The following is a 475,748-nucleotide window of genomic DNA, read 5'->3' on the forward strand; positions in this document are numbered from 1 at the left end:
ACTGAACAACCAAGCTAAGGAGTCCCCATACAACGTTACTTCCAATTCGTTCCTTCCAAAACGATAAAGTAACCATGTATGGTCAAACAACTTTTGTCAGTAGAAAAAGGCGCAAAATTCAAATTTTCTATGGGACAATTACCTTTTTTTTTTTACGTTGGGGAAATGCGTTTACGCATGCCACCTGTTTTTTAATTTTGTCGTTTTTTTTCTACTGATGGAACGGAAATGGCTTGACAGTGATATTTTATAAAAGGCCCCAGCGTATCACCTTCATGTGGTCGAAGTGCTGCCCCCTAACGGAGCGACCTGATGGAGCGTTCCGGAGAAACTCCGATCCACGAATGGCGCTTCAGAATCGTGGATCGCTGATCCATAAGTATTTGGATTATTAGATCCATTAGACAGTCCCTGCTATAGGAATAATTTAAACTGTAATGCTTAACACATTCATTACCACTAAGTGCTACGGGTTACGTTCGTAGCGCGTAGCCACGGTTTCGCCGTATATAGCGCGTAGTCGCTACGAACAGTGTACCCCGACAGTCGGGTGTGGGAACAGATTATTTAACGTCCATTTCATTTTAAAACCCAAACAAAATAACTACGTCATAATATTAAGATGTAATTATATGTTAAACTTTAAATGCATAGTGTAATATAAGGGTTAACCTTTAGTTAATATTATAGAGCCAACATATTTTTTGATGATGTTTTTTTAAACTCCGAGTTTTCGGTGCACTGATTAAATTCATTAGGTATGTACAGTCGACGTCCAAAATATGTTTACACTTTTGGACCTTACTCCTTTGTAATAAGTCGAAAAATGTAAACAAATATTTGACGTCGACTGTACTAAGGCATTTTTACCACAAAGCTGCAAGTTATGCTTTATTAGCAATTTATTTTGAATGTAATTAATGCTTGTTTACAGTATAGTATTTATTGATTCCATTACAATCTATTACGACGCGTATTAATTATGAATATTCATTGTTATATGTTAAATTAAGTATATGTCGCTCTAGTTCAATGTAAACAACACAAACATACATTCGCTCGCAGATACCATACATTTACGTGATTTAAGAAGTCAGGCAAGGCACTATCGGTACCTAAATCCATACTAAACTGGCAAACCGAAATCCACTTTCGGACCTAAGGTATAAGGTTTATTTTGGAATTGACATTTTAAAGAGTTGGCGTGTTAGGTTAGGGGGGGTATGGACATCGGATGATGGTAGCATGAGGTAGGGTAGGAGGAAACGGGGTCATTCGAAGCATGACTTTTTGGATGATTTTGGGTGGGGGGGGGAGGTCAAAAATAGATGACGTAATTTATGGACAGCCCCGTTACAATGGAGATCTGTCCACAACGTGTCACTTTTTCGTGCATGCTACCGGTGTTCATCGATGTATAAGACGTTATCACGTCAAAAGCTTTAATTTGTATATTATTATACTTGTATGATAATGTAATGTACTGATGATTATTGTACCAGTAATAAACTGATAGTGCCTAACGACCTGATCACGAAAATTAATACACGATTTTTGTTTAAACCTATAAATTAACAATAAACGAATGTTCGACATGGAATTTATTAATAATAATAATAGCTGGATGTATGTTAGCAATTTTAAACAGTTTTTACAAGAGAACTGTAGCTATTGTTGATGAAAAAATACATTAAGTGTAAGCGTAGTCGCGTCTTCCACTTTCAAACTGGAGTTCGCAATAAATGTTTGCAAATAATATTTTGTTTTATTTGCTAACCTTTTAGGAACCCTCAAGTCACCAGCCACCACCACCAGCCTATAGCGAGTAGGATTTTTAAAATGGGCTTTTATAGAATCCTGTAAAATGACAACCCACTACTTTTTCTGCTGTCAGGATTGGTTGGCCACGTGGAGGGAGAATAACGGTGATGACAACGCATGACGTAACAAATAGAAGCAAAGGTAGTAATAATAATAATAAGCAAGGTGTATTTTTTATTGTTTTGTAAGTGTTTTTATATTTTACTTTTATATTCATATTATAAATGACCTAGCCTAAGAAGAAAGATAAATAAAGAATATAATAAGCTAGGTATTATAACAAAAATATTTATAATAACACTTGACAATATACATCTGTAATTGGAATAAAATTAATTTAATTAGTAACTATAACAGAGTTAGGTACCATTATTATTGCATTTATAAAATTCATTCAAACTTAAAACAATTGATATGGTTTTCAAGAATAAGCAATTTCCACCATTTTTGCAACATCACAAATTTTCTCCCTTGGCTTGCCTACTTTCTTGCCCTGCTCTATCTCATATTGATCAATTCTGTTCCAGCCTTCCCAGTCAACTATTTCATTCCGTAACATTCTTTTCAGTTCATCAAATCCACCCCTCGCTCTGCTCTTCTTTAACTGGCTAATATCTTCACACATTGTGTTAGCAACTTGAAATGCGTTGCCCATGGTGTGAAGTATTACGCCTACAGGCCCGGTTCCAAGCCAACCGGCAACATACATCTTAGCCAACCGAGGATGGGCATCCAAAATCCTCCCTTTATCATTATTCACCATTCCTTGAGGAAGCAACTCTAAACCCTCATCTACACTCACACTCCTATATCCAATACTTCTTAAAGCTAACCCACAGTCTAGTAACTCCTTCTCATTAGTAGAAACACACCTAAGCTCTTCAACATTTGTTGATTTTCCATACAATCTATTTTCAAACAATTCCATCCCCTTTAATACGTTATCTTTATCACTTATAAATTTATTAGGGCTTCGTAAAAATATTGGATATAGTCTCTTACTATTTGTGTCTTCTTTCTTTAATTTATTTTCCTCTAAAGATTTTAACATAAGCTCTGTTAGCCGTTTACGCGGCCGAGGAAGACTGGCTACCACATCTGCAACTCCTACAAAGTCACTCTCTCTCCAAATTGTGCTACAATCCTTCATCTTCAGCTGCTCTCGTAATTCTTTAATCGTAAAAGCTACTTGCAAAGGACCCCTACGTCCGATCAAATATACATTTCTAATCTTAGATTCAGCTAAAGCATCAAGTGCATGTTGTGTTATGTCTGTTTTCTTTAACTCGTCTATTGGTGACAGCAGTATTCTAGCTACATCTAATGCAACATTTCCTTGTCCTAGGATAGCAGCAGTGTCATTTGATAAGTCTATTTGCAAGTCCCTATCGCTGGGAAGACCATTGTACCATCCGACAAAATTTCTTGCTGCAATCACATTAACAGCATCCTCATTCTGAATACCCAACACCTTATCTTCTTCAGCACCATAAGTCAATAGAACAGCGTCATAATTTTGCCTTAATTGGGGCAATGTCACATCTTTACCTACTGTAATGTTTCCATAAAAATTCACGTTCTGCTGCTGGGCGACCTTTGTGAACTGGTTAATGACGTTTTTGACCTCTGGATGATCAGGGGCGACTCCATACCTTATCAGTCCGAAGGGCACAGGCAATTTTTCGATGATATCTACGTGGACGTCTGCGAGCTTCTTGGTCAGACGCATAGCCGCGTAGAAACCGGCGGGGCCCGCACCTACAATGCAAACTTGAGGCACTCTCGTACCCGAGGACATCAACCTTGTAAACATTCTTAATTTATTACTCATTTTTAAGCAAGAAATACTAAATTTTCAGTCAAATTTCACGTATTTTCGATTGTGACGAAATCGTCCTACTTTCTAAAAGCAACGCCAAACAGATTTAGAATATAAAATCTTCTTGATTTAGCTTGGCTTCCTCGAATTCAGAATTAATTGTAATATATTAATACCAAATTGTTTTTTAACATTTTTACTTATACGAATTTCTATTTGACTTTGTAAATAAACAACCTAACTTTTTTGACGTTTTGATTTTTGCCTTGCCAGACCAATGAAAGTGAACCAGCGTAAAGCGCCCTCCAGACTATGCGCGTGAATCGCGGGCGAAGCCGCGAACGCAAGTGTGGCGTCGATTTCGCAGATTGTTCACGCCTTCGCGCCTTGTTCTCCGTTTTTTGTCGGTATTTCGGCCCGCGTCAAAGGAGACGCGAAGCGCGAACTTGTAAGACTCCACATTACACAATATTTTGGCTCCTCTGAGGCAAGATAAATATGAATTAAATTATGATTATATTATATTAAGCAGCTATATTTTACGGTTTCACAAGAAAACAAAATGGAAAAACAGCTAAATCACGTATGATGCCATAGATAACTAACAGTTAAACTCGATCAGCTGATGCTTTTCCGCCATCTTGCCGCAAACCAAACTGCGAAATCGCCGTGAAGTGTGCGAGTGTGGAGTCATACGTCAACTTTGTGATATGTTCGCTCCGCGACGTCGCGGCGCGATTCACGCACATAGTCTTAGGGGGCTTAAAAGCCATATAACACACTACCGCACCGCTCCGTGACCTGCGCCGCGCCGTGGCCGCAGCCGCACCAAAATGAGTATAATATATAGGACACGCCGCACCCATAAGTGAGAGCGAGAAAGAGACATGATGAGTGCGACGCACCATTAGGGTTGCCAACTTTTTTTTGGTGGAATATAGTATTTTCCAGAATAAGGCATCAAAAATATAGAACATTTCGAAAATATATAGTACTTTTAGATAAAGTACTAAACATGGGTGTAATTTACGTTCAATCGAAAATATAGTATTTTAGTGTACTATATATTTTTCCAAAAATATATAGTACAGAGAGCCAAAATATAGTACAATACTATATAATATAGTATGGTTGGCAACCCTACGCACCATGGCCTTGGTGCGGTGCGGTAGTGTGGAAGTCCGTATCACGACGTAGGTTTCGTATTTTCTTATCTTGAGCAATTCGTCAGATTATGTATGACTCTTGACCTTATTGCTTAATACTTAATCATTTTTATTAAATAAAATTTTCAAATTAAACAAACAACATGCAATGCAGTGGTATGTATGCATGGTTGTTTGTCAAGACGATTTTCTCCATTGTATAACGAAAATTACTCCTAGGTATATTAATTATATTTATACATATAAGGGGTCATCCATTAATTATGTAACACGTTTAGGGTTGGGAGGGGGTCAAGAAAATGTGACATGTTGTGACAAAGGGGAGGGGGGAGTCACAAACATTGTGACGTCATTTTAACATCATCACTATTCATCAGTAACCGAAAATTAATTTTTATTTTTTTATTCGCTGTACATTTAAATAATAAGGTTTTGAAGTAGGTAATTTTCGTTCCTATTTGGTTTTGTGTTATAAAATTACTAATATTTCTTTTAGCAAAAATATTTTTTTATAAAAAAAATATGCCGAGTTAGTATTGCCGATTTCGTTGAAAACAAAATTGCCTAAAATGTGACGTCACAGTCACACCAGGTGGGGAGGGATTTGAAATTCATGTGACGTAATTAATGGATGATCCCTAAGGCATATCGGCGTTACACAACGGAATAAAATAAATTATAGACGAAATGGCATTAATTATATCTAATTTATCTAAAATAAAAAAAATAGTTAAATTTACCTTGAGGAACTATGCCTATACTTTTGCGTTTGCAAAATAATGCTTACCTATTTTAAGAACCTAGTCTAAACTCAAGAGACAAAAACATGATACTGTTGGTACCTACCTAATTATAATTTGGAAATAACTTATATGTACATGTTTATTTTCACATTAAAGTTCCAAATAAGTAAAGTAAAATATCTCCTTTCAGTATTTGCTACACTATAACTCAGCCTAGCAACAAATACACAAAAAACAAATTAGCTGTGTACATTTTTATAACTTTTATAATATCACTCGAGGTCAACATTGACCTTGGCAAGACCCTTCTCATAAAAGTGGTTATTGACGTTATAGTCAAGCCCCCGGTCGCTAAACCGGCTCATTTACCTTATTTCCATACGGATAAACCCACTATAAAGCCATTTTATAACCTACACCACTGCTATCAGTACGCGTAAACAGTTGCATCCATATAGCAGAGCAGACAGCAGAGTTGAAATACTATAAATCTAAAATGGAAGGAAACACAGACACTCCTAATGATTTCCCCATAGAAAATCTACCATACGGAGTCTTTACCGGCCCTCTGAATGTAAGTTTATTTTGTATAAAGAATGTGACCTTTCGTATTGTTTTATTTTGACTTTCTATAGCACGACTAAATTCGAAAGTCCATAGATGCTGGTGAATTGAACGTTTGGCATTAACTTTTTTATTTGGTAGGTTTTTTAATTAAATATTGTATGGTTGCAGGAAACTGTGAAACATATTGGTGTTGCATATGGAAACATTGTTATAGATTTAAATCACATCGCTAAATTCTTTGACGGGCCGCTTCTAAAGGATCAACAACATGTTTTTAAGGTAAAGTAATTTGTATATATGTTAATAAGTTGTTTACCGGCATCTGCCAATTGCGTAATGAATTGAAATGATATCTCGTATGTTAATGACATTGCTAAACGTTTATCTTTTATTTTAATCCCAAGTAGGTACTTACGTACCTACTGTGTTCTCATTCTCATCTTATAATAAAGATAATAATAATATAATTTTTAGGGTTGATAACGCACATGTGACACCCCTAAAATTGCAGGTATCCATAGGTCATAGGTAGACGATATACACTTACCATTTGGCGGGCCGTATGCTTGTTCGCCACCGTCAGGTTTTAAAAAAACTTCTTTGTATTACGGTGGTGGAACGTAAGTGTATCTACCGGTCTAGGGGGCGTCCATTAATTACGTGAGGGCTTCAGGGGAGGGGAGGGGGTCAAGCCGGATCTCACTAAATCTCCAGTTGGGGGTAACATGGGGTTTTAAAAAATCCCCAAAAACTCCTCACATAATTAATGAATCTCCCCCTACTTGATGGCAAATGCCATTGACTGAACCTGAAAAATAACACATCCGTTATTTTTCAGGATATTTTCTGGTATGAGGGACAGAGAAAGTTATATGTTGTTTAACTGCCCTCCTAGCAGCAAGATAGCAGAAAGTGTCCGCGGCGAAAGGATACATGTAATAAGCCCTTTTGTCTCTTGTCGTTATAGGGGTGTCACATGCGCATTGCCGATTCTTAGTCGGAATATTGGAACGTGTGATGTACGTACCTACGTGATGCATATATCTCACAATCCTTGTGGGTGTATATTTATCTTTTTTTTAATCCTAGTGAAATTGTTTTAATTCCTATTAGTTAATCATAATGCGTACTTAATAATTTCAGCAAGAGAGCCTCAACGCTTTCATGGGCCTTACCAGAGCACACTGGGTGGAAGCGAGGGAAACTATCCAGAGACTTATCAGGACTAATGAGTTATTTACAGCTTCTCACGACAAACGGTACGTAGTCACCAAAAAAATATTGGCTGTTTCATACATTTTGGCTGGTCCATTTTCTATGGGAGGGTAAATTTTTTATCGTGATTTCGGGGTTGATCCCATAGTAAAAGTTGCTAAGTATAATCCCAAAACGGCCAAAACCTCCCTCTGGCAACGAGAATGCAGTTATTTTTTAGCCACCGTATATAGACCATCGATACACCGTAGACACCGTAGATAGTTCTTACGATAAACTATATATTTCGGAAACGGCTCTAACAGTTTCGATGAAATTTGCTATATGGGGGGTTTTCGGGGCGATCAATCGATCTGGCTAGGTCTTATCTCTGGAAAAACGCGCATTTTTGAGTGTTTATATGTGTGTTGGCGACCGGTCTGGCCTAGTGGGTAGTGACCCTGCCTGCGAATCCGATGGTCCTGGGTTCGAATCCCAGTAAGGGCATTTATTTGTATGATGATACAGATATTTGTCCCTGAGTCATGGGTGTTTTCTATGTATTTAAGTATTTGTATATTATATATATCGTTGTCTGAGTACCCACAACACAAGCCTTCTTGAGCTTACTGTGGGACTTAGTCAATCTGTGTAAGAATGTCCTATAATATTTATTTATTTATATGTTTTCCGAGCAAAGCTCGGTCTCCCAGGTATTGCTTTGTATTCAATAAAAATTAAATTAATGACAAAAACCTATTATTAAACTTCCTTATCATAGGTAAACAATCTTGACATGTCTTTTAATTGAAAAACACTTTTTAAAAATAAGTCACGGCAAATATGTAACAATTATGAATCTAATATGATCATTTATATTCTTCCGCTTTCAAAAGTAACAGTTATTGATTTTTAAAAAGCGTTTTTCAATTAAAAATAAATGATTGCAATAAATGATAAATGGTGCAATAAATGATTGATTGAAAAGACTTTTCAAGATCGCTTACCTTCTTTCTAATGCTAAAAATGTATTTTTACTACAATTGTTTACTATAATTGTTTACAGGCCCACCGTTCAGATGAGGTTCGTTAAGATGCACGTACCCGTGGATATTGGGGACTACACCGACTTCTATTCTTCCATCCACCACGCGACCAACGTGGGCATCATGTTCCGCAGCAAGGAGAACGCGCTTATGCCCAACTGGTATATATATACTACAACTGTGCTCTAGCTTTAGACCTCGCAAAGCCTTATGTCAAGTAGCCTAAAAAAAGAAAAAATAAACCAAGCCTAAAAAAAGAAAAAGTAAACCAAAAACATTCATGTAAATTATCGAACCTGCTTCAAAATTTCACGAGAAGCGGTTGAGAAAGCAGCTGGACAGCTGACATACGAAGACATTTTGGCCCAAGCTGAAACGGAGACGCTTCGCGCTCGCTAGGTTAATGATGCGTAATGCTGAATTGCAGGTTGCAATAATGTGGCAGAATGAGACGACTGGTTGAAGCCTAAAATCAAACGAAAACTGGCTCCAAGAACACTTCAACATACTAAACTCCTAGTTGTAATATTAATAAGTAACTATTAGTAGGTTGAGGTTAGACGGGAAAGGTTTTCGTCCATCGGCCGAAGCATTAGCTACGTGCAACTTTTCATCATTACCCCTCGTGAAAAACCCATTCAATCTTACACTTAGTAATTTAGTTTTCTACTACGACAACTACAACTATGTACTTTTGTATTTTCAGGAAATATCTTCCGGTGGGTTATCACGGACGGGCAAGCTCCATCGTTGTTTCAGGAACACCTATAACTAGGCCTTATGGACAAACATTGCCTGTTGAAGGTAAGCAAATGTAACCTATCTTTTCACAATATTGTGAAATACCTAATTTACGGTCAATATGGAGAAGACCGGCACATAAAATTTATTTTAGAGAATACCGTCACAGTTATAGGGCAAATACACTCGTATTTATATACCCACGTACATCGCTCAAACACAGTCAGAAAGAAAGAACTTCACTCCATCTGGTCTACCGACCTTCTTTAAGTTGAGTAGGTAAGTATGTGTTCCAACGCAAGAGTTAAAAGCGACGAAAGCACTTGTAGACAGTCTGCCCCTTGCCATATTAACCTTAAGCCTCCTCATCCATCCTTGTATGAGAAGCTTCGATTCGATAAGAAAGAAACATGCACACGGGATTGTTATGACATTTAGGGTTCTTGCTAAATTGGAAATTCTATAGCGTAAGTATAGTACCTAAACTAGGACCCTAAATGGAGCAACAATCGCGCAGCGTGATGGTATAATATAATACAATTGAAGGGTTTTTGGATTTACCTAACAGGAGCCGCTCCGCACTTCGGTCCGTGTCGTCTCATGGACTTCGAGCTGGAGATGGGGTGCTTCGTCGGCGGTCCGCCCACCGCCTTGGGTCAGCGCGTTACTGCTCAGGAAGCTGAGGACAGGATCTTCGGATTCGTGCTGATGAATGACTGGAGTGGTAATGATTTTGCTTTTGCTCTTCTTCTTCCTTGCTCCATCCCACTTTAAGTGGGGTCGGCTCTCCTAATTACTATGCGCCATGAGAGTCTGTAGAGGGTTGACGGTTAAATCATTTTTCTGTAACATCAACTCTAGTGCCTATTCGATTAGTGATTCCTTTATATTAGATATTTTCGTAATGCTGAAATTGTACAACCATATTAAACCCTTCATGGCTTAATGATTAAAGCCCTTGACAGTATGTAGATAGAATCTTGCATTTCATGTACGGACCTTGACTATGCCTGATTTAAAAAAATCAACAAGACGCGTGTAATTTGACAAAAGTAAAGGGCACGTCGTTAATGCCGAGTTTTTTAGGAAGATTTGTCAACATTTTTAGTTGACTGCCACATTTCTTTAACCAAAACCTTTTTTTGCAGCACGTGACATCCAAAAATGGGAGTACGTGCCTCTAGGGCCTTTCACGTCGAAGAACCTCGGCACCTCCATATCGCCGTGGATAGTCACGGTGGATGCGCTCCGACCTTTCATCTGCGATAACTTCCCGCAGGACCCAGAGCCCTTCCCGTATCTCAAGCATAATGATAACTTCAACTTTGATATCAAGCTTGAAGTGGATTTGAAGCGTAAGTGTTTAAAAATCACACATATCCTCGTATAGACAGTGAATTACTTAAGCTATTCATTGAAAGTTTTTTATGCAGCTGATGTAAACGGAACAGAAATAGGCGTCTTGTATGACTGATCTACACTAGTTATTTCTAAAGCGATGGCAGTTGCTTACGTAAAAATTAACTAGCGCCTGTATCATATCTTGGAATTAAGTTCCCTGAGTCATCGGGCTATTTAATTGTGTGAACGACATTCACAGGTTTAAAATATTTTCCTACCATAAGGGGTTATTATATTACATCTATCCTTATTTTTTGTATTTTAAGAATTATTAAGGATACTTTCGATCAGTTGAAGACAGGAAAAGGCATCAGGCTGTCCCGCTTAGCAGCCAGAAACAGAAAGTGTCCGGCGAAAGTATAAATATAAAAACTCCTATTACAACGTAATAATAACCATTTATAATAATAATTGATATTTTCAGCGGAGGACTCCTCGGCTTACACAACGATTTGCCGATCCAACTTCAAGTATATGTACTGGACGGTAAAGCAGCAGTTAGCACAGCAGACCATCACTGGCTGCAACTTGAAGCCCGGAGACTTGCTCGGCTCTGGAACCATCAGTGGGGAAGTAAGTATATTTGGGTATAATATAAAGAAAATAGGAAAAGAAGTATCAGTTTGGTTTATTTACTATGTATTATAAGTTATTGATTGTAAGAGTTGACAGCTAAATACATGGCCCTGTACTGTGTGTTTTGTTACTGGATTGTCTAACATCAACGTTTTGATCACCAGAGTTACCGCATAATGTACACTATAGGTACTTACATTTACGCTTTGATGTACACATAATGATAGCTGTACAGCGCCATCCACATCAGCTGTCAAATTAGATTCACGAATTTGTCGTAGACTACCATTTTAAACAATCAATGAATATTATTTGATATGTTTTCTATCATATTATGTATGGGGCTATTCATAAATTACAGTCATTTCAAATAGGGGGGGAGGGTCTGGACATCGGATGATGGTAGCATGACGTAGGAGGAAACGGGGTCATTCGAAGCATGATTTTTGGATGAGTTTAGGGAGGGAGGGGGTCAAAAATAGATGACGTAATTTATGAACAGCCCCTATGTATGTAGTATCATATTAATATTATGTATCATTTGTTTCTATCATACGTGTGTAGGTATTTATGTATGGGCCACTAGTTGCCTGAAATAAAGATTTTCATTCCATTTCATATGCCTTTGTTGATTAATGTACTACAACTTGTATGGCTGGTGTTATGGTGGGAATTTAAATTAATTATAATCATTTTCCAGACTCCAGACTCTTACGGAAGCATGTTAGAGCTCTCCTGGAAGGGCACCAAGCCGCTCCGCTTGCTGAACGGGCAGGAGCGCAAATTCCTTCAAGACGGCGACACGGTCGTACTTCGCGGGTATTGCGACAACGGAGAGCTACGCATCGGCTTTGGCAGCTGTGAGGGAAAACTGCTGCCTGCTGTGCCTTTTACCCAATAAAACTACCTCATACTTGCCTATATGCTTTACTTCGTTTGGGGCCAATGTTTGGATCATCAGTTGATTTTTGTTTTTATTCTCTTTTTGAATATTGTGCCATTTTAGGAGAACACACATTCTATTCGTATTCGTCATGGACATATATATTACTTCGTAAGGACGCGGCTAACGAGCACTAAAAAGGGGGCCGCTACATGGGTGTGATATTTGCATTTATCACACCCCGGCGCTCAGTCGTGTGGCGAATTGCGCAGTAGAAAGTTGTCACGCAGCATAACACAAAAATGCCTTATTGCGTTGTAAAAGGGTGCAAAAACCATTATAGGAAGTATAAGAAAAAAAATGGGATCTCATATCATCGGTAAGTAATTTCCAATTAGGTTTATTTATTGCTTAAAACCAATTTTAAACGATAATTTTATTTCATTCTCACGAGCAACTGATGTTCGCTCGTACGTCATAGCGCTAATGCATTAACCTTGTAAGGACGTCATTTCTCTTTGGAAGTTATTATGAAGTAGAAATGCATACTGCGTGATTTGTATAGGTAAATCTACTTAAATATGATTAGTTGATTACCTACCGGATATAATTACCGAAATTAAAGTACCTATTGTCTGTCTTACAGAGTTTGTTCCCGTTTCTTTTACATAATTATTAAAAACATTCGAAATAACAAGATCAAGTATTTGTTATTGTTTTATTCGTTGACTTAGGTACCTAGTATATTGATTCTTGTCAGGTATAAGTTTTTAATTAACTGTAGGTAAAACTCAAAAAAAATTAACAGGTGAGCGCTAGAAACAAAGCGCGCATTTTCAAACACCGATTAATTCACATCGCTGTATTTAATACTTTCCATTACCTACTTATATTTTTGCATCATATTTGTGGACAGGTGGCACGCTCTCGTTTCGGAGGCCAAGATTCTCTTTGGATCACTGAGCCAAAATAGTTAGTTTGTATTGCTGTTTCCTTCTTTTTTACTCTACCTGTTTTGCAAGCAAGAAACTAACAGAAATAGTTGTTCGCCGCATTTTACTCGCGAAAGCTCGGGAGGTACTTATCGAACTGTACTGCTGTAGCTAGTAGCTCGGCCAAATTGTCGACCTTGACAGAGCCAGCTTACACAGGACGGCACACCGTACTGCGCGAATGTTTAAAATATTGCATTGCCGCCTGAGACGATAATGACATCACGAAATAACGTAGAAGAACGGAAACTTATAAGGATAAGTTCGCCCATTTTAATACAATAAATATGTTAACTAAAGCATTTATTACGAGAATCATAAGTAATACATAGGCAAAGGGTTAGGTTAAGATAAGACATATGTAGGTAGGGTAGAAAAGGGGTTTCAGTCGATGTGTGGAAGGGCGGCACCGTCGTCGAACCCAAGCCACCTGGCGGGGGACTTAAACCGGTGGCGTGTGCCTCGGATGCACATGGTGGTGGCACGTATAACGGCGTTACTGATCCTGCATCTCAGCCAGCCCAGTACAGTACTTAGAGATCGGTTCCAACGTTGAGATATGGTTTCTGCCATATGTTTTATAACGGAGGACATTTGGGGTGCATAGACGCTGTCAACAGATGTTACAAGTGGTGTGAAAGTTGCATGTCGCATTTCACAGGCCGTGGAATATTTTCTCTGTTTTTCGTCTTCAGCTGATTTTAGTACAGATAATATGTCACGGGTCTTGAGAGGTAAGAAGGAGCGTCAGTGTCGACGACACGGATATCAAACAACGCCAACAAATAATTTTGATTAACCATAAACTTAATCGACGCTCTTCTGATATAAACCGCGAATAAACTTAACAAGCCTTGTACGCCCGTACAAAGTTATCGCGAGAGTCGAGCTCACGTAGTTGTACGCAGTGTGTAACAGATGGCGCTTTTTTGCTGACATGAAGATCGCAACGGGCAATTCGTATGCATGCGCTCATCCATAGTTTATATCTATGGTATTCGTACTATATTTAGTATGTAAGTACTTAAAAAAATAGGAACATAATTATTTACACACATAATTTAAACATGTTTAATCACAGTTTTATACATTTAGCAGTTTATATATTCTTTAATTTAGTGTACCTGTAATATAATCGTTTATATCGTTTTGTATGTTATTAATAAAAGTTACGCAAAATTTTAGACTTTTATTTTATATTGGTAAACACATGGAAAACAAGTTTGAATTTATACTGAACTAAATTCGGTAAAAGATTTGATAATGAGTTTTTAAATTTAACATAAGATTGTTAAGCCTCCTCCACACTCGTGCGCGATTCACGCGCATAGTCTGGAGGGGGCTATATACTTGTTATGAGTATTAAGAAGTCTTTTCATTTATTCCCATTTCCGTTACTCGGATGACAGTTAATTTTATTATGCATTTAAGTCTTAAGTATACATTTTCGTTACACAATGGAACGTGTGAAATGTACTTTTAGTCCAAATTATTACTTCTTTGCAAGTTTGTTCACATTTAAAACAATTATAGTTTTCTGATTTAATTCAGTTGAATTATAACAGAGAAATTACTCTCACATACCTAAAAAAATAAACAACTTTTATCATTTCTGAACGTGCTCCTTCTAGTTTCATCGGTTTGACATTTGTGACTTGTGACTAGGGTTACCAGATGACAGGAATTTTCCTGCCATGTCAGGAATTTTTGGCCTCTTGTCACGAATGGGGACGGAACACGAAAATGTCAGGAATTTTTTGAATTTACTTAAATTAATCCAAAAACATTGTAAAAAAAAAAAATGACATCCTCTCAACTTATCAATAACTTCGTAATTATTAATTATAACGACTTATAACGGCTAGACCCCCCCCCCCCCCCCCCCTCGTCGTCGTCAAAAATACCAATGTCAGGAAAAATATTCGGAAATCAGGAATTTTGACAGGAATTTCTAAATTTGTATCTGGTAACCCGACTTGTGACTGACATTGTCAATTCAATTTCTGAGTGTTTTGTTTTAATTATTTATAAATAAAAACAAATTGTTGTTACCTGCAGGGCTTCATTTGTTTCCGCAATAATGGTAGCTTACTGTTGTGTTAAAGGTTGTAGTAATAACAGCAGCAACAAGAAAAAAGACCCCAATGATGTGACATCGTTTCACGCGTAAATATTAATTAACAGCTTATTTTCCTTTTTTAGGGTTCCGTACCCAAAGGGTAAAAACGGGACCCTATTGTCCGTATGTCTGTCCGTCTGTCTGTCTGTCTGTCACCAGGTTGTATCTCATGAATCGTGATAGCTAGGCAGTTGAAATTTTCACAGATGATGTATTTCTGTTGCCGCTATAACGACAATACTAAAAACAGAATAAAATAAATATTTAATGGGGCTTCCATAAAACAAACGTCATTTTTTTGCCGTTTTTTGCGTAATGGTATGGAACCCTTCGTGCGCGAGTCCGACTCACACTTGGCCGGTTTTTTTTATAAAACTTTTTCCCAATTTTACACCATTATTTGTGCTGAAGTTTATAATGTTAAGTAAGATAGTCTATGCAAAGTACTAAAAAGTAAAAGGCATATATAAAACCTTGGATTTGCTTAAAACTCATTGTATGCATTATAATCCAGTAAATTTGTCGAATTTTGTAACCTGGCTCTTTTGCGTCAAATCCGGTAGTTCTGATTTTTTGCAGACTTGTTTATGATGTTAGCCCAATGAATAATCCAAGTTTGTGACTTCGAGCGCCGAACGCAACTTTGTCAAAAATCGAATAAATCGCAATTTTTTTAGATTTGGGCGATTATAACCCTAAAGTACTAGTTAGGGTTCCGTACCCAAAGGGTAAAACGGGACCCTATTATTAAGACTTCGCTGTCCGTCCGTCCGTCCGTCCGTCCGTCCGTCTGTCACCAGGCTGTATCTCACGAACCGTGATAGCTAGACAGTTTAAATTTTCACAGATGATGTGTTTCTGTTGCCGCTATAACAACAAATACTAAAAACAGAATAAAATAAAGATTTAAATGGGGCTCCCATACAACAAACGTGATTTTTGACCAAAGTTAAGCAACGTCGGGAGGGGTCAGTACTTGGATGGGTGACCGTTTTCTTTTTGCTTTTTTTTGTTTTTTTATGGTACGGAACCCTTCGTGCGCGAGTCCGACTCGCACTTGCCCGGTTTTTTTTGGTAGTAACTTCCTAGGGCGTTTTTAAAGTAGACTAAATTTGCTACAATAAGACACTAGAATTGTCTCTGTACATCTAATATTTTCGGGGTTAGAATCGCCCAAATCTAAAAAAAATTGCGGTTTATTCGATTTTTGAAAAAGTTGCGTTCGGCGCTCGAGGTCACAAACTTGGATTATTCATTGGGCCAACATCATAAACAAGCCTGCAAAAAATCAGAACTACCGGATTTGACGCAAACGCAAAATGTATAATTTTACTGTATTATTACATGATGAAAATGGTCCTATATGGCAAACTTTTAAATTGATAATTTAAATATTTTAAATTGACAAAAATATGGACAACCTTTTTTTATAAACCATTAATTTACTTATCAACCAGTTATTCCTATAATACAACTTTCAGCTTCCCATCGAATACAGGACTCAAACAAAAGTGGCTGAAAGCCATTGGGAGGCCAGACTGGGCTCCACCGGCCTATGCCCGCATTTGCAGCGGACACTTCAGCTATGAGCAGATAAACCATGATGGACGGAGGATACGGATAAAGGATGATGCAGTGCCTGTAAAAGATTTACCTGTAAGTTGGTGTCATAAATAATATCGTAAAAACACTACAAATTGCTATCATCTACAACTCTTCTATTTAAATCCTATGTACTTTTTAGGGTTCCATACCCAAAGGGTAAAAACGGGACCCTATTACTAAGACTTCACTGTCCCTCTGTCTGTCACCAGCTGAAATTCTCACAGACGGTGTATTTCTATTGCCGCTACAACAACAAATACTAAAAAGTACGGAACTCTTGGTTGGCGAGTCTGACTCGCACTTGTCCCGTTTTTTTACATAATTTTGCAAATAAGTATGTTAATTGTAGTACAGTCAGCGTCGATAGTAGCGGGTGAAACATTGCACCATAAATATAAATAGTGATAAATCTCTATACATAGAGACATATCTACTTTTGTTAAGTTGTTACAGATACTTTTCATCGTAGCTTGATCTGTTGACTTTGCTGACGTACAATTTTATGAACATATTTATTAGTGTACATTAACTGTGCTCTCTAATTTGGAACCTAAATTTATACCCATATTAAAACTTCTTAAAAACTTTGTTTTATAATATATACTGTTTACTTTTCACATTCTAGTGTAATTTATTAACGAAAAAAAATAGTTTTATCAAACCATGTTGCATTAAAAATTTGTATAAATAAAAATAAAAAAATTGTATGCATAGGCCAACTCCAACTTTGAGGCGTCAGAAGTGGAAGTCTGCAGGTTTTGTCTGGCCACTGAGGTGCGCCTGCACAGCCTTCAGGATGGAGTGCACCGGTTATACTTGGAGTCCTTAGTAGGGTATAATGTAAGTATTGTATATATATGCTTAAGACAAATGAATACTTTTCAAAATTACTCACCATTACCACAGAATAAATAATAGTACTAGGTGCAGAAGACTCACTCTCTAACAAAACGCGTCTGTTACGATCAGCACAGATATGGCAGGTAGGTGGCGACAGCGCCACGCGCGGCTTATGGCTTACCCCAAAATTGGTGTGGAATGGATGTACTTTTAGCTACCTGTAGCAAAGCGACGAAATCGCGGAGTGAGCCACGCCTGCCATTACATAGGTGTTTGTTTATATTCAAGTCACATACTTTATAGGTACTTACAGACATAGATTAGTATATGTTATTAACTGTATACAGATACTGTACTATACTGCTTACAGATATCTTGAAATTGAATGGCGTCCCATTTTGTTTTGAGTTACTGATGGAATAAATCAGATTGTCGTGAAACTAAGGCACTGACTATGTTTTTATAATTAAATGGATAAAATAATTACCTAATTATTGATTCAAATAAAGTCTTATCAATGTGGTAAATGTTTTCAGGTAAACTACAATATAGAAGGCCTTCCACAATTTATTTGCTATGAGTGCGCAGCTCACCTGAAGAAATGCTACAATTTATTGGAAAAGAGCCTGACTGTACAAGCTACTTTACTTGATATTTTTGCACAATATGGAAGGGTAAACTGTTTTTCTCATACATAATCATTGATGTAATATTAGGATCGCTTTTTTAGGGTTTCGTACCCAAAGGGTAAAACGGGACCCTATTACTAAGACTCCGCTGTCCGTCCGTCCGTCCGTCTGTCACCAGGCTGTATCTCACGAACTATGATAGCTAGACAGTTGTAATTTTCACAGATGATGTATTTCTGTTGCCGCTATAACAACAAATACTAAAAAGTATGGAACCCTCGGTGGGCGAGTCCGACTAGCACTTGTCCAGTTTTTTAATTTGTCTGTATAGTTAACATCTGGATTAAGCTTTGATTGGTCTAGAATTTAATTGATTCCGTTGTGTAACGAAAAATATTAATTCATTTATGTGAAGGTGTCTTCGTTACACAAATGATTCAACTAAATTCTGGATGAATTAAATTCCATAACTATGTCCTTTTATAAATCCTATTTTATATTGACAGTTAATATAATATTTCAGATCACAATAAACCTTATTAACGAAAAGAATCGCAAGGAGCTAAATTTATCATCGTCATTAAGCGTACAAGTAATTAAAACAATTTATGAATTCAAACACAGCAATGATTTAGAAAACCATGAAAGTCACATTGAAAGTAAACTTGTAACAGATGACAATTACTTAAGCATACCTAAATTAGAAGTTACAGATTTGATGATAAATCCTGAAGGTATTAAAGATAGTGAAAATGCTGAAACTCTGAATGAGGATGTCATTGAAGACAGAAACTTGGAAGATGATAGTAGGTCAGATCCTTTGGAGGATGCATTCAGTAATTCTGCTGACTTGGGTTTAGATGACGAAGTTAAATCTGAACCAGAAAACGTAACACCGAATAAAGTAAGTTTTTTGAAACTTTATTACGCGTAAGTTTAAGTACTTATATAATACATGATTATTTCAGAAACTATAAGAACTTAAATTCGTCCACAATTTAATTGACTCCGGTGTCCCTTTTAATTGTATAACGTATTTTCGTTACACGAATGAATCAATTAAGTTTGGCTAGCAGATTTAGATCTCGGGAAATTGAGAGGTTAAGGGTTAACTGAGATGTTAGAATATCTATGTAGTGCTGAAGATCCATAAATAAACAATAAGCAAGTCAAGCAAAGCCAGTCAGATGTTGTGGTTTATTCATTAATTTTTATTTATTTATCGTCTTAGGTTAGGTATTTTTATAATATGAATATAAAAGTAAAATATAAAAACACTTACAAAACAATAAAAATACATATAAACACATTATAAAAAACCTAACCTAGGGTGCCGCCAGCAGCGGGGCAAGGCCCAAGCTACCGGTGGTCAGGGCTGCAGAGAGAGGAACCGACGTACTATCCGCGCCGTGTCCAAGATCACCGCCTTCTGCATCTGTCCCTTGATCCAACCACCTAGCGAGAGTCTCTCGAGATGTTGGTCGAGACTCTTCGCTATTAAACCGTTCACTGAAACGACTATCGGGACAATGATCGTCGAATCAACATCCCACATGGCGGTTATCTCGTGAGCCAAGTCTAGGTACTTACTGGACTTGTCCTTCTCGGCCTTCATTAATTAATTATTAACAGGTACCCAAAGAAGAGACACGACGGGCACGAGTGAAATACACTGTCAAAGCAAGTTTTCTTGCAGGGCTGACGCCAGACGAACGGAAAATGCTGCTGTATTTTGATATTCGTTTTTTGAATGTAAGTAACTAGATAAAAAAATACATATTTCAGTATTTTTTAAATATATTATTGTGTATAAGTAAGCAGGGCTAACCATAAACCACTATACTGTTTATCTATTTGCCTCTCACTCCAATTGAAATTGCGATAGAGAGGGAAATAGACTATTTTCAAATTCGATATCCACGGTAACGCTCTTAGTACTTACATTAAATTTATTGAGCGTTACGGGAGAAAGAGCAGTATAGTTTGTGGTTCCTGTGTGTATGTACTGGCAAGGTCATTTGCTCAAGAATTTTGATGGCTACTGTAGAGTTAGACTAAGAAAAGTCTGCAGTGATTTTGATAGCGGACGCAGTGTAAATGTTATTTTAAACGTCAAACTTCTATGAAATTTTGACGTATAAACCGTATAAATAACACTTTCACTGCGTTATCTATTTTGTACCATCTCACCCTAACAAATCTTGTGTAGGTAATTCTATCGATATATTGCTTCTTTGTAGTTAGAACAACAAATAGAAGAATGGAGCAAATCAAAAGAGAACAAGGAATTTAGTGGAGAATCGTTTCAATGTAACATATGCTCGAAAGTGTTTGCATATCACAATAGCTATAAACAGCACACACAGAGCCATGACCCCGTAAGTAAATATAAAACATTTAATTTTATTTAAAATACAAGGGAATATTTAATGTAAGTACCGCCGCCATAGGCAAGATTCAATTTCCTTGCTAGGGTATTTGACTGTATTTAAAATATTAAATAAATTATTTCACACCATGTATGAAATAAAGCACCAGATAATATTAGAAAAACATGCATACCAGTTATTTTTAAACACAAGTTATATTAAATAAATCGGATAGAAATATATAAAGTAGGTGAGTTGACCGTGGCGTCATTGTGTAATCTATCTATCTATCTATCTATATATATAAATGCAAGTGTCCTGACTGACTGACTGATTCATCAACGCAGAGCCGAAACTACAAAAGATAGAAAGTTGAAATTTGCACACTAGATTAAATTTATAAAGTGTACAAGAGATAAGAAGCGATTTTGAGAAATTCAACCCCTAAGGGGGTTAAAAAGGGGATGAAAGTTTGTATGGGGTTCAATTTTTATTTTAAGCTAGGAATTTGAAACTTCGTAAGAAGATATATTATTAAAATACAAGAAAACTAATTTCAGCGTTTTTGAAAATTCATCCCCTAAGGTGGTGAAAAAGGGGTTGAAAGTTTGTATGGATATCAAATTTTTTTTCAAACTCGGTACTTGAATCTTTGTGTTTGGGGATATTATTAAAAGACAGGAAAAGTAATTTCAGCGTTTTGTAAAATTCATTCCCTAACAGGGTTAAAAAGGGGTTGAAAGTTCGAATCCATTACAAATGCTTTGAAACTTCTTAGAAAGGCGTAATAGCTGATTAGAAAAAAAAGTAATTGCAACGTTTTTGGAAATTCAACCCCTAAGGGGGTTAACAAGGGGATGAAAGTTCGTCTTGGGGTGCAAATTTTATTTTAAGCTAGGAACTTGAAACTTTGCAAAAAGGTTTTAAATTAAAATACAAGAAAACTAATTTCAGCGTTTTTGAAAATTCATCCCCTAAGGTGGTGAAAAAGGGGTTGAAAGTTTGTATGGATATCAAAAATTTTTTCGACAGCGGGACTTGAATCTTGGTATTTGGGGATATTATTAAAAGACAGGAAAAGTGATTTCGGTGTTTTGTAAAATTCATACATACTAACAGGGTTAAAAAGGGGTTGAAAGTTTGAATCCACTACAAATGCTTTGAAACTTCTTAGAAAGGCGTAATAGCTGATTACAAAAAAAAGTAATTGCAACGTTTTTGAAAATTCTACCCCTAAGGGGGTTAATAAGGGGATGAAAGTTCGTCTTGGGGTGCAAATTTGATTTTAAGCTAGGAACTTGAAACTTTGCAAAAAGGTATTAAATTAAATTACAAGAGAACTCATTTCAGCGTTTTCGAAGATTCATCCCCTAACGTGGTGCAAAAGGAGTTGAAAGTTTGTATGAATATCAAACATTTTTTTATTCAAGCTTTCAAGCTAGGAACTTTAAACTTGGTAAAAGGGCATTAACATTATATTAAAAGTTTGTATTATAAAGTTTGCATTGATGAAAATTATAGGTACTTAAGATGTAAAATGTTGAAGATAAGTGTCCACGCGGACGAAGTCGCGGGCAACAGCTAGTGTTTCATATATAGGCACGGTGTTTCTGTCTTTTGTATTTTATTGTGATTTTATCTGGTCATTTGTGTAATGAATATTTGATATTCAATCTATGTTCAATGGTTACAGATTTTGTCGATTAAATTCACCTAAATAACAAAATATTGTAATGTTAAATAAATAACTAAGTACTGTTCATATTGACAGAGCCGAGGGAGCGCCGAGTGCCCCGTATGCAAGGTCCGTTTCAAGAACGAGGTGTTAGCGCGCTCGCACGCTCATCGCGCTCATGCTAAGAAGTTCTACTGCAAATTATGTTCGAAGGCGTACAACAATGTGTAAGTGTATTAACAATTTATGTTTCGATTTAAACAGAGAATTAAGGAACAAAATCAATTCAAGGAGACATCGAAGTAACTTTTAATTTGGACTTTGAAATTTTTCGTACACTTCTGACAATTATATATTTATGTTAACGGTATAGCCGTAAGATCAAAAAGCGCTAAAAGAAAGAGTAAAAGGCTCACAAAAGTGTAAAGGCTCCGTCTCACGGGCGCGTTTTGCGGGCGGCGCGGGAATGTGCGCCTCCTTTACATGTAAAACACTTACACCGCGCTCCCGCTCCACCCGGAAAACGCGCCCGCGGGACGGAACCTTAAATCACCCACATTTAGAACCGGAGTCCGTATTCGATATCGAGTATATGAACCACTTTTTAATTCAGCGGCGTAGCGAAGAAGCATCACTTGTGGCACTCGGGCTACACATACAAATGTAGCCATTCACAATGTTCGTTCTCCACCTTGCACGCGGCCGCGCTGGGCGCGCACCGGCGCGCGCGCCACCCCGCCGCGCCCGCCTGCGCGCGCTGCGGCCGCGCCTTCGCCAGCGCACAAGGGCTGCGGCTGCATGCGAACACCGTCCATCGAGATAGAGTGGATCCTGTAAGTATACCTCTCTCAGCGTATCTGTCTCTTCTAACTTCTGTCACAGGGCGGACCCGCCATACATCAAAAATCATTTGCGTTTATATGTGTGCTCGGCACATATGTGTGGGTAAGTCGCTTTACTGAGAGGACGCCAGAAGTCCGCCAGATTCATGTCACGGGGCGAGGTAATGCGAGTCGGGGCGGGGCGGTGCGTGGCCGTTCCGTATGATAATATTATTACTTATTCTGTGCTTCTGTGCGTGCGACTACACGTGTGTTTGTGTGTACGTAATTTTTACGTAATCTACCGTTTTATCATCGAGATCACATCTCACACTACTTCTTTAATATCCCTATTATTCACAGATGAGCTTATTGTTCCAGGAGTCGGTAAATAATCCAAAATATAGATGTCATCAATGCGAACTCGACTTCGAGTCGGAAGGGGCGCAGCGAGTCCATATACTAACGTCCAAGCAACACAAGAAGAAAACTAGTCTATGGTAAGAGCTGTAATTCATTCACTATTCAATTGATTCTATAGAGATGTTTCCTCTACTTAAAATAAATAATTTCACACCGTGCACGAAATAAAGCACCAGATAATTATTAGAAAATCATAGACATCAGTTACTTTTAAACACAATTTCTATTTACTAACTTGGATTGAAATATAAAAAGTACGTGAGTTGACCGTGACGTCACTATATTCGTTTTCATATTAATTCCATATTAACAAATCGTTTTGACAGTTCTAAAAAAGAAGCTGATTTGACTAGTAGGAATGTTGCCTATGTACAACGGGAGTTAAATATTTAACTCAATTACTAATTAACTATTTACTTAATTGATTCCATTATGTAACGAAACTTATAAGTAGTCATACATTCGATATTTATTTTTACTATTTATTTATTAGGTACTTATAAAGTTACTTATAAATCCGATGACTCGTATTCGAAACATAAAATAACCCGTTAAACTGTAGAGGAATCATCATCATCATCATCATCATCTCAGCCATAAGACGTCCACTGCTGAACATAGGCCTCCCCCTTGGACCTCCATTCGTACCGGTTGGAAGCGACCCGCATCCAGCCCAGCGTCTTCCGGCGGCCTTAACAAGGTCGTCCGTCCATCTTGTGGGTGGACGTCCTACACTGCGTTTGCTAGTCCGTGGTGGTGTTGATGAATAAAGGCTCAATAAAAGATATCTTTAATAGGAAATACGAATTCATCATAAAATGTATTTTGTTTCGTGTTATTTTAGTGACACAACACCGCAACAACAGAGCCTCAAAACCACTTGCAATAAATGCGGCATAGAGTATCCGACGCTCAAGGCGCTAATAGAGCACAGAAGAGCGGAACACAGAAGGACCAAGAAGAAAACCAGCTGGAGTCTGCCTGGAGACTCTTACCCGACGAAGTGTGATCATGTGAGTACGACTTGAAAAAGTATTTAGGTAGGTGAAGTCACAAGGTTTTTTTTTTATTATTTCCATTGATTAGTTGCATAAAAATCATACTACTTAGTCGTAAAATCGTAATAGTCGTAGCAATTAAATTACTTGGCATTAGGCTTGCATGTTCGTTAGATTAAAAAAAAATAAGGAAGGACAATGTAATTCATTTGTGTAACGTAAATAATACATATAAAATGTATGAGTTTTCGTTGAATTGAATTCACCGTACTCAGTACCTTACCTAGGTAAATAAGAGGTTTTAATACCAAGTTCGGCCTGGCCAGCCACATAAGGGCTCACGCTAGACAACGTCCATGATGTTTATTTAGCGTCGCCGTCATCGAAAACTATGAGGAGTACTATATATACAGGGTGTCCTATAAGTGACACGTCACAGTGACACCGGAGGTAGACCGTTTTTTGACGTTATTTGCTCATTACTTTTCTAGTATTTTTTTTTCACGACAGGTGGTCAAAGTCGAAATTGATGTTTCGCTGTGAATTTAATTCAAGATCATACCAGTATTTTTTTGTATTTTACATTGTTTATCGATAAAATACCTATTCTGTTATCTTAATTAACTATTTATGATGCCGTACACAAAAAAAAACTAACTTCGAGACCTTTCCGAGTGCACACTGGCACTAACAATGTTAAAAACGGTCAAAATTTATGAAAAACCTTAATTTGGCAATAACTTAAAAACCGTGCCACTTTTACTGAGGTCATGTTTAGTTGGTTTGGGTCCTCTTGGCCTGGTCTACCTCCAGTGTCACTGTGACGTGTCACTTATGGGACACCCTGTATATATAAAAGCTACTTATTCGTATTAACTCGATTGCTATGAGACGGCCCAAAAGAAGTTCAATAAAAGAGTGGCCCTCGGATTTTTTTTCAGAATACTTAATTTGTTTTTTTTTGCAGTGCGAGACTGTTGTGTCCAATCGTGGCGAACATTGGCGTCATGTGCGCATAACGCACCCGGCGCTGCGCGCCACATACCGGCCCGTAGTGACTGCTGTCTGCGATACTTGCGGGAAAGGCTTCCAGGTAAATAATTAAAATATATATATGCATATATATATATATTGACAAAAACAAGTTACAGGTAGGTGTTGAAGTCCCTGACTTCTGAGCTAGGTAAAGACCTGTGTTACAGAAGTCAGTGTCCTCTCCCAGACAATAGAAACTGTATGAAGAATATCAAATCTTTTTGGATTTCACGGCCCTATAAATCCCGGTCTTTTGATAGGCTTGCGTGGGGATATAGATCCAACACGTAGAGGCCCCTTGGAGAGCTTTAATGTCATGTAGAACGCCTGCTGGAACCCGTTCACAGGCGCAACAATAGACACCCATGAACCGGTCGCAGCAGGCATTGGGACTATTGTAGAAAAAGTGAACAGTATTCCGGTCTATGGATTGATGTTTGGGTGGACAATGAGACTGGGCTATTGTAAAAGAGGTCCGGACACCTGCCATAACAATGTTAACACCGTCATCGAGGCAGGCGGTGACTCGCCGCTGACTAGATGGGCCCCTGAAACTGCCGTCGCGAAGACGACCAGGAGCAACATCGGTGTGAGCGGCTCAGGGGTGTCGAGAGGTGTGCGCCGCTTTCTACCCAGTGACTGTTAACAGCCACTGTGCCAACTCGCGTCTTATCATATAGCTCTAGCGACTCCTCTCTGGATGGCCAGTGAAGGCAAGCCAGAGCTGAGAGTCCTGCGGGTCCCCTTGGGGTCCACTCCGACCGACGAAGACACGCCGGAGACGGAGACCCTGACCGACTCTCGGGAGCACTCGGGTCCGTGGGGTCGTTACTCCCCAACAGCTCGCCACAAGCTGCCCTGCGGGCATTTATAAATCTTATTATTAACTACTACATTTCCCATTTTGTTTTTGTTTTTAATTTTATATTTAAAGAAATTAATTATATTTATTTATAGGGCTTGTTTTGATACCAGAAAACAATGCCAAAAAGTTTCGGTATCCATATTATAGGACAATTTTACAAAGATCGATCGAACATTTGTAAACGGTTGACTAGTCATAGATCTCATGACTGGTGAGGATAACTGACAGAACGAGATAGTCTTAATATGTATCTTTCAGTACGAGTAGTAGCGAAAGCGCTATTATTGTTTCTAAACCACCATAAATTTAGTATGGACTATGGTAGGCAACAAATAAATTAGACCAATCATAGTGTTGCATTGCGTTTATTTTGTCCCTTGCGGAGGCACGCGTATACCACTTCTATAGGATGCTACCTTCTATGACTATAGAGTATAATTATTGTGCTATCTTTTGACAGAACTCTACAAAACTGGCGCTACACGTGCTCCGCCACGGCGCGCCGTCCGTGCCATGCCCGCGCTGTCCGCGAGTATTGTACGACAAGCACGCGCTGGCGCGCCACGCCGCGGCGCACGCGCCGACGCGGCCGCACCGCTGCAAGCGCTGCCCGAGGGCCTTTAAACAGAAAGCGAACCTTGATAGGCACGAGAGGGTACGTACTTTAGCATGTTCAGCCTGAAATCTGTATTTGGATAAATAAATAAAAAAATACTCGAGACGTAGTGTTATAACAATGATTGGTCATATGCCATATAATCATGAAATTATGTGGCTAACTTCTGTTACATAATAGAGTCAATAGAATAAATTACGAGTAATCACTCCAAAATGTAGATATTATTATATCTTTAATTTGTTTACAATTTAATTGATTCAATTGTGTAACGAAACTGAAATTACATATCATGAATTATTAAATTGACTACCTAACTTTTGTTACACAATGGAATCGATAAAATTTTGTGCTGGTCAAAGCTAAGTACATGTTTTTTTAAATGCTTATAATATCTGCCTAATTTTAAGAAAACTGCATTGTTTTTTTTTCATCAGTAGGTAGATATACTACAGCTTGACAAAAAAAAGAGTAGAAATTAAAAAGTGGCAACACTGCAGTGTCGTCCCGTTTTCTTATATATTATAAATCGGTTTGAAAGGGACGAAACTACAGTGTTGCCACTTTTTAATTTCTACTCTTTTGCCAAGCTGTAGATTCACTGACTTTTCTTTTTACAGGTGCACACTGGAGTAACTCCATACGAGTGCTCCATGTGCGGCAAGAAGTTCAAGTATTCGACCAGCATGAACTTGCACGTCCGGACCGTGCACTACAAGTTGCCGCATCCGCCGAGGAAGAAGAAGAATAAAGAGAGTGATATTCATTATCAGAAATAAAACATAAGTAATAGATCTCTTTGTTTTATTACTCTTAATAATTTTAAAGAATCATTCATAGAAATAAAAAAATAGCATACTTTTTCTGTGGTGTCACCCATCACATTAAAAATTAATAGAGAGTATCATCACCAAGGCCTATTGACTTCCTAGGAATGACGTGACCCTTCATAATTGTACATGTGTGCTCCGTTTCTAGAGCTGTATTGCCAGTAATTACCATAAAAATATTTTACTACAGCAACATTGCTAGAACTGGCTTAGTCTATACGATTTCTAGGAACAAATCCAATTATTTTATCAAATATATTTTGATTTGTATTTTATGAAGTAGTCAAAGTCATATGTAAATTATTATTTATTTTTTGAAATATGTAAATTATTATCTATTTCAGTTTGTCTTTGTCTATGTTCATAAAATCTATGAAGGGTAGACGTGCCTCTACCCTCCTTGATAAAATTTAAAAAAAATCTTTGTCAATAGGCCTCTTTGATAGGCCTTGATTTGAGTCTGGCCGGTAAGAACATAGACAAGACAAAAGTCTGTAATGTCAATGCTGTCATTTAAGTCATTTAACGCCAAAAATATAAATTTTCATATAAAACGATTTATTCACTTGAAATATATTTATTTACCTATTAATTTAAAAATAAAAACTATTCATATGTACGAGCAACATATCTAAATGTGTCTTCGCACAGACTTAGTTAAATTTAAACCGTTGTCGCTCTTTCTTCCTTGCTGTATTATGTATCCGGCAATGGCGACTTCATCAACAATTCTTATCCGGATTATGAAAAGCCCTAATGTGTGTGTGGAAACCGTTGTAAACCAGAAACAGCGATAATTTCAAGGTAAGAAATTGATATATTTTTTAAATAAAAATGAGCGTACTAATTACCAAATTCAAATAATCTTACTATCCCCGTAAGTCCCGCGGACGCTATATCGCGTCCGAAATTATAATCTAAATTCATCATAGATATAAAACCTCTCATTGTTTACGAGTAAGCTGGTAAATTTAGACCTTAGGAATTAGCGACGTTAGTAATTAGGAAGTTAGATTATATTGTTTAATTTGTGACTATTTTGTTTTAGAAAGTGAATCACGGCTTGAGCGTGTGATAATATATAATCCTGGCCCGTCATATGATTTCTTGGAAAAAGCTCAAAGGGCACGTATCTGCTGCATATACAGACTAGTTTTCCGGTGACCAAGAACGCTGCGTGGAGCTGTGGAGCAGAAATGTCCGATAACCGGATAGATGTAATAACAACTTGTAACCATTTGCCATATCAATGTATGTATTCATATGTATTGCTCCTAACATATATACACTAATCCTAATAGGAATGAAAATATTTATATCTTAATAATACGTAACTTTTTGTAACCTTTTATATTTGACGAATTTTTAAATATAGTACCTAATCATTATCTTATAACGTGTTTCTTTATTTATTTGTGATATGCTAATTTAAGAGCCCAACAACGTGCACACTAGCACCACTGCTAAAATAAATAATCGTGATTATTTAAGTTAAATTTAAATTTTACAGGTATTTAAAAAAGTGGCCGCTACTGACTGTATTGTGTATTTAAGTACCTTTTGAATACATCAAGCTAGTTTTTATGTTGCTGGATTCGTCAATCTATGAGCTGAAAACAAAAACGGCCGCTTTAGTTTTGAACGGGTAGGTTGACGAATCCAGTAACATAAAAATTAGTTTAATGTATTCAGCAGTGGCGCTAGTGTGCACGTTGATGGGCTCTTAAAAACCTGACCCCAACAAAAAATAAAATAATACAAAAAGAAATTCCCTCTCCGGGATTCGAACCCAGGACCATTAGCTTCCTGAACTGGATTACTGCCAATACCCGCTAGGGGCGCTAGGCTAAACGGGTTGTCAATTCTAATTACAATGGTATCCTACCGAGCGCTAGTAGTATAAACGAACTTTTGAAGGGGACATTTTTTTGTATGGAGTTATCGTTCTTCTCCTAGTGAGTATTATATTCTTTGATCATCACAGTCTATAAAACAATAGTATCGTCGCTGGTGTTGTGGAGTGCGAGATTTCTATTATTTATTCTGTGGTTACGTTCCCGCGCGCGAGTCTATACTTGAAGTTGCGCTTGATGAGCCCGCTCCACACTCGTGCGGAGCGGGCTTATAGAGACGTGCGCGAGAACGCAACTCGTGCTAGACCACTAGTAAAAATAAAAATATCAAAATCGAATTTAAATTTGTAATCGATAGTTCAAAGTTCAAACAATCGCAAGCGTTTTTAAATTAAACTCAAACAGTTTTCGTTATTTTGCACATGGTAATACTGTTACCTTGACTTTTTAAAAACGTGAATTGTCACTTCGCTAAACACCATTTTCGTGCATTTTCCTGTTTTTCTGTAGAATCTTTTTTTTAAGTTTATCTCGAGAAATATTTGATATAGAATTAGTTACTAGCAGTCCCTGTTACCAGAGTTTAAAACAGTGTGTTAAATATAATATAGGTAGAACATTTTATTTAGTGCACGCGGATTCACGCACCAGTCGTCACAATGGAAAATCTCAATGAAAGCAATAATAAAAATGTGTCGTTAAGTTTAATAGCCGAATACGGCACCTCGGATTCCGACTCGGACGATACAGAGACTCGGTCTAATAATACGAACGATTCAGATGCCGCAGAACTAAGTGAAATGGTGTTGAAGAATAATATTATAAATGCTTGCGCTCATGGTCCGTTGTCGCGGCCAACAGCACGCGAGGAGGTAGAGAAGTCCAGGCACATGATCATAGACAGTTCGGAGAGTGGTGTAGTGGAGTATGAAGTGACTGAATACCGTGAGGACAGTGATTCAGATTCGGACTCGTCTAGTGATTCTAGCGACAGTGATGTTGATTCAGTGAAGGATATCCTTGAAGAGTTGTCGAGCAGGTAGGTTTTAATAAGTGATAATTACGCAGTACCTAATTGGTATTCTGTTTAATCAGTTTTTTTAAGTGTAGTTTTAATGAGAAGATAATAGTATGTAAACATAAATAATCTAGAGTTTATTGGTCAATATTCATAACCTATTAAAAATGCAAGGTTTTAAAGATATGCAAGACTTGTTAGACCAAAGGTCATGGGTATTCTAGGGTTAAGTCATGGTGAAGCATGAGAATGCTTTTAATATATTGTAGCTATTAACCAAACCAAAAAGTGACCTTGACTTAATGTTTACCATGAGTTTTAAGGCATATATACAATTTTCTTAAATTTTTAGCACAAAAATATTTAGTTGTTGCTGGATATGAGATCTTTCTGGTATGTTAAAGATTACAATATCTGCATTTCGCAATAACATGTGTAACTTATTGAAGGAGAATTAAAAGTTTGATATATATGTGTTAATCCTATGCACAGCAGTGAATCTTGTGGGTACTTAATCTAAAGTGATTTATATCATGTCCTCCACAAATCAACAGGATAATAGGGTATTGTTGAATGTTGCAATTGATGTAACATGTCAGTTTTTGTCATAACATCCGCTCAATCTCAGCCTTAGCCCATTTACTTTGGGGTTTTGCAAACATAACTCTCACTATCTATGTCAGTTTGTTTTAGTATCAAAGTATGTAAAACAATTAACTATCTTTCTAGAAAAACTATCTTTAACAATGATAATTCCATTGAGATGTGTTTGCATTGGTTTGTTTTTAACTTCTACTTAAAAACTTATTACGATCAAATTATTTATAATATTAAAATTAAGATTAATAGCAAGTTATGTATACAAAATGTCTTTATGTGTCAGGGAAATCCCATTTTAATTGAATGGTTGACAGTGTAATTAATTAAAACACCGGGAAAATAGGCAAGGTGGTGGTAACTGGAATATTGTGCAACAATTACGGAATCATGGTGTTGCAAAAAGTTGTGTAACTATTAAATTGTATCAAAATCTATGGGCACAATACAAATTAGGTATTATTTCGATTTCTTTTTTCATCACAGAAGAAACAGTAATTTGTTGTATTATACTTGAATTTTTTACTTGTACCAGTGATGAGACAGAAACGCCTCGTGCGGAGAAAGCAGAGCCTCCACGTGTGCAGGGCGAGCTCGGGTTGGACGACCTACCGCCCATCGAAGATCTGGCCATCAGCCTGCCGGCACAGGAGATGACCAAGATCGGCACCATAGCCAGCATTGTAGATAGATTAGGTAAGTTTTAATATTAAAACTTCCGTAAGACACAGCATACAAAATGTATTAAAACAGGTATTTGAAATTTGAAGTCATAGATGGAGATGGCTCAGGATGTTTTGTCTGTGTCCGTCAACGCGTGTTCCCGTTGAAGCTCCTCGTTATGGAGCGATACATGTCGAGCAATCTTCTACTTAAGATTAGGTAGGTGAGTTACTCATTCAGACTGAAACTTTCCTCTCTATCTCCATTATGCAAGTGCAATAGTAATGGAGATAACGATATTTCGATGTTCGCTGTTACGCATTTTGTCCATTGCCTGTCGGCTCTAGACAGTAGCATAGGGTGGTATAGTCAGACCGTAAAAAGTCTGCAGCGATTTTGATAGCCCACGCAGTACAAGCGTCATTTTATACGTCAAACTTCTATGAAATTATCACGTATACATAACACTTACACTGCGTGGGCTATCAAATACGCTGCAGACTTTGTTTGATGCAACTATATTCCATCCATCTGTCCAATATCTTTGTCCAATGTGTCTTTATTGAGAGAAATATATCTCATTAAAGACACAATGAGAGAGTGAGACGCACTGTCATTGGACAAAGAAATTGGACAGGTGGAATACCATCCGTAGATAGGCGTGGGCGAAACGGCCCCTCGCTCACGGCCTCGCACTTATGGGGCGCGCGAGAGCCAACCCTTGCTTAGTCAACTACCCTTAAGTCTGCGCCATGTCTGTCTGTCTGTTACACGGCTCCCACGATTCGGTCTGTACGGCGTGAGCCAGGAAAGACCACGAGTAGGTGGTGGGAAATGTTTGACGACCGGTCTGGCCTAGTGGGTAGTGACCCTGCCTGCGAAGCCGATGGTCCTGGGTTCGAATCCCAGTAAGGGCATTTATTTGTATGATGATACAGATATTTGTTCCTGAGTCATGGGTGTTTTCTATGTATTTAAGTATGTATTTGTATATTATATATATCGTTGTCTGAGTACCCACAACACAAGCCTTCTTGAGCTTACTGTGGGACTTAGTCAATCTGTGTAAGAATGTCCTAAAATATTTATTTATTTATTTATTTATTTAAATGTCTGTCTGTCTGTCCGTCCGAGGCTTAGCTCCGTGATAGCACAGAATAAAAAATAGTACTAGGTACAGAAGACTCACTCTCTAACAAAACGCGTCTGTCACGATCAGCACAGATAAGGCCGCTAGGTGGCGACAGGGCCATGCGCGGCTTATGGCAAACCCCAAAATTGGGGTCGAAGGGATGTACTTTTTGCAACCTGTAGCAAAGCGACGAAATCGCGGAGTGAGCCACGACTTAGTGCTAGCTACCTTAGGAATACCCATTGAAATAAAGGTCTCCCTGATGTGACTTTAATCCATTGTCACCCGTTTGATTTTCTCGGAATCTCGGAGCGCCCCAGATTTGACGACCTTGAATTGAATAAGCGTGTCGCTGGTCGTCCAAATTGACGCACAACACAAGCACTTATCGCCTCATCATTTATACAAATATGAAATGAGGACGCGACCAACTGATATATTGGACAATTCATATAGAAATAGAAATAATTTTATTCGTGAGCACAAACACAAAATAAAAACTAATATCTATTTCAGGGGAGCACAATAGGGGATTTTTGTACATAGAATGTGTCCAGAAAGGGTATCGGGTATTTGTTTTAGCGCCATATTCGAAACGGGGCGACGAAAGGGACTCGAGCGTGTCAGATTAAGATACGAGTGATATCCTGTTATCCCATGGAGTCTAGCTTAGGTACTTTAAGCCGCCTATGTTGATCCGTTGGTTGGTGGGGTGTAAAAAAAATCGTTAAATGGATTGTGGATTTGGTCCTAGTACTGAAGTTAATGCTATAATTGTGCTATTACTTAATCTAATAACTATTTGGGCGCATTTTCTTAAGAGCGCTATTACATTTCGGCGTTGAGCGAGTTTAGGTATTTTACGCGCTGCGGCAGGCCGTGCGAGCTCAGTATGCCAATCCCTTCTACCATCTGAATCTTCCTTCTACAATCTGAAAATCGGGTTTAGAAATTGTACCTAACCGTCAGATTAAGGAAATGCGTACTTGCGTAGTTGTCAGATTGTTCTTGCACAAATGGGCCCTTAGAGATGTGTTTGTTTGTTCAGTTATAGTGCGGGCGTTTCCTGAGACCCCTGCGGTGGACCTGGACAGCGTTCTGTTCCTGGATAACGGCGCCAAGGCGCTCGGCAAAGTCTTCGACGTCTTCGGCCCGGTGAGTGCACTTCTCTCGCGATTCTGGCACTCCCGCCACACTGCGATCGGTCTGGCCTAGTGGGTAGTGACCCTGCCTGCGAAGCCGATGGTCCTGGGTTCGAATCCCAGTAAGGGCATTTATTTGTGTGATGAACACTAATACTGCCCTGCTAAGCCGAAAAGCGCTATCTCAAAAACAAATGATTTTGAAAATGGAATTCTCAGTTATAGAAACTAAAGTATAAATTAGCAATGGATTTTCTTTTGAGATAGCGCCACTCGGCTTAGCAGGGCAGAATATTTGTTCCTAAGTCATGGGTGTTTTCTATGTATATAAGTATGTATTTATCTATATAAGTATGTATATCGTCGCCTAGCACCCATAGTACAAGCTTTGCTTAGTTTGGGGCTAGGTTGATCTGTGTAAGCTGTCCACCAATATTTATTTATATTATTTACTACCAACTAAGATTACCCCACTGCGGGGAGCGAGAGGCAAATTAATCATTTTCCCTTTCTTTAAATATATGGGGCTTTCCATCAGAAAAGGGTTCTTATCTTAGCAACTTCTGCTGCTGACTGTAAGTGCTTATGGACCTTTCCATCAGGGTTTTTAATTTTTTATGCACATGGAGCAGAAGGACCTTTTTCTGATGGAAAAGTTCATATGGACATGAATCATATCATAAGGGCTCTTCTGTGATAAAAAACCAAAATGATTTGAAGGATTTTATTAATATTTTTATCTTTTAATGTAATGTATTTATTTCTGTAAGTTTATACGATACGCTCGTGGATAACCGCCGTTTAATTTATTTATGGAGCAAACAGTTTTAGCATGCGATGTCTGCCTCTGCCCGTGACCTTGGCACAGAAGGCCTTTTATTGACTTGTTTGTATTTTCCTTTGGAATTATGTTGGAACAGGCGAGGGAGGCGGGCTATTGAAAAAATATATGAAGGTCAAAAAGATTATACGCAATGTAATTTTATGATCGGTTGTATGAGCGTATTGAGCAAAGATTTAACCCTTTACCAGGCTAACATTTCAAAAATGGCAATAGAACGTCAGTCTTACTCATTGAAAATAGAACACATGTTTGAAGTGCCGTATGTGGGAAATATATATCCCTTAGCCTGGTAAAGGGTTAATAAACTAGTTTCGGCATTTGGGTAACAAGTAAGTACAGAAGTACCTTGATTGAGTACCATATGGAAATATGTGCATGTGGGTATGTAATGTCGGAGGTATTTCACTCAAAACTGTTATTATATTGATGTTATATAATACTGTTAGAAAGACACCACAATTTCATGCCACTAAAATTACCCAGTTGAGTACACCAAATCACAGCTAAATATAAATTACGTCATCCCTTTTTTGTCGATTTTTGACCCCCCCCCCCCCCCCCTCCTAAAATCATCCAAAAATCATGCTTCGGATGACACAGTTTCCTCCTACGTCATGCTACCATCATCCGATGTCCAGACCCCCTTCCCCCAATTTGAAATGACGTAATTTATGAATAGCCCCTAACGTCATTTGGACTAGGAATAGGACAAGAGAAACAAATTGAATTTTCAAATTGCTCCCTGGGCAACATGTTTCATTCGGACGCGTTCGGCTCACGATTGCTCTGAACAGATATTACAGGTATTTACGATTTAAGGTTGGTATTCCACCTGTCCAATGTCATCCCGTCTCACTCTCTCACTAAGCAAAATGTGAGAAACAAAAATGCTGGAGAATCAGTCGACCAAGAATACAGATTAGGTAGCCAAGGCGATACTCGGAAATCAGCGAATGTGACTGACCTTGTTTTTGTCGTTTTGGGATATCCTCCCAGATACAGGCTGCCCTTGGATACGCTAGTTTAGCGCGTTAAGGTACCATTCGGATGCAGACTGCACCAGCTTTACTGCAGCAGTAGTGATGCGCGATATTATTGCCGACTGCATTACTGCGCAAATGTCAAAAATCAGCAAAATCGATTTTGATATTAGGCAACGAAATTTTATAATTTGCGGGTAATTATAATTAAATAAATAACGATATAATACCTGTTGAACTCAGGCCTTCGATGTTTTAAATTTTACCGGTTAATCTTGTTCCGCAAAATCAAAAGACGAACCAATTTGGCATAAAATGGTATCTATAGTACGTCCAGTTCAACCACAAAATTTAACCGATTAGGATACTTTACGAGTATGATGAATGAATGAAAACTTTTATTTTAGACCCTGCATATATAAATACTAGTGATGTACCGACTATTGATTTGGCCGACTAGCCGACTAATCGGCGCTCGAATGGCCGATTAGTCGGCCGACTAGTCGGCTAGTCGGCCATATCATTAGTTTCGTATAAGTTCAGGTGAAAAACAATAGTTTTGCTCTTTTGGTTGCACTATTCATATATTAGCTTGGCTAAAAGGTGTTCTCTATAGGTTCAAAGACCTATCACAAGAATCCTCGTTCAATTTCTGTCTTTCTTTTATTTATTTTGCGATCCTGATGAGCAGACCGTCACTACACGGTACAACTTGTAGGAGGTATTTCCAAGCGTCAGCGTCTTTACGAGCAACGTGCCCTGTTTATAAGTCTCTAAATTTTGCAATAACATTAATAGTTCCCCATGGCTCCACCATTCAAAGAAAACAAAAACTGAATTATAATAAAATCCTTTAAGTATAGAACTTAGCCATGAAATTACACGAGAATCAGTTGAGATCGACCTGTAGAGGAAAACACCAGCCCACCACCATACGATAACGATCAAACGGTCAATTATATGAACAAAAGTTTTCACACCCTGTATAGGTATTTTGGTAAAATAGACATAAAACGTATGGTAAATATTAACTGTTGGTTTCTTTTTTTCTGTTTTTCTTTCACTAATAAAGTGCCGACTAATCGGCCATTTTTGCCGACTAGTCGCCGACTAATCGCCGACTACAAATGTGGCCGGATAGTCGGCTTTCCCGACTAGTCGGTACATCCCTAATAAATACCTTAAAACTAGCATATATATTCATCATTATAATTAAGAGCATGGCTCTTGTCGGTGGAGTATCCGCCAGTTTTCGCGGTCCTCGGCCAGGTACTTTATGTATATTATAAAAATATATTTTAAAACTAAACACTACAAATCACATGGTGCCCTAGCGCCCTAGGGGTGCAATCGCCAAACCCGTTTAGTTAGTAATTACCGATTTTTGTCACTTTAACTAATTTTTCGTACCTAATGGTGCACTAGCGGCGCATTCGTCAAATCCTTTTAATTACCGACTTTTGTTACTGTAACTAAATCTTTATTTCGTTTTACAGGTAACCGAACCCCACTACTGCGTGCGCTTCAACTCGCAAGAGCACGTGCGCGAGCGCGGCGTGCAGGCCGGCGCGGACGTGTTCATCGCACCGGCCAGCCAGCACACCAGCTATGTGTTCCTCACGGAGCTCATGAAGTGAGTATACCTAAGCACAGACTAAATAATATTGCTACGTAACAGAGTGGCGGCCGTAGAATATCATCCATTAATTACGTCACACGAATTTCTAGATTTTTTGACCCCTCCCCCCTCCTTGTCACACTTGGTCACATTTTGCAAATCCCTCCCCACCTGGTGTGATGTCACATTTTAGGCTTTGTTTTCAACGAAATCGGCAATACTAACTCGGCATTATTTTTTTAATAAAAAAATATTTTTGGTTAAGGGAATATCAGTAATTTTATAACACAAAACCAATTAGGAACGAAAATTACCTACTTCAAAAACCTCATTATTTAAATACACCTACATAGCGGATGGCGCTGGAGCTAATATACGGCGTTGCATGAACAAGAGATTTCCTTTGGCAGGATTGGTCCTTAGGACCCAGGGATGGATTCAAGAAGTGGAGCCACCGAGATTTTTGATGTAAATTTTTAGCTCTCAACTTGGTCTTGATATCTGTATCATTTAAGCTACTAGGTCAAGTTTGGTATCGTTTCCGTATAAATCGGGGGTGCCGAATTCATTTCTGATATCATAATGACACCATTCCGAAGTAAAAACACATAAAATATGAAAAAAAATACTTTTTTTTAAATTCCTCTTCACGCTTAAACTGCTGAACCAATTTACTCATAGTTAAAATTTGGTACAGAGATAGTTTGAGTCCCAGGAAATAACATAGCATACTTTTAATCTCAATAATCATCCCTTAAGGGTGTGAAAAGGGAGGAGGAAATTTGTATGGGGATTCAAAAACCGCTGAACCGTTTTAGATAAAATTTGGTATAGAGATCGTTTGAGTCCCAGGGAAGACATAGGATTGACTTAGAACCTAAACTTAAAGAATTATTAACCTCAAACGTCGCAGACGCTTAAACCCCCCCCCCCCCCTCATCTGCATCAAAAATCTGGGTGGCTCCACTTCTTAAATCCATCCTTGGGTCCTAAGGACCAATCCTGCTAAAGGAAATCTCTTGTTCATGCAACGCCGTGGTTGACCTTTTTTTGCTCTGAGCAAACTCAACTAACAGCGAATAAAAAAATATAAATTAATTTTCGAAGTTAAAATGACGTCACAATGTTTGTGACTCCCCCCTCTCCCATGTCACATTTTCTTGACCCCCTCCCACACCCTAAACGTGTGACGTAATGAATGGATGACCCCTAAGGTAGTGTATACATATTTTTGTCATTTTGTCCATATCGATATTTTTAGACGTGACTGTACTGCATCGTAGCAGTAAGTCGAGTAAAAACTAGTGCCTACGTCAATTCTTGTTGCCACGCGGACCCCAGGCTCCCATGAGCCGTGGGAAAAATGCCGGGACAACGCGAAGATGATGAATGCAGCTGATCGGTACTTCTGACCTTTGTGAAAGAAATAGACGGCCTCTTCGTGTACTATCTCGAATTACAGATTCAGTATGAATATTAATACAATTGTTTATTTCTCAGAGTAAAAGGCTCGGACGCGTCCTGGCTAAACGACGTGGAGCCGCCGCCGCACCAAGTCGAGTATTCCGACGACGAAGAGGAGAGGAGAGCCAAGAAGGCCGGCAAGGAACTGAGACAGAAGCCCGAGGACTCTGATGGCGAGACGTCTAAGCGCAAACCCAGGTATACATTGTCATATTTATTAACCTTTTGGACTCCAATGACCGATATATCCGCACCGTAGGTCCAACGCCAAAGACTCGAGTAGATGGCGTTAATATTAATATCTAACAAGTTAATACATATCAATGAAAGAATAAGGCTCAAAGTCAAACGGCGTTCATGTTAATCTTCTTTCGAAAGATGGCAGTAAATGAACTGTAGTTAATTTACCACGACGGTAACTCTCTACTTCAAATTCTCTTTGATATAGCTAATCGCCGTTTCGGAAATCCAAAAATATTATTTCTCATGCCGATCCGTCTTTTCAGGAACCAAAGACCTTCAGAATCTAGCAGCCGCTTCGGCAGCGGCCCGTCCCGCGGCCGCAACCCCTTCAGCGCCGCGCGCCGCCCCGCGCCCCCCCGCGCGCGCCCCGCCGCCCGCGCGCCCCCCGCCGACTTCCTCCCCCCCTTCGCGCCGCCATTCCCGCCCCCCTTTAACCCCGCCACCCCGCCCCCGTTCATGCCTACCGCCTTCCAGTTTGGGGGCTCGCCCCGGATGCCCCCCATGCCCCCGATGCTGCCGCCGTTCCGCCACGCGGTGCCGATATTCGGAGCCAACTTCTGCGGGAGTCAGCCGCAGTGGATGAACGGTCCCCCACCCCCTCCGGGTACTTAAACGCATGTTACGTATCTTATATTATAATAATTAGTATAGTTGTACTTCTAAAACAAAGTGTGGTTATCCAAAAAATCTATATTTATATGAAATAAATATACTGTGGTAAGGAAGTTTGATTTTTATTTGTTGTCCTTCATTTTAAACTGAAAAGAGTAGTCGGCGATAGAAGTATTTATACATAGCTAATTTCATCCACAAATACTTCGGTTGCTGTATGTACATACGGGATTATGGCGATGCACATTAATACAAATCTGTCAAACGTAATATTTTTTTAGAAGACTAACAATAGATACGGATCTAAATATTATATTACAACTAATAATATATAAAAGTGATTTATACGACAACGGTTTCACTCACTTGAATTTTTAGTCGCTATTGGCGACATGTTTCGGGCCCGTCGGGGGTCCTTCCTCAGGCTCGAGTGCTCGCGGCGGCTGCAACTCGTGCACTGATCGCGCCGCTCGCCTCGTCGCTCGTTGCGCGCGCGCTGACAGAGCGGGGGCGGGGGGCGCGGTGCACTCCGCAGCCGGAGTTGTCAGGTCAAGGTCTGGTAGGGCGGCTGCATCGACTGGCATCAAGCACACTGCACTCACTATGTCCACGCGATCGTCACAACGCACATCCCTAATACCAGGAATTATAGGCTTCCATGCAGGTGGCAACATCCAGCCTCCGTCTCGATTGAAATTAGGTCGGCGTCCAATTTCAATCGCCTCGCGAATCTTACGCGGCACAAAACATTTCTCCCGTACTAGTAATCTCGCTCTATCGAATCGAATGAAATGGGACGCGCCTGTATCGTACGCGTGCTCTGCCACCGCTGAATTCCTGGTATCCATGTTCTTTACGCTGCGTATGTGTTCCGACAACCTCGTGGAGACATTCCTTCCAGTCTCACCCACGTACGCCCTACCACAGTCACAAGGTATCTCGTATACCCCCGGGTTCCCCAGCGGGTCCTTGTCCTTTGGAGAGCGCAGCATCTGTCTGACCTTGGTATGGGGACGGAAGATTGTCCTAATGCTAAACCTCCGGCGTAATAGGCGTCCAATTCTATCCGTTACCCCCTTAATGAAAGGCAAGAAGACAGGTGCTCTGTCGACCGTTTGTGCTCGCCGTGATGTACCCATACTTGCCGCTCGCTGACTCTGTCTCCAATTGTACCCATTCCTTTCTAATACTTGCCTTACATGCTGCAGCTCACCTTGCACGTACTGCGGGTCACAGAGCCGTAAAGCCCTATTGATGAGCGCGCGTGGAACGGAAGACAAGTGTGCGGGGTGATGGTGTGAGTCAGCTTGCAGGTACCGATCAGTGTGTGTAGACTTACGATACACTTTATGAGTCAACCGGCCATGCTCGTCCCGCTGCACCAAGACATCCAGAAAAGGGAGTGCCCCATTGCACTCCTTCTCAATGGTGAACTTAATCTTGGCATGCCGCTCGTTTAGGTGGACGAGTAACGGGTCCAGATCGTTGTGTGATACAACAGCAAACACGTCGTCCACATATCGCCACCACAGTCTGGGTTTATGCGGGCAGCTCTCCAAAGCTCTCTGCTCAAACTCCTCCATAAAAATATTGGCCACCACTGGTGCTATAGGAGAACCCATTGCCACCCCTTCTATTTGCAGATAGTGTTCACCCCGCCACACAAAATATCCACTAGTGAGACAAAACTCGATTAATCCCTTGTACTCGGTAAGTGGGCCGCCGCGGCTGGCCATCCGTCTTATAATCTCTATCGTTTCCATTACCGGCACATTCGTGAACAAGGAGGCTACATCGAAACTCACCATCAACTCATCCTCCTTCAACGTAACGTCATCAAGTAGCTGCACAAAATGTGTAGAGTCTCGTACGAAACTGGACGTGTTACCCGTTAGAGGTTGCAAGAGGCCCGATAAGAAGCGGGACGCCTTGTACGTGGGTGAATCTATCTGACTCACAATGGGTCTCAGGGGCCAGTCACTTTTATGAATTTTGGGTAGCCCATAAATCTTTGGGGTGGTGGGGTTTAATTGACGCAGCGTTCTAGACTGATCCTTGGCCGATATCGCTCCAAGTAACCTGTTGAGCCTCGATGTTACGCGTGCTGTAGGGTTATACGATACTTTCTTATAAGTGTTTGGATCTCCTACTAGCTGCGTAACCTTCTCCTCGTAGACCGCTGTGTCTACGACTACAGTCGCATTCCCCTTATCCGCCGGCAACACCAGAATATCCTCATTCTTCCGCAGTAATGAGAGTGCTTGTCTTTCTTGCTTACTGATGTTAGGCTTTGGTAGCTTACTGTATCGCAACAGCGAAGAGACATCCTGTCGGAGGCACTCAGCTTCTCTGTTCGGCACTCTGTTGCGTATGATCGCGTCCTCTATGCTGGTGACGATGCTCTCAACAGGAAGGGATGACGGAGTCAAAGCGAAATTTAGGCCTTTCGATAACACATTAAACATGTCGCCCGTTAATGATTGTTGCGACAGATTAACCACACTCCTGTTACTAGCCTCATTTGGCTGTGTTTCGGGCAGTGATTTGCTCTGGTTTTTTATCAGGCGCTGGAATTTACTCCGGTGTGTGTTTATTGTTTTCGCTTTGACGTACTCTGCCCTGCTGAATGTCATGGCGTCAATGTTCTCCCATATATCTGCACGTAAACACTGAGACAGGCCGATATGTAAACCGATCAGCTCTTTGTTTACAATCGATATATTACGACGATAATCCCGGACTACCCTCACCATTAATTTATAATTCGTTGTTTTGAAGAACGCTTCGTAATCCCGAATACACTTCACAACTTGAATACGCGCAAATTTCGGTATAACACCTTGATCCCGGCACTGTATCACATATTGTAAACCACACTCGAGTTTGTTACGCTTTATTCTTAAAGCCGCGAACCGTTTCACTCGCGTTTGCCAGACGGGCCCGAAACATGTCGCCAATAGCGACTAAAAATTCAAGTGAGTGTAACCGTTGTCGTATAAACAATTTAAAATATGTCTCACGAAAGTTTAATATCGAAAAGTGATTTAATTAAAACACCACTTAATTTTGTAATTTCTTTATTAAATATTTCATTGTTAGAAAGTAACTAACGATTGAATTTCATAATTGTTAAAATAATAAAAAGAGGTTCATATAATAAAGATTAAATCTAAAAAATACTGCTCATGGACTATGCAGAACCAAACAAAATATTATGTCCGCTGCCCGTTACGACGAACCAACTATGGTCACTAAACAAAATAATTTTGCACTCACATGATCACAACGTAAAATGTAAACATTTCACATACAGGAATATAATCATTCAACGTATAACTAAATAGCTTCGCCCAGTAGATTAGGAGCTAACAAAATAAAACTATCCGTGAATGTCTGGACGGGTGATATGAGGTCTCTACTAGATGGTCTATTGTGAAGCCAATGTACAGTCAAGGAATTTAAATTCCGACCCATTTTGTACTTTGTCACAGTGACAACCGTATGAGGTCTCTAGCGGCTTTCATATTGATTGTCACTGTGACAAAGTACGAAATGGGTCGGAATTTAAATTCCTTGACTGTACACCGAGCTACAAAAAGTACTTATACTTATGAAAATTGTGAATATATTCCATTCATAAAGTGGGTAAGCACTTTTGCAGCTCACTGTAGAGTCGCCATTCGACATATCGGAGGGGCCACGGTGCTCACAACTATCTGAACACGCCTCTATTGTCAAGGCGTTAGAGTGCGTGTTTAGATATTCTTGAGCACCTCGCCCGCTCCGATATATCTGATGGCGACTGTACATACAGTCAGCATCAAATGGATAGCCTTAGCGACTAAACTACAACATACTTTTATTACCATAAAAATGTGTTGCGATATTTTTTTGGCACTATCTATATGATGCTGAGTGTGTTCAAATATCTTCAACGGAGAAGCCATACAATAGTGTCTAAAAGGCGAGTTATGCGTTTATGTGAATTATATTCACATTTGTATACTTACTTGTTTTTAGTGTTACAAAATGAAAGTTATTATTATCGCTCAATAACGATCGATGTATCGAACAACATCCATCGCACTATGATAGATCGATTAATTTTGTATTTTTCGATTAAATTTGAGGTGGTCCTCGCATCAATTGGGGGTAAATTTATCATCAAGTAGAGACCTCAACCGTTATATAATTTTGCCATCGTAAATAAACTTTAACATGATTTCACTTGTGATTCGATTACTACACTAAACATTTAAAAATATTAGTAACTAAACACGAACTTACTAATGAATAATTTACACACATTCCAATAAAGAAGTTGTATGCGAGAAATGAATGGGGCTCAAACGTATACATAATGTACCTATTCATTAGCAAGCTTTCTCATAAGTATAAGTTTCAAGTCGTACATAAATCAACGTAAAAAATAATCATACGTTAGCAACTAAACGATATTGAGATAAAAAAAGTCACATTGGCACAAAATAGAGATACGGTTGTTGACCTTAACCTGCCAGATATCATACAACATAACTACCTAAAGGCCAGAAGACACCGGCTGCGTGCGCACACGTCACGCAAGCGGTGTGTCGTCTCTCATAAGGATCTGTACATTACAACGCGCACGTGCACGTCTACGCGCACGTGCACGTCTACGCACACGCACTCGGTGTGCACAGGCCTTTTAATCAAAACATTCGATAAAGCTGCTATTCGTTTGTATCTCTATTTGCCAGTGCTCGCAAACATTGAATACACGCGGTATAAATGCGTCAATGCGATTTCACAACTAGCTTCAGCGAAGCTCGCCGTCTGTGATACAAAACTTATCTGACAATTGTCATGACAATATCATTGAAACGTAATTTAATGATTTCAACATTTAAGAAATTGACAGGTATTGAATGACATTTATTTATTGAGTCACTGATAGTGATAGCAAATTGTCAGTGTCATGTGACAATTGTCAGGTTAGTGTGTTAGAAGCTTAGGCATTCTAGACCTAAATGTATGTAAATGACACATTGTCATGACATTTTCGTTCAAGGTCAAGCTAACACAGCGGCCGTTCAACACTTAAAACTTAACGACAACACAAATTGCCAATAAGGCCATTATTAATAGCTATTACGAATTTCAGACGTCAGTACACTATGGCATGGGATACGTTACATTTGCGGATGACAATAAATTAAAAGTTACCTTAGGTTTATTATAAAAATACAGATTCCTATATTAAATGATCTCGATAAGTTTAGCTTGCCGTCTGAGACTCACGTTAAATGCCTCTTGAAGGCCAATAAATGATTTCAGTAAATCAGTCAACTGTAAAAGCGAAAACTAACTTTAATAGAAAACATCAGAGCAGTCTTCCGTAAACTTAATGCATCGGCGAGCGATCCTAAACAATTCGACATATCACTAATTGTAAATTAGGTACTAAAATTACGATAATTTGATCGATTATAAAAATTAGGACTTAAAACTAAAACATAATTGATTTCAAATAAATTTACTCATCTACTCTAGTCGAGGGTTATAATTTTGTTTCGATTACATGTTAGGAACTATTCTACTGTACAGTTATGAAAATAATGATCGAGAATCCAAAGTAGTGAGTTATTAATACTTTTAAGACATCGACATTTAATGCGAACACGTTGACAGATATAAAGCGTACTTACGATTCCACAGTCCGCATAAGTAAGGTACTACGGTACGATTTGTTCTATCCAAAATAAAAGTCGCCATCACTGTTTGACAGTAGGCGCTAGCTGTCATGTCGGTCATTACACTATATTGCGTTATGTATCATTATATAAGACTACGATACGTTACTCATTGCTTTTACAGGCAAAACGATTAAAGAAATATATGTTATTACAATATCCATACAATAATGTTCTGGGGTACAATTTGACTTGACCAAGGCGATTTGGGTAACAAATTACTAATTTTGAATGAATTCTAAAAGTAGCGATATAGTTGCCATGTCACCAAATACTATTTCAAATCAAATAGGGCCCCAGTTTAGACTTAACATGGTATCACTTGTTCGTGTGGTGTTGTTGAGTTAATATTTAGAATAAGTTTTATCTAAGACACTACTGCTACAGTACTAGTATTCACAGAGCTTGTTATAGCATATGGAAGGCAGACGCCGTAGTCTTAATCAAATAAGAGAGATACTAGAAACGCTAATGTGGAATAACTATAGTTAATCCACTTTTAAAGTCCCAAGAAATATTGGGAAAGAATAACATATACTTAACCACGTGACTACCTCTTCGGTAAGGATGATTAGACCATAATAATCTGTAGTTAAATATTATGTAAGTTGATTGGAATTTTTGAATGAAATGGTACTAATTCTACCACAATAAATGGTAATATAGCCTTTCGGTACTGACACACATGGAAGAATCATCGAAAAGAAAACATCCAAGGCAACATTAGTGCACATCTTGTATATAAACATTGGGTATATACTTATATAACATATGTAGTAAATACGCTGCCTCTATGTAGATATTCGCAAAATATTCTGTACATAACTTTGCTTGTGTACAATGTTCTACATGAGTAATCATTAGCCATGTATAGGTACTTATATATAATTTAATTATTGCGGTGGGTATATAACACTGTTAAGATTCTAAAGTGACATGGATCGAGGTAGACCTACTTTTCTATTGCTTACTTCCTGAACGCTGGTTTTCAAATGTGAACCTTACGCATAATGAAGTAAGGTTGTTTTTACGTTGAGTTCAATAAGTAAACAGTCTATTATTAAATTTCTATCTTAATACTTATGAATTTTAAGAACACTTCATCAGAGCCGGTTTGTATTGTGATGTGAATACCGTTTTTAATTTAGAAAAATAATGCATTTATTATATAAACTCATTATTCTACAACTAATCCTAAAACTATGTGTCCCATGTACTTTTAACAGCTAAGTACTAACCCAGAGTCATACAACTTCCTTTATATGTTAATTTCCAATTCATTACACGCCTTTAAAATAAGTAAATAATCAGGCTTTTTTCGGAAACTAAATTGTCAAGTGACACTAAAAATTCACACTAATGAAGACAGTGTCAGATGACTATTGTCAACGACACTAATAATTCACACTAATGAAGACAGTGTCAGATGACTATTGTCAAAGACACTGTCAGATTACTATTGTCATGTTAGTGTAACACGAATCTGACTGATGCGCTTTAATATATAGAAATAGATACCGTAACGTCAAGTCACAAATATTTAAACACCTTTTCACCTTAATACAACGGATTACGGAGAAAAAATGTGTACATATTTGAGCCAGACTGTACAATTATAAATTTGTCTGCAAGTTAAAGCGACAAGTACGTTTTTAGTAGTAAGTTGTATGACCCAGGGCCCGAGGCACCATCATAATCGTCATGTAGAACATTGCTAGTTTGTGACTTGTTCACGAATACGGCCGATCCCAACTGAGTATCACGGTTAATCATGTAAAGCTTACAACTGTTCATCATTTCAGCAAAATAAATTATTTCACCACTAATCTAAATGCAGATTACGACAGTCATTTTTCTTTTTTTTTTATCGTCATTGCGGCGGCATCAGAGGAATTAAGTCGTACATATTGTGATGTGGGAAGACTTGCAGACGAAAATTCTATGTAAAATGGCGTTCAAAGAAGTAGACAAAAATGTAAACAAGCTATTTTCATACATAATTAATTATTTTTGAACAATCATTCTCCTGCTTAGGTATATGGACGTTGGGTTTTTATTCAGGCATTGTCATTTTATATTGTTCTTGATTTCTGAAGTTATTGTATTTAAATCAGTTTGACATCGATTATTATAACATTAACAGTTGATTATTTTCACATACCTACAGTTATAACTTATAATACATTATAAGTTAGTAACCTACCTGTTACGGTACGCATTTTTAATATAAAATCGTTTCTGTAAATTTGAGGTTATATGTCAAACAGTAATGTAATGTTTACATTTCGTCCATATCTTTGGAGCATCACTTTAATCACACTAGCCGAGTATGGCGTCCCTCTCTTACTAGCTGTAAAAGAAAGAGCGAGGCTACTGTGACGCCACCGCAATAAGCCGCTCATAACAGCTGAATAGTAAGCGTACAGTGTAACAGAGAAGGGTAATAATGACTGCTCATACACAAAGTTTCGAAATAACTAGACAGTATCACTTTTGTAAGTCTCAATCTGATAATATAGAAGCCCCGTAGTCATTTTTGCCATTTTCAACTTTCTTTTATTCCATTATATTTCAAAATTCCACGAAATTTTGTTCTTTAAAAAGGACGTGGGGACTTAGGAGGTTGAAGCAATTTTATAATGCTGCGCGTCAGATTTAGACAACGAAGAAGTCAGAGATAGAACATTACAGAATTGAACCCTTTAAACTGACGCCATCTACAATATTCTTTAAAGATTGCTTTGTGTCATGATTAGCAGTCAATATTTATCCTTCTCCGCTAAAAGCAACAAGAACAGGTATTCTGTACCTATTTTCATCGCTTAATTATTCGCACTTAAGTGTTATTCTCTACCGGTCTTATAGTGCAGTCCCCCACCGTAGTTATCGGAGTGATCGTTACCGAGCTGGGGGTCGAAGCCGGAACGATAGTGGAGTTATCCTGCACCTGTTCCAGCTTGTCTTCTTTGTTGTTCGGCTCGTCATTATTAGGCGGGAGTTTCACTATCTGGCAGTCGCCGACGGTCATGATTTGCGTTTCAACGCCGACCGCCGGCACGTTTTCTTCTGGCTCCACTCTTGAAGTTTCTTCTTCGTCCGAGGATGAGTCTGACACGTCTATAGTGCGGTCATGGGAGGTTTCACTGACCGCGCTCTGATCCTGGTCCACGTTGCGGTCAGGGTCGACGCTGGTGACTCCGTAACCGTAGGCGGCGAGGGCCGGGTTGTACATCATTTCGGTCAGATACGAGAAGTCTCCGAAGGGCAGGTTGGTAGCGTTGTAGTTCTCGTTGGGGCGGCCGTCTGGAATAAAGTTGCGTTTGAGATTTGTGTCGGGTTCGAGTTATACTGCATTGCCTATCTACTTTAGACACAATTACAGAACTAGAGGCGTCATGGAGGATCGGTCAGACATAGACAGCAAAGAAATGGTAATCAAATTATTAACAAACTTTAACCTTGAAACTTGATGTCGTTTATTTAAACCAAAAAATGAGGGATGAAATTTTCACATTTAAGCCGGTGCCTATAATTTGTGAAAATTTCAGCCATCATTTTTCATTCCCGGTGAAACACCATACAAAAAAACAGGTGCCATAGACAACATTCCGGTGTTTAATTTCTGACAATTTCAGCCCGTGTGGGGTGCGCTTTGCGTCTCACTCTCTCATTAAGCAAAATATGAGGCGCAATACGCATTGGACAAAGAAATTGGATAGGTGGAATACCACCCTAAGACCGAATATCAAAACCACAAACTTGAAAATTGACGTTGATTTTGGTCTATTTTACGCATTTTACTATTATTTTGTCTATGATTGACTGATGCACCCGTTATAACAGTGGATCATTAGTACTGCAATTGCGCTTTCATAGTTAGTATCACATAGCGAAGCGGATATATGTTAAGGCTAATACTTACCGTTATGCAGGCGTTTTATAATTTGGAAAAGTGTTAATAATATACCGTTTATATTTTCGTTAGAAATACCGATTAGTACCTCATTACCCCAGGGAGCTATTATAAAGAATGTCGTCACTAAAATATAATCTAATAGATAGTTATAGCCGCCTAAGGCCCAAGGTCCTACCTATAGTACTCATTAAGTTCGATGAAATTTAAATCATATTCAATTGGAACAGAGTTGCATTTAATTTGTTTAGTTAAATTTACAAACAAAACCAACATCAACTTTTATTGCCTACACTAAAGGTTCAAATTTCCATGGCAAATTCTGGATTTTTCATTTGTATTAGTCGCACATTGAGTAGTGTTAGCCGCGACAATATCTCGGGCGCGAGAAACTGTCTCAGCGCTCTCGTATTAAGCCTAAAGTATCGTCGAAGCAGTTTCATTAGGCCACACAGAACGAGCCGCCTCGCGAGGAAATTGCCGCGCGAAGCAGCTCAGTCGTGCCTCGCCCGAGGCATTGCGGGAGCGAGTGCGTTTGCTTCGTCCGAGGCACGTCTATTTACACGGACCGAGCTATTAGGGCGTGTTCTAGGAGTTGTGTATGTCACTCAGTGTAATTGCTACCTTTCTTGCAAACTTTTTTACCAAACCAATACGAAGTGATCTCACACACATTTTAACAGTCAATTTGTAATTTAAGGGAGAACAGCAGACCTCGAACCACGTTCTACGTGTTGCTTCCCTGTTACACTTACGTACGAATTTACAAGTGCGACACAGAGGCAACACGTCGAACGTTGTTCGCGGTAGGCCCCCAGGCATCTTTGCAGTAGTCGTACCCTAACTAACTCACGCAAGAGTAGAGTTGATATTTAAAAATTTGTTTAAACTTCAGTTTCGTTTGTTTTAAACTTCTGCTTTTAAATATCAACTCTATTCTAAACACCATTAGAATTATATTCGATTAACGACATCTTTATTAACAGCTTAATATACAGGCAAGCTCGTGTTAGACAGGCCATGCTAAAACGTGTGAATACTAACAAATCTTATTCAAGTCCATTGCTATGTTGTACTGCATCGGTAAGTCGGTACCTAGGGAAGGGATATATGCTGATTAACTTTGCACACCATGTGGGGATAATTTGGAAAATGTTTGTGTCTTAAAACAGCCAAATGTTGTTTATCTCCGGCAAGAAGAATCCGTCCCTCTCTTATAAACTTAGAATAGCGAGACAAATGCTTTGGGATCGGCAACTTCGACAAGAAGTCATTAGGTAATTATTTATGCAATTTGCAGAGTTAACTGCCAAAATGCTTGAGACTGGTTATTTAGGAAGGTTCATAATAAAATCACAGTCAATCATATTTTGTTTTGTAATTTAAATTATGAATCTTTCTAAACAATTATTTTTGTTTAGGACTTTAGGAAGTGTAGCTGATAATTGAATAATACAATTAAAATATGAGTATAAAAGCTGGTACTTTAATACCTTTGGCACACACATTGCGTTTATCTATCGGCGAGAAAAACGATAGGAAGGAGACAGACTCCCACATGAGTCTATTGCATTTGATTATCTGTTCTATGACAAACGAAGAGTCAAATTGGTATCGCGAATAATGATTTTAAATGACGATGAAGTGGTGATATACCGGGTGTGGCCTGCAATATGAGCAAAAAATTAAACTTTAGGCTTTACTTCTCATACTGACCAACATTTGTTCAGCTACTTTTAAAAATAACTTGTGGTTTGATTTTTAATACACTTTAAAGTTTATTCCAAGACGCAATGTATTGCGAATTTTGTTATGTTTAAGGCGTGACAAGCAACGTCAATCAAAATGATATGGCGTGGCGATGGCGTCCATTGAAAATAATATTTATTTTGTATGAAAAATAGGGAGTCTAAATACTTCATAATTTTTTAAAGTTGTTGAACAAAAGTGTCACCGTTTGAGGAGTCCAATCTATGTTTTCATTATTTGCTCATGTTACAGGCCACACCCGGTATAAACATGACAAAATCACATTTAAACTTCGAGCAAAGGTTATACGTTTTATTGCAATAATTTAGAACTTTGGAGTTATTTGTTTTGAAGCCTATTTGGTGACCGAGACATATTATTATGTAAATAGCTAATAGTACATTGTGCAACATGGGGCGTAAGTTGAATATTGCAAACGAGAGTAAGTTAAATCGTGACGCCTTGCCGGAGCGATTTATAGACTCGAGTTTGCAATATTATTACGCTCCGAGTTACACACAATGTTTTTCATCACACATGCGATACAAAAATTAAGTATAAAGACAAAAAACTGTTAATTATGGCACTAGAAACTTCATAACTCCCTAGGGAGAACGCTTTTTCTATAACTCCCGCGAAACCCACGTGCAATTCCACATTTACTGAGCGAGTGTGATGAAAATTTTAAGAAAATTGCGTTTATTTATTTTTGTAATTAGTGCCCTTAATTACCATTACTTTGTCTCACAGGTTTTTACTCGCCAACAGATAAGGTCATAAAATACATTTAAAATAAGGGACGCTAACCAAAATGCTTATATAAATATGCTATACCAAACATAAATCATTATAATCTATGAACCAACAATGGAAATAGTGTGAAGCGAAACAAAAGCATAATGCAAAGGCAAAAAAAAACGAACACATGCCTTTTACACACACACACACGTGGGAAATGATGTGAATTATAATAGACTTAGTCATCGAGTAAAAAAAGCAATGATTCACCGCTCTTCAGATTTCTGGCGTCAGTACTTTTTGTGTATTTGATCTTTTGTTTAATCGTGACGATAGTTTGTCTAATTTATTGAAACAGATTCGTCACGAGAATTTTACGTAGTTTAAGCGGTATCCTATATATGCCTAAGTGTATTTAATTTTTAACTAAATAATTCAATGTATCAATGACTGAAAGGATTTTAATGTTTGTGACAATGTTACCTACACCCCATACAACCATTTCCAGTCGCCGTTACGACGCAGTGTAGACACATCTTGTGTCGACACCGTCTGTTTCGGTCACAATTCCAGTCGCAGAGTCGTCGCCGTGTCGACACAGTTACCAGAAATGGGGAAGGGTCGACACATGACACAAAGTGACATAAAGTGTGGTCGCCGTGTGCACACATTGTTACTAGTTTGCGACTACTTTATGCCAAAATCATTCGTTCATTCGTTCATTTTGTTCCTGTCAAATGGAAGCTGTCAGATGGAAAAATAGTTAAATAAAAATAAGTGACATTAATACGCCATCTCTAAAACGGATTACAAGACGTAATTATATATTGTTTGCATTTATATTACAATAGGACTTAAATTATTATGGGGAATTAAACTGCTCGAGTGATTTGATAAACTAAGTGTAATATAATCAACGCGCCACCACATTGTTTTAGTTTAGCCGGAAATGAAATTGTTTACTTCTCAGTGCTTGTGTTCATAAATATATTATTTGATGCATTTTTAGTACTTCGATGCGTATACTATACTTAAATAACAGAAATAACACTTTACATACTACGAAACTTGTTAATTATGATGTATAAATATGGTTTAAGGCTGAGAAATATTGCAGTCACAAAGTAGTCGCAAATGTTTCGACTTTGTGTCGACTCTGTGTAGACACATGACACGCGCTGTCAAAAGTAATAACAAAGTTACTGGATTTGCAAAATGGCTCCTTGTGTTCATTTGTTTTCAGATATTCTCAAAGTGTAAAAATGACGTGGTCAGAGATGGGACTTAATAGATTAACTGTTTATTCGACTAATTAATGGAATAAAAAAAGTTAATCTCTCAAATTTTAATCACGATTAGTTTAGTTGACCTAACATAGATTGAAATTGAATTAATCTGAACATTAATCGAATAAATTATCGATTAAATCTCGGTTGGAAGTTGACAGGGGGCCATTTTTGTATGTAAAAATAATAGAAATGTCATATTGTCATTAATTCATATTATAATTAACCTAACCTAAGAAGAAAAATAAATAAAGAAATAGAAATGTATTGCATGCAGATGGTAGCCAAACACTTTGCCATAAAAGTCGAGATGGGTGTCGATTTATAGGTTTTAGGGAGTGCCGATTTCGAAAATGATGACCATTTTGGATTCCAAGATGGCGGCCATGCACTATGTCATAAAAGTCGTCATGGATGTCGTTTTATAGGTTTTAGGGGGCCCCGATTTAGAAAATGATGATCATTTTGAAATCCAAAATGGCGGCCATGCACTATGTTATAAAAGTCGTCATGGGTGTCGTTTTATAGGTTTTGGGGGGCGCAGATTTAGAAAATGATGACCATTTTGGATTCCAAAATGGTGGCCATGCACTATGTCATAAAAGTCGTCATGGGTGTCGTTTTATAGGTTTTAGGGGGCGCAGATTTCGAAAACGATGACCATTTTGGATTCCAAGATGGCGGCCATGCACTATGTTATAAAAGTCGTCATGAATGTCGTTTTATAGGTTTTAGGGGGCCCCGCTTTCGAAAATGATGACCATTTTGGAATCCAGAATGGCGGCCATGCACTATGTCATGAAAGTCGTCATGGGTGTCGTTTTATAGGTTTTAGGGGGCCCCGATTTAGAAAATGATGACCATTTTGAAATCCAAAATGGCGGCCATGCACTGTCATAAAAGTTGTCATGGGTGTCGTTTTATAGGTTTTGGGGGGCGCAGATTTAGAAAATGATGACCTTTTTGGATTCCAAAATGGTGGCCATGCACTATGTCATAAAAGTCGTCATGGGTGTCGTTTTATAGGTTTTAGGGGGCGCAGATTTCGAAAACGATGACCATTTTGGATTTCAAGATGGCGGCCATGCACTATGTCATAAAAGTCGTCATGGATGTCGTTTTACAGGTTTTAGGGGACGCAGATTTCGAAAATGATGGCCATTTTGGAATCCAAATGGCGGCCATGCACTATGTCATAAAAGTTGTCATGGGTGTCGTTTTATAGGTTTTAGGGGGCCCTGATTTCGAAAATGATGACCATTTTGGAATCCAAAATGGCGGCCATGCACTATGTCATAAAAGTTGTCATGGGTGTCGTTTTATAGGTTTTAGGGGGCCCTGATTGCGAAAATGATGACCCTTTTGGAATACAAAATGGCGGCCATGCAGTATGTCATTAAAGTCGTCATGGCTGTCGTTTTATAGGTTTTAGGGAGCGCAGATTTCGAAAATAATAACTATTTTGGAATCCAAGATGGCGGCCATGCACTATGTTAAAAGTCGACATGGATGTCGTTTTGTTGGTCATGGTCATCATTTTCGAAATCTGCTCTTCCTAACATCTATGACGGCTTATATGACAAAGTGCACGGCAGACATCTTGGAATCCAAAATGGTCATCATTTTCGAATTCTGCACTCCCTAAAACCTATAAAACGATATCCATGACGACTTTTATGACAAAGTGCACGGCACACATCTTGGATTCCAAACTGGTCATCATTTTCGAAATCGGCACTTCCTAAAACCTATAAAACGATATTCATGACGACTTTTATGACAAAATACGTAGCTACCATCTTGGATTATAAAATGATCATCGTTTTCGAATTCTGCACTCCCTAAAACCTATAAATCGACATCCGTGACGACGCAAGTTATCTTTATTTTCAGATCTAACAAATTGCTGCAGAATACAAAGGACAAAAAAAGAAGCGAGGAGGTAATGAAACAAGCAAAAATACAAATGATTCCTCGACGCAATGGGATGCTTCTTAAATTGTGTCCAGATTTTTTTGTCATAAAAGTTTTTATTTTTCACGTATTACTCTCACAAGTTCCGTGACATTTCGACCTTGTAATTTTTTAAGTAAATGTTTTTGTTTATCTGTGAGGATCTCACTAGAATAATATAAGCAAGGTATGTTTATATTTGATGATTGAAATAGTAACGCAAAAAAATATATTATATTTGTGTCTTATATTCCTGCCGAAGACTTTTATTTTTCCTTTTCCTTCTACACAAGTTTGGTCAAGTAATAAGAATTTAGGGCTCTCAATTTTATTTTGACTTCTACAACAGTAAAGCTACGAGGCCATGTTTGGTATCGTTTTCGTATAAATTCGCAGTACCAAATTTAGTTATGGTATCACATTCACACCATTCCAAAGTAAAAACATATAAACTTACTTTCTTTTAAACTCATCTTCACGCTTTAACTGCTGAACAGTTTTAATTTAAATTTAGTACACATATATTTTGAGTTCCGAGACAGGACATAATAAGTTATCTCAAAAATCATCCTTCAAAGGTGTGAAATGAGGTGTAGGGGGGAATTCAGAATTGACTTCTTGAAGTTAATACTGTTTAAGTTTAGGTTTGAAGTCATGTTTTTTTTATCATTTTTAACTAAATCAAAGATGTAGACCATCCCAAATTTAATATAAATCGGTTCAGCGGTTATTGATTTCCCGTACAAATTTCCACGCCACTTTTCACACCTTCAAAAGATGATTTTGGTTATAAGATCTATCCTATGTCCTGTTCCGGGACGCAAACTATTTCTATACCAAATTTCAACGAAATCGGTTCAGCGGTTAAGCGTCAAGTAAACTTGTAACAAATTAAACTAACTTTCATTTTGTATAAGTGGCATGTCGCTAAGATGCATAGTTTCCGAGATATAATCGAAAAACAGGAAAATGGGAACTTCAAAGCCCCCTCTCTTCCCCCCGCTCAAGGGCTACGGCCGGGGACTTTTGATATGTTCACCTCCTAACTTGTCCAAACCAAGTTACAGAGTCAAAAATTGTGTTCCGAGCATTTCCCTCTACAACTTTTTTGAGCATTCGTTGGCTGACCTAAGTAGCTTATTGCATTTCTTTAAAAACTTTTCTGTAATAGGTTGACGGGTGTTGGGTGTTTATATGGTTTTGGTCGATTATTATCATTTGCATCGCCCATGATGACTTACTAGAATTACTTACGAGCACACGAGACACTAATAGTAGTTTGACAAACCTTGGTTTTCAAGAGGTATTTTATATTGACATTTGCTGTCACAAATTTGCTGTCAGATTTAGTCGCAAACCGCACGCAAAGTGCACACAAATGTGTCGACACCTTGTTACGGAAAAGTGTACACACGGCGACGACACTTTGTTTCGAAACAATTCTAGACACATTGTGTGGACTCTGTTACGACACATCTGACATTTAGTTACCACTTTGATGATTCTGCGACTGGAATGGTTATATGGGACTTAAACCACTGGGATAAAAATAATTGAAAAATAAAACAAAACATAACCAAAAAATAAACATTTTCTTTGTAAAGAATCAAATACAGCTAAGTAATCACAATGACGACAAATTTCCATGTTAACAAAAAAAAACAACTAAATTCTTCTTAGACTTACATCAAGGAATAAAAATATCAACATTATTACTTATACACATAATTAACACTATTATCAATATTATCATCTTAGAAATCTACATAATTTTAATCAGTCTGTTAAAACTTAATTTGGTCTTAATTTTTTTTTAAGTTAGCGGTGACACAGGCCTACGTCTTCACTGCAATCAAATCAAATCAGAGAGTGAGTTATTTTGTCGTGACGTCATCCGCAGGCATTTCATATCAACAACATAGCCGGTTATCGTTTTTGCAATTTGAAAAGAAGCCGATTCGACCTGTCAGCTACATTTTTTAGATTTAAATGCATAAGACGAAAGTGGACGATGTCACGTGACCGCTTCTGCATACAATTGTAATCCCCATTTTGCTTTCTGAATATTATAGAAAATATTTTTACTCATTTGTTGTTTATTGACCACAACTATGCAAACCGCGAGGGGTATAATAGCTATGGGAAATATACAGTAAGTTGTATAAACATATTTTCTATAATATCCAGGGAGGTAAATGGGGTCTTTTAATAAATGAAAATGTTACTTAAGGCCACTTGCACCATCCTACCAACCGGGGGTCAATCAGTTAAACCTGGAGTTATCATGGTTACCAGTACAATTTGACACTGGGTTAACGGTTTAACCGGTCAAGCCCGGGTTAGTAGGATGGTGCAAATGGCGCTTAAGAGGATAGCGGTCGTTCACTAACCTCTTAAGTAACATGCACCTGCTTATAGGCGTTGTTTATTTTTAGATTCAGGCGCAAGTTCCCTATCCGCATAATATAAGCTTCGACAGTGACGTAAGCTTGTGTTTAAGTGGGGATCCTATCTCGTCGCATAATAATTGATTGTCATAATGTAATGTTACGCATAAAACTTTTTTCGCATATTTTTTCTCCAGCTGAAACAGAAAGTATTTTCGAAAATATTTTGCATAGGTTGTGTAGAATAGGGTAGCTAGGTTAGGTTAGGTTAGGTTTGTGTTATAATTCTTCAGCAATATTAATATTTTCAGTACAATAACAATTATGCGAAATGAGTTTTATGCGTAACATTACATTAGGACAATCAATTATTATGCGACCCAATATTGACCCGTTTGAGTGGTGTTCTAGCAGGAGAGGCACTTACCGGTGCGCGCGGGCAGCAGGTAGTTCTTGGGCGGGCGGCCGCGCTTGCGCTTCAGCAGCAGCTGCTGGCCCGACGGCAGCGCCGACATGCTCAGGTTGCTCAGGTTGTGCGCGTTGCCCATCACCGTGCCGCCCGTCAGCACGCAGCCCTCCAGGTCTGTGCGACATTCAATTAGGGTTAACAATATCATAATCATCTTTCTAGACTTCAGTCGCCCACTGCTTATTCCAAGAGACAGGTAACAATTTAATTGTAGTTTAACAATGTAAATAGAAACGTCTGTACAATGCAAAATGCCTCGCGAGGAAATTGCCGTGCGAGGCAACCATGTGTGCGTAATTGTATCGTTCTTAAGAAAAAAAACCGGGCAAGTGCGAGTCGGACTCGCGCACGAAGGGTTCCGTACCATAATGCAAAAAAAAAACAAAAAAAAGCAAAAAGAAAACGGGTCACCCATCCAACTACTGACCACTCCCGACGTTGCTTAACTTTGGTCAAAAATCACGTTTGTTGTATGGGAGCCCCATTTAAATCTTTATTTTATTCTGTTTTTAGTATTTGTTGTTATAGCGGCAACAGAAATACATCATCTGTGAAAATTACAACTGTCTAGCTATCACGGTTCGTGAGATACAGCCTGGTGACAGACAGACGGACAGACGGACAGCGAAGTCTTAGTAATAGGGTCCCGTTTTACCCTTTGGGTACGGAACCCTAAAAAGCACATTTTCATAGATGGAGCTGCATTGCGCCGCTTTTTTGCAAAACGGTTTGCAAAACCAAATGATTTATAATGAGAGATGGTTGTTATAAATAAACAGAATGAAGAAAATTACGATACGAAGCATATCGGTCTGTGTAAACTTGCCTCGCTCAAGCCTTTAGCGTGAGCGTTTGACTACTCAATCGAGCACGATACAGATCGAAAAAAAAATTGGGAAAATTTGCTCGTTTTGAATGAATTTACCTAATGAGTAATATTCAATAATCTAAACTAAAATACTGTAATTGCGTGACGACTACTACATTTCTGCAGGGCGCGTAATTTGAAATTGGGCCGCCGGGCCAATAAGTTTCAGCGCCCTAAAGTCAAGGAAGAAAAACAAATGCCATGGCCCAGTTGGCCCTAGGGTAAATCTAAATATAGGTACGCCCTTGCATTTCTGTCATCAAACAGTATAAAAGTAAAACTAACCGAGCGAAGTCTTGGGCGGGCGGCCGCGCTTCTTCTTGATCTTGGGCGTGAGCGGGAGCGGCGTCTTGCGCGGGCGGCCGCGGCCCCGGCGCGGCGGCTCCAGCAGGTCGCCGGCCGCCAGCTCGTGCTTCACCGGCTCCAGCGTGCTGGGGGAACTGACACATTATATTCTAGCGGTAGCGGTTGCGGACCATTATATATTACTAACAGTTTTAATCGACTTCATTTCATAGAGGGAGGAGGTTCTGTATTCGGTTGTGGCAATTTTTTTTATGTACGTTCACCGATTACTCCGACATCCGTAGTCCGATTTGAGTAATTCTTTTTTTGTTTGAAACGAGCTATGTCCAAGTTGGTCCCATATTAATTCATTTCAAACATACCAGTTGGTAACGCATAGACTTAAAAAAAGGATAATAATTTATAACATTCTTTTTCTCCAATATGCTCGGAAATGTTCACCTTACTGTAGCAAAAATACTACGGGAAGTTCTTCGTTAATGTCAAACTCTAATTAAAAAACATCAAACTATCGCTGTCCTGTTCTAGCGGACGGGAAGTAAAAAAACACTACAGTAATAACTTATTACTGTAGTGTTTTTTACTTTTTAATAATAAAAAACGCAAACGGCCAATTATTATTGCCGCGAGCCGCTTCTACACGACCCGATCAGCTATCATTTCACGTGTATGATCGTGCGAATACTGCTTAATAAAATCAAAGATTATTTTTATATTTTTTTTTAAATCTCATCCGTGTTCATAAAGCTTATATAGTTTGTCAAAGGACTTTCTCATTTCAAACATAGACAAAGAGAATCATACTATATTTGTCTTACATTAGTACTAGCACCCAAAAGAAAAGGATCGGTATAGTTTTCCTGGTTCTCACTGACTGAAAAGTTGGTTTGACCAACTATATTGCACAATTATATTGAATGAACGAATACTGAATGGCAGAATAAGTTTGTAACTTTAACTTTTAAAAATCAATTAAAGAGGGAAATTGTTTTTGACATTTTGGATGTGAAGGTTTGATTTGAGTGATGCTTGATGGTTAAATAATAATTATTTTAGCTTATTTCCTCGCATGTTTGGAGAAAAGCACTATATATGCCTCGGCAGGAATAGCAATTCGTGGATTCGTCTTCTTTGTCGGACTCCGCTTCGCGTCGTCCGACAAAATCGAAACTCATCCACGAATTGCCCTTTCCCGGCCTCTGCAATAATGTACTATTTGAAGTCGGTTTTCTTTTTTTTTGTAAAAAGTTTCTATTTTAGTAGCTAATATTTTAATATTTTTTTTTATATTATGATACGATGTTTTATGGAACATTTTTACACAAATTGACTTTTTACACTGTAAGCTCAAAAAGGCTTGTGTTACAGGCTTACAGTGATTCTTCACTACCCACTACGCCAGACCGGTAGTAAAAACATTAATAATTATATTCAGAATTCGATATTATCAAATAGGTAAATTCAATTAGATAATTATCACTGGTATAAGGAATTAAATGCAGTTTTTGGACTTGTATAATATTATCTTGAAAATTAACATTAACGTTTAGCTAATACATTCGGACTCATCAGTTATAATTTCTGAACCATTTCCATTTATTCCTCTCTTAAAAAAAAATTCTGGAGTATTGTATGTATGTATTATTTACCTGTTGAGCACGACGGGGTTGGTGGTAGCCCTGGGCGGCAGCATGACGTCGCCGCTGGGCGTGAACACGAGATGTCCGGACTCCCGGTGTGTGGTGCGCACCATGCCGGACATCACTTCAGAGTTGTTTTCACATTAGTTCCTGGAGTATTGTATGTATTATTTACCTGTTGAGTACGACGGGGTTGGTGGTAGCCCTGGGCGGCAGCATGACGTCGCCGCTGGGCGTGAACACGAGATGTCCGGACTCCCGGTGTGTGGTGCGCACCATGCCGGACATCACTTCAGAGTTGTTTTCACATTAGTTCCTGGAGTATTGTATGTATTATTTACCTGTTGAGTACGACGGGGTTGGTGGTAGCCCTGGGCGGCAGCATGACGTCGCCGCTGGGCGTGAACACGAGATGTCCGGACTCCCGGTGTGTGGTGCGCACCATGCCGGACATCACTTCAGAGTTGTTTTCACATTAGTTCCTGGAGTATTGTATGTATTTACCTGTTGAGTACGACGGGGTTGGTGGCAGCCCTGGGTGGCAGCATGACGTCGCCGCTGGGCGTGAACACGAGATGTCCGGACTCCCGGTGTGTGGTGCGCACCATGCCGGACATCACTTCAGAGTTGTTTCACATTAGTTCCTGGAGTATTGTATGTATTTACCTGTTGAGTACGACGGGGTTGGTGGTAGCCCTGGGTGGCAGCATGACGTCGCCGCTGGGCGTGAACACGAGATGCCCGGACTCCCGGTGTGTGGTGCGCACCATGCCGGACATCACTTCAAAGTTGTTTTCACATTAGTTCCTGGAGTATTGTATGTATTTACCTGTTGAGTACGACGGGGTTGGTGGCAGCCCTGGGTGGCAGCATGACGTCGCCGCTGGGCGTGAACACGAGATGTCCGGACTCCCGGTGTGTGGTGCGCACCATGCCGGACATCACTTCAGAGTTGTTTTCACATTAGTTCCTGGAGTATTGTATGTATTTACCTGTTGAGTACGACGGGGTTGGTGGTAGCCCTGGGCGGCAGCATGACGTCGCCGCTGGGCGTGAACACGAGATGTCCGGACTCCCGGTGTGTGGTGCGCACCATGCCGGACATCACTTCAGAGTTGTTTTCACATTAGTTCCTGGAGTATTGTATGTATTATTTACCTGTTGAGTACGACGGGGTTGGTGGTAGCCCTGGGCGGCAGCATGACGTCGCCGCTGGGCGTGAACACGAGATGTCCGGACTCCCGGTGTGTGGTGCGCACCATGCCGGACATCACTTCAGAGTTGTTTTCACATTAGTTCCTGGAGTATTGTATGTATTATTTACCTGTTGAGTACGACGGGGTTGGTGGTAGCCCTGGGCGGCAGCATGACGTCGCCGCTGGGCGTGAACACGAGATGTCCGGACTCCCGGTGTGTGGTGCGCACCATGCCGGACATCACTTCAGAGTTGTTTTCGCGTTTGGTCGTGGTGGATTCGTTGGCCATGTCGACGGTTGGGTCTTCCTGGAATGGGAAATGTGGGTATAAGTGTCAAGTTATTCATTAAATCTGACGTTTTATCTGTGTCATCGGTCACTACATTTAGTGCAACCCAGTTGAAACGTCGGATAAGGTCAAAATTATGAAATTTTATCGCGGTAGACCCGTTCCGCCGCTTATACCTTTAAACAGGCAATAATTCTTGTATGTATATTTATATATTTCGGGAATCCCGGAAACGGCTCTAACGATTTCGATGAGATTTGCTATATTGGGGTTTCCGGGGGCGAAAAATCGATCTAGCTAGGTCTTATCTCTGGGAAAACGCGGATTTTTGAGTTATTATATGTTTTCAGAGCAAAGCGGTCTCTATAACTAAATAAGTAGGATGATCGCCATGTATAGTGTGTACGGTACCCGCTCGCAGATCTTGGTGTGTACGCGCAGCTTGTCGGAGCGCGCGAACGAGCGGCCGCAGCCGCCGCACGTGAAGGGCCGCTCGCCTGTGTGTGTCAGCCGGTGTCGGGAGAGGTGGGATGACCGCTGGAATCTGTAAGGAAATAATAATGATACGGTTGTCCAACAAGTCTTACCGCCACTGGCGCGACTCCATAAGCTTGGTGTATGAACTCACAGCAGGGGTGCGAAACTCCTCCCTTCGGGCAAACGCGGCTCCGTTCGGCCCAGCTTTGCTCCGAGCAATTATTAGGGTTGACACAACTTGACGTCCCTTTGCGTGCACGACCACAGATAAGATATTAGCTTGAATTTTAACAACCCTAAATAGCCGAAAGGGATAGTGCCAAACATTAGAAAGGGACAGCATGATTCGACCCTGAACCGCTGTCAAACTTCGGTTTTGTAGGAAGTTTCCTTTCTGGACCAGTGGCGGTACTTCCATACAATCCCAAAAGCCGGGCTTGCCTTAGTTGCCTTACCGAAATTACGTAGGGATAAGATCAATATAGATTATTTTAAAACCGCGCGCCAAAAGAACCCGCATTATTAAATTCAAGCCACAGCGCTCCGACCGCGGCGTGTGTTGCGAATTTTTGCCGTGGCGCCTCATCCGCGCGAAAGAAATCAGTCGCAGGTTATGCTCGCTATCCTGCTCGCACTCATCGGCTTGCAACCGGGCTTGCTTTTTCGTCCCGCTCTTAAGCGCTCCAGCCTACAAACCGCCATATAATGAATGTAACTATTTGTTGGTATATATAGCACTTTTATACGGCGATTTAAGCCAGGCTTTTGGTGTGAAGTTAGCTGCATAAGTTTGCACGAGCGCGATTTCATGCGCGTTGACTTCAAGTGTATTATTATTTAGTCAAAACAAAAGTTGAATTAGTGAAAGTGGATTAGTTCGTTTGTTGTGGCGTTTATAATTGTTTAATTCGTTAACAATGGATGAAGTTGTTCCTTGTGACGGTATGAAATGCGTCCACTCAACGAGGGCAAGGTAAAGTCGTTAAATTAATTTCGTGGATAAATTCTGTCTAGTAACAGTATACCGTATGCCCTTAGCGGGCTATGATTAGCTCGCCTCGATACGCTAGCAGAATGCATTTGAGACCGAAGAGTGAAGATTGGACAGTTATTACGAAAACATATCTTTCGGCTTGCCTTACTCCAAAACTCTGGGCACGCCACTGTTCTGGACGGAAGTACTATTATTTATTCTGTGGTCACACGGGTTTCAACAAGATAGTAGACATGCTAGATGTGCAGAATAAACATAGCATGGATTCTATTTTTATATGAATAAGAACTGTTACCTGAGATCACAAACGTCGCAGACATGAGGGCGGCGCCCTTCCTCGCATTCGTTGGCATTTGAGTCGGACATGGAACCGCTTGAATCAGTTTCTTCGTCGTCATCCATATTCTTGGCTTTCTCTGGAAAATAAACATACAAATTATTTGTACGTTCGTGTTAGGGGATTCAAAAAGCCTACTAGTACCTACTGCCCCACGACAAATAACAGCCATTGGGAATATTATTAGAATTTGTACACAATGAGGCGGGTCCACACATAACGAGCCGCCTCGCGAGGAAACTGCTGCGCGATGCAGCTCGGTCTGTGTAGACATGCCTCGGCCGCATTGCCTCGGGCGAGTCACGTGTCCACCGACCGGGCTTCGCGCGGCAATTTCCTCGCGAAGCGGCTCGTTCTGTGTGGACACTATTTCAGTTATGAGTGTTCCAATGGCCATTAAAGATATTGACTACGACACAGAATAAAAAATATATAGGAGTGTTGTGGGTACTCAGACAACGAACTATATAATATACTTAAATATTTAGAAAACAATCATAACTCAGGACCAAATATCTGTGTCATCACACAAATAACTGCCCTTACCGGGATTCGAACCCAGGACCATCGGCTTCATGGCAGGGTCACTACCCACTAGTCCAGACCGGTCCTCAAAAACCCCACATCACCGTCAGAATACTCACCATCAGAATCGTCATGCTCGTTGTTGGTGGGCTTCTGCAGAGCGGATAGCTGCACTACCTTGATGCCGCCCGGCTTCGGATCGTCCTGGTTGGAGGCTGCCCCTGTTGACAATAATACATGTTTAGTACTTTTATCTTAGGACTTATCTTATGGCCTCTCTCTCACTCGTGACTTTTATAGAATATGTCACACCGATAGAACTGCCGCACCACGTAAAAGCCATAGCCACAATTGCCGTTCGCCTAAAATAAAAAGATTCTCTAGAGCAGCGGTCGGCAACAGGCGGCCCGCGAACCTCTCACTTGCGGCCCGCGATCCCCCTAGGCTATTTTGTACGTAATATTGACAAACGACAATGTCTCATATGTCGTCTCATAAAGTCACAAAAATATGAACAAAGTTCAATTTCGTTAACTACTATGTGGCCCTTGGCTGCTAAAAGGTTGCCAACCGCTGCTCTAGAGGATTTGTCGTAAACCCTCAACCTAGGGATCCCTGAATAGGGATAGCTGGTGTGAATAGGGAAAATACTTACACCCCTGTTGACGGTATACAGTTAATAGGTACATAACCTAACCCTGATGTATTTGAACTTTTATGGTTCTTGTATTCGGGGCGCGAGAGCTGACTTATATACTGCCGTCTCTTTTTAGCTATATGAAGGGTTTTAATAACAAACCATGTCATTTGACAATATCGCGATAAACGAGGGTAGTTTCTCGCCCCCCCCTGCCGCCACCGGCGCAGTTATCGGGTGTGGAGGGTTGCGGCCTGCAGTCTGCGCCGGTCCGTCACCGTAAACGCAAGCTCCTGATGAGACTCCTCGGTACGGAGTGAAACATGTCGAGCGTTTTTCGACTTAAAATACGTGAGTGACCCCATTTTTAATATTATTAATATGAAGGGTTGTTGATGTTTTGACAGCTGGGAGCCGAGGCATGTGCGAGTCCTTCGTGATAAACGAGAGTTTTAGCAGATAAAATTATATTTAAACGAACATAAAGATTGATAAAAGTAAACATAAACAACATTTGTCACCGGCTCGACTAATTGTAAACATTCTCATGATTGAGTAACATATGTAAAGTAAACATAAGACTAATTATTTACATTTACCGCAAATGCGTCGAGACAAATAGAGTTTTTATATAAGTCTTCTGGCTTTTACAGTCGCCATCAGATATATCGGAGCGGCCAAGGTGTTCACAATATCTGAACACGCACTCTAACGTCCTGACAATAGAGGCGTGTTCAGATATTTGTGAGCGCCATAGCTGCTCCGATGTATCTGATGGCGACTATACATATGAAATTGGTTATTGATATTAAAGTTACTAAATACATATGTATTTATATTCATCCAAAAATGAAATACTTGTGTACATTTTAACCTGAGTAAAAAATGGACTATAAAGGTTCCGTCACACAGGCGCGTTTTCCGGGAGTTTTAGGCTTTTATATGTAAACGCGCCGCCCGCAAAACGCGCCTGTGTGACGGAGCCTTAAAGCTAATTATATTCAAGTGGTTTGAGCAAAAAGATATCTTTACATTGAATATTTTTTACTACAGGTAAAACTGAAATTAAAAAAAAAAAACTTGTTTTAAACGTGAATACGCAAACTCGATTAGCGACGTGTGAAATATGTACCATGTTTTGTCACAATTGTGTTATATCAAGATACCTTTTTTATAGATTGAAACTATAACTGGATAGTTTCCTATGAATTAGTCCCAAAAGCGCCTATCGGCCTTATGCTAATGTAGCTAAGTAAAGATTTTCTTAAAAATCTTGAATATAAAATCCAGGATATAATTACCATCAAAATGCCACCAGCCTTTTGAAATGCCAATAGGCAAACAATACCTCCAACTATACATCTCACCGCGGAGTTTCATAAAAGCAAATACTAGGATTAAACTCTTACGTAAAACAATACATTTCCTCACGCAACCATCAATTTGAGCAACAATGGCGTCGAGACAATATCATTTAGCGTAATTCCCTCCCATAGACTAGGAATCCTCCAGACCGAGTTTAGAGCAATTATTTCATGCCGATGATGCCAAAAATGCGAGGGTGCGCGGGACGAGGCGAAATCCCGTACCGTGATTGGTCCGTTCAAAGACACGGACGTCACACAAAGTCACTTTCGACTCGAACATGGAGTAAATTTACCGTATGCGTGGCAGAGGGGGTAGCGCGACTATGCCCAGTCTGGAGGATGTTTTGTCTGTGTTCCCTCCCGAGAAGACAATCATCCACATTGTACTTAGGCTTGTTTATTTTAAACTCCATTTACATTCATATTTATTATTTTAACTGTGAATAATTGTGCAAACATATGAATATGAGGAACTTTTTGTTTGTAGTTCGAAACTTTGCGAAAACAGTGAGTAAATAACGCAGTAAAATATGAGTTTAAAGTATCTACTGTACTCTGTAATACACATAAACTTTAATACCTTGACAATAGAGTTGACGAGCTCTTGACTTTTCGACTAGATATGTTTCGGTAAATCTGGTCTTGAGTTGGTAAAAAATAACTGATTTGCAAGACCGAAGTGATCCCATAAGTGTTCCGTGAACAAAGTTTTGTACGGAACACTAATATTCTTCAAAGTAAGAAAACGAGGTAGGTAACTATAAATGTTATATCAAGGAACGGTATATTTCAATGAAGAAACTTGCATCTTGGAGTGGTTATGTGTAATTCCTCATGCATAATTGTAATAAATCGCTTGTGAGTGGTTATTAAATGAGACACAATTGATTTTGCCTGAATGCCATTTGTTTACAAAACGAAGAAAAATATTTTACGAGTATCACAGTACAGCAATCAATTTATAATCGAAGAATTGTTTTATTTGTGTAAGAAAAGGATAGGCCTGCCACTTTAGTCTGTATCTTTAGGTATTTAAAAAAGAGTTAACAAAATCTACCCTCAAATGGCTTCTTAAGCCAGGTGAGGGTAGATGAAGACATTACATGATCAAATAATGTAAGTTAAAGTCAGGTTAGGTCGCCCAGTGACATATCCAGGTAGTTTTGTATTTGGTTGGTTAATCAATAAATGTTATAACTACCCGAAAATGTACAAATTATTTGTTTAGTATTCAACCTTAATACTGCTATGTACGTCAGTATAGTGTTACTAGGTAATTACAGAAACTTCTGGTCCTTCGAGCCGGATTGCTTTGTGGATTACACGTCTGTTTACTTTTATTTAAGTACCTAAAGATACAGAGTATTAATACAGTCATTATATGTTTTCAGACAAATAAATTAATATAGTTTTCAAACCTGTGTGACGTGATACGTCTAGGTGTACTGTTTAAAATGCACCACTCTCCCCCCCCCCCCCCTCCACCTGACGCTCGACCCCCCCCCACCTTGAAATGTGTCCCCGTTGGTAGTTTTTTGGCATTCTCACGAAAACTATAATAGATATCAAAAAAGTGTCAAGGACAGAATTAATCCTCATTAAATTTAGAACAAAAATGGTCTTATGTGTTTTATTATAAGTTGGACGGTATTCAAGCTATAAGTACTTGTATAACCTTAAAATAACAAAATAACCATACTAGTATGACGAAATGCAGAATATCTTCAAAACGGCTAGACCGATTTTAATAAAATATACCTAAAAAATCACCGCAGTGAAGCCAGCTATCAAACAAAAGAAACTACATCAAAATCGGTTCATCCGTTTCGGCGTTACGAAGTCACAGGTAAACACAGAAATACAAATTTTTTTCAACTGCACCCAATAATTTTGTAAACCGATTAATTTTGATCAATTATTTTAATGGGATCATGTCCCTTGAAGTTTTAGCTTTACGAAAAGTTAAAAAACATGGAAAACGGCCCAGTATTTTTCAAATTATCGGCATTTTCCCGATTTGTGAGTGGTTTCGTGTTATCACGCGCACGAGTTGCCCTTGACCCCTATAAAACGGGGGGTAGGGGAGGGGTTGTTATCAGTCACTTATCAGAAGTTGACCGGTACCCATATCCGCATATTTTCCCGTAAAGAAGACCTGTGAAAAATGGAAACCACTGAAGCTGAAGTCCGCCAAGTCGTCCAGCTCAGCTCCTGCAAGAGGGGCATAGTCAACGTTCAGTAGCTGCCACGCTGAATTTAAGTCAATCTACAGTTTGCAGAGTTAACTAGAGGTTCCAACGGACTGGATCCTTTACTTCAAGACCAAGAAGCGGCCGCAAAAAGTGTACATCAGAGAGGGACGACCGCTTCATTGTCACAACATCTCTCCGAGATCGACACCTGACAAGCGTTGCCATCCAGCAGCGTCTGCGTGAGATACGAGGAGTGGCTGCCAGTGAGTGGACAATAAGAAGAAGACTTAAGAAAGCGAACTTGACACCCAGGAGGCCTGCAACGGGGCCCAGATTGCTGGCGCGACACCGTACAGCCCGAAGAGAGTTTGCAGAAAATCATATGGACTGGACCATTGAGCAATGGACCCCAGTTCTCTTCTCGGACGTGTGCAGAATATGCTTGAATGGATGTGACCGAAGAGGAAGAGTCTACAGAAGGCCAGAAGAACGGTTCGCCCAATGTTGCTTCTCCGAAAGGGTCGCGCCACGGCCCCCACCAGGCACGAAAACCAGCTCTGTTCGCGCGTCGTAGGAAACGTCGTCCCAGAACATCACGGATCCACCGCCATAGGCGAAAATGTACAAATTATTTGTTTAGTATTCAACCTTAATACTAGTGATTGCAATCCGGATTATTCGAAGTTCAAAAATCCGGATTTCGGAGCGTTTAAAAATCCGTTTTAAAATCCGGATTTTGAAAAGAAAAAACCGGTTTTTCGGATTTTTTCCCACCAGTACTAATTTGCTCAAAATCAATGCTAATGCGAAATAAAAAGCGGTGCACATGAAGCGGTAACGCGGGAGAGCTATTGCCAGCCGGGCATTGCGCGTCGCGCACTCGTTCGCACCTGTATGCTTGCCCCGCGTCCGCCGCCCCTGCCGCCCGCTACCCGCCAAGTCACCGTCATCTGCACCATGGCCGCGACATCGACTCCGACTTCTCCTCTTTCCTCGGTGGCTTCCACGAGTGCAATGACAACTGTTAATGGTAAACTACAGAAACAAGACCAACGAGAGCTAAGTTTTAAAGAGCAATTAAATCAGCAGCTGTCTTTGCTCGACCAAAATAATACAGGAGTTGCCCAGATTGCCTCACCAGATGCCCCGGATTAGCTACTCTAATCCACATAGAGCACGAAGGCGATTCCATTGCAAAGAGGCGTAAGGCAGGGAGACGTTATCTCTCCGAAACTGTTTACTGCCGTAATGGAAGACGCCTTCAAGCTCCTGGAATGGCAAGGACTTGGCATCAACATCAACGGCGAATACATCACTCACGTTCGGTTTGCCGACGATATAGTAGTGATGGCAAAGTCGATGGAGGAACTCAGCATGATGCTCGATGACCTCAACCGAGTTTCACAACGGGTGGGCTTGAAAATGAACATGGACAAGACGAAACTTATGTCAAATGCCAATGTTATGCCCATCCCACTTTCTGTTGGGAACTCGGTACTCGAAGTTGTTGACTCGTACATCTACCTAGGACAAGTAGTCCAATTAGGTAGGTCCAACTTCGAGAAGGAGGTCAACCGCCGAATCCAATTCGGTTGGGCAGCGTTCGGGAAATTATGCAATGTCTTTTCGTCCGACATACCTCAGTGCCTCAAGAGGAAAGTCTTTAATCAATGTGTGTTACCAGTGATGACTTACGGCTCCGAAACGTGGTCTTTCACTATCAGCCTCATCTCAAAATTCAAAGTCGCTCAACGAGCTATGGAGAGGGCTATGCTCGGAGTTTCTCTGCGTGATCGAATCAGAAATGAGGAGATCCGTAGACGAACTAAAGTCACCGACATAGACTACCGGACAAGCTGAAGTAGCAATGGGCAGGCCACATTGCGCGCAGAGAAGATGGCCGATGGGGTCGAAAAGTGCTCGAGTCGAGACCACGGACGGACTAGCAAGCGGAGCGTAGGACGTCCACCCACAAGATGGACGGACGACCTTGTTAAGGCCGCCGGAAGACGCTGGATGCGGGTCGCTTACAACCGGTACGAATGGAGGGCCAAGGGCCTATGTTCAGCAGTGGACATCTTATGGTTGAGATGATGATGATGAATCCACATAGAAATGGCCGTCCACGAGGGCGGAGGAAAAATCGGTAGCATTTTATCCTCCGTATACAACCAGCTATTATCAATACCACCAACAAGTGTGGAATCGGAAAGAGAATGTCGGCAGCAGGAGTGTTCTGTAACCGTATGAGGACGAGGTTAAGTGACGAATCTCTTGATGCGATGATGTTTCTTTATTGGCGTAGCAGTGTACGCATTCTGTTTTTGTTATTTTTAATAAAAACAACTTAATTTGATTGTTTGTTTCACTTTGCTTTTATGCCAAATATTCCTTTCTTAAAATCCGGATTGAATCCGAACTTCGGATTTCGGTCAAACCAAAATCCGAAAATCCGGATTTGAAAAAATGTCACGGATTTGCAATCGCTACTTAATACTGCTATGTACGTCAGTATAGTGTTACTAGGTAATTACAGAAACTTCTGGTCCTTCGAGCCGGATTGCTTTGTGGATTACACGTCTGTTTACTTTTATTTAAGTACCTAAAGATACAGAGTATTAATACAGTCATTATATGTTTTCAGACAAATAAATTAATATAGTTTTCAAACCTGTGTGACGTGATACGTCTAGGTGTACTGTTTAAAATGCACCACTCTCCCCCCCCCCCCTCCACCTGACGCTCGACCCCCCCCCACCTTGAAATGTGTCCCCGTTGGTAGTTTTTTGGCATTCTCACGAAAACTATAATAGATATCAAAAAAGTGTCAAGGACAGAATTAATCCTCATTAAATTTAGAACAAAAATGGTCTTATGTGTTTTATTATAAGTTGGACGGTATTCAAGCTATAAGTACTTGTATAACCTTAAAATAACAAAATAACCATACTAGTATGACGAAATGCAGAATATCTTCAAAACGGCTAGACCGATTTTAATAAAATATACCTAAAAAATCACCGCAGTGAAGCCAGCTATCAAACAAAAGAAACTACATCAAAATCGGTTCATCCGTTTCGGCGTTACGAAGTCACAGGTAAACACAGAAATACAAATTTTTTTCAACTGCACCCAATAATTTTGTAAACCGATTAATTTTGATCAATTATTTTAATGGGATCATGTCCCTTGAAGTTTTAGCTTTACGAAAAGTTAAAAAACATGGAAAACGGCCCAGTATTTTTCAAATTATCGGCATTTTCCCGATTTGTGAGTGGTTTCGTGTTATCACGCGCACGAGTTGCCCTTGACCCCTATAAAACGGGGGGTAGGGGAGGGGTTGTTATCAGTCACTTATCAGAAGTTGACCGGTACCCATATCCGCATATTTTCCCGTAAAGAAGACCTGTGAAAAATGGAAACCACTGAAGCTGAAGTCCGCCAAGTCGTCCAGCTCAGCTCCTGCAAGAGGGGCATAGCCAACGTTCAGTAGCTGCCACGCTGAATTTAAGTCAATCTACAGTTTGCAGAGTTAACTAGAGGTTCCAACGGACTAGATCCTTTACTTCAAGACCAAGAAGCGGCCGCAAAAAGTGTACATCAGAGAGGGACGACCGCTTCATTGTCACAACATCTCTCCGAGATCGACACCTGACAAGCGTTGCCATCCAGCAGCGTCTGCGTGAGATACGAGGAGTGGCTGCCAGTGAGTGGACAATAAGAAGAAGACTTAAGAAAGCGAACTTGACACCCAGGAGGCCTGCAACGGGGCCCAGATTGCTGGCGCGACACCGTACAGCCCGAAGAGAGTTTGCAGAAAATCATATGGACTGGACCATTGAGCAATGGACCCCAGTTCTCTTCTCGGACGTGTGCAGAATATGCTTGAATGGATGTGACCGAAGAGGAAGAGTCTACAGAAGGCCAGAAGAACGGTTCGCCCAATGTTGCTTCTCCGAAAGGGTCGCGCCACGGCCCCCACCAGGCACGAAAACCAGCTCTGTTCGCGCGTCGTAGGAAACGTCGTCCCAGAACATCACGGATCCACCGCCATAGGCGACCCTTTCGGAGAAGCAACATTGGGCGAACCGTTCTTCTGGCCTTCTGTAGACTCTTCCTCTTCGGTCACATCCATTCAAGCATATTCTGCACACGTCCGAGAAGAGAACTGGGGTCCATTGCTCAATGGTCCAGTCCATATGATTTTATGCAAACTCTCTTCGGGCTGTACGGTGTCGCGCCAGCAATCTGGGCCCCGTTGCAGGCCTCCTGGGTGTCAAGTTCACTTTCTTAAGTCTTCTTCTTATTGTCCACTCACTGGCAGCCACTCCTCGTATCTCACGCAGACGCTGCTGGATGGCAACGCTTGTCAGGTGTCGATCTCGGAGAGATGTTGTGACAATGAAGCGGTCGTCCCTCTCTGATGTACACTTTTTGCGGCCGCTTCTTGGTCTTGAAGTAAAGGATCCAGTCCGTTGGAACCTCTGGTAAACTCTGCAAACTGTAGATTGACTTAAATTCAACGTGGCAGCTACTGAACGTTGGCTACGCCCCTCTTGCAGGAGCTGAGCTGGACAACTTGGCGGACTTCAGCTTCAGTGGTTTCCATTTTTCACAGGTCTTCTTTACGGGAAAATATGCGGATATGGGTACCGGTCAACTTCTGATAAGTGCCTGATAACAACCCCTCCCCTACCCCCCGTTTTATAGGGGTCAAGGGCAACTTGTGCGCGTGATAACACGAAACCACTCACAAATCGGGAAAATGCCGATAATTTGAAAAATACTGGGCCGTTTTCCATGTTTTTTAACTTTTCGTAAAGCTAAAACTTCAAGGGACATGATCCCATTAAAATAATTGATCAAAATTAATCGGTTTACAAAATTATTGGGTGCAGTTGAAAAAAAAATGTATTTCTGTGTTTACCTGTGACTTCGTAACGCCGAAACGGATGAACCGATTTTGATGTAGTTTCTTTTGTTTGATAGCTGGCTTCACTGCGGTGATTTTTTAGGTATATTTTATTAAAATCGGTCTAGCCGTTTTGAAGATATTCTGCATTTCGTCATACTAGTATGGTTATTTTGTTATTTTAAGGTTATACAAGTACTTATAGCTTGAATACCGTCCAACTTATAATAAAACACATAAGACCATTTTTGTTCTAAATTTAATGAGGATTAATTCTGTCCTTGACACTTTTTTGATATCTATTATAGTTTTCGTGAGAATGCCAAAAAACTACCAACGGGGACACATTTCAAGGTGGGGGGGGGGGGTCGAGCGTCAGGTGGAGGGGGGGGGGAGAGTGGTGCATTTTAAACAGTACACCTAGACGTATCACGTCACACAGGTTTGAAAACTATATTAATTTGTTTCATTTTCCCATACATTGATTACATAGAATAACTCAATTATATAGCATATGCAACAAAACATACCCGTTCTGTTCCCGGAAGTTAAGGATACGCGTAGCTTAATTTATGGCTGTGAATTATTTCGGTCATCGCCTCAGACGTAGTTTATTAAAATTGTACTAAAATCGCGTAAGCAGTTTATTACTTCAACTAACCGCTAAATGGCGTGATTACGTAAATTTTCTCGATAGAAAATCTATTCGAATATACCACAAAACAGCCTGAGCGTACCTCACCTTATTATTTAATAAACGGGAGTTTATAATCTCAATACTATGTAGTAAAAAAAACCGGGGAAGTGCGAGTCGGACTCGCGCACGAAGGGTTCCGTACCATAAAGCAAAAAAAAAACGGAAAAAAATGCAAAAAGAAAACGGTCACCCATCCAAGTACTGACCACTCCCGACGTTGCTTAACTTTGGTCAAAAATCACGTTTGTTGTATGGGAGCCCCATTTAATTCTTTATTTTATTCAGATTTTAGTATTTGTTGTTATAGCGGCAACAGAAATACATCATCTGTGAAAATTTCAACTGTCTAGCTATCACGGTTCGTGAGATACAGCCTGGTGACAGACGGACGGACGGACAGCGAAGTCTTAGTAATAGGGTCCCGTTTTACCCTTTGGGTACGGAACCCTAAAAATACATTAAATAATGGAACGTTTAAGTACAAAATCGTTGATTATTGGAAATTGCTACCGGCAATGTTTTACCTTTTCTCGGTTTAAAAATAGATTGACCTTTAAATCGCTTCGATCTCCGCCAATAATAGATTAAATTGATTAGAAACGTACTGCTTTAACGAAGTACTTAGGTTTAAATATATTTTTCCACTTCGTTTAGGTAATAACAAAAAGTTATTGACTACGACGGTAGAATTTAGAATCTAAGAATCCCACCAAAAACATTTTCATGTAAAATGTTGCCAAGACGTAACCATAAGACACTGTAAAAAGTTATCAGATCTCTTGTAGACTGACATCTGCTTCTAACTCTACAAGTCCCAACTTCACAAACTCTACACCCTAGTCAAAATATGCGGCTGGCAAGTTGCGCTAAACTGTGTCATTTTTTGTGTGGTATATGATGACTATCAGACGGTTCGTTAATAAAAAAAAAGTTTCCAAAAGCTTATGAAAGTTAAAAAAAAAAAGTTCACAAGAAATAGAAGTTTCCCATGAGAACCCAGTGACCCCAACTACTCTGTTGCAAACCACACAGAAGAATATACTTATGGTATAATGATATATGTAAATATTACAAAGAATAAGAAAAGTGATTATATTTATCCGCAGGTATCCAATTTTTACTAAGCCTTGAGACCCTCATAAATATGCATGAGAATCATAAAAACTTTAAAATATATTTTTATTCCAATAAAATATATTTCAACGGTTTTATTGCCGACGGGCCACTTAAAGTCCGTTAATTTATTTTTGTTTCTAAATTATTTTAAAAATTTTAATGCCACTGTTATGTGCAAAATGGCAGAACGAAAGTTAATGCTCTTAAATTACATATAAATTTTTAAATTTAAAAATAATCGCCTTAAGAGTTACAAGAATGCATTAATTCTCATTTTATCGATGTGATAAGTAGGTAATTATTTTAGCTGGTTTTACCTTGAGAATTATTTTCCTCGAATTGAATAACATCAAAAAAATCGATATGTTAAAAAATGTCCATGTTGTTTATTCGTACGTTTAACATACGTCAAAAGCAAATATTTAAAGTAAATTATTTAATCTTTAGTCGAGTCGACGTGTATTCAACGAATTTTTGGATGCGCTAATGTTGAATACTTTGGAATTATTATATTAACAGGTCTTTGCTCTTGTAAAAAATAAGTGTTTTTTTTGGCATAAAAAACTACTTAAAAAAAATGTTGTGGGAAATATGTAAGACATAACTTTATCCTAAATTTGAGGAGGCAAATGCGTATAGATAACTAACTTGTCATCACACGGCGACAGGATGAAATACCATTTGGTACAACTCACTCGGCGAATTAATCTTGTTAAGGCGTCTTGAGGTTGACGTTCACAGAGCCGCATCGCGCGCAATCCGCAGTGCCGATCAGTGGACGCACTTTTGTAACTTTCTACACAAAGAATACTAAAATCCGTTGCGTCGAACGTGCGATGCGTCCGATGCAGCCCTGTGGACGTCTACCTTTAAACTAAATGTGTACTTACATGTAGCAATCAGAGTATAAAACAAAACAAAGAACGTTTGACACAACTCACCCGGCGAATTAACCTTGTTAGGGCGTTCGTCAGTCTTGTCGTCTTGGAAGCGGACGGTCATCTTCTTCTTGGCGCGTAGCTTGTCGTCGTCGGGCGACAGGATGGAGGTGCGCTTCTTGGGCCTGTCGTCGTCCTGCTTGTCGGGGGTGGACGTCGCGGCGGCTGGGGAGAGACGGGTCGTTAGAACAGATAATGCAAAAAACATTCGTAAGCCAATAGTCAAAACACAGAGCTCTATAATCATTATTATATTAACTACATCACCTATTTTCCACAAGTAAAATTTTAATTTACAAATAATTCTGATTTCGAGATACTCCTATTTTTTTTTCAATATAGTAGTAGAAAAGTTGTTATGGACTGTCAATTGATATTTAATGTTATGCTTATTTTAAGACTTGGCCAGTTAAATATAAACCAGACTACTGGTGTCGAGTGATTGATAAAGTTACGTTGTAAGTTGTAACATTAAACCAAATCACTTCCGCGAAATATGCAAGTAGCTTCTGCGATATACCAAGGCGTCTTTAGAAGTTTAGTACTCTATTCAGCTAAGGAACTGGACAGAACACTTCTTACGTACGATCACATAAGAAGTGACAGCATTTCCGTCTTCACAATCTAGATGGTTGGCAGTCCTCAACTCTGCGTCTTTCTAGAAACTTCGTGCGTCGCACAGCTAAACTGTGGAATGAACTGTCGCCTGCGGTATTTTCAGACTGATACGACCAAACCTTGAAAAGAGCTGTATGCTGGCCACATCTCCCTCGCCCCTGGGCACAAGCCGAGCCTCTTCTATTTCTCTAACAGCCGCGTATGCATTCGACTAGGGTTGCCACTCACCGTGATCCAGCTCGGTCTATATGCTGGCAACAACCCTCTCGTTGCCCTTCCCATCTCTAGCAGCGGTGGCGAGTATGTTGTTGACCGCCGTATGCATACCAGGGTTGTCAACGCGGCGGCGGCGCCGGATCTCTTGCGAGCGCATCATGGATTGTTGATACATGTGGTTTGACGTGTATACAGACATGTTGCCACTTACCATGCTCCAGCTCGGTCTGTATGCTGGCCACAACCCTCTCGTTGCCCCTGGTCGCATGTCTCGCCTCCTCCATCTCTCTAGCAGCTGCGGCGAGTATGTTGTTGACCGCCGTATGCGTACCAGGGTTGTCGTCGCGGCGGCGGCGCCGGGTCTCTTCTGAACGCATCATGGATTGTTGATACATGAAGTTTGACGTGTATACAGACATGTTGCCACTTACCATGCTCCAGCTCGGTCTGTATGCTGGCCACAACCCTCTCGTTGCCCCTGGTCGCATGTCTCGCCTCCTCCATCTCTCTAGCAGCTGCGGCGAGTATGTTGTTGACCGCCGTATGCGTACCAGGGTTGTCGTCGCGGCGGCGGCGCCGGATCTCTTCGGAACGCATCATGGATTGTTGGTACATGTGGATCTGGAGAAGAAAGAAACTGTTAGTTATGAATATATTATGGAGCCTGATGGGAAGCGATCACCGTGGCCCATGGGTATCGGAGGAGCCACTTATGTGTTGCTGATAGTGAGAACCCTGAATACCCGCTTCTTGAAGAACCACAAGTCGTAGCGCAAAGGAAAACACCATCGATATAAGAAGGGGAATAAATTTGAGTGATATAAAAATGCAAAAATGTGATAATTACATTTTTTTTGGACATGAAAGCTGTTTTAACACATTAAACTCTCGCGTTTTGTACACATATTTAATTACACAAACGTCGAAAAGATGTTATTTATACGTAACAATGTGTCCTTAGCATCCACAAGCGGTAAATGAAAAAGGTTTTATGCAAGTTTCATTTAGATAAATCACAAAACATTTTTTATGAGAATAACGTATTATTTAAATGAGTAATTCACACCTATCTTGAAAGAGACATGAATGGACTGTCAATAAAACTAACATTAAACATTGCAAACAGCAATAAACCCACCCTTAATTCCCATAATTGCATTTATTTACGTTGTTTATGGCGAACTAACACGAAAATCAATTAATTACATACACTGAGGTACCTACATTGTAATAAAACCGGATTCTAAGAATTATAGGAATACTTATTGTAAAAAAAATATATATATATATATATATATATATACAAGCGGTCATATGAGGGTATTGGTTCTCGCGTTATAATAACAGGAAAAAGCGTCCTCCGTCTCTTTCTATGAAGCGGTGTTAAATAGAGACGTTGGCACTATCATGATTTACAGTGAGATATAGTGCTATAATAAATGTCAAACAAAACTATGAATAAACTCCATCTAAGCTAAGTTTGCACCGACTTGAAAAGAAGAACCTGAGGGAGTGTCCTTAGGGGTTATCCATTAATTATGTCACTCCCCTCCTCCTTGTCACACTTGGTCACATTTGGCAAACCCCACCCCCTTTGGTGTGACGTCACATTTTTTTTACGAAATCGGCAAATGGAGTTAGGTAGGTACTTATTATTAATAATTTAGCAAAACATTTTTGACAAAAGAAATATTCGTAATTTTATAACGCAAAACTGATTGGGATTGAAAATTAAACGAATACCGATGACCAATAAACGTCATATTTTCATAGAAATTACAATTAGACATTAATTATGGCAAAGTGTGGTGTCATTAGTTTACTAATGCCATACAAATGCATACAAAGTTAGCTTGGTTCGACGCTATTTTTAATTAAAGATATAGGAGTGAAAAAAAAGTGTTCCGTGAACAAAGTTACGTAGAAACGTAGTCGGAGTTTTTTTCGTCGTTTTTTTTTACCAATTTCGGGTTTTCAATGTTTTTCTCTTGTTGGCAATATTTTCTTATCATTCGTCCATTTCCAGCAAGCGACATTAGTCTTACGTGCGTGGTAATGCGCATCATTCTAGGTTAACCAGTACATTTACAATTTCCAGGGGCTTCCCCTACTCTCATCCATATTCAACCTCAGGTAAGCTTACTCATCCATATTTCATCTCGCGTAGGTTTAAATTACCTTTCTTTCGCGGAGGTTTTGACGATACAAAAAATACGATAATGTGGAAGAGTTAGTACCCCTAGTGTAATTTTCATTCGATAACGTGGCGTGAGGTACGCGTTTGCGTTAAATCTCATTTTGTATGGGAGTTTGAGTTTCCAAAACGTCCCGCTTGGCGCGCTGTTCAAAATCCCATACAAAATGAGTCTTATTTGGGTTCGATGGAACTTATTTAGTTGTAATAAGGTTAGCAAATTGGCGGTTAACCGTATGAACTATGGAGCACCCTATATAAGGTAATATGATAAATTATATGACCGAGAAACGTTAACGTACTTCAGGGTAATATTTCGTCTAATTTAGTCTAGTCTAGACTTCTAGACGCATAAAATAGAGTTGCGACCGAGTGAGTAACAAAGTAAATCGTAAGTAAAGATCCTATTTTAGAAAATAGATTACACGACTAAATAATATGTTGTCGAATTTCCATTCCATAAATCACGGATCTTAGTTTACTACTTTAAATACTCACATCAAAAATATTACTTACATGAATTTAGTTAAGTACCTATACAAGTATACACTATTCGTTTATTATAAGTAGGTATATTACATTCAATATGCAATTTAAATGCAAGGACTAAATGCAGCAAATTGAAATAAAGGACGGGCCTCGCCAACTGGCTGGTTCATATCGATCGAGTCGATTCAGTTTAACGACTCATAAAAACACTTTCAAATTACAGAGTACGATTTTAATGTGACGTAATTGCAAACATTAAAAACGTGATATTGCTTAAATAAAGGTATCAAAGAAAAATATACTTATCTCTAGTACTAGCAGCCGCTGGTATAGTATGCGGTTATAGATTTGTTTAGCGATGTAAGCGAAAAGCGATCCTATTGAAAAGGTGTAACTTCTCTTGTGGCTCAGCGTACTTGTTATTAATATTTTTAAATTTTAAATATCTGAACGTGGACTTATCTAAATAACATATTTATCTTGAATTTTACAATTTGTTTTTAATACCGCGATAATAAACTGTGTGCCTACTTTATAAATGTTTGAATAACAAATATGTTAAATCAAATGTTTTTTTTTTAGAATAAAATTTGCAAATTAGAATAAAACATCGATTAACTTATAAAAAAATACACTTAAAAAAAAATCATCATTGTTCTTTGACGTTTTCAAATGTCTGTTGCCTTCATCATAAAAAGGAGAGGCTTTGCTTCATAAAATGCGCAATAAATATCGATTTTAATATTACTTCGAGCAGTTATCTACGTCACATATTAATATTCCAAGTAAAAATAAGGATATTTTAAACATTTTACATTTATTTAATATTTATATTTATTGACAGATGTCACCTGTCAAAAGACCCCCAACAATAAACATGTTTTTCTGTCAGGCGGATCTATTGAATTCGAGAATAATTTTAAATTGCCATTACTTTGGGGCGCCAGTTTTACTAAAGAACCGCCTCTTAAGACGAAACATAATGCAAATGTGTCGCTTAACTTCAAACTCGGGTAAATTCCATTAAAATCCATTCGACCCTCTCAGCAAATATCTACCCTATTACAATTACCTTTTCTTAATACCAAAATCGCATAATCTGACAGATGGATTAACCCGAGTTTGAAGTTAAGCGACTCAAAAGATACGTATACAACTATACATATATAAAATAAAAACCAGAACCAGCAAATTAAAAAACCTATTACACCATACAAAGGACAACTATAATTATTAAGTGTTAATGATTGGAGCATGAACAAATTTCAGTGTTAATTACATTGGTTAATATTTAAACCCTATACTTATTGAATAAAGTTTTTATACTATTATTCAAGTAGTTTGTAGAGAAACTGAAATCTTGTGTTTATTTTTTTTAATAGAATTTTTTTATGCTTAAAAAATAGCTTCAAGTCGATTTTTTCCGAAATCCAAAAAGAAGTAAGTACCTAAATTTTTTACACCTAATTGCTAATAAATGACAATTTGACGTCTTATTTTCTGACATCTTGCGTGTGTTCGTGATATATTTGCCTAAAAATATCCGCGAATACCTAACTAATTATACCCATATGGTCAAAACAAAATTTGTTTAAAAAGTACCTACTCACAAGATTTAAATGAAACAAAAAAAAACAGCCTTGCCTTCTAATTAGATTTAACCGTCCTCGACAGCATTAGCAAAGGTTTTTTAACACGTAAATTGCCGCAAATAAATGTAATAAAAAATCGATCTTAAAAACGACACGTCATTTGTCTATGGAAAAAAATGTTTGAGTTCATTATGCGTGACGTCATTAGGCGCTAGTTCATAAGTAGGTATATAACTAAGCAGCATGATTGGGCTATTTGTTTTAAAATGTGTGGGCAGCTTGCGAGGTTGCAATACAGAAGACTTTCGAGGCATTAAAGTGCACAATAGGCGCGAGAGATATCGAATTTGAGAAATTAATACTATTTTGACGTAGGTATGAAAAGTAACTCGCGTACCTGAACCGTTTATAAACAATAGAATACAATATACAGTGAAACCTGGATAAGTGAGATCTCAAGGGACGAGCAAATTTGTCTCGCTTAAAGAGGTTTTCCACTTACCCAGGCTCCCAGTTAGCCAGGTACAGATAAATTTCTGTCTCATTTACAGTGGGTTCCATTAATAGAGGTGAGAATAGAGTATATTTCAGTTATAGAGGTGGTTAATAAGGTATTTAGTAATTATCTTTAAAAATAAATAAGGTAAAATAATCCTAGACCCTAAATATTTTTTAAGTCTGTTTAAATATTTATTTGAATTTATTTTGAATGATTCTCCAAAGGATAGATATTACAAAATTAAATTAAATTTGATATGGACTTCATTGCGTATTAGAAATTTAATAAATGAAATTTTCTTTTTTCGTGTTACTTATCAAAATTTTAGCTTTAGTTTCGGTAGTTTTAGCTCCTTACATAAATTAACTAAATCAAAGTTTAAAGTTGTTTAGACACAATTAGGCAAATGCGAAATTTGTGGATAGACTAAGAGTTAGTAAGAATACGGAAATTGTTCAATGAAGTCCAAGTTAGAGAGGTCAGAGATTGACGTTATCTCAGATACAGAAGTCAATTCCCTATAAAATTCTAAAAAACAATTAGGAAAATGTAATCTTATAAATATAGTCTCAGTAAAAGAGGTAAAATACACTCTCTGTCTCAATTATAGAGGCAAATGTGACTATAAAATCACAACAACGAATCCCAGTTATAGAGGTTCGTTTTATCTCAGTAACAGAGGTAATTCAGTGCTAAAGTGTCGGGACCGCACCGTGAGTCCCAGCTATAGAGGTTTCTCACTTATCCAGGTCCCACTATATATATATATATATATATATATATATATATATATATAAACACGCACTTATTAGTCGATAAATCTAGTCAGTAAGTGAATAGGTACGGTATGGCACGCAAATTCATTGAGTATGACAAGATAACTATGGGGTTGAAATACTTTCACAGGCGCGAAACATGCAAAAAACGCAATCAAATTAATTGCTTAAATTAGTTGCTATAATTATTTAAGTTCTTGTTTTTTTTTTATAATTTCTAGTGAATGTAGAAGTATATATATTTCAGGACATAGGTACTTTTAATTTCCTATAATTATATGCAAATTAGTGACGTGTACGATATGTGTCGTCTAAGAAGTAGGTGCAAATGTTCAGTTCTAAGTTCAAATGTCGAAGGTATAAATAATTGCACCGGTTCTTTCACCTTTCACTTGTTTAATTGTCTAGAACCTCCGGCCAGATACATTGTTTGACTCGCAATCAGACTTCAACAAAGAAGGTTCTAAATTTGATTGTTTTGTTTTTTACATAACAATATATCCGTCAATTGTTAAAAAAAAGAATAGAGCGCGCGTTTTTACAGGTAATGACGTAACTAATTTGCAAATATATTATTTAAACATATTATTATTCCTTATAATAAAAATAAATACATTATTTGCTAAAGTTTTCGTATGACCCACGCCTGACCTGCTCTTATGTGATGACAGGCGAAGGCATTGAAGGCAGAATATGTGCATATTTATGTAGAAGTTGCACATAATACTTTATCAATTTTGGGACCTACTAATTATGTATATCTTTATCAAATACGAGGGTTGCACTGAAAATGTCGGGAATAGAGAAAACTGTCGCATCTAGACAGTCAATCTTTATTTTAATGCATACTTAAACTCAAACTGACCACGCATATAAATTTTCTTTTGAAAGTAATCATTCTGTAATGCACACGGCTCATAATCCCAAAGTCCTTTTTGTATTTGGTTTGGTTTGGTTTTGTATGAAATTCGTGGAGTAGCCAACGGAATTGAAGTTTTTTTTACATATATATGTATATAAAAGATTTTTTTACTGTTGTCATATGAATATTTAGGAATGTCGAAATCTGCCGACATGCAACTTTTTTGGCAGTCTTTTTAATTAACAGCACAAATGCGATTTTAATTTTTGACGTCGCTTTGGAATGACATGCTTCTTTAAGATCACCCATGGGATAAAATGAAAGTGACTTTCATATTTAATTTTAACTGCAAACGAGCGTACGATGAACTCTAGTTCATAAAAAAATAAGAGAAGCCCTTTGTAACTTTTATTTGTTCGCTGAGGGCATATTGAAAACCGTTTAAAAATATGATCCGAAAAATCACTTGGTCAAAAATTCAAATAATGTTCGACATACAATTTTCAAATTGCCAGTAATTCTTAAATACAAATGACAACCAAATGGAATATACCTTAAAAGTTTTATAAAGAGTTACATTTTTATAAATTATATGCCTCTTTCTATTATGTTATTTCTAAGTGTCCCATTCCCGAATATTTCAGTGCGACCCTCGTAAAATCATTTTAAAGTTTTGCGAAGACACCATTCATGTCACAGCTTCACTTTATGATTTACTATCGCGGTATATACCTACGCCACATTCGTTTGTCGTAAGAAAGAGATGCAACGCATGAAACACGAATATTTGGGCAAATAGTTAAGAGCCACGTGTGTTGCGGCATTAAATCACTTAACCTACGCGTTGTGCCTGGCTTATGCCAGTAACAATATAGTTATTCAGTCAATCAATAGATCAACTCAACGCCATTGTGCAATATATTAGTCACACCTACTAGTAGACCCCACCTTAGCGCTGTACGTGTATGCTCAAAATTTATATATGACGTTTTATCTATCTACTGCGATAGTAATTAATTATTGTTCATGACATAAATAATAAATATAGAATATATTGAGTAATAGACAATATTTCAAATATATTTTTTTAGCCAACCTATGCTGCATAACCACAATCATCACCAGCTAGGTTGCAAAAATAAAATAAAAAATCTTTTTCACTCGATCATATTCGAAAAATGCCTGTATCGCTGCGCGTAAATGCTGTGGTTTTTGCTTCATAATATCTTCATATCCAATGCTATTTTTTAAACTATTTTTTTTAAGTAAGTCGGTCTTTAAGTTCTTTACAGTCTTTTCATATTTAATGTAATTTTTTTCTCAGCTTGTTTGATCCGGCTTAAAATACCAATATATTTATTAAAATAAACATTTATTCATATTTGATTTTATGCAATCCAATAAGTATAAGATCGCAAGCGAAGTTTATTCGCGACACAAGGCCATTCATAATTAATTTAAAAGTTTGCCCTTTTAATGGAGACCTTTACGATAAGGCAATTTTAAATAAAACAGGTACGGGTTGATAAATATTCATATTTAACATTTTATCTCTATACCTACTTATTTTATAAGTGATGCAAAACGTTATGTACTTATCTAATTTACATGTACGTACTTGTAAATAGCACCTGAGGACTTGACTATGTTACATAAAACTATTACAGTGGAACCTCGACGGAAATAACACAAAAAAAAACATGTTGACTAGCTTTGGTTTTATCGAACGTATCGCATCAACTTTTTTTTATAATTTCTTGTCAGAATTATGGACATTTCAGTACTACATATTACAATAATTTTGAGTAACAGCGTTTATATATACTTAATATAAAATTCGATAAATTAAGGTGGTAAATCGATAAATCTATATATCGTCAAATATATCTGTCAAATTATTTCTTTCAATTTTCCAGGTAAAAATATATTTGATTAACGAGTAGGTAGTCAATTAAGGAATTAAGAAGCACATCAAATCCTGATTCCATCCCACGTATTAATGTTAACTAGTTACTGTAGAATTTTTCGTTTCCATTTTCAGTGTTAAACAGCTTAGTACAAATTGGACGGCAGTCATCTATTTTTAACCTCGAAGCACGGGGCGTGTTTGTAATAACATAAACCCCAGGCCCATTTTACGCATTATTTTAAAGAAACGGAACGTAAACGCGTATCTATTTTATTTATATCATCGTAAAAAATATGGCTATAACTGCGCGAGTACTGCAATCGGTATAATGCATAAAAATTATAAAATTGTCGCGTTTGTAACACTTTATAATTTAAACAATTGGAATAAATTATTCGAGTTAGTGTCATTTTCAGCTTTAAGCTTTTTCATACACACTAAAAAGATGTGGTTTAATATATACAAAATTATAAAATATGTGTTTTTGTTTTACTTAATTTGAATAGAATATAATTATTACATAGAATAGATTATTCGAGTTGAGTAAATTTAAACGAAAAATGTTTTCAATGCAGACTTATAAGATGTGGTTCATATACATTAAACTAAAAAATGTAGATGTTGTGTTTGCCTTATTTACTTTTAATTAAAGGAAATAGGTTTAAAATATAATAATTACATATATGAAGTAGGTACATTTATGTACAATTTTAAAAGCTTCCTCAAATGATTCAACGCCTGACAAAAATTTAAACAAACATGTAATTCTGGCGTGACTAATCAATTTCTTCATCAAAGAATTGAAAGAATACATGATAAACCGAAGTAAGTACTAAGTAATAATAAAGTAGGGACATTACCCTTTCCTTATAGACTCATGGCCCCATAATAGGCATCGTTACTCTGTAAAATCTCACTCTATTCAAAGTATACCTACCTACAAACTATGACGCGCGTACCATCAGATAATATCGCTATTTATTTATGTATTAGGTTGATACCTACCACGTTACGTGCATGTAAAGGGTTTTTTCTGTTGAATTTATCCTTATTTTATTATACCTGCAATCTTTTTATCAAGTTCTTAAACTAGGTATTCAGTTATACACGTGATTTAAAAGTGACCACAGTTTTTTAGTATAATTTATTTTTCTGTTGTCCAGTCAAGAATACTAATACTTAAGTACGATTTAAGGTAAACACGATTGTAAATTTAAAAAAAAGTTCCACAGTTAAGGGTCCGTAAAACCGGCTCTGACGAATAACAATTTTAAAATGACAAACTACCTATAACAATAAAATAATGCATTTACACTTGCTTGAACAAAACTTAATCACTTTTACTTGATAGGTTTTTTTTTTGTGACGCCACTTTACTATTCTTAAAACAGGTTATAGTTATAACATTCCAACGGGGATGCCGACAGATCATAATTATTATGATTACTTATTACCTAGGACATAGAAAAAGAAAAAAGATTTTTACGAAATATCATGTTTGGTTTTCAAGATGAAATATGCTATTAGGTCCATAATATTTCAAAATGTCAGATAATATTTTAATGAAAACTAAAGTCATGTAACTAATTAACAAAATTGTAATTTTACTTTTACTGCACTGCTATAATTATATGCAAATTTTAATTAACCTCACCTAATTGCTTTGATGTAATTATTGAAATAGTTATTATCTTATTTTAATTAAAACATACAATTATCTGAGATAGAAAAAGTGTATACAATAGAATGTTACACGTTTCAAATGGGTGCTCTACTTTATTTTTACATTAGTGTGTTTTTATTCATTTATTAACTTGGTCATTTTTAGTTCTTGGTAAAAAATATAGTCTTTTTTACCTTAGTTTTTTAATATATTGCGTTTTAAAATTCACTAAGTCTGTATATACTTATTGTATATACAATAAAAAAACATATTAATATTATTTAAGCTTATTCAATGCAAAAATTTAATTAAATAAAATGAAACCCTCAGAAATATTATTACTAGGCTAATAAAGATTAAACAACACTGACTAAATTAATAAATAATAAACCAACCTGTAAGATATAAAGTAGAAACATAAAGATAATAAAAATATTTATTATAGGAAGTTTTTTTTTAAGTTAGGCTTATTTAACATGGTAATTGCATTACATATTATTAAAATACTTGTTCATGGGTTAGAATTAGAACAAGCAGGGCCCAGTTTTATAAAGTTACAAGTTACAAGTTTACAGGCGTTTACTGGCAACACTTGCTCCGTTTTTTACAATTTGCGTTTTATAAAAGTACTGTGTTACAATTTTACAGGTTACAGGTACAAGTGCCTGTAGCTCAACCATAGACGAAAATACGGGAGTTTTATAGTTTTAAACTCATAATCGAACAGGCGTTTTATAAAAAAATTGTAAATTACAAGTGTAGATTGGTACACTTGTAACAAAAACTTACATACGTCTTGAGTCCTGTAACAGCATAACAGTAGTTACTTGTAGACTAGTTTTCTGAGAGATTTTAAACTTTACTCTTTATTGTTAAGCACCAACGCCAACGATTGTGCCAGGGCATGCATACTTTTCCATGCACTGACCTTATCAGTTTTTGTTAATGTATCTGAAATATATAGTAAATAGGAAATAAAGTGACAATATGTTTGATATTGATTTTATTGACGATTCGTTTTATGTTATCTACTAGGAAATGGAAAGGGATTATTGCCGATATTTGTCGTTGATTTATTAGCATTCGTCTCTTTATATAAGTATAGTGCATTCACATTATGGTAAAGTGTACTATTCATAATTTTCGATACACACCGTATTTATCTTTGAGCCGCTACCGAAACGATACATTTTAATGTAAGAATGTGAAAGAGTACCTACTTATTTACATGTTATTTACTTATTACGTAAATATTTCATTAAATCTAACTTAATCTGAATCTGAAAACGGCCCAAAAAGTATATCCTTGGCATGGAACGCCGCTCTCAACCACTCGATTTTTCCTTCATTTCTGGCCATTTTTCCAGTAATTAATATTTTACAGCAAACAAAAACACATAATTTAGTAGAGAACCGAGTATCTATGACACACGTTTTTTTTAAAATAGTGATGTCCTTCACACCTGTAGATTTCACATGTAATCGAGATTGACCGTGGTTCTTTACAACTGTAATTATTTATGTGTATTTATAAAACACCTGTAGCCGTTCACAGTGCATTACAGGTGCCTGTAGCCTGTACTCTTGTAACCTGTAACTTGTAACTTTATAAAACTGGGCCCTGATATTACTACATACAATAATTATTAACTAAATATGACCTTCAAGTTGGTCATACTTTGTTTTAAGATTGTCTGCTTTAATAAATAGGTAGGTAGGTAAAAAAATATTGCAAAGTTTATCAAGGCTAAGGTTAAAGAAACATTTTAGTTTTATTAATTAAAGGTTATAAATTTGATTTTTTAAAAGCTTGATATATGTACAATAAATTTAAATGACTACAATCAGCAATTAATTCAGAATTGTATATCCCCACCTACCTACATTTCACATGAAGGCTATAATTATTCATAAAATATCAATGTCAATAAGGACATCACCATATTTAATAAGTCACTTAGAATTATGAAACATTTATAAAAATGAAATAATAAGTACCCTGCCTTTATTTTAGTAAATTAATTCAACTAAATAGGAGGCATAATTGGCTTAACTTAAATTGGTGATTTCTATCAACTTTTTCAGTCATGATACGCAAAATAAAGATCTTACCTGCTTAAGCCGTTCAACATCAGTGCGGGCCTGGGCGAACGCCTGTGGCTGTGGCTGAGGCACTTGAGTCTGTGAGTATGTCGGGTACTCCAAGTTCACATTCAACAGCTGCGCAGCATTGTCCCGAGCCTCGTATGCCAGCCCTCTGATCTCCAACTCGGAGGCTGTGTGCATGAGGGACTGCAGATCCAATTCTTGGACATCCACCGATCCTTTGTACATAAACTCCACGAGCAGGTTGATCTCCGAGAACGGAATTCCTTTGAGGATAACAATCGGGTGCTGACATGGATTGTCCCTAGAGAAAAATAACATTGTTACAATTTTGTTCTCTTCGTGGAGATTTTTTAAGACTAATTTTTTAATAAGGAAAATATGACAATAAAATGAATCATTAAAACAAACTTGTTTTTCTTGTATGACTACCCAAATTAAATATTATCTCGAAATTTATCACAAAATTACTTTGTAAAAATAATTATTTTATTGCTTATCATAAGATAAGTCACATTTACATTCATGTAGATATTCAAACATTTATGTAACTAAAATCTTCAACACATAATTCTAAAAATAAATATGATGTAAAAATAAGTGACTAAAACATCTTGAAAGATTAGAATGAGTTCACAAAATTATATTTAATTGGCGTGCTAGTGGCAAAACAGAGCTACTGTCTGTAAAAAATAATGATGTCATTGTGAGCAAATGAAACAGATTAAATTCTGAAATGAACATGGCATTTTTCGTTTGTAATTATAAATATGGAATATTAAAAGTGTTGTTACCTGAAGATTTGTTCAAAGTAAGGACTGCAGGCGGATAGAACGAGCTTGTGGGCCTTGAGCGTGCCATCCCGGCAGGACAGGGTCACGTCGGCCAGCGCCGACGACGAGTAGATGGTAGTGAAGAGCTGGCTCAGGTTTTGCAGGTGGTTGTTCCACTTGAGGTGGAACGTCTTGTCGCTCACCAGCCCCTGCATCTGGACACCACAAACACTCCAATCACGACACCGATAAATCACCACACCGCACGATTTTCCTACCGGAGTATGATGAATAAATCGACAGTAAACCGACTCTGCTGCGACCGCTACATAAAATTATAATTATTACAACTTATTTTTAGAACGATGCCCGTAAAAAACACTATACGTACGCGGTATGACAGTGTAATATATTGTAGGTACGCGCCGCCGAGGGAATTTATAGCTATATAAAATATCTTTTATATTTTATTCAACATGTACGGAATTTTTGACACAAATCAACACGTTACCGGTGTCTTACCTCGAATTCACACTTCCGACTTCCCGATTTTTCACAAATAACACCGACACATTTCACAAAATTAAATAAAATTATGTTACACAGAAAGCCGTGTCGTAAAATAACAGAGTGGGGCACGCCGTGGCCCCCTCCTTGCCCCGGCCCCCTCGCACACAATCAATATACGGAATATGAGAGCGCGGCGCGCCCCCTCGCCCCCCGCATGCTTTATTATACCGTAATTAATATACACAACTTTAATTTTGTAGACTACACGCACACATTCTAAGATGAATTATTATTATACTTTGATCTTGTAATAAAATTTAGTTTCTGAATACAAGTACATATTCGTTGTAGTGATTTGAAAAAAGTTTAATTAAAAAAAAACACTTTGTATTGGCTTGAGTAATTACAGTAGAAGTGCATTAATGCACCGAATGTTATTTATTAAGTACACATTTAAATGAAATATGTAGACATTATTTTAAGATAAAATAACATTTTACTATTTTTACTCGTTTGTGTACATTTCAACCCAACTTGGGCCCCTTCCTTAAATTACATCGTTAGTGGGAAGTATGTGTGTAAAAAAAGTACTTCAATCTCTTTTCACAGCGCGCACACATATAAAGACCTGAGAATAGGCCGATTGTTATTCTTCTTTTTATTAGATTCCATACATTCGTTTATATTATAGATCCATTCGAGTGAGCAATGTTTTATTACTGTATAAGATGTATAAGTATGTAGTCGGTCTGGAGTTATATTATATTATTTATATCTCTCGAGTTGAAAGAGAAGGGCGCATGAGCGGTTGCATGAATATTAAATTATTTATGTTACAAATATACCTACGTAGCTATTTGCCTCGATGTTTGTAGATGTGGGGGTGAAGAATTTTAAAGGTGCTAAGTGATGATGCACTTTGGGCATACAATCTACCATCTACCTACCTGCTGTGTAAAATAGTGTGAAAAAACCAAAAAGTTTATTAAGAATTATTTTATATTAAATAGTCGTTTAAAAGTACATATTAAGTCAAAATCAGTTCAAACTCAAAGGAAAATATCATCAGTTTTCGTTTTCTAACATACTTAACATCAAAAACTAGCGGTTCTTGGTATATTAATAATACTAGGTACGTAACGATACAATGTATTAAGATACCCCACACATCGACATGAAGAAAAAGGAAGCACACAACAAAGTAAACTACACACATACACGTAATGGTAATTACACGAATAGGGCATTTTGCTTGTACTAACTACAATGTATGTACTTTTTGTAATTCCTTCGTTCGGGAGTAGCCTTTCTTTATAAGTCTGGCGTCTTTTACTATTTCTGTTGTATTTGAAGATTCTGAAGTGATTTTTAAAATTAAAAAAATAATTTATATAAACATTATTGGACTTGTCTTTGATGAATAATACTGTTCATGACGAAATACTACATGCAAAAGTAAAGTTTTAGCGCTAATTGATATCAACGGTTGACATTTAATTATGTAGCTAAAATTTTAAAACTGTCACATAATTTTAAATGTCTATCGGTATCGGTATCGGTATTCAAAAATCGCAAAAAATCTATCGATTATTACCATAGACAAGGTACCTGTCATTATTCGTTCGATTCGTTCACTTGCCTCATCTGACAGGTTGTCAATTGTCATATTTCGCTTCGTTTGTCTTGTCTTGTCTGTGGTTAGTTTCAACTCGTTCATCGGCGAAGGTGGACGGTTAGCTCAGTCATTTCTTGTTTTAAACACGATTTCAAATAAATTTGTGCATACGAATCGAAAAACAGCTCGCATTAACGTGTGATACAGGAATCTCGGATTTGAATATATAATAAATTATTAATAGTTGAAATAGTAATAGTAAGCGTTTTTCTAGTCGATATGGAAAGATCTTCGAATTTGCTGGTTTCCAGCCCAAATGTGAAGTATACGGATGATTATATTTTCGCTGATTATGATTATGAAGAAACTCTGGTCACGAAGAAGGGCGACGATCTGGTGGTAAGTGTTTTTCCTGGTTTCGCCGGTTCAGCCGGGTGTATTGATCGGGATATTTTCCTAGTGCGATGTTAATAGATGAATGTCCTTGGCCGTGGAATGCGTGGTTAGTCTGTATTTATGACCGGTGATAGGCACCATACATATTATGCACGAGTTATAGTACATATAGAAGTCAATTAACTTGCATGATTTAATTCTAGTGTTTAATATTTAGATCTTGTCTGTCTACATATTCATATTTCTCAGGTAGAGGTAAGAATTATCAGTTACGTCCATTAACTAGTTAGAATATAATAGATTAAACCTTCAGAATATTTTGTAGTATTTACACCAAACCGAATATATTAATGTGCATTAGTGTGTAGTTTTTACACTCTCTACATACATTTTCTTGTTTTTTAACAGGCAAAACCATTTAAAACTTCACTATGTCTCCGCACTGGCCGCAAGGTGGGCAAACTGGGCATCATGCTGGTGGGATGGGGCGGCAACAACGGGTCCACATTCACCGCAGCCGTGTTGGCCAATAGACATCAGCTGTCTTGGAACACGAAGAATGGAACTATGCAGTCTAATTGGTAAGGCTTTGTTGATATCTAATAAGAATAAAATTTGATGTAACTGATAAAATATATACAGGGTGGGTAAAAACAACTGCATTCCCGTTGCTAGAGAGGTTTTGGGATTATACTAAGCAACTTTTAATATGGGACCAACCCCAAAATCGCGAAAACAATTTGGCAGTTTCATACATTTTGGCTGGTCCATTTTCTATAGGAGGGTAATTTTTTTTTCGCAATTTCGCGGTTGGTCCCATAGTTAAAGTTGCTCAGTATAATCTCAAAACTTCCCTGGCAATGGAAATGCACTTATTTTTTAGCCACCGTGTATATGCTGAGTGTTGATTTTATTTAAGTTTTTTTTTATAAAATAAGGACCACTATCTATTTAATTGGTTTATTTGTACCGATTCCTTTAAGGTTGGGATCCATCACTCAGGCATCCACAGTCAGACTGGGCATGGATGAGAAGGGTCATGATGTATATGTGCCCATGTCACATTTGTTACCCATGGTACATCCTGATGACTTGGGTGAGTTTTTGGGAACACTTTATTTTATTATTATTAATAACACATTGTTATAATTCAGTATACATAGTCAGTATTCTGAATATACGAATACATTGAAGTGATTGAAGTACAAGTCACTTCCTAAGATAAAGATAGACTTTTGCACACCCACTTTGGCAGTAGAAAAAGTAGCAAATTTATAAAATGTTGATTTCACCGCCCATACAAAATAATTATATAATTATAGCCTTTTTCAACAAGGTGGGTGTGTCTGAGTAGTTCTTGGAAATACCAAAGCACAGTGGCGTTCAAAAGTGCATGGATAGATGTCGACCGTAATGCCTTAATATTACGGTTGAAACATGTCCATGTACTTTTGAACGCCAGTGTACCTAACGCTTATCTGCGTTCATTAGTTTAAGCCATTTTAGAATAGGTACTTGTTTTTACTTCCTGTTCGAAGTTTCCTGGTGATGAACGTAAAATCAAACTCGCTGCACGCGGGTACATAGTGTGCTCTCTGTCACACCTACTCGTCGTACTCTTTGCACTCTGCATTTTGAATAGATGTCTGGTATACGGGTCCGTGTTTCGGTCAGTATACGAATGATACAATACAGTACTCTTTATTGAACACCTCACAATCACATACACGTAGTTTACAATAAATGTACAACAACATAAACAAAGACAATAGAGGTAACAACAGGCGGTCTTATCGCTTAAGACCGATCTCTTCCAGACAACCTTTGGGTATCGGAGACAAAAGAAATAAAAGAATTAGAATATACGGTAGGTGGCGCAAAGAAAAAATATGAAAAGTCGAATTGAATAAGTATAACCAAACAACACAAAACATTAATATAAGATAAACATACTTAAATACGTATAACCATAAACATACAGAGACATACATACATACATTAAAAGTATAATGATCGTACGAATGTGAATGTCCTCTTATTGTTTTAGCGCTCGACGGTTGGGACATCAGCCCCCTGAACCTGGCTGAGTCTATGGTGCGAGCCAAGGTCATAGACTACGATCTGCAGCAGAAGCTGAGGAAAGAAATGGCTGCCATGAAGCCGCGGCCCGCGATATACGACCCGGACTTCATTGCGGCTAACCAGGTAAATCCACAGATTACACACGCTCAGGCCGAGGATTGGACACAAGCGGCGCGCGGCTAGGGTTGCCATATGGAAAAATTAAATGTCCGGGCAAAAATCCTGACATCACCCTAAAAATCCGGACATTTCTTATAACAGAGATTTGGCGTAGCTTGAACGACGCCCCGGCGGCGCGCTTGCGCTGTGCGGTGTACTGAGCGGCTACCGCGAAAACCGAAATTCGCCGATCTTTCTTTCTCTTTTACTCCAATGAAGGCGTAATTAGAGTGACAGAGAAAAATCCCCGCAATTTGCGAACTTCGATTTTCGCGGTTATAGCCCTGTAGCGTGGATCTACCTTTCCCTTTCCCTCCGCCCAATCCCGTAGCCCCCTCCCCGCGCGCACACGACCCGCGCCCGCGCCGCATCGCATTCGTTACGCAGTATATCACGTAAACACTAAACATTTTTTTTTATAAGGTCATTCCTAAAAATCCGAACACTTGCCAAGTCCGGCTGCAATCCGGACAAAAGGTCAAAAATCCGGACATGTGCGGACAAATCCGGACGTATGGCAACCCTACGCGAACCGCGTTCGATGTGTTTCCTCTCTGTCACACTTACGTATTTGGTCTAACTCTAACTCTCTAACTCTTGGTACTTGGTCTTGGGTTGGTTAGTATTTGTTGCCAGATTTAACAAAAAAAGTAATCGATAAGTTCGATCAAAACTAATTTTCATATTTTTCACCTTTTGTGCAATTTTTTTTTACAAATTGTTAATGGTGCGTTTTAGACCTCTATGTTCCTTATTTTTCTCTAGCGAGATTTTTCATAAATTGCTTTTGTGTGGTCTTCGTAAACGCTTTCATACTACATGGTCTGTGCGAGGCATTCTATGGGTTATTCGCAGACGGTCTAGAACGCAAAATGACTAGTGTAATATTTTGCCTATATCACTTTTAGTCTACATCGCGAACGGTCCAGAACGCAAAATGCCTACATCATTTTCGTCGTTTTATCTTTACGTTATAGAGATGTTGCCGGCTCCTATTCTGTGCTGTACCATTTGAAGATAACTAACGAACCTAACCTACCCTAGTGATATAAAAAATTGGTCATGTTGCGTTCTAGACCGTTCGCGATGTAGACTAAAAGGAATATAGGCAAAATATTACACTAGTCATTTTGCGTTGTAGACCGTCCGCGACTATACCCATTCTATGGTTTGTTATGATATTAAAAATCATACATTTTATTAACCATTGTTCTATTGTGGAATTGCTGTCGCACGTTGAAACCGATAGTCATGTTATGTCTAATGATTATTCAATCAATCAATCAAAGCATTTATTTTCAGGCTACTAAGGCCCATATAGATACATACCTTACAAACTAACATATATATACAATAATAAAAATCTTAAATACTAAAAAATCATTTTCGTGACGCAGTTATTGAGTGAAACAAACTTTGTTAGACGTAGGTACATATATTGTAATTTGAGCCACTCCTCTTTTAATTGGATTAGAGCATAATACATAATCCTATTAGCGGTACCCTAATTTATGTCGTTGTTGTTTATTATTTACGTAGAAAAAAATGTTTAAAAAAGAGTAATTTGAGTTTTTACTCTTAGGGCTGATTTAGACGGCGCGCGAACTCGCATGCGATTTTAGTTACATTGTGACTGTTGGTTGCGTCCAATTTAACCGACCCAAAATTGCGTCCAATTTAAGGCCAAAAGGCGCCATGCATGCCCCGAGGCGGCGCGCTGCGTGGCGCGGCGTAAACCGAATTCAGTGGCCAGTTTAAGGCTTGGCCACACACAGAGCGCGACGCAGCGCCGCGTTCGCGCCGCGTCCACGCCGCGCGACCGCGGCACATGCTAACAGGTTACCGACGTCAAACAGACTGCGTCCCGCCGGTATCACGCCCCGCTTCTGTCGCGCCCCGCGCCGCGCGGCCCCTTGCGTCCGCGCGGCGCGTGCGCAGCGCTGCGCCGAGCGAACGCGGCGGCCCGCCGCGTCGCGCAAGGTCACATCAGTAGGATCGGACGTTAGGCAGCGAGCGGTGCGCCGCGTTCCCGCGCCGCGTTCACGCGCGCCATGAGGGCGTGTTGTGAGCGTGAGGCCGGCGCGATCGGCGCGCGCCCTGTTTGACCAGGCATCGCGTCGGCATCACGCGGCGCGGACGCGGCGCTGCGTCGCGCTCTGTGTGTGGCCAAGCCTTTAGGGTGGCTGTGGGGCGGCAAATCTTTATAATTTATAAGTCTAGCAGGCGTATTATAGATGGCCTTATCTGCGTGATAAAATGACATTTTGTTAACACCATGCGGTTATAAATATATACATACAAATATGAACGCTGAAAACAATACACTTTTTTTTTTGGCCAGTCGTGTAAAAAGAGACAATGCACTGACATTGTCACGCTGTCATACATGTAGACAAATACGACCATCATATCCCTACTGGGTACTAAATTTTAAAATTTCAGTAGTTTACTGGTTTTATGACTCTCAGGGCCCAATTCGGATTTTGAAATAGACATCTATTAGACATTTTTTAGACATCACCAAGATACGATAACGATATGTTTAAGATCTAACCTGACAAATTTGACATTTGCGCGATTCTGGAGATAGGTACCTCTTGAACGATTTCCACAGGATATGACTTAGAGATCCAATTCACATCTAATACATATCTTACTCTATCTAACGTAAAAGTGACATTGGTTGCCCGAATTGCGCTGCAAAAGAGAACTAGTTGATATCTAAACTATAACGTATCTAGAATGGATCTGGTACGTGTCGCCTTTTGAAGTTCGAATACGGCAGTCATTCAACAGATTTCATGTAATATTGTAATCACCGTTGCTATGTAACCTTAAAAGTCAACACTGTGTTTACACGCTGCCACCACGTGACGCGAAAGACGTGTACTAAAGTTTACAAATTCAGCTACATTCAACACTTGCAATGAATGCGATCTCGAATCTTCCGTAGTTGTTAGTTTATTAAACAGGTGTCTTGTTTCGGCGTCTGGTTACTGAGGTGATTGTGATTTCTCGTTCATTTCCTGCTTTATTGATGATATTGATGTTCGACGTAAGCCTCTCTGTCGCACTTGTAAATTCGTACGTAAGTGTGACAGGGTGGCAATACCTCGACCGTCGTTCGAGGTAGGCCCTCAAGACAAACGACAGTTGAGATTTCCCAGTTGTAATTTATTTTTATTGTACTAGACTAGATACTATAGGTAGATGATATTCTTAAGTGCTGCCTAAATTGATGTTATTTATCAACCCGTTTTTCAGCGCATTAGGGTTTGTACAATGGAGGACAGAGATATATTTACACTTTTGCACCTTACTCCTTTGTAATAAGGCGAAAAATGTAAACTAATCTTTGACGTCGACTGTACTTTAAAAATCCTTTCTTAGTCAGCTCTACATAATATGAAAAATATATTCTATGTAACTGTTTTATATATTTAGAAGATACCTAATGTCACATAATATCATCATCATTATCTAAATCAAATCGTCACAAATTCCTCGTGAATTTGTGTTAAAATCTAAGCTTTGAAACACTTCATAGGACCTACTATTAAATATTTTTCATTCAGGCGGACCGCGCGACCCACCTCATCCGCGGCACGAAATATGAGCAGTACCTCCAAATCCGCGCTGATATCAAGGACTTCAAGGATCGCCAGAAGCTGGATAAGGTCATCGTGCTGTGGACCGCCAACACCGAGAGGTGAGTCGAGTTCCAGAAGACAATCCCAAGTACTTAGTTACCTTAAGGAGGGAGGGGGAGTAAAAACGACCAGTACCTCCCAATGCGCGCCGATTTTAAGGACTCCAAGGATCGCCAGTGAGTGGCTAGCAGACAGGAGGCTTAATATCTCGGCTTTTTCCAATAGATTTATCGGAACTTATTTAGTTACATTGCTATTCGATAAAATATCGTGAGCAAGAATTATTCCTAAATCCGCTTTATGCTAACATGGGTTCTGTTGCCTAAACCTTGTACCTACAAAGAGGAGGCCCGTGCCCAGAAAATAATTACGATTATGATTTAAATAGCCCATTTTGACAGTTTTTAGCTGTACTTTATAATGGCTATTTATAGCCACCAACGCGAGACGAAAATCACTTTTCTCATTCCCATAGAGACATTATCATATTTGGCAAAGAAACAAGTCTGTCGCACAAGCGTTCTTATACCGCCTATGACGTAGTACCCACGTCTCGCATCACGCCATACTCATAACAATGCATACTATAAAGTATTATTATTCACATTACTATACCTATACATAAGATGTTTTAGAATTACACGCTAAGGGATGACGTGTATATGATACTTAGAACTTGCCTGGCAATAAACTGTGTTTGCGTTGCCTGGTACTAATATTCATGCATTACGCGGAAAATTACGTAGTTACCTGCAATAATATGTTACACTTCAAAAGCCGCAAAAATATGTGGCACGCTCTTATGGCTGTACGAATAAGATCGTGTCAGATATTTTTGCGGCCTTCATTGTGTAACATATTATTGTTGGTGACTGTACTATTATTATAAAAATCATTGTCAGTTTTCAATAAGTCAATATATTACCTACAAATACTTAAGTATGTACTACTAAACAAATAAATATGTAGTATATTTCTATCTGTAGCCTTAGGATGTGATATTGTTATACAATAATTATTGTTGTATCTTAATACAAATGAGTTTTAAAATTACGTTTTTTTTGTCATAAGCTTGTTTTCATTATTAGGGCTAACTATTCTTAAGAAATGTATGTAAGAAGGATTAGAACTTGTAAGACGCAGAAGAGTCTTTTTCTAATAAAAAGATTCAAGAGGCATCCGCTTTTATTTGTTTCGAGATTTAAGCTAGTCTGAAAATATTTCGATAGAGATAAAATCATCAAAAAGACTAAATGGGGCTACCTATGCCATTAAAATTGTGCGATTTTTACTATTTAAATCAGTTAAAAGGAACGCAATGTCAAAAAACTGCTGTGTTCGTAATTCTGTAGGTATCGACGACATGTTGCACGTGCGAAAAGTAATAATAGCCTATTCGGGCGTTAACCTCCGATGAAAAAACCAGACCACCTATCTATACACGCGTCAACTTAAATAGTAAGCCCTATTTCTATTTAAATAAGGTATATTTTACAGTGCGTTTAGTGTAGTAAGGTTAGACGTGATGCGTAAATTGTCTCAGAAATGTAAGAGCTTAAGTGACAACAATTTATTATTATAACATGACATTTTTACGCGAAGTATGGCGTATTGTTAAAAAATCGTGCTCTCCATGCATTGATGAAACGGACCGTTAAACTTCTTAGATTTTGATAAAGATTGCTTGTCGGAAATTGACTTTTAAGTGCTCTTGATTTGGTATATTTTTGAAAATCACGATTTAATTTGGCATAAAGTAAAATAATTATGAGGAATTGTTAAAGCTTATCTTATCAGGTAATGCATCGTGTTAGTGCAAACGGTGGTAGATTATCTGTTTGAATGACTAATGTAAACGTTTTTATGTTCCGTAATCCGTATTATGCGGTAACTCTGGCTGTCAAAAGTTGACCGTACCACAAAACAGGGTACAGCGCCTTAACGCATTCACTGCCAGGGGGCGTGGCCTAGGAACAAACTTGTATGACGGTGAACGCACACGTGCGTCGGGGGCTGTGAATGTGATATACTACAAACAAATAACTAGTATAAATACGGTAAATCTTCATTAACCTTGGCGCACATGTGGCCTCTGATAAAAGCTAGGTTAATTTTGGTTAGGTCGACTGTTCAATATTGACACTATTGTGTTCCAAAGACGCCATTCAAAAATATTAGAAGGATGATAAGTTTTATTTACAAGATCGTTTAATTAAAACCATATTGGAATCGAAATCGTTTAATGGATATCACATAGCAGGTATACGTGTTCTTAAATATAAGCTGTTCATGTGACGCCCTGTAAGGCCCACTTGCACCAATTTACTAACCCGGGGTTAACCGGTTAAAACTAGAGTTACCATGTACAATTACAATGTTGAGTACAATTTGACACTAGGTTAACGGTTTAACCGCTTAACCCCGGGTTAGTGAGATGGGCCTAAGGGCACAGCAACATAGTTCCACATACTAATCTATCCTAAGACTGTACATATTTATTTACATATATTTTGTATCAAGCAGAAACGTCTGCGAATGATCCTATAAAATTTATTCTAAGCATATGCACCAAGACATGCACATGGTAAAGGCAGGCTTTACCGTGACGCTCAGGCGCTCAATAACATAGCATTAAGATAATTGCCTGCATTCGCTGGCACAGCCAATTTAATGAACGCCGCTTCGAAAATTGTAGCTCGGGCTGGTGGTTTAAATGGATAATGGAATTAATGAACGAATAATAAGCTTACGGTTCCTTTGTTTAGACAGGGACAAAGTGATTTTTAGAGAGAGATGAGATGATAATGTTCATATCCATCGTATGAGATCAGTGCCCTGTTTATCAAAAGCTTGGAACTTGTAACAAGTGGAAGTCCCTTTCTAACAAAAGCTGTCAAAAAGGGATTCCACTACAAGTACTAATGTAAGTAAGTTGTAATGGGTATTACAAGTTACAAGCTTTTGGTAAACAAGGCACTGATATAATTATTTTACTAGCGACCCGCTCCGCCTTCGCACGGGTTAACAAATGGTCGGGTGACAAGCATAAGTCACTAAGTACTATCAAAAAATTAAAGTAACAATGCACTTTATTACACTTGTAACACGGTTTATTGTCCAATAATTTCAATGGTGTTAGTTAGTGACTTTTGCTTGTCACCCGACGAAGTTATACACCTAAACTTTGAGAGACTAGTAGAGGCCATTGAACAGTTTCAACCATTTTCTTGTTTTGCCAGGTTCTGTGAGGTGAAGCCGGGAGTGCACGACACGTCGGACAATATCGAGAAAGCTCTGCGCAACAACGAGCCTGAAATCTCACCATCCACCATCTTCGCACTCGCTGCCATCGACGAAGGGGTTAGTTTTTATCCAGAGTAGTCAATTCAATTCAAATCATATGACTTGTGTGTATATGGCAACAATGAAGCCTATAAAATATGCCGTCAGTTTCTATTGCCAGGTAAGACTTCTTTGAAATTACCTCATTTTTTTGGCCAGCAGCTAGGGTTGCCAGATGGTCGGGATTTGGCGGGATTCTCCCGATTTTTAGCATGTGTTCCCGATTCCCGACAAAGTGTAAACTGTCCCGAAAAACAGCTTCACGTTATAAAACAATAATTTCAAGTTCCGAACTGTCGTCGAGCAAGCGAGCTGACGTAGTGCCAATAATGTAAAATATCGCTGTTTTTAATACAATTACTTTAATTCGAATGTTTTTTTCCCGACTAAAGTCCCAAAATCCCGAAAAATTGATATTGTTTCCCGATAATAGCGCCTTTCGATCTGGCAACCCTACCAGCAGCGTTTACCCTTTATACAAGATGTCTTTGACAAAGTTAAAAAATACATGACGGTGTCTTTTAATATAGCTAAATGCCTAAAATGACTATTTTGTACTTTCGAGCGCATAACCAACAAACGAAGCGATAGTTGAATATTTTCCTGTTATTTTCAGTGTTGCTACATCAACGGCTCCCCGCAAAACACACTAGTTGATGGCGTCGTGGAACGCGCGGAGAAAAATGGAGTGTTCGTGGCTGGAGACGACTTCAAGTCCGGACAGACCAAGCTCAAGTCCGTGCTCGTCGACTTCCTAGTGTCCGCCGGTCAGTAACAATGCTTACTTGTAGAGGAACGGAGTGTTCGTGGCCGGTGACGATTTCAAGTCCGGACAGACCAAGCTCAAGTCCGTGCTCGTCGACTTCCTAGTGTCCGCCGGTCAGTAACCATGCTTACTAGTTGAGGAACGGAGTGTTCGTGGCCGGTGACGATTTCAAGTCCGGACAGACCTAGCTCAAGTCCGTACTGGTCGACTTCCTAGTGTCCGCCGGTCAGTAACCATGCTTACTTGTTGAGGAACGGAGTGTTCGTGGCCGGTGACGATTTCAAGTCCGGACAGACCAAGCTCAAGTCCGTGCTCGTCGACTTCCTAGTGTCTGCCGGTCAGTAACAATGCTTACTTGTAGAGGAACGGAGTGTTCGTGGCCGGTGACGATTTCAAGTCCGGACAGACCAAGCTCAAGTCCGTGCTCGTCGACTTCCTAGTGTCCGCCGGTCAGTAACAATGCTTACTTGTAGAGGAACGGAGTGTTCGTGGCCGGTGACGATTTCAAGTCCGGACAGACTAAGCTCAAGTCCGTGCTGGTTGACTTCCTAGTGTCCGCCGGTCAGTAACCATGCTTACTTGTTGAGGAACGGAGTGTTCGTGGTTGTGACGACTTCAAGTCCGGACAGACCAAGCTGTAGTCCGCGCTCGTCGACTTCCTAGTGTCCGCCGGTCAGTAACCATGCTTACTTGTAGAGGAACGGAGTGTTTGTGGCCGGTGACGATTTCAAGTCCGGGTTTTCAGAGGTCGGCAATGTGGCTTCTTTGATGTTACTTATCTCTATCGGCGACACACACACAACGCAGACACGCTTTTTAAAAATGTTATCGCCTGTACATAATTTAACTAGGTATGTTATTGCAATAACATTATTGATTGATCGATTGACAATTACCGCTTCAATTTTTTGACGATGGTTTATTACATAAAAAAAAAAATTTAGGACACGTCTCCAAATTCATACGTAAACTTTAACTTCCAGGTCTAAAACCGGTATCAATCGTAAGCTACAACCACCTCGGCAACAACGACGGCAAGAACCTCTCCTCGGCCAAGCAGTTCCGCTCCAAAGAGATCTCCAAGTCTAACGTGGTTGATGACATGGTGGAGAGCAACAGCATGATGTACAAACCGGGGGAGAAACCCGACCATGTGGTGGTCATCAAATATGTACCATATGTCGGTAAGTGACGTGTATACCTAGAACTTTGTGTAGCAAAAACAAAGGATTAACAAAATTAAACATCGATAAGCAACTCAAGTCAAAGATACATACAAAATGTCTAATAAATGGTTGGTGTCGGAGAAACAACCTCTCCTCGGCCAAGCAGTTCCGCTCCAAAGAGATCTCCAAGTCCAACGTGGTCGATGACATGGTCGAGAGCAACAGCATGATGTACAAGCCGGGGGAGAAACCCGACCATGTGGTGGTCATCAAATATGTACCGTATGTGGGTAAGTGACGTGTATACCTAAAATATTTCTAGCAAAAACAAAGGATTAACAAAATTAAAAAAAAAAAAAAAAAAAAACATCAACATTTATTCAGCAAATAGGCCACAAGGGCACTTTTACACGTCAACATTGAATTTACATAAAAGCAAAAATAATAACATCAACAATTTTATAAAATAAAACTAACAATTCAATCTAACGTATTACAATTACTAAGAGATGTATATGGTCTCTTAATGTCGAATTACATACAAAATACAGATAAAAAAACACACACAAAAAAAATCTATAATATTTAGAGGTGTAAATGTCTCTAGGTGTCAGAACTATAAGATTATATAGTTTATCAAGTTATCCTTAGAGATGTATAAGGTCTCCAAGAGTCAATATCCTGTATAATTAATACATTCATTAAAAGAAAAGAAACATACGAGAACAGAATGAGGCGTCTCACTGTAATTAATTAATAAAAGTTACTAAGTATAATAGCTCGTGTTAGCTTAACAGACCAGTCTCCACAAACAGCACCCGTTCACGAGTATGACGCGTATCTCAGCCATCGCCTCCCTCAACCTTCATTCGGGAAAGTGGCGATAAACATCGATAAGCAACTCAAGTCAAAGATACATACAAAATGTCTAATAAATGGTTGGTGTTGGAGAAACAACCTCTCCTCGGCCAAGCAGTTCCGCTTCAAAGAAATCTCCAAGTCTAACGTGGTTGATGACATGGTGGAGAGCAACAGCATGATGTACAAACCGGGGGAGAAACCCGACCATGTGGTGGTCATCAAATATGTACCGTATGTTGGTAAGTGACATGTATAACTAGAACTTTTTCTAGCAAAAACAAAGGATTAACAAAATAAAACATCGACAAACACAATCGATAAGCAACTAAAAACAAAATGTCTAATAAAAAATGGTTGGTGTCGGAGAAACAACCTCTTAACGGCCAAGCAGTTCCGCTCCAAAGAGATATCCAAGTCTAACGTGGTTGATGATATGGTGGAGAGCAACAGCATGATGTACAAACCGGGGGAGAAACCCGATCATGTGGTGGTCATCAAATATGTACCGTATGTTGGTAAGTGACATGTGTAACTAGAACTTTTTCTAGCAAAAACAAAGGATTAACAAAATAAAACATCGACAAACACAATCGATAAGCAACTCCAAACAAAATGTCTAAAAAATGTTTGGGGTCGGAGAAACAACCTCTCCTCGGCCAAGCAGTTCCGCTCTAAAGAGATCTCCAAGTCTAAAGTTGTCGATGACATGGTCGAGAGCAACAGTATGTACAAGCCGGGGGAGACGCCCGACCATGTGGTGGTCATCAAATATGTACCTTACGTCGGTAAGTCCACTTATGGCTACGGAGAATTTCAATAAAAAGTAAAGGAAGTTTCCAAAATCTTATATATATAATATAATATTTTTTTACAAGGGGACAGTTTGTGAATGGAACCAAAAGCGAAAGAAAATTATGACCCACTTTCATTGCTATTGAGTACCTACATTTATATATTTTTCACTGCCATTATCTTCCTACAGGCGATTCAAAACGCGCGATGGACGAGTACACCTCCGAGATCCTCCTTCACGGCACCAACACCATCGTGGTGCACAACACGTGCGAGGACTCGCTCCTGGCCGTGCCGCTTATCCTGGACTTGGCGCTGCTGGCCGAGCTGTTCTCCAGGCTGTCTCTGCGCAGGCAGGGGACTGAAGGTGAGCCACACGTGACCAGTACACCTCCGAGATCCTTCTCCACGGCACCAACACCATCGTGGTGCACAACACGTGCGAGGACTCGCTCCTGGCCGTGCCGCTTATCCTGGACTTGGCGCTGTTGGCCGAGCTGTTCTCCAGGCTGTCTCTGCGCAGGCAGGGGACTGAAGGTGAGCCACACGTGACCAGTACACCTCCGAGATCCTTCTCCACGGCACCAACACCATCGTGGTGCACAACACGTGCGAGGACTCGCTCCTGGCCGTGCCGCTTATCCTGGACTTGGCGCTGTTGGCCGAGCTGTTCTCCAGGCTGTCTCTGCGCAGGCAGGGGACTGAAGGTGAGCCACACGTGACCAGTACACCTCCGAGATCCTTCTCCACGGCACCAACACCATCGTGGTGCACAACACGTGCGAGGACTCGCTGCTGGCCGTGCCGCTTATCCTGGACTTGGCGCTGCTGGCCGAGCTGTTCTCCAGGCTGTCTCTGCGCAGGCAGGGGACTGAAGGTGAGCCACACGTGACCAGTACACCTCCGAGATCCTTCTCCACGGCACCAACACCATCGTGGTGCACAACACGTGCGAGGACTCGCTCCTGGCCGTGCCGTTTATCCTGGACTTGGCGCTGCTGGCCGAGCTGTTCTCCAGGCTGTCTCTGCGCAGGCAGGGGACTGAAGGTGAGCCACACGTGACCAGTACACCTCCGAGATCCTTCTCCACGGCACCAACACCATCGTGGTGCACAACACGTGCGAGGACTCGCTCCTGGCCGTGCCGTTTATCCTGGACTTGGCGCTGCTGGCCGAGCTGTTCTCCAGGCTGTCTCTGCGCAGGCAGGGGACTGAAGGTGAGCCACACGTGACCAGTACACCTCCGAGATCCTTCTCCACGGCACCAACACCATCGTGGTGCACAACACGTGCGAGGACTCGCTCCTGGCCGTGCCGCTTATCCTGGACTTGGCGCTGTTGGCCGAGCTGTTCTCCAGGCTGTCTCTGCGCAGGCAGGGGACTGAAGGTGAGCCACACGTGACCAGTACACCTCCGAGATCCTTCTCCACGGCACCAACACCATCGTGGTGCACAACACGTGCGAGGACTCGCTCCTGGCCGTGCCGCTTATCCTGGACTTGGCGCTGCTGGCCGAGCTGTTCTCCAGGCTGTCTGTGCGCAGGCAGGGGACTGAAGGTGAGCCACACGTGACCAGTACACCTCCGGGATCCTTCTCCACGGCACCAACACCATCGTGGTGCACAATACGTGCGAGGACTCGCTCCTGGCCGTGCCGCTTATCCTGGACTTGGCGCTGCTGGCCGAGCTGTTCTCCAGGCTGTCTCTGCGCAGGCAGGGGACTGAAGGTACACCTCGGAGATTCTCCTCTAAGGCACTCAGACCATTTAACTTTTCGTATGCGTGAACGCGGATTCGTTTACGAGAAAACTTATGAAAGAAATACTCGCGGTGCGCGAGAGGTTAAGTTACATAACCTTACACTTAAAGTCCTAATTATAAACAATATAAGGTGGCGTTTACTACGTTACGTTACTCGTTACGAATCCTAGAGGGCTTCGTTACTTTTAGGGTGCCGTACACAAAGGGTAAAAACAGATCCTATTACTAAGACTCCACTGTCCGTCCGTCTGTCTGTTACCAGGCTGTATCTCATGAACCGTGAAAGCTAGACAATTGAAATTTTCACAGATTATATATTTCTGTTGTCGCTATAACAACAAATACTAAAAAGTACTCGCTGTTTTCTTATGTATGGCATCTATTTCAATTTTGAGAGAATGTTGTACTATCCCCAGAATGGAGCGGTCTCCACTGCGTGCTGTCCTCCCTCTCGTACCTGCTGAAGGCGCCGGCGGTGCCGGCGGGCGCGCCGGTGGTGAACGCGCTGTTCAAGCAGCGCGCCGCGCTAGAGAACATCCTGCGCGCCGCGCTCGGCCTGCCGCCGCTGCACCAGCTGCAGCTCGAGCACAAGGTAACAGGACTAGTTAGCATATAGCCGGTGGTGAACGCGCTGTTCAAGCAGCGCGCCGCGCTAGAGAACATCCTGCGCGCCGCGCTCGGCCTGCCGCCGCTGCACCAGCTGCAGCTCGAGCACAAGGTAACAGGACTAGTTAGCATATAGCCGGTGGTGAACGCGCTGTTCAAGCAGCGCGCCGCGCTAGAGAACATCCTGCGCGCCGCGCTCGGCCTGCCGCCGCTGCACCAGCTGCAGCTCGAGCACAAGGTAACAGGACTAGTTAGCATATAGCCGGTGGTGAACGCGCTGTTCAAGCAGCGCGCCGCGCTAGAGAACATCCTGCGCGCCGCGCTCGGCCTGCCGCCGCTGCACCAGCTGCAGCTCGAGCACAAGGTAACAGGACTAGTTAGCATATAGCCGGTGGTGAACGCGCTGTTCAAGCAGCGCGCCGCGCTAGAGAACATCCTGCGCGCCGCGCTCGGCCTGCCGCCGCTGCACCAGCTGCAGCTCGAGCACAAGGTAACAGGACTAGTTAGCATATAGCCGGTGGTGAACGCGCTGTTCAAGCAGCGCGCCGCGCTAGAGAACATCCTGCGCGCCGCGCTCGGCCTGCCGCCGCTGCACCAGCTGCAGCTCGAGCACAAGGTAACAGGACTAGTTAGCATATAGCCGGTGGTGAACGCGCTGTTCAAGCAGCGCGCCGCGCTAGAGAACATCCTGCGCGCCGCGCTCGGCCTGCCGCCGCTGCACCAGCTGCAGCTCGAGCACAAGGTAACAGGACTAGTTAGCATATAGCCGGTGGTGAACGCGCTGTTCAAGCAGCGCGCCGCGCTAGAGAACATCCTGCGCGCCGCGCTCGGCCTGCCGCCGCTGCACCAGCTGCAGCTCGAGCACAAGGTAACAGGACTAGTTAGCATATAGCCGGTGGTGAACGCGCTGTTCAAGCAGCGCGCCGCGCTAGAGAACATCCTGCGCGCCGCGCTCGGCCTGCCGCCGCTGCACCAGCTGCAGCTCGAGCACAAGGTAACAGGACTAGTTAGCATATAGCCGGTGGTGAACGCGCTGTTCAAGCAGCGCGCCGCGCTAGAGAACATCCTGCGCGCCGCGCTCGGCCTGCCGCCGCTGCACCAGCTGCAGCTCGAGCACAAGGTAACAGGACTAGTTAGCATATAGCCGGTGGTGAACGCGCTGTTCAAGCAGCGCGCCGCGCTAGAGAACATCCTGCGCGCCGCGCTCGGCCTGCCGCCGCTGCACCAGCTGCAGCTCGAGCACAAGGTAACAGGACTAGTTAGCATATAGCCGGTGGTGAACGCGCTGTTCAAGCAGCGCGCCGCGCTAGAGAACATCCTGCGCGCCGCGCTCGGCCTGCCGCCGCTGCACCAGCTGCAGCTCGAGCACAAGGTAACAGGACTAGTTAGCATATAGCCGGTGGTGAACGCGCTGTTCAAGCAGCGCGCCGCGCTAGAGAACATCCTGCGCGCCGCGCTCGGCCTGCCGCCGCTGCACCAGCTGCAGCTCGAGCACAAGGTAACAGGACTAGTTAGCATATAGCCGGTGGTGAACGCGCTGTTCAAGCAGCGCGCCGCGCTAGAGAACATCCTGCGCGCCGCGCTCGGCCTGCCGCCGCTGCACCAGCTGCAGCTCGAGCACAAGGTAACAGGACTAGTTAGCATATAGCCGGTGGTGAACGCGCTGTTCAAGCAGCGCGCCGCGCTAGAGAACATCCTGCGCGCCGCGCTCGGCCTGCCGCCGCTGCACCAGCTGCAGCTCGAGCACAAGGTAACAGGACTAGTTAGCATATAGCCGGTGGTGAACGCGCTGTTCAAGCAGCGCGCCGCGCTAGAGAACATCCTGCGCGCCGCGCTCGGCCTGCCGCCGCTGCACCAGCTGCAGCTCGAGCACAAGGTAACAGGACTAGTTAGCATATAGCCGGTGGTGAACGCGCTGTTCAAGCAGCGCGCCGCGCTAGAGAACATCCTGCGCGCCGCGCTCGGCCTGCCGCCGCTGCACCAGCTGCAGCTCGAGCACAAGGTAACAGGACTAGTTAGCATATAGCCGGTGGTGAACGCGCTGTTCAAGCAGCGCGCCGCGCTAGAGAACATCCTGCGCGCCGCGCTCGGCCTGCCGCCGCTGCACCAGCTGCAGCTCGAGCACAAGGTAACAGGACTAGTTAGCATATAGCCGGTGGTGAACGCGCTGTTCAAGCAGCGCGCCGCGCTAGAGAACATCCTGCGCGCCGCGCTCGGCCTGCCGCCGCTGCACCAGCTGCAGCTCGAGCACAAGGTAACAGGACTAGTTAGCATATAGCCGGTGGTGAACGCGCTGTTCAAGCAGCGCGCCGCGCTAGAGAACATCCTGCGCGCCGCGCTCGGCCTGCCGCCGCTGCACCAGCTGCAGCTCGAGCACAAGGTAACAGGACTAGTTAGCATATAGCCGGTGGTGAACGCGCTGTTCAAGCAGCGCGCCGCGCTAGAGAACATCCTGCGCGCCGCGCTCGGCCTGCCGCCGCTGCACCAGCTGCAGCTCGAGCACAAGGTAACAGGACTAGTTAGCATATAGCCGGTGGTGAACGCGCTGTTCAAGCAGCGCGCCGCGCTAGAGAACATCCTGCGCGCCGCGCTCGGCCTGCCGCCGCTGCACCAGCTGCAGCTCGAGCACAAGGTAACAGGACTAGTTAGCATATAGCCGGTGGTGAACGCGCTGTTCAAGCAGCGCGCCGCGCTAGAGAACATCCTGCGCGCCGCGCTCGGCCTGCCGCCGCTGCACCAGCTGCAGCTCGAGCACAAGGTAACAGGACTAGTTAGCATATAGCCGGTGGTGAACGCGCTGTTCAAGCAGCGCGCCGCGCTAGAGAACATCCTGCGCGCCGCGCTCGGCCTGCCGCCGCTGCACCAGCTGCAGCTCGAGCACAAGGTAACAGGACTAGTTAGCATATAGCCGGTGGTGAACGCGCTGTTCAAGCAGCGCGCCGCGCTAGAGAACATCCTGCGCGCCGCGCTCGGCCTGCCGCCGCTGCACCAGCTGCAGCTCGAGCACAAGGTAACAGGACTAGTTAGCATATAGCCGGTGGTGAACGCGCTGTTCAAGCAGCGCGCCGCGCTAGAGAACATCCTGCGCGCCGCGCTCGGCCTGCCGCCGCTGCACCAGCTGCAGCTCGAGCACAAGGTAACAGGACTAGTTAGCATATAGCCGGTGGTGAACGCGCTGTTCAAGCAGCGCGCCGCGCTAGAGAACATCCTGCGCGCCGCGCTCGGCCTGCCGCCGCTGCACCAGCTGCAGCTCGAGCACAAGGTAACAGGACTAGTTAGCATATAGCCGGTGGTGAACGCGCTGTTCAAGCAGCGCGCCGCGCTAGAGAACATCCTGCGCGCCGCGCTCGGCCTGCCGCCGCTGCACCAGCTGCAGCTCGAGCACAAGGTAACAGGACTAGTTAGCATATAGCCGGTGGTGAACGCGCTGTTCAAGCAGCGCGCCGCGCTAGAGAACATCCTGCGCGCCGCGCTCGGCCTGCCGCCGCTGCACCAGCTGCAGCTCGAGCACAAGGTAACAGGACTAGTTAGCATATAGCCGGTGGTGAACGCGCTGTTCAAGCAGCGCGCCGCGCTAGAGAACATCCTGCGCGCCGCGCTCGGCCTGCCGCCGCTGCACCAGCTGCAGCTCGAGCACAAGGTAACAGGACTAGTTAGCATATAGCCGGTGGTGAACGCGCTGTTCAAGCAGCGCGCCGCGCTAGAGAACATCCTGCGCGCCGCGCTCGGCCTGCCGCCGCTGCACCAGCTGCAGCTCGAGCACAAGGTAACAGGACTAGTTAGCATATAGCCGGTGGTGAACGCGCTGTTCAAGCAGCGCGCCGCGCTAGAGAACATCCTGCGCGCCGCGCTCGGCCTGCCGCCGCTGCACCAGCTGCAGCTCGAGCACAAGGTAACAGGACTAGTTAGCATATAGCCGGTGGTGAACGCGCTGTTCAAGCAGCGCGCCGCGCTAGAGAACATCCTGCGCGCCGCGCTCGGCCTGCCGCCGCTGCACCAGCTGCAGCTCGAGCACAAGGTAACAGGACTAGTTAGCATATAGCCGGTGGTGAACGCGCTGTTCAAGCAGCGCGCCGCGCTAGAGAACATCCTGCGCGCCGCGCTCGGCCTGCCGCCGCTGCACCAGCTGCAGCTCGAGCACAAGGTAACAGGACTAGTTAGCATATAGCCGGTGGTGAACGCGCTGTTCAAGCAGCGCGCCGCGCTAGAGAACATCCTGCGCGCCGCGCTCGGCCTGCCGCCGCTGCACCAGCTGCAGCTCGAGCACAAGGTAACAGGACTAGTTAGCATATAGCCGGTGGTGAACGCGCTGTTCAAGCAGCGCGCCGCGCTAGAGAACATCCTGCGCGCCGCGCTCGGCCTGCCGCCGCTGCACCAGCTGCAGCTCGAGCACAAGGTAACAGGACTAGTTAGCATATAGCCGGTGGTGAACGCGCTGTTCAAGCAGCGCGCCGCGCTAGAGAACATCCTGCGCGCCGCGCTCGGCCTGCCGCCGCTGCACCAGCTGCAGCTCGAGCACAAGGTAACAGGACTAGTTAGCATATAGCCGGTGGTGAACGCGCTGTTCAAGCAGCGCGCCGCGCTAGAGAACATCCTGCGCGCCGCGCTCGGCCTGCCGCCGCTGCACCAGCTGCAGCTCGAGCACAAGGTAACAGGACTAGTTAGCATATAGCCGGTGGTGAACGCGCTGTTCAAGCAGCGCGCCGCGCTAGAGAACATCCTGCGCGCCGCGCTCGGCCTGCCGCCGCTGCACCAGCTGCAGCTCGAGCACAAGGTAACAGGACTAGTTAGCATATAGCCGGTGGTGAACGCGCTGTTCAAGCAGCGCGCCGCGCTAGAGAACATCCTGCGCGCCGCGCTCGGCCTGCCGCCGCTGCACCAGCTGCAGCTCGAGCACAAGGTAACAGGACTAGTTAGCATATAGCCGGTGGTGAACGCGCTGTTCAAGCAGCGCGCCGCGCTAGAGAACATCCTGCGCGCCGCGCTCGGCCTGCCGCCGCTGCACCAGCTGCAGCTCGAGCACAAGGTAACAGGACTAGTTAGCATATAGCCGGTGGTGAACGCGCTGTTCAAGCAGCGCGCCGCGCTAGAGAACATCCTGCGCGCCGCGCTCGGCCTGCCGCCGCTGCACCAGCTGCAGCTCGAGCACAAGGTAACAGGACTAGTTAGCATATAGCCGGTGGTGAACGCGCTGTTCAAGCAGCGCGCCGCGCTAGAGAACATCCTGCGCGCCGCGCTCGGCCTGCCGCCGCTGCACCAGCTGCAGCTCGAGCACAAGGTAACAGGACTAGTTAGCATATAGCCGGTGGTGAACGCGCTGTTCAAGCAGCGCGCCGCGCTAGAGAACATCCTGCGCGCCGCGCTCGGCCTGCCGCCGCTGCACCAGCTGCAGCTCGAGCACAAGGTAACAGGACTAGTTAGCATATAGCCGGTGGTGAACGCGCTGTTCAAGCAGCGCGCCGCGCTAGAGAACATCCTGCGCGCCGCGCTCGGCCTGCCGCCGCTGCACCAGCTGCAGCTCGAGCACAAGGTAACAGGACTAGTTAGCATATAGCCGGTGGTGAACGCGCTGTTCAAGCAGCGCGCCGCGCTAGAGAACATCCTGCGCGCCGCGCTCGGCCTGCCGCCGCTGCACCAGCTGCAGCTCGAGCACAAGGTAACAGGACTAGTTAGCATATAGCCGGTGGTGAACGCGCTGTTCAAGCAGCGCGCCGCGCTAGAGAACATCCTGCGCGCCGCGCTCGGCCTGCCGCCGCTGCACCAGCTGCAGCTCGAGCACAAGGTAACAGGACTAGTTAGCATATAGCCGGTGGTGAACGCGCTGTTCAAGCAGCGCGCCGCGCTAGAGAACATCCTGCGCGCCGCGCTCGGCCTGCCGCCGCTGCACCAGCTGCAGCTCGAGCACAAGGTAACAGGACTAGTTAGCATATAGCCGGTGGTGAACGCGCTGTTCAAGCAGCGCGCCGCGCTAGAGAACATCCTGCGCGCCGCGCTCGGCCTGCCGCCGCTGCACCAGCTGCAGCTCGAGCACAAGGTAACAGGACTAGTTAGCATATAGCCGGTGGTGAACGCGCTGTTCAAGCAGCGCGCCGCGCTAGAGAACATCCTGCGCGCCGCGCTCGGCCTGCCGCCGCTGCACCAGCTGCAGCTCGAGCACAAGGTAACAGGACTAGTTAGCATATAGCCGGTGGTGAACGCGCTGTTCAAGCAGCGCGCCGCGCTAGAGAACATCCTGCGCGCCGCGCTCGGCCTGCCGCCGCTGCACCAGCTGCAGCTCGAGCACAAGGTAACAGGACTAGTTAGCATATAGCCGGTGGTGAACGCGCTGTTCAAGCAGCGCGCCGCGCTAGAGAACATCCTGCGCGCCGCGCTCGGCCTGCCGCCGCTGCACCAGCTGCAGCTCGAGCACAAGGTAACAGGACTAGTTAGCATATAGCCGGTGGTGAACGCGCTGTTCAAGCAGCGCGCCGCGCTAGAGAACATCCTGCGCGCCGCGCTCGGCCTGCCGCCGCTGCACCAGCTGCAGCTCGAGCACAAGGTAACAGGACTAGTTAGCATATAGCCGGTGGTGAACGCGCTGTTCAAGCAGCGCGCCGCGCTAGAGAACATCCTGCGCGCCGCGCTCGGCCTGCCGCCGCTGCACCAGCTGCAGCTCGAGCACAAGGTAACCTGACTAAACTGCAAAACGTAATTCTCCTGAACAGGCAACATTGTCTTAATTTTTTTGGTCTTGAATTACGTTTTGCAGTATAGTCCCGCTTCGCACGGGTTACACAAAACCTTAACAAATCATACACCTAAACCTTCCCCAAGAATCACCCTATTGATAGGTGAAAACCGTATGAAAATCCGTTCATTAGTTTATCTCTAACATACATACGAACCGACCTAAGAGGATATAACCAAATGTCTGTCTGTCTTCTTCTTCGCGTTATCCCGGCAATTTGCCACGGCTCATGGGAGCCTGGGGTGCGCTTCCCTTGACAACTAATCCTATGATATCCAAATGTCTGTCTGTAATTTTTGGTATAATAGTCTGCCGATTTTTGCGAGGAGGGGCACGTCAAATGGGGTCATCCATTAATTACGTCACACGAATTTCTAGGTTTTTTGACCCCTCCCCCCTCCTTGTCACACTTGGTCACATTTGGCAAACCCCTCCCCCCCTAGTGTGACGTCACATTTTTTCTACGAAATCGCCAAATCGAATTAAGTAAGTACCTAAGTATTATTAATATTTTTTCAAAATATTTTTGACGATATAAATATTAGTAATTTTATAACCCAAAACTGCTTAGGAAAGAAAATTCAACAAAAAAAAACGATTATCGTTTTAAAAACTTGTTATTTAAATGTATTGCGATTAAAATAATTTAAATAAATTTTCGGTTACTGATGAAGTTAAAGTGACGTCACAAAGTTTGTGTCTCCCCCCTCCCCCATGTCACAATATGTCACATTTTCTTGACCCCCTCCCTTCCCCTAAACGTGTGATGTAATTAATGGATGACCCCAATGTATACGTAACGTAAAAATAGCCATGTTAGATAAACGTCAGTCCCTACAAAGTGTATAACCATCGGCCGCCTATTTTCGACAGAGGGGAACGCCTGTTAGGTTCCGTTAGGTTATATTCTCTAAGGCACAGACAGACGCGGCGGGGAACTTTGTTTTATAAGTGATATGCCATTTTTATAGCAACACTATCTTAGAGCCAAATATAAACTTCTCAGTTTATATAAACGTGATAACCGACCATAAACTGAGCACTTCAGACGTCATTATATCACCCAACAATAATTGTTATTCCAGGTCCCATTCCTGATGTCGGACCTCCGTAGCGGCCGCATGTTCGCGGGCGGGGCGCCCCCTTCGAAAAAACAGAAAGTCGCCCACACGAATGGCGATAAGTAAATAGATAAAAAAATCTTATTACCCCTGTAAGCAAATAGGCTTAAACAATATTTCTATCGCCCCTAAAGTTATGGACGAGTTGGACGACGAAGAACCTTTCGTCTGTCTAAGCACTGATCAGTGCGCACGAATTGAAATCCTTTGTATACAATAGGTTTAAATTCTTTCGCACTGATCAGTGCTTATACATACGAAGGGTTAAGAGTCCGCAGTCAGCTCAGTTCTCCATACAAACGTAGTTACGCTCTCATTTTAAAACGACAAGTTAGATTGCTTTGAAACTCTGTACTTACAATAAGATAAGGTATATCGAGTTCTGTAATTTAGTTTATGTAACTTCAGATACCATAGTTAAAAAATATAGCGAATTTAAGTTTTTAATACAAAACTTGTTACTGCTTTATTTCGTTTGTTTTATAAACTGGAGCTATATAAACTAATCACAAGACTAGTTCATATAGCTAGTAGATTGTATGTGCAAAGTTTAATTACAATACAACACATAATTTTAAAATGAGAACAAAACTCCGTTTTTATGGGAAGGTGAAATTCGGCCGAGTTTGCTGGGGACCCATAACTAATTTATTTTAGGCTTTTTCTACAGTGTACCCATTTATATTCAACTTTAGAGGGAGCTATAATACATGCAATATATAATAATAGGCCATTTTTAGTCGTCCATTTCCTGGGGTTTGAATAGGTGAAAGCGTGACGGATGCACGGCGTTCCATGTCGAAAGAAAGAAAGAAATATTGTTTGAGTTTTAAAACTGCTTAGTTCAGAGCAAAGAGAATTGATTGTAATAGACAGAAGTCTAAGAAAAAAGGTGCCCCTTATTTTGACATCCAAAACAGATGGCGCTGTACTGCGCTATATGTTTTGCGGTCACAGAATTGTCAAACGTCATCTTTTGTCAATCAGACAGCAAAAGGAAAACCGAGGAAAAGGTGGATGGACTGTGTGAGAGATGATATGAAACTAACGCAAGTGAATGATGAAATGACGGGCGACACAGAGGTGTGGAAGAGAAAGAAATGCTGCGCCGACCCCAAGTGAATGGGACAAGGGCAAGAGAATGATGATGAGACCGCAAAATGTATGGAGCTGTACAGCGCCATCTCGTTTACCAGTCGAATTCGAAGCACGAAATTTTCTTAGATTTTACGCATCTTCAATCGGTATACATTTGATCAGAGTAATTGTAATCTGTAGAGCACAAATATAGCTTTGTGTCGGATCACCTAATTGTCTTAACATATCGCCGACTCGATATTACAAATATTACAAAGTTCTATGTTACATTTTCAAGATGGTTGAAATTCGACTTAATGTCAGTATAACAATGTTCAAATTTCAGTTCGATAAAAGTGAAACATAGAACCCTGTAATATTGGGCCAGCGAGATCTAGATTCAAACTGCCAGATTTTTAAGAATAACTATTATAATCTTTTTTTATTTTCATTACAATCCTGCAGGAAATAGTCATAGGGGTAAATGTAATGTGGTTTTACTGATTTTTATTCTAAAATTCTGCTTTTCCTTAGTGAATTATAAAGTTTTGTGGAAAAGTTTTGTCTCTAAGTTAATCTCGTTGTGTCCTAGAACTCACTAGTTATTTTAAATGTTGGTACTTACTCCACAGCTTATTAGCGGCGAATTAAATTATATAATGTTTAGAATTGTTCTTGTTGTACTTTATCTATTTATTTATTTGAAGGTTGTGGTAATTCTTCGAAACTATACAGTTGTTGACAGGCGTGTATTTGTTATCAATGTACTTTGAAGTTATTGTATTTAATTCTCGCAACTGTAAAAATTTATTTATTTGTTTTCACCTCTTTGTTTCTGAATTTATTTACACCTTTCATTAATATAAACGACCAAATCTCATCAATGTCTTGTGAAGAGCCTGTGTTGTGTCTTGAGAGAATATAGGTAATGGTACTTTTGATGAATTTATCTAAATCGAGTGTCAATATTATAGGTAGTTATTTACGATTTTGACGAGTATAGTAAGTAATCAAACTAAACGTTGTTAATTAACTTCAAAAACATAATTTTTTAGTTTTTTTGTCTTTAGCTGTATGACCGTGTCGGTTATGTATGTACATGAACATTCATTTTCACAAGTTCATCTCAGTATCATTCCATGATAATTATACTTTTTGCGTTTTTAAAGATTGTATAAGTGAGGCTTCTATTGCATTAGTTTTATGATTATTGTGAAACGAAATCTCTCTATTGGTTATTATAATTTATTTGTACTCCATTTTGGATGCATTATTATAGTACTTAAAAATAGAAAAGACCAGTATATTACGCATTTATAGTCAAAGTATTTCTTTTTCAACATTATTTTTAGTTATTAGTAGTTCAATTATTAATCTCAGTATTTGGTAAGACTTACAGTATTATCATCAATTGCAATATTATTTTTCATTTTTATAGCAGAGTGATATGAAAATTAAGAACGAATTAGTTGGTTGTAAAGGCTTCTACAGACCTTGCAACAAATGACATGCGATTTCAGTTGATTGCTGGCTAATTGACATGCGGTTATCGGTGACATTTGGAAAGACCTTAAAGGGCTTAGCAGACTTCTAGAAGTTTATTCTAATGAAATTTAATAAATACTCGGGCTAAATGAGAAATAATATTTTAGTTTCCTACATTTGTGATGTCCATGGCTGTTAAGTTAATCATGCGTAGTTTAACTGTGTTAATACATATTTACACTAATTTAGTAGCGCGTTTTTAAAAATGCTGAAGAATATAGGTACCTACTTATTGCTTTTTCTACTACTGGTATTAGATAATACTATCATAGTATTACCGCAGTCTATACAGACGTTCGACGAGGATCGAGGGGCGTTCACGCGCACCCGAGCTGCATACATCGCTGTCAGCGCATTGTTAGTAGCTCGGTACACGTCAAAGGCCGTCGGACAACTGTTACTTTTTACACTGTGGTATTACTATGTGTTTTTGTAAGTGAGATATAGTTAGCGTCTAGCGTCTCGTCGCGGACCACTATACCTTTTGTAATGTTTTGGACACGTCACGTTAATGTATTTTTTTAGATTAAATATGTTGTTTGTCGTATTTGTTCACTAAAATTCATGGAACTCATTTCAAAATATTGCACGTTTCACTTGCGTATGAAAGTTCATCATAGCCATACGTGTATCATCTTGTTGGAAAATATCTTGACGTCAAAATTAACTTTCAGCGTTAACCTTTTCCAGGCCTCAACAAACTACAAGGATTTCCCAAAAATTTCAAATATATAGTCAGACCGTAAAAAGTCTGCAGCGATTTTGATAGCCCACGCAGTTTAAGTGTCACTTTAAACGTCAAACTTCTATGAAATTATGACGTATAAATAACACTCACGCTGCGTGGGCTATCAAATCCGCTGCAGACTTTTATTGGTGCGACTTTATTAAAATTAATGCAGCTTTGATGATTCTTTTAATGACAAGTCACTTTTCCCGAAAGTCCAATCGAATATGAACCTTATATCAAACTCCTAAAGATGAAATTGTATTGGCGCGTATGTGGTTGTTAGGTGCACTATGCCTGGAAAAGGGGTAACTTAAGGATGGCTCACTCTAGAACGGCTGGTGACGTGAAGGTTTTTTATAAAACTGAAGTGTCGGACGCCTCGGCCCGGACCCGGTCCGTTTTAACGCGAGTAATCCTTTATAGTCATAAGAGAATTAAAGCCAAGGCTAGGCTTGAAAATGTATTTTATAGAGGGTAACCACTCGTATGCTTTATGCAACTGTAGTTGCAAGCTGTCACCCTTATTTTCACATAGAGGTCACTGAAAAATATCAATCATGTGAGTGGAATAATAGAGCTTATCCTTTATCGACCTGTTCTGCGATGTCTACGTGTTATTATTATCATATATAATAAATTTATTTTGTGATTGGACATTGGGTTTTATTTAATTTGAATATTAATGAATGGTTTTTTAATCACAACCTGATTAAATAAAGAGAGTTAACCATTGACTTATATATTACTTCGTAAAGACGGGCCATTACGGGCACCAGGCCAAGCATGCAGTCCAACGCAACTAGTTGTAACCAATCGCGTTGGGGGTCATCCATTAATTACATCACACGTTTAGGGGGAGGGAGGGGGTCAAGAAAATGTGACATATTGTGACATGGGGGAGGGGGGAGACACAAACTTTGTGACGTCACTTTAACTTCATCAGTAACCGAAAATTTATTTAAATTATTTTATTCGCTATACATTTAAATAACAAGTTTTTAAAACGATAATCGTTTTTATTCGTTTAATTTTCTTTCCTAAGCAGTTTTGGGTTTTAAAATTACTAATATTTATATCATCAAAAATATTTTGCTAAAATATTAATAATACTTAGGTACTTAATTCGATTTGGCCATTTCGTAGAAAAAATGTGACGTCACACTAGGGGGGAGGGGTTTGCCAAATGTGACCAAGTGTGACAAGGAGGGGGGGAGGGGTCAAAAAACCTAGGAAATTCGTGTGACGTAATTAATGGATGACCCCTTTTAGCATTTCACAGAGGCATACCAAACGAGAGTGTTCGGTCGGAATATATGAAGGGGGCCTATCTTTACTTATGAAATTGATATATATGCGAACTATAAGAACAGTTTATTGCACATTTGTTGAGGATGGATAAAGGTTTATGTCCCGATTTCAGATAAATCGTTATATCCGTTGAAATAACAAGTCACGAGTCAGATTAATCTTTCTTTATTTTCAATTAAGCACAGAATAGTACAGTAACCCAAGTTAGGTATCCAGTCTAAGTCGTCAGAGACTCGTCACTCGCCCGGTGTTCGTACACGATCCAATATGTAAACCATACTACATAAAGCTCCATACATCGGATGTATCAACGTACAACCAAAGAGAATAGAGTGTATAGAGGCGGATTGTCAAAGTAAATTATGTAGCCACAGTAAATTTTCTGCCATCCTTCGATAGAAAATTAAAAGTGTTAGAACGCCATTTGACTTTGATCCTTATTCTTTCACAGATATATTCGTCTGTCGAAAGATGGCAGTAAATGTATTGTAGTTACATAATTTACCATTGACAGTAAGTCTCTATTTCAAATTCTCTTTGATACAACTAAAACTTAAAACTAAGATACATAATTTGTTCTAAACGGCGACTTTAACATATCAATAAAGTGAACAATTCCTTTTATAATTAACAGTGATTTAAATGTCATTTGTCATGCGGTTAGTATAATACAGGAATATTTAGTTTAGATACATTTCAAACTTAATTGATTAAAGGAATATACAACAAAGTTCTAATAAGGTACAGACAGATGTAGTGCAATTATTTTCCATCGTATTTTCACGGAAACATACGAACGTGTCTTGCTATTTCAGTCAGTCTCGGTACAAAAAGTACTGAGGTTGACTGAAGTAGCATGACACATACGAAAATACGAATATTTCCGAGAAAATACGATGGAAAACAATTATGCACTACATCTGTATACAATAATCTCAACATTTTATTAGAACCTATTAAACCGTATAAAAAGACAATTGGAAACTTGTTCCATGCGTGTCACCATGTCGCACAAACAAATATAAAGTCAGACATTGGAATGTTAACTAATTACGCTTAATATAGAGTTAATAGTACCAAAATACAGCTTAATAATAATTAAATACTTAAAATAATACAAAACCCCGCGCGGGTTCGACAACGCAAAGCGCCCGCCACGCAACACATGGTAAAATGTAAATAATCCAAACCGGTAAATTACCGGTTATTAAAATTAACCGGTTAATAATCATAGGCTTGAATACCCTAGTAAAATATGAAAAGCAACGAATAAATGTACCTACCAATAAGCGAACACGCGTAAAATATGGCCGACACTTGTCAGCCAACATCAAGCGACTTAGCGCAGGACAGTCTAACAGCTGTTTAAATTACACTTCTAATAACGGAATTGTACCACATTCATGCAGCTTGATATATATTTTTATAATAATCAAAGAAATGAAACTTCAGTTATAAAATCCATTTATACCAACGATAACATAGAAGTTTAACATTCGGGGCGGCAGTGGCAACACTTAGAAGAAATGGAATGCAGACAAAATATAATTTACTCTACATTTAAAAGGTACCTTATCATTACACCGAAAAATATTTGGCTCATTTTATAAGTTAATATTTCCTCCGAAACTGTATAGCGATATATTTTTGCTAACCATTTTGATTGATTCACGATAGAAATCAAGTAATATCTGTTCTTGTAGGTTATGCCATATGTTTCTTGGTGTAACACTTGAGTTTAGTTAGGGGTTAGTTAAAATATGTTATGAGACCGGCATTCTAAACAGTTTTTAGTTAGTCGCCGAGCCAAGAGCGTGATCACTAGAATATCGGTGCAAAATGTCTAATAGATACTACGTTATTTAGAATAGTCCGTGGACACCGGCATACGCCCCAATAATTACCATATAAGTAACCATATCATTATATAATAAGTCTTTCCTTCTACTTTAACAATAATTTGTTATAATATTTTTATAACCGATTGTATTTTTTAATATTTTTATTTTGTCAATGTACACGAGTTTGTATCAGTGCTCAATATTTATAATTACATATATAATATTATATAAAATTCGTTGGCTACCTAAACGAGTGGTGTTAGCTATGAACGACAACGGGAGCTACGGTAGGGAATGGATACATTAATTTACAATATAATAGGAATAAAGCGTGACTTATGTACACTCTACTACTGGTATCGATTACAGTCCTTACACTCATATAGACAAGGTTTACATTCGATTGTTCTCTGAGAGGTGTTACCGATATAAGGATTTCTATACAGTTCTAACACAGTACACGCCACGCGAGACTCCTCGCAAAGAATCGTAGCAAGACTCTAGCTTAAACTAGACTTCTAGGGAAAACACTAATATTGGAGAAGGGCTAAAATACGCGCCTGCATTTAAAGGGCGATATTTTTATCTAAGTACTTTTAATTCCTTACGTGCCATTCATTGAGCATTATCACCTGTCCCCATATAGATATATAACTACAATATATTATTGCTCAATAAACATATATATATAGATGGTAGACACCGCGATGTAGCTCGGTGTTCGCGAAGAGACATTAGAATAGTTTCAAAAATATTTATAGTTATACGTTTTGTATACATAGAGATAATTTTATGTACATAAGAAGCGTTTTTCAGCCCGAAGTGGCTTCGGGCTTAATTCGAAGTGATCTAAGATTTATTATAATATAATAGGAAAACTGTGTGACGCCATCCGCTGCTACCTGAATGCTGAAGGGTTACCTATACGGTTACAGACGTAGACTTCGAGCACCAACCACCAGAACAGTGTCCGTGTCAACTTCCATCAATTCCTTTCGAAGAGAAGAAGAATACATTCAGATCTGTTTACTACGTTTAATATTTACATATATACAGTTAGCTCCAAAAATTAGACACATTTTAGATTATTTAGACAGATTTATACTTATTATTGTTTTTGGAGCTAAGTGCTTATGTAAACACATTCTATTTATGCTCTTCAGTACACGGAATCGCATTAACATATTTTACATTCTGAGGTAACCAAATAATAGTGAACACAAGTAATATCTAATCTAAAGCTTTACATTTTTATATAATTTTAGATAAATTCAGAAATCGTTTAAGTTATATATTTTTCACTTCAGTCTGTAACAGTGGTTTAAACATTAGACTTGAAGAAACGTAGCTTATCATGTTTTACAATTGACCTTACATTCGAACCGTATCATATAACAAGGCAAGCCTTTGTCCGCTACACGTTCCCCTATTCTTCAAAATACATAGAAATTAGAAAGTCGATTCGAAGTTTTAACTTGGCCTTGCAAGCAAAGCAAGCAAGGCCTTGGCCACACTTTAATGTGACTATTGTATAATTTTTGTTTGGTATAACAATTGTCACTTTAGTTAGTACTAAATATTCATACATAAATTTTAATTTTCACTTGTTATTCAACAATGATTTACGTCAAAATTCACTTTCCATCGAGGCTTGCAACCGGTTAAAATAATTTTGTTGCATAATTTTAAGTACAAAACAATCACTTTTTGCAAATGCAAATTGCCAGGATTTTGAAGTCGGATAAACTCTGCATAGCATTTGCAAGACTAAACTGGGGTAAATGTCATCAGTCATTTCTGTGCAATGCGATACAAAGTTATTTTAGTAGACAGACTCTAATACAAATTACAAACTTTAAATAAAATAAATACTACAACGAAAACTCCAAACCGGTTAATCGGTATATGTAACCGGTTAGTCGCGGCGGATTCACTTGAGCGGCATACCGAACATATGCTGCAGGAATGAAAAGATACAACCAAAACCGGTTAATTGGTATGTGTAACCGGTTACGCTTGTAGTCATGGCGGAGTCAGTTGAGCGGCAGACAGAACATACGCTGCAGCAATGGAAAGCTACAACGAAAACTCGAAACCGGTTAATTGGTATGTGTAACCGGTTGTGGTTGTGACCGGTTAGTCGTGGCGCAGTCAGTTGAGCGGCATACCGAACATATGCTGCAGCAATTAAAAGCTACAACCAAAACTCGAAACCGGTTAATTGGTACGTGTAACCGGTTGTGGTTGTGACCGGTTAGTCGTGGCGGGGTCAGTTGAGCGGCAGACAGAACATGTGCTGCAGCAGCGTGGGCTTGCGCGGCGGGAGCGACGAGCACACCGAGTCGTAGTCCGACGACGACGACTCGCCGTAACCGAACGCCTGACAACAATCAATAATGTATTTATATAATGCAATAAAATGAAAAAAATATATCGATTATAGGATAAAAAAAAATCAGAACATTTGTCAACGTCATCGTCTATCAAACATTGAACACCTTGGCACCTTGTATTCTCTATGGGATCACAGCTGGCGCCGTAACGTAAATCAGTTCGTTGATTGGTAGGAAAACTGTCATTTTATGACGCTAGGCGGTGCGGTGTGTTTCCGTGGTGGCCTCTACCGTAAAATCGCAAATATATTTTCCCCGTAAACCCTTCCCCTCCTCGAGCGACATGAGGAGCGGTTCACGTACTCGAAGCCTCGAACTCTGGCCGATGTGTTGTGAGCCTTATCTCTGCAGTGTAAGGTGGTATTTACCATGGCGGGGTCGTGGTAGGGGTGCGGCAGGCAAGCGTGGTGTCACACGCAGTCCTCGAGGGACATGAGGAGCGGGTTCACGTATTCGAAGCCTCGAACTCTGGTCAATGTGTTGTGAGCCTTATCTCTACAGTGTAAGGTTGTATTTACCATGGCGGGGTCGTGGTAGGGGTGCAGCAGGCAAGCGTGGTGTCACACGCAGTCCTCGAGGGACATGAGGAGCGGGTTCACGTATTCGAAGCCTCGAACTCTGGTCAATGTGTTGTGAGCCTTATCTCTACGGCGTAAGGTGGTATTTACCATGGCGGGGTCGTGGTAGGGGTGCGGCAGGCAAGCGTGGTGTCACACGCAGTCCTCGAGGGACATGAGGAGCGGGTTCACGTATTCGAAGCCTCGAACTCTGGTCAATGTGTTGTGAGCCTTATCTCTACAGTGTAAGGTTGTATTTACCATGGCGGGGTCGTGGTAGGGGTGCAGCAGGCAAGCGTGGTGTCACACGCAGTCCTCGAGGGACATGAGGAGCGGGTTCACCTACTCGAAGCCTCGAACTCTGGTCGATGTGTTGTGAGCCTTATCTCTACGGCGTAAGGTGGTATTTACCATGGCGGGGTCGTGGTAGGGGTGCAGCAGGCAAGCGTGGTGTCACACGCAGTCCTCGAGCGACATGAGGAGCGGGTTCACGTACTCGAAGCCCTCGAACTCGGACTGGTCGATGTCTGCGATCACGTTGCTGTGAATATAACAATTTTTTACGTTAGTCAATTACATTTGTACAATAATAATATAGAATATCGTAAGAAAACTGACCATAATTCTAGAATCGTCCCAGTGACGTAATGTACTGGCAGACTGTAATGTACGTACGTAAATAAGTAGAAGTTTTATTTTTCCCTTTTTTTCCTCACAAGTGTCATGAAAAACATGATGTGCCACAGGCGGTAACTCGTGTTAATTAAGCCCTCGCTTTCGGCTTCGGGCTTCAATTCACACTCGTTTGTAAATTCTTGTTGTTTGCCGCCCTTAATACACAATAAAATACACCTTAATGCACAATAGAAGTATCACTATAGTCTACTCGTGTATTCCTAGTCTAATCGTGTATTCCTATAGTGTACTCGTGCATTCCTATTTTCTACTCCTGTATTCCTATAGTCTACTCGTGTATTCCTATAGTCTACTCGTGTATTCCTAGTCTAATCGTGTATTGCTATAGTGTACTCGTGCATTCCTATTTTCTACTCCTGTATTCCTATAGTCTACTCGTGTATTCCTATAGTCTACTCGTGTATTCCTAGTCTACTCGTGTATTCCTATAGTCTACTCGTGTATTCTTATAGTCTACTCGTGTATTCCTATTGTCTACTCGTGTATTCCAATACTCTACTCGTGTACACCTCGCAGATGTAGTACTCACTCGTTGTCGGGCGTGAGATGCACGGGCTCGTCGGTGAACTCGGGCGGGAAGTTGGCGAGGTCGCGCTCGCCCTCCAGCCGCGGCTTGAACGGCGGCACCACCTGCTTCTGCTCCAGCTGAAACACAAACATTATCATATTAGATACAAATCTCCCCCCCCCCTCTCTCTCTCTCTCTCTCTCTCTCTCTCCCTCTGTCTCTTAGGATATTTTGTATGGGCCGTCAAAAACTTAATAACTGAATATGCTTAATATAACATGCCTTCGTCAAAAGTATAAAGAATTATCTTTTTTATGGTTTAGACTTCAATACTTCTGGCAAAAGCTGTCGTGAGGCGGGGTAAAAATCTCTGATTATTTGACGAATAATATAATAGGTTGAATCCTCAATCGAGAGAAACTACTATTTTTTTATCTATGTGATTGGGCAGCTGACGTTCACGAGGTTTCATTATAAATCTCCTTCTATTACTAAAATTCACTTAACGAATCATAGCCCCGTGTGAACTTGGCACATAAAATCTGATGTTGTCTTGCGGTCCACATGCGTCATATATCCACGGACAGACCACTTGACCAGATGTACTTTTAATAATATTACTTACCACAAATAGTATGGCGTCACGGTAGACCTCGTCGGAGATGGCGGGACGAGATTGACAAATTTGACAGAGACTGGTGGGAGACTTCCAAGAAATAATAAGAGGGAGGCCTTTGCCCGACATTATAAAAATATAACTTACCATTTCCCACTCGATGCTCTTGAAGAAGGGATGCTGTACGATATCCATGAAGCCGCTCTCGCCGCAGCCGAGCCGCTCCGCGGGGCTCTTGTTGAGGAACCCCTTCAGCACCGACGCGGCCTTCACGGACAGCGAGCGGGGGATACGGATCGTCTTCTCTAGGATCACCTGGAACATGTTAAGTAAAACTGAAGTTATATTGTGTTATGTATCTATGATTCCTTTTGCAACCCGACTAGTTTAAACTATGGTAAGGATTACCAGGGTAGGTTGAGTAATAAGATATTCTTAATGCAGCCTCCATCCGCAGTGGGAAACCGCGTATCTGACTATGCCAGACAGTCTGCCAACAGGGCGAGATGGTGGGAGATCGTGCGAAGAGCTGTGTCCGCCTCTACTACCGATGCAGACGCCTCAACCTGACCACGACCGCTCTATCAAAAGAGATACGACAGAGAAGATTGCAGCCTCGAATCTCTACGTGTTATCCTGTGACTCCCATCTTCCAAGTGGACATGGACATCCCAATGCGAGGGTAGGTTGAACGACTAAATAAGAAGGATTGATTAGTCGACTTGACAATCCTTATTTAATCTCCCTTCCCAAATGAACCAATTTGTTAAATACAGACTTACTAACATTTCGTAAGTCATCTTGACAGCATGACTGTCATGACGCTGTCCTCAATTGACATGAATACAGTCCAATCGTAAGGTCTGTGTATTTTTGAGATGTGCATCACACTGTAGATCGTCTGTGGGGGTATGAGCACCAAGCTAAGGATCCCCTCTACTATTATTGAGAGTACGTCTGCTGCCAGGAATCCGCAAGTAACCCTCAACAGTGATGTCACCTTAGAAGAGTCCTCAGTGTTCTTGTCGGGGTTGCCCGCAGCCTGGGCGATGTCGAAGGGACTCCTTCCAGCTAACATCTCGTAGGTGAGGACCCCTAGAGCCATCAGGATCAGGTCAACAGTCTCACCTGGAAGAGGTAGTCCTCAGTGTTCTGGTCGGGGTTGTCCGCAGCCTGGGCGATGTCGAAGGGACTCCTTCCAGCTAACATCTCGTAGGTGAGGACCCCTAGAGCCATCAGGATCAGGTCAACAGTCTCACCTGGAAGAGGTAGTCCTCAGTGTTCTGGTCGGGGTTGTCCGCAGCCTGGGCGATGTCGAAGGGACTCCTTCCAGCTAACATCTCGTAGGTGAGGACCCCTAGAGCCATCAGGATCAGGTCAACAGTCTCACCTGGAAGAGGTAGTCCTCAGTGTTCTGGTCGGGGTTGTCCGCAGCCTGGGCGATGTCGAAGGGACTCCTTCCAGCTAACATCTCGTAGGTGAGGACCCCTAGAGCCATCAAGATCAGGTCAACAGTCTCACCTGGAAGAGGTAGTCCTCAGTGTTCTGGTCGAGGTTGTCCGCAGCCTGGGCGATGTCGAAGGGACTCCTTCCAGCTAACATCTCGTAGGTGAGGACCCCTAGAGCCATCAGGATCAGGTCAACAGTCTCACCTAGAAGAGGTAGTCCTCAGTGTTCTGGTCGGGGTTGTCCGCAGCCTGGGCGATGTCGAAGGGACTCCTTCCAGCTAACATCTTGTAGGTGAGGACCCCTAGAGCCATCAGGATCAGGTCAACAGTCTCACCTGGAAGAGGTAGTCCTCAGTGTTCTGGTCGGGGTTATCCGCAGCCTGGGCGATGTCGAAGGGTCTCCTTCCAGCTAACATCTCGTAGGTGAGGACCCCTAGAGCCACCAGTGTCAACAGTCTCACCTGGAAGAGGTAGTCCTCAGTATTCTGGTCGGGGTTATCCGCAGCCTGGGCGATGTCGAAGGGACTCCTTCCAGCTAACATCTCGTAGGCGTGGACCCCTAGAGCCCACCAGGGTCAACAGTCTCACCTGGAAGAGGTAGTCCTCAGTGTTCTGGTCGGGGTTATCCGCAGCCTGGGCGATGTCGAAGGGACTCCTTCCAGCAAACATCTCGTAGGCGAAGACCGCTAAAGCCACCAGTGTCAACAGTCTTACCTGGAAGAGGTAGTCCTCAGTGTTCTGGTCGGGGTTGTCCGCAGCTTGGGCGATGTCGAAGGGACTCCTTCCAGCTAACATCTCGTAGGTGAGGACCCCTAGGGCCCACCAGTCGACGCTGAAGCCGTACTCCTCCCCGCGCAGGATCTCCGGCGCGATGTAGTTGGGCGTCCCGCAGAACGTGGACGTCGTGTCGCCGGGGCGGACGCCCTCCTGGAATTTTATATAAACGGTTAAAAAAAGGCTACACTAATTGCTTTGGTATTTAGGGCGAGGTTGGGTTTGTTAAGTATCACCAACCCAGTCGCTTTTAAATGATGGAAAGGGACCTAGGTCAGATAGCACTCGCTTATGTCAAAAATATTGCATCAAGTTGCTATAGCGAATCTATCAACGAGGGAAATTTAACCAGAAAACAGTCAACAAAATTCAGAGATTAAGATTTCATGTACATTTCTCAAAGACTTTGCAATGTCAGCTCGACCGAGGTGAGATGCAGGACTTCAGGATGTTTCTAGTGATAGATTAAAATATATATGTATACAGGGATTTACATTTCTATGGGATAGCAAATTTTTTCTTCGCGATTACGGCATTGGTCCCATGTCCCATAGTAAAAGTTGTGACATTATGACCTATAAAGTCACTACGCAGAGTATGAACGTGTGTTAAAATTTCACCCTGTATAATAAATACTAAAATAATAATAAATATTATAGGACATTTTTACACAAATTGACTAAGCCCCACGGTAAGTTCAAGGAGGCTCGTGTTGTGGGTACTCAGACAACGATATATATATAATATATAAATACTTAAATACATAGAAAACAACCATCGGCTTCATAGGCAGGGTCACTACCCACTAGGTCAGATTGGTCGTCAAAATGTATAATAAAGTCAGACCTTGCACATGCCGTAGTCGGTGAGCTTGATGTGTCCCTCGTGGTCCAGCAGCACGTTGTCCAGCTTGAGGTCGCGGTAGATGACGCCGCGCTCGTGCAGGAAGTGCAGCGCGAGGGAGATCTCCGCCGCGTAGAACCGCGCGTGCTCCTCGGGCAGCCGCCGCTGCCGCTGCATGTGGAACCTGGAATAACATCATTTTATTTGAAAATCATGTGCTAATATACCTATACAAAAGTTTCATAGCCTCAGTTTAACAGTGAAGTGACCCGAAAGTCAGCACTGATCTTCCGGCGAGACCAATGTTCAACATCTTCATAAAAGACCTGCCCGACCAACTTTTGCACTCCACCCCGTTTTTGTATGTACAGTCAGCAGCAGATATACCTGAGCGGGCAAGGTGTCCAAGAAAACATATACACTTCAATCGTCACAAAAATAAGGACATCTAAGTTGTCATTTTAGCGTAGGCTTTCAGTTCGTCACATATATCTTAACTTCTGAGTTTTTCTTTAACACATACACCCTTATTTAATCACAATGACAATAACGGTTAGAATGTCAGTGGTAACTAAGCACTCAAATTCAAGCTGCTGTCATTAATACCTACACGCACTGCCAATCACGTACGTCAGCAGCTAGGGTGCCACCAGTTGCTAAGCAGTTGTTATTTCAATGGTAACTAAGCATCAACATTTTATCTGTTTAAATAAATACTGTAGCAGCTACGAATTGACACCTCCTTTCTTAAAAAAATATTTTATCGTCAAGTGTCAAACTTAGACAATAAATAAGTAGGTCATACGAGAATGATCGGTTTTTTATTTTAACTGTCATAGGCGGCCGTTCTTCCAAATCGTAGAGCATATTATATGTTAATATATTTATTTAGCCCGCTTATTGTACTAAAATATACTATATAGTACTAAAATACGATGCTCCGCATCGATCAAAGAACGAAGGAGAAAATATAGAATTGTAACTTAAACGTTCACTGTCCCAGTCTGACATTTAAACCTTATGGCTTTGTAATAGAGGCTAGCTGTGGCCCCACGTGAGGAGCACGGGCAGGCATATCCAACTATGACTCCTCTCTTTATTTTGTTGGTTGGACTCATGATCCGCAAGAACGGTGCCTCCTCTTCTATAGATGTACCTATGCGATAAAACCATCACTGCCATGCATATACCTACGTAATATGCTAACTGTTGACCATAGGAATGACGAATTTTGTTTTTACAACTTAGCAGACAGGATAGAGTATACGGAGTTATATACGGTATGTATCGGATCGAGGGGCCGGGGGGGGAGACCCATTGATGTTTGGGTATGCTGAGCAGCTTTTGCTATGGGACAACCCTGAAACCCCGGAAAAAAAATTATTCTCCCATAGAAAATTTCAACATCAGACCAGCAAAATGTATGAAACTTCCAATTATTTTTCCGCGTTTTCGGGGTTGGTCCCGTGGTGGAAGTTGTTCAGTGTGACCTGAACATTAATGGGTCTCTTTCTTGGCCTTTCATTCTGATACGTACTGTATATCTTTGAACTTATTGTTAGTATAACCAGTATAACCTAGCAGTAGGTAAACATCAAATGGCATTCCGCACAGGAGTAATCTAAGGAACGCCCACTGCGGGTTCAAACCTACAACGTCCTGTTAGAAAGTCGTACATACGCTACATGTGACATATCTTCAAAAAACATAAACTTATTAATATAAACCACAAATTAAGTAATACTCGTAATAGAAATGAAACCCAAAATAAAAACTGTAATCTCTAGGTGCATCCGACTGAGATTTGAACCCGCGGTCTCTGCTTTGAAAAGCAAACGCCTTAGTCACAAGACCACAACGTGCCTTGACAATTGGGTCTAAATTCGGCTTCAGTTAGCTTTCGCTATGTGTCACTCATTCGTATTGATGATTCTATTAAATAAAAGAAATAGTTTGCAGTAAGCTGACTGACAGGCCTCTGTCAATGGTTGAAGGGCAAAACGTGAGACAGATGTATGTGATGACAAGACTGTACTGCTTTCGATGATTGTCAAAACGCTTTACCTGAAATTAGCATAGCTATTATTCATTCAATATACGACCATACATGTATGCTTTAAACGTCTATTTTTCCATATTGTTCAGATATATTTGACACGTTGACCGCTTAGATACCAGTGGTTCTTTGACAGCTAAGGTATCAATGATTTGTTGTAAGTGTAGAAATTAATGAATAGCGTCTGTTAAGATATTTGTGACATGTTGAGCGCTCACAAGTAAATGCTGCCATGACAGTCAACAACTTTTTGACAGTTTAAACGTTTACCTCTCTTTGAGCACCTGGAGTGTATAGCGACTTCTGCTGCTGACTGTACGCAAAGAACCTCCAATTCCCTATGGTACAGTGTACAAGTTATCTGGTATGAACTTGAATAGCTAAACAGGTCGATCAGTCAAAGTGTAAAAACTCACATTAGATCTCCTCCGCGCACAAACTCGATGACGAAGAACAGTCTACTAGGAGTCTGGAAGCAGGAGTGCAGCCCCACCAGGAAGGGGTGGTTGGAAGCAGTCTCGAACACGTGCTTCTCGGTCTGCACCCAGTCGATGTCCTCGTCGTCCGTAACGAGCGCCTTCTTGATCACCTTCATCGCGTACACGCGTTTCGTCCGCTTCAGTTCTACCATCAGCACCTGGGGAATATATATTTTGGATTTCATGTCAAGAAGCTAACTCTGTCGCAAACACTTCTACCAGAAGTACGAATTGCCATGAGACAAAACACAGCGCATTTTCAATTACTGATCTTGACATGTATTCTAAAATTGATAAGTCATGATTAACATCGCCTCAAACTTCTAGTCCGCTCTGGAGTTCGTTTTTTTGCGCGATTATACTGTATGATTTAGCTACCGTGCCTCTAAACGTGCTCGTGTACAGAGTACTATATTTTTTGACAAACATTTAACATTTATATAATGAAGACTGTGGACCATCGATTGCTTGAATAAGGGTCGGTTGCTCCGAACCGTCTTTCACCTTTAAAGAGTTCGCTAAATTTTATTGTATGGGAAGTCTCATAGTTCGCTGCCGAGTGACGTTAGTCAGTCCGTCAACCGTGGTTGGTGCAACCGGCCCTTAGTCATATTTGAGTTTAACGTCAAGTACCGGTATTTTCTATGATCAGTGGCCCTTACCTTAGCGTAAGAGCCGCGTCCGATGACTCGGATCAGCTCGAAGTCGTCGAGCGAGTACTGGCGCTGCGAGCCCGGCTCCAAGTCCTCGCGCGCCGGCGCCGGCGCGGGCGGCGTGTCCGGCAGCGGAGGCTCAGGGTCTGCTCTAGACCTGGATGAAAAAAATACAATTACAATTTTCTAAAATGTCAATGACGATTTAAAAATTCCAGCTAACGAGATGTGTTTATTCATAAAGTTTCTGTTAAATCTGATTAATAATCTTCGATATCCAGAAAGGTCAACTAAAGCTAATATTATAGACAAAAATACTACAGCTTCAGCAAGCCAAATGAATTGGACGAAGTTCGTGAACGTGTGTTGTTTTAACTTAAGTCTACTTACTGACTTCGTTACAATAGCTGAGGTGTAAGTAAGGTGCGACTCGGTGGAGTATTTTCTAAAGGCTTTGGTAAATAATTTCCATATTTGAAAGTCACTCTGATATAAAAGGATCAGAGTAACTCACCAGATGGACGGCTGACTCACCTGACGGACGAAGCACGGCCCAGGGTGCTCTCTCCATTGGCATCATCCTTGATCTCCACAGGGTCCACATGCTCGCTGGAGCACGGTTTCTGCACGAGCTTGTGGCACTTCTTGTGCACCAGCAGCTTGCACTGGATGCACTTGAATCCCTGGCGGCCGAGGCCCCAGATGCGGTCCTGGCAGAAGGCACAGAAGGCGCGCTGGAAAGGGAAAAGTTAAAAGTTGACTATATATTATGTACTCACTTGTACTATAGGTATTTAGGTTAGAAGAGATCATAGTTTAGGCAGTCGAATTTGTCCCCGCCGGGCACAGATGGGAATAAGTGTTTTCACATAAATCATTCCCATTTGTCCCCGCCACATGTATGGCGGCAGTCACGGGGGGCGGGAACAAATGGGAATAGTACAAAAGATATAATTAAACGATCACATAACGACTTTTTTCCTCTTACATATTTTAAGTCCCTGGATAACCAATACGTAGTTATGCCATGCTGTTTTATGTTTTCTGTCGGATAGAGCGGAGAGCCTTAAATACTTTGAATAAAATTTTCCAGCATGCTTGTAAAAGGAATCATTGTTTCCCATTCAATAACTCGCTTTAACTTCTAACTACAAAACGGTCAAGTAAAAAAAATACAACTCTTTGATTCAAAGCAATTCCAACTTCCTTCCTAACAAAGAAGTTTCCACTGTTAAGACAAGTGTAAATTGAATCCGACATCAACGCCAGCTGCGCAACAAAGTGGCGTGAAAGCTGGCGGGCCAGAAAATGAGCCGTTGCCGGACAACTTACTCTATTAAATCTCTTGGCCTGGAAGATATGCCCGTTGACGCGGTAGAGCTTCCGCCACCGCCGCGCGCCGCGCCTGTATATACTGCCTGCAAACAAACAAAAATATATTAAGAAGTGTAACGCTCTTACGGTAGATGTCGCTACGCCCTGGAACCATATGGTGGAAAGATTTGCTAGCTATGGATGAGGTCTTGGTGGCTCAGATGACAGCGCGCTGGAGTATCGATCCAGAGGCCGTGAGTTCAAGTCTCACCTGAGACAGTAATTAATCCACTTTTAAATTTATTCTAAGCTTAATAGCATCGTTCGCAGACGTTTCTGCTTGATAAAAATTAAAAATATATTGTTAAGGTCAAACATATAAGTAATTAAGATTAGTCATATACGTTAAATCGTGTTTTTTAGATTAGATTAATATTGTGTAAACAAATATTGTCGCCTGAAAATTCGGACCGTATTCAGCGAATCCTGTAAATCTTCGAATGGTGTTTTGTTTAATTTTTCATGTATGTTGCTAGTATTTTAGATTTATACAGCAAAACTGCTTGAACCGACGAAAATCTATTTCAACAAAAAAAATCTCATATTCTCTAACTATCGCAATAAAATGAATGCACTAGTATTTTCATTTTTAGTTAACTAAAAAAGCGAAATTACTTTCAAATCACGCGTTCCACAAACACTTCATGCGAACTCAAATCACGGCCTCGTCATTACCAACATATAGGCGCTAACAAGAGCTCCCCCGGGCCAGTTACAATTAACGACCATCCGATTGCCATTTCCACCCAAATTAGGCCACCACACCTCCTCCACTACCCCTGTAATCAATCTTACACCATTTCACACTTTGCTACACGATGACGATGCAACGTCGAGATTGTCACTTGTAATTCTTGCACGGTAATGACACTATTATCCCTTAACCACGGTAATGACACTTTGTATAGTGTACAAATAAAAAAAAATGAAAGTAAAATAAAGCACCTGCCAGATGCTTGGCGATGTCGCCGGTACAAGACATCGGAGTGGCGTGTCGATACGATGAACGTTATCGTTATTATCTTATCGGTTTAAAGCGAATTTAGTGAGGCAAGCGATTTATTTACAAGAAATACCTTTCGGAAGTAGGGAGATATCACAGATATGCAGTATTAGCGATTAGTGTTTTGTTGTTGGATTGATGGTTTTTTAGTCTAACTAGCATGTCTGAATCCAAAAACGCAACTTTTCTGTTAAAATTATCGAAATAAGTATATACATACGTACATATACAAAACAAGATTTATTTGATATTCGCGATAAAGTTATACTTCAAAAGGGGACTTCTTTGGAAATCCTTTCTGTCAAAGCGGTATTTAAAGTAAGTAGTTTATTTTTTCTCATAAGAATTTTCCGCGCAATCTGCACTTAACACATAATATATTATTTACGTCGGCTTAACGGGAACCCCCGGGCTTCCGTGCCGTAAAAAACGAAATTCAAAGGGCTCTTTCACTCTTTACTTTTAAACTTTTGAGGGAGCGAGACGAGGTTAAGAAAAAATTAAAGGATTTTTTTTACTCCCTCACGGTTTGGTCATTACCATGCCAGCTTTTACATGGTGATGACGTCGCCTAAAAGCTCAATTGATGTTGCGCTCGGTTAGCCAGGCTATTGTGCCACTTTATAGGGCAAAATTTTAATAGCGTGGTTAATTTTGAAATGAACTTATTTATGCTCACGGAAGCAGAAATGATGGGGATGTTATTTATGGTTATATGAAGGCAACGTTTTGTTTGTTAAATATGATGAGTAGATATGGATTACATAGAAGGGTATATCCGAAGTTCTTAGCGGGGATTCCATAAGCGACGATTACACACAAATAATGTAATTTGTAATGTTAAATATTCTGAAAATTCATACTATTTAACTAAATCATAAATGCACTAGACATGCGGAGAATTATATTATGTGAATTTGAAATCAAGCGTGTCTATATAATCTTACTGTTTTGAGATAGAGAGAGAATGGGCCACAGTTTTTTTTTTGCAGATAGTAATGATTTGAATTGGCTGCTGTTTCTCGGGTGACAAACGAGCTCAAGAAACATTGCCTTTTTACATACACACACGAGACACGATTTTCTCACTAAGTAATCAAATCTGGACAGATTTATAATTTTTATATACCTTTTATTTTAGATTTTATTTTAATTTTCACTTACTTTTAATTTTTATTATTTAATGTCATTATTATATGGACTAAAGATGAAATACTTAACTACTCATATGTATACCTATAGTGGAACCTCGATAGCGCGAAATTTAAGGGAAACACCAAAATGTTCGTGTTAGGGGAGAGGAGCCTAAAGCCCTAGCTTAGGTATATAGTGGGGCAAAGTGGGTGTTAGGAAGCTTTTATTTTTATTTAATAAATAATAATTAGGTATATACAAAGTGACACGGCCTTTTCGTCTTATATTGAAATTCGATAATTCTGTCGGAAGGTATTAAATTCGTTTTTAGTATAAAAAAAGAACTAAAATTCTTAGGCCTTTTCTGTTAGCTCACCCGCTTTAGGCCTCCCTCCCTATTCGGGTAAGAACTGCGAAACTGTAAACAGAAATACAGTGAAACCTGGTTAAGTGGGACCTGGATAAGTGAGAAACCTCTATAGCTGGGACTCATGGTGCGGTCCCGACACTTTAGCACTGAATTACCTCTGTTACTGAGAAAAAACGAACCTCTATAACTGGGATTCGTTGTTGTGATTTTATAGTCACATTTACCTCTATAAGTGAGACGGAGAGTGTATTTTACCTCTTTTACTGATACTATATTTATAAGATTACATTTTCCTAATTGTTTTTTAGAATTTTATAGGGAATTGACTTCTGTATCTGAGATAACGTCAATCTATGACCTCTCTAACTTGGACTTCATTGAACGATTTCCGTATTCTTACTAACTTTTAGTCTATCCACAAATTCTGCATTTGCCTAATTGTGTCTAAACAACTTCAAACTTTGATTTAGTTAATTTATCTAAGTACCTAAAACTACCGAAACGAAAGCTGAAATTTTGATAAGTAACACGAAAAAATTAATTTTCATTTATTAAATTTCTAATACGCAATGAAGTCCGTATCAAATTTAATTTAATTTTGATATATCTATCCATTGGAGAATCATTCAAAATAAATTCAAAGAAATATTTAAACAGGCTTAAAACATATTTAGGGACAAGGATTATTTTACCTTATTTAGTTTTAAAGATATTAATTATTAAATACCTTATTAACCACCTCTATAACTGAAATATACTCTATTCTCACCTCTATTAATGGAAACCTCTGTAAATGAGACAGAAATTTATCTGTACCTGGCTAACTGGGAACCTGGGTAAGTGGAAAACCTCTTTAAGTGAGACAAATTTGCTCGTCCCTTGAGATCTCACTTATCCAGGTTTCACTGTAGTAGTGAATACTTACGGTCCTCTCCCGCGCATGACATGCCCGGTGCCGGCGGCACATTCGGAAACACTGCAACAAACAAAACATTACATTATAGCGTTTAACAATAGCTATACCTCGGAGACTAAGCTTTGCTCGGAAGACATATAAAAACTCAAAAATGCGTGTTTTCCCAGAGATAAGACCTAGCTCTAGCTAGATCCCCATAAAACCCACTCGATTCGATTCGCCCCCGAAAACCCCGATATGACAAATTTCATCGAAATCGTTAGAGCTGTTTCCGAGATCCCCGAAATAAATAAATAAATATATATACAAGAATTGCTCGTTTAAAGCTATAAGATATAATATACCGGGTGTGGCCTGTAATACGAGCAAAACATTTAACTGTAGGCCGTACTCCTCATACTGACCAACATTTGTTCAGCAACTTTTAAAAATAACTTGTGGTTTGATTTTTAATACACTTTAAAGTTTATTCTAAGACGCAATGTATTGCGAATTTTGTTACGTTTAAGGCGTGACAAGCAACGTCAATCTCAATGTTATGGCGTGGCGATAGCGTCCATTGAATATAATATTTATTTTGTATGAAAAATAGGGACACTAAATACTTCATAATTTTTAAAAGTTGTTGAACAAAAGTGTCATCGTTTGAGGAGTACAATCTATGTTTTAATTATTTGCTCGTGTTACAGGCCACACCCGGTATATCATAAAATAAATATTAAGACTGCTTTAATAACTACTTAGTTAAAAAATACTGCTGAGTACCATTAACCATTATACATTTTACAAGCTGTAGATGTATCAGACAAGCAAATATATTCATAATTCATATTAACTATCAAGATTTTCGCTTTATATTTGAATTTTAACTAAACAAAAATTAATAGAGTTCGCGCGTTTCTGAAAATGCCGTATAAAATAATAAATTATTGTCTTTCGAGTTCAGTAACGTAATCCGTGTGTTCATTACCTATATTTGCAGTTAAAAAAAATGAGATTGTTCAATCAAACTAGTACAAAGCGTCACTTTATAGCTTGTAACTTCAAAACAAACAGAAAAATACCCACAACTCTCTAGTGCAGTAATGATTAGTTTAAAACAACAAAAGCACACAAACGTCCAGCAATCCCGTTTGTTTCCGGCCGAAATTGCATTCTGTCCGGAAAGAAGAGATTCCGTCCCGGTGCCTTTAAAAATAGAAGCCGACGCTGGTCTGTTGTGTTTAGTGTTTACATTTTAAAGGGAAGTGTTGACCCGGGTATTTGTTTTGGTGATTTAATACTCTGGAGTGTAATCCTTTTTCTGGCCGAGGGATGGGAGCGTTGAAGAATTTTAGGAAAATAGAAGAATATGTTGAGACTTCTGGAAAAGTGCTCTGTCGTCTCAAATTAAGTAGTTTTATTGAGATAGATGTTTCAAAACTAAGTAAGCACATCATATAAATACCAGGAAGGCATATAAATGGAGCTATGTAGGTATTGGTGCAAAATGTTACTAGAAAATATTTTCTGCGTCGGTTGTATACAAGCATACGGCACATTTAAAAGCGGTCTTCGTAGACTTGCAAATTTCACTTACTAAGTATATACAGGTTTTATTGGTATCATATGGTAAATCCCGACCCGATGGGGATTCACTGAGTTGACAGTTGTCATCTGACTGACAAACGTCTTCAAGTTTAAAGATTTTGAGTTTTGACACAGGTTTGACATACGATACTGTATAATACTTGTCTACGAGGCATGTGCACATCAGATGCGTGTGCGTATGCGTACACGAGCACACGCGGGTTGCAATATACGGATCCTTATGAGAGACGGCACACCCGGGACGTGTGCGTCCACAGCTCTAAAATTTTAGTGCACGTGCACGTCTACACACACGCATCCGGTATACACAGGCCTTAAGTAAACGTTCATTTACCAATAAAAAGTACTCAAAAACCATGTTGGAACCGAATTCAAAATTCCGAACACGTCCCTGCATTCATATTGAAAACAAATGAACAACTCAAACAGCAATTTCCAATTTCGAATAAATCTCGCTATCTCTTTAACGAAATGCTCCGTTTTTAAATTGCATTCTATTTTGAAAACTCACTATCGGGAAATATTTGCGCAGCGCGCAGCCAATGAAAACAAGCGCACAATCAAACATCAATTTCCAATTTGTAGTGGGAACTTTTTTCTAACTAGTCTTCATTTCGACGAGCATAGTTCCGAAAACATTCTCACACAAACAAACTTCACGCGCAAACAGTCGTTTACTTTCGCAAGCTCCTATTTAATGAAGCTGTTCCAAATGTGACTTAGTCCGTCGCTAATAAAGTTTAAATTTGAAAGGCAGAAAGAGTTAGATTTTAAAAGGCCTCCTGGAAATATTGAATATTGGGAGTAAACTACAGAGTACTTTTTGGAACAACTATTTTAATGGAGTTCCATGTTTGCTACCCAACCGCCGTGTTTAAAAATAGAAAATACTGAGAGCATTCTGAATGCGGAATGCTATAGGTCATTCCTTTGAAAGTTCGTTCGTCATTCCATTACGATTCCTACGAGGAATTCGAAGCTTTTTCACTAAGTTCCGGACTTTTAAATAGTACGTCGACGAAAAAATAGGCAAATTGAACGTCCGGAGTTTCGACTACTTGGACAACTTTGCCTACTATGCCAAGCATCGCCTGCATTTAAAAACACAGGTATTCTATAGCAAACAATCGTCTACTTATAAGTAGTTCTTTTTAACCTTTTATATGTGCGTGGTGGTCAAAAGTCGTGGGTACCTTCAAACTTCGGTTGTGCTGTATACTAGTAGAGCAGAAAAAATCGTTCTCACAAAATAGCAGGAAGATGACTAAGAATTCGGCCAAGCCCCGTAGACAACATGCTAATCGCTGCCGCTCCGTAGAGAACGAAATGCAACTGTCACTGTCACACTAATATGGAAGAGTAATAGAGAGATACAAAGCGATTGTGACCGTCGTTGAGGAAATTTACGAGATGCTTTCGTTTTAATAAGTACCTACAAATATTTAGCTGCATCTCATTTAAATTCACTTATACTTATGCATGTTGTAAACTACGTGTAGGTATGTGAGGTGTGCAATAAAGAGTATAAATTGTATTGTTGTTATAGGGAAAAGTGTACCATATACAAACCATCCTCCTGGGAAACTCAGTCCATTCGTTTAAGTAGGTACTTACAGTTTCCGTAGTCAGCTTTCTAATTGGAATGGAATAACTGCCAAGGTTTAAAAAAAGTAAAAACAAAACTAACAAGCGATCCCAAGCGAAATGCGAGACTTTTAAAAACATTCTAAGCTCGATTCAAGTAATGCACTATGCTGTCATTAAGCCCGAATGCAGAACGCGGGCGAGTTTAGTGTTTGGGGGCCAGTGTTATGTGAACTTGATCATTAACTGTAGGTAAGTATAAGTAAAAAATTTATAAGTTCAGTGGTATTATATCAATTGTTCGCCTTATGACTGCTATCTATTAAACTAGAAGTATTTTATATTCTTGGAACAGTAAGATGCCGTGATAAGTATCAGAATCAGAATCAATTATTTTATACGTGATAAACTTAAAACTAAAATTACATACAAAAGTATAACTATAAACTACAAGTAGGTATACATAAAATAGTTAAGAGTTAAAGTTAACCACGAAATAGTCTCGCCTCAGCATAATACTGACCCGAAAGTCAGCGCTGATCTCCCGGCGAGACCATATGAGTCACGATCGCAGCCGTACGACACGGGCCTACCATAAGATAAGCATGAGCGCAGCCTTTGCAGCGGCGACCGACGCCATCTTGTCTACTGTCTATGGCATGGCACTATAAGTGTTGCTTTAGCCAGGCGTATCTCACTCCGCGATTTCGTCGCTTTGCAGCGGCGACTGACGCCATCTTGTCTACTGTCTATGGCATGGCACTATAAGTGTTGCTTTAGCCAGGCGTATCTCACTCCGCGATTTCGTCGCTTTGCTACAGGTAGCTAAAAGTAAATCCGTTCGGGCCCAATTTTGGGGTTTGCCAGAAGCCGCGCGTGGCGCTGTCGCCACCTAGCGGCCATATGTGCTGATCGTAACAGACGCGTTTTGTTAGAGAGTGCGTCTTCTGTACTTAGTACTATTATTTATTCTGTGCTGTAGCGTAACTATTACTAAATAAAGTGGTTCTGGTTTAGCCATTTTCAAAATTATCCCGTTTTCAAATTTTCCGATGCGCCTTACCGGGTTCGTTGGTACTTTCAATTCGCCAGCGCTCTTTAAGCTACTATAACAACACGCTGAGTGGACGGGCTATCCAGCTCGCCAACAAAGAAAAACTTTGTAATTCCAAAATTGCATTAAGTGCTTTCTTTCGGAGGAAAAAGGAAACATTTGAGAACTTGGCTTCAATTACGATTGTGTTTATTCTTATTGGATTTTATAGGGAATGGAGGCCAAGTTTAAACATATTATACGATATGACATGACTTAATAAATGCTTATTTAAAATTTATTTTGTTCTGGTCAGTCTATAATAGTGCAATTTTTAATTTACTTACATTAGATAGAAGTTTTTTAAAGTTTTTAAACATACCATTTTTTACTTAGTGCAATAATCATAAAGTTAATACATACATATTAGGAGCATCCTGCGATTGTGGTGGAGTGGTAATTATTTTTGGCTTTATTTTATTTGTGTCAAAGTGGATGGAAATCTCAAAAACAAACAAGGAAAATCAAATGTACCTATTTATTAAAAAAACCTAGTTTTGAAATACCTGTAAATATTTACTTCAAAAATTTTTCAAAAGTAGCAAATATGACAAATTGGCTCAAGATTGAAACCTTTCAATGGTCCTTTCGATCCCAGCGTTGTTAGGTTCCTAGGCAATGCCAGTACGTTTAGGCTTCTCGGTGTTTAAATACCGATATCGCCAACATTAAATAAATAAATAAAAATAAATAAATAAATACTATAGGACAATTTTACACAGATCGACCTAGTCACACAGTAAGCTCAATAAGGCTTGTGTTGTGTATACACATGTATAATTACTTATATATATACAGAAAACATCCAAAACTCAGGAACAAATATTTGTGATACACACACTAATAAATGCCCTTACCAGCATTCGAACCCAGGACCTCCTGCTTCGTAGGCAGGGTCACTACCGACTAGGCTAGGAGGCCATTAAACATTAAGAACGTTCCTACTTACTGAATTAATTTTCCTATTACAAATACTGACTTATATGCAAGCATCTGCTTACAATCAATTTAATTAAACAGGCGTCCGTTCCCAACGGCAAAAAGGCCAGTTTAAATAGAGAACGTCTTCGATTTGCTCTTCCTATTTCAAACGCGGCGCTCTTATTGGCTGCAGCGCTGTTTTAACGGACAGGAAAATGGGTTGCCGACTTCAGTGTCCCCGGTGTAAAAGGAGGAATCGACTTTTTCACCACCATTCGTGGCAGGTCTAAGTAATAGCAATACATTTAAAATACGCCAGATAAAAGTTATTAGGAGAATACGAACGAACATCAAACTGTCGTACAAATATGTTTACCGTTCAGTAAACTCTTTGAAAACAAGTTATTCAACTTGGTTACCGGTACTCGCTTATCTAGAATTAAACTTTGCCCGTTTACTCGTATTGGTTACTTTTTAAATAAATTTGGTCTGTTCTGGTGAAGCAATACCTACGTTCATAAAAAGACGAAATAGGTAGTAATTTAATTATACGGAATACGGATTGTACCTTCAATTTCTGTTTTAACGAGGAGATTAGGAAAACAATAGTTATCCTAATCTCTCATTAGATGATATGTCAGCAACACCACACGTTACGAGTACTCTTAACATAAAAAAAACCGGCTAAGTGCGAGTCGGACTCGCCCACCGAGAGTTCCGTACTTTTTAGTATTTGTTGTTATAGCGGCAACAGAAATACATCACCTGTGAATATTTCAACTGTGATAGCTAGCTATCACGGTTCGTGAGATACAGCCTGGTGACAGACTGACGGACGGACAGGGAAGTCTTAGTAATAGGGTCCCGTTTTACCCTTTGGGTACGGAACCCTAAAAAAATGTTTTAGGCCAAAACAAGTAGGTACAACCTTAATTTTAGTAATGAAAGTCAGCAAGAAAGTTTACCAAAGCAAACTTAGATACTTTCCTTTCCTGCCTTTACTAGTTATCTAAGCTCATTCGAGAGCAATCTGTTTACCTGGTGGCCCAAAACTTGGCACATATCTGTTAGTTTATGCTCACTACTGATATTATCTTCTCATGAAACTCAGGTAACCGTAATTGCTCTGTTTGTGAAACTAAAGCGGTACGGATTTTATATCTTCCATCTACAACCTTATCTTACAAGGAATGTAAGGTTAAAGAACGATAGTTGGTTAATTAGTTTTCCCTATTGTCACTATTGTCAGCCCACCGGATTAGCAAGCTGAAGTGGCAATGGGCAGGCCACATTGCGCGCAGAGAAGATGGCCGATGGGGTCAAAAAGTGCTCGAGTGGAGACCACGGACTAGCAAGCGCAGCGTAGGACGTCCACCCACAAGATAGACGGACGACCTTGTTAAGGCCGCCGAATGACGCTGGATGCGGGTCGCTTCCAACCGGTACGAGTGGAGGTCCAAGGGGGAGGCCTATGTTCAGCAGTGGACGTCTTATGGCTGAGATAATGATGATGATAATGATTGTCAGCCTAAGTCTAACTAATAGGGGATTCGTCTGATAAGAGTGATAAGCCTAGCCTGTGGCAATGATATTTATGCTTTTAATGTAAGTTATCTTCCGAAATTTTCTCCTGTGTTGTGCAAAATTTCTAAATCCGGGTTTAAGCATTGTGACTTGCAAGAATTTAATACTTAGGCTACCGTAAAATGCGCCTACTCTGCTTCCCCATCGTATAATTGTGCTCCAACAGTATTATTACATTAAAAATATATCACAACCTCATTAAATTACATCTAATCTACAAGTCTACGCGAGTACTTTAAATCGTCATAATGTATACGTATTGACGTACACTAAATAATAATTTTAATTTCGAATTTTGGAGTAATTCAGGAGCAGAGTACCTTAGTCATATTTTACGGCACGATATTGAGTTTTCGGTTAAATGTGAATCCACCTTGTATTAAAAAAGGTACCTCACGTTAGAAACACGTCCTACTACCGTTACAGGTTCAAAACAAACTTTTCTCTGCATTTAAATTTATCCGTTTTTTGCGAAGTTGTCAATTTATTCATGCCGCGTCCGCCGGATTACCTGAAGTTTGACTCGAAACTCCTCAATAAGCAACCTACGGACCCCATACAAAGCGCAAGGGAAAGGTTGCCTTTTAAAAACGTGAATGAATAGAAAGTAGAGTCAAACGAAAAACTTTTCAGTAGGGGCAGATCAAAAACATCTAAGAGATCTTAAGATATTTAAGAGATCTTAGAATTTATATACTAAAACGCAATAGATCATGGCCTCGACGAAAGACCAGTGCCCTATTTATCAAAAGCTTGTAACTTGTAATACACATGGAAGTTCCTTTCTAACAAAAGCTGTCAAAAAGGGACTTCTACTTGTATTACAAGTTACAAGCTTTTGATAAACAGGGCACAGCGCTAGCCCAGCCAGGCTGAGTCTGGATCATTTCGTGCAGTTGCATAAATGCTGTCTATTTAAATTTATTCAATATTTAATAAGATAACCTGGGTATCCATGGACCGAATGGACACTGCAGGTTAGCCGGGGCAGAGGCGGACCAAAAAAGAGATGGCGGGACGACCACGACGTATTTTGCAGCGACTGTCTGGAGCATGCGTCTAACTGTGACGAGTGGGGGAAGAAAGGGGGGGCCTTTGCCTATTTTTTTTTACGTTGCGGAACTGCGTTTACACATTCCACCTGGTCCGGGGGAACCCGGGGGGATGACGGTCTAACCAGTGGAAGACTACCGTCTAAAACCACCAACGAGTGCCGACTCCGCCTTAGATGGAGTGCCGCAGGGTCGCTATAGGGACAAAAAGTAAGTAAGTGTAAGTATATAATAAGTTATGGTACAAAAACGTCTGAACTGTGACGCGTCTTTCCCCCGTTTCACTGCAAATTACATGTTATGTTATTCATATCAATTGGACTATTGAAAGTAGGTACCTACGTAAGTGAAATTGTAGACTTTTCAAGCATTTCCCTGTTAATCAAAGATGAATTAAATAGACAAGTGTGAAAATCTATTGTTTATATTCAGATCCGCGGCACGCGTTCCGGTTTCCCCTCGAGATTGGGTTGACACGGGCTCTTTGTCCATCCCCGGGTGGATTTACATCGATTTTACCTTTTGAAGTTTTAATACATAGCGACAGAATGGAGGGAAGGTCTGAAGGATAGACGGATTGAATTTGTCCATGGGAATAGCGATATTTGAAGTGACAGTTTTTGTGGGTAAAGTACTTTGTTGAATACAGTGGTCGAATATGAGGATGAGGCTTTGAGGCATAAGCATTTCTTATCTGAGATATGTAATTATACGGGTTACGGGTTATTTTGACAGTAACGATATTGCGAATAAATATGTTCGTATACGAAGATGGGTATTATCTATAAATATTTGAAAACTGGAATACAAGAAAATTGCTATTTTGACGGTTAAATATTGTATTAATGATAGATAGATAAAACGTTTATTTGGATGCTGCAAAAACACACAATTTACAAATAGAACAATACTAAAATATGTACAAAGTTTAATTAACAATAAAAAATACTTAAATACGAAAAATGGGTTTACTTGCTGTACTCTGTGTGCATTGCAGCAAAAACAAAAGGGTTCCGACTCAGCTATACGCTTCGCTCTTTTGAGCAAAGCACTGACATTCTGCCGGAACCCAGATCACGTTACAGTTGGGTAAATATGATGGTAAAAAGTGTGTAGTTAAGTGGTGTTAAAATGTTCCGAACTAAAATATTAAATAAAACAAAAATAAGAATATTAATGTATATAGTTCTCATACATTTTATTGTAATTTGAGTTTTTCGGAACTTATTGTACAGGAACAGTTGCTTTTAACGCGAGGAAGAAGTAGACATTTTTTTGTAATTAAATGTGAGGAATAAAATGTTACGTTATTTATAGATGTTTTTATAGATATTTTATTACTATTTTTTCCCTAACGCTCCGCGTGCTCGGCTCGAGCCACTATATTTATACGTTATGATTTATCTGTGCAGGTAAACATTTGCTCAATTCTCGTGCTATCCTGATGACAAACACTACACGTGGGTACCTATATGGACCACATAGGTATATGTTTTTTTATCCGGATATTGCGACAGCATTTTCTATTCCATATGCATATTGAATTTGTACTATTGAGGAGAACGGCTTTTATTGTTAGTAGTAATATACATAGTTATGATGAAGTTTACCGTATAGTAAGGATGGATTTAAGACCTTATTTTTATTTCATTTTTAGGGTTCCGTACCTAAAGGGTAAAACGGGACCCTATTACTAAGACTTCGCTGTCCGTCCGTCCGTCCGTCTGTCTGTCACCAGGCTGTATCTCACGAACCGTGATAGCTAGACAGTTGAAATTTTCACAGATGATGTATTTCTGTTGCCGCTATAACAACAAATACTAAAAACAGAATAAAATAAAGATTTAAGTGGGGCTCCCATACAGCAAACGTGATTTTTGACCAAAGTTAAGCAACGTCGGGCGTGGTCAGTACTTGGATGGGTGACCGTTTTCTTTTTGCATTTTTTCCGTTTTTTTTTTGCTTTATGGTACGGAACCCTTCGTGCGCGAGTCCGACTCGCACTTGCCCGGTTTTGTTCATTCTGCATGCCAAGTATACACACAAAAAGTTTATGAATTCTAATATAAGTATCGCATAAGCGCAGTAATGTAAGCACCTTGTTGTAGTTGTTGTTCTTGATTTTTAGAATATTTTCTCAAGTTATTCTAGTCTAGTAAAAATAAACACACCTTGAAAAGTCGACCTACCTATATATAAAATTGTTCACGTAAGAGCGTCATTACCTGCACAATTTTTCCTTTACAATAGCCATTAGCAGTATATAATAACTTGCCACTACTTCACCGGCTGCCCCCATTCGCCGTCCACTCAAGATCCTCAGCGCAACATAATTAATTACGTCGATAATAGGAAGCCATGCTGTTCGCGAGCCCGGTGTCGGCCATAACTCCTCGGTAAACAATTTCCTGTGCACTTCCTGTTTCCTTCACTACCTATACGGTTTCCTGGACTATGTAGTCATATATGTGTTCCATGTATACAGGAAACGATGTAATGTACGATGTAAAATCACCCAACTATAGTCCAATACCTACTGCAACTATGGTCCACATGTTTAATACGTATATTCTGACTAGGTTTATAAGAAATGTATAGATTCGTCAAATAAATACGCTAGGCGAAGAGTGTAAAGAAAACTAAGAAAACTTTATGTGTCAATTAATAAAGGGGTTTTTATAGTATTCCTAATAACAGGCTTTTCTCATTTCTTCACGTGATATAGAAAATAGGGCCATGGCTTAATCGTACTAAACTGTTACGTTAACACCAAAAGTTTCAATTACATCCACGAAAAATCCAATCACGAATCGAAAAATTGATCCGCGATTAGGTAACTTTAACGGCGAAACTTGCGAACAAAACTAGTTAAAGAAAATCTATTACCGATTCGTTGTTTAGGCCTAAGCCAAAAGTGTAGCGCATTTGATGAACGACAGCGTGCATACATCTTGCAGAACGCATTCAAATAATTATGTTTTATGAACGTAGTACCAAATTTCAGGACTATTGTAGAGAGATTTCGAAGTTTGTCCTATTTCGATTGTGCTAGTATGTACTTATAAGATTTAAAATGGTTTTAATAAATAATAAGTATCACGTAACATGGTGATTATGTTTATCAAAATTGGTGAGTATGTCCTCTCCACGGCTACCACGTGACAGGCATAGCTTAGTGTGGGGCCACAGGATATTGATTTATTTATGTTAACAAGGTTTTTTCTTTCAAATAAATATTATTCTTATTCTTATTCCACCTTTACTTAATCAAGAATCGATGATTCCATTCTCTCACCACAGGTACTACCTAAATTGCAATAAAATAGAAATCATATTTAGTTACTGGTAGCGATATATGTTCTCATTTTTAAGTAAGCATTCAAGATTTTATTCTTCCACCACTGAGATTAAATTATAATAGAGTAGTAGAGTACTAATAGGAAATAGGTAACGTAGTTCTCGCTTTCACTGAACGGGACACGTACATAGATATATCCGGTACACATGTACCTAAATACAGGTAGATAACTCCTAGGCACGTAAAACCGTAACTATAATTAAACTCGTACTAATCTAGTTCAACGACTGTTTCACTTTAAGCATCGTCTGAAGGCGTCTCTATTTCTTGCCCGATTCCATTAGGCCGAGATCTTATCGACCAGCGTTAAGACCTGGAAAGGCCGTATGTTACACTAATACCATATGTTTTTCCAACTTTTCGGCCCCCGGGCCAACATATTGTTAGAGTCAGACGTAAGCTTGTTAGGAAACAATGCGGTTCTTTATTTAGTTTCTTGTTATGTTCAGCTTTTCAATTGTAAAGGAAAAGGTTAGAGACAATATATTATGAAAAGGAAATGTAATTTACGTAGAGGTAGGATTGAGAAGATTACTAGCTATTCAGGTTACTTAAATATGTTGTTGTTTTAAGTTAAAAATAAGGAAAATCTTGTAAGAAGAAAGAACGAGTTGTATTCAAGGTAGAAATAAAATAGATAGGGACGTCCTCAAAGGATATAAATGTCAAAAACTAGTTGTATATTGACTGCTTGAGTGGCATTCTGTCCGTTTAGTTGAATAGAATAACGTCGCCTAAAACAAGTTATACTAAGTTATACTTCCATTATACATTATAACTGGTCACGGGATCTTTATCATGTATATTTTAGTTATAGCATGATTCCGATATTTTAGCACTGTTAAAAGTGCCAATTCACTCAGTTTTTACAATGATTTCTATGTCTGACCAACAAGCACAGAGGGGAAAATCAGCAACTTTAAGAAAAAGCTATTGATACAAAATTGTTGGCTGAACGAGACACAATTTGGCCGTGCCATCTCTTAAGAGGCGGCCAGTAATATGATCAGTGGGCAATCAAGTGATTACAATTACCTAACTATTTACTTCCATAATTACATTATACAACAAACAGGCTTACTAACTAGCCAACAATTGAACGAGGAATCACATTAACATATAGTAAACAAATACAGAGTAAACAGTGCTTGGCTGCGAGGCCAGTGCCGCTTGGCCGGGGTGCCAAGTCCGCCCGTAATGAACCACTAAATTATATTATATGACAAACAGATATCTAACTAGCCGACGCGGTTAGTTAGCGTGAATGTGGACACAGGGGTGCTACATAGAGGATAAGACTGTTGTTTATTTTAATTTTCATACATAGAGATTTTACTTATAGTTCGTTTTTTTAGCATTAGAAAGAACTCCACAGAAGCAAGCGTACAGTTTTTATCACGCTCTTTAATTGTTAATAATTATTGAATTATCTAATGTAGCATAGTCAATACATATAATTTACTTCAAATTATTACCGCTAAAAGTGCAGTATTTGGAACCACAAGCTTACTTCTGCGAAGTTCTTTCTAATGCTAAAAAAACGGACTGTACAAATTAATAATTTAATTTACAAGTTATGATAATGATAACATAATTCGTAGAGTGAACAATACCAACGGCTCGATTCGGGAAATGAATTAGATCTCTACTAGACCTCAATAAACAAGTTACGATATGGATAATTTAAAGATATTGGTAAGATAGATATGTCAAATTTGACGTTTCCGCGATTCTGGAGGTCCTCTTGAACGATTTTGACAAGTTATGACTTAGATATCCAAGTCACATCTAGTCGATATCTAATGTAAATCTAGTAGATCTCTATATCGTCTCTAGATCTTGTGATTATCTCGTTTCCCGAATAGCGTGCAAGTATAATGTTAGGAGTGACGTAACTTGTAGGTATATACAGTCAAGCTCCGTGATTGTTGAGCCATTTAGGGTTCTAGCTAAATTGGACATTCCATAGCGTAAGTGTTGAACAACCAATTTAGCTAGGACCCTAAATGGCTCAACAATAAATAAATAAATCACTGAGTGTAACCGTACATTCTAATTATAAAATATTGGTCAGTAATTCAGTGTTGAAATCAAGAGAGATCAACTTAACAAACAATAAATAAGGAAATATTCGAAAAATAATGGTGTTAAGTAGTTAATTTACGCGTAACTTTGGAAACTAGGACAGTCTAATTAAACTAAGACAGAATTAAGAAGAAATTAGCAATAATTATTAATAGCGCTCTTGCCAAACAAAGTTAAGTTAAAAGAAAATAAGAAAAAATAGCAATAATTAGTGTACCATAAGCCCCGAGCGCTCTTTAACAAGTCCGCTCAAGCTTTCTATAAATCTCAATCGTAAATGAAAAGCTGCAAGTTTCCGTTCGGTTAGAACATTGCATATTATTTCCGCGGTACGCTGCAGGGGCGACATTGCAGTCACTCACGCGGAAGCGCGAGTCGGGGGCTAAAGTGAACCAGCATAAAAGATATCTCCGATTACAACTAGTTATAGTGGTACCATAATATTCTCTTTTTCTTAATAAAATCGGCTTGATATTACGGGCGAGACATAAGCACACTAGCACACTACCGCTGGGTCGACCACGTTGTAAGAATGGATAAGGATCGCGGCGCTAAAAGGGCATATCTGGGATGCTCAGTAGGGCGATCGGCCGTCCCAGGTTTCGCTGGAGCGATGCTATTGAAGCAGACGGCGATCGCGATCTCCAATTACCGGCGGGAGATTGCGCAGGATCGAGACAACTGGTTTGTACTCCTGACGGAGGCCAGCATTTTTGGTCGCTACGCCTTTAAAAAGAAATAAAAACCGGGCAAGTGCGAGTCGGACTCGCGCACGAAGGGTTCCGTACCATAATGCAAAAAAAAAACAAAAAAAAAACGCTCACCCATCCAAGTACTGACCACTCCCGACGTTGCTTAACTTTGGTCAAAAATCACGTTTGTTGTATGGGAGCCCCATTTGAATCTTTATTTTATTCTGTTTTTAGTATTCGTTGTTATAGCGGCAACAGAAATACATCATCTGTGAAAATTTCAACTGTCTAGCTATCACGGTTCGTGAGATACAGCCTGGTGACAGACAGACGGACAGACGGACGGACAGCGAAGTCTTAGTAATAGGGTCCGGTTTTACCTTTTGGGTACGGAACCCTAAAAAGCATAGTGGTTCGCTTAAGCCCAGCGTTCGTAAGCATCAGGAACACAGGCGCAGGTAAACTTCGCTAATAGTAGTTGGCAACTCTTTCCCTGGCCGTGACAATAACTTTAATTAACCGGAGCGCTAACCGAACTTTACCGAACGCCGGGGTAACTGCGAATTGCGTGTTTTAGCGAAACTTTTCAAGTTGTTGCATTGTATGTACAATTTCGCGTTTACTGGTACAGTGGGATAATGGATACCGCAGTGCCGGTTTTTGGTATAAATTAAGCAAATTACTTATAATTAATAACGGAGTTAAGTAAAATGTATAAGCGCGATACAACACGTCCATAGTTCACCTTTGTATGGTACAATAGGTATGAAAAGTACAGGAATTGCTACAAAAATTATGTAACTAAATATTAGTTTAGGTATAAATATAATTAAAATGATGACTATATTTAATGATGTCAGAGTCACCATTTAGAACTAATAAAAAGTACAGAAATTATATACTAATTCGGAATACGGCGGAAATAACACATATAGCATACTAGTACTTAGTAGTAACTTAGTACTCAATATCTCGTGAAAAAATTAAGCGCGACCAACTCATCGACTGCCTTTTTAACGGACTTCAAAAAAGGAGGTCATCAATTCGACCGTATTTTTATTTCCCAAATTCCATCCGGGCTGTACAGAAATACTGTACATATACACACAATAAACACTCGTTAAGTTTTAATTAATTAAATAATAACATACCCAACTGTTGCAAATAAACTACTCGTAATTATAGGAACTCACACACCAAATTTTCATTTAACAAACAATAATTAAGTGTAATTATTTAATAAAACCCGCATTAATGCCGGAGCAACGGACCGATTCGAAATTCGAATAGATAACAGTTATGACGGTTATTGATAATAATGATAATTTAATTTCAACAGTTCGAATATTAAATGTTTCATCGGAAATTGGAATCGCAGGTGTCGATATTTTGACAATGGTTCACATTAATCGAATATTTAATTCGATTGCGCAGTACGTACTAAAGTGAAGTTTCACATTAAAATAAGTTTTTGGCAAAAATTTCTTTTTTGATACAAGCTTTTATCGCTGACTGTACCTTTCTTACGACAGATAACTAATACTCATCGAGACATTCTAAAAACCCCTAACACAATTAGGTTGCGTTGTTTCATCACCTTTTCCTATGGCCACCTCCTGTCTCCATCATCAGACCAGCTCGACGGTACCATAATATTGCATTGTCATCCGATTTATACATGCATGCAAAATTTCAGCTCAATCGGAAACCGGGAAGTGGATCAAATTTAACTTGCAAGATTTGATTACAGACCGACACACAGACAGACTACGGGACAGGTGAAACTAAATAAAAGCTTGTAATAAAAACATTCGTACGTTTTATACAATTGCGATGACAATAGTTATTTAATTTGTACGGTGAAGTGCGAATCGGTAAATATTTAAGTTCCCGGCCGAATGCCGGGCTGGACCGGAGTCGATATTCAATGTTGCCAAGAAGTACAAGAACTTTTTAATTCACGACTTGATTTGAGAATGACTAGCTTGTGGAAAGACAAATATAGATTAATACCCGAATTATGCAGTAATGGGCAAATATTAAATATGGTGCTGGGGTAAACGCGTTCTTGAGTGGAGACCGCGACTTGGCAAACGTAGTGTAGGACGCCCCCCGACAAGGTGGGATGACGATCTGCGAAAGATTGCAGGCAGATGCTGGATGCGGCAAGCTGAAGACAGGGCGCTATGGCGCTCTTTAGGGGAGGGCTATGTCCAGCAGTGGACTGCTATAGCCTGATGATGATGATGATGGGCAAATATTTACATACAAGAATATACACAGATACTACTAAACGAAATTAATAACTAGCTTAAATATAAAATAGACCCTTGAGGCATGGGCAAGTTAAAATGGTAATGAATGACATATTTTAATGTACCTCTCCTCCTAAGGCCCAGCCATACAATGAAACACCCATAATTTGCCACAGAAATTTGAACCTCTAGTGCAGGGAATAGAGTTGATTTTGGCTTTGTTCGAAAATTGAACGAAACAATACAAATACGACTCTGTTCCAATTGAATATGGTTTAAATTGCATCGAATCCAATAAGTATTTTAGGTAGGACCCTACGGCCTAAGCCTTGGGAGGCTATCACATTCTAGTATTTATTGTTAAATTTATATGTTTTAGGCAGTTTGTTGGCGAAGGTATTGAATAAGCAATCAAAATTGCGACGGTTGACCGACGTTGCCTAAAAGTAGGTATTGAAACTTACAAAAGTATTGAAACCTTTTCGAAACTTACAAAAGTATTGAAACCTTTTCGAAACTTACAAAATGTATTTTTGTGAGGTTAAAAGCTTCACTCGCAACATACCACTCGTACCGCTCGTTTGCCTTCTATCGGCCCGATTCGAACTTTAAGATACGTCAATTAATAGATCTCGAAACGATATGTCAGTGTCCAATGTGACGTTTCTTCCGAACTAAAACGTCACTTTTGACACTGACACATCTAATCCATATCGCTTCTAGATCTATTAATTGACACAATATCTTAAAGATCGAATCGGGCAGTATTATCATAAAAAATACCGATTAAAAATATCTAAAAAAAAACTATACATAGACGTGTGCTACAGCGTAGCTCGTAGCAGCTTTTTCCCGCTACGTGGGAACTAACTTCTATATAGAGGTACTCCCTAAATTTTGGACAAAAGCATTCCTCAAGTTCCAGACTCGGCGCTGCACTACCGAGCGTACAGTAAACTATTATTCGCACTAATGAAGTGGACGCGCCGTTTGCCTGCGGCGCCTTCGCAAACAATCACAAATTAAACCGGGTTAACGTAATAAATAATGTATATGCGTAAGTTTGTATGTTCAGACGTTTAAACAAACAATCAAAAAACCGGTCAAGTGCGAGTCGGACTCGCGCACGAAGGGTTCCGTACCATTACGCAAAAACGGCAAAAAAATCACGCTTGTTGTATGGGAGTCCCACTTAAATATTTATTCTATTTCGTTTTTTGTATATTATGTTGTCATAGCGGCAACAGAAATACAAATTCTGTGAAAATTTCAACCGTCATCACGGTTCATGAGATACAGCCTGGTGACAGACAGACGGACGAACAGACGGACAGTGGAGTCTTAATAATAGGGTCCCGTCTACATTTTGCAAAATATAAGTAACTACATATTTTTGTGTCTGAAAAATGCGCTTGGGAGAAAAGATTCGAAAAATAAGTTTTAGATTTTTTTTTGAGACTTGTATTTTGCTTTTAGCAGCCGAATGGACCAAAGTACGCCTTGTGTCACTGTAATACGGTCTACGAACGATCAGTTAAACAGTACAATAAATTCTTACTGATGAAGCAAACGCGCTGTTTGCCTGCGGCGCGTTCGCAAACAAGTACGAATTAAGCCGGAGTAACGAAAATTAACGAAATTATTTACTGTGTTTAAACGGTTTTTATTGAACTACTCCTACAGTTTATTGTTGCAATAATCACTTTAATTTGAAAAAGCAATGAATTCAGGTCATTCACTACGTTTTGTGAATTGAAGCCCGAAGCCGGCGAACGATTAATAAACGCGAGTTCATAATACCTGTACCGTCCGTGGCACACACAATGTTTTTATCACATTTGTAAGGAAAACAAAGAAAAAAAAGAACACTGCCTAATTTCGGATGTACATTCTTCGCTCCTAGGTCAAAATTAGGATTTACGGACCGCATCGCCTAGCAAGTGTGATGAAATAGTACATTACAATGCGAAAACACAAGTGTGAAAAGTAGGAAATTCGCAACGAAAGGCGATAAATCGACAAGAGTTACGAATTACCTTTTCGCATGCGTATTGTACGTTTTACAGTACATATGGCCCTTTTTATTTTCGACGTAGGCACGTATTGTGCAAATTACCGCACTAGGGTGGTAAAGTAGCACCATATGTACTGTAAAAATATGTTTTATAGTGTTGTAATATTAATCACAAAATCGATAAAACACAACTTCCTTCGAGACATTTCAATTTTATTTTGTTTTTCAGCTTACGATAATTTTTCACCTTCCCACTAAAAATAGGCTTATCAATTTAAAAGCTTTCACAAAAGGTTAAAAAGCCACTTTCCCGTCAACCAATCCCGGCAGCGAATCCATTTTTCTTCGGCGACAAAGGAAGGGCCTTATGCCGGTTTCTCACGACATGACACTTCCAATGGTATGTTTTAATCGACCACGAGTCGAGTGCGAGTACGTGACAAACAACCGTAATACTCGTATGTGAAAATATAAGATAGGACCAGCCGGCGTATTATGGATAGCTTTGTCCATCTTCATCCACGTGATAAAATAACTGTCACTTTTTAACACCGTGGGATAGAAAGTGACGGACACCGTTTTATCACGCTGTCACGTAGACAAGAACGACCACCATATCCGTACAGGAGATCGTCTACAGGTCGATTGCACTCATGATATGACATTTTTTTGTAATTATTAGAAGATTTTCCTAAACTTGTTAAATATATAGGTTATTTGACGAGGCTTCGATAAGGCCACCAGGATTTTTTACTGAATAGTACGATGCTTTGGTTCCCTGGTACCAGTGTGTTTGAAGCCAATAACTTTCCTTAGTAAGTATGTATGTGTATAGTCCAGGTAAACATTAATTACATCTACATTTTAATTAAAAAAATTAGGTAATTTTAAGAAATACGAAACAGGGGTAGAAAAATCAAGTTCGTTAATTAAATCTCACCTAGAATACAACGCGCGAAAGCAATTTGCAATAAAAAAACTCACAAAAGTTATAATTGGAACGCATCGCTGCACGCGGGCCGGATTGAGTTCAACCAGAGACAATTATAATAAGGACTGTTTACTGTACAGCCATACTTTAACCGCCAAAGAACTTAACTGACGCGCGCGGCTACTAATCGGTTCACGATGACTGGCATTTGAAGGGTTAGCACCCCATACTCGTAAAAAAGGAAGTACAAAAGTATGTACATATTGCAAAATAAGTATTGTAGTACCTAATGTAGTTATTATTTCACTAATTATTAAAATTAAACATTACAATAGATATTTTATTTATAAACTAGGACATGCATGATGATGAATGATCTTATTAAATTAACTTCAACTGAAATATCAACTTCGATTATTTTTAGTATAAAAAATTGGTCATCAAAGGCTTAACCTGTCGTAAACGTTTGTCTAGAATTCTGGCTACATATTATCACCTTCACTGCCAGGACGGGCTACGCGCTACGAGCGTAGCCGGTATTTAACACGGGAATAACCGTATGTAGCGAGAAGTGCCTACGAACAGAGAATCGAAATTTGATGGCAGTGAACGTGAAGTCACCTTTATAAAACGAGTTTTTCTTGTGATTGATGTTGGCACGTTCTAGGTTTGAATTCACGATTTTAAACAACATTAAGCCGCGCAAGGTTTTAAAACTTATTAAAATTCTGAGTACACATTTCACACCTCAATGACATTGACCAGACATGAGTCTTAATTATTCACGTGTCTCCTTCAAATAAAATATACAGCATTAAATTTTAATTGGGGAATGGTTTAAAATACAATATCGCTGTTCGCGCCGGCTGTCGCCGCCTTTCCGTTTCATTATTTTGTGCCATTATTTCACTTCATATTATTGCAAAGTATTTGCATTATTTTACAATTGAGGGCTTATTTATGGGATCATTTAAAATTGACGGGTTAGCGGTCGTAAAGTATATGTAAACAATTAACCTATATACGTCCCACTGCAGGGCACAGGCTTCCTGTCATGCGCGAGAGGGTTTGGGATATAGTCCACGCTAGACCAATGCGGATTGGGGACTTCACAAACACCTTTGAATTTCTTCGCAGATGTATGCAGGTTTCCTTACGATGTTTTCCTTCACCGAAAAACTAGTGGTAAATATCAAATGATATTTCGTACATAAGTTCCGAAAAACTCATTGGTACGAGCCGGGGTTTGATCCTCCGGATTGAAAGCACAATTAACCCTTTAAACGGTACGCCTGTTGTGCGCGGCGCGTCATCGTGATCCTTGTTGTAATGTACGAAGGTTGATATTTGGAAGTAGCCGCGCGCGTGGAGGGTTGGATGAGTTTCCGAACGTAATTTACAGGTATTATAAAAATGGTAAATATTACTTATTTTTAAGTGAAGTGATTGGAATGACATGTAATAATATGTATATGAAATATAGAATGTAACGAAAAAATCACAACATTAAAAAGATAAATTTTAAGTACAAAAACTAAATACTTATTTAAAATCCAAAAATGTGTATATAGTAAAGTTGTGTCTTTTAAGAAATTATTTCCACGTGTCCGATTTTAACTAACTAGCTTACGACCCTGAAAAATGACCGATCGATCTGAAACGGCTCAGCCAAGTTGGCTGAGTAGTAAACGAGATAAACTTTATCTGGCTTCGGAAATAACAAACGTTACTACTAACACGGAGATTAAAGAATGTATCTCTATCGATCTCATGGACCACGGCTACTAGGGTTGCGGAAATTTATCGATAAGAATAGATTTATGTTATTGATAAAAGTGTGAAGGAGCTAGGCTAGGCTGTGCAGTGTTGGCAACTTGGCATAAATGATGCCAGATCTGGCATATTTTCACTTGCTTTGGCACCAACATTTTCCATTTAGCATCTGGCATATTTTTTAGCATAATTTAGTCAAAGCCAAGTTTGCACCAACTTCGCAGCAACAATATGCGCCATCGCCTTATATGGTTCATATTTTCATATGAATTTTGACTTTTGTGGACGGATGGATGTCGACGGACTATATAAAGTTGGTCAAGCAGATCTTGTCAGTACAAAAAGGCGACAAAATTGATTTTTTTTTGTGTTTCAAGTGTCTAATTTCAAGTGATATTTTAGCATTTTTATGAATAGGTATTTCAAAAAACTGGCATAATTAGTCTAGCATTTATTCAAAATCCGAGTTGGCAACACTGAGGCTGTGCTTCTGATATTGGTTTTCTATACAAAATCAGTTCTCATTCCCATCATTGGATTAAACAAATTTTCCAAAATAGGAGGGATACCGGTAGGTAAGGTATGAAGATATTTAATCCTTTTTTAGCTTCGTCTTAATGCTAAGTATATTACTTGAGCACATAATTAAAATACGATTGAAGATAAGATGAATGTACAGTTATTATGTTTGAACAGAGTGCCACTTTGTATTAGCGGTAACTATTACAAACAATATGAACTAGAGAATATATTAGGTTTTATCTTTATCATCGTAAATTTAATCAATCAGATGATAATAGTAATCTACAGATGACTCAGTTTTATGATTAGTTTGCACATTATGGGAGAAATATGCGGAACTGTTTACTATAAAATATAAATAATCATGTCAATGCAATAGATTTTATTCCTTTAGAAAAGTGGTTCTAAACTTGGTTATACGGGATGGAACTATACTGAACCAAATGCTTTTCTTGTCAGGGACAGGGACCACCAAGTGTTTAGAAGTATTTACTTTCCGTGTCATAGGTAAATACCACACAAAAAAAATACACAAATATACAAACAACAAAACGAAGACAACTAGAATAGAATAGAATAGAGAGCTTTTATTCGTGACAAAAAATAAATGAATAAAACAACAAGTAACACAAAAACACGGTCACGAAATGGTCCCGACTCAGCAAATGAAATAACAAATGGTTATCCTATTTATACATCTTTGGACTAGATTACTTTTATACATACTTCGGTGGCATTGTGTTACGGGGATGCTTCTGAAAGATTTGTCCTTATTTACTGCTTTAGGAGCATGTAAGCCGAATAGGTAGCCCTTTTGGTTTTACAAGTTATTGTAAAAAAAAAAAATAGCTGACCCTAAAGAGGAAAAGGTACAACAATTCAATATTAAATACCAACATTGGCTCGTATGAGACGGAGCGGAGCTCACCACTTCCAAAATGGGATAGGGCTGCGCCAGAAGATGGCGAGCGGTGGCGAAAGTGTTGCACAACTCCAGGCCACAGTACAACGACTGCCATACACACTCCCTCACCGCCTCTGTCCATGACAAACGCATATCGACACTTTCACAACACTACGGTTCCGAAAAAAACATTTTAATAAATTTTCAAACTGACGTTCGCACCGTTCACATTCCTTATTCGATTAGATAATGTACAATAGCGTTGGCGCGTGATTTCAATACATCGATAAGACAAGATGACACTGCCTCATCTGTGCTGCGGCGCGCACTGTATGGAGCAGGTACATTGCGTGGGTAGTTGGCCAGCCACTATCTCTCCTCGTAGATAAGACGCATTGGACTGATAAGGATAGCGTTTGCGCAAGTCCGTTCGCGAAGGTAAGCATGTAATTCGATTGTCTTTTGTCCGGTAAAACAATTCGGTCGTGCGTGAACATTTAATAACAGGTGGCATTCTGTTTCGGGGATGCTTCTGAGGGATCTGTCCTTATAAAATGTCCCCGCTTTATTGTGCAAAAAGGACAAAGGCTATCGATTGGATGAATATTACTCGCTTTTGAAACGAAATGATCATCTAAAGAATAATTCTGTGGAGAAAATATCGCTTTTCTTTAGCCGAAAATATTATTTGCTGTCCGTGCAAACAGATACTAGAGTTGATAGAATGTGCGGCGTAGCTTGAAACTAAAACACCTATAGATTATGCTATCAATAATACTTTTCATATTGACGCGGGGCAAGATAAGAAGCCTGTTAGATTGCAATAAAATAAATGAAATTAAATACCACCTATTAGTGCCAGCAGTACGCCAGAAAACTTTGAATATTGTGTTAAAAGCATGAAAATCGGGCGATTGATCTTTAGGCCATTTGAATCAATATGACCAAAAAAAGATAATTCCTCTCCTTTATATTTTTATTTTTGGTGCTACGGGTCAAATTGATTCAAATGGCATTAAGATCAATCGTCCGATTTTCATACCTTTAATACAATTTCCAGCATTTTACTGAATTTCCGGGTGTACCGCAAACACTATATTGAAAAATTCATACAATAATACGAATATTCCAACCTGATTCCATTCAGCAATTAGTTCGTGCCCACATTCCTATGCTCTTTTGTGAGTACTTAGTGTTGTCCCACGGAAAAAATATCGGTAACTACAAAAATATTTTCAGTTTACCTATACCATTTTGTTGTCATGTTTTTCGTTCACGAGACCGCGGTCCCAGGAAAAACTTTTAGAGCAGTCAGGCTGTCTCTTTTGCGAGATTGTCAATACGTTGGGAAGATTTTATTAGGCCTTTGTTGACTCGCCGCGTCTGCGGAACCTTTTGTTTGGTTAGGACCCGCTAGTTTGGCACTGAGCTGAGATCTTCAAATGGAACGTGACATAATCAAATGCCTGCCTATAACGGCATTGGCAATGTGGTTAAAGGAAGTGTTATTAGTTATTTATTTGGTCGACATAGAACATGAAACGTTAACACAGCTTTACTAATATCAAGAATCAATATTTCCGCATTCGAAAATAAATTATTTTAACAACGTTACTACTGTATTCACTATATAAAAAATAAACGGTGCATGGTGTGCATTAATTTTTCATTTGTATACCCATTCAGTACATATATTGATATAGTGGTGATCGATCGATGATAAGCTGCGGTGGTGTATTCAGATAATGCCTCACATATATACATTGTGTTGTTCATAACAGGGCCTTTAAACAAAATATACGAAGCAGCATTTATAATTAATTACAATTATTAAGCTATAGTGTTTGTGTCTGCAAAGTTTACGTTTGCCCATAAAGAAATAACGGTAATAATGTAAATACTAACTATTATCGTCATAGTCATCATCAAGGACCGTGTCATACATTGCCAGGAAGTCCCCAGGCACTGCATTCAAGGGATGCGTCGCCACCGCCGTCCACAACTCCGACCAAAACGATCTCATTCTGATTTATTTTGTAACGACCTTGCACATGTTCAATGTTTGTACCGATACAACTCAAATATTAGTCACATGGTCACATACATCTTATCGATAAACAAAACATTTCACATCACTAAAACAATTCCAAATTTAAATTGCGCTACTCGAATCCGAATAACATTTTTAATAAAATTCAAATATAGAACGCGACCCGGTTTTGTTTTTAATATTTTAAGCCGTGTTTTCACTGGCGGGTAAATATGGTGTGGCGTGGCTATAGACTGCCGTTATCAGGTGTGCGGTATCGCATTGATAAGCGCCACAACAATTAGGTGTGATACTGCACCTGTTAGGTTATGTTTTCACGAGTTCTTAGTAATCCGCAACAGTTATAATCGATTAGTAGGTTTTTTCGGCGATCAATCACCAATTTATCATGAAAACTGTAAAAGCGGGACGAGGTATAGTGAGTAAGGTCATGAGAGTTTGGTTTTTCTACCGATTAGGCCGCCTGGCTTTTAGGATGTTCAGAGCATCCAGGGGTTTTCATTTAAGAAAGTCATGAAGACGCGTGGATTGGTATGTTAATATTACTATTTTCTGTCCTAATATGCATCCTTGGTCAAGATTCAGTACCTACTTGAAAGTAAAAACTTGTCCATGTCCAATTGTGGCTCCGTGTAATGTGCGACAACGAATATTTCATAAAATCTTTTCTTAAATTACACATTAGTAGGGGAGGCCGAGGTGAGTTAAAACAGAGGTAAGTTGAAACAACGCGAATTTTGTGGCATTTATAATCGTCTCGAGGCAAGGACGCATATTGAGGGACCACAGCGGAATGCGGCTAGACATCGTTTTTTTTACCACGATATAACATATATTATATGTCTCAAAAATTACACTGTTTCAACTTACCTCTGTTTTAACTCACCTCGGTCTCCCCTAGATACAATTTGAAATAAGTTTTCAAAACACACTCCACTCTGAAATGTGTAACTAAAGTAGCCTGAAAGGAACGGGATTATGATTTTAATCAGTCTCACATTGAAAATATCTATGTCACACTAAATATTTATTGATAGCGTATAAATGAAATGATAACACTTATTGTTTGAGTTCAGTGTCCTAATTTAGAAGATTAGGAGACCAAGGTCCAATTTTATCTTGCTATTAATAGTTATAACTATGTTGTGGGAGTCACAAGGGAGTGATCGACCTAAAAGAAGATGGCGGGACTTTCTGAACGCATTCACCTTTGCGTAACTGACAAGCTGATATCGTCTGGCGAACTGTGAATCTGTGGGCCCCTTAAGAGGCAAGGTAATACCGCTTCTCCAAGGGCAGAAAATGGGGACTCCATCTTTATGCATAAGCGGTTGTCCACTATCGTTTTAAGAGAGTACAAAAAAAACCGGACAAGTGCGAGTCGGACCCGCCCACCGAGGGTTCCGTACTTTTTGGTATTTGTTGTTATAGCGGCAACAGAAATATATCATCTGTGAAAATTTCAACTGTCTAATAGCTATCACGGTTCTCGAGCTACAGCCTGGTGACAGACAGATGGACGCGCGGAGTCTTAGTAATAAGGTCCCGTTAGGGTTCCTTTGGGTACGGAACCCTAAAAACAGATCTGAAAATTACCTTTTTTGATCCTCTTCTTGGCGTCAGTTTCATCGCATAGTATCGCCAACAGTGTCAACAAACAGTCTCGGTCCTGCCTCGGCCTTCGACGCACCATTTTGAAAGTTTTTACACGTTCTACTAGCACTGGTAAAATTTCACGTCTAGTTTAGAAGGTTCATATTTGTGTATTTCAACATTTATATATCATATCTAAATGTCGTCTTCGGAGAAGACCAATTATAAGAAAAATGTAGTGAGTATCCTCGGTTGCAGCGTTAATGTTGCGAATTTCAAAGTTGTTTACCTTTTTTACCGTATTACTAGGGTTGCCATATTTAGTCGGAACTGATAAGGGACAGTGGTATTCTAGAGCGCTATTAATAAATAAATAAATATTATAGGACATTTTTACACAAATTGACTAAGCCCCACGGTAAGCTCAAGAAGGCTTGTGTTATGGGTACTCAGACAACGATATATAATATATAAATACTGAAATAGGTACATAGAAAACAACCATGACTCAGGAACAAATATCTGTATCACCATACAAATAAATGCCCTTACCAGGATTCGAACCAGGGACCATCGGTTTCATGCCAGACCGGTCGACAAAATACGGGACAAAAACGGGACCAATAAAAATACGGGACGTGATACTTAAAATACGGTGACAGTCCCGTATACACGAGACGTATGGCAACCCTACGTAATACTCCAAAAAAAATTACAATTTTCATTTCAACTGAGTTCAGAATCTTCGGGTTACAGCGTTGTTGCGAATTAAATTTTCGTTTATCTTTAAGTTGAATAATATGAAAATATACCTACCGAAGAAGCTTGAGAAATATTTTTACTACAGTCAGCTGCAGAGATATTTTACCCCCTGCATAGAAATTTATTTGCAGAAGGGTCAACTATCTCTGCAGATGACTGTACATAATTAGAAAAATATATATTATTATTTTAAGTAGCTAAGATAATAATTATTGGGTAGTGTTTACAATAGTAACGTCCGGGACAGTGCGGGTAGTGTCGCGTACACTCCGCTATAATTACAGTCCGAAGGCGCGCGTCCGGCGCGGTCCGTCCGCATCCGGCGCGGACCGGCGTTCCACACGGTTAACTATTTGTCGTTTCCTGCGGCTTATCTAGGCTATAAGTTAGGTATTAACTGTGTGCCAGTGGAGTTTGTCCTACAAGTAATATTTTTAAATTGGTGGCGAGCTTTGGCGCATTAAAAGGCGTTTTTAAAATCACCGATATAATTTTAACTTAAATAGGTAATAATTAAACCGTCGGCAAATATCGTCGTCGCACATAATGAACGGAGCTCTTCACAATAGGTACTAATACAATAACAGTTTTGAATGATTCACGGTTAGTTTCGCTAGACTTATATCGACCGGGATATTAACCGTGATTACCGTATGTATTGTTTTCGAGCTCCCAATAATTTCGACGCTGTTATCGGGATCTCGAAAACAATACAAAAGGTAATCCACTGTTTAGGTACTTATACACTCATTATTACCACGTAGCTGAAACAATTTTCACTAACACTAAAAAACCTTTATAACCGAGTTAAAACAAACCGACAAGTAGGTACCAGAGACCGGTAGCGATCAAACCGGCATATAAACGCGACGCAGACTGAATCGAACGCGAATCTACACATGTTCTATCTCTGGCCTACTTTCGCAATAACACCAAGGCCGTGGGAAAGGGGGCCGTCTTTATCAATCGAACCAACCCTCACGGAGATGCGTAGCGCGTGTAGGGTTGCCATATGGAAAAATTAAATGTCCTGATAAAAATCCGGACATCACCCTAAAAATCCGGACATTTCTTGTAACAGAGATTTGGCGTAGCTTGAACGACGCCCCGGCGGCGCGCTGCTCTCTGCGGTGTACTGTATCGTGGATCTACTTTTCCCTTTCCCTTCGCCCGATCCCGTAGCCCCCTCCCCGGGCGCGCATTTTATTTTTATAAGGTCATTCCTAAATATCCGGACACATGCCAAGTCCGGCCGCAATCCGGACAAAGGGTAAAAAATCCGGACATGTCCGGACAAATCCGGACGTATGGCAACCCTAAGCGCGTGGCGTAGTGTTTTTATAATAGCGATAGTGGATTAGGATGGAGCCTTACTTGGGTAAGTAAATTTATTTAGGACCAGGGCTCTACAATGTAAGAGATTTTCTGTGAAATTTCAAAAGTGCGACATATCGGAATGATGTTGCCATTGGAAGTAATAAATTCAGAAATGATTGTGTTGATTTTTTGCAATATATTTCAAGATATAATCTACCGTATTTCCTGAATACAGCTTTTCGTGTTTTCCAGTCCGTAAACCTTACTTTTTGGTACAATGATGCTCAAAATGGTCACATTTTTTAATTTTTAGTCTTCCTCTTTCGCACACGTGAAATGATCATTATGTCTGATTTAATTATGTTTTAAGCGAAATTATAAATCTGTGTTAAAGACGCTATATACTTAAACGAGTTAAACGTAAAAACGAAAGGAAACGTTTATATAGGAGTCTACTTTCTTACCCATACCATGCGAAAAAGGTAAAAATTTTAATTAAACATTGTGGCTAGGCATACGCGGCCACTAAATGTTTATCATACAAAAAAGAGGTTTTAAAACTTACATGTCTTGGATATAATTGAGGCAATTATTCCGAAACATGTTGCTTACCTGAAATCAAAGAAATTTTATCATTAATATACCTATATACACACTTAGATAAACAAAACATAGCAAAACTCATTTAAAGAATATGATTTAGCGAGATTTAGGTAAATATTTTTTATTGGCTATAGGGTAATTCGCCAGTAACTGGCCACTTTTAGTAATTGGCCACCCCAAACCAAAAATGAATTCTATTCATCTATAAATATAATTATTTTGAAAATATATGGTATTGAAATCTTATACTAAAATTAATTTTGTTTATAGGTGAATAGAATTCATTTTTAGTTTAGGGCGGCTAAATAGTTACTGGCGAATTACCCTATATCTTGTTGAACATACAAAGTCAATAAATATAAGTAATACTTATATGTAGGTTGTCACATACAAATGTACTTATATCGCCTTGAACCCACAGGTTCCTAGATTTATGTCACTTTTTATTGTCACTATCTAACTCGCTCCAAAAAGACTTATCCGTGTCCAAAATTGGGGCATATATATCTCATTTAGTATTAGAAGAGTTGGGAGTGAATCGGGGTTAGTTGATGAATGTGGAAGGGTACGTCGGGATGACAAATGTGGGGTGAGACGGAACTTTGCACGATTGTTTAGTACAAGCCAGTTTGTTAGACCAGATAGAGCACAAATAAAAATAACGATTCTAGGTTTTCGGTGAAAGTTTTGCTTCAAACCCTTCTATCAAATATAATGTTACACCTGAGTCCAGCAATAACAATATTAAACGGTAATATTAAACGTCACCATTTCTGTTTCAAAGCAATTTTTGGATAATAAACTTCTGTTACTAGAACATCTCGGAGATGATATGGTTTAGGGCTGGTGTCCACCCGTCGTGGTGGTTTTTTTGAAGACTAACAACAACTGTTCCTGTTACAATTTCAATGCGTGACTTTGCTGCGATATCCCATAATTACTCGTACTGTAATTATATATTTTTCATTTAACCCCTTGACACTGTGACCGCCAAAGTTATCAACTGACGTCGACAAGGTTTACACTGACGTGCCGCACACGATAGGCATAGCGGTTACCCAAGTAACACACAAGCAGGCTAATAGAGTAAAATTATCATCTTATTCAAATTAAGATTGCATAAGTTTTGTGTATATGCGGTGGAAATTACTAAATTCGGAATAAGAAAATATGTGGGCCTAGTGGGGCCTTTATACCAATAGATGCTGAATAAATTTTGCATAATATCGGTTTTGCATATTAAAGCTGAATAATACTTATTTCTTACACAGTTACTTAGACATTATTCAGCTTAAAGCATTTGTGGTTACTAAAAGCTGCATAATAGCAGCATTAGCAGCAATTAGCTGTATATATTCTGTGTTGTATGATTTTAAGCAGACAATATTAAGAAAAATGTGATAGTGGCTACTACATGCTGAAAAGAAGCGTCGGTGAAGACTTTCAACTGTATAAAAGCGGTTGCAGTTTCTGTTTTAACGCTAGTGTTTGAATAAAGGTGGACGCTATTACTGGAAGCTGTTATTTTATTACATATTATTTGTTATTCAGTAGCTGCATATATGGGTTAATTATGGCTTTTATTGTCATAACGTCTGAATAATAAATACTAAAACAACACTTATAGTTAAGTTATAGCGATTTTAGTACACATATACTATATTTTCTTGCTAAAAGCTGCAAAATGAACGCAATGAGAAGCGCTATTCAAACTACTGCTTAGTATCAACAAGTGCGCAGTGGAGAGGGTTCCGTAGCTTTATACACGGTCAACAGTGCTACTTGAGTCTGATTGCTTTGAGCTTGAGCGTGTTTTTATTTTATTTTGAACGCATCAAGAATAAATACGCATATTCTTTAATCCAACCATTATTTAAAAAATCGAGGTTTAGTTTTCTTAACAATTCTCTTCGATTGGTTATTTTACACAAGATGCATAATCCTTTTAATTAGAGATGCACCGGATATCCGGTTACTATCCGGCCTAACCGGCCACTATTTTACTATCCGGCCGAATATCCGGCGGCCGGATACCGGATATTCGGCCAGTGTCCAGGCCGGATATCCGGAATCCGGCCAAACAACTATCCGTTGCATCTCTACTTTTAATGACGTAAAACAAGTGCTAGTTACCATCGTAAACACTGTTAACTGACCATTTTCATACCTTACTGCAACGAGATAAAGTTTACCAATGGCCATTTAAGGTTGTTGTTAGTTGGCAAACAATGTGTCAAATGCTAGTTATTCATATTGTTGCATTAAAAAGTTGTAGACTGGACTGGGTATGAGAAAAATAAAATAATCACCCTCATAGCGAAATCGATTCTCCTGTCGATTTTGAACAGACTGTTTTTAGTTTTCAAGTGGGTCTACTCATACCCATCCCACACTGTACTCGTACTCATACCTAAACAATACTGCCCATATCAAACTATACTTAATTGTACTCATACCCGTGATACCCGCTACTAATATGAATGAATGAATGATATACCCTCACCTTCGCACCTATACCATATTCATATTCATACCATACTCGTAACCATACCACTCATACTATATACATCTTCGTACTCACGTCGTACATCTTTGCGTTACCTTTACCTACTACATATTTGTCGGAACTGATAACGGAAAAAATAACTGTGTAAACTGCCCAGATTTATCATATAACTTATATATTATATCGCGTTTATAATATTAGTGGGAAGTAGGATTGAATATTGCCCGTGTTACATACCTATAATGTTTTATCATCAAAGTAGTGAGGATCTATGTGGTTTTTACTATTTGTGTATAGAACCCTAATAGGCTTTAAGATTGAGAAAACAATTACTATTATACTGATGTTATTCAAAACTTGTTGTGTTAAGACCATTATTATCTAACATGTTGCTTAGTAACGCGAATAATGTGAATGCTTATTCAGAAATTAGCACAATAATAGCTGTGGCAGCAGCTTATATTCAGCACAGTCGGACGCCATTACGGTTGCTCACTTTCTAACCTCTACAATTATATAGGAATTGAAAATGAACTGAAAAACCCATTTTATTCATTTATAAAACTAGTTTTATCGTAGCATAACTTGTTAAAGTACATTTTCTATCACTAAAACATCTAAACACCGCAGAAAAATTACAAATTTAAATGTGGAGTAGTAAATTTTCTATATTTACTTTTGAAACGGTGCATTATTTACGCGGCGCTTTAAAATTTTAAATAAAATGCATATATATATTAACAGTAAAGTCGCATGCGCAATGAAATTGAAGTTATGTAAACATCAAATAAATATATGGGTGATGTCCTCCTTATTTTGTAAGTTTTCACTGCAGAAACTACACTTTGACACGAGTTCACAAATTAAAATGGAAGACAAATCATTGATTTAACACAAATATCTGAATATATTTTCTGTAAAAATGCACTTTGGAACCAAAAGCTTCATAACGTGTGAATAACTGATTCATTGTGTACAAAGCTGGATAACTTTGGTTTAAAAGCGGTATATAAGCTTTTGACAGCCTCTATACAAGTGTTATTCAGCGATTCAATGTGTGGGCATACACTTATATAGCTATTACATTACTGTTATTCAGAAATAAGCGGCGTGGGCACTGCCCACTTTGCGCCCAAACCTTCTGTATAACGTCTGTATAATGCTTATTCAGCTGTTATACAGCTACCTTATTCAGCATTAAGTACGGCATGCTCTATTATTCAAACAATATTCAGCTACGTTGTGTTACTTGGGTAAAGGGTTAAATAGTAGCTTCAACAAAACTAAGATTACCATTTTTGGACCACAGTTTTCTGTGGATCATTCTTTTGTGGTGAGTGTTCCAACTGAACATCTAGCGACCTTCATTTAGGAGTTTTGGCCGAAGGGTGTCAAGTTCCGCGTTCCGGTTCCGCGGCTATTAGGTAGGTAAGGATAAGGTATCTATGGCCCAGTAGTTGCCTGAGAATAAACATTTTTCATTCATTATTCTTCGTCACAAAAAATCCCGTGGTACAAGTGCGCGCCGACCCTTAGACATGTATATCTACACCGGGAAAGTCCACTTTCCTGGGATCCTTCTTTTGTTACGGTTCCTTTGGGTTCCAGGTTTTACAGCCCGCGTTGATTTACGACTCGGCAGGACGGACACGCGAAACTCCGCGGCATGTTTTCTAAAGAAGATAACTTTGAAACGGTATTACAATGAAATATAGTTCGTTTTTTTAGCATTAGAAAGAACTTGAAAGAGGGTAAGCGATCTTGACACGTCTTTTAACTGAAAAACGCTTTTTAAAAGTCAGTAACTATTACTTATGAAAGCAGAAGAATATAAATGATCGTATTAGATTCATAATTGTTATATATTTGCTATAACTTATTTTTAAAATGTGTTTTTCAATTAAAAGACACATCAAGATTGATTACCTTATTTCTAATGCTAAAAAAACGAACTATAGGTTCAAGTCTCCGAAATGGGTAAGTAGCTATTTAGATCTATAGCCGGTCAAACAACTTTGTCAGTAGAAAAGGCGCGATATTCAAATTTTATATGGAATAATAACACTTCGCGCCTACAGTTTTAAGATTTAGAGTTTTTCTCTACTGACGGAAATGGCTTGACAAACTATATCTATGTATACAAATACTTACTGGTTATAACACAAACCTTGTACAGTCAACAACAGAGCTATGAATACAGGCAAAGTGTCAAAAATATGTATACAGTACTTTATTGCCTGTACATTAAGGTCGTGTATACATATTTTTGGCACTTTGCCTGTATTCATAGCTCTGTTGTTGACTGTACTTGTAAAATGTCTGCCAAGCAGCTGGACGTATGTGGGCTGATGATGATGATGATGACGTTAAACTTGCTTACACCAACGCAATATAATTTGAGTTATTTCAAAATGGAATAAAGGTAACTAATGTACTTTTTCTTGGCTGGGTCTATTTCAGTTTCTGTTACGAATTTGTTTTGTCAACTGTCAACTAAAGTAAAATTTCTGGCTGTTACTGTTCCGTGTGTTCTGTGTGTGTTCTGTTGTTGTTAAATCCATAAAAGATTTAAAACAAGAAATAGAAATTAGCGGCTCTTTAGCGGCTCTTTAGTTATAATAATACTCAAAAGTACAATATCGAATCACGTTGTATGGTAGTAATATTTCAATGAAAGTTGATTCATTTTCATTTCATTTGAGTGTAGTTCAGCTGCAAAGCATATGCTTGTCTAAACGCAAACTTGACACCCCACCTTCGCTGCCTAATTTTAAACACACACACAATAAATTACCCTCGGTCAGTTAATCAAAATGGGTCACATTTGGCACCGGAGGAATGCGAATAAATGAATAAAGTGAATATAGTTAAAACCTTTAGTTAGCCAGGCCAGACGTCCGTCGCGCGTCGTTTGTCCCCTAATGCCGACCTTTCCTGAGGTTTTACAGTTGTCTTTGATTTATGGCACAACTTTGCCCTCTGAAATGTACAGCTTTGAAGCTGCTCCGAGAGATATATTGACCCGGCTGTAAAATTTATTTTAAGGGAGCTTATCTTCATATCTAATTTTCCTCTAAGATTCTTAAAAACATATTGAGATTGAGTTCGCATGCGCTGAAACGTGACTTTTATAAAAAATGGTGGACAAAACATGTTTATTTTTATTAAACGACTGCCCAAACAAAAAGAGTGTATTGTTTTACATTGTTGCCTTTTCTTTAGGTACTTAACTTTTTACGGCAAGTAAAAAAGTTTCGCGAGTTATTACGAAAACAGAATAGCAGTATCACATTCGTATTTTTCTATAACCCGAATTTATAATTCTAAGAGCTCACGGTCTGTACAGCACCATTAGATATATCGGATCGGCCAAGGTGTTCACAAATATCTGAACAAAGTCTCTTTCTAAGTCCATATTGAATTGTATGCTAAGAACGTTTACGGGTTCTGTTTACTTCAATGGGAGTTCGAGCTCCTACAAATAGTTCGAGTTGTACTAACTATTAGAAACGGTCATAGCTCCGCTTTCTAGTTTCCGAAACTAGCCTTTGTATGAGAAGCTTAAATGTAGACAATTGTAAAGTCCGTCAGGTAAGTTTGAAGAGTTTTCTGCGTGGGTTAAGGGATCCGTCCAACTTTACCTTTGAAGGCAAATGCCACTATCAAACATCTATCATGGACTAAAATGGGACTGTTTTAACTGTTAGTAGGGGCATTTCACGCCAAGCGGGCAGCGAAAAAAGTGTCGGGTCATAGAATTTGCTGAAATTTGGAATAATTATACTACTCGATATTTTAAAAATACGCATTCTTTTATTTTTTTTTTATTTGGCACCGGTTCCGGTTTGGAAGCATTTAAAAAATGGACGAAAATTGAGGAGAGAATTTTACAAAAGCTGATGCAGATATTTTTTAATAAACTGAAAAATAAGTTTAATATTGGTTTGTATACAATTTTAATTGCTTTATCTTGCAGTTATAACAATTTTGATATTTTTTAATTTTTTCATACAAAAAACCGGAAATGAAAATTTCAAGTCAAATTTATATAAAGTTCGGTATTTTTGAAAATTTTTATTTTTGCCTCAAAATGTAGCTTATAGTCCATCAAAAATACATGGAAAGTTTGAGAGTGGGATCTGTATTAGTTTCGGAGATACATGAACTAAAGTGCAAACGTGCCGGTCTGAGCGTCGTACTTGCGATTCCTTAGTTACCCAGTCAAATAAAGGTTTTGTCCCTGGAATGACAAATAATAAGCTGGAAACTCGTATAACCACACCTTCGTTTCGGCGGTCTTTAAATTACGATAAAAGTCATAGAAAACCTCGTGTTCGCACCGGAGTTTATTCAAGGTCAAAGGTCACAAAAATTGCTTTATCACAAATATCAAGGTTTCTATACCTCCAACGATGTTTACATATAAATGAAGATTGTAGAGCATACAATTTGAGACAAATCATGTCCAGGGCATTTTTCCCGATCCTCAACCGTTTTGTAGGAATTCTCGGATAATTCGGATATAGACGGCGCAAAACGCGTAGCGGTCAGCCATACGCTCCGTAATGCAAGTTCACCGTGAATTCCGGTTAATAATAACTTCTATAAAGTTATTTATTTCATAAGATGCTATTTACGGATCATACGCTGATTTGAGAACAAAAGTTGTCTCTCCTGTGGACAATAGTTAACAGCTTGTGTGATTTGATTTGATTTTGATGAAGCTTTTATCGCGGACTGTACTTTTTTTCAGTTATCTGCTCAATTCTGCGAATATATTTTATGGCCATGATGATGGGCTGATGTCATTATATATTCTTATTTATACATTAAAAACGACCAGCTTCGCACGGGTTCATAAAATTATACATAAACCGTCCTCTTGAATCACTCTGTCTATTTAAAATACACAGGGACAAACAACGGGAAGCGACTTTATTTTAACCTATGTAGTAATGTCATTAAAATATTGCATTGTCATTGGTTTTTCATAAATATGCCAAATTTTAACTCAATGTAAAACCAACAAATAGTCAACGTTTGCAAATGTTGAAGACAGATCGAAAAGATACATATTTCCATCGCCAGTTAAATAAAATATTGTGGAAATGTTTACTTGTATTATTTGTACTTCAACTTTACCTCTTTTCTGTGGACACTAGAGGCAACAAACCCTAATTTTCTAATTAATCCTAATGAAGGGGTACTTCTTTTACATATTAGCCTATTTCATAAAATGAATGCATAAATGCACAAAAGCTGTTAACTATTGTCCACAGAAGAGACAACTTTTGTTCTAAAATCAGCGTATGATCCGTAAATAGCATCTTATGAAATAAATAACTTCATAGAAGTTATTATTCACCGAAATTCACGGTGAACTTGCATTACGGAGCGTATGGCTGACCGCTACGCGTTCTATGCCGTCTATATCCGACAATTCCTACAAAACGGTTGAGGATCTGAAAAAATGCCCGGAATATGGCTTGTCACAAATTGTATGCTCTACAATCTTCATTTATATAAAAACATAATTGGAGCTATAGAAACCTTGGTATTTGTATTAAATTATTTTTTAATTTTTTTTTGTATGAAAAAATTAAAAAATATCAAAATTGTTATAATTGCTATAAATATAAAGCAATTAAAAATGTATACAAACCAATATTAAACTTATTTTTCAGTTTATTAAAAAATAGCTGCATCAGCTTTTGTAAAATGCTCTCCTCAATTTTCGTCCATTTTTTAAATGCTTCCAAACCGGAAACGGTGCCAAATAAAAAAAAAATAAAAGAATGCGTATTTTTAGAATATCGAGTAGTATAATTATTCCAAATTTCAGCAAATTCTATGACCTGACACTTTTTTCGCTGCCCGCTTGGCGTGAAATGCCCCAGTAAGCAAATCACGAAAAAGTTATATATTTCTTATTGTATTTAATATCTCATTGTATTATAGCATGAAATAGATATTTATTTTAATTTCTTTCTTACTTTTTCTTGGCTGGGTCTATTTCAGTTTCTGTTACGAATTTGTTTTGTCAACTGTCAACTAAAGTAAAATTTCTGGCTGTTACTGTTCCGTGTGTTCTGTGTGTGTTCTGTTGTTGTTAAATACATAAAAGATTTAAAACAAGAAATAGAAATTTGAATCGTCCTCCTTTTCTTAACCAGGCATAAACTTGATATGTGTGTCCAAAACACAAAAGTTCCACTTTTTAACCGTTCCCTATTACTCGGCAAGTATGCGTTCATGTGTAAACAATTTCACTCAACTTTCAGTTTCTCGAGTTACCCAGTGAATGATTCACAAATAAGCCCAACTGCCGTATTCGAACTTCAAGATATTCACAAGAGACGACACGTACTAGATCCATTCTAGATACGTTATAGTTAAATATCAACTAGTTCTCTTTTGCAGCGCAATTCGGGCAACCAATGTCACTTTTACGTTAGATAGAGTAAGATATCTATTAGATGTGAATTGGATCTCTAAGTCATATTCTGTGGAAATCGTTCAAGAGTATCTCCAGAATCGCGCAAATGTCAAATTTGAGAGATTAGATCTTAAACATATCGTTATCGTATCTTGGTGATGTCTAAAAGATATCTAATAGATGTCTATTTCAAAATCTGAATCGGGCCCCTACCCGATGGTCTTAATTTTTGAGTGTGTTATAAAATATTCCGGCGGCAATCCGGGCTGCTCGAGCGCCGCTAACGCGTTTGAATTGCAGATTCAAGGAACGCTGGTATTTATACTCGGGTGCGCGTATTTTATTTAGGAGTACGAGTATTTGTACTGTAATGCATTCTGTTATCGACGTACTAAGCAAAAACTCATAAACAACTCATGGGTACTCATGATCTTAATTATTGGGCGTGTTATAAAACAGTGTGTAAATCCGATCCTACCAAAACTACGTTTTTGCCATATTGAGGGTGTTTATGCCTTTTGATCCCCATTCACGTTTTACATGTCACGTTCCTTAAGACAAAACAGGAGCTGAGTTTTAAATTTTATAAGGACAAGGCGAAAAATCCTGCGTAAAAATCTCAAAAATCGAGGTTTCGTACTCGACTGTTTCCTCCTCCAAAACTTAACCACTCGTAACCAAATTTGGAAATCTAAATGATTATGAAATTATCTGTGTCGGACCGTTTTGCTTTTTTGGCTAATTGATATGTATGAGTTTTGAATACTACGCCTCTCATTGCGGCATAGACAATTAGGCCATTTTAGACTTATTTATTATTATTATTTATTATTTTGGCCATTTTGAAGGTCTCTAGCGCATTAAAAAACAAAAATATCAAAAAAGCAAAACGGTCCAACACAGATATTGACAATATTAATCTGTGTTGAAAAAAATCATTGCTCCATCAAAACCCACGGAGGAAACAGTCGAGTACGTTTGTATGGAGAAATGACCACTCCTGTTGGCTCTTAAACGCGTCTAACATGATTGACGTATCATGCGCGTCGTACGCTTATTTAACTCTTTAAAACAAGGAGGTACTTTATAATATTTAAAACTTTCGCATTTTGAACACATTAACACGCTTTAAATACACTTAATACATACACTTTTTGTCGGGTAGTTGCACAAATCTCTGTTCTGACATTTTGCTGGGACATCAGTTAGCCGCGACCACGACCAGTGAAACCTGTGTCGAAACGTCGGTAAATCAAGGTAATAAAATAAATCCGCGATTCGAAGTACCTGGTATACCATAGATATATCGGAGATATATCTCCGAACAAGAAGGCATTTACGACACGCAAAATACTCTATCGTATGTCCCCTTGTATCTCCCCCCTAATATCTCGCACTCGTTCCGTCGTGTATTCATAAATGTAGTATCTAAATGATTACCCCCCATTAATATGCATGGCATCAAAGTACAGCATATTAGTGCCACGAGGCAGTTCCGCGGATCCTTCCAGATGGAGACGGGGGTAATGAGGATAAATGACAATTTCCTCTTATGTCCTTCGAAATAAGTATACTGAAATTAAGGGGGACTGAAATTTAATAATAAATACCTTTAAACGAGCATTTCTTGTTTATATATTTCGGGGATCTCGGAAACGGCTCTAACGATTTCGATTTTGCTACATGGGGGTTTTTGGGGGCGAAAAATCGATCTAGCTAGGTCTTATCTCTGGGAAAACGCGCATTTTTGAGTTTTTATATGTTTTTCTGAGCTTTGCTTGGTCTCCCAGATATTATTTGTTTACAAGTAAAGAAACATGGGATTTTACTTATTCGGATTTAATCTAAAATACTTTGGTAAGAAAATATATCATTGGGATACTTAGAAACAGCAACTATAGGGTCCGATTCGGATTTTGAAATAGATATCTTTTAGACATCACCAAGATACGATAACGATATGTTTAAGATCTAACCTGTCAAATTTGACATTTGCGCAATTCTGGAGATACTCTTGAACGATTTCCACAGGATATGACTTAGAGATCCAATTTACATCTAATATATATCTTACTCTATCTAACGTAAAAGTGACATTGGTTGCCCGAATTGCGCTGCAAAAGAGAACTAGTTGATATCTAAACTATAACGTATCTAGAATGGATCTAGTACCTGTCGTCTCTTGTGAATAGCTTGAAGTTCGAATACGGCATATTTTTACATATAAACGAATAAAGAAAAGAAACTTGAGTAATGCTTCCATTATAGGAGTCGATATAAACACTAAATTCAATAAGTAGGTACGTTTAAAAATACATATCGAAAACTTATCAATGAAAACTGAGCACTTCGTATGAAATAATGTGGCTCCTAACGAAATGTATAATCTCTTAGCTTCAACACTAACTTAAAACAAATCTTTTATGTTAACAATAAAATTGCAGTAGGTAATATATGTGGAAGTATCGTATCGGTAGGGTGGCCAAACATCATGCATCAAACGCCGGACACCGGAACCGGCCGGGACTGGACACAACGCAACTTATTTGTGGACACATTACTCATGCGGCGGAATTTAGGGATACCTTGTAATACGAGAGTATTCATATGTAAGTAACGAGTAATATGGGCTATCATCATCATCAGTATTTAAGAGCTATAATATGCTCTTGTCGGTGGAGTAATCGCCACTCTTCTTTTTGCTGGGCCAGCCTTTTAAGTCCCTCGTACGAGGGAGTTAAAAAAATATGGGCTATATTAAACTAAAAATTATTTAAAAAAAAATACCATTTTTTACTTTACGGTACAGATCTGAGACCTTTCTAGTATTTATAACGCCTTACCTAAGGTACATCTATATAGTACAGGGGGCCAATTCAAATGTACATTTTGATATTTAAAATTAAGTAATTTTGTTATAAGCGCACGTGCATTTCGCTAGATGCATGAATGGTAACAAAATGACATATTTTAAGCACAAAGTGTTCTCCAGTGTATTTCAAACATCTTACCCGTCTGTCGACAGCAGGCTATCTAAGTATGTACTGGAGTTAGACCTAGAAGTCTGCAGCGATTTTGATAGCCCACGCAGTGCAATTGTTATTTTAAACGTCAAACTTCTATGAAACTATGACGTATAAATAACACTTGCACTGCGTGAGTTATCAAAATCGCTGCAGACTTTTCTTGGTCTAACTCTATGTATCTTACCTATGTATGGTATGGATGTCTCATTCTTTGACACAGTCTACACCTTTTCACGGATTGTAATACCGCTGGAGTGACGAAGCCCAAAAAGACCTGTCTGCCCTCGGAATACCCAACTGGCGTGAAGTGGCGCAAAATAGGGCAGAATGGCGCTCTCCTGTGTCAGAGGCCAAGATCCTCTTTGGGTCACTGAGCCAGTGATGTGTAATGTACGGTGTGCCATTATTTCGTCTCAGTTGTAGTCATAAAATAGGGTATATTAAAATTGCTCGCAAAGCTTTAAATTTAATTTCCCCCTAAAAAGATCAGTGTAACGCCATCTAGATGATGACCGTAAAACAGTGGGCATCGTAAACAAGACTTTCATAATAACGAGACACGTTTTAATGTCTCCATTTATAATGGCTGTAAGTCCTTGTTTATGCGGCTATTAAAAACGTCGAGTCGTTGACTGCAGACGTCTGGAAGAAACAAGGCTAAGTCTAGGCACGTAGGCATTAAGCGGACAACGTATGTACTTAGGGCATACTCAAAATTCCTTGAACTGGCCACTTAGAAAAAATAAGGCGTCTCATTTATCAGAATCTAGAAACTTTTAGTATGGCCCACGTATTCGCTAGGTGCACGACTGGTGCGGTGATCCCTCGATTTCTCGGCTTTTCTATGTTAAATATTATGGAGTAAAATTAGTTCCAACGTCTGCCGCTGGCATTTATGTTTGACATTCCATAAGATTACGCGTGTTTGTGGCATGGACTAGGAATCCTCTGGACGGAGTTTAGAGCAATTATTTCATGAAACCGATGCTGCCAAAAATACGGGGGTGCGGGGGACGAGGTGAGCGAGTTCCCGTGCCGTGATTGGTCCGTTCAAAGACACGGACGTCACACAAAAACACTTTCGACTCGAAAATGGAGTAAAACTACCATACCGTACCGTACCGTACCGTACCGGAAAGTGGATCAAATTTAACTTGCAAGATTTGATTACAGACCGATAAACAGACAGACAACGGTCCGGTGAAACTAAATAAAAGCTTGTAAAAAAGTAATTTGAAAATGACCCTTTACTATAAACTAAATAATATATGTTGTGCGGCCGTCGTACTCGTCCGTATGATGAATGCGGGGCGGTAAGTGAACCCAATCTTGCGTAAAGGGTGCATTAACATTTTTACATGCGCGAGCGGGGCCGGGTTGTAAGCAGTGGCCGGCTGGAACAGAATTTTTTGCCGAAGCCGAAACTGGCGGCCTAGCCAAGGTGACAATCGCTATCGCTTCGCCATCGAATCGCTTTGTGTCTCTCTATCACTCTTCCATATTAGTGCGTCAGTGACAGTTGCGTTTCGGTCGCAACGGAGCGTAAGAGATTGGCACGTTGGCTACGGGGCCTGAACCTTCAGCCGAAAAATCGTTTTTATGCCTGTGTATGTGTTTTTTACCTGTCGAAATTGCAATGGAAACCGAAACTTCAGTCGAACACTTGTTGTAAGGCTTCTGACGTGTACAGTCGCCATCAGATATATCGGAGCGGCCAACGTGTTCACAATATCTGAACACGCACTCTAACGCCCTGACAATAGAGGCGTGTTCAGATATTTGTGAACACCTTGGCCGCTCCGATATATCTGATGGCGACTGTACAGCCCCCTGCAGAAAAATGTGACTCTATTTTGTAATGACTTGTAAAAGAGCCCTTATGGCGTCAATGCTTACTTGCTGAATCTATTTTGAAACTACATGCCTATTCGCCTAGCTTTAAGACATACAGATAGTTATGTGATGTTTTATTGTTACCTTAAAAACTGATAAGGATGAACAAAATGTTCTCATTGACTAACGGCGCGATTCGAACTTTAAGATATCGCGCCGTTAGACATTCACTAGATATGAAATAGTAAAGATATGTGACGTTCCACGGAAAAAGGTACCTTAGGGCGGCTGGCGCTTACGCTTATTATCAACGCCGCTCCAATATTCAGTCGGGGCAATGGTACCTTTTGCCGTGGAACGTCACATATCTTTACTATATCTTATCTAGTGCATCTCCATTTCATTTCCCGAATCGCGCCGTGAGTTCTTAGGTATACATAAAAGTGTGACATAAGAATCATTAATACATATGGAATGGGCCACGTGTAGATGCGTACGCACCATCGCTGGCCCACTACGCTATAAGCCATCCGACACGACTACCCTCTCTACACGCTAGCCACACTCCAAGGGACGCAGCCATGCGGTAGAATGAGATAGCAATATCACTTGCTCCCTCTAACGCATAAATGTGTCCCTTGGAGTGGCCGGCGTTGGCCCATCGTGTAGAGGAACCATTAGTGGGCCAGTATGATGGCACATCGTGTAGAGGTGCCATAACTATGAACTCGTATAATCATAACCCCATGAATAGTGCCAGCGCCTCGGGACGCATCAATCAGCGCAGCCGTAGCCGAGCCGGGGGAAATTATAGCGGGCTACGCGCTACGCCGTAGCAGATGACCGGTCGCGGATCACATTCGTAGCCGCTACGTAGCAAATGAAAATAACTACTCATGTGAAACGTGTGAAGACACCTTCAGTGGGTTGAAATTACGCCCGGTCAAGGAATTGGATTTCGTACTTCGTGACAATAGTATGAAGTCCCTAGCGACTTTCATATTGATTGTCACTGTGACAAGGTACGAAACTGTACTAAAATTAAATTCCTTGTCTGTACTTATGCAATGTTATTTATACACTTTTCATCCCGGGCGCATTTAACTAATGGAATTATTATGAAACTGGAGCGTTATTCTACTTTATTCGGGTAAGGTCGTATCATAGAGGTGATTTTTTTATCACCAGCCATACTCAGCGTGGTAAATTTATAGGTCATACTGAACAACTTCTGTTATGGGACAAATAGCGAAAATAAATTTGGCCGAACCATACACTCCGGCTAAAAACTCAGTGCATTTCCGTTGCCCGGGAGGTTTTGGGATTATCAAATTAAATAATCAACTTATACTGAGCAACTTTTACTATGGGACCAACCTCGAAATCGCGAAAAAAAAATTGGCTGTTTCATATATTTGAGCTAGTCTATTGTCTATGGGAGAGTAGGAGTACATTTTTTTCGCGATTTCGGGGTTGGTCCTATAGTAAAACTTGCTCAGTATAATCCCAAAATCTCCGTGACAATGGAAATTAAATGCACTTACAACAAACAGAACATACCTAGGGGAGCGGGGGGTTTCTTGTAACAGTTTTATGAAAAAGGTCTATATTTTCTAAAATATGTATAATTTTATGATTCTGAGTATGAGGGTTTGTAATCTAAGCACTAATTCCGATTACAAAATAATTTAAAATGTTTACGCATTTTTTACACCAGACACTTTATGAAAAACTGGGAGTTGTTAATACAACTTAGGCACTGGTCCCACCGCGAGCTAGTAAGCTATGAGCTATCGGCTATAAACACGAACAAAAGATAAGCACTCCCGTGTAAATAAAAGAGACACGGCGATATTTATAGTTACTCGCCCAGCGGTGAGTATTTACAATACCCGGTCGAAATAGAGCTCGTATGCACATCCACTCGCTTCGATGTCTGGCGCGGCAATGGCGGTGTTTACGTTATTCCTCGAGTTATAAGAAAGTCATTCAGCAATAAAAAATTAAAATGTTTTTAATTCTCCGTCAAAATTGAGCGTTACTACTTACTCCTGTTACATTAAGCCCCCGGCTCCCCTATGCCCGTAAAATAACAACAGCCATCTAATTCTAAACTAAACGAGCTCTAAAGGTCATGCCTTTCTGACATGTTTCTGTTTACAAACATACATTATGGACCTTATTCCATCTCATTACAGTTTAAATTTCAAGAGCACACTATTTCATAAGTTTCCGGCAACATCTTCTACATTGTGTAATAATAGTTTAAATAAATGACAAGCTATGCTGCTCACTCTTTCGCACGCGTATTGAAATGAGAGAGAGAACAAGTTAAATCGGGTATATGTATATGTATCGAATAACGCCTAAAACGGAGAGTCGGAAATAATAATAACAGTATGTTCTTGTTTACGGCTGTTTATTGTTGAGATTATTAAATTCCCGTGTTCAAGATGTTAGGCTTTGGTTTCCGGTTGCCGTGTGCCGAGTATATCGTTACGTTCTATACAAATGTTGCTGTTTTCACATACATGTGTAAGTAACATATTAAGTCAACGGGAGAGAAAGGCTAAATCTATTCATATTCGTGTCTTACTACTTGATTCGAACTTTAAGATACGTCATTTACTATTAATTAAAATCTAGAAAGTCAGTGTCAAAAGTGACGTTTTTGTTTGAAGAATCTCTTACTTCAAAGATCATTGTCTTCTTCATATGTATGTGGGCCAAAAAACTGGTTTTCTGGCCATAACTTTTGTGTTAACTAGTTAAAAATTAAAATCCTAGACACGTTTTTCGAGACGCCCAAGACGAACCCAAATATGTAGACTTATAATATGTAAGGTCCTTCACAGCAATCTAGATGTGAAAAAAGTGTTTTATTCAGTCAATATTAAAAAAAAATATATAAAAAATAAGTATTCATTCATTTCTTTCAAGATCCGGTACACCAAAATTGAGATAAAAGATTGAATAATCGATAGCCGTTTGCCTTATAATTCTATCTGTAGTGCAAAAGTAGCAGATACCATTCAAAACTTGTTAAAAATCGATGAAAACCTCGGGTAGCCCCTTAATATTTGAATAGCATTATTTGACAAACGAGCTCTTATAACTAAAGCAACCCAAGAGGCTGCTGTATTTGAAACACAGTATCTCACATAGTGATTAGTTTGCAAACTCGCGTCTCAATTTGACATTCATGAAAGCAATAATTGGCTGAGCATCGATAATGGCGCTACAATATTCTCTATGCCGCTGCCGTGGCTCAGACAGTCCTACCTCTAACGTATGGCGTAACGTAACGTTTGATATTTACCAGTCGCTTTTCGGTGAAGAAAAACATAGTGAGGAAACCGGACTAATCCCAATAAGGCCTAGTTTACCTTCTGTGTTGGAAGGTCAGACGACAGTCGCTTTCGATAAAACTTGGGCCTACGCCAATTCTTGGGATTAGTTGCCAAGCGGACCCCAGGCTCCCATGAGCCGTGGCAAAATGCCGGGACGACACGAGGAAGATGATGACACTTTTATTGCTCACTGTAGTCACTGTATACTTGTTCTTATTTGCATGTCCATTAAGTGCTTCTTCAGACCTTTCTTATAAGCCTGAACTCGATTTGTTTTTGTTTTTCCAATGAGTAGTTCCGTTTGCTACTGCGTCATCAGGTCAGCTCCATATTAGCATATATCATTATTGTCATTCTAATTACGGGAGTATTTTAAAATTTCAACTGATTCAATATTTTGCAAATAAGTAATTACTTTGTCCTTCGTACGCCATTATGAGTGTAATTAATAAAATGTATGTTTGCGGTAATCCGGGACGGAAGGTCTGAATCGGTCCTCTGAGTGTAGTCCGGAAATCTAACACATCGCACAAGGGGATGGTATTGCTTTGTGCATATAAAACTGGTTTGGCTTATAGGCCAATTCGAGTTTTAGTTATACGATCTATTCCTGATATGATACTGATCGGTTAGTGTCAAACAAGCGGAAACAGGGCGGCCAACTTTTGCGCTACAAAGATGTGCTGAAGCGCCACATGCGGAGATGTGACATTGAATCATCGCACTGGGAGACTTCGGCACAAGATCGGCCGAAGTGGAGGCATACAGTGAGTACAAAAGTGCAAGCCTTTGAAGAGCAGAGGCGAGTGGAACTCGACGCGAAGCGCGACGAGTTAAAGGCCCGACCACCTGCGGTCATAAATTACAATTTTGTCGGAGGGGTGCTGACCTGCGGTGTGTGTGGACGTACATTCACCGCAAAAATAGGCTACGTCAGCCACCTGAGAGCTCAACTTCGTCGCTCTCACTAGCCAGTGAATACCCAGTCGCCGAGGCCGCAACCGGCTAGGACAGGATGATGGTGATGATGATGATGATGATCATATCGGAAACAGATCGAACAACTAAAACTCGAATTGGCCTGTTAGTTGGTAGTAATCCTGCATATGAAGCCGATGGTCCTGGATTCGAATCCCAGGGGTATTTATTTGTGTGATGAGCACAGATAATGTCAAAAGTGACGTTACACTGAAACGTCATTATTGCCACTGACAGCTCTTATCCATGACAAGTCCAGATCAAATTCAAAACCAGTTATTTTTTTATTTTTTTCTAGCCTACTTTGGTGTCCCACTGCTGGGCAAAGGCCTCCCCTCGTTTTCTCCACTCGACCCTGTCATCGGCATTTTCCCACCATTTGGGGTAGAATGCGTCCAAGTCGTCCCGCCATCTCCTTTTCGGTCTGTCTATTAGGTGTTCGCAGAACTGATCGGAACCAGTTATTACAATCTGAAAAATACTCCAAAAACGCGACTATAATATGATGTTGTATAGTGAAAATGGGTACATGGACTATGGCACATAAGGACAAAACAGTAATTTTATAAGAAATAGGTATAATCCCACATATGCAAATGAATAACATTGTAAAAGCAATTTGCAAGTATGTGGGTTAACTGTTAATGCAAGATTGTATGAGACGAGCTAAAAAAGGAGGGAAAAGGCATCCCGCGGAGCGCTTTGGGTGCGGATTTTCATAAACCGGAGGTCTGACGTTATTATATCACGGGGCGGGGGTCCTGTGCAAGCGGGGTACATTATCTATACATATCAGTTTTTAACAAACGAGAGCATTTCGTAAGATTTTGAAAAACCTGACGGTTGAAATGGGCCTTGAAAAAATACCTTATTTATAAACGGCTGCAAAAATTATGCCATTGTCCGCCACGACAGAAAAATCAAGAAGTAAGCATAAAACGGCCCGGCCACGACTGTGCGACCGGCGGCGGCGTTCGTTCCGATCGTTGGATCCGCTTCAACCTATGGTGATATAGTATTGTGTTTGGGTTTGTTAGAATTGACTTGATGTGAATTAGTTGCCTGTTGAAAGGAAAGTACAGCCAGCGATGAAAGCTTATATTAATTAATTTTTGCTACTATGGAATTTATATGAAACACTAGCATGTGATGTCACAATCAAATTACGTACTCTTTATAGTTTTTACGGGTTTAAATACAGAAATTGTGTCTAAAAATAACTGCTGTCTACGTTTATCTATTCATCTTCTGATGCTTTATTTCATACATGGTGTAAAATAATGTATTATAGGGGCCAGATGCACCAACCACATTTGACAGACAGATCGACGTCAGCCGGCGCGCCCCGGCGCTTTACTATGAAACTTTCCATACATAAAAATTTAGCAAACTCTTTAACGATACGAACAGTTTGGTGCAACCGACCCTAAATACAGTCAAATACCCTATTGAAGTTCCCGCTGCCAGTGGCACCGCGCGCGCATAACCGGCGCCGCGCCGCCGGCGCTGCGTTTCTGCATTTGCATAATAATGCACGGCGGGCATTTAATGAAAATCGCGGCAGTCACAGGCTATTGTGTATCAAGCCGCTCTGTTTGCCACGCAACTTATACTTAATTTCAAAGGGTTTCAGTTTGGGTTAAATTTACTTTAATCTTTATTTCTGTTTGGGTTGATGTAATTATAATAACAAATAAGCTCAATGTAGTGAAGTCTACAAGCTCTTTGCTCGCTTCTTATTCTTGCGTTTGTACAGTCCGACGTCTTAAACGAGCGTTAAAACATAATCTGAACAGAGGAACCTTTCCGGTTTAATTAGCGTATACCGGGTGTGGCCTGTAATATGAGCAAAAAATTAAACTGTAGGCTGTACTCCTCATGCTGACCAACATTTGTTCAGCGACTTTTAAAAATAACTTGTGGTTTGATTTTTAATACACTTTAAAGTTTATTCTAAGACGCAATGCATTGCGAATTTTGTTATGTTTAAGGCGTGACAAGCAACGTCAATCACAATGATATGGCGTAGCGATGACGTCCATTGAAGATAATATTTATTTTGTATGAAAAATAGGGAGTCTAAATACTTCATAATTTTTAAAAGTTGTTGAACAAAAGTGTCACAGTTTGAGGAGTACAATATATGTTTTAATTATTTGCTCGTGTTACAGGCCACATCCGGTATGTAAAGGAAAACAGGCCACAATGCTCTAATAAAGGCGGGGAGGATCTCAATAATGTATGTATGTATGATCAAGTACGTATTTTCGCTATTGAACAAAAACCAACGGGGTACTGGTTGAATGGCACAATGGCAAGGATTGCAAATTAAAAACCCAAATACATGCTTCCATTCAATGTGGAATCAGATGTTTTTTTAATAAAGTTTTAAATTACCGTCGAGTGGCTATTGGAACTCCTAGGATTAATTAAAAACCCTTGAGCTCAGAGTCCGAATATTTTACATCATATTTATAGTTCAAACACACGTAAGTAGTAAGCGACTAAGCGTTGAATTTTAGTATGTACTTTAACGCTCGAGATACGTAGCTTTCAACCCTAAATATAGACACCCTTTTCACACAGACAAAACATCCTCCAGACTGAGCATAGTCGCGCTACCCCCTCTGCCACGCGTACGGTAATTTTACTCCATGTTAGAGTCGAAAGTGTCTTTGTGTCACGCTCGTGTCTTTGAACGGACCAATCATGGCACGGGATTTCGCTCACCTCGTCCCGCGCACCCCCACATTTTTGGCATCATCGGTTGCATGAAATAATGGCTCTAAACTGGGTCTAGAGGATTCCTAGTCTTTGGGAGTACCTAACTCTAAACAACTTTGGGAAGACATAATACATTTTTTACATATACATATTTCAGTTTATTTAATTCTAATTACCTACTCTAGGCAATGGCCTATCACTTATTTATGTATGTCCACTGGTGCGATACCCATTTAAATTGCTCTACTTTAATTAAATCCTATTATAATCCGATTATAATTTGCTAAAATTGATGAAACGACGCAAATCGCCCGGGGGACCGATGTGTCTGCTTGCCCTAGTTACATACAGTTTACACGATAAACACACATATTTCAATTTAGACAAAGCCTAAATTATACTAACAAAGAGACGGCTGACACTGCCGTTATGTATTAATTAGAGCGAACTGAAATAAAGCAAATTGCTATGAAATTGAAATTAATTTATGCATTGTAGGTTTTGTTTTGTCTTTGTTCGTTGAAAAAACAATGGAATTTCAAAGTGAAAACAAGTCGTACCTAATTAGTGTGATAGAAGGTACCTATATTAGAACCAGCTTATTATTACAAAAAAAATATTTGGTTGTAGGTATGTTGGTCTGTTAGTCTTTCCAAATATCCTTAATACATAGGTCTTGTAAAAATACCTAAATTCGTTAGAAGTCGTTTGCAATTCTTTGTCAACGTTTGTATCCTGTTATTTGCTTAGCTCAGCAGCTAAGACCTACCTATACCGGGTGTGGCCTGTAACATGAGCAAATAATTAAAACATAGATTGTACTCCTCAAACGGTGACACTTTTGTTCTCGAACTTTTAAAAATTATGAAGTATTTCGACTCTCTATTTTTCATACAAAATAAATATTATCTTCAATGGACGCCATCGCCACGCCATATCATTGTGATTGACGTTGCTTGTCACGCTTTAAACATAACAAAATTCGAAATACATTGCGTTTTAGAATAAACTTTAGAGTGTATTAAAAATCAAACCACAAGTTATTTTCAAAAGAAAAGTAATTTTTATTTAGTCAAGATTACATGATTATCAAAATTATCAGCATTGAATAAACATGAAAAAGTCAAAAAGTCGCTGAACAAATGTTGGTCAGTATGAGGAGTACAGCCTACAGTAAAATTTTTTGCTCATATTACAGGCCACACCCGGTATGTACAATAAAAGTGCCGAAACTGCAACAGCCCAAAAACGTTCAAAACAATGCAAGTACACAGGAGGCGGGACAGTTTTTCAGTATAATCAGCCACGTATACATACGTCAGTTGGTATACATATATGTATGTTTAACCCATATTTATAACATTGGTAGACGCAGCACTGATCTTCTTGTTTTCTCAAACTCAAAAACAAGCAGCAACTTTAAGCATGCCCCAGTAATCGGTATAGTAGCAAGCATAACGTTAAGTGCATGCAGTGCACTGATAGGGTTGCCAGATGGTCGGGATTTGGCGGGATTCTCCCGATTTTTAGCATGTGTTCCCGATTCCCGACAAAGTGTAAACTGTCCCGAAAAACAGCTTCACGTTATAAAACAATAATTTCAAGCTCCGAACTGTCGTCGAGCGAGCGAGCTGACGTAGTGCCAATAATGTAAAATATCGTTGTTTTTAATACAATCACTTTAATTTGATTGTATTTTTTTTTCCCGACTTAAGTCCCAAAATCCCGAAAAATTGATATTGTCTCCCGATAATAGCGCCTTTCGATCTGGCAACCCCAAGTGCACATATCGAGTGAGGCGCCGAAGTTCCTGCTAGTAGTACTCTAGGCGGAGGCGGGCTTACAGCTTTAAGGTGGCTTTGAGAACTTCAAGAATTGTTGGAGCGGCGCTTTTATCGATGTTAGCGAGATTGTTTGGTATTATTAATACGAACAGCCGTATTCGAACAATGAGATACGTCAAATACTAGATATTGAAAAGATATGGAATAGATATGTCAGTGTCAAACAAGTGTCAAAAATGACGTTTTTGTTTGAAGAAATGTCTATTTTGACACTGGTTTGACACTGACATATCTAATCCATATTGTTTCAATATCTAGTATTTGACGTATCTCATTGTTCGAATACGGCTGGAACCCTCTTGTCTTGAGTCTATTGTTTATTTAATAGTATGGCATGCATAAAGAAGGTCAATCAGAGTATAGCTTTGAGGTCGCTAAGCCAGGTAACCAACTCAGGCGTGACCGAGTCCAAATCTTCAGCTGGTTCAGAATACGAGTGAAGGGATGCTGCCAGCATTCGAATATATGATCAGTGCCATCTGTGGTCTGCTCTTCTTGACCGCACTCGCAGACTGGAGGATTTTTCGAACCCCTTTTTAGGGTTCCGTACCCCGCTGTTCGTCTGTCTGTCTAATGTCAGTTTAATTTTTTGCCGTTTTTTTCGTTGAGGTACGGAACCCTCCGTGCGCGAGTCCGACTCGCACTTGGCCGATTTTTTAATGATCATATCTGGCAGGCAGAATACGATGGCTTAACTTACAACGACTATAGTCACTCATAATTAGTTAATTAACCACAGCTGTTTCCTATCATTTCGCATGCAGATTCCCAACGTAGACTATCTAAGCCGAGTTAGTACAAGCCGAATTCCCTGCACCAGGTAACGTATTAACGGCGTACGGATTAGGCAGTAGAAGATTAAATTTGCGGTTGTCAAAGACTGTTGGAAACTTTGAGTGCTTTAAGTTAGCACACTTACGCCGTGCTAGTTTGTGTCTAGTTCTTATTATTTAGATACCTAGATGCTTGTAAGTTTTGAGACGCAGTAGCGCAGTACAGTACCGAGTAATATTTCTAGACATAGGTACGTATAGAGGACAGAAACATACTTTTAGGTCTATAGTCGTTATGGAGTCTGAGACATAATTTTTCCGTCGAAATGATGGGATATTATCGGGTTAAGATTACGTTCAATTTGTAAAAGTATTGTTGGGCAGTATGCTGCATACAATGCAAGAGCTATGTGTCAATCCCTTCATAAATTGAGCGACAGATTTATGATATTCTAATTTTGTGTGTATATAGGTATATGTTACTGATTATCAGATTACAAAAAAAATTTACCTAGACGACATTTTCTTCTACTGACAGACTTTCATCTAGCAATGTGTCTCATATTTTATACACTCTACATTAATTAAGCTGATTATCCAATATCCGATATTTTTCGTCGGTCGGCGTGTAATTCACAAAGTCTCGTGGTAAAAAAGAATGGATCCGCGGTCATTTTGACGCGCTCGCTCGTTCATCACGCTGATCGCCTACACGCTTATTCACTAATTACTCTCATTAGTGCTTAGATATTACTGATATAAGATACACACCACCTACACTTTTTTATTTACTCACTAATGGCTACAGTGGTAAATGAATATTTTTATTAGAAAATATCTGGCATTGTGTTTTATTTAACAATTGACATTGATTGATTTTTTAAAGAAGATTGTATTTGAGTAGGTATATGCACTTTTTCATCATTCGTTGCCATGGTTACGTATTCATGGTTCATTTTGAATTTTAAGCACCTCTTAAATTCAACAAGCATGCATTTTTGCCGTTTCATAATGGGACATCTACTAGTATTAATAGACCATGTTGCAACATTTCTTCTAAAAACTTATCTCTTGGCTGATGTGACAGAATAAAGAACATTCGATCCAACTCTCCGATACACCACGAGACATGGATGCAAGAACGTTCATTTGAGTTCATCTATTACAGGTCAAATATTTAGTAAATATAATACATAGATGGCAGAAAAAAACGTGCGGTTTCGGGCACTATCGACTCGATCCATCAGTCCGAAGTTGGTTACTAATCACCGCGCTTTATTTGTTCATTAGAAATGCTCGGAGATCGTCGGGGACGCTCGGGTGCGGTCGAGAAACACGTGTCGTGAGATTGGTTAACCCTTGGCTGAGGGAGACATATTTCCCACATACGGCTCTTCAAATTTGTGTTCTATATTCAATGAGTAAGACTGACATCCAATTGTTAGTTAATGTCGGGTTAATGCAGTTTGGTTGCTAAGCGACCTGGCGACGTCGGACACAGTGAACAGAAGAAAGTAATTTGTTTTTAGAAATCAGTAGGCGCTGCGTCAGTATCTCGCCTGTAAGACCACCCGTCTCTAACTAATTGATACAGTTAGAAAAAGATGGGTAGTGTATCTCACACGCAAGATACTGTCGCGGTGCTTCAGTGCTAAATGTAACATACTCTACGGGTTCCATAAATACCTAAAACCTGTTCTTTTTAATTGAAAAAGTGCATCAATAGAATCCACCCTAAGGAAAAGTTTAAAGTTTTACAAAGGAAGAAATTTTCATTAATCATTTCTGATAAATTTGGAACGTAAACCCAAACGAAATAAATCAAAACGTCACTCATAACTTATTGATAATTACGATGCCGCAAATTCTTTCAACTTTTCGACTATAATCAGTATAAATTAGATATCCAGTTGCGCAAAATGGTTACGAATCTAAAGGCCATGAATACACTGGTTCACTAGAGGCCAGGGTTTCGTAATGGTTAGGAATGTCTAGTAAGTTCAGCACTTCTAACTCGATTTGTTCCCAATCTCGGCATTGACGGATCGCGTTTGAATGATCGATGGCCAGCAACATCTTGCACGTAATTATTAGAGATGATAGTGATTCGGTTAGATACCGATACCGGGCTCTTGATACAGTCTTGTTCAAAAGGTTAAAGCGCATATAAATTTCAATACCTAATTCCAGATAACATATTAGATTCTAGAAGATCGCAGAACTGGTAAATCGGCCCCTTTTATGTCAAGTTCTAGCTGCATGTCACTGCAAACAACTTAGATTTCGATACAACGTGACTAATAATAAAGCAATTTGTAAACAGTGACAGTAATGGCATCGAGCGTTGCTGACCTCTGCATATTTAGGTGTTTTATACGGAAACTTCGGATACACGATAGTGGTATCGTAGGTATACATTACAAGAAAAAAAGTAACGAACTTTCATATTCACATACATTGTACCCATATTTACAACACTTGGCCGTATTCGAAACGAGTGGCGATAAATTAAAACACGACCGAAGAGTTTTAAATCGACACGAGTTGCGAATTACTTATTCGCACATGTATCGTTCAACGTTTTACAGTACATATGGCCCTTTAAATTTTCGACATATAGTTACGGCCAGCAGACATATTATGGATGGTTTTATCCACGTGATAAAATAACTGTCACGTTTTAACACCGCGGGATAGAAAGTGACGGATACCGTTTTATCACGCTGTCATGTAGACAAGAACAACCATCATATCCATGCAGTATACCGAATATTTAAACCGATGGAAAGCAGCAGCAAGCCAAAGACCGGTTGCATCCCTAGTAATTCTTAAACGATCACTTCCACAACTTTGACGTTTGCTGAATCTGTTATGTCGGCGAGTCTGAGTGCTTAAGTTGTTCTTGTTTGTGTTGTGCAGAAATAGCGTTGAACCACTTGCCGAAAATACCACAAGTCTAGTCAGGAAATATATATAAAAAAAGAAAATTTTACTTTATTCTTAAGCGCTACTGGATTCCTCCCACTAACCTGGGGTTAAGCGGTTAAACTGTCTCAATACCTATTTATTTTCTGGAAATAACTTGAATGTTAAATTTAAGGTAATCAAATCATAGAATGATAGAAACTTAAGTATGCATAATATCGTAAAAAAATTGCGCTGTCTCGCCAACAAACTGCATTTGAAGCAGTTTGGCGAGTAGTTAACTTTAAAATTTATCATGATGTATATGTGCCTTTGAAAAGAAATTTAAAAAAGCCTAGTGGGTAACCATGGTAACTCCAGGTTTAACCGGTTAACCTCTGGTAAGTGGAATGGTGCAAGTGGCGCTAAGAGTCACACGGACCTATTGCCGTATTCGAACTTCAAGATATTCACAAGAGACTACACGTACTAGATCCATTATATAGTTTAGATATCAACTAGTTCTCTTTTGCAGCGCAATTCCGGCAACCAATGTCACTTTCACGTTAGATAGAGTAAGATATCTATTAGATGTGAATTGGATCTCTAAGTCATATATATCCTGTGGAAATCGTTCAAGAGTATCTCCAGAATCGCGCAAATGTCAAATTTGACAGGTTAGATCTTAAACATATCGTTATCGTATCTTGGTGATGTCTAAAAGATATCTAATAGATGTCTATTTCAAAATCCGAATCGGGCCACTAGCCGCCGCCACACAATCCTAATTACGCTCTCATTTTAAAACGACAAGCATAAATTATATGAACGTGGCATGAACATTGTATTTCTATGCATCAATGTACATGGATGCAATAAATAAATAAAATAATTTACGCTACATAAGTATATGTCCGGTACTAGTTGTCGTGGCTAAAAACTGTTATAAAAAGAAAATAGAGCGAGTAGATGTTTTGTATGCATTACTTCTACTCCACTCGATAAACTGAAGGCCAAGAATTTACCTAGTGTATAATGATTAGGAATGCTATTCGAATAAATAAAATACTTACGGCTCGATTCGGAAAATGAATTAGATTTCTACTAGACTTCAACAAGTTACGATATGGATAATTTAAAGATATTTGTAAGATAGATATGTCAAATTTGACGTTTCCGCGATTCTGGAGGTCCTCTTGAACGATTTCGACAAGTTATGATTTAGATATCCAAGTCACATCTAGTCGTCTCAAGATCTTGTGATTATCTCGAAATCCGAATAGGCCTGTTAATCCCAAAAATAAGCATAGTCACTGCAGATGCGCGTCTCAAGGCATTTTACAGGGTCGCATCTTACAATTAAATAATAAAGATCTTGACTTTGAATTCAAATGGCTGACGTCAAAGAATAGAAAGGCCAGGGCAAACAATAAGTCTTGTTTTGTCGCCTCCAACCGAACCCGGACAAAACCGTCAGCAAAACAAAGAGTCGCCGAATTCTCCGTAAAAAGCGTTTACCTCTTTGACGAACTTGTTTATTTGCCCGCTGCTCAGTTGAGCCTGCGACTGCGTTCTGATTGGTTCTCGAATCGAGTTTTCCTTACAACCACTGTAATATGACCTCCAGAGCAGTACCTTATCATAATAAGACAGTGTTTTTATTTATACTGGTTTAGATAAAGGATAAACTATATCAGCGATTGAATATGACAGCCATAAGCCTGTTGCACATTTATGAGCAAGTTGAGCACAAAGGCTCAAGCTGAGCAGAAGTCAATTTTCCAATACTGTTCTCACAACATTTCATCCCCAATGTAACTTGACCAGGCTTATCATGTCAATTAGACGTCGTCTGGGGTCTGGGTTATACTGGGCACGTAAGCCGGTAAACGTAAATAACTGCCCTGGCCGCGTTGTGAAGCCATCACGTCGATTAAAAAATATACAAAGGGGGTGTGACACTCTACATATATTGAGTAGCGAAGTTTATTACAAAATTTATAAATCTCCTTTTACAGGAACGCGCTCACATCACAGTCATGTAGTAAGAATATTAGGCTTTTGTATTGAATCTGAGCTCTTTGGAGAGTGTAAGTATTCTGTATTACATATATTAGAAACCGCCTTCTCCATAAAAAAAAGTTATTAAATGTGAATAACTATTAAATGTTTATCTATCATCATCTCAACGGCCTTGGGCACTCATCATCAGGCCTTTAACATCTTGACAGATGATTTATGCAGCGTCTCTAACCGAGGAACAAACGTCTCTCGTGGCAGTATAAGCCAATGCGGGCCTAGCATTTGCGACCGCATTTGTGGCAGCTGAAGCAGGGAGCCATGTCGGCATCATCAGGTGGATTGTGCCTCTTTCCGCGTTTTCGGGCCAGGTCTTGGAACCATGCGTTGTCGTGGATAACGCGACCTTTCGCACTTAGGCACTAGATACAGCATAATGAACTGTACTTTAAATCAGCGACAATCAGTCTTACCTACTCGTCACACGTGATAAGATCACAATACAGTATAAATGTTTTTTTAAGTACACATTATTTAAGATAACCACGACTATTTTGTCAAACTCTAGTAACTCTAACCACTCTGGCCGCGTAGCCAAGATGCCGATCGCTTACGCTCCGTAGCGATCGAAACGCAACTGTCACTGTCGCACTAATATGGAAGTGTGATAGAGAGACATAATGGTTTTCGTTGTCGAAGCGATAGCGATTGTAACCTTGGCTAGGCCGGCTGGCCTCTGGGAAACCACAAAGAAGAAGAAGGAAAATTATAAACAACATCACAATTTTTAAATGAAAATGCCGTTCCAATTTTGATGTGTGTGTCAGCGTGATGTCAAAAAAAATATGCGGCCAGTTCTAAAACTCGGTTTTTATACAATTCTCGTTATTTTTAATGGTATTAAAACCCTTGAAATTCCTCCTTTTTTGAAAACACTCGTAATTTTATCCGGGCTGTTTTTGTTGCGATGTTTAACTAGGTACTAGTTTGATTATTCTCGTATATTTTAATGTAATATTATATTTTAAGAAGCGGTGGTGGCCGAGTGGATATGATGGCGACTTTCAATCCAGAGGTCGCGGGTTCAAATCCTGGCTCGTACCTATGAGTTTTTCGGAACTTATGTACGAAATATCATTTGATATTTACCACTAGCTTTTCGGTGAAGGAAAACATCGTGAGGAAACCTGCATACATCTACTAAGCCCAAGTCCTCTCGCGCATGAGAGGAGGCCTGTGCCCAGCAGTGGGATGTATATACCTAGGGTGAATTATTATTATATTATTATTTTAATGTATACTTATAGTATATATTCGCATTTATAATACTGGTGGTAGGGATTTCTAAAATCATAAGTTGATAACCCTATAAGACTTTAAGGCTTAGAGTAGTCGGGTAAAAACTAACATACCCACGTCTATATGGCTCAGAAGGTATTGTTCCCGACTCCAGGATAAAGTAAACTTATAAACACTAGATCCTGATGCGAAGGGCGTAGCGGCTATATCTTAACCCTGCCTGAGCCGCCGGCTTACCGGCTTAGTGGGAGCCAGATGACCCGCAATTAATAGCAGTATACGGGTTACGTAACGGATAAGCTTTATGTAAGCACCCACGCATACAGCCTAGTAGATATTTATAAAACAATACCGCAGGACACCTACACGATTACATACAAGACTGGCTTTATTTACTAACCCTCTTATTCATAAAACTTTACGGGCCTGATTTAGTTAAATTATGTTTTATCCCTTTCTTTCAAATACATAAGTCAAAATGACAGATAAAGACAAACGATTATTAGGTAAATAACGTTTGTAGCGCGTTTATGAATAAGAGGGTTAAGGTTTAACCAATACGGGACACTAACCGCGGACCAGTATTGTAATCCGTATTTCGTCAGGTGGCAAGCAAAATTTACTAATTACTAAAAAAAAATTAACCGAAAATCGACCTTCTTTTAGTAGTAATATGGTTCACTATGGCTATGAACTTGTGGTGGTACTTAACGACTTTTGCTTGTCACCCGACGATTTATTATTGTAGAAAAAAAAAATTCTATAAGCCTATAATGGCCTCTACGCGTTTGGCTGGCTGCGTAACCTGGATATCGACAGCGACTATAATACTGCCCACATCCTACAATTTTACAGATATAGTGCATTTATTCTCCATCTTTTTTTCACGGAAACGTGCGAACGTGTCTTGCTATTTCAGTCAGTCCCGGTACAAAAAGTATTGAAGTTGACTGAAGTAGCATGACAAATACGAACGTTTACGAGAAAATACGATAGAAAACAATTGCAAGAATGCACTACGTCTGTACGCTATACGATTACATGAAAAAATGTAACACTTTAAAATCTCGCGTTTTGTATAAGTACATATTTAATTACACAAACGGGTGAAATTATATCGCGGTAGTCCCGTTACTGTAATTAAATATGAAAAAATGTTCTACAATCTAGACAGTATGCACAGCCGTATCCATAACATATCAACGAAACATAACGTCGTTTTACTAACAGCAGATATATATATAACTCCGTATAAGATAAATAAAGTCTAAGAAAAAAACGTGCCCCGGAAATCAAGCAAAAGTCATTCTCGAATTGATGGCGCACACACCTTTGGCCTATTCTCGGCTAGATGGCGTTGACGACACCGTTTGATATTTAACAATTTTAACACATATCAGTGAAAGAACATGGGTCACTATGGTACAATAAAAATTAAAAATAATTTATCCGTAAACATATTTTGATTAATTTATACATTTTGAATTTTATTTTAAGTTTTAATCGTGTGTCGATAGATGGCAGTAAATGTACCGTGACTACAAAATTTACTTTGGCAATAGCCCTCTATACTATCTATTCTCTTTGCTAACAGTACGGTACCGGGATAGTGTTACCCACTATTTACGCAAGGAGAAGTTAGATTATAGCAAAACAGCCGGCCTAGCCAAGATGACAATCGCTATCGCTTCGACAACGAAAAGCATTATGTCTCTCTATCACTCTTCCATATTAGCGCGACAGTGACAGTTACGTTTCGATCGCTACGGAGCGTAAGCGATTGGCATCTTGGCTACGCGGCCAGTTCAAGTTACAGCAAGTTGCGCCCGTGCGCTGCCGTTTGAATAATAATGTGTATTATTATATGAGATAGTAAACGTATATTATTATTTTAATATAGCGGCAAGTTGGCAACTAAATATGTATGTACCTATAAACTTACGAATTGTTAATAAAAAAAGTCGCCTTTGAAGAAACTGTACGCAAATAAGCGGTATTTCGTTTTTTATGATATTGGTCTTTATGTATGTATGTTACTTTATTGCACAAAAACAGGTTTACAATTTACATAAAACGGATAAAAACAAAACAAAAATAAAAATGTTATGTACAAAGCAAAGTGTGCTTTATTGGAGGCAAACGAGCAGACGGATCGCCGGATGGTAAGCAATAACAGTCGCCCATGGACACCTGCAATACCAGAGGGGTTGTAAGTGCATTGCCGGCGTTTAAAGAGTTTAAGATAGAAATACGCACTTAAGGTTTGAAGGTCAAACACCGCAAGCGACTGTTCATTTCACAGTTTTCACACTGCCGGATTCGAACTTTAAGATACGTCAATTAATAAATCTAGAAACGATATGGATTAGATCTGTCAGTGTCAAAGGTGTCGTATTTGTTTGAAGAAACGTCACATTTGACACTGACATGTCTAATCCATATCGTTTCTAGATTAAGTGACGTATCTTAAAGTTAGAATCGGACCGGCAGCTTAGCGGTGAGGCAGCAAGTTTTTTTTTTTTAATTATGAATGGGCTTACTCATGGCCACAGACTAGCCGATACACACACACACACTACACACACACACACACACACACAGACACACTACACATACAGACTACACACACACACACAGACTACACAGACAGACTAGTTTCTGAAGAAACACACTTTTGAGGAGCCTAAACAACGTGCGTTTTATCCTAACTAGGTATATGCAATTCCTATAATGTTCGTGATACGTGTCACTGTCACTTGGTAGCTTTAATGTCTAAAACACGCGGTCCTGCACCACGCAAGTCAATTCAACTGTACCAATATGACAATCAACCAATTAGCTGGGATAATGGCGAACGAGCGAATCGGACGATATTAGTATCGCGGTCCGGTGATTGAGCGTTCCAGATTTAATCCGACAGTGATAGAAAGGTCATATGTAGCTGAAAATACGGTAAAGTTAATCTGCCGTATTCGAACTTCAAGATATTCACAAGAGACGACACGTATTAGATCCATTCTAGATACGTTATAGTTTAGATATCAACTAGTTCTCTTTTGCAGCGCAATTCGGGCAACTAATGTCACTTATACGTTAGATAGAGTAAGATATCTATTAGAAGTTAATTGGATCTAAGTCATATCCTGTGGAAATCGAATCCTGTGGAATTTGACAGGTTAGATCTTGAACATATCGTTATCGTATCTTGGTGATGCCTAAAAGATGTCTATTTCAAAATCCGAATCGGGCCCATTAGGTTTTGATTTGAGTCGGCTGTTGCAGTAGAAGATACGCTAGTATGGGTATAAAAGACTAATGTACTGGTAGCTGGAACGTTTTAGTGATGCCACAGACTAATTTGAACGTTTCATGGTTCGGATATTCGACCAATGCGTAGTCAAGTGATCATCATTTATTTACGCTCTGCCGCGGACCATTGTTATTTTGAGCTTCAGCAGTAGTAAGTAGTAAACAATGCAGCTTCTTATAAAATGTAATTAATATCTAAGTACATATAACATTAAGGTACAGTCGCCATTAGATATATCGGAGCGGCCAAGGCGCTCACAAATATCTGAACACGCCTCTGTTGTCAGGGCGTTAGAACGCGTGTTCAGATATTGTGAACACCTTGGCCGCTCCGATATATCTGATGGTGACTGTATAACATCGATAACAGACATGTTGATATTTCATTTTGTGTCAATCACTTTATTTTGCTACAAGAACTTCATATGTTTGGTACGTACTCGTATATGCGATAGCGGCTATCGCTGTTGCTATGACATCCCTGCTACGTACAGTCAGCATCTGATAGAAAGGCGACTGATTATCATTCATCACTTAGTTCTACATACGACTTCGAAATTCGACTTCGACTTCGAATAATAGAGATTCCTTATATAAAACCTACTTAATAAATACTAGATAACTGGAGTATCAACAAAAGTGACCACATATGTAATACATCATACATCTACTATACTAACTGATAAGGTCTTGTACACAAATCACGCGAGGTTCCATAAGGGGAGGGGGGTCACGAAAAAATCACGATAGATCACGTTGGGGGAGGGGAGTATAAGGAAATCTCACGTGTAGTTTTCTACAGTGAACGAAACTAAGAAAAAAAAACCTACCACATGAGTAGATACTTTTTCTCTATTTCGTTAAACATAAATCTTCACTCTGCACTTCTAAATAACGAGTCTATTTAACGATAATAGAAAAATAAACAAGATGTTCTATATACATTACTAATTATCTTAAAATTAGGTCGAATGAAAAAAAATAAAAAAAATACACGTGAGGTTGTGTGGGGGAGGGGGATAGCCAAAAACCTCACCAAATATCACCAAGGGGGAGGGGGGTTCAAAAAGTAGCCGAAAACACCTCGCGTGATTTGTGCACAACCCCTAATCTGATGCTGACTGTACCACCGCCGGAATATATATTGCGTGATTTGTATTAGCCGCTCTATTCCACACATCCGGCCTTTGTGACGTACCATTTCATTAGGACCCGATCAGACCAATGCATCCAATATTGGTCGTCCTATTTGCACAAAAGGACGCATTTTATTATTTATTGGGTTCCTTTGACTGTTTGGTCTTTGTTTGTCGGTTTAGGACTGAATCAATTGGAGATTTTGAGAAGAGAGTAAGTATCTTTTTTGTACTTAGATGAATCTTAACTGGCCATCGAAGGAAATGTCTGTAACTCAATAAATACAACAAATGAACAATTAAATAGTAGGTATATTACAACAAACTAACATTAACACTAAGTCCCACAGTAAGCCCAATAAGGGCCACTTGCACCGTCCCACTAACCTGGGTTTAAGCGGTTAAACCGTTAACCCAGTGTCAAATTGTACTGGCAACCATGATAACTCCAGTTTTGACCGGTTAACCCCGGGTTAGTGAATGGTGCAAGTGGCCCTTAGGCTTGTATTGTGGGTACTTAGGCAACGATATATGTAATATTAGACTTAATATTATAAATATTTATAAATATAAACACACCCATGACTCAGGAATTTGAATCAGGGATAAATACCGGGATTTGAACCCAGGACCATCAGCTTCAAAGGTAGGCAAACGTGTACGAATATCCAGTTAACAGTGTTGACGTTTCTTCTAATATGATAATTTAAGAGGCAACAACATAAAATTCGTCATCTTCCTCGTATTATTTCGCTTTTAGTCACGGCTCATGGCAGCCTGAGATCCTTGGCAACTAATCCCTAGAATTGGCGTAAGCAATGCACAATATTAAATTAAACATTATTTTTCTTACACCATTAATCAATAACTGCTTTTTCGTTAGTTTCAGTATAACCAATATTCAAAATAATTGACCTACTATGCCCTTAGTTAAATTGACTATGCTTTTATATGTACCTAACTATAAAATACTACATGTAAGTAGGTAATACATGTACCTACCTACAGAACGGCAAGGTAAAACAGCAAAAGTAATGTTACCCATTAAATCTAAATCAGGCGCGTCGTGAATACGTGACGGCTCGAATTCCCTCCATTTAAAACGAACTAAGTCCATAGCTGTGTACGAAACGTACACTCATTCTTGTATAGAAGCGTCGGCAATTCTAACGCTTTTTAGAGTACCTCTGAGATAAGACATTTCGGGGCGAGATTGCCTGATCTCGTTTCCAGTTATGTAACGTCACCACGTGGGACTAGGTATGATACTACCTTTCATGTGCTTGTGTTGAGGTCCGTCGGGGCCTATTTATATAGTTACTGCTGTAGGGTAATAATTAACGGCTCGATTCAGAAAAATAATTAGATATCTATTAGACATCAAGAAGTTACGATATGGATAATTTAAAGGTAGATATTTGATATATGTAAGGTAGATATGTCAAATTTGAGGTTTCCACGATTCTGGACGTCCTCTTGAACGATTTCCACAAGTTATGACTTAGGTATCCAAGTCAAATCTAGTCAATATCTAATGTAGATCCCAAAAATCTCTAGTTCGTCTCTAATCTTGCAATTATCTCGTTTCCCGAATACGCCTGTAAGTGATAACATATAATAGTTCCGAAGGTACGAACTCTTTAATTGTGAGATTCCGTTATGAACTATATTCTCTTCAAAAACTAATTTTTTTTCGTAATCCGCAAAGAGTGGTTTTAATGTTTTTTTAACCTATTTAACCTCGGAGTAATTAACAATGGAGCCGCCATTAACAGGCGTTCCCCTCTGTCGAAAATAGGCGGCCAATGGTCAACCACTTGTCAACCATATGTATGGACTGACGTTTATCTGACATGACGTACCTATACATTTGATGTGCCCCTCCCCCGCAAAAAACGGCAGACTATTTTGTACCGAGAATTTTAGACATGGCGTCTCCATTGGTTATATCCTCTAAGTATTTAACACTTTAAACTCGCGTTTTGTACACATAATGTCAATACATCAAGCTTCTTCCTATCATAACTAACGTACAACTTATATAAATAAGTAAGGGTAACCAGGTATGGAGTGAGAACTTCATTATGCGTGGTACAACATGCGTTTTAAGCTTTATAAGCTGAAACGTAATCGACTGCCGTATTCGAACTTCAAGATATTCACAAGAGACGACACGTACTAGATCCATTCTAGATACGTTATAGTTTCGATATCAACTAGTTCTCTTTTGCAGCGCAATTCGGGCAACCAATGTCACTTTTACGTTAGATAGGGTAAGATATCTATTAGATGTGAATTGGATTTCTAAGTCATATCCTGAGGAAATCGTTCAAAAGTATCTCCACACTGAGAGAAAAGTACAACAAAAACACACTTAGAATTACAAAAATAAACTTAATCCGGGGACAAGGAGAGTTAACTAATAAGAACAAATTGACTTTTGCAATTTCTATTAGTTCTTGCAATTTCTATTATCTGTTTGTTGAAATTATATTTGGGATTACTGAGCTTTTTGTAGAAATAAATGAACTTTACAGAAATAGTGAAACGTCCATAATTATTACTAAAACTTCATTTTTTCCCCCAGTACAGAACTGTTTTTTAATTCCTGGTGATCATTTTTCTCTCAGTGCAGAATCGCGCAAATGTCAAATTTGACAGGTTAGATCTTAAACATATCGCTATCGTATCTTGGTGATGTCTAAAAGATATCTAATAGATGTCTATTTCAAAATCCGAAGCGGGCCCCGAATCAATGATATACTAAATATGTTTTTGTACCCACATGCTAAAGACAAACCAGAAACAAAGGCACCTAAAGAAACTTCTGTACAAATAAGATATTTCCCCGCAAAGTAATAAGTGAAATGACTGGCCATACTTCACTCAGGCGACGCGATAGCACCGAGTGTGTGACGCCATTTTTATGTCGATCATAATTTATGGCCCCACAGGATTGAGCGAACTTTCACTCTAAGATGTTTGCTTTTAAATGTAAGGATAAGAGTTCCTTCACTTATTTCTGTTTTCTAAAGTATGTTTTAGCTATTGGCTGAAATGTAGTTTTTTTTATCTACATATTTAAAAGAATCCTTGATGAAGATGAATGAGACATGTCGGCTCCGTTGGGCCTCTACATTACAGAGTTTCAATGTTACTAATAAATATCAAATTCAATTCCAATGTTACTAATAGATAGGTATCAAAAAAACTGTTCACGAATTTTGCAGTTTTAGACAGGGGTTCCGCCAATAATGAGTGAAAAAAAAGAGTGAAAAGATCAGCGCTGGAAGCCACCAGCAACATGCTGAGATGGGGCCATTTCGTGGCACTTAAATCTTATTTTGTGTTTTTTTGTTTTATATAATGTATTGTACAGATTGTTTGTGCTTACGAATAAATAAATTATATTCTATTATATTCTAAAAACCCCAAAATCAGTTACTGCATAGCCCCTAGCTTCAAATAGTGAAATGAAGATGAGATCGGAGAAGAGATGTAGATCACAACCAATTCTATTGTTTGATTCTCGAACCTCTCCTCTCATCTTGCGTCAGTGGAAAGGCAGCTTAACCATAATTCCTCTCAATTCCTGCAATGAAAAACTTTAGAAGCAAAACAATTCCTGTTCCATTATTAATTATTAGGGGCACCAACAAACGGAATTGTTCGCCGGGCGGACCAATCAAAAACTAATTCCACTCCGAAGTTGATTTAAAAGTGAATTAACTGTACTTTGTCCGGCGTTAGATTGAATCTGAGTGTACTAGTGTATCTGAACTAATTTGTAGACTCGAAGGCAATGAAAACGAGTCTCCATATATGAAAAATCCATGGAAAGTGGCCCATTTTTATTGTTGTTCAGTGTGGTTTGGAACGGTAATGGATTTTCGAGTGGCCAGTTTTTATTGTTTCAAACGCAATATGCTAATAAATGGAAAGTTTTCAAATTAATGTCCAAACTACCGCGGGAGTTAGACCCATCAGCAAAATTAGTTGAACTGTTACGAACTATTTGAATACACAGAAACATAATTTAAATTAACTTTATAAAAAATGGGGCAATTGAAGCCTAACGGCATCAGTGTCATTTAATTTTTTCACTTTATATGACAGCCAAAGGTCTTAGGAAAATAGAGTGTTAATTTACACATTATGTACATATTTTATTAACCTTGTATAAATGCGACAAAAAAAAAAATACATGCCTGTGTTTATATATAAATATTTTATGGAGTCGATATGAAGCCTATACACCTCTGTGGGCCCGATTCGGATTTTGAAATATACATCTATTAGATATCTTTTAGACATCACCAAGATACGATAACGATATGTTTAAGATCTAACCTGTCAAATTTGACATTTGCGCGATTCTGGAGATATTCTTGAACGATTTCCACAGGATATGACTTAGAGATTCAATTCACATCTAATAGATATCTTACTCTATCTAACGTAAAAGTAACATTGGTTGCCCGAATTGCGCTGCAAAAGAGAACTAGTTGATATCTAAACTATAACGTATCTAGAATGGATCTAGTACGTGTCGTCTCTTGTGAATATCTTGAAGTTCGAATACGGCAGTCTGTATCCCAAGGTATCGAATTCACAAACATCTAAGCCAACGTTCCAAAAATATATTTATACAACCTTATTTTCTGTGTCTTAGAGGCGTGTAAATATATGTGACGTTCCACCGCAAAAGGTATCTTATGGCGGCTGGCGCTTACGTCGCATAGCGCCGCAATAATATTGGAGCAGCGTTAATAATAGTGTAAGCGCCAACCGCTATAAGGTACCTTTACCCGTGGGACGTCACATATTTTTGAAACGTTGGCTTGTTGATACGTTTGTGAACTCGACTGTACATTTGTTTGCAGTAATCCGTTAGACTAGCAGCACCAGTTACCCAGTTTGTTATTATATTAAAACGAACTCAAACAGAAGCTAATGAGTAATGACAGCGATAGCCACAGACTAAGCCATACAAAAGAATCCTTTCATTTTAGATCTGAATGCCGGCGGACCTCACTAATGCCCACAGATAACCTAACGAGTAACTCATTCACCATCAACGTCACATCTCTACAAATCGCTAACAGCGAATTTCAAACTTTATGTTGTGCAAGCTAGGGTTCTGTTTTCAATTATGGAGAGTTTTTGATATGACGTTGCACGGTGGTCTGGCCCTAGGCCATAATTCAAAATATGTTATGTGTTATTTTTAAGTGTCAAATGCATTAGTATTATTCACTAATAAATGTACTTTAAGGAGGTATAAATAGATCCTGGATAACTCATTATTTTCATTCTCTAATTAACGTCGAAAGTGAACTGAACTCCCGGTTGTACGCGCTCTCTTATCGGCAACTAATTAAGTGATCGGTCATTAGTGGTGAATTTCTGCTGAATTTGTGTATTTACTGATTATTATGAATATGGAGCTTCAAGAATCAGGTATGTAGTTTTGTTTATCACCCTAACTTTCACTCTTTTTAGAAAAACATAATAATAATAAAGGGTCTACGCCATGACAAATTGTAATGAGATTTGTTTTAAATGTTATTTCTTTACTTGGAGTTTTAGTTATTTTATTAATCCAACGTAATGACAAGATTTATACCAGTTTAAAGCTTATTTTTTCTAGATTTATAATCATGAAAGTCTTGCTGCGTAAACTTGCGTATTTAGTTTTTAAAAGCCTGCTACGCCTGCGTAGCCGGCTTCGTAGCAGTGCTACAAAAATAATACGTAACGAAATTCACTATTATTTTTTTATTTTCAGATGATAAGTACGTGGGATCCTTTACAAGAGGCTTCATATTTGAACTCTGGCTATCTTTCAGTGGTTCGGACAAAGATAAACGTCTTCAAATTATGCAACATGTGATAGAAATGATACCAGATGCTGAAAACGTGGACACCAACAATTTGGATAACATCATAAAGTATATTTGTGAACGAATTACAGTTATTTGGAAATCCGCTTCGCGAAATAAGTCTGCGGTTCTCAAGAAACATTCTGAGTGGCTTAATAAAAAGCAAAGTGTTAATATGCCAAAAATAAAATCGGGGGCCGATAAGTCCTCAACTGTTCAATTCGTTCAAGAATCATCATCGCCGGGAACCTCATCTGCAGTTGGACGACCTAAAAAAGAGTTTACTGCTTGTAGCAAGCGGTCAAAACGCAGAAGATTAGCAGCACTAGCTGATCTTGATGGATCAGCGGTCAGCGATTTAACGAAGGCATCAGACAACGAGACCAAAGAAATAAACCCTGACGACGTGCTTTCCCTTCTGACAGGCGCTAAGCTCACCAAGCATCAATATTTGTTACTGCGTGAGTTTATCAACTCGCGAAAAAATCCTGTTTTACCTTCATATGAAAAAGTTCTTAAAGCAAAGAAGAAATGTTATCCAGAAATCATCAGAGTTACGGAATCAGCAGGCGAAGTGGAATTGCAGAGTTTATTGAATCATACTGCATCTCGCATAGTAGAACTACAAAACGAAGTTTTAAGTACTATACCAGAGGAATCGATGGGTGATGTTACGTTAGTAGGAAAGTGGGGTTTTGATGGAAGCACTGGCCATAGTGAATATAAGCAAAACTTCGCCAGTTCAGATGTGACCGGAGACGGAAGCCTATTCGTAACATCGTATGTACCTCTTCGATTGATTTCAACCACTTCATCATCGGATGACGCCGTGCTGCTTTGGAAAAACCCGCGCCCATCGTCGACTAGATACTGCCGGCCAATTCGATTTCAGTTTATTAAAGAAACTAAAGATTCGACTGTTAACGAACAAACATACTTTCAAGAAAAAATTGAGCAGCTTGTGCCTACGATAGTGAAGTACGGAGACGGCAAAGAAATAAACATAAATCACTGTTTGCAACTCACCATGCTTGATGGGAAAATATGTGCCGCACTCAGTGGCACTTCCAATGCAACGTGCACCCTTTGTAAAGCTGTGCCAACTCAAATGAGAGACGTTCCTTCTAGCATAGAAAGGCCTATTGATTTTAGTAAATTGGAATTTGGACTCTCGCCGTTGCATGCGTGGATTCGGTTTTATGAATATTTTATTCATTTATCGTACAAACTTGAAACAAAAAGATGGTACGCTACATCAGAGGAGGATAAAAAGCACATAGCTTTGAGAAAGAAAAAAATCCAGGATGAGTTTCGGCAGAAGTTGGGTCTAATTGTAGACAAACCACGAAGTGGAGGGAGTGGCACATCCAACGATGGAAATACTGCGAGGAAATTTTTTAAGCACTCTGATGTGTCTGCTGAAATCACAGGTATCCAGCAAAGCCTTATTGAACAGTGTGGAACTATTTTGGAGTGCATATCGTCTGGTTATACAATCAATGTAAGAAAATTTGAAGAATATGCCACAAAAACGGCTGGCCAACTCATGGATGCATATGGCTGGTATCCTTTGCCTTCATCAGTACACAAAGTGCTTATACATGGTGCCATCATTATAGAAAACGCTCTAGTTCCTATTGGAGAGCTGTCCGAAGAGGCAGCTGAGTCAACAAATAAAAATATAAAGATGTTCAGGCGAGACCATACCAGAAAAATGTCACGAACCCACACCAACGAAGACCTTATTCACAGGCTTCTTTTAAACTCGGATCCATTAATAACCTCCAAGAGGAAATTGCCGCGTAAAAAAAAAACTACACTTTCTTGTAACGTATTAAGCTTATTAACTAGTACTGAATAGAATTTAATGCTTCACTTATTGTTTTCGTTTGCTTTACTGTTATCTTTTCTATAGAAGTATACTCGATCTTTATGATTGATTTTTCCATTTAGTATTTAATTTTTTTTGCCCGCGGACAGCGAATCGGGGCAATTTTTAGGTTAGGTATTTATTTGTATTAGTTTAGTTATTTTGTTTTAGTGTTTCTTATGCATTTTTAGTATGTATTAATAGTTAAAACTAACAAAGACTTCAGGTTTTTTATGATGTGATTTTTAATGGAGAAAAGTTTAATATACTTATCATGTTATATACTGAAACAAGTGTTTTATTTTATTAAAAACAATATTCGTTACATCATATACTCATTCCCGAAAAAAAACTACGATAATTAACATTTTTTTTAATTATGGCCGCCTTTACAAGGCGCGCCGACCACCGTGCGTTGTTAGAGTAATAATGTCTGAGCGGCAAATGTTTCTTTTTGCCCAGCTTCCGGCCTTGATTACTGATTTCGCAGTCTTTGTTTTGGCACAGAATTTGCGTTTGGGGCTCAGTCGCGTGTCAAACAAATTTATGCTGTCAGCGATGTGGACTTTTTATTGTCTCTCAACTGTTTGCTATCTTTGGCTTAAATTTTTTTATTGCGCAAACAAAATCCGCTAACCAATTTGATGCTTTGTAACCTTAAATAAAGCATTGACTCTTGATGTAATTTTACAAAACACAGAAAAGGAGAAAATGATGTAATTTTGTCATCATCCGCAGTGCACTCCGTTCGTAGCATAGCAACATACCAGGAGGCATATTCTAATTATAATAGCAGGTTATGAATTTGATGTAGATTTGTTACGTATATGATCTGTCAGTGGCTAGATTGGCATTTCTGGTTAGAGAAAGAAGAGTATGATTTCAAAATTATATATAATTGAAGTGATAAATTATATTATGTAGTATTTATTAAAAACATCATGGAAACAGGAAACATTTATTCATGCGCACCAGTGCGCACCCGCGGATTTCCTTAATATTAATCCATCTATTACTGTTTGCCTAAAAGTGAAACTCTTGAATGTATGTACGAACCTTTTCTCTTAACCACAAGAAACTACATAGTAACTTGAAGTAGGGGTAACTAAGTATTGTCTCGATGTCGCTCGTCACACAAAGGGGGCGATTTGTTTCATATTAGTCGGGATATGCATGTACATTATTCGCTGGAGAATGTGTACATGCGGATTTCCTTAAGAATAATGCACTCATTATTGTTCACCTAAAAGTGAAACTCTTGAATGTATGTACGAGCCTTTTCCCTTAACCGCAAAAATTAGTAACTTGATGTAAGTTAATACGCTTGTCTCGATGTCGCTTGTCACACAAAAGGGTTACTTGTTTAATATTAGTGGGATATGCGTGTACATTATTCGCTAGAGAATGCGTATACGCGGGAAGTCCGTAATAATAATCCACTCTGTATTGTTAGCCTAAAAGTGAAACTCTTGAGTGAGCCTTTTCCCTTAACCGCAAGAATTAGAATTAATAACTTGAAGTAAGTTAATACGCTTGTCTCGATGTCGCTTGTCACACAAAAGGGGTTACTTGTTTAATATTACTGGGATACGCGTGTATATTATTCGCTAGAGAATGTGTATACGTATACGCGGGAAGTCCGTAATAATAATCCACTCTGTATTGTTAGCCTAAAAGTGAAACTCTTGAGTGAGCCTTTTCCCTTAACCGCAAGAATTAGAATTAATAACTTGAAGTAAGTTAATACGCTTGTCTCGATGTCGCTTGTCACACAAAAGGGGTTACTTGTTTAATATTACTGGGATACGCGTGTATATTATTCGCTAGAGAATGTGTATACGTATACGCGGGAAGTCCGTAATAATAATCCACTCTGTATTGTTAGCCTAAAAGTGAAACCCTTGAGTGAGCCTTTTCCCTTAACCGCAAGAATTAGTAACTTGAAGTAGGAGTAGTAAGTTAAAACGCTGGTCTTGATGGCGCTTGTCACACAAAAGGGGCGACTTGTTTACAGCGATGAATGGGCAAACAATTTGCATTAGCATACAATAATTTTCTTTTAGTTTTTTTTGACGACCGGTCTGGCCTAGTGGGTAGTGTCCCTGCCTGTGAAGGCTATAAAATAAAAAAAATATATCAGTATAATATGTATCCTTATGCAAAACGGGTAAAACGATTCACACGGCCGTTGTGCCAATAGGAAAATCTTTAAATGTGTGTACAGATAGGAAACATCGCCCACACAGTTAACTGTACATCGGTGGACCTTATACCTTTTGTAATAAGTCCACCGATGTACAGTTAGGAGTGCTGCTGTTTGTACGAGACGAAATAAATGGGCTACACTTATATAAAAACCCAGCTGCACTTTTGCAGCTCGCTGTGTGTGTGTGTGTACTGATCCTCGCATCTTTATTACGCTTCCGATTGTGTGGTAGCCGGTATAAGTAAACTTGTCTTAAGACTTAGGCATTCACTAAGAAGGGATTACTTCGCGGGATACGGTTCAGCAATATACATACAAACATATATAAGTCCACATACTCTGCAAAAGTATGTCAGTGGTGAAGAAATGGCGTTTCGTGGGACATTCAGAGGGATTCAAACCTCGGTGTCAGTAAACTTAATATGTAAAATTGAGATTTTCTTTTTAATTCATGAAAGTGCAGGTTTACTGAATAATATTTTTAACAGCGGGCAATGTTTTTAAACAGGGATCCAATACCGGTATTTTTCATACAAATAAACCGGTATTCAATTTCGGTATCACGGTTGTGTATGTATATTTATGCACTTAATTTAGCTACTGTGATCAATCATTATGCTTTTCTAAATACTATACTATAATTTCAAAGAAATATTGTGAAAGGTATGAGATATTTTGATTTTTAGTTATACCGGTAACAGTCCCTGTTTTTAAAGTCTTTAGTTAAGAAAGTTTGTGTAGTTAATAGAAATACACATACAAATACCTATATCCCCTCCCTTTCATGACAGGCGAGTGTAATATATAACCATCATACATACATACATACCGCGTTGATTATGTAATAAAGTTTTCAACGAAGATAATAAATTGGTATTTCAATATTAAATTATGAAAAGTTATCAGAATATTAAATTGGTAATCGGACACGGCGCTGTTCGGTCTGCAGTCACAGTAAATAGATTGTTAACAGTAGCCGTTATAAATAATTTACTTAAATAAATAAAGAACACGTAGGTAATGGATCTAGTAAAGCCTAATTCATACCAACATATGTAACTCAGTAAATGTCACTATACCAGCTGTATAGAAAAGAAGAGATGGTTAGGGCACAGAGCACGTATGTACAGTCACCTGCAATAATATGTTACACAACAACGGCCGCAAAAATATCTGATACGATCTTATTTGTAGAGCCATAAGAGCGTGTCACATATTTTTCCGGCCTTCGAAGAGTAACATATTATTGCAGATGACTGTACAATACGAGCAAGATGCATTGCGAGTAATATTGAAGTGAAGGCCCGATACGAACTTTAAGATACGTACAGTTAGTTGATCTAGAAACGATGTGGATTAGATGTCAGTGTCAAATGTCACGTTTCTTCAAACAAAAACGTCACTTTTGACACTGACATCTAATACATATCGTTTCTAGATCTATTAATTGACGTATCTTAAAGTTCGTGTCGGGCAGTTAGAATGCTGCAATGAAGCGAAAAAATACTGCTACGAGCTACGGCGTAGCAGATGGTACTCGTAGCTTTGCTTGTCTGATAAACAGTATTTAAATGATAATACCATCATGCCCTGTATGTCCTGTATATACCTACTGGGCAATTTGAAAGTAGACACTGACATCAGAATGATGATGATTAATGATAACATTTTACATTAGAATTGGCCTGAATGAAACTGAGTGTGTACCGCAGTTTTGTGAGGCAAATAGGCAATGATTTAGTATAAGAAATATATTTAAACTTTATAATCTTTCAATATATACCTATCCGAAATCACGATTAACTTCGTCTCATTTTTCATTCTTTTTTTTTTTAAATCTGTCTACTGTGCAGCTGGAAGTTTTGCTTTAACCGTAACTCTTGAACCGATTATTTTCTGCCTTTACTGGTTCTACCCGGCTTGTTCCGGCCCATACCGGTTCTCGTTGAGTTCTGCACTGAGGAACAGGCCAATTCGAACCGTTCGTTCGATCTAACCGTTCTTGGAATCATATCAGTTATACTCGGTCAAGCAATTTCCGTCATTAGCGGCTAATTTAAAAATGTAGGCGCGAAGGCTTAGCGTCCCTTCGTCGCCTTTTGGTACTGATAAACTCGTTTGACCGGCTATAGTCGTCTTCGCGCGGGCGTCTCGCTCCAACTAAGTAATACTTGCGTAGACAAGTCAAAGCGAAATGAACGAGCGAATGACAGCGAACTGGGCTATAACCGCGAAAATCGAAGTTTGCAAATTGCGGGGATTTTTCTCTGTCACTCTAATTACGCCTTCGTTGGAGTAAAAGAGAAAGATCCCCGCAATTTGCGAATTTCGGTTTTCGCGGTAGCCGCTCTGATATGATTCCAATATCATACTAATCGGCTTGATAACAGAAAAAGTAAGAGCAAATCACCTAACGTGGTACAGTCACCTGCAATAATATGTTACACAACGAAGGCCGCAAAAATATCTGACACGATCTTATTTGTAGAGCCCTAAGAGCGTGTCACATATTTTTGCGGCCTTCGAAGAGTGACATGTTATTGCAGGTGACTGTACGGGCATGTGATGCGGAGGCATGAAAGTCATGTGACGAGAAAGGTACTACGAATGGATGTGAAGTACGAGGAAAGAAAAACCGAGGAAAAGGTGGACGGACTGTGTGAGAGATTATATGAAACGAAAGCAAGTGAATAATGACTATGATGAGATAACGGGTGACAGAGAGGTGTGGAAGAGAAAGACATGCTACCCCGCCTACCCCAAGTGAATGGGAAAAGGGCAAGAGAATGATGATGATCGGTTTGATGTCAGATGCACGTTCGAATAGGCCTGCTAGTTCCCCAGTTCAGCAGTGAGTTAATGAAATTGTTACCTTCTGCGATAGCCATCAAACTGGGTTGCGGCGAGTGGACTTACCTAGAAATAAAACAAAGTTGTTAAAACATAGTCGAGTCATTAATCTTGTTAACACTTTGAGTGCCACCGACGCGGCTGACAACTTTCACGACTATGAAGTAGTTTCTTGCAAATGAAGTTATTATGTTTTAAAGAAATGGGTACATTTGATGACAATATTACAAGCAAAGCTTATATCATATCATATTATATCAATTATTTACGTCTATACAATACAATTCACTTAATGAACTAAGGATAAAGTTATCGTGTCATATCATGTGAATGTGCATATTTTTATATAAGTAGAGAGAAACAAAAATATATGTCAGGTCTTATATTCTAGGCGATATACATAACTAGTTGTATGTATATACGTATAAACTCTTTATTGTACAAAACACAAATTTATGCCACAGGATATTTAGGCAGCATTACAAAGGCGAACTTACCTATCCCTTTAAGGAATATATTAATTATACGGCGCAATTCGGGAAATGAATTAGAGATGTTAAATAATAAGATAAGATATGAAATAGTAATGATATGTGACGTTCCACGGCAAAAGGTACCATTGCCCCGGCTGAATATTGTAGCGGCGTTAATAATAAGCGTAAGCGCCAGCCGCCATAAGGTACCTTTTGCCGTGGAACGTCAAATATCTTTACTATTTCATATCTAGTGAGTCTCTAATTCATTTCCCGAATCGCGCCGATAGTTAAATTTTATTTAGGTTTTCGTTCACAATAAAACAATTTTCTGGTATTTCTATACCTACTATATTCTTTGTTAAAATAATCTGTATTAATCGGCGACCGGTTTAGACTAATTGCCATACCGCCTTATTCGAACTTCAAAATATTCACAAGAGACGACACGTACTAGATACGTTATAGTTTAGATATCAACTAGTTCTCTTTTGCAGCGCAATTCGGGCAACCAATGTCACTTTTACGTTAGATAGAGTAAGATATCTATTAGATGTGAATTGGATCTCTAAGTCATATCCTGTGGAAAACGTTCAAGAGTATCTCCAGAATCGCGCAATTATCTAATTTGACAGGTTAGATCTTAAACATATCGTTATCGTATCTTGGTGATGACTAAAATATATTTAATAGATGTCTTTTTCAAAATCCGAATCGGGCCCAGAATGCCAGTAGAAGATGATAACAATTCCTATTTATTCCTATGTCTAAATTATTAAAGTACCTACAAGAATCGATTTATGTAAGATCCCTCCAAATATGCAGTATTTTTGCCAAGTCGCCAGCTGACCTAGAAACAAGTTAACGCCATCTATCATCTGTCAAACGAGATTGAGCTAGGACAGGACCCCACGTCTAATCTGGGCCGACAGATAGATGAAATATAGCACCGTGTTTAGTAGAAGCGAATCAGTTATACAGCTCTCAAGCTCGTGATACGGCGGTATAAAACCTTTCTTTAATTCTTTTATTTAACTTGGAATTTAAAATTTAAGAATATTACACAATTATTTTGATACATTTTTAGGGTTCCGTACCCAAAGGGTAAAACGGGAGCCTATTACTAAGACTCTGCTGTCCGTCCGTCCGTCCGTCTGTTACCAGGCTGTATCTCACGAACCGTTGCCGCTTGCCGCTATAACAACAAATACTAAAAACAGAATAAAATAAAGATTCAAGTGGGGCTCCCATACAACAAACGTGATTTTTGACCGAAGTTAAGCAACGTCGGGCGGGGTCAGTACTTGGATGGGTGACCGTTTTTTTGCCTTTTTTTGCATTATGGTACGGAACCCTTCGTGCGCGAGTCCGACTCGCACTTGGCCGGTTTTTAAAATACTGTTTCGCTATTTAAATAAAAGTAAGTATACGCGGTTTAGTCCCGTTTCGTCAAAAGAATAATAATAATACGTAGGTACTTATGAACCCAAACTTTCGGCCCTATTCGAATTTTAAGATACGTCAAATATTACGGCTAGATACGATAAGGATTAGATATCAGATCAGGGTCAAAAGTGACGTTTCTTCAAACAAAAACTCCACTTTTGACGCTAACATATCTAATCTATATCGTATCTAGCCGTAATATTTGACGTATCTTAAAGTTTGAATCGGGCCATTAAGGGGCCCACTGATTAACAGTCCGCCGGACGGTATCGGCCTGTCAGTTGCTCGGAACTGTCAAAATTTTGTTCTAACTGACAGGCCGATACCGTCCGGCGGACTGTTAATCAGTGGGCCCCTTTAGACCAATACGATTTCGTCCTACAATCATTTCACGTGTCTTCCTTTTAAAAATACCCTTAATTATCAAGATGAACTTTACTTAAAGCTAATAAACATAACCGAATTATCTCTCTTCCATATTTGGCCGCGCAAATTTAATTAAAACGAGATTAATGGGGCGGATATCAATTATTACTACATCGTAATTAGGGCAAGACATGCGAATTACTGCCTAATTAGATTAGCCAAGCAATGCAGCAGATCAAGTTACCGGGAAAGTAATCAGGGTAATGGATATTGTTATGTAAATGAGTATTGTAGTGTAGTATTTAGTACTCGTACTAATATACTTACTGAAAATAATAATTAGCCGAACTCATTTCGTAATTCAAAAAACCCGATCAAGTGTGTACAAAGTTTCAATTATCTCATGTACTTAATTATAAACACAAAAGACTTTTGACCAGAAGTATACTAAGCATAATTATGTACAGCGCCATCAATCGGCAAATAGGCTAACTAATTTGTGAGACCGGTAGTATGTATGTTGGTTTTTCTGGGATAATTCTTTATCATATGAACCGATTTAAACAATTTTTACTTTATTTATAAGAACCTTCTAATAAATAAACCTGAAATTTCTAAGAGATTACAGTAAAAATATCTATTATAATTGTAATCTCATAGAAATTTCAAGTATAATAAACACTCGCAAAGGTGTCAAAATTGCAAATTCTTTTTTATAAATAAAAAAATCTTTTCAAGATAAAGGCGTGAAGAATCTTTCGCTTGCTGGGGTATTTTCAATACGAGCTGTTAAACAACAATTTTGACCCCTAACTAAAAATATAAATATGTATTTCACTTATGTACTTGAACAAAAATGTACCCCCCAAGATGTACAAGCAAAACTAGCCCTTCCAACGATTATATAATACTTAATAAGACACGACAACAATTTCAGAACCTCGTTCTCGTTACAACACGTGAACACATATAACCACACAAAGTATACCACAGAACTTCGACAGTAAACGCTTTACTATCCTTTCGCCTAGGGCTGCCATCTATAAATTCCCCGAACCCGGACAAAGACTTAAAAAAACCTGGACATTTGGCATAAATTGCATTTTTCCCCGGACATGTAACATTTATACGGTTTTTACCTACTTTGTACACCATGATGCCGGTAAATAATTAAATTCAATAAGGTGTTTCCTCACATCTCCCTTTTGAAACACTTTTTGAAAACCCTCCGGACGGCCTCCAAACTAGGACAAATCCGGGGAAACCCGGACGGATGGTAGCCCTACATTCGCCTGACATCTTTACGCTGCACTATACAGGCCCGGTTACTGCACTGTACGACACGGCACATCCACCACTCGTAAATCCGGACTCGTAAAACACCCAATCGCGGGTTTACGCGAGCGCCGCATTGGGACCGAATACATAAATTTAAAATTGAATAAAAAGATTCGGGTTTATATGAAGGTTTTTATTGTATTAGGGCTTATTATAGTCGATTTGGTGGAGATAGCGGTGATGTACACATAGCCTCTAGAGTCTGTGCGGAAAGAGAAGAGTCGTGAAATGTATGGGAACCAATACATTCTACGACTCTTCTCTTTCCGCACAGTCTACAAAAGTTGAGCGTTTGTGAAGGGTATTTCAAAATAAATCATAAGATATAAACTCTCATAAGATAAGATAAGTTTTCTATCATAAGATAGAAAAGAAGATACAATAGCATAAATAGTCTTGCGTCTGCGACTACAAAGATTTTATCAATGCGAAACATTCTATTCCATTCCATTCAATGTAGACTTGACGTACGTATACTGTCTCAAATGTGTATGACATATTTATCATCCAGAAAAAAGGAATAGTTCTTTCAACATTTACTCGTAGTTCTAGCAAAACAGCTTTGAATGCAACTGTTAATTATTTATTACTTAAGAACATCAACTTATATGATGTGTATCGTGTAGGTAGGTACTTGCGTTACTGTATTACTTACTTTTAGAAACAAAGAATTCGTACTTAGGACGACGGTTTCATTCTTTCCTATGGGCGATTGTGCACTACAATGAATTTTACTGTCCGGCAGTCCGAGGTTTTACGGTCCGATATGGCACGCCATTAAATGTATATAGTAGTTTGTGCACTAGACGTAATTTTACCGACCGACATTTTACTTTTCCCCATTCCGGACAGTTTTTTTCCGGTCCGAGATGACTGTTATGAAAAACGTGTTTATGCTTGTGCACTGCGTCTGGAATTATTGTTCATGACTTGGCCGGGCGGGGGCGGGCTTTTAGGGGGGATGTGTGTTTCATGCCACTGCGCCGCACCTGCGAGTAAAAAGACGGACAAGTGCACAAGCCAATCATCCGTTTTTTTTCATGCCACTGCGCCGCACCTGCGAGTAAAAAGACGGACAAGTGTACAAGCCAATCATCCGTTTTTTTCATGCCACTGCGCCGGACCTGCGAGTAAAAAGACGGACAAGTGCACAAGCCAATCATCCGTTTTTTTCATGCCACTGCGCCGCACCTGCGAGTAAAAAGACGGACAGGTGCACAAGCCAATCATCCGTTTTTTTCATCCCATATCGGACCATGAAAACTCGGACTGCCGGACAGTAAAATTCATTATAGTGCACAATCGCCCTATATCCTTGTGAGATACAATCCGATATATCCTTTTTGTCACGGAAAACAACCCATCTTGCAGACGTCTTGCAGGTAATCATCCGCATACAAGCTGTGCATTCTGGCGCACAAAGCGTTCCGCGTCATTTAGTTCAACAACCTACTCGGGAATTCTGTACCGTCGTCTGTATTTCCCAAATTCATCATCAATAATATCCGTTAAGTTTTCATTAATAATCAAAGTCTCAATCAATCATCAATAATCTGGTCACAATTTAAAATTGAGAGTTCACCCCTACCTATCGCTATGTCATTTATTTATTTAAATCGCCATAGTTCTAGTAGTCATGTTTACAAGTTTCAAAATCTGTAGACAATACACTTAGCCTATTGTTTTTCAACGTTTTTGATGACTTTTTGGTGACTCTCTTAGTATATAATCATTTTTGAAGCCCTTTACCCTTACCTCACTTGTAGGTCACCAAAGCACAGAGGTAGTAGTGTATGACTGAACCGTAACATTTTGTTATTTTCTTTCACATATAAATGGCACTAAAATAGTAAAACATTGTTTTAGCTAAAGTATGCCACAACGTAACCGCGACAACAACCATTATCAAAAGCCAGTCACATTCACGTCGCGAAAATCAGTTGTTGATATTTAGGCACGTGTACGCGTTGTCACGTTTTCGGGTTAGTAAAAACAATGTATATATAACGACAAAAAGCCAACATTATAACCAATGAACAGTTTAAATAACCTATAGACAGCGAATCACGGCATGATTGATGTCGGCTGGGGCCGTAATTATGTTTTAATCCGTGTTTTTCATTAAGCCGTCGAGTAAAAAATTTCATTTTGCGGCCGCTGATGCGATTATGGTATTACCAGTACGGCGAGCCCAGCCCGGCTTTGTTGTCTAGATTTGTTTATTTACAGATCTAGACAAAGCAAATGTGAGTCTTTTCACCTCGTATGACCCACGCCAATTGTTGTGTAGGTATTTGAATTTGTTACTTTCTTTTATTTATATAATGAGTCTAAAACTTGTTTTTTTTACTTGTATTGAATTTGTACTTGTACAAGTACGTGAGGACTTGCGAAGATAAGTAGTCACTTACTTTTTTCTATCCTAATGAAATGATGCTTTCACATCGAAATTGAAGGGAACCTGCATCATTTTTGTCATACGCATAAGAAAACGCTCGTAAAGTAATAGTTAGGTATTCGTTTTAATTATAATTTGTATCATTTGAGTCAGTCCCAGATTCCAGTCGAAAGTGTCTTTGTGTGACGTCCGTGTCTTTGAACGGACCAATCACGGCACGGGACTTCGCTCACCTCGTCCCGCGCACCCCCGCATTTTTAGCATCATCGGTTGCATGAAATAATTGCTCTAAACTCGGTCTAGAGGATTCCTAGTCTATGTTTAAAATATACAGCTTAGATATTTTACAATGCATAGGCACTCTGCCACTGTGTTGTGTCAGCCGAGCTATTCCAGACACTGTTCCAGGGACATTGAGAAATTCTCGTGCGCGAGTAACTAAAAGTCCTGAGTGATATATTGCGACACTGCGGCCGTCCAGGAGCCAAATGAACCGAGTGGAAGCCATTTTGTGCGGAATGAGCCGGCGGGATACGGTGGCTTGAGAATTGGTTTCAAACTGTCGTGTCACTTCGGATATGTATGCCATGTCGCAAAAACATTCTACCTTAACAGAATGCCTGTAAACTCTGTACAAATGTATTCACGCTACGCACTTACCCAACTGTATATAATTATTAATTACGGTCACATTAATATAATAAAATAAATTGCATCTTAAATCTTGCTCAACTAAAGCCGTAAACTGTAGGCCATTACAAACTTAAATTTGGACACCAAAATGATATGTAAATAAACAATCTCATTTTTTAGGGTTCCGTACCCAAAGGGTAAAACGGGACCCTATTACTAAGACTTCGCTGTCCGTCCGTCCGTCCGTCCGTCCGTCTGTCACCAGGCTGTATCTCACGAACCGTGATAGCTAGACAGTTGAAATTTTCACAGATGATGTATTTCTGTTGCCGCTATAACAACAAATACTAAAAACAGAATAAAATAAAGATTTAAATAGGGCTCCCATACAACAAACGTGATTTTTGATCAAAGTTAAGCAACGTCGGGAGGGGTCAGTACTTGGATGGGTGACCGTTTTTTTTTTTGCTTTTTTTTTGTTTTTTTTTTGCATTATGGTACGGAATCCTTCGTGCGCGAGTCCGACTCGCACTTGCCCGGTTTTATTTATTCTTCGCCCGTGCGTCTCGCTTGCGCCAGTACATATACAGGGGACAAAAGCGAGCTTAAATGTATGCGCGATTGATAAGTCAATGACATAATTTAGACACCATTTTGATGTCAAAATGTATGTTCGGATTGGCCTCCAGTTGGCCACCATCGCGGTGACCCACGGCCGCTGCCGCGGCCCAGTACGCTATCGATGCATGCGCACTGCGGCATCAATGCAAAATACCGCATTACCCGCCCGTTGGGCCATCGGCTATTTGGCACGGGTGACAGCCTGTTTGCCGCGCGGATTGGGATCAGCTGTAAAGCTGGGTATACAATAACGGGGAAACATAAAGGGGGTCAGAAACGTTCCCAAACGGGGCATGTTTCGTGTAGAAATATTTCTCGATTTGCGTAACATCACTGTTATTACTTGTACAAATTAAATGTTTAAGCTTTATTGCATTGCTATTAAAACGGATTTATTTTTATATAACTCTGCCACTTCTAATAATTTAAAGCCAATCCGCTTATGAAAAGTAACAAAAAGTCGCTATGTAATAAAAAGTATTCTTCTTTTATTCAAATCAGATACGCCCTTCACCAAAGGTTTTAAGCATTTAAAAGTAGTAAAATAAAATTGAATCTTTTGGGTTTAAACAGTAATAACGCCATTTGAACGGATTGTCTTTTTAGGTAATCTTTACCATCTGAAATAATTTAAATGTAATCCGCTTACGTTCCTTTATTTAAATCAATAGGTACGCTTTTTTAACAAAAGTTCTAAAATATAAAGTACGCCTTTATTGTCCTTTAAGAGCTTTAAGGTTTTAGTAGAAACGTCACTAAAGAAGCCTTGAAATAAGATTGATTATGTCCATAATTGAAGAATGCTGACAAACAATAAGTTTACCCTATATTAAGAACAGAGGAGAAAAGCTTAAATAAGTGGCACGAGGGCTCTCAACTCGAGCCTGCTTGATGAATACTTTTACTGAAAAATCTGGAAAGGGTCAAAATACAGGCAAGAGTGTATCATAACAGATATATTTACTCTTAAAGTTTAATAGGTATTCTCCATTAATGGCACTGAACCACAAAAACAAAACTAGACATTGGCAGTTTGGCACCTATTTTTTTACCGAACTATCCCTACTGAATTCAAATACATAATATTATATGTTTATTTGCCAAAATAATAAATTGGTAATAACACTAAAAACATCTGAACCTTTTACGACTGATTCATCGTATAGATGCGTCGTAAATAAGCAAGTTTTACAACGTGACTCAAAAGTCGTTTAATATATTTTTCACCTCAGCAGCTCGAACAAGGGTACTTTGCTTCTTAAAAACAGTGAGCAAAATGCGATTTTGCTCGCTGAGTCATTTTGTCTCACTCAGTGAGCAAAATCGCATTTTGCTCACTGAGTGAGACAGAATGAGTGAGCAAAATCGCATTTTGCTCACTGAGTGAGACAAAATGTCATTCAAGTGACCTTTATAGTCAAATGTCATTTCAACATGCGGGGTCTAATACAAGTCCGATATAATTGGGTTCTATTATCTCTGTCCCTCTAGGTATGTTCTCACTCATCATCATCTCAGCCATAAGACGTCCACTGCTGAACATAGGCCTCCCCCTTGGACCTCCATACGTGCCGGATGGGGGGTGAATGCCATAATCGCCACGCTTGGCAGGCGGGTTGGCGATCGCAGTCGAGTACACCGAATTTGAGGGACGCTGCTGCCCGTCCACTGGTGGTCTTGGACGTAGTTTAAGGACATACCCGGGTCCACATGTTCTCACTGCTTAGGGTGAAAAATCTTGTGTACTACACGAGATCAAAGTTATTTACATCTCGTGCGCTTTTGAATCCCTTACTACGCTCAAGATTCTAAATTAGATTCACTCGCTACGCTCGTGAATCTATTATAGAATCTTTCGCTTGCACGGGACTCAAAATAAGCACTCGAAGAAATATCAAACTTTGATCTCTTGTTGTACAAATAACTATTTTATGATAGCTGTAGGACTAAATGTGCTTGTTTATGACGATTGAGTGACCACTCTACGACTATTTAGCCATAAAAACTGCGCCAAAATCGCGTCATATAAACGTTTGTATGCCTTAAATTACATACCAATAAAGTTTTAAGAAAAACGTTTGTAAAACATTTTTATGACTTATTTTTGCTAGTTGGGTGGTGAACTGTCACCACCACCACCGCCACCAAAAGACCCAAATGTTCATAGACTTCAGAATGATTTGGCACTATCATTCACAATAACCTATAACATATGTAGGTAAACAACATCCCAAAGAATACGAGAACATCACCGCATGTATACGTAACATCAGACATCTACTACGTACAACTACAATAAACGCCTAACTTTGGTGTTTTTGTGCCCACACGTACAACATTATCGCTAACATCAAAAACTCCTTAACCCGTTAGTATAAAGGCTGTTGTCGCTTGATCCGAATGTCGGATAAGTTAGTAGAACAGTACAGCAAAGAGGCGGACGCGTCACTCTCCATGGATGTATTTGTGCAGCCAAAAGATATATTGATTGGTTTTGGAGGCTTGTTTCATAGCCGGTCATGCTGTGTAGTGGAAATAGGACCTTGATGCATTGTTATAGAGTTTGTATTTTAATAGGGATAAGATCATTGTAAGATTTCGCTCAACTTATCTGTTTGACCAACGGGAATGCGATGAGATTATGTTTGTAAACGTATAGATTTGTTTGATCTTAGATATGTTTGTTTGCAAAATTAGGAAACAAATATTTTAATGTTGTGCTCGCGTACTTACGGAATGTAGTCTAGTTAATGAATGTAAGAATTAGTTAAGGGTATAAACCATTAAAACTGCGCGCCCCTCTAAAAGCACCTACGCTCACATCTAAAGGCGCAACGTATACAAACAAAATAAAAGTAGATGATATATTAGTTTCGTAAATAGTTTGAACAAAGCAAAATAATAAATTCCTGTAGAAACATAATTTATTTATATGAGCCTCGAGTGTCCCACTGCTGGGCAAAGGCCTCCCTCCTCCCCTTCCACGTCTCCCGGTTTTGAACCGTCTCCCACCAGTTACTATCAAAGGCGTCAAGGTCATCTCGCCAACGCCGTTATTGTTTTAGCCCACAAGTCATCCGGCATACGGAAAACGTGTCTTGCCCAGTCCCACTTCAGCTTGGCGGCTGTTTCAGCTACATCGGATATCTGAGTTTTAGGGCGTACCTAATAGTACAGTAGTATTTTTGATGCGATCGGTCAAGATAATTATATTTAAATGGCTATAATTAAGAGGGTGTTCTATAACATAACTGCTGCGTAGGACTTTAAGAGTGAAGTTTTGCGATTCAGCGTTAGTACAAAGTTGACAGAAATAAAAAGTAACTTATTTACAACGTCAAAATAAACCTTGAACGTAACATAAAATTTCCGCCACGCCAGTGTATCGAACAAAATATCGGTTATTAAAAGCCATAAAAAGTTGGCAACGTTATTTAATCAAAGTTGCCCAGTCCACGGTCCGAGTTGGAGGAAATTAAAAAACTTGCGCACATCCGAGACACTTAACAGTTGAGCACAAAAGATTGAGGAGAAAGATAAGATAAGATAAACATGGCGGAACAGGGAGAAGTTTTTTTATTGAGAAAATATATGGCCAATTTATAAAGTATTCAGAGTTAATGTTGCTGTTTGTTGAGGTAGATTTTTTGATAAAGGAAAAGTTGAGTCATGCTTGAACTCTGTTTTAGGATATATAAAATATCTTATTTTGTTTTCAAACAACTTCTTTGAATTTTAACTCCAACGTTTCCAACCAAGATTACAAGTTATAAAGAAGAAAATCTTAAATCGACATTATTATGTTTTAAATTGACTTGCTTGTAACGTTCATGCGTTACGCTACCCGTATCCAAAAGATTCCCACTAATATTACCAGATCGTCGAGTTATCTATTCGTGGTCCGTCGTTCCACGATTATCTCGTACATGAAATATTTTTAATTATCAAGAATTTATCTGTATCGGACAGCTAAAGTAAACATAAGTCCGAGAGCCCGTCACTTACGTCATTAGCAATAATATCAGGATGATCACATTAATTCGCGATAAACTATAACATAATACACACTTAGAACAACAAATAAATTTAAACATAAAATTAATAAATAGTTTACTACGAAATGGTCCCGCCTCAGCATAATGCTAACCCAAGTCAGCGCTGATCTTCCGGTGAGACCATTTGTAATTAATAGAGGTGACAAGAACTTTATATACGAGTATATAAGCATCATCATTCATCATCATTTCAGCCTATATATATACGTCCCACTGCTGAGCATAGGCCTCCTCTCATGCACGAGAGGGATACACCTTTGAAAAAAATTCTGGTAAAAAAACTGTTTAACGATGCACAAAATAATACCGCTACTCAGAAACGCAAATAATCATTATTTAATATAGCGCAACCCACATACCTTATTCACACTGTTTTCATAGATCAAATTTGTATTTTATGTAAATCGGCACGTTTAACCCCGCTCTCCCCTATTTAGTCAAAAATTACTTAGTTTTTTGTTAATCTCGCCACACGACACGAGTCGTTATTTTCCCGCGATCTACGAACACGAACAGAGGTTCTCGTATAATGCAATGTGACATTAGCCGTACGGGTTAATGGTCCGCGCGTTGAGCCGAGGTTGAGTATTATAGACTGAGAGCTAGCCCAGTATATTGCCTACGATTTCTAGGGCAACGAAATGTGTCGAGTTTGTTACACTATCCTTTACCCATCCCGGTACAATGGTGTTCCGCACATGTATTTGAGAGGAGCCGAAACCAACACGTAGATGCCAATTTAACATTTTAATGAGATGTCAGGGGTATATCGAGCGGATACTAACCTTGTTCGCGGCCTGGGAGCACGCAGAGGCAGCACACGCCAGGATGTAAGAACTATTTAAAGTTGATAGAATCTAAAATTACTAAATTTGTTGACAAAATACTGGGTTGTTATTATCTGGATATCTAACAGTTGTACAACAGTGGAGGCGTAGTACGTAAAAAGTGCTGAGGTTGTCTCCTTTATATAGGGCAGGTCTTTATCATTGAAAAAAACCACATTATTGCGTAAACAAAACAGCATACGACGACTATGCTGAGTAACGTAAGACTTCTGGCTTTTTTTTCTCCCAATAGATTTGCTGTATTTGAATGAGAGACATAATTAACTTTAATATTACACCAAACCTAGAACTTTCATCCATCAAGTGTCTTGATTTCCAATTTTCCACCGATGAACAGCTGTCAGAATCTTTGATCCAGTAACAAGGATAGTATCATTCCTCTTGAAGGCCTTGACCATTATACGGGGCTAGCTCTCCGCCTACTAGTCGCACTACACGTCGCCCGCAGCGACATTTTTCATCCTAATCGGCCTTTTTACATAACGCTGCGTGGATAGTGACGTCTTCTGCGGTGTAATAGTGCCTTAATGTTAACCTCTTTAAGGACACTAGAACATTTTTATATATAATTCTTGACGAAGCAGGCCAGGGTTCAGGCAGTACGAAAAGGAGATGGCAGGACGACTTGGACGAATTTTACTCCAAATGGTGGGAAAATGCGATGATAGGATCGATTAGACTTTTCGGTAGTTGCGACATCTATTGTCAAGTAGCAGTAATGATAATTCTGCTACTCGATGCTAGATAACGATAACGATTACGAAAATAAGTCTTTTTGGTACTAAAACTGATGTATCTAGTGTGCACTCTATTTTTACTGTATTTCTCTATGCTTTTACCCACCCTCGGTACTCAGAACTGATTTATTCCATCAATTGCCAGTTGTGACTTGTAAATACACAAAGAATATTTTAAAAGCATTGTCTATACTTTAGTTACTTTCATATTTTCAAAGAAAACAATGTAAAAGCCACTTAAGTAGCTACTTTATAACACTCTCATGATTTCACATAAAAGTGTACTTCTAACCCATTAGGGCTAAACAAGAAAACAATGAAACTGCATTAACGTTAATATTGTCCTGTCAGACTGATACATATGGCATTAAATAAGATGATTACTGATTAACAAAGAGGTAATTTAGAAAGATTATGACACTTATTTTTATCAAATTACATAGTCATCATCATCATCATCATCATTTCAGCCTATATACGTCCCACTGCTGAGCACAGGCCTCCTCTCATGCGCGAGAGGGCTTGGGCTATAGTCCCCACGCTAGCCCACTGCGGATTGGGGACTTCACATACACCTTTGAATTTCTTCGCAGATGTATGCAGGTTTCCTCACGATGTTTTCCTTCACCGAAAAGCTAGTGGTAAATATCAAATGATATTTAGTACATAAGTTCCGAAGAACTCATTGGTACGAGCCAGGATTTGAACCCCCGACCTCCGGATTGAAAGTCAGATTGAATTACATAGTATGAAATAGTAAAGGTCATTGGAGTATATAAGTTTGGGCAAAACACTTAGCAGATTGGGCTTAATCCCTACTATAATAATATTATTAATGTAAAAACTCTGTCCGTCTGACTGTTACCTCATCACACTTAGACCGCTGAACCGATTTAGAAAATGAAATGAGAAATGGTATGGAGATATTGGAGATAGTTTGAGGTCCGAGAAAGGACAAAGGATAGTTTTTAATCATTCATCATTCTGATCATCCTACGCAGACGGGCGTAAGTCGCGGGCAGAACCTAGTGGTAATATACCCTTGTTTTTATTTTGGTTGTGCAATTGTTTTTCACATCTATCACGCTGTACCCAATGTCAGATTTGATTGAAACTTTATTCAACAAAATTTGCTCAAAAGTTTTAACCATAAATACGGCTTAAATTCAATTGTTATAATTGTGTCCGCCTTGGTCATTAGAACCTAAGTGCGCTATCAAGATAAACATACGCCCACTTTTCAAGTCATATGCCATTTGTCCACCCACAAGATGAACGGACAACCTTGTTAAGGCCGCCGGAAGACGCTGGATGCGGGTCGCTTCCAACCGGTACGAATGGAGGTCCAAGGTGGAGGCCTATGTTCAGCAGTGGACGTCTTATGGCTCAGATGATGATGATGATGATGCCATTTGTCAAGTAAAATAGGCCCACAGTTCCATTTACAGCAGTTTGCCAGAATGGCATCCACTGGCCCGAAATGATAACCCAACGACCTAACTTTCTGACCTAATTTTGTCTTTTTCCGCTTTAAACTTAGTCAATTATTCTCAGTAGAGCGACGCGACGTCTAAAAAGTAAAAGGCGGTTTTGGACAGCTTAGCTCTTTTTTATTGTTTATTTATTAACTGATGTAGTATTTAGTTTGGTAAGTACAATGTAGGTATGTTTTTAGTAGTTCTCTTTTGCAGCGCAATTCGGGTGACCAATGTCAATTTTACGTTAGATAGAGTAAGATATTTAATAGATGTGAATTAGATCTCTAAGTCATATCCTGTGGAAATTGTTCAAGAGTATCTCCAGAATCGCGCAAATGCCAAATTTGACAAGTTAGATCTTAAACATATCGTTATCGTATCTTGGTGATGTCTAATAGCTGTCTATTTCAAAATCCGAACCAGGCCCCTATTCTTTTGTTTCCTAAACTTAAGATTTTCCATTTTAGAGTATGTTCGGAAAGAGAAGAGTCGTGAATGTATTGGGACTCATCCAATACATTCCAGACTCTTTACTTTCCGTACAGACTCTAGCGTCGACGCATAAACGGTTATGTTACATATGTAAAATTACATGTCTGTTCCTTTGTTTTTAATACAGCATTACCCATGTAATTCACGGGCAAAGCCTAGAATAGCGTTCCATTATCGCTTTTGTATTCGTTCTTTATTATATTAGACGCAGAGTTGACGGGAAATTCTATTGCGATATGGATAATGGAAGAAAGGGAACACTTAAGAGCCAACAGGAGTGGTCATTTCTCCATTCAAAAGTACTCCTCGTTTTCCTCCGTGGTTTTTGAAGCTAGAGCAATGATTTTTTCAACACAGATTAATATTGTCAATATCTGTGTCGGACCGTTTTGCTTTTTTTGATATTTTTGTTTTTTAAGGCGCTAGAGCCCTTCAAAAATGGCCAAAATGGCCTAATTGACTATGCCGCAATGAGAGGCGTGGCATTCAAAACTGATATCAATTAGCCAAAAAAGCAAAACGGTCCGACACAGATAATTTCATAATCATTTAGATTTCCAAATTTGGTTACGATTGGTTAAGTTTTGGAGGAGGAAACAGAGGAGTACGAAACCTCGATTTTTGAGATTTTTACGCAGGATTTTTCGCCTTGTCCTTATCGCACTACTTTTAGGTGCCGCTTCCGTTAGCGAGACGGGTATATTTACCTAAAATATTTAAAACTCAGCTCCTGTTTCGTCTTAATATGAGAATACGTTGAGAGAACTTCACTTCCTTAGCTCGAAAATAAATTATGCCATGATTTTAGACATACAATACGGTATCAGACAATACAATAATAAATATGTTAAGTATAGGGTTACTTCTAGTTTGAGATTGGGAGATGCCGATTTTTAATACGGTTTTGTACCTACCTAACCCACAAAACAACGGCATGAAAAACACAAAACCACCTGTCAGTTCAAAACTAGATGTAATGATGGTATGTTTTTTGTTTCCATACAAACTTAATTGAACTGTGTAAGTTGTAATCTGGTTCATAAATTAAAATTTATTTCTAATGCTGAGTTGGGTCCATTTCGTGATGCACACTTAATGATTTCTTCTTTTCTTGCTGTTGTTGTCTGTACGTGTTCGTACATGTTTTGTGATCGTCACGAATAAATATCTTTTATCTTTAAGAGGGCAGGCCACATTGCACGCAGAGAAGATGGCCGATGGGGTCGAAAAGTGCTCGAGTGGAGACCACGGACTAGCAAGCGCAGCGTAGGACGTCCACCCACAAGATGGACAGACGACCTTGTTAAGGTCGTTGGTCGCTGGATGCGGGTCGCTTCCAACCGGCACGTATGGAGATCCAAGGGGGAGGCCTATGTTCAGCAGTGGACGTCTTATGGCTGAGTGGATGATGATAATGATGATCTTTAAGATAAGTAAAATACTAAAAATAATAATTTGTCTCAGTAACTAAAAAAATAAATAAAAAAGGAAATCCCTTGCCGGTGCGATTACAAACTCATCAGTGGCGAAGTCGTTTGTGAAAGAACCGCGCAAAGGCACAATTTGAATAATCTTTGAAGGGAGTGTTAAAAATTAATATTATTTAGCATTTTAAATTACCGGGGACATATAAAATTTCCGCAGCAAAAGGATAACAATAAAACCCTCAGATCCTCATACCGCAGAACAGTTATAGAACAGTAGAGGAAATGTTTGTTGTTTTAATCCTTTCATGTTGTGTATTAACGTAAATGACTGATAAAAAATAATCTAAACATTTTTACTCTTATATATTTATCGGAAACAATTAAATTTTTGTGTTCAATTTGACGACAATTTCTGAATATTGATAAAGTAAAAAACAGTTGAACATACTCTTTGTTTTGCAATTTTAAAAACTTTTTATAAACTGTTCAACACACTTACCAAATTCAAGGGACGGATTGAAGACCTCGCAAACCTCAGTGAAAGGGCCATAGAGTAAATAAATAAATAAAAATAAATAAGTAATTATTATAGGACTTTCTTACACAGATTGACTAAGTCCCACAGTAAGCTCAAGAAGGCTTGTGTTGTAGGTACTCAGACAACGATATATACACGGTGTAACATGAGGAAACCGAATAATTTTAACCACGCATTTCTGAGGTCAAAAGAAGTAAAAAATGTAATATGAGTTAAGGTCAATTTCGCTAAAAAAAAAATTATTTTTTGTTTTGTTTTTTAAATTTTTTGAATGTATTTGTACATAAAAAATAAATGTTATTGGTAAACTTGTCACTTAAAATTGTTTTTTACATTTTTTTTCGTAGAACCTACTTTTTGCAAAGTGTTACTTGTCACTTTTTGACATCTATCAATAAGGATATTTAGACTACGTCCCATAGAAGCAACATCACCATCAAAAAGGCCTTTAACACTATGTAACAATAAAAACTTGTTTTTTTTTTATTAATAATATCTCTGAAACTAGACGAATTTTAAAAAAGTTTATAGGACATTTTTGTCTCTAAATATGATCAGGAATACGCTGTTAAAATTATTCGGTTTACTCATGTTACACCGTGTATAATATACAAATACTTAAATACATAGAAAACACCCATGACTCAGGATCATACAAATAAATGCCCTTACTGGGATTCGAACCCAGGACCATCGGCTTCGCAGGCAGGGTCACTCCCCACTAGGCCAGACCGGTCGTCAAAAGAGTATCTGAAGAGTGCAAACCTCAATCTCTAGAATACATACGTACATACATACATCACTGGCCCAGTGACCCAAAAAGGATCTTGGCCTCTGACACCAGAGAGCGCCACTCTGCCCTATTCTGCGCCACTTCGCGCCAGTTGGGTATTCCGAGGGGTCTTTTTGGGCTTCGTCACTCCAGCGGTATCTGGGACGCCCAGACGGACGTTTTCCGCCCGGGTGCCCCACATACGCTCTCAAAATCTCTAGAATAACATTTAATAATTTAATTAGGGTTCCGTACCCAAAGGGTAAAACGGGACCCTATTACTAAGACTTCGCTGTCCGTCCGGCCGTCCGTCTGTCACCAGGCTGTATCTCACGAACCGTGACAGTTGAAGTTTTCACAGATGATGTATTTCTGTTGCCGCTATAACAACAAATACTAAAAACAGAATAAAATAAAGATTTAAATGGGGCTCCCATACAGCGAACTGATATACATGGAAGTATTCTGTCCGCTCAGTTATGACCCAACGTAAACTATTCGATTGTAGGCGGTGCTTACAAACTATTCGATTCGCAACTTCAGTTCGTCCGAGATGACAGTCAGTGACGGATGGCTAAATTGATTTATAAAAACAACGTTTTTTTGTAATTAAAAATGTCTTCATGTGTCGTGAAGTGGTGCAGAAGTTATTTTAGTTCATACCAAGGATAGTGGAATCACTTTTCACTTGTAGTAAACAGATAACTTCAGTAAAATTTGGAATAAACATGACGATTTGTTTTCAATACTACCGTGCTAAGCTAAAACGTAATAACTGCATACGACTTTCATAACAACATACGACTTTTTAAATTGCGAGGATAATAGGGATGGTGTTATGCCAAATGAAGTAGACTATTTTATTAACTTGTGCTTGGTTTAGGTATTTTCTATATAATTATAAATGTAGTAATGAATTCTTTCTTACAGATTTGTATTTTCCTTTTTTATTTCATGAAATGGAGCTGTAAAAAAACTACCTAATTATTTCAAATTAATAATCAAATTTGATATTATCGTTTTACATTACTTTCCATTCAGATTCCCACAAGATGCTATTCGCAGAGAACTATGGAAAAAAGCTGTCCAATTAGAGAGACATGAAATTAAGTGGATGCCTGGAAAGATATCTAGAATATGTTCTATTCATGAGATATAACTCGTGAGATAATCATACCCGGTCTTCTATATGTAGATACACTTCCACTGAATTAATTTAACAAATACACACATTATCTGAAAATGTTGATCATTCGAATCCACCCTCTACCGTCACATATATGTAGGTTCTCTCTCAAGCCATTTCCGTCAGTAGAAAAGAGCGGCAAATTTAGAAAATGTAAGCGTGCGAACTGGTGTGGTCCCATACAAAATTTTAATTTTGCACCTTTTTCTACTGACAAACTTGCTTGACCGGCTATATACATATAAAATATTTCCATTGGAACTGAAAGTGGGGATTTATTGTGACTCCGCCTATTCAAATATTTTTGACCCGATTCGTGTAGCCATGTAAATTTTGCAGGCTGTATAGCCAGTCCGAATTCTAAGATCAAGTTTACCATACATTTACAATGGCGTACTTGATTTTAGAAAAACGGAAAGACTATACCTGAATGTGACTTCGCATTGCCATATAAATTGATAATAAAATATACAAAATACTTATTATAGCGGAATACATTTTATACAACAATGATATATTTACTTATGTTGAGTTAGTCTGTCATTTCACAACAACATTTTAACTAGTTATCTTTTAATCTGCATTAAATTATTATACGTGTATTATTTGACTGGTTCTTCAATGTATGGCATAAACCTATCCCTGTCCAAGTCATATTCTAATCAAATATGAACCGCAAACTCTCAGCGGCCAGTACGTATAGCAAGAAGGTTATTAGCGGATTAATGTCGCTGATTGGCAGTTATTGACATTATATGCATTTCATCTACACTTAGCTATGTACCATTAGTGTAAAAAAGATGACTATTATTTTGTATACCAGGTTTGATTACAGGCTCTGTAAACGCGTCGTCTTATTTAAATGTAGGCGTAATTTTGTATGTGTGCTAATTTGGCCCGAGAATTTGAACGGTAATGTTCCTAAAGGCGGTTTCCATACTAAATATATGCGTTCACCGCTCCCATACAACAAACGTGATTTTTGACCAAAGTTAAGCAACGTCGGGAGTGGTCAGTACTTGGATGGGTGACCGTTTTTTTTTTGCTTTTTTTTGTATTATGGTACGGAACCTGGACCCGCATTCGCACTGCCTTTATAAACGCAGGCGAAAAAGTGCTCGGGTATCCAAATCCAAGGAGGAAGGGCTGGATGTCGCAGGAGCTGTGGCAAGCTATTGAAGCTAGGCATAACATCAAGACCCAATTACTATCCTCTACAGAGCCTCAGACAGCCCGTTTAAAGGAAGAGTACGGCACTTTTCGTTCTCTGATAAAGAGAATCGCACGTCGCGACCGCCGGAGAGCCGCTGACGAGCTAGCAGACCGCGCCAACACCGCCGCTAAACGCAAGGACATGCGCGAGTTGTACGACATCACGCGCTCGCTCAGTGGGCGTGGTGCTCGTGCAGCTAGGAAACCGCTGAAGGGTAGCGACGGTAGTCTGCTATGTACAGCGAGCGAACAGCTGCAGCGATGGACGGATCACTTTACTCACATATTATATCAGTCCCAGGCACCAGACCCGGAATGCAGCACCTTTAGTGAACCAGCCTGGAAGCTGAACATTTCAACTATGCCGCCATTATTTGATGAGGTAGTCACGGCTCTAAAATCCATAAAGCCGGGAAAGTCGCCAGGAATCGATAATGTGCATGTCGATATGCTGAAGGCTGATATAGCCACATCTGCAACGCTACTGTATCCCCTAATAACCCGTATATGGGAAGCTGGACAAGTACCCGCCGAGTGGAAACAAGGACTCTTGGTTAAAGTCCCAAAGAAGGGTGATCTATCGCGGTGCGATAACTGGCGCGGCATCACTCTACTTCCAGCTGCTGCCAAAGTCTTGGCAAAAGTCCTGCTTAATCGCATCGCACCAAAAGTAGCTGACACTCTGCGTGAGGAACAGGCGGGTTTTCGCCCGGGTCGCTCCTGCGCTGACCACACCAACACCCTACGTATCCTTATAGAACAGTATGTCGAATGGCAATCGGAACTGTTCTTGGCTTTCGTCGACTTCGAAAAGGCCTTCGACACTGTGAAGTGGAGCGCGTTGTGGTCAAGCCTAAGCAGGAGGGGCATTCCCACCTGTATCATTCGCATAATACGCTCCTTATACGAAGGTGGCACTTGCAGGGTGGTCCATGAGAGGGAGCTTGGAGAGCCGATACAGATATCAGCCGGAGTAAGGCAGGGGTGCCTACTATCGCCGCTCCTATTTGTGATTCTTCTGGACGACGTCATGCGAAATGTGGTATCGACAGCGAGAGGTATACCAAGGGGCACAAACATTTTGGAGGACTTAGACTACGCGGATGACATCGTGTTGATTTCGCCTACTCTGGCCTATCTAGAAGCCAAACTTGAAAGACTTAAAGAAGAGACTGATAGGATGGGCCTGCGAATCAACAGACGCAAGACAGTCAGCATGCGAGTTAAATCAAGGACAACGGATCCGCTATCACTGGGGGGCGAGAGCCTAGACTCGGTGTCAAAGTTTGTGTACCTAGGGAGCGTATTATCCTGCAAAGGTGGAGCGGATGAGGACATCGACAACAGGATAAAGAAGGCGAAAGCTGCGTTCGCGCAGTTAAAGGCTGTTTGGGAGTCGAATGTGCTCACGCGACGTGTTAAACTTTCCCTCTTCGAATCAATTGTGAAATCTGTGTTGCTTTTTGGCTGCGAAACGTGGAGAGTGACTAAGGGCCTAACGAATAAGCTTCAAGTCTTCGTCAACAAGTCCCTCAGGTCGATCTTCGCGTTTTCTGGCCAAAAACTATGCGCAACGAAGACCTATGGCGTATATGCCGGCAAACACCCATCGGCCAAGAAATCGCGACACGGAAATGGATATGGGTAGGACATACTATTCGAAGAGGGGAAACAAATAACGCAACCATCGCTTTCGGTTGGAAACCGCCGGACGGAAGCCGTGGCCTTGGGCGCCCTGTACACTCTTGGCAGCGGTCCGTCAAAAATGAACTACGAGCGGTCGGGTTGAGCTGGAGCGAGGCCAGAGCGGTCGCTGAAGATAGGAAGGCGTGGCGCGAGCTTGTGAAGGCCCTTTGCACCTCTGGGGTGCCTTAGGACAACAACAACATGGTACGGAACCCTTTGTGCGCGAGTCCGACTCGCACTTGCCCGGTTTTTTAAATCCAGTAACTGTAATGCCATAAAATAAATAAATAAAGTGTGTATTTTAATTTAAATCTGTTTCCAGCTAGCCCGCTAAGTCGTTAACGGTCCTGTCTGCGATTAACACTTCGCCTGGATTACGAAAACAGTTTCGGCCACATCTGTCAACCCTTCTTCAGTCGCGGCAAAAAGTGCCGTGACTTAGGGCAGCAAAGAGCCTGTAGATTTATACATCAAGTGATTTATATTCACTAGTTAATTGGATGACAAGGGTAACTTTTGAATAAGCTTGTATAAATAAATATTTGATAAATAAATAACTTATGAATAAATATTTAAATTTATCTTGATGATATCACTTTGACAATTTATGTCGAAACACATGTCATAAGCGTGGATTAGGACGATTGATTGATCTTTTTTTGTGTATTTCTTTCGATATCAGAATTTTGGAATGTTGAAGGATTCCGATGCTGAATGATGTTAAAAAAAAACATTAATTCAATATTATATGTCGCTTATGACAGGCGTGTCTCACTCCGCGATTTCGTTGCTTTACTACAGGTAGCTAAAAGTGCATCCGTTCCGCCCCAATTTTGGGGTTTGCATAAGCCGCGCGTGGCGCTGTCGCCACCTAGCGGTCATATCTGTGCAGATCGTAACAGACGCGTTTTGTTAGAGAGTGAGTCTTCTGTACTTAGTACTATTATTTATTCTGTGCTTATGATGCGTTGTAAGGGGATAACGATGCACCGTGTCATTTTAATACATCCACCGCCGGAAAAGTTCGCATGTGCGCATCACACACACCGGAAAACTAAGCCCTATTCACCCAGCATATAGTTCATTTTCCAAGCACACGTGTAACTAACGGGCATATCTAGAATATTCTCCGAAATCTCGCACTGAGACCCACTAACTGCGTTAACACGGCCGGCGCATTTAACACATCGCTGGGATCATTTGGACCGCGAACACGGAATCCGGGCAGGTTTTGACAGCCCAAGCGACACGCGTGTAGCATTTTGAGCCTTAAGCGTGAGGGGTTAAATACTAAATTTTGTAAACATGGATGTGTATATGCGATTAAGATAATAACTAAAATTATGGCAAGATCTAATGCTGGTTGAAAATTTAATGGTAAATACGATTGAAAATGTTTTCATCCGTTAGCGATCCCATTTGTAAAATATGATAATAATTTCATGTACAGTGATATTCAAGTAAATCTAATTAGTATGTAACTATATATCATAAATACAATCGCGCCTCTCTAATACTAAAGTAAAACGGCAATGCGTTGATTCCTTCACATCCACAATTAAAAATAACACAGAGGGATAAGTGGCAAGTGTCATTTGTGGCCTGCTGCTAGAAATAGAACGTTCACAGACAGAAATCAAAAACACGAGCGCACAAAAAAGTCGCAAATAGCACTTACGTTTATTTCCCTCACTTTATCTACTGCGCGATGTCCCCTGTGGTTAAAACGCCATTCGAGACAGTCCCTGAATGACGACTGCGGTATTAATGAGCGGGTTTACCGGTCGGCGATCGCGCTAATTACAATCGCCGCTCAATTAAAAATACACATCAAGTTTGATCCTTGTTAAACTTACGAGTATACATGGTCATTTTTGGACCGTTAGCCATATTGTGCGAGGTGATTAGGTAGGCCATACTGAACAACTTTTTCTATGGGACCAACTCCGCAATCACAAATATTTTTTTGGCCGTTTCATAGATTTTGGTGGAGTGGATGTCGACGTTTTATATGGGAGGCCAAATTTTTTTTGCGATTTCGGGGTTGGTCCAATAGAAAAAGTTGTTCAATATGACCTACCTAATCACCTCGCACAATATGGCTAACGGTCCAAAAATGACCCTGTACTATGGAACTTGTAAATACTTCATAAAGTTCGATTGAACTAACAGTACCTACACCAAGGGGGCCTATGTAAGGGGGAGGCCTATGTTCAGCAGTGGACGTCTTATGGCTGAAATGATGATGATGATGAATAGTACACCAAACGAAAACTAAAACCTGCCAATCGGCGGAAACTAACGGGTAAGGGGGGGATACCTCCTACCTCTAGTGTCAGTTTGACGTACTATGTTTGGAACACCCTGTATATCTATTTTGTAGGAAATATTATACAGATTATTTACGTAAAGACTATTTTTTTTAAGTGACGTTTTTGTTTAAAGAAACGTCACATTTGTCACAGGCATATCTAATCCATATCGTTTCCAGATCTATTAACTGACGTATCTTAAAGCTCGAATCGGGCCGTCAGTCATCTTAACAAAGTAAAGACGTAAAACATCTGAGGTAATATAAAAAGATATCGCAGGAAATATAAAAAGAAGCAATATTAAGGCAAGGAGCATGACGGTACACATAATTTATTAGGGTCAGGCGGGAGGAACGGCAGATTAAGGTAGAAATACCTTTTAAAAGTATTCGTTTTATCTCAAAATAAATAGCCGGCTATTACCTATTCAAACATTTTTGGGGTCTATTTGATAGTGGGTTCGGTGTCTGAATTCATTGAGTGACCTCATTATTTTTTTATAAGTGGCGATATTACGATATTCATTGCGTGCTTAGAGTTAGACCAAGAAAAGTCTGCAGCGATTTTGGTAGCCCACGCAGTGCAAGTGTTATTTTAAACGTCAAACTTCTATGAAATTATTATGTATAAATAACTGCGTGAGCTATCAAAATGGCTGAAGACTTTTGTTGGTCTAACTCTTACAATACCTGCCTGCCTGAGAGTACTGTAGTTAGCTTTTTTAGTTTATACATTCTGCAATCACCAATTTGTGCGTGTCAAAGTCGTATAACGGCGCGATTCTGGAAATGAATTAGAGATTCACTAGATTTGAAATAGTAAAGATATGTGACGTTCCACGACAAAAGGTATCATTACCCCGGCTGAATATTTGAGCGGCGTTAATAATAGCGTAAGCGCCAGCCGCCATAAGGTACCTTTTGCCGTGGAACGTCACATATATTTATTATTTCATATCTAGTGAATCTCTAATTCATTTCCCGAATCGCGCCGAGAATATTAAAAGTAACAAATTGTAAACACTCAAGTATATACGCCGCCAGTGTGCTACACACAATACGCTACGTTCGTAGCACTGCTACGCCGTAGAGCGTCTACGACCGCTGCCGTCAAACAGACAATCACTATCAGCCGCGCTCAATACCGCGTAACACCCGTCGCCCCCACAATAAACAAATTTACATTTCCCTTTCAAGCCAGAAATTTTCTCAAAAAACATCCTCAAAGGCATTTGCGAAATATTAAAAGGACATTACACGGGAAAGCTTCTAAGGGCCCGATTCGGATTTTGAAATAGACATCTATTAGATATCTTTTAGGCATCACCAAGATACTATAACGATATGTTTAAGATCTAACCTGTCAAATTTTACATTTGCGCGATTCTGGAGAGACTCTTGAACGATTCCCACAGGATATGACTTAGAGATCCAATTCACATCTAATAGATATGTTACTCTATCTAACGTAAAAGTGACATTGGTTGCCCGAATTGCGCTGCAAAAGAGAACTAGTTGATATGTAAACAATAACGTATCTAGAATGGATCTAGTAAGTATCGTCTCTTGTGAATATCTTGAAGTTCGATTACGGCAGTTAGACTGAGATAGAGTAAGATATTTATTAGATGTGAATTGGATCTCTAAGTCATATCCTGTGGAAATCGTTCAAGAGTATCTCCAGAATCGCGCAAATGTCAAAGACAGGTTAGATCTTAAACATATCGTTATCCTATCTTGGTGATGTCTAAAACATATCTAATAGATGTCTATTTCAAAATCCGAATCGGGCCCTAAAGCGTTTGTTTGCCCGAAGAATCGCCGGCCGGAGTGAAAGGGCCGCGGTTTTATCTTACTGAGCACAATGGCCCGATAGGGGGAACTATTCAGGCTTTATCAAAACGACGGCGCCAGCGACACCTGTTGGGGCAAACAAAACGCCTTATCTTGGTTGTTGTTCGCGACGGTTGCTGTGCTTCGCCTTTGGGCCAGTGTAAGGCCGGAGCCCCACTGCTGCGCACGCTATGTACACGACCCACGTTCCCATACAAAATTTCGTGAGCAAGCCCACAAAATTTTGTATGGAAACGTGGGCCGTCGATGTAGCGTGCGGTGGGGCTCCGGCCTAACGGCGCGATTCGGAAAATGAATTAGTGATTAACTAGATACGATATAGTAAAGATATGTGACGTCCCACGGGTAAAGGTAGCTTAGGGCGGTTGCCGCTTTCGCTATTATTAACATCGCTCCAATACTATTGCGGCGCTATGTGAATCTCTAATGAATGTTCCCGCATCTCAGCGCCAGCCGCCATAAGGTACCTTTTGCCGTGGAACGTCACATATCTTTACTATTTCATATCTAGTGAATCTCTAATTCATTTCCCGAATCGAGCCGAGTAAGTGCGGTCTCCGACCATGCAGGTATTATTGCATCATAATGATGCAATTACGCCCACGAGAACTACTCGTCTCTCTCTAATAAATACAGTTACACAGAGACGGTTAGTAGTAACTATTTTGTCGCTTTGCTACAGGTCTGAAAGTACATCAGTTCCACACCAATTTTGCGGTCGCGGTGTTCTTGGGTTAAGCCTACAATGAATGCTATACTGCCGTATTCGAACTTCAAGATATTCACAAGAGACGACACGTACTAGATCCATTCTAGATACGTTATAGTTTAGATATCAACTAGTTCTCTTTTGCAGCGCAATTCGGGCAATCAATGTCACTTTTACGTTACATAGAGTAAGATATCTATTAAATGTGAATTATATCTCTAAGTCATATCCTGTGGAAATCGTTCAAGAGTATCTCCAGAATCGCGCAGATGTCATATTTGACAGGCTAGATCTTAAACATATCGTTATCGTATCTTGGTGATGTCTAAAAGATGTCTGTTTCAAAATTGGAATCGGGCCCACAGACTTACAATAACATGCGCTAGGTACCTATGTCGTTTTAGGCGTTTAAAAATGGGGCGTGAATGTAAATAATTGAAGGCCGAGTGATGCCATTAGGAGAATTAAAACGGGGCTATTTCGCCGAGTGCAAAGAATACAAATGATAACTGTCTAAAGGAGGCGTTAAATAATGAGGTTGTTGTTTTAATGTGTAACTCCCGTGCGGGCTTTGTTATCGTGAATTGGGATGAAGGGTTTATTTAAAGCATGAATGAAGGCCTTGTTATGAGAGACAGACTAAACGGACTTAGGAATATTTCTGGGATAAGTATATGTATATTAGTAAAGTCAATAAAATTTAGTCAAGTACGGACAAGTCAGACAACGCATAAAAAAAAAGAAGAAAGGAGAATAAGTAGGGATCGGGTCGTATCAAAAAGTCAAAGAGCTGGCGCAAGATAGGGAAAGCTGGAAGATACTCCACCGCCAAGAGAATAACTCTTAAGGTGACAGTTGAACTGCATTACTGTTCATTTTACTATGGAAATTGACAATGACAGCGACGAGTTCAGTACCGGTAGTGCAGCTGCGGTTAGAAATGGAATGTTACCATTAAGTTAATGATGATGACGGACAACGCGCGTACGTACTATCTAAGACCTTATATTTTTTAATGAATTAATTATCTTTTTTTATTTTTTTTTTATTATGAATGGGCTTACTCATGGCCACAGACTAGCCGAGGCGTAGACGTGGCCTACGATGGAGCGAGCTCGCCCAGAAGGTGCCTGTTCACTCTCGATTTGAAGGTTGCCGGGTTATAAGAACACGGAAATATAGACGCCGGCAGGGAATTCCATTCCTTGGCAGTTCGCATAAGGAAAGTAGAAGCAAAGCGCTTCGTGCGAATTGGTGGAATATCTACCATGTAAGGATGGAAACCGGCCGTGCGTCTAAAAGTCCGATGGTAGAATGGGGACGGTGGTATAAGCTCGTGTAGCTCTTGGGCACACTCCCCGAAGTGCAGCCTGTAGAATACCGACAGGCTGGCGACTTTCCGCCGATGGGCCAAAGACTGAAGCTTAGCCGTTAGCTTCTTGTCGCCAATCATCCTCCTGGCTCAGCGCTCCACTGAGTCCAAAGCGGCGAGTTGGTATTTAGCTGAGCCATCCCACAGGTGGCTGCAATACTCCATACACGACCGGACTTGAGCTTTGTAAAGTGTTAGAAGCTGTCCAGGTGTGAAGTATCGCTTCACCTTATTTAGGACGCCCAGCTTTCTGGCCGCAGTTTGAGCTTTAGACTCAATGAAGCTGCCGAAGCTGAGGACTGAACTCAGCTCCATGCCGAGGAGTTCCAGACTGTCGGCAATAGGTACAGATGCACCCCGGAAAGAAGGAGTCAGGTCGAATGGACTCCGTTTTGCGGAAAATAGACACGTCTGCGTTTTGGAGGCATTGAACGTGACCAGATTGTCATCACCCCACTGGGAAACGAGACTAAGGGTCAAGTTCATTCGCTCAACCATGGCCTCTCTCTGTGAACGTATATCCTCCCTGCTGTCCCCTGCACTAGCCAAATATCTTTCAACAACCGTACTGTCATCTGCATAACCTACAATGCTGGGTTGCAGCATGTCGTTAATGTGGAGCAGGAAAAGGGTTGCGGAGAGAACAGACCCCTGAGGAACACCAGCGTCAATGGCCATGAGGTCCGAAGAGCAGCCATCAATAACTACTCTGATCGACCGTTCACTCAAGAAATCAGATAGCCAGCTACAAAAGTCAGCAGGGATGCCGTATGCAGGAAGCTTGCTAAGGAGACTTGCGTGCCAAACCCTGTCAAAGGCCTTCGAGATGTCCAGTGAAACAGCAAGCGCTTCACCGTTCCTCTCGATGGCCTCGCCGCAGCAGTGCGTGACATACGCTAAAAGATCCCCAGTAGACCGACCTCGGCGAAAGCCATACTGACGGTCACTGAGCAGATCATTTGCTTCGAGGTATGCCAGCAGCTTGCCGTTAAGTACCCTTTCCATGACTTTACAGAGCATGGAGGTAATGGCGATTGGTCGGTAATTGCAGGGATCAGCACGACTACCCTTCTTGGGTACTGGCTGCACGTTTGCAAGCTTCCAGGATTTCGGCACCGTTCTTGTTTGGAGAGAGAGGCGGTACAGGCGTGTATTGCAGTAAAATAAATGAAGCAGATCATGATGAAATGTTCTCTCATCTCATTGTATTGCAGTAAAATAAATGAAGCAGATCATGATGAAATGTTTTACAAAATCTAATTTTCTACCAACAATGTTAAATATTGGGTTTTAAAATACTCATAGCTGGTGAACGATATGTCGTCGTTAACCTTTTCGACGCCAACGACGGACATATCCGTCACAGACCACAGAGCAATATAGACCTACGTACATATGCATAAAGTTCAATTTCAGTTTTGACACTTCGGTGACGTGGCGTCTGAGTGACAGCTTTTTGTGTTTGACATGGCGTCGAAAATGTTAAGGAATGCAACCGGTATATATTTAATATGAGAAATACGGGCAATATACTGGCATACCAATAAGTGCCAATACTTTTTTTTCCGATGAGAATATACTGATATTGTCATCAAATAAACATAATGACCCCGTAATTTACCAAAAACCCACCACGAACGCAAATTAAAAGGCAAAGGCGACAAGACCGCCTGTTGTCTGTACATTTAATCAATTGTTATTTTCTTTTGTATCTTTTTACCGAGGTGTGCCAATAAAGAGTTATCTATCTATCTATCTATTCGACCGAAATTCCGTAATCAGTCATTTAAAAACGAGGAAATACCCGCAAGCGACTTACATCACGAAAGAATAGGCAATTTCTAAGCTGCAAGCCAAAAACGGCTTAAATGACTTGGTGAATTGAAGTGGCTAAGGCCGTTTTGGGCTGGCGAGCCAATTTGTTTTTGATCTTCCGTTGTTTACCGAGCGAGAAGGTATTGGAGGCGATTATGCCTTGATCTTTCGTCTGTTGGGTGTTTGAGGTAAGGTAAGCGAGATGTTAACACTAGATACTTTGTGCAGCTCTCGAGATCACAAGCAATTCCCGCGTTTGTTCACATAAAAAGTCTTATTTTGTTACTAGCTTTTGCCCGCGAATTGTTCTGCGTGGAATTAGTGGCAGCAGAAGTTTTTTGGCCGAAGAGTGTCAAGTTTCGGCGGTTCCGCGGCCGGCTCCCTGACACGGCAGGGTTGCGTAATACATCGCAGCCATAATGTGATTTTTAGTGTTTAGTTTTAAAATATATTTTTATAATATGTATGCTAGTTTTAAGGTATTTATATGTATGGGCCACTAGTTGCCTGAAATAAATTTTCATTCATAAAGTAGAAATATCTCCTGGATAATGCTAATAGCAATAATTCAATTCGCGCATTGCTTACTTCAATTATTAGGCAATGCATTAACTCTTTCAATTCCACCCCCTGGCCCCCTTTGCACTCTCTTCAGGGATGATTTTCGACATAAAAACTATCCTATGTCCTTCCTCGGGACTTCATCTATCTCTATACCAAATCTCAACTGAATCGGTTCAGCGGCTTAAGCGTGAAGAGATACGAACAGACAGACATACACACTTTCGCCTTTATAATATTGGTATGGATATGTGTTGCTGCCGTTACGATCGTTGCGTACGTAGTTACGTTCGGTTATCTTAATAACCAATTTGATGATCTTGTGACAGGGTGTTAAATTCAAATGCCCATTTGCCCAAATAAATGAATAAATATATAACCAGTAATTGATACATTTTTGTGTTGACAAAAATTTATATTTATTTGACATTTTAACCAATATAAATGTCAACGCTAGGCGACAACACTGCCATGCACGAAACCTATAGACGCCGATTTTACCTCGCCAACTAGCAAAGTGGTCGTAAGTTAAAAGTTTAGACCGTTACTCGGAGCGATGAAATTAATAATGGCCGGTCATTATGGGCGATAAATTTATACTTTAAATACGAGCGGCCACGGGCATGCACGATGTGCCGCGCGCATTATTAAGTGGCTTGTGTGTAACGTACTTTATAAAACTGGCCTGTAAGAGTACTGCGTCAGACTTTGGTGTTTCTTTAATTACTTCGCTCAAAATTTAATGAATAATTTTTAAGAAAAAAAAACCGACTTCTATGGGGGCCGGTGAAAGATTATTGTAGATGGTATAGGTATACTATGTAGAAAAGGAGGTAAAACCACCCACTTTTCTACTAGCATTTCGCTTCTGTAAGGGTCGTAGTTCTAGCCTAACCTAACCCACTTCTCTGATAGCAGTTCGGTTCTGTGAGGATCGCAGTTCAAACCTAACCTAACCCACTTAACGGCGCATGCGGTGCGGTGTACGGGGGTTTAAGCGGGAGGGGCTACTAAGATTGGCATCATCATACTTATATACTTACACATTTTATGGTAGGTAATCATAGTGGTTTATTTAGTTAAGGTATCATAGTGGTTTTCCGGGTCAAGGTCCGGGTCCGAGTCCGGGTCTGAGTCCGGGTCCGAGTCCGGGTCCGAGCCCGGGTCCGAGTCCAGGTCCGGTCCGGGTCCGAACCGGATCCGGTCCGGGTCCGAACCGGATCCGGGTATGAGTCCGGTTCTGGGTCCGAGTCCGGGTCCCAGTCCAAGTCAAAATCGAAATTCGTAATCACCAAATGTGTACTATGCGTTGTTGAAGAGTTCTATTCTGGTCATCATCAGCAGTTCCATTTCATCTAATGCGACAGTTTTTAATGTAAATGCTTGATTTTATGATGAAAATACAAAAAAATCTATGCGTATGCCTTTAATATTTGAGGAGTTCCCTCGATTCCTTATGGATCCCATCATCAGAACTCGAGCTTGACAAAAATGTGGCTTAAAAACTTAACTTGCTTAACAAACATAACGAAGAGGAAAAATCGCCAAACGTGAACTATGCGTCGTTGAAGAGTTCTGTTCTGATCATCATCAGCAGTTCCACTTCATCAAATGCGACAGTTTTTAATGAAAATGCTTAATTTTCTGATGTAAATACAAAAATTTCTATACGCATGCCTTTAATATTTGAGGAGTTCCCTCGATTCCTTATGGATCCCATCATCAGAACTCAAGCTTGACAAAAATGTGCATTAAAAACTTAACTTGCTTAACAAACATAACGAAGAGGAAAAATCGCGAAACGTGAACTATGCGTCGTTGAAGAGTTCTGTTCTGATCATCATCAGCAGTTCCACTTCATCAAATGCGACAGTTTTTAATGAAAATGCTTGATTTTTTGATGTAATTACAAAAATCTCTATACGCATGCCTTTAAGATTTGAGGAGTTCTCTCGATTCCTCATGGATCCCATCATCAGAACTCGAGCTTGACAAAAATGTAGCTTAAAAACTGAACTTGCTTAACAAACATAACGAAGAGGACAAATCGCCAACCGTGAACTATGCGTCGTTGAGGAGTTCCGTTCTGATCATCATCAGCAGTTCCACTTCATCAAATGTCACTTTTTTGGATGTATATGCTTGATTTGATGATAAAAACCCAAAAATCACTATATGTATGCCTTTAAGATTTGAGGAGTTCCCTCGATTCCTCATGGAACCCATCATCAGAACTGGGTTTTGACAGAAACGGGACCAATCTGTATACATATACATTCAATCAAAAAAAAAAATTCAAAATCGGTCCAGTAATGACGGAGATATGGAGTAACAAACATAAAAAATAAAAAAAATAAAAAAAATAATAAAAAAAAGCATACAACCGAATTGATAACCTCCTCCTTTGGGATTTGGAAGTCGGTTAAAAAGAAGATATGGCCATGACGCGGGTTTTTAACATTTACCTTAATTACTCTGAAAATATAATACTGTTTGGCTTATCAGGTCCTTCTGCTATATGGCTAGCTATTTTTATATTAAAATTGTACTGCTTAAGTTTTTCAGGGCATTTGCCTCTGATTTAAACGTGTAAAAAGTCAATAAAAAAACTAAGAATTTGCGTTAGACCCTTCTTAATTCGTCTTGATTGGAGGAGACATATTTTTATAACGACTATGATTTTTTATAAATTGGTTTCATGGATTGAACGGCCGGTATCGCCATGGAGAGCAATCCCCTGACGATACGCTGTAATTATAAAAAGGGCCTTTTTCTCTGACCCTACCGCAAAGTATACTTTTTGAGACAAAGGCGCGGCTCAATTAGGCGCGGCCGCGGGCGATCCGCAAACTCATTTGCGCTATTAATAATAAGTGCTGCCAACCCAACCGTGGAAGATATTGTCTCATTTTGACCATAGATACTTGTATAAGTAATTTATTAAAATATAAAACAGTAGGCGTAAGGGACTGTACAGAAACTTAAAATTAGATATCAATATGCGACAATACGCATACACTAATAGCTAGCGCATATCGATACAAATATTAATGTTTAATTTAAATATGTATAAAATATTATGTAGAATCCGAACGCATAAAATTTTCCGGTCAAGTGGTAAGTCAAGTACAGCGGACCCATATATTTACACTGCCAAGTCAGTGCAAACTTAGCGTAACTGACCATACTTCTCCGAATACACCTCTTCATGGAGCTTCTGCGAATTTGACCAGCCAGACATCGTCGGTCCAACTGTTCTATAACTTTGCCACGCTACGTCTTGCATGACTGCTACTTAAGAACCTTTCTACCACAATGACAGTTAGCTATTCGACTTTAAAATCAAGCTCTTCAAATTTTAATTTGGGTTTTTTTCTATCTCTAGACTGCTATGACCCAAATACCGTTTGGTAACAAAAACTGACAATGCCTCCAGTAACCAACTGGTTGGTCCAATTTGTATTCAGGCCTCTTCAAGTTGGGCCTTCCAGAATATGGTTACTGCTCTTTTTTTCTTGCTACCCCAGCGGCTGTCCTTCGACCGAAGTGCTCCGCCTTCGAAAGTAATAGCTATTAAGAGTGGATCGAGCTAAATTTCAATTTGGCTCTCAGACAGCGCCACGACCAAAAAACCTTCAACTCCGCATAAAAGGCAGTAACTCCTCCGTCTTATCCCAGATCATAACCGTACCTTTTACTGCATAATTCCTTTATTCCGGTACGGGTGCTGGCACCCTGCCCGCCTTGATTACATTCCGACAGCGATACTTTATCTGCCCGATGTGTTTACTGGATACGGCTGTATTGAAAGAGATATTCAATGTGAGGAAATAATTCATACGGCTTGGCTGTGTAGCGGATAACTGACACTGAATAGCAAAGCAAAGCTAACAGTGTTTCTGCTTTGATATCCATTTTTCAGTGGAGATACTGGAGATAGTGTTCATCAAAAGATATGTAAATGAAAAAATGCAAAACATGTATTACCGATAGTATTTTTACTTTTATAAGCATGCTCTAGTCTTGCTGGTAAAAACCTTTTTAATGGAGTATGAAGTTATGTAAAAATTGTTGAACTAACACATAATTTAGCGTAAGAAAAATGAAAGTAAATGAGCTTTTATCGCTGACTGTTACTTTTCTTTCAACAGGCAATTAGTACCTACTCAATTCTAACAAATCTTAACACAATTAGGTTGCATTGTTACAGAGTTCCTATAGCCAACTCCTGTGTCCATCATCAGATTAGCTAGATTAGGTGACAATCCACTAGCAATAGTGTATTGTCACCCAAATTAGTCAAATTACATATTATGTTGTAAAGATTCAGTTCAATCGAATAATGGGAAGTGGGTCTAATTTAGGTTGCAAGATGACATACATGCATACTACATATCAATATTGCAAGTTAAATAGAGGCTTGTAATAATAGGCGGAATGCTCTAATTAATAATAATACAGGCTAAATAACCCGCATTTTAGGCCGAACTTCTGTTTCAGTAAAATGTAAGTTCCACGTTTGACTACAAAACCTTATTCTAGCCCGGATTTCTGGCAAGTAAAATAACGAAATTGTATCTTTAGTTCCCAGCCAGCAACTTTTAAAACTGGCCTAGTTTAAAAAAACAGTCACAAAATCTAATTTCAACAAGCCTGTATCATGTGTACGCAGTCGTAGGAGTTTAGAGCCGGCATAAAAACCGGGCGAATGCCAAAAAGCTTTAGCAAAATGAAACGGATACCTAATTCGCACAAGATTTTGTCTCGCCCGAGAGCTAGTTCCTGGTATAACTTGACCCGTAGATTCCTGAGAATTGCGAGGAATAGGAGATCACCTTATACTGGATGTGCAATGTGGTGTAATAGTGAAGAGCGGCCCTGCACTTAACCGGCGACTGTGCCAGAATACGTAGCGAGTTCGCTTATTGCACGAAAGTGCATGTTATTCAAATTATTTGAGCAATATTGTTTATAAATATGCCTGTACCTAACTAAAAATAGCAGGGTTGTTTGCCGCTTTATAAATTTGTTCGTGTAAATATTTCTACCATAGGTACCTGCTGATTTACTTGTATGAAGTGTGCTTTAATACCTCTTTATCGCTCGAACACGCAAGAGTGATCGTGAGGTTACATAACGAAATATCGATTTTTTTGTTTCGCGGTAGACCCCCAGATTGTGATTGGATTGTGGTAGTGGCGCCCCCTACGCAGAGTTTCGCTTAATATTCCTTAATATAATGTCAAATCTGAAATGGGTTCCCGGTCGCACCAATGCATATTAGGTACCAGGGCGATGTCAAAACGAGATTAAATTGACAATTTGCATATTCGAATAGACCTCTAGTTTAATGACCTAACATACGTTGCGAAGATGCAAGTCAGGGAGTAATGGATGATGTGAACTCTTCATTATAGGAAAAGGTCAAGCATCCGGATGATGAATGTTGCCGCGCGTAGGGTCCCACGCATAAGTTAGGTACTAAAGAAACCTTATTATTTCCACCAGCAAATACTTGCTAGTATATTAGAGGTCTCTTAGAAAAACGAAGTGCCTACATATTCAGATAGGTAGCTTTAGAAATTGTTAGTAAATGATATGCATCAGTGGCATCACTGCCATGTGTTACTGATTTGTTTTAAGGCGATATGATTCGACTCATCAACGAATCTGAGGGGGTGAGGTGCGCGGCAAACCGTGAAGCCCCGCCCGCGCGTCCCGAACCGCTCGACGAGCACGTGAGCGCGCGCTGTGCGCGGCGGCGATAGCAAACGGGTACACAGCATAAGGATCTTATGATGGCAGTATTTTAACCATACCGTGCAAGGGTCACGTTTTTATACTTTTTATTGTATATGTATATATTTTTTGCATTACGTGTTTCTGATCATTATATTTAGAATTATTATTTTTACAGAGCCATGTGTACTTATTATTTAGTGATCGGTAACAACGTTTTAATTTAATGGCAGCGTAGTAGAATTAAAGTACCGAAAGGAAATAAATATTTTAAGGTGACGGTCAATTAAGGTAAGGTATTGTTCATATAAAGGTAAGGTATAGGTAGGTAGGTAGGTAGGTAGGTAAGGTAGGTAGGTAGGTAGGTAGGTAGGTAGGTAGGTAGGTAGGTAGGTAGGTAGGTAGGTAGGTAGGTAGGTAAGGTAGGTAGGTAGGTAGGTAGGTAGGTAGGTAGGTAGGTAGGTAAGGTAGGTAGGTAGGTAGGTAGGTAGGTAGGTAGGTAGGTAGGTAGGTAGGTAGGTAGGTAAGGTAGGTAGGTAGGTAGGTAGGTAGGTAGGTAAGGTAGGTAGGTAGGTAGGGAGGTAAGGTAGGTAGGTAGGTAGGTAGGTAGGTAGGTAGAACCTTAATCAATCGGGGTGAGAGATTAGCATTTTACTCTTAAATACGACAACCTGATAAGAAAACGCAAACATAATCGAAGAGTTTGTATACTACATTGTAAAACACCGGTTGAGTAGAGTATTTTTTTTTTATATGACAAATGGTATTCGGTTTTTGAGTTCAAGGCATACCTAAATAAAGAACACTATTCAATAAATTTCAGCAAATCGCTTGAATACATCCCGAAAAACAATACATTAAAGAAAAATAATAATAAAATCATAAGTCAAAAACTGTCACTAGTAGGATGTTGATACTCAGCAAAAATATCCTTCATTATAAGAGGTACTCACAAAAAAAATAAGATAAATTTTTTTTTATCGGGTTTAGGGAAAACTCAGTTAAAGGTCAGATGGAGGAGCGGATGATGTAATTGAATTGATTGGCAGAGCTAGACAAAGATAAGTTTGCAACGATTTTGATTTGGTCTAACTTTTAACTTTTTTCATATTATGAGAAAGCCACATAGTGCTTTCGGTGGGGGGTGTTTAGTATTCATCCTTAATACCTACTGCTATACTGATTTACTTGAGGTAGCGAGGCTACTGGCCGGCGACACACAAGCAATGGTCTAAAAAGTAATAACTAACGGTGTCAGTGTCACCAAAACATCGCGACAGAAAGGATATCTGAATTCGCAAAATATACCATAAAACAGTGCCTTGAAATAACGAGGAAGCCAGCAGCGAGCAATCCACCCGCCGAGGCCTCTGCCAGCTGCAGACCACAAAATCCCGGTAAGCCCTTCTACAATCTGGTAAAGCAGTATAGTGTAGCGAAGGAACTAACTTAAAAAACTACAGTCCACTGGCTTTACGCCACACGTAGATACCGTAATGTAACAAATTATTTTCAATATTATGTTTTGTTTCTTCCAAATATCTATTAAATAATTAACTGATTGTTGTTGAAAACCTGTTCAAGGACGCCGAATTAATATCTACTATTCCACGTCCTTGAACAGGTTTAAAACATCAATCACTTTCTTTTTCTACCAGATATGGTTCAGTCAAATTAATTTCTTCTACCTTTCTTAGCTAAACTCTAGTTCTACCTAAATTAGCCAGACTCTAAAACCAGTACAGGCAGCAGCAGAAATAAATAAGCAGAATAACATGTTCAAAATGATCGACACAGACCTTATTATCTTGACATTTCCGTGTCATCATTTTGATTACTAGGCCCCGTAGCTATTTCTGCTGCTGACTGTACAATCCAGTAAATTTTAGTGAAACTTTTATATTTTTATTCAGTCTAGCGTATGCTTTATGTTTATTTATTACTATCGACCCGCCCCGGCCTCGCGCGGGTTAACAAATCGCTTAATAATCCTATAAACTTTTGTATAGGATTTTGCTTTGTTCGTCATTCCCGCAGCTCGACTTTCGGCCTCGCCCAAAATTACTGGGGGTGGAGCATGCTTGGACATTCGAGATAAAGCTCCGGGCCTGACGACCCTCCGTGGGGTCGGCCTTCAGCCTCCTTCGGGCTCGCCTAACCTACTTGGAAATTTGAATTTGGCCTGTGTCCGCCGCCATTTTGGATTTTTCCTTTTTTTTTTTCACATAGTAATCTTGGGCCTCCAAGCTCGCCGCATGCCAAATCTCAGCGCACTCTGACCAACATGAAAAAAATTAAAAAAAAAAGTCACCCTGTGTGAATTTTTTTAAATGCAGTTTGTTTTGTCTTGGGGCCCTCTATGACATTTGGTCGAGCACCCCCCACCCATCTCGCACCGTTTAAAAGTTGCCATACAAAATTAAAATGACCATTATTTCCGCCATCTTGGATTTTTTCCAAAAAAATTTTTTCATAGGAATTTAGGGGCCTCTATCTTCCGCCATGCCAAATCTCAGCGCGCTCGGACCAACTTGAAAAAAAATAAAAAAAGTCGGCCATTTTGAAAAAAATTAAATGTATTTTGTTTTGTCTTGGGGCCCTCTATGACATTTGGTCGAGCACCCCCCACCCATCTCGCACCGTAATATGAATACTTTTTGAGATATTGGGGAAATTAAAGATCTCTACTTTTCCCCCCTTTTTTTCCTTATAACTTTTGATATTGTGTGTGTGCTACTACACGCTTCGAATACATTTTTCTAGGCATTATGACGAATCTAATGAGGTATCACACGTATTTTTAGGAGTATTATCTCTATTTTTCACCGTGTTCAGTTTCTCGAACAAGACTAATACAACCAAGCACAAGATGAACTGCCTGTAGGCACTTGGAACTCTCAATTATATTTAATTCATGTCGACCGTGGTCAAATATTAAAATTAGTGATATGTATTTAGTTATTAAATAATTGTATTGCGATATGCCTATTATGGTAATTTTTTCAATTATTTCAATTTGACATTTTATATTTATATAAATTTATGATTATGATCATGAATTTGCACGCTTGACGGGCCTGGCACGTTGCATGCGATCCAAAGCCGGGCGCCTTCGGCATCCTCATACTAAAAGCGTAACACTATACATACATATATTGTAACATCCCCATACTGTGTCAATCCAAATAAATAATTTCTGATTTTCAAAGGAGTCAAAGACCACGAAGGAATATAATCATTTTGCAGATCGGACGTAGGTATATCAGTAAAGGTGAAATACTGTAAATATATCATACTTACATACTCACAATTATATTATCTAGGAATATAATATTATTTACCTACATTGAAATTGGTTGCTGACCTAGTGAAAATACTGAAATATTTTAACTGTTGATGTAGTAAAGCTAGGCGCTTTCAACCACCTCGTAAAGTATTAGATGCTTCTGTTATCAGAAAGTGTGTTTTTATAGCACTTAGTGACTTTTTCTTACGTTTCATATGCTTTGTTTCCCATTGTTTGTAAATGGTAAAATCACGTGACCGCGCGGAACACACTGACACAGGTCCGTCCTCTACAAGCGCTGCCGCGCGACTGAAGAGGGCGTAAGTGCGTTCGCGAGTGATTGCGCTTGCGGATTTAGTAGGTATTGAAACATAGAAATTATTTTAATGATGTTACCGAGACAAAGTGATCCAAAACGTCTAGATTATCTTATTACCTATACATTTGTGTAAAAAACAAGTCAAAAAAGTTTGTATTGTAGATATCGTTTGGATTTATTGTTAAAAAAAGGCGTAACTTTGGAATTTTTTTCTATCGAGCAAAGTTTATCTAATCATGTTTTTGAGATCCAAAACGTATCTGCCAGATCCTTAAGTATAAGATATATTTTTTTCACAATTTTAAAACATTGTTTCTTATATTTCTAATGGATTCAAAAAACTGGTTCGCTTAGCTCCTACGGAAAAAGCACGCCTTAAGCGTAAATAGATGTCTTCTTTTTCTTCTGGACAGAGTGGTCGTGGTCATGTCACGGTCAGTTTCTGCGTCACCGCAGCTCTTGCAATCAGTCGCCATATGGCTCTAGTTTTGGTGGAATGGGAGCAATCGTTGACTGTATTTCCTGTGATGGACTTAATGAGGTTTGTTATGGGTGATCATAAACTTACGTTTTGAAAATTGGCTACCAAATTCAGCTTAGCATTTTAATGAGAGCGGAACCTATACTTTAACCGAAAATCTCCATCTTTTTAACCGTGTTTTACCTTATTCCACTACCGCCGCGGGATCGCTTACCTGTAACAGAAAAACGGCCATCAATCATGGCACTTACGACGGTAAATAACGACGTTAATGCTCAGTTATGAGTGATATCGATCAAGCGGGAATATTGAAGCGACTTGTCGATGTCGCGGCGGTGAGAGACGGGAGGTTACCTATCAAAATGTTGAAAAAAGAGACAAATTACAATAGCGCAATATATTAAAAATACTTCCTTCACTTACCTTACCTTTTAAAAAAAACTAATTTAAGGGTATTTTTGATTTGACAGATTATAAATATTAATGCCATCAAAGTTTATTTAGCGTATATTTCTACTGCTCTGTTATATTGCATCCACGAATACATATTAAACCAAGTAAATCTGATCACAAAAAGGGTTATATACATTGTGAAGCGTGGAGGGTAAGTGGAATATTGTACAAGAGTCTATTATATTCACGAAAGTCGTAGGCTGGGGTGAATTAAAGACTCGAGTAACAAAATTCTTACCACCAGAGTTACACACAATGTTTTTCATCACACTTGCGAAGAAAACACAAAATTCTAAGCGAAACCATTCTTAACCCTTCAAGTGGCGCCAGCGAAAACGCGAAAATACTGCTCATATTCTTTACAACGTTTGACTGATACTCAAATTCCACGAAAGCTCATACAAGAAGCTTCCTCGAATAACTTTAAAACCTACTCTTCAAAATTGCTACAGTAATAACCCCAATTTTTCCTCGAAGCCCACACCAATAATTTCAACTGAAATTTCTTGTTAAATTTCAACGTACGCCTTTCAAAACCTGGCATGTTTCGCGTGTATTTCACGAATGCTTTAAATTATTTCGAATAAAGGAAGTTGAATGAGAAATTCGTGTAGGCACTCGGTGGGCTTTATGTGGCTCGTTGGAGTATGTTTTACTTTTTTCAGAAAATGCGTCAAAGCATATTTGTCGGCGGCGCGAACAATAGGTGTCATGTGGACAGTGTTTTTCATTCGACGCGTTTGCCGAAATATATACATTTTACAGTGAAGTGCTTGGTTTTAAGAGTGGTTAGTGATTATTTTTATTTATTTGGAGTTATTTTATTCTGTTGGTTACACATTTATACTTTCCTACACTGTTATAAAACGAATAATTTTTTCAAAGAAATTATTAGATTTTCGAGAGAATTAGTTGAGGTGTTGCATTGTCGGTATTTTACACATTGATGAGTCATATATATTTTATTCGTTGGCCTATTAAAAATATGTAAGCCAAACGATTAGAGTAATCTATCTATATGGTGTTTTTGTGTAAGTGAGGGGGAAAACATGTTATCGGCTACGCCCCTAATGCGTAGCTCGTGCTGGTAGTGTGTTAAGCACAAATGAAAATAAAGATTGAATGGCTAATTACTACAGTATTCTCTATTCTAAAAACTCAAAGATTTCCCCTCGTATGGGGAAAATGCCTCAATCATATACCTACTCGACTTGAGGTTAACTATTATTCAATATTACGTCCTCATAACATTTCAAATATTTGAGTTCTTATAAAATCTTCACAAAATCGCCACCACATCAACTATGCAAGCTTGTCAAACACTTCAACCCAATAGAACGCAGTGGATTCAGACTGAATTATTGATTGTATATTGGATACAACGGTCGACACCTTGTTGTCATAATACCTACGGCTTGTGCACTGCAATTGACATGACGTGAAACAGCGATTGGCGATGCGTAAGCAATAATAGATACACTATGAGATAATGCGCGATATCCGTCCAATTATTATCCCTTATAGGGCATTTATACTTAAAAGTGTACCATTTACTTTTTTTCAAAAATCCATCAACTTTTGGGTTATTTCTACTCAGAATCACGAGGACTATCGATTTAAAAAGAATAAAAATGTGTCCCAAAAAAATGACTGTTTTGTAACGCATTTTCACATACATTTTGTATGGGCCGTTACAAAACCAATACCTAAAATTTGTATGAAAAACTGGGGACACTTTTTTTCTTAGTCTCATTCAATAGTACTCGTGATTCTGAGTCTAAATAACCCAAAATTGATGGTTTTGCGAAAAAAAGTTAATTGTACCATTTTTTATGGGAGCCCATTTACCCAAAAATAGATTTATTTCCTGTAACTTTTGGAACGAAGTTCCTTATCTGGCGGTTGGCGGATGGGGGCCACCCTCCACCTATCGAAACTCGCGTGATTTGTGCACAAGCCCTAACGAAACGCGTTGCCAACATAATAAACATCTCGGCTGCACCCGAAGTAAAAGGGCGTTACTTCTGGCCCACTGCCCCTGTCACACGGCACAGTATTTCAAGCCTTTGTGACGGTGTTCAAAAGGAGAATTCAATTCCATTCAAGCATATTTCAAATAAATAGATGTGTCCGAATCGTTCGAACAAGAAATTCCCTTACAAGTCGTTTATTGAGGATATCAGAGCAGATTTGGAAGTCTTAAGATTTCATTTACCTGTAGTTGTTTAGATAGTCATTTTTCTGTAGGATTGATAAAGAAAGGTAAATTTCATTTCATTGAAAAATATCTAAAAATGATGACAATTATAGTAAGTACGCTTAAATAGTACTTAAGTAATGTAAACAATACAAACATGGTTTAGAGTGTATCTCTATATAATCAATAGAAGTACAGAGGTACATAAATGCAAATAAACTCACAAAAATAAACATTTTAACACACAATGGAGTTTGGTCTAATTGCTTAAAAAATAACAATACAAAAATTATTCTGTTATTTTACACACTGCCGCCCATCTCTTGTCAATTATGATAACAAATGACGCTTCGGTATTCATAAACAGAACCCCTTTGTGAAAGCCCCGAGTCTTTTCGCTTCAACATTTCAACGGTTGAAATACATCGGGACATTTCCTTGGCAAAATGTCCAGAGGAGACAGCATTAAAGGTCTTTTTTAAATCCCTCAAAGAGGTGTCAGAGTGGAGAGAAATTTTACTCTTCCACTGAAGTAGTCTTCAGGAGAGATTTAAGTGTTTGAATTTAAATCAAGTCAGACCGTGGTTTAATGTGTAGATAAATGCACTTTGGAGTTTTTAGCGGTGAAAAATCTAGGGAAATTAGGTTTATTCCATGATAAATGCTTGACGTTAATATTTTTGTGGAAAATTGTGGCGTCGTTATTTTAATTATTCTTAAGCCGCAAACCGTAAAAAGCGCAGGGGCGTTGCATTTTCTCGTCTTATACAGGATGATACTTCTAGAGCCCGTTTTCTAAGAAACAAGCACATACTATCAGAAGAAACGACTCTTTCTTGTGCAAAAGCGGTTTTAAGTAAAATCGATGTCATAAATAGTTATCTTAATCACACTAGTATTAAAAGTAAATTCTAGACGCTAATACAGGGTGTGGCTTGTAATAAGAGCAAAAAAATTAAATATACGCCCTTTAAGTAATGAGGAATTAAGTCCAAATAGTTTCAATTAATTAAAATGAAAAAATAATTTTCTGTTATTTTCTAACAAAATTAATCGAGCCAGCAATGTACTGCAGACGTTATGTGTCCAGTCGGAATACTTGACATTGACATTTACGATCGTTTTCAATAATATTGAAAATCCTATTAAATGTATAATATTGCCTTTTAAACGTATGCAATTTTCAATTAATGTTCAGTACTTAATGTGGAAATCAACATTATTTAACAGTTTTCTTATAAAATAGGCCTAACGGACAAAAGGACGAAATGAGTAAAACGCTATAAAGTAACTTGAACTGTTTATTAAGCAGTTCCAACAAAAATTGTGCAATAGAATCACTGAAAAATGATAATAATTATGCCAATCTAAATGGATAACCACTTCACGAGATAACTTGCACTTTTAAAATTTTGTAAGATGATTCTTTTTCACGACAACTACGAACTACGAACGATGGTACAACCTGTTCTCCGTTTGAGTTCGCTCCGCCACGACATCAACATGTGCAATACTGGGTGGAGGGCCTTCTCAAAAATAACGAAGAAATTCACTGCTAATTCATCTGGCTGTACAACTGCGATCACAACCAGAATCACATTTGGTGCAACCACAACGTACATTCGTAACTCTGATTTGACAACAAAGCTCGGTTTTCATTTACTGTTGTTTCGTTAAACCATGTTTCATATTTCACATGCATAACTGATTAGTTTACTAAATTAATATTATTACTTGTAAAGTTTGCTTTATTTTGATAAATTAGCAACTTGACGTACATTGTCATTTATGTTGTAAGAGAGAATAGATTAAACAATCTAATGCATAGTTTAGGTCCCTGTGGAGGTTTATTACAATATTTATGATATTTTGAAAGGCGACGTACCCCGGCAGAAAACAGTTGTAGAGTTGGACCAAAAAAAGTCTGCAGCGGATTTGATAGCCCACGCAGTGTCATTTGTACGTCATAATTTCATAGAAGTTTGACGTTTAAAATAACACTTGCCCTGCGGGGGCTATTAAATCCGCTGCAGACTATTCTTGGTCTGACTTTAAACAAACTGTTTTTACGTATGCTGTCTGAATGAAATGAAATGAATACTTTTTATTTAAACCATAAACATAATTAATATCAAACTTACAATAAAATGTAACCTAAAATTAAAACAACCTACAAAACTAAAGCCTTAAAATAGAAAATACAAATTGAAATTAAAAACTAAACTAGATACGAGTAGATAGGTGCCGGCTGTATACTCTCGGCGAGACATCCCGAGACAGGCCGAGAGCGAGTGTGTACAGATTGCTCTCGTCTTGTCTCTGTCTTCCTTGTCTCGTCTCGCCGTTCTCCGATTTGTCTTGTGGTCGGCTTTTTCCGGCCGAGTCAAAGGGTCTCGCTGCTCTCGCGAGGGCAGCGAGGCAGGGCATGTACACACTCATTGTTAAAACAGAAATTTGTGTAACTACCCGACCAAAACCTACGAACAAATTGGCTAGCCCCAACACATCACAAATGCAAATTACGTATGTTAAATATTATTATCAATAATTACCCGGTGTGTTTCTGTAAAGACGTTTTGGTGATCAGCCGTTAAAATGTGGTCCAACGAGACTGAATTGCAGTTTTTAAAATTTTACCAAATAGAGCCAGTCGTATGGATCCCAAAAAATTTGAAACATAAATATTTTTTATGATATAGGCCTAAATAATTATAGTAGCTAGCAGCACAGAGGCCAATAGTTTCTATGTCCATCGTGGCGACCTCCGCGGTGTGAATGATTCAACGAGTGTGTACATGGTGCGCTCTCGTCGACAGCAAGACGACAGCTTCTCGCCCGAGACTCTCGGCGAGAGGCTCTCGCCGAGCGTGTAGAGTCAGTCCTAAATATGACGTATAAATGACACTTGCACTGCGTGAGCTATCAAATCCGCTGCAGACTATTCTTGGACTGACTCTACAGCCGGCATTACGCTTAGTGAAAGTGAGAGAAGAGGCATAGTTAACCTGCATATTAGTCAACCATGCTATAAATAAACATACCTATAAAAAATTGTAATGTAATGTAGGTTATAAGTAATGACTAATTAGGTAATTACGGTTGTTGGAAGAGCGGGCCGTCTCAATACAGGCTCTGTAAGCCTAAAGAGAGGCCCCGCAAATAAAATTTCATTTTCATTTTTATACTTCAGCAACAAGTACACATTCACACTTCAAAGATTATGTAACACCTACTTGATAAGAAAGGAAGTCATTTACTTAGACTCTGAAATAAATTCAAACACGTTTAATAACAATATTAATAATAAAATAAATTAGATTAAACAAATGATAAATAAAAAATATAAAAATACATTCTCCTGTTTAAATTATGTACTCGACGACTGGCGCCTAATATTTTCCGTGAAAAGGGGCGGGGGGTAGACTAGTCCTATCAAACCTTTAATGTTGAGTGGGACCTCGGGGATCCGAGATATTTTTACGCTCTCCTGACCAATTTCGGCCACAGCGACTGTGTGCTCCGGAATAGGCAATTTTTATTTCGTGTTATTAAAGTGCAGCTGATCCACTCTCTAGTGCGCCTTGAGGTGGCTCATGTCCCAATCTTCTTGCTAAATACTAGAGCGCATTTTGGGCACGTCAGCACCCTGTGCGTAGTCACTCCGCTGCATTCCAGCACCAGTACGTGAAAGGCTATCTCTTCTATCTCCATGCATCCTCGGCATAGGGGACTGAACACCTGTTATAAAAAAGTGTTTGTTAAATGACCTATTATGACACTGGTTACCATTCTCAATTGGACCTTCCCTAGTTGAAGGAGCGTCCTTGTGAGTTTTCTGTTGATGCCAGGCGTGCCTTGTTTGGCCTGTCTGCATCCAGTCTGGTTTAGCCAGTGAGCTGTGTGTAGTTTGCCTGTACGTGCTAGCATTCATCATCATCATCATCTCAGCCATAAGATGTCCACTGCTGAACATAGGCCTCCCCTTTGGATCTCCATACGTGCCGGTTGGAAGCGACCCGCATCCAGCGTCTTCCGGCGACCTTAACAAGGTCGTCTGTCCATCTTGTGGGTGGACGTCCTACGCTGCGCTTGCTAGTCCGTGCTCTCAGAAGCTCTGAAGTGATTCCGTCTTTGCCCGGCGCCTTGTTGTTCTTAAACTGCTGCAGGGCCATCCTAATCTCGTACAGACTGATGTCCGGGATATCTTCGGTATAATGTCGGGACAGCTTGGCTCTTGGATCTCCTACCAAGCTGTCAACGGGCTTTGCGATCGAAGTGTATAACTGTCCATAGAACCTCTCGATCTCGCCTAAACCCTCCGCTTTGCTCGACGCTATGCTGCCATCTTCCCGTTTCAGCTTTGTCAGCTGGCTTTGCCCAATAGACTTGTCCTTTGCGAACACTTTGGAGCCTTGGTTTCGCTCAATAGTCTCTTTAATACGGTTAGTATTAAAGAGACGCAGATCGTGTCGCAAGGACTTAGATATACGTGTATTGAGCTGCCTATATTATGACTTCACGTCATCGGGAGACTGCAACTGTAGCGAGCGTCGTTCAGCCATGAGGTTTAAGGTTAGCTCGGTCAATTTCTAAGGTCTATCTTTACAGCAGCATTGAGCGTACCTAATTATTACCTAATCTAATTGAAAATGTTTTCTATATGCTGCCCGTTTGCCCGTCTGCAAGCAGCATATCGTAATAATGTATTACGGTGTACTGCACCAAGATCTTGTTGTCGAACAATATTGAACGCCTCAATAATTCGGTGTCTCAACATTTCGACAGAATCGACTTCAGCGGCATACACGTGATCTTTGATCGCCCCCCAAAGATAAAAATCCAAACATGTGAGATCCGGCGATCTCGGCGGCCATCGTTTAGGACCATACCGTCCGATCCATTTTTCCCCAAATATTTCTGTAAGCCTTTCACGTACTGGTACAACGGAATGTGCGGGGGCTCCGTCCAGTTGATACCATGTAATATTTTTAATATCTTCTGGCAGATTATTATAATATTCTACCACGGTATCATTAATCAGTTCCAGAAAACGTATGGTATTTAATGTACCATTGATGAAAATAGGGCCTATTATTTCGTTACCATGAATAGCTGCCCACACATTTAGCGAAAAGCGATATTGGTGACCTGATTGCCTCATCGCATATGGGTTATCGCTGCTCCAATAGTGAGTGTTTTTTCTGTTCCACAGGCCGTTGTTGGTGAAGGTGGACTCGTCTGTCCAAATGACATTTTGAGCGAAGTTATTTTGTTCATGACACTGTAATAAAAACCACTCACAATAGGCTAGCCTGACGGGATAATCACGCGGCAACAAGCCCTGAACTTTTAAGAATTTGTATGGATGTTTTTTATTCAATTTTAATACTTTGTGCACAGTTTTATTATTGATTCCAAAAGCGCGCCCCGCTTTTCGGGTACTTGTCATTGGACGTTCTCTAAAATGGCGTAAGATTCGCCGTTCTAGTGCCAGGCGAACATTAGCGGCCGCACCCGGACCATGTTCAGGCTGCACCCGGCCGCCGGTTACGGGTAGATCATCCCTTACGCGTTGCACTGCGTTTGTAATTACGCGGCCATTTGCTGGGTGCCTCCGGTTTGGGTACCGATCTCGATATAACCTTAAGGCTTCATTGGCATTTCCTCTAGCTTCTCCATAGAGTAATATCATTTCGCACAATTCCAAAGAGTCGTAGCGGTTTCGTGGCATTTTGAAACAATGATCTCAATATTCTCAAAGATGGCTATGCTATTGACAACGCGTGTCAATGTCTCTACATAGTTTTAAAATAAGATAACAACGGTAGAGCAATAAAAAGTAAAAAGAAAACGTGGCTTGGCGTAAATACAACTCCTTAAAAGTTCGCATTTCTTATGGTGTTTATTTGATTGCGTGGTATAAGCCTATAAGGTGTATGGAAAGGTAACGTACTTGTTTTTGTATGCAGTATTTGCAAAAGTGCTAAATATGTACAGGGTGCCTAGTCAGGATGCCAATTGTTTGCGCCGAAGTGAACGATACGCTAATGTCTCTCTCTCGCACTTATATCGATGAGTGATAAAGAGATTACCGTTATTTCGTTCGCTACGGCGCAAACGGTTGGCATCTTAATTCGGCCCCCTGTTCTTTTCCGTGATAAAGTAACTTCGAAATTATGCTACATAACCATTTCGACACAAAACTATTCAATAAAAAAATTTTGGAAGTTTGGAAACTTTCTGAGGGCTAATAAGTAGAACTATGTAACACGTAGTCAAATGACGCAACGTACTTGTAAATGGAATGGTAAGATCATTTTGCCCACGTGTAAGGGTGGTATTCCACCTGTCCAATGTGTATTTTGTCTCACATTTTGCTTAATGGCAGAGTGAGACAAAATGACAAAAAATTGGACGGATGGAATACCACCCTTAGCTACGCCTATTGCTTCATGTAAATAATTACATCACATGGAAAAAATAATAAACAAAAACGTATAGTTACTGAGTTTATTAATCTTGAACAACTACATAACACAAGTACTTACATTTCACAACTAACAAATTAATAACAAACACTTTTCAGTATCCATCCATTATCTTGGCCGATAAATTGCTTTTTCGATAATACGATGTATCATTAGGTATCCTTATTTTTTCAAATGACTCTGTTATGAATCAGGTAGGTACTTTTTCTCCTCTAATACGACTTCTGTGACAGATCCATAGAATACACATAGTTCTGTTTTTTTTGGTACTGGTGGTTGTCGAAATTGCGCACTATTCTTTAGTATAACGCCACGCTGACTCGCATATCACCGCCTGGGGGCCGATTTTTGAATTTCGATCGTTCGATTTCGTCACTCGAAAATTGGTGTAAAACGGCGAAATGCTAGTTTTTGAAATACGAGCGATAGAACTTGGGAATCTAGTGGTATTGACCACTCGTTTTCAATTCTATTAGTAAAATTTAAATGCCTAGTAGTGGAGATATTATTAACCGAAATACACGAAATCGAGCGGTCGAATTTCAAAAATCGGGCCCCTGCACGCTGGCTGAGGCTGCACCGCCGTCCCGGGCCCCGGACAGGCTCGATGTCCCGCAAACGTGGCACTTACGTTCAACGTTGACGATGACACTGTCAGTCTGCCTCCGATCGGGAAATCGTTTGCGGTGCAACAGCTTGGTTTGAACTTCTTCTGGCTCCACCGTTCAATCATGTAATTCCATCATAAACAAGATTGGATTACATAAATAATTGTTGTACATTCGCTTGACAGTTGTCAATATTGACAAAGTTCAAAGCATTTTTCAAATAGGTAGGTAATGAAGTTAAGTGTTTTATGGAGGTTTTTATTACGAAAATAAATTATTTTAAAAACTATTTCCATTACATAGCAAAAAAAAGTATTTCGAGTTTGTCAACAAAACATAACGTGTCATTGCATATTGAATGAGTTCTGACTTCCTAATAATAAGAGCTACTTTTCTCTGTATTCATTTTTAAAATAACTTGTACTAAAAGGCGCGTACCAAGACGTCCCGGTACCATGACGTCTTACGACAGTTAAGCGACCGTAACGCAATGTTAAAATCCATTGCGTGCTAAACTTGACTTTAAATTAAAATTTCTCCTAAATTAAGAATTTTGAACCATCGGGACCACTTGGTGGTAACTTTGGGTATTCCAAGGAATCTCCAGTTTGATTTTTTGCTCTTATTACAGGCCACACCCTGTATATCCGGCAAAACTTTAGCAAATCCGCTGTTTTGTTAATATATATCTCCACAGCACGAATGCATTTCCAAAGCACTTTGTCTTCATATTATAACCGGTTACAAACTGGACCTTCTGCTGGAATCCTTAAAGTTGCATTTAGAATGAAGTTTGCTGACGATATACGTCGCTTTGTAAGGTCTGGCCACATATTCCTTTATCTTGGCCTCGCATGGCCGGTCGCAGTCCGCAAACAGTACCAGCTAATCGTGTTTGGTTTGGAAATAAGTCATTTGTATGCTGCTACCGTAGAGACGTGCACTTCCATACATTTACATGTATTGTTAAACATTTTTCTGTACTAGAAAGATGGAAAATGCTGTAACGGTTTAAGTTTGATCTAGTCAAGTTTTCTTCTTCTTCACTGGCAAATCCAAGGTTCAAAACTTTTTCATCAATATAATACTTAATGCCTTTTGTAAAATTTCACCGTTTATTAGAATAAACAGTGACACCATAAATTGAAGTCAAATTTGACTTGATGTTTATGTTGTAATCCCATGACTATTTTAACATACCAATGTAATACAAATAAATACGTGTACCTACTAAATTATTGAACATTTGAATTAACTAAGTAACTGATTGCTAATTCCATATTTCACATGTCAGTCAACGTTTCACACGAATGATTGTTCAATTTAATCTAAACATTGCTTAATAACTTATTCACATTCCAATAAATTCAGTGTAAATTGTAAGTTCGTTGCGACGCGTTTCGAATTCCAATTATATTTACACGTAGCGTTGAATAAAACATTACTTAAATTCATAGCTTCAAACTTTGTTTCAAAGTCAACAGAGAGTGCTTAAAAATTTGGATGCACGGTATGTGGTGTATAACAAATAGAGAAACGAAAGTCAAGTGCAATAAAAATCCTTGCCACTTTATTTAATGTTGGATTTTATTACGAGTACATTTCTAAAGAAGAGAAATAACGCTCTAAAGTAAGTAAAGTAACATAATATATATTAACTCACATTTATTATAGACGGGTCTAACGCTAATTTTATTCAATTACTCGTATCGTACCTTGATTTACCGACGTTTCGACACAGGTTTCACTGGTCGTGGTCGCGGCTGACTGATGTTGCAGCAAAATGTCACATAGGTAATATATTCAACACAACTTGCCATTCTTAATAGAAAATAAGTAATTTTTTAGTTTTTTTATAAGGGCCCATATCATAGGTACAGTCGAAAGTTTTAATTTATGACCCATTCCGTACCTCGTCACAGTAATAATCAATATGAAAGTCCTCATACTATTGTCATTGTGACAAGATACAAAATGGTTCAAAAATTAAAAAAAAATATATTTGACCGTACCATTGCCCAGGCTCGAAATGGAAAATATCATACCATCTGAGCAGATGGAGGAAAATATGAAGAGAAAATATATTTATAATAACGGTAAAAGCGAGCAGTTAACTAGGGTACGCGTTAAAAAAGTTCAGACGCAAGAGGCATGTTCCCGACATGATATCGAGTTCCTGTTTACATTGTCAGATGAGCACGTCAGTTTACACGGATGTCAGATCCGGATGCAAGCCTGCCTTTCTGAATAGTATTTTATGTCACGTTAACATACGCATATCGAACAAGTTTCTAACTCAGTAGTTGGTATGTTGTGAAACTTCATTATGCTGACAATATAGGTGCATTATGGGTTGCGGAATAATAATATTAATAATCTGCAATTTTTACTTGAAGTGAAAAAAAGTTGCCTTATCCCTAAGAAAAATCATCTTCTCAAGTTCAGGTTAAGTCAAAATATTAAATTCAGTGAAGGTGAAAAAGTAGATTTAGTTTATGATAGATCAATTTACATTTAAACCAATGTGTATTTAATTGATAAAACACCCTTTCACTTAGTACAGCAACTTGTCAAGACCTTCGTTCAAGCTTACTAGGTTAATCGATACACTGTGTGCAAACAGTGAACCTACATACATTTACGGCAATTGTGTGCATGTGTGCAGGTGCCGGTAAATATGCAGGCTCATTTATGATGGTTGCTTTTAATAAATTTAATAGCAAACCATTTAGGTAGGCTTATTTAGCAATACGCGGGTTCTGACTTGCTACTTAAATAAGAAAATCGTCAATCAAAACATACCTAATACTTAAAGCTCACGCTTTTTTATATTTCTGAAGTAGTCCCAGGGTCACTAAATGTAAAAGTATCCATTAGGTGTTTACCTATAATACTTAAAACTTTTGCTTTTTGAACACATATTAACTCACATTTTATAGACGGGTCTATTGACAATAATTAACACTATGTGCAGAGGATGGTTTGAAAATGTGATGTTTATCCCAAACTTTTTCATACACTTTTCGTCGGGTAGATGCACCAATCTCTGTTTTGGCATTTTGCTGGGACATCAGTTAGCCGCGAACACGAGCCTGTGTGGAAACGTCGGCAAATAAAGGTAATAAAATAAATTTGCGATAGACCCGTCTATAAATGCGAGTTAATAGGAGTTTACCTACTCAAGAAATTGGTACGAGTGCCGCCAGGACCCGAGGGCCCAAGGATTACGGGGTCAGCCGCGGGTGGCTCATGAAATGTGAACCACAAATGCTCAAGACGCTGGTTCGGATACAGCCTCGGGTACTGGATGCCTTAGTGACTGTTTACTTCATATTCTAGTTATTAACAATTACTAATTTATGTTACAGTGAGCAGTCATCATTTCTGGGTTCCCCACTATGCACTTCACACATAGCCAATAACTAATTTGCGATCGTGGTTGTTCGCTCGCTTAAACTCGTATTCGCTTAATATGGAAGTGTAATGACAATAAATACACCGTATTTAACCCATAAATAACCGTTCACGTTCAGTCCAAGTTCCAGTACAGTCCCACATGTAATAGCCCCGTTTCGCGGTTAAATGCCCATTACGCGGCACAAAGAACCAACTCTGACAATACAGGCCGAGTGTGGACTTGTTACTGCTAAGCTGCCGATTAATATGACAATGGACCATTAGCGCTCAAATGTAGCCTAGTATTAGGCTAGCTGGACTTAGCTACTAAATAACACGGTACTTAAGTATCCTACAAAATAATTACAATTTATCATTTAGCGTTTTTTTAAGCATAATTAGAAAAAATATTAGTTAATATCTAAATATATTGGGTAAAGGCTAAGGTAGGCAGTTAGGAACTTTATCCCAGATTTCGTGTTTATTTCTGGCTGTAACTAGCGAATGCTTTTAATATTTAGAGTTGACCTACTCTGGGTATGAAAATATAAAAGTATATCCTAGTTAAACAAATCCTTAATAGACACTTAAAATTATTTTAGATTTCTGACTTACGTTACGACCACAAGTGAATTTAATTTAACCCAACGCAGAAATATTTTCCAAAGCGAACAAACGCGTCAATTCCCCTCACGGACACGAGAAAAATATTTTTAATTATCGCACATCGCTTCCTACAATATCTCTCATAATATCTCTATAGTCGAAAGCGGCGCATGGAGCCGACACCAGCTCACAATGCTTCTCCGTGCCAAGAGGACATAAGAGAAAGGAGTTTTCTATTAAGTTACATCGTTTTGTTAGAGTAAAATCTAGGCTGACTCGTTACTGCGTTCTCTTTTTAGTGAATAGCGTTTTATTTTATAGAAAAAAGTCTTTTACTCGTACATTTGATGTCACGTTTGGACTGACTCGTTGGTTTTTTCATAGATATAAAATAATAAGACGTTGGACGTTATTGGGGTGTGTGTCTTCGTAAGTATAGATGAGTGGCCAAGCGATCACACGAGTGATATAAATGTATTTTTTAAAAACACAAAGACCCGAAGATTTTATTATAAACGACCCCTAAATCAGTCTAGGCAAACTCACCAAATCAGATAGGGATGTGACCAACTTGCTAAAATAGATACGTTTACGCGAACGTAATACGGCTATAGGTTCCAGTACACATATGTTGTACTTTTGTTAGATAGTTCTTAAGATATTTTAGTCATGTCTGTATATAGCCCAGTACAAATGACACGTAAGTACCTAAGTTATGAGTCTTCGAACACCATATTGCAACGACATAACACCAAGACGCTCACAAAAGCGTCTACACTTATAATAAAATACCGAGCAATATCAGCTATCCTATATCAAAAGTTCACGCTTAAAAGCAAAGTTCGCTTTTTTCCGAAGAGAACCGTCAAAGTGTCCGAGCTGAGAAACCTCGGCGCGCTGAACTTTCAGCCAATATACGTAAGCTCATTGTCCAGTGAAGAAAGCTTTTGAGCTGCTTTCGAATAAGTTTATCGCGGCCAAGGGAAGCTCGTCGGTTGAAAAGTATCTCGTGTCTTCGATCATATATACACTACCAGAGGATATAACTCCTATATTTTTACTAGATTTATTAAGATTCATTTATAATTTAACAATACAAGCAGTGAACATCTTAAATTTCTGTTTATTGACTAGTAAAACTGGCTTAACACAATGGTCGTTTGAAAGTAGGTAAGTATTTTCATGATTTTTCAAAAAAGTAGGTGGGTCATTGGGTATTGGGTAATTTGATTCACGTCCGTGGATATAACCAAATTAAGTACTTTAGTACTTTAAAAACTTAAGTACTTTAAATTTACCAATACCGATTTTATTCTACCGATATTTACTAGCCTGTGAGATAAAATCATAGCACACATAGCGGTTAACTATCGTCCATAGGAGTGCAAAATTATGTTTTCAATTATAAACATGTAAGTATGACACAATTATTTATTCTAATGTTATTATACACATATCCATTACAACAATTTATCATAACAACGTAAATTCTAATACCAACTGTCATCCTGCCACAACAACTTTCCAAATAAACCCGAAGACCTCGAAAGAACCTAACAGAAACACTGTGTCCTTCATTTTCCAACTTTTCTTATTAAGCGGACCCGTGCACGTCTTGACGTAGTTTTATTACGCGACGGGCACCTCAATTTCACGAGTGTGCCGAATTTACATACATTTACCCCTTTATTTAACTTCGGTCCGCCGAGATTTGTTCGCGCCGCGTTGGGGAGTCGGGCGTGTTCGGTAATTGCCTCGGGTTCCGTATTTAAAATTTAACGGATCCAGCATGATTTCCTACTGATACGCCGTCGTGAGATTCAAAAATTGCGAAATTTGCACTTGGAATATTCTAGGAAACTTCTCATATTTTTGAACAGGAATACTTTCCATTTCTAAGTTTAAAGTTTTTTTGTGAATGTGAAATTTTCCTGATTTTTCCGATGAATCTCGACTAAACGTTTTGTGTTGAAAGAGTTTGAATGATTTTATGAAATAGTAATACATACTTATATGTAGCTAAGTTATGTGTGAAAAAATAATTAATAAATTAAAACACGGGATAAAAAGTAAGAAATGTGGCTTTAATAGCACACGATTTTTTTTCCTAGGAACATGCATTAGTATAGTAATCTGTAGGGGTTATTAGACAGCTCCCACTAAGCTAGGTACCAATTTGTAAGTATATCGTGTGTTGTAGCACGGTTTTGTAGTTACGGAAAAACAGAACAGATTTCGAACTTTTTAATTCGAGTATCGACGGAATCCTAAAAGCCTACAGCACTCAGCCAGGATCTTTTTAATATTTACCTTAACGCGCTACATGCCGCACTCGTACGGGTGGCGACAGATATAGTACACAACACACACAACAATTTTAGCCTTAATTACAATGCTATAAGGTCCAAAATGTTAACTCATTATTTTTGTCGCCGACCGTATTGTTATATACAACTTCGGCATTCAACCCACTTCTTGTGTCGAGGATTTAAGATTAAAAAGAGAACAAAGCCAAGGAAATGGTGTAAACTTTCTCTTTATCTGATGCACCATTTTTAGTATCTCGCTCCATTCTTATCTCAGTGAAAGCTTTTTACTGAAGTTACATTTATATAAATCTGTCAAGCAGGTGAAATATTTTTTGCTTTGGTCTGGCTGGCCAAACTCTAGTGGTAATACAAACTAGCTTAGCATAAAAAAATCGGATCTTTCTACATACGCTTCAGTGAATCGCTATCATCATCATCATCGTCAAAGTCATCTAATTATTTAACACCATCTACAGACCTGAGGGCCTAGCAATTGTAATTACCCATATAGTCACGTATGATGTGAGGAGGTTTTCTGAAATAAGTACATATTTACATTCATTTTAATTGATTATTCACTTCAATTATTAGCTTGGCTGTGCTTATATGTGTTAACCTAACTGTTGATAGCATATATTTTTATCTGTTAACTATATTTTCACCCTAGTTTTACCTTTATTCGTAACCTTGTGTGAGTTTGTGTCGGGGCGGAGGCGGAGGGCCGGGTATAGAGCGGGCGTGTGGCGCGTTAGCGTAAATATTAGAGAGGTTGGCTAAGTACTCCAAGTAGGCTTCCGGGGTTCTGTCCACTAAGTACAGTCAGCATCATAAGTAGCAGATGAAACAACGCACCAACAGTATCTGCCACCCTGGAACATTTTTCTAAATAGAGATATAAATATGTCTCTACACCTCGCGTTCAAAAGTATCTAGTAGTAGTCCAATTCAAATTATGATAAATTGATAATAATAGTCTGAATGGGGTGTCTATTTTTTGCCATAAAGTTTTAAGTTATATTGTACTTTTTACAATGAGTTTTTCGGAACTTATGTACGAAATGTCATTTGACATTTACCACTAGCTTTTCGGTGAAGGAAAAACATCATGAGGAAACCTGCATACATCTGCGAAGAAATTCAAAGGTGTATGTGAAGTCCCCAATCCGCATTGGGCTAGCGTGGGGACTATAGCCCAAGCCCTCTCGCGCATGAGAGGAGGCCTGTGCTCAGCAGTGGGACGTATATAGGCTGAAATGATGATGAATGATGTATTTTTTACCCGCATTTTCGTTAGTCATAATTTGGTTTTTCTCAGAAACCCGTAACTTTTCAGGATTGCCATAAAACAAACCTAACCTATCTATAGGATTACCTTACGAATATTCTGAAAAGTTAACGGTTTCAGAATTATGACTAATGATAATCTGACAATCATTACATTATGACTTTCAATAATTATGGGCCCGATTCGGATTATGAAATAGACATCTATTAGACATCTTTTAGACATCACCAAGATACGATAACGATATCTTTAAGATCTAACCTGTCAAATTTGACATTTGCGCGATTCTGGAGATACCTTGAACGATTTCCACAGGATTTGACTTAGAGATCTCATCTAATACATATCTTACCTACTCTATCTAACGTAAAAGTGACATTTGGTTGCCCGAATTGCGCTGCAAAAGAGAACTAGTTGATATCTAAACTATAACTTATCTAGAATGGATCTAGTGCGTGTCGTCTCTTGTGAATATCTTGAAGTTCGAATACGGCAGTATATGTCAAACAAAGGGATCCGGTCTATTACTGTGGCTAAGTTTTAGATGTTACTGTCACCGCACACTAGCTAAAATTAAACGACAACTGAAATGAATCATTTATTCTTGATCGTCTCTTGAATCACGCTATATTTAGGCTATAACATCATTTACATTTTGCTTGAGTGAAATCAATGGATGTTCACCGTATATGTAACTAAGTACATACCATTTAACAACATATATCACCGTACACACTCCAGTAGCCTAAGTGAAGTGAAAACACGTATAGTGACATATTACAGCTATTACGCGTCAAGCCATCTACTTTATTTGCTTGTGTATCATAACATACCTAAACAATATTTGTCAAGTATGTTTATATTTAGGTGAGGGGCACACAGGTCTGTTTGACGTAATTATTAAACTAATCGTTTTGGTGTTTGTTTACAGTAAATACCACCTTGCTTACTATTTGCTCCACGTCAAGATTATTGGGTACGAAGGTACAAGATCATGTACTATGGGGAAGCATATGACTTTAGGTTGCTTGTACAAAGTGTTCACATTTAGGCGAATCGTACATTGATGTTTTGTGATTTATGAAACATCTGATATTATTTTCGCGTATTCGGGATAGGTCGAATAATGAAAAAAACTGTGATCTACCTACATATTCACCTCTTAGAAAAAATTAGAAAATAGCGACTGATATAAAAAATCAAATGATCTCGTGGGATCGTTCGTTAGATTACTTTAATTTCGCTAAAATGACATATTAATAGGTTACCAAAAATAATCTAGAACACAGATATTAAAAAAAGGTAAAAACAATATCGCTACAGAGCAAGGCAGCAAGCGATAATCAGTATTTTTCACGATGTTATCAAACATTAGAAAACACTCTGCATGTACGAAACAATCCAGAACACAAATAATTCAAAAAAGGTAAAAAAATACCCAAACTACCAGCAAGCAATGATCAATTGATCAGCATTTTTCACGATGTTATCTAAGATTAGAAAACACACTTGGTGTGCCCTCGCCCGGAAGGGTGGAGGTTGTATTCATGTAAATAGAGCTCTTGGTTCCCAATGTTTGAACAACTTACGGCGGAAAAATGGAATATCGAATACTAACAGATTATTAACTTGGTATCGACCAGGGATAGGTAAATAAAATAGACTAACGGACGTATGGAATAATTATCGCGTGATAACCCCGTCCGATAACTATAGGTAGGTATAGGTAGGAAACGTCACTTTTTAAAATAGGATAATAGGGAGAGGCTGCTGTATTAATCTATCATTACCGCTGGTAGTCTCAATACAAGTTGCTCATTTTATTGCGTTCCTATTTTTTATTCTAGATGGTATTAAACATTGATTTTTTTACATCGCACTTTTCCCCATTTCATCCGACTGATCTGTTACTTTAGTTTAGTAGAAAAGCTAGATGAATAGGTGATATATTGGCGAATAGGATATAAATAGCTTAGAAAGGTCGCAGTATCACTGTCAGAGTACTTGCTAACTCTAACATTTACTTGATGAATATCTTGATAGTAATTTGGAACACGAAAGACGATTTCTTGAGATAAACTTGATTTATTATAGGTGTGCACACTTATAGAATAGCGAACGTGAATATGTTTTGAATGAATAGGTACTTATTGACTAATTACGAAACTTTTATATAAAACTAAATGCTGATGGGGCAAATGAACAATATGATGCATGTGCAATTTACTTGTACAATCACATATTGTGGCAGAATCATTTCAACTCTATCAAGTGTATCAGATAGGTAACTTACTCGATAGCATTAGTGAGACTGAGACAACATCGCGCGATTAGAAGTGTACGAGTATATATACAAACGTGACGAGCTGACGAGCGAGACTGACAGTCTTACCGATGTACTCGTCTTGTGATCGACTAACAGGTTAGCTTGGATAATGATAGTATTCGGTCAGAGTGCCCATTACGGCTAGCCGATAATTCAGTTATATCGATTATAAGGATCGTTAACGGCTAGTAATGCGTATTGTTAGCTTAATGTTACCGACGTGTTTAATGGTTGAGCATTTGTTAGTGTCCGACCGAAGCTTTTCGGCTAAAGGTTCGGTTTCGGCCAAAAAACTGCGCAATCCTTCGGCTGTGCCGTATTTTTTTCAGGAAATGTTCAGTTGCGGAACAAATTCCGGTTACGGTCAGATACTGACATGTGTCAACTTTACGACGTCGTTGCACGGTTGCCATCAGATATAATAAGAGGCCCAGGTGTTCAAAAGAACTGAACATGGCCTCTTACAAATTAAAATTCATGTTAATATACCTAATTTCGTGCGCTTTAACCACCTTCGATAGTCATATTTACGTAGCATAGGCCACAGAATTTACTGTACATCAGAATGTAACGTTTTTAAGCTAAAATGTGGACTGAAAGTTCTCAAAATTAACTCCTAAACGGCAGACAATGACAATAGTCACATTTACCAAACGTCTTTTACTAAAATACGTAATTTGCAAAAGTCATACGACTTGTCATAAAACATATACAAGAATATATTTAGCTAGTAATATAACGCATGAATCACCTGCACATTGTTGGCCGGCGGCCAAACCCCCAGTTAATACCGGGACATGTCCCGCGCAGTCACTGCCGAACAATGGTCGCCCTACACGCTCTAATATGATTACGTTAACTACGACTTACAAAGGGATTATAACACAACTACATTAAATAGTATAATAATAGCCGCAGGCGTATAACGGATCCGATTATAGACGTGAAGAAAAAAAATGTATGCTGTTAATATCATCCCGTGATTTTTTTTGAGTATTTTTCACATAGCTTGGGTACAGTGACAGCTGTCATCTAGTGATCCAAAAGACTCGAGCCTTTTAGCTCTTTTTTAGGGCTCGCCTCATCTCTTGACGCCTGAAAGGCTAAAAACCTATTTTACTAATGAAATAGAAAAGGGCTTTTAGCCTTTTAGGCGTCAAGAGATGAGGCGAACCCTAAAAAAGAGCTAAAAGACTCGAGTCTTTTGGATCACTATTGTCATCATCATCATGATCAGTACTATTTTGGGTTCTAAATTGTATGGATGAGCATCAGCTGTAACCAAGCCAAATATGTGACAAGTATTACAGAGCAGAAATCAGTCATAACTATTCACCTTAGGGCCGGGCTTTTTGTCAAAGCTGTAATTCCGGTTTAGATTTTTGTCCTTTATGCTAGAACTGGTTCGATCTGCATATTTAAGATTTCAGGTTTTACTACTCAAAGCTACTTGAAGCGCTGGTGGCCTAGCGGTGAGAGCGTGCGACTTGCAATCCGGAGGTCGCGGGTTCAAACCTCGGCTCGTACCAATGAGTTATTCGGAACTTATGTACGAAATATCATTTGATATTTACCAGTCGCTTTTCGGTGAAGGAAAACATCGTGAGGAAACCAGACTAATCCCAATAAGGCCTAGTTTACCCTCTGGGTTGGAAGGTCAGATGGCAGTCGCTTTCGTAAAAACTAGTGCCTACGTCAAATCATGGGATTAGTTGTCAAGCGGACCCCAGGCTCTCATGAGCCGTGGCGAAATGCCGGGATAACGCGAGGAAGAAGAAGAGGTTTTACTACTCAAACTTAACAGCGATTTGGACCATACTTAAATTATAGCCAAGAAGCTAGGTTTCTAAGACTGTTTCCTTATATGTACTTATATTCAATAAATTCGGACATCCTCTCTTGTAAAAACACTGCATAAGTACCCACGACTAAGATGCACATGCGAATGCAACTTTCAATATCATTTTTTTTGTTGCGCCAGAATTCGAAGTTCGAAGCGCCCTCCTGCCATCCGCCAAAGTTCGAAGCGCCCTCCTGTATCAATTACGCCTAAGTTCCACGAAAACGACAAAAAACAAGAAATTCTGACCTCCAAAGCCCGTGGAGGTCGAGCTGCGCCCACAACATACACCTACAGTATAATACAGGATGCCCCGACCCAGTTGTCACTTATTCGTGAGTTAGCGGGTGTCAAACCTTCTCAATATTGTACGTGTGACCTATATAGGATGATTCGGTTTTTGAGGGGGATTTAGGCGCTTAATAGGCTAGGTGACTAGTTTTAAAAGGTATCAGTCGATTCGGTTTGTATTGAGGATCAAATTTCTACTATATGAGACCCATTATATCAATGCAATACAAAAGTCAGATTTGGCAGTCAAAGTCTGACAATCGTAAACTAAGCACGAAACGCCTAGCTCACAAAAACGGTACTCCGTTTTTCGTGGGTGTGTGTCCGGTTGCCAAACTTGAGCTAAAGCCGTCTTGAAGTATGGAAAACCAGAAAATTACTATTTTGACACATTTTACATATGTTTTGGCAAAATAAACATCGTTATCCGTAGATTATAAGCAAAAATACAATATATAATATACAGGCTAGGAGGCTACAAAATAACTGCATTCTCATTGCCAGGGAAGTTTTGGGATTATATTGAGCTACTTTTACTAAGGGACCAACCCCGAAATAGCGAAAAAAAATTTACTCTATCATTGAAAATGGACCAGCCAAAAGTATAATCCCAAAACCTCCCTGGCAACGGGAATGCACTTATTTTTTGGCCAACCTGTATATATTTTATTTTATTGATCAAATAAGTAACACAGCATTACAGTATAAAACCAAGGCACTGTGAAACTACAAAGTAAAAGAAAAGACAAAGAAAAACAATACACATAAAAAATTCAATTAACTAAACATTAGATTTGGGCGACGACCATATTAAAAAATGTACATGTAGGTTTCTTTAAAGACAATTAAGAGCTTTAACTAATAAGCCCCAACCACATTCGCGGGGATGTGATAGGAGTATGGGAGCAATCCCAAGGTATTCAAAAGGGTCATATATTAGTAAGCCCCAACTAGTTTCCCGGTTTACTATCCCACTTAGCTCGGGCCACCAGATAAGCTTTAACATTGAAAAGCTTTCAGAAGTGACGCGTGTCGCAGATTACCGTCCCTTGTTAGTCGTGGCCATATCTGTCTATCCTTAATAACTGCCCGTGGTACAAGATATAGGCTTTTGGAAAAAAATATTAATTGGTTTATAAAAAAAGAAAAAACAAGCGAAAAGAATAACTTAATCTGTTTCCGCCCGGGATCGAACCGGGGGCCTTGTGCGTGTGAAGCACACGTGATAACCGCTACACTACGGAAACTTACTTACGGCAGTACAAATTTGGCACCACTATCTATTACGTAGTGGCGAGTCGTGTATCGGCCACGTAGCTAGTATCTTATCAGTCTTATCACCTATCTAAGCAGTATAAAATTAAGTAAAAATATAATAAATTCGGTTAGCTAATCGCTTTTATTCTGATTAATACAATTGTAAATTCCACCAAATTTTAAGACTATTAATATATCACAATCAATGAAACTCGTAATAAGTTTTATGATGGCCACAATTCGCGTTAATATAGAAATAAAATCATTAAATAATGCTAGATATAGAATCATTAAGAGAATTAAGATAAACAAACACGCCAGGAAAAGCTCAAATATTCCAACATTACACTTCCTAGCACCAATGATCAATCTTCAGAACCGACATGGATTATTGACGCTCAAGCAAACCGCCTATCTCTTCTCACACACACTCCTGCCCAGTTTACATACATCGGCCGTGTACCTAACAGCCGGGTAATTTGTTACTCCAGCCTCGGCCTACTAATATTCATTGACCGCTGGTACACCTTAATTCAACGGCATAAGGTTGATGAAAGGTCAGACTGGTACAAGCGATATCTTACGGGATATATTTAGGATGCTGAATTATTAAACGGTCGGCTGTTGGGCATGATTTGAGGCAGGATTTCGCGGTGCAACATGGCGGTTTATCAATTTTGGATGCGATGACAGCGTGCACTATTAAATATCAACCACGAAACGAAACATGTTTCGGAGGGTTATTAGATGAAAGACTTTTCCTGATTGATAAGTAAATGATTTACAGTTTTATGTCTTAAGGAGGAATTTCAGATTTTTTTATTTGCTTGCTAGGAAAGTTATACGACTTTACACCCTAAATGATTGTATTGATTAAAGAAAACAGTTTGTATTTAGTGATCCCTCACTGGTTTAGGTTTACAATCAGGTATTCTTTATAAAGGAAGACGAACTTCTCATAGATAGTGGGCTCTCATTTACAATTGGAAAGTGCGTCTCGTCTCTTTAAGTTCAGTGTAGTCTTAATAGCCTCGTGTCGTATTTTGCTATCAAACTATTTTAATTAATCTTCGCCCGACTTATCAACGGAGTCCCAAGTTGGGCGCCACTTGTACAGAACCATCCAAAACTAGTTATTTCCGGATCGCTCTGGTTAACAAATGCGATCAATTAGCAAGCGACCCGAGTCATCGCTTAAGTGCTATTAACGGGTTATTAGAGCACATTAACTAGAACAAAAGAAAAACTCTGAGGCTACTTTTTTTCGGCCAAATTAAAGTGTTACTGAAAAAAATTAAGCATTCGATAAAAAAAAACTCGTTTTGCAAATTTACATTAAGACCTGTTTAGTTAGATAAAGTTGGGAAATGATTGGTTTTAGAAGTCAGATAATTGTCAATAATACTGCAGGTCTATTCAGAGAGTAATTTCATGTTATCTACTTGCAATAGATATGATATATTAGCTACCTAATGTGACATTTCTCGTTGAAGAATCTTATCCATTACAAAATAATAATAAGAAATTACGAGTACTATCTCAATATGTTTAATGTATTTAATCATATCTGTTAATGACGCGCCCAATATTCAAAGCTAATTCCTGTAATTTTTATTACATTGATATTGTGTACGAGTTTCAACTGTGATTACTCATAGAGTACATCTGAATTAATTACACTAAGACGCTTAACGAATTATAACAATAATAATGAACATAAATAGTTGCGTACAAACACTCCTACTGTACATAGATGTACCTTATTACAAAAGGCATAAAGTCCACTGATGTACAGTTAACACTGTGAACAGTGTGGGCGATCGTACCTATTTATTAATTTTGCTATAACACAGGTAAGACGAGCCCCACGTTGGGCGCCAATAACGACAATCTCAGAAAACCGTTTTTTTCTGAATCCATCCAGTTAACGGCTCGATTGCAATTAGCAAATGAGTCCCGGGTCGCCGCTTGATTGCAATTAACAGATTATAATTAGACAGGAGGGCCACGTCGCGCCTTTACGGCCCAATCTCGGGCGGACGTGGCACGAATATCTAGATTAAGGCCTATTGCTCACTGGTGAGTGAAACAAACTGAGATCACCTACAGATTAGAAATTACGTTATTTATTCGCCGATTGGTAAATATGGTTCAGTAAGTTTACCGAAAAATGATAGAAAGTTTGAGATTGAAATGAGTAACAATTTGAATCTCATGAATCCGCGTATATTTCACAGGTAAAATTCAGTTTTGAATATATTATACAGGATGCGGCCTTCATTAAAAATCCAAGCTCTTGGAGTGTTTTTAGGAGTCTCGTCATGACTGAAATTCCACGTTTTTCCTGTTTTAAGAAAATCTGCCAAAATTTCAACGAATAACTCATGTGGAACTTCCAGGTTTTTATAAGTAAATAATTTTTAAGTTTAATGTGTAAGCAAAGCCGACAATGTTTGCGTTTAGTTTACTTGTAAGTTGTAATCCTTATACCTATTACACAACAATGAAATTACCCATTCAGGACTATATCCCTAAATGTACCTATACCAGTACAATCCGACACTCCACCTTAAGTCGAAGGCAATTCGTTGGATAAACAATTACCGGTTTAGCGGCTACGACGGCTGAATTTGAATGGCCCTTCGCTTTTATTCCAGGCCGCGGGCAGAAAAACGTGTTGCTAAGTAAGATTGAGTTGTAAGACGGGCCTAGAATGCTAGATTACAGACCTAGGACGTAAATAATATATGCTTCAAATCGATTACGCGAGTCAAACGCGTGGGTTTATCGGAAACCACTTTATCGGAATAATGAAAAATAAATAAAATCTATGTGTACCTGAGAGATAACTTCACAACAGCATTCGTGGTGTATGGACTTACCTGAAATAAAAAAAATATCGTTAATAAGACCTTTGTATATGTAAAATTAGACTTATTTTACAATCTTTAGTGAGATAGTCTTTGTCTTTAAGCTTAAGTATAGATAGAGCATCCATCTTTCTCACATTTATCAGAAAGACTTAGATTGACAAAGGAATACGAAGAAGATTATTTACGACATGCACCGCTATAGTTATGTAGCAACGTATTATGATGTTCTTAAAGTTAACCAATGAATACCATATTAAATACCTAATGTCTCCAAACGGCAAATTCAAATGAAATAACATCAAAGCGGCGAGACATACCTATTATATTTGCATACTACCTCAACACCTGTTCAATAATCCGCGCGGAAACTTGCAATAAAGTTTATAGTTTGAACCAACTTAGTAGAAACATTTGAAGGATAATATTATCGGGCGGCAAGGGCCCTAGTCGCGCTCACATTTGCATATCCAACCACTCAATGCCGCTACGCCCGACAGGTACCTGAACACAGAGTTTTTATCGCTAGGAAGAAAAAATATCTCGTATTTTCTGGGTGAGAGAAATTGGTATTTCACTTGACTTTTTATGGACCAGTTAATAGTAATTGTTTTTAACCATTATTAAATGTCTAGTAAATTTACACTTTTAATGTCTTTATTAAGTCATGCCATATAACAAACAAAATGATCTTTTAAATGTAGGACTGTAACTGATAAATCTAGAATAATGATGATGACGATGATATCTTGTTATCCCTCATCAGGGACTAGGGGATAGGGCTCTCAGAAGGAATCAATAAATCCCAAAATCTAGAATAATAATTAAAAAATAAAAAGTAAAACAGAATTCAATTGTGCTTTGAACGAACTAAAATGTCAATAAATTATAGACAGTCGAAACGTATTATGCTCTTGCTTTTACATGGCACAAATACCGCATCATACTTTGGGGAAACATCTATTCACAAAGTTACTATTTATTATCAAGCTTTAAAACTTTAGCTACTAAACCGCCGTCATAATTCAAGTTTGCCTCGAAACTACATCTTACTAAACGGTGCAACACTTGGAAGTATTGGAGACAATATTATCGCAAGTAAGGCCCCACTCGCTCGAATTTGCATATCCTCTCGACGTCGCCCGAGTTTACCTCGGCGGCGGAATAAGAATTCTGATCTCGATTTTTCGACATCGGGGACGGATTGGTGTTACGTGAGGTATATGATATGGAGTTTGATGTGAATAATATTTTAAATATAGTATGCCTGCTCATTCCAGCGTCATGAGGTAACTTCATTCAAAGTAAATGTTTTCACTTTGAACGCATACGTAAACGTTCCTCAAGAATCACTTTATAGATAGGTGAAAACCGTAAGAAAATTCGTTCACTAGTTATCGAGTTTATCGCGAACCAACAAACACACATACAGACGCGGCCTGGGACTTTGTTTTATAAGGTGTACTGATAACCAATGAGTAAAAACATAAGTTTTTTGCAATGTAGATGTCCAACTGAACAATGTCAAACTTTTTTAATCTCCTAAAAATTCGTACAACGATTTACCTGAACACGAAAGTTATTTAAGAAAGCGTTCAAGGAACCCCTTTTGATCAGTGTAATTTATAGCAGTCTCGATTATTTTTACGCTACGTAAATTAGCTGTACACAATTTCCGGTGAATTCAGAACCTCAGTAACTCTTGTGTCACGGGTAGGAATTGTGTTTTATGACTCCTGAAAAATACAAAAGAAAAGGAAAATAAAACGGGCATGGAGCTATTTCTGTTTCATAAGTTTCATAACTCTTGATTTTACTTAGGTACGAGTAACAGTCAGGACACGACACTATCAGCTTCTATATGAGTATATGACCCTACATATTACACCGAAGGCTGTATGTCGCAAATCAAGTTACCGTAAATTAGGAGGGAGTTAGGAAGTCGACCGCAATCGACGGAAACAGCCGAAGATAGCATCAGGGCTTCGGCCGTCTTCGGCCCGGAGGTGCGAGCGTGGACACCGATACGTATCAGCTCAGTCAATAGCAGATACCATCGACTAGCAACAAGTATCAAATTATACCAATACATTCCAAATTCAACTTTAAAGCCTAACTTTTAAGGTTTAAATGACGCTTATATCAATACAGTGTCGTCAAGGTATTCAAATTTCAGCTCAAAGCCAAGACACGAAAGGTGGAAATCTCTCTGTAACGCTCTGGTCAATCAACCGGACATTTTGTTCGCGGAAATAGTAATTACTCTTCAACTTGTTATTTTCATTAAAATGGCTTTTTGATCAAGATTTTTTTTAACGCGGTCGTTAAGGTGAATCGGGGACGTTTTCGATATTCAAATGATACTAGGGCGTTGATTGCCATCGTTTTTCTTTGGGGCATTAACAATTACTGAGGCGCAGGGCTGTGCTAAGTCCCGTTTATTTTATTGAAGGAACAGATGAATGGGATTCGTTAAATATTTTCACGATGGTGCGACGTTAATTAATGAAGGTCGGTAAGGGTGCGTTCTGAATTGATCACTTGACTAAATTTTATCTTCAAAACGACAGATCTGATGTCGTTCTTGGTAATGTGCCCAGGGTGCCTAGCCAAAGTGACAATCGCTTGCGCTACGATAACGAAAAGATTTGCGTCCCTCTATCACTCTTCCATATAAGTGTGATGACAGTCACGTTTCGTTCGCTACGGAGCGTAATTGGCATGTTGGCTACTTAGTTGGTATGTATGTATGTATGTAAACACTTTATTGTACATAAGACAGGTTAAATTACAATGGAACAAAAAATATATATAATGTACAAAGGCGAACTTATCCCTATAAGGGATCTCTTCCAGTCAACCTTAGTTGGTTTCTTGCTTTTTTGGTATTCCACAAGCTAACATAAATATAATTATATACATAGAACATAACATTTGTATGAAGTATGATTATTATTGTTATTTGTAATTTTATCTAAATTTATCATGTATGGAAACTAGTTATCTAAAATTAATGTGTTTTGATTTTTTTTCTAAACCTACCGATAATTATGATAACATGGCTGTCTTAGGTTCTTTTAAATTGTACTTACATAAGTTTATCCTTTACAAACTGTGATTTTGCATAAAGTACCTTCTTGGGGACTAAGAAATCGATGTTTATGCAATAATTGGGAGTCCTTAAAGCCGGTGTCGAATTAGGTCGAGTGCCAGGGGACTGGCGACGTGAAGTTTAATTGTATCTCTCGCTGAATAACATCGTGAGCGATTACATTATACACTTAAAAACCATGAAAACGTTTTTTAACAACATATAGGTTAATTGTAATGTCGAATTACCTGTATAAAGTTGATTATTATTTAAGGTTTAACTCGCGTATTTACACGTATTTTGTAGTGTCACTCACGACAGATTAAATTCGAGTTTTTTTATTTGATTAAGGTCTTTTAAAAATAATATTTAATTTTGTTAGTGTAAAATATAAAGCCACTGTCCGTTTTATAATAAAAATCGAAGCATCATCGAAGGAAGAGAAAGATTTCAATCAGAGAATATTGGACTTTGCAAAGAAAGGAGTACTTGGTACATAAAACTAGGCAATGTTACAATATGAGAGTAAGGTTGATTTTGAAGTAAGATAATATATAATATAACAAAACCTGATTCTGAGCATACCGTACACGTACTTACTTTCAAATTAAATATAACCCCAGTGCACCCTTTTAGTAACTGCTGTAACCTACAAACGTATCTCATCCACCAATCCATAAACCATTACACCCGAACCCATAAAATAAAAAGCCTTAAAATAAAATTTAATATTTACCTAATTATTTACGCGGCACCCCTAACGATGAAATATTATAGGGGTGAAATTGAATAAACCGGCCGACAGCGAGTCGCTTCACTCGCTTCGGCGGGAAATTATACCTACTATTTGTCAAGATTCCTTCTCGCTTAAAGGGGAAAGCACTTTAAAATTTTAAATTAAACGATCTTAAATACTTGATTCATATCTTCTAAAAAATAGCGCCGAAAAATGTCTAGAAAAGGAGAATTTATTTCGAGGCAATACCTATTTATCGCGAAGCTTAAGCAAGTTTATGTAAAGGTCATAAAGAAAGGCACATTGACAATGTCGTAGTTGGTTGACCCCGTTGAGTCAGGGGACAAATAAATTACCGGGAATACATTTTGCCAAATATAGAGTAACAAATAATATTATGGGTCAATTATGACCCGAAATAATTGTTACTTTACTTATAAGTAGCAATAATTAAGTATTAGTTATTTCCATTATAACAAAAAAGAAAACTTGGATCAGGGGGCCTAGCCAAAACGCATTTCGAAAAAAGATATCGCTAACGAATCGATAAAAAATGTATGGGAATGACAGGTACCGTAGATGAGTTTGTCGAAAAATATTAACGAATACAAAAATGTTAGCCAAGTTGCAATGTTGTAACGAAACGCAAAACTTTCGTTACTGGAATTCGATATCTGTCATACATTGCCTAGCCGAGTGACACTTTTGACATGCGAAATCGAATCGTTATCGCCTCCTAGGTGTCGATAAGTAGCGAGAGCTATCCCCTTGCAGATAACTTATCGAAGCACAAGAAAATGCCGTATAATAGTGTTTGTAAATTAGAATTTGTAGTAAAAAGCATACTTTAACATTATTGTGGGCGGCGAACAACGCGGAAGTCTCGCTTAGACGCAGGCGCCGTCTGCAAAATCGCCTATTGAAACTGCTTAGGAAAGGACTGCCCTTAGCTGGTGGCTGGTGGCTTTATGCTACGGGGTCAGATCAAAGGATAGTGGGCCGTACGCAGCATTTCACCCAAAGGATCCAATGTGACCGAGGCGCTGAATATCTACCTATCTATATTGACAGTGTCATGGAAAAATGGATTATGCACCCACAAATGCAACACGAAACAACGTCCCTACAAAGGTAAGAGTGAGCCAATAACTTATCCCCACATACCTAATAAGTATATAAAATATTTAATTGATGCTAAAATAACTTCTTATGTGTTCCTGTTACGTCTTCAAATATAAACCGATGAACGGTGTAGATTAAATTTGGTACCCATATGCACACAGGCAAGCACTTGTTTCTCAATAGGAAAGTGAATTGAATGTGTAAAGGCAAAGGTATATAGGTAAAGGCTTTACAATTATAGATAAAGACTCGGGAACAAATGTTCTTCACACAAATAAATGCCCTTCCCGGGAAACAAAACCATAACCTTCATAGGCAAGGTCACTAACGACTAGCAATATTGTAGTGTCATCCCATTTTCTTAAATTGATTTGAAAGAGACGAGACTACAGTGTTGCTACTTTTTGATTTCTACAATTTCTTGTTGAACTGTACAGTAAGCTCAAGAAGACTTGTGTTGTGGGTACTTAGGGTACTTAGATAACTATATATAGATGGTCAAACCAATTTGTCACTCAGTAAGAACCAGGAAAACTATACTCATACTTTTGGGTGCTAGTACTAGTATATGACAAAGCTAGTATGATTCTCTCTGTCTTTGTTTGAAATGAGACAGTCCTTTGACAAACTATACTTAAATACATAGACAACACCCATGACTCAGGTACAAAATATCTGTGCTCATTACACAAACAAATTTCCTTACCGGGGATTCAAACTCAGGATTAATATCAGATTAACCGGCAGGGTCACTAGTCACTACCCACTAGGCCAGACCGGCTGTTGTTATGCATATAAATTATCAACCATATTAATGAAACTTTTTCATATTATGAAACATATTGTATATGACTTCTTTTGGCAGGCGCAGGTACAGTCAGCTGCAGAGAAATGGTACCACTCCTGCATACAAACTTCTATGTAGCGGTGGTACCTTTTCTGTGCAGCTGACTGTACCTACACACTATATAAAAATATATGTACTTACACAAAACATTTAGTTTTTTTTGTCATATGACTGGTAGAGAATAGATAAATATTATAACCAAATGTTACAGAGTTTTTTGAAAAACTAAGCATTCATTTTGTTTCAGGTGACTTGGATATTCATTGCAGCCTTGACATATTTATGGTGCTCCAAAGCCAGGGTCAAGGGAAGAAACTATGACACATGTACAACCACAAAAATATATTGAGTGTTGTTTTACTATTTTAAAACACTACATAATATATGTACAAACAAGAAAAGAATGCTTGGCTACTGATTTCATGCTGCCGGCAAAAAATACCTGCTGTATCTTTCATTAATAGATTTCCAATAAAATAAATTAACTTTTTAACCCAATCATTGTTTCATTTATTTATGGTGGTTACCACCTTAACCTTTGGTATGCTTAGGAGCAGATCTGCTCCCATGTACTTACCTATATTCAACTAAAAAATGCATTAATTTTGACGACCGGTCTGACCTAGTGGGTAGTGACCCTGCTTGCTAAGCCGATGGTCCTGGGTTCGAATCCCAGTAAGGGCATTTATTTGTGTGGTGAACACTAATATTTGTTCCTGAGTCATGGGTGTTTTCTATGTATATAAGTATGTATTTATCTATATAAGTATGTGTCGTTGCCTAGCACCCATAGTACAAGCTTTGCTTAGTTTGGGGCTAGGTTGATCTGTGTAAGATGTCCCCAATATTTATTTATTTATTTTATTTTATTTAATTATGATTGATATATAAATTACAAATTGTTGACAGGAGCATACAAAAGGTTAAATATGAATAGCCAGTAGCTTAGCGGGTGAGATTCCCTTCCCAAATTTCCATTCAAAGCAAAGATGGTAGGTAATTAAAAAATAATATTAAGTAATAATATGATTTATTAGTTTTGGTTTCACAGGCAGCTTTTATCTTATCTAATGCATAACATCTATGTATTCAATGTTCGCTTGACTTTTGTTAATTTCGAAAATGTTTGAAGTCTATGAAGTAAATGAGTTCACTGAGGTTACACTGATTCGGGCAAACCTGTTCACAATTTCACTTCACGGTTTGAATCATTACTTGTTTACATTGTCTCTTCTGGTCAAGTAAGCCAGCAGTGCACGTCCTTAGCACTGGTAACTGCCATGAAGGCGTCATTGCAGCGGCAGCTTTGACTGTTCGTGCCAACTTGGCGAGGACTTCTCAGCGTGGAAGAAGAGCCCGCGGAGCCCGCTCTTGCCCGCTCTGGCTGCGCCGCCGCCTTGATTGGGGCTGCGGTGACGACGGCTGTCTGAAATTGTTAAACTTAGGTCAAAATTATATGCAATTAACAACGCACTCTTCAAATATTACACTATATAGAGTTATTTTATCACGAAATTGTAATTAACTAAGTTAAACAAATGCCAAAATATTTCATTTGCTTACCGATAAAACAATTATTTTCTCCAAAATTAGATTCGCTGTTCACTTGACACTCTTGACAGCTGACAGATGACGTTTCTTGACGGTTTTGAACGAGAACCACAGACTAAAATTAATTTTTATCGACTTGGCCCGTCGAATATGCGATAACTAAAAAGATTGCCTCTTGGCTAGGTTATTATAAACATTATCGACCAGTCGCTCGCGAACGTAGAGATCGAATCGATACGGAGCGAATGTAATTTGGCTACGGGCCCAGGTCTTTTAATTTCCAATCCGTATTCAGCAATTAAAAATGCTTAAATAAGCATTATGGTAAATTAAATTGTATATAGCCTTGGCCGAACTCAGCCAATCCAACATGGCTCTTTTGGTTTTTACGGGTAAGTATGTTACTGTACAACCCTTTCTAAAGATTTAAACCCTGTGCCATGCAATTACAAATGTCGTGGCATTTATGAAAAAGGTAAATACACAAAATTAACCAAGGGCCTGGTTATCTTTATGGGCCGTGCTTTCAGCTCATAACTAACTTTATTCATATTTTACAAGCGCCTTAAACCACATAAAAACCAAGTACAGACTATAGCCCAGTGACAAGTTCATGTTAATGGCCCACTAAGATTAATTTAACTATAAACGGTAACTTTCACTTAGTCGTAACATGAATTCAATGTTGCGCGGAATTGGACTTTATAACCACGCAGAAAGGTCGTGTGTTCACAAAACGTTATGACAACATGTGAGTTTGCAGAAGGTGTTTTTAGATAAGCACGCTACATGCTTTTTAATAACATAATTTTTCATAACGCTACAGGAGGTAGTTTAATTTTTCTAAGACACGAACTTATTACATGTAAATAAATCTATAATTTTACTAGCACCCGCCCCGGCTTCGCACGGGTTAACAAATTATACACCTAAAAGGATCACTCTATTGATAGGTGAAAACCGCATGAAAATCTGTTCAGTAGTTTTTGAGTTTATCGCGAACTTACGAACAGACAGACGCGGCGAGAGACTGTTTTATTTATAAGGTGTAGTAATTATATTTATGAAACCTTTTTATTAGGTATGCTTTTTAAGGCATTCACTGCCAGGGGGCGTGGCCTAGGAACAAACTTGTATGACGGTGAACGCACATGTGCGTTGGGGGCAGTGAATGTGTTAAACTTTAATTTAAAAAAAAGGCTAGTATGTAGGTGTTACCGCTCGTATTTTTTCTGAAATTTGCAAATGCAGATTGCAATTAAGCAAATACTTGTAACGTTGTAAATTTATAAGTAGGTACACATTTTAGTCATAAAATATTAAGTTCCTGTAATGAATACTGTGAAAACAGATCTATTTATTTAATATCCATTTTTTCCAAGTTACACCAAATTTATTCCATTCACTCAGCAAAGTTCAAGCTTATCATTTAAAAATTTTAAACGTCAAACGGCTTTTAAACCGTCTAAGTCGCACGTCGCTGCACATTTATTTATAATCTGTTAGGTGAATGGGTGAATGAGTGAACGAATCTAGGCCGTAGGGGCGGCCGTGTCGCGATGCGAGGTGCCTTTGTGTCGCAGGTATCTATGCTTTTACTTTACCCTCAGACGTAGCTACGTGATTTTAACTTGCGTTTTAGCTAAAGTAACATTTAAATTGAACACAAAAACACGAAAATGTTAGGACGTAAATGATTCATTGACATAGAGACTTGGAGGAGATTGGGAAATATACTTATAGCTTGAAATATTTATTTTTTAAATCTTTTGTGGTAAGATGGTCAAAACAGAATATAATTTTAAATATTTTAATTGGACAGATGGTAGTTTCAGTTTGTCATGGATTATTTTATTAATGTTTAGATTTTTTGTAATTGATACAAATACTTTATACGAGAGCGTACGCCATAACACTTGTAGGTATGCGTTCATGTCGCAAAGCGCACGAAAACACAACACTTCTTATGATTATATTTGCTTACTCGATACTGAAACTGTGCAAGCAAGAAGCAAGAGCTTGAGGATTCAAAAGTGGCACCTAATTCAGTCCAAGACGGACAAAACTGCGACGTATGCGTGCGTTCAAATAATTAATCCTGCAGCACGTTCTAGCAAAAAACTAAAACTGCATACATAGTAAAATATTCCCGGGCACGAACATAAAAAACACTAATTTAAAACCACGTAAGTGTTTCAACGTGAAAAAATAAAAAGTTCTTTTTTATGCTAAAAGCAAGAATACGGCTACATTCAGTTTAAAATGGGACGATATTTCCGGACGAGCGTAGCGCTGGCCCTGTGTTACGATTGCTTGTCGTCGAACGGTCAGAGGTACCAGTGTAACGAGGCCTATAGAAGTATATCGAAGCCCACAGATTACCAGTTCGCCGGACGATATCAGCCTCTCAGTTAAACGCAAAAGGTGAAAGTTCCGAACAACTGACAGGCTGATATCGTCCGGCGAAGTGGTAGTCTGTGGGCCTCTTTACTTATCGCGCAACTTCAAAGCTATGGAAGCCAGTTGGTTGCCACACGCGCTCATCAACGGGCGCCTGAATTTGGCAAAACAATTGGAGAAGTGAAGATTTATCCAAATCTACATTAAAGTAATAACGTTTTGAAAGTATACATTGAAGAAAAAATACTTATATTTATTCCTTTTCTTTATTTTTTTAATAAAGTCTACATGTAGTTAACCCTTGCGTTATTTAGCGGGCACACCGTGCGTTTAATGAACTGTGCGATGAAGGTTACTCCACTGTGTTATTGTGTAGTGTAGCCATTTTAACGTCAGGTATTCGCTGTTTCAAGTATTATACCTACAATTTGGTTTGCTTTGACGTAAATAAATGTATTTTCTTTCTTTCTTTCAATTTGTCGTGTAACTCAAGCCCATAAGAGCGTTTTCATGCTGTCCGATCCGATATTTCGAACACGACCACAAAGAAGCAAAAAATAAAAAAGTACGTTTTTATATTTATTTATTCATTAGTTATTGTTTGTAGTTTGTTGTTCAAAAGAAAGCGTAAATGCAAATATAATGACTATAAAGATAGAGCACTATCTAGCAGCTATTTATTTCCAAAGGTCATCCGACATCCGATATAGGATCGGACAATGTGAAAACGCTCTTATAATTTATGTTTAATCGGTGATCGCCCATAAACTGGTTATCCTGGGATTTGGAGTCTCTGTTAACAATTGTAATAAAGCCCCCGTACCTTCACTCGCGAGTGAGCGGGTGAATGGGACGAGTAATTACATTCGCTGCAGGTCGGTCCATTCATTCATCAGTTCATTATAAGGGATTTGGTCGCTAAGGGGAACTGAGGTCGAGGATGCCTCCGCTTTTTTTAGGGTTCCGTACCCAAAGGGTAAAACGGGACCCTATTACTAAGACTTCGCTGTCCGTCCGTCCGTCCGTCCGTCCGTCTGTCTGTCACCAGGCTGTATCTCACGAACCGTGATAGCTAGACAGTTGAAATTTTCACAGATGATGTATTTCTGTTGCCGCTATAACAACAAATACTAAAAACAGAATAAAATAAAGATTTAAGTGGGGCTCCCATGCAGCAAACGTGATTTTTGACCAAAGTTAAGCAACGTCGGGCGTGGTCAGTACTTGGATGGGTGACCGTTTTCTTTTTGCATTTTTTTCCGTTTTTTTTGCTTTATGGTACGCAACCCTTCGTGCGCGAGTCCGACTCGCACTTGCCCGGTTTTTTAGTTCCACTGACAGCACGACGAAACATTCGTCTATACATAAATTGAGAGACTTGAAGTCCCTTTTGACAGCTTTTGTTAGAAAGGGACTCCCACTTGTATAACAAGTTACAAGCTTTTGATAAACAGGACACTGGACAGGGGCATTCTTTTCTCGAAAACTTTATTATGCTTTCTGAATTTTAATCGGAGAAATTGTGTTGTTTTTTAGTTGTCTACCATTTAACCCGTGGAGTGCCCTACTAAGACACGTGTGATGCTAACTCAAATTGGGTTATAGTGACTCAGTATCAGACATGTGTTACTACAAATCAATATGGGCCAAATTGCTTTGCATCAATTTGTTGTATGGTGGGCGTTCGACGGTTTAAATCAGTCATCTGTACTTTCCTATCTTATCTTTGTGTGAAGGACATAGCTGGGGTTCTAAGGTCCACCACCTTGCATTTTGGAGACAAAGCAAACCGCTTGGAACAGGTGTTCCTGGGGATGATCTGAGCCGATTAAGCCCGGTTGCCAAGAGGTTCCACCCAGCAGGTGGGCAGGGGAGGGGGGGCAAAAGTGGCTCCGGCGCGCCTCACTCTAAGCTATATATCTGCATACATCTAGCAAGTATATCAAGTTTGGTGTCTTTTTCGTGTAATTCGAGGATGAAGAATTCATTTCTGTGACTAAATTTTCACTCTTCCATACAAAAAAATCGAGAAATTAAAAATTCCAAAAAAATCTTTTCACTTTTTTTTTCGAAAATCCTCTACAAAATTAAAACTATGAGGATTTGCTCTAGAAAAAAAATACCTGTGAATAGCCCAGTTATCCTACTATATAGAATAGTATACTTGTTAAACATTTTTTTTTCATAACTCTGATAAAAAAAATGTTTTGTGTCGCGCGGCGTACCTGCATTGTAAGAGCGGTATGCAGCGTTTAGGATTTTTAAGTATGTTTCGATGGTTTCTGATAAGTTGTTATTCTTCTGGTTGTAGAAAATTACTTCTGGACGTGATATATATACAAATATAAATTAAACGTATAAATATAGATGTTGGGAAAACTTTCGCCAATAGAGTTATTATAAATGTGATAAAATTAACAAAGCAGATGTTTGATTAAAATGCGGGTTAAAATACGAGTAAGATATATATTGTTCGCAATTGCCGCTACATGCCCATGGGTCCGTGCATTTTAGTTTTTTCTTAACGCAGTTGCACCTCCCTGCGCATTTTGTTTTGCAGCGGCAACGAATATACTCTAAACAATCAGCAGCCGCCGCAGGTAGGCTTGTACATATGGGCTCCCAATAACCATTTTGTTTGGACCAGCTCCAGTCAGCAGGACATGGAAGCTGTTGCTGAGGGGCTATAATCTGTCCCCAAACATAGCCTCCTTGGTAAACTGCACGGAGAATATGTTTACGTAGGTAGCGCATCTTCCATTGGAGGCAGATTCTCTAACTGAAGATTATTTTTTGTAAAAAGTACTTTTCGGCACTCTTTTACACTTGTACTTGTACCTGATCCGAACACTGTAACACAATGCATAGTATCAAAATAATGTCTAAGGACCAATTCACATCTCGTAATTCAAATCTGTTCAAATTTAATATTGTAAGACTCTTACTTGTCATACAAGACAATAACATTTTTTTCCAAAATTGGCTGCTCAATGTTGTTTTGTTTACCGTATTTAAATCCCTCCGGAACATTACAAGGACCACTAAAACCAGGATTGTCAGATCCCTCATATTTCCCACTTTTCTGTATGCTGTATGTCTCACATGGACACTAAGGGCATCCGAAAAACAGAAAGTGAATGCACTAGAGATGTGGTGCTGGAGACGAATGCTGGGCATATCATGGACTGAGCATCAATTATTGAGGAGCTTGGCATTAAAGAGCGGTTGCTTTCTACGGGCAAAACTCGGTACTCAACTTCTTTCGACACGTGTCTCGTCGAGACGGAACCTCTACAGAACGTCTAGTTGTGCAAGAAAGAGTAGGAGGTGACAGGGCTAGGGGAAGATCTCTAATGAGATGTACTGACCAAACCAAATCAGTGTGTCGGTCACAGTAAGCGAATGCTTACGGAAAGCAGCTCTACGGGAGGAATGGCGACGTGTCGTTAAATGAGTCGCTCAAAAGTTTTCATAATGGCCACGACCACTCTATCAAGAGTGTAACGAAGAAGAAGGCCCTCCGTTACAGCAGGATATGCGCTTTAAGCTTGAAATACGCTTTTTTTCCCTTTCCACACACAAAAGAAACTGTGTTGTAACCTGAAAAGGCGTGGAAGAATGGCAAGACTACTATCCTTTCTGGTCCTGTAAAATAAATCATATATCTATGAGTTACAAATAAAATCATATATTTAAAGAAAGTTTGCAGCACGTGACCATTAGCCCAGTTGACCTGTCTCTTATTGCGGTGACATATTTATTTATTTTATTTACAATTAATGGAAGAACTACAAACGTTAGCTTAAGAAAATGCAATAACATGGCACGAGAGGAACAGGTGATTCTTTCCTGTTCCAATCCTCCATTAATTGTAAATAAAATAAATATGTCACCGCAGTATACGAGACAGCTCACCAGGGCAATTGGTCAAGTGCTGCAAACTTTCTTTAAATATATGATTTTATTTGTAACGCATAGATATATAATTTATTTTACAGGACCAGAAAGGTCAGAAGTCTTGTCATTCTTCCACACCTTTTCAGGTTGCGACACTGTTTCTTTTTTGTATGGACAGGGAAAAAAGCGTATTTCAAGCTTGGAGCGCATATCCTGCCGTAACGGAGGGGTTTAAATACGGCAAACAAGGCAATATTGAGCAGGCATTGCCAATATTGATAAAAATTGTTATTGTCTTGTATGGCAAGTAAGAGTCTTACAATAGTAAGTATGGACAGATTTGAATTACGAGGTGTGAATTGGCCCCTAGACGTTATTTTAACAAAATGCATAGTATTTTGTTACTGATTTTACGAGTACATCAGGTACAAGTACGAGTGCAAAAGAGTGCCGAAAAGTACTTTTTACAAAAAAAAATCTTCAGTTAGAGAATCTGCATCCAATGGAAGATGCCCTACCCACGTAAACATATTTCTCCGTGCAGCTTACCAAGGAGGCTATGTTTGGGGACAGATTATAGCCCCTCAGCAACAGCTTCCATGTCCTGCTGACTGGAGCTGGTCCAAACAAAATGGTTATTGGGAGCCCATATGTACAAGCCTACCTGCGGCGGCTGCTGCTTGTTTAGAGCTTATTCGTTGCCGCTGCAAAACAAAATGGGCAGGAAGGTGCAACTGCGTTAAGAAAAAACTAAAATGCACGGACCCATGGGCATGTAGTGGCAATTGCGAACAATATATATCTTACTCGTATTTTAACCCGCATTTTAATCAAACATCTGCTTTGTTAATTTTATCACATTTCTAATAACTCTATTGGCGAAAGTTTTCCCAACATCTATATTTATACGTTTAATTTATATTTGTATATATATCACGTCCAGAAGTAATTTTCGGGTCTCTATTGTTTCCCAAATAGTTTTAAGTCATAATGTACTGTTTGTCCGAATTTTCGTTAGTCATAATTGGTTTTTCTCAGAAACGCGTAACTTTTCAGGATTGCCATAAAACAAACCTAACCTAACCTAACCTATCTATAGAATGACCTTAGGAAAATCTTGAAAAGTTAACGGTTTCAGTTTTATGACTAACGATAATATGACAAACAATACATTATGACTTAAAACTTTATGGGAAACAAAGGGACCCCGTAATTTTCTACAACCAGAAGAATAACAACTTATCAGAAACCATCGAAACATACTTAAAAATCCTAAACGCTGCATACCGCTCTTACAATGCAGGTACGCCGCGCGACACAAAACATTTTTTTTATCAGAGTTATGAAAAAAAAATGTTTAACAAGTTTACTATTCTATATAGTAGGATAACTGGGCTATTCACAGGTATTTTTTTTCTAGAGCAAATCCTCATAGTTTTAATTTTGTAGAAGATTTTCGAAAAAAGAAGTGAAAAGATTTTTTTGGAATTTTTGATTTCTCGATTTTTTTGTATGGAAGAGTGAAAATTTAGTCACAGAAATGAATTCTTCATCCTCGAATTACACGAAAAAGACACCAAACTTGATATAGTTGCTAGATGTATGCAGATATATAGCTTAGAGTGAGGCGCGCCGGAGCCACATTTGCCCCCCCTCCCCTGCCCACCTGCTGGGTGGAACCTCTTGGCAACCGGGCTTAATCGGCTCAGATCACCCCCAGAAACACCTGTTCCAAGCGGTTTGCTTTGTCTCCAAAATGCAAGGTCCCCTTAGAAAACAGGACCTTAGAACTTCTGCTAACAAGACGATCCACCGCTATAGATCTTCATGTCTAACATAACCAATCCTACGTTTTCTTTTTTTTTTTTACTAGTGGACATTCTTACACAGATTGAGTAAGTTCCACAGTAAGCTCAAGAAGGCTTGTGTTGTGGGTACTCAGACAACGATATATATAATATATAAATACATAGAAAACAACCATGACTCAGGAACAAATACCTGTGTCATCACACAAATAAATGCCCTTACTGGGATTCGAACCCAGGACCATCGGCTTCACAGGCATGGTCACTACCCACTAGGCCAGACTGGTCGTATTAGAGTAGTTAAAGCGATGGGTTGTCTAATGTCTAATAAGCCTGATGCCTATACATATTTATTTATAATAATATCATGTTATCAAACAAAAGTTCACGTGCGTTGTTGTTGTGTTTCAAATAGATGACAAGATTTTTTATCTGAATAGGCCTCCCTATTGGAATCACCACACATTTGCGCCATTTATCAAAACATTAGCTACACTTGTAAATACAATACAATACAATACAATACAAATACTCTTTTCTCAAACATGCAATGAAATATTGATGTTATGTTCCCTATAATAGGCTGCGAAGTATGACGTTTCAGGTGCGGCTAGGACAAGAGGTCGTTAATGGAATTTCATACAAATCTTGCAGGCCTAGGCCGGCAAAGTCCTCTTTTTTAATTTCCATTTCACAGGTATTTGTGACACAGCATCGTGGCATTCAGCCATAAAAAAAACTAGAGGCAGTATTTGCTTTATGGTTCGTAATGACACTCTGCCACTACGCCTATAAAAAAAAACAATGTTTTCTACAATTTGCAGTTTTATTTGTATAAAATGAACATGAACTTAATAAATAATACATTATTAACCAAATTCTATACTTTTAAATTATAAATTTAACTACACAAATAAAAAATAAAAAATATTTCATCTAAACGTTAGCGGTAAAAAGGTCTACTCAAACACGCGTAGTTATTTTTTTAAATTGTTATGGAGGCAAAGTTGAAAAATTTTCATTCTGTATTTCTGTTTTATTGGATTTATGGTGCGTTGTTGATTTATTTACTTTAATATTAGTTCCGACTAGGTAAATAATGAAATTAATATAATAATATTAATTGTAATCGTAGGAGTTGGAATTGGCAGAATTGTTTTTTATTAACTGGCTGCCTCTGCCGCCAAGTCAAAGACGAAGTACGAGTATGTATATTTATTTACATACAATATATATACAGTGGTACAACTAAACGAAATTAATAACTAGCTTTAATATTTGTATATGGTTGCTTATGGCAATTTCATTATTTGAGAAACTAAGAAAAATGGCTTACAGTTTATTAAAAACAGTTTTGTGGCATACTTTAAAGAAATGAAAGTAACTACAAAATGGTCAATGTGGAAATAATACTTATTTTTTCCATGCATGAAGCAACGATGTAAATATGTGAAACATGATATCAACATGAAAGACTATGTAAACTTATGTGACGAAAACGACAGTCAGACGGATACAAGGCGAAAAATCAAAGATACATGAAAATATACGGATAGTAAAAATATGCGACTCGTGTAAAACATACGCGTGATAAAGATACGTGCTAGTTATATTTTGGGTGTAGTTTACTTTTAGTTTTTTCTATAAATAAAACTTGGGTTTCGTGGATTTTTTATTTTATTTATTTCATTGCATGTTTGAGAAAAGCACTATACATACCTCGGCGGGAAATGGGGTTGCCCGCGCTCAGACCTATCCGCTTCGCTCGGCCGTCTATATGTCTTCGGCCGGCAACCCCTTTCGTCCCGGCCTCTGTAGTAATGTACTATTATTGCACACCTCATTACAGAAAACAATACAAATAATACAGGAAGACGAGGTTAAACAACAGGCGGTCTTATCGCTAAAAAGCGATCTCTTCCAGACAACCTTTAAATAAATAAGTAGGTAATTTACCAACTGACATTCTAGTAAACTTTAACTTCGTATCGATTTGAAACCTTGCAGGCATATTATGTAAAGGGTTTGAAAAGTCAGGATGTATTATAAATTCATTATACGCGATATAATCCGTTAAAATGTTATTATTTCATAAACAAAATAAAGTTATCTATTGGCCGGCAATGTATCATTTTTGATATAAAAACTGTATTGAAACTCTTTATTACATTAAAGTTATAAATCGACCCACTGCTGTGACAATAACAACAAGTGCTATTAATCCAGCCATCGGCGTGCCGGCGGGTGAAGTTCACACGCCCCACTTTACACAATGTCGTTATCCGGCCATTATTTTAATATATACTTAGTGACTACTATCCGGCCTGATGCCGGATAGTAACATTGGCTGATTTCGGAGTAAACAAATGGGATCTAAGAAACAGTCACGGTCATAATCGTAACTGTTTATTATTTTAAAACAATTTAAACATTCCACTCACTTGCATGCGCACTCATTTGGAACCTAGAAATACGTCCGGCGAAAGTTCACTACGAAACAGGTCAAAACCTGTACAATGCGCACCTGATAAACCGAAATGTAGGTATAGTTCCACCGGCCGAATATTTGGCGGCCGTATACCGAATATTCGGCCGATGGTCAGGCCGAATATCCGGTATCCGGCCAAACAACTATCCGTTGCATCTCTAGTCGTTATAATGACTACACTTGCTGCTAAGCGTTTGTTTTCCCCGGGGTCACCCCTTTTTAGGGTTCCGTACCCAAAGGGTAAAACGGGACCCTATTACTAAGACTTCGCTGTCCGTCCGTCCGTCCGTCCGTCCATCCGTCCGTCTGTCACCAGGCTGTATCTCACGAACCGTGATAGCTAGACAGTTGAAATTTTCACAGATGATGTATTTCTGTTGCCGCTATAACAACAAATACTAAAAACAGAATAAAATAAAGATTTAAGTGGGGCTCCCATACAGCAAACGTGATTTTTGACCAAAGTTAAGCAACGTCGGGCGTGGTCAGTACTTGGATGGGTGACCGTTTTCTTTTTGCATTCTTTTTCGTTTTTTTTTTTGCATTATGGTACGGAACCCTTCGTGCGCGAGTCCGACTCGCACTTGCCCGGTTTTTTAGAACACCCGAAGGGTGACAAAGAGCTATTGCTAAGCCTCTGCTGTCCGTCTGTCTGTCAGCAGGCTGTGATAGATATTAGATAGTCTTTGAAAAAGGGTCACACAAGAAATCTTATAAGTAGGTATTGCATGAAAACACGAGTACGAAACCGACCGTATTGCGTGGTCAGACCAGTTGCAGTGACTTATCACTACACCTATAAAACAAAGTTCTCCGCCGCGTCTGTCTGTTTGTGTGTAATTAACTAATTTATGTTCGCGATAAACTCATAAACTACTAAACGGATTTTCATGCGGTTTCATCTATCAATATAATGATTCTTGAGGAAAGTTTAGGTGTATCATTTGTTAATTTTGTTACCGCATGCGAAGCCGCACGCTAGTTGCTTATATGATACGATTTACAAGTCAAATTTGCAAGTCATTTATAATTTATATGCTTTGTCGCTATAATGAAGTATAGAAATGATATAATTGTAATTACTAACTTGAAGATATAAAAGTAACAAAACACATGCGCCTGGAAAATCCAAATAATTGCTCTAGGTAATATTTAACTTTCTGACCTGATTCTGCATTTAGCTCTAACAAGGCGTCGCTCACTCCGTGATTTCGTCGCTTTGCTACAGGTAGCTAAAAGTACATCCGTTCCACACCAATTTTGGTGGCTAGCCAGTCTAGCCATAAGTCGCGCGTTGCGCTGTCGCCACCTAGCGGCCATATCTGTCCTGATCGTAACAGACGCGTTTTGTTAGAGAGTGTCTTCTGTACCTATTAGTACTATTATTTATTCTGTGCTGTTACTGTTAAACATACCTTTTCAAGATTCCGCTGAATTTCAACTCGTTATGTTTAGTTTTTATTGCGTGACTATAAACGCCAGAGCAAAGCTATATTTAATTCAAATAGCCCTCGTAATGTTACTCCAGAGCATATTTACAAAGTTTAAGGTGAGGTATGCCCGGGGAAAATTTTCAGATTCTGTCAAATTACCCCATTTCACACACAAGCACACGTCACGCACACTACCTCACTTTACCGGGACAGGTCAGTGACCCATCCTATTTTTTTTAAGATGCAAATGAGAGTATTTTGAGTTTCGTCTTAACAACTAGCCTCCTTTGAGGAAGAGAAACTCTAAAAAAGTTCCATTGAAAGAAGGAAGACAAAACAATATATTTTATGTTGCTCTCCTTGTCTGTTCATGTCACATGTGAAATACTTAAATGTAAATTAACTAAATAATCGAATTCATTAGATACTCGAACTAAATAAACCGAATAAATACAGAAGTCGTCAAATGAAAAAAGTTATTTAGGTACTACTCTAATTAATAGGGCTTTCGATAAGGCACAAATCAATTCAATGACAATTTCATTAAAATCATATGTGTATTCCGATGATATTATTATTATAATAATAACTTACCTTAGCTTAGCTTCAATTTGTATATATTTAGTTATACTACCTAGCTACTAAGCAAAATTTGCATGCTTCTTCAAGTGAAATATAGGGGAGAGCGGGGACAAAGGTAACTGCGGGTGGAAAGTAACTATTGCTCTGTAGGTTTATCTAATAGACAAAATACCACTCCGCTGCTATTAAGCGATAGACAGTGGCGCCCCTTTCACTCAGTCAGCGCATTCAGTCGAAACGAGCGCCACGTGCTATTAGGTTGTGTGAGAGGACGCAACGTGACGCAAAATTTTTCGAATCAAAAGTACGTTTTTTGACTTTTAGTTCTTTGATGTTTATGTTGTATTAAAATTCATACATTTTCTGAATATTTGCATATCCCCTAGAGTGGCATTGTCTGGCTAGGTCTCTATGGTGGCGGGGAGCCGGGAGATGGACAGATATAACAAGCCGTTGAATGGCGGCGCCTCAGATTTAACGGTGGCTTGAGGTTGAGTGGTGCGGCAAATTTAGAAAAATATACGTCAAGTGGCGGCGCCTCCATGGGTGGTCATCGCGAATTTGACGTGTGCTAGAAATTTGACCAATTCTCAAAAATATGTATGATTGAATTGAATTCAGCATAAAATAGCTTTTTTGATTGTATAGGTACCAATGAATTTCATTATATTTATTTGAATTATGCTGGACTTGATCAAATCTCACATTACCAATTATTTTTTCTTTCATGTATAAAAATATGTATAATTAGAAAATAAAACAATTGATTGAAAAAAAGCAGTCTTTATGACAAAACATTACATTTAACACGATTCACACAGTTTATTTCACTTTTTATCACTGCGTATTCCATTTGTGTACCTTTGTAAGGACAATGTTGTTAGCAAATAAATTTCTGGTTTCTGAATGTTCGCGGCTCGACGGTCGGTGCGTACGAGGTCTGGTGGGGCGTGAACATCACGCCATTTCTAAAAAACATTATTTTACGCGGGAATTCAACCTTTAAGGAATACCATCCTTGTTTAATGAAGAATGCATCTTGCAAAAGTGAGCAAGCAAGGCATAGTTTTAATGGTTTTATTTTAGGCGCAAAATACGGCGTCGCACAGAGGCCGGGAGACGGTCTCTGCCACACACGGGCTTGTTGTGACGGAACCGTCTCCCGGTTCACCGCTAATTGGGGAGTGTCTGGCTCCCGGCCTCTGCCACGCAGGGGCATGTTTTAAAAATGGCCGCGCCATTTTTCCTACCGTTCAACCGGAGGCCCTGCCACCCGAAGGGATATTGATTAGATTGATTGCAATTTATTTTTCTCGCACACGTTGCGTTTCAAATTCAAAGATATCTTTCATGTTTTCAGAAAAATGCGGTCGGGTACAAAAGTAACAAAGCCATACAAAAGTAACATTTACATCCCATACAATATACCTATTGGATCTATGCCATATTAGTAAACGATGTATGCCATATTTGTAAGTGAAAAAAATCTGACCCCTGAATTATCTGATTAGATAACATGTTTATAAGACAATAATTGATCTCATCACTTGAAATAAAAACAATTTCTAACGAGGAATTAATATTGATTTGTTTTCTTAAAATACTAATGTTTATGTAGTTGAAATGCAAATATTAAAGTGTGTTATCAATAATAATTTACATGATTAGTAGGTACTTTTAGGGTTCCGTAACTCAAAAAGAAAAAACGGAACCCTTATAGGATCACTCGTGCGTAGGGGTCACAAAACCGTGCGTATTTTATAAAACCGGTTTTTCGGTTTTTGTGAGATTGCAAAACCGGGTTTTCGGTTTTTTCGGTGATTTCGATCTTACGTATAATTTGTAAAATAAGCAATTATTTTTAGGTTCAATGTTTTGATATTACGTCTTCCACGACATTTCTATTTACTTTACCAAGACCATATCAATAAATTAATCCAAATCCATCAATAAAGTTTTTAACTAAGCAGTAATTCTAAACCGGTTTGCCTAAGCAACCTATTATATGACAACGGTGTTGACATAGTCCTCCTTCTGGAAATACACCGCTGATGATGCCCAACTCGCTAAACGAGATAAAATACCGGGATTTGATTTGGTAGCGGCATTATAATACCATAAACAATTAATATAGAACTTCGACATGCGGCCGGTCTTCTCTTACTGCCCTGGTCAACGTGATTTCAAATAACATCGATGGCAACAATATCGCCACCACGATTATTCAAATCGGCGGAACGCGGATATGCAGCATATATAATCCTCCACGTAGCTGCTGGCATACTCCACGCCTTCCTTACTTGGAACATTACATTTGAGACTTGAATAGCCACCATACCGGCTGAGGATAAAGGAAATCTGACGCCAACGAGAAGGCGATCATGGACTGGGCAGATAGGAACAAAACAACACTGTTTTAGTCGTTTCTCACAAAGGCAAAGGAACTTTCAAATCAGCTCGATGGAGAAGTGAACCCGGACCACTAGGTCCGGGTTCACTTCTTCACAACAAGAGCAATAGACGGTACCCCAGTGGCCGCCGAGCTGTACGCGCTAGCGGATTTTCCACACTCTCAACACAGCCTAGTATTAGTTGTCATAGGTCTGAAAAGGTCTGAGTCGTATCCTGCCTAACACCACATCGCGGAAGTTTGCTTATGCTGATGATGCCCTTGTGACACAAAAAGACAGCTTGAAAATTGAACTAAATATCCTGGAAAAGGACCTGGATCTATTAGATGACTATTTCTCTCAGTGGCGTTTGTGCCCCTGCCCTTCCAAGACCGAGGTGTTCTGCGTTCACCAGTGCAACAAACTAGCCAACACGGAGCTGATATTAAAATTCAGAGGCAATCTTCTCCGACACAACTTTCTTCCTAAATATCTCCGAAGCATCCTGGATTGAAGCCTTAACTTCAAGGACCATCAAAGCAGTCTATCTGCAAAACTGGGCAAATAGATATAACGTTGGAGACTAAAAAGCTGTTCATTTATACAATTAGTGCGTATAATGTATTTTTTTTTTAATTTGCTCTTCAAAATAATGAAACTATGTTTACAAAAGTGTAAAATCGAAAAACTCGAAAAAGCCGGTTTTATTAAAGTAAAAACCCGGTTTTGACAATTGGCTGTAAACCCGGTTTTTCCGGTTTTTTCGATTTCGGTGAAACCGGGTTTGTGACGCCTACTCGTGCGTCTGTCTATACGTCTGTCACAGCCAATTTGCTCCAAAATTATTGGACAAATTAAGTTGAAATTTGGTACACATATGGAAGTCTGCTACCCAAAGACGGACATGTAATATAAACAAATGAATTTTAAGTATAGGGGGCTATTTTAAGGCGCTCTTATACATGAGTTTTACGTTTTCAAGGGGGTGAAGCAGACGCAGGGATAGAATAGGCAGGGGGGCACGCCGCGCGCCCCGCCACACGGTTCCCGCGCAACACGCCTACGTCCTTATTCTGACGCCATCGGTATTCTGGTTTGTTAGTTCCGGATTTTTTTCCGGAATATTATTTTGAAAAAGATTTATATATTATATAAAATTAATACGAAATAAATAAAATTGAAATTGATTATAGGCTAATTAGTATTTAATGAAATCTACAATGAGGTAAGTATACATAATTATACGTATACAATATTAGAGTATTCCACAGTAAAATAAATAATCAATAATTTCTAATCAGTGTAATCACCGTTAAGTAAGTAAGTGTGTTTTGACATTCATGTAGTCTTGTGTGGTATAATAAGCTTTAGAAATAAGTTTATGCTTTATTATAAAATCTTACACAATTACCCATGAATGATTTTTTAATTTAATGGAGCTGAGTGAAGGGCACGGCAAACTTATGTTTATTTCTATATTACCTGTTATGATTGTCACAAGTTTTCCTAAAACTGACAATATTTTTATATACCTATATAGGTACAGAATTTTCTCATAAATGTATTGACAGTGCGCTGTCATTACGTCAATTTAATTAAATTTATCTCTAAGTGAGTCTATGGTTCATTTTATATATTGCTCGAATAGCCCTCTTCTGCAGAACAAAAATTGTAAAATGGTATTCAGAGTTAGACCAAGAAAAGTCTGCAGTGATTTTGATAGCCCACGCAGTGCAAGTGCTATTTTAAACGTCAAACTTCTATGAAATTTTGACGTATAAATAACACTTGCATTATCAATTATTATTAGCAATTAAAACCAGAGATGTGACTTATTTGAAATACTTGTATTTAAAATGCAAAATACCTATTTTGTATTTAAATACCTTTTGAAGAAAACTATTTTGTATTTTATTTGAAATAGTTTTTGGGACCTATTTTCTATTTTCAAAATACAAAATACTTTATAGTAGGTAGGTAATGTAGGTAGGAGTTACAATCTCTTCTGATGTTACAATCCTGGCAACTCTCATTCTTTTAATATGGAACTGTTGAATCTGTTTAGTAACGTTGCACATGACCACAAGCGTAGCGAGTGGTTAAAAAAGTGGAATCTTGAATGTTGCGAGGGTTTCAAGGCACGAGAGGAGAACAAACTTTTCTGCCCTGGTGAAACACAAACGAGACGTTTTCTAGCTGTAAAACATTACAAATTAATGCTTTAAAAGTTGGCCGTTAAAAACCATCATCCATACCTACATCCTACCGGTTAATATGAGCAAACAACTAGAACATTTCACTTTAGATAGAGGATTGATTTCAAAGAATAAAGAGAGTCTTTTCAACTCGGAAATTCCGAGTAATACTTTTTAATTCAGACTAGGTATTCACTACTCCGAGTACCTTTTATCGCAATGTATTTGTATTTTTAAAAAGTATTTTAAAAATACCTATTTCGTATTTTGTATTTAAATACAAATTCAAAAACTATTTTGTATTTTGCATTTGAAATAGTATTATCAAGGAAGTATTTGTATTTTGTATTTAAATACTTTTTATAAAGTATTTTTCACATCTCTGATTAAAACTCTTCAAATAATAGCTGCCTGCTGTGACACGGCATGTTTTCTTTGTTGTGATCAGTGAATTCTTCAGTAATTCGTCGTCTTTTTGGTAGAGGTTCCTCTACATTATCTTTGTCGATTTCAGAAAGAACAGGCGCTTTCTCCAAATCTCTTAGTGGCATTCCCCGAGCTCGTCTAGAGTCCACTATTTCGGGTAATAGCCAGTCCATGTAAAATGGCACTAGCTTTTTTTTCATCTTTTCCCAAAACAAATCATCCCTTTTAATAATTTCAGTTTTAAGTGGTTTGTTTTCACCACTCCACACTGCAAATAAACAGTTTTTTCTTTGTGTGACATGAAGTTGCCCTTGAATCTGATGGTACCAATTACTATTTGTATTGATAGTAACCGTCTTGTTTTTTTTGTTGTACTTCCATAACTGTATTTTGTTTTCTTTTATTGACTCTTCTAGACCTTTTTTAAATGCAACTAAAGGACACTTTACCTCCACTACTGTGTCTTGGCCTATTAAGCCATCAGGTGTGGCACCAATAAACGGGTATTCATCGTCTATGAACAACCCGCAGGGCTCATTGATGACTTTTTCTTGAATAGCAAGTTGTTTCAAAGCGAGACTTTCATTTTCCACACCATGAGCGATCGCCGTTACGTTACTGAGGTTTGATTTATACAAAATATTTTCCACTAGTTTTGCTTTGCTAGTGTTCTCTCTTCGTTTCACTATCAGTCCGAAATTAGATGCCGTTATCATATTTTTTCGAAGCTCAACCCAGTCATCACTATCTCTCTGATCTAAAGTCGATAGTTGTATTTTCTCTTTGTCTGACGTTAATTGTTTCAAATTTTCCAGGAAAGTTTCTTTAGCTACTGTTAATTCTTGTTGAGACATATCAGGAGTTGTACTCTGGGCGCCATAATCATTTTGAGCTCCATTGTCTATCTTTAACATTCTGTTTTTTTTGTGGGGATTCGCTTGGTTCAATTTTCTTTTCGCTAGTCGTCTTACTTCAAATTTTTTCAAAATAGAATTTGTGGGGCTGTGGCCCAAAATTCTTTTTTGAATTAAATGTCTTGGGTGTGGGTTATTAAAAGAAACAACTGCTGCATTGCAACGCGCTCGGTAACCACGACGGAGTGAGTAATTAATTCTTTTTCCTCCTACAATCTTCGCAATCACACTGTTGAAGCGCTCAACTTGATTCGTGTCGACGTCTTCAAGCATACTTCTTGATTTGGACAATACCGTTTGTATTATTGTTTGTAGCCTAAACCAAAACAGGGAATTTTCTACTTCCATGTTGCTTTGTGTGGTCTTTTCTTTTGAACAATAATAGTCCTTGCATTTTTCGTGGTTACCGAAAGCATGTTGAACGGAATTTCGTACATCGTTTCTGAAATTTGCCAATGCTTTCGGGTTTTCTTTATTTAGTTTATGTTTTTTTATTGACGCACAGACTACTTTGCGGATGGTCTTTATTGATATTTCTGAATTTTTTTTTCTATATGCCAAGGGGTATCTGCTATCTCTAGACAAGATTCTCAGTTTGTTGCACATGTTACGCAGCACGTGGTTCCTGCATTCGATTTTTTTAACTGTGTGAGTTGGGTAGGGATTTCGCGCCAAGATTTTTGCATAAGTGGCAGAGTCCCCATCAGCAATTAATCTGCCATAAACAATACCGTACATATCCACTGAAGTTTCAAAGCCCTCACAAATTATTTGAGACTCCATGCTACTAGAAGATCCGGTGTAGTTTTTGAAACAAATATGATCTGGTATTTCAGCTTCTTTTTTTTCAGCTCGTGCACAAACCAAACAATATTTGTTTTTAATGCCTACAAACAAAACTTCACCAAATCTGCGGCCTACTATTGCTGCGGCTCCGGATAGGGCCTTATAGTTGTTCCCGTATGATCGCGCTGACCAACACGCATCGGCATATACGTCTATCATTGGTATTCCATCCTTTGTGAAACAGCCTTCAGCTATCGCTGCATCCCTTTCGCGTGTAGCCGCTGCCTCCATGGATTCAACAGCTGTTGATTCCCATTTTTCATAAACCTCATCTTGGATTCGCTGATATGTGCGAGGTGTGAAGATAGGAATGTTCATAGACGCTGTGATTTCTTCAAATTGAGAATAACCGATACCGGCAGACGTGATTCCTATAGCCGCAGCCACATTACCATTAACGTTTTCTTTGTTTGACGAGTCCTCACTTTTGAGTATAAAATTCTTTTGGCACATGTTACATTTTAATTTGAATTTTGATATTAATCCATTCCTTTTTTCTCCAATTAATGAAATGTGTGCAAAATTGCAATCATATAATGAACTGTGGCTGGATATAGTTTGTAACTGCTGAAAAAAAGTTTCGACATCTATAATCCGTCGACCATTTACTGGTGTATAAATCTCTTCTTGAGGTGAAGTTTCAACAAGTAACTCGTATTTGGTAAGTTCTCTGAAATTAAAAAATAATAATAATTTCGGATATATAAAAAACACTGTCGTGATATTAACAAAGCTGATAGTATTATTCTCTTGATACTTGTTTAACTTACCTATCATAATTTGATTCCTGAATATTTCCTGTCTCTGTCGAGACCATTGGTAAGTCCAAATCGGAATCATTCCGTGCACTAAAATTTGAAAAAAAAAAACGTGCAGTAAGCAAAAAAATTGCCAAATAAATAATAATAATGTTTTGGTAATAATAACCTGTGGTACTAACTATTGCAAGGCGACATGGGAGAGTAAGGTGCTACACGGGCGGTTCTACACGGCCCTCACGGGGCTCGACGTGGACCTGCTCGCGTCGGTAATCTGGTTACGATTCGGGGACCTCTTCGGAGAAACCGAGGGTTTTGCCTGTGCAATTGCCGACGAAGTGATGATGACGAACAACTATCGGAAATATATCCTGAAGGACTGTACGGTCGACATTTGTCGGGGATGCCGCAGTCCCGAAGAGTCCTCAGGCATATCATTTCCGGTTGTTCTCATCTTGCTAACGGCGAGCACTTGCACAGACATAATCTCGTAGCCAGGATTATTCACCAGCAACATGCTCTTCTATACGGCCTGGTGGACCGCGAAGCACCGTACTACAAGTTCTTATCTGCGCCTGTTCTTGAGAATGGTCGTGCCACGCTCTATTGGGATCGATCTATCATCACTGACAGGACTATTGTAGCCAATAAGCCTGAATTTGCGATAATAAGTAGTTCGATCACAACGTCGGGCCGTGATCGTTGACATCACCATCCCCCATGATGAGAATCTCGTGGAAGCCGAGAAGGACAAGTCCAGTACCTAAGTAACTAGACTTGGCTCACGAGATAACCGCCATAGTGGATGTTGATTCGACGATTATTGTCCCGATAGTCGTTTCAGTGAACAGTCTAATAGCGAAGAGTCTCGACCAACATCTTGAGAGAGTCTCGCTAGATGGGTAGATCAAGGGTCAGATGAAGAAGACGGTGATCTTGAATACGGCGCGGATAGTCCGCCGGTTCCTCTCTCTGCGGCCCTGACCACCGGTAGCTTGGGCCTTGCCGCGCTGCTGCTGGCTTAGGTTACGTTTTTTATAATAATATAAACATATGTATTTTTTATTATTTTGCTAGTATATATACTCGTATTCATATTATAAATATGAATACATATAGATAATATATTATAAATAACCTAATCTAAAAAATTAAATGAATAAAGAATAATATTTAATACTAGCTGTTGTCCGTGACTTCGAACTCTTGAAAATTGATTTGTGAGTGAATGAGGATGTTGGTTGCTTCTTCACGCCAAAAAAAATATTTAATATTTATACAATAAAAATAACTTTGTATAATCTGTCAAGCCATTTCCGTCAGTAGATATGAGCAGCAAGCTTAAAAATACCATTTCCAACAGAACGCGCGTGTGGCCGCGAGCAGAAGCTAGTAATGTTAATAATTAAATATATATGCTCACTGACCTGTTACAATTTAAAGCCGCCGCATTCTCCGAGATTGGAACATTTGGAACTTCTTTTATATTTGTTTCATCATGGTTATCTCCTTGTAATAATACTCTAAAATTAAATAATAAAATTAGGTAGATATAAACTCAAGTTGTAGCGACGTTATCATGAGAAAATTATTTAGATCTGATCGGTTAATCAATTGTTGATACCTGCACCTAAATGGTACTCACCCATCAATAATATTGAAACCGGTATATCTCCTGCATGTGCTAAAGTTGTGGTATTCCAGTGTAATTGTTTCTAAAAAATGTACAACTACTACTAGCTACACCTACTTGAAAACACCAGCAATAAATATGTTATGAAAAAATCCGGAAACTGAAAAATATCCGGTTTTGAAAAATTATTTCCGGAATTCTGAATAACATTTGAAAAATATTATGTATTTTTATACCCAACTTATTCACGTGAATAATAAATCTGTTTCTAAATTATAGTAACTTGTAAATTGTAAGGTAATTGTGTCAGTTTTCCGTCCGGTGTCAGTCTCCGTTCACTTGACGGATTAGTAAATAACACATTTCATTTATAATTTGCTACTTGCGAAATATATTTTTTATGTAGTTAGATAAATTGTTTAGATATTAAGGATGCAATAAGTTCAAATTTGTACTGTATTGAAGGTTTGTATTCAAATTTCGTCAAGTGGACGGAAACTGACACCGGACGAAAACTAGCATAATGACCCTATAATAATCTGTATCTTTAGGTATTTAAATAAAAGTAAACAAACAATTTGTATATTTTCGGGTAGTTCTAACATTTATTGGTTCCATAACCAAATACAAAATCGCTTGGATCTGTCACTGAATGGCCCGACTTTAACCTACATTATTTGATCATGTTATGTTTTCATCTTAGGTATTTAAATAAAAGTAAATACTAGCCATACTAGTACTAGTAGTAATACTAGTAGTTACTTTTATTTAAATACCTATAGATACAGAGTGTAGATACTTAATTATTATACTTTACCCGTCGTCATTATTCGATTCTGTTCCCGTTTGAGTATAATTACAAAATGTCTCATCATTATCAAGATGGCAATCTTTCTGAACTCTAAAATAGAACAAAACTTTTTTAAAATCGTAACAAAACTTATGTCATTATCATTCAGTACCGTAGATATTGAACTTGTCTATAAATGATAATATGACAGAGGAATGTCTGAAATGTCACCGTATTTTAAGAATGATTTCGCAGAATTTTTAGTTTCGTGCTTTGTAAATGTGATGGAAAACATTGTGGTCATAAATCTGAATTTCTAAAGACACTCATTTACAACACTTCGCTTACTTACCGTCCCAATGCCCGTTGCCCAATGTACTTTTGCTATATACGTAAATGACGTGTAAACGCAATCAAAACAAATACTCACTTTTTCCGAAACCTTATATTATTCATATGCTCTCGTAGTTCACGTAGCCGTGCCCTTTTGCGTTTAGTTTTTTTTATGCTGTGATTACCCATTTTACCGCCAACCACCAACGTCCGCTAAACTAGCACAGGTCCGACGCTGACAGTGGTCACGGGCGTACTGGCGTGCGGAATAGACGCACGGTGTTGCCGCGCAGCATGAAGTTTAGTTTATATCATGTAATCATGAATGAAAATATTAACGTATCGATAAAAGGACAAGCAATGATGAAGATTTACTTAAAAGCTATCGAATGAAGTAAGTTTCATACAGATATTCGTCGTAGTACTCCTAAAATAAGGAAATAAAGACAGGTTTAAGCATGTTTTCAACTTAAGATTCTATCGAGAAAGTAATGAGCCATCGTGTTTCTGACAAGCAATATCGTAGTTCAAGGACTGAAGTTATACATACTAGAAAATTACGCATGAAATCCTCGTTAAAGGCTGTAAATATGGTTCAAAAATAGCGCATTTTACTACACACCGCGCCTTAAGGGGAATATGAGAAAATTAGAAAACCAAGTTTTGCAAACCATATCGTGTTACATATTAAAAGGGCTTATTTTGAGGATCTCAAATATATATTTTTTTATAATTTTATATAAAACAGTTTAGAAATTATTTAAGAAAATAGGCAAAAAATGACCGCCCCCCCCTTATCTCCGATAATATAGGGTCTAAAATTTTGAAAAAAAAAATACACAACCTTCTACCTCTAGATGACAGGAAAACCTATTAGAAATCTAGAGTCAAGTGTGAGCCGGACTTAAGAAAGAAAACGCGGTTGGGCTGTTTTAAGGACACAGCCGTAATGGTTTACGTGAAACTAGCTGTGGACAGCTTTTTCGAAAGCCGATGGCCGAGCTACGCGTAGGGCCGTAGGCCCAAGCATCCCTCAGAGGCTTTTTAAAACGCACGGCCGAAGGCCGAGTTGCGGGAGGTTAGTGCTCAAACACAGAACAATTATAGTTCAATTGTCTGAATGCGAAGGTCGAAAGCCCTGAAGGCCCGGAGCCTCCGACAAGTGCATGCTCCCCTGAAAGGAGATTGTCGATTTTGTTCTATCTTTTGCTAAGGGGTCATCCATTAATTACATTACACGTTTAGGGGGAGGGAGGGGTCAAGAAAATGTGACATATTGTGACATGGGGGAGGGGGGAGACACAAACTTTGTGACGTCACTTTAACTTCATCAGTAACCGAAAATTTATTTAAATTATTTTATTCGCTGTACATTTAAATAACAAGTTTTTAAAACGATAATCGTTTTTATTCGTTTAATTTTCTTTCCTTAGCAGTGTTGGGTTATAAAATTACTAATATTTCATCATCTCAGCCATAAGACGTCCACTGCTGAACATAGGCCTCCCCCTTGGACCTCCATACGTGCCGGTTGGAAGCGACCCGCATCCAGCGTCTTCCGGCGACCTTAACAAGATCGTCTGTCCATCTTGTGGGTGGACGTCCTACGCTGCGCTTGCTAGTCCGTGGTCTCCACTCGAGCACTTTTCGACCCCATCGGCCATCTTCTCTGCGTGCAATGTGGCCTGCCCATTGCCACTTCAGCTTGCTAATCCGGTGGGCTATGTCGGTGACTTTAGTTCGTCTACGGATCTCCTCATTTCTGATTCGATCACGTAGAGAAACTCCGAGCATAGCCCTCTCCATAGCTCGTTGAGCGACTTTGAGTTTTGAGATGAGGCCGATAGTGAAAGACCACGTTTCGGAGCCGTAAGTCATCATTTCTAATATTTATGTATATCGTCAAAAATATTTTGATAAAATATTTATAATACTTAGGTGCTTACTTAATTCGATTTGGCGATTTCGTAGAAAAAATGTGACGTCACACTAGGGGGAGGGGTTTGCCAAATGTGACCAAGTTTTTTTTTTTTTTATTATGAATGGCCTTACTCATGGCCACAGACTAGCCGAGGCGTAGACGTGGCCTACGATGGAGTGAGCTCGCCCAGAAGGTGCCTGTTCACTCTTGATTTGAAGGTTGCCGGGTTATAAGAACACGGAAATATAGACGCCGGCAAGGAATTCCATTCCTTGGCAGTGCGCATAAGGAAAGTAGAAGCAAAGCGCTTCGTGCGAATTGGTGGAATATCTACCAAGTAAGGATGGAAACCGGCCGTGCGTCTGAAATGTGACAAGGAGGGGGGGAGGGGTCAAAAAACCTAGAAATTCGTGTGACGTAATTAATGGATGACCCCTAAGCGATTGGGCCCAATACCTATACATTACTGGAAAAACGCGTAAGAAGTCTGCAACTAAGCGTGAGCAGGTCTTGATAATAAGAATTGTGGATAAGCTCTGTCAGGGCCACAACCGCAATTGTTTACGTGAAACGTGGTGCGGACAGCTAGTGCGAAGGTTGATGGCCAAGCTCTGCGTTGGGCCGAAGGCCTGACGCATCCGAGAGAGGTGCACCTCCACGCAAGGTCGAAGCATGACCTTTAGGTTAGTGCTCAAACAGAACAAATAATTGGTTTAAGTACGAGTAGCTAAGTGAGAAGGCTGAACTGCCGTATATCGCGACCATCGAATTTCGCAAATTGCGGGGATTTTTCTATTACACCAATGAAACCGTAGGTAATTAGAGTGACAGAGAGAAATGCCAGCAATTTGCGAACTTCGAGCTTCGATTTCCGCGGTTATAGCCCTGTTATCTTGAATTAACAGAGATACACCTAACAATGAAAAAAAAAATGTAGGCACTATGCTTAACATAATACTTGAACAAAAAAAATGGGTAACTAACTATCCTAAGATAGCCAGCTGTGTGTGGACAAATTGAATAAACAGTTGAATGTACTTAAGAACTTCGCTTTGCTCGCTCGTTCAAAAATGTGTGCAGTACGGAACCCTTGGGACGTGAGTTCGACTCGCACTTGACCGGTTTTTATTTTGATTTGATATGTCATATTATATTAAATTACAGCCCACTGTGTCTTGTTACTTTTGACCCACAACGTGTTACTTTCTGCACGCCAACGGGGTGATTAGTAACAAAAAAGGATTTTTTAAAAACAAAATACACAATTATAATGTTAGTCAAGACGTTAATGTACAGATCATGCACTGACGTTATATATGATACATTAAACTCATCAAAATAATAAGGGTTAACCAGAAACTAAGGTCAAAGTACAAAGTGTTACGTTTCTCCCCGCTCTACCCCACGCATCCAAAATTACTGTCCACCTATGTTCATCACTATATGTATTTTTTGCAAATAAATATATGGTTATCTTTATCAATAAATTAAGTCCTGGCAGGGTGGAACTTTCATTTTGGCGGATTCTTTCTCTCTGCATCTGACTGTACCTATAGCTGTTACGGCAATTTTTTGGTAAACTTACGGTTATATGTTCAGACTCTGAATCTCTATAGTAATTGAAGACGAAAATATTTAAAATATATGGACATACCTCTGGTCCTTGAACTACGTCCAAAGAGAGGTATGGGAATGGGAACTGAGAATGACATCTCGCTTCGTGTGGTAGGGCACAGCACAGCGGATGTCATTCCAGATCTAGAGCAGAGCTCAACCTTACAGAAATCTGCAGCCAAATAACACTAGCACTAGACTCTACTCATAGTGTCCTTCCTGCCGGTGAGTATGGTTGCCAGTTATCAACGAGGGGTGCGGAGTGTTAGACTCGGCAACGCGCATGGAGATGCAGGCGTCCAAAGGCTACGAAGATTGCTTATCATCAGACGGGCCGGGCCGTATGCTTGTTTGTTAGCGACGAGGTATAAAAAATAAAATTAAATATGCACAGAATATCATTGAATTAAAAACTTTGTTTTATTTTATAGTAAATTAGTATAACACTCGATACACAGGCAATCACAATCCAGGCCGCAGCGATTTTGGGCTGTAAGCCTCGTAGGCCAGTAGGTATATATCGGCCTCACAAGCCGCAAAAACTCGCTAGGACTGAGTCTAGACCGTAGCCGTTTATTTATTCTTGATTTCATGAAGGTTTGCAGAACAGTACGTAACCGCATTATACATCTATCTTAGACGGACCTCACAGCAACAAAACAGGTTTACCACTGCACGATTTTCAAGTAGTACACGAAATATTTACATAATGTTCCGTATTAATAGGTAATATTTGAAGATCAAAAGTTCTGTAACATAAATACAAGATCACAACATTGTCTTCACAGTTCATTGACGTTGACGTACAAAAGTACGTCAAATAGGTATGCAATATTAATACCAGCATAATGAAAATTAATTCCCATCAGTAAGTATGAGTCTTCAAACTTTTTTCATTCTAAGCCGGGTTTCAAGGAGCAAATTACTTAAATGATATTGGAATCGTATTGTTTTAAGATAGTTTACTGCCTTTTTCAACCATTATGCCCCAACAAATCAAATCTAAGATGAGACTCGAGCTCCATCTGATGATAATTATTTACCCTGTTTTTTTAAATAGTATTTGTCTACTGGTATACTTTTTCGTATATGTATATGATTTAATGTCGAAATAAATGCCAAAATCAACTGTCATTTTAATTAAATTTGCGATACGTGTGCTTTGATCCGAGCCCAGCGGGCATCTGATCAAAGAAGTTGCGTGCACGGAACCGCTGATATCATATTTTGGAACTTATTTATTGAATGTGAAATTAAAAAAAAAAGTAATCCTGGTAGTCGCTCAAGCATACAATTGCGCGTTATTAGAAGCAGTTTTCATATTTTTATCTTTTGTGCACAAATTGTTACGAATCTTGAAAGTCCGTTTTAGACCTATGTTTGTGATCGTTTTCTATCGAGCAAAAGTCAAAAACTTAGGATTCTAATCACTCTAATCAGTAGAAAAAGCCCTCAAGTTTGCTAATTGAATGTATGGCAGCTGTATCGTGATCCAAAAAAGAGCTACGGCTTTTAAAAAACTCCGTTTTCTGAACTCACTGCACCTTAAGAGCTTTTTGATACGCAAATTAGGTATTAACTCTCAATTCCACGAAATTTCAAAGAACATAAACTAATTTTTAACTTTTTATCCGTCGTGTTATAAGTAAAAAGCATTGTAAATAGCCATTTAATTTATATTTGTTAAAAACAGTGCTTGAAATAATGCTGAATTGCATACTAGATACTTTCAAAAATTATAAGTTTTAATATCTTACTTCGAGTGCCGCGTCGAAAAACTGGGACTGAGAGGCGAATTCTGGTGGTAATAACATGTTATGAAATTGATCTATATTTGTTATGGATACGATCCGTCACTGCCAAAATTGACATTTCTTCAACCAGAAACGTCACTTTTGATACTGACAGATCATATCCAATTATCCATAACAAATCCAGACTGTTATTACAATAAAAATACTCCTCTGCATTGAAAATGTCTACCTTCAAATCTACATTGATAGTTTAACTACAATAGCTAGTAAATTCGCCATTAAATAACCTTGCACTTAACGAGCAAATTGCTCTAATAAAATAAGTTTCACAATTTTGCTAGAACACACATCGAGGTGACAAAACTTTAGCGACATTGTAGCTGCGAATTGGGAAAAATACGCCGACAGCTGCCCGCAATACCATTTCGTTTTACAAGGTATATCTTTTCAGAAAATAGTTCCAAGCGGTAAAATAAGAAATTTCCGACGGAAAAAGCAAACTCGGGAGTTCACAACGTTATAAATGATAGGAACCAGTCAAGCAGAAACGAGCAATCGAATCGATTCTACCTATATCGTCAATGATTTGCTTTGTTTTCGCGTAATTTACAGAGTCGGCGACCTAGTAAAGGGTGTTACAGGTTACGTAACAAGCACGGTTATAGAATGTCAACGTACCTGTAGCATAGGCCGGCTCGAGGTCGTCCTCGTCGTCGGTGTGGTGGCGGCTGGAGGCGTGCGAGTGGGAATGGTGCGCCACTCCCACGTGCACGGGCTGAATGGGTTGCTCGTAGTGTTTGTGGTGGTCGACGTAGACGCGGTGGTGGTGCGGGCACGGCGCGGGCGGTAGATAATCGGCGAGCGTGCCACCGCGCGTCAATGTGGATCCCGCGCTTAACGTGCCTCCACCTCCACAGGAACCTAACGCGCTCCGCACCGAGCCGAGATCCAAAGATGGCCGCCGCGACATCTCGTAGCTCTCTCCGAACAGCGCGCTCGCCGGCACCGCGTGCCGCACCTCATGCTGGTGGTGCGAGTGTCCGCCGTTCGACGAAGAATGCGGCGACGCGGAGTGCTCGCGACTATCCCGCGACGTAGATGCCGTGTGGATGATGCTTTCATCGTGCGTCTCGAGCACTTCCCGCGCGGTCGGTGGGTTAGGATGAGCGTGTGAAGCGGAAGTCCCAGCGCGGCGTGGGCTGCGCCCGCGATCGGGCATCACCGACGACGCCGACCAATATCCCCACGCCATTTTTATATAGTTCAGTTCACCGCACTAATACAATCACTATTATAAACACTCGGAAGACCGTTGATCCTAGAGTGACATAGCGTGGAGTGGGTTTTAGTGTGTCGGAGTGGCGTAATCCGAGCCCAGGTCGCGTGCCGAGGGGGGCGACAATTGTGTAAACGAACCTAATCTCCTTTGACGCCGACGCCGAGACAAAGCATCGTGGCCGCACGTGAAAAAATATTTAGCTAAAAATGTTCATTTCTAAACATTTATTCGTCGTATTTAGACCAGTGAGTTTCATTTCATATCTCATTGCGTAGATAGGATCGCGGTGGCGCGTAGTTTTGCTAATTCGGGTTTATTCGGGAGTATTCGAGGCCAGTGGGCAGGCGGTAGATGAGATGGAAACTTGGCTGATATATAGCGATACATAGGGGCAGTGGGTACAAGTTTATGAGCAGCACGCCGGACAAATGTGGACCGGCGGCGCATACATCACGGAACTAATGTAGGTACGTGGATAGAACATTAATCTTTTTGTTGGACCCATCTTTGTACGTATGCTAATGAGATTTCCTCAGCTTGTTAACTCTGTGAGAGTTTGCGCTAGTTACCATTTCATAGTCTACATAAAACGTCGTGCCTTAGTTTGAAACCGTGTCGGTCTAAAGTGTCGTGTCAAAACGTTCTGCTTAAACACGCTTAGTCTTCAAATAACTCATGCGACATTAAAACTAATGTGACACCAGCAATGAAAATTAACCCCATTTCTTATGACCAACCCAAAATCACGGAATAACGTGGGGAATTACAAATTGTTATGTTTTGGGCAAGAGTTGTATAAACCCTTCGTGAAATTGAGGGTAATGAGGCGGAATCGTGATACTAAGACACCACGCCCGTTTGATGTGCAATGAAACAAATTATATCGCGAGCAATGGAAAGGAAATAAGGCAAAATTATCGCCTATGATTTTTCGCAACGCGTATTTCAATGCCTGGCCGTGAATATTCGTGAAACCGAGTTAGAGCTAGACCAAGAAAAGTCTGCAGCGATTTCGATAGCCCGCGCAGTGCAAGTGTTATTTTAAACGTCAAACTTCTATGAAATTATGACGCTATAAATACCACTTGCACTGCGTGGGCTATCAAAATCGCTGCAGACTTTTCTTGGTCTAACTCTATCCGCGGCGCACGAGTACCTATCTATTCACTCTGTGCGATGTGCGTGGCGCGGAAACGTAAACATTATTTGACACTTGTCAGCTGTCAATTAATAGTACATTACTACAGAGGCCGGGACGAAAGGGGTTGCCGGCCGAAGACATATAGACGGCCGAGCGAAGCGAGGCCGGATAGGTCTGAGCGCGGGCAACCCCATTTCCCGCCGAGGTATGTATAGTGCTTTTCTCAAACATGCAATGAAATAAATAAAATAAAAAATCCACGAAACCAAAGTTTTATTTATAGAATAAACTAAAAGTAAACTACACCCAAAATATAACCAACACGTACCTATATCATTATCACCCGTATATTTTCATGTATCTTTGATTTTTTCGCCTTGTATCCGTCTGACTGTCGTTTTCGTCACATAAGTTTACATAGTTTTTCATGTTGATATCATGTTTCACATACATCGTTGCTTTATGCATGGAGTAAATAAGTATAATTTCCACAGTGTTGACGAATTTGTAGTTACATTCATTTAAAATATGCCACAAAACTGTTTCTAATAAACTGTAAGCCATTTTTCGTAGTTTCTCAAATAATAAAATTGCCATAAGCAACCATATACATACTTCGTCTTTGACTTGGCGGGAGAGGCAGCAAGTTATTTAAAATCAATTCTGCTTACGCTGCCAATTCCAACACCTACGATTACAATTAATATTAATTTCATTATTTCGTCGGAACTCATATTAAAGTCAAAAAATCAACAACGCACCATAAATCCAATAAAACAGAATGAATATTTTTCAACTTTACCTCCATAACAATTTAAAAAATATAACTACGCGTGTTTGAGTAGACCTTTTTACCGCTAACGTTTAGATGAAATATTTTAAATGTTTTTATTTGTGTAGTTAAATTTATAATTTAAAATTATAGAATGTATTATTTATTAAGTTCATGTTGATTTTATACAAATAAAACTGCAAATTATAGCAAACATTGTTTTTTTTTTTTATAGGCGTAGTGGCAGAGTGTCATTACGAACCATAAAACAAATACTGCCTCTAGTTTTTTTTAATGGATGAATGCCACGATGCTGTGTCACAAATATCTGTGAAATGAAAATTAAAAAAGAGGACTTTGCCGGCCTAGGCCTGCAAGATGTGTATGAAATTCCATTAACGACCTTTTGTCCTAGCCGCACCTGAAACGTCATACTTCGCAGCCTATTATAAGGAACATAACGTCAATATTTCATTGCATGTTTGAGAAAATAATATATCCCGATACTATCACTGTCATCTATATTGATAATACCTATTGTCTGTATATATCTTACTTTAATTGTATTAAGCAACTGCTGATCCGCAAAATGCAAAGTAAATTGTAAAGTTGTAGTGCACGCAAGGTTAGTCTAACTTTTTTGAGGTTGAGGTTGTAGGTAAACTAAATCTATGCGGCAATAAGTTTATCTAAATCGATAAGCCTTGGGTTAAATCGGATTAACAAAATATTGTCGATTTAACGCTATGTATCAAATGTATATACGTCTCAACTAGATTTTGTATGTCAAACATGACCTAAGGTATTAGAAATCATTGTTGTTATATTTGTGAAGTTATTATTTTATTTAGTTCAGTAGTTATTTATCACAATAGCTTAGGTATATAGTAGACGTCAAAAAATTTACGACTTTATTATTTAATTTCGAAACACAAACGTACTCTGTAATTAGTTCTTACAAAGTGACAACGTTATGTGAAAAAAAGTAGACAATTACATATTTAATGTAATGTAAGGTATCAAGTTATTCTCAAGTTCTCCTAACTACATAACCTCGCATGTAATAATAAGACGCTCTAATATTCTCTAAAAATATTTAAATTTACTCGATTATCCCCATGAAGACGTCCTAAATCTTATACAGAACCACGTACCGCCATCTACCGCAAGTATCCCACATACATTACTTTCCCCTCCGCGGCTCAATGACTCAAGATGCGGTTGCGTGCTCAGAAAGTGTAACCCTACCCTTAAAACACCAACGACACCCCAACGATCCTTCTCATAGTGCGTTCAGGCCCCTATTTCCCCACGGTGACAGGTGTGACAATTGTCGACATCACTGTTACTGACGTCACAGGCCTCCTTAGACTACGGTAACCGCTTACCATCGGACGGGCTTGTTTGCCACCAACATATTATTAAAAAAAACTCCATTAAATCGCGAATAAATAAGTAGTTATTTTGCGGAGCTAATGACAATTGTCACAAGAAACGCGACAATTGTCACAAGAAACGCGACAATTGTCACAAGGAACGCGACAATTGTCACGAAATTCCGACACAGAACTCATTTCCTGTCAAGAATTACCGAAAGTTCTTTTAAATCTTGTGACAATTGTCATCATCATCATCATCATAAGCTTAGCGTGAAAAATACCTGTTTTTGCCTATATAATAAAGTTTTTTTTAAATAACACAATGATGGTAGCAAACACGAATACGGCCCGCCCGATGGTAAGCGGTAACCGTAACCCATGGAAGCCTGTGACGTCAGCAACAGTGACATTTGTCGAACTCTCGCACCTGTCGCCGTGGTGAAATAGGGGCCAGGTACGAACGGCAGGTGCCTTAAATAGGTCAATCTGTTCTTAAGTGGCCACGAACCGAATACGAATACACTTCAATGTTTAACCGAACTTTTGTGAATTGTGGCATTGAAAGAGGATTCGGTTATGGTTAATAATTTCGTAACTTTGGCATTTTCGCTTTTATATTGCATTTGACGGAGAACTTGAATACGAAAACTGGTATAAGCTATGCATAAATTATAACGATGGAGCAAATATCGAGTTTTTGTTTTTATTGAAAAGTCGCTCGAGCTTTTAATGCGATACTAAAACATGAAAATGCTGTTGAAGGAATATTGACCGCCGAATTGTAATACAAATTATACGAGCAAATTAGTTCGTCTTTGTCCGTACAACCATTTTGTTTATTCTAATCAATTTTACACATGAACATAAAATGACCCACTATGGGAACCATTATAGTAATGTTTAATCTAGTTTATTTTGATCGTATGATAAAATTGCATGAGACTTTTATTGCTGAAATAATTTACTTTTCAAAAACGTTGTCCAAATCATAATGGTCTAACTAGACGAAAACATATGCATCGGAGCTCGTACATGGAAGATACGGCCAATTCAATTGCCAAACAGATGATGAAATGGTTAGTCCATTATTTCAAGGAAACGGACATCTGCTCGAACTTTTGTGATTACCCTCCAACGCAAAATCAAATAAAACTCTGTGAAAACGTCTCCTCAAACTCATTATACAACACATACCATCTTGAAGCTACCTTACCCTTCGGGCCCTTCAGTTGTCAAACTTCAGGTAATACTGAAAGTCCCGAAGAGGGTTGTCACAGAGTCGGCCCTCGAAAGAAAGGTTCGTATGAGATATTCCTCGAGATATAATTGGTGTTTTCACGAAGTTATGTCGAATACCCTCGGTATTTTGCCTCTTGGGCCGCATGTTAATATATTTACGGTATTTAAGGACTGTATTTAATAATAGAAGGCCTATTTTATGTTGTAGCCGTAATTAAGTACGATTAATACGTTACAGTATAACTAACCTTCATATTATAAAAAAAACATGGCCGTATTTTTTATACGGTTACCATAGTTCTTAGTTAGGTAATAATGGCTTTCTGCCGTATTTGAACTTCAAGATATTCACAAGAGACGACACGTACTAGATCCATTCTAGATACGTTATAGTTTAGATATCAACTAGTTCTCTTTTGCAGCGCAATTCGAGCAACCAATGTCACTTTTACGTTAGATAGAGTAAGATATCTATTTCATGTGAATTGGATCTCTAAGTCATATCCTGTGGAAATCGTTCAGGAGTATCTCCAGAATCGCGCAAAATATGTCAAATTTGACAGGTTAGATCTTAAATATATCGTATCTTGGTGATGTCTAAAAGATATCTAATAGATATCTATTTCAAAATCCGAATCGGGCCCTTTATCTTCAATTGTGATTATAGCGTTCTGAGATTCGATCGAAAGCGCTTTGGTTACATGCACCCGATAGCGCTTGGTCATTTCCGAAATGTGTAAACGTGAGCAGCCAGAATAATCCGACTGATTTTGTATAAGATTATAAAACCGCCATTATTTAATTAACACATTTATTGCCATCCAGCTATACAAGACATCCGCGCCAGGCCACAAAAATTTAGTTATATATAGCTGTAGTACCACGATCCCGACTATCGGGTCGTCCGGCCTGAAAACGAAATCATAAAATACCCGATAGTCGGGTTTTCAGCACTGAATGTAACCACAAAATAGTTTTATTTGTCTACGTGACCATGATTCAATTCTAGTACTTCCAATCAAGATAAAACTCGTTACAAAGGGCAGGGGATCGACTCGGCTACGTGAATGAACATTCCAGGAGGAATGGCAATCGAAACTGCAATCGTAGATCTCGTCTTTAACCAAACGACGTATTTTAATATAAATACCGCTACGCTTACAACCTTTCGCCTGTGTGTAACTCCCTCTTAATACAATGTGACGTATTATAATACAAATACTTCGGCACTTAAGTCTTTTGGCTCGTAAGGTGAGCGGAGGTGGAATTAAATTCCCGCATTGTGAGACAGGCACCAAACCGGACTAATCCTAATAAGGCCTAGTTTCCCCTCTGGGTTGGAAGGTCAGATGGCAGTCGCTTTCGTAAAAACTAGTGCCTACGTCAAATCATGGGATTAGTTGTCAAGCGGACCCCAGGCTCCCATGAGCCGTGGCAAAATGCCGGGATAACGCCAGGAAGAAGATTGTGAGACAGGCACCAATAAGTGTGTCTCTGTCCTTTGAACATATTTAACACTTCCTTTGTCGAGTATCTGTCCATTTCTGTCATGCAAATTTCAACAGAAAATTGTCTTAGTGCAGTTTCTTGAACGCAACAGATTCTGTATGGGAATTGGATAGTGTTTTAATTTTGTAACTTTTTAAATTGCTTTATAAGTATTAAGGTGATGTCGCTTCAGTCAGCAGTTTTTGAAAAACCTTAGCGCTTCTTTCGATCATAATACGTTTGCCAAAAACTATGAATAGCAATCTAGAGTTTGACCTTTCTTTATACTAGTACCTAACTTCATCGATTTTAAACCTGATTAAACACCTTTCGCACAATACAACAAATCACGAAAATAGTTCTATTAAAAATTCGTGACAACAATACAAAAGACATGGCTACATGTGCCATAGACCATGTACCATTGATATGCCAATAACGTCTTATTTCTAGTAGACTATTTATGATATTCCTTATTTGTGCGCATAACACAAGTAATTATTTCCCAAAATGCGCGCAACAAAAGCCGGCGGGATAGCAAACAATATTTTATATTTATGGACGAACCAAACGCATTTCGTTAACTTAACGAGAGCCATAACTCTCTAGAGATATATGAAAGGGAAATGGAATCAATATTAAAGGCTTAACGTGCCTATACGGGTAAACGTATTCTTAATCTGATGAATGAAATAAAGTCTAGACGATACGCGATTGCGATGAAAGATCTATAATTGTGTCGTACTTTAAAAAAAAATATTCGTCAACTTTTTGTACTTAAGATACCATTTATAAAAGAAAAATATACAGCAATCGTGTGTTTCAAAGTAATATTATTGTACTTACATTTAAATATTTCCTATTACTGAAATAAACCTCTAAGTAAAATGTATAAATCAAAATATTTGGTATAAATAAATTAAAATTTCCTTGTTTTATTTAGATGTAAGTAATGGACTAAGTATACCCTATACTCACATCTCGGATGCTCACGGTTGTATAATTTTATAGACCACTAGTTTTGCTAAAGGCGAAGTCTGTTGAGAGGTGTCAAAAAATTTGCTAACTCTCAGCATAATCACTTTGCCGCATGACGAAACAATCAAATTGTAGTATTTAATACCAAACAACCAATGTTACCTTAACGTCAACTGACTGGCGGAACGTGGCGTGAAAACTAAAGTTATAGCACTGTATGTACACTGATACAAATGCTACTGAGCTTCATAGATAGTAAATAAATAAAAGATAAAAAAGATAAAAAATAGTTTATTCAAGTATGCATATTACAATGCGCTTATATGAACGTCAAATAAACCTTTACCGGCTCCAACCGTACACCTCTGCCCCGAGAAGATTTAAATCCCCCCTCAATTGGATTAAAAAAAGGAAAAATCCCCCCCTTGTTTATAAAAATCTGTAGTAACTTCTAAGATTCATCCACCGTTATTTTTCACGGATTAAACTAAACGTGAGCACCCGCGGAGCGTGCAGGGTTAACTAGGGGTCAACGGCCGTATTAAGGCTCGGAAAATGAACGGCCTTAAATGGGCTCACAAATTACTACTTGCACTGACAGGGCACAGCTCAGCGGTAGGGTTTAGTCACCGCCGGCGGTTTTCAACGTCTAACTGACTAAAACTTCAAGATATTCAAGATATAAGAGACGACACGTATTACTAGATCCATTCCAGATACGTTATAGTTTAGATATCAACTAGTTCTCTTTTGCAGCGCAATTTGGGCAACCAATGTCACTTTACGTTAGATAGAGTAAGATATCTATTAGATATGAATTAGATCTCTAAGTCATATCCTGTGGAAATCGTTCAAAAGTATCTCCAGAATCGCGCAAATGTCAAATTTGACAGGTTAAATCTTAAACATATCGTTATCATATTTTGGTGATGTCTAATAGATGTCTATTTCATAATCCGAATCGGGCCCTTAGTCACCGCCGGCGGTTTTCAACGTCTTAGTTATGGGTTATAAGTATATTGTTTTTGTTGACCGAGCCAGGCGTGGCTCACTCCGCGATTTCGTCGCTTTGCTACAGGTAGTTAAAAGTATATCCGTTCCACACCAATTTTGGTGGCTAGCCATAAGCCGCAGGTGGCGCTGTCGCTACCTAGCTAGCGGTGGAACGGATGTACTTTTAGCTACCTGTAGCAAAGCGACGAAATCGCGGAGTGAGCCACGCCTGACATTATTAATCTCATCTTAAAACTACGCGATTAAGTCTCGTTGTACAATTTAATAATGATTCTGCTGGAGACAAAGGCACTAGTTTAAGTGCAGTAGTTGTTAATTGGCACTTATAAGTGCATTAAAACACGCCCAAATGAAAGGCAAAAGTTCTCTAAATTTACTAGCGCCGCGCCGCTCCAATACTATTGCGGTGCTATGCGACGTAAGGGCCAGCCAGAGTTTTTCTTTTGTGTTTTTGTATTTAATATTATTATATTTTTTGTCATGTAATTCGATATTAAGAGACCATATACGTCTCTAAGTAATTGTACGTTAGTTACGTTAGTTTGAATTGGTAGTTGCAGTTAATAGTTGTATTTTATAAAATTGTTGATGTATTGGTATTATTTTTGCTTGTATGTAAATTCAATCTTGACGTGTAAAAGTGCCCTTGTGGCCTATTTGTTGAATAAATGTTGAAGTTAAAGAAACCGCCGTAAGGTACCTTTTCCCGTGGAACGTCGCATATGGACTCAAGTTCACGTAACAACAAGCGGGAGCGTACGGGAGTTATTTTGGGCCGGAAATGAGCCTTGCTCTAATGGCCACTTATAGAATTATGCCTTTAAAATTACGGGAGTGGCGGAAGCGGCACTGGGGCCTCGTAAAAGTTGAATAAAACATAACGAGAGTGCGTACTTGATAGTAGTTTAACTTAGTTTTAGGCTCGATTGTTATAAGCCATACCACAGAATAAATAATAGTACTAAGTACAGAAGACTCACTCTAACAAAACGCGTCTGTTACGATCAGCACAGGTATGACCTCTAGGTGGCGACAGCGCCACGCGCGGCTTATGGCAAACCCTAAAATTGGGGCCGAACGGATGTACTTTTAGCTACCTGTAGCAAAGCGACGAAATCGCGCAGTGAGACACGCCTGGCCAGTGGCCAGCACAAATTACAGCTAAAGGGGCCCACTGATTAACAGTCCGCCGGACGGTATCGGCCTGTCAGTTAGAACAAAATTTTGACAGCTCCGAACAACTGACAGGCCGATATCGTCCGGTGAACTGTTAATCAATGGGCCCCTTTACTGATATGATTTTAATATGGTTTAAATATCGGTTTGATGCGCACGTCCGAATAAACCTGTGTTATTTCTACTTTTTTTCTACGCAAGCGTTTTCTGATTCGTTCACATGACGCTTTCTCAAAAATGATATGCAGAAAATTGAAATTGACGTAGATTGAAGGCATGAATTCATAGCAAACAAAGTAATCGATTAAACAAAGATATACGCACGGACGGAAAGCTCCTATTTTATTACAGCCGACTATATTATCCCTGTCAGTTGATAACATCTATGATTTGTTGCCCATAGAGCAAGTAAAAGAGCAATCTGCTGGCTGTAAATCACGTTGAAGTATTTATAGGCAAATGAACGGTTACTAGAAACAAAGAGAATTTGAAATAGAGAGTTACTGTCATGGTGAACTAGCTTTTGCCCGCGTGGAATCAGTAACAGCAGCTAAAGTATAGCGCCTGGATAAAGTGTAATAGCAATCATTCCACCCCCGCTTTTCACTCTCTTTAGGGAAGATTTCCGACATAAAAACTATCCTATGTCCTTCCCCAGGACTCAAGCTATCTCTATGCCAAATATAAACTATATCCGTTCAGCGGTTTATGCGTGAAGAGGTAACAGGCAGACAGACACACTTTCTAATTTATTATATTATATATATTAAGTATGGATTATGTAGCTACAGTACATTTACTGCCATCTTTCGACAAAAGATAAAACTGTTAGAACGCCATTTGACTTTGATCCTTATTCTTTCACTGATATGTGTAAACTTACTAAATATTAATATTAACGCTATCTACTCGACAATAGGCCAAAGGTATGGTGCAATCTTTTCGAGCGAAGGCGCCATAACCTTCAGCCTACTCTCGAGTAGATGGCGTTAATATTAATATTTTAACAAGTTATCACATATCAGTGAAAGGATAATGATCATAGTCAAATGGCGTTCTAAAGGAGCCCACTGATTAACAGTCCGCCGGACGGTATCGGCCTGTCAGTTGTTCGGAACTGTCAAAATTTTGTTCTAACTGACAGGCCGATACCGTCCGGCGGACTGTTAATCAGTGGGCCCCTTAACAGTTTTAACCGTCTGTCGATTGATGGCAGAAAATGTACTGTAGCTACATAATTTACCATGACAGTAACTCTCTCCCTGTCCCTGTCTCGTCCTAATGGTCATCCTAAATGCCGTTGGGCAGATAGAGTGGTGGCAGATCTCCGTGAGCTGGGCGTCGGCGAAAACTGGCTGGATACCGCTCTGGGCCGATCAAAGTGGCGTGTAGGGTTTCTGCTCGAGAATTCCCGAGGCGAGAAATCTCGAGAAATTTGTCCTAAGTCGAGACGGGAAAAAAATATTCAATGCCTCGAGAACTCGAGAAATAAATCTCTTGTGATGATGTGTCTATAATGCATTTCTTTAGGTAGTTAAATAAATATGAACAATGTCCTTTTTTTTTACATTTTCAGGTAGGAACCTATTTAAAACATTTATTACCAAACAAATAAAAAACTACCTTGATTTGTCCCCTATCGTTCTAGCTTTAACCGATTTTTGAAACTTTTGAACTATCATGATTCATGACATTCATGTAGCGTCTTTTTATTTAAAACTGCTTTAAAAAATTTTGTAACGAATTATAGGACCATGTAATAAGTGTAATAACAAATATTACAAAACTAATTTACTATTGATAAATTAAATCATCCCGATATATTCCTATTAGCAAAATATTACAATTTTAGCAGCTTTATTGTTACGTTGAGTACTTGAGTAAGTACGAGTAATTAATATTACGTAGTAAAACTTCTGTAAGTTTTATCACATCGAGTTAAATTTATTGACTTGAATATTGCTGCCTAATAAAATACCATATTGTGGTTCGTTTACATTTTGTTGAATACCCAAAAAAATACACTATACAGGGTGTAATTTTTTACGTGATACAAAATATGTTTATCTAACTCCATAAACAACTAGCAATTGAATGCTCCTACTCTCGTTGAAATCAGACAATTTTTTTTTTAATTTTTTATTCTTTTTCGTGATATTTTTTGTACTTTTAAAGGATATTATGATATTAAAACAGCTTTATAAGATATTTAAAATGTAAAGTGAACTAAATTACTTTTCAAAGTAGCATAAATCACAAAAAATGTTTAATGACTTGTGATTTACGCTACTTTGAAAAGTAATTTAGTTCACTTTACATTTTAAAGCTGTTTTAATATCATAATATCCTTTAAAAGTACAAAAAATATCACGAAAAAAAATAAAAAGTTATAAATAAAATTGTCTGATTTCAACGAGAGTAGGAGCATTCAATTGCTAGTTGTTTATGGAGTTAGAAAAACATATTTTGTATCACGTAAAAAATTACACCCTGTATAGTATAACACATCGCCGGTGCGCACGCCTGCACCTATAGTTTTTTTTGTTGTTATATTTTTGATTATTAAGTGCAATTTATGGTAACTAAAATGTACCTTATGTTTGATTATTGATCTCACCTACGATTCCTACGAGTCTGATTTGTAAAAAAGCAAAATAATTAAATAACATGGTGTTTATTGAATCTTTCAAAATTTCTCGAGATACTCGAGAAACTCGAGAAATCTTGGTCGAGAATTCCCGTGCCTCGAGAAATTAAAAAGGTCGAGAAACCAGAAACCCTAGTGGCGTGCTCTTGTGTTGGAGGCCAAGACTCATTTTGGGTCACCGCGCCAACCAAGTAAGTAAATAAGCAACTCTCTATTTCAAATTCTCTTTGCTAGAAATAACGTATGAAGTAATATAAGTATGACACGGGTCGCGCTGCGTGATATTCGAAATTAAAGTTCTCAATGGGGTTCCCAACTAAACTCGTTATATTGGGCTGAGTAAATAATGCTTTGATAGTGCCTCATTATACAACTCTTCAGTGCCTCGTTATACAAGTGCCTCATTATATTAATTTAGATGGAAGAAAAGCTTATATTCGCACTTTCATTACGATTTTAATCCCAGTGCCAAACAAGTTCAATTTGACTATTTTTATTGTTATCCAGATACAGTTGGCTGTTTGTGAACCTAGATTATAAGTATACGCATATGAATATGGGAGTATATTTAAATTATGTAAATTTTATGTACGTCTTTTGATCTACAAGGAGCATCCAATCACAATTGTAGTATTTAGGTAAAGTTTTGAAATAGTACAACGTATATGCAGATTTTGTCTGTTCAATTTTCAAGTTGCAATCCCTACATACTTTATTTAATTTGAATTCCAGAATGAATATTGAATACCGTAAAATAGAAATATCGGGAAACGTGTAAAATATGCCGCGCAGGCTAAAAGTCAATAGCTATAAATCTTCACACGTTAAATACAGGTAATCAAGGCTGTTATTGCCGCTTACAATTGACAGCGATTGGCACAAAACCAGTCTGACACGCGTATTCGGGAAACGAGATAATCACAAGATCTAGAGACGATATAGAGATCAACTAGATTTACATTGAATATCGACTAGATGTTACTTGGATATCTAACGGCTCGATTCCGAAAATGAATGCGATCTCTACTAGACCTCAACAAGTTACGATATGGATAATTTAAAGATATTTGTAAGATAGATATGTCAAATTTGACGTTTCCGCGATTCTGGAGGTCCTCTTGAACGATTTCGACAAGTTATGACTTAGATATCCAAGTCACATCTAGTCGATATCTAATGTAAATCTAGTTGATCTCTATATCGTTTCTAGATCTTGTGATTATCTCGTTTCCCGAATACGCGTCTTAGTGGGAACTTGGTTGATGAAAAGAATTTTGAAGCAAAGGGCAGGTTTAAAGTTTATAAATTGTTTTCAATACATATGATGTCGCTGATATTCACAAAAATAGTGAAGGCCTTGGATCACCGTTTCGTAAGTTTACAGCAAGTGTATTATTGCAACTGCGGCAGCAAACCGCACGTCAAATCTTAAGCGAGACATGCCACGAGTCATGTCAAAAGTGATCAATTCATAAAATTCGAATGTTCTCCAGGTTGTTTCATGGTCGTTTTGAAACGAAACGTCTGAGGCTAGAATTAATTAGGAGATCAAAGAGTGCGTGATTTCTGCGCCGCGGGGAGAGGCTCACGGGGATCACGCGTGATTAATATCAAAAGGAATTTTAAGGCAATTTGTTGATTGACGATCAAATTCACGGAGTTAAAGGTAATTTTCAAAATATATTCAAGGCATTTTTTTCATTTGTTTTAACTGGCTAACTACTTATGTATTTTTAAAGATGTACTATCTAGACCGTATGTTTCTTGTTGTATTATGAATTTAATTTTATTAATTAATATAAAGTTACTGTTCGATTTTCATAGTTAACACCTAGAAATAAGTAACAACCCAGTTATTGGTAATAATTTATTTCTAACGGCCCTATTCGAACTTTAAGATAAGTCAGCTAATAGATCTTGAAACGATATGGATTAGACATGTCAGTGTCAAATGTGACGTTTCTTCAAAGAAAAATGACACTTTTGACACTGACACATCTAATACATATCGTTTCAAGATCTATTAGCAGACGTATCTTAAAGTTCGAATAGGGCAGTAAGTATTCATTACTAAAATTATAGGAGGTAAGACTTTTTATGCGGCGAGTAGGTACCTACTAAGGCCCACTTGCATCATCCCACTAACGCGGAGTTAAGCGGTTAAACCGTTAACTCAATGTCAAATTGTACTGGTAACCATGGTAACTCCAGGTTTAACCGATTAACCCCGGGTTAATGGAATGGTGCAAGTGGGCCTTAGAATACCGACATGTTGATGAATTGAGCATAATATATTATATTACAATTTTTAATACAGTATATAATTTTTAAAACCAAGAACTCAACACAATACCTTCAAGATATCTGCCGCCCGTATCGTAGAGTATCATTTCTACTACAAGTACCTTGTTTACAGCTACGAGGCTACGGCGTAGCAAGTGTTCGTAGCATGTGTTACGAATAGCGTAGAAAATAGCGAAAAGTATTTACAGACTTGGTAGATACTTTTTTGCTATTCAACATAGGAGCACTAAAATAAACATGCGGATAACCCACACCAGAAACGAATATACCTAAGTATTTTGTGTTTATGTAAAATACTGGGCCAAATGTTCAATTTATATAAAATGAAGAACAAAGGGATGGATAAATAAATATATAATATTCAGTAATGATGAAATGGGTCAGGTTGTTAGTATAAAAAATGCAAAACATATTATATTTCGGTTATGTAAGAGGTAATAAAAGGTTAAAGAGGCTGTCGTAAAGATAAAAAAAAAATCCGTACACATTTGATGAGTAGGTATCTCACATGATGTAATATGTATACCTACTTATAAAATTCTCACATGATATAATACATAAAATTTACGAAAAACATGTCTGTTTGTACAACATCATAACCGTTGCTGCTATGGACTCCTTTTTTTTTAATCATTTGATTGTTACGGTTACTTTGGCAATCGTTACCTAAATCTTTGTGTGGGTAATTATTTTAAGGTCTAGAATCATTAGCAACCGAGCTGTCTACATAACCATGTCAAATTAGCGCCCCTTAAAAAAATTACGAAGCCAACGTTTCCCCAGTAGGTCCCATTACTTAAATGTCAGGCTACGTTAATTAGGGAGAGTCATTAGAAGCGATTAAAAAAAAAACTTGAGCCTGTTTGGAATATAAAAATAGCGGAAATATAATGTAGTTGGAAATACGACTTTGCTATGTGGAATTAAGGCTAAGTTTAGATTTTATGCTATTGGACTATACGAGGTCTAGGAATTGTAAGAATTGGGGAAAAAATGGTGTTTTTGAAAACTTATAGGGCCCGATTCGATAGGGCCAAGATACGATAACGATATGTGCAAGATCTAACCTGTCAAATTTGACATTTGCGCGGTTCTGGAGATACTCTTGAACGGTTTCAACAGGATATGACTTAGAGATCCAATTCACATCTAATAGATATCTTAATCTATCTAACGTAAAAGTGACATTGGTTGCCCGAATTGCGCTGCAAAAGAGAACTGGTTGATATCAAAACTATAACGTATCTAGAATGGATCTAGTACGTGTCGTCTCTTGTGAATATCTTGAAGTTCGAATACGGCAGATAGTATCTTTATGTACTTTATGTGTATGGAGACTACAATTTGCACAAATTTGCCCTTACAATTTATTGGAACAAAATATATATGTAAATTACACATATAAGGAAAATATAAGAATAACATTTTTGTTATACTAAAACGTAACGTAGGTAAACTTCCTCGAAAATTTAGAAAAATTCCGTAGTTGTTAAACATTAGGGGCTAAATATTTCCATATACTCACATTTACGTTTGTACCTAGGTTATTTTTAGCTGATGAAGGTAGAAATACAATTATTAAGCTAATAAATTTCGCAGCGCCCCGGCTCCGTACAAGAACTTACTGAGACGTTCGACTTACAATATTAAAGGCGAATATATATAGGCCTCTGTTCGCAATAGTAACTTACAAGGTTCAGCGAAGGCTCTAAACGCGATACCTGACTAATAAACAAACCGAAATCTTTTAAGGTCAACCCGCACTCGCGTTGCTAGGGTCAAAGCGCGGGCGGGGCGTTCTAACCTCGAACTATTTACAAAATTCGCACACGATTGCACCGAGTGACAGTGTTTTGTTTTATCGGTGTCAAAGGAGACGCGTTCTTACGCAATGTGTTGGGCACACGTGGCTGTGTCTGTGTAGGTGAGGCGCGTGTCGCGGCCGTGTCGCGCGACGTGCGGCCAGCGGCGCGGCCGGTGCGGGACTGGGCCGACGAGCCGCCCGCGCCTGCGTCCTGCGACACCCCCGATTGATGTAATATTTATCTTGGATTAAGAACTGGATAAGAGGCGATCGCGCGCTCGGTGTATTTAGGTATACAACAGGACATACTTTTGGAAATTTCAAATAATTTTGCCTGAATAGTTTTAGTGAGCATTTGTGTTGTGGAGGCCTCGGCCGGATCAATCGTTCGTGTTCGGGGTCGCTCGGGCGTGCTCGCGTGACGTCACAACGACGCAAGCGCCCCGACAGGTGGGCGCACTGCGCACCTATCATATGATTATGACGTTTCCGCCGATTGCCGCTGAAATTGGCTGCGGTTAGTTTGCGCGATCTCTGCTGGATTTTGTCACATTTGCTCCCGATATGTGGGTTAGCTCGTTATTCGGGTATGACATATTTGCTATAAGCTCGGTGTTCATGACTGGAGGAAACGGTAGAATTGGGTGTCGTATTCACACATTTTATCAGCAGAATGTAATGTATGCGTTCACCTTTATACTTGATGCTCACTGATTGTTTACATGTGTTAACTAACGGCGGTTCCTATACCGGGTGTGGCCTGTAACACGAGCAAATAATTAAAACATAGATTGTACTCCTCAAACGGTGACACTTTCGTTCAACGACTTTTAAAATTTATGAAGTATTTAGACTCCGTATTTTTCATACAAAATAAATATTATCTTCAATGGACGCCATTGCCACGCCATATCATTGTGATTGACGTTGCTTGTCACGCCTTAAACATAACAAAATTCCCAATACATTGCGTCTTAGAATAAACTTTAAAACGTATTAAAAATTAAACCACAAGTTATTTTTAAAAGTCGCTGAACAAATGTTGGTCAGTATGAGGAGTACAGCCAGTCAGTTTAATTTTTTGCTCATATTACAGGCCACACCCGGTATACGCATACTACTTAAATGGGATCCTGCAGAAAGCCATACCCGCAAAAAAACGTGTTGTTTATCTTAAAGAGCCGTTAAGGATAAATTCTCTAATGGTATTATGCTAGCCAAATCAGGCTAAAATATTTATTCTTAGCATAAACCTGTTACGGAACTCGAATAAAATTAAACAAATTGTGAAGTTCGCAGTATCAAAGTAATTTGGAGTCAATTCGTTAATTGTTTCGGATTCAAGTCGGAGTTAGGGTAGGTGTCGGAAAAACAGTTTAATTCTGGAATCCAAGTTAAAAGTCAGATACGTGAGTTGGGCTCGTGCACCGAAAATTCCGTTACATTTATTATTAATAAATGTTAATTTTCCCAAATGAAGATTGAGGGAGGCGATGGCTGAGATACGCGTCATACTCGTGAACGGGTGCTGTCTGTGGAGACTGGTCTGTTTAAGCTAACACGAGCTATTATACTTAGTAACTTTATTTTTGAGTTTAATTACAGTGAAACGCCTGATTCTGCTATCGTGAGTCAATGATTACCCCTGTTGTACCTTTGGTATGCTTTAGGAGCAGATATGCTCCAAATATAATTTACTTAAATATGTATACCTTTAGTAAGGTATACAATGTGGAAAGATAAGTCGGGCCCTGGAGGGAAACTACCTTAAATCCTTAAGCTGGCTCATTTTACTTAAAGGAGACATTCCTTTATTTTTAAAAAGAAAAAAAACTGCATTAATTTTTTTTTCTTGTTTTTATTCAATATGGCTTGTCTAAAAAATCATGAGTAATAAATATGACTTTTTTTATGGATATTTTGTATGACAGACGAGTGTAAGCCCTAATGTTTCTTGGAGAAATGTTATCATTAACTGTATCGACTAGTAGAATAAAATTGCGATGTTTATTTTTTGGAATTTTTAGTCGGTTCGAATCCCAGGCGAGGCAAGCAAGTTTTAGAAAATCTTAAAATGCAGTTTTGATTCTTTTTAAAAATAAAGGAATGTCTCCTTTAAGTAAAATGAGCTAGCTTAAGGATTTAAGGTAGTTTCCCTCCAGGACCCGACTTATCTTTCCACACTGCATATATACCTATTTATTTCGGGGATGTCGGAAACTGCTCTAACGATTTTGATGAATTTTGCTATACGGGGGCTTTCGGGGGCGAAAAATCGATCTAGCTAGGTCTTATCTCTGGGAAAACGCGTATTTCTGTGTTATTATGTTTTCCGAGCAAAACTCGGTCTCCCAGATATTAGGTATTTATTACGATTACTATATAAATGTCAATTGTTTGACAGGAGCATAGGAAATTAACTTATACTTACTATATGATTTTTTTTTTGTTATTTTGGAATAAAGACAGCATTGCATTGTGTCATAAAAAACCTTTACAGTATAACAAATAGAACCCCGCGAACATAACGACATTGGAAACAAATAGCAGATGGTATTCACACGTTTATAAATGCCGTCGATAGCCCCGGGAACATATTGTGTCTCAGGGCATTTGTTACGTGACACAACACGTAGAAACAACATTCGAGACACGACACTTTATAGACACTTTATAGTGGGGTAAACGATTAGGAGTTTTTATTTTAAATATTTGGATTTCTTTGGACCGGGCGGCAGTACACATGAGGTGCACAGAGTGAAAAGTATAAACCTAGCTTACAATTTAAAAACTATCTTGACAAACTAGAGTTTATAGTTTATTTTATGAGTCCCGAAGACTTCAGAGCTCAGGGCAAAGAACTCATAAGGGTCATATTCAGGAGTTTAGCGTAAAAAATTAGCAAATGTAAAAAATATACGTAAACTTACATATACATAAATATTATACGTATTACGTACGTATTTCACTATACGTGTGCAATACTGAAAATTTCTGGATTCTGATATATGAGACGACTTATTTTTTTTAAGTGGCCAGTCCAGGTAAGGAATTTTCACTATGCCCTAAGTATGCTGCCAATCGGCGTACATAAAAATTGAACTTAATACTAGAAACTTAACTATCTTGCTCGCTGAGTAAATTATATGTGTATATATTAAGTAGGTAACTGTCATTTATATAAAACTAACGTATGCATGAGACGTTTACATTTCCTATTAACAATCGAACAGAGAAGAGTGTAAATTATTAATTTGAGAGAAAACTAATCCCGGGAATGAATTGTGCCGCGGTCAGGGAATTTTATATAAGTAGTGACACAACACGTAGTTGTTCCAACATTTATACACGTATTGACAGCGAGAAATGTCGGATAGAAGTTTATCGAAAAAAGTTATGACATATGTACGAGTATACTTCGTTTACTTAAAAACAGTGTGTAGCAGTAAGATAAAGTACCATATCTGAACGAACTGTGCCTAAATGTATAGCTAACTGCAGACCACAACCAAACGACTGTTAAATAAAAATAGCAGATGGTCATTAACACATTTACAGTGGTTGACTGGTAGAGAATGCCTTATGGCATTAAGTCCGCCATTTGTACTTATAATTTTATGTGCAATAAAGTTTAAATAAATAAATAAATTTACAATTAGGTACTATGAATGGCCACAGGGATAGGTACATTGTCGCGCTTAGGAGGCCGATCCAATCTTATGTGCTACATACCACAAATGCACAAGTTGAAGTACATTTACATATGTCACAGTATAACAACTTAAATTCAGAAAATAGACAATAAAAACCGGGCAAGTGCGCACGAAGGGTTCCGTACCATAAAGCAAAAAAAAATGGAAAAAGAAAACGGTCACCCATCCAAGTACTGACCACGCCCGACGTTGATTAACTTTGGTCAGAAATCACGTTTGATGTATGGGAGCCCCACTTAAATCTTTATTTTATTCTGTTTTTAGGGTTCCGTACCCAAAGGGTAAAACGGGACCCTATTACTAAGACTTCGCTGTCCGTCCGTCCGTCCGTCCGTCTGTCACCAGGCTGTATCTCACGAACCGTGATAGCTAGACAGTTGAAATTTTCACAGATGATGTATTTCTGTTGCCGCTATAACAACAAATACTAAAAACAAAATAAAATAAAGATTTAAATGGGGCTCCCATACAACAAACGTGATTTTTGACCAAAGTTAAGCAACGTCGGGAGTGGTCAGTACTTGGATGGGTGACCGTTTTTTTTTTCTTTTTTTTTGCATTATGGTACGGAACCCTTCGTGCGCGAGTCCGACTCGCACTTGCCCGGTTTTTAGTATTTGTTGTTATAGCGGCAACAGAAATACATCATCTGTGAAAATTTCAACTGTCTAGCTATCACGGTTCGTGAGATACAGCCTGGTGACAGACAGACGGACAGACGGACGGACGGACGGACAGCGAAGTCTTAGTAATAGGGTCCCGTTTTACCCTTTGGGTACGGAACCCTAAAAACAAAGTCCTTTAAAAACTAGTGAACCATTTTATAACGTACGAAACTGTAAATAAATATAAGTTTAAATAAAATTTCACATTATAAGCCACCTAAATGTACGTGCAAAGAAATATTGAAACAGTGAACAGTACTCGAGCGTCAACACTTCACCGCGCTGTCGATGGCACCACAAATAAGCGAACTATCCGCCCGGAGCAGGGTTAGAATTCTATTGAAAATTTACACGAGAAAACTATAGTTTATACTTAGTATTTTATTCTAAAATACGTTAAAGGGTGGAATAGGGAATATTACGCGAAACTATGGCCCCGATTGGGATTTAGAAATAGACATCTATTAGATATCTTTTAGACATCACCAAGATACGATAACGATATGTTTAAGATCTAACCTGTCAGATTTGACATTTGCGCGATTCTGGAGATACTCTTGAACGATTTCCACAAGATATGGCTTAGAGATCCAATTCACATCTAATAGATATCTTACTCTATCTAACGTAAAAGTGACATTGGTTGCCCGAATTGCGCTGCAAAAGAGAACTAGTTGATATCTATAACGTATCTAGAATGGATCTAGTAAGTATCGTCTCTTGTGAATATCTTGAAGTTCGAATACGGCAGTGTGTAGGGGGCGCTACTGCCACAATCCATCACAATATGGGGGTTAACCGCGAAACAAGAAAATCGAAATTTCGTTATCTAACCTCTCTATCGCTCTTGCATATTTGAGCGATAAACAGATAACTAAATTTCGATTTTCGCGTTTCCCGGTAGTTAACAAACCGCCTGATGCATCAATGTCATATTTGATTGTCTGTGAAAACTTGTCAAAAAACAGTATAAGGCACAGCATGTATAAGTTACTCTATGGTTTACTAAACAACATAGTGCTGCACTCTGGCGGCAGGACAGTGCAGTAGTACCCCATATATTATAATATATATATATTAAAATTTATCGTCTCATGGCAATAAAAAAATGGAAGAAATTAATAACAGAAGAATTCAAATCAAAATTATTACTCTTAATACGAAAACTAACATTACAAAATGAGATAATAATCTGCAAACGTCAGCGGCTCGACAAAAACAGGGAAGATTAAACGGACGCTGTGTGGGTAGTTGACAAGGAAATTAGGGCCCGATTCGGATTTTGAAATAGAGACTTATTAGACATCTTTTAGACATCACCAAGATACGATAACGATATGTATAAGATCTAACCTGTCAAATTTGACATTTGCGCGATTCTGGAGATACTCTTCAACGTCAACAACGTTTGGCAATTTAGTGACCGCAAAACGTATCTGTTTTGGATGGCAAACTAAGGGTCACGTTTTTTCTTCGACTTTACCTCTCTATTACAATCTTTGGTTCTACCATTCTAAAGTAATATCGCACAAGCAAAACCTATTTAGGAGTCTTAGGTACGTGTCGAATCTAAACCACTGTAAGAAATTGAGCTTCAAACTCAAGATTCTCAAGAAGTCTTTCGAACTTTAAACCGCAACCCTCTATTGAAACATAAATAGATATTAAGCCGATCGATCCTATATAAATTCAGCAACGATTGCTCCTAAGCGGCCGTAGACGTGCTACGAATGCCACGCGTAGCACGTAGGTGCTACGCCGTAGCCACGGCTACGGTCTCAAAGGTAACTTTGAAAAGTCTTGATAAAATATTCCGCTAAATAAATTTAGACTTTCAATCACAGGAATATGGTTGAGATTGGCGTGAAGTGTTGAAAGAGATATGAGGTTGTCTTAGATTACCGCCGTCATCAATGTTTTAATGCAATATACTGGATACTACACTTCATTTTATAGCTCTAGATGGACCGCCATATAAAATAGTAAGCTTAAAGTACTGCTTTTATTAGGGTGGAATGAAAGTTGGAAATTGATATTTCTCCGTTGGTGACAATAAAGTTATTATGTTGCGATTCTTGAGATTTTTCAGGCAATGGACGGAGCCCACAAGATACAATGTAACTATAAATACAATTCGAAACCAACCACTACAATCTTGTTTAAGTACAAGTGTTTTCTCTCAAGAAAAGTATGTATTTACAATTAAAAGCTAGTTTTTAACCTTAATGTAGGTTAAAAAACCGGGCAAGTGCGAGTCGGACTCGCGCACGAAGGGTTCCGTTCCATAATGCAAAACAAAAACAAAAAAAAGCAAAAAAATAACGGTCACCCATCCAAGTACTGACCACTCCCGACGTTGCTTAACTTTGGTCAAAAATCACGTTTGTTGTATGGGAGCCCCATTTAAATCTTTATTTTATTCTGTTTTTAGTATTTGTTGTTATAGCGGCAACAGAAATACATCATCTATTCTGTGAAAATTTCAACTGTCTAGCTATCACGGTTCGTGAGATACAGCCTGGTGAAAGACGGACGGACGGACGGACGGACGGACGGACAGACGGACGGACAGCGAAGTCTTAGTAATAGGGTCCCGTTTTACCCTTTGGGTACGGAACCCTAAAAAACACTTACTCGTAGGTATTTAACAACTCTTAGAAATATGTATACACTGATATAGGGCTCCAGAGACTCTAAACTGTACTCTAACGGCTCGATTCGGGAAATGAATTAGAGACTGACTATATATGGAATAGTAACGATATGTGACGTTCCACTGCAAAAGGCACCCTATGGCGGCTGGCGCCGCGATTCGGGAAATGAATTAGAGATTCACTAGATATGAAATAGTGAAGGTATATTATCTTTACTATATCGTATCTAGTTAATCTCTAATTCATTTCCCGAATCGCGCCGTCTGAACTATACTCAAACTCGCATAGATCTAAACTAAACATTTCAAGTTAGGCCTACAAGAAACAAACTACCAAGTGTTTAAAGTACGTAAGCACCAACTTTGGGGAGCCCCCAATTATTTACCTCGGATCCACGGCTGCATATTTATTAGTACAGTCAGCAGCAGAAGTTGCCAAACGGGCGAGATGTTCAAAATTACCTTGACACGCTCTTATTGCCTTAACGATAAAGTTACGTTAAGATTGTAGGTACTTTTTTACATTTTTAGGGTTCCATACCTCAAAAGGAAAAACGGAACGGAACGGTGCGTCTGTCTGTCTGTCCGTCTGTCACAGCCTATTTTCTCGGAAACTACTGGGCCAATTAAGTTGAGATTTGGTACACATATGTAAATTAGTGACCCAAAGATGGCCTAATTTTTTATACAATTTTTAAATGCATAGGTTCGAAGTTATTTAAGAAAATAGTCAAAAAATTACCATTCCCCCCCATTTATCTCCGAAACTAAAATTTTGAAAAAAATACACAAAATAGTTCTTTACCTATATATGACAGGAAAACCTATTAGAAATGTGCAGTCAATCGTGAGTCGGACTTATGTACGGAACCCTAGAAAAGCGAGTCCGACTCGCACTTGGCCGGTTTTTATTGTCTTTTGTTATAATCGTGTGTTCTCTTTTGCATTACTTTTAAGCCTCAAAATGTAGTTCTAGCTCTTAGTACCTACAGAACCAAATGTAAAGTACTGTCCACGTTATCATTGCGGCGTTAGGAACGGCGAGATTGGCTTTATCCGCAAGAAAAGGGTTGACAATCCGCTTTGTACTGGCTGAATGGAAATGCTAGGATCTGATTTTTTAGTCTTAGAGAATAGAAGAAATAAAATGAACCTCTGCCAAAAAATATTTTACCCATATTGGTACATTCTATTTTCTTCGATTCCCACAGGATATGAACTTAGAGATTCAATTTACATCTATATCTTACTCTATCTAACGTAAAAGTGCGGCATTATTGCAAACATAAAAGGCGTCGATCCGCTGTTACTTTTTACACTGTGCCTAAAGCAAAATCCAGCGCCGAAAATAAACAAAACACGCATGTAACCAGTAACCACTCGTAATAAGAAACACCAACACAAGGAAACCACACTCCTCCACACGGGCCGTGTTACATTTCCACATTTTTTCCAAACGTTTACTTTGCCCACTTGTGCGGTAACCGGTAAATAAAAGGCGGCATTTGCTCAGGATTAAACATCAAAGGAATTGCACCTTACAAAAGTTTTAAGGCCGTAATCTTAAGAGCTTTAAGAGCGTATTTAAAAAGCATTCCTCAGTTGACTTTTCGTCTGGAAGATAATCCGAGATTATGTTACGTTTGGACCATCGCTCGTTAACTCGCAAAGCGGTAGGTAAAGAAAAATTCGTTTGTGCCGATATTTTTTATCCGATTGCTTTAGTAAGTGCGGATAAATCATTTACAATGTATTAAACGTGAATATCTACTGTCGATATTGGCACTAAATTACAAAAGCAGTAACAAATTAATCAAACGAAAATTTGAGATTGAAAAAATTGGAAGCTAAATATGTTGCCAATTTAAACCGCTTGATTTTTAGAGCACCGTACAAAACTTTGTTCACGGTGCTCTTATGGGATCACTTCGGTCTTGCAAATCGGTTAAATGCGTTTTTCTCAAAGACCGTTTGATGTAGGTACCTGAAATTTGGAATAGTTATGGCAAGTACCATCACTAACACTGTGAATAAATCGAAACTGCTTATTTCTGATTTTAGGGGGAAATTTAGGGGTTAAGAGGGGTAGGCTGAATTTTATTTTCAATTGTAAGAATCGTGTGAGGTACCATTAGAAAGCTTGCAAAAAATTGAGTCGATGGACTGATTTTGACTTCATTTTAGAATGCAATAGTTTCGATAAAAAATGCATTTAAAGTTGCAAGTTTTCATACAAAAATTTTCACCTCTGTCCTGGCGATTTTCGGGAAAACTATAGCTAACAGGCAGCTGACCAGTCAATATCCAACTAAAACGAGTATGGAGACGGCGGGAAAATTATCAGGTTAACTCTAACTTTATTAGTTTTTAAACTGCAGCCTGATCTTTGGTTGCTTAGGGCTAGCTAAGTGATGCTTACACTGGTCATTCATATTAAGAAGTAGTTTTAGTAAGTAAGATCCTTACTTAAAACTTTGGCATTGAAATTTATGACTTATGTCTTTGATACAAAGTTTAATTCTACTTACTTACTTTTGTGAGATATTTCATTTGTTTTCTGAATAGCCTACTATAAGTATGAGAGAGTAAAAGATCTGCAAAATGCAACCTTATTATAAAGCAAATAAGTTTAAATTTCGAACGGGCTTTCCAACCAATGGACTATCGCAGTGTGCTCAGTAAGAATCATATTTATTATTGGAGTTTATCAGTTCAAATTTAAATTAAGAATTCCGTTCTTCACTGTCGTTGTGTTTTTTTTTCACATTAGAGCACATAGAGTTAGTAAAGCGATAGAATAGAGATAATAAAGTCATTCAATATTTATTAACAGCTATGGCGTCATCTACCTATAGATTTTACTGAGAGTATCTGATTCGTCGAAACAGTACCTATTCCTTTTCATTAAGTACCATTACATTTATGTATAAAGTATGTATATTTTTGAACCGATCTATGAGAGCAGCAACTAGATACTGTTCTGTTACGAAAAAAAAATTAAATTTAATAATTCACAGTTTTTGGAAACAAAGGTAAAGTTGACGAAATATAAAGTAAGCCGATCTTGATCAAACTTGTTTGAGTGACAAAAATGTCAGTTAAGATTTGGTACTCATGAATTCCAGTTCTACTAAAATATTTTTGCTTTTAAAAACTGATGTACAATAAGTCCAAAATTGTCCGGTATGTTAGGTTTATATTCAAATTATACGCAATTATTTGTAGCAACTCCGCCAAGTGGACGGAAACAGGTACTGGACGGCAACCTGACGCAGTTACCCTATTTGTACTAAAACTTAGACATTTATTATTAGGTACTTATTTCTGTGACTTATATGAAACATGAGCAAATTGATTAATACTTTACGTTAATTATATTTTGAGTCAGAAACAAGCCTGTGCCTGCCCAGTCTACAAGTTTAAAATACAACAATTGCGACTATATCAAAGATTATGAGGTTGTATGTATACCCAGTATTTTTGACGGATTTAGTTTTTCATGCTCGAAGTTGCCTGTCAACTCTGACGTATATTAAATTGTCAACTATTTTGGTGTTTGAAAGAATCAATAATTGGCAAAGTGCCGTGGCAGAAAAAGCCATTCTCCAAAAAAGAATCAATAATAATGAAAATGTTCAGACAAGTGGAAGAATATCATACTTTAATATGTTATGGATGCTAGTACTAGTAAGATGTAAAAACAACAGTTTAGCGGAATGTCAGTTTACGAAATGGTTTGTACAAATTACAGAGAAATTCATAATAATTTGTTTCTACTAGAAATGTGCCTTCACCAAACGTTTTAGATAAACGGTATTAGGCCTATATTATATAAACGTTCTTGATTTCGGTTGGCCGAAATGGGATTACGATTTTTCCTCTTTTCACCTCCAAGATGAGGTTGATTGTTAGTGTTAGAAAGCTGTAATTTGGTATGGATATACAATCAACCCGACAAGGTGGTAAATAAAATCTTTAATCTCTAAAAAATATATCTAAGGTAGAAGCTTTGTAACTTCTACATTACCTATACTAGCCCAGAGGACTTTAATAAAAGTCCAAACTCCAAGGTCCCAGAGCTCCCAGACATTACCTTCTTATTTCCTAGTCAATAAAATGTACTTATGGGATAAATTAGTATTAGTATCCAAACTTAAAACCACCTAGGGATGTGTCGTACGGTGCTCTGAACACCGTAGTCTTGACTTCGTGCTTGGCCAATTATTTTTTTAGAAATTAGATTCAGGCAACAAGGCCCATATTACATAGACTAACATACTAAACACTATATTGAGGGTACTGTTTGTTTATTCTATGACATAGCGAGATTCAAAAAAGATTTGTCTAAAATGACTCGATACCAACCGGCAAAAACTTTCAGTACAAAAATATTTAAATAAAGTTATATGTAGGTATTAACAAGTGCGATAAGTCAAGTTCCCTATTATAAGTATCCTATGAATTAAAAACTTCCCTCAAAGGAATTTCTACTTACAAAAGGTATAAACCGAGCCGACTCAGCAAAAAGATCTCAGCTTTAATATAAATACTAGTACCTATGAACAGTATAATAAAGATAGCTCTTGCGATTTCACGCCAACACTTTTGCCATCGCGTTAAAGTGCAAAATGAATAGCCGGTGAACTAGTGAATAGATGAAAAACTCTTTAGGATTGCCTTCATCGTCTCCCGGGACCAGCTAACGAACTCGAACAACCAGTTTATGTTGAACCTTGTTAACGAAACTGGTACGTAATGAGGATGGGTAGAGTTGTAGTGGGGGGTTGGTTGAGTCATAATTATGAACGGGCTTAACACCTGATGCTACTGAAATATGATGGCACCTCTGAGGATTGCTTGTCTTTAGGTTTTTATGAACAGTAATTATTCTCTTTTAATGTAAAGGCGAGGGGAGGTTAAAGCCGTGTACTAGTATTGAAGATGCATTGAACGAACCATTAACTTTGCTCTAAATATTTCGAAATTAACAGTAAGCAATAAATGGAAGGCAAATTGTGTTAATATTTTCTAGTGACAGTGCCGAGGTAATTCGGTAGACGGTGATAAAAAACTGCCTCGAAGATGATTGGTTTTGATTTTATTTGACATGTGTTTTAGTTTAACATTAAAGAAATTGAAATGTGATGTAAAATAAAATGAGACAGACACATCTGTGTAGGTATTTTGTCTGAAATGTTTATCTTTTGTATACTACTTAAGTAGAAAGGTACAGTCTACGAGGCCGGTTGGCTCAGGTGACGTGCGTTTACGACTGGCCCGCAGCGAAAATATGATCGCAGCTGGCCCGGCATTAAGTAAACTTCGCAATCTCTCGCCGTTTATTCTCATTGCTTGAGCGTGTGGGGGGGTTAGAAATGAGGAAGTGACCATGTGATTCGTAGCATAACAATAGACTTGGGTCAATCAAAAGTTCTTTCTTCTTCCTTCTTAGAGCTCTATTTTAAAAACGTTTGTACTATACATATATATATATACGAAATAAATGTCATATTCTAAGAAAAAGTGACCAAGTGGTCTATTCGGATTTCGAGATAATCACAAGATCTAGAGACGATTTAGAGATCAACTAGATCTACATTAGATATCGACTAGATGTGACTTTCAATATCTAAGTCATAACTTGTCGAAATCGTTCAAGAGGACCTCCAGAATCGCGGAAACGTCTAAATTATCCATATCGTAACTTGTTGAAGTCTATAGTAGATATGTAATTCATTTTCTGAATCGAGCCGTAAGGCCTCCAGTGCCCCAGGCTGAATAATATTTTTTGAAAATAGCTTAATTTGTTCTAATACTTGTAATAGTTTGTACAATGTCGTCAATTTTAATCTGTATGATAGAGGTGGCCAGTCGTACAATACACCGTGTTTTTATTGAATTCCGTTAACTTCGGGGTATGGTTAAGTACGTTTAAGAGGACTAAATGGAACCGCCGACTGTGCAATACATTGCCCAGACAATAACATGTCTGATTAGTTATCATCTCAGCCATAAGACGTCCACTGCTGAACATAGGCCTCCCCCTTATACCATGTCTAATGCATACATTTTCAGAACAGCGGAACTCAGTGTAAAAGATCCTGTCCGAAACACTCTGACAGATAAATTTGGAGCATACGATTATTTACCTGCAGAAACTCCCGTCGGTAGCATAGGATGTTACGTATGTATATATTTGTCAGCAGAAGTTACAAAGCGAAATCCGCTGTACACCACGGTAAATACAGGGTACCTATTTTTTGGACTGTTAGCCGTATTATGCGAGGTGATTAGGTAGGTCATACTGAACAACTTTTTCTATGGGACCAATCCCGAAACCCAAAAAAAAATTGGCCTTCCCATAAAACGTCCCACTCGACCAAAATGTATGAAACTGCCAAAAAAAAATTTGTGATTTCGGAGTTGGTCCCATAGAAAAAGTTGCCTACCTAATCACCTCGCACAATATGGCTAAAGGTCCAAAAATGACCCTGTATATACGAGTAGTAACATATTTCTTTCTCTCAACAGGAAAATATATACATATGTGAAACGCGAAATATATTTGCTATTGATAAAATTGATGATGATATTTATCTGTATTGACATTTGTATATAATAAATCGTTGACGATCATAATATCAATTCGTATAGATACGCTTGAAATAATTTATAATGTAATTTCATAGTACGAAATAAATAAATCTAAATCTATATGTTATCTCTTCAATGGGTTTTCCAGTAAACAGTATTGAAAATGGTAAAAACTGACTGCCGGATAAATTCATTAATAGAATAATGCAAATTGCACCCTTAACAAATCACAAATAGACATCTATTAGATATATTTTAGACATCATCAAGATACGATAACGATATGTTTAAGATCTAACCTGTCAAATTTGACATTTGCTCGATTCTGGAGATACTCTTGAACGATTTCCACAGGATATGACTTAGAGATCTAAATTCACATCTAATACATATCTTACTCTATCTATGTATATAACGTAAAAGTGACATTGGTTGCCCGAATTGCGCCGCAAAAGAGAACTAGTTGATATCTAAACTATAACGTATCTAGAATGGATCTAGTACGTGTCGTCTCTTGTGAATATATTGAAGTTCGAATACGGCAGACAATCAATAATGTGCGAGCCTGCGTCTAATTATTTAATTTCCAGCATCAATTAATTAAGCCTAGTCTGACGGCTGAAACGGGACTGGCCAGAGGGCGTGTCCAGTTGCCTCGTTTATCTAAACTTGTATAAATGCTATGCCCGTAGGTAAGTAAATAATATAATTTATCACAATCTGTTCCACTGAAATACTAGCAGCGGCTGGCTGTCAGATATACAGAAAGAATAGGCTGTATCACAGAGTAAATAATAGTTCTACCGTACAGAAAGGACACTTCCTACAAAACCGAAGTTTGACAGCGGTTCAGGGACGAATCATGCTATCCCTTTCTAATGTATGGCACTATCCCTTTCGGCTATTAAGGGTTGTCAAAATTCAAGTGATTATCTTCACTTAGACGTCAAGTGGTGTCAACCCTACAGTCCGTTTTTTTTAGCATTAGAAAGAACTTTGCAGAAGTAAGCTTGTAGTTCCAAATCCGGCACTATTAGCGGTAATAATTTGAAGTAAATTATATGTATTGACCATGCTTCATTAGATAATTCAATAATTATTAACGATTAAAGAGCCTGATAAAAACTGCACGCTTGCTTCTGTAGAGTTCTTTCTAATGCTAAAAAAAAACGAACTATAATAATTGCTCGAAGCAATGCTGAGCCGAGCGGAGCCGAGTTTGCCCGAAGTCAGGAGTGTCTTTCCACTGGCTGTATGCTTAGCACGAGTGCGCCGCGAACTGGCGTGAGATATTGATTTTGTGCAAAATTTACGACCCATCTATTGCTGTTTTGAGTATGATGGGTAGTATATAATAAAGAGCTCGAAAGAACAAAGAAATATCAAATCCCTGTTCTATTCAAGCAAAAGCAAACCGACGGAAATATAATTCTAAAGACGTCCCGTTACATACTAATGACTTCCTACAGAGTCGAAAAATAAAAGGTTTATATAAATTATTCAAAAAATTTACCTCCATTTCCGTACGGATCAGTAACACTTTGTATTAGGCACTTACTATTGTACCAAGGCTACATTTACGTAAGTAATGGTCTTAACAGACATTCTGTATCTTTTTTTTTTCTGAAAGAATGGACAAGTTTTCATCCACTTTTCTCATATTTTTCGTAGCTTGCCAACTAATAAGCTGAATAAGCTTGTAAATACTGTCCAGAACTAGCTATTACCTACGTTATACACCCGCTTAGAACGGCAGATGAAGTTGTGAATTGTTCCGCAAGCGGTCAGCTCAGTCCATTTAAGTTTGCAGTCAACCGTTCCTGGCACGTGCAGTGTGCCACACGTAATGGCCGTACCCCACTTTAAACCCTATTACTTCACAATAAGGTATATTTCTATAGTTAAACACACATGCGAGTGCTACGTGTAAAACGAATAACTATTTTCAGCCGTATAACTTCTAGTTAAGGTTGATATTGTAATAACAGTGCGCCTAGTAGTTCTAAAGGATAAACAATTGCAATTGGATTGCAACAGTCTTCTGTTTGCGCGATGAGAATGGGAAATGATTGACAATTGGTAATAAAATTGATTGTTTCAAATATGTCTTAAACAATGAACTGTCTTAGATTAACTACCATTGTGAATTATAATTAGTCGATCACATAACATTACTGCCTTAGGCAATAGACTTTACTAAATATATGAATTTCTTATACAGTGGAACCTGGATAATTGCAATCTCAAGGGACCGGCCAGTTTTTGTCAATTAACCAGGTTTTTCATTTAAGCAGGTCGTGTCAATTAACGAGGTTCATAAAATCGTTGTGTCAATTATAGAGGTTTTCATTAATAGAGGTTGCGTTCTGACAAATTTCTTTTATGGAGGTGCAAATAACCATTTACAGTAGATTTACACGCTTACGTTCTGGGTTTCTGGTCTATACATATATTGCTTCTCCCTATACTTGCACTTTTACACTACATTAATTACCACTTTATTTTCTTATCATTTGGGTTTAAAAAAATCCCTTGAATTGTAGAAGAAAGTTTTATTAGAATGTAAAAAGCATACTTTGTTTTTTATTGATCAAAACTATTTCACCTACTACAGGCTGTGATAGATACCCAATAAATAAATTGAATTCTGGATGGAGATATAAATAAAATGATCATTGCTTCTGCTGTCTACAAAATATTGTTTCTGCTGTCTACAACTACATTATTTCAATTACAGAAGTAATAAGTAAGACTCGTTTCAATAATAGAGGTAAAAACAAGACCAAAAATAACGGATTTTTTTAGCACAGTGTCAATTATAGAGGTCTTAAGTTGCGATGTGGTCAATTACAGAGGCAAAATTACGAAAAGCACTAAAATCTAAATTGCAATTATAGAGGTTCCAAAATTTCAATTATAGAGGTCTTTTGGTCTCAAGGGACCGGGACCGGACTTTTGGTTGCAATTATTGAGGTTTTCCATTTATCCAGGTGCCAATTAAGCAGGTTTCACTGTATTTAAATGTTCTTTACTGACATATAGGTGGGTCGACCATATAATATATGAAAGTTATTTAATACGCAAATATATTTCTAAGGGGCATGAAGAATTCTTAAAATCATTATATTTTTTTGTTTCAGTAGACTGCTTTGTTTATTTGCTTGCATGCTGATATTTGAACATTCGCTACGTGGTTTTTTCCATGTCCTTTGACTCTTGATGCAATCCTCGAGACGCCGATAATTTCAGCATTCGTCAATACGTCCACCCATATGAAAACGAAATCGATGTCAATCAGTAAACCTCGGAACATGTCCTCATAGTCGGAGAGCTAAGCCCGGGGAAAGATGGATAATTTTGACGTAACTTCTGGTTACTTTCTTAATCCGCATATCTGCCAGCTGTTCATCATCAGACAACTGAATGTATTTAATTTAAAAACGACTCTGTAATCCTCCGAAGCTGCCAGGAATCTGGATAATTTTAGCGTTTTTCTCGATTGCTTGCTCAGTTGCTTTTCGGCCACTCTGTTTCGCACGGTCTTCGGCATTTTCTTTTACAATGAGTATAGTATGAAAGTAGAAAATTTTTGATGTAATTCAACAACCTGCATAAATCAGCGAAGAAATTCTATGTACCTATGGGAAATTTCCAACAAAGTGTGGGCTAACGGGGGTATAAGTAGATCAAGTCTTCTCACGCATGAGAGGAGGACTGTGCCTCGGGAGAGGGACGTATATAGATTGATTTATTATTAATTATATGTATTACTATTAATTATGACCTAAGAAGCGTTGGCTGGACGTCGTGAAAGCGGACATGCAAGAGAACAATCTCATACCTGAGGATGCCGAAGACCGGGCAAAGTGGAGAAGACTGAGCAGGAAAGCGGACCCTGGCGCTAGGCCGGGAAAACGCTAGGTTGAAGAAGAGGAGAAGATTACTAATAATTATGACCTTTTCCGGGGCCAGCTCTTAGCCACAAGTTCTACTGCAACCCCAAAGCCCGTTTTAATTGCGATCGGGGCCCATTACATTCCCGAGCTGCCATATGAGACAAAAGCCTATGGGTACGTTGCCGTTCGATCGAATGGTATGAGTGTAGACGGATTGTGATGAGATCCGCTTTGAACTGGATAGATTGCATTGTGAAGACAAGCGGAGGGAATTATGACAAAGGAACGCGTAACATTGGTGCGGAGCCTTTTGTGTATAGTGACCAGTTTGGTCTGCGAAGATTTGTATTAGAGATTGGGCCGATTATTCGATATTCGGCAAGTTTCCCAATGTTCGTATTTCGTCGAAGTATTTGGTTAAAGTGCCGGAAAGTATTTCTGGTGTTTATCTTGTTGCAACGCTGTAAAAGCTCATTCAGAACTTATCAAGTAGACATCAGGTACGTTTTCCCGTACGTTGTCATTTAAACACATGATGAGACATGCTGAATCCATTTTTTTTTTTATTAAATTTGAACATTTGTTGACAGTGCCTTTGAAGCATTTCATCTTTGCAGCTAAAGATGAAATGCTTCAAAGGCAATTTAATTGAAACGTTCAAATGGTTTATTAGAATGATACAGGTGAACCCAATAATTCGGCCGAATATTCGGTTCGGTATGATCCGAACTGCTTCGGCTCATCTGTAAGTTCTCTGATGAATATGATGATTAGACAATACTAACGAAAGTTGTCGTGTAATAAGTAGTTACATGGTACCAATAGATCAGTTTTCCATCTCCTTGATTCTTTTATCAGCTTTTAAATCACTCTGTAGGCGTATGATGGACGCGATTATCGACATGATAATTAATTAGTAAGTAACCAGAATTAATAAATGTATTTCTTTATCACATCCTTATCACCTTGACAACCGCGTCTATTATGCCTCCAGAAGATTGGAAAAGGAGTGCGATGGAATCGCGTAATTTTTTAATATTGTATTCAAACAAGTTGATAGCTTACAATCGCTGTCCTATAGCCTATGTCCTATTCTACACTAATGTAATGACTTACGTATTTATTTGCTCGATAAAATCAACATATGAACTATAACTAATGTGCAACGTAGCTCCGCAAACATTGACCCGCGCCGGCCGCATATTGCATATCGCCACGGTTTTTGCACCAGGAAAGCAAAGCCGTGTAAGAGTTTGACAATGACGGATGCGGGGAAAAAGCTGCATGCCGCAAACGTACGTGCTGCAGGCTTTTCACAAACAGACTACCCCGGAAAGAGTCCCCATTTTAGGGAATGTAGGGAGAGTTGTGGAAACATATTAAAACATTATTTTATCGGGTCTATCGGGAATTTATTTATCCAGAAGTTAAAGCTAAAGGGATCTATCTCCGGATATGTGCGCGCTAAAGCATCACGTTAAATAGTGTGGTAGCAGTTGTTACCCAAAAGATTAATAGCGTTATTCATTAACGTCTGTCTAATCAAGCTGTTGATAATCGTTTGTCCCTAGCCATCTTACTGATATTTCTATTTGTTAGAAAGAGACAAAATTTAAGACAGGTTTGTAAGAGGTTGCTTCCCGCACGTCTCCTTTCATCTCCGCCTCTGTGGAAAGCCAGCTTTATGCTCCATCTATAGTATATTATTAGTATATTACTCCAGTATGGATTGGGTTTCCAGGGCTAGCCAACTCACAACTATGTTTAACTTTTTTGACTCACAACCATTCGTACAAAACGTGACATCAATTATACAAACGTTTATAACAACAGTTAAAATCTAATTTTATATTCATGAATAATGTTCCTAGTTTCAAACTCGTACATAGTTTGGTCTACTTACATTCTGTTCTGAAATATATTTTTAAACTTATTCCTCAATTCCGTATGTAATTCTCTGCATACTCACTCACAGCTAAAAAAAAACTCGAAACAAAACGGATTGCACTTGATTTATTCATGACCAAACCGCAAAAAGTTATTGTGGTCGTATAAAAGGGATGTATTTTCACATAAACTTTCACACTTGATGTAAGTATGTCAATGTGGGGAAAATGACGGTATGTTGTGATAAAGCCAGCTTAGTAAAAATGTGTTTTACGCCCGATTAGGACACCCGTTGTCCCTTATTATGTGTATGGCGTTTATTATATTACCATTTAAATAGTACTAGAAAATACAAAAAAGCGCATAAATATAAGCCCGTATGTAGTTGTTTTATCTCTTGCCCATACTATAATCAGTAAACCTATAGGTACATATATGGTACTTGAAAGTATTACGGAAAAAATATTAATAAAACAGGACAAAGGTAAACCCACTATGCAGGTGCTTAGTATCAACAGTACAGACCTATTTGCGCGCACGACAGATATAAAAATGATTCTACGTTATCTGCACAAAAAACCCTGATATCGACGCCAAAAAAAACCCAAGCATCCCTACCCCGCACAAGTTCAGAGCACGGCTTCTGTTGCAATTAACCGCTCTTGTGACCGCTCTCATTAAAACTTCTCCATTACCACGGGTTCCCGACCCCTGGCCCTTAACACAAACGAATAAAGACTAATTTTGAATACCTTGGACATTTTTGAGGTTAAATTTAAATTAGGCGAGTGAAAGTATCAAGTGTTTTTGTTTTCATACATGACAAGGTTACGTAATTTGCGCTGGGGAGGGTTAGTAGTCCAATCAACGGAACCTTTAGACCTTTTTTAATTGAAATTAAATATCTTAAAATTCACACGAGTCACATTAGCGAGTAGCAACTTTTTTTTACCTACCCGTTGAATTTATTCAATGCCAGTGATTTATCGTGTACCTATTCAGATTTAAAAATATAATATTGGATATTTCCTGGAGGGCGGAAACAGTTATGGATATAATCAGTCAGTTGTCAAAAGTGACGTTTCTGCTTGAATAAGTGTTATTTTGCTGATTTGACGAAATACATTAGGTAAGTCAAAGAAAAGGTACCATAAAACTACCCAGGCATAGTCCAAAATCTCCCACCTATGGTTCGAATATCTGACATAAGGCGAGACTATTATATTATTTGAGTAAACCAATTATAAGGCGATTTTTTTCCTACTTAATTACTAGGTACCTACGTCGCACCCCGGACACTCGCGATCAAATGTATGAAACAAACGCGTTTCTACGCACACAGAGAAGCTCGTGTAGGTGAACGCGTACCATGCTTGTGTGAGTGAGATAAGACGTGCGAGGGTTCTCGCCAGTTTGTTGTCAAGTTCGATGACCTCAATGACTCAAAACTCATTGCGCGAATTAGGAAGAAATAAGAATCGTATTATGTTGTAAGGTGGGTATCTAAGCTCAATTTATACAATAGTTTCCTATTTTGAATCAGTATAAATAAAGTAACGAAAATTTCGTAAGTAAAATCAGGCCACCAACATATTACGTAAGTTGTAAAAATGATTTTTTGTTCATATAGATATTGTAGTGGTTTCAGTGTGATCTGATAGGTTTTGTAAATATTTACGTTACGTTAGTACTCTTTATTATACTGTGCCTACGTATTGAACTTGTGATTTACGGTGCTTGAAAAAAAAATGTATGAGCTTCACTTAAAAACTGAAATCATTTTACTACAGTCTAGATTTACCACTTGCTTAATATAAAGTCAAGCAGTAAGTAAAACAATAGTGCAAGTTCTCAGATGAAAATATTATTAAAGGCGGGCTTCAATAGTGATTAGTGATGTGACATTCTCGGCAATATTTATTGCGGGCAACAGTAGCGGCAATAATGTTCGAAGTGGGCATACTATATAATAACTTGTACACATAGAAAATATCCATAACTCGGAAACAAATATTTTTGATAAACACACAAAATTCCCAATAAACAAAACAATTCCCTTGCCAGGATTCGAACCCGGGACCACCCGGAAAAATTTAACAGCATGACTCGAACTTGCGACCGATTGGATCACCGGTCCTAGCTACGGAGGCTTACCAGAAAAATGAAAAGATTCGCACACTTCTAACTAGTGTATCGCTCGCAGACGTTTCTGTTTGATATAAATTAATTCACTACTGCCTAGGTACCTATAAGTTATGGTGTCTGATGTTTATCAATCAGGCGAAGTGACTAAATTAAAAAAATCCGGTGGCAATATTTATGAAAAATATAAGTTAACCCGACCCATAACTAGGGCAGACGGCGGCCGACGAAGTTTCCACTCCGAAACGGATTCAGCATTCAGAGTGTCTTTTGGCCCGGGCATATTTTAGAGCACTCGGGCATTTGTACAGAAACTCCCAGGGAGATTTTTGTGTTCTAATTTTGAATTCTTTTATTCAATAAGAGTTCAAAAGTCACTTAAGTCGTACGTTGTCTAGACTTCTCGACGAGTTATGTAACTATAAATGCCCTTATTGACTACATTTTGAATCAAGACACGTCTTTCGGCGCGATTCGGGAAATGAATTAGAGATTAACTAGAAACGATATAGTGAAGATATGTGACGTCTCACGGTAAAGGTACCTTATGGCAGTTGGCGCTTACGCTATCATTAACGCCGCTCCAATATTATTGCGGCGCTATGCGACGTAAGCGCCGGCCGCCATAAGGTACCTTTTTCTGTGGAACGTCAGATATCTTCACTATTTCATATCTAGAGAATATCTTATTCATTTCCCGAATCGCGGCGCCAGCCGCCATAAGGTACCTTTTGCAGTGGAACGTCACATATCTTTACTATTTCATATCTAGTGAGTCTCTAATTCGTTTCCCGAATCGAGCCGTATATGGAAATAAAGTTTTGACAGTATACTCGTAACATTACAAATAAAACGAGAAATAGTTCAATAGATCTTATAAATATTTTCCCCGTTCGATAAATCAATAGGTTAAATGTCAAACTTTAAAAAACCGGGCAAGTGCGAGTCGGACTCGCGCACGAAGGGTTCCGTACCATAAAGCAAAAAAAAGAACGGAAAAAAATGCAAAAAGAAAACGGTCACCCATCCAAGTACTGACCACGCCCGACGTTGCTTAACTTTGGTCAAAAATCACGTTTGCTGTATGGGAGCCCCACTTATATCTTTATTTTATTCTGTTTTTAGTATTTGTTGTTATAGCGGCAACAGAAATACATCATCTGTGAAAATTTCAACTGTCTAGCTATCACGGTTCGTGAGATACAGCCTGGTGACAGACAGACGGACGGACGGATGGACGGACAGCGAAGTCTTAGTAATAGGGTCCCGTTTTACCCTTTGGGTACGGAACCCTAAAAATGAGATGACATTTTTTCGCTAGATACGAAGAATGCTGAGTTAGTAATCCAACGCGGAATATTTTAAATCGAAGTTCCCAGATGAATTGTAAACATGTCTTCTCAATATGTGTGTGGATTTGTGGATATTGAAATGGAAGCCTGAAATAGCGGTTTGCTAAATAGTGAAATGGGAATTGTGAGGTTTTCGGTTCGGAGAATTTCTGCTTTTAAATTTTTGGTGAAGTGACGGTGGTTGTTTAACATTTTATTAATTGGTTTTGAAAATGTTGAGGTTTTGTATTCATATCGGATAAAACAGGTGAAAAGCATCGTCATTGAAAAAGCTCAGTGCATACTTACTCGGAACAATAGGTATTATAGTAAGCAACCACAACAACACTTAAACCGTTTACATCACTTAGGGCTCATTTAGACGATGCGAGAACTCGCATGCAAGTTTAATTACATTGCGGGTTTTGATCGGTCGGTTGAATTGGACGTAACCAACAGCCCGCAATGTAACTAAAATCGCATGCGATTTCGCGCGTCGTCTTAATCAGCCCTTACGCATCAAAAAAGGCAAACAACAGAAATGTCACTGCATTCACACTATATACCTACGCAGTCAGCTACAGAGATAACCCTCCATACTGACCCCTGCATAGAAATTTGTTTGCTAGGGGCGGGGTCAACTGTCTCTGCTGCTGACTGTATACCTCGTGCGGTGAAATGCGGTCAGACCTAGATTCGGCAAATTACCGGCTTGCGAGGTACGTCGAGTGTGCTTCGAGTCACTTACCTGCAAAAATACGGGAGTATCTATGGCCCAAAGACACACGCTACCTTAAGTATCATAGCTTAAACAACGTTGAAACATCGTTAGGAAATAAAGGTTAATCGTCATACATCACTGCGTATACACTACATACCTATAGGTATACTATACATCTCGTGAGTCGTGCGGTTCGACTTACCAAGATTCGGCAACTTACCGGCTTGCGAGGCACGTCAAGTGTGCGGCGATTCACTTACCCGCAAAAAGACGGGAGTAGGTACCTATGGCCCAAAGACACATTCTAGCTTATGTATAATAGCTTAAACGACGTTGAAACATCATTAAGAAACGTTGGTAAGAATCGTCATACATCACTGCGTATACACTACCTATTGTACCTATTACTAAACAACCTCGTGCGGTCAGACTTAGATTCAGTAACTCACCGGCTTGCGAGGCACATCGAGTGTGCGGCGGACTCGCCGACTAAGTGACTACTTACCCGCAAAAAAACGGGAGTAGAGACCTATGGCCCAAAGGCACACGGTAACTAAAGTACCTATCATAGCTTAAACGACGTTGAAACATCGTTAAGAATCGTCATACATCACTGCGTATACACTACCTATAGGTGTACTATACATCTCGTGAGTCGTGCGGTTAGACTTACCTAGATTCGGCAACTTACCGGCTTGCGAGGCACGTCGAGTGTGCGGCGAGTCACTTACCTGCAAAAAGACGGGAGTATTAAGTGGCGGTTTCGACAGGGAAATGAGAGCACTTTACAGCGTAGGGGTGGCGCGCGCCCAAAAATAATAATGGTGTTACACAACACGCAATTGAAAGGGGCGGAAAAATTTTATGTTTACGGTGACACATTATAATGGTATCGTTTAACAGAGCAGGGTACTCGCAGTTTTAAAATATTTGCAGACAAGTAATTCAGCTTAGATAAGTCCGAAACACCAAATACTTGATAATCTGGAAAATTATTGTGCTAAAAAGTAAATGATTAATATAAAAAATATTTACATTATTTTCCTGCGGGTAATGAGCATAATTTAATTTTAGTTTGCACGATAATTGAATGAGTAAAACCCCAATGCTGCTTATAAAGGTGTTAGTCTTAGGTTCAAATGCTGCTAAGAAAGCATTTATAGGTGTGTTTATGTATTTACCTATTTTATACCGGGTGTGGCTAGTAACTGTAGGCTGTACTCCTCATACTGACCAACATTTGTTCAGCGACTTTTAAAAATAACTTGTGGTTTGATTTTTAATACACTTTAAAGTTTATTCTAAGAAGCAATGTATTACGAATTTTGTTATCTTTAAGGCGTGACAAGCAACTTCAATCACAATGATATGGCGTGGCGATGGCGTTCATTGAAGTTAATATTGATTTTATATGAAAAATAGGGACTCTAAATACTTCATAATTTTTAAAAGTTGTTGAACAAAAGTGTCATCGTTTGAGGAGTACAATCTATGTTTTAATTATTTGCTCGTATTACAGGCCACACCCGGTATATCCTCTTATGTATCCACGATAATAACTTTATTGAGCTTATATACTACTTACAAGTAAGAAGGTCCCATTATTTATTTATTCGTACCCAATAAAATGCTACTTCAAGGCGTATAATTAGGTAGATATATTTGTGATTGTCGCAGACAGCGTGGCGTGAACAAAGCTCTATTTTGTCAACCCTAAAACCCGATGGGGCAATTACAGGCATTGTCAGGCGCCGAGGCACGAGGCATGCCTGACGCGATAATTGTCTCGTAGTTGCTTGTACTGGCAACTGTTGATAGTTTAGGGCACTTGATAATTCTCTTCACTTCGAAAGTCGGTTCTGTTTGCGGGTGAGAATTCTGTATGTAGTTGTAGTACGAGTACCTACTATCATTATCTAATATGTGCTGTTACTACAATGTGTAGCGATATTTTTAGGTACATTTGTCACAGCCAATGTTTAGTTATTAAGTTACAGTAGTTTGGTTAAGATTATAGATTATAGGTATAATGTTTATAGGTTAAGTAACTTCTTTTTTTGTACCCGGGTATCGGGTATGTCCTTAAACTACGTCCAAGACCACCGGTGGACGGGCAGCAGCGTCCCTCAAATTCGGTGTACTCGACAGCGATCGCCAACCCGCCTGCCAAGCGTGGCGATTATGGCATTCACCCCCCATAAGGGGGAGGCCTGTTCAGCAGTGGACGTCTTACGGCTGAGATGATGAACTTCTTTTTTTAAATATTGTGTGTTCTGTATTCGCTGTTGTGGTTATAAATAGGTACATCTTATTTCTTTCTTTCTTTTTTCTTTCATTTGTGATTGTTACAAAAATAGCGTTGCGTGAACAAAATTATATTTTGTGGCAATTAGAGACTTTCTGTCGGATTCGAACTTTAAGATACGTCAATTAATGGATCTGCAAACGATATGGATTAGATATGTCCGTGTCAAAAGTGACGTATTTGTTTGAAGAAACGTCACATTTGACACTGATATTTATCTAATCCATTACGTTTCCAGATCTATTAATTGACTTATCTTAAAGTTAGAATCGGGCCGTTTGTGAGGCGCGGAGGCATGCCTGACGAGATAATTCTTATAGTTACTTGTACTGAAAGGGAATGTCGTCAGCGCCAGTGTAGAGGAACAACATGATTCGCTGTAAAAGTCCGTTTTGTTAGACGACGAAATTTATGTACGTAAGTATGTACTTACGTACACGTACGTTACGTACTTGTGTTGTGTGTATGTTGCGAAAGCTGACGGGATACCGCTCTGAGGGCCTACCGCGAACCACGTTCGGCGTGTTGCCTCTCGGTCGCACTTGTAATTTCGTACGTAAAAGGCCTGCTACACGGTCGCCGACAAGCCCCCAAACCGCGTGGCCTTGGTCTGTCCCGGACCGTGTAGACAGTTGTTACCAACAAAATTTCGTTTGACCTCCGGACGCCCTTGGCATGCGAGCGCGCGCCAGCGACCGCGGTCTGAGCGGTCGGTCCGGAACCGTGTAGCCGCCCGTCGCCGACCGCACTAGGCCATTTCGCTTGGAGGACGCGCCGTGTGCGCTCGTGTGGTTATAGCCATGCCATGGGTACTCAGTAGCATTTCTAAAAATTCATCAAATACTTTTCTCTTCATTCTCAGAAAGTTATGTATGGCCCCGTAGCGTAGTCCAGCAAATTTCATCAAGTTGAAATGACTCAACAAATGTCGTTTTTTGAGCCACCGTTTCATTCATATACCCTTTTCTTTTTTTACAAGCTTTTTATTAACTTGCAATATACCTAATGTAAGTATGTAAATATGTTTGTACGGGTCAAATCTTGCAAGTTAAATTAGACCTACTTTCTAGTTTCCGATGGAGCTGAGCATTTGCATACATATATAAATCGGGTGACAATGCATTATTATGGTACCATATAGCTGATCTGATGATGGAGACAGGAAGTGGCCATAGGAACCCTGTGATAGAACAACGCGACCTAATTGTGTTTGGGGTTTTTAGAATTGTCTCGACGAGTATTTAATTAGTTGCCTGTGGAAAGAAAAGTACATTCAGCGATAAAAGCTTGTACCAAAAATGACATTTTTGCCAAAAACTTATTTTTTTGTCATTGCACTAGTATGAGTAGATTATGAAATTTGGCGCCCCGCCAATAAGTTTTGCCGCCCCAGAAGTCAAGGAAGAAAAACAAAATGCAATCCGCAAGGTTAGGGGCCATTTTGTGCGCTTGCAATACGTGTTGTCCGTCCGCGAGTTCTGAACACACTGTGGTCTGCCACCGTCTAGCCAGCCAACTCAGACGGACCCACATACCAAGGACAGACCAGGGTCAGACGGTTAGTAGGCTTGTCGGCGACCGTGTAGCAAGCCTTTAAGTGTGACAGGGAGGCAACACGTCGAACGTGGTACGCGGGAGACCGCTCTAGACCGATCAAAGTGGCGTGCTCTTGTGTTGGAGGCCAAAACTCTTTTTGGGTCATCGCTCCAACCAAGTAAGTATGTACTTAGTTATAAATATATTCTGTTCTGTGAAATGATTATCAGATTAGTAGATAATTTATTTTTAAATTAATGAAAGAAAACCTGTTTAGTTTCTAAGTAAAAACATGAGAGAGGTTCGTTTCAATGGTAATTAGTAAATTGCCTATTATATAACTTAAAAAAAAAAGAAATACCTATATATTTATCGAGTTATTTAATCCGAAAATAACCAAAAACTATTAACACAACGGATTTTACACTAGTACCTAATATAATTATTTTCTACTTACAATGCACGGGACGCTAATAGCAAATAATACCTCGTATGCCCAATATTAAGAACGACCAAGGTAACCATTTCTATGTATAGGATTTTACAGCTAATTGTTAAAAACTTAAGCTATGAAATAGCATAAACATGGACTTGGTCACATTGTGTGTGAGCGTTCAGCACGCAATGTAACGCAAACGCCATTAAAAACACATCAGCGGCCTGCATTTTGTTGTGCATAATAGACATAATTAAAACAATAGAACGAATAAAGAATATAGTCAAGTCAATTTGCTTATTTCATTGTTGCTGCGTTTAGTTTTTTTTCGTTTGTTTGAAGTTCTACAAATTGATCTTAACTGGAGCGGCTATAAAGTCAGACCGTAAAAAGTCTGCAGCGATTTTGATAGCCCACGCAGTTCAAGTGTCATTCTACGAAATTATGACGTATACATAACACGTACACTGCGTGGGCTATCAAATCCGCTGCAGACTTCTATTGGTGCGACTATAGCGGCTATTGAACATTACGCATAGATCTCAATCATTTTTATTAGTGTTCCGTACAAAACTTTTAAATAAAGTAATGTCGAAATCAAATTAATTCCTGTCAGATTCCACTCTTCACGGGTCGGAAGTCAGCTACAGAAGGAGCGTTAGCTGACGTTAACGCGGCTTCATGATACATCTCCCTTAACCACATTACAAGATGGCCGGAATGAAATTTGATATTTATTTATTCAGGTATAATTTTACAGCATTACAGCTAGGGGCGCCAATGCGCTGAAAAATTAAATCTGTAATTGTAAAGCTATAGTAATAAAATAGCAATTATTTACCTAGCCAGGGATTGATAATACAAATGTGCTAGCTGCGGAAAGTTTCCGAAAAGTTCTCGGAAATTTTAGGAAAAAATCACAAGAAACAAAAGGAAACCTTCCTTTTGGTAAGTTTAAATTCTCATACAAAAATATGAGAACGGTCCGATTTTTTCCATGTGGAAATTTCGCAATTCAGGAGACTATCCGACCGTACAAATAGTTGATAATATCTTACCGTACCTACCACGTCTACAAAGTAGCACAGGCCTATAAACTTTAGTTCATATTACAAGTGCATGCTACTGCACAAGATGTTGCGCACAACAAAAGCTAGTTACATATTTATTTAACATGAGTGTAAGTTTTAGTGCATAATGTCGTGGTGAATATCTAGTGTATAATAATGCTACTATTATAAATGCGAAAGTAAACACTGTTATTCTGTAGGTGTGTCTATCTGTTACCCCTTCACGATTTTACTGCTGCATTGATTTATAAATAGAAGATTACTTGAGTCCCGGGAAAGGCCATGGGATGGGATAGGTCATTCTTAACCCGGAAATCATCCCTTAAAAGGGGTGGACAGTTGGAGTTTATTATACACATACATCACACACATACATCACTGGCTCAGTGACCCAAAGAGGATCTTGGCCTCTGACACAAGAGAGCGCCATTTTGCCCTATCCTGCGCCACTTCACGCCAGTTGGGTATTCCGAGGGCGGACAGGTCTTTTTGGGCTTCGTCAGCGGTATCTGGGGCGCCCAGACGGACGTTTTCGGACGGGTGTTATTATACACGTGGTATATGGAAATCCTAATTATACGCAGACGAAGACTGCCAGAAGCTAATGTTAGAATAGGCACTTATGGGACTGTAATCCTGTAATTTTATCAAATTTAGTACCGGGGCTCTTTTGCGTCAAATCCGGTAGTTCTGATTTTTTGCAGACTTATTTATGATTTTTGTCCAATGAATAGATAATCCAAGACCTCGAGCGCCAAACGTAACTTTGTCAAAAATAGTAAGTAACCTATTTCGGTTTTAGTCATTGGGCCAACATGGGGCCAGCTTGACAACTAATCCCATGATTTGACGCAAACGCTAAATGTATAAAATTACTGTATAACCAGACATGCAGTCTAAATTAGGACTGACAAACGCGTAAAAGCATTGCCTCGCCACACGCTGACACAGTTAAATTTAACCCGCAGCTTGACAAATCAAATTAAACTGAAATATTGGAAAATCGAGTTGTATTCACAAAGCCCGTTCGCAGTGTAAAAATATTTTTCGGATAAATAGTACCGAAATGGATATAGATATTTTTACAAGCTTTTATTTAGTTTCACCTGTCCCGTTGTCTGTGTGTGGATCTATAATCAAAATCATCTTCACCCACTTCCCGAAAATTTCAACATAAATATGTAAGTCGGGTGACAATGCAATATTATGATAGGAACCATCGAGCTGATCTGATGATGGAGACAGGAGGTGGCCATAGGAAATCTGTGATAACACAACGCAATCTTATAGTGTTTGGGTTTTTAGAATTGTCTCGATAAGTAAGTATTAGTTGCCTGTGGAAAATACGTACAGTCAGCGATAAAAGCTTGTACCAACAAAAGATTTTTTGCAAAAAACTTATTTATAACGATTAACTCATAAAATTGAATACTTAATCATTTTATTTATACCGAATTGAAACTTAAATAATATGTACCACAATAGCTTGTTAAGATATTCTTTTAGTTTTTGTAAGATTGCATAAAAAAGTTGAGCTAAATGGATACAATATCTATAACAAACAAACATTTTGATTCCGTTCAAGTAGCTAATTAATTAATTGCGTAGTTAATTAAATGCACACTTAAAATAAATCCTATATTTGTCGTCCATTTATTTCGTATTCAGCAAATAAGTTAAACCGCAACAAAATGGCGTTAAATATCCGATGTTAATAGAGCATTCAATTAAATGGCTTTTAATAAATGTGTTCATAATTTAAGAGGACGCATGCCAACACCGTGTCGATTTTGTGGAAATGTGGTTATGTTAGTGCCAATAACTTTTCAACATAACATTTATGTCGAGGACTCATTCGAGGTTTTCTATGTTATTTATACTTTTTATAAATTGTCTATGTTTTTATGCTATTTTGTTTTACCTTTTGTTTTAGATCTAGTTGTCATTAAATGCTCATGTCTGAAAGCCCAGCTTTTTCGTTTTCTCCCAATTTAGCTATCGAAGTAGTAATTGTCCTGGATTCCGGGACAATTTAAGTTTTTTATTTGAACTATAACCTTAATTAAACATTTATCGTAGGTACCTACAGTCGAAAGTTTAAAAGGTCATAACCCATTTTGTACCCTGTCACAACAGTGTGAGGTCTCTAGCGACTTTCATATTGATTGTCAATGTTACAAGGTATAAAATGGGCCATAAATTAATACTTTCGACCGTACATTAGTAAAACATGCAATAAATCGGACTTGTAAAATTCTCGGATTTGGAATGATGTCATCATGAAATCAGACTAACATTATATTGTAAGTTAGATTTAATCTTCAGTCTGTCTCTTCAGTTTCTAGCATAATTATTTTAAGTATAAATACTTCGGCTCAGTGTGAATTGTACATAAGCCGTGACTATAAATTAGATTACACTTAATAATATTAACAGTTACACCGATTTTAGCTCTATAAACTCGACTAAGACCTCTTAACGCGAATCCTCTTAAAAACGTCAAACGTTAACAAAATAAAGCATTAAACCCAATTCAATCCAAGCTAAACACTAATTCAAATCTTATTATAAACGCTTAAAGTCTCTTTTCGTTTGCCGCTCCTTCCCCGTCCCATTTGATGAATGCTTGGCCCCAATGTGAAATAATTTCTTCTATTCATCCGGTAAAATATTACGCCTCCCTCAGACTAATTAATTCATTTCAATAGAGGTTGCCGATCTGTCTACGGATCGTTATGACGGATAGTGGATAATCCTGGGAATGTATTGTCATCATTTAAAGAGCTTTTGGGAAGAATAATTGGGTCAAAAAAAATGTTAGAACGAATTAAGGTTATGCAACATTACTGTGGACAACAATAAACTGACTTTAAAGCCTAATTTTCGTACTTTATCCTGATAAGCATGTCAAAACCTTATACTTATTAAAAAAATTATGTGGATCGCGTAGAAACAAGTAGGTAACTGTCAAAAACGTTTGTTCTGCCCTCCGGCCAGAAACCGTCAAACCTTTGTATGAATTAAGGAAAAAAAATCTATTAACATTTTCCTGAAGGCTTTCCAACTTTTTTGAAAACTTTTCGCAACTTGCTGTGTGCAACTGTAGGAGTGATACTGATACTAATACTTGGTTGGCTGAAACGCCGTGTTTGGTAAGCTAGGAGAATAGCCTTCAGGATCATTTCAGGGAATTAGTCGTTGTCATTGAATTTCTGCGGGAACGGTACCTATTCAGGATTATTATTTGACATCTCGCACCATTAGCAATTCAGAGCCTAACAATATGTAGGTAAGAACGAAAAAGATTCTGAAAGACCATAAATAATTCAAGAACAAATCAAATACAAACTGAAATAGATGTCATATACTACAGAAAAAGTGACCAAGCCCTCCAAGGTCGGAATCGAACCGGCATCATCAGTTTACGCCGCTAACGCCCTGACGTCTAACGTCTAGACTACGGTCGTCTAGTCTCAAATTCTCAAGTATATGCAAATTTTAAAGGCTAGGCGCCTTTAACCACTCTAAAGGGCAAGCAGTACGCGCTTACACCTCCTATACGAATCCCTTACGAGTACGAATCAGTGCCACTGAAGGCACTGGCAGTGGCTTGGTTACTTTTTCTTCTTCATTTTCTTCGTCTGTCCCTCATTGCTGAGGATCCCGATCATGTGTGCTCCGTCTCCACAGTGTGCAGTCTCCACTTTTTCTTTCATCATCATCATTCATTTAAGAGTTAGACTCTTGTCGGTGGAGCGATTTCCATGTATGTCGGTCCTCTGCCTTCTCTTTGACAGCCTGATACGACACGACGTTGAGCTTTTCCTTTACTAGATCTATGTACGTTCTCCTTGGTCTCCCCCTCCGTCTTGTTGCCTCAACTTTCCCTTCAATTATATTTTTGATAAATTCGTCGTGTCGTAGCAGGTGACCAAGCATCTTTCCTTTTCTGTTTTCTATGGTTCTCAACAAACTCCTCTTCTCTTCTACCATGCGTAAAACCTCTTCGTTTGTTTTCTTCTCCGTCCAGCTGACCTTTGCCAATCGACGCCAGCACCACATCTCAAAAGCCTCCAGCCTTTTCCTATCACGTTGCCTCATTGTCCACGTTTCGCTTCCGTACAGTGCTATGCTCCAGATGTACACTTTTATGAGCCTTTTTCTTTACATCTACCTAATATATTTCAGTCCATAAATAATTGTTGAAGTTAACTCACCTACGAGCTAAACTATTAAACATAGCTTCTATACTAGTACCAGCGTAATAAACATTGGAATAACCTATAACAATAATGAATGTGTGCGGAACAATTGTTTGCACACATGAACGGAGAGAAAGGAAATAGAGTTCCAGTTATAAGTTCAGAGGATGTTAAAGAGGTTTCGTTGTATTATGGGGGTGTTGGGAAGTAAATTATTTTATGAAAAGACAGTTATGTTCAAGTTTTAGAACTTAATTAATTAACTTACACATTTTAGGTAATGTTTCATATGCATTTTACTAACGTACAAGCTAGTATGAAAACAATTTCCGGACTGATACGACGACGAAGGCCAGCAATAACCCCTTACGCCCCCTTTGGTGCATGTATTAACTAATTTCTTAAGACGAAACAGGAGCTGAGTTTTAAATATTTTAGGTAAATATACCCGTCTCGCTAACGGAAGCGGCTTCTAAAACTAGTGCGACAAGGACAAGGCGAAAAACCTGCGTAAAAATCTCAAAAATCGAGGTTTCGTACTCGACTGTTTCCTCCTCCAAAACTTAACCAATCCTAACCAAACTTGTAAGTCTAAATGATTATGAAATTATCTTGTCGGACCGTTTTGCATTTTGGCTAATTGATATCAGTTTTTAATACCACGGCTCTGGCGCCATAGTCAATTAGGCCATTTAGGCCATTTTTGAAGGGCTCTAGCGAATTAAAAAACAAAAATATCAAAAAAAGCAAAACGGTCCGACACAGATATTGACAATATTAATCTGTGTTAAAAAAAATCATTGCTATAGCATCAAAACCCACGGAGGAAACAGTCGAGTACGTTTGTATGGAGAAATGACCACTCCTGTTGGCTCTTAAGGTTTTGTGCAATCCGTGCGAAGCCGGGGCGGGTCGCTAGTGAGTAATACAATTGAGTATAGGTAGCAAAGTCAACTGAAATAAGCGGTTGCACTCCCATATGTAGTAAAACAAACATTTTTTTTAATAAAACAACAGCATTAAATCAAAAGGACCGAAGCCAAAACTTCTCAAAGCAATCCCACAAATTGTAGCAACAAAACCAAGACAAATTCAACTGTTAAATAGTAGACCTTATGTCGGTGTCACAAGGTTTACATTTGATCTAAATTTGTTTCGTCGGCGAAACAGCAAAGCAAACGGCACAAGTGCTGGCCGCACTCTTTGCACAGATTAAAAACACTATAAAAGATATGCCACTAAAAACACACCAATAATCACCGCGCGGTGGCGGTCCAAATCAAACGCTATTCCCGAGTCCCGTCTTACAAGGGATAAATCAATAGACTTATGGGTAAGTAGAAAAAGTTATTGGTTTTACAAGGAGGCAAAGTTGTTGTTTAAATTCACGTGCTAATTGGTTTCAAGACATGAGAGTTAAACAAACTTTGCAACCGTGTAAAATATACAATTTTCACCACATCAACTCGAAGGAGATACTAACTTTGGGGCTAGATTGATGTGTTTAAGATGTCGCCTAATATTTGTTTTATTTTATTTAACTAGACGGGCCCGCAGCTCCGCTCGCGTAAATGAAATAAAGAGTTTGTTTTATGTACATTGAAATACCGACATTATTATGTATTCAATCCTGCCAGGGTTTATAACTGTGATATCCATTTCTTATTAAATTGTAGTCGTTATTTGGATAACTTAGTTCGCAAATTTCTCAATAAATGATGTGATTTGATAAAAGGCAAGATTGTATTTTTTCATCTACGTAGGTATTTATTTAAAACTTGTTTCAACATAAATGGAAAACCTCAATAATTGCAACCAAAAGTCCGGTCCCGGTCCCTTGAGACCAAAAGGCCTCTATAATTGAAATTTTGGAACCTCTATAATTGCAATTTAGATTTTAGTGTTTTTCGTAATTTTGCCTCTGTAATTGACCACATCGCAACTAAGACCTCTATAATTGACACTGTGTTAAAAAATCCGTTATTATTGCTCTTTTTTTTACCTCTATTATTGAAACGAGTCTTACTTATTACCTCTGTAATTGAAATAATGTAGTTGGAGACAGCAGAAACAATATTTTAATAGCAATGATCATTTTATTTATATCTTCATCCAGAAATCAATTTATTTATTGGGTATCTATCACAGCCTATAGTAGGTGAAATAGTTTTGTTAAAATCAAAAACAAAGTATGCTTTTTACATTCTAATAAAACTTTCTTCTACAATTCAATGGATTTTTTAAACCCAAATGATTAATAAGAAAATAAAGTAGTAATTAATGTAGTGTAAAAGTGCAAGTATTGACAGAAGCGTGTAAATCTACTTTCAATGGTTATTTGCACCTCTATAAAAGAAATTTGTCAGAACGCAACCTCTATTAATGAAAACCTCTATAATTGACACAACGATTTTTTTGAACCTCGTTAATTGACACGACCTGCTTAAATGAAAAACCTGGTTAATTGACAAAAAATGGCCGGTCCCTTGAGATTGCAATTATCCAGGTTCCACTGTATTATTTATTTTTAAAGCCTAGTTGTGTTGTGTTAAAGCCTAGTTGCAAAAAAGTTCATTAGATTAATTACCGCCTTAAGAATAATATGGACGACCACCGCCCATAAATCGCATTTTGATACAAACCTTAGTCTAATAAAACATGGTCTTCTCTTCCCAGACAGAGTGACACAAGCCTACGTCACAATAACATTGCCACTTTATATAGCGCTATCGCATATTATCAATATCATATAGCGCTGTCGCATGATGACGTAGACTTGTGTCAGTCACGTGACCACGAAAAGAAGGGAAGAGAGTACCAGGCGGAGTATATTATTATACCATGATACAAACGTGGGGAGTACGTTTGTATTTCCCTTTATGGATATTATAATATTACTTACTACGGCTAGGTACGGTGACGCAACGTTAGTCCTGGCCGACACCATATCACGCCATGTTACTCGGTCTTGCGATAGCTCTCGCCAGTCGGCATGGCGGAGGTTGAGCAGGTCTCGAGCAACTACGTCGTTTCAGCGGTACCTTAGGCGTCTGTCGATCGGCTATCTCCCATTTTGTTGTCCCAAGTACCTACGCTCTCGGCAAATCCTCTCCCATTCTCTCAGTATCCGAGCCGCTGTGGTCTCTCAATATTTCGCCACTATATCGGAACACATCCTTATTTCTATGGCAATAAAGTTATATATTACGATATTTGGCTGACTGCTGACTGTACATTTGCTTATTTTCATCTGGTCGCTCAAAAATATCTGAACATCCACTTTATCTACTTACGTTGCTATCAAAAAACTTTGTTGTTTTAAATTTGTTTTAAAAAGAATTTTAAAACCACAAAATACAAATTATTTATAATATGACAATATTAATTTGATTGATGTCATATATGGCATAAGTCACTCGTTTGGGCGTCCACTAAGGTTGAGGTTGGCAGCACTTTTTATTTTACTTCGTGTAAAAAAACTCAGAAATACCTGTATACCAACATGACAAACATAATTTAGGTTACTTTAACTTACGGATTTTTTGGTCTAGTCTGTAGCACCGCCAAACGAAAGCAACCGAGAGTTGCCGAGAGATGGCCGAATAAAGTTATTTTGAAAATTTCATTTGCTTATTGTAAATTAAATACGCATCGAAAGCGATAAATTTTATGTTCTAGTTATATTCTCATATTTAGATAATAGATTGGAACAGTTTTTTCTTATCATACGTGCGTCGTATTCGAGAAACGTGTCAAAAACTTTTTTAGAAATTTGTAAGGCGCCATCTCGCTTCTTCTCTCGTTTTTTATCCCGTTCTGGTTTTTCATTTTTATATATATGATTGTTAAACATTACAAATTAATCACAAATAAACACTATCAAATAATTATCATTCAAAATGATCAGTTAAAAGCTAATTCTCTACTTCTACCTCGTCACTCTTTTGGATAAAATGAAACATTGTCACAAGTTTTAGGACAATAAAAAGATCCTTTACGGTTTGGTTTGGTGAAAAATATCAACTCAACCAATAAATATTATTGGCAAATAAGAGTTACATACACGCGTATCTGTTTAAGTATTACATAGTCTACGGTCTCGGTATTTAAGGGTAGTTCAAACTAGACGATCGCCGGCAATTGAGCTGATTGCTGGCCGGTTCCGGGTTCGATGCTGGTCGAGTCAATTTAGGAAATTCACTTCTCTAACGTCTTCGAGTTTTGTGAAGCACCGAAAAATAAATAATAGTTGATTATTGCAACTGTTGGAGATTACGATTACTTATGATGCACAAATCATCATCATCATCATCATCATATCAGCCTTTTATCGCTCACTGCTGAGCATAGGCCTCTCCCGGCTATAGGCTTATCCCGGTTTCCCGTTCCTGAGCCAATCGCATCCAGAAGTGAGCAACAATCTTCCGGATGTCGTCCACACAACAAGCCAACGGACGCCAGGCACTCCTTTCGCCTGAAAGCGGTCACCATTCCGTTAACATTTTGGTCCACCTGCCATCACTCTGCCTGGCAACAAGTCCCGCCCAGCTCCAAGTTTGGTAATGGCGTATCCGACGTCTTGCACCTTGATGCGGCACGAAGGACGAATAATAACGGTAAAGATCAAGTTGCTAAAGTTGTGAATGAATAGGTTGCGAATAATAGTTCGTTTTTTTAGAATTAGAAAGAACTTGAAAGAAGGTAAGCGATCTTGACATGTCTTTTAATTGACAAACGCTTTATAAAAATCAGTAACTATTAACAACTTATGAAAGCAGAAGAATATAAATGATCGTATTAGATTCATAATTGTAAAATATTTGCCGTAACTTATTTTTAAAATGTGTTTTTCAATTAAAAGACGCATCAAGATTTACCTTATTGCTAATGCTAAAAAAAAACGAACCATAAAGTTTGCCGCAGTGGGCAAGGCAGTGAGAAGTGCAGTGAGAAGGGCTGGATGCAGAGATATCATGTAACTGATGTTTTAATAACAGCTATAATGCCTGTTCTGTGATACCTCTTTGTTATTACAATTTTTATTGCATTACCAATGAAAATAAATAAATATAGATTCCAAACTCTTGTGTTAGCATCGAGGCAGAACCGTATGTCTGAACCTAACTTTCACCAAACTGTTGTTAACTGCATCTTAGATGCAGCTTGCACCGTAAACACCCAAACTTTAAACACAAAATGTATTAACTACCAAGACCTTCTTACCGACTTACGTCATTTGGTCTCAGAACTGTCGAATACTTGATACCAAAAGGTCTTAACCCCCTCGTACGTGCCATTGACATACGTCATTTGGTTTGGGTATGGTTGTTTGGGACAGTGCGAATTTGTAGTTGTGACTGTGCCAACTTTTTGTCGCTAGGGGGCGTAGTTTTGTAAGGCTCTGATAAATTAGCGCGTCCTTTAAACTATGCCCATATTTATTTTAACGATACTTTGGGTTGTTTTGATCTTTTGCTTTATTTTGTATTACATACTTTTCCAATATAAATTCACGAGGAATTTATTATTGCTCTATATTTTTCAAAACGCCTCTCTCACTCCTTAAACTTTGGAAGTCAATGCATAAAATATAGAGCGTTCTGAATCTGAGTCCAGAAAACACGTTAATCTTCAGTTGCGATATGTTATGCCATCTGCCATAAGAAAATAAACTACAATAGCCTCATTTTGCAACATTACCACCGTCATTAATAGTTTTAAACATTGAAAGGCACTCTGCCATCTATTTTAAAACCTGGACTTTAAGAAACTAGGTATCATTTTAATCGGAAGTTCAGGTCGATAATGGTTCAACAATGACACAGCGACAAACTTAAATAAGATTTAACATAATAAGTATAAAACTCCCACAAAATGGTTGACGTACAATTTTATTAGTAGTAACTAGAGATGCAACGGATAGTTGTTTGGCCGGATACCGGATACCGGATATTCGGCCTGACCTAAGGCCGGATATCCGGTATCCGGCTGCCGAATATTCGGCCAGCGAAACTATACCTTCATTTCGGTTTTTCAGGTGCGCATTCTGCAGGCTCGACCTGTTTCCTAACGAACGTTCGCGCGGACACATTTCTAGGTTCGAAATGAGTGCGCGTGCAAGTCAGTCGAATGATTAAATTGTTTCAACAATGACACAGCGACAAACTTAAATAAGATTTAACATAATAAGTATTTATAAAACTCCCTCAAAATGGTTGACGTACAATTTTATTAGTAGTAACACGAACCAGTCGTTAAAAAGTCGCTCTCTTAAATAGAAGTTACTCTCTTGTTTTAAAACGACATGCTTAAATTACATGGTACTTGGCATTATAACGTTAACGTTACATAGTTATATCTTTCGTCTGGTAGGGGAGGTAGGGGACGATTGGGTAGTCGGGAGGCTTGGGCACCCCCTTGTAATAAGTCCTGATTTACAAGGGGGTGCCCGAGCCTCCCGACTGCCCAATGGTGCCCTACCTCCCCTACTAGTTTTGGTTGTTAAAATTATTACCACTAAAGTAGAAGTTTTATTTGTCTAAACTTGTTTGTCCCTTTTACAAAAGTTAATAAACTCCCTGTAAAAAATAAATAAACTGGTTTAACCAAACCCGATAGCCAATGGCCTAACATGGAACCGTAACAGTGAACATATGCGAGTGCACTTAAACGTGCGGAGTGCATCACTGTCCATCCATTTAGTTTAGCGTCGGGATTTAAACGCGTTCGGCTGTTTTTAGACGGGTTACGAGAGCCGACGGGGAAACGTTAGTTCGATGGAGTGTTTCTATTTTTTGAAGTGAAAACTTCTTTAGCGGCGCTGTGCATTTTTTGTGATGGGGAAAAAATGTTAAACTCGTAACAGGTGTCACGTGACCGTAAGACGTAAGACTGTCATTGAGTTTTCACTTCTGCTGGCACTCCCGGAGTGCAACCCGTTGTTTTTAGGGTTCCGTACCCAAAGGGTAAAACGGGACCCTATTACTAAGACTTCGCTGTCCGTCCGTCCGTCCGTCCGTCCGTCCGTCCGTCCGTCCGTCCGTCCGTCTGTCACCAGGCTGTATCTCACGAACCATGATAGCTAGACAGTTGAAATTTTCACAGATGATGTATTTCTGTTGCCGCTATAACAACAAATACCTACTGAAAACAGAATAAAATAAAGATTTAAATGGGGCTCCCATACAACAAACGTGATTTTTGACCAAAGTTAAGCAACGTCGGGAGTGGTCAGTACTTGGATGGGTGACCGTTTTTTTTTTTTGCTTTTTTTTGTTTTTTTTTTGCATTATTTATTTATTTATTTATTTATTTATTTATTTCAAAACAAGTTAAACAGCATAACAGTAAAAAATACCAAAGCACTGCTAACTTAAAGATTAAAGAAGAAGAATACAATATGTATACAATTCATCACAAGTTACAAAAACATAAATTAACACATTTTAAACAGTAGAAGGACGTGCATCCATCTTCTCACAGAACCTCAAACATTCAACACGCACAACCACCAGTCTGCTTGCAAACAAATCACACTGAGAGGCCGATGCGAGGAGCGCATTCAAAAGGAGCAAAGAACGAACCAGAGGGGAGTTCCTACGTGATACAGTTCGGGAAGCCGGGACTGCCAGGAGACAACGGTCACGAGGTCTGAACTCGATTCTGGTCCGTGAAGGAACGTACAGACGTACCAGCTGCCCCACCAGCTCAATACAGTCCGACTCCCCGCGCAGGATACTGCAAGCAGTAGTGAGAAGTGCATAGTTACGTCTTACCTCCAGAGAGTTGAGACCCAGTATTCCTAACAAAAATTTGGTTGGGTATAAGAACGGATAGTACCCATACATTTTTTTATAGAGGAACCGTAGGAATACCTTTTGCACTCTCTCCAGAAGTAAGACATAAGATGCCTCATAGGGGTTCCAAACAATGGAGGCGGACTCGAGTTTGCTTCTTACTAGGGCACTGTACAGGAGCTTCACGGTACCTGGGTCATGAAAATCCCTAGAATTCCTGATTACAAACCCTAACCTCTTGTAGCAGTCACGCGCCAATGACAACATGTGGTCATGAAAGTTTAGGTGGGGATCGAGAAGAACGCCTAGATCTCGAATAGAATTGACACGGGATATAGTCTCTGAGTCCAGGATATAGTCGTATAGAAGTGGATTGCGAGCTCTACTAAACGTCATGACCGCACACTTTGTTGAATTAAAAGTCAATTTATTTTCGATACTCCACAGATGAACTCTGTTTACATCTTCCTGGAGAGATAAACAGTCTGATATGTCTTGGATACCGTAAACAATTTTGAGGTCATCGGCATACAGCAAGCTTCTAGCAGAGCCAAGAACAGATGGTAAGTCATCGACCATGATTCCAAAAAGCAATGGCCCCAGAATGGAACCCTGGCTGACCCCGGACATAGTCTGAAAGCTCTTGGATACAAAGCATCCGTGCTGCACGTACTGTAGCCTGTCGCGCAAGTAGCTAGCGAAAAAACGAAGCAGCTGGGGGGAAAATCCAATTTTGCACAGCTTGTTCAATAACACGTCGTTATCCACTCGGTCGAAGGCTTTTTTAAAGTCGAAATAAAGCACGTCTACCTGTATGCCTTTGTCTAAATGATCTGAAATAGTATCAGCCAAGGTTAACAAATTTGTTTCGACTGATCGCCTTGCCCTAAAACCGTGTTGAGAGTCACAAAGAAAGGGCTTAATTTGCGGGGCTACTAGTCTAATTATGATAGACTCAAAAAGCTTGGCTATCGATGACAGGATTGCTATAGGTCGATGATCCTCAACACGAGTTGAATTATTTACTTTCGGAATCGGCCTTACTCGCGTGACTTTCCATTGGCTTGGATACTCCCCGGTACCTAAGGCTAAGTTAAATATGTGCACTAGAGGGGCAATGAGCCATTCCTTGCAACCTTTTAATATATATGCCGGGAGATTGTCAGGCCCTGGGGAGCACCGAGGCTTTAGATGCTTCAATGAAACTTCGAGATCCAGCGGAGTAATCCGGGTAATATGGACATAATGAGAATTGTGACTGCGATCCTCATGAATAACATTCCGATAGTTCAAATGAGGTTCATTTGGCAAGAAGACAGATGAGAAGAAGTCCGCAAAAGCCTGAGCCACATCCCTCCCCTGGCATTCATTCCCCTCGTGGGTGACTTGGGCCTCGAAACCACCCTTAGCTTTCAGACTACCGATATGTTGCCAGAAAGAGCGAGGGTTGGCCTTAAGTTTAGCTTGTATATTGCTAATATAACTCTCGTAAGCTGCTGCGATACGAGCCTTGATGTCTGCTCTGAGCCTAGAAAATGTGGAATATACAACTATGTCACCGTCGCGCTTCCAGTCTCGGTGAAGATTAGTTTTCCGCTTAATGTCTCGGATAATATCAGACGTAAACCAAACTGGATAACGTTTGCAAGGTCCATGAAACCTAGTCTTTCTCGGTATACATTTATCGAATATCTCATATACCAATTCATAGAAGAGTTGCACGGCAGAGTTGACATCATGAGAGCCAAGGACATCACACCAGGATACCTCAGCAAACAATTGGTATAAGAGTACATAATTTCCCTTCGCAAAGTTCCAGTCACGGCTGGAGTCAACGTTACTAGGGTCCATGAACCGAGGACCAGACTCATGTTCATTAAGAGGTACAGAAATTTCGAGCGGAGGATGATACACGTCTCGGCTAGCGACTAAACCCCCTTCATCCATTTCATTAACCCTTACTCCAGAAGAATGGCCCCGCACCAGCACTACGTCTAACATTCCTCCAAACGCATTCACCACATCATTCGTCTCTGTCAAATTACACACTGTAGTAAAGTAACAAAAGTAACTTAAGACATTAACAGATGAATATTTTGGGTTCAAATTTAAATCTCCTATAATTAACACCAAACCGTTTAACGAGTCAATCACTGATTCTACTTTATGGAAAAAACGCATATAGACCTCATCAGCAGCATTGGGTGGTATATATACGACGCATACATGGCAACTGTTTTGATCTAGTCGGAATGAAGCCCACAAGTCTTCACAGTCAGCTGTTTCAAGCTCTCGCCTGCGCCGCATGGCCACACCTGGCCGTGCCGCCAGGAGCACGCCTCCTCCACGTCCCTCCGAAGCACGGTCTCGTCGCAGCACGCTCCAGTCATGTCCAACCAATTCAGAATCCTCAACAGAGTTAGATAGCCATGTTTCTGTGACAACAACGATATCACTGTCTAGCCCTAGAGTATTATTTCTAAAACTCTTCAGCTTGGTGTTAAGTCCCCTTACATTCTGGTATGCTAAGCTTAAGGATGGGCAAGTGGAATTAATTGGCCTGTGTTTGCCGTTTTTTAGAATCTGGTCTCCGAAATAACCAAGGTTTGATTCTAGCATTCTCGGGCCAGACATCAGCAGAAAGACACTTGTCATACAGGGAGGCGGGGACACTTATTTTAAAAGACTTATAGTCTCCCTTAGACTTAAGCTCTTCCACAGTACAATTTGCATTTGGGCATAAGGTTTTCAAGTACTCTCTGACATCGTCAAGCCCAGACGCCATATTCCATAAGTGGATTTGCCTACGAAGTTCAATCGCTCTGAGGGGAGTAATATTGGGGCCTCCGGTGCAACGTATGTATGTTAGACGTCTCTTCCCCCGAGTGTCGTCCGAAAAGCTCTGGCTGAATTGATTGTGTTCCTTTACCGTCTCAGGTCCATCGCCGGCCAGCTGGTCTGGGAGGGAGCCTCTCTCAGGTTGCATCTCAGTGACTGTGTTACGGGGGGGTATTGATCCTAAATGCGAGTCCTTAGAATGTTTACCACTAGAATGATTCCTATTGACACTGTGGTACCCATTTTCTATGTTATCGCTGACCACTTGAGCGTTTATCAGACCAGTCGTACCCGTAATCGAACCAGACTTTACAACCTCATTATAAAGGGCAGGCAGCGGCGTTGCGACCGCGACCTCAACCACATTTCGAGACCGGATTAAATGCTCCACCTCCTGCAACTTATAAGTGACCACTTCCACCTTGTCTGTGCAAACGGTAAGTGCAGCATGGTATTGATTGATAGTGGAAAGTGCATCAGCCAGCCGCTCCGTCAAATGTGTGATTTCCTCCCGCAATAACTGGACTTCTAGGCCAGTAGACATCGCCATAGAGACGCTCTTCTCCGGAGAACAATGAGTCGGCGGGGTCCGCCAGGTCGGCCGGCATATCGGAGTCGGCAGAGTCGGTACAGACCGCGTAGTCGTCGGAGACGACAGGATCGGCGCAGTCGTCGTAGTCAACAGGGTCGGCGTAGTGGTCGTAGTCGTCAGGGTCGGCACAGTCGACGAGGTCAGCGGGGTTGGCGCGGTCGTCGAGGTCGACGGAGTAGGCGGAGGGCTACGAACCACTAAAGATGGCTTTCGTAACGCCACGTTTTTTATACACACCGGAGTACCCACCGGAGTATCGCAGTTGGGCCCGCCCTTTTTGGCTGCACAGACGCATGCGGGACAAACCCAAGTAGCTTTTTCAACCGCTGTGAGAGTTTTATTATTGCAGCCATAGTGGTATACCTTGCCGCATGACGTCACCATGCACTCCAAATACTCTTCTCCTACCAACAGCTCCAGTTGGCAGCCACCGCACAGCATACTGTTATTTAAAATGGAATCCATACTCAGACACTATAAGTAGGTACTGCAACACGATGTAGTGGGGCGCTGCGAATCCGCGTAGCAACCGGCGTAGCAGATCGGAGTAGCTCGTAGCACTGCACTCTGGTGCAACTAAGCGCCGTCGTAGACGCGGTGACGTCACCTGCGTGGTACGGTACGGTACGGACGTGATTATGGTACGGAACCCTTCGTGCGCGAGTCCGACTCGCACTTGCCCGGTTTTTTTTAATAGCGACTATTATGTTTCCGCTTAGTGTAGTATTTTGAAAATGGAAAGTTAGTAAGATCGATACGGATAAGTATTGCTACTGGGTACCTATAACTATGGTCTTCCAAGTCGAAAACGTAATTAAGTATAATTGAGGAGAGTATTTTCAAAAGGGCTTATTTCTCTATAAATACCACACAAAAATAAGCCCTTTTGAAAAGACACTCTTCAATTACTAATGTTCTGTTTGGTTTTGTCTGCTATTTTCCTTCTATTTATATACATATTTTGCACAAATAATAGTCACAAATGAACCATAATATTCGAGTTAATCTTAGACCATAGTTGGGATCTTTGATACTATACCAGTAGGGTAATTTTACGATACCATAATCCAATGGAATTATTATCTTTGAATACTTATACTATCCAACTAACTTTATTTAAACAGCTATGAAACTAGTTTATAATACATGTTTATTCTAAAACACACGTGTCGTGTCACACATTTTACGCCACCAACTTAGTCACACTTAAGCCAAACTCGTAAGAACCGACAAAAGTTTTATTCCTAAAAGCAATACGGCAAAAGTTGCGATCTGCTAAGCCAATGGCGTTGGGGTGCAGATGCCGAATAAAAAAGGGGTAAGACACACACCCAATATTCGTATTGTCCATAAAATTGTTAGTTTAGGTACAAATAGGTAACTTAAAACTAGACTTAAATATATCTACCGGGTTATGGAACGTGATTACTTTTTGTATTGTTTTCGAGCTTCGATGTTTCGACGCAGTTACATACATCTTGTTCACGGGTTACTGTAGATAGTGGGTAGATAGATGTGAAACTAACCGTAAATCATTCAAAACTGTTAACTTAATGTTAATATACAAACAATGAGAAACAAAATGAAAAGATAAAACAAAATAATTTATTTCGACACAATTACACAATTAGTTAGTTGAATTGAAGGCCGATTGAGCCGCTATAAATATCTGGATCTGAATGTAAATAAAAATATGTTCAAAATTGTAATGTGAGTACAAAAACTAGTACCAGTAGTAACTAGTACTCGTATATGCAACGTATATTATAATGTTCATGCCAATATATAATATAATTAAGCATATTTTAAGCATGTACTTTTAAAATGGGAGCGTAACTAACTTCTATTAGGTATGTGAGAGCAGCTTTTGGCAGCGCCTTCGTGAGACTTAAAAACCGATGCACCATGTGTTCTGCCCCTAAGGGTAAGTACAGTCAGAGGCGGCGCTACATATTTCATATCGACGAGAAAATACGGCGCGATCGAGCCCCACTCGGGTAAGACTTTTTGTGTATTTACACAATCAAGTCCCAAGTACGGGATGTCGGTTTAAGGTCTCTGCCCACTACACCGTATCATACCATGACCGTGCTATGAACGTGTCAGGCAAAGAAATATTCTTTGTATGAAAAAGTATGAGACTATGCCCACTAGCCCGTTCCGTCACCGACCATACCCGTCGCGTGCCATGCTCACGGAGTATTTTGCATACCTAGCTACTCGTAAAGCGTACTTCATGATTTTATTTCGCTGATATGTTAGTTTCATCATCATCATCCAACCTTCCCGGCTTTTTGCCACGGCTCATGGGAGCCTGGGATCCGCTTGGCAACTAATCCCAAGAATTGACGTAAGCACTAGTCTTTACGAAAGCCACTGCCATCTGATCTTCCAACCCTGAGGAGAACCTAGGCCTTGTTGGGATTAGTCCCGTTTCCTCACGATGTTTTCCTTCACCGAAAAGCAGCTGGTAAATATCAAATATTGCATACATAAGTTTCGAAAAACTGGGTACGGGTAGATTGAACCTGCCTTTCAATTCAAAGCCTCAACAAAATTCTGTTCAGTTCTTTTGACTATCCGAATATTGGCATACCGGATAAATTCTTTCATTCGCACATTCAGTAGGTATGTAATTGATTGAATTCCTTATGAATCCATTTCAACTTTTTTTATCTGCAACTTTTGAATACCAAAAAGTGTAATGTACGCTTCGAACTCCCAAACGATTGTTATTAAAAATATCAAACAGTGTACGCTTTTAAAATGAAACAGTTTGATCGCAAGGAGCGATTAATTCCAGACAACTTAACTTTAAGCGTCGCTTGGCATCATAATATTGCTCTTTAAGATTGTTATCAATGTTTACTTTCCCGCCCTATCTGATAGCGTGTCTGAATGGGCTCTTGAACTAGCTACAGGGCACGGAGTGTGCCGAAGTTAACCGAAGTTAGCCGAAGTTTGATGACGCGTGCCGAAGACGTGAGTAGTGGTCATTTTACAAAATAACTACATTACTACTAGCCTGTACAACTACATTTTGTAGCTTGTAACAGGGGGGAATAACACAATTGAATTGAAATCTTTGTCATATTGTGGGTTATAATGATCTTAAATAAAACGTATGTCAGGGTAGAATCATCACAAACAGAAGTGTTTGGCTTATCAGTAATTATTTTCATGTTGTTCCAGGGGATTAAAAAAAATGGTTATTAAATTAAGAAAAAAAAATTACTGGACATACTTAAGTAGTAATTGCAAAAATTATTGAAGCTATGCTAATAGTGATAATTTAATGAAATATCAAAGGTGTGTCAAACACCTAAAAAATTACAATTAAATTCAAGATTGATTGCAAAGGAGAAGGAGGGCGAAAGCGCATAATATAATCTAAATTCTAAGGAGTACTTAATTTTCTATTTGCATGAGTATGCAACTTTCAGTTAAGTTCATAAAATCGAGCACAACTAAATACAGAAGAATTTATTTAACTACTTTACTTTTTTTACTTTTTAATTGATTTGCCTTCAAAAAGACACATTCCCATTTCGAAATCCTTCATTGCGGCTTATCAATTCCATTGCTTTTAAATTCTATAATGAAATTTTTAACGTTCGATGTCTGGTCGGGTTCCAAATAGGTCGCCTTTTGTGGTCGCGCCGATATGATTTATACGATTGCTGCGGATGCAGTTTATATGCGATTATTGGATATATTACGCTGAATGTGTGTGAATCTTATCTTGATAGATGGTAAAGATTATATGCGTTGCTTGTCCTAGTGTTAAAATATGTAGTTAGTTCAGTTTCAGGTATCTTAGAAATGGGTATTCTTCTTAGCGTTGTCCCTACATGTAATGAGAGCGATTGCCATCTGATCTGTCCGTATCTTATATGTGGGTATGGTGAAAATATTTAGGGTACAGTGGATAAAATATACATACTACTATGCTACGATATTTTACCTATCTATCTAACATGTATGCAGAACTGGGATAAAATGGGTTTCATCATCATCATCATCTCAGCCTATATACGTCCCACTGCTGGGCACAGGCCTCCTCTCAAGCGCGAGAGGGCTTGTGCTATAGTCCCCACGCTAGCCCAATGCGGATTGGGGACTTCACATACACCTTTGAATTTCTTCGCAGATGCATTGCAGGTTTCCTCACGATGTTTTCCTTCACCGAAAAGCGACTGGTACTAAATATCAAATGATATTTCGTACATAAGTTCCGAAAAACTCATTGGTACGAGCCGGGGTTTGAACCCGCGACCTCCGGATTGCAAGTCGCACGCTCTTACCGCTAGGCCACCAGCGCAAATGGGTTTAGTCGTATACATACGTAAAAGTAGTGAACAGTTTGTGTGATAATAATTAATCATACTCGTAACTCGACAATACGAACGTTCTACGGTAATTGATCCGCGTGGTACCCGGCGGTGGTTTGGTGCGTCGAAATGATTTATGTGCCGACTGCACCAGACTAGTGCAGTCTCGCTTAGCCACGATATCATATCTATACAATATGTAGGTGAGGGGCTATTCCGTCCACGAGCGTATATTTCTTTGATTTTCAATCGTAGGAAAAAAAACATTTTCTTTTGATTGTTGAAACTAAAAGCAATCGCTGCTTTGTCGACAAAATTATCAATGTTGTTCGAGAAAATCTCTAGTGGACGGAATAGTCCCTATATGACGGAATTAGCCACATTGACCTTATGTTGAATTTTATCTAGTACATTCTGTTCTCTATCCGCCTTAGCCCACCATGTAAAATGCCACTTGAATCTGAAATCAATAAGGAAGGAAATATGGTTTAATTTATTTTGCTTTAAAATTGAACGAAACAAAAACAAATGGAACTCTGTTCCAATTAAAAATGTTTTAAATTACATTGAAGTAATAAATATGACTGTGGTGCTTACGAGGCTATATACAATTAAAGACTAATTAGAGTTTTTATCATAAAAAAAATTATAGATAATCTCTCGACAATACGAGAAACCGTACCCTTCTAATAAATATGTATAGAAATGTGATTGTCACTGTGACAAAGTACGAAATGGGTCGGAAATTAATTTTTTTTACTGTACTATTGAGTTTTAAAATCGGACCTAAGTTACCCTTTGAAATCATGTTCATTCGTACCCAAGTTATCCATTGAAATCACGTTGATTTGTCATTCGACTTTAGCAATAATTTTAGTTGTTTAGGTATATGTATAATCTCTTTGATATGTACACGTGTGAGCTGTGGTCATTTATAAGTGGCTAAGCATTTGTTAATGTTAAATGTCCTTGTTCCTATGTAATTGTGTAGATGTTGGTGGTTGGTGGTGTTGGTGATCCTTAAATAAATAAAATAAAAATAGCAATGCAAAAAAATATAAGAAAACAGACGATATGTAGGCAAACTGTTTTTAATCAGGTTGAAAGTGCAGTTACAACTAAAAGCCAAGTGGCGTAGAACGGCGCTAGTTCATGCGACGCATCGCGCGGCGCATGCCAAGTGCTTATTAGCTATAATGGGCCACTACGTAACATATACCTAAAGTTAGCCGAGAAATTGGACTGCGGAATTATTACTTCGTGAATTTACTTTGAGTTTCCTGACAGTTGATGAAGCTAAATATTTCGTTTTATTATTAAACTTTAACGGTGCAGAACCCCGAAATTAGAACAGCCACACTAGCTGCCTTGAAATCAAAACTGACCAAGACAAATACAATTTTTATATATCAAAATAAACGTTGAAATATAATGAAATCGAAGAACTTTTTTATCGCTGAGCGGCTAGAGGATATATCAGGATAATATATTATTATAATAAAATACTTATTTAAAACAGAGCACATACAATTTTGTTAATGAATCTTAAAAATAGTCTTAGTTACAATAGTTACGTAACAATAATTAAATTAAAAAATAAATACTAAATCGGTGTTTGACTTGTGTATACCGGGTGTGGCCTGTAACACGAGCAAATAAATAAAACATAGATTGTACTCCTCAAACGGTGACACTTTTGTTGTACAACTTTTAAATATTACCTATTAAGTGTTTAGACTCCCTATTTTTCATATAAAATAAATATTATCTTCAATGGACGCCATCGCCACGCCATAACATTGTGATTGACATTGCTGGTCACGCCTTAAACATAACAATATTCGCAATTCATGGCGTCTTAGAATAAACTTTAAAGTGTATTAAAAATCAAACCACAAGTTATTTTTAAAAGTCGCTGAACAAATGTTGGTCAGTATGAGGAGTACAGCCTAATATAGTTTACTTTTTTGCTAATATTACAGGCCACACCCGGTATTATACGTCCACCGGGCTAACACAGGGTGAATGCTATAGTAATTGGCCACTCTTAAAATATTTCAATTGGCTTGTTTCTTTCTGATTAGTAAAGAGTGACCATTTTATGAAATACCTTTTGGCCAAAAACTATAGTAGTCAGCCTAGGTTTGACCCAGCGTTAAGGTAATCTAACTCCCTCATTAGACAGTTAGATGGTACTCGTAATAACCTAAACATAAAAAAGCGGCCAAGTGCGAGTCGGACTCGCCCATGAAGGGTTCCGTAACAGCAAGTAACATAATAAAATTGCGGTTTACGGTTTATGACGTATTAAAAAAAAACTACTTACCAAATCTTGTTCAAACCAATTTTCGGTGGAAGTTTGCATGGTAATGTACATCATATATTTTTTTAGTTTTATCATACTCTTATTTTAGAAGTTACAGGGGGGGGACACACATTTTACCACTTTGGAAGTGTCTCTCGCGTAAACTATTCAGTTTAGAAGAAAATGATATTAGAAACCTCAATATCATTTTTGAAGACCTATCCATAGATACCCCACACGTATGGGTTTGTCGAAAAAATTTTTTTTCAGTTTCAGTTCTATGTATGGGGAACCCTAAAAATTTATTGTTTTTTTTCTATTTTTGTATGAAAATCTTAATGCGGTTTACAGAATACATCTACTTACCACGTTTCAACAGTATAGTGCTTATAGTTTCGGAACAAAGTGGCTGTGACATACGGACGGACAGACAGACAGACAGACAGACAGACATGACGAATCTATAAGGGTTCCGTTTTTTGCCATTTGGCTACGGAACCCTAAAAACACATAATTAATTAAAATTATAAAATAAAGACGTTTTCAATAGGACTCCTTCAAAGTACATACCTATCGATAAACCAAACACAGTTTTGAATTTAGGATTGAAACGGAACGCCATGACGCCTCCTCAAATAAGTGGAATTCCAGAATTTCGGAGGCAGCCAAGCGATTCGTTGCAAAGCGGTGCCAAACTTTACTGGGCTATATCTTCCAACTGATGTTTGGCAAAGTGAGAATAAAATACGATCTGATATCAGATTTCAGTTTTGGCAGTAGAAAACGGTTTGAATCGGACGATATATATCTGGATTTTGTTAGATGTACCTAACTATTTATTTTTAAATGAATTTAAAATGAAAAGCTAAAAGTAGAAATATTGGTAAACAATCATTAAACATGACAGGCAGATACATTATATTAAAACATTCTAAATAGCTTCGGCGACTAAATCGAAAACGGACGGATCTCAAGTTTCCCATTCATTGATAGGGACTCTGTAACCTGAAGACCTCACGAATCCCCATGGCTCCCATATTTTGCTATCCTAAAACTGAATCGACAAATAAAGTTATTGAACCCGCTTACAAAACTACTTGAGAAGTTATGCGACCATTATAGGAGAACAGCCGGACATAAGAAACTGTCAAAGCTGAAATGCTTTGTAGTAGCTCGGTTAATTAATATCACAGTTTTATAAACTTTAAGGGCGTTTGAGGGGAAACCGCCCGAAGAATAGGACGCCGCCCGGTCGGTCGACCTAGGTATCGGTGGGCGGATGTGGTGGACGCTGATCTGCGCGAGCTCCGGGTTGACAACTGGCGAGAAACGGCACAGGACCGGGATCAGTGAGCAGTCGTGTTGGAGGCCAAAACACACTTTGGGTCGCAGCGCCAGAGGAGTAAGTAAGTTTATAAACAAAAAGTTCTCTAATATGCTTTAAATAGTGGCGGTTAATCAACCATTACAGAAAAAATACATGTTAATTAGGTACTTAATTGAATTCATCTATTCAAAATTCTACATTTAGTTGTCTGGTATTCAAGCTCATAAAAGTGATAAGCAATTTGCCTGCATTCCACTATATTTCGCCACAATTTGTTTGGAGTAATAAAACTGTGATAGACAATACAATTATACAATACGAATATTCGTGCATAAAACGAATATTTTAGCTGCAACTCGTTACACTGCGTTGTCAATTATAATGGACATCAAATTTGACGTTTTTGTATTGGGACGTGGCCAGTTTTTGCTTTGTTAGTGTAACCTAATTTATTTCGTCCAATTTGTTTTGGTGTGTTCAATATTAAAATCTATCTAAAAAATATTGTACACGGTGTCACTTTCATTTGAATCAGTTCTGTTTTGCTCAACAGTGCCAATCTAACTTTTTCAAATTGATTATTTCGAATATTCACTTACAAAATACTTGGAACCCTTAGTGCGCGAGTCCGACTCGCACTTGGCCGCTTTTTTAAATTCGTCTTCTAAGCCGTCATACACAGAAACATATCGTGTGCATTCACCGAGTTTTCAAACTTGAAACTTTTCTAACGAATCGACCCGACTCCGACGAAACAAAGGAATCAAACTTTTGTTTGCACAAACAGTCGGTAAAAAGATAAATGTTGAAGTTAACAATGACCGTCTGTGTTAGCTTAGGTTCTAGTTTTAAACAAAGCTTTGTAGTTTTTACAAGATTTTATTTCACTTGCTGTCTGAAAACAAACAAAGGCATTTGAAAAATGTTTTTTTCTTTACTTGTAAGTTTACTCACAATGCAACGGGTTAAGGTATAGTATAGGTATTTATCTAGAAGGACATTTGCGCAGTGAGACTTCACTCATTCACTGCTATATTGCTGATAACATAATTTTCACGCTATGTAGCGAAAGTGTTGCGTAGAGGCCTAGTGAAAATATGTTGCGGTGATTAGCGTATGTTCTACATAAGCATAACGTAAGCATATTTTGATGAATTCTTACCCTAGGGCCTAGTGGATAATGTCACTAAGTAAGAAGGTATTTAACCCTTTGCACGCCACGCCTTACGTGTGCGCAGCGTCATCGTGACCCTTTTTGGAATTCGTGCATTCCAAAAAGGGTCACGATGATGCGGCCGAGGTTGATATTGAGCCGTAGCGCGTCAGGTGACGTCTTTGGACCACCAAAGCATTTGATCAAAAGGGTTAAAAACGCTTTTTTAACTTCAGAGTCACAAAATAAACACATAAAACATCTCCAATACGGCAATGCGAATGACGTTCGCGTGAGACCGCATGCATTACTAACATCGAATTTATGCCGCGCTCTGAACCAAAAATGCACCAGCGGGCGAATACGCCCGCCCGAGTACCATTTAGGGGTATTGAATTTCAGAGTGGCGTGCTGCGGCGACTTATGTTCTTTCTAATAATAGCGTGTTATGTTCTAGGAAACTTATAATGGATTAAGGCATTTGAAAGCTAGTTGCTATGCATAATATTTTGTATATATGGATGGAAAACATAAGTAAGATTTAGGACAACCATAGTCTAGTAAATATATGAACTCGTTCATTAATAATTAGCGACTTTATGGCCTCTTCAGCAATGTAGTATAATTGTATAGTCGCCATCATATATATCGGAGCGGCCAAGGTGCTCACAAATATCTGAGCACGCCTCTATTGTCAAGGCGTTAGTAGAGTGCTTGTTCAGATATTGTGAACACCTTGGCCGCTCCGATATATCTGATGGCGACTGTACATACCTAATATGTATATGCATTATGCAAACGCCTCTACAGGACTACAAAATGCACGGGTAAAGAGTATCCGCAACGCAAAAAGTAGTAAACGAACAACGTAAGTTCGTAAATAATTGCTCGATTAATCCAGCCGTTAGTTTAGCAGCTAAACTTCGCCGCCATTATTTTATCCAACTTTTTATTAATAGCGGCCATTGAAGTTTCATGGAAGTTATAAATAGTCCCGGTATAAGTGGAGGTTGGAAGATACCGTGCTGTCTCCGCCGAAACTCGACTTTTTTGACCAGTGCATCATAAAGTTAGGCCATAACATGCTTGCATGCAGCGTAAAATATAAGTCGCCAAATTCACAAGATTTAGGTACTTTCAAAACTTAGTGTTCTGACCCGCTTTCATAGACTTTTTGTGAGGTTAATAAAATAGTGATTATGTGCAAGACAGCACGACAAACAGACTTGAAAAGATCCTTGGGAGAGTCATTTGTTCCGCTGTGGACGTCTTTCTGATTTTTCAATTTATATGAATTATTATTAAGGAAAATAATACCAATGCTACTATTATTATTATAACACATGGCATTACAGGTTGGGATTTACAGGTAAATAAAATAGACAAGTGCAACGTGTCGCAAACAAAGGTGTCACAAAACTCGACGATTGTTCGGGAGAAAAGCCTTTTTAAACCGCTTAAACGGCAGATTTAAAAGTGCAGAAGTATTCGTAATTTTCTTAATCGCCGTCGTAGTCGTAAGTCTATCGGAGCGTCTCAAAAGTCTCCGCGCCGGGACCGTGTAAAATAATGCGGCTTGATTAGAGCCAGCGCAGTCGGGGCGCAATCAGGTGCACAGCCGCCGCCGCAGGCTACGGGACGGCTGCGCCAGTGCAGACTCCGAGCGAGCGGGCCATCGGGACACCATGAGGCGTATTCTGGTTGTAATAACAGGTTATAAATTTAATATGGAAACGTCACTTTTGACACTGACAAATCCAGATCAAAGTCAGAACCTCTCAGAATCCTCGCGAGCGGTGCCGCGCCGAACCGGCGTTAACGACATGGCGTCGGCGAAGACTTTCAGAAGAACTTTCGGAATCGAAAAAAGCATATTTTCTGGTATTATAGGCGTAAATGGCATCGGTTGAATACGTGAAATGTTTACTAGAAAGTGAAATCTTTGAGAACCCTTAATATCGAGATGTTTTTTTCCTAACAGTTAGCTCGTACCACCTCGAGGTTAGCCTCGAGGCAACCTAGACTGCGTGTCAAGTTAGGTCTCTATTGGATAATGTGCTGCGTGCAGGACGTCCGTCTCATAACAGCAATGAATGGCATCCTCGCATGCGGGAACGGCTAGGACTACTGACTGAGATTTATTTGCAAATATCGTTTGTTCTTTGACGCTGTTTTCAATACATGTGGCAATTATTCACACACGAAAGGTGTGTTGTGTGCCATGCAGGTGTAACCAGGTGTGTTTTTCACACACAGGGATCATTTACTAACTAAAGCGTTCTGGAAGGAGCGAGGAGCTGGGCGTAGCAAAGTTAGGTTTCAAGAAATGACGTAAGTCAATAGCCGTAAGTCTTGTAAAATGCGACCGTGACATCACGTAATCACGTAACTAAACAATATGTGTATAATTAAAAATGCGTGACGCATTTGAGATCCTTTTTCAGTAAATATTACTTCCATGCCATCATACTAACTGCCTCCAACGGAGTAGTCGCAGCCTAGCCGACATGTCTTAACTATTATTATTTGTCCCACTGCTGGGCAAAGGCCTCCCTCTCTTTCTTCCACGCGTCTCTTTCTATGGCAATATTAGGCCAATCTTTCAAGACGTCAAGTTCGTGCCGCCATCTCCTTCGAGGTCTGCCGTGACGCCACACTATGGGCCCGATTCGGATTTTGAAATAGACATCTATTAGATATCTTTTAGTTATCACCAAGATACGATAACGATATGTTTAAGATATAACCTGTCAAATTTGACATTTGCGCTATTCTGGAGATGCTTTTCAACGATTTCCACAGGATATGACTTAAAGATCCAATTCACATCTAATAGATATCTTACTCTATCTAACGTAAAAGTGACATTGGTTGCCCGAATTGCGCTGCAAAAGAGAACTAGTTGATATCTAAACTATAACGTATCTAGAATGGATCTAGTACGTGTCGTCTCTTGTGAATATCTTGAAGTTTGAATACGGCAGTATGACATGTCTTAGCATAGGTAATATCTCCGTGGTCGTAATAACTGTAGTGTGAGGTGTCTCGATGCAGTCTGTGCCCGTCTGATGAATTCAGCCACATCCCAACCAAAGGGGTTCCAGCTTTGAGGCAAATATTAAATAACGCTTGGACCGTAAGGAGTCGTAGTTTAGCACTATTTAAGTAGTTAGTTTGCGTCTTCAAGGTACCTAGTTAATAGTAGATTGTTAATCAAGGGTTGAAAGGCACCCATTTCTGTCGAGGTAGTTTGGCGCTCGAACGCAGTGAGAGCGCCAATAGTCCGAGACAGAAATGGTGCCTTTCACCCGAGTTAAACACTCTACTTTTCATATCGAATGCGAGGAAACCAAACAAGACAAGGCAATTTCGCAAAATCAGTAATGGAAGTACCCTCAGAAGTACCTAATAAATCTACGGCCATGATTTATTTTCCTTAGGACTCGCTTGCAATCGGAGACTTTACATGTGTGAAGATTAAAAACCCCAAGCGAAAATCATTTAGATTGCAATATTTACGAAAACACACATTTTTTAACAAACTGCAGTAATTTTTAAAATGATTTGTTCATTCTATTATGAAAATTAGCGGGATTGCCACTTACTTTTTAATTTTATACTTTTTCGTTCTAAAAGCCGCAACAGACTACCGGACCGCACCGCGACCTTGGTGCGCCGCGCCACGTAATAACATAATAAAAGTATTTTAAATATTAAATAACAATTTAATTAATAATATAAGTAATTTTTATCTTGTATTTTATTTTATTATCATGAATATAGTGCTAAATAACTTTAAAAATCAATTTAATATCGTACAAACGTTTAACTGTGGCTGTATAAGATTCTGCCTTTGCTCATTTACGCAAGTGTAAGGTTTAAAAAAATATTTTTGGTGTATTCCTTTTGGTTCCCGCCTTATGAAATCGAGTAAATAGAATTCAACGAAAGAAATCAAGAATAATTTGTTTGTAACAATTCACTTACATAATTTTTTATAAAAAAAGGATCAACGTGAGATAAGTAAAATTAAACAATTAACAATTGCTTCAGGCGACGAAATAAAGACACTATTTTTCCATTTTGTTTCCACCCAATTGTTCGTGGGACGGGGACGCAGAGGAGTACACCACTTTTCTGCACTAGAGCATAAACGTATCACTTTCTGCGCACCTTTTAGAACAACAACGACCCACTTTCAGAGCATGAGATATGAAAAAGCATTTATTTATTTATTTTATTTATTAGAGATAAATCACAATTACATAATATTTTGATCCAAGAGCATCGTTAAACCAGCATGGTTTGTCTCGATACTCCATTACGCAGTACTTAAATAATTAAATATACAATAGACACTCATTATCTATAGATCGCATACATTATCTATAGGTATGTACTTGTTTTCATCTATTGCGTTCGGCAAGTAAAATAATTCAATTAACAAAAACTCCAATCGCCCGCATACATTTAGTTGTACATTATAAATAACGCACTAAAAACGCTAAAATTCATTTAAAGCTTCAGGGGGTCAATCGTTGATATAAATCCCAATTGAAGCTTAAATAATGTATGATAATAGTGACTTTTCGTTTTGTCATCCCGATACATTTTTATTTTCATCGATGGACGATTGTTATCTTGGCTAGGCCCCCAGGCACAACACGTAATTTTTGAGCTGTCGGGATAATAATTTACTATAGTTCGTTTTTTTAGCATTAGAAATAAGGTAAACAATCTTGATGTGCCTTTTAATTGAAAAACACATTTTAAAAATAAGTTACGGCAAATATGTAACAATTATGAATCTAATACGATCATTTATATTCTTCTGCTTTCATAAGTAATAGTTTTTGATTTTTAAAGTGTTTTTCAATTAAAAGACATGTCAAGATCGCTTACCTTCTTGCAAGTTCTTTCTAATGCTAAAAAAAAGAACTATATCAATAGATTAAATTTTAAATTTGATTGACTGTTTGCTGAAATCTTACCTCGCTAAAGGTTGACTAGGTCATGTGATGTATCCCATCAGACCCTAAACAATGAGTCCTGATGAACACCTGTCGTTGGCACGAACTAAGCATCCCGATCTAACGGGTCAGTCCTAATTGTATAATGCTTGTTGGGTGACCTAATTACCGGCTATCACTCGCGCGTTTGAACATCATTCCAATTCCTCTCTAAGACAAACTCTTAACCGAACCAGTATAACACGTTGGCTACGAAACGCACGGGCGTGCCACTGTAATTTAGGGTTGCCATACGTCCCCTTACACCGGGACATGTCCCCGTTTGAAGCTTGGTGTCTCGGTGTCCCCGCCATTAAGCAAATTATCCCCGTCAATGCTCAGAATTGCTATTTGCAGCGTGGTGTCCCGGTAGTGACTACATACAACGCCTTATTAATTTAAATAAATGTTTTACACGAAATTAAAGGCAGGGACACACCCACGTATGCAACGTTATGCAATGCATTATGACATCTGAACCCTGAAATTTGTATACTTAGAAATATACTTGTTCCACCTGCCATTTTCATGGCATCATCATCATCATCTCAGCCATAAGACGTCCACTGCTGAACATAGGCCTCCCCCTTATGAGGGGTTAATGCCATAATCGCCACGCTTGGCAGGCGGGTTGGTGATCGCAGTCGAGTACACCGAATTTGAGGGACGCTGCTGCCCGTCCACCGGTGGTCTTGGACGTAATAGTTTAAGGACATACCCGGGTCCGGGTCCGGGTCTGGCAACATCCCCCAAATCCGCCTCAATTACGCAATCGTGAAAGATCTCGAGGTCAAGTTATTCTGGTTTGTCCGAGTGAGAATCGATCGCAACAACAACCAATGAGCATGCACGGCGTGATCGGGAAGCAGTGATTAGTTGCCGATCTGATAGCATCCTCAGGTCAGGACTAATTCAGAAACGAGCATTCTATAACATTATAATATTAATTCAATGGGAATATATTGTGCATGTCACACATGCATGTACACATGTCAGTAATCTAGTTAGGGTAAACAGACAAGCGAATGACCGTTCGCTGTGGAGATCCTTAGGGGAGGCCTTTGTCCAGCAGTGGACGTCTTTCGGCTGAGATGGTGATGATGATGATGAAGCAGACAATAATATGTTTATTTAGATTCGATGACTAAGATGATTGGATTAATACATGGGATTCTCATAACAGGATTAACTCTTATAACTTTATAACACCCGACGATTTAGATTTAGACGACACAAGTATTAAGTATTAATCGATCAATAAATAATAAACTGCAATATTTTGCGCATAAAACATTATAAAAACACGTTTCAAGTAAACTGTCACACGTATAGCAGAAGTTCTAAGGTCCTGTTTTCTAAGGGGACCTTGCATTTTGGAGACAAAGCAAACCGCTTGGAACAGGTGTTTCTGGGGGTGATCTGAGCCGATTAAGCCCGGTTGCCAAGAGGTTCCACCCAGCAGGTGGGCAGGGGAGGGGGGGCAAATGTGGCTCCGGCGCGCCTCACTCTAAGCTATATATCTGCATACATCTAGCAACTATATCAAGTTTGGTGTCTTTTTCGTGTAATTCGAGGATGAAGAATTCATTTCTGTGACTAAATTTTCACTCTTCCATACAAAAAAATCGAGAAATCAAAAATTCCAAAAAAATCTTTTCACTTCTTTTTTCGAAAATCTTCTACAAAATTAAAACTATGAGGATTTGCTCTAGAAAAAAAATACCTGTGAATAGCCCAGTTATCCTACTATATAGAATAGTAAACTTGTTAAACATTTTTTTTTCATAACTCTGATAAAAAAAATGTTTTGTGTCGCGCGGCGTACCTGCATTGTAAGAGCGGTATGCAGCGTTTAGGATTTTTAAGTATGTTTCGATGGTTTCTGATAAGTTGTTATTCTTCTGGTTGTAGAAAATTACGGGGTCCCTTTGTTTCCCATAAAGTTTTAAGTCATAATGTATTGTTTGTCATATTATCGTTAGTCATAAAACTGAAACCGTTAACTTTTCAAGATTTTCCTAAGGTCATTCTATAGATAGGTTAGGTTAGGTTAGGTTTGTTTTATGGCAATCCTGAAAAGTTACGCGTTTCTGAGAAAAACCAATTATGACTAACGAAAATTCGGACAAACAGTACATTATGACTTAAAACTATTTGGGAAACAATAGAGACCCGAAAATTACTTCTGGACGTGATATATATACAAATATAAATTAAACGTATAAATATAGATGTTGGGAAAACTTTCGCCAATAGAGTTATTAGAAATGTGATAAAATTAACAAAGCAGATGTTTGATTAAAATGCGGGTTAAAATACGAGTAAGATATATATTGTTCGCAATTGCCACTACATGCCCATGGGTCCGTGCATTTTAGTTTTTTCTTAACGCAGTTGCACCTTCCTGCCCATTTTGTTTTGCAGCGGCAACGAATAAGCTCTAAACAAGCAGCAGCCGCCGCAGGTAGGCTTGTACATATGGGCTCCCAATAACCATTTTGTTTGGACCAGCTCCAGTCAGCAGGACATGGAAGCTGTTGCTGAGGGGCTATAATCTGTCCCCAAACATAGCCTCCTTGGTAAGCTGCACGGAGAAATATGTTTACGTGGGTAGGGCATCTTCCATTGGATGCAGATTCTCTAACTGAAGATTTTTTTTTGTAAAAAGTACTTTTCGGCACTCTTTTGCACTCGTACTTGTACCTGATGTACTCGTAAAATCAGTAACAAAATACTATGCATTTTGTTAAAATAACGTCTAGGGGCCAATTCACACCTCGTAATTCAAATCTGTCCATACTTACTATTGTAAGACTCTTACTTGCCATACAAGACAATAACAATTTTTATCAATATTGGCAATGCCTGCTCAATATTGCCTTGTTTGCCGTATTTAAACCCCTCCGTTACGGCAGGATATGCGCTCCAAGCTTGAAATACGCTTTTTTCCCTGTCCATACAAAAAAGAAACAGTGTCGCAACCTGAAAAGGTGTGGAAGAATGACAAGACTTCTGACCTTTCTGGTCCTGTAAAATAAATTATATATCTATGCGTTACAAATAAAATCATATATTTAAAGAAAGTTTGCAGCACTTGACCAATTGCCCTGGTGAGCTGTCTCGTATACTGCGGTGACATATTTATTTTATTTACAATTAATGGAGGATTGGAACAGGAAAGAATCACCTGTTCCTCTCGTGCCATGTTATTGCATTTTCTTAAGCTAACGTTTGTAGTTCTTCCATTAATTGTAAATAAAATAAATAAATATGTCACCGCAATAAGAGACAGGTCAACTGGGCTAATGGTCACGTGCTGCAAACTTTCTTTAAATATATGATTTTATTTGTAACTCATAGATATATGATTTATTTTACAGGACCAGAAAGGATAGTAGTCTTGCCATTCTTCCACGCCTTTTCAGGTTACAACACAGTTTCTTTTGTGTGTGGAAAGGGAAAAAAAGCGTATTTCAAGCTTAAAGCGCATATCCTGCTGTAACGGAGGGCCTTCTTCTTCGTTACACTCTTGATAGAGTGGTCGTGGCCATTATGAAAACTTTTGAGCGACTCATTTAACGACACGTCGCCATTCCTCCCGTAGAGCTGCTTTCCGTAAGCATTCGCTTACTGTGACCGACACACTGATTTGGTTTGGTCAGTACATCTCATTAGAGATCTTCCCCTAGCCCTGTCACCTCCTACTCTTTCTTGCACAACTAGACGTTCTGTAGAGGTTCCGTCTCGACGAGACACGTGTCGAAAGAAGTTGAGTACCGAGTTTTGCCCGTAGAAAGCAACCGCTCTTTAATGCCAAGCTCCTCAATAATTGATGCTCAGTCCATGATATGCCCAGCATTCGTCTCCAGCACCACATCTCTAGTGCATTCACTTTCTGTTTTTCGGATGCCCTTAGTGTCCATGTGAGACATACAGCATACAGAAAAGTGGGAAATATGAGGGATCTGACAATCCTGGTTTTAGTGGTCCTTGTAATGTTCCGGAGGGATTTAAATACGGTAAACAAAACAACATTGAGCAGCCAATTTTGGAAAAAAATGTTATTGTCTTGTATGACAAGTAAGAGTCTTACAATATTAAATTTGAACAGATTTGAATTACGAGATGTGAATTGGTCCTTAGACATTATTTTGATACTATGCATTGTGTTACAGTGTTCGGATCAGGTACAAGTACAAGTGTAAAAGAGTGCCGAAAAGTACTTTTTACAAAAAATAATCTTCAGTTAGAGAATCTGCCTCCAATGGAAGATGCGCTACCTACGTAAACATATTCTCCGTGCAGTTTACCAAGGAGGCTATGTTTGGGGACAGATTATAGCCCCTCAGCAACAGCTTCCATGTCCTGCTGACTGGAGCTGGTCCAAACAAAATGGTTATTGGGAGCCCATATGTACAAGCCTACCTGCGGCGGCTGCTGATTGTTTAGAGTATATTCGTTGCCGCTGCAAAACAAAATGCGCAGGGAGGTGCAACTGCGTTAAGAAAAAACTAAAATGCACGGACCCATGGGCATGTAGCGGCAATTGCGAACAATATATATCTTACTCGTATTTTAACCCGCATTTTAATCAAACATCTGCTTTGTTAATTTTATCACATTTATAATAACTCTATTGGCGAAAGTTTTCCCAACATCTATATTTATACGTTTAATTTATATTTGTATATATATCACGTCCAGAAGTAATTTTCTACAACCAGAAGAATAACAACTTATCAGAAACCATCGAAACATACTTAAAAATCCTAAACGCTGCATACCGCTCTTACAATGCAGGTACGCCGCGCGACACAAAACATTTTTTTTATGTTATGAAAAAAAAATGTTTAACAAGTATACTATTCTATATAGTAGGATAACTGGGCTATTCACAGGTATTTTTTTTCTAGAGCAAATCCTCATAGTTTTAATTTTGTAGAGGATTTTCGAAAAAAAAAGTGAAAAGATTTTTTTGGAATTTTTAATTTCTCGATTTTTTTGTATGGAAGAGTGAAAATTTAGTCACAGAAATGAATTCTTCATCCTCGAATTACACGAAAAAGACACCAAACTTGATATACTTGCTAGATGTATGCAGATATATAGCTTAGAGTGAGGCGCGCCGGAGCCACTTTTGCCCCCCCTCCCCTGCCCACCTGCTGGGTGGAACCTCTTGGCAACCGGGCTTAATCGGCTCAGATCATCCCCAGGAACACCTGTTCCAAGCGGTTTGCTTTGTCTCCAAAATGCAAGGTGGTGGACCTTAGAACCCCAGCTAGTAGGCGAATAACAAAATAAATATTCAGGACAGGCTGTCGTGTTGACAATGATAAAAGGGTACACTTAGCACACTAACATAATTCACCCCAACACCAAACAACTACTACATAAACATACAGTGAGTTCACAAAACAGATAAATATTTCAAAGCAGCCCCCAAAATATAAATCACACCACAACTAATTACTAAGAACGGAGTATAAATACCTGCTATGTGAAAATTTAATCATACTTGGAACTGAATATACCGAGTACGCACTAAATACTAAGATAATATCAAAGAGAATTTGAAATAGAGAGTTACTGTCATGGTAAATTATGTAGCTACAGTACATTTATTGCCATTTTTCGACAGAAGATTAAATTTGTTAGAGCGCCGTTTGACTTTGATCATTATTATTTCACTGATATGTGTTAACTTGTTAAATATTAATATTAACGCCATCTACTCGAGAGTAGGCCAAAGGTACTCGTATAGTTCAATATTTTCGAGCGATGGCGCCATAACCGTGATAACCATATCAGTTAAAGAATAAGGATCAAAATCAAATGGCGTTTTAACAGTTTTAATCTTCTGTCGAAAGAAGACTGTAAATTTACAGTGGCTACATAATTTACATTGACAATCCGCCTCTATACACTCTATTCTCTTTGATACTAGATATTTATAGTACTGCAGGGCCAGCGCGGCTAGTTGTCGGTCTAAAATATGGGGACGTATTTTAGTAATTCCAGAGTTGGGAATTGTCCTAGTAACATACTGGGTCTAAAGTTAGGTAATGATTTAGGAGTTTAAACTAGAATGAGTTTGTGGTGGTCTTCATTTACGTTTTAAGCTTTGATCACAATCTCGTTCATACTTTAAAGTTAATAAATGTAGGTACATATACACCTACCTAATAGTTAGCATCTGATAGCAAGGTCTTTGCACTTCATTGTCTTGCATATATATTACTATAAAGTATATAAGGTCGGGGTATTAGAGGCGTCAGTAAACACTCAATTTAACTATTACATTTTTTCTTTTTTTGCGATAATTTATTTTTAATAAAATATACTTTAGCGTTTAACTATTATATAAGCAAAACAAACAACAATACTAACACAATCAAACACAAAAAAGTAAATGACCATTCAAATATAAAATCGATTAATCATCCATCCGATCATAACATAATCTAACTGTCAGTCTACAGAACCACCATTGATCATTACAGACAAGAGTGAAAAGTTTTTCGGCCCTGGTACAAACGGCAACACTCCTAATTGTACATCGGTGGACCTTGTTACAAAAAGCATAAAGCCCACTGACAGTTAACAGTGTGGGCGATGGTACGATAAATTCCACTTCACAATGATAGGTCAGTAAGTTTAGGCAGTAATAAATTAACAGATAGATATCTCTTCTGTTAATTTATTCTTCTTCTTCTACTACATTAAATTTGTAAATTTATTCTATAGTACGAATTTTATGTATCTTACCTGAAATCTTATTTATCGTAAAACATACATACACAAAACATATGGCAGAAACCATATCTCAACGGTGGAACCGTTCTCTAAGCACCATACTGGGCTGGCTGAGATGTAGGATCAGTATCGCCGTTATACGCGCCACCAGCATGTGTATCCGAGGCACACGCCACCGTTTTAAGAGGGCGTCGAGGAGGGTAAATTTTCAGATTCTGTCAAATTACCCCATTTCACACACAAACGCAGCTCACACACACTACCTCAATTTACTGGTACAGGTCAGTGACCCCTAATGTTTTTTTAAAGGTGCTGTTTCGAGTTTAGTGTTAACTACGGACCTTCTTTCAGGAATTTAAACTGTCAAAGCTTTCCTTTGTGAGAAGACAGAGAAAAATCACTTTTTATATATAGCTTTCCTTGTTTGTTCATGTCATGTCATAGATATGTGACGTATTAGGTAATTAGTTATTTTCGTTGTTGACTTTTATTTGTATTAAGATAGGTACAAACGGCGATGCTCTTAACTGTCCATCGGTGGACCTTATGCCTTTTGTAATAAGGTTTACGAACTGTCAGTTAACAGTGTGGTCGTGGGCGATGGTATGCGGTTTGTAAACATAGTCCGAATTTACCTACTCGAAAAAAGTGGACTATATCTAAAATGATCCCCTCATTAGTTATAGGGCTTGTAATATTTTTTTACAACTAAAGACGCTTATTATATTTCACTTATAACTTAATTGATACTAAGGCTTTAAAAACCTCTAATAAAATTCAGGTACTACATATGTACTACATTTATACTTTTGTAAGTCAGTAAGTGATGCTTATCGGGAAATCAAAGAACTCATAATTACCTATATAAAAATAATTAAATTTACTATTTCGTCTCACGTTCAATAACGCCCGGGGCCGGGCCTTGTCACCCGCACAGACAGAGGGCCTTTTTAGCCCAAGTACAAGTTCAAGAATAACAGAGAATATAGTAAGTATAATTTAGTTTATTTATCTCAATTATACAATTTTCACACAGGTAAAATGTACATACATTTCAGCTTGTAGGTACTTATCATATAACGATCGTTTTTGTCATAAAAAAATATTTATTTATTACACTGTGCTAAACATGAGAACAATATGTTATAATCTAGTTCCTTTTTATCCTATTCAGTTCACATACATTGTTCGTGGGTAATAAGGCCTACAAAATTTCCTTTTAGGCCTTATTATCCTTTATCTGGAATTAATTACGCCTTAAATTTAAAATGGTATACAGGGTGGAAAGATAAGTCGGGCCCTGGAGGGAGCCTTAAATCCTTAAGCTGGCTCATTTTACTTAAAAGAGACATTCCTTTATTTTTAAAAAGAAACAAATCTGCATTAAAACTATTTTTCTTTTTTTATTCAATCTGGCTTGTCAAACGAAATCTTAAGTACTAAATATTAGATTTTATGGATATTTTGTACAACAGACGAGTGTAAGACCTAATGTTTCTTGGAGAAATGTTATCATTAACATTAACTGTATCGACTAGTAGAATGAACTTGCGAGTTTTTATTTTTTGGAATTTTTAGTCGGTTCGAGTCCCGGGCGAGGCAAGCGAGTTTTTAGAAAATCTTTGAATGCAGTTTTGTTTCTTTTTAAAAATAAGGTATAATTAAGGTAATTTCCCTCCAGGGCCCGACTTATCTTTCCACCCTGTATAGTAAATTAAGGCCTAGATTCATTTGATTGTTGGCATTTTGTTTTATAGTTTCATGTGATCCACGATGACGCGCTGCTTTGGTAAATCTAACCTTTAATAACATGGCAATACAAGTCAAGGCACGCGTTTTCGTGAATGACACGATCTATACTTTGCATTTGTAATAGGTACAAGATTGTAATATAGAGTGTTTGTTACCTAACTTACTAAAACAATCGATTCCAGGTATAAGACAATTTATTCTCAGAAGAATATACATACCTATACAAACTTCACTTTTAGAATTGATTTAAATTGTACTACATCGCAAAAGCTTAGTTTGTGTTTCGTAACGATAATTGTGTTAATACCTTACCTACCTTACGATGCTCCGCAAACTCCTGCATCTTTTAATACCACTGCCTTTTGTTATCGATGTAACTTTTGAAAATGTACAGTCTCCCACGAAAACGATCTGATAAACATTTTTAATGTTATAAACCTACAGAGTTGGGATGTTTAGTGGCATTAGGGTGAACAATGAAGCAGTGGATTTGTTGTTGTAAATATTTTTGGCGTGATAACGTCTTATAAATCGATGAACACCGGTCACGTTGTGGCCAAATCTCCATGATAACGTTGTGGACAGATTTCCATGGTAACGTTACGGCCACGTTTTCTTATGACGTTATCACGCAAAATTATCATCCGTATAATGACTTTACAGACAACCATTTTTTGATGAAATAAATTAATGAATGATTCATAAAAGTAAAAAATAAATAATATTGCTAAAATTTTCATGTCTTGAACAACTTGCGATTGGAATCAACAATTCAAAATCTTGCGTATTATTACTTCATATGATGTCATACGGTTGTCAAAATTATGGAAAGCCTATACTATATAATAGCAATCTGTTCCTTATTAGCTGGAGTTATACGGATTCACAATTTATGAAAAATCCATGTATGTGTCGAATATGATCTCTCTACGTGCACCGATGTTAGCGTAGCATAATGTTAAATAAGTTATTTCCAAACAAAATATAAAACCGAACAAAGAACGTGCAAATTTATTCTAAGACACGTGTGACAGACAAAGAGCATATAATCACACGTGACAGAAAAAGTTGGTAACCGCATTGACATATTAGAATTAAGAAAAATATAAAATACGATCCAGTAAGGCTGTCGTTCATACTACTTTATACGGGCCCGACACTATCATGAATGACAAGACTTATCATAACATGCCAACGTTTGGTCCAGTTCGGTCATGACATTACAAATTAAAATCTCCTCAGTGAGGAGGCCTCAAACACTTATCAGTATTTTACAGTACTGCTTACAGCTATTTAATTGTTATTTTAACTACTATTCTTGAATGCTGGGCCTTGTTACCCGTCGGGCCTTATATTCCTCACCTAACTTTAACCTTAAATTTGCCTTTAAGAGGAAAAATAGGAAAAGCCTGATTCGTTGTAGTCCAGTTATCTGGCTTTCGAAATCACTCGGTTTTATATCTTGAGCATCGATTTTTTTATATAAATTTTACTAAACGCTGACACTCGTTCATCTCATTTTAGGTACAACTTTGCATAAGTGTATTTTTTATATTGTAAAAGATTTCAGATTTTCAAGGGTGATTCGTTGTAAACACACTCTTTGGGATAATAATGACATTTATTATATTTTTTTTTATCAAGAGATGTGAACGCTAGCGACTAAACGGTGACTGCCTTTTCCGCTGATTTTGCTCGACACAAACGATTTATAAACGGCAACTAAGCCACTAGTATTGGGTTGCCTATAATCATTTTTCCGTGAATGTACTCGTAAACCTCTATCCGTTAGTATGCGATTCATTAATGGACGCACCATCGGGACACGGTTCTTTAACACGTAATGTTAATAATCAGTGAACATCTTTAATTACGCTCAAATGCTTAAGTTTCAGTACAGGTTTTCATATGAGCTGTACTTTTAATTGTTAGTACAATCGGCATCAAATAGATAGTGACGGCCAAAGTGACCAAATATGATCTAAATGTGGACGAATAAGGTCAGGTGAAGCATATAAGGCCCACCTTTATTTTAACTGAAATAGTTCTATTAATAATCAGGATATTATTAACAAATCAATTCAATATAGATTTCTCATTTGTTCATGTTACTTCACATACCAAAATAGTTATATAAATATTCCAGCACTTTTGAAAAATACACGTTTTATAAAAAAAACCGGGCAAGTGCGAGTCGGACTCGCGCACGAAGGGTTCCGTACCATAATGCAAAAAAAAGCAAAAAAAAAACGGTCACCCATCCAAGTACTGACCACTCCCGACGTTGCATAACTTTGGTCTAAAATCACGTTTGTTGTATGGGAGCCCCATTTAAATCTTTATTTTATTCTGTTTTTAGTATTTGTTGTTATAGCGGCAACAGAAATATATCATCTGTGAAAATTTCAACTGTCTAGCTATCACGGTTCGTGAGATACAGCCTGGTGACAGACAGACGGACGGACGGACGGACAGCGAAGTCTTAGTAATAGGGTCCCTTAGTAAAAGGGTAAACCTTTGGGTAAGGAACCCTAAAAACCATACCATGTTGGTTCGGAACCGGGCCTTGTTACTTGCACTGACAGTTGAACACTGACTTGAACAGAAGTTCAAGAATAACAGAAAATATTACCGGGCCTTATTAGCTTTTATCGTGAATTAATTTCATCTTCAATTTAAAATGGTCTATAGTAAAATACGGCCTACATGAGTCATGGAAAAACAAATTGTATTTTATTTAGAAAGTACTTATATGTTGTTCATAATCTTCAGTAAGCTGACTTCTAAGAGTCTATCTATTATAATTAATGTAGATTGACAGTTTACGTAGCAAATTGTACTTTTATACCTTTAGGTTTTATGTCGGAAGTATTTCAGCCAATTTGTACTGAAACAAGCATTTGAGCGTAATTAATGATGTTTACTGATTGTTAATCTTAAATATACCTATTATGTAGGGCACTTAAATTATTTTAGCGGACCGAGCGGATATGTATGTTTGTAGACCACTTATTTATTTAAATAATTAAATTGTAATTCATTCAAAAAAAGGTTATTAAATGAGGGATATAGATACCTCACCTACCTTATTACAAAGCATTACAAAAATGTCCAAAGGCCAAAGCCACGCTGATAAGACATAAGACCTCATAAATACCTATAAATAAACGTTCACTGAAAAAACTTTAAGGCATTTTTGATAAGTAATTAGTTTTCGTTACCTACTGAGTTATCGTTTTGCACCGAATATCAATGAAATAAAAGCACGTTGTTATTTGATAGATACATTTATATAAACATCGTCACATGAAACCAATATAGGTACTCGTAAACCATACCACTGCGATGGAAATATCGTTCTTTCAACTGATAATATAGCCACAAAAACACGCTGAGACTGCAGGTCGAGTCTTGGTTTCAATTTCTTGATGATATATCATTGAATTAACTTTCAAAGCACGTGATAGCTCTCAGAATAGCAACAAAACTGGTTGAAACTAAAAATTTTATTGCTGATATTATGTGAACAACATTGCTTCGTCTTCATAAATAAAATTTTAATAATTTATATTGTTTACGTTAAAATGTGAAGAAATTTGTTGATAAATTGTCTATCTAGTATATTGACATTATGTCATATATGTTTTTAAAATGACGTAATATGAATGCCAGCACAATGAAAATTTATTCCAATAAGATAAAACAAATCTTCAAACTTTTTTAATTTTTAGTGAATTAGGAAGAAACTAATTACGCTGATTTGGTTGTGTTCGTATATATTTTAAATAATTTGCTATATTTTTAAAGTATTATGACTTATGAATAAAAACAAATCAAAATTTTAATGACTCTGGATCTCCGTGTGACATTATTCATTTACCCTATTTATTTTGAACACAGTTTTTCACTGGTATCATCATTCGTATACGGACATGAATTTCTGTCAATATATATGCCAAATTGAAAAGTCAATTTGGAAAAAGCATGTACGCGTCCGCTTCCAACGGCCCACAGCGGGCATCTGAGGAGAAGGAGAATTTGACAGATATGGCGGATGTATGGAAATTTTACGAAAGTTTACGTTTACGATTGAATTTCTCTGTAGCCTTTAAGAGGAAAAATAGGAAAAGCCTGATTCGTTGTAGTCTAGTTATCTGGCTTTCGAAATCACTCGATTTTGTAGCATGAGCATCGATTTTTTTATACAAATTTTACTAAACGCTGACACTCGTTCATCACGTTTTAGGTACAACTTTGCATGAGTGTATTTATTATATTGTAAAAGATTTCAAATTTTCAAGGGTGATTCGTTGTAAACACACTCTTTGGGATAATAATGATATTTATTATAATTTTTTTTATCGAGCGATGTGGACGCTAGCGACTAAACGGTGACTGCCTTTTTCGCTGATTTTGCACGACGCAGTCTTAAGTCGACCGCCAGGTGGCTTGGGTTCGACGACGGTGCCGCCCTTCCACACATCGATTGAAACCACTTTTCTACCCTACCCACATATGTATTACCTAACCCTTTGCCTATGTACTTATGATTGTTTTAATGTAATAAATTTTTGTTGTATATTTACGATAAAAAAAAAATACACATAACACAAGTATTCACATATTAACATTCAAATATTAAGATTAATTCCTATCGTATTAACTAACAAATGACATGAATAAATGATTGATTGATTGTAATAGACTATAATAATTCAATAAGCGATTTAGTAATTTTAATAACGTCCGTAGTATATTTGTAATAGCTACAAAAATTAAACTATAATAGAATATTGAGTTTAATAACCACACATTTTTCTTTTCATTTCGAACGTTCTTCTAAATAGGAGAAAAATGTGTGATAATGTAATCACCGGATTTTTCCGGGAACGAAAGGGGAGGAAATTCCGGGTCCGGCCCGTACTTTTATACCGATATATGCAAATGAGAGCACCTCGTTTCTCATGCATATGAATATGTATGGTTACTTAGATAAAAGTTAAGTTTCTATTATGGAAATCAAACAGGATATCGGGAGTTTCACAAATAGGAAACTTACGGAATGGAAATTGATTTGTTGATTTTCTTTCTTACGGCCTGGGCCCCTAATATTCGACATGTACAACTATCGGAGTTCGCGTCAATTTCAATTCAACAGTTAAAGTTCATCAAGGGCGGATAGTTCATTTGGTACAACCAATAATTTAACAAAAAACAACTTTGTTTTATTATTACTTTAAGGTTTATAATGGTTTGGTTTGGTTGTCACCTAACTGTGGATTGCTAATGTCAAATTTTGACAAGTAATGATTCGATTCAACGGAAGTTCAAAATGCGACGTCAAAAGTGGTATGTCGAATAAAGCCACTGGCCACGACATTGCGCGACTGGCTTCAGCTAAGGCCCGAAACCGTTGGTGGTGGTTGGGACCGAAAGGTGCGATCGCTGTGTCTCGCTTCAACTTTTGGTTGTCGTCTTAGGCGAAGCCAATCGCGCAATGTTGTGGCCAATGGCCAGGGCCTTAGCGTCTTTTTGGTGGCGGGTTCGTCACACACACTATCATCTTCACCATCATCTTTATTATCATTAGCCCGTTGTAGTCCACTGCTGGACATAGGCCTCTCCCAAGGTACCCCACAGAGCCTGGTCTGCCGTCCTCCTGTGCAAGTCATCCCGCCCTCTGGCCAGAGGGCGTCCCACGCTACGTTTGCCCAGACGCAGTCTCCACTCCAGAACACGCTTAATCCAGCGGTTATCGGTTCTGCGACATATGTGGCCAGCCAATACGCACACTATGCACAAACATTCAGCCGTATTCGAACAATGAGATACGTCAAATACTAGATATTGAAACGATATGGATTAGATATGTCAGTGTCAAACAAGTATCAAAAGTGACGTATTTGTTTGAAGAAACGTCAATTTTGACACTTGTTTGACACTGACATATCTATTCTAATCCATATCTTTTCTAGATCTATTAACTGACGTATCTTAAAGTTGGAATCGGGCCGATTATCTTGACAATTTTTTTCGACATTATCTTATGCATTTTCACAACATGCTTTTAGCTGAACACGCTGCATAAAAGTAATTACAAAATATGCGGGTTCCCCGTATCGCATAGAGCTTTTTGGAGCCTCAAAGAGGCTTTAATTAAAAGGGAGCCTGACTTAGCCGTAGCTGTCTTAACTCCGAAATTTCGGAGATGGGTTTAGCTGGATCTAGACCAGCAAAAAGACGTTGCATTAGAAGCTGGGATGCATTATAGGCGGAGCTCGGACAGACTTTATAGACCACAAACTAGACTTAAAACCTCAGAATAAAAGTTTGATATGTACCTAGTTACAAGTACGAGACGGCCCGGATCATAAGAAGCTTGCACGTAACGTGCGTCTGTCAGTTTTTGCCGTAAGTAACAAGCCCTCGGCGATATCGTGAATAGTTTGCGACGCGGGCTGAATACTAATTCAATGTAATACTGGGGTAAAGTAGGCGCTTTGTCTTACTATGGAGCGTAGGGTTGAACCCTTTCGCTCGTCGCTCATGCGATGTAACACTCCTCGTCAAAAATAATATTATAATTATTTTTATAACCTTTACTGTGTAAATAATAAATCGTAAAGATAAACTGTAGAATGACTGTCGCCCGTGGTATTTCTGGACAGATACGACCTTCAAACCTTCAAGAAAAGAGCGTAGGTTACTCCTATCTCAAATTCCAGCAATACACTTGCCATTAATTGCAGGTAATTGCTTACCAAGAACGAAGCCAGTTCCAGTTCAGTGAAGTCAATACACAACACTTAATTTTTTCAATTTACCATTAAAATAATCGAGTGAAAGAATATTTTACCATGTAATTTCTGTTTCATCCAAAAACTCAGGGGCCCTGCCAGCCCTAGCGTTCGCATCAGATATACAGAACTATCGCGGCCCGCAGTTTTACAAGCTCCTACTGAACATTCTATACGTAATTGGATTGCTGTGAGGCTAATACTAATATTATAACCAATCTGAATATCTTTTGTAGGCAATAGACATTAAGATTTCTGATATGTTGATTGCGTATGTTACTATTCGCTTTTTTTATAGTAAATACCTATCTACAAAAATGATGACCCAGCGTGGTATTTACCACGGCTTATTCCCAGCCTTGGGTCCGATTAGAAACTAACCCCAAGAATATGCGTAGGTTTTTTTGCGAATGCGACTGCCCTGACCTTCCAACCCAGGGGGGAAAAACTAGGCCTTTTTGGGTCTGGTTTGTTTTATATGTACCTATGATTTCCTTCACCGAAAAGCGATTGGTAAACATCAAATGATATATCGTAGATAAGTTACCTCCGGATCTCCGAATTGAGGGTCGCACGCTAGAAGTGTTTCATGCAACTAATATAATATATAATATGCAACTATTTAGGTACACACACATCAGGAGCAATGCAAATGAGTCACTTTGTATGAACGAACTATACAAAATAGCCCGTTTATATTGTTCTTAAATGTATAAAACTGACCTACCGCGGCATACGGATAAGCTAGGTATAATCTACTAAATGCTAATTAGCTAACCAGCTAGTAACTGCACATGCCACGCTCGGTTAGGTACGCATACAACCAAATTTTGATTCGCGTGACATGCATGGGACGTCGTCTGCAGTGTATGTCCCATTTTAAAGCTAGAATGGCAGCGTAAATTATGGAGAGGAGTACCTGCTCCATCTAAAATGTACAATAATTAAAACGAGTAAGGGACAAAGCCGGCTGAACAATCGTGCCTCACAAAGGCCAAGTGCCGCTCTGCGCCGCTTACAGAACAAAATTATCACATTCAAGAGCATATTATTTCTTTCCGAACTTGATATAAGAAGGAAACGCAGTGAAAGTCGAGTATTGTGCCATTTCTCGGCTGGTCTGAGCTTCCCGTTTTTTCTTGACACAATTGGTACTTTTAATTTGTTCTATTGTTTGTTTGTCACGGTTTCAGTTGACGTAGAAACGCTTTTACTTTGTCGGGAACTTCGCATTTGTCCGCTATGCTAATGAGTGAAAAAAAAGCGTTGAAGTGAAATTGAGTGCTAACTTTTATGACATCTTTAAGTGCGGCTAGAGAGTGAGACAAAGTATTAAAATATGGTAATAACTAATTTATCTGATTGAAACGAATTGCCCAGAATGTGACGTTGCCTTCATATATCCGTTTTATGTACATTTATGTAATAAGTGAACTATCTTGACTCGTGTAATTAAAGTTGCCATTGCCATGTGAAAAAATGGAATATCGTGATTAAAATGACCGATAAGTAATATCGTGTCATTTCTTAAAAACCGCTCCATTATCCTTTCGTGTATCCTAATAGCATAAACCTTCCCTCGTCTGCTCTGCCCAATTACCAATTATTAGCTTACTTCTAAGTGGTTAGTAGGAGTTTCTAAAAACCCCAACAGTCGCCAAATCCTGCCGCAATCCCGGCCAAAATCCTAGAAATCCTGGAGATCGTGTATGACATATGTAATTAGCCTGCAGTTTCCTTAAAAACTCATAACCTAAAATACGATTTGTTATCTGTGACACGATATAAACTAAAACAAAAAACAAATAATGTAATGCGCGACACACTGGTCGGCGTTAAAATGTATCCTTACGATATTTTCATTACAAACGTACTATCCGGGCAGTCTGTGGCTGTGGCCTGGCCTGCGAGTATTCACATGATTCAGAGCTGAATAATGACCTTACTCCAATGAGTTATGAAAGTATAAAAATGGCCAGCGCTTGTTTAACTCGGAGGTTTAATAAAATTGTCTAAATGTGTATGTGAAATTGTGTGCGCTCGTGACAAATTTTGGGTTAAAGCACGCAAAGTGTTTATATTTTATTTTTAGCATTTTTTCCATAAATTGAACATGGTTTAATTTTACTTTATTGGTAGATGCTTTAAAGTAGGTAACAGTCATACATATATAGTGCGAGATGAGATGAGAATCGAGTGAGATTTTTTCGATTTATTGGAAATGACTATTTTTGCTAATTTTGATAGGTATATTAAGAAGGTAGAACTAGCACTGAAATAACTTAAAAATATAAACAAACCCTCTTTGCATAATATTTCTGAACTGGCAGCTACGTATAGGTACCATTTCACATTGCGTCTGAAACTTTAGCACTCAAGGTTTATCTTTTACAGTGGATTTACGAGGTACTTCGCTCCGCGATTTTACAGCGTCCCTGTAGATAATGGTTGTAAATGTCACTGAGATGTTCCTAGGATACACTGCTCTCTTTACCTATACCTTCTAGACCGGAGTCTAGAGTGTTATAAATACGTAAGGCGAATTAGTGTTCTCTCTACCTACTAGACTAGACCGATCGATATCGGTGCATAAATACGTAAGGCGAATTAGCGTAATTCCTTAAACTTGCTAATGGAGTTGGCAACCGTTTACTTATTATATGACGCCAGTACCTATAGTTTTTACTTGTCTTTAGTTATGTTATGAGATTCGGTTGAAAGAGCTAGCTAGCATTCAGACCATAAAATAATAAAAAAGGAGAAACTGGCACTATTCGTAGGATTGACAGCAAAAACCTCTGCTACCGGTGCCATGATTAGGTATCTGACCTGTGCTGTTCGCTCCGGTCGCTAGCAGTAGGTGTATGAGAAATGTAATGTCTACGGTTTCACTTCTTTTTTTCATAATTCATTTTTCATTTCATTTGTTATTGTTTCTGTGCCACGTTTAGAAACAACAATAATTAGTCGTATATTTTAAAACACATATTATCTAAATCCAAGTGCGTTATTTTTTGAATGGTCAATATATCAAATAAAATAAAATGCTAGATTTAAAAAATAAATTATAAATCGTTACTTTCAAGTTCAATCGCCAACATTTATTTCATATTTTTTGTTTCTTGATGTTTATGGAATAAACTTTAAACTGCAAGAACTAACTGCGTCGGTTAATTAGGCTTTTCGAATGAAACTGGAATAAAAACAGCTTAAATATAAACCGTACAAGTTATAAAACCGTTTTACGACGGCACGGCGGTGGCGGTAATTTTAATATTACTTAGCACTGCTTATATTAAACTGTTTAGGTATAAAATGTAAATGAAAAAGCGGGTTTTAATTAAAAATGAAAGTTTTGGACAGATATTTAAGTAATTTACATCTTTTGCAAGAAGGATAGAAACTAAGGAGGTAAAATGGCATCGAGTCTCGCATTTGTCCATAATTCTGTATGAATAATCGATTCATCATAGGCCTTAGAGTATTACAGACTAATATTATACGAATAATTCATTACAGTCTAAAATAGATAGGAAACGCAGCTATACTATGTACTTACCTATAAAAGTGCATTCATTAAATAATTACCAAGATATATTGGAACCGTCTTTATGCAAGAACAAACATCACTTATATGCTTATCAAGCAAGTATTTGCTCTTATCGGGATTCAAATTCAATACCATTATATTATGATGTAGATATATATCATACTCCCGTTAAAATGAGCTTGCATTTAAATTAGGACCATTTTTGCACTAAGTCGAGAAGCTAATAAAGGCACGTAATTTTTTAAAAGGCACATTAACAAAAACGTGCACCGTTACAAGCTCCACCAAACGGTCGCCATTACCCAAACTAATTTCCACCTGTTATGTATTCCCTGTCGCTGACAGAGCGCACGGCAAGAAAGCCAGTAAAAGGGGCCCACTGATTAACAGTCCGCCGGACGGAATCGGCCTGTCAGTTAGAACAAAAAGTTGACAGTTCCGAACAACAGACAGGCTGATACCATCCGGCGGACTGTTAATCAGTGGGCCCCTCCAACTTTAAGATACGTCATATATTCCTTCGACTACATACGATACTAGTCGAAATATTTGACGTATCTTAATGTGTAATTCAATTTTTTTACCTCCGATATCGACCTTATTTTATCTTATTACATAAGCTATCTACATAAATTGCCGATAGTCAACATGATCCTTGCGTTGTCTCGGGTTTTTGCTACGACTGCGAGCCTGGGGTCCGCTTGGCAACTGATCTCAAGAATCACACAACACAATCATAGTTTTGAATCTTGAATTAGCTCAACTGAATTTCGTTAAGTAAGCTTTAGGAATAACACCCATGCTAATTGCACTTAAATCAGTAGAACGTGTACATTAACGATTTAAATCGTAGCGGCCATTTAATTACTGGACGGGATTAAAGGCGTCTGGTGCATAAAATTACTGTAAGAATAAAAAACGCGAAGGGCTATGAACGTTTTCTTTATTGGAAGCGACTAATATCTTGAAATTAACTATTACTTTATAGGTATATGACTATGAGTATTGTATTTCAAACACCCTTGAGATTCCCACATATTAAAATTGAAAAGACATACCGGGTGTGGCCTGTAACACGAGCAAATAATTTAAACATAGATTGTACAAGTCAAACGGTGACACTTTAGTTTAACAACTTTTAAAAATTATGAAGTATTTGGACTCACTATTTTTCATACAAAATAAATATTATCTTCAATGGACGCCAAAGCCACGCCATATCATTGTGATTGACGTTGCTTGTCACGCCTTAAACATAACAAAATTCGCAATACATTGCGGCTTATAATAAAGTTTAAAGTGTATTAAAAATCGAACCACAAGTTATTTTTAAAAGTCGCCGAACAAATGTTGATCAGTATGAGGAGTACAGCCTACAGTTTTTTGCTCATATTACAGGCCACACCCGGTATATTCACGAATTATTTGTAAAGTCAAAGTAAACGCGACGACACGCGGTCCGGTTCGAACTTTAAGATACGTCAAATAATACGACTAGATACGATATGGATTAGATGTCAGTGTCAAAAAGGACGTTTTTTTTTGAAGAAATTACACTTTTGTAACTGACATATCCTTATCGTATCTAGTCGAAATATTTGACGTATCTTAAAGTTGGAATCGGGTCACATTAAGGTGTATTCGGGTAATACCGAATTTCGGATAATTCCGAAATTCAGATGAAAATCACCTTTAATGCCATCATAATAAAAGTCTCATTTCGGAATTGTCCGACAGTTTTCGACATTCGGAATTACCCGAGTAAACCTTAATTTATTTTGTAGCCCAAAATGTGCATTCTTGCTATCATCAATACAATGTAATGTAGTAATAACTAACAGCAACGCTCTCAACTAACCATTGGTGGACCTTATGCCTTCTGAGTAAGGTCTAAAAATTGTCAATTAAACATGTGGACGACGGTACATCGTTCGTTGCTCGTAACAAATCGGGCTCCATTGGGACCGCCGGATAATCGAGTCGGCCTAGGATCGGGATGCCTTTTGTTCCTAACCCATATAGCCTATCGAGGATTATAGCTTTACAACAAGCGATGCGTTTTAAAAACTTTAACCTGACTACGTTTTTTTTGTTTTTTTTTTCGTGAAAGTTCGTTGAAATGGAGAATGGATTGACACCTCGTTCACCTAAACCGTCTATGGTGTAATGAACACACGACTCAAACATCACAAACACCATGTGATTTTCTTACACATTGTTTGACATTAGGTATAATGATATGTTGTTTTTTTTTTTCAAAGTCAGTGTTGGATGTTTAACCTCTTTATATTCATTAAATAGCAAACCTCTGTAAAATTGTATGATATACGAGATGTTTCTTTTTTGCATACGTCCGATATATCTATATCTTATCTTATACCTTTAAACGGGTAATTTATTTCGGGGATCTCGGAAACGGCTCTAACGATTTCGATGAAATTTCCTGTATGGGGGTTTTCGGGGGAGAAAAATCGATCTAGCTAGGTCTTACCTCTGGGAAAACGCGCATTTTTGAATTTTTATATGTTTTTCTCCCTGATATTGTAGTATCATCAAACACGATACCTATTACGCAGTAACATGATTCCCAATTTCCGATCCCTACGCGCCGATAATTGGTCTAGCCGAACTCGAAACGTAACCAACCATAAATGAAACCACAAAACGGGGACGGGTGTTTTAATGCGCTTTTCCACTGGACATGAAATGCGATACGCTTACCTATAGTGTATGTACATTTTGCTTACAAAAGTAGTTTTTATTGAACAATAAAATATGAAAAAAATATATTTCCCTGTGTTTTCATGGACTGTTCGAGCCGATAATATATTATGTAGTATGTTTAGTTTGTTGTTGAAATTACCTCAAAGATGTCGTTGTTCCCGACGCAAACTAGATAACGCTAGTCTTTCATAGAGCCTATATAAGAAACTGTCACATATCCGAATAAATGATTGGTAACGTAGCAACTTGTTTAAACACGGACAGTTTCTTGATAATTCAACGCGCAATATTTTGCACGCGAGTGGTGGAGTTTTTTTTTAATGATATAGGAGGCAAACTAGTAGACGAATCGCCTGATGGTAAGCGAATACGGTCGCCCATGGACATTCAAAACACCAGAGGGGTTGTAAGTGCGTTGCCGGCATTAATGATGGGAGTACTTTAGAAGGTCGTATTGGACCGGTACCGCAGGCGAGAGTTCATTCCACAGTCATCTAAAAACGACGAAAAAGTTAGTCGTGATGGTCGTGGAAAAAATTTTTTTTTTTGTGGGACTGAATAATTTGTATATTCATATAATTAGACAGATTTATCTTCGTAAAAAAACCGGGCAAGTGCGAGTCGGACTCGCGCACGAAGGGTTCCGTACTATAATGCAAAAAAAAAACGGTCACCCATCCAAGTACTGACCACGCCCGAAGTTGCTTAACTTTGGTCAAAAATCACGTTTGTTGTATGGGAGCCCTACTTAAATCTTTATTTTATTCTGTCTTTAGTATTTGTTGTTATAGCGGCAACAGAAATACATCTGTGAAAATTTCAACTGTCTAGCTATCACGGTTCGTGAGATACAGCCAGGTGACAGACAGACGGACGGACGGACAGCGAAGTCTTAGTAATAGGGTCCCGTTTTACCCTTTGGGTACGGAACCCTAAAAAATTAATGTTTACTGTCTAACAACCAATGTGGCGGCGTCACTGTCATGTATAGGTGGTAACTACTTACTATTTAGACCTTCATTCGTGGAATTGCATCATTTCTCCAATGAACTTACCTGAAATAAAAAAAAGCATTAAATACTATAACAACGTGTCATTTCAACAGAAGTCCAATAAACAAAAGTTATAATACTTATAATCACAAAATTAATTAAAAAACAATATCTAAAACAGATCCATTAAAGTACAAAGCGAGATAAGATAATATCAAACGGCAGTGGAAGTTATAATTGGTCACAGTTTAATGGGAATTGTTCCTTAGTTCACTTGGGCACAAAGGAGGCGATTAACAGGCGTATTTAGATGTTATACATGGTGTGTCTTATCATGGGGCTTTAAATCCAGGGCTTGATTTTACTCGCTAAACTAAGCTACTTTTACTATGGGACCAACCCTCAAATCGGGGAATTTTTTTTGGCTTTTCCATAGAAAACGTCGACATCTGATCAGCCAAAATGTATGAAAAAGTAAAAAAAAATCGGGATTTCGGGGTTGGTGCCATAGTAAAAGTAGCTCAGTTTAGCGAGTAGAATCGAGCCCTGGATTTAAAGCCACATGGTCAGACACACACTGTATAAATACGCCATTGTTATGGAGAGCGTGCTCGGTTACGGTGTGGTAAAAAGGGTGTGTTACGAGCCTGAATGAACACGTTACACATACACAAACAAGTAGCTACCAAAACGACTTGAAAATATGTAAGTATTTCAAAAACCGGCCAAATGCGAGTCGGACTCGCGCACGAAGGGTTCCGTACTATTACGCAAAAAAACGACTTTTGTTGTATGGTAACCCCACTCAAATATTTATTTTATTCTGTTTTTAGTATTTGTTGTTATAGCGGCATCAAAAATACATCATCTGTGAAAATTTCAACTGCCTAGCTATCACGGTTCATGAGACAGACAGACAGACGGGCAGCGAAGCCTTAGTAATAGGGTCCTGTTTTTACCCTTTGGGCCTAAAAAGCAGATTGTTATTTCGATCGACGATATAAAGAATGGGAGTTTAATGTTAACCGACAATAATAATATCCATCTTGGAAGTTAAGCAAAAAATTATACTACCTACAGGCATCTTTGGGAATCTTGGAATAAACATGTTGACATCCAACGTAATGTCATAAAGTGTACGACTAACTCTGTTATTTGAAACTACCGTTCCTCGTCCAATTTTACGTGTAAAAAGATCAGAATGTGACTCTCAACAGTTACTATTATTTTAAGTAGAGATACTACTATACATATAATTTCATATAATTCAAATAACTAGCAAATATTTTCTAATGCCTATTCAGAAGCAATCACTCAAACCATCACTTGGAATAATTTTCGGTCACACAATCGAGCACTCAGCGTAACTATTCAAAGATGGCGACTATTGTCTGAATCTAGGCTGTCGATACCAGGGTGCCATTGCCCTCACTTGACGAACACGTTCGAGTCGAAAGCTATATAGTCTGGTGCCCCAGTATAGGGTGGACCCGAAGAACACAACACGGGTGAGTCGAAGGTCCAGGTCAGGTGCCCCAGTATAGGGTGGACCCAAATAACACAACATGGGTGAGTCCAGGTCAGATGCCCCAGTACAGGGTGGACCCGAATAACACAACACGGGTGAGTCGAAGGTCCAGGTCAGGTGCCCCAGTACAGGGTGGACCCGAATAACACAACACGGGTGAGTCGAAGGTCTAGGTCAGGTGCCCCAGTACAGGGTGGACCCGAATAACACAACACGGGTGAGTCGAAGGTCCAGGTCAGGTGCCCCAGTACAGGGTGGACCCGAATAACACAACACGGGTGAGTCGAAGGTCCAGGTCAGGTGCCCCAGTACAGGGTGGACCCGAATAACACAACACGGGTGAGTCGAAGGTCCAGGTCAGGTGCCCCAGTACAGGGTGGACCCGAATAACACAACACGAGTGAGTCGAAGGTCCAGGTCAGGTGCCCCAGTACAGGGTGGACCCGAATAACACAACACGGGTGAGTCGAAGGCTCAGATCAAATGAGCAAGTAACCCGAGTAGGCCGGATTAACCCGACCAACTATAACTATGTATTTCTGTTTCTGACTACGTATAGTCGTAATAAATACCTAATATTAATCTATGTACGTAGCTCAAATTTCGTTATTTTGATTTAGTATTAAATAAAAGTAAAACGCCTAAGAAGCGCTGCCTGGACGTCGTGACAGCGGACATGGAAGAGAACAATCTCACACCTGAGGATGCCGAAGACCGGGCAACGTGGAGAAGATTGAGCAGGAAAGCGGACCCTGGCTTTAGGCCAGGAAAACGCTAGGTTGAAGAAGAAGAATATTAAATTGTACCTAATTCATAGTATAAGTGCTTCTTTCAATCTCACATACTTGTGAAGAATCTCTAAGTCATGTAACAATAGTTTTCTTGTCAATTTGAAACTCCCGCGTTCGCGCAACAAAGAGAATAAACATACAGGCTACTTAGACTTTGTCTACGCGAAGATCAAAGGGTTAAGGCTAGGGTTACAAATGGCTTCGGGCTGATTGGGTCGTATATGCTAGATAGGACCATAATGGCAATTTCGTTAGCTATGATATCAAGGGTCAACTTCGATGTGGTTGGTATGGAAATTATGTTACTCTGTTTTTTCTTACACTTTGTAAAAAAGGTTTTGCGAGGATATAAATACTGATGAATTTGAGCAAGTTTAATACAATGTTATGAGCGATTTAAAATTGATTGTCAGTATAAGTAGTAGTACATATAAGCTTAATGTTGGTTGAAGTAATAGTTACTTTTGCTCATCGAGACAATTCTAAAAACCCCAAACACAATTAGGTTTTGTTGTTTTATCACAGTGTTCCTATGGCCACCTCCGGTCTCCATCATCAGATCAGCTCGATGACACCATAATATTGCATTGTTACCAGACTTACACACCAGAAACCGGGAAGTGGATCAAATTTAACTTGCAAGATTTGATTACACACAGACAACTGTCAGGTGAAACTAAATAAAAGCTTGTAAGTAATATACCATTACCACTAACTAATTGCACTTAACTATTATTGCTGCTGCTATAAAATATGTATTTCTGACTGTAATAGTCACTCACTCATTTATTGCCACGAAGTAGTATCAATCAAATTACTAATATAAAAAGCTCAATCCAGGAAACGACTTAACCTAAAAGCATCTGAAAGGTCGATTTGCAATAAGCATTAATTCCATAACTTGTATTTATTGTGGGTTATAAATCAGGGCAGAAATAAATTTGATAGCGACGAGGTCTATCGCCCTTCCGATTTAATCTGACTTTGACTAGAGCACGACTGTTATACTTATTTGATGATTTCAATATTTTTCTAACTTTTGTATTAATCACACATTAAGAGGATATAATTCATATAATATTAACGGAGCCCCTTCTCAGATTTGAGAATTTTAGGTAAATATCTCCGTCGCGTAAACGGTTGAAAGTTAAACAGGCGAGAGTATTAACATTAAAGACGTTAACGTTTCTATTCTATTCCCAATTTAGTAAAATGAGTTACTGAAAATTAAAACGTTTTTGAAATAGACTTATATCGACCGGAATATGGACCGTGATTACCTTTTGTATTATTTTCGAGCTCCCGATATTTCGACGCAGTTATACATGCATCTTGTTCACGAGGTCGATATAAGTCTAGTGAAACTAGCCGTGAATAATTCAAAACAGTTTTTGAAAATGTCTAAATATAGGTGTTTATCGATGTTTCGTTGCCCGTTTCTAGCGGCCTAACGAATTGAGCAAGAACTTAATTCTTGCTAAGCGAGTCTTAAATGTCTTAATTGACTAATCGAGTTCCCGATTGTTATGGAACGCGATGATACCGCAAAATGGATGGCCGCTTTACGAGGAGTAATGGCTAGAGGGCTAGACGATATGACGAATGTGACGACAGACGAGGTTGGGTGGGGTTCGAAATTTCAAAATATCTGCTATAGGTTATTTTGGGGAACTGTACGACATGTTATTGAGTTATTGTTTGTTATGGAGAGTGATAATAGACATAGGTAGCAGTGGCGGCGCGTCAAACATATCCATAGGCAAGCCGGGGCTAATTTGGCTTACATATTTCCTTTACAACTCTGCTCAAACGTCCAAAAACAGGCAAGCCGGCGGGAATCGGCCTTTATGGACGCGCCGCCACTGATAGGTAGTCGCGGCGGCGCGTAAAAAATATTCGTAGGAAAGGCAGAGCTGATTCCGCTTTTCTTTTCTTCGTGAGCTGCATGAAAAATGTTCAACCGTTTGAAAAAAAGTGGCCAAGTGCGAATCAGACTCGCGCACGAAAGGTTCGGTACCATTACGCAAAAAACGCCAATAAATCGTGTTTATTGTAATTTATCGTTCCTCAATTAATTGATAGATAAGAGAGAAGTTAGAATATATTTTTCCCAGATTAAAACTAGCAAGCTCATATTTACGGCATGCAGCTTGTTTCCCGGTAATGGAATCGCCGACGGTAACCTCTGATAGCGGTGATGCCACGCTCAATTCGCTCCCGTACGGGATGCTAAATATTCAAAAGTCATATGTAGTTGACAATAGTGTCTATAGCTTGAGCTGATCGGGTTTGGAAGGTGAGAATGCGAAAAATAATGAATAGTGAATAAATTTTTCACCTTACGCACATGTGACGGTAGCGAAACATATTTTTAATAAGTTATGTTTGTAAGTTTGTGAATTTAGGGCTTCTAGAGTTAGAAGCTTGACTCTACAAGAGATCTGATAACTTTTTGACAGTGCGAACCTTATGGTTTCGTCTTGGCAACATTTTACATAAGAATGTTTTAGGCCCGATTTATTAACTTGAAAACAAACAGCCTTTTACAAAAGCATAAGCGAAGCATAGAAAACCCTATTTTGATTGCTCTTAAGTTTACTTTTATACACCGAATTATAGTTGTTACCTTTAATTACATATGTTAATAACAAACCATGCATAAACTTGTTGATTAATCAACGCTCAGCGGCACTCCACAAATTTGGCATTAATCTAGTTCCAATACACTTAATTCATAGGCAAATAGTGGGTACTGCAAATAGACAGTATTGGTTCCGCGTCGGCACATTTGAACAGTACGTATACACGCAGTAGGTGCGCCGCACCGATTATAATGAATCAAGGCAATAAATCGGAAACGGTAATGGTTTTAATGCCGCTTATAGCGCTAATGTAAGCTCGCTGTAGCCATGGTTTCGTCTTTCTTGTGAAAAAAAGTGATAATGGAATACGGATGGCAATTGTTTTTATTTAGGTATCTAATACGCAATGATCGTATACATTTTCCAGAATTTTTGGTGTAGCTGAGTGGTGTTAACGGAATTGGTATAAATAATTTCAAGCCTAATGATTAATTAGCGTTACTTACGTTAATATTAACCTTAATTTACCAGTTGAAATTATCTATAGGTGCCAATTCCGTTAGCACAACTCTGCTGCACCAAAAATGCTGGAAAATGTACGATCACTGCTAATAAGAAGCATTTTAAATTTAGAAACATTTCAATCTGTGTCCTTATAGTACCCCTCCAGTATTGATCCGAGGATAACGATACTAAAATATTTATAGTCCTAGACTATCCTACCTTTTATCTCACCAGCTAGAAGAAGCATTTCTTCTTTCTGTTATATCCCGTCAATCCCGTGGCAAAATTTGTAAAAAAATTGCACTTGTGAGATGATATCCATATGTATCCACTGATATCTATCTATGCATATCTATCCATCTTCTACCTATCATCTATGAGTTATGAATATCTATAATATGCTGCAAGCATATTTCAGAATATGTAAGCATCGTGTTTACCAGCGATAATTTTGCACAACAGTGAATATGGATGCTGATAAGCAATAATGTGTCAACCCACATTAATTTTTCAATAGAATATCAGCTTTAAGCGTCAATTTTTTGAGTTGACATCTTATTGAAAAATTAATGTGGGTTGACACATTATTGCTTAACAGCATCCATATAATGTCCTGTATCGTTTTGACGACCAGTCTAGCCTAGTGGGTAGTGACCCTGCCTGTGAAGCCGATGGTCCTGGGTTCGAATCCCAGTAAGGGCATTTCTTTGTGTGATGACACAGCAGATATTTGTTCCTGAGTCATGGTTGTTTTCTATGTATTTAAGTGCATTATATTTATACATATATTATATATATCATTGTCTGAGTACCCACAACACAAGCCTTCTTGAGCTTACTGTGTGACTTAGTCAATCTGTGTAAGAATATGCTATAATATTTATTTATTTATTTATTTTTATAACGATTTGGTTTTCCAAATATTGAACTTACAATATTAACAACGTATTTGCCTCATTGCTCTACTGGCCCTGTATATCTTATATTCCAAGACGACAACCTGCTAAACCTTAACACATGGCATTAAGGATTGTTCCAGAACGTCCCATTCTTGCGGTATATACAGGGTGATTGCCGAAGACGCTTCCAATTACATCGTGAATCGATCGAGGGTAACAAGGGGGGAAATTATTGGCGGGAATTTGATATTTCAAATGTGGAGAGGACGCTTGGAATGTATTTGTTATAGTTATTGTTTTGGGATAGAGCGCGTTGGATACGGGTTCAATTTAGGGTGCCATTTTGTACTATTGTTTCGCAAATGAAACACAAACTAAGCTAGGTTTGTATTACTTTTGTACATATAGACGATAAACACATAAATACAACAAACACTCTTGTGCGGCTTTGATAGTGATCTTGAAGACAAAATAAGACCGAAGTGATCCCATAAGTGTTCCGTGAACAAAGTTTTGTACCGAACACTAAAAATGCGCAGTGACGGATTCCATATTCTGGCATCAACCAATTTACAATAAACATATCAATACACCTTATAAAACAAAGTCCCCCGCCACGTCTGTCTGTATGTTTGTTCACGATAAACTCAAAAACTAAGTACTTACTCAACGTATTTTTATGCGGTTTTCACCTATCAATAGAGTGATTCTTGAGTAAGGTTTATGTATATAATTTGTTAACCCGTGCGAAGCCGGGGCGGGTCGCTATTCAATTGATAAAAATATAAACATGTTTAAGTATTACATACCTATTAAAATTTTATGGCTCCTCTACACGATGGGCCAGCGCCGGCCACTCCAAGGGACGCAGCCATGCGGTAGAATGAGATAGCAATATCACTTGCTCCCTCTAACGCATAAATGCGTTCCTTGGAGTGGCTGGCGTTGGCCCATCGTGTAGAGGAGCCATTAGGGAAACCGTGACAGTGAACCGGCACTGGAGGCCTTGGTCACTTTTTCTTAGTATGTATATGACATTTATTTCAGACTATTTATTACGTCTGTGAATTACTTTTTTGTAGAGATGCAACTGATAGATGTTTGGCCGGATACCGGATATTCGGCCTGACCATTGGCCGAATATCCGGTATCCGGCCGCCGAAAATTCGGCCAGCGGAACTATACCTACAAAGTACGATTATGATCAATACTGTTTTTTAAATCCAATTAGTTTACCTCGAAATTAAGCAATTTTACTATCCGGTATCCGGCCGGTAGTAGGTCACTATCCGGTAACCGGCCGGATATTAAAATCATGGCCGGATAAGCCGGATACCGGGTAGTATACATCTCTACTTTTTTGACAATATATTTCCGAATGTCAACACTTAATATTATCTCTTTATTAGCTAGTCGCCATCAGATATATCAGAGTGGCCAAGGTGCTCAAAAATATCTGAACAGTCTAGCGCCATCATGCGAATAGAGGCGTTTTCAGATATTTGTGACACCATGGCCGCTCAGATATATCTGACGGCGACTCTACATCCGTTGTTCCATTCCGTACGCTAAGACTACGATAGTTAATTTGTCATTTGATACTAACGAAACAAACCCCAAACTGAAATAGTTAGCTGATGTGCGCTCAGAACCACCAAGATACACATAGAATACAGAAGTAAACGTACGTTATTGTCTTGTTTGTTGCCAGATAATTAGATCCACTTCGTAGACGAAAGCACCGAATTCGCCATAAAGAACTCCCTGGTGCAGGAAATTATCCGGACTCCAAATACTCCCAGGTCTATTATATTCTGTAAATATTGTCTAGACCAGACACAGCTAGCGCAAACATTATAAGGAGAACAAACGTACAGTTTACATTAAAACTGCTATGGCGTTCAGAGCGTAATCTAGTCAATGAGGGCATGATTACCATCTTGGGCCGAATCAATGGTCTTTGCATTACAGCACGTAAAAGGTAAAATCGTCAGGTGAGAACCAAAACCGAACTGAGCGACAAGGGATAAAAACACATTTTAATTCTGTAAATTCTGTTCCTGATTTCGGTATTGTTAGGATATTGACATCATGAAATATGTCTATACTCAAAAAACGTGTTGTTTATATATGAACCCGTGCGTCAAACTGTGTTGACGTTGCCAAAAATAAGAAATTTATTTTTAGTTGTAACTCAAGATCGTAAACGTTTTTGGTTCGCCCATTAGTAGCCAAAATCTGCTTTCGACATGTTTGCGGCGTTTGGCGTTGAAACCTTGGGGCCATGGGGGCCAAGTTTGCGTCGGCTATTTAAAGATTTGTCGACGCGCCTAATAGAGTTCTCGGACGACCAGAGGGCTGGCCACTATTTCGCACAGCGTATTAGTATCGCTCTATCGCTATACAGCGAGAAAATACGGCCAGCCTTCCGGGCACCTTACCTTGCCCGTTGACGGCGATTTAGGCCAATTTTTTTACCTATAGGTTAAGTATTTAATAAGTTTTATTATGTTTACTTTTATTTATTTAACTGGTAGTTGTCTCAAGGCCGTAAGTCCAGTTTTCTTTCGTGTAATAAATAAATAACATTCACATTCAGTTTGTTCATATTCACGCTCCATTGACTGGAGTGTCTGTACTTCCATACTACCGGTCTCGTGAGACCGCAGCAATTTCACGGACTGAGAGTAGTTTTGTTTCCACTAGATCTGCAACGCACCGACTGTGGGTTAGTTATTTTTGCACTAGATTTATCTTCATGCAACTTGGCCTGACTTCTATATGACTCAATTGGCCCTAACTGTAAATAAGCAAGATCCATAAGTGTTCAATGAAGATTTCAGTACTTATAAATTTTAAAGTGACTAAAGATGTTAGTTGTCAAGATATGTTATCGCCACTAGAACTAGCTGTTAAACTAGTAGAAGCGTAAGCAATAATATGCTACACAAAGGCCGCTAAAACATCCGACATTTAGTGCAGTCTAGAGCTATTCACGCAAGAACAAATGGGATTTCGTAAAGGTAAGTCTAATATGGCTATTTTTGACCTTATGTGAGTCACAGAGTCTCACATATTTATGCGGTCTTCAAATAGTAACATATTATTGCAGGGGACTGTACATTTTATATTGATACCAGGCGTGGCTTTGCAATACGTAGCTACAAGTACAACCGTTCCACACCAATATTGGTGGCTAGCTATAAGCCGCGCGTGGTGCTGTCTCCACCTAGAGGTCATGTCCTGCCGGCGTATTACGGATGGCTTTATCCATCTTCATCCACGTGATAAAATAACTGTCACTTTTTAACACCGTGGGATAGAAAGTGACGGACACCGTTTTATCACGCTGTCACGTAGACAAGATCGACCATCATACCCGTACTGATCGTAACAGACGCGTTTTGTTAGAGAATGAGTCTTCTGTACCTAGTACTATTATTTATTCTGTGGTGATACACGAAACTTTCCCATAACGCACGTCGGTAATCGTTCCTGGCACTCCCGACACGGCCGGCCGCACGGGCGCGGCTAAATGGCCCGTATATTCAGTCTTTGTGAAAGTAATAATGTTGCGTATTTGTAATGTCACTGAATAAATAATAGTACTAGGTACAGAAGACTCACTCTCTAACAAAACGCCTCTGTCACGATCAGAACAAATATGGCCGCTAGGTGGCGACAGCGCCACGCGCGGCTTATGGCAAACCCCAAAATTGGGGTCGAACGGATGTACTTTTAGCTACCTGTAGCAAAGCGACGAAATCGCGGAGTGAGACACGCCTAGTAATGTTAACGGCTGGTTTAATGGCGAAATTGGGCCGGCTAAGGACGTTTTCACTAATTTATTTTATTAATTGAAAACAATAACAATATTACCCGCATATACGGCGAGGGGACTAAAAATGATAAACTCAATGACTTTTTACTATTGCGTCAGCGACCTGCATTAATGCATACCCATTTTATGAATGGAATTAATAAAATGCCAATGATAGGGTCGAGTGCAGAAAACGAGGAGAGGCCTTTGCCCAGCAGTGGGACATCAAAGTTGGCTAATAAAAAAAAATATCAACCACTTCAGCTGCAGCAATGACCCATAATTATGTACGGGTTAATGGATGTAATAAGACAGGGATAAAATTTAAAACATAAATTTACTAATCGGATCTTGTAAAGTTTAACAAGAGGGTTAGCCCACCTAGCCAAAACTTAGACCATAAACAGGAATCCTGGATGTTAGCTAATTCATCTATATAGATGCGTTATTATAATAACGCTCATGGCCTCCGCCGGTAATGCATATCCCGCCTCCCTGTCTTCAAATAGCATAATCCAGTTCTAATCCAGAGTACCTAGGTCTCTCTGGAGCTAGGCGGAAGCTGAGAGTGTGATCACATTAACTTCCCAAGTGAGATCGGGACCGCAGTGGATATGCGAACAGTGGCGAAATTGATTTAAAAAGTTGTGAATAGTGTCAAACTATTGGTTTAGCAAGTTTCGAATTGGCGCTTTTCTGGGCGATATTTTTATTTTTAATATTATTTTAGATTTTTTGAGTGTAATTGTGTATTGAATCCATTCCTTTACTTTATTTTTCTAAATTGATCCGATAAGTTATAATTATGGGTTTCATTGCCTTTTTGCACACAACTTTTGCACTTTAAACATGTGGAGTTTTTTTTCTTCTACGAATATAAGTAGTATTTTATATCCCACTGCTGGGCAGATGCCTTCTTTTTCTTCCGCCACACGTCACTATTTGGTGCATGCTCCCACGTTTTGGTCTGTCGGTACTAACGGCGTATTTATAGCTCGTCCCATCATGTCGTTTGGTCTGCCTGTGCCTAATTAGCAATTAAGAGCTCAAAATGAGTCGCATCGCTCAGTCACCATTAGTCCAAAGTGTTAGATTATTGGTCAAATCCAGACCAAGCCGCATTTTGAACAAGTCAAAAAGTTTAAAAATATAGAATACATACCTGAAATAATGAACATGTCCCTCGAGTAAGCAAAACAAGTGAGTCTAAACCGTAAAATTATTCAATGTTAGTAAGTATGTCTCACAACAGTTTAAATTACACTTTGACTAACCTATTTAGTTTTACATTTTACTAACACGTGAATTTTATTTCCAGTTTAATAATAAAATGTGTCTGTAAGCAAAGTTTTTGTGGGTTGTGCCGTGCACCGACACCACAAAAACTAGGGTCGTCGTACGATCGCTGCGGCAAGGGTCAGACAACCGTACTACCGTAGTTTCATGTGGTAGGTAAACACGCAAGTTCCAAGTGCAGTCTAGAGCATATGACGTAACTAGGACGGTTGTAAGGAATATTACTGTGAATCGAAATCATCTTTTTGTCTCTCTATCACTCGAATGTGGAAGAGCGATATAGATCGTTTTTTTAACATTCCTCCTCCCATCTACTCAAAGGTTAACTGGAAGAGATCCCAGGGATAAGTTCGCCTATGTACTTCTTACTAATTGTATGTTATTTTTAATGTCTTTTTGTACAATAAAGAGTTTACTAATACTACTGCTACTAAAAAAGGTAAACAATCTTGATGTGTTTATTAATTGAAATCACGTTTTAAAAATAAGTTACGGCAAATATGTAAGAATTATGAATCTAATACGATCATTTATAGTCTTCTAATTTCATAAGTACTAATAGTCACTGATTTTTAAAAAGCGTTTTTCAATTAAAAGACATGTCAAGATCGCTTACCTTCTTTCTAATGCTAAAAAAAACTAAAGAGAGGCAAATAAACGCACAAACGAAATGCTTAATAGTTATTTACGATACAAGTCGCAACGAGTTGCGAATTACCTATTATTCGCACTTGTATCGTACAACGTTTTACAGTATATATGGCCCTTTAAATTTTCGACGTAGTTACATAATGTGTTTATTATAGCACCTGGTGTCGTAATGTAGCACCAGCGTGACATACAGCAAGTTTGTTCACTGAAAGTAAGTGAAAAATACTCTGCCAACTGCTGGTAGAGGTTCAGATGTACCTACTGTAAATGAAGATAAATTCGACATTATAGTACTGTTTTAACATCACTGTCTTGCAAACCATACACGGAATTAGGTTATTACTTCATAGATAAACATGCCAAGTCGATAGTGCACTAGAAAATAATTTTATTCTAAGAGGAGACTGGTTTTCCAGGGATTTTCGAGTATCCACAGAATTCCTGCTCGAGTCGAGAGGCAACGGTATGGAATTAGAAATACGGAAATTTCGCTTCAATTTTGAATATTTCGCTTGTAAAACTTGCTTCTATAGAGAACTTGGCACGCCGATTCTGTTCGCATTATAATTATTAAGAATTATGTTAATAATATTGATATTTATATTTGTATCTAGTTATATTAAAGACATCTGGTTACGGGCAATGTATGACTTGGCGGACAATATTGAGTACGGCATATTCCATTAATTTTTACTTAGTCATTGGCAAGCCGACTATCATACCTAATAAGTTCTCGAATAAGTTGTAATAAGTTTTATATCTCATAAAGTTTTAGTGCAGTTCTTCAGAAGTCGGTCGTCGTAAACTTTTAAGTTAAAAGTAGGTGGTCGCTGTACATACAAGACGTCCGATAAAATCTCTCGAGATACTCAAGAGGTTAATTTTGATAATTACATATAAAAAATTGGTTTAATTTTCATCTTTTTTTATAAACGACCTTGACCGTGAGCATCAATCAGCGTCTCACGCTGATTGGTGCAGACAAAATGCAACTGGTAGGGGAGACCAAGAGGAGTTGTGACAGAGGAGAGTTGTGACATTGTCGATTTTTTGGAATCTATTAACGCGCGCGTTAGTTAATTCAAGTTGCGAGCTCACTAACAGTTATTAGATTCCAAAAAATCGACAATGTCACAACTCTCCTCTGTCATAACTCACCTCGGTCTCAGGGGAGACCGAAATGCCGTACTACTAGGGAGTAGTAATCGTCTCATACGGCATTTCGCTTGCACTTATTACTTACTTGGTGCGTGAATACTCATTGCACTTGGTGACTCTGGATCGTATCAAAACGAAAACCATATCAAATCGAAAACCATATCAAATTGCGAAATCAGAATCAGCCTCTTGGTAGTATCTAGAGAGATTCTTATCGGACGTCTTGTTCAGCGACTATTATTAACTTATAAATTTACGACGACCGACTTCTGAAGAACTGCGATAAAACTTTATGAAGTATAAAAATTATTGCAACTCATATGATAACTTATTACGTAAGTCGGTTTGCCAAATGACCATGTAAAAGTATGACTAAAACACGTATTAATAGAATATACCGCATATATTGCCCGTAAACAGTGTCTATAATTATTTAATTCTTAATTTAATGAGAAGACCTACCTACCATGCATTTTTTATAGCCTCGTGAGGCAGGGCAATTCCCGCGCTTTTGAATTTAGAACTTTATTTTATTTCTATGAGTTCAAAAGTCGAATTGAATTTGTACATATACATGCACGTACAAACACAAGGGGCCTTGCGAGGATAGTATAAAATTGCCGTGATAACGTCACCTAGTCAGTCTTTGCCACCAGAGCCGTGTTTGCCTCCAATCGCGACAAATTGCTCGCGCTCTGATTCCACTCGTTACGGTGATCTCCGTGATCGGCACACTAATGACGTCACTGAACGGACCGGGATTTGGTAGCACATGTGAGTCGATTAGCAAGAGTTTATATTGGTCAAGATTTTGTCACATATTGACGGTTACAAAAGTGAAGTTTAATGTATGTTTTAACGTTTCCTCAATGAATCTGTTTTATTATAATAGCCGCAAAGCTGGAAGGATGGTAATAACATCGGCAAAGTCTAAGCAGCGATCTGAGGGTATGCCAATTCGCCATACATACTTACATTAAAAAAAAATTGTCGGTGCGTTGCTCATCGTCAATGCCCAATGGCCAATAACGTAGTTTTGATCACGAAATGATATGAACTACTTATTAATGAAATACTTATAATACTGAATGTATTTATGAACAACTTTTCAGAATGTTCATTTGGTGATTTATCAAGCGCAACGTTGATTCAATTGAATATGAACTTCAGTCACTATGTCACTGCTTAGTTAATTAATTATTTATTGTGTTCCTGTAAGTGTAAACGCTAAGAGTTATTTATTCTTAAAGCAGCCATTATATAAACATCTTTAAATTTTGCATCCATCGTTAACGGAACCAATTGGAAACAATAAAACGACCGGCGACGATTCGACGCGGCACACTTATTTTATAGCCAATCCCATTTCGTGTCAGTAGCTTCATACTGTACTTGCACTTTTTTATTTTCACGCTATTGCACAATTTAAAACACTACGGTCTTGTTAAGGGGCCCACTGATAACCAGTTCGCCGGACGATATCAGCCTGTCAGTTAAACGCAAAATTTGACAGCTCCGAACAACTGACACGCTCATATCGTCCAGCGAACTGGTAATCTATGGGCCCCTTTATGGAGGCAAGTTTTGAGTATTTTTTTTTAATCCTTTGTAACAATAGTTTATAATAAGTTTAGTATAAGTTAGTACAAATAGTTTGTAATAAGTTTGATATTTCTTCGAGTGCTTATTTTGAGTCCCGGGCAAGCGAAAGATTCTATAATTTAGAATCTTGAGCGTAGTAAGGGATTCAAAAGCGCACGAGATGTAAATAACTTTGATCTCGTGTAGTACACAAAATTTTTCACCCTAAGCAGTGAGAACCTATCTAGAGGGACAGAGTTAATAGAACCCAAGTATATCGAACTTGTATTAGACCCCGCATGTTGAAATGACATTTGACTATAAAGGTCACTTGAATGTCATTTTGCTCAATGTTTTTAAGAAGCAAAGTATCCTTCTTCGAGCTGCTGAGGTGAAAAATGTATTTATTATTCTTCAGCGAAATAGGTACCTCCCCAACGAGAAAATAGTGAAATATAACTATGTACCTACTTGTGTAAGGATCCGCTCAGCAAAGCCAAGTGCGGCTTTGATATTTACCTATTGAGGAAATTGCATATTGCATCCTGGAGAGCCCGCTGACTGCAATATTTAAAAATTCTACTCAAAATGTCTGTCAAATGCAGTCTACTTAGGTAACCTGTATCAAGAAGGGGAAATATTCTTATTAGAAATATTAAAGTTCTTAATTGGTTAAATTGTTATAAATGGAATAACCGCTATCAGCCTACCGCCACATGAACGTTAACAAATGTTATTCAATTTCGTCTATGTATGTAACCTGTCCCAAAAATGTCATTCAATTGTTTCAAATACCGCATGAAAATTTGCATTCATTCGTTTCAAAAATTGATTTTCATACGGGAAAATGTTCATTTAAACCAACTGCCTTCTTGATCGGTTGTCAACCGTTCCACATATCGCCTTGACGTGCGTTATCATTCCACCGCTTCGAGCGTGAAATGTTGTAAGTCACATTTCGCATCAAAACAAGTCGTTTATACGCGTCGTGGGTGTCGACATTGTACAAATTAGACTAATTTTGAGGAGCTTATAGAGTGGCTTCCATGTTTCAAGGGTAACGTACTGGTAGACTTTTTGATGTGTTTCAGTACCTACCTACTGTACATACTGCCGTATTCGAACTTCAAGATATTCACAAGAGACGACATGCACTAGATCCATTCTAGATAAGTTGTAGTTTAGATATCAACTAGTTCTCTTTTGCAGCGCAATTCGGGCAACCAATGTCACTTTAACGTTAGATAGAGTAAGATTTCTATTAGATGTGAATTGGATCTCTAAGTCATATCCTGTGGAAATCGTTCAAGAGTATCTCCAGAATCGCGCAAATGTCAAATTTGACAGGTTAGATCTTAAACATATCGTTATCGTATCTTTGTGATGTCTAAAAGATATCTATAATAGATGTCTATTTCAAAATCCGAATCGGGCCCATAGTGAGCATCAATGTTTTATTACAACCTCTACCAAGAGCAGGAGGCAGGTATCCGCCGTTGTTTGACAAATAAAAACAATGGGATTATGATGTTTAGGTGCAATGAAAACAAAGCGTCAGCAGTGGCCCCACAGTGCATCCTCGGGAGCTGTGTAAACCTATCTCTTCGCCAGAAACACAACACCAGACCGTCTAGCATGAGTTAAGTCCTCGCGCGTGGGTCCATACATGAAGTCGCGCAAGATGTCTATGATGGGTCTGATGGATGATGACTCGCGAACGCAACTCATGCTAGCAGGTCTGGTGTTGTTTTTCTGGTGAAGAGATAGGTTTACACAGCTCCTCAGCTAGTATGAAGGACTAAAGACGATAGACTATTAACTTAAAGTGTTATTATTCGAGTGCCTTCTGACGACCACGTCGTAATGGCATACAGTCGTCGTAAAATTAAACTACACCGCTTAAGTCTTTTCGTCGAAGCATCGATGTCGCTAGATAGACACGACGACTGGCTTTCTATGTCACTAGGCGAGAGTCGATTACCGACAACTAGTTTCGCCACGTGATTATATTGACAGTAATTGAGACGAGTATTAGATAAGGCGGGGCTGTAACCACGAATATGTCTATCGCTTGCGTTAATGATGATGAGATGGGGAAAATTCGCAATTGGTAGTATACACCATATGATAGACTTCTGGTGATACAGTATTCCGTGAGGGATTATCTTGGCTATCATGTAGGTGAGCAAAGTTAAAGTCCAAATTTCTTTCATAAAAGGGCCCACTGATTACCAGTTCGCCGGACGATATCAGCCTGTCAGTTAAATGCAAAATGTGACAGCTCCGAACAACTGACAGGCTGATATCGTCCGGCGATCTGGTAATCTGTGGGCCCCTTAAGAGCCGTCTCCATAAGAGTCAGAGGCACGAGACGACATATTATGTATGTTAAAAAAAAGTGTGGAGCTGAGGTGTTCCTGCTAATTAATATCATTTTTTGATGTCGCGGCACTGGCGCATCGGCAACACTTATGATATGGAAGACTAGGGACCCGCCCCGGCTTCGCACGGGTTACACAAAACCTTAACAAATGATACACCTAAACCTTCCTCAAGAATTACTCTATTGATAGGTGAACCTAGATTTTTATGCACTTGAGATTCTTGAGAACTATGAGCTTATCAATTAATTGGAAGTATTTTTATTTTATTTTATTTTATTTAGTATTAGTTTTAAATTAGTTCTATTTTATAGATAAGTTAGTTTATTTTTATTTTTAATGTTTGTATCTACCTTGTAAATAAATATTCTATCAATTGATCAAGTCATCTAAAATATGGCGGGGGGTCTGAAAAATATCACCAAAGATAACCATGAAGGTGGGAGGGTGTCAAAAACTACCGAAAAAAATATGCCGTGATATATGGTGAAACTCTAAATCAAGTGATTTAAATGGGAATCCAGCTCTCATATCTTCCACGAGTTTAAACTTCGTAAGTAGGGATCGCTACTTGCATTAATTTAATCCGAGATATCTTCCTAAAGTAACGATATTCTTTGATGTTCTGAAGTTAGGAATGTTAATGGAATAACTCCTTACTTAACTGGTTTAAATTCATAAACATAAAATATTTTATTATGATCTGAATTAAATAGTATGTTACAATGGTCCATTTAACAAGTACAAATTTTAGCTATAGGTAAATCAGAATCGAAGTAGGGCTATATGATTACATATTTAGTGATGTAACCAAATACCCTCACATAATGGCATAGTACCGATGTCATTGGCACTGATGTTAAATCATAGTACTCGTATTTCCGATAAGGTAAATTAAATAGTACCCTGTAAGATTCATAACGAAACACATAAGCGTTGATTAAAGTTTAGTTTAGTGTAAACCCTAAGGTTATCTTGTTTGTCCCATACATTTTTATTTAATGGAAGCTGTGGAATCAGATCAGTGTAAGTATTGACCGTCTATCACAGGTGTTTTACCGTATCTTTGACAATTTGGCGGTACGTAAAGCGATTTCTTGACAAAAGATTGGTTGTTAAAAATATTAATTTTAAAACACATCTTTAAAAACATAAGTTTACATAAAGCTCGTCAAATGGGAGAGAAGCCTCGAACGGGCCCCCGATGTAGAGGACCGAAAGTAGTTGAAATTAGTTCAATCCAACAAACCATTTAAGGTGCGCACCCGGTCAGCATAAGAACTCGTTTTACGCATTGCGAGCTCAGATTAATTAGGAGTACATTTTCATAATGGCTTATGCTTACCATAACTGCACTCTATATTGAATCTAAACTTATCTTATGGAAGGTTTAATGTCAAAGAACTGACTTTTAGAAAAATAAAGTTAAATGTTAATTGATTGTCCGGCTTGTCCCCAACCGACTTTTCGCGGACGTATAAATCTCGCAATGCCTATTTATATGTCCTGCACTGTTTTATGTGACCCACATAACTATATGCGTGCGAATGCTACTATAGTGTTATAGTAGGTACATTACTAGTAGCCAGGAAATAGAGGGTGGTCGCAATTGTCCAACAAGTGTGTAATAGAAATGACAGTCATGCAATTCTTGTTCCGGCTGTAGAGCTATGGAGCGACGTCTATATTCGCGGTGTTCATTTTGTTGCTTTGAGACACTGTTGACAAAATATTAACTGTATTTTTTACGATTACGAAAATAGTGGTGTTTGATGATGATGAGGGATTTTAAATACTCAACTTGGTTACTTGAGCTTGGTGCATGTACGCTCAGAATTCACATAATACTTACCATCAGATGACATGACATCAGCATATTAAATAGCACATTAACATATTAAATAAATATCATTGCACGCCAATTATACTCTTAAAATATTAAAGTTTGATAGGTAATTCGCCAGTAACTGGCCAGTTTTACTAACCGCCGCCTTAAACTAAAAATGAATTCTATTCACCTATAAACATTCATTTTAGTATAAGGTTTCAATAACTGGCCAGCTTTCAATAACTGGCCGCCTTGTTCTCTCTATTCTATCTATTTATAGGTGAATAGAAATCATTTTTAGTTTGGGGTGGCCAGATACTAAAAGTGGCCAGTTACTGGCGAATATCCTATATCATGGCAGGATATCTTATGTAATAAAACTCACCGTTTCGTGATATAACCCTCCTCAGCATATGTCCGAACCGGCGCGCGCCCATGCACCGCCGCTGCTCCCGGACCACTTCATCCAAACAGTCACTGTCACTATCCTCACTATCCTCCGACATCGACTCACGAACACTGCATTGCCCATCACTATAACTTAGAGCCGGCTCACTGGCACCCAAACTCTTCGTCCCCCACTCATCGTCGAACAAATCGTCTAAATTAGTTTCTAACAAACCTTTGGCACTACATATCACTTTGCTTTCAGCTGTATGAGTAGCGATCGCGTCTACACTTATAGAAAACTGTCTCACGCTTTTTGCGTCCGTCTCGTTCGCGATGTTCTCTATGGTTTTTGTCCGTTGTTTGACTCGGAATGAATGTGATAATTTCGGCTCCACGGATTTCTCTAGGGTAAGATCGTGCGCCATTTTTTGCGGTTGGCCGCGGAATATGTTGGACAACACTAGCATTTTCACTGTTTTCAGCGTGTTCACACTTTTAAGATATTCCATCACTGCATTCCTTCACTGTGGGTAACACATAAGTTAGGTGGTTTTGTGTTTGCAAATAGAGTGCGACATAGATTACTTGAATACAAGAGATGTGCCGTCTACCGTACCTACCTCTGTGTACCAAATAAAAATTGCGCCTGTAGTATTTTAGTCAGTAGCATGCGGCGACCGCATTTATAACATTACGAAAATGTGGTTAATGACATGTTTAATATAAATATTAGGCTGCGTTTTCACTGAGGCGGAGATAAGAGGAGACTTGCGGGAATCGATGCTATAGCATTGGTTGTAATCCACATCTTATCCGCTTCGCTGGATAACAGACAATGCTAAGGCCTGAGTTACACTTGTAAGTTTTACTTACGTAAGTAGGGACGAAGCTATTTGTTAGAACGAGATAACGATATTCATCTCTCATTCTGTAGTATAGCCGCGTCCCTACTTACGTAAGTAAAACTTACAAGTGTAACTCAGGCGTAATGATTGATTCTTGAGTCCACTCATCTCCACTTCAATAAAATGACCCTTAAACCTTTCCGAAAGAACGAATCAATAATCTGACATACCTAATTGTGAGAGTTTATTTCATTTTATTTCTTTATAATTCTGAAAAAATATGCAAGTATTTAAAATGTGTCGCAAACATATTCTCTACATATCAAATAAACCATATCTCTTGTGTTCAGATATCCGTGGCGTGCGATATTGCATTTTGAGCCTGCCTGTTGCGGGTATGCGGGTGCATTCTTTATAGGATCAAGGCTGTTCACTTTTACCGAGTGCATCGCCTCAAACTAGTATAAATGTGAACTCCGTATACACATAAACATACCCCGGTACTGGGGCAAAACCGTACCCCAGCACCGGTACGTTTGTTGATTAATAAAAATCGAAGGGCTGTTATCGATGTGCAGCGAGGTCTAAATTGTAACAAATATATAATAAATAACCGGGCAAGTGCGAGTCGGACTCGCGCACGAAGGGTTCCGTACCATAAAGTAAAAAAAAAAACGGAAAAAAATGCAAAAAGAAAACGGTCACCCATCCAAGTACTGACCACGCCCGACGTTGCTTAACTTTGGTCAAAAATCACGTTTGCTGTGTGGGAGCCCCACTTAAATCTTTATTTTATTCTGTTTTTAGTATTTGTTGTTATAGCGGCAACAGAAATACATCATCTGTGAAAATTTCAACTGTCTAGCTATCACGGTTCGTGAGATACAGCCTGGTGACAGACAGACGGACAGACAGCGAAGTCTTAGTAATAGGGTCCCGTTTTACCCTTTGGGTACGGAACCCTAAAAATTAGTCTTCTTATTGTACGTTTACTCGTTCATTGCCTACTTGCGAACCTCATTTAATTATTCTTATTGCAACAATACATATATGACATCTGATATTGACTCTAGTAATTCTGATGATAAACCTTAAAATTAGGTACACTAAATAATAATTCATTCCTTGTTATTAGGTAACTATAACGTGATTATACTTGCGTCATAATTTTATTGACCACGACGTAGTTTGACTTCATGTCCACGCACTATTTAAACCAAATTGCCCCAAAAAAACCTGGGTACCTATGATCAGCGTGACAAAGAACTGTTACTCAAGGGTCAAACTGATACCGGTGTGACTACTAAGGCGACATGGTAAAGGCAACAACAGACCGAGCATTATTCAAGCGTATAGAATATTCTGGTGACCGCGTATTCTTTGCGACTTCGGACGCGACAGCTCTGAATAAATAAAATGGCGGTGAAACAATTCGCCTTTTTGTGCAGTTCAATTTACATTTGTAATTTTAATATTAAATCAGTTGACGGGATTGCTTCGCCCATAAATCATAGCTGGCATTTCATTTTCAAATTTAATAACAAAACAAAGGTTGCTGAATTACGAATCTGATTAGTTGTAAAATCTTTCTGGATGTTTAAAAGAGATAAATATATACAATATAAAATCGTTGAATGACTGTTTATGGGTATTAAGAAATAATTTTTAATTTATTTATATAATACTAGCTTTTGCTCGTGATTTCGCCAAAGTGAAATGATGATTATGATTGACAAAAACTATCCTATGTGATATCAACCTCTTATCTAAATCGGTTGCGGTTTAAGCGTTACAGACAGACAGAGATACTTTCTAAGTTATAATATTAGTAGAGATAATTATTCCAGAAAATTATAAAACCTAGAAATATAAATCCAAATATTCTAATCAAACCAAACACGCCGTAAAGCCACATGAAAACACGCGATTATTTCCGTCTGTATGGACTGATATGAGAACGTAAAATCTTCAGAACTCTAAGGTGAATATAATGAGATTACATAAGGATCTAAATGAGATCGTTTCGCCGTGACTGAGGCCCGGAGGTACGGGGATATAACCTACACAACCTCTTATTTCACTAAAGAAAGTTACAGAACCACAAGCCTTACTCTTAGGAAATAAGGTTTAAAATAAAAAGACAGAGATGTCGCAGAGGAGGTGTTAGAAGTAGAATGTAGGATTGAAGTTTCCCAATTCTGGTTTAATAAGACTGAGCTTGTTAGAGGAGCGATAGCGTTGGTATAACTGGCTTAAATCGATGTGAATTTGTGAAGGGAATCCTGGCGTGTTTAATTTTCTCGCTACAGTGAAAAGAAAAAGGGTTGTGAGGTTGCGATGTTATGTAGGTAAAAAATAAATTTAGATCGTGATGGAATTATTGAAATTCGTGATGAACATTACGAAATTTACTTCACATACAGTCAGCTGCAGCGATATATAAAAAGAGAAAATAACTAGCTATTTGTATTAGCAAATTTCTACTATAACTGATTACCTATTTTATATGTAAAATGTACCTACACTAAAAGAAATACTTGCATAACAGTAACAAAATATCTTACTACTACTTACACAAAAGTTGAGACTATGTGTTAAATTTTGTAACAACAAAATCGATCTTTGGACATGAATCAATTTTATTTCCTTATTACTTAAGTTCTGCTCTCCGCCTGTTGTCTGCCCCTACCTATTCATCAATTATTTTTCTTTAAGCTTTATCTTTTATTGATGTGTGCGGGGTGTGCCAATAGAGAGTATTCTTTCTTTTCTTTTTCTGTTAAGTTTTTAATAACTCCATGAGTTTGAATAAACATTTTTCAGTCACATCCCAAACTATAGTCCTGCCTAATGCCAGGCGTGTCTCACTCCGCGATTTCGTCGCTTTGCTACAGGTAGCTAAAAGTGCATCCGTTCGGCCCCAATTTTGGGGTTTGCCATAAGCCGCGCGTGGCGCTGTCGCCACCTAGCGGCCATCTGTGCTGATCGTAACAGACGCGTTTTGTTAGAGAGTGAGTCTTCTGTACTTAGTATTATTATTTATTCTGTGCTAATGCCCACTAAAGACTAGTTTGACCCAATATCAGTGACTTTTTGCCAGCTCCTAAGTGACAATGGCAACCCTGGCAAGATGTGATTCGGCGCAATCCGTCTCTGTCAAACTTCTCGGCCGATGCTAATCGAGTGAATCTCGTTGCCTTAGATACGTCGTTTGAGGTTATACCGTGACGTCGTAGCTGTCAGAACTATTTAACGCCGTAAAGCCAACAACGGTCCGCAACCATGGTATAATAATATACTCCGTGGTACTCTGTTCCCGTCTTTTCTAGGTCACCTGACTGACACAAGCCTACGTCATCATGCGACAGCGCTATATGATAATATGCCATAGCGCTATATATAGCGGCCATATTATTGTGACGTAGGCTTGTGTCACTCTGGGAAGAGAAGACCATGTTTTATTAGACTATGGTCCGCAACGTTAAGCTTGCTAAAAATGCTAAACTACCTTCTAATTTAAGTTTATTCTTTGTTATAGTTTCCCTGTTTTATTGTATGACAGTATTTTGTAATCTGTGTCTGAAGTGCGTGTTGTCACTCGTTTAGTTTTAGTTTAGGTGTAGATTAGTTTTAAGTCTCTCAAGAGCTGCGGTGGCGCAGAAATCGACCGTGACATGACCACGACCACTCTGTCAACAGTGCACGACTAAGAAGTTTTAACTCAGGTACCCACTGAAAATCAGCGTCATGGCTTGCCGTGGCATTATGCTGAGTGGGGATCCTGTTTAGCATCGAAATAGTTTGTTTAATTTGTATTGTGTGTTATTCTATACCCAGATGTTAAATAAATGTATTTCTTCTTCTTCTTCTTCTTAAAGTGTGTTCATCCTTACGTATCTTATTATGTATACAAACGAACGTCAAATCCATAGAAAATCTAAACATCGTAATGTCAGGTGTTTTTGAGGTGATCCGTTCGTTACTGCGATTATTGATGAAAATCTTATTATAAATTATATTTTTCAGTGGTTTTTTTGCGTAATGGTACGGAACCCTTCGTGCGCGAGTCCGACTCTCACTTAACCGGTTTTTAACAGCTTGTGACATTGCTAATATCGTGTTCATTACACATAACTCTAGGGTAATAATGGACATATCAGATTATTGCAATGACTCGCTGTCATTATTTCCAATTTCAATCAATCATTTGACTTTAACTATGATGATTAACAGTTAAGTAAGTACTGAGCTGGACGTACCTAAGCATGACATATCGGCAGCAATTCAATTCTAATGAAAATGGGCATAAGTCTAACGCAGAGCGGGTGAAAATGGGTACAGGTACCATATAACTTGTAGGAAACTTGTAACCTTTTTGATCTGGTTTACGCGAGACATATGCCCTTTTTTACTAGAGCTACAGAAATTAGTGCTGGAAAATTCTGCCATAAATCTATTAGCGACGTATACGTAATTCGGCTAATCATTTCATTGTTCGTATGGCCAAGGGCAGTGATTCATATTAACCAGTATCGATAACTGAACGTGCTACGAACGGTTTGAGAAAACTACAACTAAAAATAAATATCGGGGACTGTTTTTAGGGTTCCGTACCTAAAGGGTAAAAACGGGACCCTATTACTAAGACTCCTGTCCGTCTCACCGTCTGTCTGCCACCAGGCTGTATCTCATGAACCATAGCTAGTTAGTTGAAATTTTCACAGGTGATGTATTTCTGTTGCCGCTATAACAACAAATACCAAAAAGTACGGAACCCTCGGTGAGCGAGTCCGACTTGCACTTGTCCGGTTTTTAAATCACCTCATACTTTAGGGTTTCAGTTAAAAACAAACCACTAACGGCGGGGCTATTTAGGCACCAACTCACTTTATACACAAACTTATTTTCAGAGTTTACATGACTATACTATACCATACTATTTTCAGAGTATTAGGTAAGTAGAATACACAGGCTAGTTGTGTCATGAGTTTCGCATAATCTCAGCCCGGTCTGCAGTGTCAACTACAACTAGAAAATTATGCAACACTATCGCGGGTAAATGGAAATTTCCCCGGGGAAATGCGAACAGCCATTTTCATTTATTCTGAAATGATTCTGAACAAAGAATACCCTGTATCCTTTACAAAACTGTGTATTCTACATAGTAACTAAAAGATAAAGAAGCATATTAAGTGAATCTTGACTATTCTCATCTTAAGGAAGTATTATGAACTAAGTACCTACAATCTTTTCTTAAGCTAAAATTGTACTGGTTGTACTTTCCTTGTACTAATACCTACACAACCTAATGCATTTATAATTAAGACATATTCTTAGGCTGTGTGTGTAGCCTATTAGATACCAAATGTGAAAATTGACAATTATCTGCAACCAAGACCATGAAAATAGTTAAGTACATATAGAAATTATACACCAAATGTAACTATAGTTACTATTGTTTTCATTTCCAACTTTGTTTATAGAATTCACATAAAAACACGTTCGAATCTACATGTCAGAATAAGTTTCGCTATCACAATTTACATTACAATTTTGTCTAGTTTGTTTCCAAACAAAGTTTCTATACCAGACAGAAATGGCAGAGCTAACAAATAGCCTCCATTTTATTCGTTCTCGTTGTCCAACAGCGAAAATTGATGCACAATTAATTTTTAACACTGCACTCCGTTGTAGTTAGTAATGCAAAAACATACGTCGACTGTTTTGCAATACCGCAGGTGGCGGCGTTACTATGGCACATCGAACCAAATTGTTAGGTGTTTTTGGGTAGGTACTAAATTAAGAGTTACACGGACCTCAAATATCGGAAGATCTTAAATAACATGAAAATTGTTATAACATTTACGTAATCATGGTTTTACAATGAAAGCGAAACTTGTATGGGGGAGCGGCTAGAGTCATGTGTCTCTTAAATAACTAAACTATTTTTAATTGTTTATAAGTCAGTCTATTAGACTGATTATAAATGTACTTCATTCAATAAAATAGCGTACAACGGACTAATAGTAATGATAATTCGCTAACAAGCCTGTCGTCCTTGTTATAACAGAATGTGCTATGAATTATTCAGTTTAATCCAAAATATCGAACGAGACTATGAATATCTTAGAATAATATCATGATATAGACTTAGAGTGTTGTCGATAGCAATGTTGAATGTAATATTTTGAGTGACACGTCTACACAAAAGTCTACGCAAAATGGCTTGCAAGAGCTGTAGGGCTAAGATGGTCGCCTTTTTATCATCTGTATGTCACGTTCTAACAAATTTGAAAGTGCGAAAGTGACGCATGCCATGACAGATGATAAAAATGCGACCATGATATCCGAGCTGCATGATAGTCGTATCCGAGGAGTGTGCTCATTGGAGAAAGACGAGAGAGGTCCTTGTCTAAGAGTGCCTAGCTAGATGCCAATCGCTCTGCATTAATATATAAGACTGATAGAGAGAAATTACCGTTTCGTTCGCTTCGGCGCAAACGATTGGAATCTTGGCTAGGCCCTCAATAGTGTACTGGAATGGCCTATAATAATGGACCATAATCATCTATCCATTCTAAATTCCTAAATAGTTTGAAACCCCATTTTGATCAAGAGTAAATAGGTATTTAAATTTGACAGGTGAGCCAAGGAGGCTTGCCCAACTTTCTAAATTTAATTAGATTCTGCACAAATTAAACAAAGATAGCGGTCATTAATCACTCAATGCGGTCTTCCTCAGACGAGCTAACATCAATTTGATTTCAAAATGTGGTTCAAGCCTTCCGCATTCCCCTTAAATACCTAAGAATTGTTGAATTTCATGTATTTTTTTAGGATATAGCAACACAGCTATGAAATGTCCAAGGAAACGAATGATATAGGATAGAAGGCTTATTCAAATTTTAATAACAAGATATGAATTTGATCTGGTTTAGATGTTGATTTGAAGATTATGTTAGTATTAAAAGTGACATTTTTGGTTGAACAAATGCCACTTTTGACACTGACAGGACAGATCAGATCCATATCTAATTCAGATCTAATTCATAACCTGTAATTAAAATCAGAATACGTCTGATAGGGTATAGTCTGTATCTTTAGGTATTTAAAAAAGAGTAAACAAAATCTACTCTCAAATGGCTTCTTAAGCCAGTTGAGGGTAGATGAAAACATTTATGATCAAATAATGTAGGTTAAAGTCAGGTCGTTCGTTGTTCGTCGGTACGTGACAGGTCCAGGTGGTTTTGTATTTGGTTGGTTAACCAATAAATCTTATAACTACCCGAAAATGTACACATTATTTGTTTACTTTTATTTAAGTACCTAAACACACAGAGTATAGGTTTCCGCATAGTCTAATAAAACATGGTCTTCTCTTCCCAGAGTGACACAAGCCTACGTCACAATAACATGGCCGCTATATATAGCGCTATGGCATATTATCATATAGCGCTGTCGCAAGATGACGGTAGGCTTGTGTCAGTCAGGTGACCTAGAAAAGACGGGAAGAGAGTACCAGACGGAGTATATTATTATACCATGGGTTTCCGCAGGGAAGTTTCCCGCTACGGAGGACTTATGACACGGCGCGGAAATAAATGTAAATGTATTTGTTTCATACGGGCTGTTTTGATCCGCCGTACATATTTGCTTTATGGGTTTGCGATTTATCGCGCAATGCGAATTGTTTTTCACAATGTCTGACCTTGTCGTGGTGTACTACTACTACTAATAGTTATACAAGTATTTTATGCTTTTTCCGCGAGAGTAACTATACTCTGTATATTTAGGTATTTGCCCAGCGGTACCGGTAAATACCGCTGGGCAGATAGAGTGGAGGCAGATCTCCGTGAGCTCGGCGTCGGCGAAAGCTGGCGGGATACCGCTCTGGACCGATCAAAGTGGCGTGCTCTTGTGTTGGAGGCCAAGACTCATTTTGGGTCACCGCGCCAACAAAGTAAGTAAGTAGTAAGTATATTTAGGTATTTAAATAAAAGTTAACAAAATCTACGCTCAAATGGCTCCTTAAGCCTGTTGAGTGTAGATGAAAACATTACATGATCAAATAATGTAGGTTAAACTCAAGTCGTACAGTGACTGATCCAGGCGGTTTTGTATTAGATTGGTTAACCAATAAATCTTATAACTACCCGAAAATTTACAAATTGTTTGTTTACTTTTATTTAAATACCTAAAGATACAGAATACCGACTATAGGGTTCAGGTCAGTCATACAAGGTTTGTAGATCAAATTCAGATTTTAGAGCTTCTTTCTAAACAAAGTTTTTAATTCCCAGAAAACTGTATATTATGCTTAAATACATGATTTATCTGGCAGTCGACAGCTGTCGAACAGTATGAAAATTGAGCAAACGAAATCTGTCATTTTTGGCACGTTGAGAATCATCAACGCTTTTAATTTATATACAACGCGCTTCACACCCTTATGTTTGAGTAAATATGCCTGTGTATTTTTTTTTAAGAAGATGCCATATGAAATTTGTACACATCATCACACAAATGATTCATTCAAATGATTTTCCAAGATATGGAGAAGACAAACTTTTACCTTTACCTTTTTGAAACTAATGTAGCATGTGATAGCTATGGGTATGGTGAAGGTGATTAAATACGAGTACCAGTAGGTACTCTATAAAATTACTATGCTATAAAATTTACAATTTACAATCAGTAGATTAGCAGACATTGTAAATTTTATAGCATTTTTGGTGCAGCGGAGTGGTGTTAACGGAATTGGTATAGATAATTCCAACTGAAATGGTATATTAAGGTTAATATTAACGTAATTAACGCTAATTAATCATTAGGTTTGAAATTGTTTATACCAATTCCGTTAACACCACTCCGCTGCACCGAAAATGCTATAAAATTTACTATGTCTGTGCTGATTTGCGCACGTCTGTCCCCCCCGGTATTATACTACATTCGTTTTAAAACTTGTTTTAAAACTTGTTTTAAAACTTGTTTTAAAAAACAATATTTAACCGAATCGATTGTTCACTAAGAGTAGCTAGACATGTAGTAGGACCGCAACCGAGGTGTATCTACGTCCATTATGCAGTGGCTTACTCTGGCCACCGGCTTTTTGCCCTAATCTTGTTTAACATACGTGTATTCGCCATCAGCGTATTGGAGCGGCTAAGAGAAGCAAAAATGTCTGAACAAGCACTTTGACGTCTCGATAATGTTCTTTGTTCAGATATTTGTGAACAATTTGGCCGTTTGATTTAAACCGGCTGCTCAATTACAGTAAAAAGATTAAAGAGCGTTTTTTTTTTGGTACAGACAACCATATTACGTAGAATGATTATATACTTCCCAATGTCCCAGTCGAGTTGTTTTTCCCGTACGTCACCACCAATTTATGTCCCCTCATCTCAAATTGACGTTCGCCCAATACGTATTTCGTTTGAGGACTTATTCGGAAATTATAACTCGATTGGGTGAAATCCACTTATAAATAAATGAAAAAACAGAAAAAGGTAAGCATTTTGAATTACATATATAGGTACGAGCGGGAGAGGACTCTCTGAATTGTGTAAAGGGAGCAAGCCAAAAAGTAGACCCTAGCAAAAACCAAAATAGTGTTAGAAACAGTAAATTAAATAAACACCTCATTTCTGTTTGTGGTAGATAAAATAATATATTTACTGAAATTGAAAGAAATGACAGCTAAATCATCAGCTGTCATACTTTGACAGGAGTATAATTTCAAATAAAACTAGGAGACTATGAGTGCAATAGAAATCAAAATTAAGAAGAGATGAAAGAAGAAGAAACATTATTAGATACCTTAAATATTCAATTTGAATAAAAATCCTCCTCCAGCTCCATGGAAAAACAATAGACAGTTAACGCTTGTAGCTAACACGAACGCCATGGAACAGAATCAATTATATACGATGACTCTTCCTTCTTCCTTGTCGTATCATGGCTGAGGGACGTGACGAATGTGGACACTTTTCACCAGCGCTCTCCAAGCCACTCTGTCTTGGGCCCAGTGCATGCTAGCCTGCAATGTGGCGTTTGTCTCTGACGTTATTCTGTCCGCCCAACGCGTGGCCATACGTCCACCCCTACGCTTCCTTGCCATACGGCCAGTAATAAGGAGCTTTTCTAGGCTATCTGGCCCTGCCCTGCTCAGATGGCCAAAGAAACCAAGTACACGTTGGGAGCAAACAGTGGAGAGCCTCGTTGTAATGTTAAGTTCGTCGAGAATTGATGCATTTGTACGGCGTTCAGTCCATGAGATCCGGAGCATTCTCCGCCAGCACCACATCTCGAACGCATCTATCCTGCGACGGGTTTCGGTTTTGATGGTCCAGGTTTCGGACGCGTATAAGAAGATCGAGAAAACAAGGGTCCGCATTAGTCTGATCTTTGTTTTGCGGTTTATGCTTCTGTTATCCCATATTTTCTCGAGTCTTTTCACCGCAGCTTTGGCCATCTGTGCTCTTCTAACTACCTCTGAGCCGCATTCCCCATCGTCACTTATTTGAGATCCCAGGTACACAAACTTGTGAACCACCGTATACGATGACAGCGTTGGGGATTCTAGATGAAATGCATAAACAAAACACGGTCACATGTAGGACACGTTACAGCGACAGCGATTAGTGTTTACGCCTCGGTCGACCTAACACAGGTGCTTCTGCTAAGACTACAGGCGAAATAATATCGTCATAACAGCCGTGATAGGCTGTACCTCCATAGCGTCAGGCGGTGCGCTGCCCTTACCCATCAGTTTATACGGTCTTAACCCAATCGTGGTTGCTTTGTGCCCTTCCCATAGTCTGTCTTTCAATACGTGGTCGTTGGTCGTGTTTCATGATTTCTCACGAGAACATTTTTACCGTAGCTCATGATGCAAAAGTATTATTATGAACATATGTTCTTTTGTAGTTTTTAGCAGGTACTTCTGACGAAGCCAAGCATTTTCGAAAAAACTACAATTTTATTGTAAAATCAATTTTTAGGCCAAATATTTGTGATCAAACATCACTTTTGTAACTATCCCTGACTTCGCCGTCCATCGTCCTCCACAAATCTGTTATAGAATTAGAGATAACAAGGCTACGACTATCTTCTTACCAAAACAAGTATAGTATATATTCAATAAATGTTCCACAATCCAGTTTTAGCGGAAGAATGCTCGATATATCTGGCTTAGATTCTCGATAACCAATATTTTAACTTGTCAGCCCACTCACACTAAGGCCACGGCTTTACCCTGGATTCAAACACAATTTTTCGATTACTCTACTATAAATTCGCATACGAAACGTTTATAGTCAACGGCGGAAGCTTTTTGCTCGATACGAGCTTACGTATTCGCTCATATGTCGTAACATCGAATCGTAAATGGTATAAATTCGTATTGCAACATTTATGACTGAGTATTTTTTTAATTTATTAGGAAGGCATTTACTTGGTAAGCGAATACACGTCGAAAGGTCAAATGAACAACAACGAACTTAGCTAACACTACATTCTACAAATTTTCGACATAAAATATGACTTAGGTACTACGTTATTATTATCTTTATTTATTTTCCTTCTTAAGTTAGGTTAATTATAATATGAATATAAAAGTAAAATATAAAAACACTTACAAAACGATAACAAAAAAAATTAACTGTATGATTATGCGTTTTAAACAATGATTTCATTGTTAAATATGTTTTCGTTAAATTAAAATTTACAAGTCACTGAGCTTTCAATATTTCTCATTCGGCCGTACATTATAATCTCTCTGAATAAATAAGCAACCGGCAACAAGTCAGGCTTAAATGTGTGTGGAGTAAATATGAGTAAAATTATAACTGACGAGAATCACGGTAAACAAACAAGAAACAGTACTCACGAAAGTACATTAATAATAGTTTAAATTAGTTTAAGAGTCTCGCCAGATGGCTCGTATAAGGGTCAGATGCAAAATGTGCTAGGTAATCATGGAAACGACGCGTATGACGGCCGGTTCCTCTTTCTGCGGCCCTGACAGCTTTTGCCCTGCCCTGTTGCTGGCGGCACCCTAGGTTAGGTTTTTTATTTTTTTATTTCGTATTGTTTTATATATCTTTTGTAACTTATTTTTATATTCATATTATTATTTTGGGATTCCTAAGAAGAAAATAAAGAAGAATTTAGAATTAGTTATAAAATCAGTTAGCTTTACAGTTAACTTGATAGCAGTTGATAGCTTAATTAGAAGAGCGCTTACTTTAGCGGCATGATCGTAATTTTAATAAAGCTCTTGAGGCATATAGTTTTTTATAGTTAGAAATAATTTGTGATACTCGTATTATAAGTCTTAATAATTACAAGGGTAAGTATGAGGAAACTTGAAACTTTTCAAGCCAATTTTGCGCTAAGGCCGATTCTGATTAAACGATTTTGAAGGTTATCATCTTGTTTTGATACGACCTTGTACCCGTGTCATACATCTCACGCGCGCCAATGATTGCGAGCGACATGCCTAATGACACGAATCTGATAGTTTGCGCTATTAGAGCCATGCCATTAAGCTTCTCGCTCACTTATTGGTCCGTGTGAGACGTCAATAAAATCAATAACAATTTGTTCAATCTAATTTGACAAGGGCATACAAAGGGTTAAGGCTCATACCAACTTAATTCGTCGAGCTAATTCTGTTTTCACGTCCTTTATCCAAAAATCTCAGCTATAATATCGGATAGCTACTGTATTGTCTGTATACTGTAACAGCACTTAGTGTATTAGCATCGTTACTCGCTAATCACTCGTACACAGCGACTTGTTTGCCAACCAAATTGTATATACAGTAGACAGCGAAAATATGTATACATAGGTCTTATTCCAATGGGATAAAGTACAAAATTGGGATATCTTTGACGCTCACCGTACAATCGATGCCAGACGGTTGAACTTTGCAAACTGCCGTTTATGGTTCTCGCTAAAGCTCCCTCCAAAATTCCCACGACTAATACAATAGTTCTATAATATTTTATAACATGGAATCACTTTATGGTGTTTATCTTCTCATCTATCGCAAGTATGTTTCTCAGAGACGCTTGAAGGTCGCTAAATTTTGCATTCACTGTCAAAATTAGGTTGTGTTTTGAACCATACGGTTTTCATAATCTCAACCAACATCCCTTTTTAGGTGTTTTGGTTTCTCTGGGCCTCTCGATCTTCTTCTACCTAGCGTTATCTCGGCCTTTGCCAGGGTCCGCTTACCTACTTAACTTTCTCCACTTTACGTGATTCTGGGTGTCCTCTCGTGTGAGCCCGTTTACGCTCATATCGGCTCATACCTGGCACTCGCCAAAACAATTTTCGATACACTGTCAATTTGGTTCTATTTTACTCGTAAACCATTCGATTTTCAGAGTCACAACCAACACCCCTTTGTTTAAGTGTTTTTGTTTCTCTGTCTATTTCTGTCTCTCAAACCCAATATCACAAATCTTTGGTTCTCATACCAATATCGCATTACCCAAACTCATAACCGGTCTCGGCACTATATAGATCAAATTTATTGTTTCCGCAGCCTATCGATCCCGGGCACTTGCCAAAACAATTTTCGATCCACTGTCAAAATTTGGTTCTATTTTAAACCATTCGATTTTCAGAGTTACAACCAACACCCCTTTGTTTAAGTGTTTTTGTTTCTCTGCCTATTTCTGTCTCTAAAAGACAAATCTTTGGTTCTCATACCAATATCGCATTACCCAAATTGATAACCGGTCTCGGCACTAGATCAAATTTATTGCTACCGCAGCCTATCGGTACCTGGCACTCGCCAAAACAATTTTCGATCCACTGTCAAAATTTGGTTTTATTTTAAACCATTCCATTTTCAGAGTCACAACCAACACCCCTTTGTTTAAGTGTTTTTGTTTCTCTGCCTATTTCTGTCTCTAAAAGACAAATCTTTGGTTCTCATACCAATATCGCATTACCCAAATTGATAACCGGTCTCGGCACTAGATCAAATTTATTGTTTCCGCAGCCTATCAATCCCGGGCACTTGCCAAAACAATTTTCGATCCACTGTCAAAATTTGGTTTTATTTTAAACCATTCGATTTTCAGAGTTACGACCAATGTTTGGGTGTTTTGGTTTCTCTGTCTATTTCTGTCTCTCAAACCCAATATCACAAATCTTTGGTTCTCATACCAATATCGCATTACCCAAATTGATAACCGGTCTCGGCACTAGATCAAATTTATTGTTTCCGCAGCCTATCGATCCCGGGCACTTGCCAAAACAATTTTCGATCCACTGTCAAAATTTGGTTTTATTTTAAATCATTCCATTTTCAGAGTCACAACCAACACCCCTTTGTTTAAGTGTTTTGGTTTCTCTGTCTATTTTTGTCTCCAAAAGACAAATCTTTAGTTCTCATACCAATATCGCATTACCCAAACTGATAACCGGTCTCGGCACTAGATCAAATGTATTATTTCCGCATCCTATCGGTACCTGGTACTCGCCAAAAAAATCTGGCACTCACCGAGCCATTAATAACACGTTTCCTGCACTCGGGATTTAGGGCCATATTTTTTTGTAACGAATGGGACGCTAGTACTATTAATTTCTCTGAATTGCTATTTATTCTGCAGATATGTTGGCAGGCTAGGAGACTTAATTCTTTTGTCTGTTGTAATTTTACTCTTCGTATATGACGTTTATTTCGGTTTATTGTGGCAATGTTATCATTTATGTCAAATTTCTATGAAAATATAATGTTTATTACGACACTACCTCACTTCGCTTTATTCAAGTCGGAGCAAAGTTATTTTGGACGGACTATAGTACGAATTTAAACGGCATATTCGATTTTATAGACGTATATAAAAACCCATAAAGTTTTGAATTTAATACAGTATATAAAGTAATTGAAATAAAACTACAGTAATAAGACCATAACCCAGCATCAAATGAATATTTGTGATAAAACTGCTACGTCACATGTTTTCACATTCAAAACAATACCGTATTCCTAGGACAATACGTCACTGTTTTGAATACCAGTAGCCAATACGATGCATATGCTATAGGTAGACTACCAGACATTTATTATAATAAATGCTGCACTAATATTGCAATTTCTTAGCTACTCCCTTTCAGGAGATTGTTAAAGGAAATTCAACCTAATATTTTTCTAATAAGATATCAATTTGAACTGATATTCAAACTCGCTAAAGTTCGACCCTTATGCTTTCATCAATATCAACTTTATCTCTATTACATTAAGGTCGCAAATCACAAAATGCCATGATGTCACCATCTCTTCTCATACAAGTATGAAGAATAATACTTGCGACTAATGTACCCATTTAACTACAACACTCTTCATTGGTAGAGATAATTGAAGGCAATTGACCAAGGCGAGTACAGTCCAGTTCATTAACATAGCAATAGGGCCTACATTATAAAGACACGCTCTTATTATCTATAGAATAGAGGTGGTTTTGCAATAAAAGCTAGGACGCGATAATTTTTGAATTGTCAAGACATTTTTTATTTGCGTTAGTGGATCGTATATTGGCTAGTTATTTATGATTTATTGTGTGATTGTAGTTACAAAGCAGCGTGGGTAGGCCTCGAGGCCTCTCTTGAGGTGAACCGTCGATCTTATAAAGCTTACAGGAATATCACGGATGAGGCCGGCAAGGGCCTTATATATGATATGATTTGTCATGTGAAAAGTGTAATTTCCTGAACCAGAAATATCATAAACTGAATGAAATAAATGTCATAATATACTAAGAAAAAGTGACCAAGGCGATAAACAAAGAAGTGGCGAAGGCGAAAGGTGAGTGGCGAAAGGCGAGGGTTGGCCGAATGGCACAGGCACCTGCGCGATAGCAGAGGACGCTGGTTCGATTCCAGCCTGGGGCACTGGAGGCCTTGGTCACTTTTTCTTATTATATCACATTTATTTCAGTTTATAATGTATATAGTAGTGTTTCTATTTCTACTTGAAATAAAAACATATTGTCTGTAAATAATTTGATTTGTTCTAAGACCTACATACTTCTCATTGCAAAAATATCATTACAATCAGAATACGCCTCCACGGGCCATAATCCATAATATATGTTCCGATGTAATCTGAGATGACTGTACGCTGATTTAGTTGTGACGTGTCCTTGTTGTGTTTTGACAGTTATTCCAATGTACCGTCCACAAGTAACTGATAATTTGTGAGCCTTATTACAAACACATAGGGTTCACCAGTGGTCAGTGCTGTTGGTGACCGTGGACGACATTCGAGTCGTAAATTGGTCTCGACGTGGTAAGAAATTGAATGTGACATATACAGTATTCGACTTCGGCTGATATTTTAAACGCCATTAATTTTACAAAGTAATATTATTTAAATATTATTATTTATAGGAAAAAATATAAATAATATGTAATAATTTCCGATTTTAGGTATTTCCTAAGGGGGCGAAATGGGGATAAATAATATGGTAGTGCGATGACAAGTTTTTCGCGTTGTTGTGTCACTAACTTCTTCTTATTATTAAAAAATTATTTGTTTGCCTAGGAATATAGAAGATAGGTATTTCAAAATGTAAGTTGTTGTTTGGGTAGTTAGCAGTGGCGGCGCGTCCATAAAAGCCGATTCCCACCGGCTTGCCTGTTTTTGGTCGTTTGAGCAGAGTTGTAAAGGAAATATGTAAGCCAAATTAGCCCCGGCTTGCCTATGGATATGTTTGACGCGCCGCCACTGGTAGTTAGATACCTATTATACAGGGTGGCTAAAAAATAACTGCATTCCCGTTGCCAGGGAGGTTTTGGGATTATACTGAGCAACTTTTACTATGGGACCAACCAACCCCGAAACCGCGAAAAAAAATTTGGCTGTTTCATACATTCTGGCTGGTCCATTTTCCATGGGAGGGTAATTTTTTCTCGCTATTTCGGGGTAGGTGCCATAGTAAAAGTTGCTCAGTATAAGGAGCATTCCATGAAATTGTCTACCGTTGTCCCGTACAAACGCGAAGTTTCTGAAGATTTAAAGGTATAAGAGTTTCCTTTTCTATGACAAATGGTCAAAAATATGCACAGAAAAATAATCGCCTGCTTTAAACTCGGAGTAATTAACAATGGAGCCGCCATTAACAGGCATTCCCCTCTGTCGAAAATAGGCGGCCAATGGTCAACCATATGTATGGACTGACGTTTATCTGACATGACGTACCTATACATTTGATGTGCCCCTCCCCCGCAAAAAACGGTAGACTATTTTGTACCGAAAATTTTAGACATGGCGTCTCCGTTGTTAATTACTCCGAGGCTTTAAATGCCGAGAAAAAAATCGCAACACAGCAAATAAAATGCGTTTGTACGGGACAGCCCGTGGAATGCTCCATAATCCCATCGGCAACGGGAATGCAGTTATTTTTTAATAGCCACCGTGTATATAAGAATGCCTTAGTTAGATACAAGTCAGTTCATTGTACAAAATAAAGTAAGTACGTCCTTATACGACCCGAAATACAACGCAATAAAAACCGATAACGCTAACAAAAGATCCGTCGCCATATTCTCTACCCACAAGGGAAATAAGAAAAGACGAATTCATATCACGATAAAACGTAATCGTAAATCTTAAGGTGAAATCCTTGTTAATATTCAAACTCGAATAAAAACAAAGAATTAATTCGCACGACAGCGAGCCATATTTAAAGATCACTTTCTCTTGGACAGATGTTGAGATGATGTGCTGTCACTTTCATCCTTATACGATCGGATGGAGGTGGGAGAGTGATGCAGTGCCGGTCTAATGGACCGCGTGGATTGATTACCCCATATAGATGTCGCGTTATCAATTATAAACAAAGAATTGTTCGGGACGCGTTCGTCGATTATTATTTAGGTACTGGGCCGTGATGCCCCGTCTACTCGAAGCTGTTATTATAATCATACTATACTTTACATAGCAAAGTCCTGTGTTTATTCCTGACTAATCTGCAGAAGCATTAGTTTTCCACGTGGGTTGAAAGCTCAGTGAACTCTAGGTTGTGGTACTTATACTACATAATTTATGTGCACTTAAAAAACAACATTGTGTTTGAGAAAAAGCGAGATTTATTCTTAAGACCCCTGCTAGCTTTTTGAAATAGTTAAAATAACATAATTAAGCCTATATACGTCCCACTGCTGGGTACAGGTCTCCTCTCATGCGCGAGAGAGCTTGGTTACTTCGTTAGTTTACTTTTGCGCAAGTTAATAAATCATACCCTGATGTAACTGGTCGGTAATAATTACACATTTTAGTAACTCATGATGATGATGATGTCCTCCCAGACGTATCCGTCGACGGCGACATCCTGACAAGTTTTTTTGTATTTATTAATTTAAGTATGAGTATTACCTGCTATTCAAAAGGGGTTTACTTAACTATTGCGCGCATGGGCGCGCACGTGACTTGCAAATCCAAATTTGGTTTTGAAAGTCCGGAAGCACAAAACACAGTAGAGCTGTCCAGATGCGTTGTATGTATAGTTGTAGGAGGGCTTGGGCCGAGTTTTTCGGAGCTGGCGTTTGGCATCAAGATCTTCAAGCCGAGTGCGTTCAAAGTTATCTAGACCCGTATTGACAGCAGTTCGCCAGTCCGATCTCCGTGTTGCAAGCTCCTCCCACGTCTCACATGATATGCCGGTGGCTGACAAGTGGCGTTTTACGACATCCTTGTAGCGCAGGTACTGCCCGCCAGCCTTGCGTTTACCTGAGGCTAGCTCAGAGTAAAAACACGAGCGCCAATTCGAGTTATATATTCAATCTAGCAGTAAGTAATCTGTGGCGTGGATGCAATAATAGGTTATTTCGGCCTTGAGTGAAAGTCCATTACGAAACGTGTCAAGTTGCCGATACTGAATGCATGTAATACGATATTGTTGTCTCACGTGGGATACGGTAACATGATGCCGTTGGGCGTCATTTTAAAATTGGGAGTTTAACTTGCACGTTACGGTTAGTTATATACTCAATCTAGCGGCATGTCATCTGTGGCACGGATGCAATAATAGGTTATTTCGGCCTTGAGTGAAAGTCCATTACGAAACGTGTCAAGTTGCCGATACTGAATGCATGTAATAGGATATTGTTGTCTCACGTGAGATACGGTAACATGATGCCGTCGGGCGTCATTTTAAAATTGGAACTGCAATTAGCACGTTAACTGTTTTTAGGGTTCCGTACCCAAAGGGTAAAACGGGACCCTATTACTAAGACTTCGCCGTCCGTCCGTCCGTCCGTCCGTCCGTCCATCTGTCACCAGGCTGTATCTCACGAACTATGATAGCTAGACAGTTGAAATTTTCACAGATGATGTATTTCTGTTGCCGCTATAACAACAAATACTAAAAACAGAATAAAATAAAGATTTAAATGGGGCTCCCATACAACAAACTTGATTTTTGACCAAAGTTAAGCAACGTCGGGAGTGGTCAGTACTTGGATGGGTGACCGGTTTTTTTTTTGCTTTTTTTTTGTTTTTTTTTTTGCATTATGGTACGGAACCCTTCGTGCGCGAGTCCGACTCGCGCTTGCCCGGTTTTTTCATTTTTAGTAAACAAGACCTAGGTTTTGATACATAAGTAGGTACATATGATTACAACAATCAAACCAGCTTGTAAATTCTGGGTAGAATATATTTCATTCTTTAAGTAACAACTTTTGCTATTTACACGATTCCCTAGCGAAGGCAAGGCAAATAAACAGCGGTTCCAAGACTACAAATTATGTTCCCATTGGTGACGAGCGCGGGTGAATATACTGAATGTTTCACAAGAACGGTTACAATAAGCTAATAACACTTGCTTCTCGTAATAAACAATTATATCAATAGAATCTTAACCTTAACTAAGGTTTACACGGGTAATTCCGAATGTCTAAAACTGTCGGATAATTCCGAAAGGAGACTTTTATTATGATGGAATTAAGGGTGATTTTCATCTGAATTTCGGAATTATCCGACATTCGGTATTACCCGAATACACCTTATATCATTAACATCAATAGAATATTACACCATTACCATCGCCCACACTGTTACCTGTACATCGGTGGACCTTATGCCTTTTGTAATAAGGTCCACCGATGGACAGTTAGGAGTATTGCTGTTTGTACGAGCGAGATGCATAAAAACCGGGCAAAGTGCGAGTCGGACTCGCGCACGAAGGGTTTCGTACCATAATGCAAAAAAAGCAAAAAAAAAAAAACGGTCACCCATCCAAGTACTGACCCCGCCCGACGTTGCTTAACTTCGGTCAAAAATCACGTTTGTTGTATGGGAGCCCCACTTAAATCTTTATTTTATTCTGTTTTTAGTATTTGTTGTTATAGCGGCAACAGAAATACATCATCATCATCATCATCTCAGCCATAAGACGTCCACTGCTGAACATAGGCCTCCCCCTTAATAAAACATCATCCAAAAATACAAAATACAAATACATCATCTGTGAAAATTTCAACTGTCTAGCTATCACTGTTCGTGAGATACAGCCTGGTGACAGACGGACGGACGGACGGACAGCAGAGTCTTAGTAATAGGGTCCCGTTTTACCCTTTTGGTACGGAACCCTAAAAAGTGAGTTACGCACACACTAGTGAATATGTCATTATTGACGCTGTCAATGACTGGTGGTAAGTCAGTCAGTAACTATCCAGTAGTTAGTAGCTTATACTGGTTTTTATTTTAGACTCTTCGACTCGCTAAGCGACAGCAATTCTCATTATCTGAAAACTTCGTCTTCGAGTATACACGACTTTGGAATCGCATTTAAGTTCTGAATAAACACTCCTGGTTTTATTTTAATATTTCCAACTTCAATATTGTCCGAAGGCGAACACTGTTTTTTTAAGTACAGTCAAGGAATTTAAATTCCGACCCATTTCGTACTTTGTCACAGTGACAATCAATATGAAAGCCGCTAGAGACCTCATACGGTTGTCACTGTGACAAAGTACGAAATGGGTCGGAATTTAAATTCCTTGACTGTACCTATCGAAGAGATTTGCGAAGGACATTTTTTACGAAGTTAATGGAAATATTTGTTTTTTCGAAATGAATAACAAGTTTTAAACAAAATATCATGAATCAGTAAATTTTACAATTTAATGGAAGCCAAATTTCAATACAGAGGCAAAATCCTACATTTTAAAATGTAATATACTGTATATCCTCTAGCCGCCCAGAGACCTATAAAAAGGTCTCCTGTTCCATTCTAATTTGAACCTTATTTTTGACATATCAAAATTGCATTTTTCTTGGCAAATTTTGACGTCTGGTTGGCTAGAGGATATAGAAAATATCTATGCACATCTCGCCAATGTTATCACTACCGCGTTTGTCTGTCTGTATTTTCATGCGGTTTTCACCTATCGATAGACTGATTCTTGGGGAAGGTTTATGTGCATAATTAGTTAACGTGCGAAGCCGGTGCTGGTCCCAAGTTATTTATAAAATTAAAAGAAATATAATCATATTTCATAGCATGATCTCATCAGTAGGTCCCACGTATACGAAGAGCATTGTTTAAAAACATCTAGATATCACAAAACACAAGAATCAAGCCATAAGTCAAGCGAGAATCTTCATATGTTCTAACTTTTTAGTCCTTGATATTTTTTGCGCGTTAGTGACGACTGTTCCGCATATGGAAGAAAAACATTGCAACAAAACGATATGTGGTTTAGATTATCATTTTCCTGTAAGTTTAATGACACTAGCGCTATGATGGCGCTAGACAGAGAAGCATGGCGTTCCTTAGTGTCAGAGGCCAAGATCCACTTCGGGTCGCTGTGCCACGGCAGTAAGTAAGTAAGTAAGTTTAATGATAGTTAAGAAAAAAAATTTAAACCAAATATTATAAGGTTAAATTACTGTATAATAGTTATGTACAGTCAGCAGCAATAGATGCTAAGCGGGTGATGTGTTCAAAATGATCTAGACGCGACTTTATTGTAAGTAAAGACAATAAGAGCGGGTCAAGAGAATTTTGAACACCTCGCCCGCTTAGCAACTTATTATCATTATCCTGCTAGTTTAATGAGCGTTAAGGAAAAAAATTTAAACCAAATATTATAAGGTTAAATTACTTTTATAGTTATATATTTTGCCAATCGAACCGTTGAAGAATGTCGCGTAACATATCAAGTGTAACTTACATACAATTTATGTTTAAAGGAGAAGCAAGGGACGGTGACAATTTTGATTATACTTTCTATCGAACGATTTTATACAAACACAATTTAGTGGTTAGTAGTTATAAACCGGCATCAACAACAAATACTTAATAGGAAATTTTATCGCAAATGCCATTAATGAGCTTGATGATACCTCAGCTTAAGCTATTTGTGCCCTAGCTTTGAAATGGTCTAGAGAACAATATAATTTTAACGCAGCGAATTAAATAACGAAAACATTGAATTTATTACGATGTCTAATAAATTAGATTTAAACTTAAACTTTAAAAGAGCTGGCCGTTAAGCGTGACGGCCAACTTTATGAGCAAAAAAAATAACATGAGAATGTGTAGAATAAAAATGTCTGCACTACGGGAGCTCAGAAAATAATATCGTACGTGATTATACACTGTGCCAAGTGGGCTAGTACTTAAAATGAGTTCTTTATAAGGGGCGCCGCATTGCTACTTTTTTTTTTACTGAGTTATTTACGCGAGGCACGAGTTAACAACTAAATAAGTTTTTGGCAAAAATTTCATTTTTGGTACAAGCTTTTATCGCCGACTGTACTTTTCTTTCCACAGGGAACTAATACTCATCGAGAAAATTCTAAAAACCCCAAACACAATTAGGTTTCGTTGTTTTATCACAGAGTTCCTATGGCCACCTGCTGTCTCCATCATCAGATCAGTTCGATGGTACCATAATATTGCATTGTCATCCGATTTATACATGCATGCAAAATTTCAGCTCAATCGGAAACCGGGAAGTGGGTCAAATTTAACTTGCAAGATTTGATTACAGACAGACAGACAGACAACGGTCAGGTGAAACTAAATAAAAACTTGTAAAAACGCTTGTGCTCATTGAGCGGTGATATATGAAAACGTATTAGCTACACTTTGGATTTAGCTATACCTACATAAATGGCACAAAAATAACAGTCTGCTTGGCACAAAAACAGTAAGGTTCATTAGTCTTCGCAAATAAGCACCCCATGTAACCTACAACTTTATACATGCAAATAAGGTTACCTACAACTATATACATAATAAATGAGTCATATCAAATATTCCGGGTACTGAGATCAAGGTTGCTCCGAAGGGAGGATATTGGCCTAGCTAAATGCTTAAAGTTTCTACCGAATTATATCTTTATCTCTTCAGAGTTAAAGTCGAATTTAGATTGAAACTTAACTAAATCAAAGCCGTAAACTAATCATATAAAGCTCTGGCGCGATATTGCATTGTTATTACGTTCTAACCAAATTTGCAGCGAAGATTTCATCTGTTATATCGTCAGAATGCCTTTGGCAAGTGTTTTTTTGTAGTTACGAGTTTAATTTCTTTGTTGTTAACCGCAGACACGTTTGACAAAAGCAGTGGACGTTCACATTAGTTTTTTGCACTTTTTCGTGAAGGCCGATCTCATTGCGCTCGTTCTGTGTCCTATTCCGCTCACGCAAATTCATATTATTTCTCCCGAAGACAACAATCCTCTGTTTGCCATTAAGCCCGTATCGCTCGGAATTTGCGGATACAAATTGTATTCACGGCCCGCAGCAAACACGTACGAGTACGCGAATTTCGAAAGGACCGAATGTGGGTCACACGTTATCATTAGCAGCAAACAAAAACAAACACAAAACCACCTAAACGACCTTTGCCAGTGGCGAGGCCGGTTCACATCGCCGTTCCGTTCACCGGTGCGCGCGGACATTTCGAAATTCGATTTTTCGTATTTCGAACGGCGCGCGGTTAGTACACACGCGCGCGCGCCGGTTTTCTCGACGCCACTGTTTCCCGCGCGGTGACAATCATCGGTGCGCGAACAATGAACCAAAATACGAGTATGATGCTTTAAAAATTTACATAACTTAGCCGAGGCTGCGGTCTCGTTGCGAAATCTGGATGCAAGTATAAAGGTTGGTATGTTAGTATATCTGTGTTATCTATGCAGCACGTAATGTGCGTATGGCGTTTATCGCCATTGTTAATGTTTTATTCACTTTCCGACATCTGTCGGAGAGTAAAAGTAGAAAACATGCATGACACTTGTAGTAGTAGTTTACCGTTAAATCAGTAATTGACGTAATTGTTGTTATTATTAATTATTTACTGCTAATGCCTCTCTCAACAATATAATCATAACATATAACGTAGCAAATTCGGCTTCAGTATTAAAAAAAACAAGTTAGTTTTAGTTCCTATAGTATACGGTTGAACAGGAAACCGTATAGCATAGAATCCCAATTTGTTTTCCGTCTACTCCCAGATCACGAACTATATGAAACAACATCTTCACAACTACGACGATTGGTCGCCAGTAATCATATCGAGTGCACACCGGATCGTAATTTTTATGATGAGATAAAATTGGCGACGTGACGTCACACGACGGGAGCTGCGCCCGCGCGGCCGTTGCCCGGCCTACTTGCTAACATCGTTGTAGGGCTTATGTCAATGGAGTAAGGTTGAAACTTGCATGCAATGTTATTGGAATTAGGACGAACATAGTAGGTCTAAACAAACTTTATTACATTTTTATTACGTGTTCCAGAAAAGTTGATGAAATTTAGACGCGACTCGTAAAAGATCAATCAATATTGATTTCGGGTCGAATATTCTTACCAAAACAAATCTACACGAAAGGAAGGTACAGTCAGCAGCAATAGTTGCTAAGCGGGCGGGGTGATCAAAATGATCTTGACGCGGCTTTATAGTTAAGAGAATAAGAGCGTGTCCAGGTAATTTTGAACACCTCTCCCGCTTAGCAACCTCTGCTGCTGACTGTACATACATTGATTATTAACGTGGATGCAATTATGTACTTACCTAAATGATTTGTTTACTAGGACTAAGTTAGTTATACACCTTGTTAATTTTTTTTAAATTCATTAATTATTGCAGAAAAAGCTATAAAGTTTTCATTTTAAGGAAACATCACATACCTACTAGTATACTCACATCGAATATACATAGGTAGGTATATATCTAGGAAGAAAAGAGCAAAAAAATCAGATCTTTAACGACAGCAAGAGTCGCTATGGGATCATTAGGGAAACAATGTCGGCAGTTAAAGAGGCTTATTCTGATTGTAATAATTGGTTATAAATTTGATCTGGCTTTTTTTTTATATGATCTATATCAGCTGTCAACCAGACCAGAAACTGATATGATCTGTCTCTGTTAACAACTCACAGATAATATCCATAACAAATCTGATCTATCAGCCGTCTTCAATCACAATTTTCCCTGTTAGCAGCTGACAGACCATATCCATAACAAATCCTGATCGAATTCATAACCAGTAATTACAATCAGAACAAGCCTCGCTAGTGGCCATTTCTCAAACCGAGATAATAATTCTATGACAGCCGAGGCCTAGGCGATGATTCAATCAATTACCGATGCCAATAGGACCGAAAAGGTCCATTCTTTGCGAGCGCGTGAAAATAGTTTATTTGTTTTATAAGGGGTGAAAATAGTTACCTATTTGTTTTATTTGTTTAAAATAAAGCACTGGTGGCTTAGCGGTAAGAGCGTGCGACTTTCAATCTTCTTTGTCGGAACTTATGTCTGAAATATAAGTTGATATATACCAGTCGCTCTTCGGTGAAGGAAAACATCGTGAGGAAACCGGGCTAATCCCAATAAGACCTAGTTTCCCCTTTGGGTTGGAGGGTCAGATGGCACTCGCTTCCGTAAAAACTAGTGCTTACGTCAATTCTTGGGATTAGTTGCCAAGCGGACCCCAGGCTCCCATGAGCCGTGGCAAAATGCCGGGATAACGCGAGGAAAAAGAGTTTTATAATAGGACAAAGTTGGTGTTTAGTCCCTCGTGTTAAATATTGATATCCGAGTAAGCGAAAGATGTTAAAATTGACATGAGCCTCATGCTGCATGAGGCATCCACATGAGGAAACCACTCATAAAAATTAAATAATTCTTTATTTCAGGCCTGTGGCCCATAAAAAGTTGTTAGTAACAATGCCTTAGTCTATGTTAGTATACAAACATTTAAAATAACAACTAAATTACAATTAAAATAACAACTAAATAAATTAATATATTTTACACAAGCCCGAGCATTATTTGCCTCCATTTGTTATAAATGGGGCAGTCGAACCTATACGCAAACAGTCCCAGCAACTCATAATTAGCATATAATTACTTTGCCATTTTTGTGGATAAAATGCAACTTTTTCATCAGTTTTTGAATGAGAAAGAGAGCCTTGTGTTGAAACGACTTTACGAACTTGTGTTGAAAATGAACACCATTTGATATTGTCGTAGATAATGATTATAATGAGGTACTTACTGCTATAGGTACATGTATGTATTGTCATCCTTTAGTTGTAGAATCACACCAGTGCTTTACTTACCTGAAATCAATAATAAAAACTTAAAACCATCGTAATACTACGAGCAATAAGCCCAGCCAACTACCACAGATGTAGTGCATCATTGGAAACGTTCGTGTTTGTCGTGTGTCGAAGAAGCGCTGGTGGCCTAGCGGTGAGAGCGTGCGACTTGCAATCTGGAGGTCGCGGGTTCAAACCCCGGCTCGTACCAATGAGTTTTTGGGAACTTATGTACGAAATATCATTTGATATTTACCAGTCGCTTTTCGGTGAAGGAAAACATCGTGAGGAAACCGGACTAATCCCAATAAGGCCTAGTTTACCCTCTGGGTTGGAAGGTCAGATGGCAGTCGCTTTCGTAAAAACTAGTGCCTACGTCAAATCATGGGATTAGTTGTCAAGCGGACCCCAGGCTCTCATGAGCCGTGGCGAAATGCCGGGATAACGCGAGGAAGAAGAGTTCGTGTTTGTCGTGTTTTCAGTCAATGTCAGTACGTTTTGTACCGAGACTGGCTGAAATAGTAAGAAACGTTCGTAAGTTTCCGTGAAAATACGATGGAAAATAATTATGCACTATATCTGTAAGGCGCACTTGCACCGGGTTGATCCGGGTTTAACCGGTTAAACCTGGAGTTACCGTGGTTACCAGTACAATTTGACACTATATTAACGGTTTAACCGTATAACCCTGGGTTAGTAGGATGGTGCAAGTGGGCCTAAGTCTGTTATTTATTTTTTAATAATAAAGGAGGTAAATGAGCAGACGAGTCAGATGATGCAATTATAATAATACCCGCAACACCAGAGAGGTTGTAAGTGCTTTGCCGGCATTTAAGATGAGAGAACGCTCTTTTCTTTAAAGGTTTGAAGGTCGTGTCGGTCCGGAAATACCGTGAGCGACAGTTTATTCCACGATTTACCTATGCCACAGGACGGACACGTCATACATCAAAAATAGTTTGCGGTTCTATGTGTGAAACTATGAACGGCACATCTGAAAGTAAGTAAGTCGTGTGAGTAAGAAAGTTGCTTAAAAATCGAACTGACCGTTCGCCAAAAGCTCGTCAATCTGCTGTCGCGGGCCGAGGTAATTCGAATCGGGGCGGGGCAGTGCGTGGCCATTCTGTATGATAATGCTATGTACTTACTACTTATTATGTAGCTGTGCGAAGCAGGAATTCTCCGACCTATATAGATGGCGTTCAATGATTAATCGCAATACCCACTAACACTTAACAAACATTTGCATACATATCGAACATTCAGTCGAATTAAGACGAAAACGAAATAGAAAATCATCATCATATCAGCTCTTTATCGCCCTCTGCAGCCTCTGCTGAGCATAGGCTATTTTTTGTATGGGAACGAAAACGATATTTTTGCGTTCTTTGTTAATTATTTTATTTCTAATTGGGCAATCTAATCATACGAATTCGTTACCTAAATATACAACTGAGACCTACATTTTGAGTACTAAATAATTCGAAATAAATGCTTATTTCGAAGTTTTTTTAAAAATCCGGTTCTGATCCCTGGCTCTAAGATATACACATACATCGTAAATCAAAGCGAAAAGCGAATTCCCTTCGTTTCAATATTAAACAACGCGATGAGAGCCAAAGAGACGAGGATAGCAGAAAACATCTTCTAAAACAACATTGCGCACCATCGCACAAAAGTTCGGCCATTTTGAGCCAGCGACACTCCGACAGAAAGTAATTAGCTCCATGGTATTAAATGAATAGCCGTGAGCAAACAACACTGATCCCACTCACCAGGCCACGTATTCAATTAACGGAATGGGTATCGGAATCGCTCATAACGCTCGCAAAGTTAATTAAAATATCCTTAATTGCGCAGTGACATCGTCGGGATGAACTCTTGTTTGGGCGCCAAAACGCACAATGTTTGTGTTTTGTTTGAATAAGTTTTGTTTAAAGCAAATTTTGCTGCTTTGTGTACTTTATCTAAACATTATTGCACAATATACATAAATATACGTAATGTACAATTGGCGAACTTAATGCCTAATGAAATGACATTCTCAACAGAGACGTGTAAAAATGTTGCAAGGAGAAAAGTAATAAGTTTTTGGCAAAAAAATCATTTTTGGTACAAGCTTTTATCGTCGACTGTACTTTTTTTCCACAGGCAACTAATACTCATCGAGACAATTCTAAGAACCCCAAACACAATTAGGTTTCGTTGTTTTATCACAGAGTTCCTATGGCCACCTCATCTCCATCATCAGATCAGCTCGGTGACACTATAATATTGCATTGTCACCCGACTTACATATGTATGCAAAATTTTAGCTCATTCGGAAACCGGGAAGTGGATCAAATTTAACTTGCAAGATTTGATGACAGACAGAGACAGACAGACAACGGTCAGGTGAAACTAAATAAAAGCTTGTAATAGTTAATAAGTTTTTAGCAAAAATTTCATTTTTGGTACAAGCTTTTATCGCTGACTGTACTTTTGTAGATATTAGCGATATTCAAAGCACTCCCGTTGTCGAAGTTGTGAATGTACTTTTGCGCATTGATTTCAAAGAAAAGCCCTTCCAAGCTGTTGAGGTTAAACGTTTATTAAAATAACCGTAATTACGCGACAGTCGCAGCTCCAAACTCGGCCGGTTCGCCAAAGCCGCAGTGTTTGTACTTTATTAGTACAAGTTTCGCTGTTTGCATGCAAGTTTGTCCGCTTCCGTTTTATTTGCTGTTGCCAACTTGGAAGTAAACGGTAACTCACGACTTCAGATACATCGTACCGTGCCACGTTACTGTACCGTAAAATAGCATAAACACATTAGGTATTCTTCCTCGCGTTATCCCGGCATTTTGCCACAGCTCATGGGACCCTGGAGTCCGCTTGACAACTAATCCCATGATATGATGTAGGCAAGAGTTTTTACGAAAGCGACTGCTACTGACCTTCCAACCCAGAGGGGAAAATAGGCCTTATTGAGGTTAGTCCGGTTTCCTCGCGATGTTTTCCTTCACCGAAAAGCAACTGGTACATATCAAATGATATTTCGACTAAGTTTCGAAAAACTCATTGGTATGAGCCGGGGTTTAAACCAGCGACCTCCGGATTGAAAGTCGCACGCTCTTACCGCTAGGCCACCAGCGCATAGACATAAAGACAGCCTAGACACATTATGAACGAATTTATTCATCAATTGGGCATTCAATTTATCGGCGCACCGTTCGGCGCTCGGTCACCTAATTCATACATTTGCCCAAAAGCGCCCGACCGTTAACCGGAAAACACCATGCGGAAACCTGCATACATCTGAGAAGAAATGCAAAGGTGTATGTGTAGTCCCCAACTGCATTGAACCAGCGTGGGGACTATAGCCCAAGCCCTGCCATGCATGAGAGGGGGTCTGTACCCACCAATACATACCATGTATGATGAGGAAATTAGAAAGAGTTCCATGTTAGTTAAATAAAGATAGAGAGAAGAAAAAATACTTCAGCACACCTTTGACATAGGTATAGGTTATGATAATATGATATATTTGGCCACGCCGTATATCACATGTCACCATATATTTGACACTGCTTGTTGAACATAGAAATAATGCTATTACTCAAACTAAATCCGCGTCGAACGTGACTGAGCACGAGAAAAAACCGGCCAAGTGCGGGTCGGACTCGCGCACGTAGGGTTCCGTACGATTACGCAAAAAAAAGGCAAAAAGATCACGTTTGTTGTATGGGAGCTCCACTTAAATATTTATTATATTTTGTTTTTAGTATTTCTTGTTATTGCGGCAACATAAATACATAATCTGTGAATACATCCTGGTGACAGACAGACGGACAAACAGAGAGACAGCGAAGTCTTAGTAATATAGGGTCCCGTTTTTACCCTTTGGGTACGGAACCCTAAAAATGGGGAATAACGTCGACGGACCAATCTGAATATGGAAATGGCTGCCAACCGGATTCGCAATGCGGGCAGATAAGGGTTTTATAGCGAAAATCAGAGACTAGCCTGTAGTAAAGACAAGACATGTTAAGAATTTTTCGGTTTAATAGGGAGCCCGCACAAAATTTAAGTACATTTGGTTTGCGACGAAATCAAAAATCTGGCTAAACGGTTGCGGTTTCTGAGAATTTTTTTCTACTAACGCTCCAGCTGTTGAAATAAACTCCGTGCCGCAAGACTATTATGCCTGTTTTTTGCCTGTTTACGTACAATAAAGTGACATATTACATACATACTATTCTTCCCTCGATAGACGATCTATCTATAGATCGAAAAACCAATGTAAATATGGAATGGCCGCCAACCAGATTCGCAACGTGGGCAGATAAGTGTTCATAGCGAAAATCGGTGACTAGCCAGGAGTAAAGACTGCGGTGGACTGCTGTCCATCGGTACCCACTGGTTTATATATTTGGAAGCTTTTGAGGACCATTTTAGGCCACAATGAATTAGTAAACTTTATTACCTCCAGACTGCCCAAAGGATATTTTTTATACCACGCCACTGGCGGAATGGTATACTTGTAGTTTTTCTTTATAGAGAATGTTTGACGTCGAAAACATAATAGTGGAAATTTCTGCATCACAATGTTTTGTACAATATGCAAGAAATTACTTACAATAATCATTACTTATACAGTTACAATTCACTGGTTGTAGCCAGTGTACTCGTAGCTGATGGATCCTATTCCCATCTGTGCCCGCCATCCGATCAGAGGGCCTGGCACAAATGGGAATGATTCATTCCCATCTGTCCCCGGCGGGAAGGTTTAATACCCAGCTGTGGCCGGCGGGGACAAATGGAAATGAATCCTTTCCATCTGTGACCGCCTCGGTTTCTTCCTATCTTTATTATTACCTATACAAATCTCGTTGTATCTCATTGCTATACTGAACAGTCCAAATTCCAATGGGAATACACCCTCACGCAGAGAGGTTCCCAGTGCTTATTTTTAACTTGTCTCTCGAAAATGTAAGCAGTGGCGAGCAGCAGAATATGAAGGAAATGCTGCCGATAAGTGGAACAGCTTTGATAAGAGTCCGGTGCAGCTTTTGTCCGGCAAATGACCCGAAAACTCTGTACAACCACAATAAAAAGTTATAAAAGTGTGAGTCGGACTCGCCCACCAAGGGTTCTGTACTTTTTAGGGTTCCGTACCTCAAAAGGAAAAAACGGAAGCCTTATAGGATCACTCGTGCGTCTGTCTGTCTGTCCGTCTGTCACAGCCGATTTTCTCCGGAACTACTGGACCAATTATGTAAGTTGAAATTTGGTACACATATGTAAGTTTGTGACCCAAATACGGACATAATGAATTTTAAACATGGGGGGCACTTTTGGGGGGTAAATAAGAAAATTAAAAAATAAAGTTCAAACTATATCATGTTACATATCAAATAAAAGAGCTTATTGTAAGGATCTCAAATATATTTTTTTTATAATTTTCGAATAAACAGTTTAGAAGTAATTCAAGAGAATAGGCAAAAAATTACCATTCCCCCCCTTTATCTCCGAAACTACTGGGTCTAAAATGATACCATATTAAATGTTTTTCAGTTCAAAGAAATTAATTTTCCTAAAGGTATTTAGATCACAATTTTCTGTGTACACTCAGCATCAATTAGATAGTGACGACCAATGTGGCCAACGTTACACACCCATGTTACTATAGAAATAAGGATGAGGTCCGTACGGTTACCATCAGTTTGTCACTGACATAAACGCCGTCGAGAACGTAATTTACTTTCTATACATCCCGTTTGCACTAATATGCGAGTGCGAGCGAGATGTATAGAAATGTAAATTACGTTCTCGACGGCGTTTATGTCAGTGACAAACTGATGGTAACCGTACTGATATATACATATTCGTATTTCAAGTTACCAGACTTTTATTTACATATTATATCAAACGGCCAGATAACGTCTGAGTGGTCGGAATAATATATTATTCTTCATTCGAATGTACATATGTATACTTACCAATTCGAATCTTTAGTCAGTTTTACTACCAGACTGGGCAGACTGTCTACTTGTCTATACGCTTAGTTTTCTCGGGAGAAAACAAGCAGTTATATAATTTTCTCTTGAGCTATGCAAAGCGCAAAAGTCATCTACTGTTTAAACATAGCCTTATTAAATATAAAATACACTTCAAAGCCCCTTAAGATTTGAATAGTCTATTTCGCGGTGCTTTAAACATTCGAATCGGACCAAGGCAAATAATAAAGGTTTCGAATTAAGCCGGTCGCATTATTTTGGCAATGGACCCAAAGCCAGGGCCTGTATTACAGAAACGTCAACACGAGCGAGTCAAGGTCTCAGGAAAACCCGTGATGAACCACTCCGTCTAAGCTAAGTTTGCACTCACACGAACAGAGCAAAGTGGGGGGGTGTAAACATCATATTTTCATTGATATCTGACGTTAATGATGAAATTTCTATTTTGTCATTGCATGGTCCGAATTTACCCTTTATTTATTAAATTTCTTTTTTTTTTTCAAGCATAACACAAAATGTTAAGCCAAGTTTACCTTATGATTGTTTATCATTGGTGATTTTATCAGCATGTTACCGTCCACTGCTAAGCATAGGACTCCCTTCGAGCACATTACTTGCTCCGGCCCTGAGCCAATCTTATCCAGAAGTGACCCGTAATCTTCCGAACTCGTCTACCTATCGAGCTAACGGAGAACACCTGCCATCACTCTTTATATGCCTAATAACATACCCCGCCCAACTCCATTTTAAATTGGTAATAAATTAATTGTGATGACGTATTCCATTCCCCGTCATGCACTTTGGTGCGGCGTCGGATCTCGACATCCCTCACGCGGCGCGGTCTAAAAGCTTGATGCCGAGCAGAGCTTGGAGCTTATACTCGATGCAGTTATCCCAATTATCCTTTCGACTCTTCCAGAACTCGGTAGGCAATCAGAATAACACCACAGTTTTTAGGACAAAAAGCAATGGAAGGAACCGAGTGCCGTGATCTATTTGGGTATAAATTATTCATTCGAGGTACGTACGTGATCTGCCGTGGGCTGAAGTAAGAATTTTAATGTCACAAATGTGGCTTTACGTAACTGTAAGTTATACGTACTTCTAGATATGTCGTCTACTTTTTTTAGACGAATACAGGTCTGAAATATACACCTTACAAACCCGAACTCATCTGGACTATCCTAAGTATCGTTTTACTTACCTAACTATCCTAACTGGTGTGTAAAGTAGTACAAAATATTGTAGCCGCAGATTTGGCAGCTGAAGTAGATGGCTTTGTACGGTCTCGTAATATGTTATCTGCATAGGAGGTTGTAAAGCGCAGTAGGTAGCATTAAATTTATGTACACTGGCGTTCAAAAGTGCATGGAGATGATGTGTCAACCGTAATATTAAGGCATTACGGTTGACATCTATCCATGCACTTTTGAACGCCACTGTACAGTCGCCATTAGATATATCGGAGCGGAGGTGCTCACAATTATCTGAGCACGCCTCTATAGTCAGGCGTTAGAGTGCTTGTTCATATATTGTGAACACCTTGGCCGCTCCGATGTATCTGATGGCGACTGTTTACACAGGTATATCAACTATAAATTTGCGGCTACAATATTGGGTACTACTTAAAACATCAGGACAGTTGGGTACTTGGGTAATAGGACAGTCCAGTTTCCTTATAAATTCGGGTCGACTAATTCGTCCGACTTGGTGAACCATTGTAAACCTAAAAATGTATGTAATAAGGTCCAACTCGAGCTGGGTGGAGAATAGTGGAGATGGTGCACGGATCGCCTTCATCTATTCATGTATTGTAGAATTGTAGACCTTAATGTGTATGTAATAAGGTCTACTCACCGTGTACAGTCAGCTCCGAGTCCCGATTCAGCTCGTACAGCCGCAGCGCCTCGTCCAACTCGAGTTGCGTGGAGATGGTGCACGGATCGCCTTCATCTATTCATGTATTGTAGAATTGTAGACCTTAACGTGTATGTAATAAGGTCGACTCACCGTGTACAGTCAGCTCCGAGTCACGATTCAGCTCGTACAGCCGCAGCGCCTCGTCCAACTCGAGTTGGGTGGAGATGGTGCACGGATCGCCTTCTTCGTCCACCCATTTCATGGTGAACACCTGATAGACAAATTAAAAATATTAAATATACGTAATAGTCACAAGAAATAACAAGAACAGATAACGCAACGAATAGGACCGTGTTAGGGCTGATTTAGACGATGCGAGAACTTCATACCATTGCGGTTTTTGATACGTCGGTTGAATTGGACGTAACCCACAGTCCGCAATGTAACTAAAATCGCATGCGAGTTCGCGCGCCGTCTAAATCAGCCCTAGGCAAGTAAGCGCATGATAACGCCATGTTTTACGGCAAATAAATATTTTCTATTTCTATTCTACCGGGTGTGGCCTGTAATATGAGCAAAAAATTAAACTGTAGGCTGTACTCCTCATACTGACCAACTGTTCAGCGACTTTTAAAAATAACTTGTGGATTGATTTTTAATACACTTTAAAGTTTATTCTAAGACGCAATGTATTGCGAATTTTGTTATGTTTAAGGCGTGACAAGCAACGTCAATCACAATGATATGGCGTGGCGATGGCGTCCATTGAAGATAATATTTATTTTATATGAAAAATAGGGAGTCTAAATACTTCATAATTTTTAAAAGTTGTTGAACAAAAGTGTCACCGTTTGAGGAGTACAATCTATGTTTTAATTATTTGCTCGTGTTACAGGCCACACCCGGTATAATAGGTAATTCTCCAAGTATAATATGAAACAATTACAAATATACACCCTGCGGCATGGACCCCATTATTCTGGCGGCGTTACCTCTCTATTATACCGCTAGGGCGATATTCTCCAAGTGCGTAATATGATGAAGGGCAAACGAAATTTTGTTCTTTTAGTACCAAATTATGTAACACAAAATAAAAAACATAAATCTATTGCTTTAAAACAACTGGCACAATAAAGCTCCCCAGCTTTATAAAGAATTAAAGCCTTTTCGTGAAACTTCAGAATTTACAGATTCGTAATCCCCTCAATAATTAATGTGGGAATTTTCAGCGCACAGTTTTACAATATTTTCAACAACACGAATTCGCGTTCCCAATACGCAGAGGACACGGTAAATATATTCGGTCAGTAATTTAACTACATTTTATTAAATCGTTACAGTCTGGAATTTTAAAAATAATAAATTTTATTGTAATTAAATAATTAATTTAACTACAAATACATATTCTCAAAAATGCTATACTTTAATTCTGGAAAATAGGAAAGAATTTATTGACCCCTACATAATAATTTGTATGAATTGTATGTCTAACCAAACTCTGAGGGGTGAACTTTTATACTTTCATACTGAACAACTTTTAGTAGGTATAGGACAAAAAAAACCTACCACCTATTCCTGAGAACACATTCTTTATGAAAAACTTAATTCTTTTTTCGCGATTCGTAGTTGGCCCCGATAATAATTATTAATTAGCTCCTTCCACGGCGTAATAGTTTGTTCAGTATGGCCATTATTCACCTCTCAAAGTATGATCAGGGTTGCATCTGGAGCGGATGATTTGTCTCCACCGTTTCTGTCCATCGCGTCTCTGGCGACCGCGTAGAAAGCAGAGGATGTCGAGTCTTTAACTTGATCGGTCCATTTTATTGGTGAACGACCGCGTGATCTCCTGCCTGTATAACGACTAACGAGCCATAATACTGTCAAAGATGTGTGCCGTGATTCAGTTCAGACGCTCCATCACTATGATTTACTCGCCGCCATAGCGCCCTCCAGGGCGCGTTGTACATTAAAAACTGGACAAGTGCGAGTCGGACTCGCGCACGAAGGGTTCCATACCATAATGCACAAAAAAGGAAAATAAAACGGTCACCCATCCAAGTACTGACCCCGCCCGACGTTGCTTAACTTCGGTCAAAAATCACGTTTGTTGTATGGGAGCCCCACTTAAATTTTTATTTTATTCTGTTTTTAGTATTTGTTGTTATAGCGGCAACAGAAATACATCATCTGTGAAAATTTCAACTGTCTAGCTATCACGGTTCGTGAGATACAGCCTGGTGACAGACGGACGGACGGACGGACGGACGGACAGCAGAGTCTTAGTAATAGGGTCCCGTTTTACCCTTTGGGTACGGAACCCTAAAAATGTACAATAAGCAGGATCAATAACGGTTTTTATTATTGTACTGTTGTAAAGTGAAACAATTACAGTTTGTCTGGAACTTTAGGTACCGACTTTGAAATCAAAAACAAATAAATTTTTGTAAAAAACAATATTAACTAACAAGAACGACATGGAGCCACTTAGATAAGTCACTTTAATTCATAAAATTTACCTACGTATCTCATGAAATGAAACACATGCAAATGTTTATTTACGAGATATGAGATTAAATAGTAGCTCGAAGAATAGAGAAAATATCTTTTCATATATAACTCATTATTTATCATCAGAGAACTTGTTCAAGAAACAGCATGTGTTTCTGTGTATTTACATTACTGAATTTATATTAATTTTAAGGTTTTCCTCAAGTATTTATTAATCACTCCGAGCAACACATAAGACCAATAGTATACTTTTTAGATGAGATTCCTTACCTAATTTACCGACCATCTCCGTTGCAGATCGGGCAAAAATACTTTCGTATTTGCGGCTGGTTTTCATGAACCGATTCTCGTTTTAAATTTATAAATATATCATTTTTTTGTCGAATCCATTCGAGCGAGACAGCTCAAAACTCTTGACCACGCTAGCTTTGGACAAATTTAGCGATAAGAACGAATACATCCCCATAACCAACCATATTTGAAGTAGCCCTTGGCATGAAAAGCATGGTCAGACTCTACCGGACCTCCGTGGCACGGATATACTGCCCTGCTAAGCCGAATAGCGGCATCTCAAAACAAATGACGTTGAAAATTGAATTTTCAGATGAAGAATGTAAGGTATATGTTTGCATAAAATTTTTATTTGAGATACAGCTACTTGGCTTAGCAGGCCACGTAGCCAAGATGCCGATCGCTAACGCTCCGTAGCGATCGACACGCAACTGTCACTGTCGCACTAATATGGAAGTGTGATAGAGAGACATAATGGTTTTCGTTATCGAAGCGATAGCGATTGTAACCTTGGCTAGGCCGGCAGGGCAGTATACCGCTGTCCCGCTCGCACTAGCAGTGTACAGAATCCCATCCAATGTGAAGGTGCCTTATAACTCCGTGTGCTATTCTAACTCTAACGTACCTATATTATATTTAATTCAGGTTACAACATATAACTTTTAAACTGGAACAGCATTGTGAACACAGGCTAAAGTATCAGTTAAACACACATGCGCTAACGCATGTAAACAATGATAACACAACGAGACAAGGCCTCACACACACACACGCACAATTTGCATTTGCAGGGCTGACAACTAATTTCAGGTATAAAAAAGTAAAAGTTTTAGTTTTCTTGGGACACTTGTCTTACTGTAGGTATTATATTAGCAAATCGAAATTTGCCAAAGTTACTTTTTGACTATTTTATTTCAGATACATGAGTTATGACAAAAATTAATATAATCTTTAAGTCTGAATGTGTAAAATTGATAATCTGGTGATTTCAGCTGGCTCTGTCTTCAATGTGGCAAGACGCTGGAAATGGGAGAATAAGTCAATTAAAGATGAATAATTAATTTCGAAAAAGTTGTCATTCCAGCAACTTAACAATGGGTTATGAGTTATGAATCTACCTGAAGGGTTATGGAGTTAGTTGTATTCAAATCTAGGGTTATTTTTATGCATTGTATAGTCTCCGAGTTATAGAATAAATATGATGATTGTCAGTGACAGATCTGCCCTAAAGGGGCCCACTGATTAACAGTCCGCCGGACGGTATCGGCCTGTCAGTTGTTCGGAACTGTCAAAATTTTGTTCTAACTGACAGGCCGATACCCTCCGGTGGACTGTTAATCAGTGGGCCCCTTAAGGCCCAGTAAGCCCGGGCCTAGCCTAGGGCGGCACGATATTTAGGGGCAGCCAATTGTGACAAAAAATTCGCTGATGCTAACATGAAATAACTCAAAATGTAGTCAATATGATGGGTGCTGAGAAACGGGCGGCTACAGGGCCTGGGCCTGGGGCGGCAAAGACTGCAAATCCGCCACTGGGTTTATGGCTCAAATGTTACATTTGTTGTCTACAGTTGGATAAAAAAATTACTTTGAAAGTTGACAACCCTAAGAGTGTCATTGTGTTAATAATTACTGCAGATGGCTAATGAGCATTAATCATTGAACACCTGCAGGAATTAGTTTTTATTTTTTATGGACTTACATGGATACATAAATGGAAATAAGTATTATGTAAAATATTTATCTAGTGACCTTGCTGTTCTGTTATATAAATGTTTGTCACTTTAACTCTGATTGTCCAGTCCATCTACGCTAACTTTGCACTGATTTGATCTGAACAAAGTGAAGGAGTGTATTATAAACCAGGGCTCGGAATCGGTCACCTTGAAATAGCCCAATATATAGAATTAATTACTTAATTTTTCTTAATTACTCGTAATGCATGTTAATTATAAGATGTAATAATGTTTTGAAAAGATGTGTCCCGCCGAGTTTGTTGCCGGTCCATATTGGGATACCCTCCTCCAATTGAGGGGAGATTTAAATCTTCTCGGGGCAGAGGTGTACGGTTGGAGCCGGTAAAGGTTTATTTGACGTTCATAAGCACATTGTAATATGCCTACTTGAATAAACTATTTTTTATCTTTATCATTATTTTATGCTCTTTACGTAGGAGTGAATCATGTATTTAGGTAACAACTTTGTATTAATTTTTACTATTTAATATTAGCGCTTAATTTGACCTATTTACAAAAGTAATTAAGCAAAACATGTCTCACCATCGTAAACTTAATCTTTACAAAAATTAATAACTAAAATAAAATAACAAAAAATACCAATACACTTTGGAAATGGTCAATTACAAAAATTACCAAACCAAACCCAAAAGACTCCAATTGATTGACAGTAAACTACGTAATGTTTTTTTTGTACCGTAACCGCAACTGATTCAAGCTAATTTTGACGAATTAGCGAACGACGAAATTGACAGCTGTAGTTTTGATTGGTTGATTTCATTTATAATACATGAAGTGATGGAAATGAGAATAGGCCTACAATTCGTTTAGAAATAAGGAAACACTTCTGATTAGAAATGTAAAAATTTCACATTTTCTCTCTATATTTTTAATTAAAATACCTTTCGAACATTATTTATCTTTTAGCCGCTTGGTAGCAGAGAAAGACGTACAATTTTATTTTGGATCAATAAACCCAACAAAAGCCTCAATATTGAAAATAAATTTAAAATCACCATAAAGGTAATAAGCTGGCAGCACTTTATGCCAACGGGCCGGTATATCTCTTTCCGTCACACTCTCCTATAGTAAGCCTTGTGAAAAAGAGACAATCGCGGGACTGAATTACAGTTTTTAAGTTTCTATTGTTGCCTACCTGCAACTTCCCATGGAATGTCAGGAAGTAGCGGTGTGTCAGTTGCTAGTGTCAAACTTTTGTTGATGTTTTATAACTGGAATTAATTGATAAAGTTCTGTGAGCTTATTTCTTTTAGTAAATCTTCAATGAGACTGTAATCCCACACATCATCTCACTTCAGTGCCTTATTTGTGTTCAAATAACGCTTCTTTAAAGGTTATAACGCGTAAGTATCAAAGTGATTCATGTTATGGGAATGTTTGTCATGTTATTATGGTAAAGTAGCTATTATAATTGTCGAAACAGGAAGCGAAGCGTGAATGGACACTTATTGTATAACCACGAACAAACAAATAATGCAATTTTATTATCTTAATACCTGTAGAAGGTTGGTAATGAAGCCTTACAGTAGGGCTTATTAGAAAGTGCATAATTCTTGCATTTTATAAAATATACTTTATCATAAGTATGTCTTACAGAAATAACTTAATCATCTTGTATTTACCTAGGTTGAGGATCATCTTATAAGTATATTACAAGCTAAATTCTGAACAGTTTGTTCTGATGCACTTATGTGTGAGGTTACCTACGTTTTTTCAGCCTGTAAATGTAATAATACTCTTGTATAGCTGACATACTTACTATTACACCAGTACTATTAGCAGCAGTAATGTACTTAACTATTATACCAGTACTATTAGCACCAGTGGATATAATAGAACAACATAACACACTGTTTTTAGGTCTAGCACCACAGGACATCCAAGGTCCTCTTTATAATCCTAGGCATCTAAGGGGAATATGAGTAGGCTTGCATTTGACTTAACACTGAAATTGCCAAATGTTTCAGATAATAGGCATTAACCTGTGGATAATATAATAATGTTAACAATTTGGGTAAATTTTACTAAACCTCACTAATTGCAAATGCCGTGGCGTAATAAAGAGAAGACATCTTTTTACATAAATTTTCACATATTTCCAGATAACCGTGTGGTTGTGTAATGATGCCGACCCAAATGGTGAACCAGGACAACCACGACAATGACGTGAAGGTGAAGACGGTGTACAACGGTGATGTGATGATCACGTACATCAACCACAGCATCACGCTTGAGGAGTTCACGCAGGAGATGATTGCTATCTGCCGCTTTACGCCTGATCAGGTACAGATTTTATATTAGTCCTTATCCCGTGGAGCGGCTTACTGTCACACGTGTGCTGGTAACTAGTATAGGAGTTCCATACTATGGTAATTCTGGGGACTCCACGGGTTAAAGAAGCTTAACCTGTCCAACACCCATCATACAACGAAATGATGCAATGCAATTTGACCCATATTGTCTTGGTTGTGCCACTGGTGTAATAGTAAGTATGTCAGCTATACAAGAGTATTATTACATTTACAGGCTGAAAAAACGTAGGTAACCTCACACATAAGTGCATCAGAACAAACTGTTCAGAATTTAGCTTGTAATATACTTATAAGATGATCCTCAACCTAGGTAAATACAAGATGATTAAGTTATTTCTGTAAGACATACTTATGATAAAGTATATTTTATAAAATGCAAGAATTATGCACTTTCTAATAAGCCCTACTGTAAGGCTTCATTACCAACCTTCTA

General features: G+C 38.8%; 8 protein-coding genes, 1 long non-coding RNA gene, 1 other non-coding gene and 1 pseudogene across 10 annotated transcripts; 5 read left to right on the forward strand and 6 right to left on the reverse strand.

Annotated features, from left to right (window-relative positions):
- Nucleotides 1–284: 284 nt before the first annotated feature.
- LOC134672959 (NADPH:adrenodoxin oxidoreductase, mitochondrial) lies at nt 285–3,890 on the reverse strand. Its single transcript, XM_063530910.1, has one exon. It carries the CDS (start codon nt 3,650–3,652, stop codon nt 2,243–2,245), a length of 1,410 nt encoding a protein of 469 aa, XP_063386980.1. The 5' UTR covers nt 3,653–3,890; the 3' UTR covers nt 285–2,242.
- A 2,000-nt stretch (nt 3,891–5,890) lies between these two features.
- Nucleotides 5,891–12,079, forward strand: LOC134672965 (fumarylacetoacetase). The gene is made up of 9 exons (XM_063530918.1): nt 5,891–6,123; nt 6,285–6,395; nt 7,260–7,375; nt 8,377–8,517; nt 9,063–9,160; nt 9,666–9,821; nt 10,246–10,452; nt 10,923–11,071; nt 11,775–12,079. Exons 1-9 carry the CDS (start codon nt 6,046–6,048, stop codon nt 11,973–11,975), a joined length of 1,257 nt encoding a protein of 418 aa, XP_063386988.1. The 5' UTR covers nt 5,891–6,045; the 3' UTR covers nt 11,976–12,079.
- Nucleotides 12,080–14,962: 2,883 nt separating this feature from the next.
- On the forward strand, nt 14,963–27,723 carry LOC134672865 (zinc finger protein 354A-like). The gene is made up of 14 exons (XM_063530813.1): nt 14,963–15,115; nt 16,550–16,724; nt 17,388–17,513; nt 18,050–18,187; nt 18,666–19,046; nt 19,775–19,894; nt 20,383–20,520; nt 22,283–22,413; nt 22,800–23,019; nt 23,389–23,507; nt 24,275–24,443; nt 25,396–25,521; nt 26,789–26,983; nt 27,565–27,723. The coding sequence occupies exons 1-14, from the start codon at nt 15,030–15,032 to the stop codon at nt 27,721–27,723; spliced, it is 2,283 nt and encodes a 760-aa protein (XP_063386883.1). The 5' UTR covers nt 14,963–15,029.
- Nucleotides 27,724–30,082: 2,359 nt separating this feature from the next.
- On the forward strand, nt 30,083–40,053 carry LOC134672919 (H/ACA ribonucleoprotein complex non-core subunit NAF1). Its single transcript, XM_063530868.1, has 6 exons — nt 30,083–30,666; nt 31,778–31,938; nt 34,086–34,192; nt 37,500–37,636; nt 39,122–39,283; nt 39,592–40,053. Exons 1-6 carry the CDS (start codon nt 30,287–30,289, stop codon nt 39,938–39,940), a joined length of 1,296 nt encoding a protein of 431 aa, XP_063386938.1. The 5' UTR covers nt 30,083–30,286; the 3' UTR covers nt 39,941–40,053.
- Nucleotides 40,054–40,186: 133 nt separating this feature from the next.
- Nucleotides 40,187–42,573, reverse strand: LOC134672866 (uncharacterized). The gene is made up of 2 exons (XM_063530814.1): nt 41,154–42,573; nt 40,187–40,197 (listed from the first exon to the last, which is right to left on the reverse strand). Exons 1-2 carry the CDS (start codon nt 42,571–42,573, stop codon nt 40,187–40,189), a joined length of 1,431 nt encoding a protein of 476 aa, XP_063386884.1.
- A 427-nt stretch (nt 42,574–43,000) lies between these two features.
- LOC134672992 (zinc finger and BTB domain-containing protein 7A-like) lies at nt 43,001–91,178 on the reverse strand. The gene is made up of 14 exons (XM_063530951.1): nt 90,878–91,178; nt 90,377–90,570; nt 89,589–89,886; nt 77,924–78,113; nt 76,888–76,893; nt 76,662–76,823; nt 64,919–65,020; nt 64,233–64,353; nt 62,878–63,010; nt 62,335–62,484; nt 59,321–59,456; nt 58,126–58,281; nt 50,630–50,680; nt 43,001–48,975 (listed from the first exon to the last, which is right to left on the reverse strand). Exons 2-14 carry the CDS (start codon nt 90,568–90,570, stop codon nt 48,509–48,511), a joined length of 2,166 nt encoding a protein of 721 aa, XP_063387021.1. The 5' UTR covers nt 90,878–91,178; the 3' UTR covers nt 43,001–48,508.
- Nucleotides 91,179–92,552: 1,374 nt separating this feature from the next.
- LOC134672956 (inositol-3-phosphate synthase) lies at nt 92,553–119,915 on the forward strand. Its single transcript, XM_063530907.1, has 11 exons — nt 92,553–92,879; nt 93,285–93,457; nt 93,860–93,972; nt 94,924–95,081; nt 98,693–98,826; nt 102,007–102,127; nt 102,726–102,876; nt 103,859–104,059; nt 105,885–106,061; nt 107,872–108,047; nt 115,874–119,915. The coding sequence occupies exons 1-11, from the start codon at nt 92,760–92,762 to the stop codon at nt 115,973–115,975; spliced, it is 1,626 nt and encodes a 541-aa protein (XP_063386977.1). The 5' UTR covers nt 92,553–92,759; the 3' UTR covers nt 115,976–119,915.
- LOC134672827 (uncharacterized) lies at nt 111,096–114,734 on the forward strand (annotated as a pseudogene).
- An 803-nt stretch (nt 119,916–120,718) lies between the features above and the next one.
- On the reverse strand, nt 120,719–332,920 carry LOC134672994 (atypical protein kinase C). Its single transcript, XM_063530953.1, has 13 exons — nt 332,772–332,920; nt 316,145–316,784; nt 138,240–138,290; nt 134,766–134,851; nt 133,968–134,167; nt 133,443–133,590; nt 132,718–132,938; nt 130,249–130,429; nt 129,343–129,555; nt 127,328–127,495; nt 126,586–126,701; nt 125,772–125,901; nt 120,719–124,790 (listed from the first exon to the last, which is right to left on the reverse strand). The coding sequence occupies exons 2-12, from the start codon at nt 316,716–316,718 to the stop codon at nt 125,814–125,816; spliced, it is 2,046 nt and encodes a 681-aa protein (XP_063387023.1). The 5' UTR covers nt 316,719–316,784; nt 332,772–332,920; the 3' UTR covers nt 120,719–124,790; nt 125,772–125,813.
- Trnav-cac (transfer RNA valine (anticodon CAC)) lies at nt 276,985–277,057 on the reverse strand. The gene has a single exon. It is a non-coding gene; the product is annotated as a tRNA-Val (tRNA).
- LOC134673005 (uncharacterized) lies at nt 286,747–287,354 on the reverse strand. Its single transcript, XR_010099400.1, has 2 exons — nt 287,297–287,354; nt 286,747–287,159 (listed from the first exon to the last, which is right to left on the reverse strand). It is a non-coding gene; the product is annotated as an uncharacterized LOC134673005 (long non-coding RNA).
- Nucleotides 332,921–475,748: the final 142,828 nt, after the last annotated feature.

The sequence above is a fragment of the Cydia fagiglandana genome, chromosome 17 (assembly GCF_963556715.1).
Source record: "Cydia fagiglandana chromosome 17, ilCydFagi1.1, whole genome shotgun sequence".
In the NCBI taxonomy this organism is placed as follows: Eukaryota; Metazoa; Arthropoda; class Insecta; order Lepidoptera; family Tortricidae; genus Cydia; species Cydia fagiglandana.

What these genes read in the sequence shown, in the direction of transcription:
- LOC134672956 (XM_063530907.1), top strand. Translation starts at nt 92,760, where the DNA reads ATGGAAAGATCTTCGAATTTGCTGGTTTCCAGCCCAAATGTGAAGTAT. An exon ending in AGAAGGGCGACGATCTGGTG is followed by an intron (nt 92,880 to 93,284) that starts GTAAGTGTTTTT and finishes GTTTTTTAACAG; the next exon opens with GCAAAACCATTTAAAACTTC. An exon ending in GGAACTATGCAGTCTAATTG is followed by an intron (nt 93,458 to 93,859) that starts GTAAGGCTTTGT and finishes GATTCCTTTAAG; the next exon opens with GTTGGGATCCATCACTCAGG.
- LOC134672992 (XM_063530951.1), bottom strand. Translation starts at nt 90,570, where the DNA reads ATGCAGGGGCTGGTGAGCGACAAGACGTTCCACCTCAAGTGGAACAAC. An exon ending in ATGTTGAACGGCTTAAGCAG is followed by an intron (nt 78,114 to 89,588) that starts GTAAGATCTTTA and finishes TTTCTTCTCCAG; the next exon opens with ATCCACATGTACCAACAATC. An exon ending in AATGGACTTGAATAAGATTT is followed by an intron (nt 48,976 to 50,629) that starts GTTAGTATTCAC and finishes ACTTTATTCCAG; the next exon opens with ACGGCCGCCCCAACGAGAAC.
- LOC134672919 (XM_063530868.1), top strand. Translation starts at nt 30,287, where the DNA reads ATGGAAAATCTCAATGAAAGCAATAATAAAAATGTGTCGTTAAGTTTA. An exon ending in TCTTCGACGTCTTCGGCCCG is followed by an intron (nt 34,193 to 37,499) that starts GTGAGTGCACTT and finishes TTCGTTTTACAG; the next exon opens with GTAACCGAACCCCACTACTG. An exon ending in ACGTCTAAGCGCAAACCCAG is followed by an intron (nt 39,284 to 39,591) that starts GTATACATTGTC and finishes CCGTCTTTTCAG; the next exon opens with GAACCAAAGACCTTCAGAAT.
- LOC134672865 (XM_063530813.1), top strand. Translation starts at nt 15,030, where the DNA reads ATGGTAGCTTACTGTTGTGTTAAAGGTTGTAGTAATAACAGCAGCAAC. An exon ending in GATGTGACATCGTTTCACGC is followed by an intron (nt 15,116 to 16,549) that starts GTAAATATTAAT and finishes TACAACTTTCAG; the next exon opens with CTTCCCATCGAATACAGGAC. An exon ending in CTTGCGGGAAAGGCTTCCAG is followed by an intron (nt 25,522 to 26,788) that starts GTAAATAATTAA and finishes ATCTTTTGACAG; the next exon opens with AACTCTACAAAACTGGCGCT.
- LOC134672994 (XM_063530953.1), bottom strand. Translation starts at nt 316,718, where the DNA reads ATGGCGTGGGGATATTGGTCGGCGTCGTCGGTGATGCCCGATCGCGGG. An exon ending in CCGACTACGGCATGTGCAAG is followed by an intron (nt 129,556 to 130,248) that starts GTCTGACTTTAT and finishes ATAAAATTCCAG; the next exon opens with GAGGGCGTCCGCCCCGGCGA. An exon ending in AGAGCATCGAGTGGGAAATG is followed by an intron (nt 126,702 to 127,327) that starts GTAAGTTATATT and finishes TTTGTGTTTCAG; the next exon opens with CTGGAGCAGAAGCAGGTGGT.
- LOC134672866 (XM_063530814.1), bottom strand. Translation starts at nt 42,573, where the DNA reads ATGACATTCAGCAGGGCAGAGTACGTCAAAGCGAAAACAATAAACACA.
- LOC134672965 (XM_063530918.1), top strand. Translation starts at nt 6,046, where the DNA reads ATGGAAGGAAACACAGACACTCCTAATGATTTCCCCATAGAAAATCTA. An exon ending in TCTTTACCGGCCCTCTGAAT is followed by an intron (nt 6,124 to 6,284) that starts GTAAGTTTATTT and finishes GTATGGTTGCAG; the next exon opens with GAAACTGTGAAACATATTGG. An exon ending in ACAGCTTCTCACGACAAACG is followed by an intron (nt 7,376 to 8,376) that starts GTACGTAGTCAC and finishes AATTGTTTACAG; the next exon opens with GCCCACCGTTCAGATGAGGT.
- LOC134672959 (XM_063530910.1), bottom strand. Translation starts at nt 3,652, where the DNA reads ATGAGTAATAAATTAAGAATGTTTACAAGGTTGATGTCCTCGGGTACG.